Below are 539,075 nucleotides of genomic sequence, written 5' to 3'. Positions count from 1 at the left end.
GGGGTCCCAGAGCTTTCTGTGTTTCCAGAAGTGATGTGTGAGTTAGGTCACACTATCCCCAGGAAAGGTGGTCAGGGCAGAGAGGAAGGGCCATCTCTTATTTTTTTTGTTTTTAATTGTGGGAGGATGGAGCAGATACATTCAGAGGAATGAGTTACAGGGCTCAGTACCAGCAGACAAAGCTGTGAAATAAATTTTAATAATAAGCAGTTCTGTTTCAAATTAATTAGTCTAGACAACCTGGTGGCAACATACTAACACCTTGGCTCACACTGAGGAGTGCCTAACCCAGGAATGTGTATTTCCACTGATCTGAAGCTCTTCGTCATCGTTGGTTTGGTTTTGGTCCCCTCCCAGAAATCTGTGGGACTATCTCTGCAGCCAGATCCCATGCAGTGGTGAGATAGCCAAATTCTGGTCCTTACGAGAAACTGAAATATTTCTTCCTGAAAGTCAAAGGAGACATGAAATGTGAGTGCTAGCAAGTGTGGGTAATAGGGGAGAAAATGTTGGACGAGAGTAAAAAATTAGTTAATAACACTGTTATTTACTTTGCCTGAATTTCCTCACCCTCTTTGGCAAACATCTTCTGTGGAAGCAGCCGGAAGAGAAGTTGGGTAATTTGAGACTTCAGTCGCTAATGGCAAATGCAGCAGAATATAAGTGGCGGTGCTTTCCCGCATTTATTGTGGAGGAGCGCTGATTGCAGGCAATTGTATCGATCCATTCAGCCACTCATTTCACTTCATTGGAAAATGAATTAATTCTGACAGGCTTTGGCAAGAACTCATTACTGTGTAGCTTAGTGCTTAATAAACTGTCATCTCTCCTTTAACATTGTGGGACCTGCCTGGGAAGTCAGGGAAAACCTGAAGATTTCATTTTTCTCAGAAATTAGATTAATAAAAAAACTGGATGATATGGGAGTAAATGAAAAGAAATACCTATGTGAAATAAGTAAGCAAACAAGGAAAGAAAAATTACCAAAAAAAAAAAAAAGGATGGGGATTAGAATTTAAACCTGTATCATAAACTGATTATTTCACTGTGACAAAAAGCATGAGTGGATGGCCTCAGGGCAACGCCTCCAACATTTGTAAAGTAGTGGCTTCAACAGTATAATTTCCGATGCTCTAGACAGTAGTGTTTAAATGTTCTGAGCACGTTAATTGTCAAGATTTTGTGAATGTGAGGGAAAATGCCACATGAAAAACAACCTGCACAGAAAGAGCCATGTGTGGAACATTCTACTTTGCTAAGTGATAGATTGACTTCCCTACCTCCATCTCTCTGCTTTCAGATACTGAGGCCAACCATTACTTTGAACAATAAAAGGAATTTGCTCAGGCTGTGATGAATTCTTTGAATACAGCATGACCTTTTTAATAATTTTTGTTGTGTTTTCAGATGTGATTATTTTATATTATGTATGGTCTCCCAGAAAAGCTCTTGACATTAACTTGAATTGCCATCTTAAAAAAAAGGAGATACACTTACTTTGTTTTCTGTGCTAGATTGATAATCGGGCTTCTGTGTCTATGGTATTTACTGTGCCGGATGTTCTGGCCTTTCTGTGTCTACTCTTAGTTTGTAAAGTGTGGAAGTCTCTGAAGGACTGTAGCCATCATTGCTTTAACTCTTACCCAGAGTATAGGAAAGACAGTCACAGGTGGTACATTAGAAGGTCCTGTACAAACATGTGGGAAACCCTGTAATTATTATTGTTACTATACCAGGTGAACTTTTTTCCTACTTTATGAACGTGCTCTTATTCCATCACAATGTCAAGCTGTTGTTCAGTCTTCTCATTTGCAAGTAAAATCAAGTTCCTTCATATTTCATGTTAGGAGACAGCTTGATGAATTAATTTGAGGATGCTAGTGACTGCTCCAGCCAACTGAAACACGATGGTACTCCTCTTTCTTTTCTAATGCAGCCAAGTCAGGTGTTCTGTTTCCGTAAGTGGCAGTGGGCATGCCCCAGTGCATCTGTCCCATTGCAACAAATCTATCAGGATATAATCCAGCCTCCAAAGGTTCTTCCCTTCCCACCTTCCCCCAAGAAAGTTTGGGCCTCTTGAAATTTTTCTCTCTGGTCTCAGACCAGAGAGAAAAGAAGTAGCACCTATCAATAGCGTCAGCTCCTACATGCAGTATGGTGAGACTAGTGAGAGTTAATGTCTGAAGCAACATTTATCTGTGGAATAGCATGGATTCTCTATGCTAGAAAAGATTTGGCAGTTTGCTATTCTGGCAAACTTTCCTAGCGTAGCCACAGCTTATACTGGCAAGCTAGTGTTTTGTCTCCATGTAGTTTATACCCCTTCCCTGAAATAAATGTGCTATACGGGCAGACTCCTTCCCCCTCCCGCCCACGTACAGCAGCATCTACTTTGGCATTCAGTATACAGCAGAAGTTTTGACTATAGATCTGTTAGTGGAACAAAAATCATGCTCCTCGGTAAAATGGGGGCTGAAAGGAGGTCGTGTAAGTGTTGGGTAGAGAGATGTCTTTGCACTGCAACTATATGGAAAAATTGTAAGCTTGTGTGTTTGGTAAAATGATTTACCAATGGCACTGGTACCAGATTAGTACTCCAAGAATTGTACCTGCGCTGGTTTGCTAGTACATTTTCCATGTGAAGAGCCCGGAGGCGTTTCTTCACCTATGTTGCATAATATGGGTGGGTGAGAAACTACTGCCATTGATCAGTTTACTCTTACAAACAACTCTCTTTTCCCTTAAAAACCCTCCCCCTCTTTTCCTGAGGGGATGTGGAGTTTGAAATGCTGATGGCGCAGAAGTCCCTGTCTCAGTCATCTCTTTTTATGGTTCTCTTTGAAGGGGAGAATTCCTCTGCCTGTGGCTGAGATAACAGAGAGATGCTAAGTGGTGGGATTTTTCACAGCACTTGACCATATGCAATAAAAGGTCAATTTGGACACACATCCCAGTGAACTTGGAAACATCAGAGTTTTGCTAGTTTAATGTGGAAATCAAAGCGTTTCAATAGCTCACCCAGTAGAGCTATTACCTCCTAACTGCCTTTTCCTTCATTTGCCCCCCCCCCGAGCTCTTACAAGCACAGTTGTCTTACAACTTACTTTTCTTTTAAGTGTAGAACATTGTGAGTAGGCGGGCTGGGACTCATTCTTCCCTGTCTCTGCTTTGAGAATGTGGGATTAGAGGCGAGGACTGTGGAGACCAGCTCAAAACCCTCACGTTCTCTATGAATTGAGCAGAAGAACTTCTCGACCAAGTACATTTTGGGTGTCAGGTGTTCCCAAGGGCTCCAGCCAAGTCTCATGGACTCATGAGAGAGACCCTCTGAGAGTCACTGAGAAAACCAGACTGGTATTGGGAATCAGCAGACCTGCAAACAGTTGAAGGCTGGGAGAATATTCCCAGTATTGGAAGTATTCAACACCTTTGCATTTTTTTTATTTCCCTGTGTGCCAGCTGAGAGACTTCTGCAGACCAGACAGAGGTTAGATGCACCACCGCTATGGCTGTCCTTATGTTCTTGTGTATATGGAGTTAAATCAGCACAGAATTCAAGCTTATAGAGCCAGGATATATTTATCTTGTTATGTTCCTACTACTAAGCAGTAGTTTATTCTCTAGAGAAACACTCAGAAATTAAGGTTCCTATCCAGGTACCTCCTTGATAAAGAATGCTTGGCACAGTTAAAATTTTCAAGTTTTGAGTAATATATTGTTAGGAGCTGGGGATAGCAATACACAATAAATTTGTTTTGTTTTGTTTTGGCTTGGCACCTAAAGCCAGCTGACTGAGGCTCAATAAAGGAGATCTGGCATTGCAGCTATTTAGGGGACTGGCTAATGCAAGGATTTGGAACATAAAGACCAAATCAGAAAAACATTTCATCTTCATAAGGTGGTCCCTAGACTCAGTCCTGCAGCCTTTGTTCATGCAAACCAAATTTCTCATACAGCTTATTCACATCATGGGAAAAAAAGATGATTGCTTGAAGGTTTACGAACATTTCTCCAGCAGGAACGGACCCCAGTGCATCCTTCCTTTCTTGCCTCCTCAGTCTGTGCTGTCAGCGCTGGTTGGAGTCACTATAGATTTTGTCAGGACAAAGATGCGGAGGCAAAAGCTGCTCAGGGAACCACAGGGGGAAGAACAGCCAGGGCTCTCCCAAAAGACGCCTGAGCCCATGCTCAAGTACAAGCCCTTGTGTGTCCCAGTGCCACGCCGGCTGCCAGATTTACCCTCGAGTTTCTGTTTTTTGTCAATTTCCCCTCGAGTTTCTGTTGGTTCATTGTTTTATCTATATTTACTTAAACCTTTGTCTCTTTTTTGTCCTGCCTTCTCCCACTTCCCTCACCCTCTGCCTTGTTTCGTGTGGTTTCATGGTTTCCTCTGCCTCAGATCGGGGACTGGGCCGTGCCAGCGAGGCTGGGCAGGACGTGGAAGGGTCTCAGGGAACCCTGGCCCACACCAGTGAGGAGAACTGCATTTTGGCTCTTGGCTTGCTGCTTCCCGGCCTTAGGGAAGGGGATGGGGCTGCTGCGAGGCCCTTTGTGGCCAAAGAGCAGACGGGGCACAGCACAGCCGTTGGTGGGCACTGCTTGTGGGTGGGGAAGGGGCAGGCAGGACCTTTGAAAGCCCTTTCAAATGGCTTTGGGGAGGAGGGGTGTGTGTCTGTTCGCAAACGGCCATGATATTCCTGAACGTTTGTTCCTTGCAACCACAGCGATGCTGGATGGCCAGGGAGCCAAGAGCCGGGCAGCCATCTCGAGTCCTTGTGGCTGTGGGGAAGCAAATCGAGTTTCCATTTTGTCAGCACAAATTGTATCGCGTCTTTCTTTCTGTGCCTCTGAAAAATGCGGTTTGCCTTAGTTTGGAGGCTACCTTGCCCTCAGCAAGTAAATAAATGCCAACTAAAACAAAAAGGGAGCACAAAACAATAATGAGGGCTGTTTTTAGCCAGCTTTTAGCAGCCTCTTGAGGCTGGATGGGAAAGCAGAGCGTAAAGGGTGGAATCCTGCGCCCTTGCTGCTGGGCTTTTGCGGGGCATCTCCCCACTAACACGCAGCGAGGCCAAAGGCAGACTGAAGTTACAATCAGGAAGATTCCAAGATTTTACTTCCTAAAATAAGTAAAGAAAATTAAGTGAAACCCACATATCCAGTGGCAGTCTTATTTAAACCCCACCCAAGTTGTAAATTGCGTATGAATTTGCCTAATTGAAACACCAGAACACTGATAGTTTTACTTCTCACCTACAATTTCTTGGAAAATTGTTAACAATTTCTCTTTTATTCCTGTTAATTTTGTAAATGAATGGGCGTATCATGAAAGGAAGTATATCTTACCATTGAAGGACAGGGGAATTTATTGTCAGAAATTTCTCACAAACACTTTGTTTTCTAAATAATTTATTGTTGCTAAAATAAGCTATAGCAAAATAAGAATTGCTTATGGTTTTTTTTTAAACACACTAAATGATTGAGTCCTGAGTAAACTGAAGGAGATTCCACTGTAAATGGAAAGAGACTAAAAACAATTTTAAAGAGGCATTTATGTGTGAAGAATGAGATAGACTTTGCATTAGCCGTCCTAACTACACAGTTGCTAAGAGGAAAAAATTATATAGCACATTACTTACCTCTGTTTGAAAAATCTACTACATATGTTTTCCCATCGAGATGGTGGTAGGTTGAAGAATTTATTTTTGCTGTATACTCTTGTTCTCTCTGATGTTTCATGCCAAATTGCTGCAGTAAAAGGAAGTCAAATATATTAAAGACGTACATTTTAATTAAAAATATTAGGAGAAACATATTAGTGTTCCTTTTTTATTAATAGCAGATTGTTGGCCAACTAGGCAGCAAAGCTATTTATCCAAAAGACGTATGTTTTGCTGTGGAGTTAGGCTACAAGTAGGACATTGCATACGATAAGTGGTTCTGTTGGCAAACTGCTTTGCTTCGCTTCTGTTGTGTTACGGGAGCACTGGGCAAATCCTCCCCTGATGCAAACTGGCATTGCCCTGCCAACACTGACAGAATAGGGCTGGTTAACCCTAGGTGGATATCTGGCCCTGAAATGAAAGTTATCAATATGACCAACTTTGGTGTAAGCAGAATGAAATCACTTGTGTGATGAACTAATTTAAGGCTATTATCTGTGAAGTGGTCAGAAAAAATAAGGTAGTGACACATAGCACATGCCAGCTTTTCCCTAGCTGAACTAAGTTAGTTGAACTAAGAGCTTAATTCCATGAAAGTTAGATTTCTTTTAACTTTTTAATAGCTTAAGTGACTAAATCAAGCAAGAAAAGTGATGAGTTTAGTCACAATAATATCAGAGGAAATTATAACAAAAGAGGTGTTACCGATAAAACCTAGGCTGTTTTTATTGTTTTCCCTTCTTCCTCATCTTTATCAGTGTGTTTTATGTAAACCTGACACGTTTATATATGGGAAACAGATGCAAAATGAAGCAGTTTTGTCTTCAGTTATGACCATGTTTTTTCAATCATAGACATGATTTATGGAAATGTTCTTTGCTGTAAAAAAATTCTTTTAAAATCCAAACCACATTAATTATAAATCTAACATTCAATTTCTTTTGATACTTTGGGGAACTTGGGGAAGTAAATTTTTAATGCAAATAAACAGTTTCTTTAAAAAAAAATCAGTGTTCATTAAAAGTTGAGATGAAACCAGCACAAGACTTCTCAGGAAAACTACAAGAGAATTCAATTAGATGTTGAGAAAATTAGCTTTCTTTTTAGAAAAATATTATATGTCTCAGATTTCTATCTGCTATGGTATATTTGGCACTCCTGGGGCCAACCAAACTGTGAAAAGCTATTGATGTTGGCTCTTTGGCTGATCTGCCCGTTCAGGGTTGAGCTCTGTTTACTGTGGAATAAACTCTAAACATTTCGGAGTTCAGAAGAATTGTGCAGAGGTATAGAAGCTGCCTGAGACTGAGCGGTATCACTAGTAGAGACCAGGAGAATTTGTAAGGTCAGCAGCTGGAGAGAATATTTTTCTCTTGGACAACGCCAAGCTGTATAATACTCACAGCACTGCCAACTATGACGACTTCATCACATCTCCTACAAGGCTTAGGGTTTTTCTTCACACCTCAGCCCTTGAAGCATGTAAAAAATCTCAGTTTCCGTTCTCTAAATATTCCTTGTGATTATGAACAGAAGCCTGGAAATGTTAACCCTAGAGGCTGAACACCCAGAAAGCAAACAAGACAGTCATATTTTTCTTAAATCTCACTTTAAAGCCAGTCTTGTGTTTTTTGGGGTCTCATTCATAATTTCCGAGCATGTAGATCTGGCTATACTGAATACTAGGAAGTTAATTCAGCTTTGCAGAATTAATCTGTCCTGACAGAAGTCTCTGTGGTGCTTTGGTGGTCTGTGGTGAACTGCTACTTCTCTCCTCTCCTTTTTTCAACCTGTTATTTCTCATTCAAAGACAGCTAAAAATACTTGACGTGCTTTCACTGTATTCCTATTGCTTATAAACTATTACAGCGTATTAAGCGCTGTTCAACAATATTGTGGGAGTGGGGAACCACATGTTCATCTTCTCCCTACCCCTCTACTTGTCTGTGGGATATTCTTTCAACTTGTGTTTCATACAATTAAGCATTTTTAAGGTACCTGTCTCAAGATCATTTCCAATGTCAGCATTGTGACATTAAAATGGGAAAGGAAGTGACTTTTGACCAGTCTTTTAAGAGTCAGAAGTGACACAGGTCTTTTTGACTTAAGTTGGGAGAATGGCTTGTGCTTGAATTAGCTTTTTATGAAAGTTATTTCCCTACCTAGCTGCGCTCTGTTGGAGGTTTGATCTTTGTTCTCATTATGGCTTCTGTGTAGTTGAAAACTCTGATAGCCACAGAAGTGGCAGGGGGGACAAGGGAGATTGGTTTCTGTGGAAGGAAGGAAGCTGCAAGTCCTGGTATCTGTGTAAAACAAAAGCAGCATCACGGAGTCTACAATTGATCCCCCTATAAAGCAATTTTGAAAGCCTCGGCTTCACGTAACCCCCTCCTCAGTGCCTTCCTTTGATAGGAACAGGAGGTAGGAGCTTCCCAGGAGTGTGAAGATGTCTGGTCTGGGAAACATAAAAGAAGAAAGCTTGTATGTTTATTTTGCACGACAGAGATTTTAGGGCCAGAAAGGCTTTTCTTTTTTTTCTAATTAGAAGATAATATCTTGTTAAAAAGTATATGTTCTAAAGCTTCAAAGAGGGAAAACCAAAACAAATCCTCCTCTTGACCTATAAATACTGTTTGAAAAGCTACAACAATCCACTGAAGTTTACTGTGATAACTTGATTTTGGCCTCAGTCTAGCAGATTTGGGTACTTTGGGAATTTTAAGAATCTTGAATCTCACTGGTAAAATGTGAGAAGTATGGAAGCATGGTTGAATGCTGACAGAGCAATATGCAGCATTCCTGTGCATCGGCAGTGTCAAAGTGTGGAGTTTATGGCTGCTGTTTCTTTCTCCTCCATCAGTAAACACAATCTCTCCACTCCCTCCAGTTAAATCAAACCGCTGTAAAGCAACTCGTGAGTAACCAGGGTAAAATTTCCACTGAATTAACCATGTATCTGGTCCAAAATATTTAAGATATAAACAAAAGAGGATAGAATAAGACCAGCCAGGCATGTAAATATTTCCAAAGTGGTTGTTTTCGAGATAGTTTTTGAGCCACAACCGGCAAAAACCAGGGTGGTTGCAAAAAAACAGCTTTGAAAGAAAGGGACTGTCATCAGTTTACACCAGCTGAGGATATGATCCTGCATATTTCATAACTGTCTGTTTAAAATATATCCAAATGTTCTAGGAAAATATTTTTCTGTTGGAAAAAAAAAGATAAACATATCTATGAAAAAAGTTGAGCATAATTTTTAAGTAAAAAAAGGGACTTTAAATCTACATCCAGTGTCCTTATCTGGGTTTCCAGGATATGTATAAGAACAATAATTTGTATGACAGCTTTTATTTTCTTCTTGAAAGTGTAGTAACAATAACAAGGACAAGTACTAATAAATCATATAGTAAACAGACCTGTAGAGGAAGCTAAAGGCACAATGATTTGGGAGACAATAAAATTCCAGATATTTCAGATGTGGTTCAAAATCTTTATGATACACAGTGGACACAGTGTGAAAAGTGGGGAGGCAACAGTTCAGGCAGCAAAAGGTAGAATGGATGACAAGATATGGCAGAGTGGAATATTCTAAATCTAAACTTGGGATGTATGAACAAGTTATGAAATGGTGAAAATTATCTCTTTACAGCTAAAATCCAGTACTAGGATTTTCTTTGGGAAGTTCAAAGTGCATTATTGCACAGCACCATTTTCTAGTGTTGTATGAAATGAACCCAGACTGAAGTCCCAATGACTTCCATGCTTTGGACTCACCTGAGATCTATTCAGACAATAAGGTTTAGATCAGAGGCTGAAATGTCATTTATTGCTCTACTATAGTACTTAGAGAATGAAAGTGCATTTAATATATTAGACTTTGAGTTTCTTCCTCAAGGCATATGTTAAATACTAGTAGTATGCAAACTGTATTCACATTTATAGGTGTATTTATGAAAGTGGCTAGAATCCGTAGTTGCTATGAAGTCTTTGGCTGACACAGTTCCTATAAAGGCTTTTCCTGACATGGGTGCTTTAGAATGTTTCTCATTAAAGTCAATAATGACCCAGTCTGAATGCTGGGTGAAGGGAAAATGTTGAATGGTATAGAGTTCTGGGTCATATTAATTATTTTGAAGTATTTAGAAGATAACTTGGTAGGAAGCATTGTTTCCCAGTTGTATTTTCCTTACCAGCGCATAGATCATTTTTTTGTTTTATTACATGCCTTCTTCCCATGGTCCTGCAGGCAATTAGGGACTGATTCTTTTGGATCAAGTATATTTTGAGAGGATCTAGACAGTTGCAAATGACAGTTTATCAATTGTTAATGCAGCCTTCAAAGTTCAAATGAGATGATTAGGCTGAACTGACTGGAGAAGTATCTCGCAATTAATTATCTGTCCCAGGTAGTTTCATCCCTAGGTTTTTGGAAGGGACATGTCTTACACTGATAAGCTCTGAAAAATTTCTAAACAAGTAATTTTTCACAGTGTATCTCTATAGTCTAGTAAAATATTTTGTTGATGGTGAATACAAGTGCTCCTATGACCTCTGTAACCTGCTGGTACGGGTGCTGGCTAGCAAAACCGAGTCCTTGCTTGGCCTTGGGTTAGAGCCAGGACCTACAAGGCAGTCTTCTGCGTGTCTGGCAAGCATCCTTAGCTACCAGACTATTTGTTATTTCTGGATGTGTCCCTGATTTTCATTTTGTAGCTGTCCTGCTTTGTATTAACTGACTCTTCATTAGGCTGGGAGGGAAGCAACAAGAGTTGAACACACCAACCCTCGGTTTTGTCACTCCCTTGGTACATCAACTAGAGAAATTCCTAAGCACTGGCTTACCAAGTTCCAGATAGCAAAGCTGTAAAGCTCCAGCTGCCGATATCAGGAATTTGTCTTCTCTCTGTTAACTTCAAAACAGCCTCCTGCAGACAGAGGACTGAACAGCTTTGTGTAGTTTAGCCCCACACTGTTTCCTCTTGGTGAGGTGATGGTATTGCTCGCTTCCTGCTGGAGCTTGTCCGTATTATATAAATATATATGTTGGGGAGCTAGTCCTTAAATGCCACTATCAGAAGCTACTCCAGATTGATTGTTCACTTCCTTATTGCTGTGGGAGGGGGTGGCAACTGATTTTTAGGCCAGTCTTGGAGCCTGAACTGGGACGTGACTCGGAGTAGTTAGGCAATTATCTGGAGCTGTTTTTGCCAGCTTTGTACTTCAAAAGGTAGCACCTTGAAGTTTCATTAATTCTTGTTTAATAAGATCATGCCTCATTAGTGCATACTTAATTAGTTCCTGCTCTGTACAATGATACTTTGAACATTTAAAGGCCCATGCTTTTTTTTTTTTTTTTGTATGACAACTAGCAAGACTGTTTAATTGATATTATACATTTTATCAGTTCCCACAGTGTAACAGGTGGTGAAACATGCAATTTGATTATGAATCCATGAACTTTTAAAATCTTCCTTCTAGTTACTTCTCTATTAATGCCCTTTGGGCAAAACAAACCCTTTCAGTGTGGCAAGTAGAGAGCATTGGAGTAAACGTAATGTGCTAAAGGGAGCTGATGCAGTTTTCTATGATGGTGTTAAAGATGTTTATGCCGAGGCACACTCAGTTCCATAGGACTAGACAGTTGTTTCTGGAGATAAATATTGAAATATAGGAGTGTCTGCCTCTCGGATGGGACACCCTTTCACCACGAAGTGCTGAATATGCCAGTTGGAGCCCTTCGATACGTCTGCTCAGCCAGGAGGGCTGCCTGGAATAGGATGTTGTATACAGTCCTTGTGTAAGTCTGAGTAAAGCAGAAGGCACCAATCACAAATCACTCCACTCATATTTATTTTCACAAAAGACATAGTCTAGCGTGCTCATGTAAGTACTGATAAAAAAGTTGAGGCTAGTGAGTTATGCTTTAAATAACTGGTGCAGAGTAGTTATATATAGAATGATTAATTTTTTTTTTTTGAGGAGCCAAAGGCTGTCCCTAAGTTTACGAGAGACCTCCACAGCAGGTGGGAGCAGACAGCAGGTGAAGATTCATATCTCCCTGCAGAGGCCCAGAGCTGTCGACAGAGCTTTCCGAACATTAGCGTTAAATGAGTATTCTATGCAAATAGTGCTCTTCCTTCCACCAAGGCTTAAGTCATATATCTGGCACACTACCTGCAGATGACAATGACTTGTTTATTTTATTAGATCATGTGCTACTCTCCCAAACTCAAATACACTGTTCATTTCTAAAGAATGTCAACAGCTAATGAGTGCTTGAACAGTTCACAAAAGCTCAATGCTCTCTGGAAGGCTCAATCTGTTGCTACTACAAATGCTTACATTTAATTGTGTATATGAGGGCTTTTTATGCAACTTTCGCTTTCGTAATGCTTTTCCTTTGAGATGGCTATAGTAAAGTCTATACCAATAAGCAGGGACAAAGAAAAACTTAGTTGGATACACTGCGAAATTATTTGCTACGTTTTTAAAGGAAAAGAAGTCATTACAGCATAGACTTAGTCTGTAGTTTCAAGGGCAAGATTTCTTCAAGCTTCTGGCTAAAAATCAAGAGTATGATTGCTTTGTTTGCTGCTAAAACTTGAGTGATAGAAAAATTAGGATCAATCAGACAAAAACATGAAAGAAAGATTCTAGGTATTGTTTTGTATTTTTTCTTAGTCTGTGTTATTTCACCAGATTGCTTCTAATTATATTTGTTTGGATAACAAGTTATCTTTCTGTAGAAAATATTTGCTTTTATGTTCTGAAACGTGGCTCATTTGAACTGTGAAAATTAAACAGGGGTTTGGTTGTTTTTTTGGTTTTTTTTATTCTCAGTAATAGGGTGAATTTACCATGTCTGCAAAGTGATTAAAATTCCCTAATAAGGAGGTGGGAACAGGAAAGTCTGTCAAAAGTGGCCAGTGGTCTGCAGAGTTCTGTACTGGAAAAATTTGGTTGCGTCTGCTACACTGTTGCCTCTTCACAAGCAATGGAGAGAAACCTAAATAGTGTTACTGATGGGCAAAAGGCCAGACCAAAGGTAGCCTTGTACCTCTTTTTGTCACCTGCAAAATTTATCTTGGTGAAATTTCTTCTCAGAGCTGAAGGTCGCGTGTGTAGCTGCATTTATGTGAGCAATGAAGGTATTACAGGAGCCCTGTTTTAACTGAGCTCTGTCTTCCAACTACTGCTTGAGCAGTGCATTACTGACATCAATAACAAATTGTGAATGCTATTACTGTTAAAAGAGGAAGGTCCAAATATTGTATGGCTACTTGAGACACTACTGTAGTTAGCAATTCATTTAGAAAGAACAGGTGACACCCCCCACCTCCTCCACCCCCCACCTCAAAATGTATCTCAACTGATCTGTTAAAAGGATTAAGCGTTAAATAAGCACAAGATCAGAGGCTAGACTATGGCCAAAATAAACAAGTCTATTTAGTCAGGTATAAGAGGAGATCAGAAGAAATTAGAGGACTCAGAAGGCAGTGATGATGAAGGTGACTCATAGAGGATATTCAAGATACAGAGGTCACAGACAAGAGTTTGTAAACCACAACCAGAATTGTTAAATCAAAACCAGATGACATGCAGAAAAACAGACCATGATGGCCAGATGGCAAAATTCTGTGAAGAACCCTCTGAGGATAAAAAAAACCTGTTAAGCAGTATTGCTTTGACAGGTGACAGAGAACCGCGGCATGAAAAGTTGAAACAAAATTTGCAGTGAAAAAGTCAAGAATAGGAAAGCTTAAAGCACTATGCAAGGCACTAAGAGATTTTCTCAGATTGAATGTCAGTGCTAGTGATGATTTGTTCCAAGTGGGAATGTGGAAGACTGTATTAATACTCATTGTACTACCAAACAGAAGTAATTGGAAAACTTGTATAAACAACACAAAACTTTCTATTATTCCATGGGATCAGAATCAACACTGGCAGCTATTAGAGAAGGTTTTCGGAGAGGTTGGTGACCCCTAGAATATTCCCCCTCCCCCCCTCGAAAAATTAATAGCTTGTGCAAGTTGGCCTCAGAGACCGTTTCTAATATTTCATTCAAATTTATGACATCTGGCTATCTTTTCATAGCCAGTGGGTTATCCGCTATCAGCTAAAAGATGCAAATTTGCATTTGCTAACTTCCAGCATCGTAAAAATGGCACCCAAAAGCTACATCTGTCAAAAGAGATATCCTGTTCCGGTAACTCCGGGTGTTATTTACCAGTCTTTTGAATTCAAGAAATGAGTTCTTTTCTAGACATCCATGTTTCAGCAAATTCTGGGGTTTTGTACTTGTTGCTTCCTTCCTCAGTCTCACTAGAACTGTCACTAATTGGTGTGTAAAGCTCTCCTCTGAAGGGACTTGGGCACTTTTCATTATAGATCCTGAGAACTTCCCCTGCAACTCAGTTTGATTGAGTTCCTACATGAATATATTTCCAACTGTAAAAATCGCCAAACACCTAGGGATTCTGCTTCTGAACATGGCCAGACTTTGCAGGTCCTGACAACTGATGCATAATGCACCATGCTGTTCAAACCAGCCTCCAAGAACACTCAGATGCAGCACCTGAGCTCGTAGAAAAGGGCCTCACACAGAGCAGAGCAAAACAGTGCTGATGAAACCTCTGGGAAAGGGGGTAAAAGAGGCGAGTGAGGGCCTTTTACCATTTGCCTGGAATTCAGATAACTGAGTTTAACTTCCTTTAAAGTGTTAGGGAACACAAGTCTGCATTGCCCGTACTGCAGATGAGCACTGTGCTGGAGGTGGTGTGGGTTTTTGCCATTACTTAGAGATGTGAAACTGTGACAGCTGGTCCATAAGCTGATGTGTCAGGCTGCAGTGGGGGGAAGATGGGGATAGAGGTGAGATCTCCAAGAGGCGGGTGGTCCAGGCACCAGAGAGGCAGAAATCAGTACAGACATCCTAAGATAACTATCTGACTTGTGAGTCAGAACCCAAAGATACAAGGATTAGCAAACTTAAAAGCAAAAGACTTAGGCAGACAAATACTGTATATAATCCAGTGTATATATAAACTTCTTTTACACTGGCCAGCCAGTAAACCAAAGTGCTCAGAGGGAATTTTTTAGTGGACAAAGTAGCTCAGTCCCCAAACCCAGGCATTCCTCAGACCTTCTACTCAGCTGGTGGAAAAAAACAAACGATGTGAAGTCACTATTTTTGAGTGGTTCTGAGAGATGAGTTAGAAGCATGGTGTCTAGTTTCTTGCTCAAGAAACTTCACTAGCAATTTTGAACACATGTTCTTAGCGTAAGTGAAAAATAATTTCAGTGAAACAGAGTTAAGGCCTTGTCCCCCTCCACTGTATGGTTACACAGCAGAGAGGCACAGACAAGGGAAGTGTGTCCAGAAAGCAGTGGAGTTGATATGATGAATCTATGCAATAATGTGTAGTTATGAAACATGTAAGCAGTCGGACTGTAATCCCAGACCAGACCGTGGTGTCCACTGATAACAGCTAGTGCAAGGTCACAGCTTCACGTGAGCAATATCCAACAATTAATAACATGTTTTCAGATAGCAGGAGTTTCTTCCTCCTTCTTTCTTAACACATCTGCTCAGAAAAAAAACATGAGTTCAATTTCTTGTTAATAATGCAGCATGTTAAGTTACATGACTATTTCTAATATCTAGAGCGTAAAAAGACAAATCTTCTTTGCGAGTTGCACATTTTTTCTTTTTCTCCAGCTGGAGACAGAAAAGCTTGTCTATCAAAAAGTGAGTAATGAAGCAGGAATGATGGATCTACTTGTTAGTGGGCTTTATTTTTTTTTTCTCAGGGAATTATTATTTAAATTCAACTTCTTTCCTAATTTAAAGGCTTTTTTATTTTTTAAATTGCCAACAAGCACTACTTGGTTAATTAGACCCATTTCACCAGTGCTTGTGTCACTTCACTTCCTGTGGAGACATGTCTGAATTGACATGAATTCTCTGACATGAGTATTTTCTAATGACACCCCTGGCAATTTGCTGTTTGATACATAATCTGCACTGCTGCCCTTTGCTATGGAATACCACCACAACTACTGAACCTAGACCATTCTTTTACCTACAGCAAGACTATGTCTATAAGAATACATTACATTTTATGAATATCCTGAGAATAGGGATTTTTCTGTTGCTGCATCGTATGTTAGTTATTTTTTTTTCTAACTCTTGGCACAAAACAAGAAGAAAACCCTAAAATCAGCATATCAGATTTGTAGCAACCCCAAGGTGTAACTAATATTAGCACAATACTGGAGTTCAAGCAGGGCGGGGAGAAAATAAATTCATAGCTGAACCTCTTTAGGAGGAAAAAATTCAAATTTAATATACCACCCACAAGGAAGTCAGAAGCTATTTTTGCTATTGTTAAAACCAACAAACAAAAAATCCTTAGTACATACTGCAAATGGCACAGCAGATCAGAGTTAAGGGATAACATCATATTGTTCCTCTCTGAGTGAGTGTAATCATGTTAGCAAGTGTTTTTATCTGAGAGTTGTTGGCACCTAACAGATATTCCCCGGGGCACTAACAGGTCACAGATTTGTTAAGACTTAGACTAGTTGCTGTCCCATAAAACTGTGATTATTCATGATCTGGAGAAAAAATAATTTTGCTAATGGTTTTGCTGGTGTTATGTCCCATATACGCCGTCATAGTGGATTGGCCATCCAGACACTGGGTGTTGTGATCGCAGGTGTAAGTCACACATCTTACAGCATCGCAAACCAGAGAAGCACAGAGAGAAGAGAGGGGCAGGAAGCAGTGCAGTCTGTCTCAGGAAGCCAAATGGGCAAAATAACAGTAGGAGAAGAAGAGCAGCCAGGGAAGGGGGAAGAGAAAGGAAAGAAAAAGAATTGGTGGAGAAAATATTGATTCTGTGATAGTATCTGTGTTGGTTTTTTTTTCTAATTTCTGCCCTTCGGAAAGGTAACTGCAGTTTTCAGATAAAGTTGTGATTTACATGGTACCTCCTGAAGCTCATCCGTAGTCCCAGGCCATTTCTAAGGAACTCATAATACCCTAGATGATCCTGCAGTAGTGCCTGCTGGCAGAGGAAAGGATCAGTGGTCGTATTTCTGTCAAGAAATCACAGACTTACAGAATTGTTTAGTTTGGAAAAGACCTTTAAGATCATGGAGTCCAGCCCTTAAATATATATGAAGTTTTAGCACTGCATTTGACAGCCGTACTGTGGATGGCAGTTGTGGTCCTGCTTCTGCAGATGCAGACTGAGCAGGAGTGGGGAAGGGAAAGATCTTCTAGGGAGAACTAGCTGTGTGGCAGGTAAATATTTTACGTAGGCATTTATGTAAAGAACTATATTTAAACTTTCCTTGACTACACTTTGATGCACTCTCACATCATGTGTGTGAGGCCTTGTACCTGCTAAGACGTAAGCTTTCAGGCTTTTAAAACGTATCTCTTTTTTAACTTAATGGAGCTGCCTCCATGCTTCAGACTAAGCTGGCAGGATTGAAGGCCTGATGGTGTGACAAATAATAAAGGACCCCTAAAGGGCTGGGGAGGCCAGTTTCTAGCTCTCATCAGAAGGCACCACATTGCTGCACGGAAACAGAGCAGTGTTTGCACTAATTCTGTAATTTCTCCAGCACAGCTCATGTCTCCTGCCATCCCTCACTCCACCTCCCCCCCCAAAAAAAATTAATATAAAAACAAAAAGAAGATGAGAAAACAATAGCAAAGCATGTCTCTTACTGTGTTTGGGAACTTCCAAGCAGCTTGCGGAGGCTGCTGCTGAAAAGAACTAGCAAATGACAGTGATGTGAAGTTAATGAGGATCAGGACACTTGGCAGTGGGGGTTTCTGGGCTGCAGGAAGGAGGGGGGCTCTCAGGAGGTCCTGATAAGCATTAGCAGTTTTGGATGCTCTGCCAAAACTTTTGTGGTTTGCCTGTTAGTACTGAAACTCTTTTTTGTTCAGCCGTTACTTTATACTGTGCGGTCTGGCTAGCAGTTGTACAACAGCATTTAAAATATACAACATGCTGTGAGACAGAATGCAGCTACCTTGTCAAAGATGCCAGCATTAAATTACAAAGAGGCTAGTATAATCCATATATAGGATATAGCCATTTTGCCTGTAAAAGTCCAGATAGCCAACTTCTGTTATCACTGAGTTTAAGTCACAGCAGCTGCCCTGAATACAGCAAGGAAGGGTGAGGGAAGTACAAGGAAAGGGACGTGGATGGTCCCATTTGGGTCCACAAGCAAGAAGAATGAGAAAAAGAAGAGGCTGGTGATTGTTTTGGAATGACTAAAATAAAAAGAATAGTAGTTGTATAACATCTTGACAGTGCTCATCACTTGAAAGTGCAAGGGTTCATTGTTGGGTAAATATAGCAGAGACAGTGATTATGGTTTTTGAAGTGGAACGGTGAAGAAGGTCTACGTTTGGGTATGGAGTTTGACTTTCTGTAGGTTTTTTGAATTAGATTAAGTTCATTTCTTCTCAAACATTATTGGCTTTGAGAGAAAATATATAGAGTAGGGCATTTGAACAACAACATTGCTGTGACACGTAATCCTTTGTGCTCTGCAACGGGTCCTTCTTTTCTTAGTAGTTAACTTTGTATTAGTGAAAATAAATTCCATATTCTTAAAGGAGGTGGAGGTAAAGATGCAGCTACCCCAGAAGCCACATAAGAATTGCAGAGGAAAGCTTAAAAAGATCTCATAAGAGAAAACAAAGACACTAGATTAGCTTTGAACCTGGGAGTTCCCCACACTGCAAATCAAGTGCATTGTCAGAAAAAGCACAGGTGTACACCACATGTACGAGTTAAAATGTAGTCCTGAGTGCCATGATGACAGTTCTGTGTTCATCATGTAAGTATCCCAAAGAGTACTTACGCAGCTGTTATAAATTCAGGTAGGATGGAGACAGGGTAATTTCATTCTAAGTTACAATATTGTCAATACAGCTTTGCTGTATTGGTATTAATGAAATAATTTATATTTCAGTTTGGCTCAGAGATTTTTCTTTCTTTTGTAATAATAGTTTTGTAGACACCAACATTTACATACTTGTGTGTCTCTACCACTCTAAGACATGAAGAAAGATTATCTTGAGACTTTCCTGTGGTCTGTGAGGAATTCTCTGCAGGAGCAGATCTGATATGTACTGTCGTAAAGATATAAAAGAGCTGAAAAACCCTTAGAGGTTTCATAGCTTTCTAAATAACACAATGCACCATAAATGGAGGAGATGGATTAAAATAGACCAGGAATTTGAAGAACAAAAAAAGCTGTTTATGTGGCATTGCCAAAATAAAAATGGTTTTGCATCAGAAACATGCAGAAACTTACTTCTCCCACTTGATACCATAGCAGGTGTTTCAGCAGATTTTTGTGTGTAGCACAGAAGTTGAAAGTAGAACATGCTTTTGGTAATCATGAAAAATCAGTGAGTTTTTCAGCGCAACTTTGCACAAAAAAAGCAGCTTGGAGTCTGTGGCCCAGCTTTATCAAGCTCCATATTAAGGCTTGGCACATGATCAAGCTTTAAGAGCTGAAGCCTTTTGGGGATGCAGGGCACAGAGGACTGAACCCTTCAAAGAAATCCAAACCCAATGCCCGTGTTTGTGAGATCCACCACCTTGGCTCCTGAAGAGAAAGGGGGGAAATTTAAATAAGAGGAGGTGTCCACTCCATAAATTAATCACTTTGTCATTTTTATTCATAGTGTGCACCTAGAATCCCTGAGTCAGCTTTAAGCCAGTATACTAGGCATGATATTCCACACATAAGAAATAAGGTGATTGCTGTCGTCAGGCTCGTATTGACCAAGGAAATGTTTGCCAAATTGTTCTCCCATAAGAATGTGTTTGTTGGCCGGGCTGGAAATGGGAGAGAATTCGATTGAGAAACAAACACAGGTTTTGCAACAGCTCTGCTTTGTCAAAGCAACAATAATACCTAAAAAAAAATAAAGGAGAAGAATATAGAGACCATTGTGCTTTAAGCATCTTGGGGAATTAAAATACATGAAAGGTTTGGCAATAAGTTGTGTGAACTTTGCTAAAAAGCTGATCAGTATTTACATAATTCATGCATCCCTCTGAGTGAGAAGCTGGCAGTCGGAATAGCATCACTTCTGCATAATACTACTGCAACAGGAAAAGGAAAATATTTTCTACATCCTGAATCAGTTATTTAAGCCCTCTCTACTTCCTTGGGAGTATGACAGAATCGATCAGCCAAGCTGAACAACACTGGCATTGCAAACATTTATTCATACCATCTGGTACAGAGTCAAGTCCAAGTAACAAAAGCTTTTATTTTCCCACAAAGGCTGAAGGTTACATAAATGTTACCCGCATATTTGTGGCATCCCAACATGTTATTCTCACGTGCTGTAGAGAGATTGACAATTCCCAGACCAGAACAAGACAGCCTGCCACGAAGATTCCTGCAGCACAATTGCTTACTAACACCACTAAATGTACATTTTAGACCCCTTGAAGAGCATTAAGTTCCCCTTGTTTCTTATTGCACAGATAATATACATGGTTCAACATGACAGGCAACATCTCCAGTGGTTAAATGCAAGGGTAGTGGTGTTGGGTTTTTTTTTTACTTATCTGGGATGACCACTTACTTGAACTCACTTGTGGCTCTGTTTCATTCAGCTGCTCATAAATTAGTTTGGCATCCTGAACTTGGGAAAGTAAACACATATTTGATGTTTCACCAGTGTATAGTCAGTCTGGAGGACTCTCTGCTTTTTTTTTTTTCATATATTCAGATGCACCCATGAAACTTGTAATCCTTCATCATAAGTACCGTTTGAATGAGTTTTATGATTTAAATGTTTTCTAAGGGGTTGTGCAAAAAGAAAAGTGTAAGAAATACAGGCGGCCCTTCGGGAAGTTTAATGATGTGAGGTAACATGTTAAAAAAATGTATTTATTCATAACTTCAGTTTTAGAATCTGGTGCACTTTATTTACAGCCTTACAATTAAGATATTTATTTGAAATGACTTCAGGCTTTTGGGGCACAAAGATAAACTGAGATCTGAAACTTTGTGTGTTTTCTCACCTGCCGCTGGTCTTCCCTGTTTATGAGCATCTCATAAACATGGAAATGGGGCAGCTCCTCCAGCAACTCCTGCTCTATGCAAGGGTCTATATCCTGCAAGCACAAAGAGAAGGAATATTTGCGCATTCAGGAAAACAGACCTGGTCATGATCGCTCTTTTCCAGAAGGAAATAGTAAATGAAAATACAAATAAAAGCAGAAGGAAGAGGGAATTAACATCTTTTGGGGGAGAAGTGAAAACACAGAAAACTTTAATATTTTTCAACAAGAACATCAAGTGTTTGACATGAAAAATGGAAATTTGTTTCTCTAACGTGCAGTTCAGGCTTATACTTTCATTATGTTTTATTCAGACTGTATTTTCCATGAAAAACCCAGCACATGCTCATTGCTCCCTGCAATATGTGAGGCATCCTAAATCTTTCTGAATGAAGAGCATCAAATAAAATATTATTAGAGAACATTGGCTGCTCTGCTTTGATGGGAACAGGATTTTAACGTTAAGGCCAGTAAGATTACCATGATATGGGGAACCGTATTCCCTAGCTCTAAAGATAAATCAGGGCTGTAACATATACCATGGATTTTTCCTTTTTTGACGAATTAAAAAAACCCTAAATTCAATTCCTTATGAAGCTACTGAGATCACTTGATGGTAGTAAGGGAGAAAATTGGAACATTGGGATGAGATAATAAAAACTTTCCAGTAATCTTTTCATGCTCTTCCTTTCAAAGCTAATCTGTGGCCACACACGAGAGCCTTCTATGCAAACCTGATTTTGAGAAGCTGCTATGGAAATTTCCATCCCCAAAGATCAGGCCAAGCTCAATTCTTGCCTCATTAAGAAGCAAGATCTTTCTCTTTTGGAAAAACTATTATTGTCTCAATTACTTGCCAGTATTGAGTGTTATCTCTTAGAGAACAGCTTACGAGGTTCCAAACCTGATACTGTCAGAAGCTTCAGGTGCTTCTTGAGGAAGCAATCACTGTATATCTACCCTGTTTATTTACTTCCTTTACCATTACCTGGCAAAAACGTCATGTAAGGCGTATGTCTGACCCACAGCCAGGAGCATGTTTAAGAGCTTGGATGTCATAATGGCCCAAAACTTTCTAGGAAAGGTAAAGCCTGGATGGCACCTGGCACCTCGTGCCTGTTAAAGGCAAACGAGACTTTAACTTTTCTCTTTTAACAACTTTATCTCAATATTAAAACCTCATACTGACTCTTTAACTTTTTATTCTTTAGTCAGTTAAATAATGCAGCTGGCAAAAAGGCCTGATTTATCCTTGTCTGACTGATTCCCAGTCACCTAAGAAAAGAAGCTGTCAAATAGAAAGTTAAATCCTGTGGCACCTACACAACAGAAGAAAGCAATGGGAATGTTCCCTGGAGATCAAATAAGGACTCAAGCGTTTGATTTCTATAGTAAGAATAGTGCACAATTTCCAGATGTTTATGACTTTGAAGAAAAACTGGTTTAGAGATAAGGATCTCAGAAGAGCTCGCACTGAGTGCTGAGTGCTGCGCATATGAGGCGTGTGACACTTCAACTTCTGATCTATGTATTCAAGGACGAGACATTCATTTAAGGCACCAAACAGGACTGTATGTTGGTTACGTATCTCAGAACTGCCTTAATTGCAGTTTCAGACTCCTGCAAAGGATAAAAAAAAAAAAAAAAAAAAGAAAAGTAAAAGCCCTCAAATCCGTTTCTACTGCCATTGTGAGACAGCTTGGTCAAAAAATTAATGTTCTTGACCATATCCCCTGGACAGTGCTAGGGTCCTACAACACGTCTCAGAAAATAGTATATCTGATTCATAATCATGTACCGAAGGAGCTGGAAAAAACCGCGCTGATAATTTCAAATATTTTCTTAACGTGCTCTAAGTAGATAGATTAAGCTTCAGGTATAAGAGAAGACAGCATTGGAAAGCGTGTAATTATTGCTTTCAGTGTCTATACTGCCATAAAATGAGAAGGAGGAAGATCAGGGTAAGAACGGTAAAGAAAAAAAATGTTTCAAACCAAAATCAACCACTTTTATATAAAGAGAACTAATTTTGCCGTAACAGCCAAACACAGGAAATAACTACTTATCCTTTAGACTATTATGGCTTATTTTTTTTTAAGTCTCATTTGCCATATAGATGAAAGTTAGGAATGTCATATTTCCTTGGTACCTGAGCTCTAAGCCAGAGTCTCCCTCCCTACATGGAGAGTTCAGAGAAACACTGCAGAACTAAACTGGAGGACTGGATTTTTCAGAAAATTTGACTTTTATGTCTGGCTCTTGATAACATCAGTTAATTACGAAGGAATCTTTCATCGTTTCCCAATCTGGTTGACCCTAAATCGTGCAGTTAGGCAAGAAAAGAGCAGTTCTCATAGTCTGAAATTAGAAAGAAAATCAGTAATCAGACAGAGATTACTATCCGAGGGAAACGTTTGGATTTAAACTAAACTACTTCACATACTTGTGTTTAAGTACCATGAAATGTAAGTGTATCAATTATTAATCATGTCCTTGAAATAGACTTAAATTTATCAATTAATCAGGTCTTTGAAATAGGCTTTCAAAACAGACAGTAAGGGATATATGCTTTCTTTTACTAGCAGATTTGTGTTATTACAGTGTTATTACCAGCCTCACTGAAATACATGGAGGCTCCTATCCTAGTTCACTATGTTTGCAAGTGCCAGGCACTAAGAAGCTTGTATAGGACAGGACATGGCTTGTTGAGACTTTTAATCTGATTTTAACACGTTCATTGACCAGACTATACAGTTAATATTTTAAAATATTTTGCTCCTTCTCTCCCTGTAAATTGGCAGTTTAAAACAGGCACGTCCTTATTCAAAGCTTCCGTAAGAAAGAGACTCTTGTGTTAAACATTTATGTTTCACTGCTAGCTTTAAAAATTATTTATCTTTAATGAAGTTACCACAAACAGCACAATTTATTTTTGCACAACAGGAGTCTATCTTTTTTCTCTTTCCAGAAAATATACAAAAACAGGTTGCTAGATTTCCTGAAAAAAAACTCTATTTTAAATGTTTACTTGTTTTAAGGCATTCCTAGGAATTTTAAATGCTCTTAAGAAAACCTTTTATTAAGTCACTTTTCAGTTGTACTTTTTCTTTTCACCTGTCGTTTTAAATGTTCTCTAAATCTACACCTTATTTTATGTCTGTGTTTTTTATGTAATAAGTTGAGATTAGGAAAGAAAATCTTCAAATAACAGATGAGAAATACAGCATGTGGTAATGTTTTTCAAGTAGTTTGTTCAGTGGTTACAGTTCATAAGGAATGCCTAAATACGTGGTTATGTGGCTTATTTTAATTTCATAATTATTGTAAACAATTGGTACCACAAACACAGTTCAGCATCAGAAAGGCTTCCAGTGGACATTGCAGAAAAATGCTGTCCAGCCATTTTTAAAAGTGTGAAAAAGGCAAGTCTAATGCATTTCCAAAGTATTTTCTTGGGTTTGTTTATTTGTCGGTTTGGGTTTTGTGTGGTTTATTTTTTTTCGGTTTCCTTTAAAGATTCTTGATTGTAACATCTGGATTAGAAGAGGGAAAATTTGGCTAATAAAGCAACAAAATCTTTTGAACCTGTATTCCTACATGATACCATAGTTTTTACAAAACGACCTTTTTCCCAGTGAAGTTCACAAACTAGATTTTGTTACTGATTATGTTGCCATTTCTGGTATGAGAATGACTAGAATGACTGAGCAGGCCTATAAACCTGAAATAATTTTGCCGTCCCACTTTATCTCCTTGCATACAATCATGGAATGACACCAGATATTGGCAGACGTGACCTGCTTTGCCATTACAGCTCCTCAGCAGGTGGATGACACTGTGGCCCTGGTGGCACGTCCCAGGCAGCCCAAGACAAAACAAGAGGTTGCACAGCTTGTGCAAGTGCTGAGATCTCCCGCTTTTGCTGATTTTTTTGGGATGTGAAGGCATTTAGCACCTTGCAGATGGTCATGTCAGGCACTGTGGGCTCAGATCACCCCGCTTGCGGGGACTCGGGGCTCTTGCTTCCCATCGGACTCTGAGAAGTACTTCCACTACCCTAAAGAGCCACTTTAACCTCTTGAGCCTCTTTCTGATTTATGAATTTAGACTCACTTGCCGTAGTCCTCAGAGTGGAGGGGTGCTAATGAATGATACAACTGATCCAAATGATCCTCTTACTGTGTGAGAACCCCTGATCTCTGTTATCTGATTCATTGGTGTGTGTATGGGTACGCTACTACCAGGCAATTTTTTCCTCATCTTATTGCTATTGCAAAGACTAAACTATTGAACTGCTGGGAGGTATTTGATTCCTTTTATTCTTGTGAAGAAATGAATGGTTTGATCTAAGTCGGGAAATTCCAACACAGGTTTAGAGAACCAAAGATGCTGTGGGAGGACGGGAAGGCAAAAGGTGGATGAACATTTATTTCATCTTCTTTTCCTGGGAAGATGCCATGAATGTGGACTACATTTTTACAGAGCAAATCTGAAAGAGTGTTGTGTAACTCATGTTCGAAATAGTAATTGAAATGTATAGTGTTTATTACATTCCCATATGTTTGTAATCGAGGTACAACTCTAGTGGATGGGAAGCAAAAAGCTATAATTTGCTGCTTAGCATCAGAGCTATTGCACATTCATTTAAATAGCTTTATTTATCTTCTTCCTCATAAAGAACCTTCCATACTGTAAATTTATTGAATGGTTAATGGCCCAAAAGTATGGGGTTCATTACAAAATGAAGTATTTATTGCAGTGTTAATTAAATAAAAGCATTGTAATCTTTCCAAATTGAACAATTATGCTCATTTGAACATTTTAAACAGAAAATCTTTTATATACTAATTGAGTTGCATAATGAAAAGCACGTGTAATGGAAATTTTAATCAAAACAAATACTGAAATAATTTGAACACTTTTTACAATATAAAATGCCTACCTTAGTTTTTATTAGAAATATTATAACAGCCAGATTAGTTTCAGAACTCATGACCTTTGAGACGCGGTATATTATTTCTGAGCTGATAGGCCACCCTCACATACCAGTTGGCTAACCCCTTAAACATCAAAGTTACTGCTTGGCTACCAGCCTCAAACCATGACAGACTGGCTGCAAGCCCAAAACTTGACAGCCTGGCGCTAGGCCTGTAGCCTTAGCTGACAGCCTTTTCTGCAAGAGGCTGATGAATGATTTCTGGCAACTTGCGCTGCACTCTGACTGACTGGGAGAATAGCATTCAATCAGAAAAATGTGCACGAAACCTCCGTAGATCTGTAAGAGATGGCACTTTGCCGAATGGCCAGATCGATGGTGTGTTCACACCCAATTTTTTATTTATTTATCAAATTTCACCAAGCAACCCTAAAATATTTGCAACTGTAATTATATTTCAAATAGCTCAGCCGTCTAACATCTAAATTTGACTCAAAAATTAAGACTATTCTTTTGCTTCTCTCCATTTCCTGTTCAGAACCTTTGTAGACGTAGTTGGCTTTGTTTTTTTTTTATTTGTGGACAAAAGCTAAATAATGCGTATTCATTTGTGAGTCTGAATAAAATTCCTAAAAGATGAAATTGCATGCCACAGACTTGCAGCTAAATTTTCTTCAGTTCAGAGGAAGGCATATAACCCAGGTTCTTTACTGGGAGTTCCCCTGTTTGTGAACTGGCATTTTTTAAATTATATTCCCATTTAAAATTATATTATTAAATAGAGGAAAAAAGGAAAGGAACTATTGATATCCTTCTCTTTGCCTGGTATAATTGCAGTGTAAGGGGAGTAGTCCATTAGTCGACATCAAGATTTCCCTGGGATTATTAAGAGATTTGGGGATAAATCTCTGCAAAAAAGCCCATGTAATTAAAAGGTATCAACTGTAAGCTGACAGCATATTGATGAAAACGCTTTGGAAGCAAATTCCTACTTACTTTATCCTTAAAGTGAACAGTTATTTATAGGAATATGTAATAGTAATCCCTTGCAATAACTGAACATAGAGGTTTCTATAATAAAAAAGGCCTAATTGAATACAAGTGAAAAAAAAAGTGTTATTAGGCAAAAGAGATCTATTTTACAGCTGGACTGCAGAAAACACTATGACCATGAAATATATGTATAGCAAGGGATTTTAATGGAGCTGAAAGAGTATATAAAATGTAAAAACTGCAGAAGTGGTGAAAGCACCTGTGATGGTGGCTTTTTTTTCGTCTAGTGAATGCTGACATAGGTACCAGTCTCTACAGGATAAAGCGTGTTATTCCATTACTCGTACTGGTAACATGAAAGTCTATGTGCATTAGCAACTTTTTCCTGTTACACAATATGTCTTTGTAGCTGTTTGAGCGACAGGTTGCGCGTTAACATAAATGGGCATTCTTATGATATTGGTAAAGATGAGTGCTTGCCAACACATTGTGACACTGATATTTCTAGATCACTGCTAATGGGATAAGACAAACCCTAGTGAAGAGTCAGCGATAGCAGTCTTTTATATTTCAAAAGCCATTTTCATCCCTTCTTCCAGGAAGTCTGAATGTATTAGGAGAGGAACCTCTTGCAGTGATACTTATTATTTTTCTTATATTAGTGTGGAATAAATGTCTTGCTGTTCAGAGCAGAGTCAGGGCAAGCAGGAGGGAATCTAGCTGCAGGCTTTTTGAAATTATCCCATCATGATCTAGCAAGCTAGATGAAAAACAAGCTATTAATGTAAATGTGAAACAAATACGCAGAGCAATATATAAGCAGATCAGAAAGCCTACTACTTTTTATGCATAGGGATGGTTAACGCAATGACCAAGGACAGTACTGAAAATATTACCATGTTATAATTTATTATACGTAGCCTTTTTCCACCTAGGTCATTGCAGAAAAGATTGTTCTTTCCTGGGTTGCAGAGGGAACATTTCCATCCCAAAGAGATTTGACTGTTTAAAACTCCAGGTGAGCAAAACTAAAATTACCTTACTGAATAGTTTAACACAATATTCAGAGTATACTTCCTAACTAAGATATCTGAATTTCACTTCAGAAGCCAAAAAGGAGAGGGGGTTTCTGTTGCCTTTTTTTTGTTGTTGTTGTTTTAAAGCTGGGAAACCATCTGCAGCCTTATTGTAACCATCTGTGAGAAACACCAAGACAAATGAGCTCAAGTTAGAAGGAGCAGCAGACAAAACATCACTGTGTGCACCCACCAAAAAGCACGTTTGACAGTTCAACAGCTCACGGTTCAACCCAGGGCGCTGGGAGGAGGCAGCAACTTGTGGCCTCTTGGCAGGGCTGGGCTGTGGGCAGCCTCCAAGGAAAGGGAAAGGTGGGGGGAAGCACAGCTAGGAAAAATTGTAGGTTTTGCTGGTGAGGGCCCATGAGGCATGAAGATGAGGACGTTGATGCTGGGAGAAGAGAGTCTTCCAGGTTGTCAGGGCTGGCATAGCACAGATGTCCTGCCTTCTCCAAGGTCTTGGGCAGGAAAGTAACAGATTGTTGCACCCAAGTTGAAAACGCTATCCAGATCAATACACTGCCGATGAGCTTTCAGTAGCGCTCTTCATGCAAAACAGCTAAAAAATGCATAATTTTTATCTGTAAGAATGAACATATTAACTATTATACTGCTAATAACTACTTCGAGAAGGTGTGGAAGCTGCACCTCCATGGGCTATCCGTGAGCTGTGGCAGCAGCTCCAGCAGGTGAGACCCATGCAGGGTTTGCTGGCTACTCCCATTGCCCGCAACCCACTGAGACAGGGTTGTGCTTGGGGACCCACCAACTCTCTCCTCTGTCTGACCATGAGGGCTGCAGCAGACCTGGACTTGCTGGAATGTTTCCTTCTGTCATTGCGTGGTTATTCACAGGCATAGTGTTATTTTATTAAGAATGAAAAGGCAGCCCATATATTCTTACCCTCTGCTCTTTACTGGCTCTGTAGTAAGGTTATGGGATGAAAAGAAGAAGCAAGCAAGTACCTTACCTGCTAAACTGTTATTTAAATTATTCCTAAGCTTGGTGGAGAGCTGAGCCACTGTAGGGACTTTCTCAGTGTTGGTAACTCATGGCTGTAAGCATAACTATATTCAATTTGAGAAAGAGCTACAGAAATCTCTCACATGAAAGTCCAACAAGATGCAGGAAGGGGGAATAAGGGTTACAACACGTGTCTCAAACATATTAGCAAGTGTTGAAGGAAACTGAAATTCACCTTCTTCCAGGGGTTATTTCAGGATTATGAAAAAGTTACATAAAGAAGCGCTGTTTCTCCTGTGATTGTCTCAAATGGATAGTATTAATCTTATTCTTACATGATGTCTCGTGTTACTTCAGGTCAGGATGTAAATCTCCTAATGTTTCCCACTAGCCAGTGTGCTTTCAGACTACAAATTCCCGGGAGCTGTGCTCTGAAACACCTCCAGAGGTCCTATCGTCATTTTGAGCCCAGGCCACAAAACTGGCCCAGAGCTAATCCTCTTTCCTCAAACCCAGAAACGCACCCAGCATCGATATTTGGGTCCACAACGTAGATCCACTGTGACTGCACTGCTTACTGCCATATAGTCATGCACATGCCAGCACAGAAAGTGTAGGAGCCACAGCCCCACAGAATCTGCTCCACCCTCAGTAGCTTCACCTAAAAGGGCTTTGATGTTCATGCATGCAGGGATGAGCCCACAGCCCAAGCCACTCCGCTCCTGAGCAGGGAGCAGAGCACCAGAGGTTTTTCTAGCATCTTTTGTACCTCTTCCAGCGCTGGGTTTTGATACTATATAGGAGGCTGTCATAGAATTGCTGTTTAAATTTTACCCATCCACCTTCCCACATAAGAAAGCCTTTTGCAAGCATTTCTATTTCAAATATGAAACTGAAAAACAAAGATAGAAAGTAGAAGCTTTCCACCGGTGCCACTCCAATGTCTAGGTTTTGCCATTTTTTTTAATTAAATTAATTCAGTTCAGTAATTCCCAGTCTCAGTCAAGATTAAGACCTTCACTGCTGAGCTATGTACAGATCGAAAGGCTGCGTCAGACCTTAGTGAGTCCTTTTTTAAAGTACATGCAATGAAGTGAATTGAAGGGAAAGGAGGAGGATGGTCTTGGCAGAAGTCAAGTGCAGGGACTTGAGCAGAGGTTTGGCGTATGTGTGGCAGGATAAATCTGATTTGTCAAAGCTGCCTAATGTGATTTTTTTTCAACATTCACTTTGGTATAACTCATTAAAGATAGTTAGGACTTAATTCTCATTGATTTTAGTGAGAGACAGGCACTCAGATACTCCTGAAAATCCCACAAGGCATTCATCTACATTTTTTAGGTAATTAGACATAGCTAAAACCAGTATTAGCTCTCTGTTAAATGGAGGAAATAACTTCATCACAGAGAAATTTGACATTAAAAAAGACCAGAAGGGAGTAAGCTTTTTGGTTATTACAATGATGTGAATCAGATTTAAATACCTAAAATGGACCAGAGCGACAGGGGTCCTGATGGTGGACCGTTAATCACTGGTGTGATCAAAATGGGCCAAATTCTACAGTCATCACTCAGGCAAAACTCCTGTGAAAAATCAGTGTAAGGTTTGCCAGGGTAAAGATTTGGACTTACAGTGGGTGATTGCTTAGTCTTTTATCATTTGTTAGATCAGCAAACTCTCCTCAGCATGCAGCATGCACACAAGATATAATTTAGACCACCTACAGAACAGCTTGTCTGGTTCCTAACAGCAAGCCATTAAAAACTAGAATGTAAATATGACATTTGAGCCAATAGTGCCATCAACATAGAATGTTTTTCTGCTTCAAAATCAGAGGCATGTCTTGCTTGACTGGATTTCACAACCACCACTTGTCTGCGAATTGTCTTCTTGAGACTCTGAAGTTAAAAAGACCCTGAGCTGGTAACACCCTGCTGATTTAAGGGCTATTATTAGATCAACATATAGCCTAGCCTTGGTTTAGTTGCAAAAGCACAGACAGAGCAACATTTTTCTCACCTGGATGCTGCTGTAGATTAGGAACAACTCCACTGACTTCATCTCTCCGTGAAGCTGGGTCCACAGTGGCCTACATGAAAGGTTATTTTTAATTAGTTTAAGAATAGGGCTCCAGGAGCTAAATAAATTTTCAACCCGTATTCTCTGAGGAGCTGTACATATGCATATTAGGCCTTCAGAGCTAAATAACCAGAGTGACAGAAGTATAACAACAAACGCTTCAGGAGCTGGAGGGAACGGAACGGCCAGAGCTCTGAAGCAACCTGTGTGTGAGGGCACAGAGGGAGGTGGGAGCTCACCCAGGAACAGAAGCTTGGATGGCAATTAATGCCCTGTATCCACTCTGCCAGCGCCGTCTTGGCTGTTCTCATCCTTTAGTGGCTATTGCTTATGCTATTCTTACGGTACTCTCGGTAATTTTAAGCGCTCTAGAGTCATAGCCATTTATAGCGTATGGAATTTCAGTGGTGTTTACATTTCCATGTGAAAACCACTGATATGATGACTTAGTCATTTATGTAACATTAGGGGATAGATGAAGATGGGGATCCTGGCCTCTTTCCATCCTAAAACATGTCTTATGTTTGTAACATTATACCACATTTGCTTGGAAGTATTTTTGCTGCATTGATGAATTTGTGATTAATGAGGTTTTATCATAAAAATGCTGTACACAACTATAAATTACATGCAATTATATGTGCAGAAACAAAGTAAAAAATATTTGGGTTGGAGTGCACAACTTTGATTTGGCCACATTTACTGGGTATACGCAACCGAATCTGGTAGTTTTTCTTACGAAAACAAAGTAATTAAATAACGGTAATGATACTTTTGCATGCAGACTGAGTGATAAAATGTGCCTTATTAATGAGAACAACAAAGAACAGTGGGATTAAATGTATCCCTGGTCTAACACAGTTGCTAAAAATCAACATTACCACTTGGATTAATTTGGTCTAAAATGGATTGTTCCCCAGAGGGCATTGCTATGTGAAATCTTCTTATCGTTGAGGAAGAAAAAGCAACACTGACCTCACTTTACGTTTGCCTATTTCCACTCATTTCAGTGTGATTGTACAGGTGAAAATGGAGGCGCGACTCGGTCCCACCATGTAAATAGATATAAAATTTAAACATCCTGGTGGGGAGACAGAATGCTTTGAATCTGCCACTTTACAAGGAGTTCACAAACAACATAGCTATAAGTTATTAGTCTAACTTAAGTATTTCCAGAGGTTGTGTTTAACTGATGAGCCTTACAGAGAAAACACTATTATCTGAAAAATAATGAATTCCTAGAAGCTTCAGTTGTTCCTGGCAGGATGGAATATATAGACCTAGTTTTAAAAATAGCCCTTCTTTCAGATTTCAGAGACAGGTCCAGATGGCCTCGTGCACAATCTGATCGCAGTCAAGAATCAAACTCTGTAGGTACAGAGTAACCGAACAGTCAAAAAATGCCTCTGTGTTTGGAACATTACCTCGTGCATGTTGTTAAATTAATTGTAAAGTACTCATTGAACAGGTTCTTAAAGATTGTCAATGATAAACTTGTTAAATTCAACCTGTTTTGTTTGCAAAAGTGTTGTTGTGATTAAGGCTTAATCCCACAGTGACTATCTCTATGTGAATAAGTTCATTCTGTTCTTGATGGAAGAGCAATTCCAGCAGCTCAGTATTCATGCACATGTTCTATGATAATAAGTCTTTATGTATGTGTGATGTAGGAAAAAATAAATATAGAGTGGAAACCTATTTCAGCTTTAAATTTGTAAGAAATAATTACAGGGAACAGTGAATAAATATAAATTTTAAATAGTGAAGTATAGGTTGATAGTTTCCACTTAACAATTTTAAAAATAAATTTATTTATGCATGGATATTGATAGAACAGTAACACTGCATTGTCCTGAAGGCTAAAAATTTAAAAAGAATAATATGTTCATGTTATAACAAGATGAAAATCTCTGTATCCTATTTTTTGTGCAGAATAGCATGTTTTTCTTGGATGGAAGAATTTTGTGTCAGCTTTTAGCGATGTTACAGTTTCTTCTGGCATCCAGGCTTGGGAAGCTAACATTTATCTAGTTGAACTATTAGCATCTTAGAGCCCAATCTGAAACTTTCTCTAGTCCCTCTACTAAATAAACTTAACAAAGAGCCTGGGAATCATAGTTTTCTCTTTCCAGATGCCCTTTAACCTTCATGACTGTTCCTAGCTATATATTTATTTACATAAAACACAGTACTTCTGTGAAACACTACACTGCCTACCTCTACAGTAATTTCCTACAGAAGGTGAAAAAAAGGAAAGCTTGTCAATATGATTCAGTTTTAATTAGTTTCAGAGTAATCATCTTTTGTGATTTAAAATCTGGGAATATATTGACTGTAATTGCACTACAGTTTTAAAAGAACAATAACATATGCACAGTGCGTGGATTGGAATAATGTTAATTTTAATTAAATTAATTGGAATAATGTTCATTTTAATTAGTTTTAATCTAAAATATGTTATTGGACAGCTTGCTTTACAATACCTCTTGGCTAGAGATGCTGGTAATAGTTCAGGGGATGTTTTAGAAAGGCTTAAAACAACAGCCAGATTGGTTGACTATTGAGCTATGTTTCAGTTTTCTTCAGTGTAAAATTTGGTTTAAAAGTGTACTTGGTCAGAGTCTCCTCTTACCCCGCTGCGAAGCGTTACACTGGTGCTTCATGAGCAGTGCTCACTTTTGTTCACAGACTTTCTGCAGAGCCTCAAGGCCACCACGTCTGAAGGGCTCTGGGGGATGGTGGTGACCACCCTGTCCTGCTCCACGGCAGCCGTCTCTATCTCCTGGGTGCTGGGAGAGGGTGTCCTTGGGAGAGGGTTAATTATCCTGGCCAGGGAAGGAAAGCAAGCAGCAGCGTTTCAGAGCCTGCTCGCACGGTGTGGAGGAACCGTGCTGATACACTGTGAGTCCTCCCCATAAACCTCTTTTCCTACGCATCGCACGGCATCCAAGTGCCATTCAGTTGTAGCTGAGACAGTATGTTTTGAATTCCAAAATGCCTCTAATTTTTGTTTTAAGGGAATACAATCCCATAGATAATTATTTCACTGCTGAAGGATGGCTTTCCAGGCACGGTACCTTCCCTTTTACAAAATCTACGTCTGTTTTATCTAAACCACCAGAAATCATAACAACTACCCTCCCCGTCTGTTTTTTTAACACATAAATTTGCTATCATTCCTTCTCATATTTGAATGTTCTCCCACCTGTCCTCAATTTAATCCGTGAATGCAAGCACATAAATCTTCGTGACATTTTGGCAGAAAGTACCTATTTTCAGATTACTCCTTTAGGAAACTCCGAAGCCAGGTGTTTGTTTTTTGCATAGAATGTTGCAAAAGGGGAATTTTAATGTGACCATACAACCAAAAAACTGGTTACAGTTGAAATTCTGTAAAAGGGTGGGCTAGGATGTATGCAGACTTTGTGTATCTTCCACACCCTGAGTTAAATGATAATTACTGCACCATCTGTAAAGGAAAGGATTATGGAATTTTACTGCTACAAGCATGTGATTACACAGACTTTCTTATGTGTAATAAACATGCACTGAATATTTAGAAGTCCTTTATCACACTTGACAAAAAGGGATGAAAAATGGAATGCTGATCTCAAAACATATTTTTGGGATAGGGAGAAAAAAAGGAAAAAAAAAAAAAGAGAGATGAAACAGTTGGCTATTTTTCTTTGACCAGATGGTTTCTAAACAAAGATCAGAACATATTTGAAAGTCTGATCATATGGTCTGCACTAAATAGTTTTGACATGAGGACTGCATGATCCAAAATTTGAAAAGCCTTTTACCTTTAGTTACTGTGGGGCCTTTAGGAGCTCTAGTGTTATTTAACGTTCTATAATGAATTAAAACAGAGGTGCTCACTGTTCACTTTCTACCAGCTTTTAGACACTGTATAGGGAGCAGATTTCTTAGTATGTGCTGTTCTCCAACCTTCGGGGAAAAAAAATCTCGTCCTCTTAAAACTACTCAAATTTGCCACCAAACCGAAAATGCCTCCCTGCTCCCCCTCCGCCCCCCAAATAACTGAGCATTAAAAAAATTCCTGTGTACCTAAGCACGCGTGTATGGATAGCTTATTAAGAAAATACAAAGAAGTTATTAATTTCAAAGGCAATGAGGACAGCCAAAGTCTTTTACTTTTCTCCCAAAGGTGAGATCAGCTGGTGGGGATGCTTTGGCCACTAATAGGATGAATAAGGGAATGGCAGAAACTGGAAAAGTGGAGGAAAAGAAAACGTTACCAAAAAGAAAAATAGAAACTCTTGCAGGGAATTAATTAGCTTTTCTTCCTGTGATATAAAATCTTAGCACAGCCCTCCCCCTTCTTTAGAAAGATCCTGCAGCAAAGCAGATCTTCATCTCACACACACCTTTTTCTCTTCAGAGAGGACAGAAGAATGGACCACACAGGACAGCGGTTACACTATATCTCTTAGCTCACACTCCTGGCAGGCAGGCAGATGTGGTGGAGATAAGGGCAGTACAAGGACTTAGGCAGAGGATAAGTGCACGAATTGTTCCAACGTTGATGTTCCCTTCTACAGACAGATGATTTTTTTTTTCTTTAAATCCCATAATCACTTATATTTTGCAGAACAACAAAAAAACCTTTCTCCTTTTGGCTTCCAATGGACTAATCCTGCAGAAAGGCTTTGCTCTGAATTCATACTTTTCTATAGGGCCGCAATCTCTTTTCTAGTGAAAAGGTTAATTCAAAGGTCTTTTGACCACGCCGGGTGGCTGGGAGCGCTCCCAAGGCTGCGGCACAATTGCCAGCGCAGGAGGGGAGTGGCAGCTGCGGCGCCCTCATCTCAGCACCCGTTCCCTGGTGCCCTTACAATTTCTGGAGTTGACTACAGCCTTGAGAGCCAAGATAAGACACCGATGTAAGGAAGATTGATGCATTGATTGTGCTGCGTGAGACCATAGTGTTCAGCTGCTGCCACTACCTCCTAGCAGGGCTTTTAACATCAGCACCAGTCTCTCAGCGTTTGTTCATACAAAGGGGACAGCGAGGCTGTGGTTGGGGGGGTCTCAAAGGAGATACCTGACATACCTGCTGTCACCTTTATGGTTCGCTCTTGAATAGCATCCTGAAAGGTGAGCAAAACCAACCCCTTGCACTCCATCTCCTCAGCATACCTTTACTGAGAGAGAAAACAGGAATTTGGATGAGCCTGTGGAGTTGGCTGTTTCTACCGCTGCTTTTTTGGCATCCTCAGAACAATCCCTTTAAAATCCCAACTTCCCATGAACTTACCCATTCTGATCTGAATTTCGGGTGCAGGGATTCCCGCTGGCCACCCTAATCTCCCGCCTGGGCAAAGGATTCTTTTCATGCTGATGGCACAAAGGACTCTGTGGCGAGTTTTACACAGCATGCGCAAATGAACCGATCTTCTGTTCACAAGCAGGAGGAGAGTTTTCTTTCTTCCTTTCTTTTTTAAGTATTCAGTTCATAGCGGTTTGTTCCTTTTACTTACTCGAGCTATCCCAGAGAGAACGAGTTTCTTGCCAAAAATAGAAGCATATTCTACTTCTAGGGGGCAAATAGCTTTCCTGTTCAGAAATGGCACATCATGCTTGCTCTAGCAATCCAGAACAGTTTATTACAGAGAAACATCATGCTACCGATAAAAACAATTTATAAGGTTAAATTATGCCCCAGGTTCAATGAGACTTGCCCACGAACATCTGAGAGCAGAGTTTCTTTCCTGAATGCTCATGCTGCACAGTCCTTTGCTGCTGAATACCAATTCCAGCTATAGCAGATACTCCCAAATGGTAGCTGTTGCTATCTAAGGTACAGATAAACTGAACAAGAGGCATTAAAATTAATCTTGAAAAAGAACAAGAATAAAAACAATGGCTAAAAAAAGGAAAGGAAAGGCTAAAGGAAGCTAAAGGAAGGCTTTAGCTAAAAGGAAGGCTAGCTGGGTGCTTGACCAAAGCACAGCCAGGGTATCAGTGACCATTTCTGACTACTCACTCTTCACTCAGAGCTGACTCAGGTCTTGGATGAATGAGAAAGCCTTCTCAACCCAATTCCTTCTGCTTGTCAGAGCAGGAGTCTGATACCCACTTGACCTAGTGTATCCTCTGGATACTCAATGCACTTCAGCCAACTCTTCATGTTAATTCCACAGGAATTTTCAAAGATGATAATAAAAATAGCACTGTTGAAAACGGCATCAGAAAAATCATATCTTATTTTTGTATATGTGGTATTTTCTCCCATTTACTAATCAGAATTTATTCCCGTCTTTAGTAATAGCATTTGGTGCTGAGTGGCTTTATTGCAGGAGAACCCTTTCTGCATGTCTCTAGATTTTGCATTGGTTGTTACAACAATGACCAAACAGAACAGTAAATTATCTGGTGAACAAGAAAGCACTGTATATTTAGCATTTGCTGTATATACATTCTCATAGTAGTTTTCTTAGGAAAAAGGTATTGGGCCAGAACTTCCATTACTCAAGCTGATGATGCAGTCTCATACATTTATTAGATCAATAAACCTCAGAGGAGATAGTGTTCTTAATTAAGCATACTGGGGGGAAAGGAGTGGTTTTGAGAATCTTAAAAAGTAAACAAACAAATCCCTACCTCTGCATTTGAGTCCCAGATTCTCTGTGGATTAGAGTTGCTTAATCTAAATCACTGAAAGCAATGTAATATTCCTAAAATAGACACATAAATCCTTCCTGTTTTCAGTGACACACTTCATGCTGCTATTCGTTTGCCTCCCTCTTTAATTTGGCTATTTTTTATCTTAGCTCTGTGCAAATGGCACAGTATTTTGTGACTGAAAAAGCAAGTGAATGGGCAGGAGAGGATCCTCAGCCCTGCAAGCATCTGTGCTCTTGCATGTTTGGACTCACACAGAGAAGCTGTGGTGATTTCCATCCTGAGCATGGTGGGGTGCTCTATTTCTCTTGCATCGGTGAGGAGAAATTATAGATGAACTTCCACTGCTCTGCAACGAACAATTTTGTGTAGACGTGACTTCTACGGCTGAAGTGGATAAAGTTTTCAGTTTGTTTTACCAAAAAAAATTCTATTGCGTTCACCAAAAGCTAGCCAGAAATAATTTCAATCAAAAAAGAAACTAAACCCTAAACAATTCAGTTGGAATGAAATAATAGTCTGGCCCCAAAGAAAGAGCTTTATCCAAGTTATTTCTTGCTTGTTTTGGGGCAGCTGAAAATTCAGTCCTAAGGTCTGCTCACTACCATTATTTTCATGTTTCGCCAGCGAACTGTCTGCCCAGTTCTACTTTACAAATTTTTGTTGTTCTTTGGAGATGTAAAAAACCCACCCAGCCAACCAACGACAACATCAAAAATGCCAGGGTTAATTGTCTGGTTCTCCAGTCCTCCACCTCAAACACCCACTGAAAGCAGATGTTACCACCTACAAACCTCACACGCGACCTGGGCTGTTTGAGCCAACAATTGCTGGACTAAAACTTAGGCTTGAGCACACAGTTAAAAGCTTATTACGTTTTACTGGACAACAGCAGATATGCTCAGACTGTAAGTACACCGCAACATGTGGAGGTTTGTACTGCTGTCCCTGAACCCCAAATGAGCAGCACAGATAACAAAAGTAGCTGATGAATGTCACTGAGAAGCAAAAATTCCAGTGTCAGATATGTTGGTGGGAGTTGGAAATGACTCAGCTGAAACCGCTCAGGCCATTTCGTGTTTTTACGTAGTAGAGGGGTGAAATCTGATCTTCTAGCTATTGATAAGTTTCATACTATTTTAGTAAAATCTCATTGGTTTCTGCAACAGTCAGGCTTCCCTGTAGGAGGGGAAAGTTCTGAATTTCTAAGATGTAGTTTGGGAATTAAAACTCCAACAGCATGATACGCAATGTTATGACCATTTGTGCAGTATAAATAAATACCCCAAAATGTTTTTTAGAGTCTGCCTTGGCTATTACTGAAACCAAAAGCATTTGTGCTCCCAAAATGATCCTTAGAGAGTTGCTTTACATTTACGGAGAGTTTCAGATTGGCAGGGAGCCACTGGACAACTTCCTGAAAGTCACTGTGAAAGGTAGGAATGATGTGAGGGTTAGACATAGAAGTACAATTTCATAGATATTTCAGGTTCTATCCAGATTTCACTAACAGAGTAAAATGAGGATAACAATAAAATACAATTCATTAGAAAATAAATATATTGTTCCAAAAAGTCCCTCTTACCATTCCTACTATTAATATAATTCTTCCAGATCAAAACAGTCCTCAAAAGAAAAAAAACACAGCAATTCCGCTAGCTCTTGAATAAAGACATCATGAGGAGGATAGGCAGAGCACAAGCACAGCTATGTGATTCGTTTGTGCAGAGGTTAAGGCTGAAAGCATAAGCTACAATTAACAAGATCTTTTTCTTCACACATTTCTTTTAAATGATGCAGTCTGTTTATTTAAAATTACTTGCCGTTTCTTCAAAATGTTGTGTTGCCTTTTGAACAGTACACAAGCGGTTCACTGCAAGGGTTCACTATTCAAATGTCAGAAGCCTCGGTGGGGTTGGCTTCTGAAGTATGTGGTGCTGTTTCTGGCTGCTGGGTGATTTATGCAATCCAATTTATGCAATTCCAAATGCAAATTGTAAATACAACAATGGAGAATTAGTGCTATCTTTGAAAGCCTCACTGCTCGTGCCTGTACACCTCAAGTTCTCCATTTGCACGGAGCGATAAGGGAGTGCGGCACACTGGCAGGATATATGCTTTTCTGCTGGGATGCTATGGGGACTATGAATGAGATGACGTCTTTGGTGAGAGCCTTCCTGAAGAGCTCTGCGGAACTGCAGCACTTGCAGAAAACATTTGTTAAAGCTGCAGCTTTAAATTTGGCCCAGTTTGGTTCCTCATAGCATCCGCGTTTTGTCCCCCACCTTCCAAGGACATGAGTCACTATTTGGGCTCTTTTAAATAAGATATTCTATAACAATAATCTGCCTTCACATGGGAGGTGTTTTGTGGGCCAGTGATTGGACAGGGTGTAGGGAAGCAAGTGGAGAAGGGAAAGTGCTACTGGTCAGACTGGATTATTGGTACTTTTACTTTTAGCTCTTAGAGAAAAAAAGGTGTTTATGTCAATAAAGGAAGTGAACCAAACATAGCTCTGCATCAGCATGCTGAAATGCACAGGACCACATATGGGACAATCAATACTAAGAAACGCACTTGAAAAATTATTCTGCTACAACTGATGAAGCAGGTTCAGTATTATAACTGGAAAGAGGATTAGATGATCTAAAGAGGGCACAAATACTGGTTAAGTACAAAGCAATCTGCACCTCTGTCTCTCTTATATTACTTTACAGACCCCACAGGTGTTTTCACAAGACCTGCCCAAAGGCTGCAGGTTACAGGCATGCAGGATACGTGGCAGCTTTCCTGGCAAACAGTTGTTTGCAGTCCTCTGGTCTGGCTGTATGATGGGAGTTGTTGTTTCTGTACTACACTAAGCACAGTACGTTTGCCTTTTCACCAGCATTTTGTGCAGAGAAACCATATGCTAAGCTGACTTTTGGCAGGGTTTGGGGGAGAACAGCTGTACAGCCAATAATTAACTCTGTAATTGCTTTAACCTAGACTCAAATTGAGATGAACCTTAGACAGAAACACAAGGCTGCCAGCGCTGTGATCAGCTGTCTGTGTAAGCCAGGAAATGCTAACGAAGTAGATTCACCAACATCAAGAAAGAGCTTAGGAGACATGAACTCGATCATTAGAAGTGCAACAGGGCCTTTTAAAAGTAAGATTTCCAAAAGACAGGTATGAATATTTTCCCTGGAAATTTTAGCAAATGCTCCACATTGACTGAAGAAACCATGAAAGGCAAAGACTCACACGTCCCTCCAGGGAGAAGCTGTTGCCTATCCTTTGCATCTGGAAGCCTGTGGAGAACACAAACATCTTCCTTCCGTAGTTTCTGCCTAAATGATTCCTTCATGCAGACTGCTTGGATGTTGCCAGTCCCTCAGCCAAGGTTGAACTTTCTCTAGATAGAGACTGACCAAGAAACAGATGTACTTTTTTTCAGTATATCTGCTTTTTGTAGATATTTCTCCCAAAGCTGCTTCCAAACCAACCAACATCAGTCAGTTGCTGACCAGCTGCACAAGTCCTTGTCATTGCCATGAGCATCGTATCCCAGCAACGACACCCATAGCCTCTCGCACAGGCCTGGAGCTCAAGGCCTCTCATTTAGAAAAGGAATGTTGGTGGGGTCATACCTTCTCCACTCTGGATCCAGACCTGTAGCATGCTCTTGTGCTGCAGCCTCCCGGGGACACTGGCAGACCACGCACACGTGGCAACTCTTGTGGAGCAGCTCTAGGAGTGGAGGGAGGGCTTCAGGCACCGGCAACCACCATAAGCATCCACTCGCACCATCTGATCACAGTGGGATACTTTCAAAGTATTGAGTGGGGTTTTAAACTGTGTGTTATCAGCACAGTGCAAAGAAAACATATGGCAAAAGCTCCATGCAATGAGCAGAATATGCAGGTGATGGTAAGCTGAAGATCTTGAGCTCAACTATCCAGTCCAAATGAGTACTTTTGGCTTAGCTATACCAGTTTTCTTAGGAGATTCTTTAAATAACTGCATAAATAAAATAGCTAACATATTTTCTCAATGCCTTTGGGTATCCACCTTGGATTTTAATTTTCTGCCTCATAGAAAATGCTGTTTGTATATTACAGTAGTGAAACACCACCAAACTATCTTTGCATGATACATGAAAAGGAAACCATATAGCAGAGCAGAGCAAACCATCGGTAACCGCAATACCAACTATACAGCCTTTCATTGCAGAGCTACTCTCCAGTAACGATGCCTTGCATGTATAATTGCTAGTTTCTAAATGTATTACTGGCTTTCAGGGGGAATTACTACAGAAATGATCCACAACATTTTTTTCCTGTATTTCATTTGTAAAAGTTCTTCAAGCCTTGCCCTTTATCTTTGCTTTGAAATCAGGGGAAACTGCTGGTCTGCCACTGAAAAAAAGGAAAGCACTTTGAATCCAAATGCTAACATTTGTGATTACACCTCCAACAGACTCATTAAAGTGCTGTGTCTGGACAAGTGCTGGGCATGAAAAAAAAATTATATGTATAATATGTATTTTATACATATATTAATATTTTATATTAAAAGTAAAGATCATCTGCAATATTTCTACGTACAGTCCCTCACCATCGTTGACTGGCAGCCAGGAGCACAAGGCTGCTATTTCAGTGGCTGCTACCGCAGAAAGGGTAGAGGCAAAAGTGGAACTGTGATTGTATGAAGAGATGATGAAAAAATTCTGCTTGCAGTGAGAAGGTGGCATATTTGTTATGGCTGGCTGCCCTGTAAGTCAGTCTGTCCTTGGCAAGAATCAAGAAAGCTTAGCAAACATCCATTACCTTTTAATTTAAAGTCTATTTAGTGCACTTCAAATACATAAGTTTATGAAACCAGGGGTTTGGGTTTGGCCTCTCCTGACCAGTTAAATGCGTATTATTTATATATTTAAAGGAATTTAAATTATTCTAAACAAAGGGGTAGTTCCTTCTTTGACAGTATCAATCTAAATGGGAATGAGTTTCAGTTTCACTGATGTCTTTCCCTCTTGTCAGTTGTATACATGGGCACAGATTCCATCTTTACATGGTATAATCTGTGAAGTATTGTTAATTCATTATCTGGTGGACTAATGAACAACAGACGTCTAGTTCTTATTCATTGCTAATTCATACTTACGCTAAGCTTCCCAGAAATAAAACACTTTATTCTAGACTAAGCGGTCTGGAATTTATTATTTTTTCTTCTTGTTTCTGATGACCGCAAATATTTTTCATAAGCAGCCCTACTTCTTTAGTTTGTGCCAGCTATGGAGAAAGGATAATAGGAGGAAAATAAATCGCAAATATGACAATGGTAGTAGCTGGCATGAATGTTCTTTTCTAATGTACTGCACTTAGCTCTTCAGTTTTTTGCAAAGTGCAGACGTAAGACTGCATTGGAACAGGCCACAGGAAAATTGACTATCTAGTAAAGATGAAAGGCACCACAAAACAATCATGTTAGTAGCAAAATGACTGTTAGTGCTGTTGGAGTACAATGGTAGCAACCACTGGTACTATTGTCCATGCGTTGTAGCATTAAATCCACCATGGAAGTCCCTGTGCCCTGGGAACTGCACACAAGAAGTTTTGGTCTCTAATTTCTATTCCTTTCATATCCTTTCTATTTAGAGAGATTTTTATAAACAAAAAATATAATCATGTTATACTCTCACCATCCACATCCAGGGCTGCACTGCAAGGGCCAGACATGGCTCCCCTCTGCTACCTTGCTGTCACCACAGAAGGGGTTGAACATCATCAACCGCCTTCTCCATAATGGCTCTTTTTTACCCAATGAAGGCTATTAACAGAGTAAGCAATGTGATCACTCACTGCAAGCAAGCTTAAAATTCAGTGTTGGAAATTTGTTACCACAAAAAATTTTGTTTTCACATTTCTGTAGACACAGATATTTTATCCAAATATATGATCTGGGCTGGATGAATATTTGCATTTGCTTTGCTTTCCCTATTAACCACTTTTAGAGAAGCTCATCTAAAATAAATTAGCCAACATAAAACCTCACTAATGAAACAGAGAGAACAGGACATGCCTATATTGAGATTCATGTCTGCTTGCATCAAGAAGAAAAAAATCTAGTTATAGTTTTGCGCAAACTCACATCCTGCGAGATTACATCCTTGTGTATCCTACTAAACATCTGGGCGTCACCAGTTCAAAGAGAAGGAGTAGAGTGAGGGTCCGATCCTGTGAGCTTTTCTCCAGGGAGATTCCCTCACACCTGTGAGAGAATTGAGCTAAACAAGTCAACTGCATTGGTAACATTTTAATTTAGTTTTTTTTTACTAAGGAAAGCAGTAGGCAGATACCTACAAAACATGTCTAGGTTTAATCTAGTTGGCCACTGGATGTCACTGATGGCCTCAGAAATACAATGGTAGTGTGTAAAAAAAATGAACAGGTATTAAAAGAAACCCCTGTGTGTCATCTATACATTTGAAGGGGAGATTGACAGGGTCTCGTTAGCTTTGAAAGAGGTTACTGCTGGAGTTTTTAGGTCCCCATTGCAAACATGCAAAACTCTCACTGTGGTAAACAAAAATGGCTTCTTTATATATTAATGGAACTTAATACCTACCATTTCCACAAGCTGATACAGAACCTCATTACGATCACAGCCAAATTAGTGAGTGATGAATTTGATCTGAAGCTCACCTGGTCATGGTCAAGCATTCTGAAGAGTTTAAAATGCAAAAAAGATTTTTCTTCATTTAGTTCTTTCCTTCCCCCCTTTCATATTCACTCTAACTCTGGGTGAGAACTGCCAATCTGTCAAAAAGAAAGACCACATTTGAGCAATTCCAGAGGCAGCCTGAAGTAGGAGGTACCAAAAGTCTGGTTTTGTCTCAGAGTACGGGTAACTCAGAAGACCCTCTGGCATTTTGGGTTCTCACCCATGCTGAAAGGAACTCCTGGATTTGGGGAGCTTTGCTAGTTGTCATTACCTTTAGCTAACGTACCCTAAACTGATAGGAAAAGAAAATTGTCTTTGTCTTGGTAGATAAAAATATGTTAGCGTCTAATGTCTTAGTCCTCTGGTGAAGAAGGAGAAACTCCCCACTAAATCAAGCTCAGACTTGTGCTTTGTAGAGTGGTTTCACCATTGCAAAACATCTGCTGGGCCCGTTAGTAACTAAAACACATTTCTGGAAAGACCAAACATGATTGTTATTTCCCGGCATTTTCTTGGGATTAAAGCTGAATGAGGTTGCATGAGACTGAGGGCTGAGTTACTGCTGGTGGAGTGCGTCAGCAAAAAGAAGTGACAACTGCTAATGGTGACTATGTGAAAAATATTCTCATTAAACATTCAAACACATCGAGTGTTGGCCAAGTTATTTCCAGAAGACAAAGCAACCATAGGCTGTGCTGAGTTCCTAGAAATACTATGGAGGCAAGGCTGGTTAATGCATGCTAAAGAGCTAGAAGGCTGCTGAAACCAAAAATTATGGGGTTAATTTTCATACTAAGTTCACATTTAGAAAAACATGAAACAGATGTTCATATCAAAATCTGGTATTTTTCCGTAAGAGCCAAACATGAAAAAGAAGTGAAGCTAAAGCATGCATGCTAATAGCTCCTTTCACATAGTTTAGTCTTTTTCAAATGCATAGATGTTCAGAAAAACTCAATCTAAGCAATTCTGGGTAACGTAAAAAAAAGTAAAAAAGTCTCTGCTGGCTTCAGCTAACAGAGTTGCTGCTTTATCTCAACAGGAAAGAAGTTTTCTCTTGGGGTCTTCTGTCTCACCATCGAATTCTTGTGCTAAATTAACTTATTAATCGGCATGTACATGTGTCTGTATATATAAGGATAACATGTGGCAAACAGGCAACCTGCACAGGGAGATACTGACAATGCTGCTGCTGCTGCTCATGGAAAGAACGATGGCAGGAGTAGTTAGAATGGTCCTTTGCCAAGTCCGTCTATGATCAAAGCTGTAGGAATAATCAGACATGACACCATAAATGAGAAATGTAGCACAAATAATACAGAATAAACAATGTATTGTACTCAGCATTTTTCCAGCAATTTGTTTATTAGCACTTTGGTCATTTGACATGTGGGGCAGCCCCTGGATCACTGTAGGCTCTGCAGCTGCTGCGTTCACCATAGCTCACCAGATTTTGGGTGCAGCTCTAGTGGCTGTATGTGTGAGTCCCTGACTGTATGTCCAGCTGACATCCAGATGGACGCTGTAGAAGATTGGAGCTGCTTCTGTTTTTCTGAATCTAGAGAATACTTAAAAGTAGAAAAATGCATAATTATTTTGGATAAAGTCAGCTTCACTGACACTAGTGGCTTTACAAATAATACTAAAGATACTGCTTATGCAAGTGTGTTTTTGACAACATTCACTCAGAACTGCTCTAGTTTAATTTAACTGCACATCACCACTTCTGCTGGCTGCAATTCTTTATCCAGAACAAATTTTCCAGCCGTGTTGACTGCCTTTTTCAGATATTGTGGACAATTTCTCTTTCTTTTCTGCTCTCTACTTGGTCCATTCCTTAGGTTTCCTTCCAGCTCCTCAAGGCCATGCAGATATAACTCCATGAAGGATCTACACATTGAAAATCATAACATGCAAAGGCTGACCAGAGGTTCATCAAGAGCTGCATGCTGGCTCCAACGTCCGTGCTAGCAAGGGCATTGTGGTCTATCCAGCCCATCCTTCTGTGTCTGCCACTCTGCAGCACTGACCAGTTTCGGTACGCTTTTTGGCACCTCTTCTGGTTCTATTATTTTTGAAATGCACGATTGTACCTGGTATTTGAAATACAGGTATAGAGTGGTTCTGTTTTGTTTGTCCTTTCGAATAATTCTTTATGGTCTAGCTTGACCTAAAAATGTCTCCTAAGGCTCCCGATCTCATTCCTCGGGAGTGTTAGTAAGTACTTCAGTGCGTCATTTTCAGTCTATGTAGAACTGCACCTTCATTACCATTTTAGCATCCAGCAACTCAGTGACATACAATTCTTCTGCACACATTTTTATCATCTTTCAGAACCTGGTATCAGTAGCAAATGTTGCCAAGTCATTCGTTATTCCTCTTCCAGTTTATGGTGGTTGCAAAGCCAGTTTTCTGTAGTCAGGGACTTTAACAATCTCTGGCATTTTGTTTAAGATGTTGAGTTTTGTGGAATTTGGTGGGAACGAGTCTGGCAGATTTAAGTTGGTCTCTCTGGCATGATAATAATACATAATCCAGAGTTGGGTCAGTGACCCATCTAGCATACCTTGAATGAGAAATAGGGATGGCATGCTGGGAATGTCTGTATCTATCACAAAACACTACAGCTGCACTCTGTCACTGTAACTGATAGATGATATGGAAGTAGAAAGGGCACACCTTTCCACAGTTATGAAGCCCTTGTGGTTTTAAGTAACTCAGGCTGAATAACCCAACTCAAGATGCTCCAACAGCCAGGCCAGGGCATACTTTTGTTACATTGCAGAGATACTAGTTCAAAATGCACGGCATTAGGTTCTGGAAGGAACAGCCAAGGTGATGTGTAGCACAGGTCGGCTTTGCTGCAGAGGTGTTAACGAATATTAAAGGACAAAACGACTGCAGTGTGAACATTTGCTAAGCCTCGGGAAAGAGGTCACGTGTTGGTCCAGTGAATGGTGAAGTGGCAGGACTTGTGCACACAGGAAAAACAACAATAGCTGGGCAGGGAGGAAGGAGAAAAGATAGGCACAGCCTTTGTAAGGACTAGGCTGACTTTGAGAGCTGCTGTCTATTTTATAATGTAAATTGATGGTGATAACACACATATAATAAAGCACATCTCACTTACCTATTTTGCTATGGAACTCGAGCCTCAAGATAGTAACTGAATATGTCTAATAAAGTGGGTTTTCTCTATTGAAGAAAAAAAGAAAAAACAGCTGGTGCTTTCTCATACCAGATAATATTCTTTTACTTAAGAGATTTATTAGTCTTATGGCAGAACACAATGCTGGCCAAAGAGAGCTGAGCTTGCTCTGAAGCTGAGTGCCAGGAACACCACAACTGTGTTGGAATAGCCTTCAGTCTGGCCAGAGCACCTCTATATGCCCTTGTGTTTTCTAACGTATGCACATCGCTAATCCTAATCTTCTGAATCCAGTATCAAGCCAATGCCTTAATCTAAATAAAACTACTAATACTGATGATTATGATAATAATAATATGAAGAAGAAGAAGCAGCAGGTTATGGATCTCAATCCTGGACTTAGGCCAGGCTTCCAGTCCAAACTATGATATTAGTTGGAGTATTATCCTTTATTGAGTAAGCAAAAGTCTGTGCTGCAGACTTAGTTCTGACAAAACTGTGTATTCACTAGAGTAGCTTATTTCACCCATATTACACAGCAAAAGTGTAGTTTTGCCAAAATAAACATGTCTGCACCAAGTGCTGGGACAGTTCTCTCGAAACGGCTACACTAGGAAAGCACTCTGCTATGACCTGGGTTTAGGCATAGGGAAATTGAGAGACCCTGCCCTAGCACCGATAAGACGACAAGGCATAAGGTCAGCCAGTGAGAGACTGGGAAATGTCCCAATTCCTCATGTCACTGTCTTCTTGCCTTAGTAGCAATGAAGTGTTGGCAACTCGAGACAAGCTGCCTCATGCAGAGGAGCTACAGGCCAAGGGAAGCTAACTATTTCTGTCTTGTTTAATTTGACCTCTTAAACAGTTAATCCCTTTGCAATGTCATTTTTTGGCATGGATACCACATCTGTCTATTTCTGAAAAGATCTTTTTACTAATGCATCTTTTTAATACATGAAACGCTTTGCATCAGATTACGGTGTTTTAGCAGTAGCAGACCAGTATCTGTAGGCACGCCTGCAGGGAGACACGCAGACACATGCATCCACACATGCACGTTACCTCTAAACATCTCTGCTCTGTCCCATCTCCTAGTGCTTCTCCAAGATGCCCAGTTTTCCCTCTTGCTCTGCACCAGAAACAAAGCAGATGATGCTCCAGGCAAGTTGCATTCCTATAGGCTAAAGTGTTATGTACAAAACCAGATTATCTTCGATGCTTTTTATTTCCTTAGCTCTTTTATCTTGTTTCACTGACTTATTCAAGCATGTTTGACTTAGACTCTGCTTTACTTTAAATTCGCTCTTACTTGTAAATAGTGGACATACTGGAGAAAGACCAGTAAAGGGCTACAAAGACGATTAAGGGACTGGAGCACTTTTCATATGAGGAAAGGCTGAGGGAGCTGAGACTTTTTAGCATAGAGAAGCCTCGTGGGAGAGCTCATCAACAGACTCATATATAAATACTTGAAGAGAGATCATAAAGAAGAAAAAACCAATCTCTTTGCAGTGGTGCCCGGTGACAGACAAAGAGGCAATGGGCACAAACTGAAACACAGGAGGATCTGCCTGACCATCAGGAAACGCTTTTTTACTGTGATGGTCACTTAGCACCAGCACAGATTGCCCAGGGAGGTTGTGGAGTCTCCATCCTTGGAGGAGTTCAAAAGCCATCTGGACAGGGTCCCGGGGAACTGGCACTAAATTGCTCTGCTCTAGCAGAGAGATTGGACCACGTCTCCTCCAGAGCTTCCTTCCAAACTCAGCCATTCTCTGATTCAGTGAAGTGGGATCATAGATTAGTACTTGTGTGGAGTTCAGCAGGACATTTGTCCAGGAAGTGAGTATTTTTTTCTCGTTTTGCAAAAAGTTTATGACAACTGCAGGCACACTGTAATAATTTAAACTTAACAGTAACAGCCACTAGAGTACGTATCAGAAAATGACTGTCATAATTAATATCCCCATGCACAATTCTAATGCTGAAGAAGCAGCCTCTGTAACTAGAAAAACAGACAAGAACAGCAGTGGATTTCTCTTCCGTGATACTTCTATTTATCCCTGCATAAAAGTGATGAAATGTCAGCTGTTTTCACACGTGTGAAAAGATCTTGCACAGAGGACTCATGCCTAAGAACGTGCATGTGGTGTTTTTATAGTAAAAATAATGTTGGTTTGCAATGCCTAGGTATATAGTATTTTTACTAGAGCAGTGAGAGTTTAAAAAAAAAACAGCTAAGAAGATATACATGTGTGAGGGGTTTTTTTTCTTTCTTCTTTTCTAAAGAATTTAATTTAATTTTAATCCATCCAGAAGTAAGGAAAGAAAAAGAGAAGGAAAGGGAGAAGGGTGTAGACAAAGAGAGGAATGAAAACTGAGCATAATTTAAATAGGAAAACAGTTTCACCTACACCTTAGAGTTATTGTGAAAAGGCTTGTCTTTCCAATAAACTGATCTTTTTTTTTAAGTACATACAAGTAATGGGCCATGGGAAGGTTATGGTGTAACAGAGTAGGAAAAAACATTTAATTTGGAGCTTGCCAGATACCCTTCTGGTAACTTAATATTAAGGTTTTTATGTACTGTGGGGTATATCTTGTTCCCTGGGTCAAATTTGGTTGCATTCTTTTGATGGAATGCATTCTGTGGCAGCTGAGACACGTTATTCTTTGGCTATGTCTCGTGAAAGTAAAAGAACTGGGCAAGAAAGACATCTTGAGATAAAAATTGAATGGATATACTGGATTTTAGACAACAAATCTGCAAGGCAGAAAAAAGCAGACTGCTATTATGTTGTCATTAATCTGACAGGAGTCAATTTACTTTCTTAAAGAATGCATGTAAAGATTTAATTATATTTCATGTCCCCAACTCCAATGTCACACTATTTAAGGATTTGTACGTACCTTATCAACCAGGTATACTTGATATGTCATTCACCAGTCTGCGTTGATTCATTGTTTGGGGTCTAGTAATTAAAAGAGAAATTCTTTACAGATTGTCTTCAGTTATTCTGCCCTGGGCTTGTTGGTATGTTAGCTGTGTATTCCGATTCTGGGACTTAATGGTTTCTATTAAACACTGAACAAAATCCCTTAAGGAAAGCCAGCTAGAAATGCATGACTTATTCACTGTGAGGTATCTGCAGATGATTGATTAAAAAGAACTTGTTCGTTTCGGGCTGCAGAGGTATTTTAAAATAGTTTCATCTCCGAACATACAGTTACAAAAGCATTGGCTTGCTTTAGATGTCAGTGAAAATGTTTGCATGAGAAACTAATTTTGTCTTTATTACACATTTGTTTCATAAATTAGAAAAAAGATCTAAGGTGAATGTTCAGCTCATCTGGTTTGTAACAGAAACCATGACTATGGTGGATAGGGTACAAAGATGAGCTCATTCAAGAATTCTTCTGAAACCGCAATTTATCATCTAGGTAATTTTAAAGGTTCCTCATGTCATTTCAGGGGTGGCAGAAGCAGGCATTTTAAGAAATATTCTTTGTAGTAGCCTAGTAAGCTTATGTTTAAAATGGAGGTTTCAGTACTGACAGACTTCCCATCTTGTAAATATTGAGTAAAAAATTGCAATATAAAAATCTGTACTGAAATGGGTCATAGAAAATTGTCTCTTCTTCCACTAAACAAGGATGACTTTGACTATCATTAGCAGTTGTTCCTGACAGGATTCTGTTTTGGATTATATTATATATACAATGGGAATTTATTTGAGGTTCACCAAGTTTACTAGTTCCATTCCCATGAGCTAACAGACAGTAGATCAAGTGCTTAACAGTCAAGTATTCCCATGGCAAATATCCACCAACGTCCCTTTCATCTGATGCAATGGCATAGTGCCCATTCTTCTGCTTCATCATTCTCTTTCAGTGAATACAGTGTTCCAGGAAAGGGCCATATCGTGTATTAGACTGTGCGGGAGACATTAAGCCTAATCTTTAAAACCTTATGGTACTGTTTCGTTTTTTTCGCTGACCACTGGAAACAATTACAGCACAGACAGCACATGAGAATGTCTGACAGCTTCTTCAGTCCATTTACACTCAAAGACTTGGTGAGCCTTTAGGTTTTTGCTTATTATAATCACAGTGCAAAGCCCACGCTTGCCTGAACAACCTGAAAATGAGCAAGAATCGGGAAACTGGTGGTCAATGTGACTATCATTAGATATTTAACAAGTGAGTAAAACAGACTTTTAAAAAGACATTTACTTATATCTTTCATTATGCCAGGCTATATATTAATAGCCATCGAAATCCATTTATCTGCATTTTTTGTTCTTGCCGTTGCTGAAAGCTCGTAGCCTTCAGGCTGATCATCACTTGTTTGTAAGCATAACTAGCAAAGTTTACTTGATACACAGGAACTTTTTCACAACATTGGCTTTCACCTAACAGTTTCCAAAACATGATTCAGGCACCCATAGAAAGTAGGAAAATAGATGGAGTTGGTGACTTTATATGCAGTAGTTCCAACAGGCACTCTACTGTTCATTCTATAGAAGCAGGGTCTCTATAGAAGGTTCCTTCATCAGGACACAAGAGTTAAATTCAAGGAGGTACAAATGCCATAAGGAAGGCAGATCTGTTCAGAGAATGGAGAAGCTTCTGAAGGACGGTAAGACGATGAAAATCTAGAGGTTGTAAAAGTGAAAGGAATGACAACCGAAGAGTATATAAAGAGGACTAAAAAAAAATCCAGCTATTCAGGAAATCAAAGCTGATGGAGAGACAACCAATTTGTGGGCACTTTGTTCCAGGAAAAGGGAAAAATGATACATTAGGAGGAAAGCATTTACTTTCTAGATTGGTTTCAAATCCTGACTCAAAGCTAGGTACTTTTGGAGATTCTCCCACCTACAAGCTACTGAAACTGTGACCAAGAACTGTGCTGCTATTGGCAGAGCTCAGAAATAAAGCCTGTGAGGCCTAGGTAATTTTAGATATATGGTGTTAGCTGGTGAAATTCTTTTCAGTGGAAATGAGAAAAATCCCAAATCCTCAGATCTTCAGAAACATGTTCCTTCATTTTTCTAAATGAAAAAAAAAAAAGATAAGAAACTATAACGGCACGTTAGTTGGTGAACAAAGCATCAAAACTAATGAAGACATAGGGTTGGAGTGAACTGAAGTTTTAAAGCTGAGCATACAGCGAATTATAATTCTACCTAAAATGAGATGTAGACAAGTCTCGTGTCCAACTGCTTTCATAAGTCACAATCTGCGTGTGATCCTAAATTTTTGAATAATGGTTCTTGTGTCCTGGATATTTGGAATGTTTTACATCATGCGAGACTGGCAGGACAGCATCAAGTGAGACCAGTCATGTGATAGCTAAACAGGGTTAAAGCTGAACAGAAAAGGAGTCTCCGAATTTATTAACAGGGAGAGCTGTAAATGCACTTATAGTGTGCTTTTCAAAGGTTTGGTCTCTTTTCATTTTTTAATAAATAACCTAAAATGTCACTACTTGCTAAGACTTTTGCAAATGTATTTGTTCTAAAGTGGCCTGAAATTCAAAGAAAAGTCAGATGTTGAGCAGACGTTATTATTGATGGCTCTACTTTAGGCTTTGACCCCATATATATTTCATGCAATAGCTCTGTCGCACTCTAATTGACATATAAAAAGGCAAAAGCAAAGAAACATTAATACCCCTGAATTTCTTAAATTATAAAAAAAATATTGGATTTCATTGGAAATTTTTGTTCAAAGGTAGTTTGGTTTTCATGTTCTCTGAATCAAAGAAAATTTCTTTGGAAGCATTTTTAAAAATTAGTTTAATTGGACTGTATTCTGTATCTTTGATCTGATGTGCCTGTGTCTGCTTTCTTGAAATACCTCATATACAGAGGCCTTTTGATGCTTTGAGAATTTTACTTGAAATAACAAACATATACAGCTAAATTAATGTGAAATCCTATTCTCTTTGAGCATGGACATTGAGTCAGACAAAGAAAAAGTCTGGTATGTTTGTACGTGGTATTTCCAGGAGGGTTCAGTAGACCAGTACAGTACTACAGCTTGTCCAAGACTATCCTTGTATTATTTCTCTATAAAAATAGCAAATTCTCGCAAAAACAAGTCTCTTAGCACTCCTTTCTAAGTAAGGTTCCAGGTAGACCTATTACACTCAGCAGAGGAACTCATTTAATGTATAACTCTGCTCAAAACTGGATTCAAGAGAATAAAGTAAGAATGAGCAAACTCTAAAGCAATTTAACATTTCTTTTGCATATATGAATGATAATCCAGTCTTGGCTCAAGAATAATATAAATACACATTCCTCCGAGGAGAGATGAAGGATTGATGTGGATTTTTCAAGGTTGTTTTTTTTTTTTTTCCTTTAAAGAGGACATCTTGTTGAAAATGACTGAAATAAATTACGGTAGGTAGGTGTGTATGTATTCTGGTTTTACCATTCAACTATCTGAATAGTGACTGTTGTTAGTAGGAAAAAAAAAGAAGATGGAAGCTATTTCAGCGCTGAATTCATATACTGTTTGTAATTACTTATACATTAAAGTTCTTTAAGAATAAATTATAACAGTAGAGGTTACCATCATGCAAAAATAAAAGCATACTAAGCACCACCTATATAGCAATCATTATTTTGCAAAAGCTGATCTTACTACAGATTAAGAAAGACTCAAGACTTTTATTTGTCTTCAACAAATCACAGATTATTCCTGCTTAAATATGTACTGCCAGGAACGGTGTTGGCATACTACGGTGTTTGGGCTGTATGTTCATACTCCGTTAGGATCTCTGGCAAAGGCGCAGGCACAGATAAATCGGCTTTTTATATACCCACCTCAACATTTTGGGCTGCCAAAAAGATGCTTACTGACAGGTGATGTAGGCATTGTAAATTAAAAAGTGTAAAGAAAGAAAACTGGGCCGTATAAAGGCAGCAGATTAGAAAACTAATCCCACCATAAGGGTAATAGTGCTTTGTTCTGTGGGAAGTTCTACTCATTTCATTGGGGTGGAATAAAGTGCCAGTCAAATTTGCTATAACAAAATTATACCTATATGCTATATTAATTAATTTTCTTCTCATTTTAGATCAGAGACACAACTGTAGTAGACTTATCCCACGTGTGTCATGAACCAGCTGCTGACAGACCCTTCTACTGTCAGGTTTACCCTGGCAGCTGTGGGCTCCAGCACTGCCCCCTCCACCCACCCAGGCTGCATCTCTCAGCTCTAAAAATGAGGTCTCAGTCGTACTACCAAAGGCTTCGGGGCCAGTGTTCCTCTTGCAGTTTGGCCAATATTGGCATGGGTTTTTGCACAGCTCCAGGCTGCTCAGGCAGTATATGGCACAATTTCACAGTTTAGGCTTTGGCTCCTGCTTCATTTTGTCTCCTGTCACATTGAGCCCTCTTTTTCTCTTCCTTTTCCTGTTTTTGTTGTTTGTTTGTTTATATTTTTTTAAAGGTGGTGAAAGAGTCCTTCATTTTGAATCACCTCAGCCCTTCAGTGAAAGGATCAAAGCTTCCCACTTCGTTCTGTCTCCCTTTGCTCCTTTTCCTCCCCTCATTTTCTTCCCAGCCTTCTGCTTTTTTGGACTTCGAAGATGGAAAAAAAAAAAAAAAAGATTTTGTCCTAAGTGGAGCAATGTCTTTGCATAAGGAAATTCTCTTCAAATGGATGATTAACAAAGTTGAATGGCCCTCAAGTATTAATCCTACTCCAAGCGTCGGAATTTATCCTGTCACCACCTTTAGGATTTAAATTCAAAGTAAAAACAAATACAAATGAGACACTAAAAAAGTCCCAGTCACCGAGTGGAGGATTTGATCTGACATAAATATAATATGAAACAGAATATTTAAATTGTAAATGGAAGGACACACTGAATCATTGGGCATATGATGTTTTTAAGCCCTAATAATCTTTTCACCTGCATCTTTTCTGCATGTTTGTACCTCATTTACTCCTTTTTTTCCCCTGGAGTATGGCAGTGGGATAGTATATTTTACCAGAGAGGCATCTTAACAGAAAACATAACTGCATTTACATGGGATTTCCAGTAACTATTCAGACATTCCTTGGCTAATAAACTTATTTACCACAAGTGGTAATGTGCAGGTGTGCATTCTTAAACAAGCAAACATCAGTTTTAAATGGGTTACACAAATCCTGTGAATACAAGATGAATCTTGCATACTGTGAACTTTCCTATTGCTTACTTTTATTGCTGTGTATATCTCCATGATTGGAAAGAAAGTTAATTAAAGCAATAAAGAAGCATTTCAAAAAAGGAAATTCTCATACCCTTGACTGTCTTCCCACCTTATTGTGCCTGAGATAAAGTATTCTCCAAGAAGATGATCTGATACACACCCAGCCCTATGGGTATGCTTTACGCAGTTTGTCTGCTGCACCCAAACTGCATTTTGCATTTATACTTTTTTCTGTTTGTTTTTTAAAAAGAAGTGGGTGCCTTTTGATATCTCTTTTTGGATGCCATCTGACTGGAGACCAGACCCAAGCCATAAATTCACCTGGCCTAAACATCATGCCATGAGAAATTCAGTGACGACAGCTAATGCTCCACCTGCCTCCTTTTGTGGCTCAGCACTTCTGTCCCGCACACACAGGCTGCAATGCCGGTATACCAGGAATGGTTTGCCCTGTGGCTCTCTCCCCAAGGCAATCCAGGTTTATAAAGCCTTAGCAGTCTCTTCATCAAATTGAACAAAACTTGGGATCCCCTGGGTGATTTTAGACTGACCCACATCGCCCTACAGCCCTGTTACCTCCCCTGAATCCATGGAAAGCGGTGGCAAAGGAAACACTGTGGCTGCGTGCTCTCTTTCTAACATTTCACCTAACTAGCATGTTTCACTCATGTATAGTGCTTATCTCCACATCCTCATTTTAGCAAAAGCCTCGTGAACAAGACATGAGGTCAGGAGAAACCCAGCTGACACTGCAGCGAGGGCAGACCTTCCAAGAGGCAACATCTTCCACTTGTAATTCCATTTTCTGTTCGAGAATAAGTAACATCCTGGGTGCGTGAAAGTCAACGGTAAAGAAGTGGATAAACTTACCCCAGAGGGTGGCGAACAATGAGAAGCGTAGGTTTGCTTTCAGTCCCCGTGCTCTGTCTCAGCTTGGCATTCGTTAATCACCAGTGGGAGATCTGACAAATGTTAAAGGAAAACAAGGAGCAGGTTTTAAATGCTTGTGAGAGATTTCATTTCTCTGGAACCTGTTTATCTAAACCAAAGCAAACATTATCTTCGTTGACTTGTGCTTATGACTTATTCCCATACACACTATAGATTAGTAAAGCATGGGTTTAGATTTGTTGACATTTAATAAAAGCTAAAAATAAATAGTTTTTATTCTGTAGCCATTGCTGAATCTCCTTTTGGTTGGAATCTTAGCTGGGTGCTCGTAGCATTTATATTCAATTAGCATCAAATACAGCCAAGAAAATTGAAATCAAGATGTAGGTTTGTATCTGAATATGGATACCATCATTCTACCATATTCCCATGTGCATTATAAGAAGAAAATATGCTCCTATTAATTTTACTTGTATTAAAGTCTTAAGGAAAGCTGGCAAAAAAATAGATTTGCATGAGCAATCAGAACAGTCATTTGGAGGTTTAAAAAATGAATCATTGACTTAATCCATATGTTTTACCTTGGACCTCGGAAACATACCATGTTTGTTCTGAGATGAAAATAGAGCAGTTTTAAGAAGGTCAACTGGAAAAAAATACAGCTATGTTAAACCATTGGATGTAGTTATACACAATTATCGATGGGATAATATCTACACGTTGGCATCACCATTCTGCATGTATTTGCATTCAGCGTTGTAAGGTTTTAAAAAATTTACACCTAATAAAACTGTAATGCTCATTAGCAAGTTCTGCCACAGCTTTCAGGTCTGGCCAAACAGAAGTGTTAAAACACATTTTCACCTAAGACCATTTGAGTTGATCGCTTAAATGGCATCAGGAAGCATCAGGCAAGGAGTGAGAGTATTGTAAAGCGTGAATTAAAAATGAGCATTTAATACTGGAATATATACATACATATATATGAGTTTTTCCAAAACTTGAGAACTTATCTCTGATTTGTATTCTATTTTAATCATACGTTTTTAAATTACCATTATCCTGTGATCTGCTGCAAACAACCAAAGCCACTTACTGCTAGGAAAATAGGCTCACTGTTACATGAAAGGACGGTGCTGGTAGTGAACTGGATATGAAAGGTTTGTTCTACTAATAAGAAAACCTTTTTCTCCGAACCACTTTTTCTTCTGTCTCATAATGATGGAAAGATCAAACATTTTCTGAAACACAGAAGTTCTATACTTCAGAAACAAAATGCTACTTTATAATGTAGAATCAAAAAGGAAAAAAAAAAGTCTCTTGTTCAATAGTGTCTCTGAAAACGATTTGGCTTCTTCTCCCACCTCTGTGTACAATGAACTCCAAACCTGTGCCCTACACTTCGTAGCCGTGCACATGCAACCTCCCTCACGTGTCTGCCCCCCACCAGACATTTAAGTCAAGGCTAATAGCAGATCTACAGTTCTAGTACACGTTTCCCTAGGATTTGGAAAAAGCCTTTAAATAGATTTTTATTGGTTTTTAAGAACAAGGTTATTTTGTGTTAATAATGGGCATATATTAGGCTTTAGATAATTGCTTTATGTACCTTAAAGTTTTGCCTTTCAGCTAAATAAACACTGTATGTGTTCACAGGTGTATTGTCCTCAAGGGCATTCTGCTTTCCAGGGTGGCAGCTGCTGCCAAGGTGTTGCTGATACAGCTCTGTGCATAATTTATTGGAAACAGGTGCTGCCTTATGATGAAGATAGACAGGAAACTAAAGCAGACAACATGTTTAACCACCATTTTAAAAGTTCAGGTTCAGAAAGACAATGTGTCTGAGATGCTTGGTTGATGTTGCCAGCATCTTAGTGAGAGTTTACAAGCTCCCAGAAAACACCATAAGGAACAGATTGTCCAGGAACTGCAGGAATTGCATTCTAATGAGCATTGCATGCCATGGCGCCAGCGCTCATCGATTACACAAATCCTGTCATTTGTAACTAACGTTATAGAATGCTACAGAGCGTCTATAACTAAAGTTATAGAATGTATTCCTGGGTTGATGTTAAAAATGACTTTCAAATGAGGTTTAGTGTCTAGAGGAACTCTCAGGCTGAGGGACGCTGTGTGGTACGCAGCACTGTTATGTGCACATCCACAGTGGCACATTGGTACATTTGCAGGATTCTACAATTTTCTTCCTGTATTTTACTATGCGAGGACTAAAACTTTTACTGTGTGAGGACCAGTGAGCACCAATATGTCAAAGCAAAAGTGAAAATCTGGTTCAGATTTCCAGAGAAAGAAAGGACACTCCAGAGGAGAGTTCATTCGCCAGTAACTTAAGGAATGCATCTGGGAGACGAGAGGGCTACTGCATTATAGGAGCTGCTGCTGCAGTCTATCTACATAGCACAGCAAGGGAGCACCAGAGCAGAGACCCAGGGCACACGGGAATAGGTGGAAAACCTTCTTTTGACCTCAGTGGGCTTTGGATTAGATCCCATGAGAATAAAAAAGAACTTTATTTTCTGTGGCCAAGTTAAACTATTAAACTTAGTTAAACTTTGCTTTTTTCTTCCCCTCATCTCACTTCCCTTTGCTTTTATTCTAGTTTTAAACAACGTGTTGTTTCTTTTTTTTTTTTTTTTTTTAAATAAGAAACTTTCAATAGGAGTTCATGAGGATGTTTATTCATGGACAGCAGTTTGCATATTTTAGCAAGTAATCTCCAGTTTAATCTCTCGTCTCTATAAGATACATATGTAGTAAATATGCATACTAAATATTTTTAAAAGAAGTTGTTAAAGTGTGTGCACAGTTCTTAAACCTCAAACCTTAAATATCTCAATGATTTACATTTAAAAAAATACCCAAAGGCATCAGACCACATTATGGACTAATAGCCTGCCAAATGTCATTTTTTTTTTGGAAATGTTTGAGTTACAATATATGAGTGTAAAAAGGCAACTGAAACAACAAAATTTGGTCAGGAAATATTGACCCCAGGCTGAGACCTTGTATGCCAAAAATGTTGACAAAACTTTATACCAGCCCTAGCAGGCATGTCATGTTTAATATTAGCAGTATATGGAAAAAATACTTTGGCAATTTAATGCTTGTATTAATTTAAAAAACTTTTATGCTTTTACATTACCATTCCTAATTTATACCAGCCTTCCTTTTCTTTCTCAAAGGGTAAATGATCTACAGTAGTAGGGAGAGGCAGGCATGGAGAGAAATCCCCCAAACATATAAACCAATGAAGCCATTTTTTTGTATCCCGCCCAAACCCGCATACCTGACTTGGAGTGATCACCCCTTCCATCTGATGGATAATTCCATTTTCATGCCATTTACACTTCTCGATTATTTTTTCACATAAATTTTTTATAGGAAAGAAAATAGTTGAAATAAAAATAAATCCTTTTAAAGAAATGTATGTAGAAAATCTTTATTTATGTTGAAACCTCTTCAAATAAATATTCCATTAACAAACTCGTGTAAGGAATGATAATGTTTCATACCCTACCAAGTGATGAAATACAATGCCATGGAACAAGTGGAAAAATTTGATGGTTGACTATTGGACCCCATTAAACAAATAAATGTGCACTAGTTAATGATAGTTCCTTATGACAGGAGTTTCACTGCATCAATGCTCCATAAGGAAATAAATGGATGGCCGGAATCAACCAACTCTCTAACCGAATGCTTTGCATTTTAGATGTCTACTACCTACCAACACATTCTGAAAAACGTGGTGGTTCAAGCTCACACGTTACTACGTACCAGCTATTAAACGGCAGTAATCAACTGCAAGAACACCATGAAACAAGGGGTGAACGTGCCCTCCTAGGTTACGCTGCAGTCATGCCTTTTGCGGTCAGTAGGAGGGAATTGTGATGGAACTGTGTCATGACCATATGTGAACAAGTCACACCCTGATGATTAAGGAATGACTAAAAAAATCCCTACTTGATTATTAAACAAACAAAACCAAACAAGCCCCACAAGACCAATATCTTGTGAGAAGGGGCAGGACAGTCCCTCTGACAGTGTTGGCTTTGATCATTTCAAAACATGTATTTCCAGTTACAAACTCAGGGTGTGTTCCAGCTAGGTACTGGAAATAATAATAATGAGGATAATGCAGACATTAAATATTTCATTATGGCAAATGGCTTTTCTTTGACACATAAAACCCACCTATATGGTCTGGGCACCTCCGCTGACCCTGGTCCTGCTGGTTCCAAATTAAGACTAATTCACAGGAATATTTTCCAAGGTTATGGAAACCCAACCTGCAGTCTATTCTAACTCAAATAATGAAGAAATCTTGTTAACATTGTCTACCAAGACTGTTCATCCTTCAGCTAAAAAGATTTGTGACCCGAAGCAGTGGGTGACTGCACTCGGCTAGAGGCGTACACTCAGTCTGCGCTGTGGTCACCAACACATCTGAGAGGGTTTCCTTAGGTGCTGCTGAGACCATCCTTAGATAGGATTAGTTGGGAAGGTGGAGCGCATGTCAGGTGGCCTTCCTGCTTCTTGGTGTTAATATAATAGGTGACTCAATAAATGGCTATACACAATTCTAAATGAGCAATTACAAATTAATTAATGACTGAAACTCACTTCTCAACAATCTCAGTAGATATTTGTGAAGATTTTGATAATACTACTTTAAAAGTGGCATCGCCAGCAGATGTCATTTTCCAGTGTTAAGTTTTGAAGCAGGTATTTCATTTTACATCAGGTTAGATGCATCATATCAAAACCATAAAGTAATCGAAGTCATAATAGAATCCCACAGTTTTGACAAACTAAAATTCTTCAGCCAACGCAGGGTAAATTACTTTAGCATTTTTCTTCCTAGAACATTTGGAAATTTTGCAGGTTTGTTCCACTTTGGAACAAAGCCATATTTCAAGACCTTGCATGAGATGGGTCTCCTATGTTTGACAGAGCTCTGATTTGCATCTTTTCATTTGGGAAAAAAGCCCAAAAGGTAAACAATTGTTTCTCTGTTTCACTCACTGAGTTGAAAGATCCACTCAGGCACTAAGTGCAGCAAACTTTATACCCATCATTCATATTTTCATATTTAAGACATGAAATCTGCATGCTCCCTGCAACCCTTCTTATGCCACTAGTTTGTCAAATTCAAAACTTACCCATCTTCAGTCCCAGCAGAACAGCTGAAGGCAGTTATTTTTTCCTTCTTCCACGTCCTTTGTTAAACAGGAAGACAGTACATGTAAAAAAACAACAATAAAAAGAATCAGAAATAGTGAATCTACTAAGGTATTACTGAAGGTCTACAAAGTCAGGTGCAAAAGGTGAAGTTTTGTGATTACTTTAGAAAGGGATGGCAGAGTGTGGCAGAAACTGGAGAAGGATGACTTGAGTTGTTTTGGTGAAAACGTGTAATATCTTCCTCCTCTTCAGATCCGGTGACATTCATGCCAACAGTCACAAAGCTTGACTTTGACGAACATCTGAAGGCATCGCTGAAGAGTGAGAAAGTAGTTATGCCTGGAAATAAATGGAAAAGTCAGTAACCCCTGGTCGTACACTGAAAAATCTGACAGCAGACAAAGAGCAGGCTTTGGGCAACAAAAAGCAAGAGGTATGGACTTCAGACTTCCTGGAATTTAAATAAGGTTACTGAATAATACATGTTTATCTTAGAGATCATTCTTAATTTGCCTGATCTGAACCCTTTTGTTCCATTCCCTGCCCTGAACTGCTACAAAAGCCAGGAATATCTCTCAGAAGCATGGGTGGCTTTTTATGTGTCAAGCACAGGGGCAGTATTGGAAGGGCACTTTGCTTTATGTATTGGCTAATGCTGCTCAGAAGATAAATGGGAACGACGAATGAGCAGTAGACAAAAAATAACAACCAGCATCTTGGCTGCCTTCAAAGGCAGCGAAGACACAAAAGGATTTTTAATAATATTAAAGGTTCCCTAAATTAAAAAAAATATTCACCTCACTGATAAACATACCCATTGCCATTTTCCTTGAGGTGGTTCAGATACCCTAGAGGTGACCGCTTCTCTTCACTGCCTTAGTGTGTCTATAATGTGAAACTTGTGAACTATGCGTATCACTTGTGCCAGCAGTGTTAAAAAGCGATTAAAATTCTGAATTTTATGTCTGTAGACACACGTCTGTCTCTAGAAGACCTGCAGAAGAGGTTTAACTCTAAAGATGGTTTCAGGAGATCAGATCTACTGGATTAAATGATTCTGCACTGAATTCCGTAATGGCATAAACGACGCAAATCTTTTTTGAAAGCAATGGGCTTTACACCTTCTTATTCCACAGCTCAGTTTATTTCTCAGCGCTTAGGATACCTGAAGAGGAATTCACATTTACGCAAACATTGATGCCCCTTTAATTTTAATGTTTTACTTTGACAAATCCAAACACAACAGATACCATGATTTTCCCTCGGTATGTTTCCTTCATGTAATAAGTAATAGCCTTTCCTTGTCATCAAACTCTGTCAAGCATTACTTTTATCTAAATACAGATTTTATGTAAAACAACTCATTTGCCACTGTGAGGAACAGTCAGATCAAGTCTATGTGCATGTGTTTTGTAGCAAATAAATCATAACTCCAAACATCAAGTCTTTGATGTTTCTAATCCGTGACTAGAGGAGCAGAAGGTGGCACAAGGGCCCAAAGAGGTAGTGCTGATGGTTAGAGCATTTCTGACACATAGAAACATCATGAGCACAGTAGGCACTTGCAATCATCTCACACTGAGAACATCCCCAGGGAAGTTCAGAGATAGTACCAACTGCCTCACGCTCTCAGTGCCTCCCTAGCTCTTGATTCGTGCTGACACTTCAAAGCTACACACACTTCTTGTCCTTACTAGTGGTTGAGATACTTCCTGGCAAAACTTGCATTCAGTGTTCAGAACACGTCTCTCCTGTCTGGAAACCTACTTTTAGGGCAGAGACAACAGAAGTGACAAAAGCTGCTTTAAAACATCTCTGATGTTTCATTTGGAGATGCACTGGGTTTTCTCTTGTTGGTTCAGAAACAGGAAAGGAAGAACCAACCTGAAATTACACCAGGGTGAATAAAATCCTCCAGGGACTATTCTGCTGACAGACCTATTTCAAAATGCTGCAAATTCTGGCTGCGTCCCATCACTCTCCAAAAGCTACAAAGAGCAGATGTCCTAAAGTGGCTCAGCAGCATGACGACTCTCCTCTACCACAGGATCACCAGATGTCCTCTGCAGGCAGCTTAAGGATTGCTTCTCATTGCAGGGCCAGAGGAAAGAGCTGAGGATCTGCATGGCTTCAGGAATTATTTTCCTCATAAGGGTATCCTGTGGTTTTTCAGAAACAGACTCTTGTTTGAAAATAAAGCCTTTCAAATATACAAGCAGAGATGAGTGTGTAACCTCCTTTGATTTCAACAATTTCCGGGCTGGTCCTTCTGCAAAGTCGGTCCCTAAACTGGAAGGATCCAGTTTTCTCTTGCCTGTCTCACCCAAACGTCTTTAATTCTAGCTGAAAGTGCAAAGACCTTGGAGGAAGCAAGACAATACCTCTAAGCAACACAGTACTGGAAAAAGAAAAGAGGGTGGGGAACAGTCCTCAAAGGGATTACAAAAAACAAAGTGAAAAAAAAAAGTTGAGACAAAGAGACTTTAGGATGGTACCCCCGTGGGACAGTGAGAAATGGAGGAGAAACTTAGTTCTTTCTCAGCAGCTGTTATTCCAAAAACCCCAAGAAACTTTGCTGTACCTGGACTCCTGTGCCCAGACCTTTCTGTCAAGCACACCGTGGCTGCCCAGTCCTGCTAACGCACACCAGCACTCACCACCAGGAAATCAGCTCAGCAGTTTTCTTTCCAAACGCTGTCCTATCATGTTCATCTTCCCCAGGTGTCGAGCATTATGCTTAAAGTATCAAACCAAAGCAACTCGTGAAAATAATGAAATCCACAAAAACGGTGACTGATAAGACAAAAATGTAGCATTAGCTCTGACTGTCCACAATTAAGTTTTCAAAGGTCTGACTGCTGACTGAGAATATTACCCACTCATCTTCTCCCAGTTTTGTTTGGAATGGATTTGACAATTAGAGGTGATACTCCTTTGTCAAACCAACCCTTTTGTTAAGTATTTAACAGGCACTTTAGGGATTGATCTTGTGTTTTTCTTTGATGAAACTTTAAAGGTGAGATCTGCATTCCACAGTGTGAGGACATTAGTTCAGTCCAGGTTGGGAATGTGATTTGGCAGTGTAAAGCTGCATATCAAGACTTTAGTTCTTGGCTGCACATGCATTATTACACCCACTGCTCTGTGTGGGGAAACAACTGAAATGAGTTTGGCATCTAAGAGGGAAGAAAGCCCATATGACTGGAGATTCCGTAGATAAACCCTTGTCTATAAAGGGAAAGCCTTTGGCATGCTAAATAATATTTGAAATTAATTAACAGTTTGTTTAATAAAGCTGCAGCCAGACCCATTTAATCCAAACACCTTTGTAGGGCATATTTATATGCAGAGCTGTGGGCAATTACCAAAAGTATTATTCCATAATAAGAAAACAAAATTCATTTATGAAATAATAGACGTGTTAATACATGAAAACAAAGAATAATATACACTTACATATAACATGAAAATAACTGTACATGCCAGACACTTTCGACAAGATCTCCCGGACACTTAAAAAGCACAATAAACATCTGTTTTATATCTGAACGTCAAATCTTAAAAAAAGCCCTCTCTTGTTAAAAGTCCAGCTCCTTCTTTTAACTCAATTAACAGATATTCATAAAACATCATTCTTTTGTTAAGCTGCAGAAAACAAGAGAGATACAAAACCCAGTAAATTGAAAATGCAGGTTCTAGCCATCAGGATGTCATTGGGAAGGTTCAAGCCACTATGTTGGCATTGTAGTGATATAAGGACACTGACCACTTGAAGGAAAAGTGAAAGAGTTTAGGAGAATAAGTAGAATTTCCAAACAATTTATGTTTAAGAAAGAAAAAAAAAGGACAATGGAAAATGAAACAAAGAGGAACTTGAGTTGAGGGTGTATTACAATCTTTACTGGAATGTACTAGAATAAACGCTCTGGGCTGTGAAATAACACCATTCAGCACAGAATGGACAAATTCAATCAGAACATCTTTTCTGATCGTTTGATTACATATGAGCAGTGTTTGTGATTATTTGTCTTTTTCTTTGGCAGGAAACACCAAAATGTGACACGACTGTGCTGCATTACATGGAAACTCTTCTCTGGCTTGTATGTGTACATACATAATATTAGACAGAGTTCAAATTGGCAATGAAAAAAAAATGTAGATATATGATAAAGAAAGCTAAGGAAATTATACTGCTAAGAACAATAACAAGGATTTTCAGAACTATACTGTCTCCCATACAATTGCTTAAAATGGTATGAACATATTACTTGATTGCTTAAATCAACAGTGTTATTAATATTATAAGAGATAAGACAGAAATACTATAATATATATTGTATATAGACACAGGCAGACACTCACTCAACTGTTTAATATGTGAAGAGGTAAAAGATGCTACATTCATATGACACAACGAGGATAATCTCCTTCCCATCACATTGCCCAGGAAGTCACTGTTAAAATCATTTTATTAGAGATGAGTATTTTTATATCAAAGAGCCCATGCACTATAAATCCAAGGATTGCTAGAGCACGGTAGAAATATGCAATGTTGCCAAAAGCCAATGAGAGGAAGCAGAATGATCACAGTAATTACAGGTCAGTTAGTCTGGCATCAGTCCCGAGGAAAGGAATGGAAAAGCTGATAAGGGATTCAATTAGTATAAAATTAAAGGACGACAGCATAATTGCTGTCAGTCAAGACAGCTTTATGGAAAAATAATTCTTGTCAAACAATCTGATGAGGGTAACTACAAAGATGTAAGTCTTGTATGAGGCATTTGAATTAGTACCTCGCCATTGCCTCATTAGAGCATTAGCACCGAGTGATGCAGTTTATGAGACGAGCGAGAACGAGGGCAATACCTGCACCTGGTAGCACGTACCAGTCTCTTGCCTTACATTGCTCTTGCTGGCGGTGTGGAGTCAGGCTAACCACTGTCAGCTGAAGCAAGCGAGAAAAAAACCAGAACAGTCCATCATCAGAGGATCACAGCAAGAAACAGGAATGAAATCTTGAAGGCGCCACATGATAGTTTTTCACGTAAGGTTTGTAAAGGGACCAAAATCTAGGAATCTTCTGCACAGATTTCTTCAGGTAGTGTGTGTATTATGAGACATGTCATAGAAACATAGAATAGTTTAGGTTGGAAGGGACCTTAAAGATCATCTGGTTCCATCCCCTGCCATGGGCAGGGACACCTCCCACCAGACCAGGCTGCCCAAGGCCCATCCAACCTGGCCTGGAACACCTCCAGGGATGGGGCAGCCACAGCTTCCCTGGTCCTTAAAATCTGCAGGGAGATAAGGGTCTTCTAAAGTCTGAAGTTCAGTTCAGAGTAATGGACAGATTCAGCTTCATTACAGAAATAGTGTTTGAGGGACTTGTGGCAGAATATATAGACTGATTCCTTAAAGTTACAACGGAAGATCTGAATCATGTTGCATTCCAAGTCCTACTGAACAACTAAGTCTAGTTCCAACAGATTTCGTGTATGTACATCACAACACAGATACTTTCATGTCTCGGGTCTCTTGGGAACACTATATGTTTTGTCTGCTTTGCTTCTTAATGGTTTGCAAACTTTTAAAACTTGGCTGTGTTGCTACTTTGCTTGTGGCTTCAAGAAATGACAAGAATCCATAAACCTTTGATCCACACGCTACAACTGTACTAGGAAAAGAGAAAAGAAAACACAGTGCTGTCAACAGGAAGATATAATGGTTGGTTTGTATGAATGGGGATAATTAGTTCCATGAAAAGTGATATGGGAATTGTTTTGTTTTTTTCCCTCTGGAAAATATATTATTCTGTAAGAACAATTTTTATGTAAAGTAATTTAGAGAACACTTTATATCAGATTAAATCACAAAAATACTTTTTCTGGTCTCACCACAAAACAAAGACAGAATGTTGGGTTTCATGGTTATCTGCAGGAAAGAAAATTTTAAAAAATGTTATTCATGTTTTTATTAGCCATAGGTTTTGTAATCGAAAAGATTATTAGATCTCTTAACAATACAATTTTAAGTATCACATTTCAGAAAATATTGGCCATGATTTTTGTACATCTCACTAGAAGGAACTCACCCTGATGACAGGAGAAACAGAGAAGTTGCATTTGGAGGCATCTCCTAGAGCAGCTTACCCAGCAAAACGTGCTACTGTTCGACAGCTGCTTAACTGGCCGGTCCAGCTGAAGGGCAGCAAGTGACTGTCTGAGGATGGCAATTCTCCTTCCCGTCATCTAGATGGCTTAGAATTTAATCCTAAACAAAAGCTGGGCTTCTGGTCCAAGCCAGTTTCTTGGCTCCCTCTATAGTCAAAGGAAAGAAATAGGAACTTCTGAATGGCAACTGATCTCATTAATAGCCGCCATATGTCTTCAGCGGAGTGACACGTCTTGATCCGCGATGACTATAGAGGGAACCGCGATTAGCAGCTTCAACTGGAACTCAAACCTTCCGCAGTCAACACCAAGTGAGATGAATTATAATGAGTGGCACAACTGACACGTGCTTAAAGCCAAAGTACAACTGTGCCCATTAATTTAATCACGTGGGTCAGGTTTCAAAAAATCCGGATAAGCACTCGAGATTTGACTCAAGTTTTATAAATATCAATTTCATATTTGAGTCAAATATAGCTATAAACTGAAATGTGAGAACTTTATATATATATTAGTATGGAGTATTATGAAAATAGCTAGCTGAGATGGTAAGAGGAGGAGAGTGCTTTAGAGCCCCATGACTCAAGGGAGGCATGGAGCGAGCTTGCAGTTTGCATTATGCCTACCAGCCCTCTCCAAGAAAATGGGAGGATGGCTGTTCTCAGTTCTTCACCTTTGGTACAGGGTCTGTGCAAACTATAATTTGAAAATAATTGTTGTAATTACTGTAACTACAAAAGTTAACACACATAAGCTTAATTTTGTTCACATAAGGCTTTGCCAGTAATGGCACCATTCATCATCTTCTGCTAAAACAGTAACAGGTGTTAATCTCCACCCAGCAATGGGTGCAATGCGAGTGAGCAATAAGCAAAGTGCCAAAAAAGAAAAACCACCATCAAAGCTCTCTGTTGCAGAAAAACAATTTCAGGTAATATCTCTGTAATTGGACTCAACTGAAGAGTGAAAAATTATTTGACTTTTCAGTGACGGGAACTGTTAATGAACCCAATTTTTCTCTTCTACCTTGATTAGCTTTCTGTGGGAAGATCCATTTTAGCTCTGCACAATGTGTTTGGAGTAACAGACACCCAGCTGCTCTAATCTTTTCAGTCCTCCCTTTTACAGAAAAGTAATCTTTGGGTTTTTTTCTTTTTTTTGATAGACTGCTGAACTATTACCAGGTTTTCAAACATAATGGAAAACAGTGTAGAAGAGAAGTTAAATGGGACTTTAACAGCAATTTTGCTATTTTTCTAGTTTTAACAGCAACTTTATAAGAGTTTTAAAGGTCTTGCACATCCTGTCAATCCCAGGAACAAAAAATCTCCTGCCAGGGTTCTGGGTGTTACCTGTGAGATACCCTTGGCACTGTTTGTTGGGTCTTCTGCTTATCGCTGTACAGTGATACCTTCCAGAGAAACGGGACAGCCAAAATCTCCTGTGTGTTTTGATTGTGTAAAATAGTTCATTCAGTGGCACTCAATTTATCTACAGGGCTCATTTTAAGCATATAGCAAAGCATTTCCCATTAAGCATATGCACAATCAGGCTGGTGTACTGCCCAGTTAATTAACACTAGGCATTTAAAAGAGTTCAAAAGGTAAACCCAGCGTGGTTTTGCCTAAGTAAATGAGTGCATTTGTGATGCTCAGTGCCCACACTTTTGTTACCAAAGGCATACTTCCAACTGTGCAGAGCCAAGAGCCATTTTTGATTCAAAACACAGCTCAGAATCTTGTCTGTCCTGTTGGCACACCCTGCAATAGCATTTAGGAAAGAACAAAGACGACTGCCTCTTGCTCCAGCCAATGAGGGTACTTACAGACCTGCCTGGAAAAGCCGAGTCAGGTGAATGCAAGCAGTTGGCAAAATGGTCGAAAGAGTTTTGTAGGCAAGGAGAAGCCTCAAGGTACAACAGGTGAGTCAGCTTCTGGGGACCTTCATGCTTCTGGGAGTCTGCTCCTAGAGGACTCGGTGAAAAAGAAGAGTGTGATAAGAAAGACCAAAGAAAGACCAATACAATTTTCTATTTCCGTTCAAGTCAATCTCAAAGTACTTCACCATGGAAGACTTCTCTTTCTCCGTTTTATAGAAGGGGGAAATGAGGCACAGAGAAAGGATATGAATATATGTCTATAATACTGACTAAATTCTTCCAAGTTGAAAATAATTTCCTCCTAATATTGATGATGTACTTTCTAAAGATGATCAGAAATCAGAACTTCCAACTCAATGGCTATACTGGAATCAAATTATTGCAAGACAAAAGTGAGCTGAAACATTGATATAGATATGAGATTGAAAGCTAAAACACATAGTGGCTTACAGCCACTGAAATATTCTAAATGTTCTTCATCGCTGTGTTCTGTTACAATGTTGAGCAGATGTAATTAGTAATATGGTATAAAAATCAAATAAGATTAATTAAAATGATGAAACATTGATTGTATCATATTTCTTACTAAAAAGAAATGAACAGTGTAGGTTTTTCTACATCAACATTTTTCTTTATATAAGCACATTTCTGCAAAATACTTTTACTGTGAAGCACTGATTTTTTTTCATAGAAAAGGATTCCGCTTGAATTTTGCCTTAAGTGCTGTGTGTGTTGATATTATATTTAGTGAGTTTTATGCTGTGGAATTACTGTCATGTCCAGTGACATCAGCATAGACCATATCATTAATTTAGGGGTTTGCTGCTCAACCACATGTTTAGCTTTCTGGGTTGAAGGGTTGGAGAAATTTATTCATGTGTCTAACACAGGATAAATGGTAATTTGGGTGGCTGAAGCATAAGTGCTGTTTGAAAAAGATGTGCTATTGACATTATAAACAAAACGATCTGATATACAGAGATATGAATGAATTATTATGTTTATATCTGATATAAATACACTACATTTAAATATTTTGTGTTCTATATGTGCCTGTCATTTTTTTCTTACAATAATTTGGGTAACTATCGTACACAAGCATGAGCTAACCAAGCAGTGCACACTGAAGGACAGATTTTATCCTGAATGGCAAAAGGATGATGGTTGTTAATAGAGGAGCTATAATTTCACTGAAGTTGCTGAAGGACAAACTAAGGCACGTACTTGCTGTCAATAACTTCGGTGTCCGAAGGTGCATGCAGTGATACAGATGTGGAAGGGAGAAGCACAGCTGGCACCTCCACAGGACCATATGAAAACTCCCAGTGACACACAGAGAGCTCCCAGCGCTGCGGAGGACTGAGAATGCAGGGCTAAGAGTTGGCAGCTACATATTAGCAAATGACTTAGGGACCTACGATATCTAAGCATATAATTACATTTTCCTAACTCCCAAAATACAGCCTGCTGGTGTGCACAGCTCTCTTGGACAATCAGGAGGGAATTGGGTGGACTTCCCAACTGCCGAATAAAAAAGCTGATGCAGTCAGAATGACGCCATTTGAACAAAATCAAAAATATGGCATATAGTTTTGGGAAAGACTATTGGGAATGGTAAAAAAAAGAAAAAAGAAAACATTGAAGTGGAATTTTTTGGAGAGCAGATGAGTTAATAAAGAAGCTGAGTTTTCTCAATTTGTTCTAGCGTGTGACTATCATTCATTCTCAGGGAGTGTCTTCAACAGCCCTAGAGATATAGTTTGATATATCATTAGCAATAAAGCTATTGACATACAAAATATATGTTTACATGTTTCAAATACTGAGACTTTTTTTGTGTTGAGAAACTGAGCAAGTTTTAAAATATCAGTTAAAATCTACCTCTGTGTAGCATTACTTCTGGCGTGAACTGATGTGGCTCCTTCGGTTTCAGTGGCGCTGAAGTGTGGAGCAGCTGGAACGTCTGATCTCCATGCACGGTCTTCCCCTTGATTTCACTGGATTTGGGATCAGCTGCCGAGCTGGATCCAGGTACTGGATAATGGATCTGCCTCATCTGAAATTTCAGGATTTGAGAAAGACCAGCAGCTAAGCAGCGCACCCAGAAACCTCAGCAGGAAACGAAACGTTTTGCAATATAGAGGAAAAAAATGTGCATGGTTATGGGTTATGTTTTTCATATTAATATAATCAGATATTGTCGATATTCCCCTACCTCTCTGACTGATCATTACATATTAATCAATGAGTGAAGACTTTCCCAAGTGATCCTGGTTTGTTTTTTTAAAAAAAAAATAATTTATTTATATTTTAAAACAACTCCGAACTGTAAAAATTAATCCACATCTTTCATAGATCTTATTTAAAACCTGTTATCAGTACTGGAGATTTTAAAAGGAGAACTAGGAAAAAAAGTTTCTTATTCTGTTTGAGAAAATAATTAAATGCAAAAAATGTAAATCACAGAGATGACCTTAGTGCTGACAAATGGACAGACCCCAAGAAATTTAAATGTAAATTCCACATTCCTTCTCAAGAAAAGAACCCCCCCAAAAAGATCAGAAGAACAGTTCATAGCTCATTTCTTCTCAAGACTACATTAATATAAATGCCTAATTGCAAGGTAGGGGAAGGGTGCATTTAGAGTGGCAGCACATTATGATGTGGACTCAACTTTTAGCTTCATAATTATTTTTAATAAAGAAGTTTTAAAATACCTGTAATTTTAGCCATTTATTTCACAATTTGCATATTTTTTCTTATGCCTTTCAACTGCTGAATTTTTTCTGCCAATTATTATTATTTTTTTAATAATAAGTTTCTCTGTGTGGGATGTGAGCTCTCATTATATAAAATGTTTCTATCCCTCTGGCTTTAAAGATAACTTTCCAAACATAAATTGCTTCAGTAATTAGTTTTCCTGAATATATGACATAGTATTACATAAATTTGTAGGGTGCATTTATTGTCTGAAGCACAGTAAACATACACAGAGAGACCGAGGATTAACAGAACTCTTTAGCCCAACTTAAAAGAACCCCAATACCACAACAATTTTTTTACAGTTATGAAGCTTTTTGACTTGCATATGTTTTGATGCCACCCTTCTTTTCCCTACCTCTTCAAATCATCTTTAAATTAAAAAGAATAAATGCAAGTTGCGTATTTCTTTATGCTGCTGTGGCTTAGCTCCTTGAACGGGGTAGTTCTAATTCAACAACTACAACAGTACTGACTGTCCTTTATACGTCTTAGAACATAAATACAATTTTATTTCATTTGTCCTTTTAACCATTTGCTGCTTTTCAGTGGACCTGAAACTCATAAAATTAACAATAAAACTCTCTACATTCTATTCTGATTAATTTTTAAATGATTAACTATCAAATGCACGTGCCCTAGACTTAGAGGGGGTTTTTTTCTTTTTATTTTGGTCACCGCACCATGGGTTTTTTGTCAGAGTGAATTTTAAACCTCCAGCCAGAAGCTGCGCGGTGCCGTGCAGTTGGTTGCAGGAGCACTCGAGAGTGCATCTGCCCACAGGACAGTAATGAGCTGCAGAGCCCCAAGTGGAAATTTTGCTCTGATCAACGTAGCAAAAAAAAAATGAAGTCAATAAACTGAGATACACAGTGAATTTGGTGGTATGAAAAAGGAGGAGGTCACCAGATACAGAAATTTGGGATGGGAAAAGAAGTAATATTGAAGGTCCCCTTATTTAGCCTTTTTGAGTCAAATGACAACCCCACAGAAATCCATGGTAACTCTTTCACAGCCTTGTGTGGGGCCTGGATTTCATCTTCTACAGCCATGAATACCCTACAGCAAATATTTTTGTCTGAGAGGAGAGAAAAAAAAACCCAACAATGCAAGTACTCCTAGCACACACAGTGAATGGATTAATGGCATGAAATCCTTCAGAATATAATACCCCCCTGCATATTTATTTTTAAAAATAGTGCAGGCAAGTTTTGATATGTGCAACTAAGGCATTTCTTCCTCTTTTTTACATATTGCATGATGACATCACCTAATAATACACCACCTTTCAGAGATTTTGTGCAGAATCTTAATGTTTACACTAACAACGTAATTTAAGAAAGTATCTTGTGTAAATCCTTGAATCTCCTAGGCTCTAGGAATGAAATGTAATGCTAATTTGATTTAGTAATTTGTTCTCTCTCCCCAGAAACGCACAATTACCGCTTTTCAAAGGCTTTTTTCTTTTTCCAGCATGTTAGGACTAAATTGAAAGTTGAGTCGGCAGCAAAGCCTGGGCTGGGAACATAGCAGTCCTCTGCTACTCAGCCTGTTACCAGCCAGAACATACAGTGCTTGGAGATTTAGTTCTAAAAAAGGAATGTCCTTTATCTCCTTTTTTTTTTTTTCCTTACAAAAAATGGAAACAAAATAAGTCCCGTTGAAATTTCATAATAATAATAATCTTAATGTGAAATGTGAGCTGAAAATAATGTGCCTCTGTGTGTGTCTAGAAGGGAGAGGGCTTGTGGCTGTGTGCATATCTGTCTGCAGGAGAGAAGGGAGGGAGGTTGTGGATGCCTATGTGTGTGTGTGTACAGTAGTGTAGAAATAGTTCATCAAATGAGTGGTTTCCCGTCCTGATCTGTAGATTTTCTTTCATCTATGAAAGGAAATGGAGATAACTGATCTGACTTCCATCAGCACATAAAAGGGTATGTCGGCAATTTGTTTTCTGCAGGGCTACTTAAATATATGGTGATATAGTGAGCAGAAAAGATCACCCACAAATTCTACAGCAGTCAAAAATACGTGGTAGGCACACCCAGGGACTGATACATTCCGTCATCTGCAAAGTATGACTTTCTTTTCTTTCTCTCTCTCCCTCTCTTTCTTCTCCTTTAAGGATACACGATGTCCCTCCAGGTTCTGCAGTCTGGATTTGATTAAATAATTATAAACTTCAAGCAGCAGATCTATCATTTACATTCTTGAACATGCCAACATGTGCCTTTTGTGGGGATGCCAACCAATACCAAAGCTTCTCTCATTATTGTCATTGAAAATACAGTGGTTCAATGTTTGTGCTATTTCCTGGATTTTGGCGATATAATGTTGCCCAGCAATTTGCTGTCAGTGCCAACAACACTAAAGAACTTCATAATAAATCCTTTCTATATTTACTCAGTCCACCACTGTGTCACTGAAATTAGCATTTTACAGTCTTATGCTCCAAAGCACCTATTTTCTCTCTCTCAACTCTATGCTATTATCAAATCCTAGCAGAAAAATCCATCAAAGAATGGTTTGCTTCAGCTTTTCTGTATAATGATTGCTGTCAGTCATGTTTGTTTTCTAAAAGGATGTGGAAGTTGTAGCTTCGTGGTAGAAGATAGTAAAGATAAACCAAACTAACAAACAAGACAAGAGTGTTTCATTTAGAGATATTACAAAGAGATTAGCTTAAGATGTCAGATGCCACCACTTCATGCAGGCTAAAGTACGGAAGACTAAATTTATAAACAGAGAAAGATACCACAAAATAACAGGATCAGATCCTGCTCGGAGGGCCAGATGGGCCAATTCCACTCATCTGAGTGACAGGCAGAGTGAAGACAGTGGGTTTAACTCCACTGAATGAAAATATCATGCTAATGGAAGAAAATAATAACCTACGCAGAGGCTTTAGCAAAGAACTGTTCTCAGGGATGCTCCAGCCAACTCATCACAGAAATCCTAAAGCTCAAATACTGTTGTATCTGGATAACCCAGCCCTTTGCTTACAATGGTGTGGAAGAGACCAAAACAGTGTCTTTTGCACCAAAATACTCAAAGAGGCACTTCTGTGAACCCCAAGTTTGGGGTCCTGTCCAGGTGGTTGATATGGGGCCAAATTCCACCCATTTCTGGTCTTAACAATGGATGGTGATGTGTGGTCTGCCCACTGGGAAAAGGAATAACTGTGGTCCAAGGGCAGCAGCTGGTACTAAAATGATTGAGAGGAAAATGAGAAGCAAGGATTTTCTAGGAAAAGGAAGAACAGGCTTGACAGAAAGGAGAGAGAGAGCAGAGTGAGATGGTTCTTGCTTTTGCAGTGGAAAGTGAAAGCAATGCTTTCTGGAAAGGGGAGGATGACTGGGAAAGTGGAGGCTCCTGAAAAGATACGCTGTGGACTCAGTAGTCTTTTTTGTTTCTTGCTGCAATAAATGGCAGTTGGAATTTTTTGACTAGTTGGGATTTTTTGAATAGTAGGAAGAGCATCATTGCCATCCTCTCATATCTCCAAAAAGCTCAGAAGATTTTGCTGAATGTTCTGGGATAGATCAAATCCTCCGGAAAAAAAAACAACACCTTATCATCCAGAAAAGAGTATTTTGGAAACGGGCACGTATGTGCGCGTGGAGTCACGAGGCTGGGAAGGAAACTGCTCTGTAATCTTAGCCCTCGTGGCAAAAGCAGCTCCCACAGCGCTGTGTGATGTGGGTGCGTGCAAGCTGAGTTACAAGCTTTCATCAACATAACCTACTGTTATGAAAATCTCACAGCAGAAATCATTTCACCCATCCTGCCATGTCCCCTTACAGCGGTATGAAAGCCACAGTTGCACCAGTGAGAGGATCAAGGCTACTGCAAAGACTCACAAGGAGAGAACATGCTTTGTCGGATCCATTCAAACATTTTTGTTAATTATAAGGCATTTTAAACAGCAAGGATACCTGCAAGGAAAAAGAAGAGACTGCATGGAAAAAAGACTGTCTGATTTACAAAATGAAAATAAGGGTTATTTTGCTTAGCAGCTCACAGTGCCTACAGACCCCCCTTCTCTCAGCGATTTGCAGCAGGATATCAGCCACCAGAGGACACTCTTATTTCTCTGGGAAATATGGTCTGAGCAGCACAGAAACCTAAAGAGGGGACTAAGCTGAGAGGCTCGTAAAGCTGAAAATCAACCTGATCTTCAGGTCAAACCAAAAGCAATTTTGTAAACAACTTCCAGAGCATAATCTACATTTTGCTTTTCATGAGACAGGCTGCGAAGGAGGATTTTCTTATATTGGGTTGTACACCCTTGGACTAAGCCACCCATTAAGCTGTTTGCTTAAGCGTGATAATGAGGATAGTCACATTTGATTACACAGAGAAAATGTTTCAGCTGGTGGAATTGTTAGGGCAATAACCTAGCTTTTTCTCTGTTTTGGAGTTTTGGCATATTTGTGCAGCAGTAGTGCTTTTCATAACTTTGTTTTAAGCCCCCACAGGTGATGGAAGGGTGTGGAAAATGTTAATAAACACAGAAAACTAAAATGTTCATGCAATGCCGCTTGCTATGTAGCTATATATGCAGTTAGCTCTATGTCAAATGTCATACATGCATTAGGTGAAAACATGGCACAAGGTAAAAAACAGTGCCCAGTTTATACATCTGCCGGTGTGTCTTCCCCGGCAGAGAAATTCAAACGTCCATTAACTCTGGGAACTCAGCATATAAAACAGTAAAATGAAATAAAAAAAGCATCCAAATGACAAAAGCCACATCATTTTTCAGTTTCTGATTTTTCTACTCTAGACATATTTTTCAAATTCCTTCTGGGTTTAAATCTGTTGCGTTCCATGAGTCAGTGCTAGAATTTGCATGGAAATGCATTTCTATTACCATAACAAAACACATCAATCTCTGGAAGAAAGAAGTCACTTCCAGTGTGACCCGTTGTGTGTACCGTGGCAGTATTCTGCTTACAGAAAGATGTATTGGCTCCTTCCTATTGGCACCGAGGATACAAGCATGGAAAAGTGAAATATGAGTTCATACGTCTGGTTAGAGGTAACCTGGGTGAATGGGCTGGCACAGCTTCCAGCTCACCAGAACAACTCCACTGAGTTAAGCCAGGAGCCTACAAATTTTGTAAGTTTAAACAGTAAGCAGAGACTAAGCCCTAATTCTCGAGACTTGTGGTGTGACCAGAAACCACCTCCTTTTCTGCTTCTGATTTTCCTCAGTAGTAAGGAAAACTGAGCTACAAGAACAATATTTCACCAACAATTTCTTCTAAAAGTATTCTAATAAAAACATCCTGAAACTAGCATTCAGCTAGTTCCATTTGCAAGTTCCTTTTTGTTTTGAGTTTTAAGAGGGTGCTTTAAATCAGTGGGTTTAGTCTTAAATTAAAGAGCACAAAACAGAGTAAAAAATATTACCAAAAATAAAAATGTTTCGCCACCTAACTTACGATTAAATTACTCTCTCAATTAGTATACTGAAGTTATAGTAGTCTTTCTCTCAATTCGTGATTAAATGACACAGAAAACCTCTATTCTGGGCTTTAAAAAACCTGAATATAAGCAACAAGGGGAAAAAAAAAAAATATGTGAGTGACTTTTCAGAGCCTCTGAGATCCTGGGGAATACAGCAGGTATCAGCATTGTTTTAAATTATTTTGTCTGCTTCCATCTGTGCACACTGCACTGTTGGTTTGTTGCTATGCTCGGTGTTATTTTATACGAAGGTCACTTATTCTGCTTATGTTTTCACTTATAGGCCCTCATTCGTTTCACAAACCACTACTGCTAGGATGATAGAAAATTCTGTTGAAAGATATGAAATCCTTATGATACAAAGGTGGCTGTGATTATTCTCACACTGGGAGGAAATTTCCCTGGGTTGATTTTGTACACTCTGCTCCTGGATTGACATCTTTGCTAGATTACCAGCAATACAGGTTGCGTTCTACCAAAAGACCTTTGTTAACACTGTGCAAATACACTTTTAAGCTATGAAATTTCTCTTTCCATCACCTTCGATGATACTCAAGTATTCCTCCACACTTCTACGCCCAGGAAAAAAAATCACTTTAGGCGTGCTAAAAAGTGGCAGCAGTGGCACCAACAGATATGGATCTTCAGTCCATCTCAGGCTTTTGGAATTTGATCTTCCTCACACAATTCTCCACCACTTAACATCCAGATGCTACGTTGTCACCATGTGCCTCTAGCTTAGTACAGTGCAATCCTGATGTGGAGTCCACGCAGCTCACCTATGCGACCCAAGGACAGCTGGGCAGAAGCATTGCTTATTTCTTAACTATAATCTCTCCATGTATCCACCTTTACTCATTTATCTATTGTGCCAATTACTATATTCCCGTTTTCCACTTCCACCGCCTCCTGAACCCCTGTGTTCATGCTGCCCTACTGCACATGGTATGACTTTCTAATCTGATCCTCCAAGTCTCTTCCTCCAAAATGCTCCTTCAGAAGTATAATCTCTAGACAGGCTCTAATAAGTGAATTAGGCAACTGTTATAGTAAAAATTCAGTCATCCTCCTAGAACTGTCTGTATCTTATGGGCAGAAAATGATGGATGTTCTTTTCCACTTACATCCCTGTCTTTAGCCATGTTAGCTCACATCTGAGAGTGGAGCAGAGACTCATTTCAGACCCTGAACTTTGCCTTTTCAGTTGTCCTCTTGAGCACTTAGTGGTTCACTGATGCTTTTTAAAAAAGGCTTTAAAATAAATCAAAGATTAAACAGGATTTTTTTCCCTAGTATTAAGCTAGTCTAATTGACGCTAGGAATTACTTCTGCCATGATCATCGTAAATAATATTGCTGCAAGCAAAACAAGCCCTTTCAATCCCCACAATGTTTTCTCCAAATTCATATACTCACACTTCAAGAAGGTACTGTAAAAAACCTGGTTTGCTGGGTGAGTGGGGTCTTCAGTGGCATCGTGCCAGGCAACACATGCAGGATTCTGCTGTGCCTGCTGCTTTTTTTATCAGGTAAAGAAAGCAAAAAGCATATAGAAGGTGAGAACAAATGACATATTACAAAATAATCAAACTCTCTTCCATTATTAACCTTCCTAAGAAAGACAACTGGACATAAGAACAAGGCGGCATTTAAAACAGAGTGCAAAGTATCACTGATTAAAAACATGATGCGCAAGAATATGCACAATCGCAGAGCTATTTGAGGACTCAGCCCTCTGATGGATACTGCACACGGTATTTGCAGGGCTAAGTGGAAAAAAAACCCAACATGTTGCAATTCACTGATTTACAGAAAAACATCTGCTTTACCACTTTGTGCCATATTTCCATTGATTTACCTGAAATATTAGTTTTCAACCTTTATCTTTCAAGTATGCCAGTGCGTACACCTGGGTAGATTGCAGTTGTGCCACCGTGTAGCCTCAACCCTCTTTGCGACTCAGAGGGCTGCAATAAAATGGTGGGTGTGGATTCCCTCACTGTGTGGCTCTGGAAAAAGGTTTCTTCTGAACCCACCACATCTGACGGAGGAGCCTAATACCTTCAAGTACTCGTAGTCAAGTGGCTGTCACTGCTCGCTCTAATTATACCTGGTTGAGATGAATTTTCAAAGAACTGCTGCAAAAACGACTTCAGTGGACCTGGCTTATTTTAGGGCTGTAAGAACTACAAGGCTGAAACTGCCCTTTAGCTCTCGTAGCCACCTGAGACTGTAGTAATATGTGTCTTGCATAGAACAGCTTGAAGAGTATTCGGCTATACTGCCCATCCACCACTGTCTGCAGTGGTTTCTCAACACCCAGCCTGGGGCACAAGGAACTCCAAAAGTGGAGGTTGGTTTATGCCCCAGCTGAAGGCACCAGTCAGGTAACTGGGGAGTCCTATGTGCCTGCTCCGCTTGCTGGCGGTGACCAGTTTCCTCAAGAATACTGGGTACAGCCAGCTAACATTTCTGAGAAGCCACGTAACTCATGTGACCTTGGAGGCAAGAAGAAGGCAAGGCAAGCACATTTCGGCAAGAAGGACCTGACACCTGACCCTGCACCAACCCAGCCGACGAGGAGAAAGCATCGCTCTCAGACAGGCAGGCACGTAGGTAGGGAGCGCTGAAACACAGTGTGTTCCTATAATTTGGGATGACAGGGGAGACATTGCAGGTTATTACATCCAGTGTATACTGGAGCTTTGTTTTGTCTAGCTTGTGATATTCTGGGGCTCAGTGCTCTCGCCCCAAACTCTGAGAGGAAGCATGGGGGGAGAAGAAAAGGTAGAAAGAAGGAACAAAACCACTACTGTACTCACACTGGCCCAACATAGAGACCAGGCCACATTTGGGACTGATTTAGAAAACTATTTGGCAGCATCTGTGGAAAAATGGAAGATCAAATGACACCTTTCTCTAAATAATTTTTACAAGTTAAATGTGAAGCACCCCAATCAGCCACAGTGATAACCCTTCTAATGTTGAGCTCACATTGTCTCTTTTTGACGTTTATGCATATGATTGTATATATCCATATCTAATACTTGTCAGTTGGTAGGGCCTCAAAAATTTCACAGTGGATATGAAAATCCTATTCAGAAAATCTGAGTCAATAGCAATAGGTGGGATGTTTTAGTTACTTCTTGAGCTCCATGGGTGCTAAGTCCACAGCACCACTCTCTCCACATAAGCACCTGAAAAATAATTGGGTTAGAAAAGGGATAGCTGACTTGACATTTTAGTTAGAAGTAAAGCATTGCTAAACTCTTTGGTAGGACTAAGTAGAAGAACATCAGTGCAAGAGAGACAGTTCCTTAATACCATTTCTTGAAGACCATTCCTTCAGTCTTGCTGTGATGACTTTAAGTCAGTGAATATTCTCAGAGACAATTGCTCTAATATTGAAAGAACACAGGATAGAGAGGTATTGGGACAGTACTTCAGCTCGTGTGTGTTTTATTAGAGCTGAAAGGGTTTAAGAAAAGAGTCCTGTAATGTGCACATCCCCCTGGTGAGTTTATGCATGCTCTCGCAGCTCTAATAAAAACATACGATGAAGGTAAATTAGGGCAGACGACTGCTTCTGTCAACACTGAGCAAACAGCATTTTTAAGGTTTATGTGTGACTTAGAATTCAAGAATGCAGACTTTGTTTTTCATTGATGGGCTTGTTAAAGAAAATACTTTGATAGTTCCAGAGGAAAAAAAATTATATAGAAATGTGAAGAGATTAAAGCAAAGAAAGAACCTTGACATCAGACAGGAGCTTGTTTGATTAGGTCACCCTATAGACTAGAAATAATTAAAATAAAGAAGACAGATGGAGGATGTCAGGTGCTTAAACAACATCTTGATTTTACCAGCGCTTGCGTTTGTGTGAGCCAAGACTTCAGGCTTCACAGATGTCGAATGTGTCTTTTGGCAGAAGATCTCAGGAGGATGAGGAGAGGCACCAGCGTTTAGTGCGAGCAAAATGGAGATTGTGCAATTCTGACAGCAATGAAGAGCATTTACTGCTATCAAGAAGCACAGGAGCTTTCCCATCACTGTTCTGGGGCAGGCAGACAAGTTTGCCTTTAGTCTGGTTCCTTGTCTATTGCTCCTCACCTGCTGATGATTGCTCAGTCTGCCTTTGAATTAATGAAGCAGCTACTTGCCTTAAGGAGCAACTTGTTTGAGTCCCAGGAGCACCGCTCCCGCCTGCCTGGTGGGTGCGGTGGCGATGCCAGCAGCCTGGCAGGTGGTGGTAGATCAAAAAGAAAAACTCCCCCCGAGCTTCTGGGGATTTCCTCACTAATATGCTGATACATACGTTAGTTGACTGACTGACACTGCCTAAATATTTGTCCTTTACTGCTATGTTTGGCCATGATTTTATAGCAACTTTGGTGGTTTGTGATTTAGCCCACTTTATGCGTGAGCTCCTTTGATTTGTGCTTGCTGCCCATCTACTAACCACCGCTGCAGGATTAGGAGGGTTGACATCAAGCCATTTCACCTGAGTTTTCTCTTTCTCAGTGAGAAACAAATGAGTTTGCACCTCCCACTTAAGTTCTGCAGAAAGTGATGGAACATTAATGGACTTTAGGAGAAACTAGAAAAGTCTGTGCTCATATATTTACCTCGCATGACACTATATGTCACTCCAGAAGCAGGATGGAGTTCTCAGGGTCTGTACACCTCCCCAGAAGGTATTTGCAGGTTTGCTAAATTCCTACTGAACAGGGAAGCCTGGAAATAGCACAGATAAGCTACTGTTGCCCATTCTGCAGCCAGAGCAGAGTGTTGCTCCATAGAAGACCAAGACAAAGACTGTTAGAGGAAAACAAACCAGAAATATCTGTCACTTGGAAGCTTGATGCTTAAACAATCTTCCCTGATCCCACACTATTTTGAACAGATGCCATTTGCCCCACTATATAAAATGAAATAGGTGACTTCCTCTTTCTAAAGTCAAATCAATAGGATCATGCACGGTATGTAACTGCAGTGATAAATACATACAGTTCAGGAATTCAATTATATTTAAGTTCTTCCCTAATAAAGCTAGAACAGCTGGCTGCCAGACCCTCAGAGTGCTTCAACTTTGTCAGGAGCATCCAGCATATTTTAAAACCATCTCTTGACCCTACAGAGGAGGTCAATGTTTCTCCTGGCAACCCACTAGTTATTTTTTAAGTGTCTTGATTTTTTTCTGTGGCGTAATGCAATTTTACTCATTATCACTACAGATGTCAGACCAAGACTAGCAAGATTACAGCAGTAGCAGGAGCATATGGTTGAGTCATATGAATAATAATCATAAATCCTTTTTGACATTGGCCCATTATTACATCCTGATCATGTCCCCTTGGAATCTCTTGTTTGGTGTAATGTTAAAGTCATTATAAGGTATCTCTGGAGGTCTAGATTTATAGAGATCTCTGCTGGAGAAACACGGTATTAGCAGTATGTTTATACAAACATAAAACACACAAATATTATATACAAATATATCTCCATGTAATGTTTATGGAGGCATATAGGAGAATCAATTCATGATTAGCAGTCATGAGAAAAAAAATGTTTCTGATGACATCCTAAAATCATAGTGTGGGGGTGACAGAGACATGGCCTGAGCTGATGTTGTCAAAAAAAACCCAGAAAGCAAAGTATATGCATGTAAAGAAATGTGAAGAGAGAGTCTTTATGGTTTTAAAGGCCAACATTTTTGTAGCTTTTACATTTTATTTTGGGAGAAAGAAGGATGGAACAAGCTGGCAAGGTAGCAATAAGAGTAAGGTTATCCACATCTTCTCACTTAGCAATGTTTGTTGTTTTCAGTAGTATTTTACAATTAGAGGCTACCAGTTTTTTGCCCATCTGCAGTGGGCAGTAGTGATGTGGTCGAAGAATCCTTGGGCATAAGAAGTGCAAAATATGGGAAGGTTTTTGATCCAGATTTGAATACTGATGCTCACTCATAGTATCTATAATGCCCTGACACAATATGCTGAATCAAAACCTTCGGGGTTTTCAAAAACATCCAGTCTAAGTATCAAAATTACCAAACTCAAGTCACAGTAATGTGATAAATCCCGAGCAGCTTTCCCAGGAATGATTTCTTGTGGCAGGAGTTCATGCCAAGACTACAGTGAAAATAGGTTCATTTAAGACCAGTGTTAGAGCAACCTCCAGCAGCCTCCATTGGATGTAACAGAGACATCCTAAAACTGAGCCTTTTGGATTAAGAAAGAAAAGGTCTCTGCTGAGATACCCTGCAATGGGCAGTCCAAATAGTCACAGGCTAAAACCAACACAGATATGTTAACTGAGCATCAATGGCTCATAGCTGACTAAAATGTGCTGAAAATGAACTTTTTTAGGAGGACATTTCCTCAGTCATGGGTAGATGTCTTTTTTCCAGTGCCCACCACCCAGGTGTCCTGTCTATATTTGAAAACCCATAGTAACTGTTGAGCTGGTCTCCCTTGATGTCTGGGACAATACACAGCCGTACCAGCCAGCCTGGAGCACCCTGTTCCTTCTCCCTCTAATTGTCTCCCTTCCTTCCTTTTTGCCCCTCTCTTCCACTGCTGTTCTGCTTTTGAAGGCGAATGTCTACAGGAAATTTGCATTCTTCAACAACTATTAAGCTTCATTTTGCAGCGTCTCCCCGTTTTTTCTCTTAAGCCACTAAGCCAAGCGTACCAGCAGGCAGCTTTATTCTATTTGGGGCTGCACCTCACGTGCCCGTTACAAAGTTTTCATGCAGACTTGCAGTTTTCTCTACAAGAGAGACCAGTGGCTAAAACATCGGCTGCCTTCCAGCACCGGCATGTGCTGCCTGTGCTCAACACCTCCTGCATCAGTCTCACACAACCCCGGGAGGGAAGGACTGCACAAACAGGTTTGATCTGTCCTGCAGATGAAGCCTGGTGAGATGGTGGCCTCACCAGTGGGAGACGTAGCCTGCGTGTTGATTCGAAAGGGTTTTACTTGGAAAGGACCTTTTTTTTTTCCTGTTGTTCCAAGTACAAAAGCGATAAACAGAATAAAATGAATCTAAACACTGAAGTATAATAAAAATCCGTCTCCAGGCCTAACCAGCTGTCTTAACCTTAAGTAGAATATAAAACAACTTAGTACAGCTGTGATCATTAAACACGCTGAGGCAAAGATCTGAATGCTTGAAACGATACAACATATTTGCATTGAAAAAAAAACCAGCCCTGCTCTTAATTGTAAGTGTGTTGTGGTTTTTTTTCCTTTTATTTTTCTTTTCTTTTCAGCGGAACACTTATTATTATTTGGAACTGATTGCCAAAAGTCAGCATACTCCAGTTTTGTTTCTTGCAAATAAGTGAAATATTTTGGTATCTACCAATTAACAGGGCTTTTGAAACTGCTTCATGTTTGAAGAAATTAAGCAGACTGCGATACACAGAAGTTATCCAAAAGGATACTTTAGACAGATGCACCAGAGATGACATCTTTCTTGTCATCAGTAAAAATGATGCAGAGCATATTGCCAAGTTATTCAGCAATTTCCAAAGAATCCTCTTTAATGCACAATAAGAAACAGATCTTGGTTGTCTTTTCATGGATGTCAGACTTAAACAAAAACACAGAATGCACTTGCAACCATCGGTGTGAAAGGGTACTTTCAAGTACAGGCCTATTAACTGAAACATTCTGCTATAAGATATCAAAAGACGGCCTATTTGCCACAAACTGCGCAAAGTTATACTCATTTTTCTTAGTGGCAGTAAGTGGTTTTAATGCAAGTAATGGAATTTAAAACCAGAAAGTCCTTATTACAATCCAGAGTGCCCTTTGTCCTTTGATAATGAACACCATATTAGTGTCTTGAAGAAAACCCAAAACTTTAAAACAGGATACGTTGTTTCAGCATTTTGAACCAAGTGACTAAAACTTTACTACTGGAAGTTGATTGCATTCAATTGCACATAGACAAAAAAAATATGTCTATAAACAAGTTCCAAAAACTCTCAGTCATGACAGAAATAAGAAGAAAATTAAGATGGAGTAACATATTATAAATTAGAAAAATATCTCTTTCACAAAGGGATAACCTTTACAAAAAAAGAAAAGTAATGAGTGATATTTTGTATAAAGCAATTGTATTTGCTGTGCTAGAAAAAAAACAGCAGGGAAGCAACGGGAGGGGAAGGCAAGGACAGGCAAAGCAGGAGCGTGCATTGCATGAAATCACCTCCCAAGAGGCTACTGCAACCAAATGTGTTGCAATTTTAATTACTTTTACCACAAAACCAGCTTGGTTAAAAATGAATTTAAAATCCTGAACTTAAAAAGTTATTTCAGCTACAAATGTAAACCAGGGAAATTCTATTTTTTGGCACCGGTGAAACTGAATATCTTACTAAAACAGGAGAATATTAATCTATAGAGTGCCTATAGTTTTTTAAAAAAATAAATAATTTGCATCTGAAATGTAATCATAGAATTATAGAACAGTTTGGGTTGGAAGGGACCTTAAAGGTCACCTAGTTCCACCCCCCCTGCCATGGGCAGGGACACATAATGTGAAGGTTTAAAGCATATTCTGTAAGTAAACAAGCTCTGCAATACAGAAAAAAAAGAAGGGTAAAAAATTATCCTTTCCACAAAATCAATGAATAAGGACTAGTCCTTAGATTAGCTATTGCAGTTAAATTACATGGATTGCAATTCATTTAAACCAGATATGCCTGGTTCTTCTCCATGTATATATGACTTATGAGATTTTAGACAAATATTCCTTCATCATAAATTTGCTTGATAAAATCTCCAAAGTTTGGATGGAGGGTTTTCAAGAAAAATATTCTGAAATGAACTCATTTACACTGAGATCTTTTTATTAATCACAGAATATTTTGCAGTTTCATTTATAATCTCAATTTTCCAGGCAGAGATTTGTATAATGCTTTTTTCTTCACTTTTTCATTTCTAGCAAGTCAGCGTAAGGACACAGTGTACGAACTGCTTATGCCTAACATGACGCAAAGTAATCATGACAGCTCGCTTCCCCTCAGCTCCTCAGCATGGACTTAAATATGTTGCACAAGGATCAAGAGTGAAAAGAAAGACCTGAATTCTTTGGTCTGCTTTTAAGGGGCCGACAAAAGATGAGAAAGTGGAGAAAACCCATTACCTGTTGGTGCATTTACCGCTCTTTCACTTTTCCAGCACAGCTCTGTTGTGTTTAGGACCCTCATTAACCTCCTGGCATCACTCTGGACCATACAGACACACCATTAACTATGGAGTATCTTCTGGGGATGTAAAGTGTTGTCACAGGTGGTTAAGAAATACCTGCCGTGAATGAAAAGAAAAGATGATGGTTTTGGTCATATGAGCACTTTGTCTCTTTAATTTCAAATGAAGTGATCGTACAGATCACTGTGTTATCAGATCGCTATTATTGCCATATCACAAACGAGGAACAAAACTGGCTTATAAGAAGAAATACACAGCAAAACTCTGAATATGTCCAAAGACTGAGAACATATTTCTTAACTCTGGAATAAAAATTCTGGGCAAATACCTTTTTCCCCAGAATTTTGATTACTGTATTTTTATTTCAGGTCAGAATGAGTTAACGTTTGTTAAGAATTTGGTCTTTTGAATACTGAGCACTTTCAAATAAACCTGGAAACTGTGAATATCGATTGGCTTAAGAACCGGAAAATGTGAATAGTGACCAACTCAAACCAGTTTCAGATGAAAAGTCTGAGGAGGGATTATTTTTGAAAGTGTATTCTCCTTTATTTTGTCTACTTCATTTATAAATCAGTTAAGCAACAGGCCATTCAGTCTATCTATTTCCAGATTATTGCAGTGTTGCGTCATCTCACCAAATGAGAAAATTTCCCCTCATTTTATTTCTTACTGCTCTGCTGACTGATTTCATCCCCAAAACATCCATCTCCCCAACAAGCTGTCCACCCAAGGCTGCCAGAGGTGCACAGAGGGATTGGGATGAAACTGAAATCCCACTGCAGCGCATGAAACCCCCTCGCAGGGAGTGTTGCCGTGGCCTTAACCATTGTTTTCTAAAGGACTAAAGTTGCTGAGGAGAAACAGTGATGTTGGGAACTAAATTTCCATGTAGTTGTGATGAAGTCTCATTTGAATGCTCCCCAGATCACATTTAAGTTTCCCCTAGAGCGATATCCTGCTGTGGAGGATGACAGAGTTACAGGGAATAAATGTCACAGTTCCCTCAGGTTATCTGTGTGACATTACCCACTGACTGGCGGGAGTTAAATCAAAAGAGGCTGCGGAGGCAGAAATCAAATGAACACACATACACACACACACACACAGGCTTCCCCATCCCCCAGAAAGAGAGGGGAAAGAAAAGAGGAGAAAGTAAAGAAGAAAAAAAAGATGCAATAAAACAAGTGAGGATTTAGAGGGTCCATGGTACGAGGGGCTGGGCTATGACCTGGGGAGCCGAAGCCCACCCGGTGCCCTGAGGGCCGGTCGGGTTCACCCATCAAAGGGCATAAATTTGGCATCAGAATTAGATCCAACCCTTAGACACTTCTGGCTCCAAGCGTGGAGAGCAGTGGCAGAGGTGGAAGGAAGGCGAGGGGGATCCCAGGGAAGCGCGAGCAGGAGGCGCGGGCAGCAAGGCAGCTCTCCGCAGGCCAAGGTGATGGCTGGGGCCACTGGGGCCACCGGCCTGCCCGGGGGACACGCTGAGGGCAGGATCGAAACACGAGAAAGGACGACTTTTCCTGTCATGCTCCTGCCCTGAAAAGCACATACCACTACAGTTTGAGGACATTCTCCCTAAGTCACTTGAACCAGTTGTTACAATGGCAGAGAGAAGAAATAGTGCTTGGAGGTGAACATTTGCACAAACGTGAAAAGTAAATTATGGGTGATAATGTGGAAAAAATGGATGTAACAGTAAGGGGCAAGAAGCCAAGCTATTGCATCAGCTATTATAACCCCAGCCATGTGAAGAGAATTGGATACAGCTTGCCATGTAATGCTCAAAGCTGTTATATATTTAATGAAATGATATTTATTGGAAGATAACATTCTTCTACCATCATCTGGAATGCTGAAAATAACCTGTGTCTGAATATTTATAATTAAATGACAAAGCAATATTTTTACAGAACCAGAGGACGTCTTTGATTCTCCTACCATCTGCCATCTTACTGTGATGAGATTTTTAAGTGCTTGTATAATTTTCATTATTCTCAATGGAAGACATGTACAAGCTCTCTGAAAATAGTATTGTATGTATAAGCACGAGACACTACTGCTGCCTGTACAAGTAATTTCTTTAAAGCAGTTGAAATAGTTATCACTAATCAGCTGTATACGGCTTTATACTAACTTGAAAGACAAGCAAACTCTGTACAGACACTACTAAAGGTACAAGACAGCTTACTTGTCATCAGCAAAATTATATACACCAAACTGTTGAATAATTCAACTAAAAATGCTCAGCAATCACCTTTACAAAATATGAAACAGAACCCCAAGTCTTTCTTTGATGTTAAGATTTTACAGAGCAACAATAGTGCGCTCTGGATGAAGGAGGACGTTGCTTTGATAAAATATACGATATTCAGTCCTACATACCTTTTTGGCCATGTAACACTGCATTCTCTTTACAAGACTATTTTTTTTAGTACTACAGACACTTCAGAAGAGTAAAAATGTGATGTGTAATAAAGTTGTGACACACAGAAGAGCAGTAAAAGACTAGTCCATATTTCCTGGCCCCAGCCAACTGACAGGGTTAAAAAGGTTAATACCCTGACACAGGACACCAGCGGCTACTGTTATATGGGGAAATCTTTTATTTTTTATGTTACTTGTCATAAGAAAAGGCAAAGAATATCTTAAAGCTCTTTAAATCAAGCCAAGTATCCTCTAACAAACAACTCGGAAAAGATCCAGATCTGAAGGAATTATTATTTATTTTTCTGCTTAGTTTAGAGGTCAGTGCTGGTTGAAAACAGTCTTCTAAAACTTCTCTAAGATATTCTTGTACATTATACATTATAGTAAAATGTTAAGACCTCTGACTTTCTTTTTATGGAGTCTTAGATAGTGGATTTGCTTTCACTGACATAGTGAGGAATATGATTTCTTGCATATTCAATTTTTAAATTTTTTAATTAAAGAAATTCTAAAAATTCTTATGAAGACCTAAATTAAAAATAAAAAATAAGCATTTTTACTTATCATCCTAACTTCCATTTAATTCACCAGGATTTATGTGTATAAATAATTTTAAAAATCTTGAAGGGACTTACGTCTCCTTAAGCATAAAACCTCCAAATTACACAGAAAAGAGCTTTCTCATTTGTAACGTAATATTAACTTCGCATAAAGTCTGAAAGATGCTAGTTACTATGATTTGCTATTTGTATGCAATATTCTGTGAAATTTTCATTGGAAGTTATGAGCGTTTGGGTTTGGAGAGACAGCATTTACAAGGATTCCTTTTCAAAGAGAAATTCCAGCCATTGGTCTGGTAGTGATAGAACCTTTATCTCAAAAAACAGACTAAGAATATTTATGCTTAAGGAAAAGACCTGCCTGTGTAAAAAAATGTTCAGTTTTTCTGTATTCACATTTATAGGATCTCTTGCAAGATACTCTGGGATATATTGTTGGAGCTGGAAATAGAGCCGTCAGAGCTGATCCTGCTTAACCCTTCCTCACTGCAGAAACACCATTTAGTATTAAACCCATCCACAGAATTCTAGAAAGGGCTTTTTAATTTATTTTCTTTTAATCAGTCTTAAAGGATCTGCTTTATCTGGAGAAAAACATTTACATTTGAACAGTATTTTATGTAGTATTTTTAACTTCTAATTCAGGCTTCTCTTTACAAGGGAAAATCTTTTTTTTCCAATATGCTAAGACGATATGAGCTTCTAATGCCCGTTCTTGCACAGACCTTCATATTACGACTGAATCACCGCTATGTGAGTGACAATGGGTTGTGTCATATACGAATACGGCACAATGTCTCCCAGAGGGTTGTGCAGTTATTGGTACACAATCATGTCATCGTGTCACAGCACTGTCACCCTCACCAAAGGGACACTCAGAACAGGGATAGCTACCTCTCTGGTGACCTGCTGTTCATGAGCCACATTGTTTCTTTCTCCAATAATAAGCCAAAATTTGCCAATCATTATTTTATCTTTAAAGGAGTCTCCAAAACGTCTCGGGTGAAAATCTCTAAGGAGTAAGATTACAAAGAATCCAACCCAAAATTGGAAAGAACTGCAAAGAAAGCGTCACTGTGCGGAACGAGGGCTAATGGGATCTGCATGTACTAGTATTTACAAACCCAACCCCTCGGGGTAAAACTGAAAAGCCAGCTGAGAAGTGGGGAAATAGAGGGAATCGGCAAGAGCAGGCGGGCTTTGGGAAGGAGGGTCTGTGCCACCACGGAGCCAGTGCCAAGGCCACAGCCCGGGGAGCTGGCCTGGCAGCGGGTCCCACAAAGCCGCCTTTCTCTGGGGCACGGAGCTCAGAGGAGCTGGGGCAGGAGTGGGAATGCCATCCCCGAGCACTGGGCTGGCTGCGGGTCCCTCTGGGTGGAACAGCCTCGTTCACACAGAGCTTTATCTCAGTGAAGAAATCTGCCGGGTTCCAGCGTGCAGGGGCCACGGCAAAGATAATCCTCAGACCAAATAAGCAGCCATGGCTAATTGAGATTTGACAACGCAGTATTATTCACTTTAAGTATAAATTATAAACATCGTGTATTTATTCTGACTCGTGCCTTTAGCATAGATCAAGATACTGAGATCCTGGGAGATGTGTGCCTGAGCTAACTATATATGGCCCTTGTTAACGATGCATAAACCAACCTGAAAAAAGAACTGCTTAAACCTTAAACTGATACTCCAGCCAAGACAAATATTTTCTGGTATATGTAGCTACTTTAATGTGCTGATTTCTTTTTTCTTTTTCTGTGCTGCACCTTTCTGTTTCTGCAGGTCACCTTGCTCCAAGGCCAGTTTCCTCTTTATGAGTCAAGATGGAACAGTAGGTTAGATGGGAAGGCATCTGTTGTGCTCTCTGCCAGACATTGTTTCTTTTCTTGCGGTTGTTAGTCTTTGGTTCTTCATTGCCTGTCTCTTTTCAATCTAATTTTAAAGTCACAAACAGTGTAAGTCTGGGGTTGGATGGTTTTAGTATCAAAAAATATGTTTTGTGGACTTTTTAAGTTAATTTACTTTTGATGATAGTCATTCAAGAAAAATGTATTTCAAATAACAGGCTATTTTTATCAAATATTATTTTGTCTGGTTTTCCTAGATGCAATCAGCAAAGAATATAACAAATGTAAAGCACATTTGGTTAAATAAAAGCAGCAGTAAATACCAATCAAAACTACGTCCATCAACATTTACCTAAAGTTTCCTCCAGTGCCATAAATTCACAGGGATCTTATTTCCCGGGTCAATACATTTTGCATCTCTTGAGCCTGAGAGATGCTGTTTAGTAAATATGTTGTGGATGTAAAAGGAAATGGTGCTTCTGCAGCCCTGTAAGCACTGGCCTAATTTGTGAGGAGAGGAGGATAACAAAGCCCTCTCCCAAAGACAGATTTTGGATGCTTCATCTCCCAAGTTTTTGGTCAATCTCTTTAAATCTAAACGATGAACCCAGTGAAAAACCTAGACAAAAGGGGAGTGGAATGCTCCAGGCTTGCTGGAAATGGCAAAACTTCTGCCATAGTAGGAGATCTAAAAGTAGAAAATTGTAAAAGGAGTTAAAAAGCCAGATACCCTGTGGTTATTGGAGTTTGGCACAGCAGAGGCAGGAGTGGTAGACAGACTTCCTTTTAAAACTATTTTTCATTTGGTAACAGTTAAAAATAATCCTTGTAAATTTTATAGTGACTTTTATTCAGGTGAAAATCCCCAGCTCATTACTAATGCCTCTGGAATTAGTCACTGTCACAGCAAATTAGCAAGGGAAGGCGAGATGGTGACTTACCCTGGTGGCACGGTGCACGCGACCCCACGCAGCACGCGGGAGCAGGACCGGTGTGAAGAGCTCCAGAGTTTGGAGACTAAGGAGCCTATTCCAGAGACTGATTTTTTACTATGTCGAAGTGACCCTGCGTGTATGTATTTAACAGTCAGGAAAGCCAAAGCAAGCAAATTGAAGAGTTAATGCAAAGCCAGACATAAAGCAAGCAGCAATGTACCATTACAGCTATCCAGGCTCCCTGCAGATTATCACCACACAGAGAAATTATGTCTTGTGGTTTCCTGACATGTTCTTTAGTGAACGATCAGGCTCCAAATGACTCCAGCCGCATGATGCTGAAAGCCAACCTCCTCAAATACACTGCGACCTCCGAAAGGCTATCAGTGCCTAAGGAACCCACCAGCCTCAGGCACACACACGCTGATGCACACTGGAAATAAACAGCCCTTAAACAACTGCGGATTCAGAGGCTCCCTCAGGTTTCAATCACAGACTAGCGTTCCCCACGATTCCTCAGCTTGGAAGTCCTGAGCCTCCATATGGGCTGGTGTGAGCCGAGCTCATTCTGCTTGTGATGGAGATGAAAGATTGTACAGGGTGATGCGCTTTCTCTCTTATTTCTCCCAGTATTTCTGGCATCTTCAGCAACACTTCACGCTGTTGTATAACGGAGTGGGGAAGAATATTTTTACAATTGTTATCCCATCAAGAAGGGTTCATAATTGTCTTCCTTGTTTTAAAGACTAGTTGCAATAAACTACTGTGGAGGAAGATATAATATAACGGCAATACAATGTAGAAAGAACCCTTGTCTCCCTAGCAGGTAGGAACTATAAGCCTCTCATGTAGCTGCTGGCAGGTGCGGTCACCCATCCTTCTTCCAAATACTTTCTCAGAAGCATGTGAGGAATGCCCTTGCTGTCCACCCAGCAACACCACCCGCGGGCTGCGGATCAGATCATTCTGTGAAGGCAAACTCAGAGATTTCTCCACCAGAAAGTGATGTTGCAACCGCTCCCTGGCGTGCCCGCTGGCACACCACACCTCCTGGCCATCGTGTTTGCCAATCCCCTTGAAAACAAGAATCACTGAAACCTCATTAATTTGCCTGACTTGACAATAATGAAGAATATGGATCCAGATGACTTCTATTACTTGATAATATGTTTCATTAGAACTGATATGGATGGATTTGAGTCCATTGATATGATGGATTGATATGGTCTTTTTCTTCCTCCTTTTTGTTAAAGATGTTCTCTTAACAGAATATTGTGATTACACCTGCACCGGGGACAGGAGACTGTGGGGCAGGAATAACAGAGAATGACAAAGAGGCCAGGACATCCTTGTTTCCTTCCGGCATGGATACGGTTCCACTACCTCAACATGTTCCCCCACAGAAGGTCCTTAGCGCTGATTACACACTCTGGGGATACAGTTGTTTAAAGCAAAATTAGAGCATTTATCTATCTCCCAATAATGAGATAATTCTGCAAATCCATTCATTCAAATGAAAATAAATAAATAAAAAAAAAAAGCATTTGGCTTCAGGGCTTCACAGCCCCCTAAGGCTCCACCATGCTTGACCTGCAGGATTCTAAAGGATTCTTATGACCTTTAAAAGAAGCAGAAATTAGCCCTGAAAGTGGTAGATACTTCAGTGCTCAGAAACAGATCTCTAGGCAGGGTCATGCTGCCTGGGTAGAGAGTGGAAACCTGGACTGTACTAGCCTTGCTATGGCACAAAATGAGAAAGAAGAATGAGAAAAGACAGATTCCATAAACACATGACCTCTAATACGCTGGGGCTGCTAGAAGATATCCTGGAGAATAATTAAGAAACCATCATCCTGTTATGAAACATTTCTGGATCCCGTACATACAGACTTCACTGAATCCCTTCCAGTTGAAGTGAGGAAAAAATTACTTCTGCAAAATTAATGTGTAAAATAAAATTTTACGGTTTCAGCTGTATTAACGTTACTACAAAAACCAACAAAAGCCAAAGGCTCCTGACTTATCACCCATATAACTCCTAGCATAGTGGAAAAAAATTCATCCTAGAATGAAGTTATATGGCTTGCCAGCTGTAAGCCCTGCATTTTGTGGACTAGTACTGTTCAAATGCGTTATTTCTTTTTAATTATCATGCCAAGAATAATATTTCTTCCATTATATAACAAGCCCTTGCCCAGGGAAGGAAGAACTCTTTGTTACATGTATATTTACTTTCTCACACATACTGAAGACATTAAACCTCAGCAAAATTCCTAGGAAAGTGCTTAGGAGGATATGCATTTTGAAATCTACAGTTTGCTTCATGGTTTTTGTTGGTGAGGGACACACACCGGTGAGAGAACAAAGCATGTTATAAAGGCACTACCTGAAAAATGCAAATAGATGGTCATTCTTCGGGAGCAAAATTAAGGGGAGGTGTAAGGGGAAGTTTAAAGAAGACTGTATGCAAATTCCTCTTTAGAAAAGAAGCTCTTGTGTATCAGAACTTAAAAAATATTGAAATTAGATCTTGGCTAATTATCCATATCTGATACATCATATTTTTGTTAGCAAAAAATCCCATTTTTGTTATCAAACTATTTCCTACTCACCTTTCACATTCCTTACAGATGCCTTTACTTAAAAATCTCCCATCGGATAATGAAACTACAACGCACCCTGGAGACTACTGAAAAAACATTGGCAATGGGCAACATTTCAGACTAATCATGTGTGATAATTACTGTCCACCTGAGCCCATGCTATCATTCCCTTCCCAGACTAGAGAGCACCTAACTCAGATAGGGCATCCAAGATAAACAGACACAGAAATGCAGTGTAAATAATGTGCCTATACATATTTACAGCCTAAATTTTCTTCCTATCACTATGCCCACAATAAATAATAATTTTCAAAGCCCTCTTATGAGAGACTAAAGGAAGTAAATGAAGTGGTTGCAAATACCCAAATAAACTAACTGAATTATTCAAATCCTTTTTCAAGCAGTATTCACTTTGCTTTATTTAAAGAGTGTAGTAAGAGAAAAATGCCCTTTGACCAAAGTAATCCATACCAGAAATTAGTGAATAAGCCCACTGAGTTCCTTGGAAAGAGGAGTTGAAACATAAAAACTACCAAAAACAATTACTGTAAAATAACAGAGAAAAGAGAGAAAAAGACAACTGATACTGAAGGACGGCACCTACCGTGAGTGATGGCTTCTACCCTACCTGATGAGCAGCGAACATGGCAGAGGAAGCAGCATCTCCATGAGTAAAAATAGGACACAGGGAGGCAAAAGCAGAAATGGAGCCATCATGTCATTCAAGGACACTTATAGAACAAAGATTATACGAACAAGCACTAAGACAGCTCCTGCAGTGCTGGTGTTTGGGAGCCATGGTATTTCCTTATAATATGAGCATTTCTGATAGCTCCTGCTGCTCCATGCAGGAGATGCGTGGGATGGTAACTTGTCCACAAAATGCTGAGCTGGGGTAGCTGAATTCTACTGCACACTGTTGTAGGTCCTCATCTTAGGAGTAACTGTTGAGTCTGAAAGTTATTCTCATTTTAATAATTAGAAAAATACACACTATCAAGTAAACTATGTTTTTTCAGGCTCATTCAGAAAACTCTGACATAGGGAGGAGTTAAACATATTTGATCCTAAAAAGATTTGAAAACAGTACATCTTCCAGAGCACCCATAAAAGCCAGCAGAAATTAGAAGGGTTTTAGCATTCTTTAAAGATAAAATTTCTTTTCATAACATTATACATTTCATCAGTGATCCAAAATGACCAGAAGAAAATAAGTGGCAACGTATTACTACAGTATAAAACAAAATCAGAGATTAATACTAGAAACTACAGTCTATTCCACCTGAGACTATGTGGGGAAATCTTTGAAACTATTTTAAGTGACTCCAGCTTTTTTATTTATTGGAAGTACTTGGATGCTGGCATTGAAAACAAGTTTTGCACATTCTCAAATACAGAGTCTACAAGAGCAGTAAATAAAGAAAAATGTTTTGAGATTAGAATCAACAACAAATCCCCCAAACTTTTGATCTTTAACATACATTGACTAATGGATGAGAAAGTGACTTTCAGTTTAGATAACAAGAGCCATCTCTTTGGATCAAATAAATGCACAAAAAGAAAACCAGAGCATCGTCCCAAGCCTGTGAGAGACAACAATAAAACTCTACTGAGTGCAAAGGAGAAGGAATGAACCCTTGAAGTAGATGACAGCAGAAAAGCAAAGGTCTGACAGACAATGAAACAAACAGTAATTTAACTGCTAGGTTGCCTTGCTGTCAAAATGCAGAGTAGTGAGAGAAATGGGAACTGCTGATACTGCCTGCAGAAAAATCACAGTTGTTGTGATGGGGCTTTGGTAGCAAAAACAGAGTCACTTCCTAAATTGCCAAAAAGAGATTCAACATAAACAACTCAATCAATTACTCAAAAATATGGTCAATCCACTCTGCAATTTTAAAAATTAACAGTGAATTAAAAGCCTGGCCTACTCATGCAGAGCGCTATACTAATTGTAAGGGTAGCACTATGTGCTTTCCTTGGCTCTGCTTCATTATGCAAAGCAATATTTTTTTTCCAAGAAAATAATCGTTAGTTGTTTTCTGCCTTCATTCATGGTATTTTTCTGCTGCTGAAACCAGCACATACCCACGGATTCTTGAGGCCAAAAAGAGCTATTACAATGATTTCCTTTATACTTCTATAACACAGGCCATGTATTACGTACAGTGGTTTGTGCCTCCAGGATAGTGTCTCGTAGATTGAACCTGAACTTGCCTTTTAGAAAGTTATCCAAATCCGATGGTAAAGCTCAGAGTGGTAGAAAACCTACCACATACTCTGAGAGTCTGTTCCAAAAGCCAATTTTTACTATTCCATGCACATGATCCTACATTTACAAAGAATATTTATAAATAATATAAAAAGAATTCCATGGTTACACTCTTACATCTCAGACAGAATAAGGCCTGTTTGTTGGCAGTAACAGAACCTCTTCCTATTAGCATACTAAACTTGAGGTTACAGGTCTGAGAAACTTCTTCACAGAGATAAATGAACACCTGAGAAAACACAGGCTTGTTAAAAAATGAAGGTGTATGGCTCTACTATGTGGCCCTGTGCCAACAATATGAAAAAGCAACTCCCAGCACCTGCACGTGCATGTACAAGTTCTGATTTTAGCAGATAAATGAGGGTGCATGCCACCTATTAAAGTCCTGGAGAAAAGCTTTGATCCCATTGACATCTTATACGTGTGCATATGTGTACCTCTTATAGATATTAAAAGGTATTTTAATCATTCATGTAAGAGCCTTTTTTAAGGTACCATTTGGTTTCCTCAAGATTTTTGTGTTTATCACTTAGTGATACCTGGGATGACTGAGAAGTTGAGAAAGAGGAAAGGCCTATGGTTTGTAATTTTATACACTTTATTGAGCAAAGCACCTGGAATTAAATGCTTGCTCTATCAAAATCAGTGCCAAAATTCCCACCCACTTCAGCAAGGCCTGAATTTCAAACCTAAGTCAAAAGGTCAGCTTAGGTGATGAAAGTTAAACATCTGCTTAAGCAGAAAAGAAGGTTCACTCATTGTTGGCTCAGATGCACAGACAAGTCAAGACGCAGCAGATGAGGCTAAGTAGCAGGGTGAAGGTTTACCTGTCACTGTTAGAAATAGAAGTATAATGAACAATGACCATGGCCTGAAAATATGGTTATAAGAGATATCAGAATCCCTAAATAATTTTTTTATATATATAAAGATTTTGTTAATTGAACCAATGGAGCCTAAGAACTTCACTGCCTCCAGCAGACGCTTCACTTCCAAAGCTCCTCATTTCCTAGGATGAGCATTATGTCATCTTTTTTTCCTGTTTTTGCCAGTGGGAAAAGCTTGTCTAGGTCAATTTTATCAGCCTTTTGGAAAGGCATATGAGGAAAAAGCATATGAGGAAAAGCATCAATTAGATCACCACACTACCTGCCCCTCCCTAGTGAGAACAACCTTATTTTCCACAACCACTGCTCATTAAATAAATCTTTCGGTTTTGCAATTGTCACAGGTTTTAACACATGATACAAAGATTTAGATCTCATCACGAAGTCACGTGGAAAATTTGGAATTGTAGCAAGCAGCAAGAACATCGAAATTCCATAAGGCAGCACACAATTCTTTGGTAACAACCAGTAACTTTTGCTCCCAAAACAGAACTTCTTTTCACTGTCTTGAATTTCATAGAATTATCACAGAGATTGTTGAGGTAAACACAATTAGACAATAATCTCATTGTACTTTGCAAAGTAACACATTAAGTGGCAACAGGGGTTACCATATTTATTGCCTCTCTGTGGCTTTCAGATTAAATTTGGGCGGTCGATGAGATTTACAACAAGCTTCCTAACCACATTTAATGCAGTTTTTCCTCTGTGAAACTGAGGCTCTAGTTTGATTAGAGTTCTCATCATTACCAATACATACAAAGTTAAAAAAACCCAGCAAATGTGCCAAAGGAAAATTGACAGTCCCATGATCCACATCTGCAAAGAGGAAAATGTCATTCAGCATCTCTCTGAGACAGATCCTGAAATCAAGAGAAAGAGACCTTGAACTGGGAAAAGGAAATAATGAATTTTCTACTCAAAAAGGATTTACTTTACTCTTCCACTGGCCAGCTGAAAAGAGAAGAGAGACGATATGTTTGGCATCCTTTTCCATCAGCAATTATGATGTTTGCCTCGGTGTCTTGGCCCTGCTTAAGTACATCTTACACGGAGGGATGCATTCTCCTTAGCTGCTTTCCAGGCTGGTAGGATATAAGCTGGCTGGTACAAAAGCTGCGTAGCTGCATTAGCCTGGCACTGATCCCAGGCTCGTCAATCCTGCTGTTTGCACTTCCCAAGTGTGTTAAATTTCTGCTAATAATCTGCAGAAAGAGACTGCCAGCAGAAATATTTGCTGATACAGCTTTCAGAAATGACCACTGTGGTATTGAACATTAAAGATGCACTCACAAGTGTTTCCAACAGCACTTGCATACCTAATACCACGCTCACACACCCCACCAAAAAGGATGGACTGGGCAACCTCTGTATCATGGACTGTGCAAGATTTAACTGTGACCAAACTGAGAATTTATATTTATTTTAAATAATAAATATATTTCATCAGATAAGCTGTCCTGTAAGTTAATGACACATTAATGTTTCTGATTTAACTTTATGTATTTTGTCTGGGATAACGGCAACAAGAGGCTACAAGAGGTTAGAAAACAGTAGAAGAACTATGGACTTGTTATTATTTACTGCAAAACTGTTCTGTTCTTGGTATCACTCTCCATCTCACCTGGAGATGACTTATTTCTAGAGATCAATACTATTATTTTCTTAGGTGGTATTCACTTGCTATTGACATATTTTTTTCTCTTTGATAGATACACGTGTACTACTATGTACGTACTGTCGACCACAGGTATTGTTTTCATCTAACACGATACCATCAACAAGCTAAAGTTAGCTGATACATTACCTCTTTTCTTACTTTCTTTGACTATGGTTAAAGGATTTTCATTTGTCTGAATGTTTCCTTATTTTTCTAAGGCTCCCCATTGTATTAGTGAAACGTTCTGGTTTGTAATGTCCACGTGCTGGCAGATGGGCTTTAAAAACAGAATGGCAATAGCCACTTTGCAGACTGCACGTACTTTGCTCAAGATAAGCAACAGTGAGTGTAGAATTACAATTCTTTCAAAGCTTTTGTAGTGTACAAATAGTGCACTGGGGGAACACAAAGCTCCCCATTCACATTTATTGCCTTCTCTGTGTCATTTCTCACTTACTAGGGCATTTCTTGGTGCATTTTGACAAGCCCTGTAGATTTAAGCATTTTTAAAAATTCATTCATCTACAAAGTAGTAGTTTATCTCTGATTTTCATTCTCTCAATTTGAATTTTCATTAATCCCTCATTTTTCTAGGTTAATGCTTATATTCAGAGATACAAGTGCCAGGGCTTGTTTCATAAGTTAAATGGTCTCACTGCATGACAGATCTGTTTGATGAAAGTCACCTTCCTTCCTGACCATGCAATACTTTTCCATATTCAGGAAGCATTTTTAAGAGGAGACAGCACTGAGGTAATTCTGCCCCAACTTAAATCCCGTGACACTCATATCCGAAACTAAATACACATAGAGCTTGAAAATAAGAGCTCTTTAAAAGCCTTGGAGTTAAGAACTACACACAGGCAGCATTTAGCCCTTTTGCTTGCATTTTTGCCCTCCTCCTGCCAGATGCAGCAGACAATTCTTTTCTCTTTACTCTGAGCAATGAAGTGAATGATATAGCACTAGAAGTATGCATAACACTTTACACATTTTTCTTCTCTGGTGAGAAAACAGACAGTAACCTTGCCATATATGAATAGAAAGCTGTAATTTTGACCTGTACAGACAATAGCCTGACAGATAACTATGATACAAATATCAAGGAAGAATGAAAAATGATAGATATACATGAAATCCTGGCTCCACTGAACTGGATGGGAATTTTGCCATTGATTTGAACGGAGCCAAGATTTCATTGTGAAAGCATCATTCGGCTGTAAAAGTTGTCACTTTTAAGTCTGTGCACCCTCATGCAATCAGTCCCAAACTCCTGATGAAAGGATTTGTAATTTTTCATATTGCCCAAATATTTTTTTTAACAGCTGACCTTTTCTCTTACTTAAACACAACCTCCTCCTCCAAGATGTGTATTTTGTTGATTTTAATATGACTTTTAGCAACTTTCCCACATTCCAGCAAAGACTACTTGAACTACTTGATTCCACTAAATTCCTCTTCCTGTTCTTTTCACTTTTGTTGAAACCACTGTGAACACAACTGAAACTAACTGAAAATAATATGGAGCCTGGTTGAACTGTGGCACTTTCTGGCTTCCTGATAGCAGTAATACTTTATCATTTTGTCTGCTTTTCTTCTTGGCCATACATTTATCTAAACCACTTATCTACTGCTCTTATCTTTATTATGCCAAACACTTCAGTTACAAACATAGGGGTGGATGTTTAAGGAACTTTTATGTGTTTGTTTCATTGGGGAAACTTCTTGCTTGCTATCTCTATGGTCAGTGCATCTGTCTACCCTCACGCCTCAGTTCTGGAGAGGAAACAACATGGTTCAAAGAGGAGAAAGAAGAAAGCAGAGAGAAAATATTTTATTATGCTTACTATAAAATAGTCAATGATGTAACTTGCAATAGCGTAACATCATGTGACTTACACAAAACATTATAACGAGTTCACAAAAGAAAATGCCATTACACTATTTAAGGCTGTATATTATCTGATGAAAATAAATAAATCACTCAAATCAAGCAAAAATAACCACAGACAAAACAGAAAATGATTGAGCAAATTATTAGTACAGTGGCAGTGAAGAGAGCTTCACCCTGGGTAGAAGCTGCAGCTCAGAGAGCACGTGGAGCAGCTCGTACCACCCCAGCACCACTGCCCACACCTACGACAGCTACTGCTCTCCCTACATTACTGCGTGACCTGGGAGGGTTTCCCTTTAGGTGCCTGACATGGGAAACTCTCCTCCACAGAAAGATTTACATGAAAATAATAATCGTGTGCCCCACTCTGCCACGGAGCCAGCACAAGCAGTGGAGCAAAGTGACTGCTGAGAACGAGTCATGCGAGTTTAATAAACATATTCTTAAAATAGTTAACACTTCTACTGAAAATCTTCTAGTGATCCCAGCTCCTTACGGAAGTCTCATTGGGAGTACACCTCCAGCTGTCAGATTTGACATATAAGATCAAGTTAATCTGCTACAAAATAAATTTGAGGACAAAGAGGGTAAAAATTAAACATGATTAGTTTAGAACGCAATGGCCACTTTATAGTTCTTAACCCTTTTATTTATAGTAAATATTTGGCCTGCCTTAGAGTAATTTTTATTTTGAATGTCTGTAATTAATGACATGGATCATTAGTTGCAGGGAAGCAAATGTAGCTTTGCTATACAGTAGTTCACATAATTGTGGGAGGTAACTCATTCCACATGCTCGAACATTGTAATTTCAAAATATTTTCCTAATAGGTCTCAAATAGAAATATTTCTAAGTGTACATCGAAAACTGCCTATATCCAAGTAACATCAAGAGAATGTAGTTTAAGAATAGCATGCCAAGAAGTATTATTTTTGGCTGTAATATAATTGCTATCACATGCTGTTGCTATTTTACGTACTCTTTTCCTTTTTACCTTAACTTTTGTATGGGCACAGGTATTACCTGAGGGTGACTTTGCATAACAAGATGTAGGAGCATACTAGGTACTGGATTTTTAGCCATTTAGTTTTCTTCTTTCAAGCTGCAACAAATACGTGAAGCAGTTAAAGAAACTAATCCAGCAAATATTTCCCCTTACACTTGGCAGAATAAATACAATTTTAACATGGCATTTTAAAAAACAAATTTAGATAGGAAAATGAAAGATTTAGAATACGACCGAATCTGGAAAAAATCATGAATAATCCTATAAATCTCACTTTTATGTAGAAGTATTTGATTTTAAGTATTCGATTCTTTTGTCCTCCTTACCTGTAAGATCTTCCAAAGACTGATAACTTGCAATCCATATCGCAGTAGCTGGTTGAGTCCTCACACAGTCTTTAGGATTAATCAGACACTCATCTTCCACCCTATAAAAGTCCTTATACGTGTGCCTAATTAAGATTTATCCTTACCGCTGGATGGCAAGATAGATCCTCAACACTATGTGCTAAAATGCAGCTAAGAAATCCCAATAATGGAACAGGTACAGATTATTCCTGTTCCATGCTGCAACAATTTGATGGGGAACCTGTGGGAACAGTTAAGAATGTGAAATATTTGCCTGTGTTTGCTCTTGGCAACACCACATAGATGTGATCATGTAGATATAATAATACTGACGTGGTGATAGTGGCTGTTACTGGTTTCATAGGAACACAAGATCGACTTGCTATGCATTTGTTTTTAAAGAAACAGTTTCTAAAGACTTTTAGTTATAATTCTAAGTATTAAAAGCCTCTCTGGCTACTAAAAGACAAAGATTTGCTTCCAACTCTGCTAAGTAAATAGTCATTATGTGACCTGATCAGCTTATGCTTGAGTCTGCCACGATCACGTGATAAACGCATTAACAGCCCAAACTGACTCAAGATCAAATATCAGTGCTCGAAAAACTATGAATATATAACATTTATGTAAGTAACCAAACCTGAACTTCATACTTCAGGGGGAATGGCCTGAAGCTCCGCCAGGGGAGGTTCAGGTTGGATATCAGAAAAAAATTCTTCACAGAAAGTCATTCGGCACTGGAACAGCTGCCCAGGGAGGGGGTCGAGTCACCTTCCCTGAAGGTGTTTAAGGAACGGGTGGATGAAGTGCTTCGGGACATGGTTTAAAGAAGTGTTAGGAACGGTTGGACTTGATGATCCGGTGGGTCCTTTCCAACCTGGTGGTTCTATATGATTCTATGAAATCTCATTAGAATCTATAGAAGCGTATTGATTGTCCTGAGCAGCATTGGAGTCAAAATACTTTCTGCCTATGGCAGAGTGTGCTAAGCAAGTCCTGATCCCAGAAGTGTTCCTGCTGTGTCCAGCTCCAGAGGCACGGACAACCTGGTCTCCTTGGGATGGAGCCAAGGCATATGGGGCAGGTAGGGATCCAAGCACCTTAGATGTCATAGTCAGGACAAGTGGGCGACCAAGACAGAGACTGGTACCCTGGGGCTTACCTGTCCTGCCATGTATAGGTGGCCTCTGGAAGTAAAAGAAAGGTTACAGACTTGGGAAAATATCAGTATGTTAAAATACTTTTTAAATGCACACTTTATACACAGCTGCAAATCTTGTTTCATTCTGGAAAACTTGGGAGAAAAGGGCCAAGTGTGACTTATTATGGTAAGCAGGTGTCTTATGGAAGCGATGACATTTTGGAGGAAACAGGACTGGGATAAAAACTATGGAAGTGTGAAAAGTGTTTGTCCACTTGAGGAAAAAAAAATTATTTTAGGTTTTTTTTCAGATTTGGACCATATATCAATAAGTCTGATTTGTCTTAATACTGAGGATCTGTAGAGATCTTTCTCATGGAGTTCTGTTTCTACTTACTTGTTTGCACATTCCTATTATATTCTACCTAAAATATTTTCACGTTTTTCACATTGGGGTTTGATTTCAGTGAGTATTCATAGACAAAATAAATGCTACAAAAGGGAAAGATATTTATATTTGAAATAGCCATATGCAAAAAAAGTCAGTTCTATTTGCAATTCAAATCTTATTAATTAGATAATTAGCTAAAATTATTTAATTGGATAAAATCAGAACTGTTATATATCAAATTTCCTTTTCATGTTGGTTTAGAATACAAATTTATTCCTAAGGGTATTTTAAGATAAGTTGAACTAAAAAGAAAAATACTAAAAATAATACACATCTTTATAGTAGTAAAATAGTGATATTTAAAGTAGGAAATAACAGGAAAATATAAAATATTGAAATGGTCATAGGCCATATTAGTAAACCATACAGTTTGAACCAATCCAATTCTATCACCTGAAACAACATGTACGTTAGTTAAAATATCTTATGTATAAAATTAAAGAGCTTCCATGGTGTCCAAGTACAGAACTCACAGCTTGTAAACAACAGGGGGTTTTCTCCTTTTTCACATATTTTCTATGTAATCCATCTATCTCTTAAGTAACAACAATCTGTAATTCAAGCAGAGATAGTCCCGTTACTTCATAAAGAACTCTGGCAAGTAATAGACACAAATATATTTTACACTATGGCTTTGTCTTCAGAAACTATTTTACAATGTTCAACAGCAACAAAAAAGGTATTTTACGTGCACTTACATTTTTTTGAGATCAGATACTTACCTGTTGAAGCAACTCCCCCACTTATTCATCTGGGCTTCACGCCATGAAGCTGTGGAGGAACCCATGATCTGGATGAACCTGAACTGGAAGCTGTGTTTCAGAAGCCCCAGTCAAGTACTGGAGTAGTCGATGGGTTTATCTGCCCCAGGGAAAGGGCTAAACTTTGCCCAGAATTAAACTCGTGGCTTGTCTAGATGTTGGAATGCCAGATCCTCTGCACCAACTGCCTCATGTTACTCCCTCCTGCAGAGCACAGGGCTCATTAATGTAGATACAGTATTTGTTTTTTAGACATAAATGATATAGTTTAACAAATTACCAGTGAGCTGTTTCCAGAGAGTCACATATTTCAGCTTCTTCAGCGCTTGGTAAATGGAGTACTTGATTCAGTAGGAGACCTATTTTTTGCATTACAACAGAATTTATTTATACTATGTTTACCAGAAAACACTGTTAGGTACTATAAATATTATGATTTATCAAATAACCCCAGAAAAGCCCAAACTCCCTCCCAAAATGGAGATGAAAAGACAGTATTTACAATGAAGGAAAGAGAACCCTTGATAGATTATGCTTAATTCACCATGATTTGCCATTGCAACCAAAACCCTTTGATATCAGACACACAAGTTGTTCTACTTATATCAGTTTGGTTTGGATTAGGACTTTTATTGCTTAGAAGAGGAGTGCTAAACCATCGAGTTTCCTAATTTGTTGAAATCAAAGGGGGTTTACTACTTCTCATATTTGATTGGGCAGTGCTGGAGTTACTGGAATTTTGTCCTTGGGTTCCATCTAAGCCGATTCAATGGTTACCATTGAAAATATCAATATAAACCCACAGATACTTCACAAGTAGTAACAGAGATTTGGGACTTCTACCATAAGTCATGTATAAAATAGTATCTGAAATTCAGAGATAGCATTGGTAAACTGTTGGGAAAAGATAGAGCTACATATTTTTTCTAATGGAAGTCACTGTGTAGACGATCCAAAAAGTTGTCATCTTTTTATCCATATTTACGAAGGAAATCCTCCATTTTAAATTTCCTGGTAGAATCCAACCATTTGAGCTAATTTTAATTTCAGAATGGATTAGGCCTGAAAACTCAGCTGGCTATACCAAGAGAACAGGCTTCCTTCTATTTCTCCCCCGCACCCTTGATTCTGGACGTATTGAACATAAAGCAAGACAGTCAGACAGTCATATTTACTTATAGCAGAGACATTGCCAAGTTTATAGAAACAACCTTTATCAGAAGTTTTTTTTGTCTGTTACGTTTCTCTTCCAGATACATTTCGAATTTTCACTTCTTTTCATATTCCCTCAGATACTTTGTTGATTTTTCTGTCTTGGCAACACAGTCTATCATTATATCTTGTTTTAAAATGTGTTGAGTGATTAGAGAGGAGTCAGCACAAAAATAGCAACAGCCGTGACTGCTTGTGCCTGACCGAAAATACCCAACCCTGCACGCCTTCAGATATATCGAGCGGGAGAGGCCACCCTACAGGAATGGCCATTCAGAATTGGGCTCACCAAAAAGCTGTAGAACACCGATAACAAAGCATTAGCCAAATTAGATCTTCTGTCTCTCCTTATTCATTTCTCTTAGGGTAAAAAATGTCTATTTCCTCACCCCAGGTACACTACAGCTGACAAGTTCCTTATCTTCCTCTTATCTATTCTCAATTAAAATCCATTAAATAAATAAACAAAGCAAGCTCTCGCACCTAACTTTGTATATATCATATACATATACATACACACACTTGTTAAATATGTCTTTGCCACTCTTATTCTGGTTTTGGTTTTTGTCTTTCAGAGCAGAAATGATGCCTCTCAGATGTATGCAGAATGATTCATAATCCACAGACTTATTCTCTCTCTTTAAATCTCACTACAATAATTAAACATCTAGCAATCTGCATTCCAATGATGCTTTCACAGTTTGAAATGGTTGAAGGTCTTTCTCATAAAAAACCCCAAACTAATAAAAAAAAAAAAAATCGCGCTTTTCCCACTAAAATTGCTGTGACGTATGAGTATTTACTACATATGTGCGTAACCTGTCAGTCATAACTTCATTCTCACTCTCACGCCCCCAGTCTACTACCTTTTCTACCTTTAAATGTAATTGCTGATTAAGCTTGTTTTATTTATCTGTCCCTTTCTCATAATGGAATTCCTGTCATGTTTTTTCTACAGCTTTTCAGGATAAAAGTAAACCAACTACCATATTTTCTTGTGGACAAAGCTTTGTGTCTTGGCCAAAAGCCATTTATAGAAGGAATACATCAGTTGGAGGCCTTCCTCTCCAGTCTAAATGAGAAATTGCTCCTTATGTTGTCTTTCATCTTTTAAATATGTTCTGATCTGATCTGAGCAGCTGTCTATGTTAGATTTATTCCTCTGCTTGTTCACTGATGTTCTCATCTATGCTAATCAGTCTTCCTTTGTACATCTTGAGCATTATCTTCTTAATCAAGTTTATTTTCAGACCCCATTTCTTGGCGTTCATGGTCCAGTTCCTGCATTAATTCTCATAGATTGAATTTTTAAACCAGCACGGTATCTGACAATCTGATTTACTTAATTTTGTTTTTAATGCTGGGTGTTCATTTCTCTCATTCTAAACATTCCTTTTACAAAGTTGCTGTAGAATATCTGCAAACAACTTTAAAACAGTAATATCACCTTGTTTTATTTCTCTCCCTCTCCCCCTATAAATACATACACACGCATATATAAATAATCCTACACAATTTAAACATGTGGTGGATGTTTCACATCGCTATGAGCTTCCTGGAGACACAAAACAGCGTAACGTTTTTACATGCTTGATCTTTTCAAAGCTCTGACTTTTGAGTTTTTCTCCAGCCAAGCAGCTATGTTCACAAATGCCATAAAAAATAAGTTAGGTCTATACTTGTCCTGCAGTAACTCACTGATCATTTGAGTATCATCCGTTACAAAGCACCCAGAACAAAAGCCCGTCTGTTTTCACTGCTCAACCAGACACTACAGTGGGGCAATTCCTGCAGGAAGTATCTTTACAAATTTAATCTCTGAAAGGACTCAGCCCCACTGACCTGAACAGCTTCTGGTCCAAGGCAGCACCGAAATGGTTTGGAGTCCACCATAACAACTTCCAGCACTGGTGTCTCTTTTACGCTACGTGATTCATTGCTGGTTCTGCTTTGCCTTTGGGATTATAGAAACCGCCTGTGATGACCAGACAAGGAAAGTCGCTAAAACGCTAAAGGGACTCCCCAGAGGAGCAGGCAATGACTTCATTCCCTCAGCTACAGGCCTGAGGGTGGCATTATTCCTTGTATTCTATGTAAAGCCGAAAGGACAACCAAAGAATCAAGATATTGTCGGCTTGTCTTGCGTCATCCTCTTTTCAGCATCTTTTTCCTCAGGAGAAATACTCTTCGTCTTGTCTACCTGCTCTCTGCAAGGCAAAATTTCTGTAGGATTTTAGGCACAGGAGAGGATGGAAAAGCGCCAGAGCAGCCAACTCTGCCCTTCCCTCTGCCTCAGCTCCACATCCAGGTAACGTCTTCCTGCAGCACAATCAAAGATTTTCCTGCTAAAGGGATGCAGGATAAGGCACGGTCAGCTTCTACCTTCTTCCTACAGGGATTCACCTTGTTGTCGAGACTTCCATTTTCCGAGGACAATCTTTACCTACTGAGCATCTCTGCTGCAGTGCTCTGTGACAGCACAGGCTCACCGAGCAGCTCCTCTCGGGCTAACGTTTACTGTTCTCTCCGCACGTCTATCTTCATTCAAGCACTCTGCCTCTTTCCCAGATGCTTTAATTCAATGGAAACTGTGAGAGGAATTTGTCTCCATGCCCAGGACCCACAAAGGCCCCATAAAGCATTTCCATTTTATTACCTAATCCTGATTATTGAGTGTTTTGCCACTTACCTATAGTTTGCCAGGGGGTTGGTCCAAATGCAAGGTTTAAACAGCACATCAGGCCTTGGAATGGAATTGAGCTTCTCTCTTTCTTTGCTGAAAGGAAAATCCTGACTGCTGCCACTAATGCCTGTCACCCCCTTGACATAAATGTGCATGTCATCAAATTTCTCATCTTCTAGCAAAGAGCAAGAAAGTTATTACTTTTATAAGAGTACTGAACTACGACGCACAGTAACGGAGACAGCCAAAGCATCTTTAAAAAAAAAAAAAGTTAACAGGTTTTGTAAAACTCAAGTAGCAGCTACAAGTCAAACACAGTGGGTGGCTTTCACCTACCCTGCTCTAATGCCACAACAGGATTTATGGCAGCGCAAGGTACTGTTCTTCACTTTCACAGTCGGGGAGCTGCGTGCTTTGACATTACCAGCCTGCCTTTTCCTTTGATCTGCAATTTGAGATCAGAGAGACTATACAAATCACAGGGGTGTCTGTCTGAGCAGATGAGCTGAAAGCATACTCGGCACCAGTACTCTGTTTCCTACCTGAACAAACAGTGTGATGGCCAAAGCCTGGACCATGCCCAACGCCTGGTCCGTGCCCACCTGCTTCCCTTCAGGACAAAGGAAAGTGTAAGAGCTATTGATCTAAAAAGGGACTTTGTTTGCCTTCATTGATGAGTACGGGGCAAACAGATGCTAACGCAGAAGTTCCATTGTATTTTATTGTGGGTTTGCCCTCATAGTGTTCAATTACACACATGTGAAAAATAAATAAGACAACAAAAGCACGGCTGTTACAGCTCAGGCCCGTTAGTGTCAAGTCATTTGTTTATTTTTTTTTAATTGAAGATGCTTAGGTATTTAATAGCTTGAGACAGAAGAGGTCCCTCTGTTGGCTTGTGTTTAGGCTAATTTGTATTGAAATCCACATTTGGGAACAAAGCCTCCAAAATGAGCACATATTTAAGTCAAACGATACACCAGTCACAGAGCACGGCTCTGAAACACATTGTGCATAAAATCTCACAAAACTGAGTTCGTGAAGCGCTGTGCTTCAAGGGGGTGAAGTCCCTTGCGAAGTCAGGCTCTGCTCCAGCACATGCTCAATTTTCAGCAAAAAAGCTGTTCTACCAAGGCTGATGAAGTTGTGTATGAATCTGAATAAACCTTCTAGTTTAGCCTGAGTTGGATCAGGGACACTGACTGTCATACTGTCATATAAAGCGGAAAACATATTGAACTGAGACAGCATTTTCTTTTCAGAGAGTGTCTCATTCTTCATCCGCTTTCCCCAGCATTAATAATCAGACAGATTTTAATTATATTTCCTTATTAAAACATGCTATCTATATATTCTTAAAATTTTAAGTAGTTTTACAGCTCTCAAGTTAAAAGAAGTTGACAGGCAGTCAACAAGAAGATAACATTTCCCATTCTAACAAATAGGTTGATATTAAATTCAAAATTACATCCCTTTAATAGAACAGAAAATGTCCACTTTTTTAATCACATCAGTGCAAAATAAACATTTCTGGATTTTACTTTTTCTTTTAAGAAAAAAATGTTGCTTGTTTTCTTTTCCCCAAGGAAAAAATATTTTCCATGGAAAGAAAAACATTAAAACAAAACCAAATCTAATTTTTTTTTCTCCAAATATTTTGACCACAACTGAATATAACTTAACAGCTACCTGTATTGTTGTACAACTACCATCACCTGTTTCTATCGCATGTTGTCTCAAAATCTATTGTCCTTTATCTGAAATGTGCATAAATGATTTTTTAAGAAGTAATGCATTGCGACAATTGCCAAAACTCAAGCATATTCAACATGCCACGACTACAACAGTTTTTTAGAGAGGTACTGTAATTGTCTTTCAGAACTAAACTGGAAGTAAAAAGCCAAAGCGTACAGTGTATTATACATAATTGGCCAGTCATCAAAAGGACCATATATGATTAGGACTCAGTCTGGATGTTAAACACAGGTAAGGAAGAGGCAAAATTTAACTAAGCTTCTGTATTTTATATTCATTTCAAACCATATTACACTAGAGCTGTAAGAACCTGGGAAAAACCAGCCTGGCAGTATGCACTTCTCTAAGAAGCTCTTCAAGCTGTAGGGCCTCGGGAGAACTTCATTAACGCCACTTGCTATTGCTTTTACATATGCCTCTGACTTTGGTTCAAGGTGTGCTGCCTCTGTGTGCCAAAAGCATAAACAGGAAGTTTTAAATGAACGGTTTAAAACATAATAATAGGAAGTCATGTAGCACATCTCATCCCAAAGGATCCTGAAACACTTTACAAAGCTATCAGACCAACTCCACGATAGTCTCAGAGCAGCCAGATTTCTCTTACCTTCACCTGGAGATTTGCCTGTGCAAAGGCAGTGAGTATGAAGCCCCGTAATCAAAACAAAGTTCCCTGTTCCCTGCAGAACACCACTGTGTATCACTCACAATTCTACCAAGAGTGGAAAATTTCTCAGTGTAGAAGTGATACGCAGGTACTGATCATCAGCTACAGTCATTTCTCATTTAAGAGGTATTGAGAAAAGCAATACAGAGCTGAATTAAAGCATTAGAATCAACCTCTGTAGATCATCAGCTGTGTACTTCTCCGTTCTTTGAATCCGCAGATGTGTGTCTGATCATGTATCAGCTTTAGATTTTATCTACAAACGTTGCTATAGTTTTTATCTCATTTTCCCAATTCATTACTTACTGTCTGCAGCACCAGCTGAAATGTGACTAGAAGTCTTTCCCATCTGAGTGTGTTCAACGATTTAAAGAATTTATTCACATTATTTTGGTCTCTTTTTCTGAGAGGTGCAAAGTACTATTGGTATTTTACACTATCTTCAGTGGCTAAAATCTAGTAGTAGAAAATCAGGGTTATTGTTCCAAAAATATACATGTCCTCTAGCATTTTTTCTGTGTCTTGTACAATGATTGTTCCTGAACAGAGATTGATTTGTAACTATGAAAAAAGAAAGGTGTTTCCTCAAACAACTAGCTCTCTCAGGGTATGTAACTTCTATATACAGTTTATTAGACTATTCTACCTACAATTGAAATACAACCAGCTCTGAGATCAAAGGTTATCAGTGCCTCCGACAGTATGTGCTTAAATATTTATAGAAATTTTCATAAAGAATAAGCATTTACCCAAAATCTTTCTGTACCTTTTAAACTACCCAGGCAAGATTTAAAAATGCACATCCTTCTTTAACAACTACTGTGATTAAGCCTGTGCTAAAACGCCCCCACCTTCTATCCCTTACAGAACTCCAATTTCCCTCACAACATGTAAGCTCCACATTTCATAGAAAAGGATGTATTTTGCAGCATGCCCTCAAGATCAGCACAATAAAGCCTAAGAGATGACATTAGCAAAGGATTTATAGACACCTCTCTCCTTTCTTCAGAGTGAAAGGGGATGCCTTTGCTCATTTTTGAAAGCATGACGCTGGAAAGTCGTTCTCTTATAGAGATCAGTCCAAAGATGTTTGGAGCTTTCTAAATCAAAACTAGTGTATTACATTCAGTCTGGGAGTAAATACCCGTAGATGACAAAGCAGCGGGGTTTTGCGTTCTTACAACATCATCCATTAGGTAGGCGACAGCAGCCTTTATCAGTCTACTCTTCTGGAGTAACGGTCCACCCAAAGATGCTCTGCAGCAGCCTCATCTGGAAGTGGCAAAAACTCTGGGTCCACATCAGTAAGAAACAGTTAAATTCTTTGCCAGGCACAAATCTGACTAAAAGAAGAATCGTGACCAAGCATCCTTCCAAAAGGTGAGAAACACTGTACTGGTCACACCATCTTTTTTCCCCTCCCCCATTCTACAGCTGTACTTTCAGTTATATTAGGAACAGGTTTCAGCCCGTAAAGGTCCCCCTCTGCCCTCAAATTTACCCCACACTGAACCAGGCACAAAATGCTGCTGGCTGAATTGGATATGGTGTTGTTTTAAAGCTGGGTGGCATTAGCCAACTGAATTTTTTTTTGGGAAATTTATCATTATAGTGGCTTAATTCTAACTGTTATAATTGGGATAAAAATGTAACTCTGTCTTTGGACACATATAGAGGCAGTATGAGTGCTTATCTCTGGTTTAACTTATGCTACTCTGAAAGCTGTTTAAGGAGGAAAAAAGATACCTTTATTTCATGCTAAATATATCCAAAGGAGGAGTTATACTGGCCAGGCTGGTGTAATTACAACTGGTATAATTATACTAGTATAACCAAGTCAACAAATGTTCCCCTGCAGACAGCCCTTCCTAGCAGTCATGTGCATGGTGAGAGCCTGAGAAAGCAGAAGGAAGCCTGTGCAATCCTACCTCTCAGTCTCCTTGGGAAAGAAGTGCCCTTCGGCACTTACTGAGGTTGCGCAGCAGGGGACAAAGACTGACAATTGAGATAATATTTAGAATTACAGTGGGTGACACAGGCAGCACCAGCTACGAATACTTTGACTTGCAATTACACTTCTGCAAAGCGGTAGCATTTAATAACGAGAACTGATCAAGAACTCTACTGACTCCTTCGTGAAACAGTAGCACTTGTAACAGCTGATCAACACTGGCTCAGAGCAGCGAAGCACGCCAGCTGCTCAGTGCTCCCTGAGAGACGCTCAAGCAAAAAATATAAGCTTATGTGGTGTACTTAGGAAGGAGTTCAAATATTCTTCTTCCTCTAAATAGAAAACATCGACACTGGGAATCTGGCATTTCTGTTCTTTGTTTCTTTTACTAATAAGTTTCTGACTTTTCATATTGTTTTGTAGAGACATGGACTTCCATATACGATTAATGTTACTCTTCATATCGACAGAAGTGCATGGAAATCAGACTAGTTTTGCACTCGTGGCATATTGAAAAACTTATAAGAATATTAAGTCAAATTTTTAAAGAAACGTATTTAAACTAACATTTCACTGAGCTTTATCCATTATTTTTCTGTTGAGAAAAATAATCAGAAATAATTCCAGTAATAGTTACAAGTGAATTCTGAAGAATACACATTTGTCTGTATAATAAACTGATAAACATTAGGGATATGAAATACCTTGTAAGTTTTTAATAAAATAATAATAATTTTTAAATAAAATAAAAAATAGGATATCACTTGCTATCAATTAGACAGCTTTAGTTCTTCAAATGTTTCTCCTTATCCCATTGGACCAAACAGAATTCACCCAGTATAGAAATGTCTTCTACAGACAGAAAAATAACTAGACTATGTTTTCTTAGCAGTACGCTTTCTGAATGACTCGAACAGTTCTGTTCAAAAGCCATTTGCTTATATTTGCATAAATTCAACTGCTTTAGCTTGCTAAAATTTAAGAACACGAACCTACAGCAAATTAATTTCAACCAGGCAGAAACCAGTTCCACCTGGAACAAGGATACAGAGCCCATGGCCTGGGTGAAGATAGAATGACATATTGCTAACTTTGGAAATCCAGGAAATCATCTCCTGAAAACTCAGGAAGATTTACGCCTTTCTAATCCAATCATAATTCACTTCCACAAAACATGGAATGAAATCCACAGAGAATCACCCAAGGAAATTCTTGGAGCAGACATATGGGAAAATTCCTCAGTAAAGGTAAAAGGTCATACATTAACCTCAGACAACTGAATAAAAAAAAAAAGAATAATCATGGTCTCCAAACCTTACATGAAAGATTATTTTCTGAGAACTCTATAGGTGAAAGAGAAGGAGGAAAACACAGCAGCACCACAGATATAAACAGCATTTCTTTTTTCAATTGTGTTAACCAACAGGTAAAATTCACTGAGTTAGCACAGGAGTAAGCGTGAACCACCACATCTTAAGAAGAACCAGGAAGGTAACACATAATTTAAAATTCTGCTAAGGAAAACAAACTCTAAGTTGCAGAAGTCCAAAACCAGCGAGGATCCTGTCCTACCTTCAGTGGAAAGGACCTTCAAACACCCACTGCTTGCAGTGGAAAACAGAATCAGGCCCAGGTGTACTATTTTTTTTTTCCTGCTGAAATCACTCTCAGTAGGTGTCACTGGTCCTTTCCGCTACAGCTTCCAGCAAACGCAGTGGAAACAGAAGGAAAAATAGCATTTTGTTACAGTCATGCCTCCAGATAAATCCAATGCTTTTTCTTTCCCTGAAACTAAAGGAAAGATGAATTGACAGGTAAATTTTAAAGCATTATACTCTATACTGCATTTAAAAACATAATTTTAAAGGGCACCGTGGAATTCAATTACCTTTGAGTGGTCCTGCCAAGCTACTTCAACAGGGCTGATTCGCTGCAACAAATCCTTGAAAAATATCAAGTGAAAGCAAACAGAATTGAAAAAACACTGTCATCTGAGGCTTATCATTAGATGTTTTTCCCTAATTCTCCCCCATCGCAGCCCATCCATTAGACACTTTAGAGGTAGTCCATGTAGGGAGGACAGATGTAAGGAAGTGTAGGGAGCCTCGCGGTGCAGCGCATGGATAGAGGGATGGTGCCGCACTCTTCAAATTCATCGGGGAGGGAAAGGAGACAAGGATTTATGTTCTCTGTTGAAGACTGGACCAGGAGATTGTGAAAGACTTATGCTGTCACTTGAGAGCCCAGTTTGAAATATACAGGGCCCGAAATATTCCATGAATTATTGCACTCCAGTGCATAGGTATAGACTAAGTTAAGAGGATGTAATCAGAACCAGAAAGTAAGGATGTTCTAGGATGACATTTTGCTTATCAATATCTGCAGAAGTAAAATAATGCTCTTTAAAACATAACTTTTTGCCCAGGAATATAATATATACAAAATATACATCGATAGATAAATAGATACATCCCCACACCCTCTTATCCCCTATAGTACTGTGAAACTGAACTTTCTGGTTCTAATGGTAGCAGACCATAGGCAAAGCTCCAAAAAGATTCAGATTCAATGAGCTCTTTATCTTTGCTCTGATGCTCTGAGTTGGAGGTTTGGTAGGTGTTTAGGATTTTTTTTTTTTCCCTCAGAACTCATGGCAAAAACTAAGTAGGAATAGAAACACAAATTGGAAGAATTTAAAAGGACCTGGAGCCCTATAAGCTATAGTAGAAAAGATCCATCATGATAAAACTATGGAGAAGAAACAGATGTGGAGTACAGCAGTCTCTAAAGACCAGAACAAAGATGATATGTCAATTTTATACTCCTTTGCTTTCTCTTTTCTTCTTCATGAATGCTGTGATTGTGTTTCTTCAGTGATTATTTGGCTATTAAAAAAATACAAACCCTGATCTACTGATATATTAAACCACTGTCGATCTGATAAGCACCCGTTTTTTCATTTATATGAGATGCAAATCCCTCCCAGAACAAAGGGCTGGTAATAGAAGTTCTTGTTTCTAGAAGTTCAGTAACAAATGGGCCAAGAAGCTTTTGGGGGAGTATTTTGCAATGCTACACAGTTCCTTAGCCATGTTAAGGCCTGAAGAATAGTTTAATGCTCCCTTCTTCCACAAAGCAGACTTTAAAGGATGTTACACTTCGGGTCTTACAGGCACGATTCAAAATTTCTCCCTTTCAGAGAAAACAAGACTTCTGATAAGAATGACAAACATGACATACTTTAAGAACTATTTTTCAAATCAGCTTTTTTATTTACAGCACAGAGGTCAAGATAACATATTTTAGATGAAGGACTTCACACGTTCCAAGCTGAAGTTCACTAAAGTTATGGAAAAGACACATGAACCTATATGCCTGTTATTTCTATTAGAAAATAGATAAGACTAGTAGCATTTGCAACAGATATAAGATTTTTCACTTGATTTCTTATTCTGTGTCCATTTAAATTATCAGCCTCCTTGTCTCAGGATATTATAGTTTAATAGGCTGAATAAGAAGCTGATAGATGAATCCTTTTGGAGCTGTACCTTTACATTGCTTGCGCAGAGCTGAGTGAATGATTAGGCTTTGCAATTTTAATCTCTGATTTGTAGCATCTCTGGGCCAAAGTATTTACAGACCAGTCAGGTCAAGTGTTAGACTGTTTTTACTTCCTAATTGAAATACAAAAAGAAAAATCTCAAGGGATTTACATCCTGAGCTTTCTGCATTTCCACATACCAACTATAAAATGAGGACAACACGGGAAAAGAATTCAAGAGGAACCCACTGCTGAACGCAGCCCAAACCTAGCCCAGTAGGCAGCTTATCTTTTTATTTTTCTATTTTTTGGAACTTCTTCAGAGGCAGAGTCCTTCCCCTGTTCCCCTGTCTTGAGCTTTGAGTCTGTGCTGTCGTTGCTTGCGCCCATTCCTGGACAGCAAATGAAGCTTCTCCTAAAACGCCTTGCTTGTCCCTAATACCAACACGCACCAACTTGCTTCTTCCACAAGCTGGCACAGAGGCACTGCCCCTAATAATATATGCTTGTGAGCTTCCACGAAAAAAACGCTGTACACTAAAGCCATGAAAATGCTGTCTAAATAAAACTTCATTTCACTCTCCAACACCTGAAAAAGCTGACTCTTACACGCCCGATCTGTTCATACGTTGTTCTACCAGAAAGCAAGAATATGTCCAAGAACATGGCATGGATATTTCTATGGACTGTTACAACAGGTAAAAGTGTGTCATTCTTTCCTTTCAAAGGGCCATAATCTTTCTTTTCTATGCCTGCCATGTTACAAGGGATTTTTCTTCTTGAGTAAGAGTAGGCAAAAGCTGGACAGCCAGGGAAAGCACTAGAAAGCATCGAGGGTTCCCCCCCCCGCCATTTGTTTTGCTCAGAGTATTTTATATTTTTGCATTAGGCTATCCTCCACTCATCTTAAATCTGTCAGATGTTAATGAAGATAGGTTTGCTGTATTTGGAAAGGAATGGGCAGGACAAATTTCCAGGTTTTCTGCCATGAATATCAGAGGGATAAAGCTTTCTTCTCTCAAGTGAAACAGGTAAGAAATTCATGGTTTGTCCTAATCTGAAACAGCATTGCCTAGAAGTCCCCTCGAAAATATGCAACAATCTTTACTGCATTAGGAGTTGCAGATAATTTACATGCTTGGCAAGGCAGTTTAAGATCATTGTTTATTGTTAAGAAGTTCTCAAGTGTTTACTGAAAAATATGTTAAATGTGAAACTTCTCTATCTTCTACAAGAAAAAAATCTTTCAAGATAGGCAGATGCGAACACATAATGACTGCCATATGTCAAAAGGTTTTCATGGTTAAAAAATCAACTTAAACAATGCCTCTCTAAGTTCTCATAAACCCAAGTTTTTAAAGTTATTTTTTAAAAATAAAATCTAGTGGGTTTCTGCCAAGAAAAGTTTTATCAGTGGAAAAAAACAATTTTTGACCCTCCTATATCTCACAGAATATTTATCTTCCTACAGAGATCTCTGCTTATTTCATTACTGGTGTACCTATATTAACTAGATATCCCTTACTGAGTTCATACACGTATAAATTTAAATGCATCACATTAACTTCAGGTTTTAAGCTGAATTCAAACTACTCTTTGTTCACTGTTTCTTCAAAGGACAGTTTTCCTGGGAGTTCTTGAAATTATCTGGGTTTGGACTTTGAAAGACTGAAGAAGAAAAAGCAAGAAAGTCTGCTTTAAAACAAAATGCATCTCTGAAACCCACAAAGATCTGATGATGGAAATCACAAGTCTCCATTAGAGTCTTTATCACTAGGTTTTGTGTCTTGCCTTTTAAAGTCTGTTAGAGATAATGAAATTACAAATTAATTGTGGCTCCGTTTTGGTTTTGATGCTTAGAAACTAGCAATGTAAGTAATTTTTTCTCCTTCAATTATTTCACTCGCATCTGCAGACAAGAAACAGATGTACCTAACCAGTTTCATTAACTATAACCGATAATAAAATATTGCCAGGAACAAGGGATTCTATCTTAACTATTCCACATATCACAACAATGTCCCCGGGGCATATTAGAAGATATAGGAATGCAGCTGGTTACTTACAATTAATTCTGTCTCTATTTTCCCCCGCCCCCTGCCAAACAACGTGGGCAAATGAAAAATAATCTTTCATTTTCCAGCTAAACCAAACTGACCAGTGCCAAAACACTAACAAAGAAATGAAACAAAACAATTCCTTATTTCCCATCTCAGGAGCCATCTGCACATTTGCATGTCAGCCAAAAGCATTCCCGATTAGTTCAGCTACCCCAACTCGTCCAAACTAACTTTCTCTATTAAATATTTAGCACTCTTCCTAAGACATTTAAATAGCTGATTCAAAACATTTCTTGCTATGAACTGAAATCTGATCTTCTCTTTCTCCTGGAAGTGAAATACCCCGTGTGTTAAAGCTGCAAACTCAATCCTAACACAGTCAAACAAACCCAGCATTAACCACTTGAACTTCGGGTGTTAAGGTTCAAATTTGATTCAGAATTGTCAAGTGTAACCTTTTCTTACAAGGCTGCTTTAAACACATAGAAGTGCAGTTCAAGACTGCATCTGGAACAAAACAGCCAGCTTTTAAGTCTGATCTTACGGAGGCCCTACTATCTGTCAACTCCTTATAACCTTTTGATAAAAGAATTCAAGTAAGAGATAATCAATCTCTGCACTATTTGAATGAACGCGAGCTCAACTCTTCAACAAGCATCCTGGATTCTGCAGCACTCTGACACGACAAACTGAAATTCAGCTTTAATTCCATTTAATGTAAAGATAACGAAGGACTTTCAATTAATAATGAACATATCGCAGGGAATACAGTAGCTTTCATGCCACTTACCTTGATATTGTATTGATATTTTTTTTTCAATAGTGTTTTGTCAATTTTGGGTGAATCACTTACAAATCTCTGCATAGACGAAGCACCCCATATGCTGCCAGAAACTATTAGCAGCAAAGCAGAGAACAGATGTGAGCTTTTGACACCTGGTGAGGTGCTAGAGGATAGCTTGGCATAAACACAATTATCTGCTTATTTCTGCCACAATGACAAGCAATGAAATCTGTTAAAACTGTTGAAATGGAAATTGTCACCTTAAAGCTTCAGCCTCTCATCGCTTGGATGACTAGATCAATTTACAGCTCTACTGGCTACTTTTAAATAAGGCCACAATCAGACTTAGGAGAAAATAATTAAAAAAAATTAGTTACCACCCTTTAATTATTTTTTTGTTTGTTTAATTAAGGGTGTTGTTTACAAAATTACAGAACTAAAGCAAGCCTCAGTAATTAGATATTTAACATATTCATACATGGGAATGCAATGTCTTCACAATGAAAGAGCGTGCCTTGTTTACACTCATTTGAGTTTCAATTAGAAAGTCCAAGCAAAGTTTCACGTTCTTAAAACTGATCATTAAGTAGTCATCTAGTACTTAATAAATGCAATGTAAGGTATATTTTTTGTTTCCAATTGTATTGCACACATTTTATTAACACTATTTAGTGAAGGGTAATATAGGTTTGTTTTACCGTCTTCAACCTGGATCTAACTCGATCATAATGCAAAAGTGTCTCTTGTTCCAGCTCTAATCCAATGAACGACAAGGGGTTCTTCCTAGATTAAGAATGTGCTTTGAAACTCTCCAAAGCATCTGCTAGGGAGAACTGTGGACTTTTAAAACAATTTATATTGGAATAGCAAAGAACAAAAATAGCATTTGCTTTGTTGACCACAGTTCTATGGGAAGAAGGAGAAGAAAACACATCTGAAGGAGTCGGAAAGTTATCCTTCCGCTCAGAGAATCACAAGAATACACTATGACTCGGTATATCAGAGTTATAACGTCCATTTCAAAAAGTGTTCTTGGGAAGAAACACAGGATTGCCTCTTTAAGATGAGGCAAATCCTCCCAAGGAGCTATTACAAGAATATCATTATAGTGGAACCAATATGATCCGAGCCTAATGGCCAACAGAAAAGATGAGAGAGAAGAAACTTTTCTTCAGACTGGATTGTGATAAATTCCAGTGAGGTTTTCTGAAGATACTTATTTCTCTCAGTAGATATGTAGGAGATAGACCTGTCAGAGAGAGTACACTGTTGTGAAACAGATGAATAGCAAGTCAGCGAAATACACACTGGAAACCTTCAGAACTATGGGGAAAAACTCTGACGAGAAATAAAAAACATCCTAAAGAAGCATCTTGTACAGCTCAAGGGATAGTAATAAAGTCAGAAAATGAAATAAACATAATATTTTCCACATTTGCAAAATTTTGATGGATTGTTCAGAAAACCTTCCTTCATGAATACCCATTTACATTAAATTCGCATGAGGAGGAATTTCTAGGGCACAGAAAGTGCCAGGATTTAAAAGTCCTTGGAGACTATGAAGGGCTCAGGAGACAAATGGAAATAACTGGGGTCTTCTAGCTACAAAATTCCTGAGCCAAACTTCTATCTTGCTTCTGAACCCAAAGGGCTAAGAGGGCCAGTGCCCTGTTCTGTGGCTCTCACTATCAGAAGAAAACCGAAACAGTTTCTTGAAGCCATTTAGGCAATGAAACAATCACTCCTGTTTTTAATATCTTCTTGCCCTAGGCAACCACCTGTTTCGCCTGGCGTACGTATCACAGAGTTGCCCCGGCAGCAAAATGCAGTGGGTCAGGCGGTCTCTGTGTCACAAAAACAAGGAGAGGAGATGGCACAGCTGCAGAAACCTGCCTGAGGCGCTCTGGCTTACAGGATTTTAAAAGAGCATTTGTGGCACTGACAGTTACGGGCAGACAGTTTTCCCACACAAAGCCATTAGAAAATGGTGTGTCCAAGGCCAGTCCTGAGCCCCCAGACAGCTTTTGCTGTATCAAGATTAAAGGAAGACAAGGCAGCTGCGGATAATATGTTGAAAATCAATGCCATTAACAGAGAGTTAAAAAAAAAGGATCCAGGCCCTGCAGAAGCTGAAATTTTAAGCTATGTCTGTTGATGTGTAGAAACAGATTGTACACTTGTCCTGGTCCTCCTTGGATTTGACCTCGGATTTAGGGAGATAAAAAAACATAGATGATGTCTGAAACTTCTGTTTATTAAAAATGCATATAGTTACATAAATGCATGGTTTTCCATTGACTATATTGGGCTTTGGATCAGGCCTTGCATGATATTTTAAGGATTTGAGAGGAGCAGTACCTGTGATTAGTGAGATTATGAAATTTCATTACATCTTCTGTGAGCTGCCACAGGTTACGGTATGACAGCACAGACCCGCTTCACGGTATCTTCACTCTCTCCCGGTGTTTCAAAGCTAATGATGACACACAGGCTGTTAAACGTAACAACAATCAGGAACGTTCCTGTGCATTGGAATGAGATCAGCTTTTCTGTAAGCTGTTCGGAATAACCCTTAGCATGCTTTCAGCCTGTGTCAGCTAGCTCTGTCCTATAAAACTCAAAATCATCATTTCTACGTTTGGGCAGAGACTGTTCATACTGCAGCTACTCCGGTTTGGAGACCAAGAGATCTTACTAGCAAACACACAACGCCACTCTGAGCCAGTTGGCCTCAGTGCCAAGAAATGTTTCCAGACACGCTCACTTTACTGGGATAGATGCGGCCAATTAGTTCAAACAAATTAGCTCACAGGATTATCACTGACCTACTGTTGATCTGTTACACACACTCATGATCGATGCTTGAAATTCAGAAAATGCAACATGAATGTCAACGACTGAACGTACTCAGTTGTATACGAGGACCTGCACAGGCAAAGATCCACAAATGTGAACCCAAGGCAACGTCTCCACATCTTCTAAAGCACTGGCTTTGTGAACCTGAATGCACACTGCATCAGAGACTTCTAAAGGAATAAATACAAAATTAAAAAGATGCGTTCATTTGCAAAGAAATGGCAACTCAATTTTTTTTTTTTACACTTAGCAACTTGGAATATTCAGTTTTACACAGTAACTTGTTTGTGTACAGTAACACATTCTGTCATTATAACTTCGTCTTAATGTGTGAAAATGAACTGTCACATTTCTCTGAGTAATATTCATTTACATACCCATATTTTAATCTCTTTCACAATATTAACTTAGACTGTCATATTTTAATCTCTCTTATTACTCCCTGGCTCCTCTGTAATTACAAAAATGTCCACCTCTTTACAAAATTAACAATGAATTATTATTAGGCATTTTCATCTTGGTTCAGTAAAAACACACGTCTTCCTTTAACGTATTTCTTTTCTTTGAGAGAGCAATGACGATTCAGACATCGGACAGGACAGGCATTTGTATGCAGAGTTTTTCAATGGCTCTAATGAGAAAGATCTTTCTTTTCACTTTCTACTAACAAGGAAAAATCATCTGGATTGTACTGGTTTATAAATATTTCCCATTTAAGTTGCACTGAGAAAAATCAAACGTCAGACATACAAAAGCATTATGAGGCTGTAGTGTTGTGCATTCTGGGAACTCACACAGAACATCAGAAACTAAAATATTTTATTTATAAAGTATTGAGATTAATTTGGGGGAGAATGATGGAGGGTCGGGGGGAATGGTGCTCAGAGAAAAACCAAGCAAAGAACCACAGGATATCTGTGTCAGTCCAAGTATAGAAAATGCCTTGAATTCCCAATTAGTTTAGTAAACAGAGCATGTCACTAGGACAACAGATGGACTGAGTGTCAGCTGGAAAATTATTCCTATAGTGAGTGATTTTTAGACCAACAAGGAAGGGCAGAGAAGGGTGTAGGAAAACCCTCTTAACCATAAAAAGGTGAGGAAAAGAAAATCATGAGTGCAGACAAAGATCTGTATGGTTTCAGAACCAGAGGAAGTACCAGTGCATTTGAACCGGTTAAAGCACTGAAGTGGAAATTTTATTTTACTAGTTCCTCCTCTTACAAGCTGGATAGTGTTCCTTAAAACAAAGCCCCTCTCAGTGGCTTAGATCCCTATTATCACCTAGGATACATAGCAAATCTGCTTAGTGTTTATCTAATGCTAAAAGCATACTTACTCTCCATCAGGAAACTGCAATCTTCAAAGATCAGATTTAGAATAGTGGCATTTTATTTTGCACCTGATGTATTATATTGTTAGAAGGTCATGTTATTCTCTTGATAGCATTCTACTTCACATAAAACTCCAAAGATAAACTGAGATATTAACATACTTCAAAGAGCAAGATGCTCAGTAAACATATCCACAACAGGGATGTTATTGCCAATTACAAGAGGAATATACTCATTATACCAGGGGCAGGATAAATATCCCTCTTTGTACAGGGTTTTAAAAGACTCAAAAATCAAATCTTCTCATTTCCCTCACAAAGCAGAACGTATGGCCTAGAACAGAAAAATATTAGTCTTGATATTTGCCCGCTGAGGATAAGCCTCAATGAATTCTCAGTGAAAACTTTAATGAGTTCTGCTGACACAGATGTAAGCTAAATACTCTCTGCTTATGAATTTCTTTGTAAAGAGCTTCTCCTAGCTGACATGACATCTGTAGAGCACAACACTAACAGAGCAGTCTCATCTTTTTATAGAGGTTATTTTACGGATCTTCCCACAAATTGTAACCGATCAAATGTATTTAATTTTGCCATCTGCGACCAAATCAACCAATCTGATCTAAAGCTTGCCCAAGTTAGGGAAAAGGCTTTAATCAGGGCTTTAGCTCACTTTCTAAATGTGGCTGAGATGTTTTATGGCTATTTCCAGAAACCAAACCTTCCCTATAAATCAGTACAGCATATTACCTGCTCAGCTTCATACATGCACATGTGTTTCCTTGACCTGTCAATAAAAGCTATTCTGCCTTATTATAAAAGCTAATTCCACACTTTCTTCTCTGAATCTTTTCAGAAATAGGCTAAAAACATAAGAAAACATCTTCCACTTATTTTATTCGCTTCCCATCATTGATTAGTGGAACAAATACATTATTGCACTTAAAATACACTCTGAAACTGTGATTTTAATATACTTTATTGAAAAAGTACACAGTTTTAAATTGTTTTCAATGGGACAAAGCAATGGTCACCTCTATCTACCGAGACCTTTTTTGATGAATCATGACTACCATATGCCAAATTCACATCTGCATGACTTGCAAAGTAAAAAGATAAATCTTTTTTCAACAGATCTTTAAGAATTTATATCACCAACAGTTTAAAATCATGAAATGCTGATGCTCTGACTATATTTCACGTCCTTTATGTTGCACCATTTCCCAGTTCACAGTTTATCCATGTATTAGCATGCCAATTGAACACATCAGTCAACGTCACCTTGAGAAAATCTTCAATAGCAGAGGAAGAAGAACAAGAGGAGGTTTAGCACTAAGGCCTGAGACACCACCACATTCTCTTGCATTTTCCTAAAGGAAAAAAAAAATCCAAACTAAAATAAATAAAAGTCATTACACTCAATCATGAGTATTTATCAAACTGCATAGGCAGAAGAGCACTGGTGCAAACAACAAAACCCATGAACTAAATACACTCAGGAAGTAATACAGGTATACATTTTCACTTGAAAAGTTTAGATTATAGACCGAAAGTGAAAATGATCTACAAGCATTACACAGTCCCCTCCACGCCATATTTTAGGTCTCGTTCTGCATTGCATTACACCATCAAAGGAATGTTACTTGAGTAAATGGATGTCTATGAACACATGCTGTACAAGCCAGTGTAATCACATCCTGTTCTCTATCAGATCTCCTTGGCACTATAAAAATAAGAGTACTGTGCAGAGCACAGAATGTAAACGTGTAGCGATCCCTCGCCAGCAATACTATGTAAGCGGAATGACTGTAGCATGACAGTTGAGATACTGAAAGTAGTTACTGAAAACAACATTGACAGGACAAAGCTCCTCATCTCTAATGAGGAATCTTGGGCTCAGTGCTTGAGCCAAAGTGAGTTCTCAGATATTCCTGGCTGCCATCTCTGCTCATGTCATACCATGTTCTCTTATATGATACAAAGCAGTCTACAAAAGCAGTGAGTCAAGACATTGTCTAAGGAAGTACTAAAAAGATTTGCAGCATTCACAAAGTCACTCACTTTCCCCAATTACTGTGCTCTGACTGACTATTTCCTCATGTTTTATCTAGAAAATAGTTTACCTATTTTTTTTTTGTTTTGTTTTAAGAAATAAAACATCTACCAAAGCCAAAATGGAAGGAAAGTAGGTAGAAACTTACTTCAGGGTGAAATCCATGACAAGATTCAGGGCGTCTTCTTATCTTTTGAGATTTTAAGCGTTCGCATTTAAGGGATTCATTATGTACAAGGTGGTTAAGGAGAGATCATGGAAGCATTGCATTTTAATGTCCTGAGTTTTTGTATTTTGAAATGAATATAGTGAAATCTCTCAGCTCCTTCCTTCCTCCCCATCAGAAACCCAAGGCGATATGTGTGGCGAACACAAGAAAAAGAAGATAATTCTAGTGCTTTCTCCTCAGTTTAGGCAGTATCATTGGCACTTACACTGCTAACTTGTCTTTCCCCAATCAGTCTGCAATAAAAGGACACTGCAGGCTACTTTTGATAAATTCCAACTTAAGTGAGAAAACAAATCCTGAGGTACAGAACAACACAAGGTAAAAAGTGGGACAACTAAAAATCAAGTGATATATTTATTTTGCTACATTTTTATATTTTTGGAACGCAGGATTCTGAAATATTTTCAATACTTCAGTCCAACCCTAAACCAGAAAGATATCTATGTTGTAAAGAGTGTTATAAGCTACAGTATGAGGAGCTCCTTTCTCATAAGGAAATTACCTACTTGGGACCATTCTCAGCTGCCTTAATTTTAAACAATCCCAGTGCTTCATAATAGGTAATGATGCATTCTTAAGTCGTGTAATGCAAATCTTATGTAACAAGACATTTTTGAACATTTGCTTCTTGAATCTCTTTCTGACAACTTTGCAAACCAAAGGATATACCTTATTTCTATAGGTGCCATAGTAATCGGTGGAACAGAATCACAGAAGCATTCGTTATCTACTACCACCATGAAGAGATTGCTGCTTGGGATTTGCTGGATAACAAAAGACCTGCAAATTAAAAGGAAATCAAATGAAATTGACATTTCTGAGCAACAGATTTTGCTAGGGTTTTTTGAACTTTGTTAACAACATCTGTACTATAGTCACAAATAAAACTGACTTTATATATCTCTTTATCTCCACATCTTGTAGAAGCAGAGGGCCTTAGGCAACGCTTCCCTCAGTTCACAGAATACGGTTGTCCATTTTGATATATACATCTTGATGAAAGGTACACAGTGACGCAGAACAGATAGGCTTATCCTGCTGATACGTTACTGTGGAGGCTGGAACACAAGTGAATTACCAAGCAGTTTATCAGATTTTTCTTTTTCAGATGTCAATACTGAATCTTTGCTCTATTATGAATACCTAGCTGCGTATTTATGATCTAGAATTTCTAAGTACACATGAAACCGACCTGCAAAAATAATGGACGTTCTCCTGCAGCCACACAGTGATAAACTCATGGTCCCAACCTTGAGACTACAATCACGTTAGGGCCTCTACTTGCTTTTGGTCTTGCTTGAAGCAACATGAGCTACTACGAAAGATCTCAGCTTTCATCTGTACTCTTGAGAGTCATTTTATTACTGAGCCAACAAAACAGAGATTAAGCCCCAGAATCTTCCTAAGCAAGGAGATTTATTTTAGAATAATTATGACTACACGGTACAAATACGGTGATAACTCAACACCACATTCAAATTAAGACAAAGTAGGCACCTCAAAAGGAGAGTGAGAAATAAAGACATTGTTTGTAAGAAGGAAAGCACTCAGGGGAAACCAGGGAAGGATCCTGTGGACTCAATTCAATGATCCACATAGTTACAATAAGCTGAAATCTTAAGCACATACCAAAGCGAAAAGGGGGAGGACGCAGAGCCAAATACACACTGTTTAGCCTTTTCTTTGAAATTCAGGACACAATAAAACAAAGTCTGTAGGGCACAGACCCAATTCTTTATGCATATTTAAAACAATCTGTTGGAATTTATATATCCTATGAACAGAATATCCGCTGTATCGAATAGAACTGAAATCTGTCAGTTCCAGGAATTCAGTGTGGTATGCTGGTAAACATACAGAAAGTTAAGTGAGGGTTTGAACACCAAGAAGAAGTGGAAAGAAATATGTTTTTCCTCAGACGTCTTTATTTAAAATATGTATTGTCTTACTATAATAACTCCCTGCTTTTTCCAAAGATCACAGAAGATGAAATAGTGGAGGGGGCAGGGAGTATTCAAACCTAACTTCAGGAAAAAAAAAATTGGAAAACCTACTATAAAAATGTTGCCAACGGAAAGATTAAACACTTCTCAGTATTTTTTAAGCTTACTGAACCTCCATTAAAATTACACTTAGAGTGATCTGCAATATGTTAGCTTTATGTTTATACACAGAATATACATTTATGGCATAACGTAAAGGGCTGAACTTTATAAATGTACCTACCAAACAGCTGGAGCATGTAGCAAGGCTGACATCATTGTAATGGAGCATCTGTGGCTTTGTGGATTTGTGTGTGGGAGAAATGGGGCCAATAAAAGGAAAGGAGGGAAAATCTTTAACAGACAATAATACCAAAATTGTACTGCATTAATTTCTCCAAACAGCTTTGGATAAATCAAATCCTAAAGGACAGGAAAAAAATTATTTTATTCCCAGAAATAGGTACAATATGGGGTTTGTGCAGTCTGAAACTTATATTTATTGTCGGTTTAAAACTAGCTCAGAAAATGAGCTGAAGGTCATAAAGTGTTCAAACAATTAACTAGATGCTAAACGATTAATTTATCTTTTAATGAGAAGGGATTTATCATTTTTCTGTTGTACCTGCAGTGTGCCTGACTTCAGATCCTTTAGTGATAGCCTCTTTTTGTGGCCCCCGGGTGAATACTAAAGCCTGTGAGAAAGCGTGTATTAATACCATATAGACTTAAAGGTGACACGTCATAAAAGGTGGGCACACTTCCCATTTCATTTCTTCCTTCACTCACTTCTCTGGGGTGGCATAAGGGCTGTACAGTATAGGCTATTGCTCCCCTAAAGAAATAGGGGAGAGGAAGGCAGGAAAAACTGGGAGCTTCTCCTATCATTTCTCTAACTGACTGATCAGTCAAAACCTATAAAGGTTTGTAGGAATTAAGTGATACAAAAATTTTTGCTAGATGTCGTAATTTGGGGAACGCAGTATATGCATGGATTGATGGAAATTGGGACTACAAGGAACTGCAAAGAGGAATATACTAGTTTAAGTCCAGAAAACTTTTCTACTTTAAGAATTATATGAAAGATATTGACTAATTACAATGGTTCAGTTCACTAAACACTGAATATTCTTACAAATCCACAACTGTGTATCTATTACAGACGTTTGTGAAGTGCCTGACCGTACGGTGCCTTCAACAGAACATGACTATCATCTAAAGAGGCATAAAAAGATGAAACTTCTGCCTTTCTGCAGCATTTTTCTTTCCATAGCACATCATAATATCTTAACAAAGATCTTGCAAAGTGAAGCAACTAGTCTCTCTCATCCACCATGCTAGAGGTAAATTCAAAAGAAAACATTATCTTCCACATGTGAAGCAATTTTTTCCCTTCCACAATTCTCAAACATAACCTTGAAATTAAGTTGTAAAGCCAAGTATGTGGTAAGGACCAATCATTCAATAGTGAGGTCACAGGCAAAGGATTAACTTACCAACAAGTGAAGACAGAGGATTGAAGACAGAGATTGAGTTAACCAAATAATTAAGGGGGGAAAAAAATTATGTCCAATTTAGCTTTCTTTTCTGCCAACAGAAAGCGCATACGCAAATTAGCCTTCCTTCACCTGCTGTAATTTAAGATCATTTCACAGTCATAAGGAATTCTAATTCCTTATGATCAATAGCAAGGAAGTTTCTGCCAGTCACAGCCACTGCAGTTGTTCTGTGATTATTCAGATAATTCACATGGCACCGCTTCCACGCCCAAACTGGATAAAGCACACAATCATCCCAGCAGCAGGTCTTCTGCTTGAGTTCAACTTTCGGTTTCCATGGTGACATGCACACGCATCTTTGAAATTCATTTTGAGCGAACGTTCATGCCAGCACGTCTCAGAAAATGAACGTTCACAGAAAACAAAAGGTATATACACACAGTCAGAGCAAAGGCTTTCACTGAAATATTCCACCAAAACGTTTCATTGCATATACCACCATGCAGTTGTAAGAGAGAAAAACTTATAGCAAAGCAGCTTCCGTGACTGCAGTGAGAAATAAAGAAAGTGGCTGACAAAGTAATGAAAGTAGTCTTGTCTTTAAAGAGAGTTCCACTGCGAGTCTCTAAAGTTTATATTACAATAAGCATTTCTGAACACCTGCTGCCTTAGGCTGTCCTTTGTGTCCCTGGCAACAGGGGAGCCAACCCTCCGTGACAGAGGAAGGGCTTTTATTGAACTCTACGGCTGGTGTAGCAATCAAAAGATCATTTAATAGCCTAGCTTTAATATTTATACACAATGTTTCGTGTTTCTAGAATAAAACGCTTTTTGTGCTAAGCAATGTAAATTTTTTGAACTATTTTCCTTTACATCAGTATCATTATCATCATTTAATAGTGACAGTACAGAAAAAGCCTTGCATATATCTCCATATAAAAAAATGTAATAAACTGTTGGGGTTCTTGTTACGTTGAAGCCACACTGAGTCAATAAGAACCTTATTAATAATTTCTCTTCCACCTTTCATCCACTGAGGAACTAGTTTGGTTTATTTGATGTGTAGATGCAGAGTCTTAAAACAGACCTGAACAAAAACTGCTTCTTCGTGGGGAAGGTGAGGAAAGAAGAAATTTAATACTTGAAAGGGGTACAGAGAAAAGGAGGAAGAAAATCTAGTCATGCCAAACTATTTTGTTAATGAAAAAATAATACCAGACAGTGAATCTGCAAGAAAGTCTGTATTTTGAGTCAGAGCAATCCACAAAGTTTTTTTCACGTTGCACACAGTTTATCTGTTCCTTTCTAACCTATTTCCGTATCAGCCCAGATAAAAACATGTGCACAAACACCACAAATTTATATGGAAAAAATAATGTTTTTTCCATGTTTTACTTGGAAACAGTAAATATTTGCTCACAAATGCAAGTATTTATTAATGCATTGCTTGAAAATTAATTTTTTATTATGGAACAAAATAGGAAAAGACTTGGAATTGAAGTAATGCTGCATTCATAACTATATTTGCTAAGGTTGTGCTTACGAAGGGTGGAGCTTGGTTTTGGTGAACTGAACAATCTTCTGCAGGAGGGTCTTTCTCTCGTGGCTGAGCAGCGAATACTGAAGAGAAATGCAATCTGAGCAGAATGTGCTGTCCAAAGCCACGTACAGACTACACCACCTGTTCTGAAAGAGCCAGCAAACTACCTTCTCACCTGTTTTTTTTCCTTCCAATTTGAATCTCTTCCTTTCGCTTTTATATATAAAAGTTACGATATACATATTATTGTTATCATAATTTCTTCCACAGACTGTGTTTAAAAAAAAACCAAAGAAACCAACCTAATTTCAAAAATGTTAGCTCTTTTTCTTATTATAAGAATTACTTCCTCCTGTTAGGAGGAAGAATTAGAAGATATACTCAGGGCAGTAGGAACTAACACCACCCTTGATGCACTGCCCTCTTTCCACACCCTGTGCTTCTTCCTCTTCCTTTCATCTTCTAGTCTTTGAACAGCTAGGGTGGCAAAGTATTGGTGAGGCAACTGAGAGAGGGACAAACCTCCCTGGAAAGAAGGAAGATGTTCCAAGACATGGAGAAAGGGCAGGAACGATAGGACAAGCAGTGTTGGTGGCCTGGGGGAAAGGGATGGAAGAAAGATGGTTATTCCTTCCTGCAGCAGTGGACTTTGTTGTGGGGCCTCTCTAGTCTGTCCGCTTGGGGACTCGAAAGCATCTCCCACACTGATGAAAACAGGCACAGCAGCAGCAAGACAGAGTTATACTTTTTTTTCTTCCTGGTCTCTACAGTCATGAAGCTGCTATATCTCTTGAATTAAGACCACCACTTTGCTGACCAACTTAAAGATCACATCCTTCTGTATGTCACTCATTTCCTTGCTGGATGCAGGTCATTACTTCACTAAAACTACCTGAATCATAAGGTGCAAAATCTGTACGTGGTAGGCTGAACATGCTTCTGAAACGGTGCTGGCTTCAACTTTCCTTTCCTAACATAACATAGCTGGATCCATACCAGGCAAAGCTAAGTTAATTCCTTTGCAAACACTCAAGAGATGTGTCTTGTCCAGCTAAACAAACTTAACCTTTAAGTTGTTTGCTCTCTGCTATTTGACGATAATTTCTGCTATTAAAGGAAACCAATCCTTCTGTTAAGCAGCTTAGTCTCTGTGTTTCCATGCAGGAGAGGTAATCCATTTCCTTGTCCACTGGTGTTATTTTTTGGGCAGGATGTAAACTGAACACTGACCTGAGGCTTCCCTACTAAGAAGCAGCTACTACATAGTCCCAGACACCCAATTTTAAGAAAACGTGTTGATAAAAAACTTCCTGATAATAATAGCATTCAGAAATCTCTGATTTTCAGATCTATTTTCCCCTTCTTCAGAGTGTCATAAAGGTTGCAAATCATTTGAGGGAACAAAATGAATGACAAGCAACACAGAAAAATACTTCCAGGAAAAGACTACACATGAGGAAACAAACAAACAAAAAAATAGAGAAAAGCTTCCTGTTATCTCGCAGAATGGAAGATATTTATTTGTAATTTGGGGATGGCATGGCATCAATATTAAAAGCAATTCAACTTGTTCTAAAGCAACGCTGGTTTTTTTCTAGTTTTTTTTTTCACAGAAATACCGCATTATTGTGCTTTGTTTTAAACCATGCTTGTTCATAAGTAAGAATTATTAATCTTTATGGTGTCTTTTAGAAACAATTTACATTCTTTTTATTTTACAAAAATATGCTGCTATTCCACCCATGCTCATGACAACAGATGCTGTGCAGTAGACTACGTGGTCATGATAAACACATGGCTCAGGCAGGATTTTTATCCTATAAATATTTAAAAGGCTGATGAGATTCATCTTTAATTTCATCGTTAGAAGCTTTGACAGCCTCATTCAAGGCAGTGGTGGGGGCGTGGTGGTGGAAATCTATCTGTGTGTTTTTTCATTTGTTTCTGTAAAGAAACCATGGGAACTCTTCAATAATATTGTGTAAAGTTACAGTGATAACTGTGGGACTCACATTCAAATTATGACTAGAAAGATCTCTCGTTGTTGTGCTACCATATGTCACTCCTGCACATACATATTTGTATCAATCATTTTTAGGAGGCGATAGAAAAGAACTTTTAGCTACGAGTTGGTTTGCCCACAGAGATTAATCCTACAAAGCATGGAAGAATTTCACTGTGAGCAGCTTGAAGTGGAATAAACCGAGGGCAATATTTTCAAATCAGCAACCTAGACGCATGCACAAAGATGTGGAAAAGTAGTCTGGATTTCCATGGTACTCAGCTCAGATAGCCCCCACTGCGACTCTGATGTCTGAGCTTCTCTGTAAATTCAACCATCTCCCTCTAAGCCTTTCAGCGTATTTTTGGAGTGCAAACCTGTGTTAATGACATTGAGTAGTCTGGATTAAGAGTAGTTGTTACTTTTGGATTATATTTCCTATCTGTCAAATTTGATCTTTCCTATTTTTTTTAGAGAAAGAAAACAAACCTACCAGCACCAGGGTACGGTAAATGGAAAATATTGCACACTCTGCACTCAAATATGTGTTACATAACTGTTGGTTGTAAACGTTCAACCCTAATGGCCTGGAACAAACTTTAAGCATTCAACTGAAGTGCAGATATCCGTCGTGCTGTTTCCCGACTCCTATCATGTGCTTTCCAGGCTGCTGGCTTCTTTTCCAACCCACATTTCTCTCACTTATCACATTTTTTAAATGAATGAATGAAATGTTTATAGCACAGTCAAACCGAGCTACTCAGTTGTTTGTTGGGTTTATTTCAAATAAATGATGATAGAGAATGATATACTTTTGATGCAATTTATAAAAATAACATATATTCCAATAACAACATTTCTGAGAGCTGAAGCAGTTCAAGTATATGAAAAAAAAGCAGCTAGAGGTTCTCTCATACAAAAAGGGCGAAATAAAGTCTCAGCTCCAGGCCTGCAACCTGACCCCATGCTAGCAAAATACTGCTACCATGTAGAGCCTGACTGACTTCGGCACAATTTGGTGTCACTATAAACATACCTACTCAGAGCAAAGTTTAGAATTAAAGATTTAAACTGAAAATATATCCTCACCATTCCTGTGTGTGCTGAAGGCTTGCAATGCTGGCGACACGGACGAGGGTGGCAACAACTTCGTTTCAGATAGAAAACCCTACAACCCTTATGCCACTCCTCTTTCATTATCAATCAAGGAATGCTTTCTCAACTGATGCTCTGATAAGAGTACCTTACTAACTGCATATTAGAAATGTTACAAACATCCAAAAGCTTTGAGTATATAGAACGTAGGATGAAAAAAGTACTTCGCCTGATAAGGAATTTGACAACGCTTCTAAGCTTTCTAGTCCAGCCACCCACGCTTATGAGGGCATAAGATAATGGAGAATTTCAAATCGCTGGGTTTTAAAATGGACCGCAAAATTTTTGCAGAGAAGCCAAGCTCAGAAATCCCACAAACCTTAAGAGTCAAGGTTGATAGCCCTTAATAAATCTGAGCCGAGAGTTTGGCCTAAGTGGGTCTCCACAGATGCGGGTGCTCGATTCTATGATAAACTGCTCACAATGAATAACAGAGGAGATACAGTAATCAGCACAAAGCAAATCATATCAGATGTCTCTTCAGGCTTGGACTTTTCCTTTTTGACAGTGGCACCTGGTTAGCAGGACAATGACTGGGAGGCCAGAGAAGTTATCCAGACTGGAAAATGCCATTCTACCACAGCACGTCAGCCAACGTGTGTTTATAGTAAAATTTTTTTAGCCCTGCTTAAGTAGCTGTGGTTTGAATTGAGAGACATCTCAGATTACGTTTCAAAAATATTAGATGATGTCTAAGCTAGATTTTGAATATAATTTAAAGATTAAAAAGCCAGTTGATTTCCCCTGATATAGGAGGGCTCACAAATATCATATGACATTGTAAAAGTACCTTTTGCACAAACTAGTCACTACTTTTTTCCACAGATGTAGGTCTAGTTGGCTCTACAAAGCTGCTATGGCTCTACCAAAATCTTTGTCTATTTAAAAACAAAAACTACATGCAAACAGAAAAAAAACCCCAACAACTTCAGAACTGCCCAGAGAATTGTTAACTAATGACTAGCAGGCACAGACTTGCCTGGTAACTTGTATATGTCTTGCCCTATTATTTCATATACCTATTTTCTTAAATGAAAACAGTAATTTACAGTGTTTCCTGAACTGGTGATTCAAAATATACATTATCAAAGGGTAAAGTTAAATTGCCCATACAGAGACTTTAAATTGCACCTGCATGACAAACATTATAATCACTGTTGCCTTTGGAGTGAAGAGGAAGTTACTCAGCATACAATTGGAGATGTGTGGGTAACACACAATATAGGATTTAAACTAAGTATAAAGGCCTCTCATAAACAATTCTAGCAGTTTAAACTACACAACTTGATATTTTTTACAAGGAAAGAACAGGAAAAAAAAAATCTTCTGGAATCTTCTAGTGTTTTGGGGTTTTGGCTGCCATAAGCTTCTACCATTACTGCTGTTGCCACAAATATGAAGACTTTTTGACACTCATAAATATTCTGGAAGTCCAGAAGACCTGATTTTCAAAACAGAGGTGCAAGATTACTCTGTAGAGTAAGATTTTTATTTTTCCGATTTCAAGAATTAACTACCGAGGTATGCAAAGTACTGAGTTTCCCTTGAAGACAGTTCGTGCACATCTATGGAAGCTCTCAGAGATGGAGATCTGCTCCACACTGCCAAGATTACCAGCAAGCAGACGTGTGGGCACAGGTCAAAATCTCTTACCTGCATGGTGTCACACGTGCGCTTGGCATGGTTACTGAAAAAGTAAGCATGAAAAAAATACAATCTAAACAAAATATGGCAAAATATTAAAAGGGACCTACAGGAAAGCTAGGGAGGGGCTCTTTATCAGGGAGTGCAGAGACAAGACAAGGGGGAATGGTTTTCAGTTGAAAGCGGAGACATTTAGCTTAGATACTAGGAAGAAATTTTTTACTATGAGGGTAGGGAGGCCCTGGCCCAGGTTGCCCAGAGAAGTCATAGGTGCCCCATCCCTGGAGGTGTCCAAGGCCAGGTTGGATGGGGCTTTGAGAAACCTGATGCAGTGAGAGGTGTCCCTGCCCATGGCAGGAACTTAGAACTGCATGATCTTTAAGGTCCCTTCCAACCCAAACCATTCTACGCTTCTATTATTCATCCTATGAAATATAGAAAATATTTGGTTTTCTTCGAGGTCCTATAAAATGGATAAAGGAAAATGAATACAACCCAAAATGTCTTCTAGAAGACTGACTATAATTTACTGCCTAAACTACTCCAGTAAATCTACAGGGACATTCTGATGCACAGAGATAGAAATCCAAATGAGAAGAAATAGGCCCTTGACGCTTTGCTTGTTTCATGTGGCAAGTTGATTTGTTTAGAAGTAAACTAACTACACTGAAAAGGCAAATGATTATTTGTTTCATGGTAAATTGAACTGCGTATTTATTTACACTTTTTAAACACAATCAAATGTAACAGTTTGGCAAGCTTCTACTGAGACAGAAATGCAGAAATATTTTAGCAAATGGTGGCACATCTCAAGATTAAGTGGTTTTTAAAATCCATTACCGTTTTCACGTCTGTGGATTGCACCATTCCTGACACTAATATTCATGCTCTGAACAATCTGAATCTAATTTGTATGGTTATTTATATATTACTGCCAAATAAGCGCATTCAGTAGACAACTCTGAAATTTGTGATCATAAATCCACATGAAGGGTTCAGTGTCATCCTGAACGATAATCCTAGTGCCATCTACTTATTTTTATTGACAAGGAACAGCACTCGAACGCCCAGTCTATAGGAAAGCAAGAGAAATCATTCGGTTTAATGATGATTTCCCCTGTTAAATAATTGTCAGCTTACTAACACTCCAATGGCCCAATATAAAATACAGCTGAGAGTGTTTAATGAAATAAGTAATTCCTATCAATTTAAGAGGCAAATTACATGTGACATACAACAAAGTAAATGGAACACTTAACTTGCGTCTTGCATAATTAGAATACACACCTAAGTCTTTCCCAAGGTTAGGTTTATCGTAGCTACACGCTTCCCTCATGAAAATACACCACTCTCAGATTTACTTTTCTCTTTGCTTTGTGTCTTAAGATTGTGCATAAAGAATCAACTGGGAACAAACCAGTTTCTTTGGGTTTTTCACATTGTCCTTGGGGACCCAGGAGCATTGCAATTAAAAGAGAAGGGGTCCTTGCTCCCTGGGTCACTGGAAGTAAGGCCAGGTTTTTGATCTTTACGTCTTCAAAACCCATACCAAGCGCACTTGGCATCAGTGTAGTTCTGACTCAACAGAAAGAGTGCCAGTCAACACTGCTAAAGAAGAAACATTTCTATTTAGTAATTAACTATTCCCAACACCAAGGCTGCCATAGAAGATTCAACAGTCTATCACCTAGGTTCTCAGAAGTAATGGGCTGTTTTTTAGTGTTTTTGATGGGGCTTTTTGCTATAAGAGGGAATAGCTTACTGGGAAATGTGAAAGCATTTCAGATCTTTTAAGAAATCCCAGGTTTTCTGCCCTGTCAATAGTGCTTAGAAAACATGGGTTGACTTGTTTTTGATTGCTGTTTAAATAACAGATTAATTTAATAACCATTGAGATATTGAATAACAACAAATTATGGGTTGGGACAGCCAAACCCTGACCCTAATGACATTCTTGCATTAATTCTTATTTTCTTTTAGGGTCCTGCTTTCTTAATAAAGCCTATATTTTTGAAAATCGTTTTTAAACATTTCAAATGATCCCAAAGTAGCATTTATTTTTTGCAAGCAAGAGATAAGTTTACATACCGAGAGTATATTTCATATGTCTGTATACATTTAGTGCCTGACTCAAAGTCTGCTTCTTAAGCGTATAGGTGCCCTTCCATTGACTGAGTAATTTTTCAGAGACGACTGAAGAGGTAAGCTGGTTATTCATGGAGTAATTAGCATCTAGTCCTTTCTGCTGTGTGATTTATTTGTGAGGATACTTTGATTTAAATCCAAGCACCCGTGACTAAAAATTACCATTGGAAACACTTATAAGAACAAGACTTAGCTTGCACAACTACAGTTGGGAACTGTTACCTTTGGGAACTGTGATGTGCAGAGTTTTTCTATAAGATCAGTAACAGCACAGGCAGGATGGAGTAAGACTGAGCCTCCGACTCTCACTGTGTGCTCTTGTTGAATTTGACTGTGACTTTGGTAGCAATAACACAGTGTTTGTGCTCCAAAATGTCTTATCTCAGTAACATTATATAGTTTCAATTAACACCAGTCAGCATTTTTACTTCTACTAAGGGACTGCTTTTAGTCTCTTTTTTTTTCAGACGAGGGCTCTGTAGTAGTGACTGACACCGTAGGAACAAAAGCCACTGATTTCCATAAGCAACTTTCTGACACAAACTTTCTTGCAGCGGATTATTCGCTCAACTTCTCTTTGCAAACCTTTTTGCGATCTACTGACTTTCCCCGTGTATTTCAAATAGGTTTGTAATCTTAGAGCGGGTGTACAGCCAGTCAAATACTTACAAATATCTTTTTCTATTTATAATCAATATCTGAAAGTATGTATCATAGATGAATCTATAATGTGATCCAAGGAGGACACCGAAAGTAACCCCATGACTCAAAGGGACTGGAATTGAGAACCTAGTATGTAACAAATGCCATGCAGATTAACCACTGAACACCGCGTCAGTTCAAGACTCAGTGTATGTAAGGTAGAACCTTAATTTTGACTGTTTGAACCGATCGTTCTTAAATTACAAGTATTAAGCAATACACTTGCTTACAAAAATATTTATTGGTACTGAGGCCGTGAAACAGAAAACAAAGGTCTACAAAGGACTTTGGGTCAAATTCCTTAGCTGTTCTGCGGGAAAGTGTCCTGGCTTGTAACAAAAATATTTGGAATCCAATGCAGTCTGCAATCTTAGATGCAATTTGTAGATTGTTAATGACAGTGGGTAAACGGTATAACGAAGAACTTTCCCATGAGAGTCTAATAGTTCTTCTGGACTATTTCTTTCGGTTTTGCCATCGCTTGTGGAGAAAAATAATGGGTACCTTGAGATCAGTTTTTAACTTACAGGGTTTTCTTTTATTTTTTTGTTCCACTGTGGAACACAAAATGTTTTTCTATGAAAAAGATCTTAGCGCATTATTTTTGAAATGCTATAATTTTCACTAAACTCAGTTTCCAATTCAGTGCTGTCCAAGTATTGCAGAATTGTGTTATTTTTGAAAGTTATTTCCTTTGACCTGAAGTTACCTATGAAGAGAGACTGAAATCTGCATTCCTTTGAGAAAAACTAGTCCTGTTAAATTAATCTTCTTTTCACGGAATCATGTCTGTTTGCAATAGGTAAACATCAGATATGTATGATAACACACAACTTCTCAGTAATCTGCTAAATGATCACAAACTAAGGTTGCTTGATTTCTACAATACCGGCACAGAGAACTCGTGGCAGTGTACCATTCATTGTATTTGATATGTCAAGTGGAAAACCATGGTTTGATTTTGTTGAGTTTGTACTTTACAGATAGTGGGAGCTATGGTTTCACTTTAAGGGTTCCCTAGGATCAACTTAGAAAAATGTCTGTACTTCTACCCCATGAAGCCATACAAACCCTATTATTCATACTAGACATTAATAATTTCCTTATCATTAAAAGTCATTCAGCAGCAGATTAAAAGTGAATATTACTACTTAGAGCATATCTCCAGTGTACTTATCCTACTTCTTCTTTTAAAACAATGAAGATATCAAGGAGAAAACTTAGAAGCAAGTCCAGAAACACACCTATTGACTTCAAAAAACTTTTCACCTTTATTTACTAACTGCACATTGATTTAGTCTAGAAAGGGAGAACTGTGACGATTTTTGTTTAGCTCGTAAATTATTCCTGACATTTATATTGATAGACAAATTATTGCTGTAAATAATAATATCCTTTGTGATAATGACCTCTAACCACAAAGGAAATCCAACTAAGAGACTTAGTGAAGTTCAGAAATTTGCATAAATACCTATACAATTCTTCAATTAAAATGCACCATAAGTACAGTAAAAATGTCACTGCACATAGGCACTAAACGCAGAGGAAAGACATTTTCAGTATGAAGGAGGAGAGCTAGACTGAAGTCTTTGTCTTCTTTTAATCTTATGATGGACAACTTTACAGTAGCACTGGTAGAACTGACAAGGTTGCAGCACTTACAGGTGAGATTTGTTACTAGTAACTCAGCTTCCCAGGACTGAAAGTTTGGAGGACAGATTTAATCCTCTCTCACTCTTTCAACCTGACAATTCCAAGAAGGAAACACCATTTGGCATTCAAGTAAACAACCAGATCTCACTGTACCATAAGGGAACTTCTAACCTTTCCTGCAAAGTTTCACTCCTGTGCAGGAGAGCTAATAGCTCTAACCCTTCTGTATCTAAATCTTTACAGAATATGCCCTTAGAATGCTGCCTGTGTCCAGGAAAAGTCTTAAAACATTCAATATTCTTTGAAATTAGCAAAACCTGCTACTGGTTTTACATTTTTTTGGGTAGAAAATAATAGGAATTTCTTTAATTTAAGAGCATCCCACTTTTAAATGACCCCTGTAATAAGAGAAATTACACCCTAACAGAGGTCATTATATAAGATAAAACAGAACAGACGCTTCTACGTCCTTCAAGAAAACCTTGAATACTTCAGTTTTTCTGCTTTGTTACAAACAGTTGTATAAAAAAAATTGAAAGGGCTTACTTGAAACAGTCATCGCAAGCAATATTCCCCGTGGTCTCCTTTATAGTGCGCTCGGAAACAAAAGCTGGATATTCAGTATCACAGGGCTCTAGGGTTTGTTTCAACCTCTGCGCTATAGGCACGGGAAAAAATATCTTGATGTTAACATGGGAAGAACAGCACACAAAATTCTGAACAACATGAGATGCAGTTTTACAGAGCTCACAGAGAACGGAAATGTTACTCAGCTTCTGCCACCCTGTGAGATTTCCTAGGCAGTGCATAACACTATTTTTTCAATTAAGAAAAAAAAAATAAATTTATCCACGGAATGTAATTTTGTAAGATATAATTCTTAAAGTAGTTATTACCGGTTTAGCCATCACCAATCTATGTTACATTTATGCACAAGCTTTTATTTTTTCTCTGGAAATTCAAGATGAACTAACCATGATTGTTATTTCAGAGATGCTGTACGTCACTAACATTTACACATGGGGGTTACATTTATTTAATTACTAAATTGTGGTACATTTTACTAAAGCCAAAACACTTTATTGGATTACACTTTGGGGATCTTTGCAGAGTTTCATCAGTCAGAACAACTCTGAGGGTGGGGGGCAGAAGCCTTACTTTGCCCAGGACTAGTGCTTGTTATCTTCTTCCCAAAATAGCAATAACTAAGACTCCATAACACTTTCAATGTGAAGCCCTTGTAGTGAAAGGGAAAACTACGCATCACTATTTACATCTTAAAGATTGGGAAATTGAGTTAACCAGGAAGCCTGGAGACTGGCTCAAGGTCAAACTCTAGGACAGCAGCAAAGACAGGCACTGAAGGCAGATCTTCTGATTCTCACTAATGTACCTGCCAGACGTAGTCTCTCCCTCATTCCCTTTTTTTTTCCTCCCCATCTCTTCATTCTTCCTTAACAGAGAGATATGCTTGCACATCAGCACAAATGTTAAGCCTATCTTAACTAATTACTAAGTGAGAAAACAAGACAAGGTATGACAAAAATAGACAACACTAAACAGGCTCTTGGACTCAACAGATCTCCCATTCAAGATAATCTATTTCAGAGCCAGTGGTGTATCTATTGCACAGTGCCAGAGGAATGAGCAAAACTGCATTTGCAATCATGCTCTAGGATATCCATTTCTGAATTGTTCATCATTTTTGTGCATAATTTAAAAATATTCCCCCAAAAGCACAGATCTCAAGGGAGGTGCTAAACTTTGTCAGAAAAGTCTTGTTATTTCTGATGTTTTCACTATGGTTGTGACATATTTAACAGTTTAGCATTTCTTAAGAATTGTCTGACTCGCCCTACCACACCTTCTCCCTTTATCTTCTGTTCTCCTTATCTGTCACCAAGAATGACTGAAATTTATCACCTGTATTTTGGGTCGACCCTCACTTGCACTAACATATGGCTTGTGTAACAAAGAGGCTCCCAGAGATCCACGGCTCTCAGATTCCAGCACTTTAGAATCCAGAATACGATGGGGTTGTCCAAGATTTAGGGCATCAGTTTCTTCATTTACAAATGTGACTGAAATTACAAAGCCTTGTGCAGAAGAATTTTTCATATAAGGGCTTAGTAACTTGGCAGGTGTGTGAGGACCCTCTGGTATCCATAATAAGTGGTATTCTAATAATGTCAGGGAGCAATTTCCCCATTAGAGGAATTGTTTGGTTGCTTGGTTTGTTTTTTTTCCCTGAGTTCTGTTGAGCATTGTTTTAATTTCATGAAGTGCAGCCATAATTATTACAAATAATTATTTTATTTTTACATAATTATACATAATTATTACAACTCTTCACAGTAATGAAGCATCTACAGAAGAACTTACTTAGGCACATGTTTTTCTCTCCTGCTGACTCCTCTCGTGAAATCTCTCTCGCTTTTGCTTTGCTAACACATGTTGGTCTCCAAACAACTATCACTTGCTATTTAACCAGATTTGAACTGGGAAACACTACCATAAAAGTGATTATATTCTAATGAGCACAATACTTTTGCGTGTCAAAGAAATGGAGAGAATTATGTAGTTAAAACTTCACTTTCAACCAAAAAGTGAATTAAAATCCCTCAATCACACCTGTCCGTTGAACTGCTGTAATGATAGTTTTCAATTTGAGAAAAGAAAGGTTGTGAGTTATTAATGACTGTCTTCTGTAGTTAGTATATGCTTAAAATACAGAAGAGACATTCGTTTTCATTAGATGATGAAGAAAGCTGTCTTTAAAGGATATTTTCCCTAACATAAAATACAAGCACCATCAGAAATTTCATGTCAGGATATATTAAGGCATATTTGTACAGCACACTTGGAAAAATACCTAAAGAAGTTACCCATTCCCTACTCAGGCTGCGTTGCGCTGTTCTGCAAACACCAGAGACTAAGACTGGCACACCTGTTGTTCTTCTTCAGATATAAGGAGCAGGTTTGCGTTTTTTGGGTCCAGCACAGCAAACCCTACCACACTTCACAGCCATCAGTGCAAGACACATTTTTCATCATGGTTAGGGAAATCACTGGAAAGTTGGTCTTTTTTAGAAGATGTGCCAAGGCACTGCAAATTATGAAGAAGCCCTAAAAGCAATGAGTGTCTGTTTGGCTCTTGTGACGCTTCATTTGTGTTCGAGCATCTAATCTACATTGGGCCCATCGTTCGTGTAACCGGAGAACAGGCTCCAGCGCTGCAACGCAGTGTACAGTTTATATCAGTATGGGAAAGGTTTTTTAAGCTCCTTCGCCTAAATTTCCAGAAGACTCTTATCAAATCTTCATCTCCATGTCAACATCCCCTTCTCCTCTGGCAGCATTCACAATACAACAGGCAGTAGCCTGACCTCTGCTTTGCCATTTACTGCCATACTTTCCAATTGTTCCAGGATAGATCTTTCTGCTAGAAGAGCTCCAGCTTTTTACTACTACAGGGGATACTGGAATATTCCAGGGCATCAGCACATCCCACCTTAACTTCAGACAGGATATTATTTCAGCATAAAGACAGCCTAGTGTCCGTGCAATATATATATATATATATGAACTGAAGCCTTAAGTAGCAATTTTATCATCTGCTTTGCTAAGGAATATGCAAATCTGCAAACAAGAGCCTGAAAAATGCCATTTAAATCATTATACCAGTAAACGGCACCAGGATAATTTACCCATGAAATGGCCAAATGAAGAGCACGGCTGCTGTAAATTAGCCCTTTAATTCTGAGAAACACTTCTGAAGTGCCATAAAGTGTCTGCTAAGAGAAGGCTGACATTGAGAACTTCCAATTCATATGGGGACTGTTAAAATTTCACTGTTATTTCAATTGAAGCCTCTGGATTTTTAAAACATATTTTTAAGTAAATTGGATTTTAATTCATCTAGATTTTATTACTTTAAAATGTCTATTTTGAATGGAATGATAAAACAAAATACAGATTTAATGTCTTGTTTAAAAATAAAAAAAAATAAAACTTACTATCTTAAGCCTTAAAAATTATTTTCTTTTGAAATTGTACTGAGATGACTGTGTTCCTGGGGGCTTTCGCTGCAATGGCATTTTCCAGCACAATAATCCCCCAGATTACAGCAGCTCTAGACAAAGTATATTATAAGCAGAAAAAAGCCAGTGTAATTGCTTTATTCACAAAGACTTTTCTGGATCGAAGGGAAACATTTTAAAAGAAACATTTAATCATTATCTACTCTTCAAACTTTTCCTTTACAGTAATGTACTGTATCCTAGCGTACACGTGTACTTCATGGATGACCTTAATTATCTTGTGTTTTGGGAAACATTAACGAAGAGAGACAAATTATTGTTATCAGACCTGTTATTTAATTTAGAACATTTTACACGTATCTGAACTTCAAAATTCCAATTTAATCTAGTGATTTCCGTCATCATGGTCAAGAAAAAAATTACACTTACCTTTTGCCGTTAGATCAGAGTGCCACCAACTGCATAGATTAAATTCCACAAGGAACCTAAAGAAATCATTACAGTTTTCATATTATATGAATGTTTCCAAAACACTAAACTGGCAGTAGTTTGATGTCATTAATCCTATTTTAAATAAAAGCTAACACAGAACTCAAATACATACTGCCATTCTCATGTTTTCACTGGGTTGTACCTTATCACCATGAGTTTATTCTTAAATGAACCCCATCAATAAAGAAAATATTTAATTTATATTAATTTATTTTATGAATTTATTTATATTTTTATTAATGTATATTATTACTCCTATTTGAAATGTCCGTTACAATTCTCAAAACATGGTAGCACACAGTATTTTTACTGTTGAATATTATTTTTTCTTTATGCAGGTCTTTTGACCCTAGTAAAATGCCATAGGTTTGTACCTGTCCAGGCTCCAGTACAGCAGTACACATAAAATACTTTTTTATATTAATTCTGGAACTAAAATAATAAAATTAATTTATTTCTAGGAGCAGAAAAGATTGATTAACCAGTGTCTAATCAACTCTAACTAGACATGTAAAGAATGAATTTTGTCACTAAAACATGCAGCAATTTACTTTGAAGAATGGACTGAAATGTGCCAGTTATTGAGTATGTGAAGAATGTGAAACCAACATCCAGTTTAGCACACGGACAGGAAAATACATTAATTAGAAACACAGAAAATTCATGAAAGTTTTTGAAGCTCTCATCCTAACATCAAAGTCTCATTTTAACATTATTTCTTTCCCTGATATTTACTTTGCAAGCTGCATTGAAGACTAATCTCTGACATTTGGCAATAGCCATTCAGTCAATCCTCCTTAAGTCTTATCCCAAACTTAGATAAAAGCTCATTTAATTTACAATTAATATAAAATTACTACAAGAAAAAAATCATTTTATTTCAATAAAGATAAAATTCACTTAAATCTGCAACTCCGCTCTCCGATAAGCGCAATAATAAAACATAATACAGATACATTTTAAGGCTTCCTCTTCTCCATATGATATTTCACTGTGATTTCTTAGGCAATATCTTGTAAAGGTAATGATCACTATGGATTAAGTTGAAATGTTCGGAGAATTAGGCCAGGTTAAATCAGCAATGTCCAGAGTACACTTTATCTGGCATATTCTGTAAAAGGTCCATCTTACAGAAAGGTATGAAATGACAAACACTACAGTGATCCACTGCCCCACTTTCCTATACCGACAACAGCCCCTCAAGGAGCACTACAAACAGCCAAATGTTTGTGTAAAATTTAACAGGAACCAGAATAATAAATTTGGGTTGTATGTTGCAATCTGCTAAATTAAGGGAAGACACACGGCTAGAACTGGAGACCAGGATTCACGTAAAAAGTGCAACTGTGCATTCACATAGCCAAATTTTCCTCAGGTTTTAACAACGTAAAAGCAGAAAGCAAAAAATTAACAAATATTACTGTGCTTAAAATAGCAACAGAAGCAGCACAATGTATGTAAAAGGCAAAAAGTACAAATATTCATCAAGTATTCAAATGTACAAACATTCTTTAATTCATCCAAATAGTCATTAAGTTCTTGATAAAATTTACTTACAAGACAAGCTCAGTCATAATCCATTTTACTGCAGCAAAGAAGGCATTATAAGGCTGAAGAGAAGCAACTCATTTAATAAAAAGGCAAAATATGCGGTATTTATATCTTAACTGAATTCTTCATATAAAGGCAATGTTATGGATATTCAAATGCATGAGTGGCATGAGAAAAAGAACAATTTTTTTTATGAAGAAGCAAATATTATCACGAATATAATTTAATAAAATATACGGTAATGAAATTTCCGTTTAATGTGGTTGGTCATATAGACTTATTATCAACTGGAAAAGGAATGTTCTGCAAATGATTCTTAAATATTTAACCTCTAGGGGTTCCTATTTCCCAGGCTATGGCTGGAGGAACAGCTCTGGTAAATGGTATGAGATTTTCTTAGGCTGCAATTCACGGGCTTGTCTCACTATAATGCAAATCTCTATTCATTACCTCAGTCTAATTAATAAGCTTCTGACATTTGAATTTACCCGAATGAAGTTATCTGCATCATACCGGAGGTCCCGTTTTAAGCACCTCAAGCAGATTTTAAGATTATTCCCTCCTCCCTCCGTTTTTTTGGATCATAACAAACACAGCAAATACTTTGAAAATCCGGTGTTTACAGCACTACTACTACAGTTTGATTTTTTTTTTTAAAGAATATCAATGGGCTTATTCTGTTAAGAAAGATCTCAAGTCAGTTTCCAGAAATTTGGAAAGGAATCTATCCTTGTCGCACTCCTTAGCGTTCAGGTCTCCTCGTCACATCAAATCTTGCAGACTTTCCATATCAACAAAGCGTTTTAGCACATGTAAGAAGTCATATTGACTTTAAGGGAACTATTCAGATATCTGAAATCATGCTGCAGCATCCTGAATCAACCCCTTACCGAAGCAGTGCCATTCTGCAAAGCATCAACGGGCCATTTCCATTTTTCAGAGGCTACAAAGAGTATTTCTGCACAGGGCTGATAACTCACAAACCAATGAGCCCGTGCCAGTCAGTGGCCTGAAAGGCAAGTCAGCAGAATGCCCGCGACAGTAATTTTTTTCACCTATTAAGGACTGTGTTATAGGAAAGATACAAAGCTATAAGTCTTTGCTAGAGATGAAAACAAAATTTGAGCCCGGAGGGACATCTTATTTATTTTCACCCCAAATTAGAAAACCTGAAACTGCACACCCGAGTAATTAACTTTGTTGCATATTTTGTTTTCATAATGCCGCATGATTTCCTATAAAATAATATATTACTACTTCTGAACAACACACATTTGATATCAAATATTAAGATAAACAATATAAAATATACAATATATAATAAAACTACTTTAACATGAGAACTAAAAGAAAATTTTAAAACTATATATATATGAAAAGTTCAATAATATGAATAGAAAAATAATCTGGTTTGAAGTTTTAGTGGAAAAATATTTCTTTATGTTTATATTAATGCATTCTCATGAAATTTAATTTTTCTAGGAGTCTTTTCTACCCAGAGACTGTTCCTCTATGTATCCAAACCACCACTGGGAGCTAAATGAATTGAGCTGGTACGGCACCAACAGGCTCACAACAAAGTGGTTCGATGGAGAGTTATCTAGGACTGGAATAAATTAAAACAAGAAAATACACTAAATAACAAGGTATCTGGATATCTTTCAGGAAACAATCCTATACTGGTGAAGAAATGGAGTAGATGATCAACAAATGTAGTCCATTTCCAAGTTATTGTCACAATTCCACAGCCTAAAGAGCTAAGATAGAAAGAAGTGTCTGGCTTTGACACCTGTTTTCCATTATTTTGGCAGAATGTTTTGATAGATACTTTAGTAGTCATACAGCCTTTTGTGGCTACGCTTCACTTCTATGTTGTTTAAAATACAAACTTCTTGAAAGGTCACAGTCTTGTCCCTATATCTATTCCTGTACTGGTAAAACCATAATTCTGAAAAGGAAGGATAAAAATTTATGAACAAACATTTTGCTTATGTAGAAACAGTATTGAATGCTGCCTAATAACGTGGTCTATATGTACAAAACTTGGCATAAATACAGGAAAAAAATACTTTTGAGGAATCTAGTCCTACGAGGCTTAAATGCAAGTTCTCTTTATACTTTCTCTGTAGTCATGGTTATTAGATGAGACTGAATCAATGGGAAAATAATAAAATAACCAACGCTCTGCCCGTCTTTCATGCTGAACGTCACAAAAACTCACTCGAGGTTTAAAGAAGTGTTAGGCTATCTTAATCAAAAATAAATAAAGAAGAGACTCGCCATGTTTCAGTGTATCCCAACAACAGTTGCAGAGATTCTTCTCCATAAAAACAGCCTGAACCAAAACTGCAGTAGGGAAAATCTCTTGGTTGAAAGCCCACTTGGAAGAAAGCAGTATTTCAGCTCTATGTGCTGGGTACATATGCAAACCGAACTTAAGCTCCAAGCCTTGGGATGGAAGGTTGTTGCTAAGAGTTGTAATATATTTTAAAATTCATCATGCAAATGTGATTCACTCTCTTTGTTCTATTTCACTGATAATTTAAGTCTCATTGCACAGCCTGGTACTTATTATGTCAATATAGTCTTTCCCCAGGTTCAGGTTTAGCAGGTAACAGAACTGCACGAAATCCAAATTTGCAAGTATTTGAAAAACATAGTCATGTAAATACATAAATGAAAACTTTCCAAAACATATATGACTGTTAAACCATAGAAGCTATACATAGACATTAGGATGTTGCCAGAATTTCTTTAAATACTAAGAAAAAAAAAGCACTAAAATCACTGACTCCTTATGCCTTGCCAACGAACAAATTCTTTCGTGTAAACACCCTACATACCTCTATTTTTAATTTAAATTACATTTCTGCATGTATTTGCTTACAGGCAGAAAAGGCATATGTGACTCCAGTCCCCAAAGCAAAGCACAATCTACTGCCAAATTTACAAAGTCCTAAGAAGAAGAATTCATATGGTGCAAAGAATATTCTGACAGAACCTCAGAAACGGTGGCTCAGCATTAAAAACAATTGCGTAAGTATTTGAACTTGAAAATGCTTAACACTTTGCATTTGTTTATAATGAACCATTCCTTGTATGCACTTGGATAAACACAAGAGCTGTAAGCATTCCAAATCAAAACAATGGGCTTACAATGGCCATGAGATATTTGCAACAATTTCTTTGATGATTGCATGGAAAGGTGCTCAGAAAATGTACTATACTTACGTCCAGTAAGCTATGGGCACTGTCGCTACTCGCTTTGTTTGTTCTACACATGGCCTGGTAGTCATAAAGTGTAATTCTACAGGGAAGAACAGAAAACTGCTTGACTAAAAGAAGAAAACAGAGTGAAAGAGAAATGATGCTATGGAACAGTCCGCTCAGAAAGCAGACAGGAAACTAAAAATTCTAACAGCAGCAGGGAAAAGAGGGAAAGGAATCATTAAAATACAGGTTACACAAAGGAGAATAAAGGTAAGAAACACTGTGAACTTTTTGTAAGGATTTTATCAGACTACAGAACAATGCAAAAGCGTAACTGGGAGAAACCAGGGAAGATACGCATACAGTGTAACATACAATGATAAAAACAATGCAAGGAGGAGGAGAATACACATTCAACATGATGCATAAACAATTGGTTCTGGACTGAGATCAGCACATTTAATCCAGAAAGTGAAGGAACCTATGCATCTGAGGGGCTTCTCACAACAGACTGCTCCTGAAATCCAGTGAAGGCGAAAAGATGCTTCTACAGTTCTAGCATCTCAGTGCACAACTAATTTGTAAAAACATGATGTTGCTTCCAAACAAGAGAGAGGCAAAATTTCACTCTGTTCACCGTACAGATAACTGAAGCAGGATGGGTTTACTTTTGCTTCTTCTCATGAGGGCAAAACATGGCATGTCAAGTAGCTGCTGTAATCAACATATGGTAGAAGCCTCCTCAGATGCATAGTAAACAGGGAAATTTCTTTCTGCTTGTGATTTCACTCATCATTGATACACTTCAGAGATCTAAATGTAAAATCACGGACTCGGAGTTAGTATGCAGAATTGTGATTATTTCTCTAAATCTGTCTGTCCATAGAACAATTCATTAACTATATTCATACGTACAAAAAGCATTTAACATCTATAGCAGATGTAAAGAATCTTTAGCTGAGTTGCAACAAGTATAAATATATAAAAGTTACGTTATTTCTAAATATCCATTTGACTTTTGCATCATCGGAGGGACGAAGGAACACATTTGGACATAGATGGTTTATAGATGTATGAGATGGGACTTCAATGTTTAGCAATGTGTGCCTTGCTTCTGAGTGAAGAGGAAAAGAGAGCACGCAAATTCGGCTATGGAAAGGATGTCCCAGAAGCTGCCAAAAGCAGGTAATGAAATGCATTCAGCATCACCATGAGGCATTCTGCACTGCGTGCCATGAAACATTGCAACCTGTACCAATAAAATGTCATAAACCATTGTGGCAGAAACGGCATATAATTTTTCTGAACTAATTTTGTGACAGCAACCATCACTAAAAGCTTCTTTATTATGCTTATATTTTCTTTTTGGCTTACAGGCAAAATATATTGGATCTTGCAGCTTCAGCTGAACATTTAGTACATGGTCATACTGCTTACATTAGTCATTTTATCTTATATTCAGAATAGAAATGGCTAGGAAGCCATTGTTTTGTGGACTGGCAGAGAGAGGCACATGGTAGACAAACGCATAACTAGAGACCTAAACATGGGTGTAAGTTGAACACTGACCATATTTGGCAGAATCACGCCCACAGCCAGATCCACGCACACAGATCTGCCAAGACAAACAGAGCAGTACATGGTGTAAGCTGTGCTGCCTCTATGGCATGCAGTAATACACCACTTTCCCTAGCTTTTTCTTTCTCCTTGATTTTTTTCCCCCTTTAATAATGGTCAGAATCCAGCCCCTGCAAGGGAATCCGCTCAGCCTTTCCAGCCTTTGTTGGCTTGACTATTTCATTTCTCTAGATCCAAGGATCCTGTTGCATGTCCACTTGGATTTCATAGTGATGGTGGCAAGAAATAAGCACAGACAAGGGCAGCTTACAGATGTTAATATGCACTCTGCAGAGTGGTCAAGGAATTCTATATGGATGAAATGGTCCCATCCTGCTTCATTCAATACCTAGTAGAATAGCATTCAGTTTTGTCTGCATTCTCTGTAAATGTTTTTTCAATATAAATTTGGTGACCATTTGTTTGGTGTTTGAAAATGCCATCAATTTCTCAACATTCATTTTCATACACCAGAACTGTTGGTCAATCTGTGGACTTCATTATTCTGCTAAGAAGCGTTAATTAAATACTATGTGCGTCACGTGGAACATTTATTATAATTCGAACTTCACTTTAAATGTTGGGAAAAGCCTTTCCTCCCTCAATATTTGCAGCTGTATTACATTTCTTCCGTAATTATTATTTTGTAATAGATGTAATAGCTTCTTTAAATGCTCAAAGATTAGAAGTCATTAAAAAATTGAAAGCTGTACTCACACAAATAATCAGAAATGTAATTAATATTTTGCCCTGACACGTGAGATTATATTTTTTTCAGATTGCCTTATTGCATCATAGGGAGAATACAACCATCTAAGATTGTATTATAAGCAAGAGGAACAAAAATGTTTAAAAGTATGTCATTAAAAACCCCCTTCATTTAAAAGGGAAGAAAATACCAAATTTTAGAGTGATGGCCGAATGGAAGAGTTTTAATAAACAACCTCAATATCATTGTGGAACACTGCAAAATTGTTGATTGGAAATGCTTGAATATCATCTGTGGATGATATTATAACGAGTTCATCTTTAGTAAATATATTTGAACGTGTTTCCAGTATGGAGATTCTGGTTCAGGAGGAAACTGGGAAACAGACAATGTATCCCGGTTTAAAAAAAAGAAAGGAAAAGAGCAATTTCTTATAAAGGTACATGACAGACATAGATTTCTTAACAAAAGTCTGGACCAAGTTCTGGGTTTTGAGCAATGTTTTTCCATCTCAGAAAATTTCAAAGTGTGCAGGTTCAACACCCATCTGAAAGTTTCTAAATACGATTCAAACAACTATAACACAAGATGCGCGAAATAGACCAGTATTTGCACTACTGGCAAACGATCTAAAAGGATCTGATTCTTCCACCCCAAAACCAAATAGGATTTTGCAATACTCTTCAAAGATCAGCATATGAAGGCCATAACCACGTTGAAATCTGAACACTGCAATACACTGAATCAATTCTGGACTCTCTGAATGCCATCAAAGCTCAGCATAAAGGGGTTCCAAGGCATTCACAAATTCAAATCCAGTTTTGTTTTGTTTCTATTCTTGTAAACGTAATAATATAAAAATTGACACTATGCTTTACTCAGGAGTCTGTCTGAAAATTAATGGTGACTACAGCTCAGTTCTGGTGGAGAAATGTTCGTTTAAGACAAGATACACAGCCTCTCTGGCATTCTTACCGAGAGGAGAAGGAAGGACAGTACTGAATAGTATTAAGAGTGAACTGGTTTCTAAAGTCACGGGAGGGTCCTTGTAGGGAGATAGCAGGACATTCCAAGAAATCCTGTACTGTTACTGCTCTGCCTCTCCCAACTTCATTGACAGACATATTATTAGTGTCCAGAAGCTGTCAGACTAATATCTTTCACCACCAAGAAAATAAATGGAAAGCATAAAGTAAATTACAGCATTTTGACCAAAAAAAACCCTTGTCATCACATATCTTTGCCTTTATTGCTCAGCTATTCCCAGTGGCCAGGGTGCTCCAAAGCATAACATCTATAAAAACTACAACTCAACTTGTATTTCCAGAACGACAGCTCATTTACATAGCACACGTGCCTGGTTTTCACCTGAAGTGCATAAAATGATTCCCGTATCCTAAAACACTGCCATAATTTAGTGGCAATATTTACAGAGATAGAAACTCTAACAATGCTCAGAGTCAGTTTTAAGACATTTCTTTTAGATGTCACATGGACAAAATATGAGCAGAAAACGTACCACACAGCAGTGCGGGAGTTTGGGAGCCCAGGTACCAGATGCACGTCTGGTAAATGCAAAACAATAAAAACTGTAAAAAATCATCACAGGGCTCTTCTTGCTGGCAATGGCAGGAGTGACAGGGATTATCTGGTTCTTTTGTACCTATTTGCAAGCCTGTACCAGACAGTCTGCTATTTTGTCACCTTTCTGACAGGTATTTCGTTGATGAAAATGGAATGTCATTCTTGAGGGCAGTACAATTATATATTATTCACTTATAAATTGAAGATTAAGGGTGCAGGCCTCATACACGCTCTGCGGTGCACAGGACAGTTAATATAAAAGATAATTATTGGAAATAGCCTGCTCATTTTCCTGCCTTGAATGCCTTCTATATGCCCATACAAAAAGAAGCCTATTCATCTACCTATTTCTTGTGGTATCTCTGCCATAAACATAGGGTATATTTTGATCTTAATTTTTCTTTTACTAAATAGATCCTCAATAAAGATAGGGAAGGTTTTTATAATATAAGAGTCGCCATATCGTAGTCGCATTTGCCAAGTACCAAATCCACTAACTCCAATCTGAATTGTTCTTTCAGTCTACACTGATCTTCTCCAAAGTACACATCCACATTAAGAAACGTTGGAAAATTAATAGGTCAATGACTGTAAAAATTCTTATGAAAATAAATGCAACTTTTAAATACGTGTCCATTCAACACCTTCACCAAAATGTCAAGAATATCTTATTAAAATGAATGCTTAAGTAAGAGTGGCCTAAACTAAACAGAAAAATATAATTCACTTGGAGGCTGTGCAGTGGAAATTAAGTGTCCTGTTGGTGAGCAACTTTTTCATGATTTGGCTTTAAGAATGTTCTGCTCCTTGCAAGTAGCTTAGCAAAGAGTTCTGAATTTTTGTGCAATCTTACAACCTGGAGGCATTAAAAAGAAAAAGAAAATGCTTGCTAGCTTTTTCTTATAAAGCAAATCAAGACAGAGAGATTAAAGTCTGCCTCTATGTGCACACATTCGGAGAACACAAGTGAAGGACTTGGACTGTACTGTGCCCTAAGGGCCCAGACAGTACACATTATTCACTAGGAAGCGTGTGCCTAAAAATAAAGGAACAGAGTAAAAGAAAACAGAGAAACAAGAGAAGTTCTCAAAGCAACAAGAACTTATTAGAGTGAGCCTCAGCATCTGGGAAAGCTGGAATTCAGGGGTACACCATTTCAGTCATATATCCTGAGAAAATGATTAAATACCAAAGTGTAGCTTCTTCAAAGGCCAAGAGGATGCCAGGTGGAAACAGACCTGTTCAGAGGAAATTATGCCACTTCCACATTTTTCTTACACAAGTGCCTAGTTTTCCACCTATCTGAAAGGATGAAATTGTCCTGAAGTCAAGAGATCTTTAATTTTCTCTTACAGATTCATTAAATTCATTCCTTTGGGGGTGACGTTGCTCTGACAACCCTTAATTTTTCTGATGTTAATGTGGATTTCTTTTAGATTTTCATGCTTTGAGCAGTTGGATTTAATTTTTCACTGTTTTTATGCAAACAAAATGCTGAGGAAATTATAAAGAAACTTTTTTCTAAGTTCTGTGAAGCAGATGTTTTTTCATAAGCGCATCTTTATTTACTTAATAATGAATTTAAATTATATTTAAATTCTATAACTGTGTGCAATATTCAGGGTATAAGATAAACACCATTTTGCTAAATGAAATCATAGAGCATGTCACGCTGCTGTGGAAGCACCAATATAATTTTTCTCCCTAAATGTAAAACCCATAAACTAAGAAAATATACATAGATAAATATGTACATATTATTCAAAAGAAGTACTGAGCTTAAAGAAATTGAGGAGGGAAGGAGGTATTTAAGTTCACTTTAAAAAATAAACAGCAAACACAAAAATCAAATTTCATCCTGCTGCAGGTTGAAAAGAAATATAGTCAGCAGCAAACAACCCTCTTTTGTTTAACACTTCCAAGCTCGATCCTAAAATGAACGTCTCTACCCCTCCAAATTAGTGGTGGCTGAGAGAACGTACAAAGGGTTATTTCATTCCTTTTGTGGATGGAGAGCCTGAAGGCTGGCATGGATCAGTGAACTGATCGCACGTATCTGCACTGGGATTATTGGTGCAAAAGGAAGAAAGGACTCCAATCTTCACAGTTACTGGGGAGGTTAGGAAACCCTTCTGCAGTGAAGATCAAGCGCTGTAGACCCTTCTACTTCTAAACTAAACTAAAAAGGAGGAAGATCAGATATATCAAAGCTATAAAATTCACCTGCTGGACTGTAGATGCCATATAAGAAGCAAACTGCAAGAAAGGACGGCTCTGGGTATTCTCAGAATGAAATGCTACTAAACAGAGCTTGCTCTCTGATTTGACTCCACTGTCAGAGCAGCAATGACAAGTATAACGCATGCAATATCTATATTGTTGTGCTCTCAGGGAAATGGTAACCTGGTAACAGGTTTGGCCACTGTATCATTTCAATGCTCTATTTCTTCTCTTCTTATTCTGTATAAAATAAATTTTGGAAAAGCAAAACATAACCCCATCCAAACAAATTAGTAATCTTAAAAATATGGTACATGTGTCTGACTATTTATCATGAGAGACAGCAAAGTTGTCTTCCTCTTAATGCTGGAATAATTAATTTTAAAGGCCTCATCTAACACAGCTCAAAGAAAGTTTGGATTGGGGTTTGGTTGTTGTTGCACAGAGCTATATGCTGTACAGCAGGAAAACCAGGAGGCTCATTTTGTGCAATTACACCAAATTGATTCTCTCCCATTTTTAACTGATTGGCAATGGTCAGTTTATTGTGTTCAAATAATTGGCTCATTGTTTTTACATTTTCTTTAGCATGCAGCTCAGTTGCGCTGAGCTAGTGGCTTCATTATCTGTAACTCCCTCAGAGCTCAAGACCAGCAAAATCATAAGCCAATGGTCCACGCTAAATTGGCTCCCACCGTAGTTTAGATGGAATACTTGAGCCATGCAGTCTTTGTTTTCCCAGTGGTGGTGCCCACTGCCATCAATCGTTCAGTAGATATTGTTTGAAATGCTTTGCAAGGCAGGAAAAAAACAAACTGAGGCAAATTAAAGCATCATCCTTTGATTTTGACTGTATGTTTTTGTTTGCATTAAATAAAATTATCCATCTCTTGCATAAACAGATCATTTCATTGTAGAATCCATTCTATAAATATGCATTACTTCACTTCCTTTTACAGCATATGCTAAGAATGTAGAGCTAAACACAGAAAGTTTGACACCATTTGAAAATTAGGATTCCGGATGGTTCAGTTAGTGCTAGATCTTTCCCTTTCAGGTCAGTCATTCACTGGGCGAAAGGTAATCAGCAATAATGCACAGAGGCAGTGCAGAAAGCTTTCTGCCTTTAAGAGAGGTGGTTTACTAAGGAAGCACACAAACCATCTGTTCTGAGAGCCTCTTGTATACTCTATCACATGTAATAACTAAATTCAGTGGTCGATGGGATCAGTGATGTGTCTTTTGTTTTTTTTTTTAAATATGAGAAGTATACAGGAAAAAGAAAAGTGTAATATATGTCGTCTGCACTTCTCTTCTCCTCTAAGAGCACAAAGGGGTAAGGAACAGTTCTTAGACTGCGAAAGCCATGAAGACTCTAGTGTTGAGTTACAGGATGCATAATTTATTTCAAAGGACGACACATAAAATCACTATTAGTTTTTATTATCACCATGACAGACCAGGTCAATAGTCATAACAATGTTCAAAGGTGAGTTAGCATGTGAATGAAAATGAATTACTGGCAGAACACTCTTCCTTTTACAGTAGAGCATTTCGCACCGCGTTGTTGAGCAATCTCCAATGTTTTACAGAACAAAATGTTTAATACTGCATCAATGATTCGCTTTAGAGCCATTTGAAACTGTTCACTAGTAGATATGGCCTGATCCCTTTTCCAATTGAGCACCGAGGGAACAGGAGAGGCACACAGTTTTAGCATCATAGTCAAATAAACTGTTCTTTTAACAAGAAACTCACTGTAGTCTGTCTCCAATACTCTCGACATTCAATGTGCATGGCATCAAGTTACACTCAGATCATATGGAAAAGAGGTATAAATGAAAATCCAGTGACACTGCCAGTCTTGGCTTTCTTATATATGACTTTGGGGTTTGTTTTATTTCATTTTTGTAGTTACATCTTTTAAGAGACAGAGTCGAGTTAATTCTTACCTCTTAAAGGAGCCCATTGATAGTAACTTGTTCATCACAGCTCCTTCAACCTCCCCAAAAAAGTAACCAGTCTGTAAGAGGAAAACGCAAGAAATTACCAGAAGCATAGACGAATGCAAAACAACACTGGATGCAATTTAACCTGGCATATCTAGGATCTGACAAGAGTGGCTTTGACAGTTACATAGATAGGTTTTCAGGACTACTGCTACATAAAAACAGAAGAGGACTTCACAGTCATGGCAAATTATAGGGATTATATAATCCCCAGAGCAGATGTGAGAGCTCACAATATATTGAGGTACATTATATAACATCTAATATCAGAAATAAAAGCCATCCAAACCTAAGCTTGTAAGGAAAACACACTAATCTGATCACAAACCCTTGTGATTAAAATTTACTCAAAAATATATATAAACAGGTTGTGAGAGGATTTCATACACAGTCATAAAAAAGCATTGTTTATAATTCCTGCATGACCTGTTTAAGGAGCTGGAACAGTACATTTCATCAATCCTATAAATTTTAACTCCATTCAGAGTCATTTCATACTTAAACCCACTAAGCCTGATGAATTACTCATTTTGTCCTTGTTCGGTAAATGTGGACTAATAAAAATAAATCTCTGTTGAGAAAACAAACATTCATGTTATGAATTTGGTGTGTAACCTGGAAGTGACTCCATCATCCACAGCCATTCATACGACATTGGAAAATTTTGCACGTACAGCATTTTTCTAGTTTGGGAAGACACATTTTATTTTAGAGCCTCAACTCCCAGAAAGCTTGGGTACGTTCTCCGCATTGTTTAAAGGGAGAAATCCCACAATTTATGGGGGGGAAAGGGCACTACACTCTCAAATTGCATGGATTCCATAGGTTTTGTATGAACTAAACCCCAATTCCATTACAAGGAACTTAGCTGACCTCAAGTATGCACCTGGGATTTTGCAGGCAGAAAAGTTACAGCTCTAGCCAAAAAAGGCATTCCTCCACCTAAAAAGCAAGTATTGCCTTGTTTCTTTTTTTTTTTTTACACACAGGGGAAACTTGGAACATTTTCTAAAACATGTGGGTGTGTAAAGTCTCCTAGAAACAAGAGGAACATTTGTAGTTCATACGACTGGAAACACTAGCTTCAATAGCCCTAGCTGACTGATGAAGAAAGATTATACTCACTATTGGAGAGGCAACGTCAAAAAGCCCACACCATAAATGACTAGTATAGCCTTAGACGGTAAAAAACCTGATTTATCAAGCTGTGCTCCAGTCTTATAAAGACATTTCACTGACAGTTATTTTCACAAAAACTCCATTTGTAAGTGCTAGTTCTCTTCTAAGCGGTAACGCCCAGATTATCATTAGTCTTTCATTGTAATTCAGATGAAGAATTACATTGCCCCCAAATAAGATTCCTAAAGCAGCGTCAAAGCATCTCCAGATAGGTAAGTAATTGATAATGCTTCATCCCACTTCCCTACCCCTTTTTCCATCCCACTAGAGTGCATATGTGCATAAACATCTAAAATAAACATACGATCATTATAATATTGCTCTAGCATTATATAGACAACTTTACTGTCCATCTCAGGCTTAGATCTATTACAACTAATGGTTGAGCTTAATGACAGACAGCTAAATATTTACAAAGAGCCAGCAGTTCTGAATTCAGCAGAATCAGGCACGCCAGGTATGGCAAAACACCTATTTGTGTTATTCCGTGAAACGGTAGGAAGGTTTTCTCCCTATGTGCTTTAGGAAGCAGTGGCATAGGAGCAAGAGTCCACTGATCTTGCCAGTCGCATTCCTGTAAAACAGGCAGCTTATCATTGGTTCCCTGAACTTCCATCAGCACTATGCAATTCCCAACTATTTTCCTTCTAGCCAGGAAACAGACAAGTAATTGTAAGCTTTGAACTCACATATGCCAGACACCGTACCAATTTATGGGCAGGAACAGACATTCCTCCAAAGAACTTTGTTGTAACATATTTCTAGCCTAGTTCTGGACCAATAGTTGTCCATACTATATTCTCCAAGAGAATATGTAGTGGCTAGTAATAAGTAACCTACAAAAGAAAAATATCTTCCTAATCATATTTAACGGCTGCAGCCAGCTGTCAACCAGCAAATCTGTTACCCGAGTCACCATTAAGTACCTGTGAATAACAACAACTGGGGGAATATGAGACAAAATTGTTTTAAAGGTATCAAGATTATTCTACAATGAGTGTTTTTCTTAGGTCATTGCTCAGCTTAGTAGAACCTACAGATTTGATAGATAGATACTAGGAAAAACCCAGCTGCTTCTAAAATAATGCAGTTAATATTTAAGCATTGTGACATTTTTAATTCTTATTATTTTTGAGGTCTGCCCTAGAATTCAATTCAGGACACGTTTGACACACTAAAGGGATGGAAGCAATAAATTTAATAAAGTAAAAAAATTATCAATTTCAGTGCTCAGTTATAGGAAGACAGATCATGAAAAATGATTATTGCATGATAGTACAGCATGCTTAACAGTTAATGGATAATAGCTTCAGAAAAATTGTATTTCTCTCATTTATCATGTGCTAATAAAATTTTCAAAGTCTCAATCAAAATGGAGTGAGGGAGAGAGGGATGATGAGGAAACACGCAATTGCTTTTGTCCTATGCAAACGGAAAAAATATCTGCAATTTTTACTTCTAGAATTGTCAGATTTAGGGTTGCAATAATTCAGGCATTTAATTATAACTCGAAATATTCAGTTTGCCTTCATTTTTGCCATTAAGTTTGAGTTTCTTAAGTCCTCTCCAGTCACTCTTCTAAGTCACCCAGAGCTCTTTCTGATAGATGTTTCTCAGTAAACAGCCCTAATCCTGAGGGCTAAGTAACAGCATGGATATTCCTGTTCACAATCCCAACGGATAAAAGGAATTCAACTTCAGGCAATTCTAGCATAATTAGGGCACCATCTCAGCAGTTTTCAGGCAAAAGTTAATCAGAATAGCAATGGTTCCTTCATAAGGTTTGCAGGATTGAGCAATTATACATTCATTTTTCAATAGTATTCCATGATGACAAAGCAAATTAATGTTTTGAATGATCTTCTCATTAATCATGATCCTTGTCCTCCTCACTGCGATGCTGAGTACTTAGTTTTAATTCTTCAGTGACTTTAATCCACTTTAGAAAACAAACTCCTTAGTTAATAGCTCTGTAAAATCTCATTATCTCAAGCTTGAATATAACTGCTGTGTGTCCTCAGCATCCTCCCTCCTTACTTTCCTCTGCAGCCTTTCCATCTGGAAAAAACGCCGCAGAGAATCTTCTTTCTTGGGGTAAAATCGTCTTACAGAAGACAGACACTTCTGCAGCAAGAGTATCCTTTAAGACAACACTTATATGAGTTTTAAAAGCAGACTCTGTCCCACTGGGAGACAGAAACTGAGCTCCTGGGAGAAACAACTTACATTCTTTGTTGACAACTATTTTTTGTTACTAATTCCTAGTGTCCTATTATAAAAAAATTGTTAAATGAGAAGACAGAATAAAAATTTTTCACTTACCTGCCTATAATCCTCAGATACTAAAATGAAGCCATTGTTATCTATTAGGTAACAGTTGATTGCCTGAAAAATAGTAAGATACGATTTTAATTTTCAATTTTAGCATACGGTAATGAGGTAGTGACTTACTTTATTCATATTCCACGTGAATTCTAAGTGGGTAAAGCCTTCAGGTTGTTATAATAGCTTACATAACTTCTAAACTAACATAGCTCCAACTTATAAAATATCACGACTTCATTTTGATGCATTTGTTTCATGCAAAACAAAACAAAGACGCGTACAGAAAGGGAGGATATAAGATAATTATAAATAAAAAAATAAGGTCAGTGTTTTTATAATCCATTGTTAAACGTTTTCCTTACAACTAAGTTTCCAAAGGCACAGAACTTTGTTGCTCCTGATGGCTTATCCTGTGTTTGGAGAATAACATCAGCACAGTGTCATTACCCTAATGATGTATTAATGAAAACACAGTGTCAGCGTGGAGGACCAACAGGAGACCAGGTAATATATTTTAATGTGTTCATTGGGGGATAGGACCAGAAACTTCTGTAAAAGAGGCCCCACAGGTCTCCTAAAGCTTTTCAAATTGTGTTTTTAATTGGGAACTGGATTTAGAGGTAAGACTGTTAGCTTTTCGTAGGTCAGATTATTAAACTGTATAAAACAAGGTAAACCCAAATCAGTGCTTCCCTCCATACAGGCACTATTTTAACCCCAAGTGTATTACTTGCTACAGGCAAATTTTTAATTACTGCACTTCGGAGTTTAAACATAAGGTTCAACTCAAACCTTGATATAACTCAGGTTCTCTTCAGTATTGCCAAATACAGAATTAAATCTTTAATGTGTTCCTATTGTTAGTCTAAATCAACAAACATTTTATCATTGCATCTTGAATTTTCTGTGACATACATATAAAAAAACCAAAAACGTAGGATGGCTTCCGATACAGAAATCATCATGGCTTTGCTTTGGATTCAAAACCTGTCCTGCTGCACATGGGCTGCACAGAGACACGATGAAAAGTGTTTTCTGCTACACTCCGTACATCCAGTGAAATCTGTCTGCAGTTTTAGAGGAAAGCAGTTCCATGCAGTTGTATTTGGGCAAGATGCAGTTGATTTTTCATGAGAACGCTTAGATATGTCTGATTCTCACTCTGCCTGCATATTGGGCTTGTTCTGCCTGGAGAAGAGAAGGCTCCAAGGAGACCTTATAGGGACCTTCCAGCACCTGAAGGGGCTACAGGAAAGCTGGGGAGGGGCTGTTCACAAAGGCTTGTGGGGATGGGACGAGGGAGAACGGGGATAAACAGGAGAGGGGCAGATTTAGACTGGACATAAGGAGGAATTTCTTCACTATGAGAGTGGTGAGGCACTGGCACAGGTTGCCCAGGGAAGCAGTCATGAAAAAATTCTCATTAAGTATAATATCTAGAAGGTGATTCCGAATTACATCAGGAGAGTAATTTAGTTTGAACATCTAATCATATATTATAATCAACTTTATGTTCTACTGCAGTAGAAATATAAATGGGGAAAAAAAAATCTGTTAAATACTTACTTCATCATCACAACTTATGGCACATCTGCCATCGAGAGATGCACACTAGAGATGATATAAAAAACATCAATAAAATATTTTCATTTCTAGTTTGATGATTACAAAATAAAACATTTTAAAAATCAATATGGGCGCAATTATAAATTTAATATCGATTTTTTAATCTGACAGCAATCATTCTAAAAATGACTAGGAATGTTTTAAATCATTTCACCAATCTTATTCTTTTTCTGTCTGCAGAGAAGGAGTGCATTTACCCTGAAACAATTCCAACTGTTCTAAACGTCATCATCTCCTGCATGCATTAGAAGCTTGGAGACCATTTGTAGACAAGAACACATTTCCCAAAAGGGGAGGGGTAGGATCTGCATTTTAGGAGTTATTCTCAGAAACAGTGAAGTTCCAATCTATCCTCAAAATAGGGATGGCATCTCCTGATCTTTAGAAAGTACATGATTATCCCCTTCAATGTGTACAAATTCCATCTGCACAGTTAGAAAGCTGTAGTAGGTTCAATAACAAAGAAAATTTCAATTTAAAACATACCTGTCTGCTTGCAGTCCAAAATTTCCGCTGGAAAAATTCAAGTTTCATCTGGATACCTACAGCTGGGAACCACATAAATAAAACCCGTGTGTTATAATTGGTTTGAAAAGAGTATTTAAAATTAAACAGGAGGAAAATCAGTCCTAAAATAAAAAGGGAAAGTAAGCCCTTAAAAAAACCCACAAATAATTAAATCGAAGACATCACACAGTCGTATTTTAAATCATTTATAGTTTGGCTAAACAGGAATGTACCACTCATACAATGTGAAGAATACACAAGCCAAGCATCATTCAAATTGTGTATGTCCCCATAATTAACATGAAATAACCACAAAGCAAACATTTTTCTGATCACAACTATCTCAAATTTATATTATATTGATAACACAGACACAGCTGTAGGAACACACACTATTTCTTTTATCAACGGGTTCTACTTCAGCCCCTTACAGCTCCTTCATGTCAGCTTTGAGGATACAGAATTGCTAGGATAAAGAATGAACGGGGCCCTAATGACTAATCTATAGCCTTCGAATAACATTTTTTCTTCACAAAAGGTAGAATTTTTAAAGCCTTGAAAGTGTGAAGATCTACCTGCGAGCAAATTCACCGCCGTACCGCTTTGTTCAAAAATGAGCAAAACCTTTAAAAAAATGCAGTTGTTTTGGAAAACCGAAGAAAATTTTGTTTTTTTCATTCTTCCTCTAGGATGCACAGCACGGATCATTTAAAAACATACTTACATTTAGATTATTTTTGCTTGCTTTTGCAAATGTGCACACGCTCATATCATGCATATATTTTATTTTGCACTAGCAGGTAGGAAAAAAACACGTAAAATCAAATCTGTAATAAACTGATACAATGGGATGCGATATTACATAGTTTACTGCTATCTATAACTCATGGACATTTTTGCTTAAGAGATTAAGTAGAGAAATCAATTTATCCTTTTCAATAAACTCTAGAGGAAACTCTCTCCAGCCGCATTTTATTAGCTAGGAATTTATTTTACAGTCAATGAGAAGATGCTATCTGACAGTCATGCAGCACATGTTTTCTTCATCTATTGTTTGTCTTTAGGTTCATTCCTAGAATGCTGTGATCTGCACATCCCAACCCCTTTTGCTGAAATGAAGGCAAACCACACATTTTCAGGAACACAAAGGAATCATACTGCTTCTGGACATTGCATTTGAATTGCCAATCTCGTATTACATTTCTAACAAACCTTTTACTATTTTAAGAATTAATATAAAGCCATTTATACCAGTAAAAGTCATCTTGATTTCAGCAAGCAAAGCTTATGCCTTATTTTCTGCATGTTATCATTCTCGCTGAATTCCCTGAATAAAGCCACATGATCAGCATTTAGCTACACAAATAGGTACCTTGCTGAATCAAGGCCCAGATTTCTAACAGCCTAAGGCTCCAACATGCAAAAATGTCATCTTTTGCAGACTTCAGAGGAAATCAATAGCTTTCTGATTACAGAGGATCAGACTCGTTTTCCAGAAGATACAGATTGAACAAGCTTTCTAAGCAAGAAAAAATTAAGATCTATAGACCCGTGGAGCTGTATCTTTCCCCAAGCGATGTTATAACAGCATCTTCTGGCTAATCTATTGTATGGCTGAAAAAATACATTATCAAAAGTGCGTTTAGACTTTTAAAGAAGCATATTTCCATAAGTGCTAATACAGCGTTGCTATTAACTCCTACTAATTTCTATGGTTCCACGACCAAGCAGATTCCTAATCTGTTTAACTACGCCTACAAGCCCTCCAAAGCGCTTGTCTCCAATTCTGGATTCTTATAAACTCACTCATTCATAAACATTAACAACTTCAACCACCCATCATTACTACAGAGCACCTGTCAACAACGAATCTCAAAATACTAAATGCAGTTAAGTCTTAACATTCTTATTTTATTGCTGGGAAAATGATGCACAATGAACTGAAAAGCAGACATCACACAAAGATCTGATGGGGGAGTTACAATAGTGGGATTTAGAATAAAACAAAGATGTGTGCTCTCTTCACTCTTAGCAGGATGCTCTGAGGATATAAGTACTGGGAAGTACTCAGGGCCGGGAGCTCAAGCCTGCTTAGTATCAAGACAACCACGAAGGAAAACAACTACTCAGAACAGATCAGGATCACTTCTATCCACTGCAACATCTCCTTGCTTAAGTTAATGGACAGAAACACAGGGAAAGCCTTCCTCAACAAATTACTTCCTTGCACAGAATTACAAGAGCTTTTAGGCTGTCAGTAAAAAGAATCATCTCTTAATTAAAATAAGAGACAAAAATAGATTAGAATGATTTATTTCAGGCAAGAGAGGAGCTAAATTTCCCTATAATCCTGGCAGAGGGATTCCAAATACATAATTAAGGAAAAAGTAGTAAAAGCTATAAGGATTTCCATTCTGTGAAATACCTATAGAACTACTATAAAATAGCACTGGGTCAGCAGGGTTAAAAAAATATCTTAAGACCATTCCTCTTTCCCACAGAATATGGTATAGACTAAGATTCTTTCTCATACATGAAAGATGGTCAACATTTTGAGGACACTTGTGCCTCCTATTTCTGAATGGAATTATCTCAAATGAGGTTTAACTTGGCTTCAAAATAAGAAATCCTGGAGACAGATTTGTAGCAGGATTATTTTTTTTATTATTTATATCACCTTTGTGCATTAAGCTCAGAATCCTTAAGATTCCCTCCTTTCTGCCTACTCGTATTACCTCTTAATACTATCTTTTAAAATATCAAATAAATGTGAAATATTCCAGAACACTTTTAACTACTTAGAAAAAATTAATGGCACTTCTTTCGTTTATACTCCAAATCTGTTTCAGTTCAAAATCTGTCTTCAGTTTCCAGCTCAGCCAAAGAATGAGATGTTGAATATTACAACCTATTGCATAATATTGAGAAATAGACACCATAACTGCCAAAAAGTATGTATAGAATAGATTAATGGAAGTCTCCCACCACCAAAGATGATGCCCTTAAAAATATTCATAAAATATGTACTGTAATTATGAAGAAAATGTACCCCTCGATTCCAAGAAGTCTTAGCTAATAAATTAGAGGTATTCTAGCAGGCACTCTCCTACAGTAATGTAGTTATGCTCCAGTATCATCCAACATAGCTATATTCCCAGTGATAGTAATTCTTTCATCACATGCAGGATATATAAAAAATACGAATGAGCATTCGTCAAATGTGCACTTGCCAGACTCCTTCCAATCCCGGTTTCAGTTGCACAGTAAAATGCAGTTTCACCCTTCCAAACTTCACAGTTCATTCAGTTTCCTTCTTGATCTCAGTGATCTTTTCCATTCTACCCCTACTTTCCTCTTCTCACCCCAGTCCATTTTCTTACAGTTCCTCCCTTCAAAGAAATGCCCAGATTTTTCTTTTAATATGAAAAGAACCCTAGTTTTATTATCCATAATGTCTCAACCTGATTCAGACACTGATCACAAAAAATGTCAGTCTAACACTTTAAGTCTGCCTCTACTTTAGCATCCTGAAAACACGAGCTTATAATTGGAAGCGTTGGGCAACCTCAATACTTGCTGGTGGTAGCAGGCATCTTCATAATGAACTGTTATAAGTAGCTTGTGATAAAAGTGTAAAATTGACAAAAATCTGGGCCAAACTATTGCGTAGTTGTGCACTTCCTTCTGTTTTTCTTATAATAAAGAATAGTTCCTGCTTCAGACAAAATAAGATACCAGTTTTGCATCGGTTTAGATACTACTATTGTTCAGAAACTGTCCTCCACCATGTGTTTTTTTCTTGGGGGTTCTGGGTTTGTTTTCTTTTTTTTTTTTTTTAAGTTATTATTGAGCTCAGTGAATATTTCTGATGTTCTTTACAACATTTTTTGTAGCTTCTCTGACATTAAACCTCCTTGCCTAACCCCACACTGTGCCTACTGCATATTTAGGTACCCTTATTTTGATATTTCCCAACTCTTTTAATATTAAATACATTTGAAATCCATGTAAATGTGCACCTACCTTCTCCACCCAAATTTGAGCTACAGTGCCTCAGTTACATTTACAGATTGAGTTTTTATAAAAAATGAGGGTTTTATTAACCTAAATACAATATAAAATATAAAAAAAAAAAACCTCAAAGTGCAATTCATCACAGAATTTTGGATTCCAAACAATATTCAGGAAAAAAAATCCTGTGTTATTACTGCTATCTTGCACTTATATGCTCATCATCAAATAACTGGAATGACAGCACATACGCATACATTTGTAAATCTTATACAATTATAACTTTGTTAAGGGAGACATTTTTCACACGTCATAATACATCCTAAGATTTTAGCAACACAAAGAATCCTTCCTTCATCAGAGCTATCGGGATAAACACGTAAATGAATGAATTTTTCTTAAATGGACAATGGAAAGCTGAAGTTCTGCCTCAAACTCAGAAGTACACATGGACCTCAAATTTGCTCTTTTCTTCCAGAAGATTTTTAGAATTAGTGGTAGAAGCAGTCCGCTGAATGGAAATTCCGAAGATACAGGGAAAGCAGTGGCAACTGCTATTTCCTGGAGACCAAGCTCAAGCAGAAAGGGAGGAGATATAGGGAACTTGACATGAGGCCAGACTGAAAGGGGAGCAGGATGATGATTGCTGGGAGGCTGAAGTTCATCCATACTCAAACCACCAGGGAAAGCTGAAGGGTTTGGTTTCCAGCCAGACCCCGACAAACTGAACTGCGGAGGGCAGTCTGTGAACATCATCATAAACCAGACTCCCTTTGACTCCCTGACACATACCTTCCTTCTGGAGGACTAATGAAGTAGCAGCAGGAGAGGGAGGAAACTCAAAGATATAAATTGAGTGAAAACATAAAAAAATATAGATGCTGTTGACTGAAAGTTCATTGCCTTTTCAGAAGACTGCACTGACGAGCTTAGAGGGAAACAGGTTATCTGTAAATTATCATTCAGACAGTTGCACTGTATTTCAAACTTTACAAGATAGCAGCTGATATTCTGCCAACACTCTAACAAAGGGCTCCCACAGAAATCTACTCATTTACCTTGCGATTAACTTTGTGTATAAGGAGCACAGCTCAAGTGAGCTACTTTGGAATCCGCGTGTGACCTGGAAAATAGCTAATGTGCAGGTCAGGCACTGTGGGACAGAATGACAACTTTCTATTATGCTTGATTACTTACCATATTTCAGGAAAAATAACAAATTGACACCTTCAGAACTGCTACACAGAATCATAGTTTGGGTTGGAAGGGACCTTAAAGATCCTCCAGTTCCAACACCCCTGACATGGGCAGGGACACCTTCCACCTTCCAGATGGAGCTCTAGAGAATGCAAAAAGTTCTCAAATCTCCACTCAAAAAAGGACTTCAGCAAGAATTTTCAGAAATTACGTTGTCGTATAGAGGCAAACCTATTATTGACTTACAAAGAAAGTTAGCATTCCAAAGATCAGATTTTAATAGCAGTTGCGACATATACCAAAGTCAGACCGATACTGACATGATTTCCAGAAGCACTTATTCTACACTACAATCAGTAAACATCAGGTAAGGGTCATTCTGAAGTCTCTGTGTACTCCTAGGCATCAAAATAACTTTGAAATACTACTTTCCAAAATGCAGACATTTCCAAATCGATGAAGGTTTTCTTGGAAATGTTGCTATAACACATTTTATAAAACATTTAATTTTCTAACAGGGTGAATTCAATCAACTCTGCATTTTACTGCTATTCTACAAACAAGGATGACAGAACCTTTTTCAGAATTCATAAATATTCTCAGCACATCTATAAGGGAAGCAAAGTTTATCTCCTCCATTCTTTCAGAGTACAGAGCTGATATACCCCACCATAAAGAAAAAAGCCCTTTTTCCTTTCATTAAAAAAAGGAAATCAAACACACACATTAGAGATGCAGTGAGCTATAAACAACTTCAATAAAGTACATTTATACAGATTTATTTTAAATTCTGATCTTGATTTTTGTGTTAAAAATGGTGTACTGACCATAGAAGGAAAAAAGAAAAAGGCCCCCTACATATTTCCCTTTATACTCCCTGCTTTTATGTGCAGTTAGAAAGCATCTATAAGGATGGAAGGCTATTTATACCATGCTGATTACATAACTAAATCTCTTTTGCATTTAATTCAATCAGTTTAGATTTTGGTTCTGATTACGATCATACCCACAATTTCAGGATTTTAACTGAGTTTCCATGGAAACACTATATGGCCCTGTTTCTTTTTAGACAAGGCTATGCGCGTTTAACAAGTTTGCTGAGAACAACATGTTTTGTTTAAGTTACATTAGCTGGAGCCAATATTTCCTAATTACATTACCAGAAGAAACATTTACAGCAGTACTTTTACCATGGGAAACCCACCACCGTTCAGCCCATCCTAATCTCTGAAAACCAGGAAACATCAGCACTGCCATTTCTTAAAATGTGTTAACTGGTCTTATATCTACAAAATAACCTCTTCTATTAAATGACAACTTTGGTCTTGTTTTACAGTCTTCATATATAAAGACATTATGCTGTGGCATCTGGATGTTCATGAACCTTCCATCAGAGAACATCTCCCTGTGAGGACAGGGTGGTCCAGTGGCTAAAGCACTGAACTGGAGTTAGAAGGCTTAGGATCTGCTCCTTGCCTTGTTGCGCGATCATGGCCAAATCACCTTTCTTTTCTGTGCTCCATTTCCCCATTTCTGAAATGGGAGGAAGGATATTTCATATTCTATGAAAAGTTATTTGAATTCTAGGAATAAAAGCAGTAAAAGTTAAGCATTCTATAATCGTATTCTAGATAAGGGTGCAATCTGGAAACAAGCATTCCAACTCGCATGAAGGAATCTTGGGTGAGAAAAATATGGCAGGATTTTATCTTTACAACTGTAAGACAGAATGGGAAACCTTTTATCCAGAAGCAAAGGTCAGTCTTCCAAAAACACTGGACCTACTGTTCTTCTGAAATAGGTAATCCTTAACTCTAAAGTTAAGAAAGCAACAACATATAAAAGTATGACCAGCTGACAGTATACGGTAGAGTAAACAAAATGTTTAGTTTCCATGGAAAAGCCTGCATTACAGCTCCTTTCAGCTGCACAAAATACAGATGTTCACTTATGTGTCTATGTTTGGAACGCGACATCTCCAAATCATCACGGACTACTAATTACAGAGAGAGCTCTCTGATCTTTCTTCTTTCTAAACAGTTTATAGAAAAGAAGCTTGTAGCAGTAACCAACGAAAACCTATTTAAGATCTTACTGACACTAAAAAACAGAGGTATGGAAATTATTAGTTCACTAAACTAGCCACAGGATGCAAAACGTCAACTACTAAAAGCAATTAGCCCACTTCTATCAATGAGTACTTTAAGAAACAGAGAAGCTAGCAGTACTATTCCTTGAACACACAAATTCTTACTCTGCTGAAACACACAGATGGAGAGAAAATGGACACTGAGCAATATACTGTCATTTTGAAAAAGGAAAATGATAAAAAGTCTCAGCCAAAACATGACTAACCAAGGTCAGCCCTGCCATTATGTTTCAAAATAACATACTGCAGAAGGGAATGAAAGCAAATAAAGAAGATCAAAATACACTCTTTTTGACCAAGACGGCTACAGTTCTATGGACAGAGGAACCTCAACTAGGTTGTGAAATACTTTAGCATCACTCAGTGGTGACAAAGCAGAAGTCAGACATACATACTGAAGACAAAAAGATGAGATCAACATGTAAATTTTGCCTAAACTTTAGGGCTACTAACCTACCGTTATGCAGTATTTTTCCTTTATACCTGCTCACAGGCATTCCAACTGTTGTTATAATTTGTTATCCTCTCAATTAATACATATGCCCAACCCAGAAAGTTCATCCTTCAGCATCTTAGGGGACAGTAAAACATAAACCACAGTTAAAAGCCTGCACACAGCTTTGGTTAGCAGAACCAAAAATTACGCATAACACGGTGTTATGACTGTCAGGACTTCATCATTTATGCCAATCTCACCAAAATGTTTTCCTTCTTAGCAGACAGCATGTCAGCCATTTGGTATGATCCTCCCAACAGTTGTATTAAATATCAGTAAACAATTTTCCTTTCTACTAAGTCACAAAAAGGCAAATACATTCTGCAGATACTTTTTATATTGCAATCAATATTAAAAAAAATATTCTATTAATAAGAAAGTAAACCGTAGAATGAGGGGGTTTTGTGATTCTCAGCATGATAAAAGAAACCAAAACAGCCATATAGTCCAAACAGACCAGACAATAACAAACAGGTAAAAAAGTGTGTAAGAACAGTGAAAATATGGTGTTCTTCAAATATTTAAATATTTAGTGTCCTTTACTTGCCATTAGGTTATCCCATACGTTGCTTCATTACTGCTGGTATAAACTGCACATATATATAAACAGGGTTTCATTAAAGCTTCTTTTCATATTCCATTGCTATAGGGTTGGAGTTGGTTTTTCCTTCTTTATTTAAATGCCTGTTGTTTTACACCTGCATAAATTTCCTCCCAGGGCATCTGAAATCCTTTACCATCATCCCAATATTTCTCTCTCTCACATTACACTTCAGAATCAACTTCTATGACTTTTAAGAGTTATGCTTACGTCACAGGGATCAGGAGGTTTAAATTTCAGTACCTATTAAAGGAATTTAATTATCCTAGCAGTTCCATTTGGATACACTGTTACTGTTTCTTTGCTAATCTACACCAGATTTTCCACTATTGTAATTCTTATTAATAAAATGCCCTCTGAAAGAGTTTCTCTTTTCTTTTCTTTTTTTTTTCTTTTGTTTCCTTTCCTTTCTTTCTTTTTCTTTCTTCCTTCCTTTCTTCCTTCTAAGAAATCGAATCTCTCAGTGGCCTATTTTACAAATTCTGAACAGAACCATCATTATCCTTTATACTAGCTATGTTTCCCAAGTATTTATCATATCTGAAAAGAGCACAACTAACTAAACTTGAGGGATGAGATGTCTCTCTATACACCTGCATTACCTTATCACTACATTGACAACATTCCGAGGAGAAAAAGGTATTTTAAAAAAAACCTTGGTGATTAAAATCTGCTTACAGTTTAAAAACAGGAGTTGGGAAGGTGGGAAGGATAACAGCATGCTGTGTGATCTTGACGATATTGACATACGCAGAAGGTTTTTGGCAGCTGCTGCCATAGCAGTTAAATCAATAACGATGAACCAGAAACCCAACGAGAACAAAGAAACAGAAAAAGCAGCAAACTATATACTACCTTGTAAAACTTACTCGCTATCAAAATGAAGAACATCAGTAGGACGTATAGGTACCCGGCTTGTATTTATTTATTTGAGTTATATGGAAAAAGTTTACAATATCCTTACTCCACTTGTGAAATAGTCCCATAAGCAACGGACACTCACATTCTAGGTTCCATTCATCTATCAAATTCAGAGGTCTTCTAGTTACAGCTGCTTCATACCAGTATTGAAGAGGGTTATGATCTGGTATCATGCACATTACAGTGTAGTTGGCAGATAGTAAATCATATTTCACCTGCTGCAAGACAAGATTCTTTTCAGAGTTACAGGCTACAAGTTTTTCTCCTGCAGAGAAACTTCATTAAAGGGAAATACTCCATCAAAGCTTGAATTCAAAGCTACTGAGCACATCAGTCCTTATCCAATAGAATATTAGTACCTTGCCAAAATTAATGAAAAACTTTCCCATGCCAATTTCCAAAGTGTTGCAAGAATTACAGAAGTTCAACTATTTGAGTCTCTAATGCAGCAAATGTCACCCCTGCTTCTTCAAGTTCTAGTGTTCAAGCAACCTCTAGGCAAAGAGAAAGTCCTTATGAGCCCATAAATGCAGGAGTTCCCAACACTTATCACTGGGTTTTACTTAACTGTTATGATTTACCTTAAAAGCACAAAACAAATTAATGAAGGCCTTGAATCCCTTCTAATTTACTACCTACCAAATGATATTGTAAGGCTGGTGCTTGAGCATTTTCCAAGTAAGCCTTTCTCACTTTAATATATTTATGCTCATTTTGTTATGGGGAAAGGAGTATGAGCCAATCCAACTCTTGACTACATTACATTAGTGTTACACTATCACAACCAGTGGCTGACTCATCTACCTAATGGATTGAATGTCTTACACGACTTCATTGGAGCAAACACTTCCTCCTAAGAAAACCTGCAAAGAGTTGACTCCAACAGTTGTCTACAGATTACCGTCAAAGACCTCGATATTAACATTAGAAGAGTTTTCCAGTACAAACCAGGCAAGTGATCTGGGAATGAAGAGAGTTCTGACCTAAACTGGAAGGTGCTTAGGATGGACAGCCCCAATAACGTTATCTGGCACAACAACACACATCTCACCAGTATTCAGCTTGCTGCAACTAGCAGACAGTAAGTCTGCTCAACCATCCCTTCCCCCACTGTAAATTCCCCCCTGCAATGCAGTACGCTCCAGTTCATCTCACCCACTATTACATCTCATACACTGGCCTCTTTCTAGAGGTGTCAGAGGAAGGTGTAAAAATTCCCATAAATAATAATTATGGAAAAAAAAAACCCTCTGCCCACAGGGAAAGACTTTTCTCCATAACTCGTGTCATTAGCGGTTGATTAAAGCCCTTAAGAGTGAAAGTTTATATCCCTACTAAATGATTTTTTGCCCCATGAGGTAAATACAGCTCCAGATTATATATGAATCCTACTAATCTTTTGGCCCAGGCATAACTTCCAACAATGCGTTTCACAGATTAATTATGCATTGTATAAACAAGTACCAGATGTATCTACGTAAGGCAGAACAAGTGACCAAAAAGAAGAAAACTTGTCTCTTTCCCTCAAAGTCAGTGATTCAAAATACAAAATCTCAACTGCCTGCCTGGTCCGTTATTTCTAGAGTTACAATATATTGTTTCTCACCTTAAACGGATACCATCAAACAGTTCATAACAACCGCCAATGACAGACACAAACAACTTATTAGATATCATAGTGTCTCCTTACGCTGTGTGACAACCAAGGTTCGATGTTGTTAAACTCTAGCTGGTGTTCCTCTCCCCTTATCCTACCTAAGCAATAAGAAGTCTGAAGAAATCCACACGCTCACCTCTTCTGGGAAAACACGGCCAACTTTTTAGGTTATAAATGTTTAGGTTATAAGTTTGGTTTGATTCATTGGCTTATGCTGCTCTTGTGAAACGTAGGCAGAAGTAATACCCAGGGCCTTCCTCCAATTTTTGTCAACTTCTGAAAACTTAGACCCTTCCCAGGCAAAAGCTGAGAGGGTCCTGAGTTCTCAGGGTAGAAGGACTGCCTTCGTAGAAAGAAAAGAAGGAGGAATTAGTGGGTTTCTTATGTCCTGTCATCTTTGCACATCTTGCTCATAGCTGGGAAATGATAAGATCTTTTTCTCCAAGATACAATACTGCATTTTTTAAGTGCCAGCTAAAGGGGTAGACTTCTATCAATGGAGGTATGGGCTGTTTCAATAACAAATATGAATTCTTTTTTGTCCTGAACCAAAATGAAAAGGAGTCTGCGCTCCCCACAGTTGCGTTTAGGGTCTTCAGCAAGAGCTTAGCTGTTTTACCAATCACAGGTTTAATAACTTCCCACTCAAAAGCATAAGGAAAATAAATCTAATAAACAGAATGTATAAGAATTGTCTGCTGTGGTGTTAGGAACATTTTTTTTTAATATAAACATGGCAGTAAAGTATTTTCTGGCAACAGAGATAGGATATTAGTTCATTGGGCTATTTACAATGGGAAGCATATCCTGTTACAACAAGGCACAAGTCAACTTAAGCAGTCACAATAACACACAGTTGCTGTACCACATCAGACAACTGAAAAGAATCTTGATGGCTGTTCAAAAGGCCAGAAGTAGAGTAGATTTCATGGTTATTCTCTTTCTGGCAAATCTCTACCTGTATCACAACTGTAATTTTCACCACATCAGACTTCTCTGTCATAACCAAAGTATTATTACTAATCAATGGGAATAGGACATGGATTATAGGTTGGGGAAACTTCTGTTTACAAAATACGTGCATTCAGAGAACTCAATGAAAAGAAAAAGTAGCCACATCTACATGAAAAGCAAATCGACAGATTTAATAATACGTTTCCAAATCTGAACTCGGCATGAAGATTTAAAAAAGAGTAATAACTCCTTATACCACAATTCAGAGTACATAAAACAACCTCTGCATTATTGTTGGAACTGAACCTCCCACAGTGCTTAACTTTCGGTGACCTTGTCCTACCAAGATCTCTTTAATATGGCACATGCTAAAAATAATACAATTACAGTAGCAAAGACTTACCTAAAATAAAAGAGGCAGTTAAGAGACATTCTTTAAGCCCTCTGCTAAATGACACAAACTGCTGTGGGAGCTTGTAAGCCCACCTGGTTAGCAAACACTAGTTGAGAAGGAAAAACAACCTTAAAAATAAACCTTTTGAATTCATGAGCCAAAGTAAAGTTTCTTTGGCTCATGAATTAATAAAAGAATTTAAGAATTAATAAAAGCATTTAAAAGCGTGAAAAACAGTAACATATTCGCTAGTACCCCCTGCAATACAATCAAAAGTCACAAAAAGGGCTATCATTGATACAAGGGATGAGTTGTTGCAAGGACAGAGGGATGTAATCTCACGCAACAAGTACCTGACCTAGATTTGTTCTTCGAAAGAGCAAAGTAGAGTACCTGCAGCTAGCAAAGCTACACCTTCTAAGGAAGATGATGATTTTTGTAATAGCCCTTTTTACATTTACATTTGTTTTCATTTAAAAGATTGACTGCTACTATTTAAGACAGACCCGTTTACTACACTAAACTGCAGACTTCCATCCTGTATCAGGATAACACGTCATTCTTCAAAAGTGTCAAGGACAGTACAGTCTGCCATTCGTAGCAAAAATCCTAGTATCCTCGAGATGAGCAGTCATGTTCACTTTACAGAATGTCAGTTGTTCTACATTCTCCTTCTCCACTCAGTAGTATTCACTGTTCCTTTGGTATCTTGACTGGTGTCAGAAAGAATTCAGCAAAACATGTGATAGTAACAGTTACAGCCTGTCTTTTGTGGGTGAGGCTGTCAGAGATCCAAACACAGACTTCCAGTAACTCAAACGTAGCTATGGAGAAGGTGGGCTTATTTTTTTCACAAGGGTGGATGGCAACAAGACAAGAGGTAATGGACACAAGTTGCTCCAAGGAAAACTGCATGCAGGTCAAAACCATGAATGCTGAGAACTGCTACATATTGGAATGGGTTGCCCGGAGAACTGATGGAACCTCTTTTGCTGGAAATACTGAAGTCTCAGCTTGACAGAACCCTGGATAACCTCTTCTAAAATCCTCCTTTCAACAGCAGTTTGGACCTGATGATCTCACTGCCTATAGACTGTAAGTTTTGCCCTAGAAAGTGAGCTTTGTGTGACGTTTTCAAAAGCACCTGAAAGCAAAATTTAAACCCAAGAAATCTATGCAGCGTATAAGAATAGTTCTGAAAGCTTGTGATTGCACAACTTCCCTCTCCACAGGACAGCTAACAGATGGAATGATCATATGGCCTTGAACGTTTCTATTATATACCAGACCTCTCATTCCTTTAAACACCTTTGAGTTCCTTCATGGTCAGAAGTCATTAATCCTTTTATCGTTGCAAATGGTACAGTATGAATGAATTATACTCAAGTAACAAAGAGACAAGTCAAGGCACCATATAAACACACGAACTACATTTTAATATCATCTGTCATTTCTTTCCAATATCTTTGAAAATAAATAAATCTGTTCAGTATTCTTGGTGACCAGGCCAGTATGTATGTCATTTTTATGGACGGAGCCAGCAGTCCTGCATTCCCATGCAAGAAAATCCTGTCAGCACAGCTAATGGATGTCAGATGAATAAGCTTAGAAGAGCAAACAAGTGCACTGTCAAAACCATGTCATCAGCTCACAGGCCTATTTGTAGCAATATTATACACTCCACTGCCTGCAGTCACAGCCCAGGAACAGCAGAATCCGTGTTTAGATTCACCTGATCTTGTAAAAATTTACACAGCATAATTGATAATCCACTGGAATTCAGAAACAATACTGGATTTAAAAAGGTAGCTTTATTTTTGTGCCCTGCATCTAAAGCAGATTAAATAAATTGAAAAGGCAAGGCTATCAGGTCATTATACGTATGTTACAGCTGTCCAGTCAGCGCTGATAGCCACTCTTTGCCTGGCCTGCTGACTGATAAAGAGGCAGAGTAAGTCTCTGAGAATCATACATGGATGGGGCGAGGGGGGAGGAGGGGGAGATTGTGATAAAGAAAAAAATCAAAGGCCGACCGAGTAACTCACTAGAAATAGTTGCACTTCTACACAAGCCTCAGATAGCATCTGAAAAACCCACAAAAAAGAAACCTGGATAAGCACGTTACAGATTTGAAGTGGGGATCCAAACAAGGTGGTTTTACTGTTCTATTTCAGAAAACTGGACTGAATCATCTAAAAGGCGAAGAACCACCAAAGCAGGATGAAAGGTGAGATATTAAAGTATTAAGATCAAGAATGATTTGGGTTTTTTTGTGTTATCTAAGCATTTTGTTGCCAAACAGTGTTTATTTTAACTCTGCATTGGAAGCAGTTTCTGAAGGCAACTGTTGCAGAGCACTGTTATAAACTGAAGGTATCGCTTATCTTGCTTGCAAGAATGCTGAATTCTTTCAAGTGAATTTTACAATGTAGAATTCCATCACTGCAGTATTATTTTAATATAAATACTATTTCATTTTCGAGTGAAAATCCATGAGTAGTTCGTGACTTAAACTGTAGTCTCAAAATAAAAATTTTGTCTATACTTTTGTCACATTCAGTGTTATATTCATAGACTGTTATTCCTTTAATGTGGTACTCCCTGTTACCAGTCACTGTTCGATCTCTGCAAGTAAATAAGTACTTGATTTTTAAAGGTTCCATGTAGTAACTAAAATGTTTTTCATTTTGAAATAGTAAGGAGTAAAAATTATAAGCCATCTCAAAACCAATGTTATACAAGTATTTATCATTGCCACTGTCTTTAGTCAAAGAAAATCTAAGTATTCGACATCATCTGATTATGCTTTTTTAATTTCATGCTGTGCATATCAACTTAGCTTTAAGTGGCACTTTGTTTTCAAAGCAAGATCGTTAGAAAGATAGGAAAGGTAAAAACTATTATTTTTTCAGTTAAAATTGACCTGAACATCAGGGAGCAGATGATAATAATAAATACTAAGTATTTCTATCACCTCATTTATGTTTTTAACAGTTTCTTGACAAATGTTTGCCAATTGTGTAGAAACTTGTATCTATGGGAAGTACAGCTGGCATTTAGATAAGGGAATTAAAGCAATAAGTAGTAACACAGACATTACAAGAACAAACTTACAGAATCTGGATGGCTGAAAAAGTACTGTTAACTGTTTATATAGCATTATCTTTGAAGCTTGCTATTGTTTGATGGCACATTAAGTTTTTATTAGGTAGTAAATTCGTAAAAACACAGAAAAATAGAAGTTCTACATGCAATTCTTCTGACATAAGATGGCTCAGAGTTGTTACTACCACAGAAAGAGAAACATTCCAAATTTAATGATTCTAGAAACTCTGTTGCATTCCCTTCAAACATCACTGCTCTGCTAATGGCAAATCCTCCTGAAAACTATTTGTACTTAAGATAAAACCACAGGAAGTACTTCATTTTAAGACCAAGGAAGCACTGGCTTCATTCTGCATTACAAAAGTATTTTAATACTATCTGTAATTTACTAATGTGTTGTAAAAGAAATGAACTCTCTTTATGATACCTACATTAATGTTTATTTTGCAGCTGTATATACTTTGCCCATGTTAATGACATGAATATTGCCAAAAGAGAAATATTTTAAACTAATTTTAAATCTGCTTTCACTTGTGCTGCAGGCAACTGGCTTTTGATTTGGAGTGTCACTTTGTTCACATACGCAGCTGATGGATGTCCCAACAAATGCCTGTGCTATAGAGCTTCAAAGACTGCAGACTGCAAGAACAGAGGATTTACTGAAATTCCTGCCCATTTACCTCCCGAAATTCAGATACTACAGTTGCAGAATAACCGTATTTGGAGAATCAACCAAAATGCATTCACTGGAACACCGCTGCTCAAAATCTTAGACTTGTCTAATAATTCTCTCTCAAGTTTGGCACCAGGTGCTTTCCAAAAATTACGGTATCTACAGGTTCTAAACCTAACTAGGAATTTGATTCATTATATAGAAAACAAGACTTTTAGTTTCCTCCCCCACCTAAAAGAACTGGACCTGTCATCCAACAGCATTATACGTTTGCCTGAGACTTTTGGAAACAGCACCGGGAATATAACACTACTGTCTGTGAAGCATAACAAACTTCAGAAAATGGAACGAGTTCTTCTGGAGTCACTTCCAAACCTGAAAGTGGTTCTTTTCAACGATAATCCCTGGCAATGCACTTGTAATGTCTTTGGCCTGAAACTGTGGTTGGAGAGCTTTCTATACAGAGGTAAGGATTTTATCTCATTATGCATAATGCGCATGAGAACACTTAACCAGCTTCTAAGTTATCTTTGCTACTGTGGCTTAATAATTCACCCCACACCTTAGATCGTCCCCTCAAATAAGCACACTAAAATATATTCTTATGGATAGGTCAGAATACAGGGACTTTAATGAATACAGGCAGCAAACTAGAATTATAGGGGAGCTTAATATTAACACAAAGAGAAAAAATATACACATATAATCATATAGTATGTAGATACATTCTGTAGCACGTATACATATATACAACAAATATACTTGTGCACATATACTTGCTTTAATTCCACCAAGATTTTTTTTGCTAGAAACCAACATACTGTATTTAGGTTTTTTCCTGAAGCATAAGGGTAAAGGTTAAACATCAAGTTAGATATCAATACTAATTTAACTTTAGAGAACTCAGGATTCTATTTTGCTATAAACTATCACTTAGTAGCTCTTTAAAGTTTTAAGAATACTTTACCTAAAAATGTATGTTACACTTTGGGCAAGTTTAATCTTGTCTATTACTGCTTCCAATTTTGCTGTTAACCAGAAGAGTTACTAAATTCATTGAAAATTTCCTGACAGAAATGCATGATGCCATCACATGGAGAAAAGTGAGTTTTATAAATAAAAGTAGCCTCGCCTTTTGGTCACATCTGTTTTTAAATATATTCACGAGTTATGCTGTAGAGAGGATAATATGATTTAATTCCAAAGGAATTAAGTATTAAAAAAAATAATAATTTCTTTTTCCCAGGAGGTAGGTTCAGACGCTGGGATTTCAGAACAGCAGGGCAATTTGCTTTTATTTAAATCAGGCTTTGATGCTTGCATGTGATCAAACTACAGATTACCTACCTCTATGTGGAAGTGACACAGAGCACGTTGCAACACAGCATGTATGAAAATGGTCCGTGTTGCTTCTATTTGAATGGACATCAGAATTTCAGAGGCCAGATGGAAAACTCTACGGATTATACAGGGACACAATTAATACCCAAATAGTCTCTGGGTGAAGCAAAGCCACTGCCAGAAGGAACCTTTTGCAACAGACAAAAGGCTAACTCCTCTTGGGGTTAAAAACTTAATATTTTGGACTGATAAAATACTACATTATCCCAGAGTTTAACTTCTATTATGCTTGAATCATTCCCTACAACACAGTTCAGCAGGGCCTTTGACTTCTCTGTGCAGAAGAATGTAATGATCCAAGATAAACCTATCAGATTATCTTAATTACTATGGCATAAGAACCATAGTTTATTTCAAACCCAATGCTATTGAGACATTCAGTGATGCCACGCCATGTTTTCAAACATTGCACAGTTTACCTAAAGGAAGTGATATGGAATTCATTTTAGCAACAAATTTTAAGGGGAGCTCAAATACTATGTTCTCTTCTATGCTTATATTTCCCTAAAATTACTTGTGTGAATAATATGAAGAAAAATTAGTTACATTGCACATTCATCTTTCCCATTACTTATACTGTATATATATGATAAAACAGTGCTGTGGCTCTATAGATATTTCTTGCAAGTACTAACAAAACATTGCTAGAGATGGAACATTACCTGAATTTAAAAGTATGGAGTGTTGTGTCCAATGTAACTCTAAAAGACTTCAGGGTTGGGTTTTTTTCAGCTGAATTCAGCTCAGGCAATTGACGTTTGACGCACACTTGTAAATAATTACAGAGAATGGCTTCAGTTCAAGTAGGACTTCAGTCTTCTATTCCTAGCACAAATATTTTAGTTCCTTAAAACCACAGAACGATCACAGTTGCAGGATTTGAAGTTACATCTATATCCACATTAACAATTGGAGGTGTCTGGAACTACACTTTGGGTTTGGCTACTAAAGATCAAGAGACGAGCTGCTATACCTGTATCAGTCATGGAATATCTTCAGTACTAGTGGAGTAGTTTCCAGATGTCAGTTTGGGTCCATCTCTATTCACTACTTTCTTGGACAAAGTCTTGTCAGGATGAAAATTTCTATGCCTGTCTTCAGCTGATGGGTGGATTATTTTGGACAGAGAAGAGGAAGTAAATTCAGCTGATTCGATTAGTTGATTTTTTTAAAATATGTAAACATTGGTGTTGGCCTTGTTGACTTCTTGACACGCTAAACCCTAAAACCATGGTATATGGACTAATTAGAAACCTGAAGGCTGTGCTCAGCATGTGTTCCTCTACCCACTGCGAAACAACTGTGCGATTTACCAGGACTGAGGTTTCCTACTTCGCTTCCTGTTATACTAAAAACATCCTTTGGGGGAAAGCAGAAACAGGCTCTAAGCAATCATGAAATTTCAAGCAGGGTAATAGATTGATTAATGTTAAGCCCTTTAGATCTCTGTATATTTTCTTACCATGAGCCTTGCTTCAAAAAACTGCTCATTTATACACACTACTTAGGGAACTTTCTCTTTGCTTCATTGCAGTTAGCCTATGATGTCAGAACAATGACTATTTCATGGAATATTACTGAGTATATTTTTTTCCATTTCTCCTTATAGATACGAATTTGAATAGAATTAATTTGTTGTTAACAGTACCTCTGTTTTCATCTTCTTACTATTCTATCACTGTTGTTTTTTACTTTTACATACATAAAAGCAGAGATAAATTCATTCCTAATTAATTACTTCTTGGAAATACTCTCTTACGTGAGTATTGAAGTGTCATAATCTCACCATTGATCTAAATGGAAAAAAAACTTAAAGATAGTTATAAATCCTTAATAAAGACATAGCTGATGATAAATTTACTTCAGGTTTCTGTTAATTTTACAATTCAGAAACCACCAGATCTTAAGACCGTAAATTGTTTCGCCTTTTTTTTCTTTCAGGAGGAATAAGCGATGGCATTATTTGTTCAACACCAGGGATTCGGAAAGGAAAAGACCTCCTCAAGGTTCCCTATGAGCTCTTCGGGGCGTGCCCTCTTAGGACAGCTCATGTTCATCTGGCGAGCATTCACCACCATAGCTTTGAGCACCGAAGTTCTTTAAAGCACGCTCATCACATGGAACATGGGGAAAACAGCCGTTCAAACTGTGAACCCAAACCAAAGCCACGGCCTGTTAGCTTACGTCATGCAATTGCCACTGTAGTTATAACCGGAGTTGTCTGTGGAATTGTGTGTCTAATGATGTTGGCAGCTGCTGTTTATGGTTGTGCCTATGCTGCAATTACTGCTAAATACCACAAAGAACATTTGGCCCTGGTCAGACAGCATGGGACTCCTGAGGAAAAGGAGCCGTTTGATAGTTCCTTGGCTTGAGTTACTTTTGTCTTTGGTTTCTTGAAAATAAAGCCCTCATTTCAGTTAAAAAAAGCCTGGAGTCTAAACAGGAATGATTTATTAGTAATAATGCTTTCTTTTTCTTTTCTTGCCTTTTCACATTATTTTTAAGTGTAAGAATACATATCTTCTTTGGAACATGTATTAAGAGTTTATGTAGAAGAATGTAAGCTTATTTACATTTTGTGGATGTACATTCTGCAACCTCTACCTAAAGCTGAATGTTTGTGATAACAAAATCTTGATGCAGCCACTTTAAAGTATTCCATTCACCATTACTAGCTCTTGATGAAATATTAGTACAATATATGGGTTATGTGGCAGGTGCAGTCAGTAGCCCACAAGACAGCTTTCTACAAAGAAAAACACAAAATAGCTACAAATGACTGACTATATTTTAAGATCTTAAAACACTTGGCATGTATCCAGGAATACAATTCATGATCAGTTTTGGAAACGGACAGCCTATACACTGCCAACGATAATTTCAATGTGTTAAAATCATTTCCAAATACATTTTTACTACTAATCTGCCCTAGAAGACAAAAATTACACATTACATCCATTACCGAACTTAGATAGTAGGAAATACCTGGTTAACAATCACTTTTCACTCTTAAATTAATCAGTAGGAAGAAAGAAGAGAGCTGAGAAAATGGTGAAATAGAAGAAACGCTACACTCTTTCAGGCATAAGCACTGAAATGAGCACCTGTAGCATACACAAAGAGACACTACACATTATCACTCTGGTATACATGCTTGCTACAAACATTCCTAAAGCCTCTTATTCCCAAAACCATAGACAAGTGTTCCATTTTGCAAGTATCCTGACTGCGGATGCAGCTCCCATCACGCTGCTGCCCTTCAGTACAGAGGATAATACAGTCGCGTGTTTATGTCTTCTCTCACACAGAGAAAACATTCAGCTGAATTCATTTAAGAGTCCACCCTAACATTCTGTAGTGCAGTTTTGCCATCAGAGAAAATGAGAGCCAAACCCATTCGAGTAATATAAGTTTAGAAAAGAAAGAATATTTTGAATGCACAGAAGTGGGTTTTAAATCATTCTTAGAAATTATTTTGGCAACCAACAGGGATCAGCAATTACATCTACCTTTTCTAAGATGAGATAAAATACATCTAGGCTATTTGGGACAGACGTCTAATGTGTTTTCTGACTCTCTCCAGTGACACGGTTAAAGGTCTGCCTAGGTAGCTAATGTAGAACTCAACTATGCTGATAGTCTAAGAGCTTTTCTTAGCACGCAGCCTAAACCTTCAGTGAAAATCTCGCCAGTTTATTGCATCGGGCAGAAGAATTGAGGACAATGGCTGAGTAACAGTCTGCAATAAGGGCAAAAGGAAGCTGTGTCGTGTCATTCAGAGATTTCCACTCTCCTTGCAACAGATGGATTCCAAGATCTAGTCCTGTAGCTATTCTAATAACAGCCTCAACTGAGTAATGGCCTATATGGCAGGAGTCACGTAACCCTTGCTCTTATCTACTTAGTAATAATTGCAACCTAAATATTAAAGCTCATTCCTGCATCTGCAGTTACTTTCATGTCCAGAGAAAATTAAGCATCTCAGTCTTAATCTAAATTTAGCAGACATTGAAAACAATCAATTATTGTCTGTCCTTTTCTTTTTTTTTTTTTTGCCTTAACTTGTAAGTACTTTTGTATTATTATTAGGCTCTCTCCATTCTTCTCGGTCCCAAACTAAATAAACCAAGCTGTTTCAAATTTTCCTGTAAGGCCACATTCTCTAAACTCTTTTTCCTGCATTCCCTGGAACTTTTTCCATTCTTCTACATTTTGTTTAACATGTAGTACCCTAGACTGGGCACATCACCTCAGCACAGAATATTTAGAATATTTATAATCAGGCTCCTTAAATCTTATCACTTGATGATGTATCAGAAGCGATTTTGCTTCTACCCCCTCCCTTTAAAGATTTGGTAAAGATTAATGAATAATCTTGTTTTCAGAGCTAAGTCATTTGAGTGTGTTGATCTACATTTTCTACTCTTTTATGCATTTATTGCAATAACATTTTACAAAGCAAAACATAGTTTTTCAGATAGAGAAAACTGAAGTAATACAGCATAGGATCTTATTGCCCATGGGCCTAAAAAATGAGTTCAGAACCACGCCAGATCAGTGCCTTTGTATGGTGACAACCTAAAAGTAAACAGACTTGCACTCAAACTGCAGATCCTAAGGTGAAAGCGAATAAACCTCTGACCTCCAGACAGATTTTCACCCACAGTGTTTCTAATAGGCTCAGATATAGCAATGTAGCTTCTGTCCACAAGCTCACACTTTAGGTATCTTCAGGCAAAGGGAAAACAAGAACTGACTTGATATCTCCTGGCCAGGAATAACAAGAACATCTTTCTAGTCCTTAAAATCCAGTTCTACCAACAAAAAACTTTCAAGCTTTCCTTACTGCAAGACAGTTAATAAAAGAAACAAAAGAAGAAGGTGAGGAAGAGGTAATGAAGGGCACAATATTTAAAGAAATTCCTTCCAAGTCACATTTAAGATGTGTGGGAGATTTTCATGCATACATAAGGCTGTAAATTGATACGAAGTTCTACCATAAAGCAAAGTAATTCTTCTTTTCATTAGTTCACTCTGCTATGAGAGTAGAGAAGCCAACCCACGCAAAATTAATACTTATTAATACTTACTACTTGCTGTTTGCTGAATAAAGGGGAAAAAAATAAAAAAAAAAACAAAAAATCCCAGAGAAATTTTTCATTTAAGCTTTTTAAGACTATATATAGTTACAGTTATACGTGATAATAACCTAAAAGCAGACATTCAACAGAGAGAAGTGTTGGTTCAATTGCTTAAATTAATAAATACCAAATTATACATCTTTCAGTAGAGGAAACAGAAAGCTCAACAACTGAAAAATAGAGATAAAAGGCACAATTTATTGTCCATAACAATTATTGACTACAACAAGTGGAAGACCAGATCTAGCGATTCCCCACAGAACTGCCCTTAATTTGTAAAGCTTAGCGACAGACATCTGCCGCTGAAATAAGTTGTCTGCACAGATTTATTTTTCAGATCAACATTCCTGAGAAAGCTTTGTTGTTTCCCCGGCAATCTCGTGAGAGGTAATATAGTGAGCACAGTATTTTTTTCTAATCTCTGTAAAAAAACACTCATCCCTGAAAGTCAACAAAATATCAGGAACATATTACTTTGCAATGTATTTCCAAAGACAGGGAAAGTACACGTTGTATTCCTGTCATTCATATAGAGGGTCACCATAATCCTTTGTTTTCAGAAAAACAGACTTTCTAGAATTTCAATTTTAGGCAGGAGATTAAAAACTACAATATGCCAGTTTTCAGTACAGAAAACGTCCTTAGTATCAATACTGAAAGAAACAAAACAAACTGAAGCATGCTTGCTTGCAATGTGTCTTTCCATCCAGAGCTTGCAAAAACTCAATCAAAATTCAGCTTCATTATTCCCTAGTAATACAATGTCCAAACAAAATAAGGATCCCTCTTCTTGAGCATCAAAGTAGAACATTTAGTGTCATCACATATAGCTTATCTATCATTGACAACATTAATATAAAATACCAACTGTTGTGTACTGCTAACCAACTATCTTTGCTGGTCAGAAGATGAAGACACACAGATTTTAGTTAAGCATCCAGAAAGTATGCCTACTTTTACAACTTTGATCTTTGAACACGGCGGAAAGTGGCATAGTAAATAACCATCGTAAGACAGTCTTGGTACTTCCTTGGTTTATATTACTTAGAACGTGACTATACGCTTCCCAGAGGAGACAGGCAGCGACATCAGTTATCTGAATGTGGCAGTAAACCACAACAGGGCAGAAGAGGTAGGAAGTAGAAACCCATAATAAGCAAACAAACAACTACATACTTCATAGCTGTCTGCAGTGAAAGCTGTGGTTGCTCTCAATTACTGACTACAGAGGGATCCCCCCAATATTTTAGGGCTCTGTACACTATACGCCGAACTTCTTGCAAAAGTCTGCCATTCTCTTTGCAAGACACAACAAAACACATGAGAAAACACTATTAATATTTGGAAACATAGTCTACTGAAGGGAAAATAAACTAGCTAATCCACAGTACTTAAACTCGTACAGTGATATTTGAATTTTTCAAAAGGACCTAACAGTTTATCTGCTGCCTTGTTCTGCAATCAGAGACTTATTTTGCTAGCAGCAGAATTATCATGCAAAATGCCTGTACAATTTGATTGCTGTTAGATCACAAGGATCTTCCTGCTCCCCAAATTACATAGTACTAAACCCCAAGCAATCAGCAGAGCAGAAGCGCAGAAGCAACAAGCAGAGTGCTCTATGCAATTTAGTATACATGTCAATGCTATACGTGTTGGGATACTGTTCTAATACATCCACTAGAGCTCCAGATTCTCTGAGAACAAGTGGTGAGGAAAGACCAAGAATTAGATAAACAGGGGTTAAACTGACAAGCCAACACTAGCAGAGAACTTATCTCAAAAAGCTCCATTACTCAATTATTCCACACACTAATTCTGTATGGTAAAATGAATTGAGAACAAACACAAATACAGATGTGTAAATGGCTCTGAATACACCACCGAGCTTTAGACTCCCAGTTCAGACAATGAAGAGAGGAACATGCTCTGAAGCATCCTGTTGAGGGGCTTACCTCTCTCCAGACACTACCCACAAACCCCGTTTCCTAAGTCATGACTCCTAATCTGTGAGTCATTTAATGCTGGACTGTACAAATACACATTCCAATTTTCCTGAAACTGAAAACTTTAGAACGTATACTAATATTAGGTTTATGAATACAAAGATAATATTCAAAATGAACTAGAAACTCTGGAAAAACATAAACTAGTAGTTTTCCACCAAAGCATGAAAAGCCTTTTGAGGGATTTACTAAATGCTACTGCTGAATATAATTTCTGTGGTTTATAATGTGGAGTAAAGATTAAGTAAATCACTGTCTTGCCAGACAAGGAAAACATCTATTTTAGAACACTTCAGAAATTTGGTTGGTGTGTCATCATGATGACATATTCATTTTCCCTTAGGCCTTCATACTAAAATGTAATTTTTATCATGAATTTTAAGGACTGTGTATGACAGTGAAATTTGCTTGAATGTTTTTAATTATACAGCAATACCAAAGCAACACATATGAGGAAAAAGGGGGGAAAAAAGCATAAGGAGTAGGGAGCAGATGTATTTATGTGCTAATGTAACAACAGCAGATTTAACTATTTGTGAAACATTTCCAATATCTGCCACTCCTATAAACAGATCAAACTACCGTCGACCAAATTATTGGAGCCACTTTTACAAAGCACAATTTTTCCTTTCAAATTGCTGTTCCCTAAAGGCTGATTCAGCCAGGGAGATTACAAAACTGAAGTGTGACCAGCCACAATAAGACAGATTTGTATTTTAAAAGAAATACGATATTTTGGATCTTCCCTATTTTCAAAGCATGGTTTGAAATATCTTGAACAGCTGGACCGTCAGCATCACTTTCCTCTGGCCCAGACAGAGGCATTCAGCATCACATGCCATTTTTAACAAAGTAGTGGTGAAATAAAACCTTAACCATTTCTTCCTTAGCTTGCGCATGGGACACAAAAAGAACCACTTAAATCTTGAATCGTGTCATTGAAAGTACCTGAGGGCTTTTAGCAAGTTGACTAGGAATATTTAACATGGAATAACTGGAATTATTGTTATGCTAACGTTTGTTCTTAAAATGAAAAACAATGAAGCAGATGAATGAAGATACTTGCAAAAAATAACACTCTAACCAGGATTTGAAGAAAAAAGCCTTGAATCTATATGAACTAGTTATAAAAATAAAGGATCAACTTCACAAAGTTAAATACTAGAAAGGGAAAAGATCCTGGCTTTACTTAGGACAATTTGTTTGCAGGCACATAATATTCCTTGTTTGCATAATAAGGATTTTTTGGTAAAAGCATTTAAAAATCAAACTGTCTGTGAATAGAAGAGGATTAGGCTGCCTTTTCTTCATAGTAACACGTCCTACACGTGACATGCTTATTATATTTTAAATATATATTTTTAGTGTATAATTAAATATAAATAATATATATATAATAACGCAAGCACAATCTACACTTCTGGTAGAAATCAGCAGTACTATTTTAAAAGATTTTTCTTTTATTCTGCTAAGCCACACGGACAGGTTTCTTTCCAAGAAGTCTTTTATGTGACAAATTATTTTTCTTAGTCTCGCAGCGTTACTGTGTGGCAGAGAACAGCGAGTAACCTAACACTTATAATGCCCTTGTGTTACGGCACTGTCTGCTATGGAATTAAATGCACCTGCCATGCATTTAAGGACAGATTCGTTGGAACCTTCTGTATCACATACCTATATAAGACAAGAAACTATATAAACGTATGAATCATTGGTGGCAGAAAGCATCTCCCCTTTCCAGTTTTTACAGCAGAAAATAATGGCTTTGAGAAAAATTTGGCCATCCTTAATCATTCTGAAATTGACAGTAAATCTATTTTCTTGAAAGGACTACATACAAAGTACAACTATTATTCAAATGTTCCTGAACAGCAGGATCTGACCCCTGGGGGTGTAGTATTCTCACAAGAGCTATAGACTTTTTGGTAACCTTTGCCACAGGATTCTGAGAACGGCTGATCTTCAGGCCATCTGTATAAGGTATGCTTCATACACAGTAGAAAAACAAAAATACCAATTAAGAAGCTTCCAATTAAGAATAAAAACGTGGCTCCTTCTGCACTGATTTTTCTCTTCTGTCCAAACAGCAGTTGCTGCAATTGTGCTTTTTACGTAGCTTCAGCAGAAAAGAATGAGTCAGGGTAGATTCGCAGACCTACGGCAACGTTTGAATACACATCCCAGGCAATCGCTCTTCTTAAACAGAAAATCACTGTAAAGATGCCTGTACATAAGAACAACACGGATTTCTTTTATTTTCTTTCCAGAATTAAGCTGAATAAGAGAAATCTTCAGATTACTGGAGTACTTTCATTTGTCTCTAATTTAGCTGCAGTGACCTTCCATTAATCTGCTACTCCAGTTAAGTTTAGATAGAACAATGAGGGCTTGTTCTTCTCAGAAGCTACAGGTCTGACTGTATTGGTAAAGCTCTTTATGTTTCTAAAATGAACAAAGTAGAATATTACTTGATTTTGACTGACACACCGCAGAAATGCATGTAAGCAGGGAGAACTCATTTAGAATTTTCTATGTCCTAATTTCCACTTTAATAAACAGGAAGTCCAATGCAAAACTCAAATATTATAAAATATTTTGGTAGGAAATAAATATAAAACCACTTTAGATATTCCTTCCAAATATTCGGTACCATAAACAAAACTTCTTTACAATTCTACATTTTTATCAATAGGTGGCAACAGTAAAAAAACACCTGTTTTTTTCTATCTAGCTATATCTAATAATTTAAACCATTTTCTACTGCAATGTTTCCACCACCAAAACAACACGCTGATGATGTTCAAACTAAGTTTCAGAGTAGTACTATACTTTTACATGCTTATTTTTTCATATCTAGGGAACTGAGTGATTTTACGTGAAATGTGTATCCCATCCTGGTGCTTTTTGTAATCCACTCAGACCAAATGGGGATAAGAAATACTTCACACAAATCAAAAGGAGACAATTTGGCAAAATTTGAACTCAGATGTAGGCATCTGAAAATGTTACCCAAAATCTTACTTTAGACTCCCTAGTCTGGCTAATAAAAACTTCAAATTTCTCCCATTTACGCCTGGTCCAGTTTCTGCCTCCAAATCCATTTTGCTTAAAACAAAACATTTTCAACCTTACAATAAAGCCTAAATTTGCACTAGATACTGGATAATTTGTTGAAAGTTTTCTGACGGAAAAAGAACTGACAAATTGCATTATTTTCTCCAAGTTAAAGAGGACAAGAATAACAAGTATACTTGTTCGTCTCTATATGACTGTAGCTGGTTGAGTGATACTTTCACGGAAAATGGTTTGTAGAGATCCAAAGAGGCAGCGGCCTCCCTGCACCTCCTCCAACTTGTTTCCCCCCCCAAAAAAATCAAAACCAAACCCCAAAATCCCCTGAAAGCATGCAGCTATAGAAGAGGGAAGGAAAAAGTTATTCAATGTAAATTGTTAAAAAGCTTTACATGGGAAAAAATACCCGATGTACAGTTTCTAAAGTTTACAGAAATAAAAGTCCTTTAGTTACATCTTCAGCAATTTACAGATATCTGTATTGACATCGGTTTACAAATGCTGTTTTATGCATAACACATTCAATTGCGTCTTAGGGCTGTAACTACATCTTTCCCTTCTCCTTTCTTCTGAAAAGATTATATTCCTACATTAAATTCCTGCTAACCCAAAAAAGAAAGTAAAGAACTCATACACGGCTTTAAAAAAAATTAACAAAACAAATAAACTACAACAATTTTACCTGCAACAACCGGAGATTTTCTGTCATCCAGAAGCTGAATAGCAGTACTGGCTGTCACTACATTGCTCTTGTTTGCGGTTTCTGCAGGGTGTAGCAAGGGGAAAAAAAATAAATTGAAATAACATATTGCAGAATGAGGAAATTGAGCTTTATTTCTCCTGGCTTGAAGTAACTATGTGGATTTAGTGCTCAGAAAATACAAGACAGCAAACATCACGTTCCATGTATGCACAGCCACTGGCATTTCAAAATTCCCCAGCAGCCCAACAACAATGCTAAAACATTCAAATGAATAATCATTTTTTATTTTCTCTGCTAAAAGTGCCAAAAAGGTAACAACTGGTAAGGCTTCCCATTAATGTGGGCACTTGCTCTGTTGGACTTGTTTTGCTTAAACTACTGGTCTGTCAGTTCAACCTGTGCAAATATTAAATGAAAACTTTTACACCGTCTCTTGGGGTTTCACTTGGAGCCCTGTAAAAGATGCACCTAGTCAAAGGACTAAAAATTAGCAGCAAATTTCAATGCATATTTTAGATTAACATTTGAGATTAGCTACAGTGCCCACTTGGCAGTGACATACTTGGGATCCTTTTAGCATCATATACGGTTTAGCATTTAGAGAATGACAAAATTATAGACCTGTACTAAATGGAATTGAATAGACAAAGCTCCCAGGTATCTGCTCAGCAGCTCTTCGGTACCAGAGTGGAAAATGGTCAGCATTAAAAATGTTCTCCTTATCTTCAGCTGTCAGGAAATCTCTTGAGAAAGAAGAAAGGAAATAATTGTTGGTTGTTGCATGGCACACAATAGTTTCTAGATTTGAAAGAGCAAGAAAAACCAAAATGCAACCTTTTGGGAAATAAAATGGGTTTGGACAATTTTTCTAATACCATTTGTTCAACAAAAGGGTTAACTTTAGCCCCTGAGAATTATCTGTGACACACCTGCAATCGCTTTCATTGCTAAGGATGGAAAAAGTACTGAAAAAAACCAGTACCTCCAAGTACCACTGAAAAGGTTTCTACCGATGAGTACAAATGAAAATGCTTAGTCTAAAAAGCCTTTTTCTCTCAGCACAATGCAAGAACTGTGCGCTGTACAAAGCAGAAAAGGCATTGGAGATTTAGTAGTTCATTGCCACTGGCATTCATTCTTAAATAATGAAAAAAGCCCACTTTCCAAATAATATGTAAAGAGTGGCAGTGGACAACTACATACTTTATTGTTCAATAATCTCAGGGAACGTTGACAGAAAAGTTTGTTTCAGTGACAAGAGCAAACATAGTCTTCACACTAGCATTCTGGTTTGCTGTCTGACAGTAATAAGTTGCAGTACTATTGATCTCACCTGCCAGGCTACTCACACGACAACAATATTCTGTGATCAGGTATGCGTCATGTAATTTCATATTCCATAAGCTTACTTTAAAATAAACATCAAGTACAGATTTTATTTTATAGGCGTAACGGATATAGATTTGCTTGACACTATCAATCTGCTGCCTGAAAAACTCATTAAATATGGGACCTGATTTTACAGCTCTCCATTTTAAGAAACCTGTACTTCCACTAGATTGCATCATCTCCAAGCTAAACAGGAAACTCTTCAATACATGAGATCTCCTTATTACTCTTTCACCCACTTCTGTCACTTGGCTTTAATTCAACATCAAAAAAATTTCCACAACTATGATGTAAAGTCCCTGCAAAAGCCTATGGGCGCTTGGGTTTGGATGGAACAGTCAAAAAAAATCATCATCTTCAGATGTAGCTTATTCATGCTTTGAAGACTAAAGATGTGAGGCTATCTCCAAAGGAGTGGGGGGGAAAGTAAAATGTACCACATACAGGTGTAAAATAGCTCATTGTTTCAAATGTTTCAGTTGAAGAAAGAATCGATGGGATCTATAAAACCTTTCTAACTTGTTCTATGTACTTCAGTGGCCAACATAAAACCATGAAAGAAACAGTAGATGGGTTTCCTAAACATAAACAGTTTTTTTTTTCTTCTTTTCTTATATGGCTGCCAAGCGTGGCTTTGTTACTCACTGATTAGTAAGCTGTTCTGGACCGACAAACAGGTTGATGCGAGATAGTCCAGTCCGTGTTCCAAGGAAGGCAACTTCCACTCCCTTGTCAGAGTTTCTGAAACAGAGCAGAACATAAGCAAAGATAATGTTTCCAGACAGCAGACAGATAAAACTAAATTACTGGTCACAAAAAGACCAAGAGTATATATTTTTAGGAAAGATTATTTTTAATACAGTTCCCTTATTTATTTTTTTTTAAATACTGGTTTTTAAGTTAAAGTAATCTGGGGTTTGGAAAACATACAATGTAGAAATGCTGTTTATACCAAGAGTCACTAAAAAGCCAAATCTAGCAAATTCGGTGGGATTTCTGGGGAGGGATTACATGGAAGCCATAGAATTAAAAGGTGTGGCATAGGTATATACCAACTATTTCATAACCACTGGCATCCACTGATTCAAGACGGGTGGGAATTGCAGATCTTACACCTAGTCCATTTGACACTTCTGCGGTATATCTGTGCTTCGAGACATAGATATGACTGTTGTTAAAGACAGCAAAGACTAAGCTGGATTTGAAACCAGCTCAGAGTCAAACATAGCTGCCATCAGGAGAGACTTTAACCTCTAGACCTTGTATAAAAACCGTGGCAGGAAGCTTTGGCTGAACTCTGTTGCCGCACTGGTATCGGTACAAAGCCGGCTACTGTAAAACTAGCTCACATATGGCTACAAGAACTTCAGTTATATTATCACAAAACCAAGGACAACAGTCTTAACCATCTTGCTGTCTCATACTTAATTCTTCAATAAATGGCCTGTCTCATTAGTGTAAATCAGAATATGAAAGCGGATCAAAAGCCTCCCACTAGCATTGCTCCACAGACATCTTTCTGGTGTATACCGGATCTGTGATTTCACTGTGGAGGAGGATTCTAAGAAACCTTATGGCGCTATATAAATTCATCAATGTCTACAGTAGATTAGCATGCAAAAATGTCTTTATCTTCTAAGAGGAGACAGAATAATCCTTAGTTTGATAAATTAGATCTTATCACATTGATTTTATTCAGTATGAGTGTGTTACAGCAATCTGGCTTTTTAAAAATTGCTCAAATTTAGCAAAACCGAATCAGGAAAACCTCCAGAACTGCCCTTCAACCACAGTATTTCATGCCAACTGCTAATTTCAACACCCTTTTTCTCTAATATATATAAGATCTTGTGGCTTAACATCTCAGTACATTATAACATAAATTATTTAAGTAAACTGTATAAACTCTGAAAAGGATCAGCTAATCTCCCAATTATCTAAATCAGAAACCTAGATCCTAGTTCTGGAAAAGAAACAAACAAACAAACAAACAAAAGAGTAAAGAAATTATTTCTTTTACCAATGCAAATTTTTCTACATAGGATATTTTTCTGAGACTAATTACCAATTCAACAATTTTGGTAAATTTTGCGTAACACTTCTCAAGTATGTTAATCCACCGTTACAAGTACCAAGAAGTGTAAATTATATTTAGTAGACAATTTTATGAGTTCTGTTGTGAATGGGGCCCTGGGCAGCCTGATTTAGTAGGATGTCCCTGCCCATGGCAGGGGCGTTGGAACTAGGTGATCTTTAAGGTCCCTTCCAAGCCTAACTATTCTATGAGTCTATGAATAGTGGGTAACCTTGCAACTATAATCATCATAATGTACACTGAAACATTAACATTGAACTCAGAATTAGTGGCGTAAAGGATCAATATTTCCATGCATATGAGGATTTGTTAGGTATTCCACCAGTTCACCAACACAACAATTAAAAATTCACTCATGACTGACACAAAGCTTGCTTACTCTGATTTATTTAATGCTAGACTGGTCCAATAAGCTTCAATTGGTGCACTCACAACTGCATCAAACAGAACTTCCTGGATCAATTCTTTATCACCTATTACAACATATTAAAATCAGTAAACATGTATGCATATAGAAAGAATTTTTTTAACACTGTACTGTGTTTTATCTGTGATACACATTCAAACTTTTTGCATTATTAAGCATTTACCACATCATATTACATGGTATTTTACCACTATGCAGTTTTTCACATATCATTTCTTTGCACTAACAGCAATTTTAGATTAAAAAAACAATTCTCCAATTCATACAGCACATTCATGTATATATTATCTAATGATCACATTTGCACATGACATAAGGTTAAAACAATTCGGTCTGTTAACAGTCACAAAAGCTCTACATTTCTGCAAATAGACAAAATATCTTATAAAACCAGAAAGAGTGATAATATCGCATAGTGTAGCCACACCATCTGAACACAAACTTGAATATTTGGTTCAGGCATATTGTATCATCAATATCTTGGATTGATATCTCAGAAAAAGCTCAAAAGCAAATGAAATTCCAAAGTGACACTAGCCAAGCAATCCAATCTCAGTTTATCACTGGCTAAACTAAATAGCTTTGCGTTTTGTAGAAGGTGCAGCGCAACAGTTGTCAGCTACGATAAAGCCTACTGCATGCATATTTAACAAAATACTTGCATTGGAGCAATGGCTCTTTTCCTGTGAGGTAGCGTTTAATTGCTTCTAACTGAGTCATTTGACGGTGTTCAGGATGTAAGTCAGTGTTGCAATAGGACCTGTTGTCAAAACATTAAAATGTTAATATGTATAAGCATGATCTTGCTCTGTCTTTGCAAACGAGGAATTGGGCTCAGCAAGCACAAACAACGTGAAACCGAGAACGGTAACAGACACCAATTTCATGCTTTGTTTAAGGCTTACCATTCATCTGCTAAAGACACATCAGGGTGTTCTAAATCATGTAAACCTGTAACAGGAATAATAATGGGTTATTTAGAGAGCAGTCTGGGTAACAGATGGTTATTTACATACACTCCATAACATGCACCCTTCCGTCTTGGAAAGTGCATTATTACCACAATGTAATAAATCACAGTAAATTATGTTCAAATACATTTTAGGGTCTAACAAACTGGCAAAAGCCAACTAAATCAGATCTAAAACTGAAAAGGTAGGAAAATCTTTTTTTGTGCTTATATGTTTAATGCAAACAAATTACTCACATGATATATTTGAATTATAGAAGAAAACTCGAGCAAAGATAAAAGTTCTTTATGCTAAAATACCTACTTCTCATTTCATAAGAGTTGTTCTCTTTCTCTTCTAAAGAAAATAATTCTTTAAAAAAAGTCATTCTCTCAAAAATCTGAGCACACAGCCCATGAACACAAACAGCAATTTATGGGATCATTCAGAGTAGGTTAATTGTACTAACAGGTCGTGCAAATGCTTGTAAATAAGAACTATATTATTAGCTGTATAGCACAATAAAAATGTACTTTGGCAATTTTAAAAACTCTTAAACCACTTATCAATAGACAATAAGCAAACAGGGTTCAGAAGGCAGCGTCTGGGTTTAAATCTCCCTGAGTACATAATAAACAGTGACAGAATTACATTGATTAAGGAAAGCATGGAAGTCAAAACTAGGACTATAATCCTCGGGGAGGACAGCAAGGTAGTGACAGATAATCAGTGAAGGTAAGACAGGAAGTAAAGGAACAGTTCGTTACAGCTATGTTAACATTTCTGGTACTGCATCCAGGAGGAAATATCAGACAGACTGGACGAGATGTATGGCTGGATTAAAGACAATAGGTAGGAAGAATGTTGGGAACAGTTTGGACAGTAATCAGCTCCAAGTCTCCTGCTGCCCTCTCTTTCTATCTAGACAGGTATTCCTCTGCCATGCATATTACGTGCATACGCTGTACAAGCAACTCAAAATTTAAAGCATTCTTTTTTACATTTCTCCTGGGGACAGGAACATATTCATGTCCCAAAATACAGCTAAAGAACAGAGACTTGAAGAAATTAACTATCTTGTTTAACATCACTGGCAGAATAAGAAGCAGAATTGGAAATGGAGACTTAAGCATAAAATCTGAAAGAATTCCTCTACTGACAATTTTTTTCGCTCAGCAACTGCTAAAACTTCTCAACCCTCTCTTCACTCTTCTGAAATGCCTCTGTTCTTCCTTCATCTTCTGGAAACTTTGTTTTTTATCTTGTTGCCAAACAACTTTATCACCAATCACAGATGGTTCCTCCACTCATTTTAATGGTGGACTTAGCATAAAGAAAGATTTCTTCCCTCTGTTACTTCTATTGTTACTATAATAATGCAAAATATAAACCCCTGCAGATAACACCCAAAGCAGTTATAGCTCTAGAAGACTTCATAATACATAGCCTGCAAACAAAATAAGCCATTGCCATACTCCAAGTGATTACTTCATTCAGAACACACAACCAATAATTAGCATTGGGCCCTGAGTGATTCTCTGAAATACTGAGAGAGGAGGAAGGAAGATGATGCCCATCTAAAGAAGATACAAAACCAGTCTGACTATGCTTAAAAGAAATGAGAGGAAAAATCCCATGAAGTAAAAGATCTTTAAAGAAAAAAAGCCACAACCTAATTGCCTTACAGAATCTGCAGACAAACTTACAAGCTTTAGGTATACCAAAGCAACAACAAAACTACTGTGTAAGCAACATGAGAAGGTAGGTATCTTACCTTCTTCTACAGTTACGTTCCCTCGGAAGAAATATTTTCCATGTCCTCTAGAGAGAGCCACACCTAAACTGTGCAGGGAAATAAAGCAGACCTTGAAATCTGAGAGACAAACAATAACAGGCATTCAGAGCTATTTTCATTTCTAACATTTCCAGCTAGCGTACTATGATTAACTCTAAAACTGTTTCCAAATCCTCCCTAATCATATTTATTGTTCAACTAGCTGCCTCAGTGCTGCTTCAGTTCTGATGTGCCTGCAACAATCATCTGTATTTATGTGTGCTTAGAGGTGCAGTAAACCATTATTCTCTGGCAAACTAACAAACGAGCTCCTCTAAACTCACTGCTGTTTACCCAGCATGAGATTTCTTCAGCTGAGCCTTGAACATGCCCATGGCCTTACAATGAAGGAGACAATTTCTGTAAATCAGACTAAGCTGTTGAGAAACTACATAAGTGTGGGAATCAGCGGAGCTGCTGAGAGGAAAAGAATCTCATAAGTGACAGCAGCATCATGACTCCTTTTGGACTAATTTTTCTGTGATTCATATTTTGGATCAGTTTAACTTTTTTGCATTGACTTCATAAATTCTCAACAGATTGACTTCATAAAATCTCAACCCAGATTTGGGTTGGTTTTCAGTCTACAATTTAAATTATTAAAGCTTAATGAACAGGTTGGAGAAAATGCCATGAATCTTCCTACTGAACACATACACAGATTATCTTCTGGCATTCATTCATTCATTCAAAGGGACTATATCGGGGTAGTAACCTACAAAAAATCAGCAAGACTGAAAATACCTTATGTACACATAGAGGCACCAACCTCGAGAGCACACATGCTGCAATCAACAGCTCAATCTGGAAATGAGCTGAACAGTAAACACCTTTGACACTACAGCGTTGCCCCTTCTGTCTTCCTGAATCTCTCTACTCGTATCAACCCAACCAAAACTAGATAAAGATCCTTGCTGAAAAAGGCAGGACACCTTTCCTACTACATTCCTGTCTTAAGAATCAGAAATTGTATTGCATGCATAAATGAAGCCCCACATCTATTCACTAAATAGGGTAGGAGTGACAGTGTCACAGTGAAGAAAACCCAAAACAAATAACAAAAGCCCTCATAAAATAAAAAAAATACATTAAAAAATCAAAACACAAAAAAACTAACAAAACAAATTAAAAAAACAATCAATTTTTACTGTCCATGTGTGAGTTTTAACAAGAATAAATACATGCATTGGAGATCAGAGAAATGTGCTTATATTTTCTCTGTGTGGAAATGTAGCTCAAGTTCTGTGAAATGGTTCCATTTAAGAAAATTTCAGTTGAGTATTTCAACTATCAGCCTCCTGCTTTAAGCATAAGGTACAGTTTGTAATCTTTTATTAACGGATTATTTCTAATTCAGATATGAGCATATTTAAAGTAACTTCCTGTCTCTCTTGTCTTTTTTTTTCCCCTCCCAAGATGCATGCCAATATAACATGGTTGACTTACTCAATTTTAGTTATACAAATACACTGACTGGAGTTCAGAGAATCAAAATATCCAAACCTCAAATTGGAAGTGAAATACTATCTCATTTTACATTACATTTTTGTTGTGGAAAAAAAATCAAAATGGGGCTCAATATGTAGTTACTTAAATGGATTATAGTATTTATAGCTCTCCAAGTACTTGCAAAAGCTTTTCGTTCAGTGTAAAGCTCAACTGAATATTTTTTTAATGAAACGTAAGCCATGACAAACACTGTGAGTTTGCCTGTGTGAGCTTGCACAAACTTTCCATCCCTGGAAAAGCTGAAAGGAATTCTGGTAGGTTCCTTTTCCTTGCTGTTTTCAGCATTGTCCAGGGATATTTGATTGTCAACTCTTTCTGATTATCTTTTAATGAGTTCACAAGCTCTGCACAAAAGCAAGTCCAATGAGTCTGATGAAATGTCCATTTATTATGGTCGGCTCTACCTGAATGGAGTACCCTTGATGTCTGTATAATAGTAGTCATTTGTCATCACCAATACCCGCTTCTAGATTCAGAACAAGAAAGTCAGAAGGGGAGAGGGGAAGAAGTCAGAAGGGGAGAGGGGAAGAAGTTAGTTTGCTATGAGAAATGTATAAAAGATCAAGTGGTTAGTCACTGATAAAATTACAAGCAATGTTTACACTCAGTGAGTGAAAAAAATATACCGCAGAGAATCACGCGTATGGCAATCTTCAAAATTGCTTAAAAAATGAACTGCTTGCTTTATAATTAGTTGGAATAATATTTTATACATTGTACCCCTTTGTCCACTGTCTTCTTCACTTCCATGGAGAATTTCCCTGTTTTCCGATTCACCATTGCATTTCGGAGCTGAAATGAAGGAAATGCACATCAATTCCTTTACTTGCATTTTCTGGAGTTCTTTCAAACTCTGAACTCCCTGGTACACTCATTTGGCCTAAGCAATACTCAATTTTCTTCATTTCTTCATTTTCAAGAGTCCTACTACACACCGAACCACTCCCTGACAGATTTCTGTTATGGGCTGTACAGCCCAAGACTTCTGTCACACAACTTTAGGTAAATTGCTGAGGTACGTAAGATAGGAGCTCTCAGCATCCTTCATAATAAAACAGTGCTTTGCGCAGTAATCTGCATCTTATGTGGGATAAACAGTCTAATTGACTACTATTTTGCCATTAGTACATAGGAAGATAAGGACTGGGTTCCCAGTTGGATGTAGCTGAAGCCAGACCAGAGCTCAGTGTTTCAATACATCAACAATTATACAAATAATCACAAAACAAAATCACTTCTCCTATACTATGCAATGTGCTTCTGCTCAATACTCTACATCGGGCTGCATCCTAAATAAGCACCAGAAACTGCATCCAAACTGCATCAGAAATTAGAACTAGGAAAAGAATGACATCCCATTTGATCAGTAACTTCTTTCAACGGGAACACACAGCTGCAGTGCTCTGTGATTCCCTCTGGTTGTCCGTTGGTGTCCAGGTTCTCCATGCAAGGTAATAAATTTCCTCTTTAATGGAAGCCCTAGGTCAAGTCACAGCTTTAAGAATTGGCCTGAACCTCTTGCTCTCAAAATCATCCAAAAGACTTTTATAAACCCTGTTCAAAATCAGGTTTCATTACTATATGACTCCAAACCTCAAAGCTGCTAAGGAACACAGAAAATAAAGGAAAAGCGGTTTAAACACAATTATTTACCTGCTGCCCTGCAACCAGAATGACAAGACATGGGTTTTGAGAAACCCTCAGCTTTAGTGTTTTAAATTTGCCTATGTATAAGTTCAAGACTTCAGGGAAGAAATCAGAAAGTTGCTGTTTCGCAGCTATACCATCCATCCATGGAAATATTTTATTAGAATGCTCCTAAGTTTAGGAATGGAAAAAGTTACTTCTTTTATTTGTATTTTTAATTAATGGCAAAGATTCAGAAAGCTTAAGGCAGTTGTTTCCGGGTATCTTCAAATATCAAGGGAAACTGCTATATTTGTGGGATTTTTTTGTGGCAAGAAGCATTTATAAACCTTTTCATTACAACAGGGAAATTCCACTATTGCTAATCAAGTCGTACTCTCTCCTCAGAGATATTAAAAATGCAGAATAATATTGACAAAATAAGCATTTTTATGTCTCTTCTATTGCTTATCTATCTGAACACAATTTCGGACATCATGTTCTTGCTGAGTAAATATCTCTTGTTCTCAGGCACCTCATGCCAGATTGGGCAATTCAGTCAGATTTCAACGGAAAATTGTTAAGATACTCATACCAATATACTCTGCAGTCTTTTTGAGTTAGTATGGAATGGAAAGAGAATGACCAAACTTGCTAGCGAAATATCTGGTTTTATTCTCATGAACAAGTTGAGCATGGCTGACCTATCAAAAACTGCAAACTTTGCAGCTCTTTAAATTTCATTCTGGGGCATTTAGATTTGAATTAACAGTCTTACTTTTCTGTCTGTGAATATAAAAGAATAATTTTTAGCTGGAGGCGTGTATTAAATAAAGCATATATTTTACTGTAGGTTTCTTTTAACAATACATAATAGGCAATTCTGAAAATATTTTCCCATTTTAAGTTTTGTGGTTTTGGACTTGGAGAGCTGGTCTTAATTAACCATCTACTTTCTAACATTTACAGAACAGTTCCATTTATCTTTAACATGGTTTTCATTTTTCTCCTATTGGTGCCTGCAGTTGTCTAAGACCCATTCCTCCCACAAGCCTCAGGCAAGTCATAGATTTACTAAAAGGGCCTCCAAACTCTCAGTAGTATTTAAGATCAAGTCTGCATGTGGGATTTAGAGTTTCACTTTTCTTTTTTTTTTCCTTTTCTTTCTGTGATTACATTTCTTGGCTTTGTAATCTGGTTTCTCAGCTCTTCTGCAGTTTCATCTCCCTCCTCAAACGAATAAAATAAGTACTGCCTCAGTTGGCTTCAAGCCCCAAAGCATTCATTCATGGTCTTTTTTACTTGGAAAAAATATTTCATTCAACTAGAAATTATAATAAAAGAATTTTAAGAAGTGAGCTAATGAGAAAAGGGTTTCTGTCCAAACTGAAACGTCTTTGGTACAGCACTTTCCCAAACTTTGCTGGAAGAGACTTAGTTTAATAAGCTGATGCTAAGATTTCTGTTTCTAATAATATGCAGTAATGGCAAGATCGCAGGTACTGTTAACCTGAAAAATGAACTGATGAATATACATTTACATCAACTCTATCCCATGGTGAAAAAAATTCTAACCTTAGTCAGTTCTGCCACCTTTCCCTTACTGGATGACTAGAGAAAGCCTATTCTTTCACCTCTGCAGAGTTATACATGTTATTACTCCCTCAATTAAATATTTTCCAATCAATTGCTAGCAACTCAGTTTCACTACTATAGTATGAGATCATTCTATATTCTTGGAAAAAAAGTAACCATTAAATTAATGGGGTAAAAAGTAAGAAAACGTGTTTATCAGCTTCCTCGTAAGCGTTTCATGGGAGAAAAATATACCAGCAGTAGTCTATGTTATTAAAAGCAGCTATATGAACACATTAACTCTTTCCCTCTACAGTTGAATAAACAATGCTTTACTACCGATGCTTAGAAAAAAATCAAGACGATCGAATTTAAGGGCTTGGGTGAAACAAAGCCACATATAGCTCTCAAGTCAATAAAGTATTTCACGAAGTTTTAAGTGTCCCACACAACATTTGCCATTTTCACTCAAAACAAACAATAATAGGGAATTATGTATTCCAAAGGATTGAGAAAAATCAAAGGCAAAACTTCAAAACAGCTGAATGTGGATTTCTTGCTTTCACATGTATTCAGATAGAATCTCAATTACAAATAAAACTCAATTTTCAATGTCATCAAAATAGCTCAATGCTACATTAACTGAACCACTGAATTTCTACTAAGATATGATTGAAAACAAGGAATTAAAACTATAAAAAATTAAGCAGAGACAGCATTGAAAGAAAGAAAAAGAGGCAAAGGGGAGCAAACCAGAGGAAATGACAATAAAAAAAAAATCATGAAGTCTTATTGCTGTACTTAACTACAGCAAAAACACTTGAAAGGAGAAAGGAAATTTTAAAAGGTCATTTGCAGAGGAATTCCTTGACTAATACGTGACTGAAGATAAGAGGAAGAGGCAAAGTATGAAATATTAAGTCAACACGATTGCCAAGATTGCAGAAGGCTGCTACAGTATAGGAGAATCTAATGAGGAAGCCTTAAACAGTGCATGCATAGAAAACTACACAAAGCTATACACGAAATATACATATTAAAAAAAATAGTTTGAGTGTGCACTGCAACGTGAAACTTTAAACAAGGAAGTAAGATGGCCTCCTAGGAGAAGATGAGGACAATCTATCATCTGATGAAAGAGACATTGCTTTAAAACGTAAATGAACTGTTTCACTATTTACAAAAGGGGTGGAGAGTCGGAGGAATATATGATATATATTTTGTAAGGGAGAAAGAAAATATAGACTTATGTCAGAACGGGGATCAAGAAATTAGTACATCTGAAGACTGACAAGACTCCAGGGGCAGTTGTACGTGATCCATCCCAGATTTCAGAAAGACATGACAAAGTAAATATGGGAACTTTCAGTGGATATATTCAATAACTCTCTCGAAAAGCAGAGGTATGAGGGACTTGAGAGAAGCTATCACAGTACTGATATTTGAGAAGGGATGGGGGAAACATCTATGAAAAATACAGACATGCAGCCGTGACTTTGGCAGTAGGGAACCTATGGGAAAAACTAAATTACAGGACTGGAAAGGGAACACCTGGAAAGTTATGATTTAATTAAGGACAGTCAGCATGGATTCACACAAAACGAATCATGCCTAACAAATCAGATTTATTGAGGAAGTAACAGAGAGACCAGGCGAAGGTTAAGCTATGGACAGAAGGAAAGCTTTTGATACAGTACTGCAGAAAAGGCTAAACCTGCAAGTTAAGAAAGAATAAGACAGAGATTGAACTACAGAGTAGATGGAACACTGGAAAATGAATTTAATGGGAAGGACTGCGTGCATGACAGCTGATAGACAAAGAACGCATGCTTCTACAGCTACCATATGTCTGAAATTAGGAGTTTGGAGTCAATTTGTGCTCTGAAGAGAAGTCAAAGAATCTAATTTTGTTTATTCGTCTGATGTTTTTTTATTTTGTGCATTAAGGAAAACAGCTCTCGTTACTTCCATTTAGGAAAGAGGGATCTCACGGAGAGAAGTTAAACTAATTTCTTCATTTCGGAGTTTCCGCAGTTTCTCTGGGTCAGCCATAAAGAGATATTCTATTCCCTTCTCTAGCACTATATTTGCTATCCAGAAAAACACACAATAGGAAGCATGGAGAATGCAAGGCTGATGAGTTTTATCAAAGATACAAAGGGTCTGTGTTTGTGGTCTATGCATACGTAATGGTCAATCAGTGCAAAGTAGTTATAAAATTCGGAGTGGAGTCAAAGGGGCTATTGTCCCACCCTTCCTGAAAGCAGCTAGGTGGCCTCTTGTGACTACTTAAACAGTTTCCAGGTACAGTAGTGAGATGCAACAATGTCCTCTGAAAGGGTTTTAAAACACATCGCTTACCACATCATCTCTGTCTTCCCACTCGACCTCAGAGAGATCCACACTACTGTAGTTGGGCTTTCTTCGTTTCTTCCCCTCTTCATACTGGCAACAAAAAGGGTGAAATATTTAGCACATCCTGTTTTACTCGCAGAAAGATTTTCTGTCAGAAGGTTTTTAAAGTTTGCTGGATGCATGCTGATTGGATGCACTACAAATAACAGTAGGCAGCTTAATTCATACAAAGCGCACCATATTGCCGCACAAATGTCATCTGTGAGCTAAAAATTTACATCACACATGACTATTTGCATGATCCCTTGCCATTATACAAAGTTTTACTTGATGAACACACTGGGAAGTCCAACTCAGCAGCTGTACCTCCTTCTCCCCATATGGAAAATACACGAGAGCTTGATCTTGTAGTTTATGTTAAATGTCTCAAACTAGCTCTTTCAGCTGTGCAGGAAGTTATACTTACTATAATCTTATCAACAAAATGTTTACTCATTTCTCTTTAAACAAGATAAGATGCAAGTCTTGGGAAGTATGGTGTTAACATTTGCTGATACCACATTTTATCTACAACTTCATGGAGGGAAAAGCAACATAGTAATAATGATAATTTATAGGGTTTTATCACTAGTCATTGTTACACTGTAATTCACACATTTAAAATAAACATTCCAGTGATAAATTGATTTGACACCAAGGTGTTTATAATGAAGGAAATTCTGCCCTCTGCTGAACGCTGAAAATCAGAAAGTCTTCTAGTGTAAGAACAAAAACTTTGCTCTGTGGAGGATAAAAAAAAAGTATTTAGGAAGATCTATGAACAAAGAACTTAATCGGTTAAGACAAATTATGAGGATGTATTTGAAAAACTTAAATTAAATGGGAAATCAGTTCTTTTACTGTATATGATGCATATGAGTGGGAGGGAAAACCACAAGTCTGTCTAGGAATTAAGATACTGTGAAAAAAACACGAATAGCTTTCGTAATTCCCCAACAATTGCATCATAGGACAGAAAATGCACCTGTAAGGCAGTATATATAGTTGATTCTCCTCCCTCATGGCAGGACCAACTATACCATAAACCAAACCTGTCTGTGCTTGAGACAGCCAATTCATCACTGGGGCCAGTGGTGCAGGAACTTTGATTCACATTCTGCAGATAACAGAGAGACTAGAAAGGCCAAAGAAAATCCTTGCTCTCTCTGAGCATGAAGGTGCTTATTCCCGCCCTGACTTTTTTTCTCTCCATATTAAAAGATTCTCATGTAATGCCAAAGTTGCTTCTGTAGACCACCGTATTTTAAAACCGGCATGACAAAATCTTCCTGAAGAACAGCAAACTTAAAAATATTGCCCATTGGATCACAATCACAAAGAGATTCTGAGATATCAGTAGCACTGTAAAGGTTCTTCTAGCAGAGGCTTCACTAATGCTGAAGCAAGGGTTAGAATCTGTGGGCACTCAAAGGAAAAGAAAGCGCAGTTCCTAAACACGTTTAGGGCAGGAACTAATAAAGTATGTAGATATCTAACCCCTCATTCAGCTCTTACTCTGTCAGTGCTGCTGTTTAGTGGCCTACCTGGAAATTCAGTAAGTGAAGAGTAGATTTATGTTATAGTTCAGAAAAGGATGGTAGAGAAAACAAAACTTTCAGCAAGGACAGGATATCAAAAAAAAGAACCATTATTTCTACATTTGGGCAACTTTGCTTAAAAAAAAAATCTAATCTACATGAAGATATAAGCTTATTCCCAGAAGTAAATTTACATATCTTTATGCTTATGTAACTAGGGCCTAAAACATAAATGCAAGTAGATAAAATACAGAATACTTCATAAGAGTACTGCTCAATTGGTCATTCTTCTCTAGCTTCCTACTAGTTTTATTGCTTAACTAATTTCTTAGTAAAAGTTATTCATGCGCATGGAAGCAAGTTGAAAAACAGCATTCATCTACACCTTTTTCTCTGGTAGCAAACCTAATGTAACTTTTTATCTCTGAGACTCCTGGCTGAAATATAAAATACTGAATGAAGGCTGAAGCCAAAACCATCTGCAAGATTACTGTAAAGCATTAAAACAAGTTATTAAACAACCCACTGGGAAAGATAGAGACTAGAAGCAAGTGTATGAGGAAAAGAACTAGATTTAAATTGTGTGGTGTTAATCTACTTTGGTCAGTATAAAATGTGAGGTGATGTTATATAGTAGTTAACCCCTTAAAAAAAAATAAAGACACTGCAAAGTTTTAAATATGTGGACAGCAATACAAAAATCTTTCAGTATGCTCAAAACTACATGATAAATCCAAAATATTTTTGTTTGTGGAAGGAACACAGAAAATTCTTTTGCTTGGTAATCAGCATGAGATTTATCTTACTCAATATCTTTTATTTGAGACTGGACAAAATCTTATAGCACAGGATGATTCAAACAACATGTGATGTGCACTGTTTAAAGACCAAATCACATTTTTTTCACCCCCCTATATTCAGCCATTTACATGTGCCATTATTAAATTCTTTGCTTTGACATTCATTTATTAACATGACCAGTTCCAAACCGTCTGCACTGAATATGACCCGTAGCGTGTATATAAAGTCATCTGATCACTGAGGGCGCAAGCTTAACGGCTGCAAGCCTTGGGGCTGAGGTGATAGAATTTTTTAGATGTGCTTCATCTAGGTAACGCGGAGGTGGAAGAGAGTAAGTTGCTGTGATAGAACCCATGGAAGCGTCAATAGATTTTAGCAAACTTGCTTAGCCATACTTGTGGAATCACCTGTGAAAGAGCATCTTAGAAAGAAAGTATCCACTAAACAACCACCAAAAGCTAGAGATGTAAAATACGTTCAAGAGGAAGTTCTTCCGTGCCAAAATCCTATGTACAAAAGTAAGGAATCAGGAACTAAACTAATAAAACTCCTCCAATTTTGAAACAGAGCATCAACCCATTGCATCGAACCTGACTTTACATGGTCAATGCAATAGCTGACACCAAGACCTTTACCAGCTACCCAATCTAGCAAAAATTGCTGCCAAGTCTCACTATTCCTTATTGAAATGATTGTGCAATAGGAAAGCTCAGTTTACACCAAAGCAGAATCATCTGTTTCTGTCATCAGCCCTTCAAATGTGTCTTCTTCACTCCTTGCATAGAATAAAGCTTCCTTCCCTGGCTGCAAAAGGGGGATACATCCCTGGGTGAGGTGCTTCTCCAAAAAGAGCCATGGCACTTCAACATAAACATGCACAGAAAGGAAGGAGTGGGGGGAGCCTCCCTCGTACTTTTCAGCGAGGTCTGTTCTAACTCCAAATTGCAAATTCTTTTAAATATGGCTTAAGACCATCACCATTAGTCCATTACTAAAATAACACTTATATCACAAAATGCTTAGAGTAGAAATACTACGAAACGAAGGCAAGATAATGGAAAATACAGTGGAAGGTTATGAAAAGCCAGGGGAAAAGATCACTTCAACAGACTGATTCATATTTCACATTTTTTTAAAAAAGACAAACAAAGCAAACACAAAACAAACAAACGAAATGATAAAAACAAAACCCAGTAGTGAAAAATTTCCGTAGCTGCTTCACCGGTTTATATAACATCACCCAGAGCGATGGAGCTTTTATCCACCATGCATTACATAGCTCCAAACCATTCTGCCTGGGGATATCAGTGAAGTAGAATCCTATCACAATCTAAATCGTTCCTGCTCAGCTTTTAAAAGCTCTTTATTGCACTTTATTATTTTTTTTGTGCTCACATTATCCTGATTTGTCTTTTGTGATACTTTTATGTTAAGATTTGCATCTAGTTTGCAGCCTCAAATGATCGTTTATCGATCTACACTTAATCTTGAATCTGTAGAACACTCATAGGTGTTCCTTCAAAACCAAAGTTGCTTTCTATGCAAAGCTCCTTGTTTTAATATTAAGAAAGGTAACATCTTGATTTTCTTAGGAAAATAGAAAGAAAAACTTCCTTTCTAAAGGGAGAGTTTCACGACAAACCTATTATTTAAGATGTTAATCCAGAAGTTCTTAGGTTGTGGTTGGCAATAAAAAATAGTTATTTTGGACTGATTTTGCTTTCCACATGGCAGTGAAAAACTGTCACAGTATAAAATTTGCAGAAATACTGCAGAGAAAAGCTGACAACAGGAGCCATGGCATTTGCTAGAGGAAAGATAATAATGCAATTCTAAGTTTCTAGGCAGAGGAAAAGTTGAACAATTCGATGTACCATGTACATAGAAGAACCTTCCAGCAAAGTAACAGAAGAAAATAATTCTCACGCCACGTGTATTTGAATTACTCTGTCTACTTACTCATAAGATGTTTGCCTTACAAATGGTGCAGTAATGTTTAAATTGATGTAACAAAATATGGAAATACACAGAGCGGGGTAAGAGCAAATGCAACCCCCAGCTTGAGGTCCCATACCTACAGGCTGGAGAAGGAGCACATTGACTGAGCTCACATTTTCAGGTGGAGTGCAGTTGATTAGCAACGAGACAAGTATGTGATTTACTCCACTGAAGAAAACAACCCTTCTGCTTAGAATTTTACTTGCATTCTCAGGACCTTATCATTTGGGATTATGTAAAACTAGCAGCTGCTTATAATTATTCAGGGTTTGAGTAGAAATAATTAAAAACATCTGCCTTTATCTTACTACTACCAGACTTAAACCCATGAGCTCGGTTATACCTAACTTCAAAGCCGAAAGCGAAAAATAAAAGAAAGTTTCACATATTGCTAACAAATTTCCAGTCATTCATTTATATGTACAACCAGTTATTCAACAGCCTTCAAACCTTTAATTATCTTTTAAATATATGTAATTTTGCACTTCTAATTAGATAGCAATTTAATGCTCTCACAGGGATTCAGATGGGCTGTCTTTTTTGAAATGTAAACTCCAATAGGAATAATCATTGGCATTCAAGTGATTGAATTCTTCAGTTATTTAAATGAACGTGAGGCATTTACACTGTTCAAATCATTTAAATAATCTGCTGTCAGCTACAGCTGTAGAGTTTTATGGAGTCGCTGAATAAAGCAAGGGTAAGTGTAGGTTATCTTACGTTCCAGGCGGGACTCCCCAGAGAGAAATGAGATTTGCTGCTTATGAAAGTCTAACACTGCTTAAGTAGGGCATTAATGTTTCCCCTGAGACTTGGATTTTTCTGTTTTTCTATATTAGGAGAAACAAATTTTCCCAGAATTTACAGCTACAAAACACTTAATACTGATCTACCAATCTTTAAATACTCCAGTTCCTTTAGCTTAATGTGATATAACACGACAGTCAGCATTCCAGGTTTAAAACGGTAACTTACTCAGGCAGCTAAAACACCAATATATATCAGTGAGGGTATTCTAGTAGATGCATAAACTTTAATTTCTATTAATAACCTTCCCTACTAAGACCAAAAAATTAAATAAACACATGCACCATTTTAAAGAAGTAATGTATCATTTTAATTGTTCTACAGTGATAAAAAGAGCATTCACATATAGCCATTCGAAAAATCACCAGTATTATACCCTGTCAGAGCTTATGCAGAGGGTATGAATGTATGCCTCAATCTTCTCGGAGAGATAGAGAATACTGATTTCAACTCAGAAACATAACAAAATCCTTAGTCATCATGGATGTTATTAGATTAATTTGTAAGTCATAGCACATTCTCAATCTTACATCTATCAAAAAAAATGGTAGAATTTGAATAAAAGATGCAATTTGATACCATAACATCTCTTTATTTAAGGAATTTGAGCTACTTGTTCAGGAACTTTGAGTATTCTACCCTACTAATTACTGAAAACAAGAATCCCTCTTGACTCCCTGAACAAAAATATGAATTCCATTGCCAACTATCAATCAAAAAAAGCCACAGACTACACAAAATCTACTAGCAACCTTGATATTATTCATTAAATATATGAGGAATGAAAGGGAACAGAACAAACCCATGACACCAGATAAAATTGACAAAGGTGTCAATCTGTGGCTAAGGCCGACACTAATCTTACAGTAGCATTCCTTAATTTCTTTGCAATCACACAACATCCCAAGAAAGCAGTTTTTCTCTGGTATCAACATTTAGCGGACTGCACAATGACAGTTCCATTAATGATCAATCAGCTACAATTAATACGGTGGCTGGTTTTAAGTATATATAAAAAGTATCTATCACTTGTTTTATCACTCTTCCTTGACATTCGGTAAACTCATTTCTTTGGCAAAATGTAACGGCATCATGACACATTTAATGGAATAACACCTCACGCACCACAAGTCCTAACAGGATACCGAAAAGCAAGCCATTAAATCCGACATAACTCTTGCTGAGAAATAGTTTGTCCTCACGTACCAATTTCAAGCACAAGTCAGGAGGCTCAAAAACAAGTGCAAATCTCACAATTCGCTTTCAGGCTCAAAAACGATTCATTTTTTATTTTTTTCTAAACAGGAAGGCGCGGTTTTATATTAATATAAACCTCAAAATTACATTGTGCAATTGCAAATAGTCTCTCGTGGAAAATAAAAGACCGGTCTTAGGAATGATTGGACTCAATGATTGAAGAGGTCTTTTTTCCAACTTAGGGATTGTATGATACTGTCCTTACAGAGTATCATACAATCCCTAAGTTGGAAAAAAGACCTCTTCGATCATTATATGTATTTTTTTACATATATATATATTAAAATTTGTATGATACTGTCCTTACGGAGTATCATACAAATTTTAATCAAATTGCAGCATACTAAAATAAATGAAATATTAATGATAAATTAAATATTAATAACTTAAATATCAATAAATGACGTATTCGTGATAAATTGAAATAAATGCCCTTTCAAGCTGTAGGTTTTTGAGTTACCAGAGGAGTATTTAGGATGGGACACGCACCCTAAAAAGGGGATAACGTCTAAAAACATTTAAAATGTAAAGAATGACAAATAAAAGGCTTTGAAATAAGGCAGAACGATGACAAAAGGTGCTGCCCAATGCCATCCGGGCGCAGTGCGCGCTGCAGAGGGGCTTCGCCCCGAGGAGCCGCTGCCCGTGGGCGGTGCTGCGGCGCCACCTCCTGACCGCTGCCCCGCAGCGCAGCCGCCCGGGGAGGGCGGGACAAAGGGCAGCGGCACGACAGAGGGAAAATCCGACTTCCTTGTGTGTGAATCCTCCACATAACGAGGAAATGGAGATGTTGGAATGGGTCCAGAGGGGGTTACAAGAATGATCAGAGGGCTGGAGCGCCTCCCGTGCGAGGACAGGCTGGGAGAGTTGGGGTTGTTCAGCCTGGAGGAGAGGAGGCTCTGAGATCTTATAGCGACCTTCCAGCACCTGAAGGGGCTACAGGAAAGCTGGAGAGGGGCTGTTAATAAAGCCTGGTGGGGACAGGACGAGGGGGAACGGGGATAAACTGGAGAGGGGCAGATTTAGACTGGACATAAGGAGGAATTTCATCATGATGAGAGTGGTGAGGCCCTGGCCTAGGTTGCCCAGAGAAGCTGTGGCTGCCCCATCCCTGGAGGTGTTACAGGCCAGGTTGGATGGGCCTTGGGCAGCCTGATCCAGTGGGACATGTCCCTGCCCATGGAACTGGATGATCTTTATGGTCCCTTCCGACCCAAACTATTCTGTGATTGTACAAAACATACCAGTAATTTCCACTCCTTCATTTAATTGGCAAAACCTCACAAGCCATCTCATTTTATTCTCCAAAAGGTGTTTCCAAGGGATTCGTCATTCCCTGACTCTCATGACAAAGTTGTCTGTCAAGACTCATCACTCCACTAATGTCTTTTAGGGAAAAACGTAACCAAAAGTTCTCTCTACAACTAAAAGTAGGTTGCAGAGAGGTGGGTGTTGGCCTCTTCTCCCAAGTAACAAGTGATAGGACAAGAGAGGATGGCATCGAACTGCATCAGAGGAAGTTTAGATTGGACATCAGAAAAAATTTCTTCACAGAAAAGGTTCTCAAGCACTGGCACAGCTGCCCAGGGAGGTGGTTGAGTCATCCCTGGAGGTGTTTAAAAGGCAGGTAGATGAGTTGCTTGGGGACACGATTTAGTAATAGATAAGTATGGTTGGAGCTTATGATCTCTAAGGTCTTTTCCAAACTAATGATTCTATGATTCTTTGCATCTACAGCAACAGCTGCCCTGTGCTTCAGCAGCCAGCGCTGAGCTGGGAGTCTGGGGGTGACTTCAGCAACTGCCACAAACCCCTGCAAGTACCTTCCACATACCCAGAAAGCACCTTCCTCTTCTTAGAAACATAGAAAAGACCTCTAAGATCATCAAGTCCAATGTCAGCCCAGCCCCACCATGCCTACTAAACCACATCCCCAAGTGCCACATCTACACATTTTAACACCTCCAGAGATGGAGACTCCACTTTCCTGGGCAGCTTGTTCTAATGCTTCACCACTCTTTTGGTCACAAAATTTTTCCAGTATCCAATCTAAACCTCCCCTGGCGCAACATAAATCCATTTTCTCTTGTCCCATCACTTGTTACTTGGGAGAAGAGACCAACACCCCCCTCAATACAATGTCCTTTCAGATAGTTGTAGAGACCAACGAGGTCTCCTGTCACCTTCCTCTTCTTCAGGCTAAACAATCCCAGTTCCCTCCATGTAAGACTTGTTCTCCAGATCCCTCACCAGCTTGGCTGCTCTCCTATTGACACACTCCAGCAACTCAATGTCTTCTTGTAGTGAGGGACCCAAAACTGAACACAGGATTCAAGGTGCAGCCTCACCAGTACTCAGTACAGGGGCATGATCCATCCCTACTCCTGCTGGCCATGCTGTTTCTGATACAGGCTACGATGCTGTTGGCCTTCTTGGCCACCTAAGCACACTGCTGGCTCATGTTCAGCTGGTTGTCGACCAACACCCTCAGGTCCTTTTCCGCCAGGCAGTTTTCTAGCTACCCTTCCCCAGACCTGTAGCATCACATGGAGTTGTTGTGACCAAAGGGCAGGACCCAGCACTTGACCTCATTAAATCTCATACGGTTGACCTTGGCCCATCTATCCAGCCTATCCAGGACCATCTGCAGAGCCTTCCTGCTCAATTTGATGTCATCTGCAAACTTACTGAGGGTGTATTCAATCTCCTCGTCCAGATCTGGCCCCCCTTATAAGACTGGCCCCAACAGTGAGCCCTGGAGAACATCGCTTGTGACTTGCTGCCAACTCGATTTAACTCCAGTTACCACTACTCTCTGGGCCCAGCTATCCAGACAGTTTTTTACCCAGCAAAGAGCAATTCCTTCAATTAGTCCCACCAGCTGCCTGTGCGCCCACAACCAGTCTTCCTAACTGAAAGCCAAGTTTATTTAAAAACAAAACAAAACAGAAAAAAAAAACAACAGAAGAAACAAGATGTAATCTCCAAGAAAAACATTTTTCAACATAAACCCAATAGGATAATCAGCACCAAAACACAGCTAGCTTAATAATTAAATATACTAGTCAGCATAAGATAAAAATCTGGTGCAACAGGAAGCACTCTTCCTCAGCGACTGTTTGCTATCCTGCCTGTCTGCTCAGTGTCCCATAAGACATATTCCTTAAAAAAGCAGTATGTCAGCTTCAGAACTAACAGATACGGCCACGGGGATTAGTAATTCTGGAGTCTAGTCATAGTCTAGCTTTACATCACCACAGGAAAATATAACAGCAATATAAAACAGTGTGGATCAAGTCAGTAATTGACGTAACTTGAATGTAAACTCTTACCTACTCAAATAATTTTAGATAATATCTTTGGTGAATTATCTAATTCCAGACCTAAATGCCTATTTTCACATACTTTTTGTCACAAATTTCATGGAATGTTTTGCCACTAGTTAAAATGGTAACAGGATTTGGCCTGCAATATTAATTTGTTTGCCCAAGCCAGCAATCACTTTGCTTGCCAAAACTCCACTGAAATGAACAGAAGACTCCCCTTACACACTACTGACAGAACCCAGAGGTAAAAATGACTCTTCCAAAAAATGAAATGAGCAGACCGTGAATATATCACAGCGAGTTCCCCGTAGCTGACAGCTTGTGGGCTACTGCCCAACATTTTGATTTTAAAAAGAAAGACTGTTGTATAAGGTAATGAAATAAGTGCCTTCAAGATGTACACTGTGGTGAGGGACAGAAACAGAAAACCACCCTTTGCCTCATTAAAACACATCTCCACAACAGAAACAAAGAAGGAAGATAACACCCTTTGTCAGTCTAACTGGAAGCTATCCACTGTTCTGGATTTCATTACCTACTGTTTATTAAAATAGCTATTCTGTAATTAGTAAATACTAATATTTTTGAAGGAAATAATTTGCCAGAAGAAAAAGGGACAGTATAACAAGTGCATGTGCTGTCAGACACTTGTGATGTAGACGGGGAGCTTTCAGATACCCTATTCCTATGAATCACAAATATAGGCTCTCAGATACACCTGTGGTACCCGAAGATTTCAAAAGCATTTTTAGGAATCAAGACAAAGTCCTGATTTTAGTACTATGAGAACTGGAGAATGTCATAACAACCATTGCATTTACATCCAATTTAGAATGGGATATTTAAAAAAAAAAAATCCATGAATTTTAATACCTACAGACATAAGGAAAAATACTGTGATGGTAGAGGCCAATCAGGAACTAAATGCAATCTCCTGTCACATTTTCCTTTGCAACAACTGAAAATTTTGAAGATAACTTCTCTCCACACCGGCATTTCCCCCACAAAATAATGTTTAATATAAAAAGCTTCCATTAAAGCAAAACAAGATGTGTTTCAGCACTTTAATCGCTGTGGATAATTAACATAACTAGTCACATAAGTTTTCAAATAGCAAATTGTAGGAAAAGATATAGAATGCTATGATGGTCAAATTTTAGGTCTAGTCTGTTTACTTGCTATTTTGGCTCTTTAAAACAATCTCTATGGTGTAGTTGGATGTGAGATAATAGCAAAATTACACAAATAGTCACTTGACATGGACAAGCCATGTGAGGTAATGAAGCAGTGAAGATGCAGCAGAAGAGACATGAAGGTGCATTAAAAATCTTTCTATATAATCCAGGTGCTCCAAGGAGGTTTGTACAGCCCTTACTGCTGCTGCTTCTCTGCTGTGCCTACCAAATATAGCTCAGCAGGCAAACTCAGTCAGAAAAGGGAAGAAGACGGCAACAAAATGCCAAAATGCAGAAAAGTAAGAGTAGAAAGAACATTACAGCAAACCTGAAAATATTGGTTGCTTACTGTGATGAGATTCAATGAGATAACAATTGCATATTACTACACAAAGTAGGAAATGGAAAAGAAAAAAATAGGAGTTTCTGCTTTTCATAATCATAATATAAAAACTACTTCCAATGAAACTGAAAAATCACATTCAAAATAAAAACTGCATAAAATGGTTACAATATAGAAAATCTTTACCATGAGAATTAAAATAGACTCACAAAATGAGCCTGTTACTATGGATAACAGAAGTTTCTACTCTAATAAGTCTTAACATTAAAATATCAGATCAAATGTTTATGAGCAGAAGCCTGTCTGGAACTCTTAAAAGTTATATTGACTGCTGCAATATTTTCCACACCATCGTTCTTAGTTCCTGCATCTTCCTCGGGAATAATCTCATGCCGGATATTGCTAGCAATGGGATTCTGGACTAGATAAGTCTAGGGGAGGTGAATCAATCTCATAAATCCTGCACTTAAATACTCAAGAAGTATGTACTATCTTGTAGAGACAAAACACATTTTGACCAAAAGTTGAAATGCTTACTTATCTATTTAAAGTTTTCTGTCTTCCCAAAGAGTAAACTGCTTCTACTGAGGCTGGAAGGTATTCACTCCCTAATATCTATACATTTGGTTAGCAGACTTTCTGTGTCCCATAAAATGATACCAATTCATCAGTATGAAAAATCATCCACGGGGAGTACAAAGGTGAACTAAAAGGTTCACTGGAGCATGTTAACATAACTGGGGTCTGAGCTGTCCATACCTGGATATATAGCTTTAGTGACTTATCATTGGAATGGTGAAAAAACAAACAAACAAACAAAAAACAAACGACCAACTGTCTAATTTGCAAGAAAGATTTCTGAGAATTATATTGATTATCGGTCAGTAATTTTCCAATTTCTCTACAAGTATTGTCTTCCTTTCCACAGCTGTGAAAAATTCTACCATCCAGAATCATGGATGATACTCTTAGAAGAAAAAAGTCCATTTATTTTAAATCTCCTTCCAAGATCCTACACTGTCTGCTTTGCCATGAGATTGTCCACTTACAGTGAAGTTAATGAGCAAATGTTTTTTCATTCACCCATGGAATTCCCCCTTTTCTACTTTTCATAAGGTCTACTCTGGTTAAAAATAAATGGGGAAATAGTAATTGCAAATGCAAAGGTTAAAGTGTGGTTCCTAGCCCAAGTCTTAGAAAGACAAATTATTTTGATGAATGACAACATCAGATATGCTAATCAGTTAATTAATCAAGTTTTTCATAATATATTTTTATATGAAATTATCCATTCAATTAACATTTCTGTTTTCTGCTAAAATATTGTTGAAATTGGTCATTATTGATGTGCCTGCTTGAGAAATACATACGGCATCCACACGTATACAGCAATGGAATCATTAATACTGATGCTTTGCAAAGAGTTGGTAGTGATGGAACACTTGCAATGCTGTTCCTAGACAATGGTGCAATCGATAATGTACCAATTCTCCAGGGTATTAAGTTCATAAACATTTGCATAACCGGCACTTGTATTTTTCTTTCTATGTTTAATACAAACAAGATGATAAGGGAAGCTAAAGGTAAAGTTTGCTGCTATTTCCCTTTTAGTACAAAAATCCCCTGTGCCCCTACTTTACTTTAGAATATGTGTTATTGAAATTTCTGCACATATATTAAATTAGCTTTAACACTTTAATATGACAAATAGGGGTTATTACACAGCAATAGAGCATTCCGCTATTCCCTTTCAATGTAAAATGAACATAATTATACCAATTTTTGGCTCTTCCATTTTGCAGTATTAGAACCCTGCATCTTTTGCAGAAACAACTTGTTTATTTATGTCCTTGATATTTTTTTCTTGAAAACCTTTTTTTTTCCCCGGAGGTAAATTTATCAAAAATTATAATGTATTATAAAACAACACAAAGTTATCGGTCTGTTGTATTTAATTTTCTAATGAATATTAAATAATTCACACTAATAGAAAAAAAAATAAAAAATGTATAGGTAGGTAAAATAGACCAGTAAACAGTATACTTACCAAAGGCCTAAGTTCTGGATGAGTCAAAATATAGCCATTGTTTGTAATTGCAAAAGCGTATCCATGAATACCTAACTGTAAGATAAATAAGAAATACTGATTAGGTGAGTATCCAGTAAATTATTCAACAAAAAAAACAGGGCAGAATTTAGTTACCCAGGGCTGAAAGCTGGCATCGTAACCCTTATGCACATAGTATTTCATTCTAAGATATGCAAAGCTCTGATCTTTGACATTTTGTGAAAATGAGAACCTGTTATTGTGATGAATTCATCATTTAGCACAATTTTAAACCGTCACACACACTTTGCTACCTAGGACATGTATTTCTATGCATTTTAGAGTGAATTAGATACACACATACATATGAGACACCATAGCATGTGGCATCTACCACAGCAGGTGCCAAAACAGAGGGAGGCGTGTTCCCAGGAGTATCTACCTTCAGCCGACTTTGCTTGTTCAAGTGATGTTGTAAAAGGGTCATTTAAATCTCTGGCACTGAATGTACAGTGGTAGTAAGCAAGTGGTGGCCTGACATATGCAATGTTTACATCAACCAGTCTTCGAGGCACTGTACCTATCTGTTTATTCAACTTATCTGGAGCCACAGAAGACAGCCTATATCTACCAAAGAAACCAATGTAATTTACATATTTGTAGCAAGTGGAACTATGGGAAATCATTTGAGAGCAATGAAATGCTTCATAAGGCCCAATGGTACATGTAATCAAATTTAGCACTGTACTAATTTAAATAACAGTACTACTCTTTTAACAATATACCTATTACACATTTGGCTGCACCCACTGAATGCAGTAAGTGTATCTTCAAATCATTCATATGGTCATTCAAATATCCCTTTGTAGCATAAACTTGCTGCTAACATAGAATCTTTCTGCAGTTTCAGTATGTAAGTTCTACCATGCAAAGAGTAACTCTCAATATACCTTCTCACTCATTGTTTCTTTCAATTCTTAAGGGGCATAAAATATCCTATATATTTTTATTCAATCATCTTGATGCACTGAGGTGTTTTCAAAAAACAACAAACCAAAACCAAACGCAAAACTCCAGAACTATCTCACTTTGCTATTTGCTTTACATTTCTCACTGCTAACAACCTTTTCTCTCTTACTTCAGTACATTCTTGTATGCTTTGCTGAAGTGGGTCCTTAGGAATTTGTCTGCATAAAGCAGTATGAACAAGTCCGAATCTCTTCTAAGATGCAAGTAGGATGGCAAGTCTGTTGGCTTCTGTAATTTTCTGGAAATATAACCTAGAGTATGATCCTATAGCAAGGTCATAAAGAAAACATACTAGGTAGATTTCTCCGTGTCTCTCTTTGAATGATTGTATATGGTCAACTGTATCTGCCATATAGAAGATTGTTTCATAAATTAGTGGTTTTCCTAAAGCAATAAACTTCAGTGAAAGTAATAGAAGGTGATGTGTTCTTGGCATCTCTTCATAAAGGAGGGATAACCAAAATAATAACAGTGGACATATTTTACCTATTATAGTATGACAAGTGAACTAGCTGTTGGCTAAATATCAGACCTCAAGTATAATTGTCTGTGTTGATAACTGCAGAATGACATCCAAGCAATGGAACTCAGGTAAAGAAACAAATGTGGGTGGTAGACTTCACAGGAAAAAATATTTGCCTTTTTAAAGCATACCCAGGCTCCAAGGTAGTAACACATTTTATTGTGTGTTGTGCAATATGTGAAACTACACACTCTCCACACTTAAAAATGCTCTCATTTGAGAGATACTACCACTTACAGCAGTATTGCCATTTTAAACCTTGAACTCTGTCTCTAAATGACAGATTCAGAAATGAAAAAAACTTTCTCTAACTGCTGTAAAATGCCACATGAAAAGTAAGTATTACTAAATCCAGCCCTACCTTATTCAGGAGAAACTGCCACTGACATCTGGGGGAGTTTAGTCTAGAAAATGACTGCTGAAAATAGCTCATTGTTATTATTCATCTTCCTCGGCATAAAATCCACCTCATCCAAGTCGAGAGAATTCCAGGTCAGCAGAATTCTATTTCCAACCAATCATTTTATATCCCTGTGTGAATTTTATTTCACATGCTGCCTCTACAGGAATGGGTCCCAGGAGTGATTATGCTCTTGCAATTGCATGGTCTTTTTACTGTTCAAAATGTTTATGGTATGTGAGGCTGGAAGTTATAACTCAAATGATTTCGCTAACCTAACTTGCATTGCATGATATTGGTGCCTCCTCTAATAATCCTGCAATATAAAATGTACCGTCAAATAAAAAGTCTAATATTGAGAAAGAGGATCATATATTAGTTCTACAGAAAATCAAGTCTTAAAAAATATAATATCATATGACCAACACAGAAATATTAATTTTCCTGCCTATCTCTTCCTTTCCTGAATCACTTTAACTCTGCTGCAATGTTATTCAGGCCCCACACTCTCTCTAGGTTCTTCTATTCAGACTACATCCAAATCTTACAGATGAATTCTGAATAATATCCATGTGTTAGGATCCTCCCTATCCAGCCACGCACAGCCAGACTTTCATTTCTGCAGTTGCTACAACATCGTTCTTATTCATCACAAATGAAACTTGCTGTACCCATAGCTCCTTAGAAGGCTGCTCCAAGGACTCTTTCCATTGCTTCAAACTTTGCAAAGGAGCAACTTTTGCTCCTTTCTCTTCTACCTTCTGCTGATGCTGTATTTCTGCATACACAAAAGTTTAATACAAATTGTGTTTAACTAATTTTGGTGGTTAGTGAGTTGTCGTCTTTTTTATTAATCCTGATCAGCAATATCTCTGTTTGCTACATTCTGGTATCAATATGTTGTCATCTGCTGCCTCTTCCCATAGTCTGCAAACTTTTTTGCAGCTGGGACAGCCTGCCTGTTTTGTGTTTGCATAGCATCTAGCCTAGTGGGATCCAGGTCCCAGGAAATTACTCCAATACACCTTTATCAACATTATTGCCAGTATTTTATGCATTATTTTCATCAATTTCTCACTTAATTTAAACTTACCAGTTATTGCATGTTGACTTACAAAGTCATTTGGTAATCACTAATGTATTTGGATTAGAATTAAAATCAATAGCAGATTTTTTCCTCTAACTAGAAATCTCTATAAAAACATGTAGGAACATACAGAGGCACTCACAAGTCAGCTTATTCCTCCATTCTCTTAGAAATCAGTGAATGAGCAAGGCAGCCAATTAAGAGGAAGGTAAGACATACAAATTTATGCTCGGAACAGGTATATGTCAAAATGTAGCTATTCCAAAAGCTGGCCTCTTCAGTATTGGGCTATGTGCTTTCTAGATTCTGCTAGAAATTAAGTGAAAAACATTTATTCACAAATGAAAACTAAATGAAACGGCACTATGGAAAAGCCTTTCGGACACAGAGAAGTAGTGAAATACTAATGTATCGCATCAAATTTAAACTAAAGTAATTATAACTTTGCATTTGCCTGAAACCTACTTTTACTGAGTTACAAACGTTTCACAATTGATGAAGTGTATCAAATTTTAAGAAGTATTATGATAATTAGTTTTCAATAATTTTATAGTAGAGTTGTCTCTGACTTTGGAAAACTAAGTAGAAGGAAGTATAGCAGGTATTAAGTAGGAGAGAAGGTTAGGCAGGAACATGTTCAAGTTCCTGAAACGTGCCACTTGATTTAATTCAAGGACACTAATCTGGAACATAGAACTGCGTGCTACACACAGGCAGGAAGCTTAAAGTCCTGTTATGGACAGATTTTTGTAATGGCTTCCACACAAACTTATACAAATTTTCAGTATGAATTTCTGATTATTTTGTGCAGTTATTCTGGTTATATTGTGTAGTTGAATAATTTCATTGATTTTATTACAGGTAATAGCTCATATCACCTTCTAGAGCACAATTAAGCTGCAATAATGTAACAATCAAGCCATGTATTAATTTTGGTACTAAAAACTGCACTTGATCTCAGGCAATGACATTTAGCCATCATACAATACAAAGCTAAATTTCCTCAAGAAAATGAGTTAAATAATAGAATTACATCAGTATAAGCAATATGAACATGCTAAATAAGTTCTGTTATATTATAGCTATTATACTGAGTATAAAGGATGTATCATTTGAGTATTACCTTGTACTTTGGAATAGTTTTTAAAAGCTCTTTAACTGGAACATCTGTGCCAACTACTCCCAGAAGAATCCCTTTAGATCTCTGAAAAGAACAATAAAAGATGCAGTCAGAACCACAATAATGAACGTTCTCAGCACTCATTTCACATTGCAGCTAGTTGGCAAAAGCAAGCAGATAACAGGCAAATTGTTAAAAAATTGAGAAAAGGAGAGGCTGGTACAACTCATCTGATCAAACAGTCATTTAATCAATAATATTTATCCATGATTCCCATAGAAAAGGGATGGAAAATTTGATAACTTAAGTGCCTCAACAGGGCATTTCCTCATGCAAAATACTTTTAGAATGAAAAACTACTGTTAAAAATACGATACTCCCTTCTTCCCAAATTTCTCTTGCCATTTGATAAACAAAAGAGAAAGATTAAGCGTTAAGGGGAATTTTCATGTAATTTTCTTTAATAATCTGTTGAATTAGTAAAAATAAACAGATATATACATAATGCACATATGGCTAATTAAATTCTGAGTCCATGAAAAATAAGCATATCAATGCAAAGAAGAAAATTATACAGATTATGTACCGTAAAAAGGTAATACAGAAGTAAGAAAACCCTGAGGCCTCTCATCATCTGAGGTATTTCTTAGACATAACATAGGGTTTCATTATTTTACTGTGGTTTCTAGAGTATAGTTCTTTGGGACTATTTGTCCACATTTTTATGCAAGTGAACAGATACTTATTGCAGACAAAATAATAAGAGAAAAATTTTTAGAGTAGGCTAAAAATCTTATTAGGTCCCTCAAAGCAGCTTCGCTGTCAGCACCCCATGAACATGACAGAAACAGTCTGAGTACTTACAGTCTCATTTTGCTTACTAAATACTGGCATGGCAACAGTTGTCATCAACACCAATCCCTGATCATCAGCAAGCTATATTGAAAAAGAAATATTACCTTTAAGAACTAAGGAACAATTACAGAAATGCGATTGCATTTTTCAATTACATCCTCATCATTTTAAATGAGATAAGGCAATTCATCTAAATGACACTTATGTAGTTTGCCTTGCGGTCAGTGCAGCCCAGCCCATCTCAGCTATACCAGCTCTGCCCACCCCACCATCGGCATTTGCAGGAAAGATGCCTCATCTTCATTCCTATTGCTGTCTCCCATGAGAGATACGAAGAGGCTGAAATGCGGATTGTGGAAGCAGCATGTGCAGTAGCAAAGCAGCTGGAGCTCTGTTAGACATCTTTCCCAGCGTCAGCTCTGCCAACATTGCCTCAGGCTGTTTTCTCCCAGCAAGGAGCAAGAGGTCATGAGTTGCATGCACTTTATTTCTGGTCCAGACTAAGATCTTATCAGCTAACACAGTGGCAGAAAGGATGACAGCCAGTTAGGATCCCAGGAGCATCTTTGCTCCATCCGGTTTCAAGGTTGCTGGCCAAAGAAGTGGCAATGAAGCATTAGCTTATTCTGCACATCAGGTTTCAACACAGTTCTTTGATTTAGGAAGAAAACACATCTCCTAGCCTTGGTTCCATTCAAGAGGAACAATCAAAATGCTTATCATTGACCACAGGAGAGTGACGTTGCTTAGATCATGGTCTCTTCACTGTTCACGCCTCTAACCAGACTACATCTTTGCCATAAGGCGAAGGCTAACTGATGTTCAAGACGAGCACTGTAGATCTTCACCATCTAAGTATGAAAGATAACTCAAGCAGGAAGTTGATAGTTACTGTTAAACTCTTCTGCCCCTATAATCTGGGAACACATTTGAAGTTGAAGAGGCTTATTCAACATTTTAAAGCACAGCACATCCTGTTATAATCACAACTGGGTATTTGTACGAGACAAGTAAAGTCTGCTTCATTGCATCTGTATTTCCTGAGAAATACTGTGGGTGATGGTCATGCTCAATTGCAATTGTGATAACTTCTTACTGCCCCTACGCTAGTATTACATTTTCTGTATGCAGTATTTCCAATACTTTATTTTTGAGAATTGCTGAAATTTTGATTTTTTTTTTAACAAAGCTTTTGTTATTAATGAAGCAACAGCTATCAACTCCCCCTATTTCATTTATTATGACCAAGATATTTTATGAAGCATTTTCCACTTTAATAAATCAGACAAATAAAATCTAGAATATTGCATCTGGCAGCTCCCAGTCAGCTGAAGGAGGATTTCAGTTTCCCAAACAATTCTTTTTCCTGAAGCATGGCACTATCTCGTGGTGAGGAAGAATGCTTGCAGACATCAGACAGGAACACAGATGGAGTTTAGGATCAAGAAGGTTTAGATATGATAAGGCATCAATAGGGACATGAGGTAGAAAGTACAACCACGTTTCCTTTCTTACTGTTTTCCTTTTTAATAAGGAGACATATTTCCAGCTTTGGTACAATCCTTGATCTATTAAGTGAGAGTAAGTTATTAAATAAAACAACTAACAATAAAAAAAAAGCCATCTCAGCAAAGCACTGAGTACAGAGGTTGCACCTGAAAGTCAAATATAGCTGAACTAGTGTAAGAATTTACTCTTCTTGGCCAGAGTAGTACAGTCAAGCACGCTGACATGATTTGCATGGAGAGGAGTCTTCTGTGGGATGACAGTCAATAGTGCCAAACACACACCAGGAAGTGAAAAAGTATTCTGCTGGTTATGAAGTGATACCTTAGAGCATTTAGAGATTTTATATGATTGCCCAGGGTTATTGTTTTCTGACATTATGCATTTGTCAAGTATCAGCAAGCACAGTATTATTTTACGAGTCCGCTCACTCTCAAGAGATTACTAGAAACGATTGGATAGGATGCCAGCCAAGGGGCTGTCAGTAAAGCTTTAGGGATTTTGAAAGTCTTTAAATGGAGAAAAAAAACCCAACAGTCTGGAGTTCCTGGGAAATTCTGAGAGAACAGGTCATTAACTCTCAAAACTAACTCTGGAAGCATGCAGAGAATGATTGCCCTGTAATTATGATATCTGCAACTACCACCAAAGGTTTGCTGCTGCAATAATTTCTATAGAAATACAATCTTACAGCGCAGCCTGTTTGGATTTTTGTTTGCTTGGCAGATAAACAGGTTGTTGGCCAATTCCATATGTGGAGTCAGCAAATAACTGGATGATGGATGACTCATATTTGCAATCTTTCACTGAGTCACCAACTCAAGCTACAGTATTTGCTTCACTAAAATTGCTAGATTGTGAGGAATTATCTCCTGGGAAGGAGCACAGTTTTTATTCCCTGGGCAATGACATTTTGGCAGAAATACTTTGAAATAGTAGAATGTTAGCCACTGGGTATTTCTGCTACGACAATTAATGCTACAGTCCATCAATAAATTGCAAAGGAAGCCATGATCTAGGTATTTTGCATTGTTGCTTTGTGAGTCTGACAATTTTTTGCATATAGCAGAACTCTGTAATGGCTCACAGGAATGACTGAAAAAATTAGTGATTCTAAGGGAAAAAAAAACCCCAACAATTAAATATGCTCTCTAATCACTGGATAAAACTTCAGCTTACATTAGTTACATTCAGAACAAACACGTATCACTGATATCCTCAGGACTGGTTAAGATTTTTTTTTTAAATCCTCAGCAAATAGTTGTAAGATAACATTTAACAAAAAATTTTAAACATCACAGACTCAGAATAACAAAATCAATTGATAATAATAAAGCCTCTGAAAGACTGCATTAAACTTAAAAGTTCAGTTTAGGGTGTAATTAGTAATAAACTGGTTACTCAAGTATTATTTGCAGACAATCCTTACAACTCCCAAACTCATCAAGTGGGCATCACAAAGTCCTAGGCTCAAAAAAGAATGCAGAGGCATGTGAAAAAGAAAATATATATATATATATATATAATCAGCACAAAAGGCATAGTTCTAAGCAGGGAAGAGGCAACTTTGGGGCTTTTTAGTGCTTTTGGCAAATGCAGAGCATTACACTTATCCTAATACAATGCAATAACATCACCAGACGGATGGTTCCTAGTTATGTACAGTGAAGGGGTCCTTGGGAATGACTGAAATGTGAAGTACTGTGAATTCAATCTCTAAATAGGCTGTCCCATGTCCAATTTTGTCCTTCCATTTTCTCAGGAGTATCTAATATAAGTAACTAATACTAGAGGTTACTGCCATTTTTACAAAGGCATGCTTTATGTGGCATAATAATTCCCCACAGTCTGATGATTCAAAATTGTTTAAAGCTACATGCTAAGCTTAGTTGGTTCATCCTTACTAACCTCTACGTATTCTGGGGGATAGCAGGGTTCATAGGAAATAAGAAATAAGGTTTGACCAAAAATGTTCACACATTATTATGTTTGTTATGTATACGGCTTTCGCTGAAGCAAATGCTGCTGACAGACCAACTGTGTGTAAGAATTAATTTGGACCAAAGCTCACCCAAACATTGAAACCTCATCTAAATATATATGCAGTCTACTAATAACTTCCAATTCTCTAACACTTCATTTTGCATTCTTGTTCTGTTCTCAAAGTAAAGCCTCTATTTCTTTTCTTCCCCTCTACTGGGGGTGGTGGTGGTGATTCCAATGCTTAATAATGCCTCTCTCATTACACATCAGTCCTAGTATTAACAAATCAAGTTTCTTCCTGTTCCTTCAACTTTTATATCCCCAGTAAGTGTCTAAGTTTATTCTCTACCTGCAGCACAATATTAGTTAACACACACGGGCTCTGTCTGACATTAAAACCCTGCCTCTCACCTATTTAGCAGCATATCAATGACTGTGTTTTTATTTCCTTCCAGTGGTTACATAACACCAAGCAAAAGGCAAGGAAGCAAAAGCTGCTTCATCCCCAGCCCTCCAGGAAAATAAAAATTCCACTGGCAAGCTCAACACTTGAGGCTACCAACAGATGTGAACTAAGGAAAAGGTATGTGCTTTGAAGTGCCTTTCAAAACATTTTATAGCTCAGTATTTTTTTGCTATAAAATTAAACAACATAAGCAGCAGCATTCGAGTGCATCTAAACACTCCCCAGATTTAGTACAACATCCTGCAGGATATAAGATGGAATCAAACGAAAATTGGTGGAACAGCACAAAAATAGTCTCAAATAATGGTTTTGTTGGATATTGCAGCCTTTTCCTAGGGATGAAATTTTCAAATGTACTTCAGAAAGTTTAGTTTCCAAATGCCGTGACTTCTGTCAGGACTTAGGCATCTAGTTTCATTGGGAGACTGAAAATTCTAGACAGCTCTTAACTGTTGTTGCCTTTTTAGGAATATTGGCAAAATATAACCATAATGTAATCACTGAAAAACAAACAATTTTTGGCTAGTGATGGTATCTGTGTACTAACTTTGAATTCTATTCTACTTAAATGTATCTGCATAGACAAGATTGATAAAGTCGCTTGCAAGTTTTGAAGAAAGTACTTCCTGTTTTCAGAAGTGGATGTGAATCCCAGTTTCTTCAAATTCTTAGGTTTGGATTACTGGAAACAGAAGGACATTAATGCAAATAAAAGATCAGTATTCAAGAGCATTGCTTAAGGCACTGGGAGACGTTTCAGTCATCAAATTCATACCTAGCCAAATGAAAATGAAATGAGAATATAAGAGTAAGGATCAAAAAAAATTTTGGACAGAAAAATAAAAATGGCTTTTAAAAAAAGGTATTACAGGTACAAAGTTACTTTCTTAGAGAGTAATTTCTTAAAAACAGCAAATGGGCCAGGCCTGTATTAGTTATTTATATCCAGAGAATAAATATTTATTTATATTTACATATATGTTCCCGTATTTATTTAGATATATATGCATAAAAACACTAACCATCTTAGATGTCTGACATCAGCAAGCCCCTGCTCTTGCAGTGCTAGTCATCTTCATGCTAAACAATACCAAACTGATTATATGCAGTACGGCACTAAGTGCTTGCCCTTTCAGATTTTCCTTACTCTGTTATTTATTCCTCATAAAATAGCAAGAAGTTTCCTGCTTTTTCCAAAGCCAAACTAGCACTCTTCCATGAGCCTTATGCATTTCAAAACAAAACACTGAGTTTACTGTATCACAGGAATTCTTCGAAGACATTTTATTCAAGAAACTGTTTAATCATCCCAGTATCGGAATGTTTTAATTCGCAAGCATGGAATGTAATATGTGGAAGTAGGCTGCCCCCAAAAACGCAGTGCCTGCTGTTTAGGGGAAGGAAAAAAAAAAAAGACCTGCAGTTTAGTTCAGTTTCTTCTGTTCCAATACAATTAAGTTGTTCTCCAAGTGATTCATTTTGATTAATGACTGCAGTTGATGAGTGCTGTTTTCAGCATCTCCCTTAATTAATCAGGAAGATGCCTTCATGAGAAGAAACACAGATTGTTGATGCCAGTTCACATGTGAAGGCAGCTTCCTTCCTAAACACAATCACTCTGTGCCTCCTCTCTAAATTCAGTTCTCTCATATCTTGACCAGTATAGGTCTGCCTGTTTCTTCAGATAGGATAGAACCAGAGGATGTGCCTTGGCAGTCCCCAAAAACGTATGAGACTAGAGTGGCTTCTGCTGTCTACACTAGTGGTTTGATCCTGAATAAATTCTCCACAGTAATGCAATGTGGAGGCTCATTACAGCCCCACAGTGGCAAAGGCCAATACGTACCGGAACGCCTGAGCCCAGGCAAACCATGTATTCACAGGCAGTGTTCCTTTGCAGTAAGGTATTTTTTCATATTCAAGTTTCTCCTCTGAAAACTAGAGAAAACGCCTCCTCCCTGTGCTGAAGGAGCATGTCTTTTTCAGTACTGCCAGTGTACAATTAAGTTTTCATATTGCAGCAGCTGTTGTTCCACCAGCCATTTCAAAAATTCCATTTCCTACCTTTCAGCTGAGCTGTTGATTTCTGATTTAGTTCTAGTTCTTTGAATACATTACAAATTTCATCTTTTGCTAAGAATATAAATAGCATAACTCCCTCTAGGGTTTATCAATAAACCAAAAGCAACAAAATAAACATCAATTTAATCTCCTCCTGAGCTGAACTTCCACTCAAGATCTTCATTGACTTATTTCTGTTTCTTCTTGCTTTTAGCCAAAGGTATTCCCATCTCTTTCACTTCATGAGTAAAAATAGTAAACCTCTCCTGTCAGGTGATTCTGGGAATACTTAGAGCTCTGCCACCATTTAAGCAGAACCACCATTACAAGAAAAATACAAGGCAACTTTAGCCTCGAAGAACTACGAAATGCCAGTGATTTGACAATGCTGGACTGGATAATGAACCTACAAAAATGTTAAATTGGTGTAATAAGAATTCATGGGAATTCAGTTCAGTGAAATATTAAATGTGCGTGCATTCATGCATATGGGTATAAATGTTATAGGAGGCTACTGAGCTGTACAGCCCCTCAAACATTGCTTATTTCTTCAAATCTGAAAAGATATCCTCAAATAAACACAGCAGTTTAACTGTTATTATTCCTATGTCTCTCTAAAACATGGAATTCTAATGGTAGAGTAAGGATACATGTATTTCAACGCTTGAGTTCAGTTCATTTCAATTTTAGATGAGTTATGTTGTTATGGAATATTCATTTTTCAGCATATTCATCTAATAATATTGCAAAATAGTAAGTTCTTACAGTTTTCCAACTTGCACCACTATGTTTTGTCTCCTAGGCTGCTTTGGATGACATTGGCAAGAAAAACTAAAACTAGACACCCCCCCCCCGAAGAAAAATACAGAGTTTTTAACAAGATCCCAGATTTTGTCAGTTATCTACAGTCTAAAATGATGAATGAAAGAGACATTAGTGGTTTGCCCCAGAAAGCGGTTCCTAGTGAAAAGATCTAGTGGTGGCATTTTTCGGCAGGAATCTATACGAGAGCCACGGACACCCAGTTTGATAGAATGCTTAGCATACAATAATGAACCTTTGAAATCATCTCAAGAATGAGGAAAAATGCATTCCCAAGCTAAATGGCTCGTGGCTGTTTAGAATAAAGAAACAGAACTTACTCTCTAAGAAAGCCACAGATCTGTAATAGTTTTACAATTGGAAAAAAACTCCTTTTAGAACCAAATTGAACTAATACAGTTTTATCTTTAACTCCTTGCTGTACAGGGTTATCCCTTCCACCCCTCAAACAACGCCCCAAAAAACCTTCAGAAACAACAAATAAACAAGCATCCGCACATGGAGAACATAAACCAAAGAGAGTTTACCCTCACATTTAACACTAACATCCATGTCCCAGGACAAAGATTAAGGCAGGCTCCAGAATTACTCCAGAAATGCATAGAGAGGAAAGACTATATTAGAAACTGAAACACGATAGCCTCTCATTAGCAGGAAGGAGATCCAAAGGAATGCCTAATCATGGTCAAGACGTTTACTTCATGATTATTTTGTACTTCAGTAGTTCAAATTTATCTCCTATAATTTTATAAAAATGCTAAAATCGCTAGTCATGCACTTCAATGAAATAGCAGCTTTGCAAATTTTGTGTTTTCTATTCCCAGTGACAGTTAATTCAACACTTCAAAGTATAAGAAGGTAAGTGATGCAGGGAATGATAAATGATGCTCCCAAATGGCTGAAAGATGATAGCATCAAGATAAAAGGAGGGCAAAGCACTACTTACAGAAGTTAAGGGGTAACACAGAAAGGAAGAAGAAAGTTGTCAGGATCTTTTGGGCAACAAATATCATCAAAACATTCTCTATATGGAGGAAATATGATTCCTTTCATGAGAAAATCATTAAAAAAACTCTCCTAAATGTTCCTAAACACAACTCTGTGCTTCTGATTTGTGTGCCTAATTTATTCATTTCCACCTCTTCACACAAGCTAAGTAGAACAAAACATCACAGCAGGAGTCGGACAGCAGATTTCAAATCTTGCTGTGTTTGCTCAAGAAAGCAAGTAGGCCTTTCTACTAGTAAACTAAATACCTTTTTGAGCTATGAAGGAAGAATAGCTTTTGCTCCTCGATGAATACAAAAGCTGCTTTTCAAAAGTGTTTCAAAGATAAAGGTAATTTTGGAAGCCAAACTGAAAAAGCCTAAGAATAGGTAAACTGCAGTTTTAGTAGCTTTATTAGTTTGTTTTATTACTACTTTCACAGCCCTGTGGGATGGTTACCTAAAAACATGGAGAAAAGCAATGCAGAGGACATATAGAAGTTCTTTCATATGTCTGGATAGTGGCTTTTTCTTTTAGACACATTAGCTCTTCCTAGTTGTATTTTTGCCTGAAAGCTACATAACCATATTAAATCAGCATCTCTATCACCTGAAATTATGGTTGGTTTTTATGGTTTTGTGGTATTTTCAATTTTAAATATAGGCTATACCACAAAGTTCTTTTCAAGACAAAGATCAGTGTGCAACAAACATCCACTTTAAACTCCTCACACTTCATTTCACCTGCACTCCAAATTTGCAATGATTTGATTTGGAGCAGCTAGCATAACAGTAACAGCTTTTAATTCTTATTTAACTGCTGTAGACAGTTGAGACCTACAGGTATTTAAAATCTATTGCTGTTCACTATAGAACATTGACCAAACACTGAGAAGATTGTAGTCAAAGTATTTCACATTAAAGACAACACATTTCATCAAGATGACCACCTATATATAACAGATATAAAATAGTAAATGTAAACTTGGATGCCATATTTTTCTTTCAGATCACTCAAAGATTAAAGTGAACATGTGTATAGAGACATGACTGTTTGAAATGTTTATAGAGAAAACATTTGCAAGATGATACATAGATTCCAACAAAAATAGAGTACAGGTTCAGACACCATATGGCAAAACACGTATACTAGCAATCAAGTCATTCACAAAGGCATGCATCAACCCTGTGCGGCTTCCCTTCACCTTGCAGATAGCAAGAGATTCTCTTGTTTTATTCATAAGGTATCAGGCCATGTTTCTGAAAAGGCTTATTTCTTACCTGAAGTGATCAAAAGCCCTTATGGATTATTTGTATCTGTACTTGGTTCCCTATCCCATTCCACCCCTCTCCTCTTTCTCTGCATCGAAGTACTCTACAGTTGACTAGACATGCATACAAATACAAAATATGTGGCTTTAGTTCAGCATTAGTTTGCTCAAAGGGTAAACACACTGAAAATTGGCATTTTTGACTGTCCATAAAACCATGTGCTTTTTCACTAACCTCGAACTTGAGTAATTCGTATCAGAACATTATTTAATAGCTCAGAATGGTGGACATCAGAACATATAATACAGCACCACGTGACAATCTGGTAAACAGCCTGACTGGTTGTATCTTTCTGCATATTATAATCTCACTCTGTCTCCTCTTTCTGCAAACTGCTAAGGAGAAGTGTTTGGCATAAACTTTTAGACAAACAGGTGAACATGAAAAAAACCAAAGTTTTTTAGTCCTTCTGATTGTCCAGGAAGCTGTAAACAAAATATTTCTTCAAATTATCTATTTCAAGAAGAAATAAAAAGTAAACAACAATTTTTGTTACCAGGTCGTAACTATCAAAACACAAGAACAAACTATGGACATAGTCCAGTGTCACAAAGTAGCACATTACCAGAAATAGAATTTCTGAGCAAGGAAATCGCAAGTATACATAGCACGGTAAAAGCTGCCATGCTCATACTTCTTGCTATTAAAAATAAAAAGTGGATGAGATACATTAATTAACTGTTTTATAGTTTTGAGTTCCGTAGATTCCCTCATCATTCTCTAAAAGCTATTCAATGAAGGTCATTTACCTATAGCTTTCCTTAAAAACAGAAATTTGATTGTCATCCAGACTGTTAATAACAGTGACGTTTAACTGATTAATTGCTATGTTTCTTATTAAAGTTGCTTTACTTAGCACAGTAAGAATGACTTGCAGTATTGCTATTTCCCAGTATATCCCATTCATTTTTTCATTGTAATATTTTTCACCACAGACCAGGATCTAGATTCCCTGTTTTATGGAAGTTTTAATTATATTTGTTAAATATACAAGGATGATGCAACAGGAATCAAGCAATTCTTCGAGTTTGCCACAATCATTGTGCTATCAGGATGTGCACTGGTGACTCTGGTAACATACCATATCGATGTAGAAGTTGTTTAAAGGCAACAACATATTGTATGAAAGCTGTATACAACCTATAAAAGAATTCAAATGTTGGATGTATTCAAAGGCGTGTTGATAGATACAGTGGGGAGCAGTGAAAGGGTACCCGCTCTACATTCAGTTCTGCAGTCTCTACAACATAGATAAGATGCAGAGATGTTTCACATGGAGTAACAGGGTGATTTTCTTTTAATTCTTACTTCAAATTATTGATAGAACAGCAGCCTACCTGTTGTTGTAAAATTGTAGGCTGCTACACGCCTAGCATGTTAAAATAGCTCACGTTTAAAGAGCTGCTCTCAACAACCGCCTTAGGTGGCTCTGTTGTCAGCTGTCCTCACTGCTCCACTCCAGAGCTCTCATTACAGCCAACTATTTCACTGATCACTACTGTACCATTCTCACAACACCATGGGAACATGAAGGACCAGTGACTACTTTGAATGACCAAGATTTGATTAAAACATTTTACCTTTTGAGCCTGAGGGAGCTGTAAAACAACAAAACAGAACAAGCAATCATTATACATTAAATTATTTTGAACAGCTACTTCAGCTGTTGTATTCATCAAATCACAAACATAACATAAAACAAAGTACAAAGTAAAGAAAGTAAAGAAACTAAGTTTACATTGCCAATGGATTTAACTTATGGAGGGATTATTAACTTAGATTATTTGACAGCTTCTCTACTAGCTATCACAAAAGCATCATGCAATTTGTTAAATACCATGATAATAAGAAAGGGACTGTTTTCTCATCAGATATGGTATCACACTTGAACTGTGAAGTAGTTCCATCTTCCTGTACACAAATATAATCCAACACAAAGATAGTTTAAGTTTTAAAACCATCCACTCTTGGTTGGTACACATGTAAACCTACATTTATTATGAATGAAAGTGGCATTAAAAGCCATTTATTTTAAACTAGAAGGTTGTATTCTCTAAGACATAGGAAAGAAAAACTAAATAGCAATAGAGCTACTGACTGATTAAGCAAACATTATCATATAAGCATAATAATGTATGCATAGAACAATAGTTCTGTACTGTAAACAAGTATTATTATATGTAAATATATGCAAACAAAAGGTAATTGTTTATGCATATATGCGTACTTATATCACACAGATGTTCTTAGACAAGATTAGTCATACCTGCTTGTATGCACAGTATTTACTATAAGCAACAACTCGTGTAAAAAGGCATGGAGAGCAGGCAGTAGAATCCATTACATATAAAATATTTTATTTCAAGAAGTGAAAAACAGGTTCTGTTTTACTTTCGCAAAAAGAAAACCCAATGTAGGCAAAGGAGAGGAACTCAGAAAAAAAATAAACTATTATAGGCACAATGCAATGTTCCCTTTTTCTGAATTCTTCTCTTCTTCCTTTCCTATTCATAGAGAAATTCACCATAGGCAGTAATTTAGCCTTAGGCTAAATTCACCTTCTCAGAACTTTTTTTTATTCCAATTCAAATTACAGGCATCAGCTGAGCACAGAAACAGGCAGGTGAATCAATATCAAATGCAAAAATATCTTTAATATCTCTAGTAAGCTTCTGAAGTGACCTTTTGTCCTCGCTCTGAATTAAAATAGGGAGAAGAAACAACTCCACATAGTATTCTGCTAAAAGCTAATGTCCGCATTAGTATATAGAAAGAGAATTGTCTTGTTATCTCTAACTCACAAATACTGAAAACAATCCACCACAATTTTTCTGTTTCCACAATATAAAATGTAACAAAATTCATGGCAGGAAGAAATGCTGCAAGTCAAATTCTTTCCTTCTAAAACTTGTATAATCCAATATCAAAATATCAGCCATGATCCCATTGAAGTATGACTTATACATATTTCTTCAAAAGCCAGTTGTTTAAATAAGTGATTATACAAAACAATATACAAGGGTTGCTGCTGAAATTGCAGATGCCTAATAAACTGTAAATACACGTGCTAAACCCTGCATAACAGGTTATAGCATTACTTAGAGCCGTTTAAAACTTTTTTGAATGTTTATTTACTTATTAGTCTTCAACTTGGTTAACTACTTTGACTCTGATATATGGAAGCTTTTTTTTCTTCATCCGAACAGAAGAAGAAACTTGCAATATGAGTTTTTTAATTTCCTATTGTAGCACTGAAACTGGTTTTCCCTCGAATAGTGTGTTTTATTGGTTTGTTGTTTGGTTTTCTGGGTTTTTTTTTAATGCCACCTTCTTGCTAAATACTTATAAAAATTACAAGCACCCTTTCATTGGTATCTCAGCTAAAAACAGGTGCAATAAAGAATGATGTCCAAATTTCCACCTGTGGAATAAGTATTAAAGAATTCTAGAGCTTGCCTAAGCCCACCACACACATCAAACTCCTGTGTTTTCATAAAGTACTTCAAGTACAGTCAAGGCATCCAAGGCAACACATGCAACATTAGGTACAGAGGTATCACTGCAGAAATACTCATAGATAACAATCAAACTAAATTGTAAAGCTTGCAGTCCACATACAGTGGAGATGGGTCAGGGGAGGAAGGGCAGGAGGTAGCAGGTTTAGAGAGAAAATCAACAACCTGAACACAAAAACCCAAAACACAAATACATGCGCACACACAATGCTCTATTGGGACTTCAAATTAAAGTTTAATCTCTATAAAAATATTAGTTCTCGCTGTTGTAATTTTTACTACTTGTTTTCACAACTTGGGTTTATTCCTATTTGAGCACATCCTTTCAGATACATAAAGTTTGGTCACGTTTTGCCACATAAGAGAATCATGGTCAGATGGAGTGCAAGTGAGGATTTCCTATTAATAATTACTGCACAAACCAGACGCTGCACACATTTGTATATGCAAGTATCTCTATTGCTTTTACTGAGATTATTCTCAAGAGCATATTAAGAAAAGTTTACAAATCGGAGTTGCGTATTATCTGTTGTTGAATAGAGTTTGTCAATCTCATTTATAGCTTTATAAAACCAAGAACATTTCTTTGCTCTGAAATCTTAGTAGTCAAAACTTTGGTTAAGAATAATAGGGTGAGCAAATGAGATTTACAGTCCATTATGCCTTTTCCTGGGACAGTATACTTATCGCTTTTCAGCTAAGCTTCAAAATCCAGTTCACAGTCTTTTCCTTTAAAAAAAATTATCTGTTTTTGTTACAGCCAAATTTTCATTCTGTTGCTCATTTCAAACTTGGCTGTTACAAGATCCTATATGTCAGCAATTCAGTTTAATAATTGCTACAAATTCCTTTGAAATAAACTACGGAGGTTTGTCTGACATTACCCCTTCTGGGAGGCCATAGGAAACAAATAATTTTCCTAACAATAACAGTAGTAGTCCCCTAGTCTGACCCTTTATTGCACAGTCTAAAAACTGCCCGTCTCTGTGTAAAACCCAGCGGGTACCTCCGATTCCTGTGGTTTGCTTTAAACACTGCCAAGAGGCCATTTTGCAGGAAACTGTGTGATCTTTCCCCGGCCCTCAAAAAGCACTGCAGATGTTTTTATTCTGTTTGCACCTATGATAAATTCTGCCATTTGGTGTCTTTATTCAACTCCAACCGTACCAAAGAACCTGCTGTTCCTATTTGTTTTCCATTAGTGTCTCTTCCTCCTTCTAGTGATTGTCTTTAAAGACGACACATGATAAGAGCTTATATCTGTTTTACCTGTGCCTCATTTACCGTCTGGGTAATACATGTTTTGTTAAAAGGACAGCGGCTGAGGTGCAGGGAGGATGCTGTCTCCTTGTAGTTGGGTTAGGAGGAGCCCTCCAAAGGGAAGGGCACCTTCTTCCACCTCACTGCTTAGTAAGAAGAAGCTGTTGGGGCACTGACAGGTAAGGCAGGGTCTACATTTGCATCTCTACGATCTACTGACATCAGTGCAGGTGAAATGGCTCTTACAAATTCCGAAGAAAACAGTTGTAAGCATTCTAAGCTTTCTCCTGCTGATACCGATGTTGCTGATCATACATTTACCAACTGGTTAGATCATCTTTCAACTAATCATTGAGAGAAATGCTTGCCTGGAAGCATCTGATCTGACAAAATACAGTGGTGAGGACAAAGGTCGAATGCCTTGCTGTCAAGCAGCGAGAACATCAGTAGAAAACATCCTATTAGTCCTCCTACAATAAAGTGTATTTCTGAATAATTTATCCAGAAATTACTAACTTCAAAGTAAATATTAGTCATAATGACTGTGATAAACATTAATTTCAATTTGTACAGTGTATTGTGTTCATGACTTGAGTTGTATGTGAAATCTCCTGATTATACAAAAAGGAGAGCTATACAAACCTAACAACTTCAATATCTGCAGAACAATAGACAAAAGAGAAGATTATTTCCTTTTATTCTCTCTTCTTTTCCTTTTTGCACTGAATTCTGCCATGGCAGCAAGTCTCCAATAGCACCAATAATTTAATAAATCTTTCTTATTATTTCAGGTTTTCACTCCAGCAGATGAAGTATATATGATCTTCACTGCCCTCTTTATTCCAGAAAGTCAGAGAATGAGGTGTACGAGATCAAAGGATGGTGTTTAGTACATTATACTGAATTCAGTGCTTTCCTACATTATGATTTACCCTAAAGTCTGTGAAAAATAAGACAAAAACAAAGAGAAAAAAGGTAGCATATCTGACAAAATAGCTATAATTTCCTTATAATTAATTCAATTTCACTCAGAGTGAAAGCAATAAGATCAAAGGCAGACAGTTATCAGCTGTGGATGTCTTTAAGTAGTTATTTTCACTAAGAATAGACATATAGTCCTTAATGTTGGATCCGCCATAGAATATAGAGATCTAGAAACAAACTCTCCCTCTAGGCAGTGACTTGTCACCTTTTGATTTTCTTTCTGTCACAACAAAACTAGAAAATTCCCTGTGAAAGAAGCTGCAAATTAAAAGCATTTTCTGTCCCCCCACCTAAAGGCACTCTATGTCATTGGCAGACCGCAGCTGGAAATGGTCCCAGGCTGCTCTATCTCTAGTGTGCAGGTGTCTGCAGATGAGACCAATACCCTTTTGGCACAAGTATGCCTGTTAATCAAATTCAACAGCAGAGCAATTCTCTGTAATTTGTATACAGTTTCTGGTGGGAGAACATCCAGCAGGCGAAATCTACAGACATTTCTAATTCTATGGATTCCTTTTCACATATATCCAATCAGTTTTCATGTAAGAAACAATAATTTGGTGCAAAGAAATCATATCGCAAGATACACCATGTTTACAGCAAAAGCAGCAAAGAAAAGCTCAACAACTCACAACAAATCCTAATGTAGAATCATAGAATCACTAGGTTGGAAAAGACCTGTTGGATCATCGAGTCCAACCATTCCTATCAACCACTAAACCATGTCCCTGAGCACCTCACCTACACATCTTTTAAACACCTCCAGGGATGGTGGGTCAAGCACCACCCTGGGCAGCCTGTTCCAATGTTGTAATATCATTGCATTTGACATCTAGCAAAACAACAAAATGCGTTAACGTTCAAACCTCACTGAATTTTCTGATTTCCAAAATTTAATCACAGAATGTGTTTTGTGAATGTAACCACTCGAAATACTATTAGAACTGTAAAGACTCAAACGCAGAAATATTTCCATGAAATTAAGTTTAACCAGATACAAGCAAAGACTCCCATGATTCTTAAGACCTGCACAAAGAACACTTGTGCGGGAACCCCGTAGAAGTCAACCAAGCAATCTGAAAAACTGGAACAGGCATTTGTTTTTTTTTCACATACAGCCCTACATACTTGAGATCTCAGACTGACAATTGCTTATTATATTCATCTGAACTGTCTTACTGTCTCCTCCCATTCTCTACCCTTTATAAGCAACTGTGACTCTCACGTGTTATTTTCAATGCAAATGATGTGAGGAAGGTATTGTTTAATCCTGTCATCACCCATCATCTACTACAGTAGGATGTTAGCGGTTCATCAAAATTCGTAGGTCTTGATAATAACATCAGCAATGGCCACTGGGGTTGAAGTCAGTGATATGAAGATAGGGAAAATCCACATTGAAATAGTCAGCAAAACCTAAAATCAAGAGTGACCATAGAAAACAGTGTGGATAGTCACAACATTTTGTGGGAAAGGCAATGGACGCAGGGGAGCATTACTGAGAATTATATCATAAAGGACAATCTTATAGAGTTATTGGAAAATGGGGTTATTTCCGGAAAAAAACCCATGATCAAATATGACAAAGTTTGTAAAAAATTACTCTAGTTCAAACACTATCCATTACATGTAAAGGAAGAGGTGGAAGATTGTTAGACAGCTGTGAAAGCACTTAAACATGGTAAAACTTTCTTGTTCTCAATTGAAACATCACTTAAAAATGTAAATAGCACTAAAATTTTCCTTTAGCTATCAAATTTTAAGACTATTTCAAAAAGAGGTGAGTATTTACTCCGTTCAAAACAATGTTTCTTCAGGAACTTCTCTGATTTGAAATTAGATATTTAATGTCTGTGCTCCAGAGATGAAAGATGAACAGAGACCAAGGTCAAACTGTAGTTACCCTATCATATAAAATACTAGAAAAAGAACTAATATATATCGCTAAAAGCTAAGATATAACACTGTTCTGCTTTCCCTTCTCTGGTTTAACATAATGCTTGTCTTATTTGCACCACACTGGAAGCAGAGCTGCTTAAGAACTAGCTTTGCTGTGGCATTACAGCTGCTTGCTGATGTTGCAGGAAGAAGATAAAAATAAGTTCTATATCAAAGCCTCCAATTGCAAAGAACTGTAAAATTCACTTAAAGAAATCAAGTGCATATCTCAAAGTTTGAAAAAAGTACAATTTGCATTCTGCATCTCTCATGTAAATGTACACTAGGAAAAATAATTATAATAGTAATCCGTTTCAATGGAAATAAAGTACTGTAATATTTATAGTCTGTGCCAGAGTTATAATGACTGTGGGGTGAGAAGTGAAGTGTCTCAGCATGTTCCACATGTTTTTAACACTGTTTCTAAAGGCTCTGGAGGCTATTAAATTTAATGAACCCATCTGCTATGAAATAGAGGTCCAAACATAATCAGTTTTCTCAGTGCCATATAATACAGATGGCATTCCATGTTCCACATCCCCAGCAGGAAATTTTATGTTCCTCTTTAAGTGCAGGACTTTTGTTTTTGTTTTTGATGTTTTAAACATCTTTTTGATGTATCGCATATAGCATTTTATAGTGTAAATACCATATACGGTGATACACATGAAAAGTGTTTATTCATTAAAATAAATATTGCTATTTCCTTACAAAATTTTTTCTAGTGACTTTGACAGCTAGCAATTATCTCTCTGTAGTAATATTCTTTGCTTAATGCAGTCAGTGGAAATTGCCCTAATAGCACACATTCCAGCACTAGCAGTGGAGTAAAGCAAACATGTAATTTATCAGACGAAGCAGTTTACTTCAAAAGCTGAAAGGTACACACATACATATGTACACATATGTGCATAGGTGTTATCTATGCTTATGCATGTCCTGATTTGTATATGCTATGTTTGCATGGAACAATGCCCAAGTCATTATTATTTAAAGTATCCATATTCCCACTAGGTCATTATGGACTTCATTTTCCTTTGCACATCCCAATTTTCAATTGAGGGGTCTCAATTTGTGTGCTTCAGTGGGACACACTGCACCATGACTCTCGTACTGGTGTGTGAGCAAGCCTTTAGGATGAAATTTAAGTGGCACAGCATTCCATGCACTGATTAACACCCTGCTGCCTAACATAACTAACTCAGATGTGCATTTCCTAACAAAAAAAAAAGAACAAAACACATTGTTACTTTGAGCTGCATCTGAAAGATAATGAGCGCATTAATTCTATTCAGTTGAGGGGTTTATTTATTTACTATCTTGAGCACTCATTATGTTTTGACAGTTGACACAGATCTCACTGAATTTGAAACAGTTATTGTTAATGGTAATTCATGTACTTTAGATCCAGCAGTAAAACAAACAGTTTAGGAGAAAGCGAGAATACTTAATTCTGGCAACTGGAAATTTGGGGCCACAAAAACTCATAAAAGTCATGGCTAAAAGGGTCTTTTTAATTGAGCTGTCAGTGAAGATTTCCACAGACAGCCTGCTAATCATCTGCATAAATGGATGCTGCACCTACATATAAACACGTGCATAATCTTTTTTATAGTGTTTACAAGTAGCTGCATTGATCACCATTGTTAATGTTTCAAGCATGTCCCAGATCTGTAAGATTCCAGTGTAAATAAAGACCATAGTCACTGGACCAGATGGTCTACAGCTTCAAACTGCAATCACGCTCCTAGAGAAGCTTTGGAAAAGATGAAATGGTCAGAGCTGTTATAGTTTTCCAGGAAAATTAAGCCAGGCTGAAGCACTGATAAGAAGGTATTCCCTGGGCTACTTTTTTCCCGTACTAGAGTCTTCAAAAGATCCATAGGAGACAAAGATGAGCCTGAAGAACCTTGGTTTAAGAACAAACCTACCTGATGGCAGGCATGATATATACATGCATGGGATTTTCCTTCCCTAGCCCAATTTCGCTCAAACGTCAAAGCAAGGAAAGGAAATTCTCATGACAACTTTAGAGTGAGTCAGTAGTGATAACATTCTCTGATAAATAGCTGTAAATCATTAAAGATTAAGAGATGCTGGCCACAAAGGTACAGTTAGAGCATGTAATCAAGTCCAAATTGGGACTGGCAAAAAAAGCTACATAGATTTCTATTTTATAAAACATTCAAAAAAATTAAGAAAATTACTGCCCGTGTATAAATTTTCTCACAGCTGCTGATTAATGGCATTTCCTGAAACTCAGTTCTGCAGTGATTACCAATATTTACTTGCAGTAGACATACATGAGCATTCTGAACACTCTGATGCATTTTAATGCATAACAGTTCTACAGTTTAGAAGTTATTTTTGAAATAGAGGCCCAGGGAACCTTTTACTGTGATAAAAATGCTAATTACACCCACTTATTATAATAGCATAATTAACTTGTGCCACCAAAAGTATTTGAAGATAACTCTGGGAATAGAAGGTAGTGGAAATGGGGTACTGTTTAATTTTGGTACTTTGTAAAAGCTCTTCTGTGCATCAAAGACAAAGAAAACTGTAACTAGAAGAAGCACTAAACAGCATTTTCACATGTCACTAGAAATTCCCAGATGGAAAAATGCCAGCATAATAGCTTTTAGTCCGTAGGACTCTGTTATATCTCTGTACATTATACACAGGACTTCACACATACACCTTCCCTTGCTTCTCTGGAACTGGCTGAGCATTTACTTTTTGACAACGAACTGTATCCCAGAATCCATACGTAAAGCATCTGGATTCTGATGCGACAGCTATTTGAGAAGTGTGAGCTTCTTACACTTCCTACTGAATTTCTGCAAAGAACCTGAACCAGAGCAGAAAGTACACCCATATAGTACTAGACTTTTTTTTTTAAAGGATGAAGAGTAATAAATTTAAATTGTTCAATCATATATGTAATAATGTAATTGTAACATCCACCATAAGCATTTCAGAAAGACTTAGTCTAGGCTTTAGCCCAATGGAGTTACCACAATTTCCTGCCCCCATCAGGGGAAATAAAGGTCTTGGGCATACTGCCTTACTAGTGGAGTATCAGCCTCTTGGTGACAAAATACTTCAAAAAAATCCTGCTTTTTAAAAAAGAAAGAAAAGAGGGGGAAATATACATACATATAATTTAATAGCAACTCTAGTATTGAACTAACTCCCGTAATTTAATGTATGTGTATGAGAAAGTGGGGAAATGCAAATGAAGAATCAACATACAGTACTTTAAGACTGAAAAGTACAAAGAGTAGAAACCACTTACCTTTCATAGAACGTTGGTTTTCTTTAAACAAACTCTTAAATTCTGAAGCACTAGACAATCATCTCAAAATATTAGATGAAATTATTATTTTCTCTTTCAATTGGAAACTGAACAGAGCCAATAGAGTAATGTATGCCTGAACGTGCTCACAGCTTGAAACTAATAGCCTGAAGGAGATGATCTCAACAGCGCATTAGATCCAGAGAATATATTCAGGTATACTTAAAGGAAACTAATTTTACCAGGAAGAATCAACAAAGGTCCAAGTAGGTCAAAGTACGTGTCCCAATAAATAAATTCCCAATCACAAGCTTTTCAACAGTGGAAACTCAGAAGCCGGTCCAGTCTGTTTTTATTTCCTGCAGCAAAAATTAATGTTTCTCCACATTCCAGATGCTACATAAGAATGAGTTAAGGGCCTCTCTGCTCTATAGATGATTACCCATCATCCCAAGAGACTATCTCTATATATTACTTCACTTGAATATTCTCATGCCCAGACAATTTCCCCCTCCCAAAAATATACTCACTTGTATATACTTGCTATAGAGACAGACATGCTTAAAAGAAGTCAATGACTACTTTAGAACTGTTCCATCCCTGAAATACTTTCATAAATTTAGAATTCTTTTCTACTCAGGACAGAGTACCTTTGGAAACTTTCAATTAGAAATTGAACTCAATTAGAAATCAATTTTCCTGTCCAGCTTCTTTCTGTCTGGGTGCTAGTACGTTCCAGCCTAATGTTGGTTGCTCAGAAACAGCACAGCTGGCCAATTAGCTCGGATATTTGGTGAGAAGGGAACAGGGAAGCACACTCCATGCTGTTAGGGCACAGTGATACAGCATACAACCATCCCTACACAGCCCTGAGAACATAGCCATGGCTGTTCTGACACAGCTGGATGATAAGAACAGTTAAGCTGTCCAGTAATACACTACTATTTCTACGCTGGCAAGATCCAAAATAATTTAATTGGATCAAAAGAAAGCTGATAAAAAAAAAAACACAGGAAGGTTATTTCAGAGCAACCCACAAAAATAAATAACCTTTAGCCATAAACATGTATCATTTGGATCATCACCTCTATATACTAAAAGCATTGGTTCTTGTCAGTCTGTGCTTTTATACTAACATATTAATTGACATGTTTTAAAACTTATAGAAAAAGTGGCTGTTTGATCAATTTCTGTTCTACGTGCATTTTTGATTAACAAAAGAAATGTTCATTTGGAGATTATAGATTTAAAAACTATGATGTTACTCATGTTTGTTTCATTATTTTCTATGTAATCTACAATGTATAAATATCTGCTAAAATTAAGTCATCTTGAATTATTTACGTGTAACATAAAGCTATCAAGTCCTGATTCTTACACTGAATTGGCACATTCCAGCTGCAGAAGTCAGATGCACACCTAGTGTTTCCACCACGACAGTTTTGCTCCTTATCCCTCATTACATGTGGTAATTCTATTTTAAATGCTTTACCATACAGACTTACAGTGCTGTCAATATATGCTTCAGTCCAGACTACATCGTGTTCTTGGTCAATAACCTTTGGTCGGCTAAGCACATGGAGATATTCCATGACATTCTCTTGAACATCAGCTAAGGTAGAGATCTGAGTGAAAAACCCTGTGAAAACACACAATTCTAAGTTACAAACCATTCAGAATAAATTAAGAAAGATTGCAACAAAGAGTATGATATGGTCTATGTCTGTCGTGTTTTGTACTTGTTTATTTCCAAAGAAGAAATGCCAATAAGAAATGGCCTCGAACAGTAATAAGTGGTGAAAATGGAAGCCTGTAAAACTTTTAATCAGTTTTGAAGGACTGGGTTTCCAATGTTGCTATGAACCACTGTCCTGCCCATCCTAAACTCTGTTTCCAGAAAACTGTTGTTTAATGGTAAAGAAGTTCAGGTTCTGGGGTATTGTTTTCTTTAAATGCTGCATACTTTAAAAATCAGAACTGGTATTGACTTTGTCCAATGACGTCTCACTCAGTTTGTCCAGTTCCAAGAAACGTTACAGATTAGAACTACAGTAACGAAACAGTAGTTGCATATGCCCCAAACTGCTCATCCTCTAGAATGTGACTAAACATCAGATAACAGCAACACGTTGTTTACAAACGGCAGGTCTGACAAATTGCAGGCTATAACTAGGATTGCTTGGCTTGCGGATCACAGTTTCGTTAATCCTTTAAAACATCTCCCGCAACCTGACAGCATCGAGAACAGCAGAGCCCACAGCTATGTGAGCTGCCACCACTTCCTCCTCAGTGCTTAGATGTCAAGTATCTGTATACATCACAAACCTGGCATCTGGAGCCCACATCATGCAAGGGTGACGAAGGACTGACAAATTTCAAGGCTATAGTTTCATAAGACCTGATTTAAATGCGTCACTTCCCCCTTCATACACTTTCTTTTTCTTTAATGAGAAAAGACCAACATGGAATTTTAACAAAAGAGGCCTTGCTACAATTTTAGCCTTTTGACAAGATCACAGCTTCTGTGGAGTTGGAATATTAAGCTTCTGCAGAAAAGATGGTAACTGCAAAGAGCTTCTGAGCTGTGTTTTCTGTAGATAGGGCCAGTTTGGGGCAACCCCGCAATGGTGCTCTGTAGTCTGAATGTTAGAACATTCTGATTCAATATACCCGCCAATAATTCATGCACTACGAAACTGATGTTTCTACATCCGTTCAATCTGTGCATGAATTATTACACAGTGTAAGAACAGACTTTGTAGCAAAGATCTATAAAACCAAATAAGTCATAGCAGTAGCTTAATGCATATTTTTAACTTAAGAAAAATTAGAAGTGGCAAGGGATTAGTTTTGCTAAACAATTTGATTAAACAATGATCTCAAATATTCCTAGTATAGTATTCATACACTATACTATTCATATTTTTCAAGCATTCTATATTCTGCTTAAGGAATTTTATTTGAGAGTTGTTTTTTTTCTATGAAGTCCAGTATTGTGTGAAGACGTGTGACTACTTCCTATGCTACCAAGATTTAAGTGCTGCTTCAAAACAGGACTATTTTTTGTCTAAGATTCTTGAAAGCTTGCAGCCATACAGTAAAATGATTGACATAAGTTTAATTAGGTTATCTGTACTTAAGAAAGCAGAATTTTGTGTATATGGTGGGAAAAAAAAAAGTTATGCTGTACTTTCATGAATTATTGGCTTCAAATACTTATAGAAAAAAGCAATGTGCACATTACTCTTTCTTAAATGCTGCCCACTTCACATATCTTCTGTGAATTTAGGGTTCATCTATATACTTTCTTTCTACAAAATGTGTTTTTCCTTAAGTTTTAGCTCTTTTTCAAGAAAATGCAAGGAACAGCAGAAGCTATGGGAATGGTATTTCCCATATTTTTATTGCTTGTTCTAATATTTATTTTTCAGTCTCCTCCTGAAAGGGAAACTCTACCAAAAGTTAATATATTATATCTAGGGACAGCATTAGGTAACATTCTCTTAGTTGGTTTTTACTGTATATTATGTTATTTTACTGTATATTTAATTTTTTGATGATTCATGTGTTTGTAGCCAAACCTCAGAAGAATTAGCAACCTATACTGCTAAATTTACCTCTCTTAGCGAGAGATCAGAGCTACCCCATAGACTTAAGAAACATCCTCTTCCTACAGCAAGGTTTAATCATCAGCTCAAGATATGCTCTGAAGTTCTTAAGCACAGCTGTTGAGGCAACATAAGCAATAGCAGCAAAACCGTGCTTAGATTTTCTCATTCTCACACCTGTTTCTCAGCCCCCTGGTGTTCGAATTACGCCACCTTAGAGTCCCTTACAGTCAGCGCTACTATTTTTCCTCCCCAGCAGGAAAAAAATTGTGAAGGAAACGGGTAGGATTTGGTAATGAGAAGCAGGGGACACGTATGATAATGTGGTTAAGGACAGACATATGCTCTGCAAGCGCTGCTTTTCCCTCTTACGGAGTCCTTGCAATGGCTTTGGGTGGCTTTTTTCTAAAGCGTCCACCCGAGACCCTAAACTTTCTCCAACGGAGCGTTCGTTACGTGGAGCGCAGTACTTTTCAGTTTCTGGACACTGTGCAAAACAGATGCGATATTCTTGCAACTAATAAAATATCAGAATTAAAAAATCCTCTTTGAGTACAGACTGAGGAGAGAATTCATTGTTTCACTGCAGCTGTAAAACTCCCACGGAGAGCCCCTCCAGCCCCCCCAGCTCGGAGGCCTCTCAAGCAGGTGACCAGTATCGTTACTGGCTGCCTGCCACCCCCCGGCAGCCCACGGCGCAGGACGGGCTGGGGTCATGCTAATAATGGGAATGGATGTGACTGGAGCTTCCTGAACGGAACTCTCCTCTGCTAATACAATAGTCTATAAACTGCTACAGCTGGGGCACTATTTGCCTCAGGGCTGATCTGTCCTCCCCGCTATCAGACCTCCAATATGCAAAGCATTTTTCTCTACGTCGCTTTCTCAGCCTCTGCTCCTTTGTGCTGATCAATCGCCTCCTTTGTCCATTTTACAATACGCCGACCGCAGCGGTGATACAAAACAACGATTTTAAATAGTAACTAAAACAGAAATCGTCAAATTACAAATGCAACAGAGAATTGAATTGAAACAAGTAATGTTTAATCCTGGCTGGTTTGTTAGTAAACAATGCATTAACCCCCATCTTTGCCTTTATATCTTTCTGTTTGCTGAGGGGAAGGCCTGATTACTTTAAAATCTGGCCCGTGCACACTAAGCATTAGGAAACTTTTACCTTTGTTCCCTTCAGAACCTTAATACGTTTTTATTCTCCTTTATCTGCACTTACTTACAATACAGAAGAGTAAATCACTGCAATTGTCACTAACCACTCTAGAGAGACTTTGGGTTTCTTGAACGTTTTTAATGTATTTAAAATGGTTTGGTGCTCTGCTTCATTAAGCCAACTCCCTCTAGATATGCCCTATTTATAAATACAAATAGAAAAACGCTCTTGGAGTTTTTCAAGGTTTCACTATCACGATCTAGAAGCTAAAGAAGTTTTGCAAGGTGGTATGAATTTCCCCTGTGGCCCATTTTGAAGGAAAGGACTGCTCTCCACAGTCCAGTCAGCTGGAAACCCTGCAAACAGCCTTCATCTATGCTGTGCTTCCAAGGGGAAAATCACTGCAAGGAAAATTGATTTTAGGGTCATTGACCCTCAGTGCCAACAACATACTTTGGCCCACCCGTGCAAGCAGTAAACTGCAGTCCAGCCATTCAGCCGATCTTTAGAGCAGCTTTACTACACGCCTCGTCTTTTGTGCTGTAATCCTTCATTTCACTAAAAGAAAACGGATGACCTGTAACTGAAAACTGTAAGAAAGAGACCGTCCATACTGCCTGACATAATGGCTTATGCTGTTTCCAATTGTGATTTTCAAAGCTATAAAAAAGTATTTAATCACTGATTAGAGGTAGAAGAGTTTTGCGTTTTATGCTATCAGAGAGCAGGTATTGTAACTATTAAGCTAAGAGAAAAAAAAATCATAGAAGAAACAGTCATTAAGCTGTTTAGTTGATTCATAGGAGTAAGATTCTGGCTCAAAGCAACACGACTCTGAAAAGAACAAAGTAGTCCTGAAGAATGACAAAGGTGACCACTTTTCCCCCTCTGGGAATAAGGAAGACGTGGACCAGATGATCTACTAAAGCAGTTTCTATTGCTTGGTCCCAATTTCCGAGTTGCTGTACTTAGATCTTTATGAATCGGCAGAGCTGGGCTAAAAAGCTAAAAGATTTTGTTGATTAAATTGTCTTCAAAAAGATGCTTCAAAGGATTCTTATACTATTATTTAAACTAAATTATGGTGTAGTATTAGCTGATTAAGACAAGATTTCAAACTGAGTAATTTCCATCAGCTGGACATAACAGTAGTTAAAGAAATAATGACTAAATGGATGCAATTCATCATAATGTAATGAAGCACCTGATGCAATTCATCATAATGTAATGTGGCACAACAGAAAAAAGAGCACTTTTTTTCCAAAAGGAAAAGCTGATGATTAATTAGGGTTTGGGATTTCTTTCTGAATCATTCTTACTCATATTAATCAATCCTTTTGCTGTAGCATCTCAGCCTCTTACATGTTTTAATGTTCTTCCTTAAAGGATACAAAACTGGGGTTTTTTTGATTACACCGTCATTTCCTCAAGGGAGAGGATGTCTGGTGTTTTACCTACCATGCCTAACTCAACAGGACTTGTATCCAATGTTCTCTAGGCACCAAACTAACTGTGACCGAGTAATAAGAGCTCTAATAGAAAAAATGCTTTGAAATTATTTTTTTCCTCTGAAAAGAAATTAAGATCACTTAGTTTAAAAGCTTCATACGTATTCTCAGAAAAAAAATGCATTTCCCCTATTTTTATTTTCTCTATTTAAATTGTATGCTACAAGATAAACAGGTCTTTTCCTTTCCTGGGAAAAAAAACAACCCATCCTCTCTCATAAGTTGTCAACGACACCATATCTGTAGGAGGGTCGGCTGCACAGGAAGGCTTAGCAATAGGGTTTTGAAAAGAAGGCTTTCACAGTTGAAGGTTAACTAACCTTTGTTAGCACAGGCCATCCACTTCAGGTTATCAGCAAAAGCAGCTTCTCTTCCAATCAGATAGGTAAAAATGCGAACCTGAAAGTACAAGGGGAAAGATCAAGTCAATTAATACTGTATTTAAAACTTACACAGTGGAACTTGAGATACAGATGTGCAATTCATATGGACAGATCCTTTTAAAGGAAGTATTACTGGTTAAACAGTACATTAGGTTAAAAGAAACTTATGCCGGTACCATCTCCATGACAAAATGTGGCTTTTGTTCTATGTAACAGAACAGCTGATCTCTTTGCACGTTTTTAATATCTGACATTTAACTAAAGTTATGGTTAAATGGTTAAAGTGTGAGGAAAAAAAAACTATTACCACCGGAGTAACAAGGCAAAACTGCATGTTTCAGACAAATCTGTTCGGCACTTATGAATCCAGAAAATCGCTGTGGTGTGGAAGGTGAAGCACTTAATTAGCAAATACCTGTGTAGATATAGGATCTGAATCACCAAGGCAAGCAAATTCCCCTCGGTTTTCAAGGTTCATTTAACACAGTATCTTTGTCCCCTTAGAGACAGGTACCCACGGGTGGCACTTGTGCTAGTGAATGGTAAACAGCACAATCACACGCAGGGTTGCCCCATTTCCCAGACGAAATACCTGTGCAAAAATCTCTTCATCGGGTCTACGCACGTGTACACATACAGACACACCTATTCAACCAGAAATACTGGAGAATTGCCGCTTTCCTTAAGGTTCTGCCCAGATAAAATTTCTAATCATCTCCCATATATTACCTCGTTACTATGTCTCATTCCTGACGTAAAAGTATCACCTCTGGAAAAGAGGGTTCCATTCTGTTGCTTTTCTTACTAAAATATTGCCGTATAAGCTCTGATGATTCTAAACTGTAGAACCACATTCATACCGGGCAACTAATTTAAACAGTGCATTTTATAACAGTCAGCTTCAACATGCAAGATTGTGGATTCCGGCCCAAAACACCACTCCATATTAAGCCAGAGTGAAGCACAACACGTCAACAGTCGTCACAAGTTGCGTTGGTAACTACTCCCATGTACACAGCAGAATTAAATAATAATAAGGCATTAAACCACCAAGTTCAGCAATTCAACAAACTGAACACAAATCTTACACCGAGTAAAATATTTAAAGCAAGAATAGACATTTAACTGCATACATTACTATTATAACTTAATTTCTCTCTGTTTTTCCAGTATCTGCTTTAAATTCTTGTTGTCTTACCTAGGCACAGATCATGGTTTGGATTAGACAGGTGGTTTGCTCTCTATTCTTTGTTGCACCCCTTTAAATTTTGAAAAATAAGAGAGTACTGTTGATAAGTTTCTTAACTTGAAAGGTAGGGAATATTCTGAAGTTTGCACCTTCAAACTCTGGACAGACGGCTTATATAAAATCTCAGAGATGCATACGCTCAACCGCTAGTGAGGAAACTTAAGAACGATGATTTAAATGACAGCTATTTCAGTCCTAACCACCTCATCTGAAATATCCACTTCACAGTTTCATCCATTATGCATGGGCTAATCTGCAGTCCCTGAACTGCCCTTAGCTCTGAAACTCGATTTAACCGGCAGCATAGTGAAGAGAATAGGGACCTTCTTCTACCTACGTTAAGCAAGACAAGTCAATCTGCGAGATTCTACACACTGGGACTGTGAAGTCATTCCTTCATGCCAAACAGCTGGTAAAATAGTGTTTTCAGAAACTCAAAATACAGTGTAGGAGGGAAAATAGGACTTCAGTTTGCAGCTTACAGTGCAGACCTCTGTTTGCAGCTGCAAACTATTTCATGGACAGCTTCAGCAAAATAGCCCTTGTTGTCTTGCTCAGCAAGAAATAAAAATAGTTCTGTGGCAAGAGCTATGGAATGTAAGTTAGAAGTGGGACATAGGGATGAAATTCAAGTTCCCATCGTTATAGGCTATGGTGATCCAGCTAGTCTCTGCATAGATTAGTGACTGGACTGATTGGGAGCAAGGATTGATGTGAAGTTAAGCGATTGCCTGACCTCCTGAGTAGCCTCACCACAAAGAATTGGCTTAATCGTTACAGCAGCTCTCCAGGTGGGAATTTGGGATGGTCCTTGAGGTTTTCCCAGGCAACTCATGCTGACTAGACGCCATGATAGGGACTATTTGTATGCTTTACTTTCTTACATCATGTATTAATTATCTACTCGGTTGGAGTACCTGGCATTCCCAGAGACTGCTTCAGGCAATTCCTCCTGTAGAATTGACCAAACCACATAAGAAAAGATACTTGAATAGTATCATAGTAGAAAACCTGAGGAACAGTCATATAGAAGAGTCTTTTGAATATACGTAAGATAGCTAGGAAACATAAATTATTTAAGATAATAAATATCAATGAATCATTCCTGCGCTCTAGTAGCGGTATACAACCACAGGCCAGCTGGAAATAATGATTCAGCAGAACAGCAGTTCACAGTCTCTCACCCAATACAGCTGAAGACACTGTTGCAAGGACCCTTATCGTCACTCAGGATAAACTTATAAATTCTTAATCCTTTAAGCCTCAAAAATGGCTTTTTTTTTTTTCCTGGGGTCCTGCTCCTTCCTAATATTCTGATTTGGTTTTTACGCTCAAACTCCAAAAGTTAAGGAACCTAAAATTACTGCCAAATTTAGAAAACTCTTGAGGTTTCATTTACACTTCCACTGCTCCCCTCCCAACATTCCATTTTGCCTGTTGCTACTTCAAGAGTGACCTTCAATATAATTCTCCTCACATAAATCTCATCCTCTTGTTCCTCTCTGCAGCGTCATTTTGTCCAGTTCTACATCAGAAAACATCAAAGGGAAACGTGGAAATGGATGCTGCAGTTGGTTCCTGCGTTGAGGAGACGGCAATACTCTCCCACATTTTCCTGTGAGGAGCAGTCTGGATGCAGTCATAAAAGTTTTCAAGAGTCATCCTGACTCCATTCATCAAGATCACAAAGATTCAGATACAAGAAATCTGAACAGGTCACAATTCTTTGCACAAGTAACCTTTCCGAATCTGAAAGGGGAAAAATGTTGAGTTTGTAAAAAATCTATCAAATTTTGAGATGTGTTAGAACTCACTTTGATCTACACACACCCAAAGCAATCTGAAAATAATAGATAAATTACATGTATACTGCAGGTTATCTGGCTATTGCAAAGGGTATAACATATAGGGCAATGAAGAGGTATGAGCAGTAGAAATACAAGGTCAGTCTAGAAACTTCACCGTATCTCTGAATGTCTTGGTAGCCTTTGTATTTTTTATTATGAAGTGCTGAAAAAATAAATTAAGGATCTATTTGCATTGATAAGTTAGCAGGAAATTCCATTGAGACAATACTTTAAATGAGCACACAAAGAACTACTGATGAAGGCTACAAAGCCCTGTGATACAATGCAAGATAGCACTGATACAATATCTTGTACCCTATTAAAGACCTTTACCCTATAAGGTGCTGAAAGACTCGACTTATGCCGCACTCAGTGCAAGAAAGCCATGAAATTGAAGCCATTACCTCATGAAACTGAATCCTTAAAGTTACTCAGTAAAAGGTTCTTTATTGTTAATTTTTCTTCTGTAGTATTTAAAGTTCCTCTTTTGGAAAAGTTCGCAATTATGCATTTCCTCATGTTTTCTCCTTCCTGCAATTGCACGCTTTTATAACACTGTTTTCTATTATAGTGATATCCGTGTGTGTTGTACCCTAAATAGTGATGGGACGACAAACCCCAAATAATTAATAGTTCTATTTAACTGGAAAGCAAGATGTAAGCAAAAAGAGTAATAAAGAAAAAGACTTAATCTGTCTCAGGATCATCAAACAGCTGAGCCCTGCTTTCCCAAACATCCGCATCCCCAACAGCTCTTTGTATAGACCTACCTCGGAAAATACGTGCAGAGAAAAAGGAAATTGATACTGCAGTTAATCCCTTGCGGTCAGGGGACGGCATTACTATGTCACAGTTGCCTCCAAGGAGTATTTCTACATCCATCCCTAAGTCTAGGGCTACCGAGGGTCACTTCTAGAAAATTCAAACAAGCTTAATGTTTTACTTCAGCGTATGAGTGAGAATTTTCCTTCTAGCACTGAAAAAGTGTTGACATCTTTTGTTGAATTACAGAAAATTATAATGCAACTCAAGATTTATGAAGAATAATTTCCCACTGTCAAAATTCATTCAATACATTAGGAATATTGTTAGCAGAGAAGGATAGAATTATACTGTTTTACACTGTGCAAGGATAGAGCAGGGGACGAGAAAGTATCCAAAACCGTATTAGCACACGGCTTATTGCTTTTCCAGAGAAGTTTGATTGTTGGCATGGTTCTGAATTAATGATGTTAAATAATCAACTAATAGTGTACAAATGTAATACTACAGTATAAATCTTAGATGTGCTAAAATCGTCTTAGCAGTTTAACAGTTAATTCAGCAAAGAAAATTTTCACAGATTCTGAGAAACCTTTGAGCTGAGACCATGTCTAGAAAAGTACATCTCAGAGACTCCCTTTCAAAAAATTATGATTACTCAAAAAAACCCCAAACTTGTCACCTTCACTGTATCTTTTACTTTCAGCGTCACCTCTAACATTTCTCCCACCGTGATTAATTACTTTGAGACCAACGGGTTAAGCGTGTTATAAATATTGCAGATACATCTATAGAGTGCCAATAAAATCCCTGTACAGCACCTCCAAATGTTGCACATCCAGTACACAATTCTACTGAAGAATTATTTTAGAAATATTTTACTGAGTTTTAGGAAATTTTATTTATTCTCCTTCTTACATCCTTCAACTAGTAAAGCCAGACAAGGTACAATGAGTTCAACTATATGGGGTACAGAGGCAGAGGAAAATTTTAACTCACACTTTCATAATTTTCAAAAACGATTTGTCATCATTTTTCTATCATGACAACGTTACTATTTCAAAGTAAAATATGATAATATTTATTAGAGCTAGGAACAAGTTCTGTTCTCTCAATCTGAAAAGCTAAACAAACCTTTGTTTCCAGTTCTGATATGCAAGATTGCAGCTCATTCATTACAAACCATTAAGAGCCAACCCTAAATAAACCACTTAAGGATAATTCAACTATACCTATTATTGCCACCTTTAACATGCTGGTGGATGTGCCAAAATGTAGAACAGATATTTTCCTCCTTAAATGCAAAATAACAGCCTAAACAAATTAATTTGTCTGAATGGAGAGGAAGGGATTAGAGCAGAAACCATGACACAACCAACTGTCTTGGATCTAACTGAAGCTTCTGTGGAAAAATCAGGCTCATACAATTTCTGCTACCACACTGCTTAGCTTTCTTGTATATCAACTAATATTTTTTGCAAGAATCCATGAGAAAAGATCAAAATCAGACTAAATTCTAAGTAACCAAATACCGCCAACATCTCCACTTCTGTTATTACATAGTTCCAGGATGTAACATAGAACAATGGTAACTCATTTGCAGTATACTTCACTGTGCATGGTGCAGACACGGATTAGAGGATGACATAATGGATAAAGCACTGGCCTTCCACCCTTGGGATTTTGTCCAGCCTGCAGTCCTATCAGATAATGGGTTTGGCAATCTCCACTAGTCTCTTTTGGACACTAATCCCCACTACAGAATCTCTGTAATTCATCATATAATTTAATACACCTGGCAACCTCACCACCAGTTCATTCTTTTGTTACGTAATGGCCCAAAGTGAAGTCAAGGGTGGTTAATGCTCTGACAATCGGCTATTATCTCCCATAACAGTTGATTTTGAGGGGATTATTGCAATCATAAACCATTGTATAAAAATTGGCAACTGGGAAAGCAGTGTAACAAAATAAGGTGATATTTAGAAGTTTTATCACTGATTTTCTACCAATCTGTAATGGAGTTTCTAACATCCAAAAAATGCTGGAGAGGAAACTTGAGATTAAAGATACAGATCATAAGCCAGGAATATGAGGTCCGAACAAGCTTATAGCCAGAAAAGTTCGACTATCTTGAGCTTACAAACACTTTTTTGTCTTTCCCCCCCCCCGCCCCCCATCAAATAGGCAGTATATTTCTTCTTTATTTTGTCTCAGTTATTAGTTCATCTCTTTCCTTTATCAGCATTCTTTCCTGCTCACTTTGAAGTATTTCACCACTGTTATTACTCCACTTTATATCTGCAGCCTTGTTCACACATGAACAAGGGAATTCATTGCTATCAGGACGGATTGCTGAGGATATAAGTGAGCCTTCAGGCAAGACAAAGAGGAGCTGCACTCAGTTTATGGGATAAAAAACCAGCACGCTGAAACTGTGGGAAAGGTTAAAAGGAAGATGAGCAGTTAAGACTGCAGTCTAAACTACAATGGCATTAATAAAATAAACAGACAATAGTACCAAGGTAGTCACAGTCAGAAAGATTAGCATGCACAATTCTGGCTGGAAATGGCCTTAAAAAAGTCACCAGCTAAAATCTGAATGAACGTAATTCTTGTCTGAGCACTAAATTCTGTTACTATAAGCAAAACCATTTGCTAGAAAGCAAACTGTAGAAAGATAATTGAAAAAGTTATCATGCAAGGTCATTCTTTGCTGTCTGGTCGGTGCACGCAGCTACATCGGAGCAATGCCATTTGATACAGTAGGGGATAGCAGCGTTACCTGGATGCACGATACTTCATCAACAAAATTGTTTCATAGAACAAACTTGACACAACACAAGAAGTAAAACAAAGCCAGAAAAATTTGAACCATAGCCACTCCTGCTCTGACTGAGAAGCATTACTAAAACTGTCCAGTTGAATAAAAATATTATCTGTTTCATAGAAGCTTCACAGAATTGTGTTGAAGTGAGCTTCTGTATTTCACAACTCAGGATACTGTCTACCTGTCTTTTTTTTCCTGCAGACTGAACTTGAGCAAGTTTTCCTTCGTTACAAGGAGATGCAAACCTTGCCTGTGCTTTGAACCAACTATTTCAGGTAAAAATCAACGTAGTGCTGCGCTTGACTTTGTAAGCCTATGTTTGGTTCTGTAAAACTGAATGACGTTAGTTGTCGTGCTGACTTCAGCAGCAAAAGGTTCAAGTTCTAAAACTCTAGAAAGAGTTTTCTAATGTAGCACAGAAAACTGTAGTGAGGTCTACTCAGAGAATTTTGCAAATTACAAGCAAAGCCGAAGGCTTTATTTACAACATCAGCAAAAAATTTTGCGCACAGAATTTTAAGATTACTTTACTAATTCATTGAAAACAACAATCAGCCAAACCAAAAGCTGCAAACGCAGATATGGCTCTGATGGAACAGCAGACCCACTGTTTGGCAAAATCTGGTAGGAATACATGTTTCTTGTTGGACTTCCTGTGAGTAAAAGCATTACAATTTATTTAAGAAAATCTTTTTGCTAATGCTGGGTTAGTGGATAGAAAAAGGAATGAGATTTTACATGAAAACTGCTACGTTGAAAAACATTTAATCCTTCAGACACTATGTATATACGCCAGGAATTGTTTGAACCATAAAAGTGTTACAGCGAGGATATTACATTAACATCCCTTTATCCTGACATTTCAACCAACTGAAGGCGATTGCCGCTCAGGCTGCCATAGTGCACGAGTCAGTACTAAAATTACTATTAAGCCTTTAAATTTATCTTTTATTAAAAATTACATTTAGCTCTACTTTATCATTTTTGTAGCCCTACAGCATCCATGTGTTCTCACAGAAGTCAAGTCAAACTAAATATTTAATACGCTATACTAATTAGCTACAAACTATTACCTGATTTAAGTCTGTAAATGAACGTGAAAAGACTCTGGAGGCCTAACGTTAACCTTCATCCATTTCAGTTATATGAGTGAAATTACAGGCTCTAATTAGACTCTTTAAACTGCAAAGAAATAGAATTTTCATAACTAGCTTATTAAAAAAAGAAGGCCCCCTTGGGACAGGGCAAATTGCTTCTACCCTGATCCGCATATCCTTGTACAACACCATACAGAAGACTCATGTTGTCTGACTTACACTGCTCATATTTCTCCCAAATTAATGAGCACTCAAATTATTCCAGCTGCCCCCTTGGCACGGGGAAAAATTGAAAATCCATGGCTGCCAAGTGACGTGTATAACCCAGCTGCTAAATAAAATATGCTTAAGGGGACACAGCTGTTGAGGTGCCTATTTACATTAAAATAAGTCCATGGATATGGAACAAATCCCTAAGGACAGCAAACAGTGCATAACACTTTGTTTAACCCTTTCATTAAACCAGGTCACAAAAATTTGCAGCATCATTTATAGGTTAGACATAAAAGTATGGCCTTTTCACCTTGTGATTTATCTCTTCTGATTTGTCTAATCTTGGAAACTTGTGCGCAGTGTGATGATACGCAATACCTTTGATACAACAGAACTTCTGAAAATTATACTGGCAGAGGATTCACGCAGACTTGTAGAGTCAGACCAAGAGGAGACTATTACGTTACTTAAACTACACAGGCTGCCAAATCATTTCTACATGAAATTGAGGATACCAGATTTTATCTTAAAAGCGCTAAATACTATAGGAACCGTGTCCTGTAAGAGTTAACTGTCTTCTACACAAATAGATGATGCAGTGATTCATAGACCACATTTTCAAAATGTTTTATAAAACATGGTTGTAATCCAACTGAAAATTACCATGCCATTGGAATTACGGAGCCATTGAAATAATAGGGGCCAATACAATGTTTCTCTTTACTAATCGGGAATACTTGGCCAAAGGACACCTTACATCTAGCACCAAAATCCATTTTAGAGTTCTCACAGTTGAAAAATTTTTTATTTATTCTGTCCAAGCCATAATACAGAGAAAATTCAACTAGTCAATGGTTTATTTATTTTAGCCTTTACCAGAAAGCTTAACTTGAGCAGTCGCTGTGACACAAGTATTTTTAACTATGGGATTAGGGGCTGAAGTCATATTTGGAAAAGAATGATACATAAATAAGATGTGTTTAAATCAATGAAGCCCGATAAAATTTCCCACAGAGTATCCAAGGAACTAATCAAATGAATCTTTAAACCATTAGTGAACAGTTTCGAAGATCTTCGGGCAGCAAAGGAAGTACCAAGGACAAGAAAAGGGAAGCATATTTTTATAGTTTATATTTTTAAATTTTATCTTCAAAGCCAAGAGAAGACGAAAAAAACCCTGCAGAATTACTTCACAGATTTTCTTTCCTATCCCGAAGGACACTCACAAAATTGATTAAAGAATCGATTCACAGAATCACAGAATCACTAGGTTGGAAAAGACCTCCAGGATCATTGAGTCCAACCATTCCACTAAACTGAGTATCTCATCCATCCGTCTTTTAAACGCCTCCAGGGAAGGAGGTGCCCAATGACCCTTCCTGTGAAATTTTTTTTTCTGATGTCCAGCCTGAACCTCCCCTGGCAGAGCCTGAGGCCATCCCCCCTTGTCCTGTCCCCTGTCACTTGGGAGAAGAGCCCAGCTCCCTCCTCGCTACACCCTCCTTTCAGGTAGCTGTAGAGAGCAATAAGGTCTCCCCTCAGCCTCCTCTTCTCCAGGCTAAACACCCCCAGCTCTCTCAGCTGTTCCTCGTAAGACTTGTTCTCCAACCTCTTCACCAGCTTCGTCGCTCTTCTCTGGACACACTCCAGAGCCTCAACATCCTTCTTGGAGTGAGGAGCCAAGAACTGAACACAGGATTTGAGGTGTGGTCTCACCAGTGCCGAGTACAGGGGCGGAATCACCTCCCTGGACCTGCTGTTGGACCAACAGCAGTTGAGGTGTTTTGGTATGAGAAAGAATGAAGAACGAGGAGCAGAATGTCTTTGGACACTGCATATGAAAGGAAGCTTAAGAGGTCCATTCTCTGAGTTCAGAATTGCAGTGAGCTCTTTTTCTTTTCTCAACGTGCCTCACAAGCCAGCCTCTAAGTTCTGTACTTAATTATAAAAACATGCTCTGTTTGCTCTCTCTTTTTTCACTGCTGGTTTTGCATTGTCCAAACCATATAAAAGTATGCAGTGATGTCACCATATGTATCACGGACAAGAAAAACAGATGAATACTCTATAAACACTCTTCGCTCTTAAAACATGTAGCCTAAACAAAGGGCTTCCTCCTCCTTTTAGAGAGACATCGGAAGAATGAGAACTGGGAAACAAAATCAGGACATTGAGCACCAGCATGCTTACATTTGACTTACATTTGACATTAAGAAATACAGGAAAGTTAAGTTAGTCGTGAAAAATGGGGAACTCTGAAGTTAAGAGATAAAAATAATTTATTTTGCTGAAAGAGTTTTGACATTGAGCTACCGATTTCTTAAAAACCTTCCTGACACACTAGATCCCTGTAAGCATTTTGCCTAGTGTCAATCTTTCCCAGAAAACAATTGAATCTATTCAAAGAGCACCTTTTCTGGCTCTTTACTGCCTTCATCACTATGCCAACGACAAGATCTAAAATCAGATCAGCAATTCAGAACTCTAGAGCATTTTTAACACATAGAATTGTTCTAAGTATCTAAAAAACTCCTAAACCTTCAGTAACTTTTTAATACAGTTGCTTAATGCTGCCTTTGGGGCCCAAACACAAATGAAAAACATTTTACCCAAAAGTAGAGAGATAATGGTCTGAACAGAGAAGACACCTTCAGAAAGTGACTGTCCCTTTAGCACATAACAACACCCACTACACATGAGTAGTAATGAATTTATCTATGACCAAAAGACAGCCTGAATTCAGGTCTATGTTTCAAAGTGAGATCAGATGAAAAGGAGATACTCCCATACAATATCTTCCCTGTATGGCAACACATGGCAGGAAATGGCATTCTCTTCACCACAGTGCAGAAAAGTAGTAAAAATTACAGTTCTTGGGAACCCATGAATCACCATGTATGCTAATAGAACTTCTGCATTGCAGGGGCTATGCAATGCATCCGCTAATGATGGAGGAAATGCTACTGAATTTCGAAGAAGCTCTCGATATGTGTAATGAAAACCCAGGCATATCGCATCTTGCACAACTTCCTTAATTAAGTGAATTTCAACTGATCATTACAGATAAGCCAGAACAAATCACCTTCAATTCTATTGTCTCTAGAGAAATCACAAGTGCCTGTCTGTAGACGACAAATTGTCCCTAGGGTCGAGTATCTTGACTTAAGGACAAAATAAGTGTTTAGTATCGCTACAGCCATATAAAAATATAAAAAGGCTATTTTAGAAATACAAAATGAGATTAAAAAAATACAGAAATCGAACACAAAAAGAAGAGGCTATTGGTATTGCTTACCTATTGGAATAGGTAAGCAAAGAGAGGAAAACAAAGTAAATGCCTTCACTGTCAAACAGAAGACAAAAGAAACAAGAATGAAAGAAAGTCAGAAGAAGTAAAAGGCAGTTTGCTCAGCAGAGAAAAATGAGTTTTCAGGAAAAAGGCAGTTTAACAAACTAACAAATTGCACTGAAAAGTAGACTTTGAGAGTTCTTAGTGTCATGAAACAGAATAAACATCCTTAAAGCGATCTCAGGCAACACAGGGAAAAAGCGCTCAATTGAGACACAAAAGGAATGTAATAACAGTAAACATCAGGAAGTCAAAAATACAACTCTAGCGTTATATCTTATGATCTGGTAAAAGGAAATATATGAATGTGTATAAAATGAGAGCAGGAAGACAACAGAACGCACAAAACTACAGAAGAAAGAAAAGAACACGTGCACGTGCAAGTTCGCCCTGTAAAGAGTATGCTTCAGGAAAGGAAAATGTAATGTGCAACAAATTAAGACAGAGATTTTATTCAACCTTTTAATGAGACAGCTGAAAAAAGAAAAATGGGTTATTCAATCAAAGGTAGAACTAGGTTAATTAAGCCAGACAACATTTGACACATGGAATTAAATCCTTACCCAGCTGAGCTGAGCCTGAGGGTCCAGCCATCCCATGGGCCCTGCAATAGGGACAGCTGTCACAGAGGGAGGGCACAGTCCCCAGGACTGATCCTTCGCTCTGACTGAGGAAGGCAAAACACACAGGTGGGTACCAGAGGAAAAGGAACAGCCAGCTGAGGGCAATGAAACTCCAGGAATCCTGGCTGATGCAAGAGCGCAAGAAAATTAATGCAGCTCCATTGTCATTGCTTGCCTATCTGTCCATCATCTCCTTCCTACTCTTGTGTCCAACTCCATGAATCCTTTGGGTCAGCCACCGCCTTCCCATCCACAGCAAAAGCATTCGATGTCCGTACTATTTCCTCGCATCATCACGTACAGCATTTAAGGACTGCTATATTTAAACATTGATAAGAAATAAAGATATGTATGGACTGAAACACAACATCTAATCCTGAATAAATCTATGAGCGGACACTTTGAATTCGGAGCACAGATCTGATGTTCTTACCAGTTTAATCTGTTTGGCAGATACGAGGATAAGAGCAGCTACATGTGGAGTCCAGAAATAAACATTCACGTTCTTAATAGACATGTCTCAATATTGCCATGCATAGGCTATAATATGTGGTGTTCTCCATGCTACACACATACGAGATATTGTTCCTACCTCTGAAGTTCATGTTTCAATGATATCTGGTGTACCTTTTATTCACTGCTAGACATTTTCTTCTTTAAGCTGAGGCACGTTCATACTTCCTTAAGTGAACTTTCTCTGAAAGCAGAAAGATGAATTCCAACAGCTTTTATCCTAAAGCATCGCTAGGAGTGGATAACGGATATAAGTGTAAAACACAATTCAATGTACTCCTTAGACCAGGAGATACGCAGAAGGTCTTTGAATATCCAGAAAACGTTAGTACTTCAAATGTGGGGAGCTGCATGTGAACTTCTAAAGTGCTTTTTCTTTCATTTGCTCTCTCTTACTGTGGGAGCCTTTAGCCTTGGCTGTCTGAGTCTCTCCTCACCCAGCTAGTGCTATGGATTATCTGAGCCACTGTCAGAGGGAGATTACGATAAAGCTGACACTTTGCTGGCTGATGTTGAATCGGAAAACTCAAGTGATGCCAGCATCGGGAAGGAAGAAGTTAGCTCATACACCATAAAGGCTGTCTGCCCTTTTTATGCAGCATGTATTCCTGCCATTTGTTATGCATGTTACGAACACAGGAGCTGCTCTGGAACCAGCAGCTGAGCCCAAGAAAGCTTTCTACGTGGGCAACCAGCCAGTGAATGGCAATCATTTATTTCAGGTATCATCCTTTCTATGATCAATCTTGTATTGTACCCAATCGGTATTGGGTTATGACAACCTATTTTACACAGAAATGTTATCTTGAGTCAATTCAGAAATAGAAGACAATACAGAATATAATTTCTGCATTAACTTCAAGATGAAGGTTGAATCTATCAATCCCAAATAATATGAACAATGTCCATTTGAGAGTCTCATCTGGATTACTTTACTTATAAAAGCATTGCCATGTCCTTAATTTAAGAGAGAAAGGCATTAGAGCATTTCCCATTAGAAAGTCTTATTTTGGGAATAGGTTCCACCATCTGCCTAAAATCATCCAGAATCAATGACCTTCATAAAAACATAATACAGTGCCATCTTTTTACAGAGAGTTGGAGCAAAGCAAGTCCCTCAACAAACATACATAGATAAGAAAAAAATTGTTGTTCTGCTGGTAACTTAATATTTTTTAGATACTTTATGCAAGGATGCCCAAGGCATTTTACTATTACGCATAGAATAAAAAAGTAATAATAAATTTATAGGAGGCCCAATAATTGGATAGGTGAATGCATTAATATTTTGCCTCAGGAGGTACTGGTTGAACTTTTACATCACTCTGGAAACTGACTGTGGCTGCCATCCAGACAATTAATAATAATGCAAAAATCTGGGATTCAAAGACCTGAAATCTGTTCCTTTCTCTGTCAGTAATGTACAAAAAAGTGGGTTTATGTGCCTGCCTAATATCCTATTTGGAATCTGACTGCAAAAAATCGAAGAACAAGTTTTCCAGTTAGAGACTGTCGTTCTGTATGCATACACATCATTACTAACACCACAGAAAAAAATAAGAGAAATTTGTTTATGTCTACCAGGAATGTGTGTGACCATCAGAGCAGCACTGTAGGATCAAAATGGGTACACACTAGTTTGACATTACAAGAGAGAGATGTATGACAAGAAGTAGTCAATGTTATTTCTTGTTTACTCTGTGCTATCATTGTTCCACTTTCATGCACGCTAAATAAAACCAAAGTAATGGGATTTTAAAACAACTGTTATTATAATATCAAGATGCTAAAATTCTTCATGGAACAATTAAAGAATGCAATTTCACTTGAAAGAATTTAATCAAATGGCAAAACACAAGGATAAAAGCACTTAGGAGTTTGAATTTTAGTATAACAGCTTAATGTCTAGATACTGTTATAGAACTCAGTACTGACCAGTAGACCTGTATGTGAATTTGCTATACAAAAATCCAAATTCTTCTGTATTGTATTGCATTATTAGTTATTACAAGCATACCATCACAGACTGATGTTAATTTCTTAATGAAATTCGTTACAGTACCAATAATTTATAGGGTAAATTCTATTTCCATTGAATTTAATAGAAATACTCTAAAGTAGCTCTTTAAGTTATCCATTAAAGCACAACTGAGTTAACCATCTGATTGCGTGCATCTTTCATACTTTTATTCCAGTCTTAAAACTTAATTCACTCTATTTTCCTCTCATTCTTCAGCCTTTTGTTTATTTCCAGATTCTCAAGGCAAACTTTTTCATCTCACCCTTCTTATCTCTTCACAACTTTGCTTCTGTCCAGTCCATTCTACACAAACCATTACCTCTCATTTCACCAACAAAGGAGGACTTTACAATTATGGTACTCCTTGATTTTGTTGCTGCTTTTATCGGGACAGATTGTTTTCTTCATCTTGGTTTTTGCATTAGTGCCATTGTTTCACCTTGCTAAAGCCTTTTTTTCCCCTACTGAGATAATTCTTTGCTGTTGGCATTCATAGTTCTGTTAATGAGCACTCAGTAGGACTATTTGTCTGCTTAAGTACCTGCTGTGCACAATATAGCACTTCACAAAAATCAGGTTCTAAGCAGGAAAATCACAAGAGTACAATGTTTCTCAAACTGGAAAACTGGTCAAATAGCCTAAGGTCGTTCAGGAATAAAATTGAGAGTCAAAATTACAAGTCTCAAAAAATATTTTAAGATTCCAATGGATGACCCAAAGTAAGATTATCAAAACTTGAATGATGCTGATAGCATAGAGCAGAACTAGCAATAATTTTTCAAATATGCATTTTCATGTCAAATTTTACTTTATATCTTCTGGATTAAAAGCATCACCACTATTCCAGATAGCCAACTTCTTCCATCTAGTGAACCATGCATTATTTCCATACTAAAAACATCCCACAGTCAAAATTTTAACTTACCAACATGGTGTAATTTACCAACTCCAGAGCCAAACTGTATTTCTAGTTAAGCTTACAGTTCAACCATGACATTTTGCCAAGATTAGTTTATTATAGTAAAAGGATTCAAAATGTGTTTCAATAAATCAAACGTCAACTGTGTCTGATCTGAAATTGAAAGACAAGCTACAACTCCACATCTCCTTACAGTCTCATAATTAGCAGGGGAGAAGAAATAATTTTAAATGCTCAACCAATTCAAAAGCTACACGGTTGAAAATAAATAATTGCTGAAGACCTAGCAGAGTCTGTTTCAATGTTGATTCCTCAGCAAGAAACTCACTAGGTGGATAAAACATCAGAATTTCTTGTGATTAAAATGTTTAGGTTACGTCTTAACTTACAAAATTGCATTTTAAAGCATCCTGTCCTAAAAGATTTAATTGATCTGTCCCCTGTCCAAACAGCAGTCCCCACTTTCTTGCATACTTTGGCAAAGGTTGGGGGTGCTAAAACTGTACCTTTCATGTTCCTCTCCTCAATCAACACATAACCGATTATAAACATCTCAAAGTCCAGCCTGGCAGTTATCCCAAATCCTCTAATCAAAGAGATTTTGTTCAGGTTTATCCATTCAGTGTCAAGTTTATTTTTGTGGGGCTTTTTTGGTCGTTTTTGTCTTTAGTAGCTGTAGAGACCCCAGATTCAAACCCCACTAACCTAAACTTTACAGCCAACTATTCATGCATTTCCATATTATGCTAAAACTTATACGCCAAACTACGGCTACGCTAAAATAGACTACTGCATATACCATTTTATTGTAACAGGACAGACCCTACAGAAATTTCCCACTCAAGCGGGGTACAAATCAATTAAATAAAGGGAAGTCATGCAGACGAAATTGCAAAAAATGTGGAAATTTCATGGGTTTATTCACTCCTCGATTTAAAAAACCCAAGATATGCAAAAGCTCTAGGAGTCCAAGAGACTAACTGTTGGCTTTAAAGCAAAGCAGGAAGAGAATTGAGAAGATCTCACATACTCTGTTTTAAGCATAGAGCAGATTTCACACGTACAGTGTTTGCAAACAGAGACTCCTATGCAAAAATCTAAGCTACAATAGAGAACATCTGTGTCGAGCCAGGGAGGAGAACTCATACAAGTAAACAGTAGCTTTTCTCATGAGAAAAGTTCCTCGAAACAAACTCTCCTGGTAACTTTTACTCAACTTTACAAGGCAGATCCCAGTAATCATGCATCACAGGGGAACTGTAATGATAATTCTCTCTAAAAATCTACAGGTTATGGTTCCCACCTCCTGAATAACATTTATGAAACGAGGTAGATAAATCTCCACAGAATCTGTCACAGGAAACACAGATTAATAAAACACAAAGTTGGGGAACTTTCTGAAAAGCAGAAATTCATTTTCTGGTTGGCATGTGTTATTACAAATAACAACCAATGGCACTGCCTGCTTTGGGGACAGTCAGACAGGGACTTTATACTTGAATTCATAAACTCAGACCCTGAGGTCTTGCATGGATACAAACAAATATTATTTGTTCCATAGACAGTACTTATCTGATGACCAATTTACCAAGTAAAGAATTAGGAAAACCACACTGCATCCAATCACAAGAACATGAATTTTAGAAAAATCTCCTGCTTACTGTGATTTTTATAGAATCATAGAATGGTTTGGGTTGCAAGGGACCGTAAAGATCATCCAGATCCAACCACACTGCTATGGACAGGGGCACCTCCCACTGGATCGGGTTGCTCAAAGCCTCATGCAACCTGGCCCTGAACACCTCAAGTGAAGGGGTATCCATGAATTCTCTGGGCATAGATTGCCCAGAGAAAAAAATACATCTTCCTAATATCTAATCTAAATCTCCTTTTAGCTTAAAACGATTCCCCCTCATCCTATCCCTGCACTCCCTGATCAAGAGCCCCTCCCCAGCTTTCCTGCAGCCCCTTTCAGCACTGGAAGGCTGCTATAAGGTCTTCTCCAGGCTGAACAACTCCAACTCTCTATGCCTGTTATTACTCTCACACAAATCTGCAATTAAAACTTTTAGACAGAGAGGGTCCTGTTCATTTCTTTTAGGGAGTCACTAGAAAAATGCAGTTCTCCCTCCATTCTTTAGGAACAAAGTTCTTGTAGGATAAAGCCTCCTATCGATGACTTTCAAGTACTAAACCTTGCACTTCCTTCTGCTGTCCTTCAAAATGCCAAACATGACGTAAAGCTTGAGCTCTACGTTAGTAGTACACCAGTGAAAAATGTTTGAATTTATTATATGCAGTTTGAAGTATATGCAAGTCTACATTATTCACGTTCACTATCAATGGAGCAATGACCCCTATAAATTTTTCACTTATTGTGATAGCATCATTACCATACACCATATATAACCTTCTAGATTACAGATATTTTCAAAGGTTTTCTCCACCAAAAGAGAAATAAACTGTCTAATGGGGCAGCAGACCATAAAATCCCAATCTGGACTATATGCCATTTTCTAAATGATGAGAGAAAAACAGAAGCTGGAAATTATATGGTGCGATATCCTACCACTTAGGGTAGCTAGTGGGAACTATACAATCAATATCTTGACAGTTGTTGTGCTCAAGGCTGCTCAGGGAACACAGAGTGCTGACTAGAGAGCATTAAAAGATATTCCTTCATTGATCATCAAATGCATGACAGTCTTCTCTCAAATCTTGCTTGTTAGAGTTTACACTGTTCACTGACATCGACTCAGATTAGACTGAAGTGACGCATAGGAACGGACTGTAAATCAGTTTGAGACATCAGACTGTGGCAGAGAAAACCAGGGCTCGCTTTCAATGAGTGCCACACTGCATGCGAAAGTAGTGAGATATATGCCTGCTCTGGGATCCCACGTTGTTGCTGTAAATAAATAAAATACTAAACCCTCAAAACTTAAAAATGTAATAAAAATAAATCAAGCTTTACATAAAATTCAAAATACTGAAAACCGACAGAAATCCTTTGGGGTCCATCAGATTTATACCTATAGGTACCCTATGTGTTTTTAACAGAAGTAAACAGAAAATCACCTGCCCATGTGCATCTACCTACTATAGCTAACTCCCCTAAATTAAAAAGTCAACCTAACAATCGAGAAAGCAAGTAAAACTTTTGCAGAGTATATTTATGCTTCAAGTAGAGTAGAGAGAGTCGCACATGAACAGCAGTACTCGAGTACTTTTTATTCTAGCAAGGTCAACGCACAAAAACGGCAAAGACACAGGTAGGAACATGAATGCAGACGAGCAGTGTGTGTCAGCCCCAGGCTCCACGAGGGATTTGTAGCACTCCGTTTAGCTCAGCTCTTCAACACCTGCTGCAACACACACAGCTCTCCCAGGGAAAGAAGGCGCTAAACCTGCCTCCCTCTGCCTGTCCGCAGGGGTGCCATTGCTTGCATCCTCACAAAGCACCACATAATTCTCTCCTAAACATCAAAAATGCCATGGCATCACTGCCACTAAATGATAAAGTTAAAGTCCTGCCTTTTAGCTGCAGTTCGTAGTGCTGCATTCTCTCAGGGGGTAGATGAGTACTGGCCTTACTCAAGGTAGAACAGCTTCGAGTTAAGCAGGACTCCTCCATAACCACAGCTATTACAAGTGGATGGTGTGCCTCATGATTATTCTCTCTGTGCTTTATTTTTATCGTAGCCATCGCAGGAGCAATGTTGTTCATCTGTATATATGCCTAATCACTTAATACTTAGGAGAGATGCCCAGCGTTAATGGGGTTTCCATTAGGCTGCAGGGTTCAGCCAACAATAAGCCTGAAACCTTCTAAGTACACACAGTTACAAGAACTTACTTGGATGTAATGTGTTTACTTAAACAGCTATACTGTCTTCTGGACAGCTTTCTTTGTTACATAACTACAACTGTAGTCATGGTGTACGTTTACCTGTATTATTGTTGTATAGTCATTACAAATTAACACGATCCTGCCTATATCACCAGTGCATGAATTTTGAATAAACTATCCTTCCTCTCTGCAATGCAGTTTTACTATCCATAAACCAGGAATAATAAAGTATTCTGAGGACTTTGGATACAACGCATTCCATATAAGTGAACTGTTATTCATTATTGCTACTATGAAAATTTCAAAAGCAATAAAAACATTTAGAAGATGTTTTAGAACATTTAGATTATGTATTTTATGAAGTTTATCATAAAAGCCTAGAGTGAAAAATGTTTCTAATAAAATCTATAATATGCACAAAACTTCAATGGTACTCAAGAATATAATTTTAATTGATCCATTCCAGTGCTCTTTTATAAAAAAGGCATTTTTTTATGTGGCATTCAGAACCAAAGAATTTCATTTTAGTTTTAATTTTGACATCCCTATTAAAATGTGAAGCATCTGACTGTTACCATTGATACGCCTCTTACAAGATGTTTCTCTTCTAATGAATGTATATATATCAAACAGACAAAATCAGAAACATGACAAAGAATGATGGTAAGCCAAATAAAACATGTGTTGGTCCTGAATATATTTGTAACATAATGAACTAAGGAAGAACACATATGAATTGAGAAATTCTTTGACAGTGAGCAATGTTCCAACTGTTGAACAGAAAAGTTGTAGTACGCATCCAGAGGCCATGAGGAGTCTGTCCCTGCAACTTTGAGCAGTTCCCTTATGAATCTAAACACATTTAAGCTAATACAGAAAGAGTTCCAACCTGAAACTTCAAACCAGGCTACTGATAAGCATATATTTCTTCTGGCTTCTTATAAACCTTGTACCCTCTTGCTGCATATGACTATAAACCAAAAGTTGCTGCAAGAAATAAAAAATTATTTTCATTTAGGAACTACTCAAAGGTATTAGAGAAACAATCTCATGTTTTCTGCTTGGAGAGAACAAGAAAAGGTTTGCATTCACTAAACAAAACATATTTTTAATCTACTCAACTTAATATATAAAAATTACAAGAGTAAAATATAGCATTCAGTCTTGTAAGTTACAGGATACTATAAACTTGCAGCCTGATTTACTAGAACAGTATTCCAGTTAAATTCTTGAGTAACTCAGTGATGTCTACATAGTTCCTACTCAGAAAGAATGGACAAAAAATTTTGACAAGCTGTGATTTGTCACCTCCGTTGCCCACCCACGTATTCACCACAGTCTGCTCATTTTAAGTAGGATTTCTAAATGACAACAAATAAAAAAGGCGAATTATTGACTTTATTATTGCAACTCTACATCGGCACTGGTGTAGAAAGACGCCTCTGAGTTTTTCTTGGTATTTCTGCACAGTAAACGTTTTCTGTCAACTACTTCATCTTTTCCCCTCCTTTTCACTCTGAATAACAAGAGCTTCGTGATACTAACATGTCTTCTTTTTCAGGTTTCTCATGAGAAGATAGAATATACTTTTCAATCATGCATTTACTAAAGCTAATGTAAATTTTGTTTGTTCATGTTCAAAATCTAGCAGGAGGGTGGGGAACATTATCACACTGAACATAAGATTCTTCTACGCAGAATCCTCAACGTATTACTAGAGGGGTTGGGGATTCTTAACCAACTTTTTACCAGCAAACATGGCAACAAAGTGAGTAGAAAGATTATAGAAACAGATACATTCTTCTGCATTCTATTTTCTTTGTAATATAGCCGTTCCCTTCAGTATCTTCAAAGACAAGCTGAGCTGTGTCTCATCCTTAAATCTACCCCAAACCCCCGGAACTCCAGTGTGTCAAACTTTCAAGTTCTCCCTTCATGAATTAGTAATATTAGAAGCTACGGAAAATAATTCAGATACTCCCTCTGGTGCTGCATTTACGGAGTTTCTGGTACGTTATTGTTTATTTAGTTTATACCTAAGTAAGGCTAGAATGAACACATTGATAAATTCTTATTTTCAGTAGACGGCAGATCAAAGTTATAGCAATACAGTACGGATATAACCGTTTCTATTGAAATTAAGCAATGAAACATGACAATGTCAAAGTAAATGTAATACTATAGGTTACAGAATTCTGATTCATTGCATGGAAAATTAAACTATTAAATCTATAGTATTACATAAATGTTTGCTTACTTTATCAATGAAGAAATCAGATTTGCCAACATAGGAAAATGCTTTCCCCTATCCACTTAAGCTTAAATTTGCTCCTAAAAAGAAAATTAGCAGTTAAAAATATGCAAATATGTGAATCTACAAGTTTGCTGCCTCAGCTTCAGAGCATTTAAGAAAATATAACCCCTGCACCTCTTCTTGTCTTCCAACAGTAGTTCTGATCTCTTTTAAAATGTGTTAAACTGAGAATAGCTCTCATACATTCAAAACTGATTGGCCCAAACATCTTTGGGTTTAGGAATTGATAAAGAAATGAATGAAGTCTCCACTATCTCTGTTCTTGAAATGAAGACTGAACACATGCACACATGCATGCGCACACAACTATTTTAGGAAGTACTCAAGCATTAGGTCAAAGGTATCATTTGTGCTCCAAAGCTAGCAATTTTGGTTCTATGCTAGGTGACTTGTACACTTATTAGTGAAAGCTGGTAATGACAAACGCTCACTATGATCCTCTACAAAACTTATTTTGCTAGTAGACTGAAATTTCTTATTAGACTTTACATGTGGAGACAAAAATAACATCAGAAAAACTCCCCCTTCAACAAAATATATCTAATTGTTTCAAGTCAGCAAATCTGGGAAGTTTTTTTTTTTTAAAGATCCTGTTTTCCTTGGCTTTTCAAATTTCAATTTAAATTAAGTAGCATAAGATAAGGTTATTGCCAGGTGTACAGACGCTGCTGACACACAAACAGTGGTGCTTAGGTAGGGTCGTGCAAAGGTGGAATTAATCCTTGCAATTTCCAAGTTCCTAGGCTCAAATCAGTGTACCATAAAGGAATCAAGTAGACTGGGTACATTTATATATGTATACGTGGAAGCAAGCTTTACCACTGATGCTTGCAACGTAGGATTGTACTGCCTGTATCTTTCCCACATCAACTATGGCCAATTTTCTACGCTATTGACAAAAAGGGGAAGAGAGCTGTAAGAAAATCTCAATTCTAGGACACACTGACGCTCCAGTTAACAATGAGAAAAAAAAGTTAATTACACAAGTATATTTTCTTAGAAGATCTACAAATTTGTGCTGCTCCATAGAATAAATCCTTTACATATTATCAATCCTTTACCCGATCAGAGTTCTTTAACTTACTTTAATTTATTAACAAATACTAATAATTACTAACTAGCAATTCCTAACACATTTCTACAAATAATAATTTAGCAATGGCAAATTAATGCCATTTTATTCAAATAATTCTGTAGTTTAAAGATGAAAATAACAGATACTGATGGCTTGCTTTTCTATTGGGACTAAAGGAAGTCTGGCATAGTAAAGTGGAGAATAGACAGAAGGGAGCTATTTTAAGCCATTGGCACTGATAATATTATCATTACAAAACCTCGTGCTTGTTAAGAAGGGCATGAAAAGGAGCTGCACTCTGTCACAGCCCTCTCAACAAACCCTCAGAAGTACATGTTTTCCTCCTATTTTTTCTGTTTATACTTTGTTTCACTTGGAAAGAGACAAAAAAAAAGTTATTTTCAAGCACCACTTCTGCCCTCCTGGACTCTGTACAGTGGCAGCCCACAGACCGAGGGGGACGCAGAGCACTGATTTTCAGAGAAACACATGTCTAAGTAAAAAGTAAAAGTCATTTTCTTAATACATCTTCCTCTAGACTTCTCGCTTTTTCTCTTGTTAATACTGCACAGATGTGACAGCTTGAGTGGAATTCCTTCCTGGATCTCTCATCGTCAAAGCAATGACTATGAGTTCAATCCTCTTCCCTTATAGACATGACAACTCTTATTCCGTTTTTTGGATTCTGCTCTCCTCTCTTACCATTTCTTTCAAATTTTGCATAGCCACTCTAGCCAATTTCTAGCAAGTCTAATGGCATGCATATATTTACTATTAATTTTAATACCTCACTTCCGACACAGTAGATTGAGATAACCCCCAAACCAGACCACAATCCAAAAAACCACTGAATATTCAAACATATGCATATTATTAAACCAGCATGTGATGACGTACATAATTTTTCTCTACAGTAAGATGCTTTTGCAAAAGGAATTGAAATACACCACTGGCAATTAATACGTTATGTTCTAAAAACTTCTAAAATATGGAGAAATTCTAAAGTTGCAGAAACTAAAAATGTTTGCAGTCAAAAATATGTCAATGACTTAATCCTGTGGTAAGAAAAGAAAGATTTTTTTTTTTTTTTCATTTTACTTACAAGAGAAAGATGTAAGAGTGTTAGGATCTCCCACTCAGAATTAGGAACAACTTTTTAAACGGACCTAAAGGTACATATGGGTGACATTGTGACTCTCAAAAAGAATAATCACTGTGTAAAACTCCTGAGAGCTTTTGAGAAGGTTACTAAATACGTATTAGAAGACTGATTAGTCATTGTACAGTACTGTTAAGACGTTAAGCATTCATAATAACTAAATAATGTATTCCCTGCACTAAATGCTGTATTCTCAGCATATTGTGTTGTGTATAGCACTGCTGGGAAAGGCTCTCCATGAGTTAACGAGCTCGGGCAGGTTAGCCCACAGTTCCAACAGGTCGGTGAAGAATACTTTGGTCACTATCACTCTATCACGATGCACCAGAAGAAAGTAGCTTAATTAAGAAAAACGAATAGGGATAAGTCAACATTGCGTCTATGTGGTGTACTTTGGGCTTCTGATACCTAAATGGGCACTGTGACGCCTGAACCATGTTAAAAATCTGATTGAAACTTAAAGCAGTAAGATGCAAGAAGCTATTGACATCACCGTTATATTACAGTGATATCACAAAGTGTTTTCTACATCTTGGAGTGAAGCTTTGTGTACTCAACAGAAAAAGAAATACACAAAAATGCTATTATTCACTTTCCTTCAGAACTCTTCCTTGCACATTGGAAACACGCTTTATAGTTAAGTCTGTGCTTTATGTTCAAAAGCAAAGCGCTTGCCAAGCACAAAAGAAATTAGTTCAAAATGTAAGATAAAAGTACCCACTGAGGACCAGCAACCTGTCATCTGATTTCCTTCACTTCCGGACATGTACTGCGTAGCAGTGCTCTCGCAGAAATGTGCTTGACAGTCATATTAGAGGTTCTCACACTGCATAATGGCACTTCAGCATGCTGACATCTACGAGCCTGTTACCACTTCTGTATGCATCCTCAGTTCCAAAAATTGAGGAAAATGCAAAGAGTTTGAGGACTTCCCTATTTAGGCAACTCTTCCTAAGCTTTTAAGTGAAGAGATCTAATAGAACTACGCTGCTATATGCATGTGTATTACTTCACAGCCAGTGTTGTATATTTGAAACCACTGGCCCTGGTTCCTACTCTATTTTGTTTTATGACAGTAGCTAGTCCCAGTGTCGAATTAAACAGCTTTTTCTCACGGAGGACATAATCCAGAAGATATTGAAGCCAAATCACTGATTTATAACAAAATCTGACTCAAGTGCAAGACTTCTTGTGTGTAAAACTTTGCTCAAACTTTTATACTGTGGGAGGGTACCACTTAAAAAGAGAAGTACCAATGGAACACTCTCTACAAAGTGCAATGACTTTACAAATGCTCAGCAGAGCTAACAAGAAGAGGACACGGCAAGTCTTCCTCTTCATTTAATATGAAGTAATCCAATAATGTTTCCAACATATTCTGACGTGAGAGGAGAAATGACACAACTTATACATCTGTTACAACAGATATTTTTACATTCTCGAGACCTGCTTTGGCCCCATCGCTGGGTATTTGCACTTCTGTACCAAGGGAAACATTACTCATTTAAAGGTCACAGGAAAGAAAGTATAAAGAAGTTTATACTCTAGCATGTTCTTTTTATGTACAGACTGCCTTATTTATTGCTCGATTTAATTTTTCACTTTAGCATGCATCACTCACGATGATCACGAAAGTCTATAAAAAAAAGCAAACCAAACTCATTTAGAAGAAGAAGTCTGGAATAAAAATGTTGTCGGCTGCGAAAAACACATGCAAGAGAACAGATGTACAAGAGCGCACTTTAAACTATGCACATATAGGTAACACAAAAGTAATTGCACTTCCATTAATTAAAATTAAACCAATGCCTTAATTAAATAATAGTGAACTGTAGACATAGTCATCTCCTCCAACCAATTGCAAAAAAGCTTTGTGAGGCTTACCCAACAGAAAATCACGTATGAGCATTAACATCTTAATGTGCAAAGTAATCCATTAGTAGATTAATTTTTAAAAGCTGTTCTAATTAGATGCAGTAGTAAACCCTCTGATATATAAGCAGTGCATCTGCCTCAGTGTACTAACATTCTATTAATGTTATTTGAATATATACTTTGAACTAAAGACTGAGCATTGATTCTGCAGAAAGCTTTCTCTCAGGAATATGTTTCTAGCTTCCTATTTCATATGGTGGTAATTGCCAAGGAAATTTTTCTAGCTGAATACTACAGTATAAGACACCCATCTTCTTCCTCTTGATTCCAGGTATTTTTGTAGAATGGCTCTCCTGGTAAGGTATCTTACCCTAGAAACCTCAGGTCATATTCATGGTAGCTCAGAGAATACGTGGCTAGTCAGGAACTGGAAATAAAGGATTTGGATGCTTGCAGAAATTTGATAAAGTAGAGCCGTAGGATCAAAACCTAAAATAGCGGGCCACGCAGGGTATCAAAACTGCTGCAAGTGATAACACCTAAACCACCTACAAACAGCAGGTGGACCTGACGATGTCGTGATCACAAGTAAAGATGACTTTTATACCCCTCACGTTTGTGATACCTCAGCATGTAAATACCATTTTCAGTATGGTAAGAAGCACTCAGAAGAAGACCGTGTAGTGTCGCTTTCCTGAGCTGAAAGTCAGCTTCCATCTGTTGCCCAGATCCATGAGCATCTTCACATTATTTCAGCTGCTGGTCACAGCCCCTTTTTATTAAAAAACTAAATCAAAGCACATTGCAACTCAGTCGAATTCTCCCCAATCCACAGAATTCTATCATCAGTACTTAAAAAATAAAAAAAAAAAGGATAAAAGGAGATTCTGCTTTTTTTTACCCCAATTCTGGAGCTCTTCTATGGCATAAAAGGAACAAGACACTCCTACCTGTAATAGCTTACTCAGGTGTTGATAAATTATATTAGCAAGGGATTTATTTAATCTTCCATGTGTTTGGAGATGTTTTCAGCATTATTTAAAGATTTGTCTTGGGATAAAGGGATTTTTAAAAGTCATAAAACATCTCTCCAACTTGACAATACACATTAAAAAAAATTAGGAAAAATCATCCAGTAAAAAGATAAAAAACCTAAAACAATCTAAATCACACTGCAGAAAAAGTATAGTTACAGTAATATATACTAATACCTAATGTTTTAGACAGTATTATTAAGGCCCGAAATTCAGCTTACAAATTTAATGGAACATTTATGCATTAAAATGCTGCCAAATCTATGCACACCTCAAGGATTCTGAATGCTTTCATCATACAGCGCATATTAAGAAACAGTGAAAGAAACTTCATATTTGTTCCATCCTAGAAGTAGAGGGAAACAAGTGTTGGCTTGCACAAACCTAAACAAGTTACGGAACTGTAAGCGGAGCAAACAATGTAGTTACCATGAAAATTAAACAGGGAAAAGGAGAAATATTTTTAGGTCGTCAGTCTTTCAAATTAATCATTATTTGATCTTTACTGCAATTACTGCTTTACCTACTGATAATTTTCTTTCCACCTTGGGAAGTACAATTGATGCTGCTGAAGGTTTTTTTGATTTCTTAAATATACAATAACTTAAAGGACATCACAGATATATATTAAAAACAGCTCTCGCTAACGTGCTGCTCTGAACAAAGAAATTTCTCCATGGTCTAGGATGATGAACCTAATGCCCTCAAGCCTCATTTAGAACTTGTGTTCTATGGATGCATGTTTTAATTGCACTTTTTGACAGGGTATTTGTTGCTAACTGAATACTGACATCCTGATCTCCTGATAATGAGTGGAACGGTTTCCCTGCCAGCAGGCACTTCAAACAGAGTATACAAAAGTATGACGCTGTTGTCAAAATCTTTGCATACGTTTCCAAACATTCTTATAGCGAGAGCTTTGTTAGACATCCACTTTCTAATTTGGAATAAATATCTCTAATAAAGACACACTTAAACCAACGCATATTTGCAACAACTAAAACATTAGGACTAACATTTCATAACAGAGATTAGTACGCTATAAACCCCTTTCAGAAGGTCACGTTGTATAAATCCTACTAATTTAAACGGAAATGTTATCGTTGAACTGGGAAACAATTTGACTTATGAAACCCATATACACTCCAGTTAGTATGTAAATTTAGCATAGCGTTTACTTCTAATGCTCAGCATATGCTTTGAGGCACGCTACCACATAAAAACAGCCCAGAAAAATCAGGTTTGAGTACCTCATTAGTCTATTGCCTGAGAGCATCATACACGCACGCTGACAGTTTCTGAACTCACCTGAGCATTCCCAGGGATACACCTCATGTATCTCTTCTAAGGGATAAAAAACAGTCCTAGTCAGCTGTGGGAAAGCTTGCTTCTTCAGCAGGAGGATTTTTATAAAGTATCTGGGAATGATTTAGTATTTTATGTCCCCGAGATGTCAGTTACATTCAACTCAATTTGAATTCACATCCTAAACAAGACAGCTCTGCGTCTCAGTCTAGGAAGAAGAGACACACCCTGGAATCCAAACATGCTAAAATTGATGATATGTGTTCATAAGATGGCAATCAGGAATGAAAAGCAGCTAAGGAAGTTACCTGGAAGACTATCCTTGAGGGTAGTTACCATCCAGAGGGTAGAAACAGAGCTGTGGAACTCTACTGGGTTAAGGGATGATGCTCTGATTTTTATTTTTAAAATATATTTTGATGACTTCGCAAGCTCTGTACTACTTTTAAGGAACTTATCAAGTTAAATGACTTTTTACAGGGTATAGGTAAACAGGAGTTAATCAAGACATAGAAAGCGCAAGTGCACAATCCAAAACCACTTATGAATGGAACAGAAATGGAAGAAAAATAATGCTTTAACGCTCTACGGCATTCTGCAGTTTCACTTTTCTGCTCCACTTGATTTAGACCAGAGAAACGCATCTATTCACATGCCAACTGTACTAATTGATAAACAATTTCAACCTGAGGAGGATGAATTAATCATTCCTATTATTTGTACTGTTTCTTCACTTTTTATAAATGATGAAAATATTTCTTGGAGAGCGCACGTTGTCTCTCACTTTCCAGGCATATGTCATTAAGTACATCCAGACACAGTTCCTCATGTTCCATTTCTTTTTCTCTTGCTGTAAACTAATGAAATAATAATTTTATCAAAACAAAACAACACTAGCAGGGAAGATTCAGCAAACACTATACTTGTGTGGTGCCTAGTCTGTCCTATCCTTAGTTTAAATCAGAGAATTTCAGTTTAAAATACCCAGAATAAAAACCAGTCACACGAAGAGTAAATTCTAAATTAAACAAGTTTCCCTCCCACACATCACTTTCCTATGTTGTTGCAAATGGTTTCAGCTTCACCATTTCATAATCACTTCATTAGGTAATTCCCAAACAGGTTTCAAGGTTGCTGAAAATATATCTCTCAGGATCTTATTTTTACTTCTAGGTCTTACGGCATAAAACATCTTAGTGTAACACCAACATACAACATTTTCTTAAGTCAATGCGGACATTCGTAGCCTTATTGGCAGACTGAATTCACGTGGAAATTTATTTCACAACCGATTAAATCGGAACCACAGGTTCCATACATTTCACAAGGGTCAACACATTATCGCTCAATGTATAAGAACACAGGAATGTAAGAAAAAGCAGAATCAAATGATGCTACACTATGAAATGTAGCCCATACATCAGCCACCGAAATTGTTGCCGTGACACAAAAACTGCAGAAGTATTTTCCCTTCCCTTCATTTCACAGATGGTGGCACAAATCTAGTGAAAGTTTGCAGTGACTCCCATCACAGGACAGACAGAAGAAAAGCCACAGATAAATATCTGTCAAGACACCAGTTGAAAGGTATAATCTTTCAACTTGTCAGTGTTCATGCACAGAAAGAAAAAAAAAGGCTAAAACAGAAAAAGCATACAAATAGCCTAGAATTTGTCCATTTGATCCCGGTTCTTAAAGAGCAAGAAGGTTGCCTGAAGCTTTTCATTGCTTGCATAAATTGGGAAAATTTGTATGCTGCTACTAAAGGAGAACTTCAGCACTTAATTTCCTTTCTGTATTACAAAAAATTACTTTGCTCTGGAATAAATTTGAATAAATTTGAATATAAATATGATTGTTGGAGGTCTTTGAAAAGGCAGATTTTTTTCTTTTGGCAAAACAGAAAGAAGAGGGAATTTTGGTGATGAGCTAAATCAGAAAGGACCTCCCAAATACAGACAGTAGCATGGGAAACAGGAAAAAAAGAGTATAACGGATAAGGAATCAGCGTGCAGTTGTGCAAGGTAGAAACAAGATTCAAACACAAGGCAGCAAGAAGAGAGGAGCCTTGGAGAGTTCAGCACAGGGGCAGAATGGGATGAGAGGGAAATCAGTGAACTGAGTGCAGGACAGATGATGAAGGCAAAGAAAAGGTTTCAACCAAAGGTGGAAAGCAGCACCATCTCCAGTGCTACTAATGGTGCAGAACCTTATTCAGCCTTTAACACTAACTATGCCACATCTATTATTTTCTTGGAACAGTAGCTCATCTTTTACAAAAGAGGTGACTTATTTCAACTTTTAGATCAGTAGTTTCACCACATGTAAAAAAGTATTATAGCACTTGCTGTATTTAACACTTCCATTTATCAGATTCATTCAACATCTACCTCAATTGAATAAAAATAGCTTTTCATTTAAAATTTTATTTTCTCCTGTAATGAAATTTACCATTCCCCCTCTGAACTGGAAATATACACCTAATCTCCTCATTCTTAGATGTTAGTTTTCATAGATGTCATCCACCTGCACCTCAACCTCATTGAAATATACTTCTTCCTTCAACTTAATTAATAATATTCTTCAAGAATTCATGGGTTATACTTTCAGTTCAATAGCTGAATTCTTTTCTTCATCAAAATACCCCATTGGAATAACATGTTTTCAAAAAGAATAATCCGCAAGAGGCCAGGAGTAGTACACAAATCATCACCAGGAATATTTTACAGCCAAATTTTACAATTTTCTGCTTTAAAATATTTTGTAACAATTTTCTAGACTGAACAATCAGCTAGCGCTGAGGGCCCTCTTCAGTGTCTCTCTCTCTTTCGCCTGTCTTTTGGTACTGTGCTGGATTTTCTCATATTTCCACATAGAATAATTCCCTAAGGAACATGGCCTTTTGGTGGCATAGGGTTTTCTCAGCCTGTCTGGTTCAGCTCCTGCTGAGATGACCTATGATTTTGTTGTTGACTGCATTGCTGACTTCACTACTGACCAGTAAGAGTGAGGACTAAGCCAAGAGAAATCCACAGCAAAAACGTTCATAGAAATAATGAGCCTCCTTGTTCCAGCCTACACTTTAATTACTATATTTCGCTTTCTCACTCGTGTATGCGCATTGTTGCCTCAACACCATTACTTCTTCATCATTTTTTTAAGACATAAAACTGCTATTAACAATATTAACAATATTAAGCTATTAACAATACAATTCTTATTACTGGCCAGATGACTGATAATTTAGTTTTCAAAAAGGAGAGGAAATGTGTTTCCAGCTAGAAGTGTTTCTTTTACTAGGGAAAAAAAATGACAGTTAATAGGACATTCTTGGCTTCTGCTGGTCACTTACTGAGAAAGAAAGGATGAATCCTACTCTGTCGCTCTTCTCTCAACCTTTAGTGGCAGCCCATGGTTATCAGAGACTGGAATAGAGTATAGCGGTACTCCTGACGGGACAAAAATTGAAGAACACTAGAAGATCTAGCTAGTAGGTTTTACGCTCAGCCAAACATTAGCTTTTCCTCTCATCAGATTTGTCAGGACCAGCAGGGAATCGCTAGTTTCCCCTGCAACACATCACACCGCCTGTCTCCTCGGATCATTTAGACTCTTTACACCTAACAGTCCTGCGCCAGGAGTTTAGAATAAAGCCATCCCCTCTCTCTTGCCCTCCTCCTGTGACACACGAGCATTTCAAAGCATTCTGGTATTTCAGAGCAAAGCTTTGCATTTGTCACAGGATTACAGAGACTGCAAATATGTGCAGAGGGACTATCCAAGTACACGTCCCTGTCAATTTTTCTGACCATCTTTCTGCAGTCAAACCCTCACTGACTGCTCCTTCTCACCATTCCCACACTTCATCCTTCTTAGTCAAAACTGCTGCTTTTGGTTCCATTCCCCAATCTGTAGCTATCCTTGCCTTTATTGACCAAACTGCTTTCATCCCTTTCCCTTCTTTTGGTGGCTCCAGAAGGGAACTCTGCCCAGTAAGCCCAGAAGAATTATTTAATGTGAGCAGAATTTGACCCAAGCTGTTTATTCAAGACCCACACTCCTAATTTAGGATCAAATACAGTTTTCAGAAGATGCTTTTCTATATGTCCAATATGGGGGAAATAGGAATACCACAAATGATAAAAGATACAAGTAACTTTTCTAAGGGTAAACAAATATAATGTATGAGTACAAATTTGATAACAGTGACACTGAGCTTTCTGGTTGTTAATAATAAAAGTTTCGGAAAATAAAACTGAGTCCCTACTAACCCATGATTACAGAACACTCGGTACTTTCCACAACCATATTATCGTGTCTGTATTCTGCACAGATTTGTACTCAGCCAATTGCATTCTTCCTGTGTGACTTAAGCCCTGTAAAATATCAACTGGAAAAAAACCCAGATTTTAGACTTTCCATCTAAAAAATATCTGTTGTGTCATGTTGTTGATGCAGAATTAATACCTGCATTCCCGAAGTGGACAAGTGATCCCTAAATATACAGCCTGTAAAGTACGCTTGACCTTTACCGTACAAACTTGTACTGTGGGTGAAAGGAGAATTAGCACAAAAGCTTCCCGCATTAAAATTAACACTACTTTACCTGCTTCCTCCTCTCGTTACTGTTCAATTTCCTGCTGAATTACACCTATAGAAACGATAGCATTTCTGAATTAGGACAACAAAAAAATCAAGACAGAATAGAGAATGTAGGCACCTGCAGATGTTTAAAATACGTTGTGTGCAAACCTAAAATACGACAAGCAATGAGCCACGAGGGGGATTTGGGTGACATCTACTCGATGACACTCGGTGGCGCTGTTAGGAACGTCAGCCAGACAGATTTTCTATGCTATAACCACCTCCTTCTCCTATCATTATTGCAGGATTAGCATAAGGAAAGGAAGAAAGAAGGTGCAAAAATAGATAAATAAAATATAAAAGAAAAATAATAAATTAAAGCAGACCTGAGCTCTTCCCCAACAGAAGAAAAATTTCTTGATGCAATGGAGAAACCCCGAACTGAGCCAGGAGAAAGGACTTTATCTTACAAAAGGAAGAAATCAGACTGAACAGCAATATCAAGTAGGGTGGGGAAAAAAAGAAGAATAGGAGTCATAAGCTTTAAAATAGAGATGCTTTGGTACTGTTTGAATGTAGGGCTGCAGAAAAATAGAATGTGGAAGGTACTCTGCAAGGAGCCCAGGAAAAAAATCTTCAAGGATGTGCTGCAAGGACTTTATTGACAAGTGAATACTGTAACACCAAAGCCAGACCTAAGAACCGAGGATTTTAGAACAGGTGGAAAGATCACCTGCTCACATACTGCCAAAGGCTAGACAGGAGGCTCAACCAACCCGCCGGCCAATCTGAGACGACATATCCTGTATCTCTGCTGCACATTCCTAAAGCAGAGTGAATCTGTTTGATCTATTTGCTTATAGCTACTATACAGCATTTTTGCCAGTTTTGGCTCTTTCAAAGCAGAAAATATGCAGATTTTTTGTTTTTTTAATTACTGAGAGAGACCTTTATAATACTACTTCAACGGCTGATTGAGCTGATTAAATCAATTTCTGTGCAATAACTAACCAACAGCTCTCCAAATAATCTGCAGAAATCAGTTAAGGTAGCTTTTGATGCAAGAGCACACCGACTTGGGAGAAGGGCGGGGAGAACCTTGGCAGCACAGCTAATAAATGTAATTATAATGATAAAACCTCACAAATGGCTTCATTCTACACTGTCACTCACAGCACAACCTGCTATCCCTCACTCCTGATGCACACAATGACCTTTGTCATGCTTGAGAAAATAGCTTCCCACTGTGATTTGACTCTTACTGAGTGGCCAGATGGGGCAGTTTTGCTTCATTATTTGTGTCTGTGAAGTGGAAATGCCAAGAGAAAGATTCATTACTGTCAAGATCATCTCCGCAAAGCTCCTCTGATTTATTAGGGCATAAACTGCTGTACTGGCTGTAATGAGACATAAATGTTCTGTAAGGCCTATGAACTCAAGAAGGAAATACACTGCCATCAAGAGGCTGTGGGTCTAATTTATTAGCAGCTTTTGCCTGTACTGTCATAGGAAATCAAACAAGCAGCACAGGCTGCAGCAGTTGTAGGAAAAAATGTAACAGAATAGCCAATTATACGTTTACATAAAATAATTTCTTTCACCTCTCTGAAATTTGTACAGTGCGGACAGTTGAAATGCAAAGGAATTGCTAAATACACGACAATATTAGTATCTCTCAAATTCTATTTAATTAACGTTGAGATCAAGATCCAGACCAATAAATCACGGGATAAGAAAAATGAGGTCTCAAATTGTCTTCACGGGAGACAACTCCCTGGCCACTTTCAGAATATTCTTGATATTTTTTAAGCCCTACATTTTGTTAGGCAGTCCAGATTTTCTTACATTCTTATTTGTATTGTGGCCCTTGCCTTCTTCTGTAATTTATGCAGTTCAATGCTCCGAAAATGTTACAACTATTTATGATGACAGAAAAGTGCCAAAGAAACACTAGAACTGCTTATTGGCATCTGCCATGAAGTATATGCATTATTTGAACAGAATACGTGAACTACTTTATCCACATTGAGAGCATGTCAAGACCACCAGCAACAAAGGAATAATATAACAGTACACTGACAAAGGGCTTCTAGCATGGCCACAAAGAGGGTAACAAGGCTGCATGTACGGCTTTGCTACCATTGTTCACACTTTTGTTTGCTAGCATTCAAAATGGTTCAGAGACTGTGGTTAAAGTTGGACTTCCATCACTACAGGCGCTTCTTCTGTCTTTGTCAGAGGGAACTTATGCAAAAGTTGCTGAGTAACTACTAGAATTGGTGTGGCTTTTCCTTGGCAAGTTAGTGCTGCGCTCAGGAACACGGTGGCAGCTGCATCAAGTCAGGTCACACAAACCATTCCAATGAAAGATCCACTCCCGACCACAGAATCATAGAATAGTTTGGGTTGGAAGGGACCTGAAAGATCCTCCAGTTCCAGCCCCTCTGCGATAGGCAGGGACACCTCCCATTAGATTCTATGATTCTATCAGGCACTGGTTCCTCAGATAATTAAAAAAGTAACCAACAAACAACAAAAAAACCCTAACAACAAGGAAAAAAAAACAACACAAATCAAACCAAAAAGAAATGCACAAAGTTTGCACAGCACAGTTTAAAACTGTGGTCCACATCTGCAACCACAGTCATCTCTTCCACACTTTCTGAAAGAATGCAACAAATTATGCTTACACTCAATTAACAATTACAGGATAAGACATCTAAGTTGACACAAATTTACAGAAACAATTATACAAAAGTTCCTTACTGACATCTCATAAATTTTTTCATTTACCTCTTCGAAAATTTAGAGACACACACAGCTTAAATCAAGTTTTAAAAACTTCATTTTAAAAATGTTGTTTCAGAAAACTTCTTACAAGAAGTTATGTTTTAACGGAAATTTCCCAAGTGAGAAATCCATCACAATCTGAGCAGTCACACGCAGACAATTAAACATGTATAGCACTTTTTACTCTTAAAATACCAGCAAAATTAATTAAGCAAATTAAGAGTACAAAGATATCCACTGATGATGGCACGGTAATCTTGCCTATGCTTCTAACTTAATAAGCCAATCTCAGTCAGAGGGCAACTGCACTTTGTAGTGACACAGCTCCTGTGAGTAGTTCTGGGTCTTGTAGTTACTGTAGTGCTGTTAGCACTCGATTAAATATTAATGTGGGACTGAACACCAGGTTCTGTTGCCACTCAACAACCCATTAATAAGTCACTCTAGAGAAAGGAGGAAAAGACACGTGGTTTTGTTGAGCTGCTTCCTTTTGGGAAGACTAAATCCATAAATTAGTAGAAAAACATAGTTCATTAGTAGACTTTTTAACATGCGTGTATGGCTTGCTTCACATTACTATTCCCTTATGGCTATTAAATGTTCTGACATATAAAAAGCAGTAAAGTAAACCGTAGCTAAGCCAGGCATTTACTCATCTATTGCTCACTAAATTATGGAAAGTTATCTAGACTGATTCCTGCAAATCTGTATGTTATTTCACAGTTTATTATCTGTTTAAAGGTGCATCCTATAGTGTGTGATCTTAATTAAAAAAAAAAAAAACACAGAACAGAGAAACATCAAATGCTGAAACAGTTATTAAATTTCCTTCCAACTCGACTTTCTGATCATTTCCAGTTTTTTAATAAAGCATATGCCTTTTCAAAATGCTTTTTCACTGATACACCGCATCATACATGTTTATTTGACAGATAATATGGCAGTAATAGTTCAGTGCAAATGTGAGAAAATTAACAATTTACCTTAGAAGTAAAAATAAATGTTTTCTTTTTAAAAACCAAAACCAACCTTAATTGGGTCTCTTCTCCACAAAGTGAAACGAAAATCTAAGAATCATCCTTTTAGTTTTCAGCTCAGTTTCACCATGAAGTTCAGCCCTTCAGTTCCATTAACATCCACCAAGAAAACCCTCTCAGATACAAAACAAAATAGCAACAAAGCAAAACTTTAAAAACGCATGGAAATGGGAACATTACCACCCCATAGAGGCTGATGTCAAGTTCTACTTTCCCCCACTCCTCCGCAGCCAAAGCAGCTGTGGCTATTCACATAATATGAGCACTTCCCTGCTGTATTCCTCTCCTTATCCCGACAGGCCGTGGGGGGTTACATCATGTAGAGGTCCTATTCACCCCTGCTGAGCAGTTAAAGGTAATACTTCATAGTTATGGAAGTGAGCACCTGGCACAGAAAATCATACCTAACAGTTCCTCCGGCGTAGAGAGGCAGAATACTTACCAGAGCTCCCCTAGGTGGATTGAGAAGATTGATAGAGAGGTTGACATTTTTAAGAAAGAAACTTGCTAATTCCCTTAAAGGTTCCGTATTTGTCAACTGAGAAGTTTGTAGTGGCTGGCAATGATAAATGACCGTCATCTCCTTGCCTGGGAGAAGAGACACCACTCTGCACAAGCTTTGTGAAGGCATGAAGGCCATGGCAGGGGGAGACAACCTTTGCATCTTTGCTTCTATGTGACCAAAAATGGACGGACCTCAGTCTAGTCGTGTCTACCAACACAAAGAACGTTCCTGAGGATTTTGTTATGAACTAAGCTAAGATTTTGAAAATTATGTTTATTATTTCCTATTGCAAATGCAAGCAGAGCACAGTCAAAGACTTCATTCTGAGTATCGCCTCTGAATACAAATGAGTATTGTATATAACACTGTTATAACCACAGGGGAAAACGCACCAATTATATTGATCTAACAGCCTATTATGTGTCACTATTGCTGCACACAAACGTAGAGCCAAGTGCATTTTTGTGCCTGAAATTGCACAAACATGACGTACCACAAAGGCATTTTCAGATGTCTGGCTCATTGCTAGCTTCTATACAAGGCCTTTTAAGGAGAATTTAGGTCAGCCTAAATAAAACAGTTTGTTTCAAAATGGGGTGCCATATGTCAAAATGTATTTAGTCAGCCAGTATAATTTTTAGCCAAAAATTCAGTATTATCAGATATGGTGTTCAAATCTCCGTACTCACAATTTTCTCATGCTATTTGTGTACACATTTGAATATTTTGCACAAATTTGGTTTTGGTTGCTTAAATCAATCAAAATATTAAAAAAATATACTATCATAGTTATTAGAATCATACTGATATCAATGTTTGTTAAAAATCTTAGCAAGTACTGAGGTACTAAATAAGCAATAAGGAAAGTATGCTAAGTTTCCACTATGCTTTTTATAGACTGAGTTCTGTCACTCTTTCTTAAAAATTCTAAACAGTTCCATTTGCTTTAAAGATATTGTGGGTATCATGAAATCCATGATAAATCAGGGAAACTATGCCCAAACAAGAGATAACTCACATTTTGACAGGATTGTACTGAACACCTTGCAAGAAGGTGCTATAAATTACCTCTAGCTAAGAAAAGGAAACCCTATTTCACAAGGCATCTAACAGGTCTCTTTGTCTTGGGAAATAGTCCCCCTGTGTAAGAGATAAAGAGAGAAGGAAACTCCTGTTGGGATCTTAAGCTGAGCTATTTCCTAAAGAAATCTTCTAGAGGAACGCAATGGTATTGTTATACTGATCAAATCTCAAGCGGTGCGTACTGCCCACATCCCAGACTTGCAGGGGCAGCACGGCTGAGCGCACAGATTTTCTGTTCAAAGAAGGACAAATCCAACTAGGATACCAGACGTCCCAAATATAGACTCAACAGAGACAGAAACAGTGCACTGAGAAAGCGTGAACTCCTCTGATGAGTAGTCCCTACCCAAAGCTATGAAGAGAGATCCTTAGATCCTCGTTAATCCCTGGCTGTGTGATGCTGCCACTGGCTCTTTTCCCAACACTGCACAGAACAAATGCAAGTAGTACTGACACTGTAGTATAGAAACAGGAAAAGTGGGTAATGACAGGAAAATAACTACGTCTTAGTAAAAATCCATATTCTGAACGGTGGGTTGATTATGCCTTTCCAATACAATATAAGCCATAGGATCAGAGTCAAATTCTACACAAGAAAGATGAGAATCTCAAACTATCCATAGAATCACAGAATCACGAGGTTGGAAAAGACCTCCAGGATCATCGAGTCCAACTATTCTTATCAACCACTAAACCGTGCCCCTGAGCAAAAAAATAATTTTCTTACAAAGCTGGTGAAGGGCTGGAGAACAAATATCCCTATCCCCTTCGTCACATTCTGTGGTCCCTACTCAAAACAGCCAGCAGCACAACTGCAAAAACGCTACTCTGATGATGCTCCCACAAACTGTTGACTGAGGAGGGACTCTTTTTCAATTGTAAGTAAGTGACAAGAAATGGATGGATAGAGAGAGAATCTAACCACAGCCATTTTTGCACACAGGACGAAATTCATCTTCCATGAATTTTTGTGCCTATAAAACTTGATAGCATGAATATTTGATGAAAAATCACCCCTAACTATGATGTAAACTTAGCCAAAGCAAATGTTTACAATTCTCAAACATCTCTACCACAGATGTTTCAGTATTCAGACAAACCTCTCAATTCTATGGAAAATTTAGCCATTTCTTTTTCACAGCGAGAGCAAAACTAATAAACGTATACTCAGTTAATTTCACTTTGGAGATAAAGTTAATAGAGTAGATGAACTGCCTAGGGTCTTTTCCCTTCATTTGTAAAATAAATTGAAAATAACTGCACACCTACTGCAGGGCAACCGCAACAGTAATTTTCAGGCTGGTAGATGTTTGTAGATATTGTAAAATGTAGGGAAAGTAGGCAGATTGGAATCTTGAATAAGTGACACGTTACAACTAACCTAAATCCCAGCACTGTATGATGAGATGGGCTTCTCCGTTCATGCACACTTTTAAACTGTCCTTTAGGCTTCTTAACAAGAGAGAGCAATCATCTTTCTGAGGGTGTTTATGGCAATGTTTTTCCTCAAACAAGGAGAATCTGTTCCTATTTATTTCTAAAATTAGTGAAGCAAACATAAAAACGTTACCAGAAGTTGCTGAATATTTCGATCCTATTGAAGAATGATATGGAAGATGACTGTACAATTTGAGAGAGACAGTTTTCCACAAAAACAAACCCTAAGTGGCTTCTGTCAAATTGTCTACAAAAACCAAAATTAAGAAACAAATCCCTATCTTGTATCCAGTAGACTTCTCTCTCCCTCTCTCATTCTCTCTCTCCTGTGAACATACATAAAAATACACAAAGTACACAAAATGATTGGGTGAAAAAAGGGTTGGCTTCTAGTATCTCTTCCTCAAAAAAGGGCCTGTTCCAAGTGCTCTGTAGGTGCTCTGTTTTATGAACCTCAATATAACAAAAATATCAAAATATTTTGTAAGTATTTCTAGCCACTTCTATTTCCATAAAGACGTGCTGAACAGCAGCCATTGGGATATACACTTCACTACTACAGTGGATTTTAAAGCTTTCTTCAATAACAAGCCCAGATAATTCAAAATCCTACACGTCTTTTCAAGATATGGATGTCTAATGGTGAAAGATGGCAGAACAAGGATTTATTTTTTTCTATGAATGCACTAAACTCAGCTTCAGTGTCAAAATCCAGCAAGAAGGCTTCAAGAACTCGTAAGAGGAAAACTCTGTAACTCAGCTTAAATCTTAACAGAAGCCAATGCACAAGTGTTATCCCACAGAAACAGAACACATTTATTCAAATGTGCAAATCCTATTTTGTAAATTTTGCACAGACAAAATTACGGTGAAGGTAGTAGAAAAGATTATGAAATGACGGCAATTAGAAAACTCATAGAGAATAGGTTTTTTATCACTTTTGCAGCAGATGTCTGCACATGGAAATAGAACACAAAAGTTAAGTCTACAGAGACTGCTATGTTTGTCAGAAGCTTCAATATGTAGTTAATGCTGTTATGCCAGTTTAGAAGAAGTAGGTACAACTCTCGTAAGATAAACAAAACTCTAAATGGGTATTCTACAAAAAGCCAAACCACCAACAGTTAAATACCCAACCACTCAGTAAGAACCAGCAGACCCACAACAGAGTTCTAAAGATGGGATTGTTTGGATAACTTGTTTAGTTCTTAATTCAGTAAAGCACTTTAACGTATGACTGGATCCATTGCTTTGGTTAGAAGAGATGTAATAATTCACATATGTAAACGCTTTGCTGAAATGAATACTAAGCTACACATATATGATCCCCGGCATGTAATGAATCTTCAGTACTGTCTTGTTGTATGTGCATGTATTGCGGGATTGTTCCACAGCCAGACACCACGAAGGATAACAGAGGTACTCTGGGAAAATGGTGTATATGAATAATAATTTCATATAAACAATGTCTGTTATACTTCCAAACCAGCAGAATTTGGCCTCTCAGAGCAAAATGAGCAAGAAATACCATTTACTATATGTAATGGGATGCCAGCAAGAGAATACTATACCAAACATTTAACTTCCTCCCTTTGTAACGTTCCCTTTCCAAACATCTCTTGAGATTTGATATTTAAACATGCGATTTACCAACCTTCTCAACTTAATGTAAATATCCAACAGAAGTTAACTTAAAACCTCAGGATGTAAGGAAACAACACGCTATGGCTTGTTTTAATTCAGTGAGAGATACATTAAATAGAAGTATATGAAGAAGATGTCATTAAAGGAAAAACGATACAGGAATGAACTAAGAATGTATCATGCAAACTAGGTAGAAATATAGTCCAGTACTCAGATGAAAATGTCTGAAAGCAGTTATTCTTTATGCTGGTTTAGTTTTCCAGAGTACTTCCAGACTACTGGAATTGCCATAGCAAGGAATCCAACCTACTTGTTAGGAAAAGACATAATAGCCCATTTTCCTGTTCAAGCCTCACCATCGCATTGCCTCCTCTACTTGTACGACTGCATGAAACTGAACATTCTTATTAGTCATAAAAATATATTTAATCCTACTAATGCTTGTCCACTATACAATATTGTGTTTGATTCAAGCTAAATATTGCATCAATAAAAAAATAAATAGGAAATTCAAATTTTACTGCAGTTCTAAAAGTCACAGCAGAATCCTAAACCATCATAAAAACAGCTTTTTAAAACTCACTCGAAATACAGGTGAAGTTTCCACTCTTCTCTTTCTGCAGAATCAGTGAAAAGCTTTCTCTTACTATCCTGGGTTCTAAAGAACAGGAAGTATCTCTAAAGCAACCAGGCTTGTAGATCTATTATATCCTTCTTATTTCAGGCTATAGGTGAAGTAAGCAGAGATGACCATATATAACCTTGGTATTGTCTCTTTCACAAATTTATTTTTCACCAAAGCTCTCCTCTGTAGTGTAACCTTTAATACAGATTCATTTAATTTCACCTGCTTGCAGGAGTCAAACTTTAAGCAGATAATTTAGGAAGACATTGGGTTAGAAAGTCATCTTCTGATTTTTTACTAGCAGTACTTTTTTATTATTATTAATCCAAATTAACCGATTGGAATGCTGTGTTAACTCTGTATTGACAAACGCAACCAAATGTGTTTCACATATGCAGCAATCATCATCTTTTTGTTGGCAGGTTACTCACAATTAACAACACACATTCCTGATATTTTACAGGGACCGTAGATTTTCATCTAAAATAGAACAGCTCTGACAGCCTTCAACATCTCTTTTCTGCCCATTGTGTTTAACTAAGAAGATGCATACAGTATAAGGAGAAGTAATTAAAAACAAGCAGACTATGAACTGCATCCTGGCTTTCAGCATAACTGCAGTACTGTTTAGTTTAAACCACACAAACTAAAATACAGTTTCTATCACGCTGTTGAAGAACCTCCAGAAACAAAGACTCTCCCCATTTCCTTAAGTGGATGAAACAATTCTTCACTAAAAACACTATCTCAAGAATATACGTATTCCACAGCATGAAACAGGCATATCTGCGTAAATATTATGCCTACTTTAACTTTCTTCCTTCTGGAATAACAACTCCACAACATTTTTTCTCAAAAAAATTAGGAATTTACAAACTTCAAATATCAGGTCAGGTTTTATTATATTCATTTTGTAGATTAGCAAACAGAATCCATAAAATAACAGGTTCTTATGAATTTCACTTGCAATAATTTGGTCTCTTTTGTAAATAACGTCTTTCAGCCATGTGTTTCAGTGATACAGAGTTTATGTCAGATGCAAATATTGATTACTTGGTTTCACCTAAGAAAGTTTTAGGTATACATATTTTACCTTAAATTTTGGAACTCCTTATGTCTATAGACGAAATATTAAAAAATGAAGTAATGAGTTTTGTGTTGTTGATACTCATGAGTTTCTAAAAAGTACTTTGGACAATATATGTCAGATTGTGGTTTACTCTCCATTTTGACTGCCAACTGTTTACAAGGTACAGTGTATGACTCAATTTAATTTTCTATCTATTTCTAATTTCATGACAAACACTACCACGGTAATGGCATTTAGGGTATAAATTTATATTGCATATAAATGTTCATCCCAACTAAAATTCTTAAACATTCCGAAAGCATTAACCACTATATGATCCTAGCCAACCGTAGAGACATTATAACTCTATAGATGAGAGGCAGTAATCCTTCCTCTGGTAATCCACATACATCCCGAGGATGAGATTCAATTGCCCTTATTTCCACAAAAAAACCATCTCCCCACTTCTGGGTTTTAAGCAGTTCAAAAATAGTGCCTTCATGGCAAATTAAATTTACAGTAGCATAGGAGAACAGTTAACTGCTTTAAGAGTCGCATTAAAGAACACAAGGAGAAATACCACTGACCAATTCAGAGTCAGCATTCTGGTACTTGTGGGGTGTGGGGGAGGAAATAGCCATTCACTGGAACAGAAACCCACCTGCCTCTTCTTATCTTTAAAAAGGAGAGCTAAATTATCTGGTTTTGAACCGGTTTTTTTTTTCCCTAAAAAATCGCAGATGGGGCAGGAAACTAGGAGTACTGCATTTCTGTGAGAAGTTGTTTCTCTTTATCCCAAATCAAGAACTTTTGTTTCATCTCATACCCCATCTTTCATCATACTGCAGGGGTGCCTAAAAAGACAACTAATTAATGTAAGTTATGTCATAGCTTGAAAGGCCTATCAAGCGTCTGGATCTTCTTTTGTTCTTGAGATAACCGGTAATAAAGCACACGGCTTGCGTAGCAGTAATAAAATCCACCTCTGAAGTACTTCGGTCTTTTTAGAAAAAAAAAAAATCAAATTAATAACATCCAGACAACATCGTACACAAGACATTCAATTTGCTGTACGAATGTTCCATGCTGCCGGCGTCAGCAGGTTCCTAAGCTACAGAGACTAGGTTAAAAACCTGCACAAAGGTTTCTAACCTGGTAGATAGCAGACATGCAGAAAATACTGGTCACCCATGTGATGCCACAATGCAGCCACCCATTTTCTTGCAGCCTGCTTTCACAGCATCCACTTCACTTCATGTTTGTCTTCAGGATGGTTTCCAAAGGAAATGAAAATGTGTCATGTTTTCTTCTTTCTTTGTTAAAAGAAAACCATTCTTTTCTGTCCTATTACGGAATCTAAATGTTTGGGGAATGTTACATATACCCAAAGCTCAGATTTTCATGTCACATACAGCACTTGAAGGCAATAGGTTGTTGGTAGTCTTTAAACTCACTAGACAGGTATTTAGCCAAAACACAAAATTAAAATGCAGAATTATTAAAATTAAATACTTATTTCACATATCCGTAATGTAAACGAGTAGACTGAAATAAGGTCTTTAGTGACGAACTCACCAGCAGTCACCAGTAACCATCAAGTATTTCTTTCTCAAGTATTTAAGAAAGCATAAAGCTGTATATTACTAAATGTACTATAAATATTGATCTTGTGAAAGTATGCATTGGAGTCCCACATAGCTAAGGAGTTATAAACTGTTTATTACTGTCTGCAAGTACAGTATATTTTACAAAATCTATAATAATCTAATTAATAATAATCATCATCTATATAATAATATATGTAATAATCTATAAAGTCTATACACACGAAATTTTGAGGTGTTAATCTCTGTGTTCAATTATAATTTTAAGTACTGACTATAGACACAGTCTATGAAATTTTTCATTTAAAGCAGACATAGGCAGCATTAGCTGTTAGGTCTTTCTGCATCATAATCATTTAGCAGTAGGAATAATAACGTTATTCCAGTTATTCTTTATATGCTCCCTACTAGAAGTCATAGCACTGACACAAACAACCTTAAATCTCTGCTTAGTTATAATGGTTCATAAGCAGAAAGAAAATATTACTCGCTCCAACAGAAGATAAAAACTGTAGAAGGAAATTATTTCACATCCAAACACAAAGATTTCCAGACCTTTTTCATCAGGAATGTTCAAGGCATTTCTGTAATACTGCATAATATCTATGTGTTATATTACAAGGTAATTTAATTCTTGACAAATTCCTTTATATAGATCAATAGGACCAAATACATTTTTAATAAAATCTCACCAGTTGCCAACTCTGCCAAAAAAGAAATTTAAAATACTGAGTACTACAATTGCTTCTTCTCCTTTCAGAGTTAAGCATTCACTGTCCACAGTACATATCCCCTCTTTAGGTTCAAAGAGCACTGAATCATTAATGCTTTATTTTGGGAGAAAGAAGAGAAAAGGGATTTTGTGTTTAATGATGTCTCAGAGGGAAATCATATATAACGGTCAAAAACGTTCCCTGGAAGGAAACATTTACTTAACATCTTATTATCCCGAATTCATTACTAGAGTAAAAGGACATTTCTATCCTTGAGCAATATCACATAGAAATCATTTGTGTCATTAGTGAACCATCCAGCTATCTAAAATAATTTTTAGATCATTAGAAAGATTGTTACTAACTTTTCAATAGGCATACACGTTATATTGGTTATGAAGCTTGGGTTTTTCCATCAAATAAAGGTGATAAGGTACTTACTTTTCTGTCTGGCCAATTATATTTTGCAAATATTGTATCGTATGTGTCTACAGCTCCATCAGTAATCAACATTATGGCCTGGCTGCAAATACTTCCTTGCCCTGTGTGGTTGAACTGGGAAAGAAAACAATCATTTAGTTACAGCACATAAATACCTGTTAGATGAAGACAGACAAGACCACACTGGATAAACAGTGCACATCTCTAGCACGCTTAGAAGTAGGTGGAAAAGTCTGAGGTTGAGAACATTTTATCATAGATATTATGTTTGTACTGAATTGTAACTTCAATTGTGTAATAGAATCAGGATTCATTATATATCCTCATGTTATCCGCATGGAAAATAAGAAACATAAACGTAGCATTTCTCCAAACTGAAAGTGCATTCCCTTGTTTTAGATAGATTATCTGTGGTGATGTATCTACATAGGATTTGCTTTGATTTAAATACAAAAAGAAGAAGAAATGATGACCAATAATTTTAGTGTGAAATACAAAAGATACACCATTTATAGAGAAACATATGACTATTCATATGGTGTTCATATTCACTCAGGATTACATTCCACATGTTATTTATCATAATAAACATCTGAGAGAACCAAGTTAATATGGATATATTCTCAGATTCTCGTGTTACTCAAAACGAATACATAGAAGAAGTTCAAGCTGCTGAAGAGCAGCACTTGAGCACAGGTACTTAGACAGCAATCAAAATATCCTTCAGAGTACAGAAAGGAAGATTCATTGTGCCACAAACAAGATTTTCTCCCGGTCAAAAAGCAAATAAATTGGACTGAGTCATAATCCCTTGATTCTGGAGTTGATGATTTAATTTCAAATCCACGTGTCTCCATTTGCTCTTATGGCAGAATAGGTTCTTATTTGTCTGCATTTTATTTTATATATTCAAGAAGCTTATTCAGAAATATCTGGCTTTTAGTAAAAAAATGCAAGGTTGGAACATGATTTTATTGTACAAGCGTTGAAAAAAAAACTGTGAAGGCATCAAAAAACTGGGGCATTAACCCAACTCTCTATAGATTGGGCTAACATTTCAGTACACGCTAATGACTGGACAATCTCATTTTGTTCTCTTCTATGTAGTTTGGAGGGACCTTGATAACTGAGGTCAGACGAGGCCTCATCGCCTTTCTCTGGTATTAATAAAGCCAAGCAACAATTACCTATACGTGATGAATAGTGCCCCCAAACAGGGCAGTCCCATTTGCCAAGGATCTATTCAGAGCATTCGAGTTTTATTTGGGGGAATAATTGCCCTGACTTTAAGCTTTCTGCAGTCTACTCACCCTTACATATTCTTCTCTTCTTCCCAAAGCTCTAAAAACCTATTTTCTACAAAAAGTTCCTAGCTTCTAAAACTGTCATCATTCTAAACATGCCTGCAGTAGGAAAAGGAGGGGATGGGGGGTTCCACCAGTGCTCTGTCCTCTTTGCCTCTGCTTTCATTTCTATATCTGAGTAATCACATCCACAAATATCATTCAACAATCATTCATACCATCTGCAGACCTTCTTCTGATCAGTTTCCTTTGGATCAAACAGGAACCTCAGCAAACAGTAGTAGAAACACGTTACTTAAAGAGAAACTACTGTTGGTTTGCAGCATCAGTTACATTCTGGTCACTGCATGCGTGAAAACTGCTATCTGTGATAGCTGCAAGGCAGTCTACGTTTAAAATTCTGCAGTCCTGACAGGTTTTGCTCTCTTAATCAGAACTAGAAATACTTGAGTGGGATTCCTTCATTAGTATGATCTTACATCTAATATTTTCTCACGATGAAGTCACTTCGTCAAGAGATGTATTCTCTATATGGACAACACATTTTGAAAGAGACAAGATATATTAAAAGGGAAATTAACAAACAGGGAGTGCCTTCAATATATTTATTTTGAAATATCACTCTATGCATCTGTATTATTCTATGTAGTTATCTGCTTGAATATTTTGAAGAATAAGATTAAATTCAAACGCTCTGATGAGTAATATCTTCTCATATTTGTCTAGAACTTTAATTTTACTGAATAGCAAGAGTGATGAAAGTGTTTTCCATAATAATAACAATGACAAGGGCCTTATGATGAACTACAATTAACTCAGTGATTCATCAGTTGGCAGAAAAAATTCAATGCATCCTGACATTTAAAGCATTTGGTTGTGATTAACAGTCTTTGAAATGTCACAGAATTTTATTTAATTGGCTATGAATTTTTTTTTAAAGGTAATCACTGCAAAGACCACATTTGTCACTAAAAGAGATAATTGCATTTGTCACATGACACAGTAGGTGTCTAACTACTGTACCAAACACTTCTATATTCTTACACTGTATAATGAACACTGCATAAGCTGAAGATTGGAAAGAATTTGGAAGTGGATTTTTAAGCGTGCTTTTCAAAGACATCAGTATTACCCACCTTCTAGTCTTAACATCCTAGGCGAATACTGAAATGTAATTGCAAAGTAAAATTAACTGAGTTTAATTAGTGTAACCCCTGAATCATTCTAAAATCCAACCAGAATCTTAATAAGCTATTTGTGTAAAACAAAGCTTTACCTTTTTTTTCCCTTTCCGTCTTCCCTTCCCACCCCCTTTTTCTTTCCCTTTCCTCCTTCCTTTCTTTAAATATAGCAAATACATCCTTAGCTAACCTGTAATTCACAAGAACAGTTTTCTGGCACATATAGGTCATATCCTGTAGACAAAGTAGAAAATGACTAGCTGTACTCTTTTAAGGAGAGATAAAGTAGCTTTTTCACTGGCCTACGCTGCTTAATAGTAGCTCCCAGAGACTTTGCCAATGTGTCTTTATATAATGGAAAAGATTTTTATGCTGTCAGTTCTGAAGAACATATGCAAGAAGGTTTGAAGCTATTAAACTCCCTTTAAAAGTATAAACAGAAACAGACATTACTCTGCTTCAATAGATCTGAACATACATGTAAGCATGATCTACCACGACCTCACAGATCAAAAGTCTCTCACTCATCAAAGGTAAAATTCAGTACATGGGAAGTCAGTTCCCTTTATTCTCAAAATTATCAGTTTATCTAATGAGATTTTTGTAGACTCATAGAATAGTTTGGGTTGGAAGAGACCTTACAGATCATCGAGCTCCAACTCCTCTGCCACGGGCAGGGACACCTCCCACCAGACCGGGCTGTCCATATACCATCTGCATCATTGTAACTTCAGTCGCCTCAGAGATTTTAAAACAAAACAAACAAACAAACAAACAAACACAGGTCTTCTTGATCACCGTCTGTAATGTTTTTTCTTTCATTTTACAGAGCTTGGGAAGACCAATACAGAACACCTCTTGTACTGAAGCTGGTTGCTATTTACTGTTGTGTATCTGTTTCTTAAGACTACACTCAGTGCCCATAATGGAATGCTTTAATAAACTCTACGTGAGCAATCTAAAGTGGTTTTCCCATTATCATTTTCGGCAAGCACCACATGAAGGAATTGGTTTCACATTGTCTGGGTGAACACAATGGCAGTGGGTTGGCAGTGGGTTCCTCCCTCTTTACTAAAATAATAATAATAAAAAATCTTCTGGTAGCACAGGAGTTCTAAATCTATTGACTTATTAATTAATTGAGATAATTACAAAGGATACAGGTATGCTCTTTAAATATTTTCTTTTCTGTTTGTGAATAAAGAGAAAGCTCTTCTGGAAACACCAAAGCATTTTCAATCATATGTTAAAGCTGAATAGAAATAAAAATTTTCATTGTCTTGCCTTAGAGAACACTAGGTGGGGACTACACGTAGCATCATTTCGAAGTAACTCTACAGCTAACATGGCAAGTCTTAGAATGGAAATGATCTGGAATAAGAGTTTTAGTTTCCTCTAGGACTCACTGATCACGGATTGCTAGTATTTCACCTTGGGGCTCTTGGCACTCGAACACAAATGAGTGTCTGTGGTTTTTCAATCCATTTCCCACTTTCCTCAGTCTTGAGGCTAACTGAAATATCTCACGTTTCCCCCTCAGTATCTGTTCATCCCAATGGCATTTGCTACAAATATCTTGCTTGATGAACTTTGCTGTAGCTTTGTGACGGTGTTTAAAATTCTACAAGTGCTTATTAATTTAGAGATCCTGGAAAGGAGACCTGCTTGCAATTAGTTTAAAAAAATTGAATGCTCTTCTTGACAGAAACTCATTATCTGAATTATTATTAATAAAGGTTGTAAGCAATGGCTTTTAGTTCTACCACACTACTTCAGATTTTCATTCACAATATTATGAGAAATATTTGAAGGTGCAGGTGCATTTCATTTTCATTGGTTTGCTCCCTTGTACTGATTCTCTTTAATTATTACTACTGTTCATTTGTCTCATTTCTTCCATTGCTTTTACCAACATACATTCCCAAGAAAGTATACAGTCAGCTGAATCAAAATATTGCTAAAATTGTTCTTATTCTTGGAATACAAAGCATGACAATATATTTTACCTTTGCCAGAAATGACAATAAAAATCTCTCTGAAATACATTACATAAAATCCTTTTATGATAACCATTAACACTGATGCGCATCTTGTGAGGAAAAGTATTTCAGGCAAAGACAATAGGTCTGATTTTAATCAAAATTACATTGACTGTAAATGCTGTTTGGAAGGGAAACCAGATGCCCTGCACTAGATTATCTCCACGATCATGATGTTAATCTTCTGGCGACTGCATTCCTGTTTACAGATATCATTCACAGGAATGTTATCAGAAATCAGCCTCGAGTTTTTGGCCGATTAATAGCTCAAGTAGTACTAGTACCTCTGAGCTGGATAGACAAAGCTTTACATTTCTCCCTCTGTCTTAAAGTATTACAAAAGTAAGTACAAAAATAGTTAAACTAACTTCTTTTACACAATCTACAAGAGCTGTTATCAAGCCACAGGCAAAACCCATGAACAATCATTTCACAACTCTAATAACAGTTTATATTCGCAAAGTGTTTATGAACATACAAATTCCTGTCCTTCTGAAACCAGATTTGCCAAAGAAAAAAGAACAATCTCAACTGTGAAATTTGCACGATACTCTTGTATTTTTTAACACCTAGAACAGCTAGCGAAATAAACTTTATTCAATGTATAAATGTACGCATAGAGCATCATGCAAATATAGACACATTAATATAAAATGTACACGTATGGAAATGTAAATCTGTGTATATCTTTCACCACATACAGATTATATACCTTGTTCTAGAGGTAATATTTTACTATCATCACATTTTTGATTGCGTTCTAATTTATTATCTTAAAATTGACAGTAACGGCTAAATGGCAAAGCAAGCTGTCAGCAGAATAGAACTGACAAGCATTAACTTACTTCATTGAGCATGTTGAAAGCTTCATTTAAAGCGATGTCCAGCATTCCAATCCCTTTTGCAAAAAGTTTGTCAAGGTGTTCCCTGAAATGCTGAAACATGAAGAACAAGGTTTTATTGGTCAGTATATTGTTATAACATATATATAACAATATATATAATATATATATTGTTATATATAATATTAACAGCAATGATTAAAGATTTCTGAATTCTTCTTTAGACTCACTTTTTGAGCTTAAATGACTGCATACACCAAGTCATAAAGTAATTCCTGGTTAATCCTTCGGACTCTTGAAGTCACATTAAACTAAGGATATCTTAAAACTATAATAACCTGAACGTATCACAGCCTACACTTTTGGCTAGTTATTCAATTAAATAATTTTCCTTTGTACTTTCTTTTTACTTCATATAGTAAGTTTTAAATGATTTCTCTTTAGAAAGCATTGCTGCTTCATAATTAAACTAAAATTATTTTAGTATATAAAAAAGCAAGAGTTTATAAAATCCCTAAATATTTCAGAGGCAAGTACTGTGGAATGTTTATTACAATAAATATGCATTATCAAGCATGGAAATAAACAGATTATGAAAAATTACTAGGCATTATACTGTTTGCTAGTGTATAATTTGTGTCATGCGATCTGTCAGGAGAACAAGTCTTTCCTCTTGCCATAGCTATAAATATACAGGTTCTGAAAAATACACTGTTAATATATGAAGAAATAGAATAGTGGTGTTTGTTTGATACAAAATAGTAAAAATGTTAAAAATCTATTTCATGCACTATGAATTTTAACAAATCAATGTTTTCTGCCTCCAGGCTTCAGAGTGAACAGATGCTACAAGGTGATTCTGCAAAAGGATTAAATAACTAAAACGCATGTGTGGTTTGGTCTTTGTTCATCTGGAGGGGCTTTATGGGTTTTTTTAATTTATTTTTTTAAACCATCTCCATTCTTTTTCTTGTCTTTGGTTTTCTGAGAATTTCAGCACTTTGCAGGTCTACTGGAAAAAAAATTACACGACATGCAAATGAACATTTCTTTGTTTCCCTTCCCTTTATATCATCCCAGATGCCCTGGCTGCGTGGCATTAAGCGGATCCATGCCAAAAGAAATCATGTTTCATTTTACAGGCAGCACAAAAAATAGCTTCCTCAGATTGTTTCCTGAGGCTGTTTATTGGTAAACAATCAAAACGTACTGTTGTACTTCCATAGAGCCTGGGTTTTTACCCTCTTAAAGAGTGGTACCTCATTCTGACTTCAAAGCTCATACTACTGACACAACAGTTGATTTAAGGAAAATTTATAAGAAAAAAATCCAAATCTCCCAACACTCATTTTCTCCTATTTCACATGTCCAGTGAGTATAGCAATAACTTGCTACTGATGCTATAGTGCCCTCTTTATTAATGAAAAGGGCAAATTTTAAAACAGTGTATCTTTTTCATAGGAGAAAACCTAAGTTTCAAACTAGTACACCTCTCAAAATTTCCCTACAACTTACCCACACTTATCTCCAATTGCCACTCAATAAACTCATCCCTCACAAAGCAGTGCAAAACAGAAAAGTATATTTCAACTCTAACAGTAGTGAAAAAAATGTCAGGGCAGGACATGAACCACTGAAACATTGATTTAAAGAAAAAGAATAAATTATTTTAGGAATGAGGTTAACAAACATCTCAATTCCACTATCAATAACTTTCAGAACTAAAATAGACCCCACGCTCCTAATGAGTCAAAAAGCGACTTTTACTCTTTCAATCATAAACAGCTCTTTATAGTAATAAACTGAAGAATAAATAATATTGGCTCATTTCAGCTTCTCTTTACTGTCCTCAAAGCCCTTGGATTTCCTAGAGTTTGAACCGGATATCTGTCCAACTGTGTGCACAAACATCTGCATGCAACTGTACGCCTAATTTCCATGTGCAATTATGAGAATGTGCAATATCTAATTGTGGACTCAAACACCTAATTGACATGCATAATCTTGGTAATTCTGAATGCAAATTAGACACACAATTATGACAATCAGGCTCTGATGTCTGATTACAAAATTACAGGGCCAGAGCTTAACAGAAGAAGTTGTGTCTTATTACAGTGAGGAAGCATAGATGTGTTCAGCTGTGGAGGTATCTGTGATCCACTTAGAAGTGGCTAAAAAACATGAGCTGGGGAGAACGAGAATACAAATCCACTTGATGTCAGCCAGGACACGGCCTTTGCGTATGTTTCAGGGGTTCAAACCCGAACATCAGCAATGCATAGAGTTGGTCTTGTACCAGGAAAATAATCCTGAAAACAATGCTGAACAAAGACCTCAAGAGTCAATATGTTCAGTTTAAAACCAAATTCTTCTTCAGGAAATTAGCTGCCTGGGGCTGGAATAGGAAACTTCAGACCAAATTTCAATGGTATGGAGCTACTCGAAAGTTTCGGGGGTCTATAATGGCTACAAAATTTTTTTAAAAGTAGATTTCCATGAGATTTTATAGTTTGGGGGTTTTAACAGCTAAGCAATGTAATCAACAATCCTTTTTGTAGCTACGACAGAAATAGATAGATAAATATACAGCTTATTAATTTGCTTAATGAAAATTCAATATGCAAAGTTTATATTTACCAATCTCTGGTTGGCAATTTCACTCAGCTTCATTGCTGAATCAGTCTTCTGGTTATTTAATTTCTGGTAATTGCGTATAAAAATAAAAGCTTATTGGAAGTTATACACTACATCTGTCTATTTTTGTCATTCTAATTTACACAGGGGTAAGTTCTTGATTTAGTTTGGAGTTACTGTGCCTATCTGTGGATCTAGAAGATGATATATTTCATCTGGAAACATTTACAGAGAAATGTCCTCAACCCATATATAGTACATTAAAACAACATATAAAAGAGGAATGTATATTGTAATATTGTTACTTTAAATCTGGAGTTACATTAAATCAGATTGTCATTCGATTCCTTTGGGGTAGGTAAATTGTAACATGGAGTTTCTCAAAGATGAAAACCTCTTGGCCCAAGAAAACTAGTATTAAAATAGGCAGTTCCACATGTTTGTAATTTGTGGAGAAAGTGCAGACGGTGACAGAATAGTGTCTGAACCATTTCCCACTCTTTTTTAAATTTGTGTATAGCAAATTGATACACTTCAAGGTAGCAGCTGTTTAATGCTAATGCCAAATTATAAATTAGTCTGGTAAAATTCAAATATATGTTACATATTTTATATTACTAAACCATATTTAGGACCACAGATTCATTTCAACCTCATTTATGCAACCCAATGTAATTATAGATTCAATCTTTGTGATAAATGAAACCTGAAGCAAGTTTCGCAAATAGGGATAGCTTAGAACATTGTGAGAAGGTCTCCACATATCCAAACAGGGGTGTGCCAACACAAAAATTTCATGGCAAACGCTAGGCTACGAAAAATTTTGGAAGTAAGTGTATGCAACTTGATACCTGCCATATCACCTGTAAATTACAATAATTCTTAAAACATATTGCTATGTTCCCCTACTATAAAAAAGAAAGTAGAAACACTATGCCTTGGAAGAAATCTAGTACTGGGAAGGCTAATTTGTGTATTAGTAAAACTGGTGGCACATATTATACGACTACTCGTATCATACTGTCGTATTTGAAGTTATAAGTTTGTCTTTTTTTAATGCATAAACCAGACCTGATTCAATAAGATTTCTCAAAAGGAGTGTGCTTTCCGAGGCTGTATTTAACAAATTCAAGGTGTAATTACATCATTACTGCTTTGAAAGCTACACGTAACATAAGCTTTTACAGAATCAACAAATTTGCAGGGGAAAAAAAACATCTTGATGAAAACCTATGGAAACTTCTAAACATATTATACTAACATTTCTTTCTTGCAGGTTGTTGCTAACAGTAAAAAATAAAATTCAGTCAAGGTTTACAACTCAAGACTACTTTGCTGCTCTTGAAGCTGGGAGGGAACAGGTTTAGATGCTTAGAATCATTATTTCTTTCAGTGTATCCCCATTCTTTGTAAAAGCAAAGCATGATACTTGATCAACGCGCTGGAGATCAAGACCTGGAAAACCCATTTTCTCCAACCATCATTTCCTTCCCATAACAAAAATTCATTAATATTATGTCCTTTAAAAATATACTGTAATGCACCAGGCATATTTATTAGCACTTTAATCAAGGAGTGATGTTGATCAAGGAATCCCTATAGGCATAATGAAGCTTGTTAAAAAAATTATAATCCTGTCTTCACTGTGCCAACTACTGTGAAATCTGTAACAATCTCCAAAATATGCATTTGGCTCAGCCGAAAGTTGCAAAGGTAAAAGTACTCCTTCTACGTTTTCTTTTCTGTTCAATTGTTTCCCTTACTCAAGAAAACGATGCAGAATCAAGAACCTTCAGGTAATTTGAGGTCCTATATGGCATAAATTAACAAGTAAATTCTAACTGTCACCCCTTACTAAAATGGCTGTAAGAAGAGAGACCTAAAATATCGATTGCAGGGATAGGGAAGTAATAATTCAGGTAACTATGAAACCGGAATACAGATTGCGCATTATAGAGGAAACAAACACAGCTTCACCAACGAAGCTGGGGTGTCATCCAAAGAGAAATGCAACTACTTTCCTCTGTAAGGACTTTGTACAGATCTACTCTAGTGTCACGCCCTCATTCCTACCTGAAAAAAGCGTGGAACCAAAACTGGTTTTACAATACTTTTTCCCTCTCCAAAAGAGAAGAAGAGTTGTGGAGGGGAAAAAGAAAACTAAAAGGCAAGAGTCACACTCTTTTACTGAGAAAATGTGTAAACCAGACACCATATAGCCTTTTTTATTTGTTTCGCCAAGACTAATTGGATTTTCTGAAAGTCTGGTTCTCAGGAAGCCTGTTACATTCCCTACACATTATGGAGAAGAATTTCTGCAACCCACCCCTGAAGGAGAAAGCGCACGTTCATTTGCTCGCTGTAATTCCATTGACCACTCAGCACCATCATGTGAGTAAGTCAATGAAGTAATGTTCAGCGTAATAAGTTCAAAGTCATCTTGTTTTGGGGTATAAAAAAAGAGATACTCAGAAGTGCGTTTTCAGCGCTGTTTTCTACTTCCTGTAACATCCCATTCACTTCTTAGTGACGTAATCAATATCAACACTTTCACAGAAATTTCTTGAATGAATGAATGATTATTCTGACACACCTGTTTGGATTGCTATGTTATTTTTTCACATGGAATTATACTTGTTTTCATTTCTTTTGAGATTTTGTTTCAACTTTAGTGTTTGCTTGACTGAATAATGCAATCTCTTGTAGTTTTGGTAACAGTATAATAGTTCAGTTTAAAGAAACTCAAGTATTTTCCTCAAAATAATTACTAAACTTTATTAACATTATATTTTCAGTGATTTCTGTTTATTTCCATTAAGTTTATTGAATCAATCAACGAAGACATTATTTCTTTTTCTTCCTACTGAGTCACATAAGACTCCTTTGAAATGGCATAAGGAGATTAATTAATAAATTCTAATAATGGGACGCATTGTGCTACGAAAAGATAATTATAGCACATTGCTACACACTGCATCCTATCTCTCCACTGTTTTGTTACTTTCATTCCTTACCTCTTTGTTGGCTCTGTCTGCTTGAACTAATGTTCCATTCAGACACGGCTCCACATAGTGAAGTTCTTCATTATACTATAGAGAGAAATAAAGAGTAAGATGAAAAATTTAATTAAAAGCTTTGAAAGATACAATTTAATTTAATGATTTAGAACTAGAGTGAAACATGCATAAAGCAAGAAAATAAGAATTCAGTTCATTTTCAAAATAACTGGCTGTGGATTTTTTTCTTTTTACATTCTTAAAGTTTCAGAGGTTTACACTTTTAGAAAAGAGCATTTAATTGAAAGGACACCAACACTCTGACTCTGCCAGCGCTACCAGTACAGACATCTTCTTAATTTACAGCAGTAAAAGACAGCATTTAGCTTTTCAAGTGTCTCGCACTACACTGTTTTCTTATATTTCTTAGTGTTGCACAGTAGTGTCGCCGCTACGCTCTGCCATACGACACCTTTGCACGTTAAAGATGTGACAGCTATGATGCAACAGCTGAGAGGAAATACCTGTGCAGCAGCTGTGAATAGCCTGTGTCATGCTCTGGGTGGGAGAGAAGTAAAAAGCAATTAATTTCCTTTCTCAACCTTTCTTTTAAAATCTTAAGTCTACTTTGACCTCTTGTAATTTAAATGTTTGGCGACATCGATTTTTATTATTTTACTCACATCTATCTGGTTTATTAGTTCACATTATTTTCTCGCTCTAGTTATTTCTTTGGGCAACAGGCATAAAATAAAATGAGGGGGCTAAAATCTGAGCTAATAGGAACAATAAGCAGTAAAAGAAGCAAAAGAATTGGTATTTCCCAAGTTCCGCTAGTGTTATCATGCACAACAAGTGGCAGACAATTCCAGCCCACTGCTTCCCACAATCCTATGGAGCTTAGCAATTGGCTGCCTTTCTCAGCCTGCTCCCACATTAGCTGTACAGAAAGCAATTATTCAGGAAGAATGAAAGGTAAGATAGTCTGTAATCTATTTTGTATGACTACAAGGACTCCAAAGAGTGACTACAGAGAAACTGCTTATAACAAAATTCTACAGTTTAAAAACAAGGAACTATACTACTGTGCTTTGAATTAGCAAATACTTTATACTAATCAATTTTCCTAAAACGGTGTGACTAAAGCATTAAAATTAATTTAACATTCTTGGCTCAGTTAATATTTTGTTAATTTAATGCAGAGTTTACATTTTTATAAAAGCATTTTTAAAATTCCAGCATTCGGCAACACTAGTACTCGTTTTATGATAATACTGTTAATTTAATGCATGACTAGCAATTACACTTCAAAGCAAATTGGAAAAATATATGTCTTTTTCCTTGTTGTTGCAGGCATCTCTGTTCATGCACTACTGAACAGGCCTTTAAAATTTAACACAGGCAGCACAAAATCACTCTTGTATTTCACATTTTTTTTTGTATTTCCATCGTTTAGTCCATCAATCTCGGCTAGATTTTGCAACAACCAATCCATGAAAGCTAAAATGACTTTTTAACATCATCCTTTTACGTAGCACTCCAGAAAGACCTTCACAGAATTCTGCTTTCTGCTGTATATACACATAAAGTTAAAAATGTATTTAGTGAACAATTAAATTGATTTGAAACAACTCTGTAGTGGTCGTGGCTTTAAGGTTTTGTTCTTGGTGGAGGGGGGGTTGCATTTTTTTTTGTAGGAGTTTTAGGGTTTTTTTTTTGGTTTGTGCTCTTTTGTTTGTTTTTTTCTCTATCCTACTACATATTTACAAGTGTTAATTGAGCTTTTAACTATGCTACTATATAGTGACCTTTACTTCCATTACAGTTAATGAGAACCCTAAAAGTCTTTTTGCGTATGGAATACTGAAACGTGTATCAACAACCTGAAAAGCAAATTGAAAAGCTTTTAAAACTTTCTGTACAGTGAAATATCATAAAGGGAGAATAAAGAATTACCAGAGTTGATGATCACAATTTTTGCAAAATTGCTTTTTGGACTTTACGTTTTTATCTGCTAAGTGTCTTCTTCTCCCACTGACACAGATACTGAGTTTCTTCGTGCTCCTTTCCATCCTTGAACCCCACTGTCAACACAGAGCTTTGTCTTACACCGGTCCAGCATCTCTATCCTCGTGTTCTCATGTTCAAAATCGAGATGACTTGTTTAACTGGTTTCAGATTGCATGTCATAGAAAAACAGTTGGAGAACACTGCTACCTGGAAAAGCTTACTTTGGGAAATCAGTGTCTGTCCAGTTGGTTCAGATGTTGTCTTATATCCATCACCGGCCTGCAACGTTTTTCAGGTGTATTGAGTGATGTAAAACATGACAGACACCAACAAATGAAGGAAGAAAAGGAAAGAAGAAAAATCCCGAGACACTCACAGCAATTATATTGAAGAAGTCGTCATCTCCAAGGGTATCCAAAATAGAGGAAACTGTCTGTTTTGCAATAGTCAAGCGAAGCCCTTTCATACTGCCACTGACATCTACTAAAATCACCACATCTTTTGGAGAAGTTGCTGCCTGGATGTACCTAAACCAAAAGACAAAACATCTTGTTCTTTTAAATACTGTACTTCCTTCCTTTCAAACAAACGCTGACAGTCACCCGTTGCCTACCATTTTCTATTTCTGCAGTCAAATGCAATGACTCCATTCTCATCAGGTTCCCATTTAATTCCTGTTTTTAAAAAAGAAATTAAAAGATTAAATTACTTTAATCTAACAGGTAATGTTATCATAGCATAGGAAATACTAGAAAAAAATAGTTTAATAAAATAGGACCACCAGAAACAACTCCTCACTTTCTCACTATTTTTTAGCCTACTATAAGGTGAAAACCTCTTCAAGCCTACTATGGCCATTATACTACTGTCACCAAAGTATTGTCATACTAAGTTATGTCAGCTAACGGAACAGTACCCACTACGGGCCTGATCTGAAGTTACAGGTGAGGATCAGTTTATTTCGCTTTTTAGCTTATCTAATGTGTAGTAAATTTAGTACATGATTAAACATAACACTTAATAGGTAATTATATACATTTTAATATATTTCTACTGAATATCACAAGTGATCTAACTGCATAACTTTAAAATGAGTTTCTGAAACCATTAAATTTAAACATGTCAGGTTAAGTGGAAGTCTAAAAAATTAACGGTAAATGACAAGTCTTACTCTATGAATCAATAGAGCATATTATCTAAGTTCAGTACTATATGAAGAGTCTAATCCTTTCGCCCTCCTTCTCCACAGTCTGTTTAGGAGTTATTTTTCGTGGGTACGTATGTGTATGCCCAAACAGGAATATGTGAGTGCACAAGTTATCTTAGCGGCTTCACCTCCAAGTGAAAATTGGTAGAAAAATGTCAGAATATTGTAAATGGTGATTAGAAATATCTCTCTCTGAAAACAAAACAAAACAAAATAAAATAAAACAAAACAAAACAAACAAAATACTTGCAAATATCTGTGAAAGTCATCAATAGTGATAATTCTTAGTGGAAATCTCCAGCCATAGCATTCTTTATTGTATCTTAAGTAACAGATTTTTTTTCTTCTTACCTGGATATTGTCTGAAAAATCCCTTTGCACTTCCAAAGTACTGCCAGATGAGAGAAGGATCACGATCAAAATTATCAACAAAAACCTTATTTAAAGATTCTGACCAATAAACTCCATTTACAATTGCAGGATCTGAGGAGGGGAAACAAACAAACAGAAAAAAGTTATTTTCCCTAAATAGAATGCCTTGAACTCTATCATTATCTTCAGTTTATTCAGTATCAAAAAGTGTAGTGACTGCAACTATTGCAGGACATCTTTTGGCTTCCTTTGTCAATTAACTGATTCAAAATAAATTATATAAAAAATGAAATTAAATATTATATTATATTATTTAAATAATACAAGTATGGTTAAAGTACAGAAGAGACACCAGGTACATTTTTTAGAGACATTAAAATTTCTCATTAGACCAATTATCTGGAACTATTGTATTGCTTGTTCTGGAGAACAAAAATGAGTCAATCTAATAATAGATTATTTACTCAATCTACTTTCCTTAAACACATGGAATATCTCAACACTTTATACCTTTTATTTTTCCCCCTTCGACTTCGTAAGGACATTCTCACTGTATCTAAAAGTTTACATGCGGGAACAGAAAGTAAAGTACCATTCATTTCACACTTGAACGAGTTATTATATACAAACAAAATCTCATGGCAAAGAACACTAATTGCTACATGGAAAACGCCGGACCCAGATTTCACAATTACCTCACATTTTTTAATCCCACAGAAAAGAGAAATACAAAGGAAATCCTTGATGTTGAAAATAAAGTATTAAATAAACATCCCTATCTAACAATTCCTAAAAACCCAAGCTACCCAAGTAAGTTTTTAAGCTGTAGGTTTGGTTATATACAGGGAAATCAGAAATAAATTAACATATCTTAAAAAATTACTCCATTTCAAACTATGAATTTTGAAAGATGAGAAACGCCAAGCTGTATGTGAAGTCAGCAGTATAGAAAAGGAAAAAAAAAACCAGAACTAAAATCACAGATGTATTATTTCATTTGTAAAAGTGTGCATACACAAACACACAGTAATTTTTGGCCAAGCAGTTGGAATAATGCTTCCATTAGCTTGAAAAGTAATGTTGCTGTACTGATTTCAGAAGACCGCTTAGGAGGCGATTTTAATGAAATGGGGAAAAAAAGGTGAATTGTTATCTTTCCTTGCATTTTATTAACAGCAGAAGAGGGGGAATATCTCAGCTACAAATCTTTGGATGTTGCCTTCATCTAAATATTTAGGTTTACATATGCTGAACACTGAAAAAGCAAAGTAAAAAAGAAAAAACAGATGATTTTAAAACACGACTAGTATAGTTATTTGTTTCTCTACAGGGTGAAATATACATTTATATAGGGTCCAACCAGACACGGATCAAACAAACCTCTGTCACTACTCCAACAGTACTACTTCAGATTTGCCTACCTGGCAAAATCCATTATCCGTTTTTTTCAAAGTCTGCAGTTATGCCAGTAACAAACTGCGATTAAGGCATCGCTAATTAACCGTCAAGACTGCCTATTCTGTGATCTATCATCAGTTTGTCAAAATGATCTCCTATTCCAGTGCCCCAAAAACTTTGATCCATTGTTTGGCATTTGGACATTATGAGAAGTGAAGCACTAAAACAAGAGTTCTGTTCTCACTGGAGCTTCTCAATACTGGTTCAAATGCTGCGGTTCATGTTCTGCTCCTACACACAAGTTCTTGTGGAGTAGCTGAATCACCAGAAAAAGCACAGGGGCAGTATTGACTTAGCATCACAATAATGAGATAAGGTGCTAAGTGTGAGTCATCTTAGAAAAGAATAACAGGTTTGGTTTGTGTTTTGGAGGGGTCAGTTGGTTCCTTTTCTCTTTGATGTGTTGCTAGAAAAGCAAGTTGAGAAGAAAAACAGGGAACCTTTCCTCAGCCTCTAGAGGACAATAAGCTCTCCATATTCCCTTCAATCATGAGGATTAGTGAAAAGCCAAACCAATCAACTGGAATAATTTTACCTTAATTTATATTGGAAATAAACTGTAGCGGTTCTTAACAACTCATATTCAGACCTCATTTCAAGACTGCACATTGTACCTTAGTATTCTACAATATTATCATTTCATTAGATGTCTCCTATCCTGGATTCCTCAGAGGCTAATTTTTAATGTCCTTTTCTAACGAATCTGTACTATGGTGCCTTCACTCTGCCTCCCAACCTAATGATAATTTCCTTTAAAGTCTACATCCCAATGTTAGTAATCACACTGAATTGCTTAAATTGCCCCAACTACTTTGTTTAGAAACAGCATTTCTAAGTTTTTTTATATTACTGGTCAATGTCATCTGAATCCCCAAAACAGCTGTATGTTAGTCGTGATGAATTAATGCTTGTGAATATTCAGAAATTTGGGGAGAAAAAGGATAAAAGATAAAGCTTAATTAAATGCAAAATCATTAATATGATGTTATAGCGCTCAAAGAAAATAAGCGTAAATACCTCCTGCCACAGTTCTTGAAACATAATTTCTGCTTTTGTTTCCTGGCAGTAATAGCCAAAATATAATTAAAATATTGCCTTTCCCTCACCTTTTAGATGGGCTGGCTGGCAATTATACGGGGTTTGCTCCACTTCTGTTTTTGTAGCTGCTACCTGTTTTTCACTGATATTTGATATAAAACCAACCCCCAGGCAAATAGGTACCCTGACACGAATCTGAAACCTTAATTGCCAAAGAACAGTACAAGTGCATGTAACAATTAAAGTGCTGTCACAGACACTGCTGACACGCAGAAAGAAGTCTGAAATATCAACGAAGGCAACCAAGGTGTGTAGACTGAAAGAAGTGCAACAGCCTGCCAAAGGTTACCCCTATAACGAATGGTATTTTAATTCACAGAATACCTAAGCATACCTAGAGAAGAATAAGTCTATGGAATGAAACTAATATACACATTTTGCTTTGTAATTATTCTAGCAAGCTTTATAGAAAATAGAGGAGACCACTGAGTAATTGAGTGACTATGAAGAAAACAGAGAATATTCTTTTGTGCCATACTTTATTACCAAGAAAAATTGTTACCAATGATCCTTAGGGTTGTTTTTTTCCCCCCTTATTACACTACCATTGTAATAAATATGGCATATTTCCATTGTAATTACCATTGTAATACAATCATTAATTACTCCTGGAAAGGTGTCCAAGATGCTGGCATCAAAATGGTGTTCCTTCTTGCAGTATCTGACAACGCCAAGGGCAGCCCCTAACATTGCAAAGCAGTGCTGTCATACAACGAAGCAGAACAAGGACGGCTTACAGGGCCAAGCACCACAAAAGGAATGCAAAATCCAGCACTCTTTTGGCTCAGAGATAGCTAAAATATCAGCTTAGTTTTGATGACACTGACAACATATTTAGTCTGCTCATATTTTAAAGAATAACAAAATCACATACTTTTCTGGGACATACACCAACAATCTAATAATTATACTACTCAACAATAATATGAATGCTGTTCAGGGTGGTCCAACATATTCAAGAGCCGGGGCTGGATGCCAATTTTGGCAACTGTCTTCGCTTTTTTTCTCTCCCTTCCCCTCCGTCTGCCTCCACTGGGTAATGTGGATGCATCAGCTCACAGATCAAAGCATCTGGCCACCCGTAGACACAAAAGAAGGTGTTTGTCCATTTTGCTTCACGTGCCAAGAACCATTCACCAATGTCAGAAATCACATTCCCTCTTCATATGTACATAGGGTGGCAAACACTTCAAGTGCATGACTACAGAGGCATAGTAGTAGGTATTTAGTTGTTTCAGCTTCCAACATTGCCCTAATGACATTCCACATCTTTGAAGTGGCAGCAGAATTGGAGTACAGCCAGATGTGTTTATTTTTATGCTGAGTTTCATGAGTGGGTTTTGTTTGGATTTTTTTTTTTCCTTAATTCCGTGTGTGAGCAAGGTGGTCTGAGATTCAACTTTAGTTCATTTGAAAGCCAGAAGTACAGCTGTGAACTTCTCGCTAACACCATTCTGGGATAGAGGCTCAGTTCTGACTTCGCAAAGAGCTTGCCACCTAATGAATTATTAAAAAAAAAACTCCTGCAGCAAATCAGTGTACCTTTGAGGTCACCCATTCTGCGACTGACCTGGTTTGACCCTACTTAACTTAGCAGATGTAATAGCTAAAAGCAACCAGTAATGTGGGCAGCTCTGTGAACTGGCTGGAGCAAAGCTCTGGAAACAGCATTAAGCAGGATCTACAAACACAAAACGTAACTTTAAAACAAAAAATATAAAGGAGGAACTTGGAGTAAAAGTGAAAGTCTTCACTTACTGTCTAGGACTAGAAAAAAGCTGCCTTAATAGAGCTGTTGTGACAAGAGTCACAACAAGTGACAGGGGACAGGACAAGAGGGAATGGCCTGAAGCTCCGTCAGGGGAGGTTCAGGTTGGATATCAGAAAAAAATTCTTCACAGTAAGAGTCATTGGGCACTGGAACAGCTGCCCAGGGAGGGGGTCGAGTCGCCTTCCCTGGAGGTGTTTAAGGAACAGGTGGATGAAGTACTTAGGGACATGGTTTAGAGAGTGTTAGGAATGGTTGGACTCGATGATCCAATGGGTCCTTTCCAACCTGGTGATTCTGTGAAGAGCCAGGCATATGGGGCAGTTACATCGACCACTAATATAAGTCTAATAAAAGAGACTACCCACCTAGCGATTGCTAAGAGGCCTTTGGCTGAAAAAAAACTGGAGTTAAAATCCAGTAATCCCAACAGATGATCGCTCCATAAAATAATGTCACCACAGACAGCAGGATATTTCTCCGTTTTCAGAAAAACACACTCATTTCCACATTTGTGCAGGATATAGATTGAAGACTATGAAGCCTGAAAGATCAGTAAGAAAATACCACACCACAGCACTCCGGGATGCCAGGATGCGACTGAGAGACAGGGCAAACAACATGAAAAACCAGCGCTAGAAACAATTTTCCAAGTAGGATAGAGAAAACAAATACTCAGATCGTAAGACTTAACCAAACTGCACAGAGATCCTATGTAAAATTTCATCACAGAAGCAAAATTAGTCTTAAATACTGAAAAAAAAGAGACAGTTCTGACACATGGCAAGAAAACTTCTGTGCAGCCTGATGGAACAGTGACCACCAATAACCAGGAAATCTAAATCTCTGTGAGGGGCAGAGGAAACAAAAAATGTGATGACAAGCAATACAGGAAGCCAGTGGAACACACTGTGAATTAGAGGAAAAGAAAGCAAACATGACTGCTGCTAAATGAAGATAACTGTGCTGTAAAATAGTTAACGTACAAGATACCAAAAAGGGCAATTGTAGGAGAGCTGTTGTCAAAGTGATATATGAGAAAGGTAAGGTACAGCCTTGGAAATAAAAGTTATCCTTACAGAAATTTCTCAAGGACAGACCAGTTCACAAAAGTCTACAAAAGCTGTTTAAAACACAAGACTGTGCAAATGTGTCAATTAACATTTCTCAATAAATGTCTAATTCCCGTTGCTCAGCTATTCAGCAAGAGACATGGAATTATGGAAACAGGCCAACTTAGTTACACAGCGCAGTGCAGCAAGGACCAACAAATAATGCTTTGAAATGGAGGTGTTGAAGACCTCCTAGTTTTATCGACACATCGTGCCTCTTGCATACAAATGGAGGCACGAGAACCTTCAGAGAGAAATGTTTTAGCGTGTAAAATGCATTGCAGTCATACTGTAATAAAACAACCCTCTACTGCTGCATTCCTGGGAGCATCACCATAGTATGAACATGCAAATACCAGATTCTCTATTAGCATGGCAAGCCACTGTCTCTCATATTCTCAAACCAACAGTCCCCTAATGCTGCAGTGCTTTATAATCCTTGAGTAGCACTTCTTCCTTGCACAAAAGACAATTTGCACAATTTGAGTAGAATGGAAGCTTTACTAGAACAAAAAACAGTTGGAAAAAGCCTCACAGATATGAAAACGTTCAGCTGGTTCAAACCTCTGAAGCGAGTATTAAAACACACTGAAAACATTGAGCAGACGCACAAATGCAACTTGTGATGAATACATTATAAAATCAGTTATGGATTGTTAAACACTATTTGTTCCTTCAGGAATGTGCCAAATAAGAGCTGCATAAAAGACACCTAGATAAACAAAGTACAGTGTAAGAATGTCTTTGTAAGTTTTTAGTCAAACAATAGCTTGAAACAGTTTATATTCTAGCCAACAGCACCAATCCTTGACCAGAAGAGCAAGCCACCTTCTCTCTTCTTCACACAACACAGATCCAAGAAAAATCAAAGAAGGGTGTGTGTTACGCAGCAGGACGGAGAGATAAATTATTACTGTCTTCTAAAATACTACACAAAATTAATAAAACGTCTCTTTAGATAAACTTCTGATTCTTTGTCAAATGTCAATCTTCTCCACTCCTTAATAAACAAAAGCTACAATTTTTATATTTGACCTAATACCATTTAATCAAATGTTTTTGCACATTCAATTCTTAACTTGTTAAGAAACCCTGAACTATCACATTGATTACAACTAAGTCTACACGTTAAGAATGCTTTCCCAAAATAGTATAGGCAGAACAGTCTTGAAATACCTTTAAATAAAGCAAAATAAACTCAAAACCAAATGAAACTCCCCAATGCATTCCTAGCAACTCAGCCATTAAAAGTTATCTTAATATTGAATTGTGAGACTTCTTTCATTAATGTATTCCACACTAAAAACAGGGCATTTTTCCCTGTCTGCTATTTTAAGTCAATAACAGAACACACAGTGCTTCCCCAATTGCTTATTTTCTCATTAAAAAGAAATAAGTAAGGAAAGGCAGCACTTTAAAAGAGAACAAACCAATTATAATTAATTTTCACTTTTTAAAGGTATATTATGATGGGAAAAGAGGGAAGCAGTTTGCACACTAGAGGTTAATGATGATCAAAAGCCATTCCCTTTTTATCCTGCAATACAACATATATATCATGTAAACATTTTCCACTATTGCATTCCAGACTGACCTTTCAAACCAGCAATGTGTTACCTACACATTTTCAAAAGGCAAATGCAGCTGGATGAGGCAACACTAAGCTGGTCCAAGGTGTTTAACTGTCTCCTTACTGATTCTGTCTGGGGACAGACTCCATAATTTCAGTGCTGACGTACTTTAAGTTTCTTTTTTATGCAGTGATGCCAATTGTAAACATGTGAGAACTTACTTCACCTTAAGAGATGCTCCAGTAAAGTCAGTAATCCCCAAGATAATAAAAAGTGAAGCTGAAATAACTTGATTGGACTTCTATTCAGGTAAGCACCCTGAAGACAATCAGCCAGTCACAGAGCTGACCTAGCATGGCAGCAAGCGTGAGCTAAGGAGGAACCTTATAGGAGGGCTTCATTATCTGCAACTTCACCCTCCGCAGTGGCCTTTCAATGCTCTCAGCTGAGCTCCAACGTGTACTGTCGAAAGGCCTTTATATATTCCGATATGGGTTACCCATGCCCGAGTGGACAGGAATAACAGCATTAACAACTGCTGCTTCCAACCCCTCACCATGAGAGCTAAAGCGGTGGCTCCACAACTACTGTCCAGTTATGAGAAAAGTTAATACTAAGAGATAATAATACACAAAAAAATAATAAAAGAGAGGACAGAATAATTTTATACCATATTGGCTAATGGTAAATTACTGCAACTTGCTTGCCCCGGGAAGTAACAAGGAAATAGGGGAGGCATCACGATTAACAGAGGTTTCTCAGGTCAAAAAGCCTCTTGATATTATACCTGCAACGGTGTGCATTAACGAACCGTCACTGGCTCACATTTGTCAAAAGGTAAAGCCCAGCCCCAAGTAACTAAGCAACAGCTGCTGAATAAGGAGTGGTGGATGGGAGGGTTTTGTAGAGGAAAAATTTAATGTTACCGTGTAGCCTGTATCTGACATCTAGTTGCTATGGTGACGTGGATGTATTAGAAACATACAGATTAAGTCCATAGCCAGAGACAGATAGACTAGGATACCAGAAAGATAAAGCACAGTACACATCTTGCGCGGTGATGCCAACATTTGCTGTTAAAAACAGAGAATTGAACAAAAAAAAAAAAAATATCCGTGAAGCTAAAGTTCGTTGCAAGAACAAAGCATCGGTCAGAGTAGGCTCTGGGAATCGGATCTGAGGCAGAATTTGAGCAAAACCAGATGGAATAAGGGGAGAAGTCTGTGCATCTCTGTCCAGTAGACAGTAAGAGTTAAAACAAAGAAATACAAGAAGATAGGGAATTCTCTGCAACCTTGACTAAATCAGTTAGAAGAAGAAAGTTCTTTTTAAATTAAACAATGGCCAAAGTTAGGTAGAGAGTGCAAATACCGTCCTAGAGACCTTAAAATGTGAAGACAAACAAGTCAGAGGAAGGATTTCAAAATATAAATATAATGGTCCAGGACAATACGTTGCCATGACTATTTATATAACAAATCCAGGATGTTGAATCTTCGGAACCATAGTCCATAAAATTATATACGACAGTAACAGACAAGATTTTATTTCTTAATTTCACACCTTGCAGGGAAAGAGGGTTATAAATGTGCTAGCTGCAGATTATAATCTTTCTGCATCACTTCAGAAATGGATTATTTTGGTTCTGATATTCTAGAAAATAGGTAATCTCAATTTTGACAGCCACTTGCAAGGCATTGATAGGAGAGTGTGACAACAATATTCATAGCTACTATGAAGTATCAAATTTAAAAAATCTCACTTAATCAAAAATGGTTGTGGTTCATCAAGCTTCAATATCTTTTAGAGAAGGCTCCATTAGATGCAGCAGATCTTTTTTCCTATGTAAGCAAACCTTTTGATTAGGGTCTGCATTTATTGATTTGTAGTGCATAAGCTCATCTTTTAAATGCAGTGAAAATCATGCAATGGAAATGCCATTTGACACAGGTGATATTCTTTACCAGTATCTAAATTGTTCAAGCAAAACGTAAAGATAATTTGTGAAGTCTAAGTCCAAGATCTACTTTTGTAACGTTTCCAGCAGTCAATAAGTAAACATGGCAAGCAGAAAAGCACAGACAAGACCTGATGGGTTTTTTTATTAAAGACACTGCGTTCAGAATGATTCAAAACTATATTGCACTCATAGTGTTAGTAAATAATTTCTTAAAACATTAAATAATTTCTTAAAGTATTAATGATTATGAAGATACAAAGACAGGAAGAAAGGAAGCAACTGCTAGAAAAGAAAGAATACATCTTGCAATAGGCCAAGGGTTAATGGTTTTAAACTAAAAGAGGGTAGATTCCAGCTAGATGTAAGGAAGACTTTTTTACAGTGACAGTGGTGAGGCACTGGCACAGGTTGTCCAGAGAGGTGGCAGATGCCCCATGCCTGGAAACACTCCAGGCCAGGTTGGACGGGGCTCTGAGCAACCTGATCTATAGAAGATATTCCTGCTTATTGCAGGGGAGGTTGGATTAGATGACCTTTAGGTCCCTTATAACTCAAACCATCCTATGATTCTATGATCTACAAGCCAGAGAATAATATGAGAGCACACAAACAATTGATTGCCAGCTTGCCATAGTACCAGCAGTAACAATAACCATAACACAAAGCTTTTAAACAAAAGTTTAAGTCACACAATCAAATTTGTATTTCAACAGCCGTCAAATGATAGGGAACAAGGGAGACAGAGGGGCACAAAAGACGGTACATGTGCTACAAATAATCATGTCACAAACAAAACTATAAGAGAAAGAGATAAAGTCCATTTCTGCAAAACAGTATCACAAGCTTGGATGAAAAGACCTAATCAAACATTGTAAGGAATGGAAGAATGCTAAAAACGGGCTCTCCACATGGAAAGCAACTGAATTGTGAAAATAATGAGAGCAATAATAAAAACCGAATTGAAATCAGTAGGAAAACTTCAGATATTTATAGTCATCTTGACTATATTCTAATATAGTCCTAATATTCTGCAAGACTTGTGAAACAGTTTTTAATCACTTCTTTTATAAATCTATGTTTACTCAAAGTGATCACTCTTACAGAGTCAAAATAGTTTCTAACACCTGAGTGTATTTCGAATGCAAAGTTTGTGGAATTAGTCTCAGTGCACTAGTAATTTAAGGAAAAAATAATTCAGAGTAATATTAATGAAGGTTTCTTTATCTTTCTACATACTACTGAACTTAATTGTATTTTGCATTCACGAACCATTTCTAAAAAAATGCTAGACAGTTTGAGACTCTCAGCAACATATTGTGTGCCTTATGTTTGTTAGTTGAGTTGACATAAACCATATCTCCTGTTGACAGAAATGCCTGAAAATATTCATGGACGTCAGCATCCAACATGGGAAAAATTCTGCAGTTATGGTAAGCGCTGATAAAACCCCTTCCTATACTTCAAGAACACCAGAATAGCAGCTATACCACAGTATGAGGATGGAAAGAACAGACGGAAGACAGTCAGACTTTAAATTAAAATTTATATTATTGATTTTAGTTTTCAAAGCTGCAGATTAACTCTTAGACTTTATAACTCTGATCGAACTTTATTTTCTACTGAGGTTCTTCTGCTCTGTCAGTAAAGACATGACAATATCTTGCACTGAGGTTAGTACTTCCTTATCTAAATATACCTGGACAGATATCTGACAATCTGCAATCCAATGTCATCTTCATATCTGTTTGTTCCCCCCCAGACCTTTCCAATTTTAACTCCTCAAAAAAACACGTGTTTGGAGAATTTCAGTCACCTGCCCAAGCACACAGTATTCTTAAGATACCTTAAAAAAGATCTTCTCCATAACATACCTATATTTCCTAACTTAACAGAGAACCAGGTCCAATGATGTAAAAATGCAATAGTAATGTACAAAGGCACCTGTCAATTTATAACAGTGGAGATTTTATAACCTAATTAGTGTCTGGGCTTCTGATAAGCATTTGCTAAAGAGCAGCCAAACTGTCAATAGGAAAAATTCCTTCCTAGAGTCATAACAGCAGCTAGCAGAATACACATATTACGGTCTAACATCGGGGATAGGAAAGAGGGAACTGTTATTAATGAGACATTTTAAAGCCAATTATATTTATTTGATTTAAACCATATTGTTCACCTGCTCCCCTCCAAATATATTATATTAGTAGACAAAGACTTCATCAATTACCAAATTCACAAAAACATGACTATGACCCCAAAATGCATTGCCAAATCATGTGGCAGTACTACGAAATATAAATTGCTTGATGTAACAAAGGATGGGAAAGTTCAGTCTTTTATACTGGTAGACATTAATGAAACGTCAAAGTTATAGGAAAATGCTGAGAGAAAAAAATTCAGTATAAATAATGTCAACATTAAAAAGAAATCAGTGTAAGCACTGTGCTAAAAGTTCATATAACTTCCTTAATTCAAAATACATTCATATAAAGAAAAAGTTGAAACCCGGTTCAACAGCATAAGCTCCCTTCTCCATTATAAATGAAAGCTGGCGAGTAACTTTCCAGACCCAACACTATTCAGGAAATTTCATGCTTTATTTTGACATATCATTATTAAAATCGGTAACCAATTTGAACATATTTTTTTCTCTCTGCACAGAGCATACTTCCTCCCTGAAGGAGAGCCCATCTCCTCTGAGGCGGGGCACTTATTGATATCAAGCTTCTAGAAAAGGAAAATGCATTGGAATAACTATCTACACGTGCCCAGGAACTGGTACTTTAATTCAGTTTGAGCAACAAGTAGGAAAGTAGGAAGGGCCTTCAAAGATCAGAAAAGACACTTATGGAAGACAGTTATTATTGTAGCCTTTAGCATTTGTAGTCATGTTAATATGTACATCACCCACTACGTCCTGCTTTTCCACATACCACCATATCAACATTTCACCTTGGGCACTTCAAAAACAGTAACCAATTCTTTTCAGAATCTAAGAATCCTTCCAAGCTAAGAATAGGCATTTCCCTATTTAAGCTAATTTCAACAGACATCAGTGTAAATCAAAGCGGAAGAAAAATCTCCAAAACTCAGTCTGTTCAGGACAAGCCTATTCATTTACACCGGCATCGTGCTTCTGCTCTGTGCACCTATAATGACTGGCATTTAAGTATTTATGCAATGCTCACTCCAGGACTTTACTGGCATTAAAGCGCAAAAAGCCCAAGCTTAAAGATGTAGATGTCACTTCCATAGGATTTTGAAACATGGGCTTCAATCTCCCCACGCTGAGCACAGTAGTTCAGAGGTATTAAATTTTAAGACAATGAAAATCAATGGAAAATAACTGTTTGTGGGGAGGTGGCATGCACTTAGTGCCAGGTCTAAAACTCAATAGTCACAAAGTCTAAAGTGAGAAACTGTGCCTCAAGCTATGTAATGGAATCCCACTGGAAGCAAACTATGGGGAAATAAGCCAGCACTAAAACAGAAGTGTACAAAAATATCATGTCTTGCAAAAGCTCTATGTCATGTTCTGTACCAATGGAAGACAGAGTGGAGCTGCAATTTTGCTGGGAAGGAAAACAGAGATATTAGCCTTGTGCTGTACCTTAGTAAATTACAGTTCTTGCAATTCAGAACTCGATAACTTAGTTGCAGAACCATGGTCTTGCATCGGTATTTCCATTAAATACTACAGTGAATTATGCTTGAATGTCAACATCCTTTGAGATAAGAATCGACTGCACAACTCTCCTCCATGTAGCATACACGTGCCTATACGCCTTTTCCTCTGACATTCTCTAGGGACGAAAACAAAACCACACTTGAAATAACTAAAAGCATATTAGAATCTGAATATCTATTGCTTATCTGGTAATTTTGCTCAATGACTTTTAATAAATACAAAAAACTCAACAGATAACTGGTAACTAAGTCTTGCAAAGCTGTAGAATGCATTTAATTCCACTGTCAGCTGTGTTAATGGGCTGAAGATCCTCCAGGAAATATTCTTCTGTTAAAAAACTCAGCAAGTAAAACAAGATTATATATACAGTAAACTAGAAATGACAACAAAGGAAAAAGCTCCCATTAGTTTAACTCCCATTAGTTTAAATCAACTTATGTAAGCCTATTTCCTTTCTTACTGCCAAGAGAAATTATTTTTCCTCTCTCTCTCTCTTTTTTTAAAGGCAAAATCAGACATGTTGCTCAAGCTGCATCTGATCTGATCCCTGTAAAGAGATTATCCTCTATCCCAGTCTACCTCTATTGGCACGTGTCTACTTCCTCCACCATCAACTACTGCCTAGAGTTAGCAGATAAATTCACATACGCTCGCCCTCACCCTAATTCTGTCAAAATGATTTTTTTTTTCAACACCCTGCAAGGAAAAAACGCTGAGCTAATTCTTTTACCTAACTAGTTTCCGGAAAAGCTTACAGAACAGCTTATGACAGCTCGTTTGAACGTGACAGTAATACCCAGCAAGCACAAGTGGCAGAGAGCAGGAATTTCTTCTCCCCCATAACCTGTAGCCGAGATCATACATTCCATTGTGCCTTGAGACACTTCACAACTTCTTCATAGGCAATTCATTTCCAAAAGAAAGCCTTGTTATAATCGTAAAGGCAAAGAAGATCAAGCAAGAATTAACTCAGAGAGAAAATGGAGATATAAGTTCAGGATTGAAAACAGGAGAAAGTGGCTTTTTTTGGTAAGCAGGACAAAAAATGTAATGAGGAAAGGAATACAATGTGCGGTTGTCTAAGTGCAAGTACCTAAATGGGAACAAATGAAACAGTCAATACAAGGATAAAACTATGCAAGATCACCTAAGAGTTTGTACAAAACTACACCTGAATAACCACTTCCAATCTTTGTTTCTTCTTGGAAAGACAGAAAGGAAATGAAGGCAGCAGATACCCAAACTACGAAAGTAAAACTGACCTAAAAGGCAATTTCATTTCTTGAGAACTTCTAGAAAAGTTTTCTCTCTGTGTGTAATATTTTCATCCAGACCAGATCTGGAGGCAAAGCTACAGTGAAGATTTTAGGAGATGTAAGATTTTTTAGACATAAATTACATTTTTATACTTAAAGCTCTCAGGCACTCAAGTCTGTCCTCAGATATACATTTCCTAGACTGAAGAAATTATTACACTGAGTACAATTACTCTAAACAAGAGATTCCACAAAAACAGAGTCTTTTTTGTATCCAGCTGTGATTAGAACACATTTAGTTTTTGCTATTCTCTTTCTACTGTAAAAAGTCTGCATCGCTTCACTTTTGTTGTATTCGTTTGTAAGATGGTGTTTACCCACATAAAAAACAAGGCAAACTAATTATATAAATATATACCTAAAAATCTTACAATCTACCCTCGATTCCCAACCAGAGGCTGTATACACTGAACTTCTTAAAATCCAAAGTTTCTAACGACTTCATTTTCAGTAACAGCAAAAGGTAATTAGAAGACTGGACAGTGTTTATGAAAACATATAGTGCATCACTGCTCCTATAAATCACTATGAATTCTTACACTTGTAAATATACTTACTAGCATCTCAGAAACTAATAAACAAAAACATTGAAACCACATAAACTTTAAATCATTAATCGTTTTTCATTATTATTAATATCTTTTACAATAGCTGTTTAAAGCGTACCAATCGATACGTAGAATGGTGTGTCTGAGTAACTTTGGAAGGTATATCTATGGTAGTACATATATCTAAGATACGTTTGAGACAGCAGCCTGTCCCAATCACCTACATTCTAAAATAACAGGAGAGAGAAAGAAAAAATACAAGATCTGAAATCTGACTTTGGTGCCGATATACAACCCATGTAAACAACATGAGCTGAATTAAGACCTTATATTAAGTGCTTTATAGACGCTTGTTCTCGTATTTAGATTTCTGCCCTGGTACTGTGTTGCCCATACTGGATTCAGATTGATTCTGTACTTTTCAAAACCATAAAATTTCCTTCTAATATAAAAAAAGTAATTTTTTCCTCCCTTCTTTTTTATCTATGAATATACCTGTATGATACAGCTGATTAATTTGCTAAGAACCCTTCCCTCTACTTTCTGTCACAAATCTGTACACAGTTGATAATTGCCCTTTACCAAATTTGGGGATGGAAGAAAGAGCTTCTACTTGCTAAGACAGTTATCACAGAAATTCTTAATCTTAATTATTTATTCATTGTTTTAAAGGATACTGCCTCGCAAATCCTGTGGCTATAGGCAAAAAAAACACACTGTGCTTAACGAGAAGAAACAGAATGCGCTGACAGATTTAGAATCCCAATGTGTCCTTAAACATTTCGAAACCAAAACATTATCATAAGCAGTCATTTTCAGGGAAAATGAAGGACGCCAATTCCATCAGAATGTTCTGCAGTTTAAATGCACCGCCGGCTTTGCTGGGAAAAGCCTACAGCTGAAGGCTCCCCATGGCCATCAGCAGATAAGAGTGCTTATCTGTAGAGCATAATCATCCCACTTTTTTTTTTTTCCTGAATTCCTTCAGTATATGAACATTATAGGAATTATAGTGTCTTCTGAGCCCCATGGGCTTTATATTCCAAGGATCAGTAACTTTTCTGTTTTTAACATTAACTGACACGCACTGTAAGATATGGAGAAACTAGAGGACAGGAGCATGCACAGAAGAGAATGAAAGAGCACACCAACAGCCTGACCAGCTTTTTATATTTCACAATGATGATCCAGATGACTCTAAAGCCAAACCCGTGATTCTTTATTAAATTCACCAATTTACCTTTTCTTCTACAGTTACAGTAAGTACATGCAATCTGTTCTCAAAGATGGAACTAGAGCTACACGCGTGCTTACAAATCAGGTCAGCAGCCTCTTTTATTGGCTCTTATTTTCCTTTTCGAAATGTTCCATGTTAGATTTTAATATCACAGTTTTGATGTTTATGATATTTCAGCTTTCTTGATTTCATCATAAATGCAATGACATTTTCTTTTTATTTTTAGATTCTAAACTTGACGGTTTCCTTCAAACAGGAATTATTTAGTCCTGTTGTTGCCATTGCTAATTTTAAGATTTTCCATGTAGAGGCTGAAAGAACTGCAAGATATATAAAGAACAGCAATGCATTTATGTCTCATGGTTTTTTCTAAATGAGCCCAGTTAGGGACTGTGAACATTCCCTCTAGTGATTCTACAGCTGGGAGGGATCACTACAATCGTGCAAGCTGACTAGGCCAAAGTATTTTCCCCCAAAACTAATTCCAGATTATGTATTATTTACAAAAAAAAAAACCAAAACCCAAAAAACAACAACAAAAAAAACCAAACCCAAAAAAACCCCCAAAAAAAATCTGGTCTTGATTAAGGGCTTGGGGACATGAGGGGTAGACATGAGACAACACCCTTCTAACAGACCACTGTAAACTGTTATAATAATTAAGTATCTTAATTTTATTTTTAAAAAAATAAAGAAAAAATAAATCAAACATAACCTCCCCCCATGTCTTCACTGAGCACCATCTGTGCAACTTGAAAAATAACAAAAAGAATTTCAGCCACTGGATCTTTCTAAACTTTGGCAGCAAGTTTATAGTGCCTGGATTTAGTAATTAACTTGAGATCAACTAACTAATTCATTACTCATCTCTTGCAGAAGCTAAATGGACTGAGCTCCTGGAGTCATTCACTCTAAGGCACAATTTTGCACCCTTTGATGAATCCCGGGACTCTCCTCTGAACCCACTGCAAATTACCAATCTCCACAACTGAAAAAAAAACCCAAAGTGAAGGTAAAACCTTAGAATTAGCTTACAAATATAAAATTCATTTTTCTGTGCTGACTTAAGTGTCCTACGTTTAAATACTCAACGCCTAGTAATGTAATAAAATAAAACATAACCTGGAAATGAACAACAGGCGTTTTCTAGAGGAATGGTGTTGACAGATGCTTGATTGTAAACCTATCAATATCTACTGCCTGTACCCTCAGGCTAGGATTTAATTAACTTGTTATCACCCCTCTGCGTTAGAGAGCTGAAGAAATGGGCAAGGAAAAACATGAGTATACAGCCCTCTTCATGGTAAGAGGAACATTTCCAGACATTGTCAGTCACCAAGCAGAGACTGTCATGTCCATGTGTAAGGAAAATATCAGCAACAAAACAAATCTCAGCAGTTGGAATACATTTAAATGATAAAAAAAAAAAAAAAGTTTTTCTACAGCTGCATAAAGTGCTGATTTTGGCTGGTTCGAATTAGACAAAGTGGAAACAGGAATCATCACAGAGCTCTATCTTCTCCATCTCTACAGGCAGACTCTGCATTAAAGACCAAAACAAGACACAACAAATTCCTTGACTTTGGCCTTTAACCATAATTAATCAGAGTATAAAAATGTATTCCATACATAACAGTACTGCATATCATTTAATCGAAGGTCCTTTAGTTCTACCACTCTCTCTAACTAGTCAGGTTAGTTTCCTTCTCCAGAAAAACATGGTTGCCTCATCTCTATACCATTCGCAACCATACTTTTTTTGCTCCTTAGCAATTCTGGAATTGATTCATTTACAGCTAGGTTCAGTTCAATAAATATTAGCACCCGCACCAAAAAAAAACTTTAGTAGCTTTAGAAGCTTTAAGCATTTTCCAAATATTTACAAAATCTCCTGCATTAATAATTTCAAAACCTTTCAAATACTCTCTAAGAAACTCTCTAATTTAAGACATTACTGTACGATTTTTGGCTTCTCAAGATTCTCAAGTCTGAATCATAACTTTGAAGAGAAGCTGTCATATGAATTGCTTTTCTTAACCAACCTATCCAAATTAATTCTTCCGTTTGTGACTACGCAATATCCTTGCATGAATTACCACAATCGCTAGCATGGAATGTATTATGGGGAAAGTTTAATATATTTTTAACTGTCTTTTAGCGTAGTTAAAACATGAAAGAGGAACCAGATAATGAGATTAGGTAGCTCTCTACAGACCAATGGCAAACACACTGTAGACATTGTTCAGGAACTTCAGTGCTTTCCTTATTAACTTTCCTGGCTTGAGAAAAATAAATAGATGGGTACTGCATAAGCACAGTAAAATTACAAATTTCTGCTGCCTCATCAAAGGGACGTGGCAAAAGGAAAACAAATAAGCATGTACTGAGTTCAGTTCGCATTCCCAATTTTTAGACCTAAGTGCATCACTCCTTGTGTCTAATGTAGAAATTAGTGCAACGCAGCTTCCTACGATAAACAGTCAGAGGAGTAGAAATTTTAATGTAGTTTTTTCCTCCTAAATATTACTGCAAAACTCACAGCAGCTGTGTATACAGTCATATACAGCTAGAATAATTCCCAGAAGCCTGAAAGTATAAATTTAATAAAATACTCCTCTCCCATCTACCCTGTATCTTTCTGAGACACTTCTAGCACTCAACAAAAACAGAATATAACCTTTAAACGACAATGTTGTAAGATATGTTCCACTGATGTGGATGTTTTGGAAAATACTGCATGAGAATAAACATATTCTGCCATACTCTATGCAGAATACATTCAAGTCTAACATGCGAATCACTGACTACATAATACTTCTAAATGGTTTTGCCACAAGACAAAAGATATTACAAAACTGTCATACTTCAACTATTCTTCCACTGAAATTTCAGTTTAATTGCAAACTGGAAAACACACACAATATTCAGCTAATCAACAGCTTCATTTAAAAAGCAAGGAATTTCCTATGTTCAGCCAGCGGAATAATGAAATAAAACAGGGCTTTTCTTACCCTTATTGTACATATTGGTTGGTACTTGGACATCACTCAGACTGATGTTCACAGGCAAGTTATTGAAGTGGTCATTTGGCACTAGAATGAACTCCTTCCCCAGCTCCAGATAGTTTCCTTCTTCATCTCGTTCATTTATGAGCACAGCATTGAAGTATTCATACTGCAAAAGAAACCCACATTCAGTATTCAGAATTCACATTCAATATAAAAATACGAGGTTTAGAATATTTTAACATATCTATCAAACCACTAATTAACATTTAGACATATATTGTTCCTCTCCTGTAGATGGAGGTATTTTTATCATCTCTCAGATTTCCTCTGTACTCTTATACAGGTACATTTCTGAAACTGGATTTATCAGTATATGTCAAGAAAAGTCCATAATACATCGTATTTCTACCTGCCCTGAAAGTATTCAAGGCAGCCCAACAAACACAAACATAAGAAAGCAACAAAACCAAACATAAACAATGTATGTGCTGTTTAAGTAATTCCCTGGATAATCATTTAATGATGATCTCCATTTAGCTTATTTCCATCAGTTCAAGAATTGCTCTCAGTGCTGAAGTTAGGCCTTGGACAAACCAGAAGTGTTTGTACTTCCCAGGACTATTAACTAAAGCTATTGTTGCTTACCCAACGTGTACCCAATTATTTCCTAAAGAAAACCAATTGCTTTAAGCAGAATGTTACAAATGCACACAATAGTAAACTATGTAAGATTATGCATACTTTAACACAGGCATATTATACTTAGCAGTAACTTATTGTGAACAATAAATTATTGTCTGCCTGTTACAGATTCCCAAAGAGTATTTGGTGTGGTTTGTACAGAACTATAACCAGATAAGCAAAAGCAATTTAGATAAAATCATTGATTTCCTTACGACCTAGTTTAACCAGAAATTCTATCAAGGTTTGAATGCAACAAACAGGGTAGACTACTTTTTAACCCCTTATATAACATTAACCCTCGGCACAATTTGTGATTAATTGAAAACACCAGAGTTTAGTGTCTTCGAAGCTCTCATTAATTTATATTAGTCTTTGTAGTAACTATCCATTTGAGAGTAAACCAATATAAGTATTATTTAGACATGCATCTAAGCATAGATACATCATATACACCTATAGAACCAGTACAAGGATAAACATATAACACCATTTACAAAGCCAAAATAGACCAGCGAGTACAAGAACTTCACAGGCTTTTCGCAAGCACTCTTTCTCAGTGTGATATGCAAGTTGTTCTACTAAACAAGAATTAGTTAAAATCTTACCATTTAAATACTTCCATTAAAAGCTTTGCTAAATTAACCAGTATCTTCAATGGAGGCTAACTGGGAAAGCAACTTACCTTCTCTCACTCTTTTAGCTTTTAGTTTTTCAAAATGGCCAACTCGTAGTTTGGATTTTAGACAAAAGTAGAATACAAAAGAAGTCACTGCATCTTGGCTAGATTGTTAGAAACTTCTGTGTATGGCAGAGATATTCAGGCAAACTCAGTATTCAATATAGCACTAATGACATATAACGAAGACTGAGACACGCCAGTATTTGAAAATCAAATTCACATAAATTAACCTGATAAGATTAAACATTTGACCTTAATTTTATTTTATTTCATTTTTTTTTAATACAGACATGAGTCTAATACGCTGCTGCATACATCTCACAAGTATATACAGCTATTGAAATCTAAAGTTACGGGGGGGGGGGGGGAAACAAAGTAGTCCTTTTTTTTTTTTTTCCCCTCTCCAGGAGCCACAGGTAAAGGAAACAGTAGAGATATAATTTGTCTAAAGCTGTAGTTTCATTAATTAATTTCCAAAGTTATAAGAATTATCCAGCACCTGTAGAGATGCTACTCTTCTTTATACCATTTGGGGGATTGTCACTGTTGTAGATTAGATTCTTCCCAGACCAAAACCATGGAGAAACACGATCATTTCCAAGAATCACGATTTCTCACCTCCCAGATTTATCTGGGAGAAACCTTCTCCATCTCTGCTTATTATCCAGGTTTATTATCGATCATTAACTGCACTGCATGCCTGCTGCCCACATGTGATGGCAGCTTTTTCCCTTTACCCCTTCTGCAAAAGCCAGAGACAGTTGGCAGAAGACTTGAAAGCCCAAGTCGTATTTCCCATCTTAGTAAGAAATAGAATATTTTTCCAGCATTAAGCCACGCAGTAGTGACTGTTGTAAAATGCAATGCTACTCCAATTCCAGGCAAGGAAGAAGTAAGTGACACAGCTTTTTCTTGATATCTTAGATAGCATCTAAGTCTGGAAGAAAGGCTGATATTCCATCTCCTGAGAGTACAGTGATAAATAACATTACATATTTCGTGGTTTTTTCTTGCCAACCACCTCTCCCTTCACACCCCCTGGACAGCTAAGTGCCACCACCAGGATGAGGGCAACTGTTTATTCTTATTCCCAAACCACTTCTTTTGTTATCCTTAAAGACACAGGTTGTTCATTTTTAGGATTGACACAGCGAAACAAAAGGTGTTTGGAGTATTGGGTTGGTTTTTTTTTGTTTTCTTATTAAAGACCACCATTGAAAGCATTCACAAACACTGAACTCCAAATTTTAACACAAAAGTTGTACCTAAATTTTATGCTTTAGTAAAAGGTGAACTTATCCGAGGATAAATGATTGTGCATTAAAATATGTAGCAATATACTAGTATTAAACTGAATTTAAGCTATATAAAATGGAATAATTTCTACAATAATTCACATACATAGTGATTACAAGGATGTAAATTTACCTTGCCAGTGGGTTTCATAATACTTTGAAAATGATAGGAAATGGACAAATTTCAAACAAGAATGTCAGGATATACATGACAATCATCTCTAAAAGAAGATTATTTCCTTTCATTCAGTGGGTTATTTCCTTTTCCAAAAGAGTTAATTAGTAGACATCCTCCTCCTTCCTCATGTTCTGCAAGTGGCAAGGCTAGCCAAGTATTAAAATCAGCTATACTCTAAATAAATGAAACCACTCGTTTCACAATTAAGGGTATTTAGGACTGATTGTTTCCTTGGTTGGTTCAGTATTCACTGATTTGTTGGTCTGCCTTTTCTCTTTTCAATTCTGCAAGTGCATACACAATAATACTATTTATGTGGGGTTTTTTTAAAGCAAATTGTAGTATAAAATAGTCCTTATGGTATTACAGGTAATTAATATTTTCGTGCAATTTTTTTTCTGTCTGATTTAGGGAGTTTAGGGTTTGGTTACTGAGTTGGTTGGGTTTGTGGGGTTTTTTTGCAAGTGAGAAGCCTATGAAAATAACGTATTTAAGACACTCCTTCAAGTTCTAAGGATTACAATTCAGGTAATACATACAGTTCAAAAATACAACTGAAAAAGATCAACATTTAAGCAGAGCTGTTATACTTTGGCTTCTTTTAGGCATTTTCCTTCCAAGGTAACTGAGTGTGACAGCCAAAAGGTGATAGAAGAAAAATTAAAAATAAAAATTGGAGGAAAAAAACACTGAAGTAAATCCATCAGCATTCTGACACTGCATTTGAGATAATGCCCGAGGGAAAGAGGATAAAGTCCTGTTTGCTGACAACACAAATACTCTACCTGCTAAGCTCCAAGAGAAAATTACTTCAATTTAATCTTGTCAATGAAGGTCAATCTTTGATGTAACCTAACTAGGCAAGTTGTGGGTGTGCACATTATAACATGCCAAAAAGTTACTAGTCTAATAAATAACAAAATAATTATCCAGGTTGGGAGCATAGGCAAGCTCTAGTGAGACTTGGCCAATGGAAGAGTTTACAGTAACTCTACATATAGACTTGCATGGTAAGCAATGAACTAGAGAAAAAGCATTCAAAGGAATCTCATTCATGTCATCTATTAGATGCGTCTCAAGATCTAAATGTGAACTTTCATACTTTTGTGCATTTAAATGTCTTTAAGTAAACACATTTTTGGGGGGTCCGTACGTTCCTCATCATCTTCATCATTCTGAATATTTGATATATATTTTGAAAGCCCCCATGGTATCATAATGAAGAGGACTTCGAGCAAGGCCATAGAAATGGGGAACAAATAGGACTTTCAGCTTCCATGTAACACTAATATTTCACCCTTGTGAAGAAAGCCTTCCCAATGCAAGCAAATAAAAACATTATCAGTAGTGCTCAATAGAACAAGCACTGGACCGTTCTTCCTCAGCAAGGAGTTGACCATATTTCAGACACCGCAAAGAGTCATAGTGCCAATAGTCTGCAGAACCCTGGGCTGCTTTAAAAGACTGTCAATATAGTACACAGAGACTTACAGGACTGTTAGAGGAGACATCACAAAATTGTTCATTCAAGCTAACTAGCAAAGGTGAGCTTTGTTTCAAAAGAAAACTTAAGATAGCTTCAGCTACAAGACAGAAGCGCGTTCTGTGTGGTGTCTTTGGATGGTGTTAATTAACAACAAGTAAGAATTAAGTAATTCAGAAGACACAGAACAATTTGGGGGAAGTGCAAGGTTTGTGGCTTGCCATGAGAACCACAGGGGTGGGTTGCAGGGAGGGGAACTGATCTGCAAGACAAGAAGGAAACTTTGAAGTTATCTGTTCCAGTGTAGGCACTTATTAGGCATAATGTCTCAACAACAACCTTGATTACAATGGGTACTTTGCTGAGACAAGACACCAGCAATTTAGTTATAGTACTGAGAAGTACTCCGCATGTATTGCATAATTGCAGCATTGCACAAACTGAGGTATATTATTAATGTTAATTCTATTTACATTTCTATTATTGTAAGCAAATATCTTGTGATGCTTAAATTATTTATCAAATATTTGTTAACGTTGTAAACAGTCTATTTATTTAAATGTAAATATTTACTGTGCAATTTAAAGATAAATTCTAATGCAAACTGCCTTTGCAACTTACAGAGCACTCGGCACATAAGAGCAAACATATACCAGTTGTTTTCCTCTTATTTTAAAATGAAATACTTTTTTTTTAACGGTATGAAATAATGTCCGGTTCACAGAGCTATGGGGACTATGAAGGCATAAGAACACAACTTGGAATGATTTGCACCAATGCCTCAGGTGCTACAGCAGTATTTGGTTTACATTGATAATTCGTAATTATGCAAGAACCATTTTCACAATGTTTCTGCAGCCACACCGCTTGTCTAAAGACAAATCTGAAGGTCTCTAGAAGACCCTAAATCAAGGGAAGTTTAAGGCATTTACACTGACCTCAAAATGCTACAGCATCAGTGAAACAAGGAAAAAGTAGCAAATAACATGGAAAACAAAGGAGAAAGCAAAACTTAGCATTAAATAGAGCAGACAGCTAGAAATTAACAATTATTTGAACATCTGAGAGTTTCAGCGAAGTGGCTACTCCTGTTAGTAAACGATGAAAAGTTTCTTTCCTCAAGAGACTGACAAGCAGGACATCTCCAAGAGGACAGAAATGTTCGTGATAAAGCAAAAAATCCAAATGTGAGAAGTTATCCACCCCAAGGGAGCCGTTCCTACTACAAACACATTGACAACAGCCTCCACTCTGCTATTCGTGTGCCAACGAAGAGGCAGATGTCTGAATGCACATTAGTTTTTAAAACGCAAAAAGTCTCTTCTGACAGTCGTCCAGAAAGGAGAATTTATGTTTTGAAGCATATGATTAAAGCTCTAGTGTTCAAGTACTTAGCCTGATGTTTAGCGAGCGAGTATAAAAGGTCATAAAAGCAAACTGCCTCACTCAAGAAAAACTGTTCTGAATTTTAAAAAGCTTTTAAAATTGAGAAAACTGGCATCTCTCATTGCAAGAGACGATCTTTATAATTTCTGATTGTTCCCTGAAATTCTTAATTGCTTCCCCATAAAAAACTTTCTATGCTTCTGCCTCTCCCTTTTTTTCATGTCTTTATTCAAGACCAAGGCTTACCTGAGCTTTGAAATGTTGTGATCAGCCCCTCACTAATTATGGAAGTAGTACAGAAACATTATTTGCATCCCTGCAAAAACAACTTATCTGTTTTCTACACACAGTAAGACCACCCTTCTGAAGGCTATCCATTTTCTCTCAATATTCCTACCCTATTTAAATTATCTTAAAACAGTATAAATAAGTAATACTTTATTATAGCATAAAATCAATTGCATAAAATCAATTATACCAACATGTAAATTGAGAACACATCAAGATCTCGGAGGTCTTGTAAGGATTTATTTACTCATTGACAGTGGCAAGTATTGAATATTATGATGGCTATTTTAAACACTTCACTAAAGTTAAAAAGAGACACTTCAGTGGGCAAGTTTTAGATAAATTCTCCTTTACCTTTACAGATAAATAACTTCAAAAATATCTACTTTCACATAAAAAAAGTTTCAAGATCCTTTTCTTGGCCCCCCAGAAATTTAGTAAAGACAACAAGGAAGGAGAAGAGGCTTTCATAATGGGCTTTCAGTTTGACATTTAGGACACCCGTATCACGAGCCTTACTGGAGACCTAATGTTTTTGCTGATTCTAGAAATGCAACGTCCAGGGCGTTCATTTTCATAAAAAACCTCAAGGGAATATTTTCTGCTAAAAGAGCAAAACAAAACCTACTCTGCTGGAACCATAATTCCTCCCTTCTCCCAATGGATGCATGATAAAAAGACACCAGTTACACCGACGAGTAAGTTCAGAGCCAGTAATCACGCTCCTACAGAGCCAGAGTGAATGACAGAGATAATTATCTGCAAACTTCTAAAGCTAATTTAACCAAGAATTTCATGACTTAAGTGAATCATCCTGTCACAGGAATACAACCATGGTAAAGCCCACGCGTTTGTGAAGGCTGAGTGTTTCGAAACCACGTAATTACCACAAATACCAAGAAGCCTGCATCCCAGTCCATGAAGTTTATGCTCTGATGCTATAAAACAATAAAAAAACAACCTGGAAAATCTACCAGGATAGTAATGTAGCCCTTCGATAAGGCTCATCATCTCTTGCATGTATTAGTGAGGGAATATCAGAAGAATAATACTTCTGGGGCTGTGGCAGCCCCTTCTCAACTGCACCTGAAATGCTCCCTCCTGCACTTCCACTCTGGCCTTGGCGCAGGCAGAGCTCTCCTGGCTCTGCGCTTCTGCCGAGGAGACTTCTTCTCAACTCGTGACTGATGGACACAGTACAGAACTGCACACTTAGTGCTTCCAGTTCAGAAATATACTAATAGAAGAGGCTCATTTTTATTGCTAATAAACATGAGAGGTCTGCTGGGCTTTATTTAAACCACACTTTGGAAGAGCAGCAATTAGCCTAAAACTTTTCACTCCAAAAGGACAAGCTCTGTGCAAGAGTAAAGAAAACAAATGAAGAGTAATACGCACTTCTGAACACTTGAGAATGTTAAAACATTTTTGAATATATTTGCATCAAGCTTGCCATCACTTCCATGCTACGTAGTGGTGATCCTCCCTTTTCAGACTAAGAAAGCCAAGATACAACATTACACAGTAAATCTTGACTAGATTAGTAGCATTTTCAGAGCATTAAAAATCCTCACTATGCCTCATTTTATTTTTAGATTAGGAGTAGTGTCCCACTAATGGAAATGCAGCCAAAACGCAGATGCAAGATATTTAATAGCAAAACAAATGCTGACAGATCATCAAGATGTTTGGGGTGGGGTCCAGGGGTGGCCAAGCAATCTCTGCAGCTTTGTTAAGCAGTCAAGATGCAAAGATAGACACTGGAGGAGGCTTTCAGCTACTTTTCTCTGCTAAAGACTGAAGACAGAAACAGAAATGCAGTTTAGCATATAGCAGGAATAGCATATTGATTAAAAAAATAAAAATCTGGGTTTTTTTAAAAAAAAAAACAAACCTCTTAGTATAAGAAGTAGGAATAATACTTTTTCAGCAACTGGGAAAAGAAGCAAAAATCAAGCATGTGTGACTTTTACGTGACTCTCTACTAACTTCTACTGTCCATGCTCTGGGCATAGGATCAGGCATATTTTTAAACTTGAACAGCGGCATTAAGGTACTTGTCACAATGAAAAGGTACAACAAGTGTGATTTAACATTTGTTGTATTACCTTCACAGTACTTCTGAAAATAGCTCTGTGTCTCAAGCCAACAGTCAGATTTCTTCCCTCGGAAGTCCACTAACTCAAATATTCCCAAAACTAGTTTTATGGGGCTGACATTTTTAATCAAGTTACATAATTTCTGTATCTTGATAGATAAAAAAAAATCTGCATGACTTTGCCTCATATTTAATACTGTTTTCATTGCTAGCTAGAACTATAGAACCCTTTCATTTCTCTTTAAATCCCTACAGATCACAGTGAGCTAGTGAGCAGGTAAGATCAACAACTTCCATTATATAATTCCATAAATGAATAATTTGTTAAAGGTAATACCATAATTACAGACTTGATTCAAAATCAATGCAGCAATATTTTCTGAAGTTTTCCATCTTACAACAAGGTAACCAATGAATGGCATTCAATACAGAACAATAAAAAAAAAAACCTCCATACTGTTTAAAATGTGCTATTCTGCAAACAGAAAAGCAAACTGTTTCACGAACAGACAAGCTGAAAAGTTTTAAAGTGAAATCAGTGTGGGTCCCATCACGTTCAGCTCACCTGACACATTCAGGTTGATGACCACCTCAAGGCTGCTTCTAATTATCAGTGGAGATGCATCTAATTTTTGTGTCTTTTTACAATCGCATGCCCTGAGTGCCTCACTCCTACTTCTAGGAAGAAGAAAAAAAATATTTCTCAAGCTCTGCATCTTCTCTGTCTTCCAAGAGAAACAATTTTAACCCATAGTCTTCATAGTCTAAGGCATGCATATGATGCTGCTTTGTACTCAGCAAGAGCTGTACTGTCTCCTCAACCTGATAAGCTCAGGGACAGTAGATAATCTAAAGTTTTTTGCTGAGTTGAGGGTTAATAACTACACCTAAAAAACCACAGAAAGTAACTAGGAGTTCATATCCAGCAGCTGACAGGATTTGAACACCAACTGTGGCTCTGAATGACAAATTAAAACAGGCACTTTACCAGATAGTTTTTTTTTCCTTTTCATACCAACAGGGGATAATCAAAACAATTAAACACCGAAAAACTAGAACAGAACAAAATTTCATGGTGTTCGCTGCGATCCAAGGTTTGTTTTGTTACTCCCAACCACCCACCACACACTCAGGAGGTTAAATTAATATTATTGACTACACAGAGGGAAGCAAAAGAACACGTGCAACATTATTGAATTTATTTGGGAGTAAAGTGAGAGATGAGATGTTGAACAACTGAATGTATACAAATCCTCTTCAAATGATTAATGACTCTCTCATGCAATACAGAAATTCGGTCGGCTAAACCCACAGATGAAATAACAAGACCACAATTATGAGTTAATTTAATAAAAGAAACACATGTCTTCAGAGTCACACAGTTGGTGGGGTGGAGTAGGGGGGAAGAGGGAGAGAACAGCATCTATTTTATCAATAAAATTAATTTGAAGTGTTTAAAAATAGTCTCACAAGAAAAAATGGAAAGGAGAGTAATTATTCTACAAAGCGGGGCGAGGGAGGAGAGAAACCCTAAACTTAAGAGGCTTTTCTGCTATGTTCTAATATATTATTCTAATTTTCAAGTTACACTATGAGAGAATATGATATTTGAGAAGTCATGGCAGTCCAGCAAAGTTCTCACTGAATGGAAAAGGGGAAACACAACTCCCATATTTAGAAAAGGAAAAAAGGAAGACCGGAGGAACTGCAGGCGAGTCAGTCTCTCCTCTGTGCCCCACAAGACCATGGAACACCCCCTCCTGGAATCTATGCAAAAGCACATAGAAAATAAGGAAGTGATTGGTGACAACCAACTCAGCTTCTCTAAGGGCAAATCATGCCCGACAGATTTGGTGGCCTCCCATGATGGAGCTACAGCTTTGGTGTATAAGGGAAGAGTAACCAATGTATGAATAATGGTTAATAATATACACAGGGAAAATACTTTTATCTGTCATACTCTTAAGTCTTTTCTTGATTTCCTTCCATGGGCATGACTTCTGGATACAGAAACTCAGAATCAAACCAGCTGAGGCAGATTTCCCTCAAATATCAGTTTATATTGGCCCTGGAAGCTAGACCAGGGGGAGAGGCAGCGAGGGTGGAAAGAGGGGCAGGTTAAGAACTTGGATACTGCAAAAATGTTTCTGTGGATAAAATGAACACCTGCACAATATTCACTTCCTGAACCTGTGTGAATAACTGAGTGGTACAGTCTAAGAGTTAAGAATATGAAATCTAAAAATGGTCTCTTTATGTTTTTAACTTTTAACCATTTTTCATATCAAGCAAGGACGGGCCAAGGATGATAAACACAGCAGCAGCAATAAAGGAACACATTATATAAACTGAACTTGTCAAAGGAACATCATGAAACTATCTGGAGTCTGTACGATTATTTCTTCACTATATTAAAGTCTCAGATACTCACGGAACAATTTATTAGTGTGCTTACAGAGCTGCAGACTGCATTGCTATTGTACTCCTACACATAACTTCAGAGTTATGGGCAAATCATAGCAGAGTGTCAGGCTCTGTAAAAGCAACTGAAAAAAATTTGTTTAGATTTTTGAAACATGGCCATTTTCCATGTCCCGACTATAATTTGTGTGCCATTTTTTATCTATTCTGAATTAAAACAGATATACACTTTTAGAAAAGATCATCACACAAATCAATACAACCAAAGACGTGAAATTCCAGTTTGAAACCCATCTGGGTGATGGGGTAACTGTTGGTTTCTGATTCCAACTTGCTTCCTGGTCTTATTTACAAGCATTAGAAGTGCAGGCTAAAGAGGTGGGAGAGATAACATCTCCCAAAAACTCTGAAGAATCCAAGAAACATTCCTAGGAAAGGTCTTGCGTGAAGGGATCTGCTGAGAATTGAGGAAGTCCCCAGCGGACAATGGCAGTCCAGACTGGGTACACTCTGTCTTTGTGCATTTCCTTCAGCTCAGCTGGAAAGATCACACACGTAGAAGCCTCTTGGCCATCTAAACAAACTCAAAACTATTTTGTAGCTCTGTCTAGTTACTCTCTCTAAACATCCTAATTTCCTATTTCACTGCTCCCTTCCTGTCTCTGGTAAAGAATAAATTGAAAACAACAAGACATGAGGGGGAATCCAGTATCATTCAGACACAAATGAGTCTGAAATGCTCATCTAGTAGAAAACATGAAGAACCCTTCATTCCTACCAGATGTTTATGTAAGATTCTGCTTCTTTTGTTACCAGAACATCATATGAAGAATGACATTTTTAAGGACACACACACAGGGGTGGGATTTTTTTCTTAATTGTTACTGTACTCTTAATGGAAAACATGATATAAATTCCTCTGCACGTGTCTAAATTGAAAGAGAAGAACTGAATGGGAAAAGACTATATAAGTCAATTATGATTTGCAGGAAAATCCTATGTTGCCTTTAAACATTTATTGTAGAAACAAAGATTAGTGCAAGTATAATGTACTCCCTTATAGAAAGCAGTTTTGAAGATGTTGGCTCTCAAGCTTATCGTCACAGCTAAAACAACATTCATAAAAATATAATCATGCTTAGTGTTTTAAATAGTTATTTTAATGGGTAATAACTATATTTAATGTATCTTACTTCTCTGCTTGCTTCATTTTAAGTCTATGACAAAAATGGCATGCACCACCAATAGCCCTTCCTAAAAAATACAGATCATAAGCTTTCTAACCACTGCAATTCAGTTGCAGGGAAGGTTTTATCAACAGGAGAAAGCATCTGAAATTATTAAAAAAATGTGAGGCTGACCCAGAGATTATTAATTCAGGCTTCCTGGGCAAAAGTTTACTGTACAGATGACTTACTATATGTAGATACCAAGGGAAAAAATACACTAGATACTGTTAGGCTAGCCTTCAACTGCCAGGAAAAGACCCTCCATCCTCAATAAGGTGCAATGAAAGCACTTCATTAAGCAACCAGCTTGTCATTAGCTATTTGGTTGAAATAATATATAGAGCAGCTAGACCACACAGGGATATGAACAACAATACATATAACATATCATGAAGAAACTCTGAAATGTAACACACATCTGAGCCACTTACTGATCTGTAATTTAAACAAACAGAGACCTAAATCAGCCTTATAAACTTTAGCGACAAAAAAAATATTTTCAAAGACAGGAGGGCTTATGCTAACGGACACCATTCAAACACATCATCTTAAAACAGAAATATACCATGAATAATTCCTCAGCAAATATTCAGTTACTTAGAGTACAAATATGAGCTTAGGTTTACCTGAGCTCTATGCTGACACTGGAAATTTGCAGATTTTGTTTATAGTAAAGCTGATTGGGAATAATGAAATGACACTGCCAAAATCTCTCCAATTCCCATGCTGAATGTGACTGTATTTAGAAAGATTTTTACAAATGGAAGACTTGTTAATACAAGATTATTTTCTAATGAGAAGAATGTCTCATATGCATCCTGTACTTAAACTGCTTTAAAAATGACTTGTGCGTTTGTCAGCATCTGGGGTTCAGTCAAACAGTGACAAGCCCTAAATACTTCAAGGAAATGAGACATATTCAATTAGAAAAAGCTTCTCATCTCTGTTACGACTATGTAGAGACTTTGAACTCAGTGTAAATGGTGGTTGCTGCAGCTGAAAACAATAGCTGTCTCTTCATCCTGAAACGTACACATGCCTAAGAAGCTAATCTGGTATGATAACACTTTTATGCGTAGAAAATTTAAGAGGGTTCCCAATTGCACATTTTAATACTCGCTCCTCAAATCCTCTGGATGAGCGTCCCTGAGAAGCTGAAATAATTTTGACTTTATTTCTTCTTTGGGGCTGTAGTTCTTAACAGTTCGCAGCCATTTATAGAGTTAGCAGGAGTGAAAGAGCAAATCGCCTTCCTGGTCTTGTTAAGGACATGTATAAAGAGATCAGTGGTGCTAACGGCACAAGACCCACACGCTCAATGCATTTTCCTGTGCTCCCAGCTCAAACACTGGAATCGCACAAAGTTCAAGTTTCAAGTTGGGTTTTCTCCTAGCTGAGCATCACAGTAATTACTGAAGGCCAGGACTTCATCAAGCAGATATTGCAAATAGGAAAAGAGAAGACAGCTGTTCAAAATACAGCCAGCCCTCTACAGTCCTCCACGGAACACAGCAAGATTAGCTTGCCAGCGTTTTTCCTGGTTAGCTCCAATATTCACTTTTCTCAAACCTTCACAGTATTTCCAGCGGCAGTATTTGTACATCCCAGTTTATCGCTGCACAGTGTTTCAGCAGACCTGCTAAAGAACTGTAAGACACTAACAGGTGAACAGCTTCATCCTTTCTCTTTTATCCTATTAATTATTTGTTTCTTTCTGTTCTTCCTGTACCTACATGAAATGCAGATGAAACTGAAGCAGAAAACATATCCGTCAGCAGGCTGCTACAGATAAAAACTTGAGTAAATAAGATCAAAACTAGAAAATTTTTACTTTACATCACTACCGCCGCAGACTCACTATTCAAGCCTCTGCTATTAACTACAAATTAGTAGGTTAATGAAGTTTAAGCCAGAACTGTGAAATTCTAATTGTTGTTTCTGAAATGCAAAGCCTTCTGTCCCACTTCCAGAAGACAATTTCTTTTACTTCAAATTAGAAGTCAATACACATCTATCTATTTCCACAATGAAACATTGCTGAAAATTATTTGATTTTTCAATAGACATCGATACTCAAACACTTCCTAAAAAGAAAAAAATAAATCAGAAATTCCCTCTTAAATGTCTCAGGGAGAGATCAAACTTGATTCCCCAGATGTATGATGGTAATTACCACATTATGGAATAATTTCACCACTGTAGTCAGGCCACTGTTGTATTTTTACCAGCACCAAAATAACTACCTTCCTGTATCTCAAAGCGTGGAAGGAACTCTTCATTTCAACTAGTGTTTACAGGCAAGCTAATCAGGGCATCGTTAATTCTGAATGATAAGTAACAAGACAGCTTCCTAATATGTTGTTAGTATCTATGCATGTCTCGCTTGCGTGGATGCAAGCCAGAAGGCATCCTAGAATAGCTAAAAAAACCCCTTAGTTTTTACATTTTCTACTAAGCATCACCATGAGTCACTGAGGTTGACCAGCTAGAAATGGTGTTGAAATTATAAACGTCAAAAGGCTATGATTTACTTAAATCAAGCGCCTGTGTTTAATTTATTTATATTAAGCTTCCACATTTCTGAGACATGGTTTCATCCAACTACTTCCCTAGGAGTGTAAATCACCATCAAAGTACACAAGAGTGAATCTGTAGAACATAACTGGGTTTCAATATGACGCACAGCAAACAATTACAAAAGCACATACACGGATTGATTGTTAAAGCTGCTCCAGCCTTGGAAACATCCTCACATTTTTCCACAGTTTAGGCAGGAATTTAGAATGTTGCAAGTATATAATTAGTATTAGATGTGATTAATTTATACTGTGGGAAAATACAGAAAGACTGAAATAGAGCTGAGTGGATCTCCTTTCTCTCCACCCAAACTGCAATCACACACAGGCTTATTTGACTCTCCACTAACACACTGCCAGAACTCAGTTTTGGGAGCTGGCTTTTTTCTTCACTGGCTGTAATATTGAATGTTTCATCTTTCAATGTCACACTATTTACCGTGCACATATTTTAGTCCTATCATTTCACAGTAAGGTTCTGGGGCTGCTGGCTCACAGCTTCTTTGTACCTATTTTCCTACATCCTCTATTTCTTTTCTTTCTCACAAGGCTGTTGAAAATAAAATCTGGCTTTTAACCATATTTGTTTGTAGTTTTTAGCCTATGTTTTTAGCATCATAGAACCATTCTGGTTGGAAAAGACCTTTAGGATCATTGTGTCCAACTGTAAACCTAACACTGTCAGGTCCAAATAAACCACGTTGGCCTCAGAGTTATATACCTGCATTAACGAGGAATAAACCTCCTTTTCCCAGTACGCACTCAAAAAATATTTGATCACTTACTCTTCATTCTTCTCATAAATTCAGTATATATGTGTATATATATATATAGTGCATTTGGCATTATATGCTTACTGCAAATTCTAAGTTTTAGAACAGACTTTATTAGATTAAAATTAATTTCCTTTAAAACGTCTGCCCGTTTTACATCTGAGGAGAACATTCTGACTTAATATTTTGAAGGGAATGGGGAAAACTATTAAATTAGGGGGGAAAATATGTACACACACCCCACTCTAAGAACAGACATACTTTCATCCTTGTACAGCACAGTCTTCTCGCACCCCAGTGCTCCCTACAAGCTCAGCCCAAGGTTTCCCACAAGGAACACCCCAGCGCTGGCCTGGCCCTCACCACCTCCACAAAGTCCAGGTGCCAACACCACCAAGCAAATCACGTGCTGCAAGCAACTCGCTGCCTCTTCTGCCTACCAGCTACAGCCTATGCTTGCGCTGCTCCAGACTGCAAGAAATATTGCAGGGGTTCATATGCAATTACAGGATTGGAAACTCCCTGTACCAACGTCTGTTCCCTCTCTTTTAGTCACTGCAAAGGTGGCACCAGCAAGATGGGTTATTGTCAGACTAGAAGTTGAACAACATGGGCAGCTTGCCCATGATTCAAGGTGGGGAGACACTACTCAGAGAGCAAAACTATATCAGATACCCAGATTTATTTCTTTTTTCCAGCCATCCCTGCCGCACTGTCCACAGGCACAGGTGGAGCCGCTTTCCTCCTCCTCAGAGAGCAGCACCATCCCACACCCACTGGTGCTGCACGTGTGCTCTGGTAGCTGGGAGAGGCAGGGAAGGACACAGCAGGAGCAGCGCTCCGCTGAGGGATGGATGCTCCCTGGGGAGCACAAGGAGGGGAACTGCTCCTCACCAGAGTTGGATGGGGTTGTGACCAATATAGGGTGAGGTGGAAAAAGAGAAGGGAGATTTACGCTGCCTGGGAGCTGCTGCTCCTTCTGCAGATGGTGGCTTTTTAGCAAAACTGGCATCTGCAAAACTCTTGGTGTGCAGCTCTCCAACCAAGGGCACGGAATTACTTTTGACAAAGGGAACTGCCACTCCTTGCCCCCTGGGGAGAAACAAACTAAATGCTTCCTCACGTTTCTGTTAGCCAAGACAGCTCTGAAAGATATTTATCTTCTTCAGGTATAGTACATGAAGACACTCTTTAGAGAAGGGGTATAAAGATTCTCTTTTCACCACCGCCACTTAAATATTCATAGAAAAGGGAAGTAATAGGGAGCTTATTGGGAAGGGATTATAAAGGGAAGCTCTGACACAGGAGAACAGATCTACAGAGTGACCTTTAATAAATAACTGCTATGGTCCCAAGTGAGTTAATAAAATAGCAAACCAATTTAACCACATCCCCTTAATTTGCCCTTCAACAACTGCATGGTCAAGACAATGTATACAAACAGAGCGGTCAGCATTTGCTAATGACCGCAAAAAGCTTCCTCGCTGCAGAATTGCAGACAGACCGTAGTCTGAGACTCGAGCGCTGAGTCACAGACTATACACTTCGCTGCATGTGTAAGACATTAAGTGTTCATCACAGAAACTTAAATAAATTAAATCATTCCATTGCAAATGACAAAAAAGGGAGCTTTCAAGTTGCACAGTTATTACTCAGAGATATGGAAGCAATAAAGTTAAGGTTCCACACGCATCCTCAGCTCTCTGCTTTGGTCTACATGTAGTGTGGTTGCTAATTCCGTAAACCACTAATGGGGCTTTTTTTCCTTAAAAAAAAACCAGAGGATAATACTTTTTATCCACACACAGTCTATAAACTCTCTAGAAAGACAGCTCTGCTTTTATTTAAATAATTCAGCCTCCTCTTTACTGATACATTTTTAGGCACTAAGATCTTTTTCCTCTATTTACACATTTTGACGTTCCAATCACATTTCTCTACACACGGAGCCCCACTGACAATCCTCGCCTGTAAGAGCCTAACCAGGGTTCAAAGGTGTCTGAACGGATGTATCCCTCTGCATTCTCTATCTGTTTACAGCATTCCACACACCCCAGAAAGTACTCTGATAAACTAAATCTAACTTAATTGAATGTGCAGAAAGTCCTTATGTGACTATTTTTATCATTGCTCAGTCTTGTTATTCACAGATTTTGCAGGTTACATATGAAATATATATTGTCTATTTTTCAAGCAAGTGACTTCCATTGACTCTGGCTGGCATACAAGTAGTTTACAGCATGTAGAAGCTATTTCACATATACACGTAAAGCTATAGTAAGAATATATGACATTACATGGAAAAGAGTATTAAAATCACATAATTAAAGTCTATATCAAATTCACATAAATGAAAGTTGTCTTACCAACAAAAGAAACTATATTTATTCCTACCAATGATGTCTTCAACATCTGAGAGCTTATTTGTCCAATGTTGCTGACAACATAATTTTGGTTTTCCTTTTCTTGTGAGACAGGCAAGTCTGTGAGAAGTTTTTTATTGAATTTAGAGTGATCATTTTAAAGGAAATTCCTGAATATGGAAATATTCCTCTGACAACTTTATTCCACATAGTCTGCAGGAGAGATTCTTCTACAAATATTCAGAACTCATAATTTTCTTTAGAAGATACAGATGAATTTGGACGAATAGCTTAATATTTTAACTGAGTATCCATTCCAGGTACAACACTTCCTTTTACAAGACCAAACAAAGATATAGTGAGGCCCATGTCTGCATCATACCCTGTGCAGATGAATCACTGTTTTGTTATATTGAAGGTTGTAGGGATTACTTCTTTAAAAAACAAAACAAAACAAACCTCCATGTATTGTCTCAAATCACTTCAGCATTTTTACACTTATTCTTCAACAGCTACCTGGCTAAGAAAATCCTGAAAGATGCAAACTGGGGGATAGGCTTCCACAGACAGGCAACTCACATGGAACTGCCATGACAACTGTAGTAGAGAGGTTGCCAAAGGCAAAATCTGAAGACATGAGAAGTTCAAGAGTTTTCTACTACATCTAGTACAGAAAAAAAAATGTAGAGGTGAAGTTCTTTGTAGAAATAAAAAATAATAGGACTAGGGGCAATGGGTATAAACAGGAGAGGGGGAGATTTAGACTAGATTTAAGGAGGAATTTCTTCGCGCTGAGGGTGGTGAGGCACTGGCCCAGGTTGCCCAGGGAAGCTGTGGCTGCCCCATCCCTGGAGGTGTTCCAGGCCAGGTTGGATGGGCCTTGGGCAGCCTGGGCTGGTGGGAGGTGTCCCTGCCCATGGCAGAGGGTGGGACTGGATGGGCTTTAAGGTCCCTTCCAACCCAAACTATTCTACGATTCTATGATCTAGAGCTTCTTGCACCATAAGTGGCTACAAAATCAATCCGAAACACAGATGAATACACACGCCAGAAGTTTGTGAATTGCACCCGAAGAGGAAAATGAGACGTAGCACAAGATGGCTATGCAAGAGGTTCCCAAAAAATAAAATTGTCTAGGGATAGCTTTGAAACATTGTATAACAGTACTGAGGTGGGAAGGAATACTCTAAGCAATAGGGTCATATTGTAACTTTAATTTTTAAAAAAGCAAAATAACTGAAATACCAAAGGAACATCTTTAAAGGGGCTTTGGGGTGGGAGGGTGTACTTGGGTTTTTTAAACAACCATAAATACTCTGAGAGTTGTACTGGGATGAGACAAGAGTGGCATCTAGTGGCTCGCACTGTTATGGGATTTACTCCCATTAAACAGCTGGGATAAGTTCCAGACCTGCTTTTCTATAGTATTCATTACAATCCTCTGGGCTGTAATCGAGTATCTGGTGAGTATCTTGCTAGCAAGAGTTGCTGTGGGGAAGAGGTTAACACGTAAAGCAATAAGTAAAAAGGTATTATTCTCTGCTTACCCGTGCTTTGTTAGCAACTCAGCTTAGCAGCAAGTAGGTAGGAATATGTGGGTTTTTACATCTGGTGAGAAGAAATTTACAGTCTTCAAGAAAATAGTGCAGCTTCAGGACTAAGAGTGCTCTGCTCTTTACGTACACACATGTTCAGTTACCACTGACTTCCAACTATAAAAAACATTAACAGCATTTTTATACACCAAGTACGTGTGGTGACATTTTCGAAAGTTTACTTAAGACTTTTTACGAGTTGCATATTTTCACTGTGAAAATATTGGAAAGAAGTTCCCCAACTGGGAATTCTGGAAATTCCTCCTGAGAGGACACAGTGTATTTGCAGGAACCGATTTCCTGAGAGTCATTCAGATCCCCTGAGGCAACATCACTTTGCCAAGGAAAGGGTACAGCATTATGGTATGAGAGATTTGATGAGTTCTTGATCCAGGTTCCATTTTAATTATGTATTATTAATCATTTTGCAGATGGAAAAATCTAGCATTGTCTGTGTGTAACTAATTAGAAAGGAACTCATGTCTTTTTAAATTAAAGAAATGTGTAGAGGTTTCTTTTGCAATGTGGGGTTGAGCTGAGACTACAGAGCACTGGAGCATAAATTTTACTCCACAGTTCCAAAATTGTTCCCTAGAACAGCTAGTAAACAGGAAATTAAATTGTGTGTTATATTCCAAAATTAGTGTGAGATACTACAGGCATTCCTGATTCTTCAAATATGACCACTGAAAAGGCCTTTTAAGTAACATCATCTGCTTTGTATTTGCAGTTGTTATCTTTTGAAACTATTCTCTGACAGCAAAAATAATTTCTTTAATAATCCCTGCACACAGTAACCACACAAGCTTAAGTACATGTTAATTGATATTGCTGTTTATCACTAGGACAGCCATGAAAGTGAATGGTACAAATGCTGCTATTACTATTAGCAGTGCAGAACAGCACGTGAGGAAGATTTGAATTGCAATGAGGGTCAAACATAAAGCCACTAAACCAAAATTTATATTTAAACTATGTTTAACAGAAATGAACTGTTGAATGTTAATACAGATATAAGAAATAATGCCATTTGAAACTAAAAAAAAAAATTATGTAACATGGAATAAAATAAAAAACCTGTGTGTGATGTGGTAATTCACTGCTTTAGAGGTCAGTTTAACAAAGTATCTGTATAATTTGGACCCAATTGGTTTTATTTTCAGTTTTCAGGTTTTAAACTGAAATGTATGTGAAAAGATACCTGGCTTTATGCAAAATAGCGAATGTGAAGTCTTGGTCAGTATATTATCTGACTGTATCGTATGTTTCTATCTAGTATTTCTAACATCACCAGTTTTACAGCTTTATAATATTCTAGCTATTAGTTTTCCTGTATCCCTCCTTCGAGTATTTAGAAAACAGCAGCTGTATGGCTTTCTTTAAACACCTGCAAAACTCGAAATTTAAATCAGCTTTTTAAAAATTATTTATTTTCTCCACACAGGCCAGCTATACCTGCTAGAACACTCCTCAGACCTTCCCTGGTTAGGACAGGCTGTACGTCCAAGAGTTACAGTGCAGCTAAGCGGCAACCGAGTCGTACCATCTACTTGTGTAAGAGCATGCAGGAGCCTGGGTTGCAGAACACGGCTCAGATGTGCCAACCACCGTTACAAATGCACATGCACGCATGCAAAGCAATCTCCGCTACAGAGTTTTCCATCTAAACGCAGGCAAAGAGATGTAAGTAGATAAGCAGGGGATATCAGTAAATAATTAGGCAATACCAACACTTTCAGATCATCAACCACCTTATTCGCCATCAGCCATTTGGGAGGGTGGGGGCGGGAAGGAGAAGCAGAGGATCATTTGTTGAAAAAGAAAGGATGATTAAAAGGACAGAAAAAAAATGTAATTAAAGTGAACCATTCAAAACGTAAAAACAGCCAACTCCCATCTGTAATCACCAGTAAAACCGAGAAACAACGATTGCACCAATCTCCAGCAGCGTGTTCTTCTGCCAACTCTAATAAGCTGAAGGAACTGACCATCTGCAGAGAGGTGTACGATACCTGCCCTGAACGTGTGAATGACTCCTTTTGTTGAAGATGTGGAGACATGTTTTTAGTTAACACAAGACAGTTCAACTGGTAAAATGTTACTAAATCAATTGTATATCAATATACATTCTGGTATTGCAGCAGTTACAGTTCAGCGTGTAGGGTAACAATAATGGAAAACAGAACTTGCCATTATGTATCATTAAAGTATAATCAATTACAGGAATCTGTTAGTTCTTTCCTTCAGCGAATCAATCATGAGGAAACACGATGTATTTAAGTGTGCAGATAACAAACGGAAATGATTTTTAAAACAAGGTGATTGGGTTGAAAACATTTTTAAAGATAAACTTCAACAGATTTCCTGACCTCATTTTATTAATGCAAAAGTCAAAATAGACAAAAAAAACAGCTAGCTTTACATTCCAAGAATGGAATATGAAAGTTCCTATTAAATCTGGGCCTGGAGTGTGCATTTTCCAGCCAACATCCAAGACTGCATTTGCTGTATTCATCAGTATATTTAGTGCCTATATATAATGATGTCACTGTTTATGGCACTATAAAGTCCAATTAAAAAAAACTCCAGTTTTCATGCTGTCCTTCTAAGAGTTCACTTACACACAAGGCTGAGGTGCAACACTCACCCGTTCACAAGTTAATATCAGCGCTTATCTGGAAACAAGAGCACAGAGGGTGAGCACGCTCGTGCGCTTGAGGAGCTACGCAACCGTGGCAAAAGCTATGAAACCATCAGACAAATCCTCGGTTGCGCACTGGAGGATTTGCCACTGCACAAATGCTTTATCAGTCAAAAAGTAGAGCTGATCTGCAGTCTGAAGAGAAAGAACAAGATAACAAATGGAAGGTTTGGATCCTGTATATTGTCTCCTTGTGTCTCTGTGCAGATTTACTCTGATATACCAGGATCATTTGTAGTCGACATGGGTACAAGTCACTCGCGTAAGACAAAGCTGAATCAGCAGAAACTCTTTGGACATAACAACAATCGCTTCCCAGTTTTGTCTTCTCACACACAAAGGGAAAATACGAAGATAGGGTGAAAACTCCTGCTGAGATGAAGAGAAGCAACAACTCCTGAAACATTACGGATGGGAGGAAAAAAGCTCACCGAGGGATGAAAAAAAGCTACACTACAACCAGTCTGAAGCGCTACTGAAAAGTATTAGCTTTGGATAAAAGTGAAACAAAGCAATGTGCAAAACCTGCATTACCAGGATTTCAAGGAGTCCCCGTTTAAAACTGCTCTGTCTCCACCTTGTATCACTCACTGCCTTCTTTCAGCAGAACCTCCCTAATTACCCTTTCAGTTTTCCATGAGCCCAGACACCCCCTACTCAAGAGGAACACTAGTGCTGCCAGTACGCAGCAAAGTCAAGGGTTGGGACGTTATTTGAAGAAAATGTATATAGCGAGGTATTTTACCAAGAGACCCCAAGGAATTTCTTTTTTTAAAAAACAGCTTTATTTATCTATGGGTATAATTGTGGATGCTAATTAGAGTTCACTGCAGACCTTGGATGAAAAATTAAGAACATTTTGGGATTCAAGTGTTTTTATAGGACATACTACACACTCTTATTTTACAAACTTAAATTAATCTTTTAAGAGTTCCCATTCTATAACCTGTAATAGATCCCAATGAATATAGATCCCATAAATTCTGCAGAAAATTGTGATTTGGAGAGATGGAATGTGGTAGAGAAGGGGAATGGGTATAGAACTTGCGTAATTTTTCATAACAATACCATTTTGTATTCCACCTTCTTACTGTGCATTTTCACATAATTGACATTTTACAGGTAGTTAAAGACTGGATATTTGGGTCTTCCTCGGAGAACAATAATCACTCGACCTCTAGAGAGCTACTTCAATAGCCACTTAGCTGGATGGGAATTTCAGTAAAAATGACGACAATTTTCAAAAGGCAACACAAGATTTACCCCTTCGGTGAGAGGTGTGCACTTAGCCCTGAGCATCCCCACCTCCACCATCGGTCAGCGATGCTAACACAGTGACACTCACGGCACTGTTAATCTGCAGGAACCAGCTGGATCCCCAGCTATGACACGAATGCTCTAAAAGACATAATGCTTGTATCCAGGAAGGATTTACACGGATCTGAAGTGGTATGTGGCTTTCTTGTGGGAAACAGCAGGCAGCTCGCTATGAAATATCATTGCGTGAGGATCCACAGCCGGGCACTGCACCAAATACACACAAAAACGTCGCAGGCAGCAGACTGCCTATGATGCCAATGGCATGACAGCAAAGCTGCGTGAGGGTAGCGCGCGTTTTCACAGAGCAGATCTCCAAACCGCCTCCCCAGCCCACTGCTGCTCCATGGGTATGGAATTTGAAATGGGTGAGGGGGGAACTGAGCTGCGCGCTCTGCTGAGAAGGGAAAACTGACGCAAAGGACAGAAGACAATGCAGACGGAGTGCAGTTTGGAAGTGAGCTAGGGTGGCCAGGTTGGCCAGTAGGCTTGGGAAAAAAGCCCTGGAAAGCTCTTAGAAGCCTACACGAACTCCTACAGCCTTTCAGAACTCAGGCGCCACCCAAAACCTCCACTGTCCCTTAAAACAACACACACACACCACAATTCAAACCTTCTTTGCTGCAAAATTCAGTTTTGCATATGATGACGAAAGCTTTTGATCCGACTTTGTCAGCAAGAGCTTCACACAAACACAGAATATCCATTAAACCTTTCACTAATATTTTTGATAGGCACATTTTGGATCCATAGTAATATTTCTCTGAACACATGCTCCTCGTTTCAAAAAGCTAGTTGGATGCAGAGTAAGATTTCAAGTCCTTTTTTATAAATCTAAATTGAATAGTCCAAAAGCTTTAGCTATATAGCTGTTAGTTTAAATCTGAAATATGAAACGCATAAAATGTAACATTAAATCAAATTACTGTTAGTGCAATGTTACTTTTTTTAATGAACCGCAAAAACCCCATTTATTTGAACTTGGCCCTCTATGATTTTTCAAGGAACGTACCATCACTTTTTCCAAGCTTTTCCCATAGGCAAGTACATCTCTATTTTTTATTTCATCTGTTTATCTATTTATCCATCGTACTGTGTTGCAACATCCTCGAGCCTGATCTGAGACATGGTTGTTCACCAGGAGATTTTTGTTCTGTTTTGTTTTTAAGCAAGACATGGCCACAAAATCAGTAACACAAATGTGCACACCAGGAAGTATCCATAAGGCTGGAATGCAGAACTTAAAACAAAATTATTAAAACACTATTATTATCATTCAAACATAATAAAACTAAACTGTGCGTGCATATACATATGCATAATTTTGTCTTACTATCAGTCATGGTCAGCATTTTTCTCATTTGTAGAGTACAGGTCAAAAGACTGTACCTCTAAGTCCAAGTTCTTACACATTATAGAATTGTCATATTTTGATATTTTTGTTACATGTTTTTAAGTTTTATATTTACTTGTGTTTTGTGCTATTGCCTATTATTCATGGAAAAAATAATTGCTTTCATTTTTCCAAATGATTTAAAAAAAAAAATAAATCTGAGTTTAAAAGTCACCTGTGATTATTACACAAACAGGAGCTTTCAACTAACCAAGAAACAAATATGCACGTGGTTTTGTTGTGGGTTTTTTTAACGACAAAAATCCTCCATAGCTTACCGAATTCAGACAAATCCTCTATATTATGAATCGACCAACCACATGATTAATGAAATGATGCGTGAAAACAGAGGCAGAGGCAAAATAACCTACTTGAACCCAGAAAATTTTAAGACAATAATCATTACCAGCTTTAATTAACTTCAACACAAAAGCGAGGGCTCCTTCTGTTTCAAGTTAATGAAGCTCAACACACAGACACTACAATTACAGACAAAGCGTAAGTCTAAAGTAAGTTGTATCCTAGGATTGAAATAATGAGCTTGGTATTTTAATTTTGTAGTCAGCAATTATGGGAGATTCAGAAACAAAGAAACAATATATGCAATTGAAACGTTAAGGTAAGCATGTAGCTGGTTTTCAGTCAATATCTTTCTTCTAAGCCACAGGCAAAAAAGCAACTTTTTTCCCTATAATAAGCAGCATGTACAATACCCTGGAAATATTTCCACTATGATCATCTAAGATTTACTCACTTTCATACTACACAGGTCAGAAATGTGACCTCATCTAAAGCTATGAACTGCTTAGTGACTTCTATCTTGCCTCTCTCATATATATTCATTAAATCTTTATCTATAATACTGTTACTTCCATTTGAAATGATTGTTGTGGAGGGAAAAACCTGCTTTCCCAGAAAAAAACGAATAAAAATCTATATTACTTCCACCCTTTTCAATAATTTGCCTATTCCTAAATACCAGGTTGGAAGAATATACGACCTTTAACTTAATCTCATCAGCAAGCACCTCCAAAAAAAAAAAAAACCAAAACAAGGACAAAAGGAGAAAAGATGTTCTGCCATTTATTTCTCCCATTTATAGTTTATTAAACCGAAAGATAATAGGAAAAAGGTGGAAAAAAGCAGAGAACGTCTGGGCTATAGTATCAGATATCACTGGTTATTACTGGCTATCTGCCTAGTAATCATAAATCCATAGGGTAATATTCTGAAATCTTTTGCTTTTCAGGCAGGTGTGAGCCAAAAAGAAAAAAAAAAGAAAAGTTTAATTTTCTACTAAGAGCAGAAAACAGCAAGCGCAGCACAATTGGGTACCAGGATGCATAAATATTCCTGATTACAAACCCTTTCACATAAAGCAAACAGGAAGAGCTCGAAGCTAACAGTGTGTACATCATGCAAAAGGTATCTCTGTCCCAAAAGATAGATATCACATAGACTATGAATGAACTGCTCCAATAAATTATATTATTCCTCAGAGGAGAAATGAGAGCAATGTTATAAACAGTGACTTCAGAAAAGTGAGAACAATAGGGCATTGAATTTTGCAAGAGTGAATTAAGGACCTATTTTTTTTTTCCTGGAGCAGAGCTCACTATCATTGACCAATGAGCCATATAAATAAAAACATTAACTCCAGCTCTGCTGCTCCTCTAAGCACCTCAGCATCTTGGCCTTTCAACAGATCAGAAACTAACTGTAGATACAAACTACACACAAGTACACACAGAATTAAATAGACGTTTCAAATACGTTCTTTAAAATATACTTTCCAGAGAGTTCAGAAAGCACAGGATTCTGGCAAAGCGCACATCTCAAACACACAGCTTCGCGACAGACTGCGCTCCGCATCTTTGGTGTAGAAGTCTTCACAAATCAGAAAACAACAATCTCTGTACATCACCTCCTCCTTGTGCTGTCTGACACGTACTGAATATCCGCAGATAAAAGAAAGCTAAACCAGAGCTGCGGTTTTCAAACTGAGTCTTGATAGGATCAAAATCCTCAGAACTGTCACTTTCCTTCGGCGTCGCTTAAACCAAGCAGAGTCATTTGGTTAAAACGTTCACCAAGAGCTTGACAGGACTAACGGAGACTCAAGTAAATTTGACTCCCAGTGTGAAACTGCTCAGCGCTGTGGGGAGGGCTCCTGACAGCCAGGTGAAAGGCACAGCGCTCGCAGTTCAAGCCATTGAGTTACTGACCTTTACTACAGCAGAAAGCTAAAAGCTAATTAAAAAGCTTTTCCAGAAGGTGACAAGCTCTATTTTTCTCCAAGAGATGGATGATCACTAATGTCTATGCCAGAAGTCTCAACCAGCAAATCAAACAATTGCTCACTGTGAAGGGACTTTTAATCCCAAATTCCTGTTTGCTCTCAGCAATATGTCAAATATTAAGCACTAGCAACTCTAACTTCATCTTGCGTGGTCATTTCTGCTGTTCTCTGACAGCTTTCTTGTCTAGTTAGAATGGGAATTTGGTAGTCCCATAAACTACTAAAGACATGATTTTAAACACATCTGCTCTGACAATAAGACAAGTTTCTCTGAGGTTTATGGCAATCTTAAGGAGCATATGGTTTTCAATAACATTGTGATATTTTCCCTCACCTCCCATACAGCGTCCGTTCCTCGCTCCCTGTGGACGCTTGTTTTCCTACATGTCTCTGAACCCCATTTTTAAACAGTATATGAAAGTTACCCACTCCTGTTCTCTCGGAAGGTTTCTTTTGTTTTACGATGAAGCCTATGTCAGGCAGCTTCTTACTGTTCCTATAACTGCCTACCCTGACACACTAAAGGGAGGAGGAAAGAGGTTTTGCTCTTTATTTTTTTAAAGTAGCTGAAAATGGTTTCTCCATTTTAGCCTCACTGTAAGTATATAAGCAAAGGTAATGGTTTTAGAGAGACTTGCAAAAAGATTACTGTCAGTACTCTTGAAACACAAAGGTATTAACACTTTACAGCTTTGCCCTTGCACTTTATTTAGTTATTTCTCCTTCCCCAGCCTTCTTTCCTGCACTTTACAGCCCTCTGACACCTAACCTTTTACTGCACAGTTTCTGCTTTCTTCTGCATCCTCCACAGCTTTCTTTTCACAAAGCTCAGTTTCCCCTTGTTGCTCAACTTGTTCTGCCTACTGCTTCACCCCTGCCCAGATCCCTGGACACAGCGTAGAGGTGCTCATCCTCCCAAACACCAATCTGCTCTGAAATGCTGGGAAAGTCGCCAACTTCTCCATTATAAATTGTGGCACACATGGATCACACGCTGTTTTGACTGCATGGAAAGGCAATTCCATTGGCAGAAGCTACTCTGGTTTGGGCATTTTCAGAAAAGAAACCAGGCATTTTGAAGCCTCAGGTAAAGTTCTTGCAAGGTTATATGAACTCTGTTTGATGTGACAAATTTCAATCTAATTTTGAGGTTGCAGCATTAAGTATTGTTATCGATCTTCTCCTAAAATTTCATTTCATTTCTCTTATCTTTTTTCTTTTCACGTGCTTGGAAGTGAACGTATCTGTTTTCATGTGACTGGCTCCTCCTAGTACATCATTACCCCTTTATCTGAACAATACTAACTTATTGCTCTACCTGTTCTACTGGAATAAGTTAAAGAATTGCCTTGCAAAAATAATAAAGGCCTTCTTGTAGCAGAGACTTGAGTTTATTGCTGATTTAATAAGAACTTCTGTTTTTCTTCCTATCTTAACCTGTGAATGTGAATGAATATGCAAGAATATCACCTTTTATTTCTTTTAAACATGCCTCTAAGATTCTTAAAAATAGCATTAAAAAAGGAACCTGGAAATATTTAATGATTCAAGCATGGGAAAGGAAAAACTATATATATAGATATATATTAAAAAAAAAAATCTACGTAAATAGTTTCTGTTCCATCTTATTATTGCTGTTAGGCATGACTTCTGAGTTTTCTTAGTTTTGGAAAACACATTTCCTTGTTGCAGAATTGTGCCAAAGAGGAAAAGTCTTAAACTGCAGTTCAAATCCATCTTCTGAATAGAGCAGAACAGAAACTCAGACTAAGGTCCCTCAGATCCAAAGCGACTGTCCCATCCATCAGTCTTTTCTGAGCCAAGTGTCTCTCAAAATCTTCTGCTGCAGTTGTTTCACATCATATAAATAACACTATTCACTAGAGAAGCAACTTGAACGGGCTTCTCATGCCTTAACAGCGAGCCCCACCTATTTGATTAGGAGTTTTTCTGAAGCAGAGGTTTCTCTCACTCAGGATGAGCCTTGGGACATCTCAATGTTTAATCTCAGAACTTGAAACTTTTAAGAACACTCGTGGGATGAGAAAGCTATTTCCTCCTCATTTTTGGTAGCAAGCAAACATTACAAAGGGACAAATAAATAAAAAAGCAAAAATCTTAGGAGGACAAAATTCTCTGTTCAGTCAGGCAGTTCTTTGATGATTCTGGGTTTCATATTTCTGTATTTACAGCCTGGATCACCAGGCAAAAAGCAGTGTCCACATTCAATGGGTAGAAATGAATTTAGAGTGTCTTCTTCAGCACACACTTCACACTCTTCAGACAGCGATTGCTATCATGAGAGAAGTAGGCAGGAATAAATCCAGAACTGTCTGAAAACTATTTCTGGTAGCTTTTTAATAAGTCTAACCTGTTAAGAGCACCAAAAGGATGAGTCCTATGAACTATTATTAGAAGATGAACTGAAGTATTAGTAGCCATTTTGGTTTTATTTCTGTCTTTATGAAACCTTGTTCTCTTTTTTCTATTCACTTACCAGAGAGGCAGAAAACAGCCTGAAGCTTGGAGGTTTAAATAACCCAAAAGGTGCACAACCCCTCTTGCTCTGTATGCCCTCTCCGGTACTTAATCCCTGTCGTACACACAGAGTGAAAGCAATGTGAATGTCTCACTCTGAAGGTCACTTTGTGTGTGCATCAATTCTGGAGAACTCTTAATGAGTAACATTCAAATTCACTGATGTCTCAACAGTCCCATAGTAATTTCAGTTTTTCTCTTCCCAATCTCAACGAATAAACAGGAAAGAGCAGACAAGCTTATGAATAGGTTTATCCTTAGAGTTAAAAATCTGGAAATCAATTTGTTGCAGTTCAGGTATTAGAGCAGCTGAGAAATCCTTAATTTGAGCTCGCTGAAATCGATAAGAACAATACTAAACTAAGTACTGCAAAACTGAAGCTTTTTTTCTCTCCTTTCACAAAAAAAAAAAAGCATAGAATTATTTTCTTTAAAATATTAACAAAGGAAAAACTAAAACCAAATAAAGACTTTAAAAGACACTTCTAAATGCATCTTGTTTTGCTTTGTAGATGCTCATGCTTCTATTTCCTTTTTCCTTCCTCTCAGCCCACCGACTGCAGTGTAATTCTTAAGAGTTTGGGGCTTTGTTGTTGCTGTTGGTTTTTAAGGACAATCTGAATTCTATGTTTACTGACTTTCCTTGATCTCCCCTATCTTTCGATCAGCACTGAAAATTTCGAGCTGTTAGAAAAGTCAGTAACAAGATGACTTCTGCAGGTCCTCGCAGCGTTTCTAGCTCATAGCTGTATCCAGATCTTGTTGGATACACATAATCAGTATCACAAGCACTAGAGGAAAACAAAGATGAACTGCTTGGGAGGCAAAGGCACCTCAGGAAAGAGCTCCAGAGGCAGAGTTTACAACTGCATCAACTATAATGAGTCCTATCTTTGCAGCAATTTCTGCAAAAATTGCACAGGGCCATGAAAAGTTGACAGTTTAGATTGGTGCTGGTTCAGGATTTCTTCGTCGTGCACTCTTCCAAGCTACAGGGACAATGTTCCTATTCCAACCAAGTACAGCTGAGAGCACTTTGGTTTGCAAAATACTTCAAACAAGGTCAAAAAAGGAATTTAGGCTATCAGATCTCATATTAAGTTTCCAGGCTTAGAGTTTAGAAAGATTGATTTCCGATTCAGAAAGTAAGTAGCTTGGGTAAATAATCCATGAATCACATCCAACTTAAGATGCTCCACTGCTACTTTAAATGCATTTTTCCAAAAAGTCATTTCTGTCACTGTTTGAGTGCTTGAGACTTCCCCTTCCATTGTGAATGTTCAGGACACTTCAAAGAGCTGATTTCAGTCTTGTGGACATTATCCTAAAAGCCAGAAAACTATTAATACCAGTAGATCGTAAATCTAGTTATCACGTGCCTCATTCAAAATTAGTGACATAATAAATATGCAAACAGACTTTTCTGAAATGCTAACATGAAAGTAATGCACATGTTAGAATAGTTTAATGCGATTATGTAGAATAGCTATTTTCAATTACCTTTTGTCCTTGTATTTTCCAGTAACTGATATCAATGTAATTACCATCTATTTGATTAAATTTTAATTAAATACCTAAGCATTTAATAATCTATCTTTATAAATTTTTGCATGGTATCATTATACTAAATAAACATTCAGGTCAGAATTTAATAAGAGTAGCACCAATGTCAGTTACGCTTTTATGTCCATATTTAAGCTCTCTATCTAGCAACTGAATTTCAAAATTACTAGAAGCTAGGTGGCTCCCCTTGAAAAACAACAATAAACCATCTAGTAGTTACAGTCGCACAATTAGATCCAGAAGCTGCAGAGCTTATGAACTGGACTACTTCTGGTCCCAGGTCTTTCACTATTTGTGCCTTCTCCTTAAACCTTCGAAGTTTCACCTTTTGCAGACTTTCAAAAAACCATTAAATATGTATAAATTAGTACATCATTCACCTGTGTAAATCACTAGAAAATCCTTACCTATCTATCTACTGGTTTTACAAGATTTTTTTCTATCACCAAAATATATACTCTGATAGGACAAAATTTTCAAGGCGATGAAATGCAATTAGGAGTTAACAATCAGCACAATCGGGCAGATGGGTACCTAACTCAGTATAGTTTTGAAAATCTCAGACATATGTGTTAGATCTGAAAAAACTAATAACAAAAAGCAGCCATAAACCATTAATCCGTTTTTATCTTCATAAATCAACTTCGAATATTCTTAAAAGAAAGTAATCCTTTCCTAAAAACTATCTGATTAGTCCTCTTCTTGTCTTGTGATATAAAACTGAAATAAGGTCAATCAACTTAAATTACTGGTACTTGAACCTGTCTTATCTTACATAGAAAGTGAAACTACAACAATCCAAAAGGAAACATCTAATAATTCAGGTGACATCAACTATGCAGTAGTCTCGATTCTATTAAAAGAAATCACCTTGCTCTTTCATTATCAAATCACACACATGCCGAGAAAACCCATCTGGAATGTAAGGCAAGTGAACTAATGAACTTAATTAACACGGAAAATAGAAGAACTACCCTGCATATATGTACATATAATGAAACAGTTCAACAAATGAACAACAACAGCCATAACATTTTGTATTACTTTCTTCTGTCATTGGGGTCAAAGGTACGAAAACTGTGAAGAAACCAGGTAGTATAAATCTTTATTGATCCCCAAATTGGGGTTTTTTTTAAAGCTTGCAAGTAACAAAACGCAAGTCGCTTTTACTGCTCAATTGAGAACTCCCTCATCAGTCCCACTGTTGAGCACCCAGCTCCTAAGATCATGGAAAACCAGAAAAAAACACACTATAATAGATTTTTCCCTTCACTCTTCTTCAGATGGTAACAATACTCTCTGCGTTTCCATCCTAAGTGCTCAGACACAATCGCATAAATGGTACCACACTGTAGAGGACTGAGGTGCCAACACAGACCCCACGACTGCAGTTTAAATGGTTTTTACCACCCTACCAGTTGGGTATCACACTGGTATGTTTTTACACAATAAAATCTTTCCAATTTCTTGTGGCTTGACGAGATGGGGTGGGAGCAGAAAGCCTCTAAACCTATAGAGTTGTGTCAGCTGCATATGCAACAAATTCATAGGTATATGACAGCTCCGGGGTAGTTTTCCATTTCAGAGCCTTTTCCAGGAGCCTGAACACAAACTTACCATGGTGTTTCTGTGAATCACAACAAGGCAGTTGACATCTTGGGAAACACACACCCAATCACAAAAGTGAGTGATCAGGAGGCCAAATTTCAGTTAATAACGATTATAAATTATTCCAAATTTCTTTTTAATAGACTGCCTCCTAACAGATGTTTTATCTTTTTCCAGAAATTCTTCTCTGGCAAACAATTAAGTCAATATAACTAAATAATTAAGTCACTATAACTAAAAGATGGTTGTAGAATCACTACAAAATATGTAACATCCAATAGTCTCGCTGGATCTGTGCTTGACAGTTGGCACCTATGTTGTTTGTTACCATGTTAAAGCCACAAAATAAGGAGCGCTTCTTCCATTTTAAACAGAGGCAAAGGCAGAGAATGTCCCATATGAAGCAAGAGGAGCGGCTCTTTAAGCCTACAGAAATATGGTGACAAAGCAACTTGCTGTAGCAATACAGACAGAAATTTATCTTATATCCCCAAATACATTCTTAGGGATGATTAAAGACCGTAATTCCACTTAGCAGCAATTTGAAGAAAGTCTTCAGTACCTTAATATATCTTGAAATCACACCCATCAGGTAAGAAAACCCTGGATTGGCTTAAAGGTTTGAATATAAGTAACATTCAGAAGGTCATTTCCTCACAACTTGCCAAAACCATAGCCCTTGATTCACATCTCTAAAGGAAAAAAGAATCTCCCAAAGCCGAAATACTGCAGGGTAAATCTTTAAAGTTAGCTCTTGACGATTCTCTAGTTTGGCCATTACTCAAACATGCAATACATAACGATGATGAGTTAAACATCACATCACTCATTTTGATTTATTTCTTTCAGTTCCCTGGGAATTTTATTTATGTTTATAACTACAAGGCTTTTGATGGTGGTACCAATAGATTCTGTCCAGGCATAGATAGTTGGCAGCATATTGACAGTATATTGATTAGCATAGAATAACTAAGGACAAAACAAATAACGTTACTAAGAAAAATGCCCAGAAGAGATCAGGTCTAGTGTAACCAAATAATATAGTTTCAGTATTGCCAAAGAGAATACCAGCATTCTAAAAGATAAACTCTTCCAGTTATTATTTTCTTTAAGTTTATGGTTTTTTCACAGTCACTAAAAATACTAAGACGATTTTATTTCTCCTTTATATCATTTTTATGTACTGACACAATATTATCTGTACTATCCTCAAGACATAGAAGGTGATGCCGTACCAATAAAAAGCACAAAAGCACTTTATGCGTCTTCTGGATTTCCAGAATATCTGAGCACAGAGAGTACATACTAGTGCTGTATCACATACCCGCAATTCAAAGCATTTAAGCCTGTCTTCAACACACCCACCAAGGCAACACAAATGCCAAAAAATTCCTCTTTGATAGCAAAACTATATACACTGTATACTACATAAGCCTGCTGTCCTCCTCCCCTTGAACGTACACTATCAGATCATTCAGGTCATTGTTTTATATTGAGCAGATGGTTCTGTGAGATTTTTGATAAAGAACAACAATCACCCAGCAAGGGTGGCAAAGGGGTCGCTGAAACCAAGATTAACAATTGATTAGCTTTAATGGACCGTGGCAGTAATAAACAACGGAGCTCTACACAAAGATTTGATTGTCCCATTAATGCTGCTGACACAAATGGCTTTTAACTGGCTTCCTAGTAGCGTTAATATCTTCAAAGCCTCAGCAAATGAAGGACTTTGACAAAGCGATGTGTGCTTCACCACTATCCTGCAGTGAAGAAGCACTTACTGTAGGCCTCTAAAAAATCATCTACAAAGTGTGTTTCTGGTTTATTTAGACAATAGCTCCCATTTCTCCAAGGATTGAAGCTCAACAAAATAAAACCCAGCGCACCTCTGTAAGGCTGGAATGTAATACAACTCCGAAACATCTGAGTACAGAAGCCACTGAATACAACAATAATATGAATTATCACTTCCAATGTGTACATTTTATGTTTACATTTTATCTGACAGATCTCAGTACCAGTCTTCTAAACTCAAGCTTCTTATCCTTAGCTTTGAAAAGTTAAACCCGCTTTTTCTTTCCTTTTCTGCACAAAAAACAGTAACCTTCATCATATTTTCTTTAAAATAAAATATTCCGTGATTACTGGAAGTAGCCATGGTAAAATCTGAAAACAGAGACCTGGGTATTTCTGAAATATGTGTATGGGAAAAAGAAGTCTAGGGAAAAAGAAGTCTAGGGAAAAAGAAGTCTAGGGAAAAAGAAGTCTAGGGAAAAAGAAGTCTAGGGAAAAAGAAGTCTAGGGAAAAAGAAGTCTAGGGAAAAAGAAGTCTAGGGAAAAAGAAGTCTAGGGAAAAAGAAGTCTAGGGAAAAAGAAGTCTAGGGAAAAAGAAGTCTAGGGAAAAAGAAGTCTAGGGAAAAAGAAGTCTAGGGAAAAAGAAGTCTAGGGAAAAAGAAGTCTAGGGAAAAAGAAGTCTAGGGAAAAAGAAGTCTAGGGAAAAAGAAGTCTAGGGAAAAAGAAGTCTAGGGAAAAAGAAGTCTAGGGAAAAAGAAGTCTAGGGAAAAAGAAGTCTAGGGAAAAAGAAGTCTAGGGAAAAAGAAGTCTAGGGAAAAAGAAGTCTAGGGAAAAAGAAGTCTAGGGAAAAAGAAGTCTAGGGAAAAAGTCTAGGGAAAAAGTCTAGGGAAAAAGTCTAGGGAAAAAGTCTAGGGAAAAAGTCTAGGGAAAAAGTCTAGGGAAAAAGTCCGTTTCCTTTAACGCTCAACTCAAAATTTAAATGGACATATGGCAAATATTCACAGAAGGTTTAAAATTAAATCTAGATAGCTAGCGACAAAGTAAACGAACTCCACCTAAGACAGCATTCAAGAAACCAAGGACACAGGAATTCATTCGGGATAATGAGGCAGTTATTCAAGTATTGAGTAAGACTTTCTACTAAACCTTCCGTTTTAGGTTAGATTACTTGGTTTCTAAATTAACCTGTTCTTTTAATTATGTGTCTTATTTAAGCAAAGGTTTTTCTTTTAAACATTTTTAACTGAGAGCAGCCACAGCGCTTCTCCCTCCTGTGTTACTCCTAAAGGCAACATTTTGAGGCAATAATGGTATGGCTCTAAGGGCTTCCAAGGTAAGAGCAGTAACGGTGTCTGCTCTAGACAGATCCAAACACAAACGATTTGCACAAATCAAGGTCATGCTAATCCCATCCCTGGGGGTCCTACCCCATCTGCAAATTCAACTCTCTATAGAACAAACTCCTTGCCAGTACACTGCAACGATGAAACATACTGCTAATTACTGTTTAAAAATCTTGACCTAAGCAGACACGCAGGGAATTTAAATGAAATCTCCAAAAGAGTAAATTCCACCTGGTTCGTCTCCCAACACACAAACACTAAATGTGTAACCTGTCAAAACACTGAGCCAGCCTTCATTAATTCCTTTCGCTGTAATCAGCATCCTTCTATTACTCACATGCTTGGCTTTCAATACCAGTTCTTCAAGTAAGCTATTGTATAAACTCTTTTAGTATAGGTATGATGGCAAATATTTAAGGAAAAAACCTATTAATTACCTGCAAGTCAGCATCAAACTCATGTTTCAGGTAAGCATCTTCTGCAGCTTCAACAAGGCGCTGAAAAAAAAAAAAAAAGGATAAAAAGGTGTATTTTTTTTAAATAACAGATAACATCTCTAAATCCCAAGTGTTTCTTCTGGTACAACAACAGGATTTGTTTGAGAATTGTGCAATTCATTGTCACTACACGTGATCTGTGATTCTTCACGGAACAGAAATAAATAACACAGATTTTTTTTAAAGAATATTTAAACCCAGAGCATCCATGACTGGTGGTACAAAACTGAAAAGAGCTCAAGCACTTACAAATAAATAAATAAGGTCATTTTTCCACTAGTCCTCAGCACCCCACAGCTCTCGTTCTGATACTGATTTTTTCAAAGAGCATAAACCAAAGTTGCTTTCACACTGGACTCTCTCCTACACACAGGAGCCCTTTTCAAACCTTTCTTAAAATTCAGATAGAAGGTATCTCCTAATAAACACACTCAACTGCAAGCAAATGAAATAAAGACTTCATAAATAACAAATCAAATCAGAAGTATTAGAAAAATGGAGATTAGATGTGCTTACTTAGCAGATTAGAAGTGCTGTTTGTACTACCTTAATGTGCTGCATAATCACAAGAAGATTGTTCTGGTATTATAGAAGTAGTATTTACTGAATGAAAGCAATCCAGTAGTATTTTTTTTCCTCCTCTTAATAATAGTCGGAGCTCCCTGTAGTAGTTATTCACGTAGGGGTTTGCTGCAGATATTCTTTTGTGAAAAGACATTACATCCTTGCTAAGGTTTTTATTCAGGTTTCTTTATAGTTATAACTATTTTAACTCTAAAAGTAACTTCTTCTAGTTTTTTTTTTAATCTACCTGAGCATTCATATATGTAGAACCTAAAATTAATCAAAGAATGATCTGTCACAGAATACTCAATATATTACTTTTATTTTCACTGCTCTTTCAGACACTGGTATACATGCTTATTTTCAAGTATTTTGTCTGATGAAGCAAGTGAGCTCCAGGCTCTCATTAACGGCTCACAGAGAGGATTGCTGTGCACGCTTTTGTGTCCCTTTTCAGAACTGTACGCGCTTCTATCGGGTCTTCAGATATAAACCCAAATCGAATCAGAATTCATATCAATTGCTACACAATTTCAACTATAATGGAAACCAAACCAAGAAAAATATTTCTGGTTGCAAATGCTCCAACAAAAACCTGATAGTTTAAAGCAGAGCCTCATTGGTCACAGGGAGTACTTGTGTCCACCGAGGTCTGCACCTCACTAAACCCTCAACCCGCTGCTGGGCTTCTGCATCTTTCCTGCACACCCCAGTGGGAAGGGTTTTAATCCTTTTTTCCTTAGCGCAACATTACAGATCTCAAAGATTTGATGAAAAACTGGAAGCACTCCTGATGCCTTGGTTGATACAGAAGAGCAAGAGATAAAGTCCACCTTCCCAGAGCCCTTTGTTTCAGGAACGCCCCAGTCGGTCTTGGCAAACCCCTTGGACCAAAACTGGAACGGAACTGAAATGGTTCCAACCTCAAGCAAGTCAAACCAGAACTGAACTGAAAAATCTACACAGATGGGTAAAAGGGCCCAACCATCAGCAACGCAACGCAACAGGCAGCGAGGGGAAGCCAGGAAAAAACAGTGCAAAAACAACACCGAAGTTTTGTGGAATTTTTCCTACTATTTCTGCAGTGTACGTATAATAGGAAAACAAGATCTTGCAAACTGAAAATATCAAACCTGAATTTGACCCACAATTGTCTTGTGTTTAGAATTTTAAAAGAGAAGCAGCGTAGATTTACTCTCCTGAAGCAGAAGCCTCACAGCAACTGAAATAGATTCTGAAACATTTGAGCGGTCTCCGAAGTCCAGCGTGTTAGTGATCCGCTAAAAGGTATTTTGCCATTTTTGAAGTATGGAAAACACATTTTATGTAAAATAACTACTCTAATTCAATGCATTTCTTGAAACCATAGCTGCATTACTCCTCCGTGCACATCTAATACAAAAAATCATGCCTCTGATGATGAGTCTGAGGGGGGAAAAAAGCAAAACAAGAATCAAAAAAATCTTCAAACAGAAATGAATACACAGAAAAAGAGGAGCATATTTTTCTTTCTGTTCTGAAATATCTACTTACTCACCGGAAGAAAAATTATTATAGTATTTCATGAGATACTACTGCCTAGATATTAGTACCTAGCGGGCCAGAAAAATAATTCATAGCTTCTTATATAGTTTGTATTGATCCCAACGTGTTTCAATTACATTTTTGCCTCAATGAAATAAATTTAAACTAAGATTTATCTCTCAGCAGGAGAAGCGTAAGATGGGTAACAGTAGAGACATCTGGTAAGGAGGGCGGCTCAGAAATGAAAAGCACTGATTGATGCTTTATTGATTTATTCATTAAGATTTCAGTTGTTACATTTGTTCTTTAAAAAAAAAAATAAAGTTATATTCCAGCAACATCCTCTACAGGAAATAGAACAAGCAAAAAGCAAACAAACTGCCAATATGTTCTTTTCCTTGAAGATATAGACTCAAATATGCATGCACTACATGTTTCACCCTCACAAAGCTAATAAGAAAATTACAATTTTGGTACACTGGGTGTTGGCAATGCATATATACGCTGCATTTTCCACAGTTTATTTTAAGTATAAACAGCATGCAGTAGGCAGCAAGAAATCTGGGAAAGCTACAGAAAAGGTAAGCTATAATAAGCCTAAAAACTACATTAGTGAATATACACAAATGATATCAGGATATAGAAACTGTATATAAATGGAAGGGGGGGGGGGGGTGTTTGTTTGGTGTTTTTTGTTTGGGTGTTTATTCTTATGCTGATTTGGTTTTGAGGTTTTTATTTGGAGTTTTTGTTTGGGTTGGGTTTGTTTGTTGTTTTGAGGGGAAGTAGTGGGGTTTTTTGGGGGGAAACTTTCTTTGGGGGATTTTTTTTGTTTGTTTGCTTGGGGGTGGAGGGGGGAGTGTTGTGGGGTTTTTTTAAGGTAAGTAGTCCCTACAGGGAAGAGCCATGATGGAAGAAATTCCTTAACAATCTGCAGGCAAAAATACAAAACCCACATGGAATACTGCAACATTTTCATACTGAGGCCAAAAATCGCTTCTAAAATACTTTAATGAATGATTATCTAACAATGACTCTCAACATAAGCATGATTAGAGATTTTAACTTAATATTTTATAATGTCATTCTTAATACAAATGCCAATATGTTTTCATTGGGGTAAACATGCTCTGAAATCATTGCTGTAGCAAATAAGCGCTTACCAGGACGTGGTTATACTGAAGGGAATTGTCAGTTATCTCTGTACACTAACGTGGAATGAATTACAAACACCAAATGAACATTGTTAGAGTTATGCTATTTAGGGGTCTGTATTTTAGGAGAATTTAGCTCCACATGTGGTAATATATTACACAGACAATTCAAGGGCAGCACAGTCTTTTGATAAAGAACAATTTTCCCATTTTAAAGCTCACTTTAGGTTCCCTCAGTTAAGGAATTAATCCTTATCACTTTCCTGATATACATAAATATGAGAAAGATTAATTGACTTATCCAGAATATCACAATACAGCATGGATGAAAACAGGGCACGAACCAGGAGATGGAAAAATTATCACACTCCAAAAAAATCCAGTGGTCACCAAAATATAATGTCAATGTTTGGTATTTTTAGCAGTAGTGGTATTACAGATAATGCAGAGAAATCAGAAAAGAAAAATAAAGTTTCCTCTCAATAACACCTAAAAAAAATCACTGAGCCATCTCCGAATGGGATAATTTTCTTGACAAATATATTTTAATTACAGCGACCTGATATTACCAGATAAATTCTCAATCAAGCTGGGTTATTATAGAGATAGGAAAGGAAAAAAAATGACTAAAAGTCAAAAAGCGACTGAAACAGAATGGATGAGGGAAAACCAGAATCCAACAGAAAGTAAGGAGAAAGTGGAACAGGTGGGCAGAAAGGTAAAAATAAATGAACCACCAACAACTTCAGGGAAAAACATCATCTAAGCATCCAGAGCAGAGAGTATCCATTTTAGCTTCTGAGATTTTTACCCTTTCCTTGTATGGTTTTGAGCTTACTTTTCAAAGATTCTCCTCCATTATAACCCCATTATGAAGTTAGATTAAATAAATCCATAAACAACAGTTTTAAACAGTTTCTGAACTCCTGAACCACAGAGGAATGCTGACTAAAGTTATGTCCCTCTCTCTCTTTATCTATCAAACCTTGAAAAAACACATTTGTATTTTTTTCCTTTCCATTTTTCCAAGATAAACCAAACTACTCCAAATAAACCCAGAAATGCTCCTAGAAATTGTTCTTCTCCTAACCAAACTGCTATAAATTTGAAAAAGGACAGCAGACTACTCTCCCTTTATTAAAACTAGTACAAACTATTACTTATGTTCTCTCATTCCATAGCATTAATAGTTTATATTCCATAAGACCAGTATGATAAAATTTCATTTCAAAACAGAAAAAAAATGCTATATTGCGATTTACTTAAGGAGAAAATGGAAGATCTTTCCTCTCAATTGTAGATGTGCTCTCTTTACTCAGTCCCACTCCTCACTGCTACAAAAATAACCAAGAAGCACAGCTTCAATTCTGTCATTTTATAAGTATGAGCTTGTCAGCAGCTTAGAACATATTCTTCCCAAACTCAATAGATGATGCCTAAACATTTCTTTTAGTACATTATGTAAATCTTGACAGTTTGAGCTGCTACCTCTGAATTGTCCTGCGCAACACAGAGTTATCATTTTAGCTCTATGAGAATTTCATCCAGAGTAGTCCCAACACGGCCCACCAATTCCAACCCTGCTCTGAGCACAGGGATATCACAGCCATTAAAATAAGTGTACATAAACCTGCAGGAGGCTCTTACATCCTACTATCTAAATGCATTCAACCAACAGTGAAAGAGAGCTACAAACCCTAACACACATTCTCATCTTTTTCCATGGCACCAGATCTGCTCCAGATTCACCTCTCATACTAACTTTGTGTATGGCTTCAAGGTTGATTTATGTTTTGGAAATAAAAAAATAACTAAAAGTCATTCTTATTAAAAAAAGGCAAAACGACTAAATCCAAGAAAATCCCACGAATATACTGCACTGAGAGTTTGTCTTGAAACACAACAATATGTACAGAAAAAAACACAGGAATTCATGTAACTTCAAAAACTTGTTGCCCAGACTCCTACCTGTGGAATTCTAGGGATTTCCGTCTTAATCAAACATCAACAAATTTTGCCAGTAAAGACAGCAGGCAGCAATACAAAGTAAAACTAATACCTGATTCTAGGAGCTTATTTTTTCATATTTCGTAGCACCTTTCCTGGTACACAGCAAAACTCAGCAATATTCTGTATGTGGAAAATATAACTACCAATAGTTACCATTCTTCATGTGAAATACTTGATGCAATTTTAATAACCTTACTATTGATTTGAACATCTAATTTCCAATCAAAATTTCTAGTAATTGAGCTGTGAACACGCCAAAAATAATTCCTAATGTGAAGTCAGATAACTATTTTAAAACATAGTTTAGCAGTTAAGCATATTCATCGGGGAGAAACCAGGACTTGTGTTTCAACCATCAATTTACTCCCTTGGCTTCTTGGTGAGAAGCCCATGCTCTGCATGTGGAAGGACTCAGTAACAGATTACCAAACCTTAAAGACATTACCCAGGTACCTTTCCTACGACTTCCTCATTTTGAGGTTCATTTCAGAAGTGAAAAAGTTATTTCCTTTCCAGGAAACCCGTAAGGCTGCAGGTGCTTGGAAAACAGCTGAAAAAGTTGGGCTGTTTGGGGACAGAAAAAGATTTATTAGCACTAACTGAGTTTAGGTCATATTCTGGCTCAGATGCTAATTCTACCGCAAGTCCTCCTTACTTCTATCACAGCTCTGGATTTTGTTTCTTTCACAGTTCATTTAGTGGAGAAGGTAAAGAAGGCAACAGAGAATATTTGATGCTTTTCATACTATCGCTATTATTTTCTACGCTTGAAAACAGTATATAACATGGCAATGAATGCATCGATGTGCAAACAGGCTTCGGTCTCACTATTTTATTGCTAATGGCTTTGCACACGTTTACTGTGACCAACAGAGAATTGTAGCTACCAGAGACTGATGCTGACCTTGGAGCGATATTTGCTGCCATCAGAAACACGTGAGTTTTTAGACAAGCCAATGACAACAGACGCAATTCGGCTGGTTTTATCCTTGAGACTGGCGGGGGGAGAATGACAGTTTTTTTCCGAAAGCCCAGCAGCATCTTTTATTTCCCAGTCTGTTCAGCTACATTCTAGAAAATTCTATCACTGAAATTGCTGTTGCTGTGGCTAAGATGCGCTGAAAATTATTTAGCTCCCATTATCATGATATTAGAGTTCCTGGTGCTTGCAGCTTAAGACAGATATCAATCTTGCAACTAATGCCATACAAAAAAAATGACTAGTCTATGACTAATATCAAATTCCACTGTAACAACTCACTCCATGACGTTCAGTAAGTGCTGCATCAAAGCAGAATCAAAGTACAAATTATAAATAAAAGATAAATTAAAATCTCAGCATATGCAATTATTGTAAACAAGTTCAATTATCCTCTCATTCAAGATCGGCAGATTTTCAGGTTGATCATTGTTAGAACGCTATTTTTTCATGTAGCAACATAAAGAGTTCAACTTGGCAAAGAGCTTGACAAACAGAAATGAAACTGCAAAAGGATTAAAGTACATGAAACTCTCACATTGCATAACTGACAGACAATCCTGGAATAATTACATGCATTTCTAACCTAAGTAGGTCAATGCTATATTTAGTTACGGCATCTGTAGATTGCCATGGCATGGAAGAAGGACTGCAGATGAAGAAAAGTAACGCATTTGTCTTTTACCGAGTTCTACTGTGCTCAAGTCTGTGCAAAACCAATATATCAGATACAAAATATGCAGACTATCAAACCTGCTCCTACCACGTTATTATGTCTACCACCAAGCAAAAAGGAATGATGTGCTAAATATGATTTTATTTCATACTTTTAATTCCTCGTGTCCCAGCCATCAAGGAATCAGTTCAACTGCAGACACAACTTAAAGCTGTTTCAGGGCTATTTAAAATGTGATTTGCCTGCCTGACGTACAATAGCAACCAGCTCCTTCTGCCACCTCGCCTACGTCAGAGCCAAGGGTAAGGTTCTTCAGCATTTCATGCCAAACGCGTATTCGTCCACGGTTGCGTAATTCTCTGGAAATACCTTTACGTATCTTTTTAATTCCACTTGCAACACGGCAACACCATTTGTAAAGTTTTGTTTTCAACAAATAACTCAAAACTGGTATGTTGCTCTCTTCAAAAAAGTTTAAGAACCTATTTACAATGTTACTTGGTAAAACACCGTCAGAAGTCAAGGGACACTGGTCTGCATATGTGTCTGAATATCCATCCGTGTACACACAAGTATATATTTATATAACACTAACCTTTAAGTATTATTATGATCCTTATTCCTGCCCCTTGCACTAAATTGACTAGACTAAATGTATTACGTACTAACCTTCTTCACACATTCAAGCTACCACCACCTCTTTACTTGACTGTTACACCCACTATCCTGTTTGGATTACATCAAGCTGACTTCCTGCATTTGAGTACAGTGAGGACTTCAACAGTGTCTGAGAAAAATAGTTTGCTCAGGTTGGGCCCAATAGCTCTCAACACCATCGCTGGATGCTTAGCAGATACTGCTGCAGAAAGATCTGAGATAACTGCTTTCATGCAAGTTCAAAATTCTCCATTAGTAGGATTTATCTCACCTAACCTCTGCTATTTCAAAGTTAATCATCTCTCTACACAAGTTAACTAAACATCCTGCCTATATAGAGACAGATAATTCCAAAGGAGCTGCTTGTCCCATGCTAAAACAGCTCATAAGACAACGCAAAGAACTTTGGAGCTTTTCCTTCATTCTTTTCTTCATTAGATGTTTAGTTTTATATGAATGAAGTTAAGGGAGACAAATCCCACGCCATATGTGTGCAACATAATGAACTAAAGAGAAACGGAAATACTCCCATGCTCACTCGAGAGCAGAAAGGAGTCCTGAGGCAACGTTTTGTCCTGACTGCAGTCCTGGGACCAAAATGTTTCTTTTCTGTTTACATTTAGAAGTGCAACCAATTGATTTTTCTTTACTCCCTCCCTCAGCTTTTTCCTCACCTCTGCACTACGCCTCAATCCCCCAATCAATTCAAATTCAGCTTGCCATTTGCGGTCCAGTTGAACAAAATCAGCTATAATATACTGTCCTTCTTCCAGTCTCCAATCAGATTACTATCACACAACAACAGCAAAACCCCCTCAAGATTTATTACTCAAAACAAAGGTCAGTTGCAGAGATGCAGGGACCTATTTCCGTTGCCTAGCCCAGCACTCAATCACAAGACACAGAGCTTTGCCTCTGCTCTCAAACCAAGCCATGAAAACAGTAGGTATTACTCTCTTTCAAGTGGGTTTAATTGGGCAGTTGTTTTTTCACTTCCCACAGGGTCAGGATTTCAGTTGCCAATAGGGCAAGTAAGAGTATTATTGTGAAGGTGTAAAGAAAGCAGTACGTCATGAAGTAAGGGGGTGGTCTCCCCAGTACTGGAACCAGTATAAAATGGAGATACAGTGAAGATACTGGTCCATCGCTCACAAATATTCCATCTCTCACAATAACTGTTCTGAAAATTTAATAGTATTAGCATCGTAAAATTTCTATATTTTTGTAACAAATTTTGTACACCAGGATATTCCAGAACAAAATTGTCTCTAAACTGCAGTTCTCAGTATGACGGTAATATTCTGACCATACAATTTTGCTTGGTTAGAACACTGAAAAGCACCATCCAACACATTTGCAGTCCCCACTAACAGAGAGCTGGCAGCTGGCACCCATTTCTATGTGTATGGGTAATGGATTCTGCAAGCATTCACCCAAGATGCAGAAATCCAGTGTTACATGTCAGGTTCTATAGGATTCTTTGGCCCACTTCAATGTTGCAATGGACCCAAGTCCTGCCTTCAGACATAACCATGGCTTACTCCTTTCCTATCTGACCATAGCCTAAGACCTATTCCTATTTCTTTCCTATCCCTCTTCTCCATATCCTGAGCTCATTAAGCTCATATTGCATGTCCCAAACTCCAGTGCTAAGGTTTTTCATAGCACTCTCCACATCTTCTCTAGCACCTACCAATTATTCTTCCTTCTTCTTCATATCAGCCTTGGCATCCACATTGCCAAGCACGTTCACGACCAGTTTTTTCCAGGCTCCCACCAATATCTCATTCCTTACTCTGCCAATCTGTATGTCCAATTTTCCCTATTCCCTGTACAATCTCATTGACCTCACCTAGACTTTGTTGCACAATTTATATCTCTAAATCCCAGCACAGTCCAGTTCTGTTCCCTTTGCCTCCTTAAATCATCTCATTATTTCCCATCCTCTGTTCTCCTTCTGCCAACACTCCGTGCTCAGCCTCTTCTAAACCTATCAACAGACTCTCAGCCATCTTTCTTTCTATTTCCCAGTGCCCTAACATGAACACAGAGAGTGATGAGACAAGAAATCTCTCTCCTGGGTCTAGGGGGCACATGGTTGAACTGACAGTGCCTCAGGAGAGAAAGACTCGTTTCCCCTGCTTGCTACTGGCTTAAGCCATGAAAGACTAATGGTGCAACTGCGGGAAAATCTTGTTCAACCACATACTGAAAAATCACTGTGCGAAGAATTTCAAAGATTTCACTTACAGTTTTGCTCTGATAGGTTTCTAACGACCATATGCCTCTATGTGCAGAGGTTCCAAATGATAACAACTTGATCCAGCTGGAACAGATTTTCAAAGAAACTCTTGTGTCGAGGCCACATCCCTGCCAATTTCTAGAGTTGGTTCCCAAACACAGGAGTGCTATAAAGTCTTAAGAAAAGAACATCAGTGTTCTTTTTAAGACTAAACCAATGCAATTTCCTCTAGCTTCTTTCTTGGAAACAGCTAAAGTTCAAAGATAAAATTCCAAGCTTTTTTGGCCTCCTGGACTATACTTTATCGTTCAGAACACTTGATTGCTGTTGAAGATGCTGGAATTAATTACAAAGACAACTTTCAGACCAAGCAATAATTTAGTCTGTTAATAATTCTGTACATTCTGGCAGGTCTGGTAAGAAAAAGAAAAAAGGTTACACTGAAAATCTCTGGTCACACATTTATATAGCTGATTAATCCTGGGATCTTATGTCCAAGCTTAGCAACCAGTAACTTTTCTATGCACCTAGAAAGATTTTCTGGTACACTACAAATTAATGCTGAAGTCAGAATAATACTGGGATATCACTTTTCCAAAATTATGCTTATATGCAGACTTACAAGACTGTATGTACAGACTCCATCCCATCTATTCCTCTATTTCTTTAAAATAAGTCTTTCTGTAACAGTCAGTATTTTTTGCTCTATATCAAGGACAACATTAAACAGTCCTTATAATTAAATGAACACTTAAAAATTCCCAAACCCAAAGGAAAGGTCATCTTGCATAGTCAAAACCTTATCTGCTTCACTATGTAAAGGAAGTTAGTTCAAATGCAATGGGTGTTTGTTTTTTACTAAGAGAAGTCCTGTAATTTGCATTCTCCTATTAAAAAAGATTGCTATACTTACGCTTCTTAATTAGTTTTTATCAACTGAAACAATCAGTATTTAATTATTATATATAGGTTTATTTGGAAAACAAAGCAAAATATGCAACAGAGCACCTCATTTTCATTAAGTTTGACACACCGCTAGATTCTGCTATGACCGAGTGAACTTATTTCGTAGAATACTCCTTTTTTCTTAATTTTTCCTCTTGACACTCAAGGTACTTCTAAAATGCACTTGGAGAGCAATATCAGTCTTCACACAGCTAACTAACACCTGCAGGTTCAAAAAGTGACGACCAAAGACTGCAACCAAGCTGACAAAACAATAATACCTTATGTGTGCAGAGGCAGCGAGTAAAATTACAGTTTTCCACTTCTTTTGGATTAGAGAAGAATAGTGAACCACCCTCCGCTGTTGGCAAGGCTTCCTCTGCTGGCTGAATGACTCCCTCACCCACCATCACAGGCCCCTCAGCCATACATTCATCTACAACCAGTAACTGTGTTCCAACCTTCAAAGTCCTAAAAAGGACAAAACCATCACGGTCATTAACATTGCTACAACTCCCAGCCAACTCTGAGCCTGAAACGAGTGCAAAACACCTTTTTGCTCAACAAACCATGAAGCTCTGAAGACCTCTAACTGCTAATGCTCCTTACCTTCTCTTTTTTTCTAACCTAAACCCCACACACTAGTGTAGAAGAATCACAAAAATGAGACGTGCAAAGGGAAAAGGAAGTCTCTAAGCTAGGTGGATTTCCCTTTCGTTAAATCGTTATTCTGTGAAGCTGCCTGTGCTTTGCAGGTCAAAGCCTCTGTGAACGCCTTGACATCGTCCTTTTGATCTGCACTGAGCACTGGCAATCCCATGGCCAAAGCCAGGTATGAGATGGGTGACGGTTCCTCAAGCTCAGAGCTGGTGGGGTGATAGCAGCAGACTGCCTTAAAGCAAACACAGAGTGGCAGCTTAGACATTACCTTCGTGTAACCCCACTGACGCCAGTGAAATGCTTTTCTGACATGAAAAATATGCAATACTATTGAAATAAAGATTAAGTAAAATATATTTTCTACAAGAAAAACATTGTAATTATTGTTTGTATTACACTAGGACACAAAAATTAGTCAAACATGCTCAGTTAATTAGGCTTTCATCATAGACCCTTGGAAAAATAAACACTGAATTAAGAACACTTCTGTGTAACACTAAAGTGGTTCAGAATAAGATGTCACTAACTGCATTTTTTTCTCTTCCTGATACACAACACAGTCCATATAAAGCATGTAAAAACTCAATTATATAAGTGCCAGATCTCTCCCCAAAACCATGCCACAAGTTTTACCTGTAACCATAAAGACAATAATAGTTTCATATCAAATTTTCATTACTTTCTAGTCAAGGGTTTAGTGTAGTATTTCAGTGACTGTACAGATATAAAGATAGTTGAATATGATTGCAGAGTTAGCATTAATATTAATAAAATCTTTTTGCTTGATACCCTCTCTAATCATAAAAAAAGACCTCAAAATAACTACTACTTAAAATACAAAATAGATAGCCAATTTTTTTCCAGGTCGTTAGGAAAGGTTATCATTTAACATCAGATCCTTTTGGGTTTTTATGCTAATTTGTAAGGAAATGAGCTGTGCATTGCTGGTATCTACCTCAACACCTGCAAAGGAAAACCAACTACTGTATCATGAATTTTTATATAAGTGAAATATTTCTATGCATTTCATCTTGTTGATTGATGAACATAGCAACCTACTGATCTTATGTGCCAGAAACTAATAACGTCTCCAACACCCGAAATACTTGGTGCACTAACTGAATCTAAAACAGGAGTAGCTCTTGCTCATTAGCAGTCTACTTGTGAAGTTCTCTTCCCCCATTACTGCTCTCTTCCAAGTCTTGTTATTTAACATTTCACTGTGAAAATAAAATATAACTAAAGCTATACGACCCTTAAATTTTCATATATAGAAGTCTTACCCCTCTGTGATTACTCAACAAGTAATTTTTATTATCTACTGTACCTAGGAATAAATCATGGTTGCTGCACATATCTCCTAGACAGCACAGAATTTTGGGGACAAAGACTGCCACCTTTTGGCAATAGTCTATAACCGAAAAACGCTGTTTTCTTATGCAAATTAATCCCATTCTAGTAAACATTTTTATTTTATTATTTTAGCAACTTCTATCCAGCAAACAAACTGAAGAACAAAACACAGGGTTCAACTGAAGCCAATCTGAAAAAAAAAACCTTTAAGAAAACTGTATACAAGGTATCTTCACAGAAATTGGAGGCAGCAGAGCAAAGGGTTCTTTTTGGTGAAAGATGCTATTAGGTAGCCCCAGCACACAATGTAAAACATTACATAGGAAAACTCATTTGTTTAAAGGTCAAAGGATGAAGGAAGGCACATATAAATTCTTTTATGCACAATTTCCTTTTCCACACAGCAGGGATTTAACCTTTGAGTAGGTCTGCTCTATGCCGAGATCATAAAACCTAAAGAAAAACATCTAAATAACTAATAATGTACCATAATACAAATAATTGCTAACCCTAACTCCATACGTCACACATTTTCTTTACTTGATCGTGGAAATAATTATTTTTATTTGGGGGGGTGAGTGACTTTATTATTTTTTTTTAAGCAGATGAAGTAAAAATAGGTAAAACCAAATTCCATCATACAGCATGACAGTTACTAGCACGGTTTCAACAGAAAGACCTTCACATCTGGTAATGTGTCTGATGGAAAATAACCTCAGCGATTGCTGAGTCACCAAGCCCTGGAGATGTTTAAAGATACATAAACTTGGGTACTTGGCGACATGGTTTAGTGGTGGAGATGGCAGTGTTAGGTTGAAAGACGGACTTTCTGATCTTCACGGTCTTTTCCAACCTAAATGATTCTGTGATTCCACATTGGTATTTTGTGGTTGGAGCAAAGTAACTGTAACAGCAGAAGACTAAGCCAGCATCAGAAAAGGGAAAGATAAAACTGATTTCCTGCTTCATGGATTTCCTAGGAACTTACTGATGGCAGCGCAGCGATCAGGAGATACACTGCATTCTCGCTAGAACTGTTCCATCGTACTTAATGACGTGTACATGAACGTATAGACATACCCCAAATTGCAATGAGTACCAAAGCCAAGAGTATCCTTGCCAAAGAAAACCCAAAAAAGTTACTAACTGGGACCAAAAGAGCTTCAGGTGACCTCCGCCCAACTCACAACTACCATCTCAACAGAGCAAGGGGAAAGACTTGCTACAATAAAGAATTTAACAGAATGGATAAGACTTTGGATTCCTTTTGAGAAACACAGAGAGCAGTTCTTGGGGAATAAGTAGGGGAGAGTTTGAGGCTTTAGAAGAGTTCATAGAGGTCACAGAAAATACTAAGAGCAAATGAACAGAACATCCCATGTGTATGAATTAGGCTGAGAGGTCCAAAAGATATGAGAAATACTGACGACAATGACCAAAAACAGGACAAGAAAGGGCCTGGGGAAACTTCTATAAGTTTCTAAGTCAGCAGCACTTAAAAAAAAAACATTGTTATTTTTCATGAGACAATGTAAAAGCCAGAACATGCACAGAAGAGCAGAAAAGACTAAGATAGTCCTAATAAAGCAAGGCTAATTTTTAAGGACATCAATGTGAAGAAACCATATAAGCTGAAGAATGAACGCAGAAAAGCAGACCTATTTTTGTTAAAACAAACGCAATTATAAAAAGATCAAAAGAGTATTTTACTGAGCTCCTCAATGCTGAAATTCACAAAAGCAAACAACAATCGGCCTTTTTGCAGACAGCTGAGCCATTTGTAGAAGAATGAAATTATGAAGAGCTTCAAGAGGCAATCAGAATACTGAGGAGTAACAAAAGCACCAGGTGTGAGTAATCTTGCCACTGAATTACCAAGAACAAGAGCGGAAAAGGAAGTCAAACACTTTATGGGGCTATTTGGTTGGTTTGAGTTTGGGGAAAATTTTCAAGCAAAATATATATATATATATATATATATATATATATGGCATTCCAACTTTTAGAATTAAAAGAAAATCATCACTAATTTTACAAAAAAAACTCTAAACTGATATTGGAGAACAACATTTAGAAACTGTAGCTTAAAATGCTGTTTTGAAAATCAGTTATATTACTCCAGCAGGTTAATTCTCTACATATCTTCTACAAAGGGAGGATTTTTTCGGTTGGAATTTTTTGTTGCCATCTCTTTTTGGATTAAATACACAATCTCTTAAAACCAAGAACTTAAACAGAACTCTGCTTCTGATTTTAAGAACCGAAATATCTTCCCAATTAACAGCTCACCTCCTGTAAACTCTAGTCATATTGAAAATAAGTGAGTAACCTCACAAACCACACAAAGTTTGTTGATTTCACAGAATTTCAGCAGTACAATTCTGCTTTTACTAGTGGGAATTCTGAAAGCAGATGAAGGGTAGCAGAGCACAGCAGAGCCTACTACCTGCCTGGCTCCAAAACCATCCTGCACAGATGGAGGAGGGATATGGTACAGGCTTCCCGATCACACAATTCCCAGCTCTTTGGAACAGTATGATAGCACATACAACTTAAACATTTTGCTGCTGTCAGCAGGACTTCCATATGGGGACTGCCATGTTCCCAATGCTCATATTATAGAACTTGCTGAAGAATGCTCCATTTACAGTTTTTTCATCCTGGTGGTCAAGCTCAAAGTCCTTAATATCCTTCCTTGATAGTTTTCGGCTGACTGAAGAAGTAATGAAAAACACTTTTTAGGACTCTTAGATATAAAGGCCAGGTATAGAGGTGTGGAACAGTATCATTACCTTGGCAGTCTCAACATTTAATTTCTTTTTGTACTGAGTTTTTCATGTTTTGTTCTTAGCTGGTTTTTTGTTGGAGAGGGGTGCGCATTCTTTGGGGGTGGAGGGGCTAACATGCTGCTTAGTCTCATGAATTTTAGACTCATGAATTATTTAGGCCTCTTTTTTCTTCAGGTGGGTGTTTGGACTATTTGAAAAATGATATTTAAGAAAAAGATGTATGTAAGACGTTTCCCATAAATCTTCAAGAAGTATAAAAGATAGCTAAGTCATAAACCAATAAAACCTGCAAGGTCAATTTTATTCCACAAATGTGTAATAGACTGTGTAAATGGTAATTAAACCCTCAGTTTTTGGAAGTTGTGATACTGCTTTCTTCTTCAGACATTCAGGAGGGATTTCCAAAAGCACACACCGAAACCCAGAGATTTTGCCAGATATATCAGTGCAAATATTTCATGTCCTCATAAAAACTGTCAAGCAGCAAAATTACAATGAATAAGCCCTTACACAGCAGTATAATAGTCTAGTACTAGGCAGTACACTAATGCAACACTACTACGTATAAACATCAGTATTGAAATATTAATTCAGACCACATTTTGATACAAAGGTTGCACTGACCACTTAATTATCTGATGAGATAAGGTACGTGAAAGAATAGCGTAATGTCTTAATTATACTGTATATCCATGTGTCAGATACCTTAACATTTAACATCTGCAAAAAACCAGCCACAGCGAACTCCAACCCTACCTTGTTGACGTAGATCTCATACAGAGATGTGCTTGACAGCCTCCAAAGAAAGTTATTGTACCATAGTACTTTACCAGACATAAATTCTGTGTTTAAATTTACTTTCTTGTTCTGTCAAAGTGATCAATGCAACAAAACCCTCTTAAAAAGGATGATTTTGAGAAAGATAGCGAGTTTAGAACCTAAGTAAGTCTCAATGTGATAATTTGGAACATTTTTGGTCTCACCCTTAGAAGCACTTTCACAGATAATACTTCTATTTATGCAGACTATGCTGGTTTTTGATTAGTTTCCCAAATTGTTTACACAGTGATACGGGTTTGTACTGTTTTTAAAATAATTTTATCTCCATTTTAAAAGAGAGCAGAAAATGTAAAGAAAAATTTACGACACTAAGTGAGCCAACATAGTAACAATACTGTTTTGTTTATGACTCCCGTGTCTATTTTGCTTTATGTTTACTTTTTTTCTGATGCCTTGGAAGTATCAAAGGATATGCTAATGATAAGGCACAGTGGCAGTGACAGATAACACTTCAAAGGTGAAATGCATAATTCTCTAATAACCTTGGTAGCGTAGTCACCTTCCCCGATACACAAAGTCACTCCTTTTGCACTGCAGTACTCAGCCTTAGAAACTAAAAAATAAACCTCAGGTTTTGGTGGGTTCTCGGTTTTGACTTTAATACATCTAAACCCAAAACTTATTTAGAAATACCAATTCTTCAAAACGGATAGTATTTTGTTTCAGATTCACTGTTAAAAGGTACCTCAGCACTGTAAGACAGCTCATTGTTTTCTGCGGTTATACTGGTGAAGCTGCACAAAAAATATCTGTTCAGCCAACTTAAACTGCAGTATTAAATTCTTTAGTTTTGCACGGCAATTGCTATATTCAAATCTTGTTTATGTATAAAGATCAAAACGAGAAAAATTACGTGGTTTGCTCTGCTGAGATGTCTAACTATTTACATGCTGGAAGTAGCTTGGAGTCATTCACTTCTCAGCTCATTTAACAGATTTTACACCGATTTCTTCCACTTCAATTAATATTGCCTAAAACACTACACCATCATGAAATTCTTCCACATTAAAGAGAAAACAAATATTAGAAACATTTCCAACCAGCCTGCATCTATCACCTTTATAATACAAAACACTATTTCCTCATAACGTCACATTTTGTAACCAGAACGTGTACTTTATTCAGTTCATTCATTGTTTATTTCATCTTCACACATTATTGTAGGCAAATGTTTTAAGAAGCCTTTCTCTAAAAATCCAAATGCAGAGGAATCTGTGTTTTAAGCCATAAATTAATATTATTAGAGCACAGATTTTCAACCAACTACAAGAAGAAATTTACCTATACTGAGCAATTTGTGTTAAAAAAACAACCTACAGAAGACATTAATAGTGAAATAGCTTGAGTTCCAATCTGAATAGGCTCCAATCGCACATTTCAAACCTGAATCAGGATATTACCCTACCTCTGACACCGTGCAGGAGCATCAGCACGTTAATTCGAGGAGTGCACTAACCTCCCAGCTGCCACAAATACACCCTTTTCCTCTTCCCAAAATACGGTACCTAAGCAACAATTACTTTATAAATTTAGTAATATTACTTGAGTTGATGTTGGTTTTTAGTTGAAGACGTTTTTAGTCATCTATATGCTTTTCTTAACCTATATATTAACATTGTATACAGTGCAGAGAGTAAAGACAGCGTGCTCTGCACGTGGAGTGGACAAAAGGACAATGTGAGGCCATTTGCCACACATTCCTGTTAGAGTTTATTCTACTCTCATGAAGGTAAACCTACCTCCCACTGGCTTTTATTGTGGAAAGTTTCACTGCACCGTAGAAATGAAGCCATTAATGATGCCTTTCAGGCTGGAATTGCATATTTGTTCACATCCATTTGCAAATCTCCAACAGCAATTTGAAAGCTATTATTCCAGAGCTCCTGAGTGGGGAATTCATTCAGTGATCTCTCTGGAGCGATATCTGGCTGAACCCAGATTTCTCCATCCCAGATGTTTAAAAGTAGTAAGGGGTCAGTATCAGCTACAATACATGTTCATTCAAAAATTTTGGATACATCCTTTATCCAAATCAGGAGTTAGAAGTTTGGGAACACCAAACCAAACACCACCAAGAACCTCAATAGCTTTGGATTGAAGAAATTGAGAATTTTTTCAGGCAATTTCCCAGAATAAACTCCTCAACATCCTTCACGTTGCGTACCAAACCAAAGTCCACTCAGGAGAGCCCAATATAAAAATCACTTTCTCAAAACTTATTGTGAATCTTTTATTTTTTTAAAAGCCCCAAACTCATGCAGGGTTACAACAAAGGAACCCACCCAACTTGTTAGCAAACAGCTCCGTACGACCAGAATTGTGCAGCTCCTCGACAGGGGGGAAGCCAGCACACAGTTGTCCGCTGCTAAGACTTTCTGGAGAATTCTGTGTTGTTGGGGTTGTTTTATTTAACTGACTGTGGCTCCCGAAGATGTAATAAATAAATAAATAAATATTTCAGAATATATTCTATGCTCTACCAGGATAAAATAATCCATCTGCACAGATGCTTTAACAGCACTGAAAGAAACAGTTCTGTCAGAAACATGGAAATCATTCCAATTTCAATTTCACATCAAGTGCTAAGAGAGGACTTCAGAGCAGGTGTCTGTGACACAGCCAGCGCTGCCCTGGTTTGGGAGAGATTTGCCTTCCACGGAGGCTCCCTTTCATTCGTAAATCCCTTACCCAGAACACAGTTCAGGGACTTCATAGCCCTGAATTTGCAAGTTCTGCTCTTTAACAGAAGTGAAAAATCACCAACGCTGCTGCCTCTACACCCCGACTATGGATGAAGGCAAAGCAAAGCCAAACCAGCTGCTCCTCCAGGCAGTGGGGAAGGTGCACAACAGAGGGGGGGAGACAGGAACAGCACATGCCTTGCTCATAAAAAATGTGGGGATATGATATAATATAATATAATATAATATGATATAATATAATATGATATGATATAATATAATGTGATATGATATAATATAATGTGATATGATATAATATAATATAATATAATATAATATAATATAATATAATATAATATAATATAATATAAATACATCCTCTATAGTCACATTCATGGAATTATAAGGAACTACATAGAGAGCAAGGGCAGAGATCTATAGACCCTTCCTGAGCATCAGGGCAAGTATCAGCCCCAGGAGAGCCCCAGAGACAGAAGAGACAACCGCTCACAAGCCTCTCTTCGCAGAAGGCAGCTAACTACGGAAAGCGGCAAAGCTATAGGAGGGAATGCTAATTCTGGGCTGGTTTATTATCAGCTTGAAGTAATGAAATGAGCCAGGGTGCCATTTCATCCTTGAGGTTTAAGTTTCATTTTCAAATCCAAAGGAAATTAAGCTCAGGGATACTGTGAACTCAGACTGACAGATTTCACAAAGCTTACCCCAAAATTAATAAAGGCCTTGGTGGTATTCCTTTCTTTCTTTTTTAATTAAGTGATTTCCAGATAGAGTAGATCCAAGCATTAAAATGAAAGGATACACCAAAATCTTATTACTAGTTCTGCTGTTCTGAAACTCCAGTGAGATTTTTACCATTTCCAGAAGCTCTCTGTATTTCTGCCTGATTTTTGTCTTGTTCTGAGCGATTTTGATGCCAATTCGAGAAGATGGAGAAAGTTCTATACAGAATTAATTTCAGCTGCAATTCCTACTTCAAAGTATCTCTTTGAAGGTAGTACATGCAGCAGATTTTACATTCTCAGAACATATGCATCCCTGCATATCTATGTTGCCTGACAGTTTAAGCGAGGCATTTAAATATTCTCTCCTGATTGCGGTATTTCACATTTCACCAAAGTCCCACAAAATCCTTCGCTGTTAACATTTCTCTCTTATATCACACAGTACCTATTTTGACACATTCCAAATTGTAAGGAACACCCACAGAGCAGAAATACAAGGCATAGCCTATGGCAAAAGTCAGATTAATTGCTAAAATGAGGAAAGGATCAGAAATACTGCCTGGGGACCACTTTGCAACACTATCTCTTGCAATTGCCAACGGCAACTGGGGGGGAAGGAAGGTATGAACCCTCAGAACCCTCAAAACTATCAGTACATGAGCACATATATTTAAACAAAAGAAAACGAAAAGGCCCTCAGGTCTAAAACTAGAGCTTCATTTAAAATAAAAACTAGAAGCACAAAGCTGACTATTGTCAAATATTAAACTTGATCAAAAAGTTGTGCATTTTAAGTGTGCACAAGAAGAGAAAGGCATTTCTAGTAAAGCTCTGATGAAGCCTGAGGGTTGAAGACTCGAGTTAGTTGACTGCTGATGATACATACCTTGCTAGGACAATAAGACCTTGGTCACCACTAAGTGAAAGCTTATGCTAGTTTCTTACATCACTTGCATCGCGGTGCCATTCACTACATCACACCACCATTTGCACTCACCTAAATAGAAACTTATTTAATTTCTTTTTAAAATAATAACCTACCTTCTAGGATTTCAAATATCTCCCCTGTGTTTCTACTTAAAAGAGAAAGTCTGTACAAAATTTCTTTTTATTTCATCCCCCTCCATACATAAACATCAAGTTTGACCATCTCTAATGCAAAAATGAGTTCTTTGTTACTTTAAAAGGGGGAATTACCCCAGCATTCCTCATGTTTTAAGAACATATATAGCTTTCTATTACCCAAAATCTCAGAATCCCACCTTTTTTTAATTAAAATACCTGTTTTCTGGTTTGTGCTACCTATATTGACATCAAAAGGAAATAAAAAGAACAGAAATACTCGAAGTGTCATCTAGCATTAATGGGCAAGGAGGAAAAGCTGTAATGGAAGAATAATGTTCAAGACAACTGAGGCACTAAAAGGGGACTTCCCGCACTCCATAAAAGGGTTGGGGAGCCCGCCAGCTCTGCATCAAGGTACTGAAAGTTCAAACACGGAATTGAGTTCCGTTTCAGTTCTTACAGATACTGTGTGATACGAGATATTTTAACTTGTTCCACCTTACAAATAATAAAATAAAAATATAATTTCTTTATTCTCTTCCCCTACAACTTAAGTCGATTGAAAACTGAGGTTCACAACAAGCCTTGAGATCTTCAAGGATCAGGAGATGAAGATATATGACTTTAGCAGAATGACTGAGGACATTACAAAAGCTGAGAACATCACCTCTATCAACAAGAAGATTATATTGAGTTTACAAAGTTTAAATCAAACGTAACTTTTATTTGACATTTATGGAGCTTTTCCTCCAGACCACAAAACATTGCCCAACTGCCAGTGGTATGAGGTCTTAGTGGAGCACGTATTTTTTTAAAGAACCATAGAACTGCTTCTTATTACAGTATTGCCAATACCTGGGAAAGCCCAAATTTATTTATGCCGGAATTTGATAGGACAATGGAGCACCTATACTCAGAGGCTGCCAAGTTATGATTCACTAAGCAGAGTCAAGGTTAGATCCAGATGCCAATAAAGATTCATTAAGTATGAAATACAATATCAGCAGTGTCTTTGTAATGACCTGATCGCTAATTTTGTCTCAGAGTACTCCAATTCCCCAATGAAAGAAAGGCAAAGGGGAACAAATTAACAGCTTTTAACCACAAATGTGATAACGTGTAAAACATTCGAAAAGATATTGGGAGCTATATAAAAGTGACAGAAGGCAAGTGATACACAACACTGCCACTCAACAGTGTTTACTTAGATTTTTCTTCATTTATTCTAGTGCAAAGAACAACTCATTTCTCTAGTTATTTTAATGTTGTTATGAATACTGCACCAAAACAATACATTGAAAACATTTGCATCACCTGATTTATATACACTGCCATATCAGAAGACCAAAACACTTAGCTAATACAACAGGACCTACAGAAAAGAATAAAATTCATGCATAATTTTTCTATTCTCAACTCTTCATGAATAAACAGCTTGAGAAATAATTAAGTAGTAAAAAAAGCAAGGCTGGATTTTCAGAAGAAGCAGAATTACGTTGGAAGAAATACTGAGTTTGACACGTCCTTTTTAAAAGAAAATGGAAATAGAATAAATTAAACAAAAAAAAAAGCTTACAAAGTTGGTAGATTAATAGTTTTGTGGTTTTATTAAATTTAATAGGCTGTTTTCAAGCCAGTAGGTTATACTTGCTTGTCTCCCAAGAAGCTTTATAAGCAACCAATAGCGAAACCTGAATGAAATCTCTCTCTGGATAAAATTTTATGTTCCTTTACTTTAGACTGAAATTTAATTTTCAGTTCACTTTAGGTTGCAGTACAATTAATTTCTGGAATAACAACCACCATACCACTTTCTCATTTCACTTCTTAAAGCATTAGTGCTTTGTAACACAAACAAGAGGAACCAAATAACAGACATTTATAGCAGATTACTAAGCCGTTCCTCCTCCAAAAGACTTTCTTAAACTCAGTCCCATTAGTAATAATTCCAAGTTAACATTGCAGTCCATCAAAGTCCTCTATAAAATGAGTTGCTGCTGCTAGTAATTTCTGACTGGACAAACATCCACATCACAATCAGTATGACTTAGTTAATATGTTAGCTTTGAAGGAATGAATGTAGAGGACTAATTATGCTTTGATACTATTATAAATTATCCCTGTCACCCTATATAAAGATCATAACTAAAACCAGTAATGTTTGCAGTCTGAAAAGATGTTTTTCCTTGATACGAGCATTTATGATAACATGCAAAATACTTTACATGATTTAAAGAAAGAACACTTAAAACATATTTTGATAAATTTTTGCATGTGGCATTGGAGGTTTTTCTATACCAGAGGTTCAAACCAACTTTTCAGAATCACAAATCAACCTAAAGCTTAGAGCTGATGCTTTTTATTATCCTCTGTATTTATCTCTTCACACTGGACATTTATATGGCATGCAAGAAAAAATTAAGTATATCATCTACATTGGTATCCGTAAGGATTTCAGCCTTGCAAGATCTGCATGAACAGCGTGGATTTGTCTCATATGGCAGCAAAACTCAGGTAAGGGTATGCAGCACAGAGCTATCATAGGGCCAGCACTAAATTCTCCTCAAAGAAAGCCACTATTTATGGCTACTTATAAACTCCATGGTCTTTGTATGAATTCTGGAACAACACTGTGGAGTTCATATTTACACCTGGAATGCTGTGAATCCTCCGGAGTCTGTGCTCTACAACATAATCAGAATAACGTAAGATCAAGTCTCTTTATAACAGGAAGAGTTATGTTTATACCACTATTCTCAACTTTTCTGCGGTAGAATGAAGATATTTAAGATTTCATTTTATTGTGCATAATATATAAAAAGGCACTGATTTTTTACTTAGCTCTGCAATCTTAGGGGTCAAAAGCCCCATCCAATCTGGCCTTGAACACCTCCAGGGATGGGGCATTCATGACTTCTCTGGGGAACCTGTGCCACTGCCTCACCAACATCACAGTAAAAAATTTCTTATTAACATCTAATCTAAATCTCCCCTCTTTCAGCTTAAAACCTTTCCCCCCCGTCTTATCCCTGCATCCCCTGATCAAAAGCCCCCCCTCCAGCTTTCCTGGAGCCCCTTTCAGTCCTGGAAGCTGCTCTAAGGTCTCCCCAGAGCCTTCTCCAGGCTGAACAACCCCAACTCTCTCAGCCTGTCCTCATAGCAGAGGTGTTCCAGCCCTCAGATCACCCTCGTAGCTTCCTCTGAACAGAAAATAAGGTATAATTCTTAAATATTATATACCATTTTCCAAAGAACTGTTCCATAAGCTCAACAAACTACCTTCTCTTTTAAAAGCATAGCATTCAACAAATAGCTTAAGTTCAGCTCTTCACGATATTTACAGAATCACAGCAATGAGTCCACACAAAGACTTAAGAAACAGGACAAAACCATGGTGCTTTGTGGGTTATTTGCTTGTTCTGCTTTTTTTATGGGTTTGGGGCTTTGCTGTTTGTTTTTTGTTGTTGTTTGAGGGGGTTTTGAGAGTATATTTGGGTTTGGTTCTTTTTGTTCAGTAAACCATTCCGTCTTACAGCACTCTGTTTAATGGGCTTCTTGAGTTAAAGGTTGTCCATCGGCATATTAATTAGCCACCTATGGACTCATCTTCTATGAATTAATCCAATCCTTTTATTGAATGTCAGTCAAAAATAAAGATCAAGAGGTTAGTGATTTAATTTCTACATCATGAGCATGGAATTATCTGAAAGCAAAAGGAAAATAACCATTCCCATTTCTATAATGATTCATAGTGACATTTAAATGAAAATTGCTTAATTCACAAATCAAGGCAGTATTTCCATTTTTATGTCAAAAATATTTGCATTAAAATAAGGTAATTTAGTTGTCTTAGACCAATCTCAAAAATAACACTGTAGTAATATTTTTCAAGTGTAAAAATGTAAAACTCCATAAATATCCATAAACGTAACACAATTAAGATAAATGCAAAATTAATGACTCTAGAATTAGTAATTTACTGGCACATTTACAAAGAGCTAAATTACCATCTCGCCAGCAGATATAGGAAATGAGTGATAAAAATATGATTTTCCTGACAAAACCCAGTTTTTTCAACATAATGAAAAATTACAATACAAGCTAATCTTTTCTTAATTACAGATTTTTTTTCTAGACTGTTCAATGTATTAAGGAGGACAAAACCCCCTCCTCATGCCAGCCCCAAGGGGTACCAAAACCAAAAAAATGCCCGATGAAATAAAGCGTGGTATAAACTAGCAAATAAAAGACTGCTGTCCCTTAAAGCATCCCCTCACAGTGCCAAAGATTTACCATTTAAAGTGGTTTTAAATACTGTCCTATGCTTACACGTAAGAATTAATGAATTAACCTCAGCAAATCTTTTCTGACACATACAAGTTGTCCTGCAATCCTTTTGGGGAGGTTGCAGAGAACAGCTCATGCTATGAATGATCTGGGCAGGATGCTGTGAACATCCATCAAATCTGTAAGTGTAGTCTAAGTGCTCTCTTTGCAGCATAGCTTGCTTCTCCAATTCCAGCTTATTTTCAAAACAAAGACTCACAGGTATAGAGCAGTTGCTTCTTTTTTTTTTTCTTGCATATGACATTTCTGTTGCATTTCTTTCATTGCACTGAAGTGACCCATCAGAAATACACGGCACAAGATTCTTCTGCAATGTTTTGTGTCACAATGATTGCTGTAATTTAACCTTTATAATAAAAAACAGTTTCATCAATAAAACTTCAATTTATAAGATTAGTTTAGAACTGGTTATTTCTTCCACGAAACACGGGGGTTTTTTGTCATAGTTTACTGAAACAGTTTGATCTCCTGGAGTACTTGCACAGCACTGCCAGAAGCAATCATCCAAGATATGCTGTCCTAGCTTAAAGGACAGAGAAATGTGTTTGACTCAGGAATACACAGCTATATCCATTTATACGGACAGTAATATAAGTTATAAAGTGTTCCCTATAAATCATTGTTTGTTCCCTTTAGCGTTACTGATTTTAAAACATATACCATATGTGATATAATTACATCATATTGAAATCAAGATGCTACCTGGAATAAATGACTACACTGTAGTTCTTGTAATTGCTACAGCATCAAAGTACCAAATGACACAATGCTTAAGAAGGAGACTTCAAAGCCTGACCATGAGCTACACAATGTTCTTCCTTCTAAATGTAAAATACCACAAAAACCCACAAGAAAAAAAAAAAAGAAATCACAGTGCCATTCCCCTGCCCCCGGGAACGTAGCTTTGTATCTCCTCAAAACAGAAAAGCAATCTGGAGCACAGGTGTCCCGCTCCGTACCTGCTCTTACATTAGCGCCCTGCAGCCCTGCTTTCCAGAGCCTTGGCCTTCAGCTGTTCCTTCCTTCAAAACACACATTGAACAGCACGTTGAACAGTGCAATTATTTTTGTTAAAATAATTAACGTTGTTCTAAAACATTAAAATATGCTAATACTCTGAAATGGCAATAAGAAGGAAGGATGCACCAGGCCAATTTAGCCTACTTCGTTCTTCAAAAACTACTTTACTGTTTTCTTCCTGCTGTGTGGAAATGTATTTTATGTTGATGGCAAAGACTGAATGTTATGTGCTTTTGCAATGAAGTCTAATACAAGAATTACTCTGTGAAGTGGTTGGTTTGATTTCCCTCTCTGCCTGTATTTTCAGATAAGTGTTCTACATTTGAATGCACTATCTTTAAATAGTTTTCACTTCTTTTCTCAGCACAGAAGATGAAACCATCATAATAGTCTCCAGCAGCAAATGTTATTTTCTCTACAAGTCTTTTCCTCCCTTTTTTTCTTAACAGTATTTCTTCTTTTTTTCTAAATTTGAACTTCCAAAATAAATTCACTACATTTCCTAAGACGGGCAAAACAGTGCACTCTTTTTTTTTTTTTTAAGCATACAAACATGACAGAGTTCTAAAGACAGCAGAAATTCAAAGCGTATTTCAAGTTGCTTCATTTTTTGTAGATATGTATTTCAAGCTGGACCAAGACAACAAAAGCTTCAAAGTTGCAGAGCTGTAAAAGTGAGCATTTTAGAAGGAGTAGTTCCCAGATAGTGCATGTGCCAGGCAACGTACATAACTCCCTGGAAATCTTGACAAATACATATCCCTGAATCCCTCAGTATGAACAACATGATGCTCTTCCCTCAAAACATAGCAAGTTTCTTTAATTCATATTAGTGCTTAGGTTGGAAAGAGAAAATCCATCCTGAGCAGAGAAAAAAAAAAAATAGAGGTTGATTTACCAAATTCTTTTAATGTAATTAAAGTCTTGACAATGAAGGCATGCCTGAACTGTTAAATTATTGAGCAGCAGATGAAAGTTCTTACTGGTTTTCTTGTCATTCTATGGAAGTTACACAGTGAGACAAAGTAACCGAGTTTGTCGGTTCTGCCTCTCCCCTCGCCCCACTTAAAGAATAGCTTTCTGTAGACTCAGCTAACTTGGATTGTAGGACACGTAAGAGTTCAATAAAGATTTAATCGATGCACTTGGTCTCCCTGCTATGATTCAGAGAGGTGTACAGACAAAATCCCTAACTTCCATTAAGCCTATCTATTCCATTACATAGGTAGTACAGGTACAAGATAAACTGATTGTGCCTTTTCCCTTCATTCCTTTTGTGCCTGAGGACAGTTCAGGGACTCCTATTGCAGCTGTGTGATGGGAATGAAGGCTAAGAGAAGCCTACCTACGCTCCAATACAAAGAAACTTTCTTTCCTCTTTCAGAACTCATAGCAGCATATAATACAAATACAGTTTCCTTGAGAAACTCAAAAACTAAAAGGCAAAGTAGGATGGGATCCACCTGACCTGCCCTACAATGGTTTAACTAACAACTCATTTGTCAAAGACCTTAATTTCTACACCTTTGACAAAAGGAAACCATAATTCCAATGGCAATAAACAAGAAAAATATTAGCTATGCCTTTAAAATAGTCTTCAAACTATGACTGTCAAGGTTGCGTACTATGCCAGCAAATGCTGCACTGTCAGTCAACTACTAACCATCTTTTCATTTTCCATTGAAGTCTAATTTACCAAAAAGTACATAAAGGTCTTAATGCTTTTAGAACAGAAATTCATCACATAAATGAATAAGACCACCAGAACAATGAGCAAAATTAAAAAGATACTACAAGTAACTAGCAACAATTACAGTTAAAAACACTAAGTGTGAACGCAAAAATATTGAACATAATATTGAAAAGACATTGAACACAAAAATATTGAACACAAACATTCCAAACACATACATTACACTTTAACTCTGTGTAAACAGCATCATCCTAATAGTATCCAAAAAGAGTTTGAAGACCGGTATAAAAATAACTGGTGGAAAAACCAACGAATTCATTTCTCTTCATTGCAAATGTTTATTAAATGTAAATGCTGATATTCTACTCCTCAGAAGGTTTGTCTGCATGTGGAAATTCATGATAAAAAGCTTTAAAGTCCCAGGTTTCTCTAGATAAACCCCACCGGCTTACTGATGCATGAATGCACCGAAATTGAATTACTGTACAACAGCAATTACTTTTCACAGTACAGTTATAATGAGAATCAGCTTCACAATGAGCACCAGGTAGCTACAGAATGCAAAGTTAATAAAAAAAGAAATCTTTTATTTGCATTTTCTGCCGCAGCAACGGTATTTGCCTTAGAGAAAAAATAATCCTTAAGACTTGAGTTGCCACCTTACCAGTAAATCAACAATCATTTTTAAAGGATTCTCTTTACTTGCCAAGAAACACTAATGAAAATAAGAAATATAACTGCATAGCTGAAGTTCTCATAATCGCTTTTTTAATATTCCCTAATAACTTATTATTGTTTCATTTTGCTTTTTTTCCCCACACCCCCAATTCCTTTGATTTTTCCCTTCCACAGCATTAACTAGGAAAAGTAAAAGCACCAAAAGCATAATTTTAATTCCATCTCTTTTTTTACCATCTAGTTTGTTGCAGCAGTCATTTGTTACTGAGCATTATGTCCTCACGGTCTCTTATCCTTCAGTTTCAAATAAGTGGAGTCACTAAAGCATTATAAAACTTCTAATTTTTTTTTAATTTCTATTTAAATCTATGGCTAACTTTAAATTCAGACTGATCAAACACATTTCCTACGAGTGGAATCACTAAAAGCTCAGGAAAAGCAACTGATGGAATAGCACAAGTGACAGTGGACCACACAAGGCTCTCAAAAGGGATTATTTGCAGAAAAAAATGCTGAAGAACACGGGCAAAATTTCCACTTATGCCACCATATGGGCAGTAAGATTTTTCCCAACTTGAACATCATAGTCTTAAAGGTAAGCAGATACATCTATAAAAGCGTCACAGGACCAAAGCATCAGTGACATCGAATCAAAACCACTCTTCAGTGGTTTTAGCTTAAATCAAGTCACAAATACTTCAAAATAAAAAATGAAGTTGCCTCTCAGAAATTCAATCAAATATGGGAGTATTAGGGAGGAAATGGTTAACAAAAATATCCTGAACTGACATAAATCTAAGGTAAATAGTGAACACTGGGGAGGGAGATGGGGGAGGTGGGGGGAAAGGTGCTTGGAAGGGTTTCCATCGGGAAGTAGATTACAAAAGGTTATATAATTGGTTTAGCACTTTCAGTATTCCATTTATTTTACGTATCTGACAGCACAAAAATAGGACATTCTGTGATAGGATAATTGCATACTGAAGGGTAATTCAAACAGGGGATGAATATGATAAAAATCACACTGAACTAACTAATCGCTATGAAAAGTGATGAGACAGAAAGATAAAAATTCTACCAGAATATCAAGGGGGAAGAGGGAAAGTTCAAATGTGATTACTAGATTCGAACAAATTAATGTGTTCAAACACAAAGTAAAACAAAAAAATCTGATGGCCTTTCCAAGCCATCTTATTTCAACATTTCCAGGTCTTTCTTCTTGGCTTTCTTCTACAAATTAAATATTTTATCTGCTGTGGCTTTCTGAACAGTTGTCTCAGATTATTACATCCATTACAACCTGAAAAAATACATTGATTAATATGTTTTACCTAAAAAGTAGTTTAAATTAAACCATGGATTTAGATGTCTACTTGAAACTAATTTAAGGAGCGCTACAGGGTAACAATTTGGGGCAACACTGGAACATGTTTTCTAAGCACTTGGATTAGAACCCTTGCAATGATGACCCCATTATTTCTAGGGCTGAGAGATATTTTGTAAGGTACCCTTCATTTAGTACTTACCCCAATATTAACACCAGCATATCCAGACTAGTACTCCGAATTCTAGGTTCCAGTGCTCTTAGTACAAGTTTCCATCAAAGGCTTATATCCAAAAAGCTCTCTTATTTCAGCAGCAAGGTGGTGTAGCAATGCTTCAGCCTTAGGATGGAACAGAGGCCTGAGGTCCACAGGACCTCTGTAACCCCTATCTCACCTCTCCAGATATCATGAGAAAATCAGCTATGATGTACCGAAGATGGAACTCGTGCAAAACCTGCATTGCACCAAAGGATTTCGTACTTATCAGGACATAAAATACTAAGCAACGCTTACTGCTAGAACTTAAAGGGTCACTCACTACATCTCTAGCCATCAAGAAGGACGACATAATGTAATCGTGCAAAAAAACCGTATGCTTCATTGGAAGGTACGCTAACCAGATAATTTTTTAGATGAAGTGATCCCGTCCAAACCAAGCTTCTAGATTCCATTCCAGAGGAGGCTCTGGTTTTCAGTCACTATTCCCAGCCCTAAAACCCCTTCACTCAATACTATATGCATCGTTTAACTTTGCATAATGTGGGCTTATTTTTACTCAGAGTGCCGTAGCCTATATTGGTCCTAGTTTGGTTTTTTTTTCCTTCCTTAGATAAAAACACCACCTGTATGAAGAGGTCAAACCAGTTCTAAGCACTCACAAACATTACAAAACATTTGCTACAAAGCTCTATTTGAGAGACAAACATCTCTTTCCCAGCTGCACTCCACACCAATCGATTAGACATTCCCTGAGCCGTAAGCATGCAGCCTGCTGGTCACTTCTTACTCTATCTAAATGAGTGCTCTCCAAGAATGTTTTTTTCACATTGTTACGATCTCAGGGCAGCGGTTTTTCTCTACTAAGGACAAGGAAAACAGGCTCCCCCAGAGTCAATACACCGTAGGCTTCCGGAAGATGTTGCATACATCTTAAAGTGCAGTTTTTCTCTGAAAAACAGACTGTAAAAATAGCATTGCAGGGTTCCATGTTTATTGTCTTCCTCTGCTTCCCTGCCAAGTCTGCTCAATTTACAAGCTGAAATATGTTTTACTTTGCTGCCAGCCCAGAAAATTCAACCTCTAAAACATAGCAGAATTTCTTCCTACCTTTTGCACCATAACAAATAATAAAAGGCTGAAGAAGAAATTGTACCTACAGTTACACAAATGGAATCCCTGTCCTTGGGTGATGCCTTCAGCTCCAGTTGAGACACAAAGACCTTCAAGTCAATTGAGCAGTCAAATAGGGCTGAAATAGAGTAGCTGGAGGTGAACGGCATCACTGTGATGTTCTTAGTTTGTTGATACAGGTGATGGAACAGGAACTACTGCTAAGCGCAGTCACCTACATTTCTAGCAAAGAATAACGCAAAATGAAAACTACAACAGGAAGATCTATTTTTCTTTAGGACACGCATGTTACAAGTAACTATTCAGTGCAATAAAGCATAGGAGTCAGAACTATTTTACGGTAAATCTAATCTAATAGGACAAAAGCTACTACAAAAGGATAAGAATGGAGGATAAAATAAACACACTAAAAAAAAATTAAAAATCTACAGATGTACAGAAAGTTCAACATTATTAATGATCATTAACAAGTTTCCTTTAGAGTGATGTACCTACCACAATTAAAGGAATTTCAGATTTAGTCTCCTTTGAAGTATCTGCATCTTTTTCTACATTTGAACTAGAGGACAGTTATTCAACTCAGAAAATGCCCTGAAATACTATCTTTTAATAATGAGCAGTGAAATTAAGTCTGCTTTGGTTTAGCATTTTGAAACATTTTAATGCGCAACCACACGTAGTTACGTATTACTGAACACAAGTGATGCTTCGCAAACTCACACGGAAACAAGCATTCCAAACTACTACACCTTCCTGCTTTTCTCTGTTGATGGTATAAACAATTTATACCTATTCTCTTGAACACTGATCCTAAAATACTTCAGAACACTTTAGCAATTCCACTTCAGTGCCTTCAATTGCTAGTACAGCCTTCAGAGCAAAGCCTAAATTATATACTTATTTTTACACCGTAGAATGAAATAGCAGATTGATCTGCTGCTTACCCGTACAGCTTCTGACTTCTTATGAAACATTTCTTCCATATTCTTCGCTAACTTTTTCACAAGCTGAAGTCCATCAATTTCTTCTATTGCAACATCTTTCTCATATTCTTTGTATTTCTGGAAGAAAAAAAAGAATGAAAAAATAAATAGGGAAAGTTATTCACAGTGAACCACCTGAAATTTTGACAACCAATAATTAGTTCCATATTACATTTCTGCTGACATTCTTTATTTATTTCATATTTATTTGCGTGACAGAAGGCTGCTTTGTGCAAGGCGCTGTCACAGGGGTAGAACAAGCGGGTTAGAACCAGAACTCCATTAAGGAAATAAAATAGAAATATTTATTTTATGTGCTGTATGAAAATGATGGTTCCCCCTCACAACATTTAAATTACCCCTCCCTGCAACTGAACAATGGCCAAAAAAAAATGGGAGAAAATCCTCATGTCCCATCAAAAAAATCATGTCAAACCAGGGATACGCCCGGCAATTCACTGCACCTTAGCAACCTAGAATCCTCCTCCTCCGCTGAACTTCCTGCAGAGGTCTACTTCACAAGCTTTACACAATACTTATATTGTGAATACTTCTGCTATAAGCTTATCTAGACATTGTTAACTTTCCATGCTAAGAAAACACTAAATAAACCACATAAACATGAGTCTTTATCTGAATGTAAGCATGGAATTATCCTTTATACAATATGGATGAGCATTGCCTTATGGTCCCTTTTCACAGTGTGAATAGCTCTCAGACTGACTAAGCACTAAAATATATATCCAAAACATTTTTTATTCTCTATTTTCTGCATATCAATGTTTTTTTCTTTATCAGTGGTTACAATGAACCCCTTAAGAATTTAATACACAAAAAACGCATTTAATACTGAGAACATTGCTCTTTCCCATGTAATTCCACTACAGCCTGTACTCTAAGAAGTGACAGCTTTCAGGTTAGTTATTGTTCGTTAACTCTATTTAAAACACGTACCGTCATGATGAAATAATCATTGACGGTTACTGAACCCTTAACATAATCACATAATTGTACCTCCGTGATACTGCAAGGAAGATGAAAAGCATACCTGGCTCTGCTAGCTTGAGCCCTATGCGTGGAAAATACCTTCCAAAACTCTAAAGCAGAATCTTGAGGCAACAGATAAGATATATTTGAGTCAATAAAATGACCTGGCATTATCAAAAAGATTTATCATTAAAATTTGCCTAAAGAATCACGATTATCTCCAAACTTTATTGAACTCCAGAAAGTGAAGGAAGAGTAAGAGCATCAAAAAAGTGGCTCAAAGCACCCGGATGAACACTAAAATGATAAAAAAGCGAATAAAAGTCAGGACCAATAATTTCTTGGCTGATGATGGAAGGACGGACTCTATTGTAAGAGAATGGCTGCGCATCCAGTACCCATTTCTTCTAATAAAACTCATTTTCAAGGTAAAGCAGCACTTTGCACTTGCTTTAAAAACTTTACACTTGCCTAAGAACTAGTGCAAATGTTTTCATAAACAAATAACATTAGATAAAACATCATTTGCAGACAATTTAATAAGAAGGTTAAAAAACCTGAAAGCTGTCAGTAAATACTTAGGACAAAAGTTTTTATTTCTGCAATTTCAGTAACAGGAAATAGTGTGGAAAAAGGAAATTGTTACGAGACTCTTCCATCAGAGGTTTTAACAGTAGTCTAAGCGATCCAAAAAACCTCCAGCAGACCACCAGCATTTTTCTCCCTGGAGATAAGAGGGGAGATCGGGGGTTTTCCCTTCTTAGTTTGCATTTAAATGCCATAAGCAGAGTTCTGATGTCAACTCTCAAAGTCCATTTATGTCTTTACTAAACTCAAACCCCCCACTTTAATAAAAAATTCATTTAGGATAGCAGTGATTTGTTTAAAATAGAAAAATATTCATTTTATTGACTGGAGAAAATAAGAACATAGCAAGCGTGAGGTAAACATAATCATAACAAATGTACTATGTTTTATCACAGTTAGGATACTGAGATAAAATATAGTAAAATTAACGGTAAATTGAAAGCATTTTCAGTTTAATGATGTCAAAATCTGACCACATCCCACAGGATCTGAAGCTTCGGAGAATTTAAAATAAATGAATCAAAATGCACTGCCATGAGTAACTATCGTATTTATTATGTCAATACACCAAGTACAAATTTCAATCACTTGGTTCAAGCTGTACTGGATGATGTTCAACATATTAAGTTCTAATAAAAGTGGTTTCCTTCAAAAGTTGACCTTTGAGTTCTTAGAAAGTATTCTGAAATGCATCACTTCAAGAGAAGGTTTGCAGGTCATCAGCTTTATTGATTTAAGCTTTGCCATCAAGTGAAGAAAACCATGTGCATATTCACTGCACTTGTGTGAAAACTGAATGGCACAACTGAAGCCAACAAATCTCCCTGGCAATGAGAATCGTTCCACATAGTCTGTTAAGCTATTGTGAGAACATACTGAAAAGCCACGCTCCTCAATTTTGAGTAGCTAGTGTCTCTGAAAATTAGTAACAACTTGCACTCAAAATAGATGGGAATTATTTATTAACTGACAATTAACAATATTATAATTATGTTAGTTCATAGTACATAAACTCCTTTTTCTCCAAATTTAAATGCCAAAGTTCCAACATAAATAAAAAGATAACATCTCCTCTTTCCTCCAATTTAAGTTCCAGTCGAAAAGACCACAGATCTTGTATGGTTCACATCTAGTCAATCGTTGGAAACCTTCAAGAACATTTCCAATATACTGGGAGTATTTCCTTGATCTGCAAGACCTTGGCAACCAAGAGGTCTACATAATAATAGGTTTATAATATGTATTTTTCATTCAGGATTTCGTTGCCATAAAAACACTTTTCTTTTTGTGGCCATCAGTGGAAGGTTCCAAAACAGGAGAAATTATGTGGTTGGAAAACACATGAGCCGTTTTTAGCATCCTTGTCCTCTAGTGCCTGGGTCTGGAGGGAAGAGGTACCAGCTTAATCTGTGCAGGTCTACACCCTTCCTCTTAGTACTCAACACGCCCGAGGCTGGGAATTTAGATTCAGTCCAGAAAGTGGTTGATTTTCTAATCACTACCAATCCAAGAAACTTGAATCATAGCATATAAAGAAAAAACCCAAAAACACAATAAAACAAAAGGACACTACTAATAACGCATTCCCTTCTTTTCAGTGTAGAGCCTTTGTGACCTCCGGGCTCTCATCATTTCCCTACGACTAGATTTTACATATTAAATTTGTTTTTAATTTATATAAATTAGCTAAAATAAATACACGGTTGCTTCAAAATATATTTGAAATAGTTTTTAAATGAAATTATTTATTTTCTTTTACTGTAATCTTGAGAAAACAGCAGTGTGCCACTAGGGTAGCAATTAAGCAAAATGCAAGGACAGACAGTGGTGAAAAAGTGTAGCTTCTGGGCCAGGATGTCCTATACGCTCCAGACTTGCAAACTACTGCTACTCTGAACAGGCAATGCCTTAGGATAGACATTTCAAATATAAAGCTAATGAAGTTCTTTGGGGCTTTTGTTTATTTGGGGCTTGGGAGGTTGTTGTGGGTTGGTTGGTTGTTTTTGTTTGGTTGGATTTGTTTTGGTTTTTTTACACAAAGCCTGATTTTTTTTTTAATATTCCATAATTATTCCAGTAAGAGACACTAAAAAAAAAATCTCATTGTAGCATATCCATTTGCAGTGTAAATAAAAGGAGAGAAAACAGCCTTAGTCTTGCTATTAGTAATTGACTTGCATAAACAAAAGCATATGAAAAGTTATTAGCGGTTGGACATTCCTTTAGAAAATTTCCAGTTGTGTAGAAGATCAAGTAGATACAACTTGTGATTTGCTGTGTTATAAAAAATATACTTCAAATATGGATTTTTTTCTGCTTGCAAAAATGAGCATTTAGTAAGAAATTCTTCAGAGAGACAAGAACATTTATCATTTGAGAAAGCACACAAAAAATACATTATTTCTTCAGTATCTATTTTGCCAGATCATTTCACATCAGTGGCAGGGAAAGACAGCCAGTGCTTCTCTGTCACAACTTCTAACACTGTCTCTGTCACTGTTTAAGGATTTGGGCATGAGGCTTTTTTCTTTCTATGGCAAATGATCATCTAAAAATAAAATACCAGCAAGCAATCTATACAAAACTCAGTTCTGAAGCATGTAATGCAATCCAAAACCGAAAAATTCAACATCAAAAAACGCAAAACAAACTCAAAAAAACTGCATGACTGACCATACCCCATACCACAAATAAAAACAAGTAACATGCCTATAATTTGCATGGGGCGAGCTGACAGCGTAGCCACGCGAGGTGCTGCCTTACACCATGCACAGTTCTGTTAACTTAAAAGGAACTATGCACAGAGCAGGGCTTTCCACTCTTATCAATACATGACTGAGCTTTTTGAATCAAAACTATGAGTATAAATTCTTCTTGATTGGGAAAATCTATCACGGCATTTTATAACAGAATATTATTTTAAACCAATTTCCATGTTAAAGTTGTCTGGACATGAAGTGTGAAAGTTCCAGCTTTGTGTGGCTCGAGCTCTTGCAGTGTTCTACCATACTAGCACACATCCCTTTTGAAAGATGAAAGACAGTTGAGCAATTCCCAGCAGATGATTTAAAAATGTGCAGCACAGCTTCTGAACGCTTCCATCAGAAGCAAGGGGTCGCTAAGTATATATGCACTGTTGGAACAATCCTGAATTTGAAGCCAAATAAAAAGCAGTCTCCAGAATTACATGTGCATGCGAGTGGGAGTCTGAGCTTTTCCACTGAGCAGAAGGGTACTCAGATGGCACTACCACAGCAGAGATCTCAAATACAGATGGTGCCCTTCTCTGATAGACTCATCTGTGAATCTCTCCCTAATTAAAGCTTTTGTATTTTCCCATTATCACATTGGCCCTATTGTGGGGTGTGTTTTTTTTAAACTACAGTGCTGCCCTTGTGATGTTACTTGATCCTCCTTACCCTACAATGCATTCAATGGAGCAAATTTAAAGGTCTTGACAAAATAAGCAGTGTTAAGAGTTGGCTTTATTTTGTTGTTGATGGCTAGTGAGCATCTATAAACAAAAATATTTCACTTCAGTCAGTATAAAATTTTTCATTCACAGAGCTCTAAAGCATTTATAGAGGGATAATCTCCATTCTACACTGAGGATATCAAGATATAAATTCAGTGACGCCTAATGCCACACAACATTTCATAACTACAAAGAGAACAAGCTCTCTTGGTTACTCTTCCAGTGCCCTGCCCAACAGACCACAAATAACTTCATTGAGTTCAGGTTGATCTGTATAGAAAGATGAGTCACAATGGCATATTTCTCCTCACCTTGACATTAGAGAACTCCTTGATAATTGGTAGTTTGTGTTACACCACATTACACACAACTATTAACCTTTACTGAACCTCTTTGTGTTGATGAAATCCATCAGCAATGACCAGTGTGATGGCACACGCTCCGTCCTGCAGAGAAATTTTTATTCATTTCATCAAATGACTCCAAGGAACTCTACATTAGCCTGTAAATTTTACTCTTGCCACACACTGGTGTCTGAGAAACTCCTGTGGCCTCAAACTCCCATTTAGTTACTTCATAAAATACACTCTGAAATACAAAATATTGAAATACTTTTTGTGTATTATAGTACTGTGATTAGCTACTCAAAACTGTATATTATAGCTAGGATCAGCTATCCTATGAAATTTGTTATCATCAGCAGACTTGACAAGTATAGTTACTACTTTCCTTGCAAAGTAATTTACACATAATGTATGTTACAGTAATTGCAAAAGCATTATATCCCCAACCTATTTAATCTTTACAAAGATATTTACTTCTGACTTATTTTTACCTCATTGCTACACGCAAGTGCTACAAAAGCAGGTCAATTAAAGCATTAAGCTGAATGATAATCAAAACCAAACAACCCAATTCCTGCTTTAGCAATACTCCTCTGCCACGCCTGGGAAGGGAGTCTACCCAAGAGATGTCATTTGCACAACTAGATATCTACAGGTATACCAAATGAACAGCAATACCAGGAAGAGTCTTGAATACACACCCAGTTAAAGCAGCTGAGCTAGCGTGGAAAGACAGAAGCTAGTCTACACTAGATAGTATTTCTTATCATAAATAAAATTTATATGCAGCCATGCTGATGATGCATAAACTAGAATATTCTCAAATAAATAGATAAGAAGACACACTCCAAGATTTTCAAAAGCTTGCTCCCCAAGGCTAACTCATTATTTGACGTTTAGCCTCCACCTAAACAACTATCACCAAAAATCGGTGATCCAAATAACAATCTAGTAGGGAGATCTGATTCAAAGAAGTCAAAGAGAGGTCAGGAGTACCTTCCTATCTTTCCCTTACACACAGTTGTTTTGAGTCAAGGGCTAACCAGAGTAACAAAGAACATTTGAGAGCGTTTGCCTTGCTGCTGTCTCCAGCATCCAGCAGCAGAGGCCAGAAACCTTCAGACTCTTGCAAGAGAGTGCCACCTCACCATCTGTACTCACTGTAAACTCATTCACATTGAAGATGGTTGAAAAAGTGAATTACAGTCTTGTAAATACTTGTAGACATCTGAAACATCTTCACAGGCCAGCATGGGTCTTTTAAGAGTCAGTTAACCAAGACGATTCAAATCTGCCTTAAATATATTTTACAGAAACTATCCATCTAATTATACGTGACTTGGCTTCTCTCTTAGAGAACATAAAACCCTCATTTAAACCAAAGAAGAACATTCTGGAACTGCCTTAGAGACTCCTTTTTCCATAAAAACGTACTTCATACTCTTGAAAACTCACTACAGTATTTAATATTAACTGCTTTAAACAATGAACAAAAAACCCATAAGTATAAATCTACAGAATCACAGTATGACCCAGAGGGCACATCCATCCAAGGCAAAGTCACCACTATACTTCCAAGTGAAAGCAAGTATATTAGAGACATGTACATCTAATCTGGTCCTCACAAAAGTCTGAGGAAATGTGAGAATGCAGTCCTTTCATCCAGGATTGTTATTCTAAATCGCTGAAGATTCAGAAATAGGGAACCTGACAACTTACTGTTTTCACCCGTTACTCCGCTGGCATGAGATACAAGACTTTCTTTTGCACACCTAACTAGTGTTCTCTGAAAGCTGGTCTTCTCTGAAAGCCTTTATGGTTACCGAAGCCAAGGACAACCAAATGAGACAGCTTGCTTTGTGCCATAAGGTCACAGGATACATCCACAAACTAATTCTGTCAATCAGACTTCATAATGTTTTTTCTCCCATTACACTTCCTTTTATCACTATGTGTCTGTCTCTCCCTCCTTATTGTTCCATTTCTGCAGACCTGTGCCTGCCTTACACCCAGCTGTCATTCTGCGTTTCAGTAGTTCTACGTAATTTTATTAGACAATGCTTATTTTCCATCCCAGAAAAACTAGACAATTGTCTCCCCACCTTCTATGGCTGCCTCTAAATGAGAGCAAAGAAAACTAGAGATAAAGCAGAGTACAGATACAAAATGTGAAGTGCATTCTGAAGACAAACCTTTGCTTAGCAATACCCACATCTGGTGACAAGATTTAAAAGCACTGTTCATTTCGAATAGCTAACAGCTATTGTGCCGCAGAAAAAGAAACACGGAATCTCATCTCTTTGGGAGACAAACTCTGTTTGCAAGTTGCAGTGTTCTCTATAGCTAACATTCGTTTGCTTGGATAATACTTCTAAACCTTTACCCTTTGCACTGTGTAGGACCTCCAACGTTAACACTTAAATGGGCTTTATTTCATCGTTTGTCACTGTGAAGGACTTGGCATTCATCTCTGCTGCTATATCTCACCATTGCACCTCCCTGTATCCACCTGATAGAAGTATTTATGCTGATTTAGAGTTTTAGACAGGTATCAGAACACTACGTATCAAAGTGAACTCATAACAAGAAAAGCCATAATATTCGAATATCCGCACTCAGACACCTAAACACAGGGTTCCGATTCTTCATTGCTGAACATGACAAATTAGTTTACTTTCAAAAATCTGAGCTCCCTCCAGTCACATCAAAGCCAGCAACACCAGCATGTTGTCAGCATCTCTGAAAATCAGACCACCTGCACGCAGCTTGGGTGCAGACGCCTCAAGAGGAATTCAGCAGGCTAACCACAAGGAAAAAAAAGATTATTTAGAAACCAAACTACAGTGCTTGGCACTGCGTGTAAGGGTGAAAACACGTTTGTGTTTTTGTCGCACCAGTTAATGCATTTCACTTTCACGTGCAAGTCTCATTCACTTGCAAAACTTCACAAGAACCAGCACAGAATGACTATCCTTTCTGTACACCGAGGTAGTGCAATACATTCACCGTGATTTCCTTCTTTCAAAGCTTCATAAACTGAAGTGGTAAACACACACGGGAAAACCACGGGTTAAAGTTTGGTTGCCAAACCACATTCAATCCAATATTTAATAACTGCCTTTGAAAGACTGTAATACGATATAAACTGATGCCCTGTGTACCAGAGCCTGCCCAGATCTTTTTCTCTTTGGACCATTCAGCTATAATGCATATATTCTTAGACTGGCAGCTGAAACGTGGCATGCTGTTAGCTCCCAATGTTTTCCCCCCTCAGGGTTTTTTTTTCCTCCTCTCACGCGATAAAAAGTTAAGGAGACGAAGCTTTAAGCCTGGTTAAGAAAAAGCCCTGTGCATAAAGCAACAAACACATCAAAACCACAGCCAGAGCTCTGTTTATGCTCTTATTTTGGGTTGGGTTTGTTTTTCTTAAAAAAAGTTGGATGAATAATCTACAGAATAATAGCCTTTGTATCATATCACACCCTTGCTTTGCGATAAGCAGGCATCGTAAAACATCGCTGCTAAAATTAAATATACACACCAAAGAATTTAAAATTTTGCAGAAAGGATAGCGAAGAATATCTCTCTCTATCTCAGTTCCTATTTTCTCCTGAAACTGAAAACACCAGACATTTTAACAATGCATACACAGCTTCATAATGACACTGACTTCACCAAAACTTAAGTCAAGAACTAACCAAATTCAGACCCTCTACTTAGAAATGGTCTCATGCCTCTGTTAGTGTTGCTTTTTTTTTCCCTCTTGCAAATAAAAAATACCAAACAAGAAAATAATCTGACTACCAGACTAGGGCAGAATTATTTTTGTGTACTTACATGTCACTATTTGATCAGATTGGAAACATTTAAATGATCGGTCTACTGTTACTTTGCAAGATTAAATAAATTTTGCCCGATTTTAACAAATTAAATCTGAACCAAACATATCTCAGTTTAAAGTGTGGGGCACGTTCATCTATTATTTACAGAGGCATCTACGTGCAGTTAATTGTATCATAAGTACAAGAACATGGAGATGCTTATTCAGCTTTTGTCTGTTTCCCAAAGTACTAGAAGATTTTTGCAATTTAGAAATTCATTATATTACCAACAGAATTCATCTTATCAAAAAAATAAAGTATATTACATATAACACCATGAAAGATCAATTGCTATAGCATATAGAAATAAACCATCAAACTTGAGAACCTATACTAGAATACAAAACCAAATACATTTATCAGAAGAAGTATGGAGCTTTTGCACTGGGAAAGGACCCAGCAACAGCTTTGTTTTGCTTTGTCAATAAACCATTATTAATGATAATGTATCTAGGAATTAAAGATGCATCAATCTGCATAGCAGAGAATAGAAGCCATGAATAATAGCCAAATCAATACTACGAAGTCGTAAAGAATACCGTGTGCTCTCCTTCAGGCTAATAGTAATTAATTTCCTCGTGCTCCCTTCACACATGAGAGGAAGCTAATAGAACACTTTCATCACATAAAAGTTGTTAATTAGAAAAAACACATACTGTTATCTCCTTACTGCATCTTTTCCGTTCATATGCTTATAGCACTTAAAAATACTACTTTATTTGCATACATCTAGAGAAAACAGCTTGTGTTTTAGGAGCATATGCATATACTGGCTGATATTTTAGAGTACAATTTGAAAGTTTGCTTCATCAATAAAAGATCTTGTTTGGGTTGGGAAGTTCATTAGTATAAACAGCCAATATCTAAAATCGCATTTCTGCAACCCAAATACTCTACTAAGGAATATATGTACATATAGAAATGTTTTAAGCCTTATGTGGTTCATTATACCATGATGGAAAAGTTAGCACTGAAAAAACACATTTGCTTATGTTGAGGATTTTACTTAATTCCAATTCACTAGATAATTAAATAATGCCTCTTTTGCAGTTAAAAATGACCAGGTTTAGGTGATCAGCATCTAATGGAGGCACCTCCTTCTTAGGAAATAAGAAAGATTTGATGGGTCTGTCACTTTGAGGGACTGGCCCTAGACCAACAAGTCTCTACAAGAGGAAACAAGATAAAGCTCCTGGTTCTCTGGCCTTCAAGAGTGCCATTGCTTTCTGAAGAACAGAACTGTAACATTCATTGTGTTTGAATTCTTTCAAGTAGTACTTTTGCACAGAATAAACTTTAAATTGCTACAATTAACAGTACATTTTCAAAGGCATTTCAATTAAACTTTCCATTTTTTAAATATTTCTTCACAATACCAGTCAAATTGCCATCAGCAGACTGCTACTATTCCATCGCTCAATAAAAAAGAACACAATTTCACTAAACTGCACAACACCAAACAAAGCTGCCTGAATCACAGGTTACTGCTGGTCAATCTATTGATAAATTCCTCTTTGCTCACCAAAGTAATGACCTTCTTGGTGAACTGCATTCAAGCTTCTAAAACAGCAGTGTAATTAACATATACTTCAGTTAAAATCACAAGTGGTTCTATTGAAGTAGCGGAACAAGTCAGCACTTAAAGCTACGTGGGTGAATTAAGGTCCCACTGGTCATTTCTGACTCAATTCATCCTGATGTAGTTTTGCTAAATTCATGTCATGAAACTCAAAAAAGCTAACTTCTAAGACCGAGCTTGACCTTTGGTTGTTTACCAGCCATGTAAAATATTCATAATGTAGGGTCACATCTGCATCTTGTGAGCTTTCCAAAGTAGCTTTGCTGAGAAAGAAGATAATGCACATAACGGAGGGCAGAACGCACTTCATTTCCAACGCCAGATTTTTGTCCTGTTAACCCACCAAACAGCTGTAATTCTCTAGATTCTCGTCAAGCTCCCCTGCAATGTAAACACCCCAAGTTTACTTAAAAGTTTCCTCTTCTCACAACAAAACAATTTGTCCCTTATTATTATGAACGCACAAATAACACGTACATCAATAAAATATAATCGTGGCAAGTGGACATTGTGTTTGCATTTGGAGGTGCGGCAGAGCCTGCGCTGCACGCGCAGCACTGCCAGAGGCATACATCTGTTTGTGCAGTTCTAGTTCAGTAGTTTAAGGAATGAAGTATCACCTCATTACAGAACTGCCATGTATGAGTGAATTTGTGGAGCTTGCCCTCCTCACACTCAGACAGCTCTAATCTCCCTGCAAACCACAGTGGCAGCACAGAGATGAAGTGTTAAGCTTATCAGGCCTCATCTGTACCATCACCTACTTAGTTAAGCCCAAGCCATCCATTTCTGTCATTTCGTTGTTCCCGAGGTGCCTGAATGCACAATAGCCACTAGCAAAAGATACAGGTTATCTTTAAGGCTTCATAAGACCACCAACCTACATTTTTTTTTTAGAAAACCCACAAACTGGAAACAATTCAGGAGCCTCTTTTTAATCACAAATTGCACTACCTCCATTTTTTCTTACACTAGAAATCTACCCTATACTACCAACATAATCTGTTTCAATATAGCTATTACTTTATTTTATATTACCTTGCCACGCTTGCATAGAAATTTCCGACTCTGAAAAAGCCCCTACTCCTATTACAATATAAAGGTTGGGAAGTGGTGTGGTAATTGAAAATCTTATAGCACAACATAATAAAAACAACTTCGTACTCAACTGTTCTTTTGAGGCTTCGTCAAGGAAAAGAACAAATTTGTTTCAGTCACAAAATAAGGATTGTTTTTCAGCAGCAGTTTTTTAAAAAGGCATCATAAAAGATTGCTTTTAATTCAACCAAAATAAAATTCCTTTTTAACCATTTGGTCTTAGTAACAACACTACTTTCAAGGTCATGATACCTTATGGATTTTTTATTTCAGAAATAAGGTCCAAAACCTTACACAGGAGCAACTGCCCCCACAAGATATCCAGAACACTCAGCAGGAAAATGTTTAAGTGGTCTTTAGTGAAGTACTTCGAGTGAGGTAGAAAATGCCCTTAGATTGAAGTCATTCTGCTATTTCAGGAGCGCCTGAACCAACATAGTAACCCTCTGGGAAAGACATTTGACCACAAGGGACTCCTCTTCCTAAGCACTTTCTGAAGTCAGGGCACGGAGATGGACTAACCTCCAAGGTTCCTAGTCACTGACTAAAGGACACTCTTCCTCCTTCCCCCAACTAGAGTGGAAGGACAGGTAAACCAGTTCAATTTGGTTACTTTGCAAGACCTGCTCACCACATCTCCTTCTGGTTTAACACATCTTCCAGATTACTCTTACAAGTACAACTGAAAGATGCATATGAGGAGACACTGATGCCATTCCAGACCCCATATCACTGATAGCCATCAAACACAAAGAAGGAAAAGCGCTATTACAGTTGTGTTCAGTCTCTGTGGCACTGAGAACAGACAAGCAGAACAGTTTCTCCTCACAAAGCCCTGTGCAAACATTGAAGAAGCATTCTGATCAGATTACATATCAACTACACCGAGACTCATCTAAAGGGATTATGGAAATGGAAAAAGGCCTTTTGCAGGAACAGCCCAAGCCTGCATGCAACATCTCATTAATTCATATCTACAGAGGCTGTAAGTACTCCAGAGCATTATTTACGCTTTAAAGGTACCAATAGTGCCATCTTACATCTCTAGATGTCTCCAGAACACCTTCATCAGCCCCACATGGAAAGATGCCTTAGTTAAAATGGGAATGTTTTCCAGCCTTTAAAACAAACAAAAAAACCCACACTGTTCATAATGAGCAATTTGCTTTTGGCTCCTTCTTCAAATTTTTCCTGTTCCAACTAGACATTAAAAGTCAAACCACACGAGTACTGCCAATCACTTCATCAGTAGCTCCTCACAAGTCAGAAAGATAAAATTATACATTTTTAAGACAGAGGGAACATTTATTTTAGTAAATTAGATAATTTTGCAATAACAGCTTACATTAAAGAATGTCAATTTGATTCCTGTCAGTATTGATGGAAAAAGTCATGCAATAAGCATGCAAATATTCCAGTCACACACCAGCCCATTTATATCCATGCTTCGAAGAAAAAGGTTTTGGTGGAAGCTTTAGAGGAGACGCGGTTGATGGAAGCTCATTCTCCAAACAATGAAAACTGTATGGTCCTGCTTGCTTAAACAACTATCTAAAAATCAGAGCTTAGGTGCCAACAAGGTGCAAGATAGTATACCCTAAACAAAAAGACATCAGAAGCCTCAAGGAGACAAGGTTAGTACAGAAAACAGTAGAGCAGAAGCTGAAGAAGGTGCAGATGTTCTTTCTAATCACTGGTGCTTGGTATTAGAAGTGAAAACATGCTTCTAGCAAAGTAACCTTTTACCGTATATTCTTGCTTTCCAGTAACAAGTAACTATCAGCTACCAGATTCAGTTCTCCAATGACCCTGGCAGCTGGGAAAATATGCTCCGTTATGATCAAATCAGAGAGGACACCCAAGTCACCACTCTGTTTTTGGAGAGTAACTCACTTCACCATAAACTGTTTATTTCACAATTAGTGGTTGAAGAAAGCAACCTTCCTCTGTCACTTTTGGTGAAACATTAACATCCCATTAAGAGTATCCACGTTAGATTATTTTACTCTCCCCATCCAGTTCTGCTGACCCAGTGTGTGAGATTACTCTCTGGAAACTAAAAGCCACAGGGACAGAAAAAGGCATGTTTCCATGAGGCCCTCATAGAAGTCTCTGGTTACTGTGGGATGACAAGAGGAGAAGTGCCAAAGCACACAAGAACACAGCTGACAGGAAGATAATGTCCCAATGCAACTGCTCCTCGATATTTTACTGTTATTGCTTCTGAATCCTCATCTCTTTGTTCCATTAATTAGTATGCAGTGGCTATAATCCTGCCCAGAAAGTCTTTGTTCCCAGATAATAACTTCACTAACAAGCAGAAACATTTTGCAAATTTTGTAACAACAAGAGTCAAGGTCATAATAACTGGTCACCTTTGCCTTCCCTTGGAATTCTTCCCTAAACCAATGTCTAAATAATATCAGTTAACTACTTACAGCACATGAAGGATCAATAAATTCTGAAAATGTACATGATTTCATGAGTCAGAGTTGAACTTCTGTTTATTGTCCATGAAAATGTAATAGCTCCCTTTTCTTCTGGTCTAAGAAGTTGGAGCTGGATTTAAGGGTCATAGATCACAGAATCATGGAATAGTTCAGGTTGGAAGGGACCTTAAAGATCATCCAGTTCCAACACCCCTGCCATGGGCACGGACACCTCCCACCAGCCCAGGCTGCCCAAGGCCCATCCACCCTGGCCTAAATGACGAATAAAAGGGAAGGATAAATAGGTTGTCTTTCTTTTCACAGTACACTGAGTCAAAACAAAGCACTTGCTAAATGAGAACGTGTGGAGACACACAAATCTAAGCACTACAGCTACCTTTCCAGCACTGCAGCAGCTTTCTGATGGAATAATTTAATTTTTCTGTGTCTTCACTTCCTCATTTGTATAAACGTGCCTTGCATGAATAGGTTGATCCTGAAAGTGCTATTGTTTTTCAATATCCTTATATCGAAAGGGTGTATAAACATTTAAAATACATTATTCATTCATTCATTAAAATATTTGCAGAGATCTGAAGATGTTTGAACTTAAGATCTTCTGAAACAGTTTAAGAGGACCAGGCATTAGCACATATTGCAGAGCAAACTGAATAAGAAAGAGTAAATATCCCAAAGTAGAGTTCAATTTTTGTTCCTCAGCAGAATATCTTAACAAACCAGATCTTTAAAGCCGTATCTGAAAATTTAGTTCCCTTGAAAACATCTTGCTACGCCTAAGACTATTTTTTTCCTAAAACAGAATATTCACATTAGGTATACAATAGTTAACATTTCTATTTTTCTCCCAATAATTTTTAGCAAGCATGTTTACACTTCTGATTACTTATTGTTCTTCCAGTTACCCGTCCTGGCTTCTCACCCTTTACCAGGGATTGCCAAAGTAATCCCATATTATTCCAGGTTCAGTTTCAAAAGCTGCATTTGAAGAAGTTATCATTTTGCTATATAATAAAACACCTTCTAGACAGGCAGCATAGAATTATACTTCATTTTCTTTTTGTCTTATTAAGTATAATTTTAATGCTTTAAAATGAGAGCTACAATACAAATCAGTCTCGTGGCAACTGTGCCTCTAGAGAGGCTTTACGTTTTAGAATGTTGAACGGTCACATTATTAATAATTTCTTCAGAATTCAGCTTTCATTTTACATATATATTGAGAGAGAGAATAAATGTATCAAAACCATGCTTTACAGTTCAAACATTGTTGAGATAAACACGATCTCTCTCGTTTCAGGCAATGTCTACAGAGAATAATAAAATCAACTATAATACTAAGAGACAGAGGAAAGAAAATCTCAGAGATATTTTACTATTTAAACTTAAAGGCATTTTGAAAAATATCAGTTATTCTACCAATAAATACAATTTAATAGTTGTCAAATAGACTTTACAGCAGCAGTTTTTAACTTCCTTGTTATTTGAGAGCAAATAAGGAAAATTTAAGTTAAAGGGATTTGGGGTTTGTAGTAAAATGGGCACAAGAAAATTTGGGGTTCTAATGAAGGCTGTATTCTTAGAGGAAGAACGGTCTGGTGGTTGAGATATTAACCTTGGTATTGAAAGAACTGGGCTCTGGTCCCAGCTTTGCCAGAGTTTTGCATAACTTTGATTTAGCTACTTAATTGCTCAGTGCTTCTGTTCAAGGTATTAAACAAGGATAATAATATTTCCATAGTCAGCTTCACCTTGCTGTTAGGCTTAGTCTTGCAAATTAGACAGGAAACAAAATCTGTGAGAAGCTCCCATAGTCTGGCCCCAAGAACAATTTGTTTTGGGTCCGAAAATTAGTTTTCGTCTGAAGATTTGGCATCGGTCTCAGTTTGCATGGTGTAATCCCAAACATCAAATATTCTAGGAACTACAATAATAAAACAGTCAAGAATAATAGCATTCCAACATTTTCATCACATATGCTGTATCTGCATAAAAGGCAAAGGCTTATTGCATTGATTCCTAGAAAAAGCCTAGCTACTTAACTTCAAACGTAACATAAAAGTCAAAAGCCAAATAAATATTTGTGGTTTATAATATATTACTGTATACTGAGGGCTATATACATGTATGATAGAATAAAATGTACTTTGTGTAATTCATAAGCAAGGAAGATAGACACAGACTAAGAACCAACACTTCTTACATAGCAAGAGCACAAAATACCTGACATTATGAAGTACTGCGATACATTCAAAAAACATATTCTGTGTGTGTTTATCTGCTATGAAATGTTCATGCACATAATCTATTACTGAGTTTGTAAGAACAGTTATTCACTTCTTAAGCATATGGTAAATATCTATCATGAAGCACCACAAGGACCTTCTATCACTTAAAAATTAAAACAACAGTTTTCAGTATAAATGCCCTGCTTATATTCCCTCACCCACCCGCAAAGAACTCTAATGCATTGCGTAAAAATATTTTCCAACTGCTACTTAATCAGAAACCGCACAACTCCACAAGAAATAGAGGCTCAAATAATTGCAGTTAGAATCACAAAACACTTCTCCATGTAGATTGTATAAAACTATGTGCATACCAAGCTAAAAGCTTTATCAAACACCATGTCAAAGAATTTAAACTGACTGATGAGCAATCATACTTTGGAGAGTTAAGACAATACTAAAAACATTTGAACTCTAGCTTAGATGTTAGTTTGCAGTAGTGCGAAAACAAAAGCTACTACTGCTCCTAATGATAAGCTGCAAGAAAAAGGAAAGAGTACGAGTGTAAGCATGCTCATAGTGCCAAAAGATAGGAAGACGTAGAGAGACACTATTTAAACGGAAAGGAGGCAAGGCTCATGTGTTGAACACCAAAAAAAAAAAAAAAAAAATCACATGAATTCAGAATTATCAAGTTTGAACTGGAATTAATCCCTCTTCTGAGCCGAAGTGATGGACTATCACAAGTCACCCGAGCTCTGCATTTGAAGTTTCAGTCATCAGCAGAACTCCTCAGTGGAATTACGAGTCTGTAATTCACAGTTGTCACTATTTATTCTACACAGTATGGTTGCCTGAATTTCATTTGCACAAAACAGGCACTCACTCACTCACTCGTTACCTCTGGACCATTATGTACTTGCATAAATCATCATTTCTTTTCTTCTAAAGCAGAGTGCGCAATCCATCCCGATGGAGAAACAACAAAAGCTAACTGCATAAGCAATTTTGTTGTATCTCAGATTTCTCTAGTCCAAAAATAATACAAAGACTTCTACACAAACTATTTGCTTCTCCTAAAAGTCCCCACTCAGAAACTCAAAATATCTAGCTATACCCAGTTTCTTGGAAATGAGGAAAAAAAAAATAAACCAAATGAATCAGAGAATAAAAGAGTGGTTTGGGTTGGAAGGGACCTCAAAGCCCATCCACTCCCACCCCCTGCCATGGGCAGGGACACCTCCCAACCGGGTCAGGTTGCCCAAGGCCCATCCAACCTGGCCTGGAACACCTCCAGGGATGGGGCAGCCACAGCTTTTCTGCGCAACCTGTGCCAGGGCCTCCCCACCCTCACAGGAGAACATTTCTTCCCAAGATCTAATCTAATTGTCCCCTCTTTTAGCTTAACTGGGGACAAGAGACTCATGTATTCTACCAAAACAACTCACAATGTCAACCGAGCAAACTTTTTTATTAACCATAGGGTAAAACCTCTGTGACAATGAGGTACAAAATGAAAGCCAATATTGTTAAAACAGTTTGAAAGAAGACATGACTTCACTAACCAGTTTCATAAAGCTAACACAGGGGAGACGGGAAGAAACAAGATAAAAAATTACTTAATTACCTTAAAAACATTTCTCAGGTAGGAGAAATGGGCTAGTTTGGTTTTTTTTTCCATAAAGCTGGAGGAAATTTTATTGTTTAATGCATTACACACAAGTGTTCTCAATCATTTTAAACTCAAAGAAATTTGCATACAACATATGATAGATTCTTGCAAACTCTCCTTCACCCACTTGATCAAACTGACATCAGCGCAGCTCCTACTTGTGCAAATAGTCCTCACAGGAGTATGAGCTGCCAGACTGAGATCTTAAATTAAAAGCGTATATAGAGACCATGAAATAAATAGTCCAAACCATTGTAAAAGTAGTATGAAATATAAGAATCTATAATTCAAGCAGCAGCAAGAATCATACTCATAAACAATATAAATGCAATGCAATACAGAAAGCAAAATACTACTACAACTAAATAAAAGCTGTAAGTCATCTAACACGGAGTCCCAAAACCTGCAGCAAAGCAGTTCTTTATAGCACTTTACAGAGGGATAACCGGAATATTTGATATTGCTGTTATTTGATAAATATATTTTATCTACCCAATCTGAAGTTTTTACTTAGTGTAGCTTATGGAAAAGGCTTATGGAAAAGGTAAGAGGTTTCAATACAGTTATCCTGTAATATCCCACAAAGAGAGGACAAGTCAATGTTTCTGCTAAGACTGAAGGTATACTGAACAGTACCTTGATGCGACCACTATCAACTATTACTGTTTATCTAAAAATAAAGCCGTATAAGAATCCCTCACTGCATTATGTATTTTGCATTTGCATTCTATTTAATCAAAACGTAATCAGTTTTATCACTGTTTTAAGAGCTCATCCAACATCTACAAATCACTAGTGAAGAATGCAGGTTTTTTCAGCAACTGATACTGTTCTTCTCATTCCTACAGCAGCTCCAATACTCCACTGCCAGTTTTGTTTGAGGACTGCAGGTCTGAAAGCGTACCAAACCAGTCCTCTCCTTGCAAAACCACTGAATGTACAGATTCAAAAAATTCTAGCTTGAAAATTCAGTCATCTGCATACAGGCACTCATCTATATTTACTATATGGAGTATTGATCCAGACCCAAAGTGACTGCATCTTACCATGACAATTTGGCAACGACGCCAGCTCAATAAATCTGCCACTGAAATTTTGTTGGAAACGAAGTTCCTGCACAGGCATGATGGCTGCTTGTCAAAACATAACAACCACATTCATATCCGCATACAGTTTGTTTATATATTTCCTCAAGTTTCCAGTGTAAATTGTCCATATCATTCAATAAGTCTTCACGTTTTCCACTCCAAAAAAGGAGAAATGGTGAAGGCTCTGTTTTGGATCATTTTTAAAACTATAGATTCAAAATATACTATTACACTAGAACTTGCTGCACTATTATTTTCAGCTCTGATACCAAACGCATGGAAGAAATAACAATCTTCAACTTACGCAGAACAGTGGGCTACGCACACTACCTTCAGCTATGCACACACTATTCAATTGAATCCAGGAATATTCAATGGTAAACTGGACTAGGAGAAAAGCTGAGGACATGTCCTGAATGCCTTTGATTATATGGGAAGATCTGAGCACACACGACCTGCTGTGACACCTCTGAGGACCTCCTAAGCAGAGGGACTCTGTCTAGGCATGGTACACACAATCTACAGCACTCCTGGATGGGAACCTACAAACTACTGCCCACAACTCATCTGGCAGAGAACAAGCTGGTTGCTCAGATAACCCAAAAATAAAGTCTTGGAACAAAACAGGGAGGAAAGCAAATTCCTGGGGTAAGTACACCTAACGTCAGCAGAACACACTAGCGTCCCTTAGATTTTACAGTGCTCCATGACTTCAGCAAGCGCTCCAGCTTGTCTGATTTTCAAAATTAAGTCACTTCAAGCTTTATTCCCAAAATGTTTCAAGAGGAATAGAGAAAGAAAAAAACCCACTATTTCCTACTTATACAGTAAGCTTTAGGCAGACAGACAATTCTCAGCTGACAGCAGGTATACTGTGCCCATGTCAGATGAATAACCAGTACCCGTGAGAGACAGATTTATGACAGCTGAGTCAAGTGAATGAAAGCACAATTTTGATCCAGTTTTATAACATTTTTATAACAATTTTGATCCACTTTTAATCATCAACGCATTATATGTGCCTACAATTTGTATTAGCCAGGATTAATGCACAAACACAGAGAGAAACTTCTGAAAACCAGCATTCAGGTACAGGCATGGAGTGTGGGTTTTTTAGAGAAGGTCTTTTTATATTCTGAAACAGACTTCTCAAGTGAAGCTCTACAGATTGAAGATAAACAACTACATCTTTGGGGCGACAACAATACACTTCAGTATACTTGGTCCTACACGCCTATTATTCTACCCTGCAACCCCACCTCCTTTGATCTCCAAAGGAAAACCACGTGCTCCGAATGTCTTTTTCTGCTTTGTATAACCGATATTTCTTTCCTACAAGAAACCAGAGTCGTAAGACATTTATCAAGCAGGCAAGCTTTTGAATTTATTTACCTTAAAATTTAATAAAACAAGCTAAAAAAAAAATCAATACATGTAGAAGCAATCCTACAAGTATAAGCGACTGAGAGGGTATTATATTTGATACCATAGATAAAAAAACTTCAGCAATCACAGATCACATAATAGCAACAAACATGACAGCATTATGGTAATTAAGAAGTAGACAGATCAATAGAATATCTGTTATATTTTGGAAAGTCAGCAAGTACCAGTTCCTTGAGTTTCTGACCTAGAGCACAGTCTGATATAGTTTTTGTTGCCCCGTCATAATCTATCTTCAGGAAAAAGCTTTGCTGTGCATTTAGCCTAGGGATGAATTAAAGACAAATGTTACATTTCAGCAAGTCCATTGCAAAAAATAATTTCAAGGAACCAATTGAAGCTCAACATAACTTAATGACCTTGAAAAAAAGAAACAGTTGGGTGTTTGGGGGGAGGGTGGGGGATTTATCTTTGCGTTTTCTTTTTAAATTCATAGAAGCCCAACAGCAGTTAATTTGTGTGTGCTTCTTTAGGAGAAAACATTGGGTTTCATAAATATATACACCTGAAATTTTATATCAAACCAAAAATTGATTGAATTTTAAAAGTTTTGCCTCGGGATATAATTGAAAGCCTAAGATCTCTGCTGCGTGCTGCAGCACATCTACCTGAGAAAAAGAGTGCAAAACAAAATATCCCTGAAAGTTTGTTTTCTATTTGCAAGAGCTGAACCACAACTGACCCTGGGTTTGATTCGTTTGTTTCCGATTCGTGCCTGCATCCAGGAAATCCTATTTAAACTTCAGATGGCAGTACAAACTTAAACTGGTTCAAGCAGAAAGCAACCAAAAATCCAGACAAATTAATGAATAAAAAGTCCTTTGAATTAACACAGGACAAATTTTGAGGCAAACGTTTCAGGAGAGATCTGGATTTTGCTGCAGTTATTTCATACAGCTTAAAATATTTTTTTTTTTCTTCCCACATAGAGTCATAGAATAGTTTGGGTTGGAAAGGACCTTAAAGATTCTCCAGTTCCAAATCCCCTGCCACGGGCAGGGACATCTCCCACCGGATCAGGCTGCCCAAGGCCCATCCAACCTGGCCTGGAACACCTGCAGGGATGGGGCAGCCACAATTCCCTGGACAACATGTGCTAGTGTCTCAACACTCTCATCATGAAGAAATTCTTCCTAATGTCCAGTCAAAATCTGCCCCTCTCCAGTTTACACCCATTGCCCCTCATCCTATCCCCACAAACCTTTGTGAACAGCCCCTCTCCAGCTTTCCTGTAGCCCCTTCAGGTGCTGGAAGATCCCTATAAGGTCTCCTCTGAGCCTTCTCTCCTCCAGGCTGAAGAAGCCCACATAGGGAAGTTGATTTAACCAAAGCACTTTTTCCAGGGTGTAACACTCCTTAGTTCTATGTGATTCTCTGGACCTGCTGATACACACTAAGCTCAGACCTTCGAAGGTGCCTCTACGTTCATTTGCAGCAGCATTATGTTCTATTAGTTGTAATTACATATGTAAAACATCTTCAAAAAAGTTATTGGTGGATTTAAAGATAAACATGGAACAAAGTTTTAATGAAATCTACTTCAATTAGTTGCTTTGCTTAAATGTTATTTGATCCCTGCATATATTACTCATAAAATCATTCCAAAGTAGCTCTCCTGTTAAAAGTGATAAACAGTCAAAAGACAGTGGCAGGGAAACAATGCAAATAAACTCTGTTCACAGGTCAGTTCAGAAGTTCTGAAGGATTTTTTCCCCCCCCATATAATCTGTCTGGAATATTTGACATTAAAGTCCTTGGATTTTATTCATTAAACAGATAACACACAGTATAAGTCAAGTGGAAGCCTACCCCATATTTGGTGGCATAGCTATGAATCCTCAGTTTATTTTTCATTCCTTTCCTATTTTCCAACATGAAGCACTATTAATAACTACAAACACCAGCTTTGTCATTAGTCAAGCGTTCCATCAATATTTTGTAAATACTTACTCAGGAAACGCCTTTCTAGCAAAAGCAGAGATCTTCAGTCACAAGCAACACCCGTCTTTCCAGTCATTCTACACTGGATTACTTTCTTTTAATGAATCCTTATTAACAGAGATGTCTAACACCAATAAGAATAGCTTATAAATGCTAATTCAGAGCATCTGATCAAAAAAAGGGTTCAATATGTTAACTGGAAGGTAGATTTAGACAAGGATCAGAACTACTAGATACTATTTCCTTTTATTGAATTTTCCTGAGTATTATACAATATTTACTATTAATCCCTCCTAGTTATTCTTTTCAGGCATATACAATAAAAGAAAAACAAAGAAAAATTCAGCAACATTGCACTAACAACACTACTTCACAACCTTCTATTTGCTTACTGACAGACTCTTTGCTTTTATTTCCCCGTTAGTGGTCCTTCCACCAACATCGCAGCCTAAATTTAGGGGGCAGGTCTGAAAACCAACCATAAGCAAACTTTTCCAAGTCTCAGTGCATGTTTTACATCAACACCTGCAGGAGCACAACAGCTGCAACCCCACTGGTGTCCACCTCAGCCTTTCCCCCCTACTCAACACGCCCAGCCTCACCCCAGCTACAGGTTTGCAAATCTCCAATCACTACAAAAACAAGAGGCATAATCACACACGAATGCTCACTATGAACAACAAAGAGCAGAGCTGAATGGCAGAAGATGAGGTCAGATTAGATGACGCTGTTCAGCAAAATACAGTATCTGTGATGCTTGTTGATAAATACTATTGAGATTATCAGTTACTAATGTTGGTACTTAATACATTAGAATAGCACTACATGTTACCACGCTACTGCTCATCACTAAAGCGTAATGCATGACACACGTGGAACACTCGGACAGATGAGGAAGAAGAGACCTCATGGCATCAGCATGATAAAAGCTGTCAGAGCACAGCTCAAGCCCTTCGATAGCTTTTCCCAGGCAAGAAGCAAAATTTGTCTGTTAAGTGACATTCTTAAAAAGAAACCACCTGTGCATCTGCTTAGGGTACACTAAAAACTTGCTAGTGTTCCAGCATTCTTATGGTCTTCCTCAGATTATTCCAAAGCAACACAGTCACACTGAAACCTGAAGAACCAATCACTTCAGAAGTATATCCTCCCCACCACCCCTTTACACCACCTATCTCTAAAGCACTGAAATTATCATCACAAAACATACACAGTCCAACTTATTTAAAAGTCACCCTGTGCTGATGAGAGAATAGGCCATCAATAGACCATCGTGGTATGGCAAAGTGCATCAATATTTATGTTTCCGAATATTTCCTTTCACTGCATGGTCCCTATTTTTCCACCAATTTAAAGATAACATCCATTAAATAAATATAACACACAAAACCCACCAAAACACACTCACCACAAACACACAAACCTGGCAATGATGCAACATTTCAGCTTCCAAACATCGTCTCACTCTGTTATACTTTCATATATAGGGATTTGGGATTTTCTTGCCTCAGTGTTACTCCTGTATATTATAACCTTTCAACAGCGTGGATCATAAAGCCTATTTTTCTCTTACCAAGACAGGCAATTCCTTCCTCAAAAACCTGAAAGGTTATGATTTTTGTTAGATCCCTTGAGTCATGAATTCCTTTGCTTACACTTAAAAAGGTGAAATCCCCAAACTTGTGGGGAAAAGACAAAGACCAAAAAAGCCCCACCTAACACGGCACTGAGGCCGTCCTGTTCCCAGGCTACACACAGCAACAAATTACTCTCTCAAAAGAAGAATGCAGGTCTTACATGAAGTGGAACAATTAATTTCACGCTTGTCAGCCCAGTCTCAATAGTGTGTTGATTTGAATCAGATATTTGTGGTGCATTACTGCATGCGGCGGACAGTCTTGATGCCTCCTGAGCAGACGTATTGCAATGATGACTATCATTGTAAAACAATCCATCAATAAGAGTAATTACAGTATTGATCAAAACGGCTCGTCGTTTTGTATCAGAATCAATTCTCAGGAGTTGCCAGAAACAGAAATATCTAATGGACTATTCCATCACTGCAGCAACTGAAACAGCTAATATTCTGGAAAGCTCTTAATAATTACTCATTGACTCTAGATTTCTGCTTCAGTGGTTAACTATACCCTGCTTACTGTTGCTTGAAAGTCAGTCTTAGTGCTTGAAATAAGATTCCAATGCAAATTTATAAAGTGCTAACATCTGCAAGAAAATTCAAAAACACCTTATATAACTTCACTGTGTTCTGCTAATCAGAGAATCTAATTATATTTCTTATTACATTGTTTCTGGGTGAGAAACTGCATTCTGGATGCCGACAGCTCATTTTACAGTGGCTGCTCTTACAGTACTCTACAATAGGCAGAGTGGAATGCATTACGGCTCAGATTGTAAACAATAGAAAGCATAATACCATTAATGGGATATTTTTGTGTAAGTGTCACTCACTGAATTACAGGCGGTGTTGAGATGACATCAGCCGAACGCTGCACTATAAACCCCAGAAGATATCTTCATAACCCATTCCTGTTTCATTTTGGATTTATCTATCCTCACACCTAAACTGTCCTACTAGTGAAATACACATAATTAAGACTATATTAAAATACATTTGCATGCTGATATAATCTTAAATTGGCAATAAAAATACATTTAAGTTAATAAACTGGCACATTACACAGGCAATGCAAGAGACAGTATTATACCACATCTAATAAAATACTTTTATATAACGCATTAGCATTATCATCAACTGGAAATCACTAATATTTCCTCTGATGTTTGCTGAAGTAGTATTAATTACACTCACTTTCTTTTGGTATTCATGTACCATCAATATAATTAATTTGGAGTTTACTGAAGTGTGAAATGTTCTGCCTGATAATAGATTTCCCAGAACCTCATCCAGCGTTCGACCTTAACCATTACCATCCTGCTATGACTAAACATAAAGGTTGAGTTCAATACTGCAGTATCCTCACTGGTAAAGCAGCAGCAGAGGAAATAACAGCCATCTGGAAGCCTTTTTTTTTTTTTTCCCCAATATTTTGCCGATAAGGTTCACATAAATATTTGGGTATCTCAAAAGATGAAAAGGTGAATTGAAATGTGGAAAGGCACCAATGCAAACAGCACAGCTGAGTTCTGACTGCAGGGTGAAAAGAACTAAAATCCTTCCATTTAGTTTTAATTACTAAGTATCTTTTGCAAATCATTGAAGGTCCTAGGACTGAACTTAATAATGTGGAACATTTTGAAGCAAGGATGCTTAGGGCAAAATAAATAAAATTTTTGTAAAGTAAGAACCGCAAGGAACAATTATTATATTAAATAACAGCCCCTATTTAGTCTGTCATCAATGGTAATGACGGAGCTCAAAAAGCTCACCTGCTTCACACCCCACTGAAGTCAAGAGGAATCTTCTTTTTTGCTCCTCCCCGTGTTTAGGATCAGGCCTTACAATACAAACTTTTCCATAAATATCAACACAGTGAGAATAAACATATTAAGTATTTAGATATCTAAACATTTTTCTCTATATTATTCTATTTATACCCTCTAAATTGTGACCCACTTAATTCCATGTTACTATGTTCAATGTTACTAACTGTCCAATGTTACTAACATTGCCTTGGGTTTTTTTTTCCTCAAGAGGATTATGTTTCCACCCTAATGGATCATCAGAAAGTTAACCTTCCCATCCACAATGTTTTAATTGTTTCCTCCTTCTAACAGCTGGCAAAGTCTGTCAAATGCAATATTAAAGAAGCCTAGGAAGCTCAGCTCATGAGCCACCTAACGCTACTACTGTCACAGCTCCGTAAAGTTTAACCAGGAAAGAACCACCATAGTTCAGATGCTGCCAAACCTGTTGTGATAAATACCGACCTTCTAATATATACCAACGTATTTTTTAGCCCTACAGTCACAAAGATGAACGACCAGCGGTTTGTACTGTTCCTATGCATCTTGCTTCCTTCAGAAGAGGGAAGCTTGAGAAAAACCACCTCCAAATGGAATGCCTAAAACTTCCAAAATTAATTTTAAAATATGATACAGATACAGGAATAAAAGCAGCCTAAACAAAAAAAAGTTTGTCCTGTAAATGCAGGTAAAATTTTGTGACTATATGCTTTCAAAATAGGACAACGAAGAGTGCGAGAGCTTTAAATTCATCACAATATTAGCTATTATAAAACCTTCCTTGAGCAAAAGCTATGCACAGCTGGTGAATGAATGTCAAAATCCTTGCCCTCTGAAAATAGCTGACAGAGAAAAACAGCTAATGATGCCTGAGGTGTCTGGTGTCACTGGCAACACGGAATTAGTCCATTCCATCTCAACAAATCATGCTTTAAAAAACGTAATTTTAAAATACCAGCGAGCCACTGCCTGCTTGCTGCGCTCCAGGAAAAAAAAGCACATCACACTTCCCCGCATTGTTTATATCACTATCATTTAAAACTACTTATTAACAAACATAATACAACTGCCGACAGCGGCATTTGTTATTGATAAAGAGAGATAATATTATTAAGCAAGGAGATGTACTTTTAGTAATTTTCAATCATAAGATTTCACTTTGATCCTAAGCTATCTTCAATAAAAAGCAGCAAAAGAATTCAGTTTGTTTCAATAGCGTCGAAGCAACTCTTCCTGCCCAAGTGCTTCCCGTTTCTGCTCATTTCAGGGGGGCAGATTTTTTTGTAGGCAATCAATGCTTAGAATTTCATAATGTCACTACTTTCCACTAGACTGCATTTCTCAAAGCCAACTCAGACCAATGTTTGAAAGCAGGTTATAAACCACTTATTTACAATTTCCTACCTAAACCTTTTACCAAGACGAGAGAGCAATTCAAAGAAAGAGTCTACAGAGCTCCTTGAAGTCTCCTGTACCACAAAGTATACGCTCTGAGAAGCTCCCACCTACACTCTACGCAAAGCTATGCAGAATTTCTGACAATAATCAAGAGTGCATGTAAGAATACTCAGATTTTTTTGACAGATTATTATTTCAATTAATTGTATTGGTTCTACAGATTTTTTATTATAGATTCATTTTCACCTTATTGCTTTGGACAAAACAGACACGGCTTTTAATTGCAATTTTATCTTCCCACAACATTTTGTTGATTTAACCTTTGTTTAATGACACGATTCCAGTAAAGGCATGCATATTTATGCTGACTTCTGATTTTGATTTAATGCTTACTAAAGAGCAGTTTATTACGTGCATAAGAAAAACCACATCACTGCATGAATGAAGTTGGTAGAAACTGCTTGCTTCCTTCAGGCTTAAGACATTCCGTCTTGTAATAAACACATCACGTTCCTATAGCAAGACAGAATATCTGACGCGTCTCTGCTCAGCCAGAGAGTAAGCAACCTTCAAACCTGAGAAATTTGCCAACACTACAACTGCAAGCACTGCGAGACCCAACTGTCCTCTTCAAAAGCAACAAGAGCAAAATTTGTCTGTTGTAAAATGGGCATAAAATAACACTTATACGAGAACTAAGCTGTGGTAAAATGTTAAACACTTGGCGCAGCAGATACGAAACCATTTTATCCGAGTAAGAATATCTTCCCTGGTCTTGTTTCATATTTCCAGGTGTACCTGACAGTGACAAAGAGAGACTGAGTGGATGACCAATACTTGCAAGTAAAAGTTGACTATTAAAAAAAGTAACTTCTTACGCAAACATACCAAAATGCTAAACTGCAGAGCCACCAGCATTTTTCAGTATAGTCTGTCAGCAAAATATACTGTTAAATAAGCAGCAGATACATGTTTTTACATAGACATTAGTTATTGCAGCTTGCTTTCTCTCCATCAAAAAGGGCATGATGAAAAGCAAAGCAGCATGCTCTGTGTGTAAACACATACTAGACTGTGGGTACATGCCACAGAAACTTATTTATAGTTGCATTTATAATACTAACCCGTTTTACCCTCAACTACTTGCAAAAGCTAAAGTTGCACACTCAATTAACCAAATATTGGAACTTCTTTTATTAGCATCTTTTATTCCTTCCAGTCTGATTAAAGGACTTCTGGCAGACCTATCATAGATTTTAAAATGTTTTTTTCAGAAAGTATATTTTTATTAATGAGAGCAAAGTAAGTAACCTTGTTAAGAAATACTTGTTCTTTGAGGATTCTTGCTTCATACGCATGGAGCAAGCCTTGTTGATGAAACCTGCTGAATGTTGAGATCTGTAGATTTTATTTCCACCCCACAGTAAAATTAACTGGAAACAAGTATAGTAAATATAGTTGTCAGCTATTGCTCAGAGCTACAGAACTATTAAAAACTTCTCTGCAAAAAAGTGATGTGATTAAAGTAAACACTAACAGGAACAGTTAGCAAGTGTCATTTGTGTAGCTGGTGCTATACTCTGGAAGGGTACATCTTACCAATCTCCTATACAAAACTTGTCTGCGTGGAAGAGAAAGCTATTAATTGCTCACAGCAATTAGACATGGCTCTACAATGCATTTAATTGTGATTACATACGGATGTTTGCAGACAGGAGAGAGACAGAATCAGACTAATTCAGAACTAAATCTAGCCTCATTTGATACAGACAAATATACTTTCTCCAACATCAGTAGTATAGGACATGGTCAGCCTGGGCACCTACAAGCATCACACTGTGAACTGAACCATACCATGCATGACAGCAAAGCTTTGCCTGCAAATTATTCTTCCTCCTTCCATACTCAGATCATTATGTTAAATAAGCTGTTCCATTACATTTACATAATTCTCTCCAATTCCAATTTTTACCACGTGTGTTACTACGAAGCACACATAAATAGAGATTAACTCCAACAGTTCAAAGAACATCGCTTATTCTAAAGACAGTTTTGTTTATTGTCATCCTCTTATCTTCAGACTCTTCTCAACCACGTTGCCAAGATACATCATCACGTTGTTTCAGCCACTAATAATTTCCTACTTACCCATCTGAAAAGCAATGAATTCACTTGTAAGCTTTAGGACAGTAAACCAGAGAAGCTGAACTCATGAATATCTAATCCATTTTAAACTTTGCTGCCTGTTTCTGAGACAGCTGGTGTGCTGTGACCACCACTTATTAGTCTAATCACAACTATTTCACTCTTTCCTAGAGCGCTTGTGCTGCTGCAGTGTCCAGCTGTTCTCTCTCATCTTATATTTAGAGTGCAGGCTCTAAATTGTCTATAATTGTCTTTTAAAAGTTTTTTCAAAAGACTAGAATTGTCTTGTCATTGTAGCTATATGCAACTGAATTCTGAGATACTCCAAAACAAACATGTTAAAGTAATTCAATAAAATATACACAGTATGAAAAGGTTATTATTTTCATTCTATGTCAGATTTGTTGCTGGTATTGTTATTCACATTACTGAAGTTATACAAACAATAGACTTCTCAGTTCAGTGCCTAAATAAATTACTTCAGCTTGGGTCAAAACGAGTTAATCCCTTGTCCTTTCACTTCGGAAAGGAAATACAGTTGTCAGTTGTGAAACATAAGTGGAGTTTGGAGACAGTTCAAAGATGGAGTTTTGACTTCACCAACATATTCTGACAACAGAAGAATTAAATGCTTTGGTTTTTTAGGACACCATCCCACAAATTAATAATCTAACAAGAAACAAAATCCAACTCTGAGTGGAGGAAAAGACAGCAACCTCTATGTTTAGTCTGCCTAAACACAAAAACTATTGTCATCTTTTTTATTAGAACTGCTACTGTTTGCTGCAAAAGCTGTTTATATTCTCCAGGGACAAGAAAACAGGCTACAGCGTCCTGCTAGTTTTTGCTGAGATACTACATGTTAGTAATACAGGAAGAGCTTCTCCTTTCTCTTCCTTTGATTAGACAGACACATTTTACTTTGACAAGGTGACAAATTTAACACCAGGAGGTGAAAACTCTCTTTTTCTTAAGTACCATGATCACTACCAACAGCAACAGCACTACCACAAAGGGATTGGAAACACTCAGAAGGGAGCGCGGGAGCTGCAAGAGGACAGACAGACACGCCAAGGCTAGAGTCACCCAGCAGAAGCAGCACAGGACCACAGTAGCTTCACAAGTCCAGGTGGCATCTCCATTCATCTGTTTTTCTAGGCTAATCATCTTCTCAAGCCAAGGGTGGCCACTAGCCACCAGTCCTAAAGATTAAGTACTTGCTACCCAAGCAGCTGTTCAGATCCGCCCATCACAAAGGATTACAACTGGAAACACAAGAATCAGTTTGAGGCGTTATCTTTGAAAATGAACAAACAGAAACCCTCAGGGAAATAACAAATGAACAAGCTATGCTAAAAAAATAATCTAACTGACACGCACAAGCATTTGTAAACTAAGAAAGACTCCATTTATAGTTGCAAAAACATTTGAGCCTGCGTATACAAACACTTTATGATGCAAGATTAACTCTGCTTGTCTAACTGTTTCTTTACAAGATCAGTGACTTTCAGTGCACAGGATGGTCTTGCAGTCTCGCAAAATAAGGTTTCAAATGTGCAATTTTGCAATCGTAATGATGCTTTTTATGCAAAATTATTATGCTTAATTGCTATTTTATTTCTATTCAGTTCTAATGTTTTGCATCAAGGAAACATTTCTATGGATGCAGCAACATTTTATAACTCCAGATGTAGATCTGAATCATTAACAGAACCTCAGAAAACCAGACACTAATTCCAACATCTGAAAATTACTGTGAAGAAAAGCAAAAGCTGCATCCTATGTACTACTATAAACCTTTTAAGAAAATAGACCCATAAAAGACTTGCCTTTGCATCTTTGGTTTGAAAAAGAAATGCTTAGTGTTTTGATTCCACTCACTGAGATAATCTTCCACCATTCAAAGTGACTTTCACAGAAAGAAGTATCTAAAACCTGCATGGAGGTAAACGAGTTGAATCTTTTATTTCAAAAGACAACGTGCACAACTAATCAGAGAACGTAAAGATGACCCAGAAACGGCTTTGTGCTCTTCAAATACAATACTCAACACACAAACTGATGGTGACCTAGTTTCTGGATGCTCTCTCCCAGTTCTTTCAAATACTGCTAGAACTGCAGAAATTGCAAATTTCAAATTTTATACTTGTACGGTACCACAGGAAACATCGACGGAGTTGGGCAAATACGGATACTCTCAAGGTGCTTTTATTAAACAAACAAACCAACCTATGTATTTACAGATTTCCATTCCACTGACAAACTAAGACAATCGGCTACAGAGATTTTATTATTTCAACTAAAGAAAAAAAATCTGTGTTTGAGAGACACGTTTGGGAACTAAGGGTCAAACCCTATGACAGTTAACACAGTGAAAAGATATGAAACATCACAAAGCACTTGAGGGGAGTTCCTCACAACATTAATTTTTAGCCTGGCAGAATAATACTCATTATAAGATCCCACAGATGAAAACTAATGTACTGTGAATTTTATACCACTTCATTATAATTCAAATGACTTTTTCTTCCTTCTTACATTCTCATTGTTTGATGTACTAAAATACCTCTGCTAAAGCATAGGAATAGTGTCAATGTTCATCAAATAATGTGTTAAATAAGTAACATTCAACAACTACATATGGCTGAATATTATTGAACTATCTTATGCTACAAAATTGTCATTTTATATCAAAATACAACTTACATAGCAAGGCAAAGAAAAGTGGAAGAGACAAGTATTCTTTTATTGTCAAGAAAAAAAAGAAATCAAACCTTTGAAGTTGTGCACTACTTTTTACTCTATTTTTATGAAAAGCAATTCAAAGACCCTACAACTTCTAACACTTATTTTCAAATCCTCAAGTCTCACCTATGAAATAAGCACGCTCGGTACATTAAGTCACACCACAGCTTTTTGTAAGCCACTGGTAAAATCAGCCCAGCATCATCTTTTATGCAGACTGACAGAGCATCCTACTGCAACAAGCACTTCTGGATACCCGATACTTACTCAGCACCTTCCTTATTTTCACAGTAAAAACTTTTGCTGCTTTTCAGAAACTAAAGACATTTTAAGTATTGCTACATTTTTTCTCAAGACCTCAGTCTCTGGTGTAGGCTGTAGTCTGTCACAAAAATACTAACCTAATAACTTTAACCATCAAATTAGATTGTGCAAATTAGCATCGGAAAATAGTTTGTCAATCTCAACAGTTGCCTCACAGTTTCTTGACATTTTATGTGGATAACAAAGAAGGTACTGAGTTTCTTCCAGTGCTACTGAAAACGAATATTTCAGTGAAGAACAAAACTATTTCTGTATCGCATCACAGGATGGCTATTTTCTTTAATCTCTTAAATTACAATCCTTCATACTCTTTTGCTCCCCACTTTCCCATGCTTACTGGAAGCTGTAGGATAAGTAATGTCTTTCATATCTCTTCAACTGCATCCAGTAAGTTTTCTTCTCTTCTTTTTCAGGAATGTTTTTGAGACATAAATCTAAAACAATTACATATTAATTAATTAAATATAATTCTTAATTAATTAAATATCATTCATCCTACAATTACTTGTTTGCTGTCACACAGATTTTAATTAAGTCAAAACCTTTTAAATGAGTTCTGACAATTTTTTTTCCATCCTTAGAGTTCCTGTGCGTGCTTATCCATCGAAATCTCAGTCTACCTATGAAAATTTGTCTGGGAAAGACAAGGACTTGGTCCAACTCTTTCTCAGTATTTTAAAACAGTTTTCAATGCTTCCTCAAAGAGCCTATATAGGACAAGAAATTTTCAGTTCATCACTCCCCTTGCACACTCCGAGTTTGCCTCTGAATTCCAGCCTTTTCAGCCAAAACTGTCCACTCAGCAATGCACATCAGCATCATCTCCTCATCGAGGTCCAGCACTGACTCTGCAAGAGGCAGCACTGCTTTGAGTAGGCTGGCTCACAGGCTGTGTGCAATGTTCCTATACAAGAAGGACAACTGAGTCTGGTGTAACCTGCTAACAGCTGGAAGAGGGACTAGGGAGGTGAAGAAATCGCTCCAATCTAGAAAGCTATGGAAGGGTCAAGTGGTTGAGTGGAGGTGTGAGATGGTCTCAGCCAAGAGCTAGTGGCTTCCAGATTAACCAGAGATGCTGCTGAGAGGCAGCCACAATTCTTTATATTTATATAAAGTTTATAAATCCTTTAGCAAAATTCAAAAGGGGAAGATTAAGCCATCAGAATAGATGCCAGAGCCCCATCATAACAGTCCAGGATAAAGGATTCAAGTCTTGCTGATTCTGAAGCACATCTGACCGAGAACGTCAGTGTTATGGGCAGCTGGAGAGTGCAAGATTCTTTAGAGGCAGTTAATGCCTCTGTTCTCATTCATATTTTCAGCGGAGGCAGGGGTGATAGCATCATACTGCTGGATCAAAATAAGGGGCAGGACATGGGATGCAGAGGAAAGGCATTTTGCCAAGGAGCCAGTGGGAGCAGAGCAGCAAAGGCAGCTAAAGAATAGGTGGTTGGGGCAGGAATGATCTAGGAGAAGCTGCTAGAGAAGCCCAGGGCAGAGTAAAGCACAGAAAGAACAGGAGAGAGCAGAGGGATGAGGCAGCGCCAATGCCAGCTGAAAGCCTCAGCAGCTGTTTGCCCCATCTGCCCACGCCACCTCCTGCACTGACTGCATCCGCCTCGACCACATCCAGCCAGATGTATCCGGACACCCCCCTCCCACAGCTAATTAGAAATGCACTAACCCTTTAGGAAAAGTACACAACCTGTGCCTTTTTCTTAATGGTTCTCTGGCTGTGTGAGACAGAAAAATGAAACGTGGAGGAAAAGTTTAAGATTCAATGATGCCTTAGTGCCAAAACGTCCAGAGGAACAAGTTATATCAGTCTGACAGCACTTGTGCCAGGAGGTGGACAGCTTTAACGCCTACGTGGCTACAGCTTACAGTCTGAAACAAGTGGCAAATAAGCATTTTTGAAAGTATCATCTCCAACTTAATAAGACTCCCTTTCTCAGAACTTCATTTTCCTGCAAATTCTTGAAAATTGCTTTGTTTGGACAGAAATGGCTGCCAGTGACACACAGCCCTTTCAAATATGCTGACCATGTCATGAACTTCATTTGCATATTAATAGATATCTCTCTCTCTCTCCGGATTAATTGCCTTCCCAATAGAATTGCACAATCCCATTTATGCAGTTTATTCTGCTCTAGGAGGCGGGTGGGGATGGGCACTTCATTGACTGCGATCCTATTGTCTCAGATTTGGGGATTTCTCAACACTTACCTTTTTACATTCTTAAATGCTTTTCAGTAATCCTGGGCACTATGAAAAAGACCTTTTAAACGAAGTTTTATCCAATTCAACACTGGTTTATATCCGCAATTATTCAATTTATGATTTTTAAAGAGGACAGCAAATTAAGTCATTCAATTATAGACTTCTATAGAGTGGATAAATTGCACACTAAAATGTAATTGATATACATTTTTATAAACGTAAAAGCTAGAAATCTGAGTACAGTGATAATCTACATCTCCTTCCTTTGCAAAAAGATAAGTCTGTTGAGACCATATGATGCCAGGTTATTCTCTCTCGCAGGCTATTCTCAACTAACACATGCTTAATGAGGCTATACGCTTGTAGTCTCTCTTACAGTCAGTTAGGAGGACATTTTAAAGCACACTCACGATATCCTGTCACTGACGTTATCTAAATATGCAATAAAATACATCTGCATCAGAATCCTGGCAACCAGAGAACTTGCAGCTTAAGCTAGGAAAATACCTAGCACACACAGCGTTCAGGTGATAAGAGCTCATTAGAGAATATAACAGAGGCTACAGCAAATTTCTAATTTATTGCAGTGACCAGCAATACAAGAATCCGCTTGGCAGATTTCAGATTCCAAAAAAAACCACTCCAAGCGATAACCTACTTACTTTTCCCCTAAAAGGGATAAATAAGGTGAGGAAGATGGACTAGACCCCTATTTAGAGCAGGCATTAAATCATTTTCTATTTGCATTTTTGTAATAATCTTGTATTTGTCACAAAATTCTCGGGAAAATACATGTTCGTCTCAGTTTACAACCTTTTTTTTCCTCTCAAAGTACTTTCCCCAGTTGCTCCTCTGCTTCATACTTTCTCTAAATAGATCCAATACCAGTTGAAACACTTATCTGATGCACAGGAAGAGTTTCTAGAACATTACACTTTGCACAGCTGGGGATACACTGTCTTTAATGACATTCATCTCGGTGCTTTTTGGGCCCAAGGATATGCAGATAATAATAGCAGAAAGTAGTTTTAAAAAAACACCACCACTGTAATTACCATATCCTTTCCTCACACTACTGCTGTTTTAAGCCCTCTGCCTCTGCTCGCTAGGGCGCTTCAGAGAAAGTAGAGAGAGCTAATGAAATCCTCCACTTTTTCTGCTCTGAAGTTACCGATAAGCAACTTTTATAGACTTCATAACAAAACCCTAAGACTTTAATCAGCTAATAGAGTTTGATTAGTATTTATCGCAGTAGTTATCTCAGAACAGGGTAAAATAAGGGGATGAGGAGAGAAAAGCATCCACAGAGAACCGTTTTGAAGATTCTAATCATAACTCTAGCATCCTCCACACAAAGCTCTAAAGCACTTACCATTTAGCCCAGAGTTGTGCCATATGGATGAAGGGCCAAAGACACGCTCCCAAGATTTCAGGAAAAGAATGCTTGTTATTTCCACATGGGAAAATCAGGTCAAGTCAGGTATTTTAAATATAATGCTCTTTGTGAGCAAAGAAGGTGCAGAAGCTGTTCTTCGAACACAGAAAGCATCAACCAATAGAGCTATCCTTGCTTCATACTTTCTCCAAACACCAGAGACAATTGCACTTCTTCAGAACACGCCATCTCTCCTCTCTTCCTCCAATATAGCAATGTCGCAAACATTCTCCTCAAAAATACCAGCAGAGAAGCCTTCTAGCTCCAAATTGAACTCTGAGGTCCAGGGATCACGTCTTCCCTCCAACTACTTACAATTAGGCTACATCAAGTCTGTGAGCCTTATCGCAATGGAGAGGCTTACAAACTAAACCATTCTCAGTGTAACTACAGCAACTTGAAATAGGTGAGACGTTATTAACACCATTCAATGGGATATAAACATTTAGACTTGAAAACTGGACCCTTTGAGGGCATCCACACCACTCCAGGCCTGACTCCTACACATTAACTGGCATCTGTGAGTTCCTCAGGAGGACACAAGTCTCATTTTCTCACTGAGAAGTGAGAAATGCAGAGGAGTGATGCAAGATTGCAGAAAGACTTTTCCCTCCTCCCTGTTCAGAGAAGCAGAGCATTTGATAGACGTTTTCCTACCTAGTGCACTCTATCAATTGGCATTGCTTCCATGTTTCTCGGACATCTCAGGGTTATTATACAGAAGGAACCTAGAAATGAATTGCAGTTTTAAAGTAACTTTCAAAATTGTCTGAAATAAAAGAAAGAGCAGAATTGATGCGGTCAAAAGGTGTGAAATTTCACACACTGCTAGTTTTAAGCCTTGTAGACTTTTCATGCGTTGTCTGGTTTCTTTTCATAACTGTAACAGGAAGTTTTTCAATTTTACTCCAGTCAAATTTTTCAAATATCTACTTTATCTGTTTTAAGAAAATTCCTTAAAAGCTGCTACTTTCTACCCCAATGAAACTGTGTCAAAAGGGATGCATTCAGATCAAGTTATTCAACCAGATGGTTAGTGTATTTCTATATGTTGAGAGTACCTTTTTGCCAATACATCTATATTGCTATCGTAAGTTTACATACTGTGATCAAACCTGACCATGACCATGAGGACATCAAGCATCTATGCTTTCTTTCTAAAATGGTTCTATTGCATCCAATTTCAGTGATGGAAGGAGCCTGGGGATGCAGTCCAGTCCGCTTAGTTCAAAGGGGACTGTGTGCTCACACCTGATTACGAGGATTAAAATAAGGCTAATTGTTAAAGAAAATGATTACTAAAAGCAGCAGATCCTCTTTGTGAGGCAGTGTTTCATTATGTGCGAGACTAGATGTAAAACGTCCTAAACAAGACTCAGTTTTGATGGTCTAGCACTGGAAATTAATTTTAATATACTGATGAATCTCAAAAAAAACCCCTTACCTTAACCAAAACACGCTCTAATTAAATAAGACATAAATATATATAATTAGTTAACTATAAGGCTTACAAAAAAAACCTTATTTACCAGAAGTGTGATCCGTACTAGAAAAATACTGTGTTGGGTATTTCCCTTGATAGGAACATACATAAACTGCATCAAGAGACCACGAGCCAAATTCATCCAAAACCCTTTTTGGCTTTCCTACAACTGTAGCTTTAGTGAAGATTCAGAAAGGCTTGAAGCTTCTGATCAAAAAAAGGATTGCAAATCCTATTAAAATGGATTAAGGGAAACACTGCACATTGCTAAAAATACCAAGCATAATTTAAACATTCTTCAAATCCTACCATTCCATTGCACTGATAATATTTCCACAAAAATATAAGTTAAGGGGAAAAAAAAAAAAAGAGTTGCGTTTCAGTTTCAACATTGATTTTACATGGATTTTACAGCAAATCTCATCCATCCTACTGTCTTACATGATTTCATGCAGTTAATGCTTTATCACCAGCAGATTCTTTCTTCAGGTTTCAAACTGTTCTGCAATCATACATCAAAGAGTTGCCTAACGTTAAAGAGACAGAAACTGCCTACTGGCAGAGGCACAGGGACTGAGTTCTGCCTGGCATTATGTAGTAACTCCAGATAAAGCAAATTTCACCAATCAGTTACTAAAAGTTCTAAGCACTCCAGGAAAACATAGGAAGTCCAAGATGGATCTTTCTAACCAGATGCAATTTATACACTGTTTTTTCCTTTTTCTATTTTTTTTGCAATTCCACTTTCATAGGAAAAACAATATACAATTAATAAAGACCAAAGGCAATTCTGTAATATTCATTTTGTTGAAATCAATTGAAGACATAGTAGGAATGATCGTATCTCTTGATAATTTATGTTGCTATTCCTCATGGTAGCATCTGCACGTTTTCTACACATTTTCATGTATACTGAGCTACAGACCATGCGATGCCTTTTCAGAGTGAGCCCTAAGTCTATAGTAAGATGACTTTTCAGAGATCTTAGATTTTGAGGTGTAGTTTTTTTGGTTTTATTTCGGGACTTGTTTTATGCTGCAATTGTTCAGGGTTTACAGAATACTGATGTTTTTATGAGAGCTGACAATGCTTGCCACTACATCTTCTGGGACCAAACACAGAGCTTTATGGCGACTGTAACCTCACCGTTACATCAGTAAGCTCTGAATCAGTTCAGCCACTAACCCTTTAAACGTGTCTGTTGGGTCAGTGGGACTGTCCATGTTCAGAAAATTGTGATTTCCATGACATTTATGGAACAGAATTCCTTACCTAGAAGTCCCAATTTTGCTCTCATTTAAAGCAGCAACAATTCAAAATGCATCTGAACATTCACTTGCACTAGAACCCTACACACACTAGATTTAATCAAGATATTTGCAAGTACTTCATTGACATACACTTCATGTTCTGATCTAGTAAAAAAACAATTTACCTTTTAAAAAACAGCCAGAGGCAGACTCTGTCACCCTACAAAAGGTTTCAAGCACCTGAAAGAGGACAGTCCATGGAACACTGACTTAGTGTGGTTAAAGCCAGGCTACTCTCAGTTCTGCTGGGTTCTCAGGTTTCTACTGGAGAACAACCTCAGATAGCGTCATACTATCATCCAAACACAATGTTCACTTAGACCGGCATTGCAAACAAGGCTTTGAAGGAGATGGAGAACTGAAGTGATTCTTGCTTCCAGCTGTCCACACAACTGCACTGGTTAAGATACTTAAATACCCATCAATGCCAAAATTTGCTGCTCAGGATTTTAATAAAGGCTGTAAATCACCAAGTTGCACAGAGAATATTAAGTTACTCCACTCTACCATCTTGCAGGAGCTGCAGTTTCTAAGAAAAGCTAAGGGCAGGTGGGCAATAAGCATTTAAATTAATCACCACATGCAAAGCAACTCTCAGTCATTAGGAAGAGACTTTAACTTGTCAATATAATGATAATATTCCAGTGCCTATAACTGCAATTATTTATCTCCTTTATAATTTCTCTAATATCTATATATCTACTCAGATGAAGAATTAAAAGAACTTTTTCAAAAACAGATTGTAGTTTGCATTCGGTGGGAGAAAGCAGTTAGGTTTTCATCTCACTCATGAGAAAGAGTTAGCTGTCCATACTCTTTCAAATATTTCACTACAATCAGAACAGCACGCAACAGGAAAAACACAGCCCCAAGTCTTACAAACCTAACTTAAAACAAACTACCAGGGTTGCTCTAACGCATAATTGCCAAAAGCAATTACAAAATATTGCTGGTCATCCTCCACTATAACAGTGTTTCAAATTAAAATCTGCCAACTAACTGAACAGATGCAAGTTAGAAAACGAATGAATAATTATGCAAATATTTTAGGTTTCCTACTTTTCCAACAACACTGGAAGAACTACTGATCATAAGTTTCCTCAGTCTATACAATATGCAGAAGAATAGGCGTGTGTTTCTATTTCAAATGAAACTATTGCAATCAAAGAACTTTGGTACTGAATGCGGTAGGAGCAATTTTATGTGAAGATGACTTTTGTGGAAAGAGGTAGTTTATGCAACTTGATGCCAGATACAAACTTTTGCTTGAATAATACTACACTGACAATTTTCCAGACCCACCAGATAAACAGTGTCAAACAACCCATAGCACTTGTTTAAAAAGTTAAGGCATTAAGCATTAAAATAGTAAAAAAACTCAGAACATTTTTTTCCCCCTGCAATATTTAGCAGAAGTGAATAGCAGCTAATATTCCCAAGCAGATCTAGGTGTCAAGCTCATCTCCAGTTTAAACACCTTTACTACTAAGTACAAAAAAGGCAGGAGCAGGTCACTTCTTTCCCAAGGAAGGATCCAATCTACCATAAAAAAGCCTTAGCCCCATGGATTTCTTCGGAAATGATGGCTGGAGCACCAAGAAGACAAAGAGCCGACACTGTTTGTGCTTCCAGCAGCCCTGGCTGCTCCACCTTTGTGGTGGCTGGTAGCAACGCACACCTGCAGATAAAGAGGTGTTTAGTGGCACTGCCTTAGCCCATCTCCCACCAAGTGTGGAAATCACAATGATAGGAAAACTTAAGTAAAATAACCTATCTTCCCCAATAATGTTAGCTTTACGCTGCTCTATAGGCAACATAACTATCAATAAAACTTTTCTAAGGGTAAGAACGAAGCCCCATTCATCTCCTAATGATTTCTATTCTAACAGAAATCCTGATCACAACAGGATGTTTCCAAAGCCATTTTTTTCCTGGGATTTGAGGAACACTGAGAACTTAGTCCTAATTCCTACAGTCACCAAGACAGGGAACAGTGCAGCTAGGTAAGCTGTGGCTGTATTTGGGATTCAGGTGACACCCGCTCCTTGGCTACAGGAGCACATCACAGCCTTCTCCTTAATTTCTCCTTAATTCAGCTCAGATTCCTTAAGCAACCAGAGTAAACAAACACATCTGTGATTATGGCCACAGGAACAAAAAAGGAAAAAAAGGCTGTTATCTGCTCCAGACAGACCCTTATCAACACTTCCATTAAAGCACAGTAAACTGCTACCAATGATAAAGTTACCAGTAAGGAATTTTAAATGCATTATTGATGGACTCTTGGGGGGGGGGGTACAGAGAAGTTAACCCTTTGTAGTAAGCATAAGTTAGTACAGACTGAATAGCATAACACTAAGCTGCGATGATTTTTTTTCCCATTCAAAATCCTTGTATTTTCATTGCTAGCCATTAATATGCATGTTTCCAAACACACATCCTGCTGTGTGCCTTCAACATCCTTTTAAGTAAATGAGATTGGAGAGTAATCAGCATCTCATAACTGATCCTTAGTATCTCACTACATGCAGTTCCTGGGTGGTGGCATTAGTGTTTTCTTGGTTGATTGGTTGGATTTGGTTTGGTTTGTTTGACTTTTTGTTTTCTAGTGTGCGGTGGTTTTATGGTTTGGTTTCTCTCAGGTTGTTTGTTTGGTTGTTGTTTTTTCTTTTTCCTAGGGAGGAGGACAGGCCTTTTCTTAAAACATAAAAAAAAGACACTGAACATATCATTGGCAGACATTTCTTCATCCACAAAAAACTCATTTGTCCTATTTCAAACAAACCGCATGCAGCTACTTTTTGTCTTTGCAACTGGGTTTCTGTTAAAGCACAAATTAACTATGCACAATAAATCACCATTTGTCTGAACCTGTAAATACTGATGGTTGTTCAGTTTACAAACCCTATTGTAATTATTACTTGAAGCTGTTCTGAATCACCGTGCCCCCTGGGTCCATTACTTCACCATTTAGTTTTAAAATAATTTTCCAGATAAGGTAACCTTCTACACATTTTAGTTTTCCCTCTAGATAAATCATTACACTAATTGTTTATCAGAAAACTGCAGGCTGCCACTGGATTAGGAGAAAACAGAGGGTCCATATTTAATTTGATTTGGTAGAACTCAAAGGGGAAAAAACAATTTAAAAACCCAAAACTAGAGGTGACATATCTCTCTTCTAGACGGGATCAACATTTAAACAGAATAAGTAGAGACGCTTTCTAAAACCATCTTATTGACAAAATACAAATTCTAATAAGTGTGAAGTGTAGCTAATTCCCCTAAAATAAATTATGGATACAAAACTGATTTATGCTCGGAATATTTAATTAAGCACATTTTTTTCTTCTTTTTCTTGCAGCTAACTCCAGAGTGAAGATCTAGAAATCATTTGAATTCATAGCTTTTAGGAAACTATAAATGAAATCATAACCACAGGGACTTCTAGGGATCAGGATGCACAAAGCTGTCTTCATTGCTGAGATTTCCAAAAAAGAAAGTGGGGCGACAAACTGAGAAAAATAAACACCGCCACCCTCTTTTCTGATTTATTTTTCCCCAGTAAATTAAGTACATCTGACATGAAATATAGATAAGCTTGTGGCAATGGTGCTCTACAGCTTTCTGTCCTACTACAGCAACATTTTAACACTCCTCCTTCAAAGGACACCACTGAGAAATTATAAAGCTAACACCTACTTCATTACTCTGCCCCCAAATCATTTGTACTTTGAAAAAAACCCAAACTTACTACATTGCATTAACAGAATGAGTGACTATTTAGGAAAAAGATAACTAGACAACTCGTGTCCTCTAAAGCACTGCTCCACTTCTTTCCTCTGCAATTAAACTCCAAAAATGGACTTAAATATACAGTGCTTTAAAAACTAATGACTGGCATAATACCTTTATACTTTGACACCTAAACAAGTAGTATAAGTGATAACAAATAGGCCAGCGCATGATTTGAAACTGAAATCCAGCGTGAATACACTTCAATGCATAGTATTTTTATACTAACACCACCTCATTAGCACCAACTTCTAACCCTGGCTGGTTGAATTCGCTTTTCAGAATTGACATGAAATGCATTCTATAGTCTAGCAGGTATTTTGTTCTCTTGTACTGTTCAGGTTCCATAACTATTCTTTTTAAACACATCTGAAATCGAAGCCAGCAACTTCCTGCATTTCTGAAAAGATCACAGGGAATAAACAAATTTGAATAGGCCAAGTAATATGAATATGCATGGACAAATTATCTGTTCTTCTCTTATTCTTTAGTTAAATGAGTAGAGGCAAAACATAAATCATTGCTCAGCATGTGTTCAACCAGCTCCTCAACTCATACTTGGACTAACAGAACGCCAAGGTCTGATCAAGCGTGCACACAGGAATTAAACTATTACACACCACATCATATTATGGCTGCATCCTTTTATCTGTCAGTTTAAAGGGTAAGAAAATCAGACTTCAAACCTCTGCAGAAATTTACTTTAAAACTGAATTCATTTAAATTAAGGCTGCTCTTTTCCATTTTTCCTTGCAGATGTAGACACTGCACATTTAGCCTTCTACCACTTTAAACTAATAAAATGCCTCTCTTGACATTACTTACAAAAGCTTTCCTGAAATTAATATACAGCTTGGGTCAGGACGCAAACAGTATCTTCTACAGAACTAGAGAAAAAAATTTCCAGAGAAAATCACCAGTTTTGATAGAGTTTTATTAAAACAGAAAAATTAAACCCTTCCAAAAATACTTGTCAGAGAATGTATTCAAAAAGGGGATTTCAAATACTTGATTGTTCTGGCTGAATTTGAGAAAGAAGAGGGAAAGAGAAGAAAGTTAATCTACTGAAAGAAAGAAGAAACGGTAACAGTTTTACAAAATAGCTTAAAATGATAAGAAAGTTGTCTTAATTCAGCAGGAAAGGGTGGGGTAAGTGTAGTATACCTAGAAATTTCTAGCTACATTTTTCCTCCTTTCATCAATTCTTTTTTTTTTTCCCCGCTAGAGAACACTTAGAAACACGGTGAACATGAACCGGGCAAACAATACAAGAGTCTTGAATATGCTTACAGCCTTTCTCCATTCATACCACTGTGTGCTTTACCAAACATCTTGTTCAGCTAACTATGGAAAAAATAATGCCAGGGAAGATCTCTCCAAAGCCACATGTCATCTCCGCATTTCAGCACTGTAACATTTCACCATAGATTCAAACGTGGTGCCCAAACAGCCACAAACTTTGCTATCCCAACCAGTGAAAAAATTAATACGGACAATGTATCACAATGAGTATGAAGGGTGATGTAGAGCTTTAAAGATGCTTCGGTTTCAATAAATAAGTGGGTATGCTCTCCGTGAAAAAATGCCAAATGAGACTTTAACACGTAATTGCTAGCACAGCTTTAAAACCGGTGCAAAAATACTCACACAGCATGGGAAATATATTTTGCATGCTAAATAAAACCTGACAAAAAGATATATATGCCCACATTGTCAGGATGGTCCTTGCTGCCAAAAGCCAATCTGCTGTCAAATAGATTACGTTCATTTGGCCTTTGGGAATGGTGGCATCTTAGAATTTCAATTTCAAAATATAATTAGAAAGAGAAAAAAACCACCCACAAACATTAAAATGGCTGGAGGAGGAATACCTTGTATAGAATACTTAATTCAAGATCTTAAGTTCCATTTGGTATTTTACTAGAAACTAGAAAGCAGCTTGAGATTGGAACACAGAAAATATTATGCCAGTACTGCACAGATCCCTTTTCCTCAAAATCTCAAGTATTACGATGGAAAGAAGGGCAATCATTGTGCAAGTCAGGGCACAAGCTAAAATACAAATTTTAGCCATAAACTCAATGAATAATAGCCACACATACACTGAAAGTATTTCCAGTCCTCTATTATGGAAATATTAGACAGTGTGAGGGTCCAAGGGAAAAAAATAGGTTTTTTTCTCTACACAGCCTTCTGCTTTTCGGTTTCTCTATCAAGACAATGACAGGACTAAAAGGAATATTATCTAATAATGCACTGAATTTTTTACCCCAGAAAGCAGAGACAAATGTTGAAATATATTTTAAAAAAAACCCAAAGAGATGACTAAGTGAATAACAGATTCACTTAACCAAACATTTTATTTCCTGTATCTTGAATAATTAACAAAAAAAGTGTTTACCAACAATTACATAACAGCTTTTATAGTAACACAAGGAGGAGAAAAACATTTAGCACTGACTCTCATAAATAATTCAAAAGGTCTAATTTACCATAATCATGTCTGGCATTTATCTTCAGTAAATAATGTATCAGGCGTATACTGTGCACTATTTCCTATGGTAACTCCTAGAGAGCATTAGGAACAAACCCATCTGTGTTCAGCATTCTGTAAATCAGGCCAACTCTTGCATAAAGTGACTGCTGATGAAGCCATTTACCTATGCAGTGGATAGAAATGACATCTTTTAATGTAACATTTAATAAAAAAAATATAGAAATTGCAACACAAATGAGGGTTTTTTTGTATACCATAAATATTCATAGCTTCCAAATTGACAAAGTGTACCTCAGAAACCATAGGAACCACTCTAGGAAAAGAGTTGGGTCTTCCACATTCACTGTGCCACTGACAGGTTAATTTGCATAACAGCAAATTAACATCTCAAAAGCCTTGTCTTTGCTAGTATTTTCAAGAAATCGCCCACTAGTACACTAAACCCACTGCACCTACCTTGGCACAACAGAAACTCGAGTTCTGGTGTCATCCGGAGCCACGGTGTTTTGTCTGCTTCCAGCACCACTGCCCCAGTGCCTTCCTTCTACCTTGGCAATTCCCATTTCCTAATGGCAGCACACACACTTCTGTTAAGATTTTTCCACTTCATTTTTTCCCATTTTTGCCTGTTACATTTATATCATCTCTTCTGGAAATTACATATTTTCAAAAATCAGAGAATTTGAATCTATCACAAATAAATTGCCCCAGAATTAAGGAATACTCTAATGCAACTGCAGTCAAATTGATCAGCCACATCTTTAGTTCGTGCCTCACCTGTCAGTAAAAACACTGAACACAGTATGGGATCTGCACATAAAACAAAGATTACTGTTCTGTTAAAAGCTCACGTCCCTGTTCAATTAATTTCTTTTTCAGCATGTCTACCAGATATTCAAAACTAACGCAAGCAGAAGCTCCCAAAGCTGTGTACGGAACCTCTTCATATGATTTTTATAGTGTTGTACGTGCCCAGGGTATTTTAATACAGTTCTCACAGGCTGGAAAATATGTGCCCAAGTCTTATATTAATAATTCAAGTGAAATCAAGAGTATACTTTCTCACATAAATTGAGGACACCAGTCATTTAATGAATTTCACACATCTTAAACAAGCGCTATCTTCAAGATCTCCAGGAAGCCTACATTAAGCGTGCCATGGAGTACGTGCAGCAGGATTTTCTGCACTTTATGTTAATTTGTTTAACTACCCTTATTCCTTATACATGTAAAATAAACACCAATACACACCGCAGCCATGGATTTGCCCACTTATCTCCTAGGCATTTTTTTGTCATTTAAAGAAAGGTTTTAGTTGTAACAAATATTAAATGTTTTAATTACAGCATATATTCTTGTACGACGCTTTGGTCAAGAATCTTTTTCTGAATAGCAGTGTTTCACGTATCTCCTATGAAACAAACCAGCCTATGATCATGAATTATGTAAAAGGTGTTCCAGAAGGTAGAAACCGTAAAAATATTTCAAGATCTGTTGTTTCTTTCACATTATGTTACATTATTAGACTACTGAAATTAGTTTTAAAAGCCAGTATAAGTTAGAAGAATAACTTTTTCTTTTCTAAGTATATTGAGAGACCAGGAAAGAAGGGAATACCTGTAGTTTCCAACTGCCCCTCTGCTTCTTGAAAGCTTAAGAGGAAACAGTTCACCTTAACATGACTGAGAATGCAAAGAATAGAGTGCCTGAGCATTGCTCAGTTCACCACCTAATGAAAGACGCAAGCAACGCAACAGAAGACAAAGCCTCAATGACAGCTCAACAGAATGGAGAAAGCCTTCATTTCTCAGCTTGCTAAAATCTCAAAAAGTAGTTGGCCTGCTAGTTATCCTTACAATCCCTATCCCTATTTTCTCAGCTGCTCAACATTTACATCATAAATTGTCTTTTTAACATCAAGGTAGTAAAGTTTTGTAGAACCAAAGCCAGTGTCTTCAGTCGGCTAACAATGAAACAACAAGAACTGAATTCCAACTAGGTTAAATAAAAACATCAGAACGTTGGCATGAAATAACCTCCAGACATGTTGAATGAAGCCTCCCACTAACAGGAAAACTACTGTTTTAATCAGAAAAATTCTAATTACAGTTGCTTAATGAACTCTTTAGGGTTTCCATAAAGAAATCACAGAAGGATGTTTAAAAATGGAAATAAGTATGTTCAGCAGCGGAATAAATAAAGCACGACATGAACCTCCCGCATAGTGTCTGGGGTACCACGTGGGGAGAGGCGCACCCTCATTATGAAAGAAAGGCCCTCAAGAAGACAGAAACATGTAAATACACATGGCTCCAAACACACAGTCAAAGAGCAAATAGCATCAAGGTAATTTACAGAGATATTACTGAAGGCAATACAGTTTGTATGACACTATATAATTTAATCACACAATGCCATAACAAAGCTTTCATCAAACTACCTTTCAGTTATGAATCTCAACCAGCACACAAATCCCTATTAGTTGCAAGCAGTTTCTTAACCTTTACTTGTTTAATTTCCCTTTAATTGTCAATGCTGAATGAGAAGCTCTATACGGAGCACAAATACTAAACATCAACAGTGGTAAAAATACCTTCTGTATTACATATATTTCATCTGAAGTTACTATGCATGAACTAAAAACTGCAAATACCTAGGCTACTACATGGCAAAGAGAATACAAATTACATTTGTTCATCATGGCATTTTATAAAGTCAAATTAAGACCTATCTTCAGCTTCAGCCTCCTAATCAAAAAAAGGGAATCATTTTCACAGTAGAACTGCCTGCTGTTAATTTGCTAAGTCCAGATAAAACCTAATTTCATAATCCATTAAAAGGAAAAACATAGCAGAAACCTACCAACAGAAAATTATACTATCAGGATAAATGTCAGGCACTAAATAAGCATGTCCATGAAAACTTCATGCTGTAAACTGCTGATATCTCTGAGCTATTGACATTATTTTCAAACTGAAAGACAAAGGCCAACTATTTTGATGTCTAAACAGACCATAAAGGAATTGGTGATTACGGGTTCCTTTCACTAATAGACTTTCCACCACTACCGCATTCTGTCAGCAAGCCCAAACTAGTAAATTAATGGGTGATAAAACACCCGAAAGCCAGAAACAGTGGGATGTGAGATGGATTAACAACAGCACCAATTTGGTGGACAAAAAAGTAAAACAGAAGTCAGGCAAGAAATGCATTTGAATACTCAGTTATCACCCTTATAGTTGTCTTTAAATACTTTAGAGAATAGACGCATAAAGCTCATTTCAAAGTTTTATAATTAGTTTATTTTTAGATTTTTATAATTGTACTATAACCCATCTTTAGCCCTTATCACACAAAACACACCTATTCACGCAACACTGTGACACCTCTAAAATATCCTTTGTATCCTCACACTTGGAGAAACAGGAAAACTAAGACAACCCTGTGGATACCAGCACAGAGGCAGGAAGTCCTGAAGGAGCTCTGAACCTCCTTCAAACCCTCATGAGGGCAGGTAGAGCAGTAGAAGACTTAGAATTGGAATCTTCAGAGAGTTTGGGATGGGTTTCCTCTACCGTGCATTAACCATCAAATTCCTTAATAGCCAATCCACACACAGCAGCTGCTTCTGCCAAATTCCAGATGCTTCCACCTAGTTGTTAAATCTGTTTGCAACTCCTCCTAAGAGAGGAACACACTCCTGAAACTGTCTCCACTAGGGTGGTTATCAGTATTCCTATAGAAGCCTGTATACAGTGATAATTTATTGTAATAGACAATCCAATGGAAAAAAAAAAAAAACAAAGCAGGAATGTGTGTGTCCCTCAACTAACCTATAACGTTCCATATCTGTATTAAATGATACAGCTATTATAAATACAAGCCAATTTATCATAAACTAAACTCAACCCTGAAATTCCTCTTTGTATTTCTAAGATTTTTTTTTTTTAGGGAAAATAGTGGTTTCTCTGAATTAAACTTTTAGAGGGGGGAAAAAAAAAATTTGAAAGTAAATGCAACTCATATGCAGGCTCTTGATTGAACTCACATAGTATTATGTAATGTTTTTAAAACATGACTGTTTTACCACTCTGAAAGCTTTCATTACAGAACAATATTTAAACATTAAAAGTACAGTGCAAAAAAAACAAATAAAACAAATAGATTCAAAATATTAAAAGCTAACAGTATTCATTTATGGAAACTACTTTAAAGACACATGAAGTCATCGAATCATGGAATGGTTTGGGTTGAAAGAGCACCCCCCCAAAGCCCATCCAGTCCCACCCCCTGCCATGGACAGGGACACCTCCCACTGGCTCAGGGGCTCCAAACCCCATCCAACCTGGCCTGGAACTCCTCCAGGGATGGGGCAGCCCCCACTGCTCTGGGCAACCTGGGCCAGGGCCTCCCCACCCTCACAGGAGAACTTTTCTGTCTAAGAACTCATCTCAATTTCCTTTCTTTCAGCCTAAAAGTTACCCCCATCTGATCCCTGCGCTCCCTCCCCAGCTTTCCAGTGGGCACCATCCCAGTACTGAAAACGCTGCTGTAAGGTCACTAATTTAAAAGCCGAGAACTGTTACAGACATACAGCCAGAACTATAGAAAACACTTAAAAAAAAATTCCTAAAATCCGTGAGGTGTAAGACTATATGTCCTGAAGACTGAAAAAAATTCACCTTTGGTTTAACCCTCATCTCTCCCCGAGACGTGGACTGCACGGCCGCTTCCCAGCATCAGACACGCGACACACATTGCCAAAACGTAGCTCACAGCTGTTTAACCTCCTTCAACAAGAAGCACACATCTTGAAAACTAAGGTGACACTCAGAGGTCAAAGAGTATTTATAACATCTCCAGACTTCCTTTTTATAAACTAAATTTTTCCGGCAGCACCATAACCAAGTCCTTCATTGCCCCCAGCATAGCCTGGGCACTAAGCCACATTTGCCAATCTGTCTTCAGCCACTTGAAAGTAAATGTTAATATCAGAATTAGAATTGAGACCAAAAAAATATTCTCCATCTGTCAGAATATCAGAGTAATTTGAATACTCCACTGTAAATACTTACAGGTGGAAAGCAGGGAATATATTTCATTTTCTTATTGCAGAATTGCAGAGCGCTGTACAACTGGATTGCAGCAAGAGCTGAAGATCTCTTTAATGGAAGATGTATGTGACAAATTACACACATGGATACATACAAACAATTTAAACCATTAGAGCCTTTCTATTTTCTTCAATCTCAAGTCTATTACATATTTGCCTTCACCTTCTATCAGCTCTCTGGGAGCAACTCACTGAGTTCTGTCTTAGATTATCATCTTGCAGTACAAACAGCATCAGTAGAAAGAAAGTAGTGAGACTGTGTGGTCTTTTGCCCCACAACAAATACACAGGGATTTTAAAATATTGAATAAACTGCATTAAGTAGATAAATGCTATCATTTTACCCTTCACGTGCAAACCACACACACTTATTCAGTGTATTTGTTAGGACAGGATGGGAGAGAAATCTATAAGAAATATTAAAAGCTACTGTTTATTCTCCCTAATTACCATTTTCTGACTTCAGTTTAAGTTGTGTTGACCACTATATAACAGCAGGTTGTAAATAAATGTCTTTACATACAGCAGAAAGAGAAGGCAACACTTAGAGCATAAAACAAGTTTTGGAACAAGAAAGAAGAGTAAAATATAATTTTAGCGACTATCATAAATGCATAAAACCACAAATATAACCCACAAAAGGCTTCCATGCATTTGCAAAGGCTGCTGAAAATTAAGCAGATTAACAAATCACTCAGTAGAATACCTAGTTCATGTAACCAGAGCTCATCACCATTCAAACAGCTCTGCGGATTGGCAATGCAAAAAAGACTATACATTCTAAATGAGCCTGAGTGCTCTTTTTATCACAAAATCCAATTTTATATTTGTCCCATTTAATAAACAAGTTTTTGACAAATATTGTCAACATTTATTATGTGTGGAATACAAAAAAAACCCCACCTTCTTAGCAAGACAGAGCAGTAAATGAAATTACAGAACTGACGCTGCAGTTCTTAGTTGATACTTTTCATTGAACAAGAGCCTCGCGCATACTGCCCGATTGTTTTAGGAAAGACAGCGTTTAAATCAGTCCATATTAACTAATCTAATAGGTGCAAAGAGCCATGCTGAAAACTACTGATGTTAACACAACAAGGAGAGCGACAAAGATTCTTCAGTGACACGCTACTAGAATTCTTAAAGAAGATGGGATTTCAAGGAACAATTAATTAATAAAGCACTTAGGAAATAGACAGGCAAGTACTTTTTAGGTTGCAATATAACTCTTATATTCTTTATAAATTTGATATAGCTACATTTTCTGAGATGTTTGACAGTAAATTTCCTTCAATAAATGCTGCATTATAAACACTGAACTCCTAAAGCTCCCATAAAAAGATTCTTTCACAGAAAAGGTCATCGGGCACTGGAACAGCTGCCCAGGGAGGTGGTTGAGTCACCACCTCTGGAGATATTTAAAAGATGGGTAGATAAGGTGCTCAGGGGCATGGTTTAGTGGTTGATAAGAATGGTTGGACTCGATAATCCAAGAGGTCTTTCCCAACATAGTGATCTTATGATAAAGCATGCTACATGTTCTTATTTATCAACATAAATCTTAAGCTGCTTGATGCCTCTTAAAAGCTCATTTTCTGGGGGAAAAAAAAGTTACTCTACATAAATTGAGTTCTAATTGAAAAGTATACTTATTTCATTATTTAGAGTAAATCCTGAAAATTAGTCAACCTAAAGATTAAAAACTAACAGAGCAAGTAGGTGGGATATATTGCTTCTAACTCTCTCTAAGAAGAACATATTTTCTTATTGCTTCCTTGACAGCTTAGAAACAGATCCAGTGGGTAGGGACAGCAAGACACAAGCAAGGAACTCAAATGTGGCTTTTGATTTTTCCACTGTGTATTTTTGAAGCTTCAACTCCTCTTCTTTTTCAGAAACAGTAAGTTTTTCCCTCCTGAGTATGCAATCCATGACAATTTTCAGACAGCGCCAATTCTGCCACAACTTGGTTCCAGACAAGCAAAGCCATTAGATAACTGATGAGCAGAACACATCAATATATTCACAGTTTGGCAACTGCATCCCAGAAGAGAGGGCTCAGCTGACTTATGTACCAATGTTTATGTTGGAACAATAAACTGCCCTTCGTACACTTTAATTGCATGAAAATAATCCAATTTGAGATGATGAAAATGCAGCAACTGAGAAAATTAGGATTTTGCTATTAGTAGCATTGTTTCTTTACACTTTCTTTGTATATTCAAAACCATTCTACTCTGCTCTATTTCACTTGTCATTTAAAGGCAAAACTTACTGTTTCTGAGGCATAAAACCAATATTAATTTGCTTGGACTCAGGACGCAGGGAACTTTCATTTTTAAGTTACTGCTTTCTTTTATGATGATTACATGAAAGTAATTTCCATCTTAAGATAACTTATTGTAACACAAGGAAAAAAAAAGAAACTAGAAATCCTTCAGGATTTATGTCATAGTTTAAGTGAAAAATTCCTCTCTGCCTTTGGTAACTTTATCACCATATGGTGTTTTTAAAATATCTATTCACTTAAGATTATCCTGTTAAATAAACCACTATTTTATTTAGCAATTCAAAAAATGGCACAGAAAAGAACATATCCCAGTTTGCACTTTTCCCCCAAAAGCAAGAATAAATGCAGTTGAGGCTGGAACAGATGCTGTGGTCTAGTCTCATTCAGTGCAGCTGTAATTATATAATTTTAGCAATTAATTCTGACTGGGGCTTTGCTCAGCTCTGCCTGAATGTTCCATGGTTGATTGTTCAGAAAGTGGCCTCATGTGATTCGTTTCCTCTCTGCAATGAAACATTCAGATGGCAACATTTGGTTTCAGCAGCCTGAAAAAAGGACAAGAAATCCTGAAAACTCTTCAGGATTCAAATGATAATTTCAAAAGCACAAGCAAAGCAGCAGACAGGTTTTCTACCAAAATCTAAAAGTCTACTAAAGAGACTAGTACAGTTTTGTATATACCAGGGGTTTAGATTACTGCCACAGCTCAGAGTTATCTATGAATACACCAGAGAAAGACGAAACAGAGGAACTGAAGAGTGTTTAAATTACATTATTTGGTTTATGGCACTGGTCATCCAGTAACTATTTGTTTAATATTCCAGATACCTGAAATTGATGAGAATTAATTCAGAGAGGACTGAGGACACACGAGAATGGCTTTCAAAAGTTAATGCTGGAGTCAAAGACATTAGGCTGAAATACTTACTACTTTGGAGATTAAATTATTACATTAAAATCTTTCAAATGGATATAACATCTAAGCAATTTTGTATAGTTCCTACTCAAGAATAAAATCTCTTCCATGAGCATTAATGATTTCACATCATTTTCTGAAATATCTGCATTTTGCCTGTGAATTTTTTTTCTTTTTGCAGTCTCATGGGGAACATACACTTTTCATGGAACACATCATTTCGACAATAAACACTGCAGCAATAGAGTACTCTGAGATCCACTGCCTTTGCAGGTTTCGGGGGTTCGTCCATTTTGGGTTCTTCGGGGCTCTTCTGGTTGTGGGGTTTTTGGTTGGCAGGGTGGTGGTTTGGTTTGTTTTTTACATCCACCAAATTCATTACGCCACGAGGAATTTCATACACAAAGCTCCAGGCATTATAGGAAGTATCCCCCACTGAACCGTTTACAGACAATTTCAGTAAACTTACGTGAAAAACTGTAAGTCATGATGATAGCTAATGGTAGACAACAAGGAAAGACGGTAGGTATAAAAAGAAAACAGTCTGTTAGAATTCTGAATTGTAGCGAGTCACATAGATATGCCAAGGCATCTCCTCCTTATCAGTTGGAATATATATGCTTTATATATTACACGCCATTCTTGTCATTTGCAAGTATATCCTTTTGAATTTCTCCAATAAGAAGTTTTCCAACCCCAGAAACAATAGAATCATCTTAACAAGGTATACAACAAATCTCCCTGTAAAATATAAAAACAGAACATGGAAGGAAGACAGTGAGAGACAGCGTAAGTCAGTGTGATGCATGTATTCCCCAAGCACACATGGCAAGAAAATTTCTCATCCATCGTACATTCCATTTTACGTGTTTCTAAGTTAACCTGGCAACATTCACTTCCAGTTGTCATCTCATCAAATGAACATTTATTATAAAGTTCACAAAACCATATATATGAATCTGAATATATGTGCTTTTCTTCCCCACAGAAGTTTAAATTCAGTCCCTAGTCTATGTTAACTATGGTTATAATGATTAATAGCTCCACAGTAATTGGTGTCCAGTGTCTATTCATCATAAGAGGTTCCATTTCTTCAAGGAGTTCCTCTTTATATAATAAATACGGGAGTTGCGCGTTGTACCTGACAGTGTGATTAATGATGCTACAGTCAGTTTCTCACACAATAAGCACGGCGCGCAAGTATTGTAAGTGTCAGTTGTTCAGCCCAGTTTGAAGATTTACTGCCCTTCACCACTAACAAAGGGTAAAAGAGGTGAAAAAGAGGTGTATGTACTGTAAAGTGTTCTTGTAAAATTAGTTTTAATGGCACCCAGCTCTGCTATTTTAGCAATACAGAAAAAGCACGAAGAAGCTACTAATATCCAATCAGTTAAAATAGTCTATTTAGAACTGACTACATATACATACAACACGCTACATTGTCTACATATCAAATTTCTCACATCAGCTTAATATTTAACTTCTCTGTTTATCACCCAAAAAAAAAACATATCAGGGAATAAATAGTAAGGAAATTACATAAAACATTCAAACATGCCACTCAACTCCTTATACCTTTCACAGCCCACGTAGATGGAGGCCTCTGCAGATCGAGTCCCAAATCTAACCACATACTCAGGTTTTCAGGCAAGTCAGGCACTTAACGCTGTCTCCAAAGAGTTTAAGATGTCAATTGAGTTCTCTGTGACTATACAGTTTTAATTGACCTTTCCAAATAGTCACACTAACAAATTATTCTGTCAAGGAATTTAAAAGTAATTGAACTAACAAATATAATCCACAACAGCACAGCAAATTACTTGAAGAAGCAGCAGTAGTTCGGCGCAGTTGACAGCAAAAAGACAATACCTGTTTTTATTTCCTTCCTTTTACGTGTGTTAAGGATGCCACATACAGTTCAAAAGATAAGAAACGCAAACTAATCATTCCTCTAGCCTAGCATGCAGCAAAGACAACTTCTACCAAATACATAACACAGCGCCCAAGTGACGCAGTATACTCAACAAGGCAACACACACAAAAACCACTTATACTGGAAGGCAAAACAGTGGAGTTATAAATAAGTGCTACAATGATGCATTGTGTATTTATTTCTGCTCCGCATAGGAAGTTATGCCGAGACCCCTGTATTGTTCATTGCCCTAAAGCAACTATGATTTTTGTCACCCATAATTAGCATAAAAGAACAAAATGTTCTTTGTATAGTGTACGTATAATCATTATGAACACAAGAACAGTCATACTGGATGCACAGTATTCACTGATACAGTGTCCAGTAGCAAATGCTTAAAAATCAGGCTATAAAGGTGGAAGAAATATTGCTTAATAGTCTCCCAATATATTCTCCTAGGCATCAATAATCTGTGATACAGGAACTTCAAGACAAGACTAGCATCTGCAGCCATTTAATTTTTAATGCTCTTTGGTAACCGTTTCCTCTGTGCACTTGTCTAATTGCTTTTTGAACTCATTTATACTTTGGCATTTGTAATATCCCATGACAATAAATTACATAGAATTGTTTAATGGAAACAGCATCTCCTTTGTACACAAACTTTTAACTGAGTTTCAGATGATGCTCTTCAACTCTTCTGTCAAGAGAAACCATGTATAATTTCTTGATCGCTTCTTTTCTGTCATCAGTGATTTTACACAGCTTTCAAACCTCCCTTTCCACCCTTCTCATTTCTTTCATATGCTAATCTTAATTCCATCCAATGAAGGTGTCCTGTTCATCGCACCATATTAGAGATTTGCCTCTACCTTTTCCCATTCTACCATAACCTTATCAAGATGGAAAATCAGCACTTGAATAAAACATGCAGATTCCAGACCAACATGGATTAATAGCACAGCTTAATAATTTGTTTCATTCTTTGCTCCATTCCAGGCAATTCTTACTGTCCTCTTCGCTACTTTCGACTTCCACTCTGGATAAAATCTATGGGTCTCAGTTGCACTACCAAACTCGTTCTTTTGCTGTAAGTTCATAAGTAGAAAAGGGAATCAGAGGTAAAATAACACATTCTCCCTTAGTGACAACTAGTAGTAGTTTATCCTCCTAAGAGAGAGACGGTCTCTCCAGAGGCAGAAGCTCTCCTCACCTGAGAGCCAATTGTGTGGCACTCCTGTAAAAAGGCAGAGATCAAAACTGACTACATAATTTGTTGACTTGAATGATGTTTTTATTACAAAGCCTGCAAATATCAACTCAATGTTATAAAGTAAACATTGCAATTTAGCAGAATAACTATAATGTAGCATTTCACTGTTCTGGTTTTCTATCAAACTCCAACTCTAAGTCTAAAGTAGATGATGCATGAACTAGGTCATCCTGAATATATCAGGATATACTGGTGGATTGCACAATTTCTGTATTACGCAGCTTTCCAATTGTAAGGTCTATAACCAATTGAACATTTAAAATTGCTCTTGGTCATGTAAGTATTATCCCATTTAACTATATTCCTTGAAGGAGTTATTGCTTTCAGCAGTAATCTTAAGGTCACAAAAGGAAAACCATCCATTTTTTAGTTATACTTATATTCGAAAGATTTAAAATATGCCATCCTAAGGAAGAGTACTGTTTCAATTTAATTTTTAAATATAAAATATGACAGATTTCAAAAATTAGAGAGGCCAAAGTAATATGAAAAGATATTTTTAAGCTCATTTGAAATTCTTTCATCTTTTCATTCATGAACTCGTGCAGCTGATGGAACTCAGTCCACAATATGACTGAGTTGCTAGGCCTTATTTCCATTTCTATAGAGGCATATCTTGAATCCAGAAAGAAACAGCAAAGGATTTAAAATATTACATAAAATAAGCATAATTCTTCTCCTGCATATGGTCAATATCTCAATGGCTGTCACTTCTAGATCAGACAGTGAAAGAAACAAGGACAACGAAAATATATCAACCCAAGTCTGGAACAGGACAAAAACACTATGATTATAATCAAGCACAGATGTGTGCAAACAACACTACTTTCCATGCTATGACTTTCTGGGAAAACGGCAGCAAGAACACCTAAAGAGCATTCACCAGCTGACCACCACTTGACCCACGAACCAAGTGTAACACTCGCCCTCCTCTACTTTGTCATTTATCCATACTGATAAACATTCAGGTCAACGGTACTAGACTCTGCTTCTTATGTTCGGAAGCTGTAAGAAATCTGTACTCATTCATTCCCTACAAACTTAGTTTGCAGAGGAAGGAGAGCAGTCAGGGGATCAAAAGAACCAGCCTCCTAAATAAGATGTCTTCTTATACACATTTTTGCCATCCAAGAAACACTGCATTTAACACCCTTGGTTTGCTTCTTTCTCACGTTCATTATGAAATATCAGTTCTTAAATCAGCAACAGTAATTCACCTTCATTGGGCTGTAGACTAGAAGGAAAAGAACTAACCAACTCAAACATCGAGTTTAATAGTTGTCAGCAATATTCAGGTGTTCTGCAACATGACCTTAGTTGTTTGGTTTCTTGGGTTGTTAAGTCAAAATAGCTTGAAGTTGAATATTCAGCCATCAATAAGTTTGTCATCTCTAACATTGAAATTCACAAGGTAAAAAATACTAAACGCCTTCAGGAGTTTGTGCAATAACCGAGTTGACTTCACTAAGCCAGAATCATATCAAGGAAAACATTTCAACAACTCTGCATCATCATTTTCCCCAGCTTTCTGAAGAGAAGTTACACAACCCTAAAGATGATGTCCAATTAACATTCCATTTAAACCGATCTTGTCCCATTTTGCAACTATGATGTATTTGAACTATTTATATCAAGTAGCTCACTCACTATCACACACGTTACTAGCAGCTACTCCTTTTCCTTCGAGTTCCGTTACTATTTTTTAGTGAGATGCCTGATAGCAGCACACTGTGATCCCACCCAGAACTCCCACATGCTCACTGTTCCATGGAATTGGTGCTATAAAAGAGACAAACTTGAAATTCAGCTCGAGAAATACATCTTAATGAGTTGTCATTCTCAGTTCATGCCTTCAAGAGGATCTTAGAACACGGACTTTGCAGCTCTCTAGTTATGCTACACTAAGATCCCTTTATGTAATATTACTTATTACTGTTAGAACCTTTAACTAAAAAAGACAAAATAAGCATAATTTTCTCTTTCCTGAGCTATTGAAAGCAAATCTCCTTATGCTCATATTTCTTCCAAATAGGAAGAAATACCTCTGTTAAAAAAAAAAAGCCAGTAAGAAGATTTGTGTATGTATTTTTATCATTGTATAATAAATTGCACTGTACAAAGCCACTTTAACTAAAAAGAGCTGGCATAGAATAAGTAGAGATTTTAAAACTCACTCTCTGGTTGATCCCACACTCTTCACCAAGAAATATCTGGAGAATGGCCGACACTTTTTGCTGTATTTCTGCTGATGATACGCTCATGGGAAAAGGGACAAGCGTCTCAACACAGCCTGTTGAACTGTAACGGTGTGATTTGCTAATGGCTGTGATCTACAAGTAAAACTAATGAACATGATGAAACCACACATACTCCGCTATTCACTGCATAAGTAATGGCAGTAATTACTTTCAATTTCTGGTCACTGCTAGCACAACATACAGGTCCTTGAAGATTGCAGACTCATTCTTATGCTGCATCAGCCTCAGAGGAACGTGGGCACATTATCATCTGAAGAGGCCTAACAATGGTTGCAGGATATATTCAACTGCTACTTGTATATCTAATAGGCACATTGTACAGCATCAATAGATGAAATTGTTCACATGTTTTTCTGTGAATACAAATATACTACTAGCAAGAATGTCAAACAAATTAGAGCTGAAATAACACTCGCTACGCAGAAAATGAATAGGAAGGACATGAACCACTCACAGAATAAAACGGACAAAGTAATAGAGTTTGTAAATGTAAATCTGCATAGTGAGCAATATAGTTAAAGCCTCTAAAAATTACTGGCAGCTGGGAGCACTACAGAGCAAGTTTGCTTAGATCCCCTGCAGGAGCAGAAAAGCACTATACTGCTGTTTGATGAACACTGCAGTAGACTCAGAACCAGCACCGACGGCATCTGGAGTGATAAAGCAGAGTCCTCTTCAGCTGAAGGGGTGTCTTGGATTGATGCAGGATTGGAGGTTATGGCAGAATTCTTTGATGCTTTCAAAAGGGCCCAGCAATTCCCAAAACGAAAGCTACTAATAAACACCACAGAAATGATCAAAGACATTGTTCGCTTTGCGGTTGATGTAGCTTTATGCGAGAGAATATGACAACTCTAAATACTTCATAGCAGAATTATCTGCAGGGGCAAAAGAAGATCTGATATGAAAGGGGGCTGCAAGAAAAGAGAGATAACACGGTCTGAATCATACCAAGTGATAATTAGCACATATATATATCACCTAAACTGGAGAAGCCTAACATCCCCTCACCATTATATTGACAATGTCATATACTAACAATTCTGTTTCTACAAAAAAAAAGAAAAAAATAGGTTACATCACACCATTCTGCCTCTACTACTAAGACCTATCCAGGAAAACAGTTGTTTGTGTAAACAAACAAATACTCGGAACTACATGAGAAGACTTGATTCTTCACCTCATTCAACAAAATTCTGCATAACAGGGTTTTTTTTTTCCTTACAGTAGCCCCATTCCAAAGTTATACCTGTTTTCCCTAACCCAAGGTAGAAAGGAATAAAAGAAAAAAAGCTTTTTGGTTTTGTCCTTTTTTACTTTAAAAAAAAAAAAAAAGATGCTGCTTCTCAGGAAAAAAAGTGAGGAAGATTTGCTTCATTTTTCTCTGACTAAAGCCATCATAGGAAGGGAAAAGACACTGATCAAAAAGACAAGTCTGTTTTTCCTATTTGTGGACGTAACATTTAAAATGTAACTGGTAACTGCCACAGCTCTTCTGGGAGATGGCAAACACTGGTTTTATTTCAGATGGAAATTGCTTCCAGCAGGCACAGATGAACCCAGACCACTCTGTGTACCCAAGCCATGAACCTCTACGAAGCACAGCACTATGCCAGGAAGATGTGTCCTAGGATTGTTGCATTACATTTATCTTTATAAACAGGAAGAAAAATTCAGTCCACAGTGCAGGGAGTTTTCAGGAGAAAAATATTTATCTTCATATCTCCCAAAGTTGGAACAAGTGTTGAGAGTCTGAATCTTCAGTTATAAAGTCTCCAACTACAATGGTCGAGCAGGACACAAAACCAGCAGAGAACATAATTTGGAGGAAACTAAGGCTGCTAAACTTGGAGAGTTTAGATTTAAGTTACAGAAGTAAAATCAAGAAGTACCAGATAGTGCAGATACAAAATGGAGAAAATCCATCTTTATCCTACCTTTTCATGCCAGCAGTTTCAAGGATTAAGGCAATAGGCGGCAAAAAAAGTCAATCCATCATTTTGTATCAATCAGAATATGTTTGTGTTAAAGGATCACTTAACCTGAAAAGCAGGTACTTATTCAGCTGAGAAGATTTACAAGCTCATGTTGATTTTTAGAAACACGGCATATTTTTGAGATACAATCACCGCATCAGACGTGGACATGTCTAACAGTATTGGCTGTCCTGAACAAAAAAGCAATTGAGGGCTCTTCCCCAGGACCTCGTTAAACCAATAATCAAACCACTCATTTGAAAAACTGATCAAATCATATACAAACTCACTCAAAACGCATCCTGGATTCTAACCTGGGAAATAAAAGTCCAATACATAAAAGTTAATATTATTCTACAAAGCCTGATCTGAATGGAAACTCCATCTTTCAAATTAGAAGTTTATCCATTTCATCCCTTTATAATTTACTATTACACAAAATCGCACAACCATTGGAAATGTAGATATTCACAGCCTTTCAAATGCAAAGTTATACCTGACCCTTCCCCTTGAAGAATAACAAAGCTAACCCTGTACAAATCCCTAAAACACGTCTGCAACACCTTCTTAGCATCTTACTCATGCTGCCATCCTGTGACAAAGAACTGTAAATGCAAGAAAAAGTTCTGCAGAAAAACTCCAGACCATTGTCCAAAGACTTCTGAAATTCCTTCCCATTTTTTAAGCTCAGAAGATGGTCTTGCATGAAACATAACCCTTCAAGATGCAATGCCTTAAAGGGCTGTGTAATTGCTTTATCATTTCCATGGTGATAAACTTCTCCTAATCTCCATTACAGAAATTGTCACAAAAGGAAGGAAAACCACTAAATAGGTCAGGCTAATAAAAGCTTATGGATCTACTGTGATATTTATTTTTTTCAGTCTGCTATAACAGTGTAACATGTAACATTTTCTTGAAATACCTTGCCTTGTGGCAGAGTGCAGGAAGATTAAAATGCTTCTGACTTGGTGAAACAAAGTACCCGTAAACATGGGAAATGAGGTGGAACTGGGCTCTAAGGAAAATCTACCCATTTGGCTGAGTACTCCTGAAAAGAGAAGCATACAAGCTCAAGTCAAAGTTTAACTGAATATTTTTTTTGAAAAAAAAACAAAACAAACCCAAACTCCTAATGGTAATAAATCCTAGAAACGTAGCAGTTTCACAGGCTTTGGAGTTTTTTCCTGCGTTGACAAAATACCAGGTTTATTGTGTGAAGCAGGACACAATTACCTTCAACTATCAGCACATCGACAGCGATACAAACGCAGAAGGAAAGGAACAAGTGGTATAAGAGACTCAAACCGTATATCAGGTTTTGTCCATACCCTACCAGTCATCAGACTCTTCAGTGGTCAAAAGAGGACCTGGGCTTACTGGAAAAAAATACAGGCAATGATTTTCTGGGGGAGCATCGGGACGAAGTTAAAGACAAGCACTCATGTTGTCTTACAGAGGCCAAGCACTTACTGAGAATGTTCTCGAGAGGTCACAAGCTTTGAGGATCGCATCTCTAGGCGGACTACCCGAAAATACAGCTGGAGAATGTCTTTGGGACCACAGAGAATGGCACCTGCCTGAGCGTGCCTGGCAGCTTCACATACAGTACAGTTCAGTAGCTTAAGACGCTGCCCAGGATTTTCAGAGCGGCAAGCTGCCGGCAGGCTGCGTTCCAAAGCAGTCGCAGGAATGGAAAACTAACAGATCGCAGACCATGCTGTTCTCACAGCCGCTCTTATGGCTGCCTGTCACGGGGCTGTATGGACAGAGTCATTGAGTTGGTACCTTATCTGAGAAGAAAGATTGGCAGCTAGCCGAGCAGAGGCAAAGCAGACTGAAACAGTCTGTACGTATTTTCTCTCGTACTGAAGAGAGGAATTGTCAAATTCCACAGGCACTATAGCTAGGACTAAAAAAGCTGAGGTGGGGAAGCATAGATCACAGGAAGATGACACTCGGGCAACTACAGAAATGTCAAAGGGTTTATTTCTAAGAGTTCAGACAAGATAAACGAGCTAGAAAGTCTGGCTCACACATGGCACTGATTAAGGAGAACCTCCTGAAAGATGGAATAATTATAAATAAGCAGGAGGAAGATAGCAAGTTACCTTAAGTAATCAAAATAACGTTAGAAAATTAAATACTGATCAGGTTGCACAAAAAGATACTTCATGTGTTCACAAATGTCATAATTTGTGTGTTTATAACTACCTCACACCCATTACTTCACCCATGTGAGAGAGGCTCAGTATAGAAACACGTAAGACAGTGGAATACAGAAACTTTTTGAGCAACTCACCCAGAGTGATGCAGAGATGAAGATTTTTTTTTTTTTGTCATTAATTTGATTCCAGGTATGAAGGCTTAATCTTTATGATGTCCAGCTGAAAAACTGCTCACAAAGAAAAAGTGCACTGGATTAAGAGCCGCGCACCAATGATTCATTGCTGAGACTATTAGTCTTACCACGGTCAGCGTAACGAAGATTCCCAGTGTGACTTAATACCTTCTGGCACTTCCACAGTTTATCTTCTAATATCAACTGATTAACTAAAAGCCAACTCTTTCTAAGATGAAGAAATTTCTTTTGTGGGAGGAGAGTGAGAGAGAAAAGGGACAGACCTATGCCTAGACAAAGAGATGAACGCCTACTACTTGAGAAAATCCTCCACACACTGCACCAAATTCTAAAATTAAAGCCTCAAATTTCTAAAAAAAATAAGCAATTGCAGAGAGAAAAAAACCCCACACTTGACAAGTAAAAAGGTTATTTCATACAAAAAATACTTTTTTATTCAGATAGCTGCCTATAGGTAGATATCAACGAGTATCATTAAGTGGGTGGGCTAGCCTCAGAAAAATATGATTTTCAGTTTTAGCAGCAAACGATCTCTAAATTTCTTAGGCCATGTATTAGTACAGTATTTTATATTAATCTAACTTCTCTGAAACTTAATTTTACCTGGTTTTCACCTACCCAAAACAAGCATGTTTGGAAGCTAAAAACATGATGATTTCTTATTTATTTTACCTGTTTCTCTTGTGCTCATTTCTCTTCTGAATATTTAGGTACTGAAAATAAACATTGGAAGAAGACTACCAAGACAGGCAAGAACAGTCCCAGCAACTTATTGATGATAACATACACAGAAGATTAAGAACTGAATCCGTGCCCGGATTTTTCACAGTAGAAACAAGATTAACATAACAAGGATCACTAAATGACCTACAACAAGGTCAACCTTAAGAGTCAAGGACTCAGTCATGAACGTAAAGTGTCCAGAGATTTCAGCTTATCTGAAATAAATCTAAATAACTAAATATATTACAGGTTTCGACTAGGCCAGCAATTCCCTGACAGTCTTTTTCCCACTAGGTTTGTCTCCAAACTTGTACAGAAATGTGGTAACACCACAGCCTCAGTTTTGTCGTGCTGCTGTTCCGAGTTTCAGGACAGGAAAGCTAAGGGAATGAAAAATGAGTACCCAAGCAACACTCTGATCTTCAGAGACATGTTTGTCTACGCATCTGACACATCAGGCAACGTATATTTAAAAAAAATGGTAAATCATTAATAATCAGCCTTTGATTAAAACTTCAACCTTAATTTGATTAAAAAGTTTTAATTAAGAAAATTGCTTCCTATTGAGCATTTGCAGTACATTCCAATTCAACAGCATTTGTGGCAAAAAGCTTCCTCGGAAGCAATCCCAGCAGACTTGATAGACACACAGCCATCCACGATAGGTTTGCCTCTACACTTGACTACAACGCCAGCCTTACAACCTGTAGACTCCTTAGCTGTTTCCTTTTCCAGCGTTTTCCCTCCGGGGTCAGCTACGCATCAGACCTTAGTAAGACAACAATTCCACAAGTCAACTCTTCTTCACAACATTCCATTTCAGTTTGAATTTGTTTAAACTGAGTGCCATGCAAAATGAGAACTCTAGACATCTATACCTCGCAAAAATATACCGGTGAAGAGTAGACTAAGAGACCCCTCATCTCCTTCTCAGTACTTGCAACATTTAGCGTTTTCTGTACTAAACTAGTCAAGTCATCATTCAAGGTAGGGAGTCAGCACCAGCCAAACACAGCACTGACTACACTTTTCCTTTACTTAATGTTTACCTACTTTATGGTTTTTGTCTTCTCCTTCAGCTCAACAAGCTTCAAATCCTAGTTTTGAAACCATATTCATGTTGGGTATTTACATTTAAAAAATGGAAACCAGGCTCAACAGATTTTAAGCTAATAGGACCATTCAAGAAAATAAGGCTAAATAGCCATTACTTTTAGTTTAAAATAGTACGTATTAAAAATAAATTATCTCCCAAGTGGAAGTCCTCAAAGGAGCTAAAGGGAAGACTGAGTTCTAAATAATGGAGTCATTATTTTTTTTATTTTACGAGGAAGTCAAAATACTTACATCCAGCTGATTAAAACCTTTTCAGACTATATTAATAGCTATGATGTTTCCTGGTTTATAATTTTTTTTCCTAATCATTGCTAATTTTGCTGGAAAAACTCAGAAAAATGCAGTGTCAAGAAACAGAAGCAAAAAAAGAAAATTTTTCCACGTGCATGGAAAAAAGTTCTTCAAACAGCTTAACTCAAGGATCAGCTATTTTTATTTATTTTTTTTACACGTATGCAACACCTTTTTGGTAAAGAAGTTGCAAAAGATACTTTTTTTACAAAGGAGTTTTCCTTTGAAAGGTCAACAAAGGATACAGAAGATATCCTGTAAAAAAACAGACAAATCCAGTTCTGAGAAGGTCAGTCAAGAGACTTGGCTTTATCTAGTACAATGAGCCACGGTGTCCAATTTCACTTGCTGCCTTTTTCTTCTTCCTTTACCTTCTGTGTTTCATAATGGAGTACAATTAATACTTACATAGCACAAACATAGCAAATATTTCTTCACAATTTCTCTACATTCCAGAAAGATCAAAGTAAAGGAGATTTTTTTTTTCATGGCTCGAAGAACAGCACCTGCAATACAACACCATGCTGCAGTACTTGGGTATTTTTATCTCTGCATAGGTAGAGCAATCCTTGAATGTATAATGAATACACCAGAGGGTGGGGAATCTGTGCAGGGCTGGTTTTCTATCAGTTTTTTCTTGTTCTCCAATAACATGGTTATCCAGGCTACAAATAAAAAGGCTGTCCTGTAATCCTTATCCAAAGTTGGATTCATATCACAGTTCTATTTGTTTTTCAAGGACTATTTGGAGAAAAAGTAAAGACAACACGACACACAAAACTCGTTAGGGATAAATTTCACAATCGCTGCCAATGAGTATCAAAAAGGCTTTATAACTTCTTGTATCTTCTTTCATCTAGCCTTATAATACTTTATATAGTCAGGTAATACAGACAATCCAGTACAAGGATTTTCTGAGGGTGGGGGTTTGGAGATTGCAGTATTTTTAGGTGTTTTTTTTGTTTTATTTTGCTTTTTAGGACTACATAAAGCCACTAAAAGACAAATTTTCTCTCATTGCTACTGACTGAAAGACTTTACAAGTTAAGATGTACAGAGAACAGGTAAATAACACAGAATAAAAAGAAGGCATAAAACTACAACTTGTTACCTTTTTTAGCACAGTCCTTAGCTCAAGGTCATATGATTTGTTACAGCCATACAAAGAACCTGATCCAATTACTTGTGTTTTAATAGCAACCATGTTCATTACAAGAAAAAGATACTTTATAGGACTTCACAACTACAGGTTGTGTAATACATCCTCTATTCCCTTTTCCGTGGAATTCTGTTGTTTCTCAGTCTTCCACAAGCACATACATGCCGTTTCAATAATAGTATTTCAAAGCCCAGAAGACACTTCCACAAGCATAACCCAAGTTCTTAACTGATCCTGAAAAACGATACTGTAATGTTACGATTCTATTCTACTGCTCTAGTGTAAGGGTATTTTAATAGCTTAACACTCATCCTGAATAACGATAGTTACCCTTTCTCCCTTTAAAATTCTTATCTGAACACAAGTGCAACTACTGCAGAGAAGATCCAGAAAACAGGTTCTTGGCTGGGGGGGGGGGGGAATAAAAAGTTATAAAATAGGAAAAAAAACCCACCTATTTCAGTAAAATATAATCCCCATATCCCAAATAGCTTGAATTATCTTCAGCATCTCATTAATTCTATACATTCAAATACTTCTACGCTTAAGTATATGATCACAACATGTGACCTATATAGACACAAGAAGGAGTAAGTAGTAAACAAAGCAAGATGATGAAGAACTCTCGAGAAAAAGAAGTTAAATTAGAAAAGGAAAATATATTTTCCACTGGTCTCCGAATCATCTGGAGTAACCTAAAACTAGTGCTGTGTAATCGTGGATTTTGCAGCAAGTGCCAATAGGTGACAGGAATATCGTGAATGAATCCTTCTGGAGGACTGGGAGCCGAGGAGTTCTAGACTAAATGTAGTCACAAGCAAGAGGCATTTAGGAGGCACAATAAGATAGGTAGAGATAGAGGTCCATGTACATCAAGGTTAGATATTATATTTCTTGAGAGGAGTATGGATATTTCAGAGAGCTGAGAGGGTACTAATGGAACACCAGTCATCAATATAGCTTTCCCACACATATATATGCATACATAATTTTGTTAATACATAGGAGTAAATCTGAAAAGAGGATTAAGAAAAGCTGTATTCTGAAAAAGCCAATCATCAAATAATATCAGAAATCTGAAGTGAGGACAGAGGAAATGGAGGAAATGAAAAAGTATCAGAAAGGAGAAAAAAAAAAATAAATGCTTAAGGCAGAAGCTATGTTGTATATCAAAACACTCATATTAAAAAGGAAAAAAGTAATTCCTCATACATGACATAATGAAGGAGAGGAGCTAGTGCCACAGGATTAGCCAGCTCCTCCAAAAGAGAGCGAACAGAAGAATTAGGAAGTGCATATGTTGAAATCTCATCTCTTACAGGTGAGAGAATCTTATTTTATTGTTCACCTACAAGAAATGGGATTCTATTCCAGTTACTTTTCTTTTTAGGCAATTAAACAAGGAAACAAAAGCCATCTTTCAATCCTAACCTCCTACCCACCAAGGAGAAAAAGTAAAAATCAGCACAGTGCATATACTTTTGCAGTTAAAATAAATTGCAGCTTGACTTAATGTGAAGCCATCAAGGAGATTTATAATTACTCTTCATTTTTAAACTAACATTTTTCCAGTCTAAAGAACACTGCACCCTAAACGTTCTACACCTCTTCTCCAACAGAATACGGTCTCATTACTGTGTACGACTATTGTGAATATAAAAAACCCCTTCCAGATTGCAGATCCAATCCTTTTGCAATTTATGCAATAGTCAGCATCCTAATTACTGGTTTAAAGGCTTGCAAGGCAACACACAATCATAGCAGACACAGAATGACTCATATTCTAGATAGATGTGATTTTTTTTTTTTACTTGTGTATACCTTAACTAGACACCAGCCCAGCAGAAATTCTCCAGTCTTCTTTACATCATATCTCATCCATCTACGACCTTAGCTATAGACAGTCAACACAATCAACTGTTCTTTTACAATATTTAAGTTAATCAACAGTTTATGCAAGTACTTTTCATTAAGGCATACGAACTGCTACCAAAAACAACCTTATTTCAGGCACAAGAGGTGCCATTCATATCAAAAAAACAGAGTAACTCCCATCTGCATTTGCCTCAATTGCTCCTGAACTGATGTGAATTCAAATGTGGTAATTACCTTACTCTGAAATCAGACTGAAATAATGTTAATCCTGCACGCACCTAATTTTCATTCAACTTCCTAAGCCTTTGGAAACAGATACTCTATTATCAAGACTCCAAGACTGCTCTTTTTTGACAGCACTGCTCCTATATGGGAAGTTACAGAAAATGGACCCGTTCAGTCAACTAAATCAATCATACACACTAAAAAAATGGCATTAAATATCACTTACTTTTTAAGGAAAAATAGCACAACAACAAAACCACAAAAGCATTGCACCAAAAAAAAAAAATAAAAACCCCAAAGCGAATTTTGACACAAGCCATCATCAAAACTTTTCTAAACTGCATGCAGTGAGCATAAATTTTTGACATCTTTACAAATATGGAATCAGACATCAAAACCAATTTGCACAATTTCAATCAACAGGTCAGGGGTAAAACTAAGATTACAGGTTTTTTGGAGGTTTCTAAAGCAAAGGAGCATTATTTGATTCAAAGTCATGATTGGATCCGCTAGCAGTAACACGTATTGACATTTCAACCCAACCCGTACTTAAGACTTGAAAGGATCATATCTGCCAAACTGCAGAGCTGTCGTATAATATTGAAAACTTTGCTTTAAGCAAATAAAGTTAAAGCAATAAAAGGCACAGTAAAGTCTGCAGGATTTGTCCTTCTAGTCACACGAGAAAGCCACAGGTTTTTACTAGGCTCTCGAGAAGAAGATATCCTATAGTCACAGAGGATCTGTGTGAAGTATGCGAATTCTGTACTTTAAGACTTATTTTTTAGGTTGTGCATTTTACTGAAGATTCTTGAGAAGAGCAGAGTTAGTAGCTGATTTTGTCTTGACAAATTATGTTCAAAATAATTAGAGTTTTCAGTTATACAACTCCTGCATATTTATAAACCAAGATAAATAAGCAGCGTGCAATCAGACAAATGTGGCCATACATTAAATACTTCTACACCCCAACACTTGAATTATTCCAGCACATAAGTATCCCACATATAACGCGGTTTCCTACCAACATTTTCAGACAAAATTCCCCAGACATCTTGTGATGCTGAGGAAGTTCTACTGAACAAACATATATTTACTTTAATAACATGCTTAAGGTGAACTGAACAGGATTAGTGCTAAGTTATGAATGCAGCTGAACTCTATTTCTATTACACTGGGGCTGTACAGAGTAAACGACTTCAGCAGGGAAAACATCACATTTAAACAAAAAACTGTTAAAGCATTCAAATTTTAAACATCTGGGAAGCCAAATACAAAAGACAGAATTATGCCATTACTAATACGCAGTTGAATTTCAGATGTCTTTCCTGAATTGAAATTTACATTTCTTAGCATCTAATATCCTTTTAATTTCAGTGCTTGGCAGAAGTTTTGAAATTATGTTATACTCGTACATTTCAAAAACAGCAAACAACCTTCTGACTGTGGCTTACGTATTTTTAATATGAAAACTATTCATTTAATACATTTGTCAAAAATAATGACCAGAACACAGATATTGGCTCATTTTTATACAAACGCATTCTTCAATTGTAATAAAACTACAGAGAAAAAATAAACACTTTCTTCAGCTATTCTGCTTCTCTGCTCCCAGTGCATTCCATTCTTCTTTATCTTACTATCTTTACAAGATCCTGTTCTCTTTTTCAGCTGTTTGTAAAGCCTGTGGTAGCTTCCGAATACTAACTCTTCTCTGGTATTTGTATTGTCAGAAAGAGAAACACTTGCCTCCCTTGCTGGCAGGACTTCACAGGGAATCCTGTCTCCATGCACCTTACCTTCCTGAACGCACCATCCAAGGTACAACTAAGCGTATCAGCTATTATTGGGGAAATCATCGCCTTCTTTCCAGTAACAGTTACCCGTAGGGTGTACCACTATACCTTAAAGTATTTACTGGTCCTTTTAAAAGGCTCAAACATCATAACGTCATGAAAAGATAACTTTAATAACAGCACTTGCAGTTGTATAACCTTCCCCCTTTTTATTTACCAAAGTGTTATTAAGCCATTAGTCATTTTAATTCTGCATATTTTTCTCCAGCTAACCAGATCCTCACTGCAACTTTGTGACTATATCTGCTCAAGGCACTGAAAAAACACATTAATGGTAAAAATTTCCAGACAAAAAAAAGTAATGGCTATAAACAAGTTGGAACACAGAAAAGGACAGACAGAGAAAATATAACCAGAAAATAATTTTTTATAGTAATTGCAATACAGACAAATAATCCACTAGCCATAAAAGGATAAAGAAAATTGTTTGTCCCGATTTAATGGCATTTGACATTTGGAATTTGGACTCTGTAACGAGTCTTATTGCTCGCATTAAAGTTAGTCCGAAGGATCTAGACAAAAAAGTGCATAACTGCAGTTATGTGGAAAATTGACAATAAGAAAGAAGTATCAGGCTAGGAAAAAATGTATAAGGGAAAGAAAAAAAATGGCAAACTGAAAATTATTTTCCAATATCAGCATAGCACATCACTTCATATTCAAAGCATAGGAAGAATTAATCCCCTGACAAGAAAAGTTCAATTTCACTTGCCAGCACAATGCCATATGGAGATTTATTGCCAACTACAGACATCAAATATCAGCAGCAGAAATAAGAGGGTTTCTAACAATTTCATAGTTATTCAGGACTGTTACAGGAAACTATTTATCCTTTCAGTAGTGAAAAAAGTTTCATGTAGAAAGTGTGTTAAAATGAATGCTTTGCAGCTCTGGGATGTGCTCCATTCCATGGTACTTTTCTTTACTTCCAAATCCATATGCTAGTGCTGTTCTTCACCACCCGATCCTATCCTTGTGCTGAACACTACAAAAAGTTTCGCCTTTTATCCAAACTACTTCAAGTTTAGGAATTTAAGGAAAAAGGCACATTGGTGGACCCATTTTACACAGAGACGTTAGGCCTCCATGTGTGATGAAAAAATACCCTGCCTGCAATTTTAACGTTCAGTCCCAGGCTTCTGGCATTCTGGATGAAATCCTACCACCACCACAACTGCCAGATTTGTGTGTATGACATTACAGGTTAAATTAATAACACGCTTAAAGGTTTCACTGAATTTTGGCCGCCAAGATTATATAGCCTAAGCAGACCATCAAGAAAGTTATGGTAAATCTAAAATAAGACGACATATATCTGAATCTTGTTCTGCTACCTTGATTTCAATAAGAAAATTAAAATCTGAAGTGGCTGACAAAAATGCTTTCATTTTCTTTCATATTCCTTCCTTCCTTATCCCCCCAAAATGTTTTGCAGAGAAAGTTCCAGGGATATGTCAGAACCCATCTCTACTTTCACTGCGCAACTGCATTGCAGCTGGTAATGAACAGTGGAAGCGTGAAGTGAGCACTCGGGCTTTTTTTTTTGTACTGTGCCATCTCTATCATCATCTTTCTTGTTGTACTTTGTTGAAGAAATGGCAGAAGATATTGTAAAAGGCATCATATGCGTAGGGGGTAATAAATCTGCTGGATGCAGATAGTCAATGGCTGCAAGTCATAACATAAAGCTTTACTCTTAGCCTCCTACCAGCTTTCATTATCAGTGAAAATTTCTATTAATGTAATCTGATAGCATCATGTACAAACAGCTCGGCAGTCATACATTTTGCACAGCTGTCACAAAATGATAGTCATTTAGCTTCAAGGTAAAGCTGAAGTTTGACTATTCCTGCTTTTCATCTTTGAAGATTTGTCACTTTAGATGATAATTATCTAATTTTGTGACCAATGATGTGTTCCCAACACATCCAATTTTAATACCCGTAGTATGTAGCTCCTTTTTTGTCTTGAGAACTAGAGACTTAGATAGCCTGACACAAAATCTTGAGAGTATATTGAATAGCCAAACATTAAATTATGACCGAGAGGAACAATAGGAACACTACACGCTGTGGCCCTGACCGAAGTTTTCATAATACCTTCCAAATAGCATTTTCACAGTGCTTTTATCTAACAGGCCAGAGATACTACGGCTGCATAACTGACTCCTGCTTTTTAAGAAAGCAAGTCAAATCCTTGTTTATGTATAGAAGCATGAAGTAGCTCCTTGCCAGTTACCAGAGAATAATTTGAAGTAAAAATAGATAAGACTTAAAACCTTCTACCAGCTGACAAATTATTTCTACACAACAATAAGTTCTCTTAAGATACTGTGCCTGATAAAGACGGTAAAAGAAAATGACTAGTGAAGTAACTGAGAGCTAAAGGGTTTGGTTGAGCCATAAATTAGAAGGGAAATTCCTGTGTCATGATAAATCAAAAAAAAAAAAAATTAAAAAGTAAATACAAATTTAAAAAAATAAATACAAACTTATACAATTCAAACACTCAACTTACAGGAAATCACTCTCGAGCCATTATAATTATGAGACCAGTCCCATACTCCTATCATAAGAACAAAAGTGTTTGGAAAAAATCACAGTAGAATATTAAAGGACAAAAAGTTCAGTTTAATGCTGGTGGAAACTATTTTAAAAGAATAGGTCAGAAAAAGCATTGAGATGTGATGAAGCAACTAAAAGACAGTATAATATTGTGATTGTGGCATAAGAGAAGCCTGCCACGACAAAGTGCTGTGCCTGTCAGTTCTTAAAAGGAGGTTACGGAGAAGATGAATCAAAGCTGTTTATGGAGGTGCACAGCAAGAGAAGAGAGAGACGGCAATCAAATTAAAATGCAAGGTTCCAGGTTAAGTAAGTAACTTTTTATCCCAAGCAGAGCAAAGCATTGGAACAAAAAGGGTTATGGTACCTCTGTCCTTCAAGGTTCTGAAGATCAGATTCAACAAAGCCTCAAGAAACGTATTCTCATTTCAAGCATTGAACATACTACTCATTTCGAGTAGGAACTTGGGTTAAAAGACCTTGTGAATCTTCTTCCAGAATTAAATATTCTATGATTCCAGAAAGCACAGTTCCATCATGGAAGAGAGCAAGACAGTTGTACAAAACAAGAAGATGAGGGTTTTTCCAGAACCAGTTTTGCTGAGTCAGTGCTAAACACAAAAGTCTCAGTCATAAGTATACAATCAGAATTCCAAAGTACACATCACTGTATTCAGAAGAACATTAATCACAGGACATCTATTCAGCTTACACATAGAAGAACAGTGTTCATGTAATATGTAATCTGGCAACTGCACAAAATTCAAGGCAGCGCATCAACTCCACCTTTGAGTACAAAGGAAAACCTTCTGCGTGGCTATTAGAAACTCAATTTCCACTCTTTCCTAAAAAAAATAAAAGCAGAGCTTCAATAAGGAAACTACTGACAGTTGTACTTATATAAGTAATGAAACAATCAACAGGATCCACATGTTATACCCTGATACTCTGAATGAATTATACATACATACTTTTAACATTACAGCCCTAAACGTAAACACTAGATTAGGTCACCATATGACTGGTTTTGTTAATGAACCCAAGAACAACTTTGTCTTGCATCTTTTACCTTCCTTAACTTGGGTGCTCCAAGATAGCTATTACTATTTATGCTCCAAATGAGATTGATATCTTTTTAAGTGCCTCCTGTACTGCAAACTGATTTATGCAAAGCATTTGGCATCAGTCTCCGAAGAAAACACCTCTAGAACACCTGCTTATTTAAAACAAAGATTCAAATATAAGATAAGTAAGGTTGTTCAGGAAGAGGACAGGGAGACAGAGGGACAATGACAACAATACAACACGTTAGGAAGGCAAAAAGCAAAATACAGGAGTAGGAGCAAGTCTCTCCAACAAAGAGAATGCCTTCTAATATTCTAGAAATTGGTTTGTCCACCTTAATGAAGGTTAACTTATTGGTTTAACCCTTTCCAGTTCTCTCAAGAATCTCGACAGACAGAACAAATAGCTAGAAACAACTACCTGTCAAACATTATTGCTGACAGAACCCATGTGCCTTGATGGCTCTATGAAACCAACCAAACAGCATCTACTCAAAAAGCAGAAATTCAGCTAAGTAGGTGCTTAGAAAGAACCCTTCATGAGAGTAAGAAGGGTTACAAACAAATTTCATTAAACATTGACAATTCTTGATAGCAAGACACTAGAACACATGGCAGGTACCTAAGTAATAAATCAGATGGTTAGAAGTAAACTCCTGTTTCCTTCTCTCTCATTGCTACACTACAATGCCTTAAAAGTCCTAGTAAAGCTCTATTACCTATTTACTTAATGGTTACACCTAAGAACATGTTGGAACATCTTGAAAAGTTAATCCTACTGAAATTATACACTGTTTCTGGACTTCAAGTCAAATAGATGAGAATTGCTCACAAGTTTAGCCTGTTACATTTAGTATACTTAGCTTTCTATAGTAAAACCATGTATTTCAATAACACCATTTATAGAGGGGAGGGGAAGGAAAAAGCAAGCATTCAGCCAAGCCGGCCAACCTGTACAACAATTACAGTGTTTTATAACCTGTTTGTGCTCTGAAAGTCGAAGGACTCTCCAGCTGCTTCTTAAGGAGATAAGGACACAAAGCTTAACAATGCATAAATATAGACATCAAAGAAGAAAATTTCATTGCTTATAGACCAAAATAAAAAAAAAAAAAACCTCGAAGAGAAAGGATTATGTAGCTCATCTTCCTAACATAAGGCAGTTCAACAAGATCCAGGTAACAGCAGGTAACCTGTTCTGAAAAGCAACCCTGCAAAAGTTCTACTATTCCAGTAGTTTCACTCAGTTAAAAAAAAAAAACAAATTTATAGTAGGAAAAACTATTTCTTGTGTTTAAAGACTGGTTCTCACTCACCTACCATGGATATAAAGAGCACATTCTTCTTCCTGTTTTTCTGCATGTAAAGACTGTTGCCTTTTCTTTTCAAATTTTGAATAGTTTTGCTGAGCCACAGTTTGGCCCATGGTACTCGATCCCTGTCCAGTGAAAGGAACCTAGGTATTCTTTCCCTCTTCCCTCTCTCCTGTTCCATTTACACTTCTCCGTGCTTTCTTCATCAGTTCACAAGAAAGAAATACACAAGAGGGTATTTTGCCCCCACCTCCAGTTTTCTAGATTGTTGCCTCTTTCATGCAGCGTCCCTGCTTACATCAGCCATTGAAAGTTCGGGGAAGTTCAGGACTGGTTGTCCCCATCTGTACAATGCAAGAATCTAAGCTTAAAACATTTGGAACATTTCTGGTCTCATAAATATGGATTTGACATATTCTTTAGCGTACATGAGGCTCCCAGTCAATTCTCAGCTCTCTACAGAGACCGAGGAAAGCCACATCAACCTTTTTACCAGAAACTATGGCACAAATAGGGAGCAGGTACCATGTGACAGATGAATCTTTAAGAGAAAAAACATTCCTCATCTACTCAGTATATTCACAGTACCCATAGATATCAGAAGCAGCAAGAACACAGGGAATCTGTGACTTGCTCTGCTGACGACTTCTGTAAATCAGTACCATGACGCAGGGTTATATGTCAAGGGTTGTGGTTTATGATGAGTGAGGTTGACAGGAAAAAAGGAGTCGAGAGGCGAGAGAATAACCCTTGCTCATAATAAGCGCAAAAGGAATCAGTACCAAAAGGAAAACAAGAGAAAACCAATTTGTGCTCCTAGCAAACAGGAAACCAAGTATTGCAGGAGTTCAGTCTCTCTGAGGGCATCTACACAAGATTTCAAATCTCTCCTTACATAAAGTAGTGTAGCAGCAGGAGTAACAATTCTGCCCATCTCTGCCTCCTAAACTCTTGCTAAGGTAAGCTGCTTTCTCAAAAGGTTTTAAAAGCATCTTGTGGGGGGGGAAAAAAAGGCATTTTTACTGCATTACGGATCTTCCAGGAAATAAATTTGGACCTCATGTGAACGAAATGAAAATCATATTGCTATACAAAGCATCCAGCAAAGCATATTAAGTAATTCTGCCTTCTACTACAGTGATCATCTTCGCCTCCTCAACAGCCATCTCATTCCTGAAAATTGCCTGGCAGCGGGTGTTGCTCAGGCATTCCTATCTTGAGGATACATTTAAAAACACAAACACCCCACATCAATACGCTTGTCCAAGATTTGAATCCAGATAATTTCAAACATTCAGCTATACCCCTAACACTACCTTCACTATAAATTCAAACCTGTTCCTCCCTTCAGTCTCAAAAAGCAGCACTGTTGAGATGGCCTCATTTTACCTTTGTCCACCTAAATGAGTTATTTTCTTCTAAACTTCTATCTACCGCCAGCTCAAGCCAAGCTCATTAAAGCAATCCAACATGCTCTGGCTACTGCGAAGACCCTGCTAGAGAGTGCATGAAGCCAAGCCTTTTATGCAGGAGGGATTTATGGCAGCTTAATTCCTGTGCTTTGTATTCTATTCTCCACTATTTTATTCCCAGATTAAATTTGATACGCTGGTTGTAACACCTGTACACTCCTATGCGAGCAAGCCTGCTTCTCTTGACCAATCACAGTCTCCTCAGGTTTTGTATCATCGTCCTTCAGAAACAGTATAGTAGTTCTCAAGTATAAGATGGATAACTCCACCTGTAAAGCCCTAGGGGATATCTTGAGGGCAGAATATTTCCAGAAAGTACTTATCCCTGGAATCCATCACTTCTGGAAAGACCTGTCCCAACTTCTCTCCAACTATGATTAAAAAAAAAGTGCAGATCATTTGTGCAGAGTTCCTTTATAAGAAAATCTTGCCATGTTTTTATCATTCGCTCTAAAAAAAGTACTTGAGCTTTAAAAATTAACTGCTCAGATGCTAAATAGGCTCACAAAAGCATTCTTGCCATTTTGTAAAAACATTATGCATAGAAAAAGCAAAATGGATTTTCATGAGAACAATATATTAAGTATTTCATTAAGACCTCTCGTTGAAGCTTCTACAGCAACCTAAAATGCAGTCTCCATCCTATCAATGTATAATTTGTGTTGTACAATGTGTAACCACTTATTATCAGCAACAAAAAAATTGTACCCTACAGAACAGTAATGACATTTGGAAGTGTAGAGTATTGATTAGCAGTTGCTTAAAAGTGAATCACCACTACATTGCGGCATCTATTCGTGGCTCTACGTACCTTCACTGTCAAGATAACTTGCATGGAGACTGGCTCCTTTAACCTTGAAATGTAAGCATTTTCCAATACAGGATGTGAAAACAAACAACCATAAATGCATTAAGCAAGTGAATTAGCATTCACTTCCTTTCAAGATCTGATGTTTTCCCATTGGATTGTCCACTCAATAATTTCCATATTAAAAGACATTATTTAAAGTATAATGCACGTATCAAACTTAGTGAAGCCATCTCATATTTCTACTACGTATTAACAATGGAACACATTTACTTTCAATAATACAAGTAAGAGGATGATGCAGTGCTTGCAAAACCCAGAAAGACACAGGAAACACTGCAAAACAGAGTGCTGATAGCAGAAGAGCACAAATTCACTGTGGCTTAGTACAGAGCTTTCCTTTTAGTTGACAAGAAATATAAAACAATGATTGATATTCAGGCTTATTTAGACTACATTTTAAAACATTACCAACACCAAGAAATTACTACTCCTGCCATAACATTGAAACCGGAGATGAGAGGAAGACCATAGATCATTCAAGATACAGAGTTCTTGATGCATTTCTTCACTGAAGGCAAAGAAAATTTTCCAAAACCTCCCAAGAAAGCAGTACTTCATTACAAGAAAGAAAAAATATTCTCCATTATTGAGAAAAAGAGACCACACTATTCAGAGTTTGATAGCACTGCGATATTTCCCTCTACAGATCAATATGCTACCTGAAAATTAGTATTGGACCCAGCAGGGTTTTTCCACCTAACAGATTAGTAGTATACACATGCATTTATTTTTTTTTCGTGAGCAAAGAAAAATTAAAATATCTTTCTAAAAGAATTTACCTTTGTGTTTGCAGGTAACAACACAACATACTTCACCAAGCACACTGAAATGCTTCAACTAACTACTTTGGCACAGAACAAGCTTATGACTTATGTAGCCCAAAGATCTGTAAGAAGTAAAGGGAACAGAGGTTTCAAGCTTTGCAAAGTCCAAAACATCATCTGCATTAATCATCAGAATTAAAGTGATTTAAGATTCTCAGATGCGTATTTCTTTTATTTTCTAATGCTTGATTTTAAATCAATGGCTAGGAAACATTTTAGATAATCCAGGCTTCAAGAGTTTGAATTATTATGAACTCTTCATAGGGCTTTTGGTAAGCTCTACGTCATTTACCTGGCTGGTAGTTTTTCGAGTCTGGGGTTTGGGTTGGGTTTGTGGTTTTTTTTTGGTTGGTTGGGTGGCAGAGGATGGAGTGTTGCTGTCGGTTTGGGTTTTTTTCAGGGGGTGTCGGTTTTTAAACTAGTCATATATACACAAGTTTTTTTATTATTTCTATTCTATTTTCAATAGGAAAAATCAGTATCATTTTTTGCAGTTCGAATGTTGTATTCAAGAAGCTAAACGACATCTATACCTTCAACTGCATATCTGACTCCTACTGACCCTTCCTTCAAAGCAGTGGTTGCAGTGTCTCAAGCAAAGAGAAACAGCCTACAAAGACCAAAACTAACATAAGGCTGAATAAAAGGAAAGCAATTAACGTCAAGATGATTGGACTAAACTTCTCTTAGAATTTAAGTCACTATTATATGATTTAAAACTAAAGATAGATGTACTGCATGAATCAGATACACCAGCTGAATGCTAATTGATCTAAATCACCCTGTTATATTAGTTTTGCACTGACATTTCCATAGCTGTAAGAATCTAACAAGATAGAGCACCAGATCTAGTTGGTAAGCCAAGATGCAATTAAAAATAGGAATGCTATACTGATTGAAAAATACACTTTGAGAAAACACACGGATTTGACAACTCCTAACACAACAAAGTATTTGTTGAAAGGAGCAGCAGATGCAGGCTACGGGCTCCCGGAGACCACGGCAGTCAAGGCTTGCATAACAGGGAAGATTCCGATACACCACTTACATAAGAAAAATCTGAGATACTGAAGACAAGCTTGCTTAAGGCTAAGAAACCTTTTTGGCAGAACCAATAAATAAAAGTTACTTTCAGTCAGAAACTGCTCCATTAGTGATAAAATAACATCAAGTATTCAGGACCAAAACAAGAATTATCAAAGCTCAGAATATGAAAAGAAAGTAGTCACTCCAACAGAAATCTAAGCAAGCATAGACCACACTGCATTTGTGCGGAATCAGACACTTAATGGTATCAGAAAACTCATGTGCAACAATTATTTTTAATATTAACAGAAAGCATATTGCCCACATTTTTTTGCTTCCATTTTATTACTACTATTATTTTGCAACAGCACAGAAATGAAAACATGCTACTAGCGTGGACACTACAATGTGAATAGTAGCATTACCAAAATTCTGCTACTCCAAAATTGCAATTGTAGCAGCTGAAACAAAGAATACTTTCCTGGCACCTAACCCTTGCTTTGCATCCTGTACTCAAAGGCTGCCTTCCCCAGCGGGCTACACTCTCACGTTTGCTACAGCACCCACTAAACATAGCCAGAGTGTTTAAAAAAGAAGTTTAAAGTATCAAGATTCAAATAAAGCAGATGTGTTTTGAAAGTCTAAGGAAAAAAAAAAAAAGGACCTAAGAGACAATTAAAATTTGAATCAATTCTTAGGCCCCAGCAGTATTTGCTAAATAGATGAAGAGCATGCATGTTTCTGTAGCACCAAACAGCTTCTTGTATGCTGCCAAATCTACGACAACTGTAAAACCTCCATCAATCCAGTAACTGAGGAATAATATTGTCCAATTTTCTTCTGTGTGTTTTTTTGGTTTTTTTTTGAAAACAGAATGATCTTCTTTCACTTTGAACGCAAGTAGCAGAACATTACAATGCTACATTTTTAAGTGCTAATTTTGCTTGAAAGCTCATCATCATTTCTGGAATTATTTAATGAACCATTATTGTTATTTTCTGAGCTATTTACAGTGTCCGTATCTCATCTAAAGTCAATTTCAGGAAAAATCATATAACCCATATACTTTTAGGAGGCATTAACAACATACTTGAATAAGATCATCATAATGCAATAAAACAACAGTACATCAGATTTAAGATCAGGTAAGAAGTAGGGTTTTTTTTTAAATAAATAGTCCTAAGAAGTGACAAAAATATTCCTACATATCTTCTTGAAACTCAAGAGCACAGCAATGCTGGTTATTCATTTGATGTTCACAGCACAGCAAGACTTAAGAATTGTAATAACTAAATCAATATTCAAAGGTATAACCTGGCAAAAATTTGCTTTACTAAGTATCTCACATAACTTCATTTGCGCAAAAAAGTTTAAGTATGGGTGAAATGACACTTAATGTGCAAAGCACTTGGGCAATAGAGAGTGTCAATCTTGCCTTGATTTCAAAACGCACTCCTTTGAAAGTTGTGTCCACTATACGCACTGACAAAATGAATCAAGTAGCCTTTACATTAATTTTTCATTTAGCGAGCCTTTATTAAACTAAATGGCACTGCAAAGAAGTTGGTAATTGAGAAATCGATACTGCCCAGATACATAATTATAGGCACATTTTATATCTTCATTTGTTTAACGATGCTTAATTCTTAACTGGAAAACCTGGATTCCTCCGGTAATGTTAGAAGTCCCACTACTTCTAAAACTGGAATCTTGACTTTAAAAAAAAGATGTTGACTCTCATCACTCGGAGCTCACGGTAAATACCAAATGGAATCCTTTATGCCTGGCTACTGGGGAGGGAGGCACGCGGAGGAAGGCGTTTGCATTGTGCTATCACTTTCCTAATTGTTATGACAACTTCTGCCTCTGACTTTGCTGTCTGAAAATACTTTCAAATCCTGGAGTTTTCTATGCTTTTATTCACACAAGCTTACAGGAAAATGTCTATTTTATAACAATACAAAAAGGTACATCTTGAAATCACCTGTCATCCAGGCTTATTTGCCACAACCCAGAGCAAGAAACAGCAAGCTTAAAAGGACAGAGACACTTCAAATTCTAAATAAAAATAAACACCTGATGTTTCATAAAACTACTGTAACTGGAAAGGGGGAGGGGGGAAGAATAGCAGATGTGCCAGTGGAATAAAAATACTCTAAATACCCATCAAATCTGCATTTTGTCTTTTCTTTTTCATTCTGTAATGTAATATCATAACAAAAGCAAGGAAAAAAACACACTTGGAAGGAACATACATTGTCCACCTTCAAAAACAGGAGCACAGATTTACTAGTGAAATAGAAGAGATGCTAACAAAAAAGAAATATGAATAGCTTCCATCTACCTACAATTATACCATCTTATAGGAAGATATCTTGCTACTTCAGAGGAAAATACATTACAGATGGGATGACAGCAGTATCTGTTAAGGAAGAGCAGAAAGATTAAGGATCTCATACAGATTCTTTGTGGATTTTAGTATGATTGCAAAACACAGTACATTCCATATTTTTCTAGTAAACGCTGCATTGGTACATTTAATTTTTAAAGCCATTTTAGTGGCAAAATGGCTGTACATGGAACAGTTCCAAAGCTAAATAAAGGTACCTGTTTGTTATGGCCCAATAAAAAATTAAAGCCTTTCAATAATACTTGATTAGATACTAATCAGAACTGAAAGGTCCACCTGCTTTATAAATTTAAGGAGTTCATACAAAAATGTGATGATATGAGACTACACAGACTTTAGGAAATGTGAGCTATAATAAATACTGAGCATCCAGATTTTCGGATTGAAATAAAAGTTTGCCCAATATATTAAAGTGAAGACATTTAAATGGCCTTAAGAAATACTAAGAGAGCTCAAATATTTTTGTCTTGGTAGCTCTGTATTTTAGCTTAGTCAAGTTCATCTTTTGCAGTCCTGGGTATACAACACTAAAAAGACAGTGCTAAGGAACTGATATACCTTTAGGAAAGCATTAAGTCTGTTGCTTTCATTTTACATGGATAGCGTAAGCTTTTTATTTCAACTGCTACACGTACTACTGTTCATTACATAATTTCATACAAATACAAGCCTCTCAAAGTAAGTGCTACAAGCTCAAGGAATCATTTCCTTCATAATCAGAGAAAAAAAGTAACACGATACTTGGAACTAAAAATCACGCCTACAAACACAACAGAAATTTAACATATGGGTTGAATGAGTGTCTCTGCAGTCAGTCGTTGTCTCAATGTTTTTCCATTTCCATATTGCACTGAGGATCACATATTAAATGCCGCAAAACTGCAGTCTTAAATTCTTTAACATATTCCTCTTAGTCGCTCAATATACTTTTTTTTAGCAACTGCTGTAAAAATAAATTGTCTACAATACAAAACTTTACCATAGGTTGCATATTTAAATTGGAGTAGACACAGCGCTTGATATATACCCAATACTCAAACCCACTTTCTCATTACCCTCTGCCCCAATTATGTAGACTTACACCAATTTCTCAAGTTTTTGCAATACTTCACTAGCTTATTACCCAAGCTGTGCAGCTAAGCAAGAAGATAACCACATTCATTTCTCTTATCTGTAATGATGTAATACATCCCAGCACTGGGCTGAGATGATTGGGGGAATAATGGGATTGTAAAAACTGCAGAGATGACAGAACAACAGTGCATCCGCCTTCTCCCGATACAATGAACTGCGTACATCCAGCACAGGGTAAAAATAATACATTAAGCACTAATTCTGTTCCTTGAACGAAGTTCACATTTTTCATAAGAAGCAGCTGTTTCTACACAGAAACATCATCACAATGCAGCTACCTGACTAAATAGCCGCAATCTAGGGTGAAGCCTAGACTTCAGGAAAAGCAAGTGTTGGAGTTTACTTTCTAAGGATAACAAAAAAAGCAAAAAAAATAATAAAAAATCATCTAAACAGAAAAACATCCATTTAATCAAGGACTCTTCAGGCAGTGCAGAGGAACGCAAAGAGTCATCAGGGACCAGTATGCAATACAAAAATAGATCTTGGACTAAAGCACGTACAGCACTGCTTTTCTATTCACTTAAAAAATTAAATCTGCCTCCATTTTCTCCGCTAAAACCTTTCTTATTACATCTGAAGAGATCCTTACCTTCTGCAGGAGCTGGGAACCCGAGTACTTGGCTGCAATAGATTTGATCTCCCCACCAAATGCTGAGGCCCAGAGCTTTACACTGTGAAGAGGGGGGGGAAAAAAAAAAAAAGAGAGAGAGAGACAGGAAGAAATGTAATACACATGTCATAGCAAGCAACACAGACTGTAACAGCTTCAGCTGCACTCTGAAGGATCCTAGCAATTTTGCATTTAAAGAGCTCACTAAGGAACCTAAGCACAGCAAAGCATCAGCAAAGCTGTTCAAGCAGAAGCACAAACTAGATGCTGTGCTAAGGTAAGGCCTCTGATATTAAATGACCCAACCTGCGCTGTTTAAATTAAAAGAAACAAGTCATACAGAATCCTATTTTGGCATAATATGGCATATATCTGTTGAAAGGAAAGAAACTGGTAAAATGTCAGAACAGTTCTGAATGATAAATTCTCACGTGAGAGCGAATTAACATAAGAGCATCAACTTCAGTAAACACAAGCGCTTCAGACTCCGCAGCCACATGCCCCTTCAATAAAACTAAAGTAGTGCTGAGCACATTAGAGACTACGGCTTTAAACACAACTGACAGAGGAGCAAAGGTGCCCTGAACAGTCAAATATCTGCAATACGAGAAGATAAGAACTTGAGCCGTCAAGTTGTCATCCCGGAACACGTTCCTGAGAGCAATAGCATGAAAGCACTTACACAGACAAGGGGATCTGCTGCTCCGATCCAACAACATCCACCAAAGCTGTGTTAAAAGCTGTCCAGAAGATAAAGAAAAAAAACCCAAAAGCCCGAAGCAGATTCAGGTTCCCTGGCAGCATCGTGCCTCTCTCTCTCTGCCGGGGGAAACTGAAGTAAAGCGGAATTCAGCAGCAGTGGTGGTGCTTCACTTCTTAAAGTCTCTCTCCCCACCCTTTACCCCCTTCCACCAGAACAACACTGGAAGAAGTCACAGCTCCATCCTCACCCCTCCAAAGGATGGCCCTCCTCCCTGTGGCAGGGAAGGAGAGGGACCAGAAGAGATGCTCTGATGAACTGAGAACTATCGTGTCCCTGGTAACGGCAAAGCGTTTTCCAGCACCACCGCAGCCACTTGCCCGTAGTTCTTTACAACTCCGCAGTCAGCACTGTGCCGGAGTTACTTCAGTGACCTACGGCTGCTCCAAAGTGCCCTCAGCAGCAGGAAAGCAGAGTATCGATCCCGGCTGGGGAAGCGGTCTTCTCGCAGTTCCTGCTCACTGGGCCAGCGGAAAGCTGCCTTAGAGTTCTCCTTTCCCTCGGCGACCGCCTCCAGCCTCCATCCCCCATCCAGCCCGGCGGGGCACTGCCTCGGCAGAGCGGGAGCGGCAGCCTTTTAACGGGATAGCGGAGACGGAGAGGCAGGAGGAGCCGGACCGGAGGGAGGGTGCCGCTCTATGGCAAAACAAGAGAAAGTCTGGAGGAGCTCAAAGTCTTTCAGTTGAGCCCTTCCAGGGAGGCGAGAGCGCTGCCGGGGGCTGAGCTAAGGAGGGCCCGGCCGGGGCGGGGGGCACCGCGCCCACCCCCCCGCGCAGCCCCGGCTGCCTCACACGGCCCCCGCGGCGAGGGGCGGCCGGGACTGAGCCTCCGGGAGCGTCCCGAGCGGGGTGAGAGCAGCGCTGCCCGCCCGGGGGGCATCGCCGAGCGGACCCCCCCCCCCCCCAGCTTTAGGTCAGCCTCCGGGCATTTAACCGAGTGGTGTAGGGCACGTCCTTGTGCATAAAGGCGGGTTCGCTGCTCCCTCCCGCGCCCGAGCGCTGCGGCGAGTCCCGCTCCGAGACCGCCGCCGGGAAAGGGCTTCCGAATGAAAAGAAACGCGGCGTCAGTCAATCCGTGCAGGGTAACCGCCTCGACCCTGGGAAGGCGGTATTAATTTGCGCTCACGGAAGAATCCTCTGGATATAAGCAAAGAGAGGATTACGAGCTCCTCCGCGGAGGGCGCAGCGTGGGGAGCAGCAGGGGTTGCTCCAGGTATTTTTGTTGTTGTTGCGTTTTAAAACCTACCCTCCTCCCCTGGCTTTTGCTTTTAATTCTTCTCCCTTTGCTCGTTTCTCACCTTCTTCTCCGCTAAATGCACGGACTTAAAATAGCAATTGAACTTTAATGTAAATAAGTACGGCAAGACCTGGGGATGATTCGAGCCTGGGCTGAGTCATCCCTGCATCACACGATACAGCCACGCTTCGAACTGCTTCCCTCGGTACTTAAAATTAACACCTCAAAACATTCCCTCTGCCTTTGTATGCTCTTCTTGTCTTGTTTAACGTTTTCTGTCTTGAAGCTAGGTAGGTAGTACACGTATTTTTATTTTTTCTCCCCCCCACACATTAACATTTCTAAGAGCACTGAACAGTTTGCTTTAAATATCAAAACCTCTGGCTCAACACCTGGCTGATAAAGGCGTTCTGCTTTCTCAGAAGAAAGTAGAAGTTTAAAGATAGAAAGATAACCCTAGGGAAGCCGTACAGAACGGAGTAGCACACAGCAACTTTGGGCACCCACTGGCCAACCTCACCAGGAAGGGTGAAGAGATCAGATGTCTGTGCTGTTATCTTGCTATGAAGGCAATAATGGAAGTTTTGTCAAAAGGAGATGCTGATTTTGTGTATTAGTCAACCCTTTCCAAAGTCCTATTATCTGTGCTGTTACTGCGGATTTTCTAAGCGGCGTTTTAAATCTGCTGCCATGTCACCAGGTGTTCAGCCTACCTACAGGCAGAAATGTAAAAAGGCACACGGCTGAATAGCCATATATAATGAATTATGTGCCCCTTTGGACGTATTTTATAAACAATAGTATGTTTTCAAAACTAGGAATGAAACAGAAACGGGACTGCCTCACTTCTTGTGCTGTTCCAGTTTTTTACATGCTAAACAATGCCAGCAAGGAAAATCATAAGGCTAATTTGTGGGACTCGGATCTCATTTTTACATTAACACAGATCCTTATCCGCTTAAAGTCACAGTGCACGGGTGACAAGTGACAGCTACCTTCTCATTTTTTAAAGAATTACTGGAAGCCCTAGAAACTTTGAAACCACATGCAATGTGCCTGGTTTAATAGGCCTGAGAAAATTAATGTGTATTAAAATCATTATTAATTATTGGCAAGAAGAGATGGTAAAGTGACTTATCAAATCTCAACTTTATTTACATTTATTGTACGTCCAATACCACATCAGATCTACAACTTACGCTTAGTACATGTAACTGGACACTCACATTTGTTTAGTAGAAAAATTATATATATATATGTGTGTGTGTATATATAAATAATCACCACGCTCAGGAAAAATTTCACTTGAAAAATAAATCTATTCTTGATATTACAAGCGTGGCCATCTCCTTTTGTGTTAACAAACATTTGTACATATTCTACCACAGAGCATTTTCAGCATCTTTCATTAATGCACTGGTTATGTTCATGCGGTTATTCAGTTCCTTTTGATAATTCAGTGAACGGAAAGCAAACCTACACTGTAACACTGGTTTAACGCATACAAACCATACATTATAAACCACTAGAGGCGACACCACTTTCTGTCAAGCTGTTGTATCCCAGCCTGACCGCTACTGACTGTTCTTGGTATGCAGATCACTGCAGTCAAGATACCAGAGTATGATTAGCGTGATCATTTCCCCCATGCTGTCCTCATAAGGAGGACGCAGAAATGTTCCTTAAGTGGGTTTGCATAAGGACCAAGGAAAAAGGAAAATGCAAGTGGTAAGTTCAGCTGAAAGGTTCGAGTCCTTTTTACTGAGGATATAGCAGTGAGCTTCATTACTTTGTATAACCTTGTTATGTCCTGGAGAGAAAGTCCAAAGTTAAGTTTCAAAGAAGCATAGTAATGAATTTATATTTTGGAAGTAATGTGGCATTTCTATCATGTCCTTATGCTGAACCTGGAAGAATCTTTACGTGCTGGTCCCACTAGAAAAATGTATGGACGGATAACTGATCAGAGAAAGAAAACGTTTATATGTGCTTCGCAAATTTACATTCTAAAACCAAAGTACCCCTTTGCAGTAAGTGCAGGGAAGGTACTTATGTGCCAGTGGTTTCAGAAGTAGAGCTCCCCACAGAAGTGTATTAACTTGGATCACCCTGCCCCCGGCCTCCCATTTTTAAGGGATAAAAATGGCATCTAATCTCCAGCTGTGTCTTTGATGATCAACTACAATGGCGCATTTTAGTATCTCACAGAAAATGAAAGAAGCTGTTTTCCTCGTGAAAGCAGAAATAAAATCTGGACACATGAATCATCAAGTGTTGTAATAGAAAGTCATGGGCATGGTCAGAGACAGCTGATCAATCCCCAAAGCTTTTGCAGTGGGCGGCATTCAGGAAAATAACCAAGGGACTGCGGGAAGACAAAATAAAACCAACACCAAAAACCCCAAAGAAACAAACAAAAGAAACCCCAAACACAAACAGGTCAAGGGCAGTGGGTAATTAATGTGAGATTAGACACCAAGGCTGAAGCAGAGAGCACAGACTAAGGGAAATCCTGCGCGTATATAGTAACTTCACCAGACGAGTTAATCCTATTGTTCTTTTCTTCTGTCTACCTCCAGATACACTTACAGAAGGGTGCAGGAAGAGGAAGATCTTTGAGGTCTTCTGATTAGATAGGTATCAAGGCCTAATAAAAATCGAGAGGCATAGAAAGAACAGAACATATGGTGCAGGGGAGAAGTGTAGAAGGAAATTATATAATTAACACAAATGTTTATTGTATTTCTTTTTACAGATGCTTATCTACAATGATTTCTAAACAGAGGAATAAACATAGAAGGCTTAGGTGCTAAAAGCCTTTGCTGAAGAGGCAAGCCACCGCCACAGGAAATTCATTTTAGAAAAGGAAATGCATGAATTCATCTACACTACCCATATATTAGAAGATTCACATACTGCAAAAATAGGCAAGTCCTAACTGCATGTAGAGTTCATATTTGTTTTGTAGTATATTCCTCAGCAGTTCTAAATACTGATATTTTAATCCTCAACTCTGTTCTCCACAGTGTATTTTTATTGTTTCATTCAGGAGATTAAAATGTCCCTTCCCCCTCCTCTCCTGTGAAATACTTCTCTTAAAGTGTTACCTTAAATAAAGGCAGTGGGAGGGGAATAAAAAAGGGAGGTAAATAAGAAAGGACGGTAGTGAAGGGCTATAACCACATCATTCAATAAACAATATAATGTCCTTCACTGAAAAACCTTTCCAGCCTTAAAATACCGTATGCAACTTTCCCCTTATTTACTGCAAGTATGTTTTACATACACTTACACGTGGAAATGAGAACAGGAGAAGTAGAAGGATAACAAAAGTCATCTCAGCTTCACAAAGCACTTTGAGATTGTCAGATGAAAGGCAAAATCTGAGCGTTTCAGGGTTTATTATTTGGAAACAAACCAGTGGTGGAAGGATTCATCAAATAGTGTTTGCATGCTGTGAGAACACAAGCTTGCTTGTTTCAAGTGAGCTGTGTATTTGAGAAAGACCAAGAGACTGCACATTAGACCTGTTCTGTAGAGACTTAACATATGTACATGTATTCTTCAAATTTTATGAAGGTCCCGAGTGTATAAACCTTAAATGTTTCTTTGGTACAGGAATGCCTAGTTATTGACTGATTCCAATCCACTTACAACAAAGATTGAGGTCAAGTAACATTACTCACTGGATTAAATGAACACAATTTCACATGATGAGCATGAGCTGGTGGCTTGTAGAAATAAAAATACTACAAAAATTCTAAACCGTGTCAGTATTTTGTATGCAGCTTTGTAATATTACAATCTTGTTTGTGTATACTCTGCAGGTCAAATCAAACACTAATATATCAGAACATTTAAGGTATATGCAACCTATGTTTACATACATCTAAAATCAGAGGAGAAAAAATACAATCTCTACAGATTAAAAAAAAAAATTACTAATGGAAACTGACAATTAATACATTGTGAGTACAGCATTTTGGGTTCCCGGCATGTTATCTTTAGCGTACTTCAACACCAAATAAACCTCACAGTTTGCCATAAACCCCCAAGGAACGCATGGTTAATTTAGCTTCTGCAAAGCCTATGTTCAGCTGGCTTTAGCATCTCCACAAGGAGTTAAAATGTAAAAGAGCAAAGCATTATCACATCCCAGCCTATAAGAGCTCACGCTGCATGGTAAGCTAGAATGCTTTAAGCTAATGATGTTTATAGCTAACCAAATCCAATTTCAACAGTCCACTGTAGCTCCAGTCTGTTAGTGCCATTTTACATAAGCTTCATTTATTTTGAATTTTCAACTATTAAGATGAAGTCCACATTTAATTTTTTTATAGTCATACCGGGCAATGAACTTTTCTCTAAGCAAATAAATTACCTTTTTACTCCTAAGGCTAGTGCTGGGTTGCAAATGTTAATGCTTTCAATGCATTCAAAATACTTGAAAACTGAAGATGGGACTCAAAATGAGAAACTGTAATTGAGAGCTCAAACATAATGGACAGAATACTATGAAAACAAACCTAGTTTTCTTTCTCTGATGATACAAATGAAGACTAAAGGTCACAACGTCTTCAGTGCTAACCTGTTACTGTCTGCACTAGAATGAAACCCCAAATCACATCTCCCATAGCCTGTGACCTTTCACCCAAACCTCGCAAACTCCTCAGAGCCACTTTAAGGAACTCTTGTCAGAAGCCCGAAGTACAGACCTACAAGTGTTAGGAAAAGCATGGCTTTTACTTCAAATCTTTGCAGGATTACTGACAGAAACACTGGGTACCAAAAAATGATGTATCTGAGGAGAGCGTAAAGTGGTACCGAGCAGACTCTTTGCAAAGAGCACTCCTTTTGCATCAATAGATAAAGTGTCATCCATTGACCTATTGTCATCAGTGAGGTTGCTTCAACCACTCAGCCGAAAGCAGCCTGCAAGCTTTAGACCAACATCTAATTATTTTCAAAATACTGTTCTTATTTCAAAGTTGAAAATAACAGAGCTTTTGATCCCAGAAACAGTGCTATGACAAGTAATTATGCAAAGCCATTAGGTACTTCAGAGGCCTATAATTCTGTCACTCTCCAATTAATTCCTGCATCACGAGTATGAATTTTGAGGTACAAATGTGAATTTTCTGAGGTCTTGATCCGATATTCAAGAAACCAGTACTTTAATCAACAGTGCTGCTTACAAGATGTTGCAGAAAACAAATTTTATATAATTCTATGGCAGCAGTTGCTAACCTGTGATAGAGTTCTGCTCTGTCACTTTGAGTCTTGTTTATTATGAGCATTAAGTGATCCTGAAAATCAAAGTTCTCAAAAGGCTATTGGAAATAGCATATATTAAAAAGTAAGCACATTATAGTAACAAATTCCAGCAACTTGTTACCTTTAAAAACATGTATATACATCAATGTAAGTAAAAAGCCCTGAAGAGTAAGGATATTAGACTTAAATACCTGATCGCAATTGTAAAGAAAGACCACCAAGAATCATCAAAAGGCATTTTTATAAGACTAAAATAATACTAGGAAGTACTAAATACATTTCAGAGTTCAAAACTGATTTAACTTCAAAAAGAGTAGTAATTCATTAATTGTCTTAAAGTCAGCAACCTGATAAAACCCATTTAAGACTTGCTGCTTTATGCAAATGCAAATCAAGTTGTGCTTCTTCAGCGTTTATTGTTAAGAACCACTTGTTTGAGTGAACATCAGTTGAAACCTTGCTGGCTACAAACATGTGGAACAGTATTATTCAGGCACCCTAAGTCAGTGAAAAAAGTGGCCTTAAGCATAATGAATAATTCTAGCATCACACAGAATAATACCCTATCACAGAATAAAACAAAAGATAATCTCTTAATCTGGGGTTTCAAATATTGACTTTTGTACAGTGGTCCATTTCTACTTCTTTTTTAATGATATAGTTCGATATTTCATACCATGGAATGCTCTGGCTTCAACTGCAGAAGAGATCCAAGTTTATTAGGTTGTTGTGTTGTTTTTTAAAATACATTAAAGCATGATTATGCTTAAAAGATGCAAAGTAAAAGCAAAATTGATACCCATAAATATACTAATAAATGTTAGGTAAAATATTTGCCAGAGCATGCATTTCTATTTTACAGGCTGTTAATCTATCATAGCGTCACTAACACTGCAAGAGATACACTCAGACTGCTCTGCTCATTACTTTTTAATGTATTACTCCATTCTAAACAATAAGACTAACAAGTTCAGGCCATAATATAGCCATCTTTCCTGTAACTGTTAAAAAAAGAATCAACCCACACACCCCCAAAACACCAAACTACCACAAATGTCAGTTTACATAACCATTCTACTCATAAGCAACAGATATTAGACTGGAGAAAACAGAAAGCCAGCAAAATTCTGTGCCAAACTTGTTGTTATCGGGTGCTATCCAACCCCAGTGTTTTGGGTAACTTTTTTTTTGCATAAAAAACCAATCTTCAAATTGTTAATAAAACGGTGGCCAATACACTAAATTTAGATAATGGATTCAATACAATACTTGATTAAAGGCCAGTGACACCACCCTCCAACCCAGAGGCAATGTTTTGTTAATCAATAATATATTTGTTTATCAAGGATCTCTCAAATAAGCCTATAAAAAAGGGGTTGTGCAGTTCGCAGCTCTCCACCTCTCAGACATTACTAGAAATAACTGTCTCCATTTTAATGGAAGATGAACAGATTAACTTTAACTTTCCCCAAACTTGGTTGCTTGGAATTAGTTGAGGACTGCTGGAAAAAAAGCAACAGGACATCTTGTCAAAGTTTCACAGAAAAGCCATAAGAAAGATACCAGACCACACAAGCTTCTCCCGAGCATTACACGAGCAGATACATAATTTGGTACTTGAAAACCAGAGCGCCCTATTTTTTATCCACTACAATTATACCCCCCCCATCCTTTTTTCCTGCAAATCCAACTGCTATGTGTTTCTACTTTCAGTTCTCAGCTTTCTCCATTGCAGGTCTCACTTTTCCAAGCAAAATAATGGTACTGCCCATTTTCTCACAAAAGCATGCAGAATTCCCTAAAGAGTTTTCTCACTTCTTTGACCTCTAAATTTAATACCCCCATCTTTCCTTACAGATGTAGTAAAGGCTACTTCATCCTACATCCTTCCAACTCATACAGACTGCTGCCCATAGACTTACTACTGGAGAAGAGAAAGCCATCTAAATCACAGTCTATGCTCAATTCTATCTAAAATTACCATAAATCCAAACAGCAGAAGCTGCTCGGTCTCCAGAAGAGGAGGTGTCAGAGATTCATGAAGAGCTTTCCTTATGAGATGCACTATGCTCGTGTGACGCTTGCCTAGTAATCAAATGTTAAAGCCGAAAGCTCATAAGAGCACCTATTATCATCCATTACCAATCAAGACCACTGACCCGCTCATCAGCACACTGCTTATTCACTTTGGGTTTATTTCCCACCAGGGAATCTCCACCCGAGGTGTCATTTACTTACACTGTTTAAAATTCTCCTCCCAAGCAGCTGTTCTAGGAGGCTCCTTACTTTGTTTCAAGCTTTAAGATCTAAAGTCAGATCTTACTAGTTGCCAAAAGGAAAGCAATACTGTGAGCTTTTTGTTAGTAAGGAAAAATAATAATCATCACGGCAAGACTTCCATAGCACTCCTTGTTAACAGGTTTGTGGTACTAATCAGAAGACAGCTGCATTTCTGGAGATGCTTCATTATCTACACATTTTCACCTAATGCATTAAGCAATACACATACTTCAGTGCATTTATATTGCACATACTTTTGTAATCACAGTAATCATTTGGGGGTTTTTTATTGCTTCTGAGATTGAGAAAAAAACCTATGAGAAGACTAAAGAACTGCAAGACATTCATGTTCTATACGTGAAGTTTATCTAATGGTTGAACATTAGAAATGATTGATAAGTCAGCATTCTTGCTGGTATGTTTTATCAGGATGCTCTACAAAGCTGGTGCCATTCCCTCACTTCAATAGAAACACTGTACTGTTAAGACAGCTTCTCTCACCCAAACTGTGCTCCTTACACCAATAATAGTTGGCCTCTCTAGTTCTCCTATTCTTACCCTGCCAAGGACTGATTAAAACCAAGTATTAGGAAGAGACAAAAAATAGAGAGAAAAAAAAGAGATAGAGAGATACACACCCATCTGTGTATACATCTAATATGTACGTACATCCATCTATATGTAACATTGGGGAGAATAAAGTTATGACTAAATTACTTTTCTGGATGTTTACTTTAGTTGAACACAAGTTATTCACATCAATAAAATCATAAGTGGGTAGTATGATATTGCATTTACTACAAAGCTAATGCACCTACTCTGGTGTCTGTTAATCAAATCACTTCTAGGCAGACGTAGCCATAACACAGCTGAAAAGCTGCAGATCTCTGAAGAGAAGTTCTCCAAAAAAAAAAAAAAATCAAGAAAAGAAAGTGCTTCTAATAGTTTCCCAAGACAATGTTCAAAGTTATCGTGGGTGTAATCAGCACATGCCCAGCCTTTAATCTACCGATGCATTTAGTCCATGCAATCCTTTAGCAAAGCTGTCATACTACCCTGGGTAACATCTGATAATGCAGTTCTGTTGTCAGGGAAAGGCAGCACTCCACAGCAGTAGACGCTTCAAGCAGCACTTCTTTAGAGGAGCAGTTACTGCTCCAAGAAATATTTAAGATCAGGGAACTGCAGTAGTTGAAGACAACACATGTCATCTTTCCGGGCATCTTGCCTTAACCGTATTACCAAGAGAACTGACATTATACATTTGTAAGGATGGTAAATGAAGTGACTAGGAATTTATTTAGAAAAATTGAAGTGCCCTAATTGACCTTATTTACCACAAAGGGCACAATATGCACCACCCAGCATCCTGCCACCCCCATCCCGAGACCAAAATACAGTAGTGGACGCGCTCTTCAAGAATACAAATTGCCAACGGGGAAAGTAATAATCTCAAGGCTTGCATCATTTCACAGCCGAGTTGTTTGAAGGCAGGCTAGCCATTACATAAAGCAGCTGTGTTATCTGGCTTTTTCTTTCATTCATTTATAGACTTGAGCTGTTTTTCTAAGTCAGTTTAAACCGTTTTCCTCATTACAGTTTTTTTGTTCAATATGCAAGGAACTTAGCTATAGCAAAAAGCCACAAAGGCTTCTGTTCCTATATGTCAATATTTTAGAGACATTGTTAAATCAGAAGCCTGTTAGGGTTCTTCAAATACATTACATTATTGGCTGGAATTCACCATGACACAACAGATAGATCTGTCTTTGCAAACGTGTGAAGCCTTCCATTTCACAGAGCTGCCTAACATTAGTTCCTCGAGCATCTTGGTGTTATCGGACAGCGTAAGGAACAAAGACACTATCCTCGATTTGTAAAACAAAATCCAACAATAATGAAAAAATACATTTTCACACATTTAGTTTACAATACCCAGAAACAAGGGGCATGCTCCAAGAAGAAAAACTTTCATGAAAAGACTGCAATCTGAAGAATAAGTCATGCCAGGTATTTTTTTTTCCCCCCCATTTGGCTGGGTTCTTTCTGCATGCCAGCATGGAAAACTTAGGCAGAAAGCTACAGTAAATCTGAGAAGAAGGGATTTAAAACGTTGTCAGACAAAAATAAATCCATTCATCTCCAGTTAACCAGGGTATCTTTTTAGTTATATTTCATTCTTAACAATCCTTCACCAACAGAACACCTGCCCATATTTTCTTGAATGGAATGCACTATTATTATATTTGTTATAATACTGGACCAGTACTAGTGTACACATATAGGGAAATAAATACTTGAAATAAACCCTATGAAAGTAACTTCTTACATTTCAGACATTTTTCTAATAGTACCACAAACAATTGTGCCTTTAGACCTTAATTTCTACTCTTCATAACATCCTCTTAACCTTTTCCCTTTTCCTTTCTTCGAGGCAGTACTACATTTCTCTTCTTTCAAATTCAACCCCTGTTCACCTCCCATGATCTAGATGCTCAGAGAACAATACAGTCTATCACACTAAATAACCCTTCATTTGGTCTTCTGGTCTGCCATCCCTACTCAATCAGCATTTCCAAGTATTTAAAGTATCGTCTCCTTTCAGTATCTATGGATTTTTCTACCAAACCAGTGAGCTGCTTGGAAAAAAATTGGGAAGTCTACAATGAAAGGGCCCTTCCTTGTTCTCTTCCGGCAGTAAAAGGTGGGTAGATGTTTGAACCGTCAGGATTGATTTCTCCAGTTGAAATCAAGACGGAACAAGTTATAATAAAACGTTCTAAGCTGCAGGCTTAGAAGTCCTCCTCCTGATGAACACTGTTACATCACTTTAAAACTGGTATCCTATGTAGGAGAAAAATATTCTGCAAAATCCATTACTAGTCCCTAAAAGTCTCGTACAGAGGTATTTACATAATAAACTCCAATTACTCGCATTATATTTATCTAGTGAAGAATGAACCTATTGTGTGCAGTGAAACATATCTGTTCTGCACTAATACACGCACATAGTAAGTTACCTAGTGAAATAACACATCAATCACGGGTTAACACTAAGCCTGCATCCATATAATGCCATTTCCAGTTCATTAAAGAAAAACAGCTGCACAATCTGCAGTTGTGCCAGACTGTCAATGCTCAGCAAGAGGTTAGGAAGAGCTGTGCAGCGAGCTTGCAGCTTGGTTGTTGTGGGCAGGGAAACTCTTCCTATTGAAAGTGCTGTGACAATGATCATCATAAGCTGTAAATATTATGCACGCACTGTAAATATGTCTCCACAGGAGCAGAATCCTCAGCTCCTGGCTAATAGGTATTATGATATATAAATAGCACTGCAGTGATAGCTGGAGTAGCAATCCACCGACGCAGATAGAGTCCTGAATCTGAACCCTGGCAGGACACATTCTTCTCTCTGCTGATACCAGAAACTTGAGTATGTATTTTAAAATTTATGAAAACTTGACAGTGAAAGAGTCTGCTCGTCTTACTCGGGTTAAAGTTCATAGGGTAAGTAAGGTCAGATAAACCTTTTGTTAGCGTGCGTGCAACATCCAAAAACGTATACAAAGTCTGCCAGCACGCTGGACCTTGATTTCTGGGGTAGAAGCGATTTGATCGGGTTTTGCATGCATCTGAACATCGAGAGAGTTAGGTATGCACATTTTCACTCTACCTTGGATTTCTATTAGTACATTCATAAATAAAGTATCATTCACTAGGGAATACATGCAGATCAGATGCAGTTTCCTCTGTACCACATCTTTGAGTCTCTCCTCAAAAGAATATTGGGACACTATAAAACCCTTTCATTTTAAGTGCAGTCTCATTCTGACAAGTAAGCGCCCTCATACAACAATAATCAAGCCACTGTTAAACTGAAAGGCAAGAACCACGTACGTTCAGACCTTTTGTGGCATTTCTTAGTTCTGTTCTTTAGTATTAAAGTCTGTCATTTAGCACCAATTTTCTTCTATAATAGTGTTTTAAAATGACATGATCTTTGCATGGCACCTGCGTGGGTGCAGCAGGTTTCTACATATATAAAGGCTCCCACACCTTGTTAAAGTGAGAGTTTCTCTCCTCGCATTTCCTTCAACAACTATATTCAACCGTTATGACAGCATTTCACAGCGTTAAGGCACAGTCTTCTCCCAGAGAAGCATTCTGTGGGTCAGAGGATGGGAGAAGAGGCAGATGCAGAAGTTAAGCACATGTTCTTGTCCAAAGTGGAGTTCAAGCAGCTGTTACTAAGAGTCTTTAAATTCAGAAACTTACGCTGTTGGTTCTATGCACACACATATCAGCCAAAAGCAAAACTAAAATAGATATTACTACAGCAACCACCTTTCCCCTTTTCAGTGATCTTTGTTTTCCCTTTCCATGCTCCCCACCACAAGCGAGAGGATTCGGTGGGTAGGCTCTCCTCAGCATGAGCTATATTGAGCAGGTCCTTCCACCTACAATAGATTTCTTGGCTATCTTCTCATCAGAAAGGACAGGAACTCCACTTTCAGCTATGCTTTACCCATCTCTTTTCTCTATGGCTCTGTATCTTCAGATACCCCAATTTGAGAATAAGAGATGGATTAAAATATATTGAAATTGCCTTTCTAACATCCACTTGAGATCAATAGGAGTGTCAGTTTACACTCACATTTAGGAGTGTCAGCCACAGAGCCCATAATCTACTGAACCACAATGTAAGATTTCAAATTAGTGACATATTTCCTTCCTCCCAACAGCCCTAAATTTTCAGTGAGAGTTTATCTGCACAGTAAATTCCTGCATTCTGTAAGTATTGACCAGCAGCAGACATTTAGACAGCAGAGTAGTCAAGCAGAAAAGAGGACGACAGTTGGGAACTGGCAGGCAAAAGCCATTCTAATTTTACCTATGGCCTCAAAAAATTAAAACACAGCAGAATCACCTTCTCAAACGCAGGATCTGCAAACACAACAGAAATAGCTTCAAGGTGCTTAAAGGAAATCAAACTAGTCAGTCTTCTCTTCCTTCCCTCATCCACTCCTCTTTCAGAGATTATAGATGGCTTTAAAATTTAACTTACTAGATAAGCAATTATCTACTGAAAGAAAAGTGAATTTTTCATCTTAACTCATATTAAAAAAAAATCATTTTCCTCAAATAAATATAGAATTGCAATTTATTTTAAAACCATCAAGGTCATGTTACATCTCTCATCAACAATATTTTTCACTTTCAGAATGAGTACTCAAGGTAATACTCAATACGCACAAGGAGATACTACCATAGGAGTAAATTAATGGTGCTCATGCAATAGCTTTTTTTTTTTTCCCAAAAAATGGTATTAGTTCTCTTTCAGCAGTTTAAGCTCATTCCTGACACCTTCTAGTCCATCACTACTCTCCCTCCCCACACCCCAAACTATGCCTTTAGTGGACACTCATGTGAAAAGCAGAATTTCAGTAACTGACAACTTTCGCAGCATTCCCGTGGTTCTGCACAGTTTAGTTCAGACCCAGTTAATGATCAGTTATCTACAGCTGGATACAACACAATTCTAGGACTTTGCTATTTTGGTTGCTTACCTCATGTTGATTTGTGCTAGCAGAGAAACTCAAATACAAGGTTTAAAACAAAAACAACCCAGTGCTAATTGCATCCTAAAAAACCCAAGCAAACAGGAGAAAAGGCACAACTACATTATGTCTTACAGTGTTACTGGCAGGTACACCTGCCATTAATCACTCAAGTTAAGACTACTCTCAGTAAAAAATGGGAAACTTATTACCCTTGTGATGCTGATCACCAAGGATGTGTCATATGAAGCCCTCTGTAACAGAAAGCAAGCAAAATTCCAGGGAGACTTTAGAGCAACTTCCAGTACCTAAAGGGGGGCTATAAGAAAACCGGGAGGGGCTGTTGATCAGGGAGTGCAGTGACAGGACAAGGAGGAATGGTTTTCAGCTGAAAGAAGGGGACATTCAGATGAGATCTTAGGAAGAAATGTGTTCCTGTGAGGGTGGGGAGGCCCTGGCCCAGGTTGCCCAGAGCAGTGGGGGCTGCCCCATCCCTGGAGGGGTTCCAGGCCAGGTTGGATGGGGCTTGGAGCCCCTGATCCAGTGGGAGGTGGGGTGGAACTGGATGGGCTTGGAGGGCCCTTCCAACCCAAACCATTCTACAACATATAAAGTCACCAAAATGAAACTGTTTAACTGCACTGTGACACACATGGAACTCAATTGTAAGAGCAAGGACTAGTGGAGTTTTTTTGTTGGGTTTGTTTTTAATAGCTAAAATTACACTAAGGATTAGACTACGGCTAAAATGAAATTACTGCACACTGGAATAAAGAGCTGGAACTAATTCATTACTATGGTTCTAAAATAACGCTAGGATAAAGTATGTGAAAAGGTATTCATTGAATAGATCACGGAATGGTTTGGGTACAGGATTGCATTTAAAAACTGCATAAAATGAAACTGCAGACAGATATGTACTTTCAGCATCAGCAGGTGGCATTAGCACAGCATATTTAACATGTTTCTTCTTAGCTGAAGCCTTAGGCTACTTTTAAAAAAGAAACTCGGCAACTTTGCGTTAATTAAATTGTAAAGTGGCAAACAGTGATACTAGTAATAGTTATGTGCCTGCAGGAGACAAATCAAATGTGTCAGTCTCTAAGGAACAGGCTGGTAAACCTTCAGATTGAGAAAAGCCTATTACTTATTAGTGGGAAATACATAGTACTTTCTAGTTCTGACAGCCAAGTCCCTTTAGGAGGGAATTACTCTAGAATGAGACTATAGAAAATGTAGAATAACCTACTAGTTAAATGTTAAATATGCAGAACAGGATACTAGAGGGAGTAACAGTGCCTGATCAATACAGAGACAGTTAGAGTAAATATAATATTGCTTAAGCAAGAGCTCGTAGTGTTTTAAGAAGGAAATATTAGTTAAAAACTCGCAAGGTTTTAAAACCACCAAGAGAAAAGATCTTCAATTCTGAAAAACGTGCCATTATAAGGTACTAAGTTAAGCAAAACAGCACATCAAAATTATCTGATTTTTTTCACCCATTTCATCTTTTATTTTGTGCCCTGTTACTATACTTGATCTGTAATGATAACTAAGATATTAGTACAGCTACCCTGGACTTGCCTAGAAAGACATCTCATTCTTTCCTCACATTACATGTGATTATTTCAAATTCTTTTGACTCAAAAGAGTAAGAAAATGTGTGCTTTGTAGCAAATAAGTTAAATTATTAATTAAATTTATCTGGATGCCTTCTGCTGTGTAAAAATGATAGGCTAAAAATGTCTCTGTACCAATTCACCATGCAAAGTATTACTTGAACACAGTAATAGCACCTTTTAAAGCCTTCAAGGTTGGCTAATTTTACCACTTTTACGGTAATTTTAATGACTTCTCACTTTCATCAGAATTTTGTTTCTGTGAAGTTGCTGTTGCCTCCCACATATTCATAGCCATTAAGAAAATTATCAGATGGACTTTATTCCTCAAAGGTAAACTACTCATTCTACTAAGGACAATTAGGCCACATGTCAGTACAATGTCTGAGTGACTAAGTAAAGCAGCGGAATAGAATTTAAACTAAACAAGTGAGTGGCATAGGGCCAATAAGACAGCAACTCATGCTTTACATCTAACGCATCATCCCCCAAAGGAGGCACAGCTTCTGTTGAGTTATATAGATGATTATTTTGTTTTTCTTCTAGCAAAAGGGCTTAAAAAAAGAATAATTATCCAAGTACAGACATCAGAGATCCCAAAACTTTGAGCCCCCAACTGTCAAGCAAGCAGCAGCTTTAGAATTTTCTCCTAGGTTGGCAAGCTTGCTGCTTCAACCCATGCTTTTTTTTTATTCTTATTTTTCTGGGGAGCAATGGCCAAGGTTGCTTGGCAGAGAGTTCTGGACAGTGTCATCCAGAACATCAATCAATGTCACCATGAAGGTCAGAAGCACCATATGTCAAGGCCCAGAAATTTTCCGTTTCACTGACGAGCCCTCCTTCAAAACCCAAAAAGGAGTTTCAACCAGAGGAATCAAAGAGAAGGTATCTGCCAAACCACAACCTCATATTAGGATTGAAGTATTTCCTCAGCCATTCCTTACCATTCTCTGTGTGTATTTAAGGGGAAAAATACCCCAGCACCAGAATTACAGAATCTCATAATAGCCCATCTGACTCTTAGTCCTCGGACACCACTGATACCATCTCTATGAGAGTATCAAGCATAGAAATCATTTTTCTACCCTCATTCCAGAATTACTGCAAACCAAAATACAGAGAGTATACTTACTGGATAAGCCCACTTGATAAACTTCTTTCTGGTACTGGGCAGAGAGGACTGGACAGTCTATCTGAAGTTTCCAACAAATTAAGGAACCCTGGATTTAAGTGTGTTTTAAATAAATTTGAAAAACAGGGTGTATTCAGAAAGGTTCATCCAGCTATCTTTCTTGAAGAAAGAAGAACGCAAATACAATTTACAGAAAGAAAGCCTCTGATGACAATGGAACTAAATCTGAGGCTTTAAAGTCTGTACTCCTATTATGACCAAAACAAAGATCCACTGCTCTCTAAAAGAAGGTATACAATGTCTAGACAGGTAACATACAGAAGCAGCAAGAGCTATGGATGGTGGTAGCAAAGTTAAAAATAAATACATCTCTTATGAGTATTTGTAACCAAATAATACCATAGTGAAGGACTTTTGTTACCGTTTGAATGGGCAGTAAGTTTCTGTTCATGTTGCATTGTTTGAAAGTAAAACATCCTGCAAGTCTTGCAAAACATTCCCAGCATTTACAGAAAATAAGATAATAAAACAGATGATCTGTGTACATGCATTAATTTACCATGAAAATTCTAGTGGTATCTTCAGAGGGTTTTTGCTTTTTCAAACCAGATTCTAAATGGTGTTCCAGCATCTAAAAATGGAGTTAGACATCTGCTAGAATCTCCAAAAGCATCTAGCACTTCAGATGTCTTACTTGGTGAGAATTGACTTCAATTGCTTTCCACTCAAAACCAGCAGCCAGCATTTCACCTAGAGCAATAATTCTTATTCATCTGAAGTGTTACATAAAAACAACAGAGGCTGTAAAGTCAACATCCATTTCCGAAACAATACAAACCGCTTTCATTACTACCAGTGTACATTCAAAACAGCACAAACCACAAATTGTCCTAGCCGACACCAACAGGCACTCGTATCCTGTGCGTCCTGTACTCACATAACACAGAAAAAAACATGCTTTTTCAGTCTTATGTCTTTTAGACAAGTAACTGAGTTCATGTGCAAGGTGTTTCCACAGCATGTAACGACAGAACTATGAGCTTACTTCCCAGTGAGTCAAACTGGCACGTTGACAGGATCTGCCTCCAAGAAAGCGCTGAAGATTTGATTCTTGATTTTATATGTTCCAGTTTTGGTAGGCAGTTTTACCAATTAAGGAATTGGGTTTAGTTATAAATTAACTGGTTTCTAAAAAGAAATTTATTATAATCTGAGAAGCAAATTCTATTATTTTACTTTATTAATACTTCGTTTGGCAAGAGAACACATCTTTGCTACTGAACATCCACACCCCCCCAGGCTGTCTTCTATTTCCTAGCACACCACCATACGTAACAGAAATGGTCCCCAAATAAGAGTTATCCTATATATTCCCACTATATACTCTTTTTATATCCTGTTTTCCAAAACAGATGCCACCGATCACTATCGGATGCAGGTAGTGGAGCAGAAGAACCGCTGCTTCAGTCAGAGATGATGGTTTCTAGGTCAGCATTTTAACTGATGGGAGTAAGTCAAGTGAGATCCAAATACCAGACAGCAGCTGTTTATACATTACACCAACCTGTACAGAAGTAGTGCATCCAAATTAATTATTTATTAGAGGCTTACAATAAAGATGTCAAGGAAGAAATAGCGGCTACAGCTGACTAAACACTAAAAACAATTTTGCATGGCTCTTTATTTGCATCTTTAAAAGTCTTTGCTACTATTCTATTCTTCCTCCTCTTCTATCCTCCTCTTTACCCAAGACTGAAAGAAAGCTAGAAAAATGAAGTCTCAAAATAGAAAAAGCAGACCTTGAACACTTCGGTATTACTTGGAAAATGGAGTGTTGTATTCTGTTACAGAAGATAGAACTTCAGATCTGAAAGGTCAGCTGTAAAGCTTGGCTTCCAAAGCAACTCATAATCACAACATCAGAGAACAGAAATAACTCTTCATGGACCTGAGGAAAAGTACAGGATCCTGGAGATTATTCTTTTCAGGCAAAACTGATGACAGAGCCAAATATTTCTTGATGCAATCCTGCCCTTCTTTAGCGAGGCAGCACAAAGTCCCATTTCCCTGAAAACAGCAAGAACTAAGCAACAAGAAGCAGTTTCTCTGCTCGTTGCCCATGCATCTTTCCCTGACAGCTCTGTGCATTTGCACACTCCACACTAACTCCTCTCCCCTAACGCTGCAGGCTTCTACAGCCACTCATCACAAATGAGTTCCTCTACCAACCAATATAAGTCGCTACTCCTGTTACACCCCCTCCTTCTGCAAAGACCTCAATTGTTTTTATGTACATCCTGAACAATAAGTAGAGGATCTAAAACACCCGTTGGATGCTTGAGTCCAACCCCTTTCCTCCCAATCTGTTCACAATAAAGCAAAGCTCAATCACAGAGCTAGATATGGAAATAGTAGCAGTTTTCTTTGATGAAATTCAGACTGTAGGTCTGTTGGGTTGATTCTTTACCCTGTCCAGTGAGAGCTACAGATAAGAAATTCACAGCGTATTTAGGCAAATATATTTGTTTACCCAACATAACATTTGTTAACACTGCAAATAAGCTTCGTACTTTTGACAGTCATTCTTTGCAAAGTAATGCCAATCCATCACCACTCACCTGGTCAAGTGTTGGTGAGATTACTACTGATTTATTATCATTCTACCAACAAAAGTTTAATACAAAAAAGGGAGGCAGCCCTGCAGTGGCTGATAACTTACACGTATTATTGGTTTCAGCAGACTGGTATTATAAGCATCTCCAGTGTTACTTACAGACCACATAACATTACCCTGTAAAGCCACATTTCCTCCCCTTTTCATATTGTTTCATTTGATGGAAGTATCAAAGCATCAAGTAATTTTTTTCACCCCAACTCAATCAGGCAAGAAACACTTTGAAATGCTTTGGGTTTGTTTTTTTTCTTTCCTCCCCTCCCACCCTTCATTAGGAAGAACCTTTGCAAAAACAGTCTGACATTCTGAAGTTTCATAATGCTAATTCTACAACACAGATGTGGCACATCTTTGAAAGCAATGCTCTGATGGTTTATTTACAGGCTTCACTCTTTCTTTCCACTTAAGAAGAGACCTTGAATATGTTTTCACATGTCCAACGTGTATTTAGAAATTCTAAAGGCAGCATCCATTCATCAAAAACATGAAAACTAAAGACAAGAGTTCAAACAAAAAAATCTGAAAAGCCATTTGTGGTTACAGCTTAAGGCTGTCATGGAAAGAAGTACATCAAAATACCTCCAATCAATGATTGCCTCACAAACACTGCAAAGTTGAAAGTCTTTTACTAAGGTTCTTTTCTCTAATGGGAATTCAAAACGCTGTGTAAAAGGTAGAGATGCAAAAAAAAAACAAATTAAAAATGATTTAATTTCACAAGTCAAGAAACATGGCTCTTTTTTTCAGCAACACAAAAGGAACGGCACCATAATTTTCTCCTGACCCTTGATAACACAGAAAGCAGGAATCATACAAAGCAGCAGGAGCCAGGGAGAAAGTCAGTAATCACCAACAATCTGTATCCTTAGATAAAGCTTAGTGAATCGCTGTATTGTCAACATGTGCTTGTCACTGAATATTTTTTAATGTATTGCAACACTCTCATTACAAAGAGCATTGAGAAGAGATATAAATAAAAATCACTACTTTCCATTTGTAGTCCGACCATATTTTGAAACTTCATTTAATTTAAAGTGGGACTACTGAAACAAAAAAGCTACCAGAGGACACTAAGCTGAGCAGTGGTGCGTGCTGGCCAGGTGATGGGCCCATAGCAGCCAAGGACAAATCAAGAGAAGTGAGCAGGGAAAGGCACAGACGGGCAGAAGTCACAGCCTTTCACAATTAAATAATATTTTAAGCAGTACAGGTTTCTAGTTGTTACAAAGAAACCACATAACTGAGCAGCCTCTGTTTCGCCATCCAATGGTGGCTTAGTGCTCCCCTCTAGAAAAGGGAGACTTCGTTGAGATTTATCCTGAATTGTTCCCCATCGCTGATACCACTGAAGAATCATCTGAAAGACGATTCTGAAAAACATTTTGGTACATCAAAATACGCCGCTTCTATGATCATTCAGATGGACAGTGCTGTTAACTCCATAGGTTTTCAAAATAGAGCCTTCATTAAAAAAATCTCATTTTACTAGAAGTAATGTACATTTATATAGCACTTGGGACAGGAGGGAGGGGGGAATGTCTTTAAGATCTCACAGTTCCCTTATTCTGGCAGAAATTTGTCACCAGCTTGTAGACCTCAAAACTGAAGTATAGCAATTTGCACAAAATCAGAAATATAGGTTTTAAGAGCAAGGAACTGAAAACCTGAGAGTACAAGAGATACAACTAGTGCTGCTCTCTCAAAACACAAACCAAGTTGATTTCATCCTATTTTTACTTATTCATATCTTCAAAATACTCTTCAAGTTTGCAGTGAAATTACTAATTTTAGTATTACAGAGCAGTCACCTTTGAGTTCAAATCAGAGAGAGCCCCGAGAAAAATTACCCTATGTGTTCATTTCTGAACTGTACTCATTCAGGAAAGAGGAGAAGGCAAACCCTACTCAAAACTCAGGCCATTTAATCTGGAAAGAATCTACAGACAACACCACAAAGGCAGGGATAAGAGGAACTAGAAACTGCTGTTGGATGAGAAAAACAAGGCAAGCATCCAATTCCCTTGGCTTCATTTTCTGTGTAAGTAATGGATAGAATATATCACTTCAGTAATCTTGGCCCCATAGCTCTTATACTGTGTTTGGTTATTTTAGATTTTTCAGATTGCTTCCATCAAGATGCAGGAATTTAAGAGTAGTTCTTCAATGTCATTGTTTTTCCTCTCTGTTTTTCCTCAGGGCAGATGCAGGGTACCATGACCCAGTGCCTCCAGCTCAAAGACTGATGCTAATGGTTAATCTATTTTATTTAAGCTGTTAATTCAGCTGCATAAGGGAGGTCATAAGGTCCCGGCTCTTGTTTTAATATCGCCAGCACATTTAAGATAGAAATCTCTAATGCATTTTAAGATGTCATCCAGTTTCCCCTTAAAGCTCCACTCTATATCTCAAATGAGCTGGCAAAGTTTGGAACAGCGCCTATTCCAGTCAGAGAACAAATAGCTGTTTATAGAACAAGTGTTCTATAATCAACAAAAATTTATATATAAACATATATAATAGTTTGCATAAAATAGAATGTTTATAGGTAACATTTGTTCTGTTGTTATTTTTGTAAGTGATGGCAAGACAAGGTCTTGAAAACATAGGCAAGCTTCAAGAAGTCAAATGTGAGCAAGTGATCGCTCCAGAAGTTGTCAGTCTAGAAATGGGAATCTTGTGTCGGGCAGTTAAACAAAAAGAAATTTAAAAAAAAATAAAAATCACCAAACAGAAGATGTGCATGACACTACTGAAATATAAAACATGAAACTACTTTGTGTGGATCAAGGATTTTCATATCCCAATCACTTAAACACAGACTATACCCTTTAACTGCATTAAAAACAAAACAAAAAAATCATATTTGGCTGAAAGTACATCGCATCATTTCTTTGTCTTTGTGATAGGAGGAACATGAGTTCAAGATACTGACAAGTAATGTGGAACCAAAAAATGGAACACATCCAAATTAGAATCTTCAGAAAGACAGTAAGGGTTTTATTGCTCTGCTGTAAGAGTTCATGTAGTATTAATACATCGATACCAATAAAACTAAAAACTTGTGGGTACTGCAAGGACTTGAGGATTGTGTATTGCAGCACCTCGCCATTATACAAATTACTATCATTTTTAAAATACAAGCCAGTTGCACACACCAGGAATAAAAAATATGGATTCATTGTGATAATGCCGTAATAGAGAGATATTTTCAGCACCTGCTATTGCACGTGCGTCAAATGAACAGTCCACTTCACACATGGTACTTATGAACTAAAGCCTCCTTATGTCTAGCTGCATTGCTCAATATTTGTTCTTTGTATTTCGGCACCATCTGCAAACTGTTTTCACCGTCATCATTTCCAAGGAACTAACATAAAATACAACTACATTTGTTGTCGGGGGGTTTTTTGTTTGTTCTACACGAGCCATTTGAAGTTTAGATCCTCTGATCCTATCTTCTTTAATTTTCACAGATCTTGCATAATTCAATTTATACCAAACTCAGTGTGGCATAAGATTGTAGTTTCCATACATTAACCAATCACACAAATTATGTGGAATTAAAAAAAAAATAATACAGTTTCTTTCTGTGATGAGACACAGGCCTGCAACTGCCCATCACACTACATAGTATGCAACCTAGAAACAGGAATATTGAGGGGACCAGATATTAGTAATGTTGTATATGTAATGAAATTGTTAAAAGTTACCAATATCAGCAGCTGCGGGAACTCTGAAATAACGTATTGCAGTTATTTTCCATTGCTCCCTTCCTTACACTAAACGTGGTTTCAAGTACACAGGTTGCATACCTACATGGAAAATACGCTCATGCTGATACTTGCAGGTCAGAGCACAGAGCTTTACAAAAGCTACTAGTTATTATATTTGATCTTCACATACCTGTCTGAAGAAACCTCCAGCCTTAAGGGATTTTTTCCAGCATTCTTTGTCTTATTTCTTTTTTATATATCGGTCGAAGAAAATTATACCTTGTTTTTATTCGCAGAATTCTAACAAGCCAAGATTCCTCACAAGTACCATAGAGCAAAGATGTCTATTCACCAACAAAGCACGTGGATATGTCTCTCCCTCCCAGGTCTATCAAAGCCGTACAGGCTACTGGCATTGCAGAGGACTTCTTAAAAAAAAAGTCTATGGATAAATAGAAATGAAGCTAGCTACCTGCAGGGTCTCCAAGATGCTAACCATGACACAGGCGCAAACCTCCAATGCCTGGCAAACAGTATTATCAATTTGTCTAAACTGAAACGTGATTTTCCACATAACTCCCAGTAACAGCTTAGCTTTTATGAGTAACAATAAAAGAGCATATTGTAACCTTTTAAACCCACTTTCTTCTAAAAGAAAATTACAGCCCATAACACTTCTTCCCTCTTGCACTTGAAGGGAAAAAAAAAAAACAAAACTTATTTTTTCAGCTCTGGCTAGTGTTGGTCCATAGACTTTCTACTTATTTAAAAAAAAGGAAAAGAAAGATTGAAGTGTGTTTTTTAGGCAGCAGAAAATTGGAAGCAATGGAGTGAAACTAGCAAGTCATTTCTGCACCTGGGAAAGCATTATCCTTCTCCACCATCCAAGATATTTTGTGAAAAGGCTAGCTAATGGTTCCACTACTACAGGACTTGCTGTGTTATTTTTTAATACAAAGGTTCAGCCTGTCAAGTTATCACTCATTATCAGTATTTCCTGCTTTATTTTCAGAAAAAAACCCCTCCTTCAACAAGACAGCTCACCATACTTATAGCACACACACAACTACCCAAGCCCTAAAATAAAACAAAAGTATCTAACTACTTCATAACTGCAAAGTTGAGAAGTCAGTGCTACCAGTGGTTTACGGGTTTCTGGAATACAGGCACCAAAGAGCATCCTTAGAAAAAGGGGACCTGATAAATCCTCCATTACAATCTGCCAACATCCACAGGTTTGAAGCATATAATTAAATCTAATTTTTGTTTTTCCTGTTTGCCTCCTCCACAAGTCACACTTCCATTTAATAGAAAATTAAGAGCTGACAAAGCAAGGGCTAGAGAAAACGAGACAAAACAAGCATCCCTTTTCTAAAATAGATGAATGAAATGCATACATATGCACGTTATCTGACATACTAAAAGCAGATCTATGTAAATTCAGTCGACACCAGTATCATCTGCCCACAGAGTTTTATTTTAAGATCACATAAGCACGTCTGCAAACTCACTGCTGTTGGCTTGATGGCCAGTCCCGAGTTCTGCAGCTGTCAGCTGCAGCAATCTAACAGAGTCAGTCTGCAGCAAGCAGATTGTAATTTGGTCCCCAAGAGAACCGAGCAAGGGATGCCAAAGGTAAGTCGTATTTATCTAAGGACTGGAGTGAAATGCCAGGCATAAGTTAGGTATTATTAGAACTTCTTTGTTTTCAAATCCTTTTTCTTTGTCCAGTCTGTATTGCTCAGTAAGCAAATCACAGCTTCGGTCTGAAGAAGCTTTAACTTCATATTTCCTATAGCAACCCAAAGTAAAATTCTTGTAGGAACCAAGGTCACTAGACCACCTGATCGCAAGCAGAGACACTAGCACATGAGATAGGATGATTCAGCAGTACAAGGAGTTAGAGGATAATAGCTGAACATAACAATAATGCAGCAATCCAGGCTGAATCACCACCTCCGTAGAGCCCAAACTACAATAGATCTTTCTAGGAGGAGGAAGAGCAGCTTACTGCACGGCTGGTGAGGAACTTGAAATTAAGGTTATATCATTGAAATTCTCTAACACTTGGAATTCAGGTATGCCTACGTTAGGCTGTAAACTTAAACAAAGGCAAGTGATAAGCATCTCTCTCTATATCCTGACACAAGAGATTCCTCTGAACAACACAAGTCTAACTTCAGTTTTTAAACCTTAACAATTACATATTCCAACAAGATGCCACCATGCAAAAGTAATTACTACTAATTGCAAGACACTTTTCATATCACAACTCCAATGGAGCAACTGTATAACCACCTGAATAGGGAGATAGACATTCAGTGCAAACATCATATCAAGGCTTTGGAAAGGAAGAACAAAAAGGTCTTGTGGGTCATTTTAGAGACCACAAGGGCATTGACTGCTAAGTCAGAGAATAAGCACTTAATGATTCAGCAGGAAAGTTACAGGCAGAAGATGAAGGACAAGACTTTCCTTAGGGAATTCTGATGGAGTTCAAGAAACTGTAACAAACAAGTTCATGCAGGTGCAGTTTCTTCCAAGTCGGTCATTTTCAGCTGTTTTCAACCAGACTCCCCGTGTGGCAAATCCAAGCCTCCTGATTAAAAGTAGCCCACTGATTCCCAGCATTGCTAGTCTATACATAATTCTAGTGCTTTATGACACAGGCTTCAAGGAGAAACTGAACAATTAGGGCCAATTCCAAGGCAGTGCCAGTAGACAGAGATGTGGGATGTGAATGGGAAAACTAGAGTAATTAATAAAAGATACAAAAAGTGAGAAGGGTTGTATCATCAGTCTCAATATTTCTCTAATAACCTTTGAGGAAGTCTGATGTGAAGCATATGTCCACAATTAGAGACTAAGGAGGCAAACAAGTGCAACAAACTCTAAAGATTGCCCACCCAGAGAGGCCCACACGAGCAACACCATAACGTCTGCCCAAGAGCAAAGAACTGGTTAGCCAAGACCTAGCATCATGCTGATACGCCTATGTTAATTCCTTTAAATTTGAGGAACAGCAGACTGGGACAGTCAGCACTGTACTTCATTCATGCAGCATAGTCCCGCCCTTGGGCTGACAGTTTGGAGTGTTCTTCAAATTATGGCTCTCTATAGGACAAGCAAAGGAAAAGTTGAACGTGATTTCTAACCATAACCAGAAAATATTGGGGGAAGGGAAGGCCAGGGCTGCGCTGGGGGAGAAGTCTATGAGGTAACACCTGCCTTGTGGCTGAAGGGACAAGCCTCCATTTCTATGTACTTATGAAGTCTCAGAATGTTTTCCCATGTTTGATCTCGTCACCGATTTCAGACTGATGTTCTGCATAAGTGTGAAGCGTTATTTGTATAAGCAGCACTTAGAAAGGCAGCGATCCATTCCTGGAGATTTCTTATAGCACACATACATCCAATCTGCTCAATTTAGGAAGAAAAATTTCTGCACCAGAACAGAAATACTAGGGGACAAAGATTACTAACCTCTCTAACTTGCTCATACTACAGTAGAACCTTCTTCTAGCATAAGAGCAAAGGTGTTTGTTTGGAGTTTTTTGGGGGTTGTTTGGGTTTCTTTTCTCTTAAACACTGTTGGGTCTCAACTTCACATGGACACAAAAACCCCACAGAAAGTATATTTGCTTTTCATAGTATGATAGTTATGGGCTAGAAGTAGCACATGTTGAAATATGAGTGCTCAGTGCCTTAATTACTAGTCAGTCTTAAGCAGAACCTTAACACTCAGAACAATATGAGCAGCAGGTGATACTACCCCATGCACTATTATGAGCAGAAACTACATGATAATGACTTTATGAAGGAAGTGGACCTCAGACATTTCTGTTACGCCTGATAACAGTATTAGCAAGGAACACAATCTTCTGTACAACTTTGTAGGGAAATGACATGTACAACACATATGCTGTTCCAAAATATATCAGGAATAGAACACCAGTGCACATGTAAGAAAGACAAATAAACCCAAACATAGGTGTTTTACTAAAAAAAACTGACAAAGCAGTAGCTACTTCAGAAAAGTATTTTAAAGAATTATGCTAATAGTTCAAATAGCGTTCAGTTCTTAGTAGGAAGTCAAAATAAGAAAACACAAGCTGGCTATCCGGTTATGCTCATACTGCCAGGAGACTGAAGGCTGAGCTATGATGTACTAAAAACCTGCCTCCCAACTGTGAGGAGATGATGATACAATGGCTTTAAGACCTATAGTATTCAAATGAAAACATTTAGAAGTGAGCTACATACAACCCTTAACATCCAGTTCAAGTATGCCTTGCCCAACAGTAAGTTAAAGCTGCAGTTAGATATACCAAGTTCACTTGAAGTAGCAACTGGAGACTTTACGCAAATATGAGGACAAGCCATAGTATGGGTTTTTTCACTAGTTATTACATGAAACATTTCTATTTTTACAGCAAAGTTTTTTCACTTATTATTGACAATTAATGGAGCAAAATCAAGATCCCTTGAAGAACGACCAACTTGTTTACATATTCCAAGTTTAAAATTATGAGCCTGCATAGATTTGGAAGTTTTTAAAAAGGGGGGATGAACAGTGTTAAAGCCTATAAAGCTTTGAAGATCTTCAGGAGTATTAGAAAACAAGAGAAGTTAGATAATCCAGGTCAAAATAGAGAAAAAAACTTACTGAGAACAGTTTATCAGAGAACTCTCTCACAATATCATCACACACTGTCATTCCCCTCATCCCCCCCAAGGCCAAAAAGCCACAACTACTTATCCTGTTGTTTTGCCACAAAACTAGGAATTCTATATGATCTTGCTGCATTTTATTTTTAAACAAAAAATGAGTATTTCAACAAGCAACTGGAAATACTACTCACTGCACATGGATGTACTACAAAAGCTACCGAAAGACTGCATCCACACACATTTAACTTCACAAACATAGAGTTAGACCCACCACAACTAGGACGAACAGACATCAGGTACACCAAGACAGCAGATGAGACCAGAAACCTGTACTCACCCACGTGCAGGCTCCACAGATGTTGCCTCACAAATCACAAAAACATATTCTTCTTACAGCAAGACAACCCAACAAGATAAACTTCAGCCACCCATTACTATTACACTCAACATCCTCTGCTCTCCAGCTCTTTCTTCTACTGCAGCTCTTCCCTCACAACAACCTCTTATTACCTGGGCTGCTGCTTCTAAAGCACCTGAATCTAATGCATTGATTGGTCCCAGCTGAGGAACATAATGAGGCACTCAATGAGACCCACGTGTCTATACTAGATGTTCCAGCCTTAAAAAGCCATTGCTAGGATCTATAGATATTCTTTGCTATGTGCTTTCTCCCACTGATCTATCATCTTCTATTTCACTGTGAAACCTTCAGTTCAGGACTGAAGTGATTTCTGATTTGTGCACAGCTTCATTAAAATATTTTAGAGATATTTCAAGTAGCAGGAAATAGAGGCATTTGACCTTGGCAAATCAATTTACTATAGTTTTGTTAGATTTCTCAGAAAGATTGCCCACCTTCCTTAATGCCAATTTCTCAATATAGCACACATTTCTAATTTTAGACTTGCAGAGCTATTGAACTTCCCCCGAAAACTATCTGAAGTCCTTCCAATATGCAGTTTTTCTCTCCTCTCCCCTTCTTCTCTTCAGTCCCTGAGCATTTTGACTAGCATAAGATATTCCTTATTCAAATTGACCTTGTCCTATTTCATTGAAAATAGCCAAGTTTCATCACTGTCACTCACTGCTTAGCAGCAGCCAAAAAGTTTCCACGCCTCAAAAGAAAGAAGAGAGGAAAAAAAATGCAAGAAGAAAATAGGAAATGGCTCCATTGCAGTTTTAGGTTTGAAAAAAAAGAAACCAAAACAACCCAGTAAATTAGTTTCTAACCTGTGCTATTTGAAGAGAATTAGCAGAAGTTTTACACAGAATTCCCTCCTGTTCAAGAGAGCCTTCTAAGATTTTCATTAAATGAAATACTTCACTTTGGTGCAGTCCTTGGATCCCACCTTACTTGAGTCTCATCACATTTTCTTAAGTAACTGTTATTACAATTTAAAAAGGCGAGCTTGGGTCTGTAGCTCTAACTTGCAATATTATTGCATGACAGCTGACAGTAATGAGAACACCACCATTGTTGTGTACTTTAATTAGTATCAAACTATGGGATGTACACTTAGGCAATGGCCCTAGGAAAATATTTTTGTTAAAACCACAAAAAAATTAAGGCAAATGTTTATAATATGTTAATTACAACTTTTCTTAGCCTGAATTTTCAGTACTATGGAATGTTTTTTGTGATCACATTTAGCATTAGAATTGCTAGGTCTATGTTTTTAGACTGAAAGTTCAAGTTTTAATTACGTCCTCTGTCTTGCTTCGTATCTCTATACGTAAATGTCACAAAGATCTTCAGATGGCTTTGGGACACCAAATATTTTGAAATCTGGAAAGTCTCATCATCTCTGTGGAATGAAGTTTCTTAGGGAGATGTACTGCAGCAGTTCAGCTTGTATTTATTGGTAGCAGCTGGTCCCTGAATTCACATAGAGGTTCGCATGGCAACAGTTTTCCCATTAGCCCCCAGCCAAGGGCAGCTGTGAGACTGACTGACTACTCCCATGACAAGACACTTCTAAGGTTCACAGTTTCTGCCTTTCAATCTTCACCACTCGGGCACCTTTAGCGTTGTCCTTACTTTTTGACTAGGAGCAACAGACTACTACAATATATCAAAGTGGTTTCTACCTGTGTAATACAAGCTCGCAAAAGAAATCGCGAGGTGCTCCTTGCAGCACGTCTGCACTCTTGCAAAGCACCGTAGCAGTTCTTGGGGCTGCTCTGCCTTTGCAAAGCTTTGTCCTGGCTGCGACAGAACAAAGTAGGAGCAAATTACGCTAGTTCAGGGAAAGCAAATCCAGGCAGACTCCATCAAATGACTACATTAAAGCAGTTTCCCAGTAACACCTTCACTTGTCTGACAAGAGATCTTATGAGCTAGTCGGTATATATCTACTTACGGGCTTCCAAGGGATGCTAGATGCCATTTATCCTGGGCTACGTCAAAACAGCCATAGACAGAATCCTTTTCAGCCCGTATAGAGCCATATATCTATTTAACTGTAGGTATTTAATTATCCTAGAACTTCAAGAAAATTCATGGTTACCCCAGCAACTTCATGTATTTCCCTACAGATACAAAACACACACATAAAAGTAAAATGCCTTTATCAATATGACAAATTCATCAGTTGTTTCCGAATCTAAAATTCAAGCTAGTCAGAATAAAGTAGCTATAGTGTTTGAAAGACATAACAAGCTACTCGGACACATTTCATATGCTGCCTTGGCTGTCTCAGTGTGTCCTGTGTGCAGGTGTATAGGCTTACAGAAACTCACATACATTTATGCAGATCAACTGCATCTCCAAGAATTCAGAATTTCACATGAGTTATTGAAACAATTTAATCTTATGGTAGCTTGAGAAATAATACTAACAGAATACAGGCAATGTTGTGATAACAATTCCTTTTCTCCATTTGGAGTCTTCTGAAAAACTGTGAAATCAATATGAACAAATTACCATGCAGAGAGTATCAACATTATTGTTTCTAAGCTAGATTTGCAGTTATTAGGGGATTAATCCAAATACTTCTTTGAAGTATCTAAATTTTATTTTCTAAGGTTTGTTTTAGGCATCTTCATATTCCTGATGTATTAAATCACTATAAAATCAAAAATCCACATCCCTCAAAGAAGAAAGTTAAGGGGAAAATCATCTAATCTTTTTGATCAGAACATAAATATATTTAGCAGAACCTGCTTTCCTTCAGTAGACCATTCAGGTGGGACATTTTGGTCATTTGCATGTAGCCATTCTGTCCTTCCTCCCTTGTAGCAGATGTCAGGACTGTAACAGGTTTTAACCTAACCTTAAAGGATGCTTAGGAGGGACCGTAAGCCCCCAGGAACTGAACGCAAGCCAGAATCCACCACACATAATCACATGTTCCCATTCAATTTTCAATACTCTTAATTATTATGAGGCATTTTGGGGAATCAATAGCCATTTTGATTTCTTGTGCAAATAGTTTCCAATGATTTTGACATGAGCTACATTGATTAGCTTTTCCCTAACTTTTTAATGTTATATGTAAATCCAGGCAGCACTTATACACCAATTAATGTCCTTCCCTACTGTCAATCACTGTATTTCAAACTTGTATTTTGCTTCAGTCTGCTAAACAGCAGTTTCCCCCTCTGTATTTATTCTCTGCTTTTGAGTGTTTTTCAAATTGTTTGCTCTGCAGACATATTACCTTCCAGAGGCAGAAAGTGCATTATCCCTAATGCCAGCTCTCTTTTTAGTTTTCCATAGTTATTATTCACCATAGCTGCTTCCTGTAATGCTCTTTCCTTAATGGCTAAGGGAACAAGGGGCTGCAGTTCATTTAATTGTTCCAAACCTTCTTCTCTTGTCATTACCTGCCTCTTCACAAGCGCATAGTAAAAGCAAGTGCACTTCATAGAAATAAGCCTCCAAGCACCTTTCACATACTAAAAAATGGTATAGTAGATGAGTCTGTGAATGGGTGAACATGAAATTCTTCCTTTTCCCGAGACATCATAAATGATAATTTTTATTTCCTTCCTTTTATTTTTTTGTCCCTAAGCAATAGAGAGACTACATCAAAACCCCTACCAACATTTGCTCTTTCTTATCCTGTGTTTTATTTCATCTTCTATGGTGAAAGATGTGTCTGAATGAGAAGAAATTCCATTCTGGAAGTCCATCTGCTTTCAAAATAAGTCAAAACATCTGAATTACATTCCTCATATATCCATTTAAAGCAAAACTAGTACGGAGTAGCTACCTGTCTCTTCTAGGAAAAAGGATGCTCACGGGTATTAAGAAAAGATAACCCATCTTCAATCAGTTAGATTGATTAGGTCAGTGAGAGACATGGAACAGACATTTTGATGATGAATTTGCATACAAACTAGTGCCACAGAGACCAGAAGCATGAGTGAAGATAGGAGTTTTGTCACAATCATCAAGCAATGCAGCAAGATAATATTGCAAAAGAACCCAAGACCAAAATATTTACGGTTACAGAAGGACAGAGGTTTATTAACAAGGATTTGAGAAACAATCCTGAATTGCACTATGGCCAAACTTTCATTTTGTGCACGCTACTGCAAATCTACCACTCCAGACTCCTGCTGAAAAAGAAACAGATGAAAGGCTTCATTAATTTACTTTGAGCTGTCCGATACCTCAAATGTCTTGTGTTTGTTTCTACAGATTGACTTGTTCATACCTTTTCTAAGTTATTCCTCATGTTGAATACGCAGGATTTACCAAGGCGAGTATCACTGAAACTACCTGGAAATTCAACTGCTGAAACAAAATAAATTGTTCTAACGTTTTAGTCATCACACAGAGGAATTCAAAAAAATCTATCACTTCGCAGTTTTCATTGAGGTGTTTAATGTTTGAGTGATTGATAGAAAAGCAAACCAGAGAGGCATTTTCATTGTTCGCATTCATTACTTACACTTTCATTTAGCATTTATGTTTGCAGGCCAACAGACTTGGAGCTGTTGTGGTAAGACATGGGAAGTGTCTCGCCCTGTTCTTAAAAATAGAGCAAAATCCAACAAGAGCTGCAATCAGAATGTTATCTGCTGATCTTTTCAGAAGGAACTTGGAAAAGAACAAGTCTGGTATGTTTGGCTGAACATATAAGTTGGCACAAACAAACATGATGAAATTATTTATCTCAGAATTAGCTTTTTATGGCACCTTTAATACTACAAGACCAGAGGTTGGCCATGCTTCTTCCTCTGCAGGGAAACTGTAACCTGTTGCATATGAAATAGTTGTAAGTGCAGTAGATCTTCATTTATCTAAGATTTTGACACAGTCTCACATAACAGTTCATTAGTAAATAAGGGATCGGATAATATCTCCTCCCTCAGGGCAAACAGTTGAAAAAACAATCTTAAAGAGTATTTCTGAGGCCACTCCTCATGTGAGTCCTGCCACAGTCTTTCCTTCGTGTGAAGCTTCGGGAACAGAATAGGGTGCTGGGATGACACCGTGCTCACCAGGATTATTCGTCATGTACTCCGCGTGCTTAAAAATAACTTCCTTCTAATACTTTTCATATAAACTATTTCTGTTGTCACAACTACATCAGGTGTTTGTAAATAATGGAATATTGCAAAGTTAACCTTCCAAACTGGGGCTCAGATTCACAAATACCAGTTGCGGAAGCCATTAACACAAAGGAAAGTGATATACAGTTTTCAGTCTCTTGTTTAAATAATTAGTTTGGCCAGATTTACTTTCACACCTCTAAATCCATTCTGGGATGTCATAAATATTCTAACTTGTGGTTGACTGCACAAAATGATAGTATTATAAAGATATTAGTGAAGAAAATGCAGAGCAAGCTTTGCATTCATTTAGGTTTTGTTCTTAACATTCGAATAGTACGTAAACTCGCATGTCAAAGAACATCAGACAACTTTTTGGCTGAAAATTCCGGGATGACCAATTGACAGACCTAAAAGCAATGTTTATGTGAGACTTATGAATATTATTGATCGGTAATGTACATGCAGTTATCATTAGAGATCTTACATCCCAATTATTCACAAGTTTAAGATGAACATAAAAACCGAAAAGCTCACTCATCTCTTCCTCTCTGGCTCACCAATCCTTTTCTCACGCAGTCTGCCTATTTTTCCTTAGCGTATAAAATGCTGCGTCTACAAAATTTCACCAAGGTAAAAGAGGCTGCATCACCACAAAAGAATTCATCTGAGATGATCTGAACATTTTAGGGGAGTGCACTATTTTAACAGCAATTATTTCTGATCAGAAAAGCTTGCCACGAAAGATGGGTGATGATCACAATACTAGGTTAAATACTGAAACGGCAAAGAAACATGAATAATATATTTTGTAGGCTTACAGAGGATGCACCCACCAAAAGGATATTGCCTCTCACACAATTATAATTAATTATATATTCATCTACATATGTTACTTATGTAACGAAACTCCTTTTTATAACAACTTCCCTATGCTGTTTGGCAAGGTTTCAGTATATGTAGCTGTTTCACAACTGCAGGGAGAAAAATGCAGCCAAATACTGAGGAGATGGTTAACAGAATATGCACTCAAGTATTTTTAAACTTGTACAGGAAAACATATTCTGGGGGGGAAAAAAAGGCAGAAAATCTCCATGTGTTGTGCTTGCAGTATTTTTAAGTTTCTATCTTTTTTCATTATTTCTATTTTCCCGTAGCTTCCCAAACTTACATAGAGCCTCCTGCGTATGCCCAAAAGATACATCAAATTAGCATCCTCCCAGCTCACACAAATTCCTGAATAACTATTAAAAACTAAAACAATAATATCTTCTTCCATTGCTGTGCAGTTACTCATTGAAAAATGTAAGCATTGAAGACAATAGGACGAAAGAGTCAACAACAGGAGTAAGGCATTCACAATCTGGGCCGAAGTAGGGGGTCCTCAGTTTCTAAAACATCCTTGAGATGTGGCTCAGAAACTCACTATGAATTTGGTAATGGTCAGATAAGCAGAGAGGGTTTTTTTCCATAAAAAGATGTTAATTACCACATCAGTTGTCATCTTTTTAATGGCCACGACTCTGTGAATACTCACAGAACCCACACTAACCTCTCAAAGCTTTCTATCAGGAGCCTTTAAACTAAAGTTCAGAAAGGATTTTCTGTGTATCGTCTTCTCCTTGATTCCAAAATCTTGGCAAAAAAAAAAAAATCTAGAAAAGAGTCTTGATGGAAATAGACGAATACAAAGTAGTGTATCAGTATTGTGCGTACTGTTCTGTTGCTAGAATACAGAACCACAACAATCATATTTTAACAACTTGCACAATCATAGAATGGTTTGCATTGGAAGGGACCTCAAAGGTCCTCCAGTTCCAACTCCCCTGCCATGGGCAGGGACACCTCCCACCAGCCCAGGCTGCCCAAGGCCCATCCAACCTGGCCTGGAACCCCTCCAGGGATGGGGCAGCCACAGCTTCCCTGGGCAACCTGGGCCAGGGCCTCACCACCCTCAGAGTGAAGAAATTCTTCCTTATGTCCAGTCTAAATCTGCCCCTCTCCAGTTTACACCCGTTCCCCCTCATCCTATCCCCATAAGCCTTAACAGCCCCTCTCCAGCTTTCCTGTAGCCCCTTCAGGTGCTGGAAGGTCGCTATAAGGTCTCCTCTGAGCCTTCTCTTCTCCAGGCTGAACAACCCCAACTCTCCCAGCCTGTCCTCAGATGGGAGGCGCTCCAGCCCTCCGACAATAACTTCAATAAGATTAAAGCAATAAATTACAGAGTCTAAACTATCATTTCAGTATTAGATTAAGCACATTACAGCCAAAAGGGCAAGTCCAGTCCTTGCTACTATTCACCACCATTTGATTCTCTTTCCTTAGCTGGTGCAGAAATTAGATATTATATGACTCTGAGACACATTTTCCCAGATGCTATCCCTGTTGGCCACACGATCATCATTTCTGACACAAGGGAAACTGTGGGAACATACAGATGAGGACAAGTGTTGGAACTGCTCAGTCTCCATCCCTGTGAAAATCTGACCAGTTGGAGGAAAACAGACTACAGCAAAAGTGTGCATTAAACATTCAAACTTAGCAATGTAGCATTTTCCAACAGAACAGTGTTTTATGCGATAATTTCTGTCCAGGTCTCCTTCTGTGTTAACTCAAAATTGACATTTATTCCATTTAGCTCAGTTTACATCTGGCAAGTTCATAAATATTCAGAAAAGGGGCACTTACAGAGCAGCTGGATTTAAACACCCGGTCATCTAACTGCATCAATTCCAGTTACAAAGTTAAAAACTGCATAAGAATCTCATTAACAACTTTTCATTCACAAGATTTAACAAAGCTCAACACAAAAATGTAGATGTGCCAAAAGGGAAAAAAGTTATTGTATACATTATATAATCTAAAGCCAGAAATGTAAATTTTTCCAACTCCAACACCTAAAACCAATCTTTAGTGTCTATATCATAAGAACATTTTCCATTGCTTCAGTATGACAGACCGATAGTCAACCTTCTGAAAATAAGGCCAGTTATATTTAGGTACCAATCTATGGACTTGGTATCCGATTTCAGAGTTCCAAAATGAAGATGCAGCCTTGGGCAGTCTGATCTTGCAGCATACTCTGCCTTCTCAGAGGTTCCTGTCTTTTCGTTTACATTTACATCATCAACAACAAAACGTAATGCTACTTTTATGCACCTCATGTCAGGTCCAAAGAAAGGCTGCTTATACTTCATCTATAATTAAGAAAAGGAGGTAAGAATATATTTGGACTGGAGAGCAGCTGAACTTCCAAGAGAGCTCTTTTCCAAAGCAAACACTTTTATACCAAATATTTTTTATATTGAGGGCAGAAGCATTTAAAAAAATTTTGGTATCGTCTCTGATGGCATCTCTGCTTCCCTTGTAAAGAACTCTCCATCTTTGATAGAAGAATAGTGGAATCACTCACTGCATCAAGGAAAATAGCTTAAAAGCTGGAATCAGAGCAAGAAGAAACGAAAAAAATTCTCCACACTCATGTAGTGATATAAAGCTGTAATAAAAGCTGTCAATAACTTGGGTGAAACAGAAAACTCTCTTTTTCATCAATTCTTCTACTGTATCACATATGCTGTATGTTTGTGATGTGGGAAAAAAACAAAACCCTGTTTAAGAAAAATCTTTGCAAATTCTTTGGTATTACTGCAAATATTTTATATTTCAAAAAAAAAAATTCCATCCGGATAGTTTCATCCAAGCCTAGTGCAGTATACAAAGTATATTATACATACTTATTCCTTTATGAGTCATTTCTCTTAATGTCAGATTTGATTTAGAAGTGACATGCAATGCCTCATCCTACCATAAAATCCAGATGAAGGATTACATATATTTTCAAGCTCGGTTTAATTTGAAATTAATTGTAATTACTAGGAATTCACAGCAATATATAACAAACTTCCCCTTACAAAGGGCACTAGAAAACACAGGGAACCTGGAATTGTCTAATATATTGGATGATACAATGATGCTCAGAATTTTACTGATATTTTATCTCCTTTTTCCAAATTCTAGACTAAAAAAAATAGCTGACATAGAGGAAAGAGAATGCAAGCAAAATTATATATGGCAAATTTATTTTATTAAATAAAAAGGCTCAGTCATGAAGCTTTATAATAAAGCCTAGTGTGTCATTCAGCACTGAAATTTCTTAAATTATAATGAAATGGTTCATGAACATTCTCATTATGCTAATCCAGACTCCTTCAGGAACATCCAAGATAAAAGCTGAACCTCACAGAAACCATTTGTGGCTAAGCAACAGTTTCTGCACTCACATAGCTGAAATGCATGTTGGTTCTTCAAAAATGCTTTGTTCCTAATCTTTTGAGCTGTTCTTGATTAGACATGCAAATCTCACTCTTGTATAATTTCACTGAGTTAAAAAGCCAAAGCAGAAATAGTTTATGTCTGATACAACTATAATGGGAAATACGTAACTGAAATTGTATTCAAACGGCCAAGCAAGCAAAGCAATTATTTATTCTTTTTTTGCAAAAAATTCTGATACAATTTCAAATGCACTGTGGTCAGCAGGTAAGAATTAAACCATCAGCAACTTTATTACATGACTTCAGATATTACTTCTTAAAGTCAACATACACGGATTTTGTCATCCCAAGAAACGTGGTTTGCTTCTGCAGGAATTTTAAGATATTTCTTTTTGCAATTTCAAAGGACAACACTGATACTTATTTCGCAGCATGTTTTACTTATGATTTGATCACTGGACAAAGAGTTTAAAGAATAATTCTAGTATTACAAAAATTTTCCTTTTTATTGGAACCTCATGGTCCTTAGTCTTGTAGCATGATTTGCAAACCTTTAATTAAAGTTGGCCTTAAAAATGCCTCTTAGAAGCTGGAAGCAGAATCTTTCTTTGTGCAGTTAGCAACATTCTAACTTACATATGTAAATATTTCTTAAAACCTTAGACAATTTTTATTTCCTCCAGTAATCCACAAATGCATGTGAAAATTTCAGGGAACAACATATTTACATTTTTAATCTCCTGACTGGAAACACAGTAACTTTGTGCTTAGTAAATGCAAACACGCTTCCATGAACCAAAAAAATCCAAGAAAGAATCCATCTTCTGCTCATGGTCAGTGGTGTGGCACCCTACCGAAAATCACCGATTCCAATTGCAATGTTTACATGGAAGTAATCAGATATTTCAATTGCTTAACATTTGAAATCTCTGTGAAATTCTCCATGCGTGAGAGTATTTCCAAGTGTTTATTATCAGTTATTTTAAATTAATCAGTGTCTTGGGAATATAATTTTAAGATATGATCCAGCACTTCACTACTTCAAAAACTGAGAAATACACGTATACGTGTTTTATGCCACCACCATCCTCTATACAAGAAAGCATTAACATCAAGCTGAATAACTAATAAAACTAAGTGCTAGAGATGAGTTTTCTAGGTATTATAATTATGCAAAATATATTGCAGCTTTATGACCAAAATAATCTACAGGAAATTTTAATAGGCTGTGGCATTAAATTCAATAAACATTATATTTCATGATAACAATAAACATTATATTTCATGATGACAAACAATATAAGTACTTCTCTCATGAACCATCAATAGATTAGGATCTTCTTAGGATTCTAAAGGATACAGGAAAAGATGCCAAAGAATGGCTGCAGGTAATGGAGGCAGCTCTTTTCCTGAAAAGGTGCTGAAGGCAATCGTGAATGTAAGGTGGTTTTTAAGATCTGATCCTTTATATATCTTGTGTTGTTCCAGTGAAAAAGAAAGTGCTTTAGAACTTCTGCGTAAACCATATAGAGATTAAGGGCAAAGCGAATAAGTGTAGATAAGTAATAAGTACTGAAGTGGACATAAAGTTTGATTTTCTGTTACAAACAAGTCATGTTACGACATTTAATTTTCTTATATCTTATGTACCTTTTCAAGCACTAATGGTTCAGAAATTATGCAAGTCTCATAACACATCTTTTACTGGTAAGTAAACAAAACACAGATATAAGGTAGGATCAATGCCCGACTATAAATTTCTTAGAAGAATATGTAATATGTAGCTTAGTGACATGCTCTTCTATCATGATCTGGCTCAGGCCCTACACATCTAGAGGGGTTTTTGGCTCTTGCCGCACACGATTCTGCAAACCTGTATTTATTTCACTGTGCCTCACTCCCTTTGTGTTTCTTTGGGGTTTAGTTACCACAGTAATATCTCATCTACAATATAAAGAGCTTAACAGAGCCCGCAGGCATTTATAGATTTAACCTCATAGTGCCTAAGGGAAACTAAATATCAGTATCCTCATCAGTAGGAGCATAGCTGAAGACAGAGCAATTGAAGATCATGTTCTAAAGCAAATAATTGCAGTGAAAGAACTTTTATATATATATATATATATATATATATATATAAAAATAGAGGTAAATCTGAAAAATCAGGTTCATTGATATGTGGAGAACTTTCAGTTTTTCTTTAAGTGTGCCTGACATGTACCTTACTCAAAACTATTGCATAAAAGTGATGGACCACAGCAATAAAATAAATATAATGCCAAAATGCCAAATCTGGAGGAAAGTTCTCTCAAACCAGTTTTGTCTTATGACTATTAGGAACTTATGCAATTTAGTATTCCCTGGCTACCCAAACAGCACTGAAGAAATGAAGAATATTTGTTTACCTACCCTGATTATTAATTCTTGTCTTAACCTAAAGCTGAAACACTGCAACAGTATTCATTATCACATCATGGAGAGCATTTGGACTTCAAAGTAAGCATTCTTGCAGAAATGCATCTAACTATGGCTACTTATTTTATTCTAGGCTTGAAAGTAAATGCTTATATAAATTCCAGTGCAAAACCAGTACAGTATGCGGCAGCTTATCTTCTAGACAACACGAGACATAAAGACTGCCTCATTTGGTCATTTCTTACGTTATACCAGCCACTGATTTAATCTTCGAGTTCTAATCTCTGGAATATGATACAGTCAGAAATTCATAAATATGATTCAGAAGCATTTGTTCTCATCAACAGCTCAGAAATCATAAAAAAAACCCAGCAAACCAGCAAAGATCAACATTTACTTTTGGAGCTTATTAGCAGTCACAAAGAAGAATGCTGACTACAGTTTAGGCGTATTGTTTTAGAATTCTGGTAGTATTCAGATTCAGTGACACGCATACCTGATCAGTTACAGAGAAAAGCTTCCTTACACAGCTTTGCTGGAAAGGAAGACAAGATGTGTCTTATCCTTTTCAACAAAAGAACATTCCTGGATCAAGGTAAACATAAGTCTTTATTATTCATGCTAATCCTTACATTTTTTGATGAGTCACCAGCAAGGGATCTAAAACTTATATGTGGAAGCTACTATAGTATTATAGACTACAGAATCACTGAGGTTGGAAAAGACCTCTAATCTCATCCAGTCCGACGTCAGGCCAACACCACAATGCCTACCAAACCATGTGTCACATCTACATGCTTTCTGAACACCTCCAGCAAAGGAGACTCCACCACTTCCCTGGGCAGCCTGTTCCACTGCTTCACCAGGCTTTTGGTTAAGGAATTTTTTCTTTTTTTCCAGTTTAAACTTCCACTGGAGCAACTTGAGGCCATTTCCTCTCATCCTATGACACGTTACTTGGGAGAAGATACCAACCTCGCTATGACCTCCCTTCAGGTAGTTGTAGACAGCGTATGAGGTGTCCCCTCAGCTTCCTCTTCTCCAGGTAAACAACCGCAGTTCTCTCAGCCATTCCTCGTAAGATTTGTACTCCAAACCTTTCACCAGCTTAATTATGACATAAAGCACATGAACATAGGCATCATTTTGCACTGAATAGCCCAAAGTTTTTAAGATGTCAATAAGCCTTTGTTTCTGGAATATATTTGAACAAGTTAACTATAAAATTAAGTACAACAAATAATATTAAATAAAGAGCATGAGTTCTGCCTGGACGATTCCAACAGATAGTTGCCTTTATCTTGTGTTATTCATGATCACTTCATTTTCTTTGCATCCTTTGGTCAACTTTCACTTTGTGTGAGCCAACATTTTTATCCAAATCTATTTAATTAAATCTATTCCGCAATTCTTTAGTAGATAGCTGCATGCTTTAAAAACTCTTTGTTGGACATTTGCAATAGCCTGCAGTTATCAACTATTCCCAATCACAAAGACTGAGAGTGCTATTAATTGCAATATAGTTTATGTGGTCAACTAATTGTTTTGCATAGGAAAATAAAACACAGTTTGTAATAAAGAGTAATGGGATGGATGAGTTGAAATAAAGATGAGTAAATTTACAATAAATAGAAAACTGCATAGATATGTCTTCAGCCATTGGGATTATTTTTTGAACCAGTCTTAGAACCAAATTTGGTATTAAATCTAGTTCATCGCTCTTAAGTATATGGAAGATTAAGACTGTCACAGTAGCCGGTAATCCTTATTTTTAGATTACGATAACAATATACCATGACATCTTTAAGAAAGTACGAGTCTCCACATCCTTTGTATTTTAATATGGGGGTTTCAAAAGTGAGCATGGTGGGACAGTAAATTAACAAAACGCTCAGTCTTTTGCTATCTCTGAAGGCAAGTGACATTTCTGAGAGTATTTGGTGAGCATAAATCGAACTGACCTTGGAAGAAGCCTTAATGTCCTCATGTGCATAAACCAGTGAGAAGCTATCTATATGCAGTTTCACACCTCATGAACTTTTACACATTATTCATCTAAATCAGAGATCCAGATACAAAATCTGGCACTTGGGACATCATGTGGATTTCTGATATTCCTTGGCAAACGTAGAGTCCTGAAATAAATGGCTACATTTAAATGATTTACAGATGTAGGGGTAGGAGAGTGGGGGAAGAGGGTTATTTTCATTCTTTGTTCCAGATGCATACCTAAAGCATAGCTAATCATTGTTCTGCCTAAATGGTGTTTCAAAACACCACATTTGAGAGAGCACAATGGCATGGAAACTGATTATACAAAACATGAGTGGAGGCTGCAGCATTTCCTAGCATCTGGCATACTCAGTTAAATGAAGAGCTTGTCATATGCTGGCTTTTCATCTAAGGCATGTCACCTAAAGTCTGCAATGCTACAGCGTGGGTGAAATGACACAGCTGATATGCCAGGATATGACATACCTTTAATTTCACATGCCATGCAGAGCTGTATTCCCCACTGTGAAATGTTGCAGGGGCATATTTTTCAGGTGCCATTACGTTGGTTTGCTGGACTATTAGCTCCAATTTAAAGTCACAATTAGTATTTGAGGTTAGAGGAAAAAATGTTAGCCAAGCTGACTGAATGATACACTTGAACGGGAGGTTGTTTTTTATTCTCTCTTAACGCTAAGCACCATTGCTACCGTTGTTTATTTTCTATCCAGGAGATAAATGTTTTTTTCTGAATGGGACTATCAATGAAGGCACATGGTAAATACATGGTAAAAGCCCCTACGTAACTATTTTTGGCAGAAGTAAAAAACAAAACAAAAAGGCAAAAAGTGCTATATATTCAATATACAGAAATCAACAAAAATATGTGGTTTAATGCATATTATCAAAATTTCCAGTAATATGTTATGTTTTCATACAGCAATGACAAAACATAAAGAGCAAATCTGCTTTAAAAAGCTACAGCAACAGCAGAAATACCAAAAGGGATGTAGTGCCATGAACGCAATTACAGAAATAATCTTTCACGTAGCGTCATTCAAATTGCAAAATTTCAAAATTCAGTCACAAGCACATAAATTTCCAAAAGAAAGTATCTGATAGGATGCTTCCTAGAAAGACAAAGCAAAGATCCATATCACTTTGCTCTGAGACTTTAAATATCATGTTATGCACAAAAATAGGCTATTCTCAGTTGCCTCTTTATAAACTTGCTCCTTTAAATATGACCTGCATCTCCATTTCATGTCTGCCTTTGCATCTCTTGTTGGAATAGTATTTTGCATCTTTATTTGAGAAGGAATGTAAAATGCTGACCACTTGATGATTAGCAAACATTCCAGCTAGGCTTTGTTTTTATAAATATGGAATACATAACAATTTTATTTTTAATAAATACCAATAATATTCAATAATAAATATGTTTTTTAAAATATCAACATAATTCAAATGCTACTTTTGGGCAGAAATGGAAATTCAAAGTTATGTCTGAGAGGATAGGTCCAACATAAGGAAATAGCCACAGAGGTCTTCAAGTTGGCGTGCCAATACACCCAGTCATTGCCTGAATGTAGCTATCCTCAGGTCAGACCCCCTCTATGCCTATTTAAAAACAACATGGAATTTACCTATTCTGAAAACGGGTTGGTAATTCAAAGAACTTGATCTGTTTGCCACAGTATTGATGATACCACCAACTCAGTTACTATGTGTCACTCCAGCGAGTCAGCGTCCAACTCGGACCAAAGTAAAAGCAGTTGATGTAGGAGCAAGCACTGCATCCTACTGCTCCTCCAACAATTCCATTGTCATCATTTTGACACAGTAGTGGGGAAGCTAAGAATCCGTTCAGTTTTGATGCTCCATTTATTCAAATTCTAGGACACATAAAGCACGTATATAGCCTTTTCTACATGTACGTAGCCCTGTTGCTTTTGTACTCATCTAATATAAAGACTCACAAAAGGATTATAAACTATAGTTCCCTTACACCAATGAATATTTTTCAAAATTTAGTGGAGCAACAAGTCAATTATTGCCAAGATCTGAGCCTTAAAAGAAAAAAAGGAAAAAAAAAAGAAAGAAACGAGGAAGGAAAGAAAATCAGGAAAAAAATCATTACTGCATTACTGTCTTCTCAGAGAAGAACAAATGGTATTGAATCATCACTAAATGCGGTGTGAGCAGTCTGTAACATATACACTCAGATCTATCAGAGAAAATAATTTTGAAATATAAAAAGAGCTCCAAAATCTGGATAGAAGAATGTAAACAAAAGCTATTCTTCTTATTCTGAATTACCCCCCTGACTCTGCCATAATTTTCTATGTAGGAGGAGAAGAAAGACAAGAAAAAAAGCTTGAATATCTTTCCCTTTTACTCTCATTCTCAGTGAAGAAATGGCTGAGGAAAACATAGGAATCTGAAAGGGCACATTTTCCTTTGTGATTGCAAAAGCTGTGATATTCTGTAAAGCCTGGTACCTTTTAGCTGTGTTCAAATTTGTGATGTTATTTAAAAAATGAATAATTTATGAAAAATTATAAAATTAAAATGCTTCCCACAACTCCCCTAACAATTTGATGCAAATATCTCAACTGCACATCCCTTGCTCTTCATCTCCTTATTAACCCTTTCCAGTGGAACAGGAAGCTCTCTACACTGGGTTTCTACAACCTTAGGCATGAAGAGCCTTGAAGTTAAATTCACAAACTGGCACATTTCTATCACAGTGACAATTATGCAGGGGAAAAAAATATGAGAAATACATTGATTAAATTATTTTTCCTAGCATTTAAGTGACAACTATTATACATTTAACATAGTGAATTGCATATACAATAAAACTGTGAACCAATCTGTGCATCACACGAGTACACTGTAAATAGTTCTCCACAAACACTGGCTGAGGAGTGGGCTGGCTGCGCGTTCATTGGTCTCGTCTTTTCACATAAATCATAGCTGTCCAAAGTCTAATCGGATTTACAGTGGCTGCCAACGTTCCCAAAGGCTTTTCTGCACTAGCCAGCTTGGCAGTTCTATAAGGAAGGCCCAACCACATGCTGTAGAGCCTCCAGGGAGAACCCTTATGTTGAGCACATTCCTCCATGGCCAATTAAACTGGCTTTAGAGTCACCTTGCACTGCTGGCACCGTGCAAAGACCCTGCAGTGCAGCTGAGGATCAGGGCCAACGCCTTGTCAGTTCTGATCCTAAGGTTGGGGAACGCTCTATTAGAAAGATCTTTTAGTTACTTTCACAGCTGATTGCAAAAGCACCACACACATAACCTTCTCATAAAACGAAACCTTCTCTTGTGATAAAAGCTGCAAATGAAAGCATTTTCACCTCCACACAGAGCAGCTCCCATTACTCAGCAAAGCAGGACTGGAATACATTACGGTTATGGCTGTTGACCATGGAAATTTCTGAAAGAAGCCTCAGAAAATATAATGTATATCTTTAGTAGGTATAACAGGTGAAAAGATATTTAGAAAGCTCTTTATTTTAGGAAGCACTTTAATGTTTATGCTGCTTGCAAAAGTTGTATGTTTATTAAATCTATATGACGTTATTCAGTACAGCATTTTTACTGCTGTACTATACAATGACAATCATCTATAAAATGCTGACTAACCAGCAGCAGCTGTTGAAGAACTTGCTGGAGTTGCAAACCAACCTTTCTTAGAAGTTTAAACCACAACCTGAGAAAGCTGAAAAATTAAGGAAAGGTGGAATGGAAACAATGAATAAAAACTGGCAGCCAACATCACAGTGCTTTCAGAAACTGAAGAGTCAAAATCTAACACCCCAGTTACCTGTAACCTCAAAAGCCTTAGGAGAACATTATAAAAACTCGGAAGTACACTAAAAAACTTGAGGAAGCAGGTGTTTAAATAGTAACACAAACATTTCATGTTAATTAATAGTGAAATACAAGCAACAATTATTATACGCAGAATTCTTTTTCATGCATTTGTAAGTCTATAACCACCTATGCGTATGTATATGTTTCTCTGTGTGTATATATATCCACATACACTTGATACATACACAAAGCTATTTGCACCACAGAGAATAGTTTGTTGTATTACATATATCTTATGCACATAGATATATATGGCACAGCCATATATACTTAGATTTTAGTAAGAATACGCTTGGTCTCTGTGTTCGCTAATTAGTTACAACCAAGAAGCTGTGTGAATGTCTATTATGAATTTAATGAAATCAAATTGCAGATATTTTCTTCGAAGCATATTTTTAACACGTTGCACAGCAATGTTTCATGTCGTGGCACACATCTTAATACCAACACATTCCTGTGGACCTCCAGTCCTTTGAAATGCTAGAACTCCACCAGACACACTCATTATTTCTGTACCAATTTCACCACTGAAGGATCATTCCTTGCCTCTTATTTTATATTCTCTTTGCATCAAATCATAGCCTTGTTTATATTAAAAATGATTTGGTTTATTTATTAAAACTAAAATTAAATTCTTTAACATCCTACATGGTGATGACATTTTCCTATGCATAATATAAATCCATTTTTGGTCATATACTTATACTAAGAAAAAAAAAAGTCGAAAGCAGGGAATATCATACATGGACTAATTTGAGAACCTTAATTGCTTCAAGACTGTGGAATTCAAACCCTGATCATCTATTTGCCTAGAGAAGAAAGCAAACAGTCAAAGGCAGACAAGTCTGCGTGCATCCACATTTACTTTTGATAGTGTCCTCTCTTGAATGGAAATGGACAGTATTTCTTCATACGAGTGGACTCCTAGGGATAAATGTCTCAAATCTTAATAACCTTGGTGAGGGGTATATTGACAGAATGATTCACGGTTGCCATGATGCACTCATAGAAATAAATGTTAATGAGCTAAGATACCTTGGAGAGTAAAGCAGTACGTATTCCTCTAAAAACAACGTGCTTCAGCAAGAGAGCAGCTCCCAAGACGCTGCCTCCTCATGCGAATATCATGGATTCTTACAGCATGTTCATTTTGTTCCTCAGACCATTTTCCAAAATATACCACAAAAATGAAATATTTCTTCATCCTTTCTAGTACTTTAAATAATACTGAAGATAAAGTAATAGAGACATAAAGAACATAAAGAAAAGAGAGGGTTTCTTTTCTGAATCGGGTATTGTTTCCTGTAGCTGAACTAGTTCCACTGATATAGTTTCACTTGCTGAGTAGCAGGAAACTACATTCCATCAAATTTAAAAAAAAAAAAAGAATTATTTGTATTTACTATTTAATAATACATGGGAAGCACAAGAAAAACATTTGTAGTCATGCTATGATGAATCACTCTAACCAAAAAAAGTTTCTTTCTTAGTCTGTCTATGCTCTAAGCTTCTCAGCAGACGGAATGGGAATTTGAGATTTTGCATCATGTCGAAAGCAAGATCAGCATTGAGTCTGAGTAATACATCTTTCTCATTGTAACTTCACAGCATAAATTTATTCCAAACAAGAAGAGAACTTGATCTTCATATTGTGTATTAAGTAACTTACACTCATTTGTATTTATTACAGGGTCCTCTATTAGCAGGAACGTTTTCTATTTAAACAAAAGTAGGGGAAAATAAAATCTTGATTCCCTTCTATTTCAAATAGAAGGCGATATGGATCAGTTATGAATACTAAAGTAGGAGCGTAAGAGTCCATAACTGAGGTTATTTCTAGCTATGTGACAGCTTTTTTTGTGGACTCTTAGTGAACCTTTCCATTTTTACGCTTCTGCTTTCCTATCTACAAAATGGGAATTAAAAAAAAATGTTCTTTGGATGTATTTTCACATTTTTAGAAAATACCAGCCAGATGAAATGCCATAATAGACTGTTGGTGAGATAGATTAAGTTTAATAAACTATTTATATTAAACTTAAGTTTAATAAATAGAACCATATTAAAAATCTTAAATATAACTCATATAAGAAGATAAGTTACAACTGACAGTTTTTGTATTCAGTTTGTCTTGTGCGATACCCAACTGAACATGGTCAGAAAAGCATTTGCCAAAAAGTATATTTCAATTAATTGCAGTGTAGAGGAATATGAGGGCCAGAAAATAAGCGAATGCTGGTACTAATGGCAAGATGTTGTTTCCTCATTCATTCTTTCAGAATGGCCACAAAGGACAGCATCCATCATCTGTAAAAGTAAAGTTGGAAGCACACAGCTGCAGAACTGTGTAGGAGCAGGCATGGTGTATCCACTAAATGTTAAGCCCTGTAGACCACAATTCTCTATAAATCCATCTATCCAGCAATTAGACACTGCAGCCTGAACTTTTTGTTAAAAAGGGCACTGGTACAGATTGTACCAAAACTAAAAATTATTCTCACACACATCAATTCATAGCACGTAGAGAAAAGAATGTCCCAGGGACCAATCTTTAAAGGCTTCCCAACAGCACACAACACTACCACCAGTTGCGTACATCTGTATACTTTTAATGAACGTATTCCATGCACTCCGGGGAAAACAAATAACCACGCTTAATTAAAAATTGCCTTTTCTGACAGGCATATTCCTGGAACACATGGAGGAATGTTTTGATAGAAACAAGCATATTTTCTTCCACGTTCTCTCATTCTAATCGATAAAGTTTACAAAAGGAAAGAACTCTGCTTGCTGGCCTGCGTGGCAAAAGCAGCAAGAAGGTAACCAAATCAATAGGGAAGTGACTTTGAGCTGAGCAAGTGATGTATAAGCCATATTTTACTATCCTTGCAAAAACAGATAATTAAAAACACATGATGTACACTTTTAAAAGAGAGACTTTCACATTTCTTAACACTAACTCTGTTGAGACTTCCACTGAACTGCAGCAACTCCTCTGCATGTTACATTTGTACTTGCAATACAGAGGGAAAAAGATGACAGACCTTGAAGGGAAGTTCATAGGCAGTAGATTGTCTTTTCACTAGGAAGGAAACTGATGAAAACTGGTCAATGAGGAATGAGAAAAAGCCTACATCAGCAAACTAGGAAGAAGTGTTCTTCCTAAGTAGGTTCATGTTATAATTTAGAAATAATATCCATTTCAATATAGATTTTTACTTTTTAAAGAAACAGGAAATGCCAGAGAAAAAACTATGAATGAAGCTGCTAATGGTTCCTGCTGAACTGAAGGATTCCTTTGCTCAGCGTTACATGTTCAAAATGTTCAATACCCATTCAAGGGTTTACTAGTTTACCAGCCCTAAAACAGACTTCCCTCAGATGTAAGAGTGCTACCCAGCTGTGCCCCTACATCTACGAGCTGCTTAACAGCTACTTAAATGTATAAAAAAAATTGAAATGCCTACAGAGGCAGTTCTAAAACATTCCACTTCACATTAAGAAAAAAAACTAGATTCAATAATTCTTTTAATCTCAATGATTTTACCCTTTTTTTTTCTTTTTAATGTGTTCTCACTTGGCTGACCTGTCAGGATGTACAATATCACTATCATAGTAATTTACCATTAATATTACTACAAGGTAATAAGATTACGGAAAAGCAGGTCCCATTCTACACGCTCACCTATGACCCATTTTGGCACATTTAGTTCATCTCAGCAGCCTAGGAAACATTTCAAAGTCTTTAACACTTAGATTTTTCCATTGTATATTTATAGCAAGTGGGAGTCAAAGCACAGAGCTGTCAGGAATCTACGTTGTCAAGGACTGAATATGGATTCTTAGATTACCACAAAAATGGTCTTCTGCTGTATCATATGCCATAGATTTTCATCCACTTAGCACTTTAATGAGCTCTAAGTCAAGTATAGCTGAGGCTAAAAAGAAATCCCCAAAAAGCATCCATTATTAACATGAAGACATTAAAACATGGAAAGTTTTACTTCCTTCCTAGATGTTTGACATAAGCTTCTTAGCCATACTGGTGACTTGCATGGGCAAAACCAGAAATCATACACAGATGAGGTTCTCAAGGTGCACTTACAACTGACATTGCATTAAGAGGCCTTCCAGGATACAGCTTCTCCCTTTAGACACATGGCTGGAGGGAGCCCCAGGTGTGAAGTATTTCACTAACCGTGAAATGCATTATATCTGCATTGACCCAAATGGTATGGTTGATGCTGGAATCACACACCCCCTTCCCCCACCAAAGGTCTGTAAGAATTGCACAGTGTTTGGAAATTACAATGAAATTATACCTCTTCTGGTAGTAAGAATTCTTGATCACCCCAAACAGTAACTGGATGACAACACGTATCTTGTCTACAATGCAGACACGCTTTGGTTTGATCGTATCTCCAGAAAGTAGCAACACCAGCTTTCTGTGATCCCCAACAAAAGGCCAAAGTGGACATGCTTTTGCACATCTGTGTAGCCAATATAAGGATGTTGTAAGCCCTGACGGTGCAGATGCTGAGAGAAAAAAAAAAAAACAGCACAGAAAAGTCTCTCTGTCATGGTGCTCTGGAGAACAGTAAAGAGCAATGCGGATACGGCCATTATGACTGCAGTCAAGTGTGGCTGAGAACCCACCTCTAGGAGAAATGGGCTCCAGGGATTACGTGCTGGATAGTTAATTTCAAAGCTATCAGTCATTGTCGTTACAGTGTGAAATGGGTATGACCGTCTGTAGCCAAAGGTGAAACAAATTTAGAAAGTGCTAGCAAATGCCAAGTTCAAAAGAAGGGTGTTTGAGTTCTGTAACTAATGTACAGAGAGAAAAAAAAAAGGGAAGACAGTAGGATTTGGAATTTCTCTTTCCACTGCTCACCCATTTCCATTTTGATACCAAACTGGGACAAGAATTCCTCAAAGGTACATCAACATGGAAAGAGTAACTTTATCAACAAGCATTTCTAAATTCTTTAGTGAATGGAAGAAAAGCCAGCTGCCACTCAAGGCTCCAGAAGGCGGGGTTCATTTAGATACGCCTATTTGCAATAATTTACTGTTAAACTGTATCTTGAAACATGCCTTTTAATATTCCAACACTCCCTCTGATTCCACAACTTTGCTTTGCAAAGAAACACTGCGTGGCCTTCCTACGTAGTGTGGAGACACCCAGTGGAAAATACAAAGTAGAACAGGAACTGAATGACACTGGTAACTCACGCTGCTGTTATGAAAAATTAACTGTATCTTTATGCTACAATTTCTAAGAATCTCACTGTCGCCTCTTGGCTATCAATTGCAAGACTAAGAAGTTCTCATTTAAAAATCTTCACAATCAATGCTGAAAAGTACATTTTAATCTTCCCAATAGCAATTTATTCTTTGAGACATCTTTTTTCTTTTTTTTTTCCTGTGACTTGGAAGTAATAGAAGATGATATAGAAGTACGTACTTTTTGGTTTTTAACAGTCATGAAAATCTCCACAAAATGTTTGAGTTTTCTATTTTGAATAAAGATCTCATTTTCCATTCTGTCTTCCAAACTGATTTTATCTTTGTTTCCTTCAAACGTACTTTAATGCAGAAATAGGGAAATCCTAAGAGATAACATATGCAAGCTACTTACTCAGGTGACCCAGAGACAAGGACAACTCAGTAGCTGGTCTTCCATGTAGAAATCAAAACATTTAAATTTCCTATTTTAAAGAAACATTTTGCTTAAAGTAAGTACTCCTTATGTACTTCTTGTTACTAATGAGATCCTCGCAAATCTTTGTAGATGTACCAGGAGAAATAGTTAAAAAGACTTAAGTTCACATCTTCCTAATCCTTCTTAAAACTGCTTTTTTCAATTGGACCACCATTACTCTGAAAAAGAGTAGAGTCCAAATTCTTCTTGTACGATGTTATCTCTTACATTCTTCATCTGACCAGTGCAGCAGATAAAAAACAAGGAAATAATTACAGCTCCACAACTGTGTGGGCAAGCCAACGCTAACTTAATGTCCTAGCAACACGTGTTTTTTGTAAGACATTACACATCAACTGGATTAACGGATCAAAATTTTGTCCTTTTGATGTCAGAGAAGCAGAAATGTTTGGAGCAGAAGCCAGCTCTCTCCAGCCAGCTCTTTCCCTCAACAGAGTAATTCGTCACTGATTAATTACAGCCAGCACCTGCCTCCTTTATATCACCTGAACAGTAAAAGATGTCAGATGAGTGTGGAGATACCCGTCCTTTCATGTAGCAGGTAGTGAAACCAATACTACAGGATGTAGCAGTTAATTATTACATACTATACATGTAATTTGAATAAATTAATGGTATGAATCATAGCATTAAGTGCCACCAGAAATGATTGATGGAAAGGAATAGCAGATTAATAGAAAACAAAAAAATAAGAGAAAAAAGAACTTTTCATTTTACTCGATATTTTCACTTAATTTTGGATATTTAGGTATCTTAACTTCCTTTGACCAATTTACTATAAAGGGACGAGACAGACATGAACAGTTATAATAAAGGTGGGGGGTTTTTTTCAAAATGGATTTGTTAAAAAAGCCTACGTGTTTCATCAAAACCAGTATTTTCTAAAACCACTTGGAATAACCCAGAGTAAAACTTCAGCTGACATTTTTGGAGAACCATCCAGAATACTTCAGGCATCTTTTTTTCCCTGAACAGCCAATTTAGAGAGGGCTGTGTAGAATTCTAGTTGGGCTTCCTCTTCACATTACCTGGCACTTTTGAAAATTTGTTATTATATTACTGCATCATATAGTACTAAAAGATCCTTCTCAGACTTTCTACAGTCCAATTAAGTTTCACTGTTAAAAATAATCGAGGAAACAAAATTTGTTGCTGATACATATTAGTTACCCTTTTTTTTAATAACCTATGAATGTGTAGAATTATGTAGAACAGCACAATTCTATGGACAGATCTTAGTGGTACTTCATGAGTAGCTTCATCAGGAATATGCATAATTTTTCCTTATCTTTTTTAAAAATACAATTTCAAATACTCTTCTAACCAGTGTTGAACAGCAGCAATGACCCTTTCTCAAGGATCCTTTCAATTTATGTGTAGTTGGAAAAAGCAGATCTAAATCTTACTGCATATGGTTTTCTCTTTGACAACTTGATAGAGGAAAATATAAAGGTAACGGGAGTATTTAACTACAATTCCAATAAATATAGTTCTGCTCTTGTCTCTTTCAATAGGCACCGGTAATCACATATTCAGTAAACTTTAAAAATAGTTATTCAGTATAAAATCATTTCAAGAGAGATATGCAAAATCTGACTCTATATGACTCAAATTCAACAGATTGCACTAGCACTGCAGCTTTACAGCTGGATCTCTAGACACCCATTACATTTTGTGAGCTGTTTGTACTGTAGCTTTTGATATTCTTAAAGGACTGACGGCATCCATTTCCTTTCAAATAAGGTCGTTTTCAATTTAGCAGCGTTCAGCAACCTGCAAATCTGAGTCTGCAAGGCACTCTTAAGAATATCACTTTCAGACGATGGATGTTTTCCAGGTGGTTTTGCAGAGAACCATGAAATGCAGCTGCTACAAAACCTTTGATGAGACATAAGTAGAACAACATCAAAAGTGTGCTTCTTTCTGAGCGAATACATGAAAGCGCAAAACTAGCTGACAGTGTCACATCATGGAATTCATTTTAACTTGCAGACAGAAACCAAGAGGAGAGATGATTTCTGTGGCTGTTGCTTGGAGCACGGCCTATACAGTTAAAAACACAGAAATGGGGTTTTAACTCTATCATTCTATAATTAGACACAAAGCAAGAATTAAGCCTTTTAAATAGAAATACATACACATACATACATATAAACACACACATGCATATGTGTATGGTATCGTAAATCATGATACCGACTTCTCTCAAATTTCATTTCAGTGCAAACTGCAAATAGGAAGATGCAGAAACAAAATTCACAACGGGAACTCTCCTCACAGCTTCACCAACCTCCTGAAAACTAACAATGTGCCATAAGCCTAAGGAAGCACAGCGTATTTACACTAATTTATCTAATTTGTTAATAATCAATTCAGTCCAAGTGTTTTATCAAACTTTTATAAAGCCAAACCCTGGTTGCTATATAAACGTTCAGTTCTCTAGGTAGGAAATAATTGATTCCGACTTTATTATATGTTTAAGCTCCTAGCATATATTTCTTTATATCCTTTACCACTTTGTTCAGAAGATACGAAGTTTAGAGGAGAAAGACACTTTTCTGACTTCCCTATGCACATCTGGGCCCAGTAGCTTTGTCTTAGTTACATACAGAAAAGAACCAAGCATTCTTAAAATAAAAATAAATAAATAAATAAATAAAAATAAATAAATAAAAATAAAGATAAATAAATAAAAATATAAATAAATAAAAATAGTTTTTAAAAAGCCTGTTACCAAAGAAAATATAATATAGAAATTATCATTGGAGGTATATACATCTTTTCAGCTTATAGGACAAGACTCCGTGGGCAAACATACATCTAAAGATTCATGCCTTCCTTCAGTAAACTTGCCGGTGAATATTTCACCAAATTTGAATGCATCAGGCTTTATTTTGATCAACAGTTGTGATAAATGGCAAATGTTTAAGCTCGTGTATTGATCAATAGCAACTGTCTAAGCTTGTATATGCATAGATCTGTAACATAAAAGACATGTGGTTTTCT

General features: G+C 37.5%; 2 protein-coding genes and 2 long non-coding RNA genes across 10 annotated transcripts; 1 reads left to right on the top strand and 3 right to left on the bottom strand.

Annotated features, from left to right (window-relative positions):
- Positions 1 to 45,636: 45,636 nt before the first annotated feature.
- On the bottom strand, positions 45,637 to 48,505 carry LOC128853298 (uncharacterized). The gene is made up of 3 exons (XR_008451744.1): positions 48,399 to 48,505; positions 47,319 to 47,383; positions 45,637 to 45,756 (listed from the first exon to the last, which is right to left on the bottom strand). It is a non-coding gene; the product is annotated as an uncharacterized LOC128853298 (long non-coding RNA).
- Positions 48,506 to 50,252: 1,747 nt separating this feature from the next.
- On the bottom strand, positions 50,253 to 62,070 carry LOC128853297 (uncharacterized). Its single transcript, XR_008451743.1, has 6 exons — positions 61,808 to 62,070; positions 61,625 to 61,681; positions 59,749 to 59,811; positions 57,043 to 57,087; positions 56,421 to 56,512; positions 50,253 to 50,308 (listed from the first exon to the last, which is right to left on the bottom strand). It is a non-coding gene; the product is annotated as an uncharacterized LOC128853297 (long non-coding RNA).
- A 58,996-nt stretch (positions 62,071 to 121,066) lies between these two features.
- On the bottom strand, positions 121,067 to 485,304 carry CACNA2D3 (calcium voltage-gated channel auxiliary subunit alpha2delta 3). Of its 6 annotated transcripts, XM_009571574.2 has the most exons (38): positions 484,042 to 485,304; positions 483,339 to 483,420; positions 399,118 to 399,234; positions 366,819 to 366,878; positions 330,781 to 330,943; positions 311,993 to 312,124; positions 311,048 to 311,108; positions 310,811 to 310,961; positions 308,443 to 308,517; positions 302,798 to 302,887; positions 297,429 to 297,542; positions 251,800 to 251,878; positions 246,701 to 246,834; positions 235,781 to 235,798; positions 225,054 to 225,125; positions 224,193 to 224,273; positions 220,031 to 220,105; positions 206,706 to 206,789; positions 201,864 to 201,935; positions 201,548 to 201,609; positions 199,575 to 199,642; positions 197,756 to 197,801; positions 197,513 to 197,610; positions 196,803 to 196,896; positions 194,974 to 195,069; positions 193,561 to 193,682; positions 192,919 to 192,999; positions 164,435 to 164,496; positions 163,889 to 163,933; positions 162,320 to 162,382; positions 158,762 to 158,832; positions 150,701 to 150,776; positions 147,476 to 147,528; positions 145,856 to 145,911; positions 141,933 to 142,044; positions 127,732 to 127,844; positions 126,984 to 127,066; positions 121,068 to 126,152 (listed from the first exon to the last, which is right to left on the bottom strand). In XM_009571574.2, the coding sequence occupies exons 1-38, from the start codon at positions 484,161 to 484,163 to the stop codon at positions 126,060 to 126,062; spliced, it is 3,276 nt and encodes a 1,091-aa protein (XP_009569869.2). In that variant the 5' UTR covers positions 484,164 to 485,304; the 3' UTR covers positions 121,068 to 126,059. The 6 variants fall into 6 exon arrangements, 4 of the variants coding, with proteins under 4 accessions (XP_053932588.1, XP_053932589.1, XP_009569869.2 ...); XM_054076613.1 differs by lacking the exon at positions 235,781 to 235,798 and having other exon boundaries at positions 121,067 to 126,152; XM_054076614.1 differs by lacking the exons at positions 147,476 to 147,528; positions 150,701 to 150,776 and having other exon boundaries at positions 121,067 to 126,152.
- On the top strand, positions 178,553 to 191,255 carry LRTM1 (leucine rich repeats and transmembrane domains 1). Of its 2 annotated transcripts, none has more exons than XM_054076617.1 (4): positions 178,553 to 178,640; positions 179,010 to 179,062; positions 180,483 to 181,079; positions 183,956 to 191,255. In XM_054076617.1, the coding sequence occupies exons 2-4, from the start codon at positions 179,056 to 179,058 to the stop codon at positions 184,387 to 184,389; spliced, it is 1,038 nt and encodes a 345-aa protein (XP_053932592.1). In that variant the 5' UTR covers positions 178,553 to 178,640; positions 179,010 to 179,055; the 3' UTR covers positions 184,390 to 191,255. The 2 variants fall into 2 exon arrangements, with proteins under 2 accessions (XP_053932592.1, XP_053932591.1); XM_054076616.1 differs by lacking the exon at positions 178,553 to 178,640 and adding an exon at positions 178,711 to 178,786.
- Positions 485,305 to 539,075: the final 53,771 nt, after the last annotated feature.

This window comes from Cuculus canorus, chromosome 11 (assembly GCF_017976375.1).
Source record: "Cuculus canorus isolate bCucCan1 chromosome 11, bCucCan1.pri, whole genome shotgun sequence".
Taxonomy (NCBI): Eukaryota; Metazoa; Chordata; class Aves; order Cuculiformes; family Cuculidae; genus Cuculus; species Cuculus canorus.
The sequence above is the reverse complement of the archived record's forward strand: the minus strand, read 5'-3'. Positions and strand labels throughout refer to the sequence as shown.

Bases quoted from the DNA above. Each gene is read 5' to 3' on its own strand.
- LRTM1 (XM_054076617.1), top strand. The intron at 181,080-183,955 runs GTAAGGATTTTA...TTTTTCTTTCAG, and splicing joins GGAGAGCTTTCTATACAGAG to GAGGAATAAGCGATGGCATT.
- CACNA2D3 (XM_009571574.2), bottom strand. From the start codon at position 484,163: ATGCTGCCAGGGAACCTGAATCTGCTTCGGGCTTTTGGGTTTTTTTTC. The intron at 399,235-483,338 runs GTAAGGATCTCT...TTTTTCTTCCAG, and splicing joins GTTCCCAGCTCCTGCAGAAG to AAATACAAAGAATATGAGAA. The intron at 158,833-162,319 runs GTAAGTGAAAAA...TTCCTCTTACAG, and splicing joins TATCTGAGGATTATAGGCAG to ACTGGTTACTTTTTTGGGGA.